Consider the following 576,716-nt stretch of genomic DNA (forward strand, 5'->3'; position numbering starts at 1 on the left):
AAAAAAAATATATATTTATAGGATGCTTTGTGGAGCTTTTTTGGTTGGGGTTTTTTTTTGTTAGTTTGTGAGGGTTTTTTTTTTCTTCTCTCTTCCTGCTGAAATGCTAACATTTAGCAAAAGTTCAAAGTAGTCTTTTTTTGAATATACAGCTTGATATATCTAGCATACATTTCATGTAGAAGGAGTGTGGATGTCTTAAGGGTCTAATGTCTGAAGCTCATTGTGTAGGGACTCGGGGGTAAGGAAGACAATTACACAGAATAAGTTTTATTTCTAGTTTTTCTGGTTGGACTCTTCAGTAATATTAATCAGCATCTTCTTTCTTCCTTTCCCATCCATTGTGTCACAAAAAAATTATTCTAGGAAGTTCAGAAAAACCCCAGAACTTGGGAACTTGATCAGGCACTCTTCTTTGATGGTCTAAGTTGTGCCATGCAAGGACTTAGTTTTTAACTGCATTAAAATCAATGGAACCATCACCTGATTTAGAATGGTGGATTGACTCAGGTGGAATTCTGTGAAATTAGTTGCATTTTGTTGTTGAAAGGTTAAACAACTTGTTTACATGGCTTTTCTCATGTAAGGGATTTGTATGATTGTATCAATTCAGAGTTCAGCATGTGATTTGTAATTTGACTGAAAACTAACTCTAGCTGTTAGTTGGCTTTTGCTGTCCTGAGTGTTGCATTGTTGGATTTTCTTTTCGATATAGAATCATTTAGATTGGAAAAGGCCTCTAATGTCATAGAATCCAACCATTAGCCCGTTACTGCCAGCTCCACCACTTATCCATATCCCTAAGTACCACTTCTACGTGCATTTTAAATACCTTCAGGGATGATGACTTCACCACTTCCCTGGGCAACCTGTTCGAGTGCTTGGCAACCCTTCCAGTGAAGAAATTTTTCTAGTGTCTAAACTATACCTCCTCTACCTCAACTTGAGGCTGTTTCCTTTTGTCCTTCCTTGTTGCCTGGGAGAAGAGACCAACCTCTACCTGGCTACAACCTCCTTTCAGGTAGTTGTAGAGAGCGATAAGGTCACTCCTGAGCCCCCTTTTCTCCAGGCTGAACAACCCCAGCTCCCTTAGCCACTGCTGATAGGACTTGAGCTCCAGACCCTTCACTATCTCTGTTGCCCTTGTCTGGACTCACTCCAGCACCTCAATGTCTTTGTAGTGAGGAATGGAGAACTGGACACAGGATTCAAGTTGTGGCCTCACCAGTGCCCAGCACAGGAGGTGATCACTGCCCTGGTCCTGTTGCCACACTGTTTCTGGTGGCCAGCTGGATGTAACTCCATTCAGCACCAGTCCCTGGGCCTGGATGTCCGGACAGTTTTTTACCCAGCAAACAGTGCACCTGTCCAAGCCATGAACTGCCAGTTTCTCCAGGAGAATGCTATGGGAAATGTTGTCAAAGGCTTTATTGAATTCCAGGTAGATAACATCCACAGCCTTTCACTCATCCAACAACCGGATCACATTGACATAGGTGGAGATCAGATTGGTCAAGCAAGACAGGCATTTCACAAACCTGTGCTGGCTGGGCCTGATCCCCTGATTGTCCTGTACGTGCCACATGCATCCTGTACATGCGTCACATTTGCCAACATCCAGTCAGTTGGAACCTCCCTGGTTAGCCAAGACTGCTCATAAGTAATTGAAAGTGGCTTGGTAAGCACTTCCACTGGCTCCATCAGGGCCCAGATCCCATTTGACCCCTTAGGCTTGTGTGTGTCTAAGTGGTGTAGCACAATCCCCCTTGGATTGTGGGGGGGGTTCATTCTGCTTCCTGTCTTCCAGCTCAGCAGACTGGATACCTGGAGAGCAACTGGTCTTGCTATTAGAGAATGAGGCAAGGAAGGCATTAATGGTCTTCAATGAGTCTGTGTGAAATCTTATTTCAAAGCAAGAGCTTTATGTTTAAGAACATACTATGTCTGGAAGGTATGATAAGGCCATCAGTGGGGAGCAGAAAGTCCCAGAAAGTCTCTTGCATCCATTGAAGGGGAAGAGAAACCCACTAATCTTAACTATCACATGAAAGGGTGAAGCAGGAAGCACTGACATCTTTAAGGAATTTGAGCTAAAAGAGGGTGAACTGAGAGTGAGTAAGGAACAAGAGTTTGCATCTTTTGCAGAACTCTGCTTCCTCTACCCTTACCTTTTGCCAACAGGGTAAAAAAGAAAGTGTGAAATGATTCTAGAAAGTGTTGTTAAACTTTTTTTTCCCTGTTGACAATGCTGAAGGATATTCTGGTGCTTGGAAGGGGGATTAGACAGAGTTGTGGGAGAACAAAAGGAACAGTGGATATGAAAATGTACATGTTTGAGTACAATTTTCAGTAACTAAACATGCTAACTAGTAGAACCATTGCCTTCAGAAAGTTATCTGTCATAAGCAGGAATTAGATGAACAGGCTTGGGGGTAAGACCGGTTTTAGCTTTCAGCTGTATTTTTACATCCTTGGGAATTAGAAAATTTAAGTCAGGACAAATTAGCTGCCACAGTATCAGTATATATCTAGAGAATAAAATTGAATTAAAGGGTGGTGAAAGTCATCAAGGTGAGTTGAAGTGTTTTATGCATTAGTGTACTATGTAACTAAGTAACTAAGTACTGGTACTATGTACCAGTAACTAAGCTAATCCCTTAATGTAAGGATGATGTGTCACTACTTGGAATATGTATAGTCTTTGCTGCAAAATTCCATTTAGTGTAGTTCAATACATCTTTTTTTAACAATTGCACACTCTGAAGAGAAGTTGATGTTTTACCTGGCATTATTCAGCATCCTTTTATAGCTGGAACTTTTACAGCTACTGCAGACAAGGCCTTGTCTTTGAACACATATCGCTTGTGTAACTTATGTGGCTACTCCTGTTTGTGCTGAAACTTCTGAAATGACTTGTCATTGCTTTTCCTCCTCATGGCTTCGTTCTGATGATTGTTTTCTAAGAAGTCAACTTGCAGCACCTCTACACTCCTTAATTGTTTCTGCAGCTAGAATTCAATACAGCATGGACTAAAACATGGCTACAAATGCTTTCAGGCATTTCTTTCAGGATATTGTCTATGCAGATGTACTGTTTATGTCAAATACTGAGTCAAACTTGTTTCTCTTTTGTTTCTTCATTACTACTGCATGAAACAATGATAGCAATGCAGTAGCAGTAGGTCTGTGATTTGTGAGGGCTTTTAGTGGGGTGGTAGTGTGGTGGGTTGATGCTGCTTGGACACCAGGTGCCCACCAAAGCAGCTCTGTTGCTCCCCTCCTTAGCTGGACTGGTGAGAGAAAATATGGCTAAAGGATCATGAGTTGAGATAAGGACAGGGGGAGATCACTCACCTATTACTGAAATGGGGAAACCAGGCTTGACTTGGGGGAAATCAATTGATTTTATTTTAATCGAATCAGAGTAGGATAAAAAGAAGTAAAACTAACACCTTCCCCCCACCCCTCCCTCCTTCCTGGGCCTAATCGTTTCATAATTCTCTACCTCCTTCCCTTAGGGGTTCAGGGGGACCAGAGTAGAGATTACGGTCAGTTCATCATACATTGTTTCTACTGCTCCTTCCTCATCACAGATTGTCACTCCTTTCTTCTCTGGTTGTGATTTGCTTCTGCCCGATGGCTTTTTTTCCCCTTCTTAAATACATTATCCCGGAGGTGCTGCCACCGTCACTGGTGGGTTCAACCTTGGCCAATGATGCATCCATCTTGGAGCTGCCTGGCACTAGCTCTGGACAAAGAGAAAGCTTCTTGCAGCTCCTCACAGAAACCGCCTCTGTAGCCCCACCACTACCAAAACCTTGCTATGCAAACCCAAACCAAACAAAATAAAATACAAAAATTATTTATGGGCTTTCATTTTCACAGCGGCAGCTGGATTAGCAACAGTCTTTCCTGTTCTGTGTTTGCTGTGTTCTTTGTATCTGCAAGCTTTTGTTCCTCAATGTAAAGGTGGTATTTCCCCAAATAAGCATATTTATTTCCTACTGGAGTAAAGGCTGGTTAAAGAATTTTATGATGCCAACCTTGATATCCTTCTTAGTATTGAGTCAGTTAGATGTCTGTCTAAATGTAATGTAGATCACGTTGCCTTGTTCTCTTCTAAGGTTTTTGTAACTGGTAGAAGATTCAGTTTTCTGTTCCCTGCTGATAGCAGGAATTCAAGTTTCCTACTGCTTTTCCTGAAAATTGCCGAGCATTGTCATGCTGTCACCTTTTCTTACATTTAGAATGACACTTTTACAGCAGGAGTGTCAGATGCCAAATTACCACTTGCTATTTAGTGCTTTCTTTCTCCTTGACTGAGGGAGACAGTATTTTTTGGGTACTGATCACAGCCGTGTCCTCGTTCTGTCCATGGATTCACCATTACAGACAGAGAACTGCAGAGAGGAAGCAGGCAATTGTTGATTTGCCCTTCTATCTGCTCATGTTCAACTGATTGCCTCAGGAGAATCATCCATTGACTCTGGTGATGGTCAAGCAAGGGCCCCCAAGAAAACAGGATTCACACACAATCCTTCAACACTGAGGAGTCTTGCATAAGAGATTGTGAGTTTTTCATAGCTAGAAGAAGAAAATGGGAATGATAAATCTTGCAAGCATTTACAGAAGGTCATGAATTTGACCCCTTCCCCTCTTACTACAACTCTCTTTCATGAGGGGATCTTGTAGGGATATGCATATTTAAAGCTGCTGAGATAACTGTACCCCTTGTTCTAGGTTTATGGTGGTTATTCTTGACAGTTGGTTATCTAGTCTGTTTCAAAGACCACTCAATGATGAAAGTTTTGTAAGTTGCCAGGTATTATATTTCAGTGCTTCATTACCCTTTTCTTTATTTTTTTACCCCCTTTGCCATCCCTTTTCCTTGGCTAAACTCCCAAGTGCTAGTAGTTTCTTTCAATGTTTTCTAGACTTCAGTGCTTTCCTGTGGACTCTCTCTAGTACTTTCAGATTTTCTTGAGAAAATTGCCTGAGATGGGCAGTAGTGCTTCTATTTAGTATTCGATGTCCTCGTCAGAAGAGTGGGAGGACTTTTTCACGTTTTGCGGTCTGTGCTGTGTATCTTAATGCCATTATTGCCCTTTCTCATTATAGGATGACATGTAGATATAAGGTCATTTGTGGTAACATGGTACCTTCGTATGAAACTCTTGGCAGACCTTTTTTTATATTTATTAATAACCAACAGTTCTTCTGTGGAAGGGCTGAATGTAATAAATGTTACAGCAATTTATGAGCCTACCATAAAAAAGAATAAACTGTGACTTTTGCAGGCAGCTATAGTGCTCAAAACCTTGGGGTATAAAATGCTAGTTGTGTGCTTAAGTTCCCTTGTATGGCACTGATTTGCTCTGCTAATCTGTGCTACCATCCCATACCCCCTTCCCACAAGACTGGTGTTTTAATACCTTTCTGACTCTTCTATTCAGTTAAAAAAATAAAAGGAACGGTTTTCCATCCATTTCAGAATGGGAATGAAAACACCTTTTAAATGGCTTGCAAAATAACATTGAGCTAATACTTGTATTTGTAATTCTTTAGGTATGCCATCTCAGAAGCATATTTGAAACTTAGTCTAAGAAATGAGAGCTTAAGTAGGATACATTCTGTTTTTGGTTGTGCTGAGGTGTCTTATTAGTATTGTTTGTTCTTCGGGGATGTAGGTTTTTTTGTTATTGTCCCTGACTAATCAAGTTGGGGGCAAGTTCTAGATCTGTGTGTTACAACGCATGTTAATGTTTTCCTGTCTTTTACAAGATGAATTAGTAATAAAATATTTCTGTCTTCAAAATATGGTTACATCTGACAAATATTTTTTTTCTTTCTTTACAGATATTTTCCAACTTATCTCTGAATGAGCGTTGCCTTTCGGTGTCATTAGTCTGTAAATATTGGCGTGACCTCTGTTTAGATTTTCAGTTTTGGAAGCAACTGGATCTCAGTAGTCGTCAGCAGGTATGAAAATATCATTGCAGAAAAAGTGTTTTGATGACTCAGGACTTGTACTTTGGACTGAGGGCAAACAAAAGAAACACAAAAAATGGTGATATCTGTGCTTTCAAGGATTTTTTTACTCTAGGCTGAAAGTGTCCGGACCCTTACATTAGCTTATTTAAATGCAGTGTATTTTGACTGAGATCTGTTGTTAAATGGTGTAAGGACAAGTGCTGTTTGAAATGGGTTGTGGGTTACCTGTCTCAGGTCTGCATCACGCTCTTGAAGTTTCTTGTTAATTAGTTACTTGCAGGGGTTTATAAACACTTCCTTTAGAGTTTCATGAAAATTCATGGGAATTCGAGGGTCCCATTTGAAGAAGGAACAATATGAACTCATCTGTGTTGGAATATAGAATACATACGGAGTATTATTTTCAGGTCACCAATTCATAAGAGAGAATGCAAATTCTCTTGCTTCTAGAATTACTAGTTAACATGTTTCTGAACCACTATAGAAAAGTTATGTAGCAGATTGTCTGATTTTTATTTTCTTTCCTCAAGGGACTCCAAAGCACCCTCACACCATGAGCCTGTCTTTTAGCTCTGTAGGTGTTGTGTGTCAAAAAAATGTTTTCTTCAGTGTCTTGAGCTGTAGCCTTATTTTGCTACAAAGATTTTTAATGGTTTTGTCTATTAGGTATCTCCAGTAAAGGATTTCACTAGAGTTTATCAGTTGTGGCATTGTTCTAACAAATTGCCAGGTTTTTATGGAGTTCTGAAACCCATATTAAGCACAAATGTTCTTCTTGGAGAAGTGTGGGGAGAGTTTCGTGATTTGGGCTGTTTTGTTTTTTTTTTGTTTTGTTGTGGGGGGTTTTGTGTGTGTGTCTTTGATCAGGCATTGTTTGTTTGTGGTTTTTACTTAGATTTTTTTTTTTTTAAATTTGTCACTGTGGTGGTTTAACCACAGCCAGCAGCGCCTCCCTCACTTCCACAGCAGCAGGACTGGGGAGACAATCGAAAGGGTAAAAGCTCGAGAAGTCATGGGTTGAGATAAAGACAGTTTAATAGGGAACGTAAAAGCCACACACACAAGCAAAGCAAACCAAGGAATTAATTCACTGCTTCCCATGGGCTGGCGGGTGTTCAGCCATCTCCAGGAGAGTAGGGCTCTATCACGTGTGATGGTGACTTGGGAAGCCAAGTGCCATCACTCCAAACGTGGCCCCCTTCCTCCTTCTTCCTCCCACTTTATATACTGAGCATTATACCATATGTTCTGGAATGTTGCTTTGGTCAGTTAGGGTCACTTTTCCTAGCTGTATCCCCTCCCAGCCTCCCGTGCTCCCCCAGCCTCCTCACCAGTGTGGCAGTATGGAATTCAGAAAAGGCCTTGGCTCTGTGTAAGCCCTGCTCAGCAGTAACAAACCAGCTCAAATCCAAAACACAGCCCCGCGCTAGCCACTGTGAAGAACATTAACTATACCCCAGGAAAAAGCAACTCAGCCGTTGTCTAGCAAACAGCTCCCTGATGAAATAGCAAGAAAAAAGCTTAGACTTGCTACAAATGGAAAACAGATTGAATGCAGTGAAGACTGTTCCTTAACTGTATCGGACAAAACCAAGAGAGATTCGTGTTGCTCTCTTGCTCTCTTTAGGGTTAAAGCTAAATCTCATCTGTGCCAGGTGGTGAATAAGTAGTTCTAAATTGTTATGTTAGAAATAATTTCATCATGTCAGGTTTTTTGAAACTAAACTTTTAAAGTGAGGGAGTTCTATGTATTATGTCTTACCTGCTTAGTTTTTGTGTGTTTACTCTAACTTACAAGCTTGACCTTAAGGATATCTCATGTTGCTTACGAGCTTTGTAGAATTGTCTTCTTTTAAGATTATTGTCTTGTTAGCTGACTACAATGTGTGCAGGTATGAGGTCGACAGAATCATTTTTCTACCAAGGTGTTAAGGAAACTTCCCTGTCCAACCATTCAGGAGCCATTCTGGAAGTTACATTCCTACCACCTAAACTGAGATTGAAGCCCCTTAGCCCTGGTGGCTCCAGGGAGCCGATGGAGGCTCCACTTGACTCCCCAGACCCCCCACACTCACATAGTCAGACCAAGTTTCCTTATGGACTCAACCCCAGGTTTCCCCTATCAGAGTCTCAGACCTCTGGATCCTTAAAGTAATTTCATCATAATGCAACAGCAGAATAACAGCTCGAGCTGGTGCTTCTGAGGAGGGACCTTGAACAAAGGTACCCCTGGGTGTTTAAACCCTCACAGTCTGTATGGGGGCAAGTGTGGGGTCTTCTTGCTGAGTCCTCGGCTCCTGCTGTGTCCCTGAGTGTCCCTCACCTGGCTGTGCACAGGTCCCTGTGCCCTTTGTTATGCAAAGGGTCAGCACCAGTTCATGACCTCTTGCCTCGGGCTGTAGTTCCACTGCAGCTGCACACAGAGCTACCTGTACTAAATGTATTCTTCAACAGTCCTCCCTGTGTTTTAATCGAGCATACCCACTAACATACTACAAGGGTAAAGAAAAGTTTCAAGGTATTTAACCACTGCCCTTCCACACAACATTATTACAAGTAACAAACAGAATTAGGGCTAACGATATCTGCCCAGCCCGATAGCTGGTCTGCTATCACTAGCAAATGTTTCTAGCCAGTCATAGGGGCATTGTGGGTTCGAGTCCCATCTGAGTCACCAAAACTGTTGTCCCAAAACAAGTTCTTTCACCTGGGGTACAAGAGGCTGATCCCCACACAGAGTTGAGATACTTGATTTGTTTACAGTTCTGCACGGGGGGGGGGCTGCATGGTAAATCCACAAAGCCAGCACTAGAACCATCAAAACTTTTCATTATTTATACATTTTAGTAAACAAAGGCAGTAATGCTCACTGGTTACAAGTTACATGGTTCTCTTATTCATTAGTAATCTACCTTCTGCTGGTTAAATGAGTCACTTCTTCTTATGCTAATTAATCCACATGCTCAGTCTTCCACTTTTTGGGCTGGTGGGTTTCTTGTATCAGTGATCTGTGGTGGTTGCCATCTCCCCCTGCCAGAATTGTCTTTTACGCAGTTGGAGCTGATTTCAGCTGAGTTGGCTTTGTTAGTTTCTTGCTTATCTTGGGAGTTCTGCCAAATGTACTTGTGGTCTGTACATTCTGCATTCTCTGTGTCTACTGCGAGTAGTACATCATCTCCCCAAGCTTTGTTTACCTCCCCCAGGAGCTGAGATCACTGAAACTCATCAAGCCCTAAACCTTAATAAGGCAGTTCTACCAGCAAGTAATTTATATTTCTAATACCAGGACGTCACACATAGCCTCTTTGCAATTACTGAAAAGGGAAGTAGGTCCAGGTTGCCCTCCTAACTGTGGAACTCCGTCTGAACTTGAGATCTTCTGGCAAGTTGGGCAGCTGTTTGTGGTTCTTTTTGTGGCAACACAAATTCCTGGAGCTGCCCAAATTTATTCTGTTTGTCTAGATATTGCTTCTGTTGCTCTGTCAGCTTTATCATGAAAGCATCTAGCCACAATCTAAATAGTCTTTGTCAGAATTGGCTTTCTCCCGATTGTCCATGTTCCATCAAAAGCATTAAAACCCCACCCCCCCAAACAAATCAATTACAGTAAAATATTCACATAGGTGGTATTTGTAAAGGTATGTAGTTACATTCTCCCAATAGCTCATGGAAATGCATCTTTCAAATAGTCATTTTTGTGCTAGTGAAATTTAAAGATTTTAATGGAAAAAGTTATTTTTGAGTATTTTTTTTTTTTCTTTGCAGGTCACTGATGAACTGTTGGAAAAAATAGCATCAAGAAGTCAGAATATTACTGAAATCAATATCTCTGATTGTCGCAATGTATCTGATACAGGAGTATGCATATTAGCAATTAAATGTCCTGGGCTCCTAAGGTATACTGCCTACAGGTGTAAACAGCTTTCTGACACCTCTATTATTGCAGTTGCCTCTCAGTGTCCTCTTCTTCAGAAAGTGCATGTGGGCAATCAAGACAGACTCACCGATGAAGGCCTGAAGCAGGTAACCATCTATTCCACAAATTTCCTGTGTAAACTTAGTATATTTCAACTTCTTACCAAGTGCAAAAAGGGACCTGGAAGAATGTACTCCGTACTCCTCTTAAGATTTAATTAAAATCAGAAAAAAGCTTCTGTTTTAAAAATTGTTTTATGGTGAGTTCGGTCCAGTAAATGCTGTTCATTTTTTTTTTTTCTTTTTAATACCTAGGGATTAAATGATCCCCTTTATTGCTAAATCTGTAGTTTGGCATCCTATACTTCACTTCTGTCTGACTGAATTTTCCTGAGCTTGGTTGCTGTTCTGAACCTGCATTTAAGTAACTCCTTTTTGTATCATGAATGCTGAAGGTGTCACATCTTTCTTTGTTAGGCATGCAGGAAAGTTTCATCAACTCTCTGAGTGTTAAAAGAGCATTTAGCTTAAGCTGTGAAGTAGTTAGGGTAAATCAAATATGCTGTTAATGGTTGAGCATAAAGGCATTGTTAGCTACTTACATATATACCCTATAAAACCCCTAGTTCTTATGTGCTGTTCTTAGCTCGGTTTTATTGACTGTATTTAGCAGCTTCATTTTGTCATGTATGTAATTAAAATCTTTCTTGTTTGCATGTAGTAGTTAAGAACTCTGTAAAGAAAGATTATTTTTAATGGGGGTGAAGAAAGAGGAGGAATCTTAACTCCTGACTCTTCAGTCAAATCCTGTTGTTGTTTCTTTTTCCTTTGATTTCATTAATTGCAGCTGGGTTCAAAGTGCAGAGAATTGAAAGACATACATTTTGGGCAATGTTACAAGATCTCAGATGAAGGAATGATCATTATAGCTAAAGGCTGTCTGAAGTTGCAAAGAATATATATGCAAGAAAACAAATTAGTAAGTACATATCATGATTTTTTACTTCCCAAGGTATTTTCATTGTCAAAAGCTTTCTCTTTTTATCTGTTTAAAATGTTCTTCTGAATAGCTGCTTTTTGCCAGTGAATTGCTTAAAAACGTTCTCTAGCTGTGAAAATTGCGATTCTGCAGAGATGGCTTGGAAGGTGACCCAAAGTACAAGTTAAGCTAAACATATTAACTTTTAGTTTTCAACATAACATTCCAGGAGTAATTGTTTGGGAGATGCCTGATTTCTGTAGGAAAATGCTTAGTTCGTGTGGAATGTTTCTTTTGTTTCTATGAGTACAGTAAAAAATGCAAACTTATCTAAATTACAAGATATTTGGAGATTGGGTTCTTGATTACAAGTAATATGCTCTGATAATATTGTCTTGAAATATGCCACTTTCTCATCAAGATAAAGTAGAGCAGTGTGCCTGTGCTAGTAAAAGGAAGTTGAGAAGTAATAAAACGATTTTGTGTCCTAGTTATAAGAGCTTCTGAAATGATGGTTTCCAATGTAGAAAGCCAGTAGCTACTAAATGGTGTAGTAGAACATAAAGTAGAACATAAAGCAGAACTTTATGGTTTTTGGGTTTTATTCTTTAAAATTTTTTCTTGCAAGTAAGTAGGCAAGCTTGCAGTTGAATTTTTAACTATCAGCTAATGTTATGGTTATAACCTTTTGTTTAAAAATTGTTCAACTGGAACAAACAAATTGTGATTGTAAGAAAACAATGTACGTTATATTCAAGAATTATTTGATACTTGACTTCAAATAGATAAAAGATATACTAATGCTTAAGATAGTTGATTTGAGAATGGTTTATATTTAAAAAAAAAAAGGCAGATAACTATTGGTTTTGGTCAGAATTGTGGAAAGTCGAAAAAATAGGAGATAATGACCAAACTGAGATCTCAGTGGTTAGCTTTGTAAAGTCCCACTTCAGCTCCATAAATCTCTATATCTAAACATATGTCCTAGGTAGAACAGCTGGGACCAGTTCATCACTGTGTGGGTGTAACCCAAACTGTGTATTCTACAGCCTCCATGTCATTGCCCAGAAACTGTTAGCAATAGACCATTTGCAGTAGCTGCCCAGAGCACACCTGACCCCTCAGGCTATAAGCTGGGTGTTAAGAGGCCTCTGAGATAGGAGGATGCTCCTGTCCTCACACCCACGACTCACAATCACCCATTATAGAACTCCCTACCCTGAGGGAGGTACTGGGCATTCCTGTCTGAACCTGAGGGTATATAATCTTGGGGTCTTGGGACTTCTGGTACCACTCGTGGGTTCCAGAGGAGGACCAGAACCTCGACTGGACTGCGACCACCACTCGCACCAACAGGTTTTTTTTTTTTACTCTCCTTTTACTTTGGACTCAGGGAACAACGTGGGTCTCAGCACGGGAGCCAACAAACACCACTCTGTTAATGCCCCACGGTGCTGGGTTATACATCTGGGTTTTTGTGGGCTAAAACCAATTGTTTGTCTGTATAATTGTATTTATTGTATTATTTTTATTAAATTGTTATTCTGACTTATAATCTCTTTTGAGTTGGGTTCATTTCCCCTACCGGTTTACCTTTAAACCAGCACAACATGAAATAAGTTGTAAAGCTGTTATCAACTCCAGAGTGTTGAATCTTTAGAATAAAATAACACTTGAACAATGCCACTATATGACAAAGCTTCAGAAACTGCTGTGCTTTCCCCTTGCCAGGGGCAAGAGACTTTCAAATCTAGTTGAAAATGTAATTTTGTACAATGAACAAAAAGAAATTGCACAAGTTCTCATGCAGTTGGTAAAAGAAAAGTTTTCACATTCCAAAATAAATGAAAAACAGTAGTAACTGTTTAATGCCACGGAGTTATCTTAAGAGGGAGTAGTGGTTGGCAAATGATTTGTCCAATTCTGTGGGTTACTTTTGTCTGTAAGACTGTCTTTTTAAAAAAAACCTTTAATATTCCTACTCTTTTGGTGAAGGTGGTTTGGGGAAATAAGTGTATGTGTGTGTGTTTTCAAAATAAGTAGGTATTCATTCTATGAAATCAAAATATTGTGTGGCAAGAAGAGTGTTCTTGACTTGCGAGGGCTTGTTTTGTGTTTTTGAAATTCTCAGATTGTCAGTATGCTGCGGAAAGAATACTCCTTCCCCAGCTTTGTAAGCAACTGCTGTAGCTTCCATGTGAATACTGCAAATAGAGTCTGTGTTTTGTATTTTCTTGTTTATTCCTTTTTCAGAGGTGCTCAAAATGTGACTCTTACAGGCAATTTCTGTTAATTTCAAGATGTGTAGTGCATTACAGATAGTACATGATAGTTGAGTTTTCATGTAGACTCGTCTCACACTAATGGGTTTTTTCGCTTCAACCACGCAAAGGCAACCAGCAGCTAAATAATGCCTTTGTGAATGTTACTTTGCAGTAAAATGTGCGTGAATCAGGCAGCACAGTTCACTTGCTTCATCTGTTGCTAAGTAACTCCATTATCAGACTACTGAGCAGAAACAGAGAAAGCAGAATTTATGTTCTGATTGTTGAATATGCTAAACATTTCACAGAAAACTAGAGCCTTTCCTATCTTTGAAGTGCTGATTATGTCGTGGTAATAAGTGAAAGCTGCAAATAATAAATGGCACAAAAGATCTAAGAGGAAAAAGTTAATGTTGCAAGGCTAAATTAATAAAAGGTTTTTGTTGTTTGTATAACTGTTTAGGATTTATATCTCTTGAAAATATGTTTATTTTTCTTCTGTGCTTTGAATTAAAGAAAATTATATGCTGAGCCTCTTTTCTGAAGCATAGTGGCTGAATTGGGAACCTAGTGAAAAAAAATTATGACACTGCAGGACTTTTAAGTATAGTGAAGCTTGTGTGTGCTGGTATGTTGGGATGTCTCTCCTTATCTGTCTCCAAGCACTCTGGTACAATCAAGTAATCTATCAGAAATTCAGAAAACAGATTATAACTGTGCCCAGACAAAACCAGAAAATTTCTTAGCTTCTTGGTTTAGTTGGACTTCCTATTTTATGGTCATGACTGCTATGGACTGCTATAGCTTCCATGTTTCCATCATGTGCATGATTAATGTAAATTCAGCTGGTGGAAGATGAATGGGTTAATTTCATTGTTATCTGTTAACCAACTGGTTTTTGTTTTTGTTTTTTTTTGTTTGTTTGTTTTTGGTTTTTTGTGCGTGTTTTTGTTTGTTTGTTTGTTGTTGGGTTTTTGTTTGTTTTTTGTGTGTGTGGTTTTGTTTTTTTTGGTTTTGTTTTTGTTTGTTTGGTTTTTTGTCTGTCCACCCCAGATAGAGAGCACATACCTTCAGCTGCAAAATCAAAGAAATGCTCCACACTAGCTTATAGTGCTCTCACTTAGACATCGACTGTGGTGTACTTAGCCTGAATTTTCAAGGAGAATTAACACTTTTCATTGCAGCCTTTCATAGAAGAGTGGAATCCTGAAAGGTTTTAAAGGTTTTGTGACTTCATCATAGAGAGATGCAGAAGTTTGTGACTACAGTGCACCCAAAGGCGAGGATTACCTCCAGAAGCAATTTGGTACAAGCTGTCTGTAAACTCTCCTTTCTTTATTATCAATAGAGTTGATCTAGATTTGGGAGCTCATTTTAGAGCTGAAGAAAAACCTCCTCCACTTAACTAGTTTGATTTTACACGCTATTTTCTTTTTAATTACCTTTCCTTAATTGAGTGACTTAACGGCTAAAATGGCTAAAATACAGTGGTTGCTGAAACTTAACAGATAGAAGTTACAAATCTGTTCTTCCCTTTTCCACTCAATGTCTGTGTTTTTTTCATGATGAATTGGATGTGAATGATGAGAAAGATCTTCTAAAGATAAAGGGAGGTGGAGTTTTAGATAGTGGAAGAGAATGACAACATTCCTACCTCTAGACTTACTTCCCTTAATCTCCTTTCTCTTTTTCAAGCCCTTTAAGGGTGGATGGGAAATAATACTGCAACTAAGCTACTATAGGTAGAACGCTGGCAGCATTTTTTCCTTTCCAGTAAAATGATCTTGTGAAGTAGATCCTTAAAGACAAATTATGTGTCTGATGGTTCCCAGATATAAGGGAACTGCCTCATTAAGGCAGTTATGTTCTAACTTGACCATGTTTTTAGTTCTTTCTAGTCTCTTGCTTCTGTTCAGGAACAGTGTCTGCTGTGAGTGGACATTTCAAGATAACACTTTGAGATTTTGGCCCAACTGGCAATATGTTTGATGTGTGCTAACAATTCTTTAGTAAATATTTTACAGTTATTTAACGTTAATTTAACGATTTTCTTAAAGGTGAGTATTCTGTTAGTGTTCTGCCCACCTTTGCAGTTTGCAGCAGATACGATTTGAAATTCATGTTAACTGTGATGCTATGTTTGATAGAAACTAAAATATTTGAGATATGTAAATAATATACTTTTTTAGTTTTAGTAAAAAAGAATTAAGGTAGACTAAACAAAACATTTCAGTTTTGTCACATAATAGAACACTTAACATATGCTTTTAAAGCATTGACTGGAATAATCCTAATATAAAATCAGCATTGTGTAATCTGGTTCATTTATGTCTTACTGAGGTTCCCCACCCTCCTCCTATTTTTTTACTTTGGGAAGCATTTCTCTTTCTACTTCATACAAGTCATCTACAAAACACTTCAGCATTGTACCCTGTGCATGACACAGGGTAAACGTGGAGAGGAGAGTACTTTACTCTCAGTTTAGTCCAGATAAATTGTTTCAGGAGAGAAGTCAGTATTATGAGGCATATAAACACCTCAGAGGTGTAGAATGTATAGACATAACTTACTTTGTTTCGCTGGTAGCAACTAAATGAAAGAAAGTTTATTGAAAAACACTCCAAAAGATTGTAACATCCCTATCCTTTTTCCATTCCCCACAACGTATACCATATGCTATTTTACTTTTTATATACAATTACTTAAAACTGTTCTACTTGGAGGAATTTCAGGAAAAGGGGTGTTTTCCCATGCTTCTTTTTGCATACTTTCCCAAATTACTTTCGAACTACATTATTTCATTATTCAAGGTTTCAAAAAGAGCTGTAGTTGTTCAGACTTACCCCTTCAATACCAGTTTTTTAACCAAAATCTCATGTTCAGCAGGACCCTGCTGCTGGTTTTCTTTGTGGACACTTCCTTCTTTAGGCACAACCAGGTTGTCTGCAGCAGAGTCTCAGGCACTGGATTTATAAAAATAAATAATCCAATAGAGTGGAAATCCCTGGGAATTTATATCCTTATGACTTATACCGCTGCTGCTCATGTGCTCTTCACACGCTGTGTTCCAATAATGATTTTTGTTCTATGCTCTTGTAACACCTTAATGGATTCTTTCTTGAACTTTGAGTTGACGTCTTGTTGTGTGGCAGCTTCTGCTGGCAACTGTAGCCTCCTCATCTGGTTTTCTAGTGCACCTGCTCACTGGCAGAGCATGGAAAGGTAAAAAACCACTAGACTTAGGATAATAAACATTGCTTAGCAACAACCAAAACTTCAGTGTGTTATCAGTATTCTTCTCATACTAAATCCAAAGCACAGCATTGTAGCAGTTACTGGGGAGATGACTAAGCCAATTAATTATTCCAACCGAAAGCTTATCCAGGTTCAAGTTTGCAGCTTCTGGCCTAAGGCTTCAGCAATTCCAGCTACTGATCCTAAGCAAGCAACATACTAAATCACATAGCACTGTAACTCCATGTAACTTGTTATACTTAGAACTTACATAATTGATAGTGATTCAGCTAAAGTATCTCTCAATAACTAATTGCTTGCTAAATGTTTATATGTATTTAGGATGATTATAGAATCATAGAATGGTTTGGGTTGGAAGGGACCTTAAACATCATCTGGTTCCAACCCCCCTGCCATGTTCAAGGACACATCCCAGTAACCAGGAGGCTCAAAGCCTTATCCAACCTGGCCCGTTCCAGAGATGAGGCCTCCGCAACATCTCTGGGCAGCTTTTTCCAGTGACTTACTGCCCTCATGGTAAAGAATTATGTCGATACTGAGATTGATATCTCTATATTGTAGTTTTGGATAATGGTGCTTTATCTTCCGTCAAGTATTAAATTAGAGTTTTCTAAAGCAAAAATGTTGTACAGATGACGTACTGGTGCTGTAAAATAGTAGCAATAAAGTCCCTCTTGTATTTTAGTTTCTGAAACACATTACATATGCACCAAAACCAACTAATCACAGAATCATAGACTCAACCGGGTTGGAAAAGACCTCCGAGATCATCAAGTCCAACCCTTGGTCCAACACTGCTGTGGTTACTAGACCATGGCGCTAAGTGCCACATCCAGTCTCATCTTAAAAACCTCCAGGGACAGTGAATCCACCACCTCCCTGGGTGGATTTACCAAAGAAGTAAGTTCAGCGCTTTAGAAATGCACTGAACAACTGTACTGATACTAAGCTGAGGTATGGGAAGCCATGCCTTCATAAGAACTGTTTGAGATGTCTGTTTAATAGTAAAAGCCTTGTGGAAAATTTAGTCTTTCAACAAGCCTTTCTGAAACATTTACTTTATTCATTTTTTTAACTCAGTAAAATGGTTTGGTCAGTTCTTTAGAAATCTGATACAGTTTATTTCTCAGAGTTCGATATTTTTTTTTTCCACTTTTTTTGTTTAGATCTGTTGCATCTGGACAGTTTCTGTAATACTGTTCTTACCATAAAACATTTATATAGAGTTTGATGCTAATAGAAGAAAAAAGTGGTGTACTGGTGTACATGTGCATAAAGAAGTATCTGCTGTAAAGGCTTATGAAGCACTATGCATGCGTTATTTTCTACATAAAGGTTTCCGTAAGTTATCTGACAATAAGTACAATATGGTGTCGTCACCCTTAGGTGGCAGCATTGACTTTGTAGTGGTGACACGGGCCTTTGAGTCCTTGCTGTAGGGAATTACCAGTGCACAGCAGATAATTTCGGAATATTGTGCTGGTTCCACAGATCCTTCTTTGGTTCAGCTGCCAGGATCGCCGTCAAAGTAACTCCTAAGTGTCTTAATAAGGTCAGCTATATGGTTTCACCACTCTGTGCTTCTTTTCTTTTTTCCTTTTTTAACAAGTACTGCATTTATTGAGCTTTTTAACCAACTGTTCCATGTTGTGGGCTTACTTGTAGAGTGGGTGTGTGTGTGTACACATTTTTAAAGCAACTAACAACTGTATTGTTACATTAATTGTACTTCTTTACTTGTTAGGTTACATGTAGTTGATAAATGGCTGTGCCTACTCTACAGTGTAAAAAAACTTTCAATTTTTGTATCTGTATGAAAATTAGTTATTATACCGCTTAGAGTATTTCTTTGGGCTGTAATTTACTACCACTTTTAATGAACATTTTATGTATAAAACTATATAGTACATACACTGTGAATTAACATAATAACAAAGAACTGAAGGATGGAATAAAACAGGAGTAGAAAAGTGACTGATGCAGAACTTTCTGTTACTTTTTGGTCAGCATTATAAGGTGATTATTAATTTGATACTTGCAGGTGATGTATTTTGCATATAATAGAAAAGGTTAAATACATTTATTTATATATTCAAGTGACATCCGCTTATGCCTGCGCATTATTGTCTGACGTGTTAGTTAACTTGTACATCAAACTTAGGAAGAACTGTAACAAATAATATTCTTAATGTTGAAGATTCAGGTGCTTAAAGTCCAGGTGGATGGATGTAATGTGAAAAACCTAAATGCAATGTACAAGCAGATTTCAGCAAGGTGCGAGTTTTAAGTACAAGTCAGTGTCTATGCTTTCGGTATAGTTAGTGAAAGAGCCGTAGTATACTGTAGTTGAAATACACACCACAGACAATGGCAGTACAGAAATTAGTAGTAACTATATGGTATTTCTCTTTTTCTGTTTCTGTTTTTATGAAGTGCTCTATCAAACTGCAAATGGAAATTTGAAATGTAATTAGTAGTCAGCTCAGAAGATGCCCATACACTATCTTTACAGTAGTTTGTGTATTTTGACCTATTAGCATTTTATGTAAAAAAAAATGCATGTAAGTAAAAGCAAATTAATAGACAGTTGCAATAGCACGTTGCCTTCAAAAGAGGCTTTTACTGAAGCTGAAGAAACTCCATAGTAATATGTAACTGCTATACTGAAAGAGATGACCAGAAAAAATATACACAGTGAAATTATATATTTTTTCCCCTCTGGATTCCAGTAATTAATAAATTTTTTGAGAAAGTTTGTGCTTTGTACTGATTACTTAAATGATAAATTGTTACTGAACTAAGCAAAATGATTAATTATGTAGGCTAGATTTGTATAAATTTTAATGGACACAATAGATCTTGAATTAAAGTAGAGTGTTGAGTGTAGGCACTTTGGATTCTTTTGGGTTTTTTTGTGGGGTTTCTTTGGCTACTTGTGTCGCCGAACAAGTTATTTGAGCTTTTAATTAAAAACTTGATGACCAGGAATTGGTAGCTGGACATGGAGCCTTTTTGAATGTTTGAAATAGCCATATTTAATTGTCCTTTGAGTCAGTGGTCCAGATATTATTACACTACTTTAGTCATAAATCAGTTTACATGATACTAGAATGAAAAATCTTTCCACTAAAATGTGTGCTGCTAGATATTAAAGTCACCTAAATTGAGCTGAAATAAAAATCTTCAAATTTCCATAGTTAGTGTTTGTTTATTTTTTTTAATCTAGTGGTAGCTTCTGTCAAAGAGACTACTGGCAAACTCCAGATGAATTATTTGTAGTTCTTCATTTGTTAAGTTGGTATCTTGATCCATACTGTACTTCGTAAAAATCTTCAGCCATTTGCTTAAGGATAGCAATAAATCAAAACTGATAGTATATCTCCTAGTGAGCTGTGATGCTTACTGAAAGAGATCACAAGTGTGATGCTGTGAAGCAAATCCTTAAAACTGTCAGCATTATTATTTTAAAATGGTGGTAATTTGCATCAATCAAAGATTGATTATATAGGGCAAAGACAAGATTATGTAAAAGTAATGAATGACAGACAGGCATCTTTGTTTATATCATCTGTTCCTGCAAATTCCAGTTGAGCTTTTTATCTTTCTGAAGCTAGAAAAATGAACTTGTCAGATTTCCGAAGCTGTGTGAAAACACTTTGTTTCCCAAAGAACTTCACTGTAACTTTACATGGGTTACAGTTTTAAGTATGAGAGATGAAGCCTTATACGCAGTTAGGTGTAATGGGAGTAGGTTCTACAAATGTTTGCACTCCCTCTCCTCGTGTTTCCATAGTGACCAGTATCTGGGAACACACATGGATATGAGGAGGAGCTTGTGTGCTTATAGCTAGTTGTGTTCTCCAAAGTACTTTATTGTTGGTATGTATGTGACAGGGCAAATTGAATGGACATGGATTTACACTTGGATTTCCACTTTTACTGCAAATTTATCAGCCATACCTAAACTTGCTTTTCATATTCCACACCTTAAGTATTTAATCCTAGAAATTACAGCATTATTTACTGTAGAATTGACTCTGGTCTTTCATCTGTCATTGTTCTTTTTATTCAGAATGCAAATGTTTAAAAAACTGTGTTTGGACTTTAGACATAGATCCTGTGGTACCTATTGTAGCTAATCTTGAATGTCCTATTCTGCCTTTCAGAACTATGTACAGTTTTGCCCCAGTATTTTTCAGAGTCCTTAACTTAGTGTTCCTCCTTTCTCCTGTTTTGTATTGTTTGGTTTTTTTTTTTAATTTTATTTTATTTCATTTTATTTTATTTTATTTATCCATAATAACTATCAGAAAGTTCTGTTGTATCTGAGACTTTCCCTAAAGATTGTCTTGCTGATGTGGTCGTCAGGCACCAACTTGTGATTGTCTTCTGGTCTCTGTGCTCTGTTGCATCCAAATGTGGTGGATTTTTTTGTTTGTTTGGCTTTGTGGGGATTGTACCTTACTCTGACATTATGCAATTATGCAATGAAATTATTGTTTTATAAAACTGCAAAATTATTTTTAAACCTTTTAAGCTTTTTGAGGGTTATAGCTATGTGTCTCTCTCTGTTTTGTCACTACTACTTTACTGATTCTTTCCCCCATCCCACCACAGGCAATGAGCAACAGCCTGTGTGGGGCTGAGCTGCTGACTGGGGTTGAACCATGACACTGGAAAAGTTAGTGCTGGTGTTCCATCTCGTACCAGTGTGGTAAAATTATAAGTATGTTTTAAGAATACCTTCCGTCTGAAATATGAAAATGTAAATTAGAAAAAAAAATCTATTACAAAATCATGGTGAAAAAGATCAGGAGGGATGGACACGCTTCAAGAAGGAAGTCTTGAACGCGCAGGAGCAGGCTATCCCAGTGTGCTGAAAGACAAGCTGGTGAGGAAGATGGCCAGCCTGGCTGAACAGGGATATTTTAAAGGAAATTAGGGGAAAAAAGAGAGCTTACCGATTATGGAAAAAAGGGCTGGCTACTCATGAAGAGTTTAGGAATATAGTTAGGTCACCTAGAAAGAAAATGAGAGACAAAAGCACAATTTGAACTTGATCTAGCCACTTCCGTTATGGATAACAAGAAGTGCTTCTCCAAGTACATCAATAGCAAAAGGAGGGGCAAGGAAAACTTCCATTCTTTGTTAGACATGGTGGGGAACATAGTCACCAAAGATGAGGAAAAGGCTGAGGTACTTAACACCTTCTTTGCCTCAGTTTTCAACACTAAGACAGGTTTTCCTCAGTACAGCTGGCCTCTGGAGCTGATAGACAAAGACAGGAAGCCGAATAGCCCCCCTGTAATCCAGGGGGAAACAGTTACAGCCTGCTGAGCCGTTTGGGTCCTCACAAGTCTGTGAGACCAGATGGGATCCATCCTAGGGTGATGAGGGAACTGGAGGAAGAGTTCACCAGGCTGCTATCATCTACCAGCAGTCCTGGCTCACTGGGGAGGTCCCAGATGATTGGAAGTTGGCGAATGTCATACCCGTCCACAAAAAGGGCTACAAGGAGGACCCAGGAAACTACCGGGAAACTACCCATCAGCCTGACCTCAGTGCCTGGCAAGGTTATGGAGCAGACCATCCGAAGTGCAATCATACAACATACAGGATGGACAAGGGGTCAGACCCAGCCAGCACGGGTTTAAGGAAGGGCAGGTCCTGCCTGACCAACCTGATCTCCTTTTATGATCAGGTGACCCGCCTGCTGGATGAAGGGAAGGCTGTGGATGTGTCTGTCTAGACTTCAGCAAAGTCTTTGACACCGCCTCCCACAGCATTCTCCTGAAAAAGCTGGCAGCCCATGGCTTGGACAGGGGCACTCTGTGCTGGGTTAGGAACTGGCTGATGGCCCAGAGAGTGGTGGTGAACGGTGCTGCATCCAGTTGGTGCTGGTCACTAGTGGTGTCCCCCAGGGATCAGTGTTGGGCTCGGTTCTGTTTAATATCTTTATTGATGATCTGGATGAGGGGATTGAGTCCACCATTAGCAAATTTGCAGATGACACCAAGCTGGGGGGAAGTGTTGATCAGCTGGAAGGCAGGAGGGCTCTGCAGAGGGACCTGGACAAGCTGGAGAGATGGTCTGATTCCAGTGGGATGAGGCTCAACAAGGCCAAGTGCCAGGGCCTCCACTTTGGCCACAACAACCCCATGCAGTGCTACAGGCTGGGGACAGAGTGGCCGGAGAGCAACCAGGCAGAAAGGGACCTGGGAGTTTGGATTGACAGGAAGCTGAACATGAGCCAGCAGTGTGCCCAGGTGGCCAAAAAGGCCAATGGCATCCTGGCCTGGATCAGGAACAGTGTGGCCAACAGGACAAGGGGAGTGATTCTTGCCCTGTACTCAGCGCTGGTGAGGCCACACCTGGAGTGGTGTGTCCAGTTCTGGGCCCCTCAGTTCAGGAAGGATATTGAGGTGCTGGAGCAGGTCCAGAGAAGAGCAATGAAGCTGGTGAAAAGTCTGGAGCACAAGTCCTTTGAGGAGAGGCTGATGGAGCTGGGGTTGTTTAGCCTGGAGAAGTGGAGTCTCAGGGGAGACCTCCTCACTCTCTACAACTCCCTGAAAGGAGGTTGTAGCCAGGTGGGGGTTGGTCTCTTCTCCCAGGCAACCAACAGTAGGACAAGAGAGCATGGTCTTAAGCTGTGCCAGGGGAATTTTAGGTTGGATATTAGGAAGAAATTTTTTACGGAGAGAGTAATCAGACATTGGAATGGGCTGCCCAGGGAGGTGGTATATTCACTGTCCCTGGAGGTTTTTAAGATGAGACTGGATGTGGCACTTAGTGCCATGGTCTAGTAATCATGGCAGGATCAGGGGTTGGACTTGATGATCTCGGAGGTCTTTTCCAACCCAGTTGATTCTATGATTCTATGATTGGGAAATATTTAGTTTTTAACCTTTTTCTGCTTAAACAGAGAGAAAACACCTGAGCAGTGTATAAGCTAAATGGAAATGAAAGTAACTTTTTCAAGGTGAACAAAAAATTACTGCTAATGTTGATATTATCTAACTAGTACTTCTGTGTAGTAGGAAACAGTTGGTATTTGGAGGGCTAATCTAGACAAGAAATGACAGTAAGTTTGTTTCTTCTAAGCTTCAGGGTGGTTAATTGAAATGACAACAAACACATGCAAGTAAATGCTTTGAAATGTGCTTCCCTTACTGGTAAAGGCTAAAGAAATAAAAGTGCCTGGCAAGCTTGTGTAGCTTGATATTCGCGCTCTTAGGAGATGCATTCTGTGTAGGGTAGAAAAGTATCTCTGAGCTCACTAGCTACTTGTATGGCATTTGCAAAAAAGCAATCAATCACAGGCCAGAACTCTCTGGCTGAGTTCTGCAAAACAGGGTTTGTTGCGAAGAATTGGTTCTACTCTGTGCTCCCACTTTCTTCCCATGCACCATCTCCACTGTTCTGACCTGGGTAATCTCAGCCCTGTGAAGTGGGGGCATTAAAAATGAGTGGTTTTCTGCTGGGTTGATAAGCTGAGCTTCACTGTGCAGTGAAGTTTGAGAAGGTAATAGGTCTGTGAAGCATCATGGCTGATGTTAGGGCAGGAGTGTGCTTCAGGGTAGACAGGAATGGGCATCTGTTAAGATAGCTTTACTGTTCCATTAAACAGTATAGTGAATTATGGAAAAATTTCCCCATACTAAAAAACTAAAACAGAACAAAAAAAAACCGCTCAAAAACCCAAACACAAAACAAAAACCAGAACCAACATCAACAAGAAAAAAACCCCACAACCCAAAAAAACCTCACCAAACAAAAAAAAAACGCAAAAAACCCCCATAAGGGTAAGGTTTTCACAAAGTGTTTTCCTTCCTCCCAAAAGAAAAAAAATACTGGTTTTGGTAGATGGGCCAGTGGGCCAACTTCAATGTGTTTGAGTGTGCAGTGGCAACTCTAGTTTTCCAGAAGACTTCCTCTCTAACTACTTCCAAGGGTTGCATTTTTACAGCGATGATCACCCAGTCACATAGTGCTGCTATTAAAGGTGTAGCTGTCCGTCTGCTGTTGTCTCCCTTATTAACAAAAGTGTCATGTGCCCAAAGGATTTATTCTGAGCCTTGTTTGTTTGGAGATGTGACACTTCTGATGCTCTCAGTGATTTTGCACTAGAAGTAGGGTTAGCCAGTTTGCTGCTGTCAGATTTTGCAACAGGGATGTTGCAAAGATGTTGTGACAAAAGAGGTGTTTACTTTGCGTAGAATATCAGCTTTGCAACTCCCTTCATCTGTGCAATTCTCTTTTACTGGATTTTGTGTTTGGAGACTTTTTATAGTTTTTAAAAGATACTTTTATAAACACAGTTTTATAGTTTTATTTAAAATCTTTTTAATGCTTTTTAATACTTTGTTTGATTTATTGTGTAATATACATGAAAATTAAAGGTGTTGGTTGCACTGAAGTTGTCTGTTTGGAGCAGGGGGGAGTGATAGTGTTAACCTTGTGCAGCCTCTTGAAAATACTAAGGGCTGCTTAGTTATGTGGAGAATACCTGTACTATACAACATGAGTAAGAGGTTTGTGATTGTATTCTTGAAATTGGATTATGTCAACTACTATGTAAGTCTGTTTAAATATAATTGTTATTTCATGAAAATGGGAATTTCTGGAATGAAATAGTGGTTGATAATTTCTGTGGTTTTAGGCATTTATGAAAATACCCTAATGGTGCATACTTCAGAAATTTGTACTGTATAGATTTCAAAACAGCTGTATGTAGTACCATTTTCCTTCGTCATTTTAGTGCCCATTACATTTCAGAATATCTTAGAAAATTCATTCTTCCTATAGGGCTTATTCTTGTGCTAATGTCCTGTTTTGTTTGGTTTTTTTTTAAATGTCTCTTAGCACTGTACAGTCTGAAAAGCACTGTACTATTCCTGTTGCTCATAGACTATAATTTCTCCAGATTTTGAAGTATTTGCAATAAACTTTCAGTAACAATCTAGTTTTGACGTGCCTATAATGAGATAGAAATAGTATGGGTGTTAACAGTATGTACTTCCTGTTCTTTGCCTCTTTGTTTTGTTTTTTTTTTTTTTTATTTTACTTGGGAAAGGTGTTGCAAATAAACTATTATGGAAGGGTTGCTACAGCTGACCTTTTGTTTTTTTTGATTGTGATACTAGTCCTCAGTGAACTGATGTGAAGCTGTGGTGCCTGTAGAGATAAGTGGTTGATTTTAATTTTGCTGCAAGAAAAGATATCTAGACAGTGAATTTTAAACTTGAATGGCACTCCTTTTATACTAATGCTATTATACAAACTGAAAATGAGGAACACCATCATCCTTTAGAAGTAGTAATTATCTTTTTGTGTCGGAAGGCAACAAAGTTCTTGTGATTTTTATCTGATAGGACTGTGATGTCCTGTGAAGGCCTTTACCCGCCTCCTCTGTTGTGGGTGAAGTTATCTGGAAATTCTAAACTCCTTTTCCTCTCCTATAAAATGCTCTGTTCTTGGACTGAAAAGTAGTATTGAACCAAGGGATATCCTGTATTGGCATGCTGTTTTAGTTCCCTTTCTTTCTGCTTTTACACGTCAATAGCAATTCTTCGAGTGTAGGAACAGGTCTAATGTATCTGTGAACCTGAATCTTCCCCAAATAAAACTTGGGTGAGGTACTGCAAAAAAAGCTGCTATGTTAAGGTTTTTATTTTTATTTCTAACTTTGGATTTGCTAGTAATTTGCTTGAATCTTATGAAGATGATGATAGTGCAGTTTGTACATTAAATTGGACATACATAGAATATTGAAACAAGTATTTTAAGCTCCTGTTCTCAAACTACAGTAGTTTTAAAGGAAAAATTTCAAGTATATTTTAATTAAGAACTAAATCTAGATACCTATTTTAAGCTATCCACTTACTAATGCATAAAAAGTGTATCATGTTACAGTAATCGCATGATTTGTAATGTGTAGATGTTTTTGTCTTCAGAATGATATTTACTTGCCATTTAGCAACAGCTTTTAAGCTTGAAGACGGGCAAGATCATAGAAGGTGATTAAAGATATTAAATGTACATTAAAAAAAGTTAAAAACTTGGTGTTTGTGGTGGTAGAAGCACTTCTGATCTGAGGAATATCTTTCTGCAGTTGGTTTACATTTAGATGTTGTGCAGAAGTGTTGTAGTACAATATATATAAATGCTCCACCATTTTTGGCGTGTTATTTGAAGAACAAAAATTTAAATATTTCATTCTATAATATTATTTGGCTTATATTTTTAAAGAATTTTGCAAGCAAAAATGTAATATTTTAGTCCAGCACTTCAAATAGAAATTTTAATACATTCTTCTTGAATTAAACATGCTTTGTATCTTTCTGTGACTGGTATATGTAGGAGGTGCTGCTTTGAAAGACGATAAATTTCAATGCATAATGAGGGACAACAGGCAGATCAAATATTTAGATACCTTGGCTTAAGAATTTGTGCCCAAAATAAATTGTTCTTTTAATCAGGTAACTGTGTTAATTATGTCATTCTTTATGTATCAAATCTGCCGTGCTGGAATCACTGGTGTGCTGTGACTTTGTTTACTATGAGAGTTGACTTCTGCAGTAGTTATTATCCATCACAGGAGACTGCAATCCTCTTCCATCTATTTAATTCTCCAGGTATATTTGTTTGTGACAGATTTGGCTATTTTATTTATTAAGTATTTATTTTTTGCAGTAAACACAGCAAATTACTTTCTTTGCTTAACATAGTAGATGTAATTATTACTGTTTTTACTGGTGAACCTGTTTGTATTCAGAAGACATATGATTATGGTTTTCTTGATTTAAACTTGTCATGCAACAAAGTTAGGCTGCGGAATGTAAGGAGTAATTACTAATCTCATACACCTCAAAATCAAAAGCAGCTGTTGATTTTGAAAACAAATTATTGAAGAATTATTGAAGAACTACCAACTAGTTTAATATTGCTGTCTTACCTTTTCCGTGGATCTCCTTGAAGTAAAGGCTAAGCCTAATCGAAGGATAGGTCAGTTGCCTTATAGTGATGCTGCTCTCCAAACATATCCAGTCTTACAGCTTGTTCTGGCTTTTTTGTGGTGGAAGAGAATGGAGAGTGGCAGTCAGACTTTCCTAAACTCAGTTTGTTTGGTTTTTTTCCCATTTTTGGGATGTATTTAAGTTGTTGGTATTATTAGTATTATTTCTGAGATTAAATGTAAGCTACTTTTATCACAGAGGGTTACTAATTAGTACTGCACATGATCTTGTCTTTAAAATAAAAAATTACCAAAATAATAAATGAATATGGAATAAAAGGAATAGATTATGAGCATCATACTAGCTTGGAAAAATTAATTCTTGAATGTTTTCCTTGGTGTACAGGAGTGGGAAATCATATCTTAAAACATCGAGTCTGCTGAGAGGAATTATGGAAAATGTTTTTTGGATTCATCTTTGAAAGTGAAATCTCATACATCTGTACAGCACTGTGTGAAAAATTAATTCACTTCTGAGCTGGAATGTTTTTGCCATAGGTAGACTTCTGCCATATACATTGCAGGTATAAATTCACAGGGATATTTTTGTGTTTTATTCTATGCTACCATTTTATAAGCTTTTAACAATGGATTTCAGTTATAGAAAACTGTCTTTAAAAAGACAAATGTGTTAAGCAGGACAGATACTCACTCAGTGATGGTGCCCTATTTATAAATTTGGGAATTTATAACTGAATTTACGTGTATTCCAATGTCTTGGTGAAATCCAGTCTATTATACTAACACTGTGATTTTTACCAGCTAAGCAAAAAAATCTTTATCAGTCAGTTTTCAAACTATTCGTGTGTGAATTTATGAGCCACCAAGTGCCTCAATCAGTTTTTTGACTTCTTACAGGTGAATTACACAGATAGTGAAGTTTTGAATTACTGTTGGGATTGAAGGCATTTTGTCATACCATATGCATATTGCTGCTTGTTTTCTTCCTTCTAAACACAATATTATGTAAATAAGTATCAATTTATAAAATGCTTAGATTTACGATGTTAAAATTAGTTGGGATAAATTGTATGCATCTGTATTGGGTGAAGAACTCTACTGTGTCAATTTATTTTTTTTAAAGACCCGATACTCAACATTATTTGTGCATTGCTCAACTTATGGCCAGTGTGTGAGAGTTCTGATGGATGGAGGCTGACAATTCAACCTCAGTATTCTATTCCTGTTATTAAGAATGTGGTTTTTTTCTGACCACTGTGGACTGCTTGGGGCAATGGTATGATGTGAGGGCAGAAAAGATGGAATTTTCCTCTACCTAATTATCGTCTCTAATCTTTTTCAAAACTCTCTCTGCTTTCCAGTCAAGCAAAGAAAAACAGAATTCCAAACTTTCAGATAAAAGGAAAAATTGAGGCTCTTCTGTTGTTTGAGAATTTTGATTTAACTGTAGCAGCATTAAATACTAACCTTAATAAAAAAAACCCAAGAAAAAACTTTTATATGACTGGTATTTTTTTGAATCCTTTTATATCTATGTTTTTATATATCCACATTTTTTCTTTACCATTTCTCTCTGAAATCTAGATATTTTACAGAGGTTTTATCTTTTTTATTGAGTCTAATCTGGTTGTTATACAAATACCATGTCATTTAATAGCTAACTCATTTTTTCCTGAATAATTTGAGTGGTATCAAGAATGTTTATTGAAAGTTATTGTTTCTCTCACAAAGATTTTAGATTTTTTTGGTTTTATTCTCTTTTGCAAACTGTTTGAAGAAGGCAAAGGGCTTCCATAATTTGTTTTCAAATTCAGGCGGTAGATTACAATTATGATGCAACCCCATAATTTTCGCCTTGTTGTTATTCAGTGTTATTGCAATCCTTTTAAGTTGACTGAAGTGATTGTTTTTTCCCCCTCAAGCTTTCCTTCTGTTGAGCACTTTTGTGTTTGTCTTACATACTTCCATGGTTTATATTAAGTTTTCGCTTATTGACACCAAGTTTTTTCAAGGTGTGTTTGTTAGCTTTATATCCGTCTGATGCTGTTAACAATGGCATCCTCACAAAGCACAAACCCACAAAATTCCAAAAAAATTGCTGTTTTGCATCAGAACAATTGTTAAGACTTTTATGAGTAGAGAAGAGAAATTCTCAGCAAGAATACCTGAGTTAAGTGGTATCAACACGAGGTGATAGTAAGGTCTGTTCCTCTTTGTACAGAACAGTTATTTGGTAGGATGTGACCTGTACAGTACAAGCTGGAAGGTGTGTACGGGGGGATGGTGTTAAGTTCTGGGTTTTTTTCCTTTCCCTCTCATACCCTTTCTTACAGAGAGGTGTGTTGCTGCTCCTTGCAGTTGGTCATGTTTTCCATGAAAGTTATAATTTCAATGAACTTCATCTTTTCTGGAAAAGTGTCTAGCTCCAAATGCATGCTGACTTTCTAATTATTTGATTATCTTTCAAGTTTGCTAAACTTCTTTTTTCTGTTATTTGAGGTTTTGGTTTTTTTACTTTTGGAACAGTTGAAGTATTTGTCTTCCAGGCTGTATTTTAAGTTACATATAGATTGCCATACAAAGATATGTCATCAGTTGGATTCATGTGCATTTTGTTATATTCTGTTCAGATAAGCCTAGAAATATTGCAGATGCTTTTTGTTTTCTTTTCCTTGGATATTTCTAATGTTTTTGACATCATATGATTTTCTTTTAAATTCTGTAACTTTGTATTTTAACTTAAATCAGAGAGAGATCTGTTCCAGTTTAGTTCTCACAATTTTGTACATTAGTCCTCCCTGTATTATTTTGTTTTGAAGATTTTTTTTTTATTTCTTTATATTCATCTAGTACCCATTTGCAACAAAGGTGGTGTATCAATAGAGAGTGATAGATAAGCTTAAATTGTCAGACAAAATGTGATTTTCTTCTTTTAAAATGCTGAATTTTGTCAAGAAACAATGGTTGTATTAAAAATTCTGAGAATCAGTGTCTGTCTTAAGGTAACCAGCTTCCTTAAATACAGATTGCAGGGCTTTAGTATTCCCAATTAGTGCCGTGCACAAAGTCTGACAAATCCGTCTGTTGTCATGACTTCCTTTAGCTGTTACATTTTTTATGTGATCTTGAAAGGATGGACTTGAGTAAATCTTGTTGATGCTAATATAGTGGCCTGGAGTTTCTTGATGGAAAAGGGCTGAAAATGAAGGACCTCAATTTCTATGTGTTCTTTCACTTCCTTTCGGATTATCCTAGGATGCATGTGGGGATGTCAGCGAGTTTTGATGCGCTATTGCTGTGCATGATTATCTTGCCACATGAAGTTCAGCAGGCCACAAAAGAGGCCAGTTAGCTTCTGGAGTTTGAATATTACTTTTAAGAGGGAATAATTGGAAAAATAAGTTGAATTTTCAAAGGAATTTAGTTAAAAATTAATAGTGACTAGAGGTACTGATTCTGAATCATATAAAGTTAATTAGACCTGCAACTCTTTAGGAGATCTGATTTCAGTTTTGGAAGTTAAGCAGTTTACATAATTGAGTTCCTATACACTTAGGTCTTCAAAAAGTTATTTCCAAATACTTTTAGTATGCTCAGTTCCTATTAATTTTGAAGTACGAGTATGCAACACTCTCTGGAAGTCAGGACCCTCTTACTTAGGGTATAAAATGTGTAATCTTTAAGAACAGACTCTGACCAATGTCATGCAAATCTATGTTTATGTAGTAGTGGAAAAGTGAGATTGTATCCTTTGTGATGTGAGTTTTACTTCTTTAACTGGACTTCAGACCGAAAAAGGGTGCATATCTTTCAAATATGTTACTACACTGAAATTCAGATATCATGGCTAGGCTTCACAAATGAAAATTTGGGAAGGACTCTACCCATACTTGTTACAAGCATGCTGGTGGCTAAAGAGGGCAATGCGAGATAGACAAGATCTATTGCAAAAGGCACAGCAGAAGGACTCCTTGGATGGTATCAGTAAGACACGGTTCTTTCTGCGTTGTCTTTTCTCCTCGAGAGTGATCCTGCGTGTGTTCTCGAAGGAGACAGCTGTGTTACAGATGGTGTGTCTCCAGGCCTCCCGATTGGAGGCCAGAGTAGACCAGTTATGATGATCAATATGGCCAAGGCTGAGATGTTGTTTCAGGGAGTCCTTGTATCTTTTCTTCGGGGCTCCTCTCTTGCGGCAGCCAGCGTCAAGTTCACCATAAAGCAAGATCTTAGGGAGGCGGTGGTCCTTCATCCTGGAGACGTGCCCTGCCCATCGCAGCTGTGTTCTCAGCAACATGGCCTCAATACTTGTGACTGCTGCTTGTTCTAGAACAGATGTATTGGTCACATAATCTGAACAGTGGATGTTTAGGATTGTTCGGAGGCAGCGTTGATGGAAGCGTTCTAGGAGCCGCAGGTGGTGGCGGTAGATGACCCATGATTCGGAACCATATAAGAGAGTAGACAGCACTATGGCTCTGTAAACACTGATCTTTGTGCTTTTCTTCAAGCGTTTATTTTGCCAAACGCTTTTATGGAGTTTTCCAAAGGCACTATATGCCTTTGCTAACCTGTTGTCTATCTCTCCGTCAATCTTACCATCTGAGGAGATGAGGCTACCGAGGTAATTAAACTGCTGGACTGATTTGAGCTCCGATTGGCCAATGATGATATGAGGATGATGGAAGACTTCCTGAGGTACAGGTTAATAGAAGACTTCTGTCTTCTTTAAGCTGACTTCCAGCCCAAAGAGCTCAGCAGCCTCAGCAAAGCAGGATGTTAAACGCTGCAGGGCTGCTTCTGTGTGAGCGACAAGGGCGACGACGTCAGCATAAAACAGCTCCCAGACAAGATGGTTTAAGGTCTTGGTGTGGGCCTTCAGTCGCCTTAGGTTGAAAAGGCTTCCATCAGTACGGTATCGAATGTAGACACCATCTTCTTCATTGAGGTCTGCCATGGCCCTTTGGAGCATCATGCTGAAAAAGATTGTGAATAGGGTTGGTGTGAGAATACAGCCTTGTTTCACACCACTGATTATTAGAAAGGGCTCAGAAAGTGCATTGCCATATCTGACTTGGCCATGCTGATCCTTATGAAGTAAGACTATCATTTTAAGGAACTTGGGGGGACATCCTAAACTTTCCAAAATCTGCCGTAGGCCTTTTCTGCTCACAGTATCGAAAGCCTTGGTGAGATCAACAAAGGTTACATAGAGACCTTTGTTCTGTTCCCTACACTTCTCTTACAGTTGTCTGAGAACAAATACATGTAATGACAAAGCTAAAACAAAATCTATATTATCATTGTTTGAACTATGTATATAGGTATTCTTGATTTTTATAAGAAAAACTCTAATTCTCCAACTAACATGATCTGCTTTAAAGTCCTCCTCTACTTTTCTTTAGCTGCTGTTAAAGCACACAGTAGTTGCAAGGAAGAAATGGATATAAAGAACTCACTTGTTTAGCTCTCAAACACTTTTTGTGAATAAAACAAAAGTCATATCCTCCTCCTCTCACTTGCTTTGCCCTTCCAGTGCTACAGGCTGGCAGCTGGCCTTTAGTGACTTCCTACAACATGAGTTGGAAAACTTTTGTGGTAATAGTTGGGGAAAAAAATGTACCTCTCAGTTTAACTAGAGGACATTCACTGGCTTTTCTTTTCCAGGAAAAGAGGATTTAAACAAATTTTCCATAGCATTTGTTGGATGTGTATTTCACAGTAACCACCATGAAGTTCACTGCATTTAAGGAGACGATGAAGCTGAGATGAAAAGATATAAATTCATGAAGGCTCAGCTTCACAGCTGGTGTATAATCCTTTCTGTTGTCACTGGTGCCCTGGCCCCGGTACCCAGCAGAACAAAGGGAGCTGAATTGGAAATGGTGGGAGCTGGGGAGCCTCTCGCTGGCAGCACATCCCGTGGCCATAGGCCTTGTCAGGGCGCAGTGTGATACCCTTTATTCTGGGTGACAGATGCGAGGTGGGTTCTGCGAGGGGGAAGTCATTACTAGCATGAGGACAGTGTCAGATCAAAAGTAACCAGTGATCAAACAAGGTAAAGGGCTGCGGAAAACAGGCTTTCTGTCTGGCCTCAGCACCTGCTGGATCACTGAGGGGAATAGTCCTTGTGTGTCAGGTTGCATTGATTCCCTTTGATGTACAGTGAATGAGAGAAGATGGAAACTGAAGTGGAGAGGGAAGAGTTTTATTTCCCGTTTCTTCAGGGCAATTGAAGGTGCTTTGCTTATGTAATGCTCTAATGGACTTTGGCTGAAAAAATCTGCAAAAGACCCCTGTTTGAAGCAAAACAGCTTGGGTTTTCTATTGCATTGTCTTGCAATGGTGTTGCATTTTGATGACTGAGGATAAAATCTGAAACTAATATAATAGTAAATTATAATAATACTATATTTTTTTAACAAATTTATGAATTGTTACAATTTTTTGTGGAAGCTGTTTAATGCTTTTTTTTGCTGTTAATGTACTCCTTAAGGCATGTCTTAGGCTTAGTTTCTGCATTCAGTTCAAAATGTCATAAATCGATCAAAATTTCTTTAAACAAAGAGATGTAGAAGCGTATGCTACAAGTATACACATAACTTTTTGTGTGGAGACTTTTACTATAATTCAAAACATAAAGTCTAACTGGCTATAACATAGTAGTAAGGGATTGCCTATTGACATTTCAAGTGCGATGATAATATGCCATACTTGATGTTCCTCAAATAGTGTTCCACTTGTGAAATATTTACCCATATATAAGCACACCTGCATTACCTAAGTAATTTTATAGCTGTGATGTTTTTTCATGGTGTTCAATAACGTAATTCTGTAAATTAATGTATTTTATTAAGCAAATCTATTGGTACCTTAAGTAACTTCCTCATTTCTGAATCTTTTTATTCTGTTAGGTATAATTTTACAACTCCTTTTGTTTTGGGTGGCTCACTTTGCACAGCAAATGTATTAACAAAAAAATATTTTATTAGGAGGCTTAGTTGTGCCATTTCAATTATAAATTTATTTTTCTTGACTCAAGAAATATCTATATACATCTTGTAGAGTGTATATTGAAAAAAACTTAAGTAATAGAAATTGTTCTATAGTTTAACAGTTACATAGTTCTTTTTGCTGCTATGATCTAAAATTTTGGTGTATTTTAGAAGAGATTCCCTTCACCTCTTCCTTTCCTTTTCCTGTCCTCATAGAATTATAGAATGGTTTGGGTTGGAGGGGAGCTTACAGATTACCTGGTTCCAACCACCTGTGGGCAGGGACACCTTCCACTAGACCATGTTATCCATCCAACCTGGCCTTGAACACTTCCAATGGTGGGGCATCCACAACTTCTCTGGGAAACCTTTTCTGACGCCTCACCACCTGCACTGTAAAGAATTTTTTCTTGATATCCTGATATCTAATCTAAACCTCTTTCAGTTTGAAGCCATTCTCACTTGTCCTGTCACTGCATGCTGTTGCAAAAAGCCCCTCTCCAGCTATTCTGTAGCTCCTCTTTAAGTACTGGAAAGCCTCAATTAGGTCACCCCAAAGCTTCCTCTTCTCTAGGCTGAATAATCCCAATTCTCCCAGCCTTTCCTCACGTGAGAGGTGCTCCAGGCCTGTGATCATTTTTGTGCTGCTCCCCTGGACTCTTCTTCCTGTGCTGGGGAGCCTGATGGGTGGACGCAGCACTCCAGGTGAGGTCTCACAACAGCAGAGTGGAGGATATTTTTGTCTTATTGGGTATGTGTTGTGGTGGTTTCTGTTAAATCGGGAAGTGTGACTGTGTGTGTATGGCTAGGTATTTCAGAGAGTAAAATACTCCAGCAGTTTTATTATCATTTTGGAAAGTTTTACGTAGTTCAGTATTGACTAAGCAAAATTGAAACGTCTGTGCAGCTCTGTAATATTTGTGCTGTTGCTATGCAGAAAGAACAACCTGAGCTCATTCTGTACTTTTGTGACAGGCCTTTTGTTCTTGATTGTGTAATGCTTCAGCTTTCATGCAGCTTCTCAAGCTTTACTCTTACATTATTGATCTCAGAGTCTTCCATTTCAGGTGACCCTTGGTTTAAAACCAAATAATACTCATACATACAATAATTGCAATCAGTGAGTAGTATTTGAATGTTTTTTGGAGAAAATCATATTTTGCTGGATTTGTTTTTTCATCTCTGAGCTGAAGAAAACTAACTAAAAATCCAGCAAAAAAGAAAATTCAAAATACATTTTTGTATTCAGAGAGAAAGTCATACATGGTTTTCCTGCTGTTGTAATGTAGATAAATGGGAATGAATTTGCTATGCATGCTTTACTTCTTTACTTTGTTATTTCTGTTATTGTTATTATTAAATGAAATGGCACTTCTAAGGTTCCTTTGAGCAGTAAAGTATAATACAGCTTGAGCTGCAGTGCCATCTGAGTCCTCATAATAATCACTTAAACCTAAAAATTTAAAACTCTATTACATTTTGGCTGATTTTTGTTCCCTAACAGATTTATCATTTAATATCTAGCTTCAAGTGATGTGTTTATCTTCTGGAAGTTTAATGTTCCAATTGGTAAAAATTAAAACTCTAGTCACAACAAAAATGTCTTCCTAAATTTGTTCTGCATCCTGTCTGGATTTGCAACCATTTGAAAAAAGACTCACACCAGACCCATCAGAAGGAGATGGACTGTGTGTCTTTTATTTTTTTTTTAATTTTTTTCTTTGCATCTGTGTAGACTGCTACAGCTACTTAGTCTGTTATACTCATTTTGTAAATTTTGTAGCTCTAGCCTTAGGCTAAAATTAAAAAAGAACAACAACAAAGCAACAAAAAACAAGCACCAGAAATTGCCCAGATTTTATAAATAAACCAACCTTCTCTGTTAGGCTAGTTTTGCTTACCTTGAGTTACTTCTTGTTAAACATATTGTAATTTTAGAGGTACCTGTCATTAGGAATTGAGGTGTCTGTCTCATAGTAGACTATTCTGAATTGTTGTTCCACCTCCCTCCACCAGTGGGTTTTGATTTTCTTCTTTTTTAAAACTTAATCTTTTGCTTGTGAAAAGTCTACTTTTTCTAAATAATGTGAACTATGCATCTACTTTTTAATGCACAGTATTTTATGTGTTATTCTTACATGCTTGTTCAACTTCTGTCTAAAACCATAATCACTTGTGATGGTAAACATATAATTAGTTTAGGGAATACGGAACTCCCGAGGCTTTATGTTCTTCTCCATACTGACTCCCTCTAGATTTGTTCCAAATTTAGATACCTTCCTCCTTTCTTCATCTTTCCCTCTAGAAATTCACAGCATTTCTACCTTATTGAGAAAGGCAAAATGGAAACCTCCTCCTCTACTTACTTTTGGAACCTCCTTTTTTTAAATCTGATTGTGTAAAGAATTTCCTTTATTTATATTCCCTTTAATATTGGATTACATTTTTATATCATCATCATCATCATGGCTAGGCGAATGAAGATTTAGGAAGGCTCTATCCACGTTTGTTACAGGCACGCTGGTGGCTAATGAGGCCAATACGAGACAGGCATATCCGAGTGCAAAAGGCACAGCAGAAAGACTCCTTAGATGGTGTATTCTGCAAGACACGGTTCTTTCTGCATTGTCTTTTCTCTTCAAGGGTGATCCTGCGTGTGTTCTCAAAGGAGACAGCTGTGTTATAGATGGTGTGTCTCCAGGCCTCCCGATTAAAGGCCAGAGTAGACCAGTTATGGTGATCAATATGGCCAAGGCTGAGATGTTGTTTCAGGGAGTCCTTGTATCTTCTCTTCGGGGCTCCTCTCTTGTGGCAGCCGGTGGCAAGTTCACCATAAAGCAAGATCTTAGGGAGGTGGTGGTCTTTCATCCTTGAGACGTACCCTGTCCAACACAGCTGTGTTCTCAGTAACATGGCCTCAATACTTGTGATAGCTGCTTGTTCAAGAACAGATGTACTGGTCACATAATCTGACCAGTGGCTGTTTAGGATTGTACGGAGACAGAGTTGATGGAAGTGTTCTAGGAGATGCACCCTACAAAGCTAAATAACTCTTTGCGGTGTTAGAAGTTCTGACTAAATCTTAGTAGGAACACTGAAATCTCTGGACATCTCTGGGAAGAGAAATTTGGGTAGATGTAAAGCTGACAAAAATATGATTGAATAATATGTGCATATAAATATCTCAAAGGCAGGTGTCCAGAGGATGGTGCCAGACTCTTTTCAGTGCTGCCCAGTAACAGGATGACGTCCAATGGCCATAAAGTAAAATACAAGAAGTTCCACCTCAACATGAGGAAGAACCTCTTTACATTGAGGGCGGAAGAGCACTGGAACAGGCTGCCCAGGGAGATTGTGGAATCTCCCTTTCTGGAGACATTCCAAACCCACCTGGATGTGTTCCTGTGTCACGTGCTCCAGGTGACCCTGCCTTGGCAGAGGGTTGTATGAAATGATCTCAAAAACTCCCTTCCAACCCTAATGATTCTTTGATTCTGGGATAAAGAGTGGATGGGTATTTTTATTACATAAATACAAGCTAATCAGAACATTAGACCTTTAGAAAGAATAAAAAAGTAAATCAGGTAGCCTTTTTAATTAATTTAAGTCAAATCTTTCTGCTCATTGAAAATGAGCAAATGAACAAAGAGCCTTCCATGACCATCCAAGTCCCAGAATAATGGTTCCTTATTTTTACTGTGGTCTAATTAGAGAGGAAAATATCTAAAATTAAATAGGCTTTAGCTGATGCAGCTTCGGAGAAGAGAAAATGGAAGAGGAAGATATGTTTAGAACACTGAATGAAAATACATCGATGTATCTAATGTATTAGAATAGTCACTTAAAAGACAGGTAACTGTTGAAATATATACTAAATTAAAGGTAGAAATAATTGTATTCTGAAGTTTGCAATTCTGAATCAGAGTCATCTAATACCACTAATACAGTAAAGATTTTTTTGAAGGCAGTGGTTGGCTCTTCATTAGGTATAAGGCTGGTTTATCAGCTACAGTCAGGTTTATAGAACTTTATGTACAAGAGCATTGCTGTGGTAGAGGATCGATAGCAATGGAAAGGAGTCAAAATGATCATTCTGTTCTACACCAGTTGACTACATAGCACAAAACTTGCCATAATGTCATTTGAATCTTATGTGTGGTCTTGATCTGGCATTGGTACGTGTGGAGCCATCCATCAGTAATATAAGCGTGAATTATTTTACTTACTTAATGAATTCAGAATTACTTTGCATACTGACAGATGTTTATATCGGTAGTCTTTTGAAAATGGTATGGAGTGCTTCCCTGTAGGTTCATGCTACAGTGTCTTTAACTCTTTGGAGCTATCTGATAAATGCATCACAGTTTGAGAGAGTAATTTAAAGTCTTAATTTGGGCAGAGTCACTGCTTTGGATGTCTTGAGAAATGTTCTGCTGTGCCCACTGGGTATGCCTTTATTCATAAGTCTTCTCCTTATATGTAAAATTATAATCTTTCTTCCAGTATCAGTTTTCTCCTTTAGCAAGAACCAGAGCATATCCTGTGCCAGCTATTGCTAGGTTAATGCTGAAAGTACATTAGGTACTCTCTTCAATAAGTGTTCTGTAATAGTGGTACAATTAATTTTACGAACAAGATAGATTTGTGTCACAGGACACTGTGACACTGTTTGTTAAAGCTCAATTCCAGAATGAGTGATAACAGGCCGTCATGTGTTTTGGAATATTTGAGGACGTTATTCAACAAAGACTCTAACTCAAATCCTGTGCAGTATCCTACTGATTTTAGTGGGTTTTTTTGTGCTGGAGCTTTTTGGTGCATGCTTTGGTTTTGGTTTTTTTGGTATGATTTTTGTTCAGTTTTGTTTGGGTTTGTGTGTGTGTGTGTTTGGTTTGTGGGTTTTTTTTTTCCTCTCTCCATAAAGCCACTATTCTGGCACAGTGTGTTTTCTTTATCATTGCTGTAGTGCATTTGCACAAGGTATGGTTTTGTAATGGAGGACAGAGCTTGTAGTTGCATATTATAAACCACTTAAAAATATCCATGAAATTTTAAATGTGGCAAAAATAACTTTGTGGTTTGACACATCGGAAATACTGCAGATATTAAAATGAAGATCCCTTTGATCTGTTGATCTGTAAATGTGTCTTTTTGATGTGTCAGCTATTTATGTACTGACTGATATTGACATACTCTGTTTCACATACCTTGCGTAGGATGTGTGTAGTTTATGAAATACTGTGTTACAGTGAGATGAATGTATCAGTATAATTCCGTTGCTGATAGCCTTAGTAATATGTGTAGCCTGTACACATTTTTAAGGATTCAGTTAAAATGATTGCTCCAATATAATTCCGGTGGATTTAAAAGGGCTGTTAAACTTTGTATTTTGCTAACAGTGAGTACAGCAGGGATAGTATTTCCAGCGTAAGGAAGGTGTTTGCAACTGCAAAAAAGGGCTGCAAACTGACTTTAGGAACTGCACTGCAATATATCGAAACAGTCATGCTCAAGCATTCTGTACTTCAGTGAATAAAATAACTCTGCATTTTTGAGTGCTCTTTTCTCAGTTGGTGGGGTCTCTGTTTGCAAGAGGATGTTATTTAGGCAGTAAGATAAGACCCTTGAGATGTACCAAAGTGTTGAGTACCGCTTCAGTTTCTTATCAGTTTGCCAGAGTGCAGAAAATGAACCGGAGGGGAGGGGTAGGAAAAAGGAAAGCTTGGATGTTTTCCAAGGCCCCAGTGTCGGTGCATGAGGAGTTATAATTATAGGCTGCGAGCTGACTTTTATTGGGCAGCCTTTTCTGGTGGACTTAGAGCCCCCCTCCATCCCTTCCCAGGTGGTAGCTGGCTTTCATAGCCAGAATTGCTTGACATTCTCAGACATGGCTAAATGGGACTTCAGCCCCAGGGATCACATGCTGCCAGCTGGAGGAAAGTAACAAATGAGAGCAGATGACAAAACAGACGTGCATAGTAAGAGAGGGGAAGAAGAAAAGGAAAAACAAAAGGTAGGAATAAGAAAGAGAAGAAAAATCATAGGGGAGGAAAGGATGGTGAAGAAATGAAATGGCGGTAAATATCGAGCCCTAGAAAGTTGTATCTGTATGGGAGGCACGCTTTTTGTTGCAACAAGAAATGCGGTAGCGTTTGCATCTAATATTTTATTTTACAGTGTTAGTGTGCTTTATAATGATAAAACAGTTACCAGGATGGTGAAATCTGAGGGGCAGTTAATGATATTCTTTGTCAAGACCATGTGGTTGTTGATCCTATTGTAATAATTTTACAGAGTGTCTTGTCGTGTTCCTTTTTGAAAAGTTTCTTCAAATATTTGTTGTGCTCTTTCTTACTTGTGTATCTTTGAGGTGGCAAAATCCTCAGTAATTTAGAGATCCCCATAATTTTCAAAACAGATACTAATGAACATCACAAAAAATTATTTATGAGAAAGAGGAAGGAAATTTAAAATGGAGAGCAGTAGGTCTGAAAATGACTTGAAAGAGTCTACACTTGATGTGCTAACACGAGTTCTAAATTACTTGTTTTTACGTTATGTTGCAGTCTTTGTTCACTCTTCTGAAGGGAAAGAATGCCTGTGGTTTTTTAGATTAGATTTTCACACAACAAAACCTCATTGTTGTTAATTGTGCTCCTAATTCTTTTTTGTTTGCCTGAATTGTGTAGTGTATAAAATCTAATCCCAATTAATCAAGTCAGAAATTTGCCAGATATTTCAATTGGGAATATTGATCTCATCTAATTAATTTTGATTCTTAAGATGAGTAACATGTTACAATTTAGCATAAATATTAAGTATCAGAAACACAGCATAATTTTTTAAAATTTTATCTTTTTTAAATGCAAAAGCATTTTAAGTCTTTGATTGTGTTTGAGCATATCAGATCATGCATGTGCTGTCTGTATTTGACCATGGTATGTTTTGTCCCTTTTATATTTAAGATTACTCTGTCGTATTGGTTGCAACATGAAATGGGTTTATGACATGAAACTATAATAAATGTGGAAGAATTTAAAGTTTTTATGTAAACTTCTAAAATGTAAAAGGCAGTAGGTATTAAATTAAAAAAAAGTACCAAATAAAATAAATACCATGTGTAACTTGACTCATATAGCTACGCTTTTAGCTTTAATACATGATAAATACAGTCTACATGTACTTTGACAGTACTGAGACACCTTCCATTTTCACCTGAATTTGTAAGCTCAAATAAATGTAAATGTTTAACAGTTTAAGAGAACAGAAAATAGCTAATGTAGATAAGTGGTGTGGCTTTTCCTCGTCCACTGTCTGTTTTTCTATACCATCTATACTTGATGACCAGTCGTAACCTGGTTGGTCTTGGCACTGCTAAAATGTAACTAAAGAAGTTTTTAGGGATTGATTGAGAAGGGCAAAACACCAAGTTGCAATATAAAGACAGTTGGGAATGTAGAAATCAATAATTTAAAATTTACTTTGTCCATGAGTACAGTAGTAAAGTAAGGGATAGAAAAATCCTTTTACAACTAGTAGTGTTAAAAAAAGAGTAGTTGTGAGTTTTTTAAAATATTATTTTCTCATCAGATTCAATGAAATCTAATACTTTGTGTTCCTCATCCTTTTAATCTGTTTTTACCCTTTCTTGAATAAATTGAATACTTTATTTACAGTGAAGTTAAAGTGATAAAACATGAGTCATGCAGCACTTTGGTTGTTTTCCGTGTAATAGTTTCTGCTGCCTCAGAAATTACTAGCTCATCACCTTATGAATATGTTTGATTACTACTACAAACTAGTACCAGTCATTTTTGTACTGTCAGAAAATTTTTGTACTTTTGTAGGTGTTAGTAGTGAAAATATGATCAAAACACGTTTTTGGTTTCTCAGCTGTGATTTATCAGGAGAGGGTTGGAGCAGATTCTTAGATTGCAGTCTTTTCCCATTCGTTTTCATACCACTGAATTATTGTGGTGCTTCATATTTTCATGGTATCGAGATGAATCCAAGTGAAGGAAATCTAAAAAAACATTCGGTTTCGTGGTCATGCCTTCCTTCCTGATGCTGCTTTTGTGACAGACAGTACTTTTCTTGAACATGTTAGTAAGGTCTCACTTGTTACATTGTTCACTCATGATGCTTTGATCCTTATCCTCTAAGTTTTACTCTCATTATTCTTTTCTAATTTTAATATTAAACATGAATATAATAGAAATATATAATTAGATATAGTAGCTGTTAGGATATTTTTTCTGTCCATCTCCCTGGGACTTACGTTAGCCCTGTGTATGCATTCCATATCTTTTTGGTCTTCTGTAACTGTAATCTACACTTAAACAACTGTGGATACATGTAACAAGGACCCAGCTTTTCTTTTGCAATTCTGTTAAGTCTGATGTATGTATCTAACTCACTTCAAGGAAGAAATTTTTGCTCTGTTTATTAATAATCACATCACAGATAGCTACAAAGTAAAGAACAAGGACAATAAATCCTTTGAAGGGGATGTATGTTACTATCTTTATTATATTTACTAACTCAGAAACATTAGTTTAAAGTTGAATGCTAAAAATGTTAACAGAATAACAAAGCTATAATAGATAGAAATGTCCTGTGTCCACTTTTCCAGTGTATTCTTCTTTCTGTATTTTGGACTTCTTTTTGAGACTGTGTTTAAATATTTGAAAAATTAATATTTTTATTAAACTTCTTTAGTGCAGTCTTTTAGGTTCAAGCTGTTATTTAAAGATATGATATTCTTAATTTTCAGCTTTAAATAGGAAATGCTTTCTATTTATCGTTCAAGAAAATATTGTTCTAAACACTTGTTATTTTACTGCTTTTTTTGTATGGGTGCAGGGACTCTAAAGGCTATGCTAAGTTTATTGAGATGCTTGTTTTTAAAATTTATTTTCCAATTAATAAATTTTATTTGAATGTACTTTTACTTACATCAAAAAACGTGTCCTACTTAGTGTTTAATTTTTCCTTTTTAAATTTTAAAATTTTTTTGGTTATTTTAATGAGTACTTTAATGCTATTCTGTTTACTGAGCTTTCTCATGGACAAAAAGAACTTGCAGATTATGCTAACCCAAACTGACAATATGTTTATGTGTCAAAAACTCAAGATTTTTTTTTTTTTAATTTTAATTGAAGATAAATGAAAGGCTACTCTTTGCTCATTGTACTGCTCCTTCTCTGAAGTAAGATGAAAATTACAATGTTATAATCTATGTATTTTAATACTGGTTAGCATTGACTGGTATTCAAAATACTGGTATGCGTAACAACATCTGCTCAGCAGAGTGTTGTTCTGCTTTTCAGCTCATATGAAAAATGACCAAAATCATACCATTAAAATAACTGTCTTTAAAAAAAAATAAATTGCAATTAACAATCTATTTACAATACCTGCAGTAAAATCTAAAAAAAAAGTACAAATACTCTTTTGTTTCCTAATATTTTCTATATGTGTGCATTTAAGTACTGAATTTAAGAATCTTGTGTTTTAAAGGGGTGACATGAGTGTGCCAATGATTATCGCATAGCAGAAAATTGATCTGTTTTATACAGTTAATTGTATAATTAAATGTAGAAATTAATGTAAGTCTGTTTATACAGAAACTATTTAGAATTTACAGACACATATTACCTTAACTTCTAAGTGTTATGTAATGTTTTTTATAAACGGGAAAAAACCTCTTCATGCAGTATTGTGAATGCATTATTAGATTCCCATCAACTCTATGTTCAATACATGCATGAGGGAGGTGTGTATATACCTTAATTTTAAGCTTTGTGCATGTGGCAAATTCTGAGAAACAGAGAATTTGTAAATTAATGCAAAGACTTCACATTTACTTGCTAAGAAATTATTGTAAAGAAAAATTTTGGGGATAAGTGCAAGTCATATGTTCCTGTATGCATACAATTTAATAACCAAAACCAAAGCTGTTGTGAGCCTTTGTATTTCCTTCTAAACAGAAGACATGGTATACAGTACTCCTTCTGAGTGAACCATCTCTTAATCATTGTAGATTGCATGTGTAGCAGAGAAAATATTTTTAAATTATTGGGAAGAGTATTTTTTAAATAACAAAAAACCTCCTTTGAATAAGAAGTACAACTAATTAGTATGTACTACAATTTGGTTAATATTAAATGGTATTTTTCTTTAAAAATTGCTCCCAATTATTCTGAAGATTAATAGAAGAGAAAAATTATAATAGGAGCTTAATAAATTTGATTCTGTTCCTGACATTTGTATGTGATTAGCCATTATGTGGTTGTTCTTAAGAATTGTAATTTAATATATAATAAATGCAATCCATTAAAAAATGCAGTTTTTATTGTTATTACAATGTTGTGGTTCTGTAGAATAGTGTCATTGTACTTTGAAATCACAGAGGTAGTTTCCTACTGACTGTATACACTGTTGTTAATCAGTTTGCTTGTTAACAGGGTCTATTCTGTAGTATTAATTTATATGGTAGTATTTATGAAGCATTAAAATTAATATATGCTATGTCAGGTACCAGTAGGAGGAATATCAGAATATTTTCTGTCTTTTAAGTTACAGAAATAATCTTGAGGGCAATATGCTACAATATGAGGTTTGGTGCTTGATAAATTTGTATTAGAAGTCAACTGTTTGTGCTAAAGTGTCCAATGTAAAATGTAAAATTTTTGTATATGCAAAAAACATTTAGTGCTCATTATTTAGCAAGATAATTCTTGTGAAGAATGCTTAAGATGTCTTAATGAGGGAAACAGTTTTGTGATACCTTGGGTGGCTTCATGTATCTTGAGGGCATTAGCAATGAAAGACTGCTATTTACACCATTTCTTTTTCCCGTATATGTAATATGTAATTGTTTTGTTCCTGTGATAAAGTAGACTGCCTTACTGCTGTGAACATTCAAGTTGCTTTTTTTGATGTAGCTTTTTTTTAGGTCTTCCTTTTTCTTTTGTTCTGTAATGTAGGTAGCATCTCCCTTTAGGTTCACTATTTTGTTAAGGTTGTTTAAAAGATATATTTACTTTTGTTTAGGTAAAAGTGACTCAGTGTGGTTGAAATGAACTAAATAATACTGAAGGTCAGGCTGTCCAGAATAAAATACATCCTTACACAATTATTTCATGGTAGGTTTTTGTATTGTTTTGTTTGAGTAAGGCCTTTTTTTTTTTAATTTTGTTCTTTACTAGTGTTCGTTTGCATGATCCATGTAGTGCTGAGAGAGAGTAGCTTCATTGCTCTATTTATAGCTCAAATAAAACAAAACAGATTACCACCTTGCCATTCACCATTTTTATCTCAGTATATGGACAATAAGAAATACAGAGAAAAAGAAAAAAAAAGTACATAAAAGAAAGCACCTCATCACAAGAAAAAGGCTCTTTTTTGAAGAGGGACTAATCAAATGGCACTGATGAAAAGAGGTCTTTGAATCTTCATTATCTGATGTAGACGGCTGAGCTCTCCAATTTTGTACTTATGAGTCACGTTTTTCAATGCAGTTTGTCAAACTAGAATGTGATTATTCTATCTGTCATTCTGAATTGATATGAGGGAACTTGTCAGAGTGTACATAATAATGTATGACTTTGTCAGCTTTCGATAGTAATATTATATTTACAGCTAACAAAATTTAAGCATGCATCATGTTGACCTTGACACGAGCTTACTCTACTTGATTTGTGAAAACACGTGGCTCTTGATAGAAGAAACCCCAGCACTTTGCTGGGAAAACAGAGCTCATTTTAGCTTTTTGAATTAATTAAGAATGCTTGTTGTTGCACACTAGCCTGTGTGCTAACCGTTTGTTTGACAATTTATTATAATTTTTTTTGCCTTTCCTTGCTGCCTGTGGGTATCTGTCACTTGAAAGATGTAAAAATACCTCAAAGAATCACTTACATTTTCAAATACTCCCTGGCCTATCAAAATAGTATTTTACAATTTATATCAGGCAGTCATGTGCCTAAGACAATTTTAGTACTGAAGAGAAGTGGGAAATATATGTATTTGACCTGGAAGTTAGCATGGTTTGGGGTTTTTTTTGCACTGCCAGCAGAAGTTGGCTAAAATCTTGTAGGATGTCAAGGCAGAAGAAACATCTCTTCTTTATCTTTTTTATGGATACTGTAACACTGGAGTTTTCCAAATAGGACAAGCTTTCCTTTTAGTTTTGGGTGAATCACTGGATTTCCCTGTTGACACAATATAGCTAATAAGGGTCACCTCTTAAACTGTTGGAAGAGCAGTTTGTGTACTGAGTCTCCTTTAAAACTGAGACTTAAACCTTGTGGAAGGTATTGTGTGAATTGTTCAAGTCTAACCTTTGGAAATGGATCACAGTAGATGTTAAGCTACATGCTAAAATCCTTGGCAGTAAGTAACACTAACGGAAAAGAACCTACTCATAGAAGTCCCAGAGTTGTCTGTTGCATGGATGGGAATAGACCTCCAGAAGTTACCTAGTCTGGCCTCCTGGTCAAAGCAGGTTGTTCAGTTCTTCTCTAGGTGAGTTTTGAATATCTGCAGGGATGGAGATTCCACATACACTCCAGGCAACCTACTCCAGTGTCTGACCATCCTCATGCTGTTGTACTCTTCCTAGCGCTGCCTGTTACTCATTCCAGTGAGGCAAGTGCTTGGAATCTGTTGTGTAGCACTAGTTCATTTCACTTGAAGATGCATAAATTACAGTAGGATAGTAAAGCTTGTAAATTGAGTGATGTTGCAGAAATAGGAAATAATTTTGAAAATCAAAAGAATGAGTTTTATTTCTTCCAGATCTTAATGTGTAAGAGACAAGAGCTCTACATATCAGAGATCGAATAATTATTAACCAGAATAGAAACTAGACTAAGCTTTTTATAGGCTTTCAAATACTAACCTTTATTTATATATAAAATAATTAAATATTTTAAGAACGGACTAGAGATAAATAGATTGGAAGAAAGTAGTTGGAAGCTGTAAGAATATGATTGTCAGTTCTTGGTCTATGGTGTACTGTAGTCATGGAATTGTGTCTGAGTAGTTCATCTGGCAGTTTTGGGGAAGGGTGGTTAAAAAAAAGACAAATGGATGAGAAATTTCTTGTGTAATTTTAGGGCTGGTAAGCAAAGGATGTTGACCATTACAGTGGATCACTAAGACAGAGAAATGTAAATATTTTAGAGAACGTTTGGTGATACTGCCCTATTTGGAAGATGATGTTTGCCAGAGAAATAGGGTTGTAAAGAGCACAGCTGAAAGGATGAGGAACTCTGAGAGCTCTGCCACCAGGTCTGCTAGTGATCATATTTTTTTTAGTAGATGAAGCTTTTTGTAGGGGCAATAGCTGGTTTCCTGTAATTTATGGGACTGTGTTGCTGATTTGCTGTATGACTTTATAGTGGTAGGAACAACATTTCTGACAGGAAAAGGTTGATACTGTCCTTGTGCTATCTCTGTATATGTGCAGGTGCCAGAAAAGAAAGAATAACCTCTTGGGTAGAAATGACAATTTTGAGAAACAAACAAACCTGTCCCCCTCCAAAACTCTGAAAGTGCAATTTACAGTGAAGTGAGCAGTATTATCCTGTACAATAAGGAAGCCTTCTACAAAATTTTTCAGAAGTCTTTGAAGAGATGTGGACAGTGGTATTTGATCTATGGACAGATTATACTAATAATGGAGGTAACAGTGCTCCTAGACATGCACCCTCCCTCTCCCCCCCAGTTCTTTTACTGACTGAACCACCCTATTCTTCAATATTTTTAATTTGAAATACAGGAGAGAGTGGAGATAACTTAAACAAACCAGCTGAACATTAGAAAGGATGTGTGCCAGAGAATTTTTTGTTGTATTTATGGTTGACAGTCTGCTTTGTAAGGACATTGATGTGAGAAGAAATGATAGAGGACTCAGGTATTCTCAAATGCATAATAATTTTTTAATATAAAAATAGAAACCTTAATTGCAGCTTGCTAGAATTGAATATTAGAACATATTTAATTATTTTATTGTATTTTTATGTATCTGACAAAGGAAAAGTCAAAGGAAAATTGTATGAGTAGGTGCTTCTGCTACAGTTTGAGTAAATTTTTAAGCTCAGTTCTCTTGATGGAGAGCATTTGTAATTATAAAATTATAATGAGAGATGATTATTTTTATGCAGGTAGGATAGATAAAGGAATTCTTAATCTCCCCTTCCCTAGTGGTTGATATTCTGATCTTAAAGGAAACTGTTCTGTTGTACATTACTTTTTTATTTTGTATATAGATAAAACTGTCATTTTGTGAGTAGCTCTCAGCAGCTTTGGTCAAGTGAGATTTATTTGATATTGTTCCCCCAATACGCTTTGACAGGTGATTCAAATATTAGTTTTATAAAGTTTAGCTTATTCTGGTTAGTCCAAAGCCTATATAATGTATGTCTCTTTAGATAGACTGTTTTATGTGAGAGAAACACAATAAAAAAACCTTTCCAGGAATGAAAAAAACATTAAGATCTCCCTTCCAGGAACTGCAGTCCAGTAATTTTGAAAATCCTCTTTTTGATGCATTTAATTTTTTTTCTTGAAAAGGACAGTATCTTGTCTTCAGCTTATTGGCCAGAATGCTTTGAATTATAATACCTAGATCTTATTTAATTCTCTGCATTTCTAAAGTATTCTATAAATATGCAGTAGTTAATCCTCTTGAAATGTATCAATACTAAACAATAAAAAACTTCATGAAACCCGAGATCCTCAGGCCCACAAGAACTAACCTTCTTCTATCTTCTCAAAGGATATTTTTCTAATATTTGGTGGAGAATATCTGTAATTAATGTGGTCTTTTAAAGGATATTATAAGCGCATTCGTATTTTAGGTATTCATCTACTTCTGCTTATGTCTTTTACCACTGGGGGGCTGCATATGTGCTTCCTGTTCTTGTAACCATAGAACTAACTGTAACTACAACAGAATAATGGCAGGGACCTGAATTGGTTCAGGTTAAAATCATGTAACATATTTGTTCTTGTAAGTGATGTGCAGATCATTAATACATGAAGGTCTGTTAGTCCCGTGGTGGTAAAATTCTGGTGGCCTTCAAGTTGCAGTCACTAAGCAAGTGTGAGGTTTGGGGGGTGAAGGAGAAACCAAAGTACTATATTAAATCTTAGAATTAAGAAATATTTCCTAAAGAGCATTTTTAGTGATCTCTCTAGAATTTTTTTGTGTGAAAAATATTTTGTGCCAAAAAAATTACCAGCCCTAAAATTACACAAGAAATATTTTTGTTGTTTTGCTTAAAGTAAAATCTAAGTGAATTCTTTCTATATTGCGAGTAGTTTTCCTGTGTTTAGCTTTTGCTCTGCAGCAAAAACTGTCATGGTAAAATTTGCATTAAACTGTGCACATGTTTTTAATTAAACATATTGGAAGTACTTAAAGCAAAGAAGTATTTAAAGTAGAGCTTAAAGAAAGTGTAGAACTTACCAGTCTACCACAGTATGAAAATGAGACAAATATGAAAAAAATTAATGAACAAGCTGTGTTTTTTAAAATACCGGGTGTGTAAGTTTTTAACCTGTGCTTCAGAAACAACAATGTATTTATGTATAATATTGAGGGTGAAAACTTCAACTATCTTGTCAGTGATTATTTGGCCTCATGAATGAGCATCTCTGAAGAATCCTTTTGCATTTCACTTTGCCATACTCATAGAAAGATCAGACAGGCATGGCTAGGGAGACATTTAAAATCGTATAGGGAAATTATGCACATGTTAAATCAAGCTGTTATTCTTGTGTGAAGTAAGAGTGATAGGTAATACTACATATTTTACTGGTCTACAACATACTCCATGTAGAGCTGGCAATAACAAGGTAGGATTCTTCACAGAGTTACAGCAATGCTTGAAATGACTGCATACTTTGAATATGTAATGTGTTTATAGTCAAATCCTATCTTTAGTGGCAGAGCTGACTGGCCAAAAATTAGGAAAACCTAATTTAAGGCTGTGCATGTGCTTCTTAGTCATATTGACGTGTATACTATGATAAAGTATTTAAAGATAAAGGTCATATTTTCCATTTCTTATTTGGGAACTTCATATTATTAAAACACAAAATTTATGTTGTTTGTATTAGTGGGAATTAGCCAATATTTTCTTTTCACTTATTTTTTAATTTGTAACCTCTGGTCATATTTTGTTGTTTGCTCCCCTGTTCATATGCTCTTCTGGAGGCAGAACTTTTTATCCCCTGTGCACTCACAGATGTTAGTGCTTCAAAAATATTAACTGACTAATTTCAGAAAACTTGCTGTAGAATTAAGGAGGAAGTGAGGAGAGGGTTAAGTCTAAAGGATCCAGCAGTCAGAGTGACCAGACTGGGAGCAACCATGACAAAATGTTTCAGCTTCGCTTCTGTAGCAGTTTGGAGAAGAGAGTATGAAAAGTCTGCTGCTGAAGGATGGTTTAAATAGAGAATCTTCCAACGTATCCTGTCTTCATGAGTGGTGTTTTTTTTCTTTTTGTGATTTTAATGATTTAGTATTCTAAAGGGAGTATAATGAAAAGCAGACAAAGCTAAATGTGTCCCAGCTTCTTAATATTCAGTACAAATCTTTCTTTCAGATGATCTTCAGTAGAATAAGGAAATGTTACAATTGTAAAAGCTTCAAGAGCTAACAGTTGTTGTTAATAATGCTGTATGGTGGGATTCTGTGGTTCATAAATAGGTCCAGGAAAGAACTGAGAGTTTCACTCAGTTTTTAGTTCATATTCATACCAGGAGCATTTGTGAGAGCAAATGCTTCACCAGGAGGTGATAGTTGTTGTTGTAAAGGAATAGAACTGTTTTGTATCCGTGTCAATTTAGGGGAAATAGATTAAATCTTGGTTCACTGTTGTAGCAGGTTTTGACTGAATGTTACTAGACTTCTAAAGTAGTAATATGATCTAACTTACTGTCAGAATGACAAATTATGTTATTCTGTGACAAAAGGTTTATGAATTTGGGTTTTTTTAGGAAAATCATAGATAATCTAGGATTACAGATTGATCGTCCTTATCTTCACTTAGGATTTTTATTGCAGCAAACAATAGAAAATCTGTAATTCAGATAAATCCTGTTTGCTGTGTAACTCAGAAATTTGAAATGCGTGTTTGTTTCAGATTATTTAGAAACAAATGATTTTTTGTGTGTCACTCTCAACTTCCTATTCTCATTCTTGAAGAAAAACCCCCTTAAGTTTCTAGGCCAGAAGGATATGTCCCAGAAATTGGGTGCTACTCTTTTGGTTAGCTTATTGTTTTCTGTTTATAAAATCATTTTCAACATTAAGTTTTATAAGCACAACTAGGAGGAAGATGAAAGAGCTGTTTTCTCCTTTGAAATGTCACAGAGTGAGTGGACTTCACAGAATGCTTGCATGGAGTTCTTGACTTGTTCCCGCCAACTGTTTTTGGCAGTGAGGTTCCACATCAGCTAAAATTACTTCCATGTCTATGGTTTCAAAACAATGCATTAGATAGAAAATTACTCCTAACTTCATTTGCATAAGAGAGAGTGGCGTAGTTCAGCACAAATACTCACGTTTTGATAGGGACTTCCAGAAATGTGGTATATTTCTTTGACAAGAGGTATAGTTGAAGATATGATGATGATGATAAGTTGATGATTATACTTGATGATAAAAGTGTGCGGCAGGTGTTACTGAATTGTATGCTTTGAGTTACCTATTGGAAACAGGTATAACGTTCAATATTAGCTTACATATATTTGCTGTAGTAATTCAAAAGTATGTGTGTTCCCTATTAGATCTTCATTTTGCCATAGACATAACTCTTCAAACCCTCTTGTCATCTGTCAAGGTTTGAGCAACAAATTTTGACACAAATCAGAAATCTGTGACAGTTGAGTGACAAGCTGTCAAAGGTTCCAGATCAATTGTACCATTTATTGCCTTAACCTCTGCTAAGCAGATAAATATCAGGAAAACCCCTGAAATTAATCATTATAAATGCTGCAGAAGTTTTAAGTGATATAAGAATAATAGATATGGATGATCTAAAGTTATTTCAGGGCTAAAAAAAAAATTGTTGCAGCAGTGCTTTTTGTAGGAATCATCAATGCTAAATAACACTTCATATTTTAGGAGTGTTAATCTGACTGTTTTCAGATTGTAAAAGACACCTGAGTTAAATTTTAAGGTCTAGAGGAAAGCATGAAAACTACAACATCAGTTGGCCATTTTCATATGGAATCACAGAACGATTGGGGTCAGAAGGGACCTCTGGAAATCACTTCCTAAAGCATGTTCAGCTAGAGCAGGTTCCACAGGATCACATCCAGGCAGGTTTTCTATATCCACCAGCGAAGGAGAATCCACAACCCCTCTGGGCAACCTGTTCTAATGCTCTGCCATGTTCAAAGTAAGGAATATTTTCCTTCTATCCAAATTGGACTTTCTGTGTTTCAGTTTGTGCCTGTTGCTCCTTAATCTTGTCCAGGATCATCCTCTTGACACCTGTCCTTAGAGATACTCTTCTCTTGAGAGAGATACTCCAGTCCCGTCTTCATCTTCATAGCCTGTCTCTGGACTGTCTCCAGTAATTTCTTGACTTTCTTGAACTGGAGAGCCCAGAACTGAACTCTCTGCTCCAGGTGAGGTCTCACTGCTTAGTAGAGGTACAGGATCATCTCCCTCAACTTGCTGGCCACACTCTCCCTAAAGCACCCCAGGATACCATTGGCCTTCTTGGCCCCAGGTCACACTGCTGGCTAAAGGACAGCTTGTTGTCCACAGCACCCACAAGTCCTTCTCTACGGAGCTGCTCTCCAGCAGGTCAGCCCTAACCTTTACTGGTGCATGGGGTTGTTCCCTCCAGTCCTAAGGCACCTCTCCTGTTCTCCATGACTTTTGAAAGATGATGGAGAGTGGCTTAGCAATGACATGGGCCAACTGCCTCAGCTCTCATGGGTGCATCTCATCAGAGCCCATGGATTTTTTGAGTGTCAGGTTTGCCCAAATGATCTCTGACCTAATCCTCATTGTTCTCATCTCTTAAAAACAGTGTGTCTTAAAATTTGGATACACTTGTTGGGAAGGGTGATGCTGATGGCGTGCTGCTCTTGGAGTCTGACTGTGTTGGAGTTAACTCTCTTCATTGCAGCCCTCCCAGAGGTCTGTAAGCTGAAGGTGGGTAAGAGTTTGGGATAGAACGTAGCTGGAACAGGTGGCAAAACTGCCCAAAAGGATTTTTCTGTACCATGTACTCAGCAATAAAAAATAAGGGTAAGGGGGAGATTGCAGGGACATTTGTAGGTAATGGAGTTTGTCTTCCCAAGCAACTGCCACACATTCTCCAAGAAATTTCTGGGCATTGCCTGACAGTGAGAAATAATGAAAGAATTGCTCTTTTTTCTTTGCTTTCACATGCACCTTTTGATTTTTCTTATTTAGCTATCTTTGTCTTGACCAACAGGCTTTTCCATCTTACTTTCTCCCCCTGTCCTATTGAGGAGGAGAAGTAAGAGAGTGGCTGGGTTGGCATCTGGTAACAGCCCGGGTCAGTGCACCACACCTCTGTAAAATTTCAAAATGGACAGTTGCTAACAAATAAAATACTTATAGGACACATGATGTTGAGGATGGACTTACTGCAGAAAATATTCAGTAGATTCTTGAGGAGCAGAAGGGTGATCTTAAATATCTGGTATTATTTATTATTTCTATAACATTTTGAAAAATATGTTCATGGTAAGAACTCGAGTCTTCGTATATGACTATACAGTAAGTCTGTTCCAGCTTTCTTTGTTCTGCTCTACATTCTAAGGAGGAACAGCTGCTCAACATACAGTAATTCAGTCAGTAGAATTGCAAATGTTAAATCTTTATTCTGTAGAGAAAGAGGAAGACTGTTGAAATGAAATAGTGTGGTGAAAATATAAAGCCTGGAAGTTGTCTTAAATTATTAAAATTTGGATGTCAATAAGGAAGTTTTTTTCATTCTTAGGTCAAATAGGTAAAATAAAGACTCAATGGCTGCAAGTTTATATCCTGTCTTGGTCAGATGCACATTTGGATTTGGAGAAAAATGTTTCTCTCTGGAGTAATTGTAGAATTCAAGCACTCTAGAAAGCTAGGATTTCTTATTTGTATGTTTGTTGTTTGGGATAAGATGCCATAACAATCATAGGTTAGCAGAAAAACAAGGGATTGAGGAAACATGCAACACTATCAGTGTCTTGCAGATATTTTTTGCATTTTTCTTTATGGTGCTCTCCAGAAGATCATGGATATAATTTCTGCCTTGTATATTGATACTCGAGATGAAGAAAAATTCAATTTGTGCACTTCAAATCTCAAGATTGTTAGAAGAATAAGGATATAACTCATTCTTGACACTGTGCTTGACTCAATGTGCTTATTTCCATTCATATACTGTCCTTCCACCCTTAATTTTATAATATTTATCTTTTGCAAGTCTTTCTCTTTTGTTTTGGGCCATGTGACTGAATTTTCTGGGCTAAAAATAGTATTTACAGGCATGGAGCCCCTTTGTCTGCTGGTTGTGGTTCCATTTAGCTAACAATAGATTGTGTCTATTTTTAATTAGCTATACTGTCAGCAAGAGATGCAACAGACTACATTTATTTTTCATTGTCTAATACAAAAAGAAGCAACAAGCAGCCCACACCCCCTTCTACACTCAATACATTCTGTTTATATTCAGACTACCTTATTTTGCTTGTTTAATATTTCTAATCATGGATATTGCCAGATATAAATATTGATTTTGAAACTTCATCTGTCTTTTATTTAACTCACAGGTACCAGGGAATGTAACATCCAGAACATTGCTTTAAAAGCAGGTCCTTTTTTTGTATAGCTCTGGCATTTGTGTTAGACATGTATGTATTTCCTCTCTTAAAGTGAAACAAGAAGGTAAAGGACTAGAGCCGTGTCTGAGTGCTCCAAGGATGTCTCAGCATACCTGTAGCACAGCATGGAATAAGTCCAAGCTGACATTTGGTTCTTTCAAAAAAAAGGCTTTAAAAATCTATATTGTTCTGTAAGGTGGCAAAGAAGTCTTAACCTCCCCCCCCCACACTGCTGACATTTTAAAACTGCATCAAAGTCTTAATCTTTATTAATGTCTAATAAGTAGTGTAGGGGTTTTGATGTACAGTTGTCTCAGAGTATTAAAACAATAAAAATACATCTTTTAGCTAACATTTTTAATTTGAAAACTTTCTGTTTGGTAGCATTAAGAAGAATGGATATAGACTTTGTAGTTTTAAACTTGATAGTTTTTAAGGAAGATATGAGTTTTGTAATTCTTACTGCATGCTTTCTGTTGTTGCATGTTACTGTAAATGACTTTGTCCTCTCTAAATCTTAAATTAGAATATTTCTTTTGCTAAAAATAAAAATGCAGAAATATTGCAATAATTTTAGTAATGTTTTGGAAATGTCAGTTTTAAAAAAAGTATATTAATGATGAGTATATGCTTTTTATTTATTTGGAATTCTGAAGTATGAATGTAACATTAGTAAGGAGTGCTTTATGATATAACTGTTTTCAAGAAATATTTACAAGGTAGATTAGCTTTTTTTCTGGTTTAGACTTTATATTTACAGAAGAAGCATTTTACTTCCCATTAGTATAAAGCTGTTTCACAAGTTTGAATTTGTGTTTATATGCAGTTGAAGGGAAGTTGTCTTTAGCCTTGATGTCCAGCCATTTTGTTTAAGTGTAGAAAGTTGTTGTTTGTAAGCAAGAATTGCACTATGTATCTCTTGTATGTGACTTTGGAGTGGGGGAGGGCAATTATTTTTAAATTAAAAGTAGGGATTTATAAATCTAAGCTTCATGTGGTAAATACATCTTATTCATAGTGCGCTTAGAATAGCAACCCTTTTTTGAATGCTAGGGTTGTTTTAAAGTTTTCATAAAAAAAATAAAGTGAGGGAACGGTCAAATTTAGGGCAGAAAAGAATGAAAGTTGAGTAAAGGTTCTCCCTGGAGATGCACTTCAGAATCATGTATTTATTTATGTTTATTTTATGTTTTAGAAACATTTTACATTTATAATGTACTTATTCTGTATTTGCCTCATTTATCATGATATTGAATTCCCAGACAATTTGGTTTAGATTGCTGTTTCTAAACCTGGCAGTACTGGGTGAATACTTGCACTGGTCTGTTAATTGAACTCTTGTTATAGCATTTTGTAGACAAAGGCTTTTAGATTATAAGTATGCTAGGTTTCATGTAATTTCTGTCTGTTGCAGTAAGAAATACAAGGGGAAAGAAAGTAGTTTTTTTTAATGTTTGATCTACTTAGGAAGATCTCAACCAGAATTTCAGCACTTTTTTATTTTTTTTAATGTACTTTTAATTCTCAATAGGTGTTATCTGGTGCTAAGTTTCTTTTAATGATTTGAATTTGAAGTTACATTTAATTCTTTGCACTTAGGGAATAATATTTTAAAGTGGGAGTCAGAAGAACAGTAGTTTTCATGTTCTAAAAAAAATTGTTTTTTTCTGTTGATTTTTCTAATGCAAAGAATGTCTAAATTTGTGCAATTTTTTAAAATATTCACTCTCAAAACTGACAGAAAAATTCTGGTTAGGTCCACTGGGGCTGCCAGTCCCACCTCTGTCCCCTCCCAGATCCTTTTGCACCCCCAACCTTGTGGGGTGGGGTGGGAAGCAGAAAAGACCTTGGCTCTGTGCAAGCCCTGATCAGCAATAACAAATACATCCCTGCGTTATCAGTGCTGTTTCCAGCACAAATCCTAAGCACAGCCCCATACTAGCTACTGTGAAGAACATGAACTCTTTTCCAGCCAAAACCATCACATGAAGCTATTGGTGCATGCCAGAGGAGTTTAGAGTATTGGATCAATTCAACAAAACATGGAATTTTTATAGGCAGAAATTATAGGCCTAAACAGTAATAATATATTATAGTTTCTGACAACTTGACCAGGATGTTGGCAGTGGCTGCATGGAATATACTGAAAGAGGTAGGGGAGCAAGAAGTACAGTGCTCTTGAAGTACAATAGTCATGGGAGGGAACAGTTATGGGAGAGCTTCACGCTGAGGTACAACTAAGGTGAGATTTATAGAGTGTCAGTGATATGCAAGAACTGATTATGGAGCATGTAAGAGGAGGTTCCACCAATGGTATACTGCTGAGTGCAAAGTCTCTCAATTTGAGCACCTATCAGTAAAAGAGGGCATTATGTAGTGCAAATCAATATAAAAACTGAAGGACAAACGCCCCAAAACCAACCGTAAAACATGCTCACACACCTGTTAGTGGGCACAGCATCAGGAAAGTAAGTAAAACAAAACAGCTTATTGAAAAGAATGGAAAATCTACAATAAAGAAAATGAAATCCATGTAGTCAGTGGAAGATGTTTATGGAAGAAGAGGAAATATACAGTAAGAAAGATTTTAAAATGTGGCAAGAAGTTAACAAACAAGGTTAAACAAGTCAGTGAGATGAATCATTGGAGGCAAGAATGCATCTGTTAAAAGTTGAAGTTCCAGTCAGGTGAAGGAATCAGCCTCATGAAACAAATGAAACTTTTAGGTATCTTGCGTGTTTGTTTTTTGATTTAATATTTCTGTCCATGACCCTGGGAATTATAGGACAGTAAACCTTGGAAATGCGCTGGACAAAGTAACTGAAACAATGTGAGAGAATTTCTGGACACTTGAGTAGGATCCATTTGGAAAGAGTGTTTAAAAAGGGAATTATTTTAGAAGGATTTACAATCACAGAAAAAATGTTTTTGTTGATATAGTCCATTTGGAATTCTACAATACTTATTTAGAGCTATCCATTAAAAGCTGCTCAGGAGACTATGCATTAGTAGGATAAGAGGGACTATCTCTGAATTACTGAAAAACACTTTAAAGCATAGTAAGCTAGTGGGAATGGATTGTCCGTTAAGTTTAACATACAAAATTACAGAAATATTTTAAGTAATTTTGAAAACATGTTTTAGTAAGTGGTAATTATTTCACTTTTTTTTTTTGTCATCCCTGTTAAGTGTGTTATACAGTCCTTAATAGTTGTAATTTATTTTATTGAAGAGACCAGAAAATGATCTTTTTGCTTTGTATGCACTTAAATTTGTTAGATTCATTGTCATATTTACCTAAAGAGGAATAGCATTGTATTATTGTTACATAAACAGGAAAGTAATTTTTGTGCTTTGGTGTTATAATAGTGATTATAGCTAATTATATGTGGAATAGTAATTTGATTATTGGTGATATTACTCTTTAATATGCTGCTGTATATTTAAGGTTAGTTTTATTTGATGCTTTTTAGTGTTTATTTTCTTTTATGTGCAGAGATCATCTTAAGGCATACTGGAAAAAAATTAGTCAATTTTATTCAAGTTTAATTAAAAAAATTACTTAATATATTTCTGTATAGTCGTTACACAATGAAAAAAGTTTAACTATAAACATTACTTAGGAGCTGTGAGAGCATCAGCTCTTCAGGCACTTTTATTGTAAGGAAACCATATAATTATAGAATGGTTGGTGTCAGAAGGGACCTCTCAAGGTCTAAACCAACACCCCCTGCCTTGGTCATGTCTTCCACTAGACCAAGGTGGTTAGAACCCCGTCCAACCTGACCTTGAATGTTTCCAGGTATGTGGCATCTGCAGCCTCTCGGTTAACCTGTTCCAGTGTTTTACCACCCTCATCATAAAACTGTCTTCCTTCTATCTAGTCTGAATATATAGTTTAAAACCATTACCCCTTATGCTGTGAGGTCCTGCTAAAATGTCCATCTCTATCTTTCTTGTGAACGCCCTTTCACTCTTGAAAGGATGCAGATGGAGAGGCAGGAGGCAACACCACACCCACACACAAAAAGAAGTTGTTTTTTAAAGTTTGTATTTTTCACATGTGAGAAGTTTGTGTTCAAAATAGGAATAAGTGTGAAAGTTAGTACAAAACTTCATTATATGTTTTGAACTAAAATCCCTTTTGTTTCCCAGAAACAATTTAGCTCTTGAGAAGAGGCTCTAAATTAAGTTTATCAGAATTCAGAAGCTCTTCAAAACTCTATGATGCACTCTTGTGTTGCCTGAAAAAATGACATACTAGCGAATGTTTTGGAAGAAAATACCTGTTTGTAATATAAGCTCTTCCAGCTGATTTTAAGAACAAGAGAAAGAAATTGTGCTTTTTTTCTGAAGAAAGACTTGATGTTATTCCTAGTTCCTTGCTGATGGTTAATGATGAGGGGAAAGTAGTTCAGTTTTTCCCTGAGGCTCTATCATGTCTTTTTGTATAAGTTTTGCAAGTAAGAAGGGAGGTCTGTGTTCTTTCACCTTGTATCTGTAGCAGTGAAAGGGGATATGATTGATTTGTTTACAACAGTATGTCCTTCTGAAGTGAAAGATTTCTTATGTTTTTGTCAAAGGCAGCTACTTGGGTATCCATTGAAATCTAGATACAAGAGGAGAAATTATCACTGATGTTGATGAATCCCAGTAATTAGAAAATTATTTTCAGTTTTCTGAACAATCTGGTTACACGGTTTAGCAGGCACACCACCATATGGTCTTATTTAGATACTGTCAGTGTAGTACTAATTTTTTAACTACTCGTGCCCTTGAGCTTCACATTTTTTAGCAATACTAGTTATCTGCAAGAACTTGAAAGTTGTAAACATAGAGGGACTTAATGACTTAGGCTGGTGCAAAGCAACACGACTAGGACAAAAAGCACAAAAGGTAAATGACTGTATCTTCTAAAATATTGAGCAAACCAGCAGTGATGTATTTACAGTAAATGTGTTTTCATTCAGTTATTTTTGTATAACTAAATTAGATGCAGATTTTAGGTGAACTGTTTGGTTTTGCTCTAGCCTGTGCTTTACCATGTGTGTGCCTGATGGGATTTGTAGCACCACTACGCATAGCATGCATGGAGGCAGCAGGTTCCTTGAAATTGTGTTCTCAATAGAAAGAGTGGGGTCCTTTGAAGAACTTGGCTTTGGAAAATTAATACAGAGTTAAACATCTTTCATACTGTATGCTGACCTCTCTGGAAACATTTGTATTCCCTGACTAATGTGCATATGGAGAAGTTCATCAAGGACTGTATGCAGTAGGAGAGATCCCACAGTGGAAGGGGGTAGAGCATGAGGAGAGAGTAGTAGCATGAAGGAGCTGTTATGGACTGACCTCAACCCTCATTCCCCATTCATCTGCTCCCTGAGAGAGGAGAGGAGGTGGAAGAGTTGAGCTTGTTTATCCTATGACAGTAACTGGTGAGTGATCTCTTTAACTCAACCCTAACATGAGCTTTTCCATGTAATGTTCCCACTGTCCTGCTGAGAAGAGGACATGAGAGAGTGGCTGGGATGGGTGTCTAGTAGATCAGTGCAGCACCATCGGTTTTCCCTGTAGCAGTTCAGTGTGTTACCCTTTGCAGTGTCTGTAGCAGGTACAAATCAGTAATTCCCATTTAGTGCCTGAACCTGTCCAAACATAAGTTCCTATTGAAGGCTACCTTCTTTTTGGCTCAGTTTTTTGCAAACGAAGTTGATCTGCAGAGAAATTTCCTCTTTTCCTGCAATTCTCTCAACTTTGCCTATGTGAATTTCTGAGGAGAGCTCCTTTCAGATCCTTTGGACCTGTGACATACAAGAACCCGACTGTGAATGAGAAAACTTCCTGATCCTACACAGAAGATTTACTGTTCTATGCACAGAGAATGCAGTTGCTTCCTGAATACTCTATCCGGAAGGACACTGTCAGCATAACCTGATTGTCTGGGTTCCTGTATGAATTAAGATGTGCTGTTTTCAGAGACTGAAAGTAGTACACACATTTTTGTCAAGCCTATAAGCCCAAATGAGTAAATACTCTGAATATTTTCTGGCTCCTTTCAAAGCCCTTCTAGTTATCATTGCATCATGCTTTGCTCCTCAACTCAGGTCAGGCACACTTGAGTAGCTCAGTAGGACAGACTGTCTGTGATCAGGTATGTCAAGAAGATATGTGTTGCTTACAATTTCTTTATTCATTTCTTCACTTTCTTTTTTGTCCGTTGGATCAACCATGAATCACCGGCACCAAGTACTATTCAGAATCTGTAGGATTTTCTATCTGTTCATGGTGCTGGATGCATGTAAACCAGGTTTGATGTTATTTTCCAGTTGCTTAGAAACTATGTTCTCTGCTAATGCTCTGTCGTGGCACACTATAAGCAGAAAGATTAAAAATACTTGTTGTTGGAATGCAGTATTTTATTCTTGCACATTATTGGTCCATAAACACTTAAAGTCTATTGTGAGATTGCTGTTGAAAGACTGAGGTACAAATTAAGAAACTGCACTACAGAAGTCATCATTTTAATGACAGGTAATTTAGTTTGAGGTAACTGGAGCAGTGAAGAACGCAATTCATCATATCAGCAAGTATCTTTACAAATTTTATTAGTCTGACAAATGTTACACAGATCATCAAGGTCATTTCCTAGTGAAGTTGGGATATTGTTTTCATATTCTTACAGCAACAAGAGAGGTTTGAGTAAACTGCATGTCCAGTTCCCTGAGGTTTGTGCCGTGAAGTGATACAGTGAGACAGGAAATAAAAATGGGTGCAAGATGAAGCAGTTGCTTTCCCCTGTTTGTGTAGGGTACATTTTCAGGCTAACAGTTCTAACTTCGTGGGAAAATAGCCCCTTTAGTGACAGTCAGTGTCAAGTGTTAAGTCTTCCTGTCCTTCCAGTCACTGTTAAATGACTTTACTCCACTAAAGCACATTCCCTGGGCCTTGGGTTGACTATATTTGCACAGGGCACTTACTTGATCTATTTCTCACAGGAAAATTACCACCATACTTTACAACAGTTGGAAACGAAAGGGCATCACTTAGATAAGATCTCATGAAATCAAAACCTCTAATTGAAAACAGAAAGGTTTGTTAATATAGTTGTAATTCTGATTTTCGTAATGTAAATTTTTCAATATATAGCAAGGATATTATCCTTTTCTTTCAAAAAGCAGTCTTTTCTTATTGCACTCCCTCGAAAACAATTACCCAATAAGCTTTTGATGTTGTCACATGCTCATTTTGGGGAGATACCAAATTTGGTACTTCCTCAACTGTACATTTTTGGTTTTGAATCAGTTACTAGCATATATGTCTGTAGTCACTCTGACTGGTGGATAAGAGTCCCAGCTGGTGGGTGTGGTTGGTTTTGTAGGGATTCTTTGTAATTTAGTTTTGTTTTGGTTTGTTTGTTCGGATTTTTTACTTCTGCTTATCTGTTCAGACCCATCCAGTTCTTCATGAACAGATGTGTTATTCTCATCTGTGTTGATTATACTCCCAACCTCTGCAGTGAAGTTCATTGTATTCTCCTTTTTGCAGATTAGATGTCCTTCTTAATAAAACTAGGTACTATCTGTTTCAAGCCCGTTATTATACTTGCTTGGAACTGTTCACCCAGCTGAACTATTCTCTTCTCTTTGGGAGAGCAGATTTTTGATATCTCCATCTTAGTTTGTTCATTTTCTGTCCTTAAATTACTATATTAATTCTCACCTTCCTCAGTTTTATAACTTTTTTGTGATATTCTGTGAAGGACATTGCTGATATAAGTTGTTGTTGCTGTATCTTCTTCATCCAAGAAAATCTCTCCAAAAAGTTGTAAAAAATACCGAGATGCTAACTTGGCGATGGTCTACTTTAGGTAAATGTGTGGTTCAAATTTTTCATTTACTTCTTCATTCTTGTTTTTTTTCTCCTTGAAATTTATTCTGGTAATTGTTTGCATAATTTATACTAAGGAGGTCAGAAGAAGAGGAATTAAGTTAATGAATTTGAAGAGCCAGACACTGGCTCTTCAAGTCTCATGTCAAAGTAATGAGACAAAGACAGCTAAGGGTCTGACTATCCAAGGATAAAGGAACAAGGTAGGAGATGACTTTTATAATTGTCCAGCTCATCATCCAGTTTTTTGAAGAAAGGGGTTGCCAAGGAGAGCCCAAATAAGTCTGAGCTCTTATTTATATTTTGCTGATTCTGCAGATGTTAGAGGATGGGAGAATGAGTTGAGGGTGGATAAAGACAAAAAACAAAAATAAATTTCTCCAGATATTACATTAGGAATAGAAATAACATAACTTTTCTTCTGTTTATACTTAGGAGTAGGGAGAACTTCATTCTTGCAGTCTCTGTCTCTCTTGCTCTCCCCTGTCCCCCAACAAAAAGAAGATAAAAATTGCTGATGCAGTACAACTGGAAGTCATTAAACAGTGTACTTGGGCACTACTGACAATTATTTGAGAGCTGACCTAATTGATTGCTTTGCCAGAAACTGGAGATGTTGAAGATGCATTGATTATGCAGAGCATCGGATATTGTATAGTTTGCTGTTTTCACAAAATTGCAGCTGATTTGTGAAGGCATTCATCAAAAGATTTAGGAGGCAAGCAATAGTTTGTGTGTTTTTCAGTAAGGTAATGACTCATCTTCCCTTATCGATTGATATAGCTTGTTTTACAGATCTGGCATAAAGAAATTACTTTCCTGCTTGTAATTGTCATATTTTACCAACTGGGAGGGATGGGGTGAAGGTTAAGGGTATTACATTGAGAAAGATTAGAAAGATCAGGGGAAAAAAAAAATATTTCTTTTTTAAAGTCTTGTTGACCAGCCTGACTAGAGAAAACTACTTGATATGTCTGTTTTTTTCAGGTATCTATTGATAATTTGGTTTATTTGTTTAAGCGTCTTTTGTTTTGGCCACCTTTGCATCATTCCGTTTTTTTGTTTTGATTTTTCCCCTTTTTTATTTTTTTTTTAACTATTAAACTTCCTTTACTTAGCTCACAAGTTTTCTCACTCTTACCATTCTGATTCTCTTCCCCCATCCTGCTGGGTGAGGGATTCAGTGAGTGTCTGTGTAGTGTTTAGCTGCCTAGTGGGGTTTTAAACCAATACATACTGATTTACTAATTTAAGCAAAGTTGAAGACCTTTAAAATTTACTTTCTTTAACCTGATGGCTTGTTGCTTAGTTTTCTGTTTTGGGGTTTTTTTCCTTCTTTCCTTTTCCATGATGACCTAAATACTAGCAGCAGTTTTTATCTTTTTATTTTCTAAATGTCCTGAGTTCTGGAAAGCGCAATCAGGTGTTTATTTTTCTTTTCTTAAAACTGAATTGCTGAACTTCAGCACCCTCTTGTGCTGGTCCTACCATTATCATGCAGCCTTCAGGGCTTCATGCTCCTGTCAGCCATTGGGTTGTGTGTGGGTCTGTGAGGTAGGTGACAGGTTTTCCTGTTTCAGCTTGTCTACATGGAGGTCTCATTCTGCACTGAGGTTAATCAGGATTGTAGCCTGCTAATCATAACTAATACAGCAGTCCCACTTGGATTTCTCATCAGCAAGATGCTTTTCTTAAGTGCATGTATGCAGTGATAGACTGACATAGTCTGAGCAGGTGTGCCTTTAGACAATGTGCAAGAATTAAAAATCAAATCTAATTCATGATCACATTTACATAATCATCACCTACTTGCTTCTAATACCATTGCTAATGTGTCAGCCATAATTTTCTAGGCCAGTTTCAAGTTCTGCCTTAATATGATGACAGAGAGAAACATGAATTTCTAGTTTCTGTATCCATGTGTATCTCTTGCTGCTGTAGATTCCCACTCCTTTGCTTTCTTCTATGTTAGTGAGGACCCTTATGAGATGATATGTCTTCCTATGTTAGTATTTGGCCTTGGAATTTTAAAATTGTTTAATCTACATGACAAAAAGGCAAATGGCTATTAATATGTTTAAGTCCTCCCTGACTAAATTTTATTTGTGCTTATTGCTGCATGTTCTCAGGGTTTTTTTGACATCTGCATCCATCAGAATCTTCAGACTTAACTCTAATAGATCAAAATTAGTGATGTCAATTATACTGACCATGTAGATTACTGTAAGCATAATATTCTTAACAAATAACACCAATAACTTCCTTGCTCACCCAGCTTTCAGAAAAGAAAAAATGAAGACTGCTTTAAATATTATGAGAACAAATAAAGCAGAACAAAAAAATCCCCATGTTTTTGTTCTGACAGAGTACTTGTTGGAAAGGTCTGTTTAAATAAAACCCAAACAACTTATAGAAATGTTTGTTATGAGGAGTTTGGGTAGATTATCTTGCTACAAGCTATAAACACTTTTCTTTAGTGCTTTTTGGAGGTAATTGATTTTCCTTGCTATTGTGATTAGGACAAAGCAAAAGTTGTATTTTTTGTACGTGTTTTTGTGGAAGTGTTAAAAAAATTACAGCTCAGTTTCTACTTTAACATTTTCAATTTTTTATCACAAGATATAATAGTGCACCGTTTGCAGCTGAACAAAGGAAGATGTATAAGGAATGAAGCATAGACTCTGCAGAACTTCCACTTAAGAGTTGTTTTTTTTCCCTTGCCTAGAGATGATTGTTTGCTAAAATCTATAAATTGGATTTCCACTGAAGTATATGCAAGAATGTGTATATGTATCCTATGCAACATCAATTTTCTTTTTTTGAACCAAAGGGTGTTATTTGGGTCTGAGTTCTTGTGTATATGCATATTAAAGCTCTGTTTCTCAGCATTAATAATTTTTTTATTGTTGTTGGTGTGTTTGGAGGTTGCTCCTTCCAGTTACTGCTGATATCAAACTGTGATTGTAATGAAGTAGTCAATCACAGTAGTGAATGCTGAAGATTACCATTTTAATGACTAATTTTCCTGCAACTTTTCGTTGTAGGCCGGTACCGTTCATGTAATAACTCTCACAGGGTATAGCATGTTTTCTTCTTACCATAAAATTTCGCAGAGAACTCTGTACCAATTTGTGAATGTAGGGACAAGACTACAAAGCTGCTGTGAAGAGAATCGTGATGTCCAGACTGTCACACCAGTGTCGTGTGCTGAGTAACCCATACGTCCACTGACTGCAGTGCTGAGTGGATCAGAAAGTATGTAAGCTGATATATTTCACACAGGTGCAAAACAGAAAGAACTATATTAAATGAGGTCCTCTTTCTATTAGTCTCTTCATCATGTCTGATACATTTCAAGTTTTTGATTCGTTCATGCCTTAAATCTCTTTCTGCATCAGGTTGATAGAATATGTCAGTTGCTGTACTTCTTGATCAGTCTAACATAATAGTGATTTATTTTAAATTAAAATTAGTAGTATTGAATGCAGTTCACTAGGGAAAAAAATTGTGAAGAAAAAACCCCCTCCATATTGCTTCTTATTGTCGAGTATTTCCTCATAGTGGGAGTTCTGTTGTGTGAAGATCATTTATAAATCAAACTGAAACCATTTTGACTTCTGTGAGATGTGTCTTGGTGTCACTGATTGTGACCTCATGCTACATTTCCCAAGTGCATCTAAACTTGTGATTCTTATTTCAGATGCTTGAAAAAATGTCTCCTCCAGTTAGGATTTGGATTCTGGCTTTAACTGGTTTTTGTAAGCTAGAATAGAATGGAATATTATAGATTTTCCATTAATGAAACTTGAAGACTTCTAGTACTCAAAGCAGGATGAATAAACATGACTACTGAATACCTAATAACTTGTCTGTTAGCCAGTAATTGAGATAGATAGAATACCATGCCCATTAACCTGTATTACAAGAAACGTTATTTTCCTGCACGTATAATTTTTTTTTCTTTTTAGAAGGGCTTCTCATAGGCAGAATGTGATTTTAACGCCTTACAAAAAGGAAATCTGCAAGGCTGGTTACATTTTCTAAATTCTCTGTCCTCCCTTGAGATGCATTGAAATAACTTCAGCCAGTGACCTCATTTGTATCTGAAATTTGAGTGACATTCTGTGTTTTATTGTCTTATTTGTTTTAAAAATAAGGGCTTATATTGCATAGTAAGTGTGTTACCCAGGAAGGCTAATATGTTTTTAGAGCAAGGTATAACTATTTTAAGAAGCTCTTGTGAATGGTAATGTCCATTAAATGTCTGGTATTTTTGTTTTGTGAGCTTAGCTGTAGAATGCTGTTTTTTAGGTATTGCATAGAGTAACTTAGTATTTTTTCCTAAAATACCTTCTCCGTTTTCTCCTTGTGTAGTCAAGTCATTGAAGTATAGAAAAAACACTTTAATTATGAAATTACTTTCTTTTACCTATGCAGTTGAGTCATAGTTGTTCTGTCTTTATGTTAACTTGTATTTACTACAATATATAGGAAATTATCTCATTTTAGTTCTTCTTCGATCTCCTGTGTGTCATGGGAGACTTGTTACCAATTAAAGAAGCCTGTGCTTCATGTTGAAGAGTGTAATTTGCTTAAGACTTTAGACTTTTTCCTCCACCTTAAGTTGTGTATCCCATCATTTGTAACATATGGCTTCAACTAGAGTCCCTATAATCAGAACCAAACAGTTCCCTGTATGATATTTGTATTGGTGGATTGGGCAGACAAAATTTTGCACCCGTGACCTATACTGGAAGATACTGGAGGAAATTTTTGGTTTTCTATGCTTGTGACAGAGAAGGAGGAGATGAATCTGTAAATTCTGTGTATGAAATGCCATAGGATGGAAATATCTAGAAGCTGGGTTGCAAGAAAGGTTTTTGGTATTTGTGCCAACTTTCAGTGTCTGCAGTAGCAATCTTAAGACGTTTGCTGGTGTCAGCGTTAGGTAAATACAACAGCTGACAGTATCAGCTTCATGATGTGCGGTGGGGGAAAAAAGTTTTTCCCCTGGAGTTGAAAAATGGTAACCCCCAAAGGGGTGGTGTCCCTTGGGGTTGAGCCAATCAGTGCTCCTGCAAAATAGAAACATATCACAACCAGACCGGAAAAGAAGGATGAGGCTGCTGTTGGAGAAGAGAGTGACCATGTTCTGAGACCACGAGGAGAGAGAAAGAGGGACCTGGAGCCCCGTTGGGGGCTAGGTTCCCCCAGCCCCAGCTGGGAGGGGCTGCAGAAACTTGGAACAGTGTTAGACTGGGCCAGGTATCTGTAGCTAAGAACTGGGGGAAGTTTCTCCACTGTGAGCAGCAGCAGGAACGGCGGCAGAGACAGCGGTGAATGGAGAGACTATGTCTGAAAGCCAAGAGATAAGAAAAGCAGCAGAGGTGTCTTGCAGCCAAGCAAGAAGACACAGAGATGTCTAATGAAGAGAGAGACAGAGCAGGACTAAGCTCTACACAGAGTTTTGGGGTAAGAACTGAACCAGACCCCCCAAAACCCTTGGTAAACCCCTCCTAGAGAGGAGGGGTGGTGGACTCCTACTGGATGGAAGTCCTAAAATGCAACATGCAGCATCGGAGAGAGGAGCTAAGAAGCTCAAAAATGTCCCGGAGCTGGACTGGGATGGCCAGACGGAATACGGAGGGGGTGACCTTGGCCCTCCCTCCTCCCCTGCGGCTGCTGCCGCCAAGCTGGCAGCTGAGACAGAGCACAGGAGCTCTGGTAGAACTTTTGAGGCAAAGACTTTCAACTGAAAGCTGCCCGAGACGTTCTGAGTCAGAGGTAAATCCCCCGAGGAAGGGACTTTCACGAAGATGCCCCTGCACTTCGTGATATGCCCGTGGTGAAGCGAGTTTTGTCCCTGCTGGCAGTCCACAGGCGAGACCTTTGTTTGGAGTCCAAGGGCCGAGAGGGGGAGAGGAGCCCCCTTGTGTGTATTAGAAAGAGATCCAGCTACAATGATCCAGCTACAGCTGCTGCATGGAAGAAGAGAGACACCGCTGCCCTGAGACTGGAAAGGATCTTTCCTTTTCCCTAGTGGACTTTTATTGGAGGGAGAAGAGATTGATCAGTAAATACTGATTTATCATAGGAGAGATAGTTAAGATTATGTATGTACTGTATTATGATATTTATTTATATAGTGATTGTTATATAATTCCCTTCCCCCCCCATACTGAGTCTTGTGTTGTGTCTGAAAAACCCATCTCACACTGGGTTGAGATGTGGGAGGGGGACTTGGACTCGGGAATTGGATTTTGGAAGTCTCAAACCACAACAATGTCATACTGTATTTCTGTTGTGTAGATTTATGTATTGCCAGTATGAAACCTGAAGAAAGTGTAGTTGCTTGAAGAACAGATGGTATTGCTAAGATACCTTCACTGGGGTTTATGGTATAGATTGTATTGTGTCTATGTCACCATACGTTTATTATGTGTATACATTATGCTACATCTTCAACTGCTACAGGAGTTTCCACACTCATTAAAGTGTGAGGAGTTCCACACTCGTTTATGTGATATCCATGAGACTTGAACAGGAATTGTGTAATTTTCTAGTTCTACTGAATGTTCAAAGTGTCATAATTTTATAAGAGAAAATGCTCACATTATTTTAAAATAACCAACCAAGTGTCCTTTTGTGATGGAGTGACTATATTTTTGTTAATGTACAAAAGCTTTTAATGTGTGAAAATCTCAGAAAAAATTGGTTCTGAGTTGGTATTGTATGATAGCAGTAAGAGTGTTGTCTAAGTTGGTATTTAAATTGTTTACCTGAAATAAAAACATTAAGGCAATGATAGATTAGTTTTGTCCATGAGAGAGATGCGACAACAGAAGGTTTTTTACGGTTGTGGTGGTGTTTTTAATGAAAGGGACATGGATTTGTCAGATTCTTGACCAAAGAAATTAAAGAGTTTATTTGAGTATCTGGAAGGCCTTCACAAGGTAATCAGATTAATGAGAAAATGAAACAATGCTTTTATGTGTGAAAATGACGATATTCTTGGGGTAAAGCAAAAGGAAGTAGACTTAACAGTGTTTAATAGTTTGTATGTCAAAGACCTCCAGTATTTCTGAACATTAACCTTGCTCTTCTGGAGCTGTTTTAGAGGGGAAACAGTATGAGCACAAAGCAGTTGTTATGTGAATGTGTACTGTAAAATCATCTTCCAGCCCCTTTAAAAGCCTTGAAGTTGTGGTAAACAGATAAATGTACCAGAGTATATGAATTTAATGGGAATATATAAGATCAAATTGCACACATGAAGGGAAAATAAAAGTTAATTTCTTTAAAAAAGATTTTAAATGGAAATGAGATCTCTTCCCGTGAACAATAAAACTGTCGAATAAACTAGGGCTTTGTGTTGTTTTTTCTACTCATAATACAGAATAGGAAATATACTCATATAGCTCTGGGGGCATTAAAAGTGAAAATAATACAAAGTCATCTTCTGTCCCACAGAGAGTGAATATTTGATTCATATACTTCTTACATTAGGAGCAAATTTTAAGTGTTTAGACCAGTAAACTATGGACCTGTTTTACAGTCACATAGAATTTTTTTTCTTCCTCTGTATTCACAATGATACTAAATGAAAATACTTGATATGTATATCTTTGCATATGGACACATTAGTCTTTTTGATTCAGTATTACAAATAAGAAAAGAGGGTCAGGATAATATTTTTAATTTTTAGAAATTATTATGCATTCTTCTGCTTAAAAAAAATATGCTGAGAAACACTTAGTTTTCTTATAGCGTTTAGAGGATATACAGTATTCCTGATGTGTGGCTCTCATTACAAAATTTATAATACAATAGTACTCTCCTTTTTATTTTAATTTTTTCTTTTAATTTTCCTGACATTTTGATGACTATCAGGTTATGTATACATGCTGCTTGGTGAAAGATGTTTTCTTTCAAAAGCAGTATTTTGCCAGTCCAGAGTAAATGCATTTTAATAATAAATTTTGACTTTTGGTGGGAGGGCAGTATTTTATAAGCTGAAGAATTGTTTTTACAATTTTATTTGCATTTTGCAAAAAATAAATTAGGGTGAGCTGATAGTGTTGTTCAGTATAAGTGCACGTAAACTGTACTTTATAAAATTGTAAGATATTGGGAATCAGATAATTTATATTGAGAACTGAGATTTGTTTTCTAACCCAAATATTTAAACCAGTTCAAAGATAGTGGATGTCTATAGATATTTATTATTCCAAACTAAATATGTTCCAAGTGTGTTGTTTTGTTTAGTATTAATTAATTTGGAAGATAAAATAGATCAAAATAGGAAGAACAACTCATCTTTTGTGGACTCTGTCATCATTAACAAAAAGAGAATAAGATTAAGCACCGATACTCAGTGACACAGAAATGGAAGGAATACTTTGTACTGCCTTTAACTCAGGTACTTAGAGTTCTGTATCTTAACAATTATGTTTGAGTAATTAGGAAGACTTTGCATAGGGTTTCAGTACTATCAAGGTAAAACAGGAACACTGTTCTTTATAGCCAGTTATTTAGTCCTCTTAAAGGTGAGGGAGAAACTGTGTAAATTCACGTGCATTCTAAGAGGGTACCTGATCAAATTATTATTCCCTTGGGTACTGAACTGAGCATACTGCAAAATTGTTAGGGTTGTTTTCATACTTATGGTATTTTAAAGTCGTTGATGTTACCATAATGTCGATACACTCTTGTTTATCTTTCCCTCTTGTATCATGGGCAGATAGTGGTTCTAACTCCCAAACTGATGCATAAGGGTGAAGGAAAGGATATCAATTCAGTCCTCTTCCCTCTTTTCTTCCTCTCAGAAGTGAGGCTGGGGTAGCACAGTGTTGTGAAGAGCCTCTTCTGAGTCCATGCTTTAATTATTGTTTTGGTTTTTTGTGCTGTGAATTGTTGATTCTGATTAAATGGCTCTTATTGAAAGGTTTACCTTTATAATACAGGCTCTGCTTCAGTATTTCACATTTACATTTCAGCTTAAATGGTGAGATACATTTCTAGAAACAGGTTTCTGAAATAAAAAAGTTGATCTTAAAATACTGTAGAATTTTCATTTTCTTTGTTTGTAAAAAGTCACTTATGTTGGTTAATTAATTCATCCCTTTCAGTTAATAATGAAACACATTTTACAGGCATTGGTAAGCAGCAGTGTTTTGTTGTATGAAAGACTGCACATTTGTTTTGTATAAAGATTTTTTTATAATGAAAAGAAACCATTCAAAGCGTTTAAACCAAGATTGTGAAAAAATTGAAGATCTAACCAAAACTTTAAAACTATATATTAAAAAGTGGGGAGATAATTTCCTTTTCAGTTAGAATGTTTCCTTCAAAGGCGAAGGAATAGAAATATTTATATTTTTCTTTTGGGTGCTCATAGAAATCAGTAGTACTACTGCACATTAAAGCTGGCAGTTGTTGAATTTCCGTTCTGATTAATCAAATGGTTACACTAACTGAATGTGAAGAAATATATTGTTTGTCCAATGGCAGTTAGTTGAGATGAGCTTTGCCTTGCACTGTTCACTAATGAAATTTGGGCGTCCTTAGAACTTAGTATGATGACAGATTATCCGTGCCTTATTTTTGTCAGTGTTCTGTAATTGTAATATGGGGTCATGAATTAAATGCATCTTTGCCAATAATAATTACTTTGTCACAGCTTTATGACAAATATAATTTAAGTTGATACTTGTGGAAAGCAAGCAATGTATCACTCTTATTGAATAGGAAAAGTCTGTTCCAGTTAAAGTTTGAAATTAATCTTTTAAACATAAACTTCATTTTTCACCTTTTCTGCCTTTTGTTTTCTGGGGGAGGTAGAGCAAGAGTCCTGTATTTATATATGAGCAATCTTTATTTGAGTGTGTTTGTAAGATATGTTTGTGCTGAATTCCCAAGTAATTAAAAATTAGTTGGTTTTGTATTCCTGGTCAATCTAATAATACAATATATTCCTAATAAATTATATTATTAGAATAAGGTTAGGAACAGATGCTAATGAATGGCCTTGGTGTGTTTGATGGAACCGTAGGTTTAAATCTGTAAGTAAATACTTCGAGTATTGCAGACTCTTTCGGAAATTAATTTAAAAATGAAATTGAATTTGTGTTTGAATCTAAATATAGTTAAATTGTAACACAGTTTACTCACAATTTCTTACTCATTGGACTAGGAAGGTATGTTTTTAAGTATGTATTCTAGTTTAATAGTGTAAAATGTAATAGTATTCTAATCTAATATTGTGATCTTTGTTTGACCCTCTGTTAAGAAGTAATTTTAAAAGTGTTAGTCAAAAGAGAGACAATGTCATCTTTCCCTGTGTGGCAGAGGGATCATCTGATCATTTTATCGTAGGGGTAGCAAGGCAAATTTTAAGCTAAGCAGGGAAAACCTGTGTAAGCACACACCTGTAGTCAAGCATTTTCATTAAAAATTATTACTATGATTTTTAAAAAACTCTTATTGAATGATAATGTTTTTGTTGCTGATAGAACAGTGGTAGCCTGACTGCTTGTTTTATAGTAGATAGATATTTCTGTGTATGAGCAATCTTGACTCCATGTTTTGTTTTTCGTATGTATTAAATCCTTGTGAATTTAGTTTCAGAAGTCTTGCTAAAAAGCAGTTAAATGAAAACTGCCTGAGTTTAGCCTAACTGCACTTTATGGGAGGCTATGGCATGCAAGAATTCCAGGGAACACAGGTGAGGGAAAATGCATATTGAGTATGTGATGCATTAAACACATGTTGGAGAGTGTAGCCATGTGCTTCATGCAAGGGCAGATTTCTGGGCCTTAATCTGCAGCAGATTATAAAGCACAAGTGGGGCAAGAAATTCTAGGACTGAATTAGCAGATGAACTTTCTGTAAATATACCTCTTTTCAAACATAAAACTGAATTTTAGTAAGCCCTCCTCAGCTCTTCCCTTCTTCCAGTTCTGCCCAAAAAAAGGTTTTCTTAAGCTGGTGTCTGACCAAGACAGATAAAGATTTATGGAGTAAGTAATTGGGAGAAAAGGGGTTTCTTCTACCCTTAGTGTTGACTTTGCAGTGAATAATTGCATGTTACATTCATGGTAGACTGACTCTCTACTTACATGAGAACATACTTTATTCTAGCAGAATGTATTGTTCTGAGGAATATTTTACATATTTTTCGAACTTTTATTTATGTATATTGCATGGAAAAATTGCATATTAAGATCTACTTAGAGTGCAGTGCACTTGTTCAAATTAGAGAACACGGTATTCATTCTGTGCCAGTTGCTATTTATATTCCTATCTCTTTTTCAGCTGTTTCTGTTTGAGCTTCTGTGAGTTTTTATTAATTGTGAGGCTTTTTAATTGGAATTTTGTATTGTTGTGCTTGTATTGTTGTACCTCAGACTTTCTTCTTGAATTATCATCTCTGCTTTTTCCTTTTTTTGCACTTTCATTTATTGAATAGAATGTAAAATAAACTAATACTTATAGAATCTAATTCAGAGGAGACAAAATATTGAATTCCTGTAAAACAATGCAGAATTGGAATTCATATATAATAGGCTGCAATAGATGAAAATTATTAAACCATATCTCACTTATCATAGATCTTTTTGATAGGAGCAAAATCTGTGCCATTAGTTCCAGACCAGTGTATTTCCCATTCACAATGCTTTAGTGCATAACTTATAAATCTGTCCTCATCATCCTACATTACTTTTTCAAAGCAAGACTAAGATGAAGCAAGACAGGATGAATGAAAGTCAATGAAGGTCAACTAGACAATCCAATTACTAAAGATTCTTGGAAGAACACTACTGGCATCTGTAAAAGAATTGTGTGTGAATTTCTGTGTCTTTGTTGACCAAGGGTCATTTCTGTAGAACTGCAGTATATTTTCTGTGGTAATCTGGCTTTAGATTATGCTAGTCTAATTTGCTTGTACAGTACACCAGGATACAGTTGTTTAAAAATTTGTTAGTTTACAGAAGCCATATTTATAATATGTTTAATGCACCTGTTCTATCTTCTGAGTAGTGAAGAAGAAAATGTAACGTACAATTACATACTGCATTATATGAGGAAGTGTTAAAATGCATAATCATTGCATGCACATCACTGCTAATTTTCCATGCATTTTTTTCCTCAGTCACTTATTTTTCTATAATTCTGCAGAATAGACCATCTCTTGGGTGTGTCAAACACATTCATACAATAAGAGGGATACGATTTCTGGCTCCTACTGATGGTAGGAATAGTGACCTGGCTTGCATGTTTGAGTTTAAATATGAAAGTTCAAGTCTGTGTGTAAACCATCTATGCTAGACAATGCAGATGATGAAATAGGAAACAGACTAGTTAAGCAGAAAAATAGTTGTTTTCAGTCTTAGAAACTTTCTTGAGTTTGAAGTTAAACTTTGTTGCTTCTGGTTCACCGAATCACAGAATCAGTTAGGTTGGAAAAGACCTCTGAAATCACGGAGTCCAGTCTTTGACAAAACATCGCCATGCTGACAACTAGACAATGACACCAACTGCCACACCATCTTCCCTTAAGTACCTTCAGGGACAGTGACTCCACCACTCCGGGGTTGGTGACTCCACCACTCCCCTAGGCAGCCCATTCCAATATCTAATCACCCTTTCAGGTCTGGCAGAAACTTTCCTAATTTTTTTCTCCTTGATACAAATAGATCATATGGGAAAAAAAAGAGATGCTTCCGCATGCAAACTTTGTATTGTTATGTTTTTGAGCCTTATATAAATAAGGACAGGTAGGATTCAGTTATCCATCTTCAGTTAGTCTAACTGAAGACTAGACAATTTTACTAGACTATAATGCTACACTTACATTTATAAATGAATTCCAAATGACTACATATTCTTACTTTTCCCAACCTCTGCAAAAAGAACAGAAAGACCTAATATAAATTTTAGTTTTTAACCTTCATTTGGATTACAGGTATTTTGATCTGATATTTCTGTCCATAGTGTCTCATATTTGTCTTATGAGAAGCCATTGTAGTGAAATAGCAAGTGTGTGTGTGTACATGTGTATATATATAGAAATATATATATATTCCTTTCCAACTACTACAATTATAGGACAGTGCAGTCATGTTAAAAGTGGCTAACCAAGCAGACTATCAAGTGGCCTTCATTACAGGCTGTCTGGCTGGGAATCATGTGATTAAAAAATCAATTGCTATAGATGACATAGGGTCCAAAAAAGAAGTGATGTATTCCTAGATACTGGTGTAGTAAAGAATGCTGACAGGAGGTTACAATGTTGATTGAGAAAATTTCTACAGTGTTTCCCAATAAAAGTTGAGGTCAGCTTCTGCAGGTAGTGGAGTTTTGTTGTCTGACGGCAATGGACAGGATCTGTTAGTGAACTGGGCTTAAAGACAGCAACACTGCTATTTTGTTCATAAGTCAAGATTTAAGAACAAATTGTTGTTTTCGGTAGCAAAATGAGTGTTTAAAGTGGTGATTTCTACTACAGTAATTTTAAAGCATATTTAGGTAGTGTCACACTGCTTTTGCTTGGAAAATCATGAGGCTTGCATGGCATACAGAGGTAATGAAGGATCTTTTGTCTGATTAAATAGATAGTGCATACCTAACAAGCACTGAAAAGGTTCGCTGCTAATCTGTAAACTATTTAATATATATTGTCATAATCTACTGTTACTAATTCTTATCAAAATTATTTTTCCACAGATTTTGTTTAGAGTACAGAAAATTCCATAGTATGAAGAGATTTTAAGACATACTTATTTTATTATTTGCATTCAAAATGTTATTTTTTCAATGTCTTTATGCACCTGAATGTTAGCTATAAGTAAGAAATTGCTTGTATGTAAAAGTTGGAAGCTCTCTAATGAATTTGTTGTATTAGACATTTGTGGTATTGATTTTCCATTGCTACATTTTCTTGCTAGCTAGGGCAAACTTGTCTGCAACAGAGAGCCACACTTTAATCTTCTGTAGAGAGTGTAGGTTAAGATTGTAACAGGGTCCTTCTCTTAGATCATTAGCTGAATCAGAGGGTTTAGTTTATCTTCTAGAGAGGAGATAAACTTTCTTTTCCACCTGGTTTGGTTCTGAGAGCATGCTAAATAGTGCAAATATGTAAGTCTTTGACTTGTGATAGTATTTGTCAAAGGCTTTTGACAATCAGTATCTTAAAAGACCTAAATAGTTTGTGTGGCTGTCCTCAGTTTAGAGGAATGTGCAAAACCAAAAATGAATGATTGTGTTAGATAAAATCAAAGAAATTTTGAAATACACTGGTTTGTTTTTGTTCAAGTAGGCGGACCTGGGACCTGGGACTGTGCAGATACCACATAATCAGTACCCAATTTGTGATTGAATCTGTTTAGCTGACCCCTAACCCCTTCATTTTGACCTGTTCTCATTTTAATTGGGTTCTAAATACACAGTCCTAGAAGGCTTGTGCTTTATTTGGCAGATATACCACAATGAGAATCTTTGCTCAGTGAGAAGTTTTTGCTCTGAGAAAACTGCACTAGGTCTATAACAATATTCAGTAACCCCAAACCAATACAGCTCTAATGTGGTGTTTTATCTGTAAACCCATATCTCCAGGCTGCCTTTTCAAAATTTGTTTTGCCAGAGTCCTCACCAAGGTCAACAGATGCTGCCAGTATGCAGTCAAGTGGCTTGTTGGGCCAGTTGGTTCTGTGGCTAATGGTGATCCACAGCACAGCAGGAATAATGTTCCTCTGTGTATTCACCTGAGGCTCAGTTTTGGACTAGGTATTTCTAAACTTGTTTTGCTTTTCGGTTAAGGTGTCTTAAGTGTAACCATGCCAATATTACATTCTTTCCAAAATTCACAATATGTTGTCCTTTTGAATATTTAGTCTACTTACAAAGCACTACATTTATACAATGGATTGTGGTTTATATTTAATTTATATTATTAAATTTCACAGACAGTCATAAATAACAAGTAATTGTATAAATAAACAAAATCTCAATAATAAACTGGGTAACATCTCCATTCAACTGATAACTTGCAAAGTGGTATATTACTGTGAGATTACCAAGCCTGATGTGAGAAACAGATGTAATATTACCTTTAAGTTAAAATCATCACTCGCTTAAGTTTAGCAAAAATGCTAAAAAAAGGAATGTAAACTTAAGATAGCACACAATTCAAGTTCTTCATAGTCAATGATGGGTATAGCATGAGTGTAAGGATGGCAATAACAAATTCATTAGTATTTGCATGTTTGTATGTAGTTTATGAGAATAGTGGATAGAATGGTCTCTTGGGTTGTTTGCACTTAAACAGGATGACAATAATACTTGACTTTGTGGCCATCCATTTTCTCTTGTCTTGTGCTTCTTTTCCTCCTCTAGGAAGATGATTCCCTTCTGCCAAAAATCTTTCTTCGTGATTTTCATGCACGTATATCCATTCCTATGCATATACAATGTTTTCTCTAAAACACTTGACATAAATAAAAGCAGTGGTAATAATAATAAAAGTATTAATGAGCAGCTTGCAATTAGAAATTGCTTAAACTGTGTAAAGTATGTGCTTATATCACCTATTTAACTGTTACCTGTTTATCTGTTCTGCAGGTGACAGATCAGTCAGTGAAAGCTTTTGCTGAACATTGTCCAGAGCTGCAGTATGTTGGTTTCATGGGTTGCTCTGTTACATCAAAAGGAGTCATTCACCTTACCAACGTGAGTATCATAACTACTTTTAGCTAGTCCTTAGTGTGTTTAACTGTAGCCAAGTCATACGTATCAGTCAGGATAAGTTTATTTGTATGATTTATAACATTGACATGGATAGAAACATGACGCAGTAAATGAACTTTGACTTATTTGAGCAGTCACATTCAGATTTCACTGTGTAAAAACACTGTATCAAAAATATAATCAAAGTGTTATACATTTTCTCAGAAGTAAAATGCCTAATTACAACAGATTCCATTGCAAACAAAACAGAATTCCATAATCAAAGTGCAAAATTCTAATTGCAAGAGATTTGGACAGCAGTGTACATACATTGTATGTATATATTCATCTTCATATTTTAACATAGATAGTTTGACTTATACACATAAGACGAATTATGTCTGTGAGAGCTAACATGAGTGAATCTGCAGAAAATAACGGAACTGTTCAGTAAAATGGATGCCTTGGATGAGGTGGACAAACACCATACTAATTAAAATTTGTAAGTGAAAGTAAATTTAGGGATCATGCAAACATAAAAATGGTTGAAGAGATCTTGAGGTGCCAAGTAGAGAATATATTAAATGAAAAACAGAATATGCCTGAAGAAAATAAAGGTTTTTTGATGCAGCTGTGCAGCTGTCCTATTGTTATACAGAAGCATTCAATATGTCTGTAAAATACTTTTATCATTTTAGGGCTTCTTAGTAGCTGAAGATACAGAACAATTGAAAACATTTTGGAACATATCCAAAAAGAAATAAAGCAGAGAAATTAATTTGCATGGTAAAGTTATAGGACCTCAAAGGACACCATTGGGAAAGGACTCTGTGGACTGAAGTGATGTGTAAAAGGGGTATATATTAGTGGGAGAAAGAAATTATACTATTATTTTCATGTCATATGAAAAGTATCTGTGTATAACTGTAGGTTATATTTATATATACAGCATAAATATAAGGTTTATGCTATATTATATTTCTTAGAAATATAATTTAACATAAGACAGGGTGTGTAGTCTTATGTAGTAGCTTTATTGGAAATTTCCACACAGATCACTTTTCAGCTACATGCTTTGGTTACTGGATTATTCTGGCCTAGATTTATTGAGTATTTAATAGATGTCTTAGCTTTCAACAAAGTGACTTTATAATCCCATTTATTAGATAAAAGTAAAGATCTTTATTTTTCTTATTAACATGTATTTTTCCTTTTCTTATGTTTAATAATAATAAAGTATTAGAAATCCTGATTTACGTGGGAGTGACACTGTTGAATGTAGTCCTTTAGTAAATATTTAGGAGGCCGGTTATACTCTTGGAATGTAATTACTTTCTAAGTAATTGGTGCACACTGGGACTTGAGATGTGGGGATTCCAGTTTCCTTCCCTCAAGCTGTATCTGTACAACTTTCTGTAGGCTATGAATACTGCAAAGGCAGGGATGTGATAACACTGAAAGTTAGGGACTGTTTAATCTGGACAAGAAAAGGTTCAAGAGAACCTTCTTGCAATCTTTCTACTTAAAAGGGACTTATAATAAAGATGGGGACAGGCTTTTTAGTAGGGCCTGTAGGAAACAGTAACATGATCTTTAACTGCTGCATCTGTCTTTTCCAGAATTTATCTGTTGATGACATCATTTTTTGTTCTAACCATCATGTATTTCATGTGGTTAGCTTTGTGTTGAGTACTTAACTTATACTTCGTAACTGTTCAGTAATAATTCCAGTCCCATGTTCCTAGACAGTGTGGAATCTGTTCTTTGTTTTGTATGGCCTACAAGTGTGTCCCGTAAGGCTGTGCTGAGCCAGTTCCTTTCTGTCCTGCTTCCTGTGTGCAAGCTGGAGATAACAGCAATGGCTTTGCTTGTGAAAGTGCTTTGAGGCTGATGCATGTATAAAAATGGAGTGGTTTATTATGACTGTATTTTCCCCCCAGTAATGTTAGCTGTCTTTAAAAATACTAGCACTTGAAAATTCTAAATTACAGTGCTGCTGCACTGCAGAGCTTTTTTAATAGCTAATTGTAGGGAATGGTAGTGAAAATGTTGTATATTTTAGAAAAAGAAGAAACATTCAGGGTTTATTTTCATTATTTTTCTACTGAACCCAATGACAGTCCAAAAAATTTTCTTTTTGAGCAAGACCATGTCACCACATCGGTGCCTTTTTTTCTTGAAGTTGTTATTAGATACAAGAAATGCACCCAAAAGAAATAATAATTACTGGGTAAGATGAGAGGCACTTGCATGTGCATACCCAGGAAGAAAGGGGGAGGAGGAGTGTGTGTATGTGTATATGCAGTTCACAGTTAGACTCACAGTTGAAACCAGTGGTTTGTTCTGATGACCTGAATGTTTCATTTGTCTTTGTAGCTCTAATGTGTGAAACATTGTCACAGAAGATCTGAATGATTTGTACTATGACATCAGAAAAATTAGTCCAGCATTTGTCAACTTTATTTCTCTGAAGGAGGGAAAAACATCTACTGCATGTAGTGTTCTAGTTTGTCTTCTATTTTCAGCACATCCCTACCCACTGCTTTCTTGTTTTATCTTTTTTCTCGCTTGTTTTATTATTTGCTTAGTTTTCCCTGTATGATTTTTTTTTCTTGTTTACTCTCTTCCTTCCCTCCTCACATCCTTGTCTCTCAGGAGCATATTCCTGGTTAATTTTTACTTCACTTCTCCTTTAAGTGTGAAGAGCTGCGCGAATGTGAAAAGTACCTCTGCATGTTAGGTGATTGTGTTGAAAACAGAACAACCAGATGGATAATTTTTATTCATTAACTGAGTGGGAATAAGAAATCTCTATTCTAACTAAAGAAGTGGTGATTTTTTATTTTATATCTCTGACCCCAAATCTGGTGGTATTTTCCTCCCCTGCTGTGGTAATTGCTTCTCAGCAGTTTAACTGTTGCACTTGTAATAGAATTTTAACAGCTGGCATCAGCAAACCTTGACATCTAGATATAATTTTATTATGAAGCCACTTCTTTGGGTTCTTCCTTTGGTTTCTGATATGTATGCAAGAGTAATTGCTGTGTAGCAGTATAACTCTGTCTGTGCTTCTACACCATGTGCTTCTGACAGACTGTCTGGTAAAGTTTATTACAAACATCTAAGTGTGTATGAATCCTTGTACAGAATTTCAAGAGAAAAAAATTCCTAACTTACTCTGCTAATCACCAATGCATGAAGACACTTTATCTAAGAACTATTTTTGGAGTAATGTGATCTTTAATCTTTCTTCATCTCATAGTTGTTACTCGAGAGTCATGTCCGATCCAACTTAGTGATACTTGTTTCTGAGCTGGTGGCCAATATGAAGTCAATCAAAATTCAAATTTATGGAGGAAATACTTAGTGCTCATTCAGTGCACACATTACCAGCTTGACAGATATATAATGATAATCTACACATGACAGGACTGATTTTGCAATAGCCTTGTCTAAACTGGGGTACTGTATGGTCTCCTTCTAGTAACTGATTTGTTTTGACACAAAGTGTTCTGCTTTATGCTCCTTATATTTCAGCATACCCTCTGATCTTAATATCATCAAGCTTTTACCTATGGACATGATTGCTGTTCTTTGTCTGGGTCAAGAGGAAACAGTTTTTTAGTCAGTTTGTATAATGAACTGTATATCACAAGATGGAATATGATTTATTTCAATCTTTTTTTTTTTTTAGAAATACCTACACTTTTCAAAACAAACTTTCTGTTTTGTTTTTTGTAAGTGATGCAAATTAAACTTCAGTGATTATAACACAGGTTTTGATTGTGTATTTCTTACTTAAGCAGTGGGTCCTCAATGTTGTGCAATACTTATGAAATGAAATTAAAATTTGCAGAACACTAAATATGCAGAACACTAAATCTATGGGAAAATAGTCTCCTCTGTAACAATTCAATCATTGTCCAGTTCTTTACATATGATTACTTTTTCAGGATCACAGTATATCTCGATCTTATAGTTCAATTACAGCAGCTCTTCAGTAATGTGGCTTTTTAAAAAGTAGTTTATAGATTCTGTTGACACAATAATAAAAATAATTTGGTTTACAGTTTGTTTTCGAATTGCTGTTTTTAATTTTCTCTGATCATGCATTTACTTTGGGGGGCTTGAGTCAGAGAGCAATTTATTCCCTGAAGGCATGTATACACAGAAAGTGTCAAGAAAATTAAGGTTAATTAAAATTCCGTTAATTGTTTAGTGGTGGCCTTGGCAGTTTCAGGTTTCATTTGGACTTGGGTTTAAAGTTCTTTTCCAACCTAAATGATTCCATGATTCCATCCTATTCTATGATTTTTAAGGTTGCATATCTCTACAGGAATTGTGGAATCATGCAGGGGGGAAAAAAGTGAATACCCATTATATTAGTAATCCCCTAAACAGTAACAGCTAAAAATTCACAGGAGTTGATACACCCACACTGAAAAATTACCTTTGATCACAATGGTAATAGTAATTTTTTATCATCTAAATCATGGCACATATTTTAATATTATAAGTTCCAGTAGTCAAGATAGAAATCTTAGGAGTTCTGTAACATTCAAGCACACAAATATTATGATAGCTTCTGAATCTTTAAATATATCAATGGGCATAAAATTTAACTTAATTGAACCAACAAAAGTATTGAACGAAAAGGATTGTACTATATTTTAAAATATTTGAGATCCAAAAGTAAAGAGTAATATCTTTAAAATAGTATTTAACTTTACATTTGTATTTAAAATATATAAAAATTAAAAAGCTCTGTTTTTCAAACTTCTTTGTCTAAAACCATTTGGTGATTTAAGTGGTTCTTCTGCATCTGTCATTTCCAGTGGAGCAATTCACTCTCAGTACATTTTAACTGGCAGTCTCCTCACGGAGACTTTACCTACTGCTCTATTAATTTCCTGTTAGTAGGACTAAGAGGAGGGAACCAGCTTGTGCTCCCTTCCTATCTCATTCATGTACTTAGACTCCTTCAGTTTTAGACCCACACATTTTTAACACTGAGTCAATAATCAGTAATTTCAGCAAGAATGTGTTTATATGCATCACACAAAATTAGTTTAGATGTTCTTGCTTTCTATTTTGTTATTTTTTGTTTCATATTTTAAGCCCTCTCTACTATTTGCATGCTGTGTTTTATTGTCGCATTAAATATTGCTTGTTCAGTTAAAACATTTTGCCGGATGGAGCTGAGTTCAAAGTTTAAATTCTGCTCATGCTGAACATTCTTTGCAGAGCTATAAAATTAGGAGTTGAAGAAAAGTGTGAATACCTGTAGAAGAGTGGCCCTGAAAATGCTCAGTAAAATGGTATTGCTGCATGAACAAAATTGGTTTTGATAAAAAAAAAGGAGAAACTTTATGCATCCTAGTGGCCTAAGGTTGAGTATTTAAGTCACAGAGTATCCTCGTTCTGTAAAAAAAATTTCTATATGAAGGTGTGCTATTTTAATCTCAAGAATGCACTGAAGATTCAAACATCTGAACTGTCCAATTGTCCAACTGTTGTCCAACTGTCCAACTTCTCCAATCCAGAGAAGTTTGATTTTTAATTTTTTCTTTTTAATATCATACTACTTTTAGCTGTGTTAGAGGTAGAATATAAAATTTATGTATTTTTCTCTTGTAGCATTTTAATAATAGTAGTGATTGCAGCATTGTAGCATTAATCCCTTAAAATTACTTTTTCGATAAAGTATAGGAAATTTGTCATTAAGGTATCTGTCTTTCATTTTAAATGAAGAATGGTTACATACACATTTATAACTATTCTCTGACTGGTAAGAAGATGTAGATACCTCTGACTTAAGTAGGCAAGAGGTATTCTTTTCACCTGTCATATTCAACTGATTCAAATTCATGTGATGAAGGGAATGTTTTCCAGGTCTTGAAAGTCATTCAAACATATGAAATGCCAATAGGGGCTTGTATAGACCAAATTATACTTGTGTATGTATCAATCTGAAGCAGTCTCTTCAAAGACAGTAAGGTTTTCTGGATTGAGTATGTTGTACCTGATGAAAAGAAAAATTAACCTACCAAGTAGGTCAGTTGCCAGGTTTAAAATGAAGGAGTGTGACAGTAAAAAAAGACAAGTGATGGTTGAGCTACTGTATATTTAATATAATGGTGGACTATTATTGGCATGAAGGAAAGAAGCAATGAGGGGATGGTCATTCTCCTGTGGTGGTAAAGAATAAAATCTACTTTGAAAACCCTGTTAATTTGGTCAGTAGGAATTCAGTTTAGGTTTTGAGTCTACCCATGGAGTGCAAAAGTTTTCTTCCCTGGAAATCACAAGTGCTGCATTCATCGTTGAATCACTGAGGCAGATAATATACTGGTGCCTCTTATCTAATTTGAACCCATGTTATTTAGGCACTTTTTGAAGAAGCACTGACCTATCTCCTTGCATTGATTCTTTAATGTAAATTTATGGGTTTTACTCTGTAAGTAATAATAATGACAAGAGAATCACCAGTATTGTCACCTGCTCATAAGAATAGTCTTGTGAAAAAAACGTAAGTGAGAAGATTTTCTACTTGTCTTTGAGGTCTCCTGGTAAATATGTGTTTACTGTCATAGAACATGTTCATTGTTGAGTTGTCCAGCAGGTGTATTTTCTATGTCATAGACATAGGCCACATTATTGCCAACATAGTCTAAAGGCTGAAATATCTAATATGAATAGTGGTAAGAACATGAGGAAAACTAAAGTTGCTGTAAGCTTTGCCTTCTTGTAATTTATGCAGGAAAAAATGACAGATTGGTTGTGAGCCTTTTTTTGGCATATATAAGGTCAGGCCTTTAAAGTTTGTGCTGGAGCAGCATATATGAAATGCAGAGAGGCATAGCTTGTAACAAGTGTGTATTTTACAAACACAGTATCAAACACTATGTGCTCTGCTCCCTAACAGGCCAACAAGATTTTCAGAATTTCAATGGGACTACAGCAAGCACCTCCACAGTATACCTGTGATAGCATCCTAATGATAGAAATATTATTGTCCTACTTTCTGTAGAAATGCCCTGGAGACTTAGAGGTCAGAGTCCTTAATTTTATGCTTGTTCTGCAGAATTTTTGGAAATGCTGTGTAGTTTATCTTCAGCTTTAGTTTGCAGAATATTAAAAACTTCTGGAACAAAACGGCAAGATATCAGTTTCCATAGAAGGCTACCTACAAGTCCTCTCTTTTTCCTTTTCCTTTTTTCTCCCCCCAGCCTTCCACCTGCCCCAAATACATTGACTTAATAATTAGCTACTGAAGTGGACCAATTATATGATCTCAGTTGTATGCCTTTACCTAATCAAATCCTCAGTGACTTAAATCACTGATGAGGATTATTTTTTCTCTCTCACAGGGAAGGTAAATTTAATTAAACTGTCAATATTGCTTAATGCAATTATTTTTCCAGAGTATAATAGAGATTATTTCAGACAGCTTGAAAAGCAAACAGCACTTGGAGGTTATTATGACTAAACTGATACTGCAGAAATCTGTAAAAATTTTCCTCTTTGCACCCGTAGCTCATAAAAGTAGTAAGAGGGTTTCCTTTTGAAGGACATTAGAAAGATTTAAGTAGTAATAAATCAGATTAATCAGTGCATAAATCTTAATCTCATTGTGCTGTCACTCCCAACTTTTGTTGTTCAGAATATCCAAGCTATTATTGATAACTGTGCAGGTGAGACTACAGTATAAATACTGGATTTTCCAGGGAGTTTGTAATATTTACTTAGTTTGAAAGCCTTATACTCTGGGGTCATTGATATCATGCATTTAAATCTAAGCACAAATGTGCTGTTCCCTTCCTTCCGTGCCTTGTTTTTCTTACAGTTAAATGGATTGATATTTTACCTTGGTATCTTACACTCCATATATGTAAGAAGAGGAAAGCCTAGGCCCTTATTATAGGTGTATTGGACCATGAGAGAGAGTTTCTGGATTTCATGTAGTAACTTAGTGCTTGAATTCCAAGGTTGCTAAAGTTTGATTCTGTGAATACCTCTGATATGTTCGCTTTGTGTGAAAAATATAGTAATCATATCTTTCTTGGCTAGCTTGCACATATTGGGCTTGATTCCCAGAAGTTTGGCAGTTTTTTACAATGGTTATTTATGTCAATGAATTTCAGATTGTTTCTTTCTGTCGTATTTGTCTCCACAGCTGAGAAATCTGTCAAGCTTGGACCTGCGTCATATCACAGAACTGGACAATGAAACGGTGATGGAAATAGTAAAAAGATGCAAAAACCTTAATTCTCTCAATCTGTGTCTGAACTGGATCATTAATGACAGGTAACATCAGTATAGTATCCAAAACCGGTATAATGCAAATTTGACTAGTTGTATTAGTTTAGAATAATTCCTGATGGCTTGGGGGTTGGAGGAGGTCAATTAAAGCAAGCAGTGTTTTCTTAGTGCTTGTTCTTACTTGTTTGGGGTAAATTGTTTAGATCTGTGGTTTACAGTGTTTGCCGATTTCTGTGGTGGAGAAAAGTTTAGTCGTGATTGGATGGCAGCACTAATCTTTTTCATGTAGATTTCAGGAGAATGTGCTCTGTACCATGTGTGATTGAAATGTTTAGTTGCTATTATGACTAGGATTTAAGCAGATTGATAGGCACACAAACAATGAAACATATTTGACTGCATAAATAAAAATAACTGCTTGTGAGTTAAATACTGAAATTCCTATATTTTTGAAAAACCACGAGGTCTTGGGGTTTTTTTGCAAAGAGCTCCAGAATGAGGCTGGAAGAATAACTGGATTAGTACCTTGGTCTTTTTCTTTTGACCAGAATACCTCCTGTCCTGCTGTATTCTGCTTTTGATCAACTAATTTATTTTAACATTAAGTAAATGCACACAGATGTTGTACAGTTCAGATGAAAAATGAAAAATACTGAGAACTTTAAAAATGAACATTTTCCTTTAAAACGAGAACTTTGAGCAAAGCAAGTACCTGAGGGTGCACAAATTGGTTTATTATAATTGGTACTTTAAACAAATGGAAAGAGACACTTTTAACAGAGACAGGTTCTAAAACAGTTTCATATAAACCAGAATAATGTATTCCAGCAATTGTACTTCTTTCCCATGATTACTTTTTTTTTTAAAATAAGATACACTTTCAAGGTTTTCGTAAGTCTTTGAGGATGTACTGAAGTGTGGATGAGCTCAGACTTTGGTGAAAATGTAGTGTTGTATAAGTACTAAAATTGCAGTGTATTGAATGGGAAGTATCTCTAAACTTTTACCTTAACTCTCTTAGCCTTTGAGACAGTTTTTTTGTTTTTGTCAGTTTAGGTCAGACCTTTAATGTAATGTCACTGATTTTGAAGCAGTTCCTTGTCTCAGATCAGTCTGTCAGTAGGGCCTCATTTTTATATGTAGAATAAGGACACTGTAGTGGAAAATTTCAGGATAAGCTGGAAAAAATAATGAGAATAAAAATGCGAATTTAAAAGACAAGCTGTTTTGGGGATTTAATTAAAGTACTTAGAAATACATACCTGTCTGCATTAATGTTTTGAATATGGCAATTTGATAAGTATGATCCAAACTGCTGTCAAACTGTTCTTGAAAATACTTTACTAGGATTACTAGAATAATAAGTATATATTTTAATTCTGTTCATATTACTGTAAAACTTTATCCGAGTATGAATTCTAAATATAAGAATTATGAAGCTTAGCAAGAAAAGGAAACCCTTTCCAGCAATGACAGATAACCTGCTTCTGTGTGTGACTTTTAGATTGTTGACTTTAGCTTTAGCTTTTTCTATTTTATGTTTATTTCTGATCGTACTTGTCAGTCCTTTTTTCAACAATTTAAGTTTGGCTATTTGAAGGAGCTTCTAGCCAAAAGCAAATAGTTTAGAAAATAATGCATAAACAGTAATTTGACAGGTCAGATTTTTTCCCTGTTTTACAAGTAGCATGAAACTCCAGATACTAGTCTTAACTGAATAAAGTAGTTTTCTCTGCTCCTCCTAAATGCTCAATTAAGAATTGCTGAAAATTATGTAAAGGGAATATGATGCAACCACAGGGGTCTATTGAAGTAAACAGCAGTTCAGCAGAATATTTTGAGCATATTCACTTTGAGAATATAAATGATCCTTCAGAAGTTCACAGGACTGTTCAAGTGCTTATCTTGGGTAAAATGCAAGTTAATTTTAACTAAGGAAATGAATTTATTAATTATTTAGGATCAACTTTTTTTTTTTTTTTTTTTTTTAAATTTGATGCTATTTGGTGGCTCCAAGTCAGAGGAGATTCTGCATCTTGATTATTGAGGAAACCTTTTGTTTGTCATTGCTTCCAATACATGTGGGATAGTAGCAGTCTAATGTTTTTCCTGACTATTGGATTTAAAATAGAGATCACCACCTTCCCCCCACCCCCATTATCAAGCATGTTCACTTGTGAGATCCAGCTACATAGGACTTGTATTGGAGATCTTCCCAGACTTAATAGGATGCTTTTTTGTTCACTCTGTAAGACTAGATGGGGCTTCTTTTAAGCCTTGGAAAACTGTTATTCTCCATTTCTTTGTGCAGAATACCAAGGGTGAAAGAAAACTATAAAGTTTCAAAATACTGATATAACTTAAAGGTGCATCTGTGAAGTGTTTCTTAAAGGCAGTTGATTATTGGTTGGTTTTACAACAGAAGTCACTGGTTTTAAAACTTTATTTTAGATTTCATTATTATTATTATGTCTAGAAATCCATTAAAATTCTTTCCATAAGCAATGCTGTGACCTTGGAACACTTACAGCCCTCTCTTGCCTGTGACATGGTGTTAGAGCTAATGCTGTGATCATTACATTTCTTCTTAAATAACTGACACTTTCAGAGTGTAAGATCTCTGCATGGTAGGCACTTGCTAAGATTTTTGGTGCTGTGGTTCTTTTGCACATGCAAGAGTTAATGAGAACTGTTATTTCTCTGTTTTGATAAAAGCTCTTTTTTTGTTTTGGAAGTACATCTAAAAAGCTTATGTGTGGCAGTAAAAAATAATTTATTTTTACCTAAGGCAAAAAATATGTTCAGTATGTTCAGTTGAGATACTCTTGACATTAGTTTTAAAATGAAAGAAAAAGAGGTCACTTGTAATAACTTGTATAAAAGTTTCTAAAAGTTGACAGTTAAGAGTAGAAAAAGACCTATTGAAGTAATCTAAGGTAATGATTTCCTCTGTAAGTATTACAGCTCACTCAAAAGCTTTTTTTACTATTTATCATGTTGGTTAAGGTTATTATAAGAACAGTCTTACTTCTTCTTTCAAATATGAACAAAGCCAAACTTCCAAATTCTTTTCATATATCAAGTCTTTTCAATTGGAAAGGATTGAGCTCTCTGTATATGGTGAGGTGAAAAATATACTCTGAAGCTTGCCTTAAGTAACCTTATCACCTTGAAGTTGTTTTTATGGTCACTGCCCGTGTTCTTTTGAATTTCAATTGATGCAATAAAAATAGAACATCTAGAAATAAGTCTTATGGGGGATTCAGGAAATGCAGTATGATGTGCTGGCAGTTTTCAGGGATGTGTGATTTTTTTAATAGTTTGAGAAACATCTGCTATATATTATATCCATAATGAGCAGGGATCAAACAGCAGATAATCTAACTTTTTTGTGAATCTCATCACTGTGGGCTTGAAGTTGCAATTTACTTCAATGTCTACATTACATAATTCACCTAGAAATAGACATTTAAAAGCTGTGCAGTGACTGTGAAGTCTTTAGAGTATTTCTGCTTGATTCAACCATCTTCTTACTAAAACATTCCCCTAGTGTAATATTTGTGTAGGGGATGTTTGCCAGTGCCTTTCTGTGGTTCTTCTAAGGAACATCATGGTGCAGGGAATAATGCAGATAAGGTAAGGAACTTTGTCTACAGCTACAGTGAGATTTTTTGGTGCCATGGCACTGCCAGTTGCTCAGGATGAAATAACACGTACAGTACAAAATTATTAATTGATTTTGCAGTCAGAGGACAATATTTTCCCAACCATTGAAGAACTTTTTGGTCCTTTCTCTGTAGGTGGTGCCAAATGTTCTTATTATAATGTCTCAAGAGAGTTGTATTTTCTAGTATAATTTATTGCACACATTGTAGGTGACTTTGGTAGCAGGTGCTGAGATTTGCAGAGCATCTGGTGGTTGTTGAGAGTAAGCTATGGTTGTGTCATGGAGGCAGATATGCAGTATCTCCATGGAACAGTAAAACAGGGAGCAGTGTTGCTCAATGACCTTGCAGTGGTGTCACTTCCCACCGTCAGACTTCTGATCAGTGATGTGTGGGAAGAGAAGCATCACTATGCACTTCCCCAAACTTTCAGCACAGATGGAAAACCTGGATTTGGTCCCATTATTCCATTTCTGAGAAAACTGCTGTTCCTCTTTTGTGCTTCTATGAAAACTCACTGTGGATAAGCTGGAGTAAGTGGTGTAATGGGACAGTCTATCCATACCGTAATAATTGAGATTTGTTGCTGAGGATTGTGGTTCGATTCCAAGACAGAGGAACTTGAAAATAAAGACATTTCACAAGGAGAGTAGTCAGAAAGTCAATATATGGAAGAAATTCAGTGGAAGCATGGTAATGGTTTGAAGCCAGACCATAAGCCTGAAAACCAAACTGTTTGCACAGGAGCAGAGTCTGGAGAAAGGAGAATTTGCCTTTGCAGAGTCTCCATGTGCTTTATTCTACAGAGTCACTAATGCAGCATCAGTTTCTCAGGATTGGTTATCATACTTGTTGACATAGAGCATATTGGAGTTCCTACACTAGTAGTTAGCAGAGTAAATTGTTAACATGGTCTTCTCTACAGTAGAGGTCTTTAAAATTTTGTGTTGACTGCCTACCATGAGTTAATGTAAACCCCTGTAAGCAGCAGGGAGAATCTGCTGTGACCTGGGTATGTTGTGGGTGGAGGATACAATGCTGAAGATGGTCTCAGCAGGTGATTAATCCCAGAAGTACTGATGTATGTGAATGCCCCAACATTTCAGTAGCAGACATGGGCATCAAAATAGTAGCTCAGTTCCTACAGCGTGTTTTTAATAAAATGCAAGGTTAGTGAATACTAGGATTGTTTTCTCAAAAAATAATAGAATTAACTTTCTCTTCCTGAAATTGAAAGTTTCTGTATATTTGATGTGAAGATTATTTTAATAAAAATTGCATTTAAAACAAAAACTGTGAAGCTTTCAGCTTGCCTATATTTTTGCTTAAGCAAGAATGTCCATTTCAACTGTGGGGACTAGAAATACTAATATAGCATCTTAGCATTCATCACCTTAATTCTGACAGAAGTGGGAATGTGCTTCAGGAGCACTGATACTTCTGTAACTTTGTATAATCTGGATTTTTGGATATAGTAGAGTCTTCCAGAAAAGTAACTGTAATTTTGTATGATGTTTGTCGTGAATCATTCTAGGTGAATGCTAGCATTTCTTAATTCTAATTTAATTTCATCTGTTCAATGTTATCTGAAAGATGATCTCCTTTGAGTTCTCTGCATATTTATCAGATATTTAGTCAGCTAGATTAAAAACTTGAACTCCATAAAAACTTATATAATGTAACACAGATCAATTTTACTTTTAAAATTACTTACTCTTTTGAATGTCATACTTTTTAATTAAATTTAGAAGAAAATTTGCTTCACCCTGCAGATGTGTTTTGTAAAATGATTTGAGACTGACTGTCATGTTTTTTTCAAGTTCAGAACAAAGCATAGAAGTTGGACAAAGAACTCACTTAAGCATGCCAATTTTCTATATCTACTTTAAATTCTAATCTTGTATTCCCTTATTTTTTAAGTGATTATGAAGAAAAGAAAAAAAAAGGGAAAAAAACCCCAAACTTTTGTGATTAGTCCAAAGTAGTGGGTTAATATGAGATGAGGCCGCCACTGGGGAAGAGCATGAGGAGGAAGGAGAAACAGAAACAAAGCGTTATGAACTGATTGCAGTCCACATAGCCCATGCCCTGCGCTCTTTGAGGGGAAGAGGTAAAAAGTTGGGGGCAGACTTTGCCTACGAAAAGCAGCTGAGGTGTTGTTAAATTTGTTCCTATTTCTCATTATCCTGCTCTAATTGGCAATTAGATTAGTTTCTTAAATTTAATCTGTTTTGCACATGATTGTGACTGCTGAGTGACTTAATCCTTATTTTGACCACAAGCCTTTTTCATCTTATTTTCTTCCCCTGTCCTACTCAGGAGGGTGACTGAGAAGTGGCTTAGTGGGCGCCTGGCAGCCATGCAAAGTTATCTCACGACACCTTTCCACAGGCTGCTCTCCTTCACTAACTGCTCTAGTGTATGTCTTTTTCATGGCCTGCAGTTCTTTAAGAACTGCTCCAATGAGATGGGATACAGTTCATAAAGAACAGATTGCTCCAAGCATGGATCCTCTACAGGTCATGATTTCTGTGATTCTTCTTTGTTACTTGTCAGTCCAGACTTCAAGTGTCTGGAAAAAAAATGGGGTATGATTCAAAACGTATCTCAGCAGTTATCCCCAGATCACTAACCTTATCAGAGTTAGTAGTCCTCTCTAGTCCTTTCAGCTTCTAGTTATGTGCCCTGAACCCACATAAAGGCTTCTGGGAACAATTTCTTCAGCATTGTTATCAAATAAATTAATTTTTACAAATGTTTGATTAGAACAGATCACGCTCATGCTGCCTGCAGACTTTAACCAATGATAAAAATCAGAATGCATTTTATATAGTTAAGTGTAACTTTCCATTTATTGAGGTTTTAGCCTGCTAATTCTACTTATCTCTAAGACTGGATAAACAGTTTTTTAGGAATCATATTCTGGTGGAAATGGATGTTATCAGAGAGAGTAAAACTTTCAAGCTCTTGTCATGATTTGCTATGCTTTTATCTTTCTTTACATACTTGAAAAATGGGTAAACTAGTCCACTGTTGTCACAGTGCTGAAGTGTATGATAAATGAAGCTCTGTAAATAGTGAAAATATGAGGAGGTTGATTAAGTCTGACAATTCTCATGTAAAAAACTCAAGATGATAAATATCTCTTGCGATTAGTTGTTAATTTAGTGCAAGGGACTAGCATCAGCCTAAACAATTTTATGAGTTGTGGCATAAAAAGAAATTCAGGAAGATAGGTATGCACTTGTTTAAACCAAAGGAGAAACTTCTTAGACTTGGTTGCTAATAATTAAAAATGGCAGATTTGACACAAAATATGGCTTGATGATTTTCTGTATGACATTCCTTACAGAAATTAAGGAAGTGCAACGTTCTCTGAAGACACAGAAATGACAGTGTGTTATAAATCTGATTCCTTAGTGCATCATGAAAACTGAAAGGTTTTGTGTATATATAATTTCTTTACAAAAATATTTGAAGTGTTATAATTTAAAGTAGTAGAGAAAAATAAAAAAATCTGACATACTAAAGCTCAGAAAAGAAGATACAGTTTTTATTGTAATTACCAGTGCATTCTGAGGTTGTAACCTATAATTCACCATGCAGTCAGAATAGACATAGTACCTGAAAAGTGAGAGAAAGAAGAATGGCTGTCTTAGTGATTTACTGCCCTGACTGTATTGTTTAGAGTCTGTCAGTATATCCATTATAAATACCATTTGAAAGGAACATAACCATGTTCTAAATTTGCTTTAGGCTGTTTCTTGCTGCATGGGTTATAAGCTCAAAATTAAACAATTTTGCAATTGTTTAGTGTTTGGGTTTTTTGTTTGTTTGTTTTGTGGGTTTGTTTTTTTGGGGGGGTTGTGTGTATTTGGTTGCTTTGGGTTTTTGTTTCTTCTGGTTTTTTTGGTGTTTTGGTTTGGGGTTTTTTTTGTGGGGATGAGCATAAGGCTCATATTACTGGTGGGATCATGCCATCATGTAAACAGGAAATGTGTCAGATGCTGCATGCTGATTGTCTTCAATTCTGATCAGGTTAACTTAGTAATCTTCACCTTCTTCTTTTGTTAAAACCAAAGAAGGCTGGTATATGCTGAATTTGTCATGATGTTAAATGTAGTTATTTTTTGTGTTGACAATTCAAGATTAACCAGTAAGTACTGACATGTAAAGGATATAGAAATTTAATGTACCTTTGAGGAGTTGTAGTCAACTTGAAGAGTAAGATGGTGCTGAAATGGAAGTTTAACTGGCAGAATGAATAATTAGGTAGTTTTGAAAGTGGCAGTAGTAATGTAATGAGGAAAATAAGCAGTAACTTGAAGTGGTGATGCCTGTAGGGTATAGTAAATGAAAAACAGGTGAGCAACACAAAATAAAAATGTTTAAAAATGCTAAATTGTGTCTTACGTTTGAAGTCTTATTGACTTCTATTCATACCCAGTGCTTGTGATATACTGTTTTTCAGAGCCATGATGAAATGGTCTGAGACTTCCCTCAGTCCATGTGTCTAGCTTTTAGTCTCATGGAGTAAGGAAGACACTCCCACCTCCATGTGCCTGAAGGAACTCAGGTGCCTTGTCCAGGTAACCTTCAGAAGGGCAGACTGTTCCAGGCCTCACAATTCTACAGACACACAGAAGACAGGAACATCCTGCCTGCTTGTTAAATAAAGCCTGAATTTTTCACTGCAAGAACTTTTATAATCTATAGTGTGTTCTCTGCCATTCTGCCACACCAGCATTGCTGTGTCCGTTTTTGGGCTCCCCAGTACAAGCAAGACATGGACATACTGGATAGAGCCTTGCAAAGAACCATAAATAAGATGAAGGCACTTGAGCAGCTGTGAGGACAGGCTGACAGAGCTGGGGCTGTTCAACCTGGAGAACAGAAGGTTCGGGGACACCTTGTCCGTGTATGTAAACACATGAAGTGAGGGTGCAAAGAGGACAGAGTCAGGCTCTTTCCTGTGGTGCCCTGTAACAGGACCAGAGGCACACACTGAAACACAGTAGGTTTTCTCTGAACATCAGGAAGTGCTTTTTCACTTTGAGGATGACCAAACTCTGGTTGCCCAGAGAGGCTGTGGAGTCTTTCCTGTGGAGTCTTTCTCCTTAGAGAAAAGGGTTCTAGGTGCTTGAGCAGGAGGTTGAATTAGATGATCTCCAACCTCATCCATTGTGTGACTGTCATACTAACACTTCATGTTAGCGATAGTTTGTGTTTTGATTGTTGAGATGAATGGAGGTAGGGTAAGTGAGCTTCAGCATAGCAGCTCCTTGCTTGCTCCTGATTTTTCAGTTTGTCATGGCATGTTTGGACAGACCATTATCTCCTGATTCTGGAAAATGTCAAGGAGGTCCTAAAGAAGGTCCTTAAAGAATGTGAGATATATTGGTATCAACATCATTGATGTTATTGCTTATAGTGAAGAGCAAGAAAAATTTAGTTTCTGCTCTCATTCTTGCCATTTCTCTCCAGTACCAATTACTTCTTCCTACTCTGTTTTATTTCTTGTCTTTGCTTTCCCTCCCCTTCGGATTTCATCTAATAAAATCTTAATTTATCTAGCCTGTGGCATTTAGCAGATGGTTGTGAGCCTGTGGTAGTGGGAGAGTTAAGAGCAATTGCAAATGTTGTGCATCGTAACAACTTTGCCAAGTTGCAGTCAATTCACTTTGTGGTCTGTAGTCTGCTCTCATATAGCTCAATTGAAAACATTGCTTCCAAAAGCAGTGATTGTTTTCTTTGTGTGTTGTCATCTCTCCTCCCCCACCCCTGCAACACTTTCCATAGTGTGAGAGAAAGCGAGAATAAACAGGACTTTATACCCTGTTTCTAGAGGATAATGTTAAAATAAAACTAATTTGCCAGCACTTGGTACTTTGTGTTTCAAATTTTCATACTTTTTTCTCAATTGCTTTAAAACATTTTTATAGGCAGTTGTTGCCATTTGTATGATCAGTCATTATTTCTAATGAAAATCCCATCTGTGTTGAACTGTTCAGTTTTACACAGGCAAAGAGCCGCCTTTGCTTTCCTAGATCTGTTTAGTTCTGTACAGTAGCACTTGTTTCCTTTTAGAAAAAGAAATTATGTTACCTAATAACATGCTGGATTTACCAAGACCTACCAGCTTGTCATTAATAAAGGCCTTCATCTTCAATGAAACGTATGAATAATAAATGAAAAGTTCTCCTAATAAAAAGTGTCTTCTGGAGGAATGACACTGCCAGTTCCTTCTTAAGTTTCCTGCAATTAGAAGGAAGGCAAGCTGCAGTGAAATATTAACCTAGTAAAATTTTTCTTCACCTTTAGGAAAAGAGTTTTCACAAGTAGAAATTACAAGTCATTAATGATTAATATTTTAATTCTGTTTCTATAGGATGAACTAATGTACTTTTAAATGAACATTCTCTAGAAATCAGTAAAATAACAAGCCATACCTGATACATCTGGCTTCACACAAAAACTGTTATAGGAGATTAGTGGAATTAAAGTTTTGGACTGTTTTTAATTTTATTTATCTTTAGTTATTTTTCCTTCAAAAATAATTTATTTTGAAGTTTATGATTTTGCTTTACTTTTTCATTTTTTTATGCAAATGCACACATATAAATATAATGTAGTGTGTATGTAGCAAAGAGAACTGTGAACATCATATGATGTGTTTTCTGGGTGCGTGCTAAGAAATTTTTGAATATGTGTAGGCATGCTAAAGGTGTTGAATAAATAACTGCTTCCTATTTAGAGAATAGTCCAGATAAGAGTTACATCTAGGTAAGTTTCTAAATCTGAGTTAATATAATTTGTTTGCTTCAGGAGTAACTTATCAGGCAGTAGTGTTTTTTTTTAGTTGAAACCACACTATGTTTCAGTCAGACTTTACCAAGGGTTAGTCCTGCTAAACTTTATGAGTCAAAACCTGAGGCTGGATGCAGCATCTAAAAAACCTAGGTGCAGGAAAGATTTAATCAATTTGCTGCTTGTGGATCCTGCCCAGTGCAGAGTAGAACAGAACTCAAAGGCTTATTTTTGTGTCCACCTGCAATTGAACAACGGGAATTAATTTATAAACTGAATTTCAAACTCAGAGATGTGTACAGTGGATTATCTGTGAATTGTTCTCCCCTTCTCTGTTTCTTTCCTGCTCCAGATTACTATTAACTAAACTTTATTAGGAGTTATGCAGTTCTGCCAAGGCATCTTGCTAAGCTCCTTGAAAGTCCTTTTCAATGCTACTGAAGTCACAGAGTTTATTTAAAGCTGGAAAATCACGCATACAAAAGGTAAAAAAAAAAATAAATCCGGCCATACTGGATTGGAAGAAGAGCTTTGATTTGCAAAATACTAACAGACAAACAGCCTTTTATGGTCCTCAGTTAAGAATATGTTTGGTATATAATAAAAAATATATTCATTCAGGCATACCTTCAGTATGTTTATAAATTATACATTAATTGACCTAGAATCTAAGAAACCTAATTTTGAATGGTTTTGATTACTGTCACTGAGAAGATACTCACTGGTTGAAGTATTTGTCTCCTTACTAGAATCAAGTCATGAAGTCTAGGTATCATTCTATTGCTTAAGTTGCTTTTCCATGCTAATCTTGGAAAGTATCTGCCAACAAGGCACAATAATATGCTTGTTATGCTTAAAAGTGTATAAAATGCTACTGAGCAACGCCTGTCAGATGGCATTCAAATATTCATGCAGTCTTCAGATACAGAAAATACTTACATACTCAGAAAAAAATAATTAAAAGCAGAAGGTCTTACCCTCAGAATCATATAGCTCTATTTTTTACAATCTGTGTATTTCTTTTGGCTGATATTTTACAGTGGCTTCTTATAAAACACATCTGTATGCAGTGGTGCTGACTTCTTTTAAAGTGATCCTGTAAATTTTGACAAATGTAGACTGTGATGAGAGAATGCCTTTCCTCAAGCGTGTTTTGTTATACTTGCATTTTAAAAGCTGCAGAAAAACTAAAAGCATTAAATAATTTTGGTTAAAAATTAAGATCATTAGTAGTGTATTAAGACTATAATTTTATGTTTACTGATGTATGACACAACTAAAAATAGGTTTTATAGATTGTGTGAATCTGTAGTCATTTAGACTCTTATATAAACACAGGTAAATTCAGTTTCTGGCTTCTAACGTTTAAAACTTTAATAGAACGGAAATGTAGTTGATCATTTAGACTTTAAAGAAAGTGTTTTTCTAAACTGTATTGCAAACTGTAGTCCCATTACTACTTTCGGAAATATCAATTAACTATTAGCCAGCAGAATTTGGCTTAGAAAATTTGTGTCATCTTTTAGCATTTCAACGGGGCAAAAAGGAAAAGTGCGTGTACAAGCTTTCATCTATTAATTGTCTTCTGGACTGGGAGGTGGTGTCTGGAATTTTAAATGATACTGAACTCTCCTGGGCAACCAGAAAAAAAGGAAAATACATTCCGCATAAGATAGTTGTGCTCACTGGTTTCCATTTGGACTGTGCTCCTGCCTGTTTCTGGTCTCTTTGTTGCTGACAGTTGCAACAGAGCTTACAATGTTTGTTGTATCTTGGAGCTGACTGTAATGAACATTCCTGATTTTACATAATGGCAACAGTAGCTCAGAAATTTCAGGTTATCTTCAGCCCTCAGTTAATCATTAAACTGCAAAAATCTGTTCTGTTTTAGAATACTGTAAACTTTGTTGGTTTGGTTTTGTTTTTAAACTTAGCATTCAGAATTTAAAAAAAGAGAATTGAAAAACAGCTAAAAACTAGGTTTTCTAGTAATATCTTACTTACATATCTCTTTACCTGTAATGATAAACAATTGTCTTAAACATGTGCTCTCAGCAAAAAAAAAAAAAGATTCCTACTATGAGGAGTTTCTTGTGTTATTCTCTTCTAAAAAAATGTGTTTGTTTATTCTGGTTACTGTATAAATGCTGCAATAAACATTGCTGTCCTTGACAGATTTCATTTTCTAATTAAAGCATTGTCTTGTTATGAAAAAATCTAACCACAGTATTGAAGGCTGTTAAGAATGTGTGTAAACACTTAAAATCTTAAAGTCAAATTTTAAAATAAGCATTTCAGGAGAATTTTCAGTAGCACATATATTTTTATTTTTGCTTGTAACGTTGTTTTGATTAATTGTTTTCCTGTGTAATACATGTAGCTCAATAGTCAATACTGTCAAATACTTGCTGAATGAAGTTTGCGAAGATGTGCCATGATTAGCTCTGATTGAAATGGTGATATAGTCATATATCTATGAATTGGAATACCGATTAGTATTAAGAAATAAGTAAGGTGAAGTGACGTGAGAACTATAGTTTTTATAAAAAACTATCCAAAAGTTGAAGTCTAAATTTTCACTGTTGTAGCCACTTTTTCCTAACATACCAATCAGAAAAGATAGAAATTGGGGGTTAATATTTATTCTTTAAGCAGTTGTGCTTCAAATACCTCAATACAATGAATGTACAAAACTGTACAGTAATGCATAGTAGTATAAAACATGTACCTTTTAGAAGTTAAAGAAGTATGTAGATTTTAAGTTGGTTTTATTTTTCCTTTTTTTTTTCATAAAATAGCTTTCTATAATTTTGCGTTATAAGTGGCTGCAAGTGAATGATGGACTTGTTAAAAAAACCTCCCTGAAGCATTTCTTGTATTGGGTGCCAAAATGGAAAATGGCAGGATAGAAGTAAGAACAGGTGTCAGGGTTTTTTCTTCACTAGATCTTACCTTAGTCTGTGGTCCTTTCATTTACAGTCTTAGTAACACATTAATATTGTTTATTCAGTTTTTACTGGCTTCAATTCAGAATTGATTGTTTACAGAATTTAGCTTTCAAGTTCTCTAAGTTTGTTCTGAATTTCTGTTTAATTCCATTTGTATAAATAACATAATGTATAGGCTTTTCGTTGGGATTTTTGGGTTTGGTTTGTTTGCTTGTCTTGGTTTGGAATTTTTTGTTTAATTTCATTTTGGTTATGTTTTTTTAAGTGCATGGATATCTTTTTGCCATCTCTAGGTCCTAATACGAGGATTCAGATAATGAGTTTACAGCTAAAAATTGTCACTGGATCTTCGATTTAATTTCAGCAAATTATTTTATCACAATTTTGTTTCAATCTTCCTTTTACATTGTTTTTTTTGAGCATTGAAAGGGTCGAAAAAATATTGCAAAGCAAAGTAAAGCTTCTTCTGAGGCTGCAAATTATTCTAGTCATTGTATCAGAAGAGACAGCCTTGTAAACACTCAGTCGTCTTCATATAGTGCCTATTGCCTGTCACAATTAGTCTTTTTCAGCCAATGTTGCAAGAATAGTGGTATTAAATAGAAAATTGCATCAAATTAACTTCTGTTACAGCAAGTCATATGGTCATATAAAGATTCATATATGTTGTTCAGTATCATCCTGAAAGGGCTACTGGAAAAACAAATCGTTAATTTTTTTAGGTGCTTTGACTGAACAACAGCTATCTGTTTGCAGGATTTTAAGATCCACTGGTGGTATAGTTTAGAAAAGTGACCCAGCTGCGTTCAAATTAAAAACCACCATTTGTGGTACCTGTAAATGTCTGGAAACAAAAGTTGCACAAAATTCCTCCACTTTTGGAAACAGAAATTATTTTAACAAATACACACAATGTTAATTACTCTCCCAGAATTCTTTCAGAATGTGAGATTTGTGTGTGAATGAAACCATTGGTTTTACTCACACCATGTAAATACAGATGATGCTTTACAGTTTTCGCTGTAGTGGTTTCATCATTTAATGTAATGCTTTAATTTTTCCCGAAATATCAAGATACTTTTTGCACTGAAATATTGAATACTGTGTAACAATCATAGATATATATGTATATACATATTTTATGTCTATGTTATTAACTTATTCGCAGTCTTGGTAAGTTGATAAAATTTTTCATTGTAATATTACTTTTTAAAACAGGATTAAAATTCTAGTAAAACACATTCTAGAAGAAATTAATTTCACTGTTTTTCCACATGTACATTTCTAATGGCTGTCCATGTCTATCTTGTGAAGTAATCCCTTCCTAAAACAAGAGACTCTGCAATTCTTCATTAACAATCATGGGCACTTTGAATAAGAGCATAGCACAAAGAGTTTTGTGATTTCTATTTTGTCATCTCATCTTTGTATTTGCAGAATAAATATCTGCAGTGGAGAGGGAGGGGCAATGAAAGATGAGGAGTCAGTTCTAATACTGACTAATTCTAATGTAAAATTCAGCTGTTAGGAATTGCTAAGTGTTCTTGATATGCACAGGTGGTTCAGACTGTCTGTGTAAAACTAGATAGTCTTTTTACTACTTACAGTACTCTAAGTGAGCCAAAGTGTAAGTGTAATTGTGAATTGTCAGGAAAAAGTATTATTATGGTAATAGTGAAGGACATAAATGTTCATTTAGGACTCAGTATTTGGGAGATTGGAGGATGGAGATTATTTCTAATGTATTTGTCACTTTTCATTGAAGTATATAATTTAAACATTTTTTTCACTCATGAAAGCAAGTGTAAACTGTTGTTCTGTTGTAACACAGCGTGAGGAGGTGACTGAGAATCTTGTACTTTTGTTTTTCTTGTTAAGTGTGCGAAATAATAGAGATGACGATTTGTCTTAATTGCTCTACTGTAGTTACAATTATAGAGAAAAGGTCAATCTAGTCACTGTCCATTAAACTGCAAAAGAAAACATGTTTTGCAGCCCTGAAGAACCATTATGTCAATTTTATGCTGTTCATCAGTGTATAACACAGTTGCTGGGATATATAAATCTTATCTTCCTTGGAATTACAGCAGACTTGCTCCATTACAGGCACTTGGTGCTGCTGAGTGGAGATAACCTTAAGTACTGTGTGTTAATTGCGTGTTCCTTTGTTGTCCCATATTTCTCAAGATCTGTGTGCAGTAAAACCTGGCTGCTTTAATGAATAGGAATGCTAGAGTGCAGTTTGACCCTTGTGTTTTCACACATTTAAGAGACGGAGAGTGACAGAAAAAAAATCTTTAGCTTGTAGGTGCTATGGTTGTGTTGGCATCAACTTTAACAAATGTGGTAATGTTAAATATTGAAATACTTAAGCTAATTTTGATATAGTAGATATGCAAAAAAAAGCAGAAGTATCTTAATCATGACTTTTTTCCGACTTTTTCTCTCCATGCTCTTTTTCTTTCACTCTTGGATACACACACAAAACAGAGGTCACTTGTAAGAATTATTCAGTATAATAAATAGAATCCTGACAGGTCTGTTAAGTGTAGTTAAGTTTCTATAGGTTGTCTTGAAAATTTATTTTGCATTAAGAAATTGTTTTTATTCAAAAAAGTTTCAAGGATGGTCAGGGTGTAAAATTTAAGTGCACATTCTGTTCATATTCAAATAATTATCAAGAATTGAAGGAGTTTTTTTATTAGTTCAAGTACCAGGAAGTACCCTAAGAGAAAAGTTGAGTCTTTCATCATACCTCTAAAAGAAAGATTCTCACTATGTCAGACCACAGGTTGTTTTCTGATGTTGCTAACACCTAATAAAGCTACATATGTCAGATTGGGACATTGAATCAATATTCATTAAAAACAAAAGCAGTCTAGAAATTGACTTAACCTGTCAATTATGCCTTTAACGTAAAGAGTTATTTTTTTAACATATGATGGGAATGTAGGAAATATGAACATAGGAAATGTACTGTTGAAAGATGAATTGCTTTTGAGATACACTCTTTAGCAATGTCATGGAGATATTCACGGGGTATTCGTAGCAGTGGAGGTATCAAAAATACCTGTAAGGCAAAACAGCAAATACCAAGGCACCATGTTTAGAAAGAGGGTATAGAAAAGTAGCAAAGGGCAGAGGCACAGACAGCTGCTGATGGCTGGGCCCAGAACAGTCAGATGACTTTTTAATTTTTTTTTTTAAATCCAGGTGCGTAGATTGGCATAATTCAAAAGAACACTGACTACAAGTCCTAACAGGCCTTCCATGTATTCTTGGACAACCTGACCGTGGTATATTTGATTAGAGCAGGCTTTGGACTTACTTCAACACCCCATCATTTGTTATATTTTGAACCAATATTTTTGCCATGCAGGGCATATTTTCGATCACTTTCTCTCTAGGGTCATGGGAAAATCTTCTTGAAAGGACAAATCAGTGGTAGATGGACTATATTCTTCTGTATCCAAACTCTTTTACCTCTAGATATCATCTTTTTTGATTGTATTTATGTCTTTGTTCTCATTTAAAAAACAAAAAGAGTTGGTGAGAAATAATAGAGCTGGTATTACTAGGAGCTGTGCCTCAGGATTGCAGGCATTGTGAATGAGAAGTGAGAGTGGAGTGAAGGTCTCATCAGACTACAGTTTCCTCCTTATTTTTTCAGTAAAGAATAATATTATAAGAGGCTAGATTCTATGTCTATAAATTCTTATTAATTTACTTTGCAAGTGAAATTGAAACTACAGCTGTTGCTTATGTCATTCATACTATGTCTGTGTTGTCATCTGGTTACAGAGTCAAAAATTTAGACAGAAAAATCTTAGTGCTTTCAGCAGACAGCTGTAGAAAAACAGATTGCAGGGAGAAGAATTGTGCCTGGGCTTGGAGGCACTGTGTCCTTTGCACTTCTCTGTTGTATGGAAAACAAGGGACAAGTTGGAAGCTGATTATCATTTCATAGCCTTTGATATGTCAGAGTATGTAGGATATTTGCTGTTTGGGGGTTTCGATTCAGCTTGTAAAATAATTTTCTTTTACTTATAAATGTGTTTCTGAGGTTCTACAAAGACGTAGAGCCTGGATACCTGCGATGCTTGTCTTGAGCACTTGGTACACAGAACAGAACACTGGACTTTTGGGGAGGGATTGATGGATTGAGATACTGAAATTCACAAACTGAAACAGTGTTGTGCATGGTACTGTGGTACCCAGTAGTGCAAGTTTGACCCATGCATTTTGCTAAATATTCTTTGTTAAATAATGTATGCTCTAAAGTTAGGAAAGAGTAGTTGAATCTTGAAATTTTAAGTTAGTTTCACACTAGATAGCAAGTGCATGAAGGAGAGAGATTTTATTTTTAGCATCGTCCTCTATTACAAACAGAATCAGTTTAATACTTAAGAAAAAGAAAACATATGTATTTGTTTGCAGATTGATTAAAAAAGATAATTTAGAAGTGCTGAGACATTTTGGAAAACTGTATGGTCCTGTGAATATGGTAACAGAGTTGAGTGCTACTATAGGCTTTACTGTTACTGTCTTGTTTAGCTTAACTAATTTAATCTCTCAATCCCTCATTTCTTCCTTTACAAAATAAGGAAGGGAAACTATCTTTTTAAGGACTACTACTGAAAAGCTCACAAATATTTATTGTTCCATGTACAAAGTGCAGATGAAGTGGAGGGAGACCATTCACTGTATAAATTGGGATTTGAATTTAAGAAAAGCAGAAATGGCTGTATTTCAATGTCTAATAATTTGAGTATCTCTCTTAATATTGAAGACTCTGATACCATACATCAGACTTGTAGTATTTGTAGCTCTGCAGGATTCTTTCCGTATATTGAAAAAAAGACTAAATGGAATAGCGGGTAGTATCACTTATTTATAAAGACAGCATTTTATAGATTAGAGAGTTATTGTATTCATTTTGTATTTTTACGATGGTTCCCAAGAAAAGGAATAAGAATCTGTTAAATACTTAAGAGATCAGAATACGTCACTTGCTTCTGTAGTGCTGGGAGTTCTCAAATACTTAACAGAAGTTGAGATTTGTAGCTGCAGTATTCTCTGGAAGGGGCCATAGCACTCGATATCTTGGGAAGTTCTTCTTCCTGGGTAGTTTTGTCACATTCATTTCTTTCACAAGCAACAGAATAAGGGCTACAAAATATTTATTTATTCATAAATTTAAAGACTACTCTGGCTCATATTTTTAAATCTAATTTTTATATCTTCAAAATGAAGTTAATATCATCTTTCTTTCACTTTAGAATCTTACTTTTATTTTTCCCGTGCATTTTGGTTCCTTAATTTGAATCTAGGCTGCTGTCGTATGCTGGAAGAGATTGGTAAGAGATCAACAGTCATTTTTTATTTGTATGTTTATCTTCTAGGTACATATAAAATTACAGCTGTTGAAATCTTTGTGTGATTCAAGAAGAAGGAAGTAGTAAATAACATTGAAGACAGACTGCTGATGCCAAGCCATCTATATTATTTTAGTGAGCTAAGCTCGTGCTGGGAAAAATGCATTTCAGTATAGCCATATATAAAATTGTATATTTAGGGAATGCAGAATATACCTACACAATGGGGAAAGAGTTACAGCTTTGAGAGCAGTGATTTTGAAACAGATTAGGGATTATGAAGAGTAAAATGAAACTCACTATCTAAACATGGCAAAACAGCTTGTTTTGAAAGGGGCTAGTGTAAAGAAACTTATTTAATCTTTGCATATACCCTTAAAAAGGATAATATCACAGTGTTACAACCAACTCCCATATTAATCTTTTTTAAAGTAAAGGAAATGGTCTTCTGACAATACAGAAAGGTTGAAAGGCAATTCACTTGCAAAAAAGGTGTAAAAGAGTTTTAAGATAAAAACTGGTGAAATTTTAAAATCTGTAAATAGGAGTGAAATAAATTGCATTTGAAAATGGACATTTAAATCTGAAATGAAAAAAATCAAATAATAATTATATCTTAGAATGAATTACAAAGGAAAGTGCCTTCTGGGGTTTTTTTCTTTTGCCTTTTCAGATTGTAAATGATGACTTTAAATTTCCAGAAACCACTGCCTTGCTACAAACAGTGTAAATTAGAATAGGATCATTCAGCCCAGACCTCAGGGAGTCTATATTCCATCACCCTGCTCACAGCAGGATCATCTGTGAGACCAGAGCAGGACAGTTAAATATCAACGTTTCCAAGGATGAGGTCTTTACAGCCCCTCTGGGCAACCTGTGCTGCTGCTGGGTAATCCTTGTGGGGAAAAAGTTCGAAGTAGACACCCAACCATCCAATTTGGAACTCTTGTTTCAACTTTCACAGTTTGTTCTCATTCTCTGAGCATACACCAATATTAAGAACCTCACTTTGTCTTGTTGATGACTTTGTAGGTACGGGAAAGCTGCTTTATGTGATCCCATCTCTCTTCCAGGCTGAAAATGCCCCTCTGTCTCTCACAGGGCCCGTGTTCCAGCCCCAGACCATTGTTGAGGGGATAGTTGACCTTTGCTGCCAGAGTGCACTGCTGACTCATTTTCATTTTGCTGCCTTCCAAGACCCCAATTCCTTTTCTGCAGAACATCTTCCCACCCAGTTGGTCTATAGCTTATCTTTCCCCTTGCAGACAAGTGCAGATGAAGATCATAACACCACAGAACAATGTGGGTTGGAAGAGACCTTCAAAGGACTTCTAGTCCAACCCCTGTGCCACAAGCACAGACACCTTCAATTAGATCAGCTTTCTCAGAGTCCCATCCAATCTGACCCTGAATGTTTACAGGGTTGGCCCATCTACCACCTCTCTGGGAAACCAGTGACAGTGTTTCACCACCTTGTAGAAAACCTCTTCCTTATATCTAATCTAAATTAACCCTTTTCTAAAACCTCTTCCTTATATCTAATCTAAATTAACCCTCTTCTAGTTGCAAACCGTTACCCCTTTTCCTATCATAACAGGTCCTGCTGAAAAGTTTATCCACATCTTTCTTATAAGCACCCTTTAAGTAACGAAAGGCTACAACGAAGTCTCCCTGGAGCCTTCTTGTCTTGTCCACTTGACATGTGGCCTTGTTACCATTGACTGTTGCCCTCTGGATGTGACCATCCAGCCAATTCCTCATCCATTCAACAGTCCATCCATCAAATCTCTTTCTCTCCAAGTTAGAGAGAAGGATGTTGTCAGACCATTTAAATTAATTGACTCATAAATTATGTGACTGTGTCAGATAGTTACTAAATTTCAAATTGATTTAGTGCAGTTATTTCATTGTTATGAACACTGCTGCTGTTTGAAAATCCTAAGAAACAGGAATTGTTTTGTAGCATCTTTTTATACATAACTGCTTTAGAATTACTTGCCATTTGTATCAGGATTTCAGTAGCTGCACAGATCTATCATGCTTCACTTCGTTGTCTAGGACGAGCTTGTTGAATGTTGGAACAAATAGTAGCAGCTAGTTCTAAAAGTCATAATACTGTCTTTTGGCAGGAAAATAATACCCACAGTTTGACTGTTAATAATGTGCCACAGGGCTCAAGAGTTCATTAATACAGACTTGTTTAGATGCTTAGAATGGCTAAAATCCCTTCACTGCTATTCCTGAAAAAGAGTCACAGTTTTTCTGTAGTTTCTATATGCATATTCTTAGCATTTGTAGCAGTATTTTATAAATAAAAATACTGTACAAAACCATTTTTTTTTTAAATTGGTAAACTCAGATCAGTTTCTACTTGTTTTCTGGCTTTTTTTTTTTTTTTTTTTTAGTATATCCTGTTGCTTTAGATTAGATTCCTGCAACTTCCCTGGGACTCTCGCATGCCTGCCAAACTTTAGCAGGAATACCTGTAAATTGTTTCATCTCTTAATATACCAAATTTTTTTTTCTTTTTTCATGTAACCAAAATAATGGCTATAGTGAATATTTATTACATAACCAACAGTAACCTTTAAAGAAAGTCTCCTGTAATGTATGCTTTAGGCAGGGATTAGCCTCATAAATTCTGGTTCACAGTACTTCTATGTAATTATTGTTAAAGCCTTAAGATATTAGTAGGATGTTAAAAAGGCCATCTTCTTTTCTTTACATATTGTTCATTGCTTCTGTAATTTCTCAGGAAAAAAATGGTATTTACATATAATTAACCTAAAGAGCTTTTAAGAGATTACAAGTTGAGCTAGGAAAAATAGCATAAGCCCTTCATGTTTTATTAAAGAGCCGCCTTGAATGGTTTGTACTGTCCTGTGGCTTTAACAACTTAAATGTGAGATTCTTCTTTTTTACTGGGTATAATCATGATTCTGTTTCATGTTTTATGCAAGCAATGTCTTATGGAATCTTTTCATTTGAGCCTTGTGTTTAACTTATTCAAATTAAAGCTTTTCTTATGGGAAAAGAGAAATTCAGGAAGAAAGTCAAGTAATTTAAGTAATTTGTGAAAACAAATTTGAAGAGGAAATATTCAACATCAAACTGACAAAGTGTAAGTGCTTACAGTAGGATTTATGGATGCATATAAAAAAGTACATCATGCTTATTGGAATACTTGAAAGGCATTGGCAAAACACTAGAGCTTATATGAACCTAAATTAAACATATTTCTTCAAGAAACACTGAGAAACACTTACTTTCAGTTTGCAACTCAAGATATTTGATATGACTATTTAGATAAGGTAGGTGTAGCACCAGCCATTTTTTCTTTTTACAGGAAGAGTTTGACATTAATAGACCAGTAACTTTATGTTTTGTGAAAAAATGGAACTTATACTCTTAATTTTAGTAGAAGTTAGCCTTTTTTAAAAAAAAGTAAGGGATTGTGAAGAACACTGATGGTTTTGCTTGAAGATTTAATTTACACGGATTTTATTATTAGTTTATTTCATGTTCTTTATTCTCTGATCTTGGAGATTGATTAATACAGATTAAAGAAATACTTTTGCACTTTTCATCTTACTGCCACTTAGTGATAAAAAAGTTTCCTGAAAAAAGCTGTCAAGGTCATTTATGTATCCTTCACTTGTATTACAGAATCACAGAATGGTTAAGGTGGAAGGGGACCACTGGAGGTCATCTAGTCCAGCCACCATGGCCAAGCAGGGTCATCTTAGACCACATTATGCAGGATGGTGTCCAGAAGGTTCATGTTTATCTCCAGTGGGGCAGACTCCACAAACTCTCTGGCCATCATGTTGCAATGGGTGGTCACTGCACAGTAAAGAAGTTCTTCATATTCAGGTGGAATTTCTTGTGCATCAGTTTCTGGCTGTTGCCTCTTGTCCTGTTGCTTGGTACCACTAAGCAGAGCTGGTCCATCCTCTGACACCTTCCCTTCAGGTACTTATAGATATTGATGAGGTCCCCTCTCAGTCATCTCTTCTCGAGGCTGAACAGGTCCAACTCTCTCAGACTGTCTTGTAAAGGAAATGCTCCAGTCCCTTAATCATCTCCATAGCCCTCCACTGGACCTGCTCCAGGAGCTCCATGTCTCTTTTCCTGAGTAGCCCAGCACTGGACGCAGCACTCCAGATATGCCTAACCAGGGCTGAGTAGAGGGGCAGGATCACCCCTCTCGACCTGCTGGCAATGCTCTTCCTAATTGCACCCCAGGATTCCTTTGGCCTTCTTGACCCCAGGGGCTGGCTCATGGACAGTCTGTTGTCCACCAGGACCCCCAGGTCGTTCCCTACAGAGCTGCTTTCCAGCAGGTCAGCCCACAGCCTGTCGTGGTACAGAGGTTATTCTTTCCCAGGTGCAGGACTCTGCATTTGCCTTTGCTGAATTTCCTCTCTGCCCATCCGTCCAACCTGTGGAGGTCCTTCTGAAGGGCTGCACAGCTCTCTGGAGTGTTGGGGTACTCCTTCATCCAAGACTTTGATGGATAAGTTAAGCAATACTGGAGCCACTATTGACCCTTGGGGGACACCACTAGTGAGTAACAGGCCTTCAACCAGACCTTGTGCCACTGATCACAACCCTTGGAGAGCTGCCACTCATACGGTTCTCAGGCCACTTCACCGTCCACTTGTGCAGCTCATGCTTCCTGAGTTGGCTGGTGAGAATATCATGGGAGACAGTGTCAACAGCCTTGCTCAAGTCCAGGTAGACAACATCCACTTCTCTCCCTTCGTCTATCCATACAATATTAAAAATAACTAATGCTGTGAATAATTGGAACTGTGAAATAGCAGTTGGTGTTGATACAGCAAGATTCTGCCACATTTTTGTAGTATTTATTTACTGTTCCTTTTATATTTGGAAATTGATATATATATATAGGGAAGTTTATATATATATATGTATATATATATATATATATATAAATTGTTTAGGGCTGCATTTACCTAAGTTGGATTTTGATTTTCCAGTAAATTGGATTTAGTCTTTAAATGTTAATTGGAGTTGCATAATAACTGAAAAAAACCACTAACAACTGAGCCCCAAAACAAAATACATGTAAATGGAGAACTGTACAAGATTTATACTGTCACCTTTCTGTGAATGTGTTATATCCTGTGATGCAGATATATATGTTGTAATGCCCAAATATAGTATCAGAGTGTTAGAAAGGGATTGTTAAAATATCTAGGAAGGAACTAAATATTTAATAAGTTGCTGCCCCATAGTTGTTATTTATCATTCGTAGCTATCACTCGGTGCTTTAACCCGTGAAATCTGTGAGCTGGCTATGTACAAACTTGTATTTCCTAGCAGTACAGAGGAGAAAATGTTCATCGTTTCAGTACTCAGTGGAGTATCGGGCAATCTTGTTTTGCTTTGGGTGTCCAAGAGCTGGCAAACGTGGTAGTGTGCTCCTTGACCAGGTAATAATTATTAACATGCTAACAGCATGCCCTGTGCACAGTCTAAATGAAAAATAATCTTTTGAACACAAAAGCTGAGGAGAGAGGTTCATCCTGAGCCCCAAAAGTGAAAGTAGTCAGTCAGGTCCGAGCATAAAGAGAACCTAATAGTTCTTCGGAAAGCAAGACAGGAAACTGCCTCCTGCTGTGCGTCTGCTCAAAATAGTGGTGCTGTGTATTGCTAAGAGGAATCCTTGGTCTACCAAAGGAAAAAAGTATACCAAAGTTTCATTGTGTTGTTTCGGGCTTTTAGTACCAGGAGAATAAATTGGTCTGTTATTTACTTTTCAAACTATCTTAAGTAAAATAGTCACATATCAATGGTTATTGTTACTGTCAGAAGATGCTGCATATGAAACATTTATATGTTCATTAGGTAACACAATGGATAGTCCCTACATGGAGTGTGAAAAAGTGAGAGCAGTGAGGGTCACTTGTTTCATGAAAAGGCAAGAGCTTTTTGGGTAGTGGAAGACTGTCATAACAGGGACATATATTCTGTTACAGACTGTAACAAACTAATACTGCTATGCCTGATAGAAGTTTAAACTCCCTCATCTGAAGTAACAATCTTGCTTGTATATGACTGTAAGTCACAAAATTGCATAAAAAGAAGTACATGAATAATCCTATGCTTCATTTGATTGCTAAAATCTTGCTAATCTCATTTGGATTTATTCCAGTGATTAACTTGAGCATATGCTGAAATACTTTGTTGAATTGACTCTTAAATTGAGAGAGTGGAAGAAAGAGTATTTTGTCTTTCAAAAATTGAATTTGAATGAACCTACTATTGTGAGGAGTATATAAAAATCAACTTTTATTTCACTGTTGAACTGATTTAAGAAAGAGAATTGCCAATGTTAGTTCAAGCACTTCACAAAGCTTCATTTAGCGTAGAACTTCTTTACAGCGACCACAAGAAAGTGGTTGTGGAATATCTGTACTAGCACTTAGAGTAGTGAAATTTATATTACTCGTGAGCCTATTAAAACCCAGTTAAACATACTGAATTTTAATTTGTGGAGACAAAGGAAGTCAGATATATGTTGGTTCAACGAGGTCCAGACATAGGGACCTAATAACATTCGTTTTATATTCAGACAAATATAAAGGGAAGGGGAGGTGCTGAAGGAGGAAAGTCTGTCTAGGGGCATTCTAGTCTTTGGTGTGTGCACACAGTGCCTAGTTGCTGACTTTTTTTGGCTCAGATTAACTTCTCCAATTAAGAATGCAAAGATAAGGCTGCAAAAGATTCTCCCACCCGCACACTTTTGTCTGTGAGAAAATATTTGCAGAGGAGAAGTCTATGCACAAGAAATGGACACCTGCTAGATGCATAATTTGATATATTTGGCCTGAAACCTGTACAGATCCATTCTGTGTTTCAGCATTTCAGTTTCTCACAGCTACCTCCAAAACCTGTGAAAACCTACGGGAACTGTCAGCAGTTACTTTGATTGTGCCCATAGAAAGCTGTGCTTTTTATTCATTTTTTTAAAATGTAAAGCAATGATAGGGCAATGCTGCCAAGTGCATGTTCTCTATTCTGATCTACTTTCTGGATCTGCAAACTGCAGACCAGCTGTGCTGGCGTGAATGATGCCAGAACTGCAGACAACTCTGCAGACAGGCTTTGTGCAGACAGCCAGCAGCAGGGGGAGCTCAGATTAATGAAATCTGTTCTTTTCTTTCCTTTTTGAAGGAGCAAAGGTAGGCAGTCTGGGCTCTGATGATAGCCTGACTTGAGATCCATGTGACAAGCCAGAAATTATACATGATTGCAGTGAGTACTGAATGAATCTGTTCTGGAGCTTCTCAAAAAAGCCAGGCAAAGTGAGTGTGTCCAGTGCTTATGTCCTGGTGTTCTAGTTGGAGTGGTGCTAGTAGCACTACTGCACCTAATATTGTATCCTATTTTGTATCTCTGCTGCTGTCTTTATGATTCCCATTGAAAAAGTTATGGTTGAAGCAGCTTAATTTTCCTTGCTTTATGATTAGGTAGGGTTTGATAAGTTTCCCTAGTTTGATTAATATTCACATACTGGAATCAACTTTGTGTTTTTACACTTTTCCATCTTCTTCCTGTTCACTTTCACAGGTGCAATTTTTCACACTTAGAATTCTTCCCTTATCTGATGTTCTCTTTATCCTTCCCAACAGCACTATTCTTCAATTTACATCCTGTAGCTTCTACAGTTAAAAAATAATACTGTTCTCTTCTCTCTGTGGAATTTATTGTTCCCCTCCATCACCTGCATCACCACAGGTTTTGTGTTTCTTACTGTATTGAAAATAAACTCATCAGAGTACCTTGATGTTGTGGATCTTCTAACCATTGTTAGCTATCCCAGTGATGCCAACTTGCTCAGTTGCATGATGAGTACATGACATAATCAGGTTGTCTGCTTAAGTTGCATTAGTAACCTGTGAATTCAACCAAACTTTTCCAGTAAACCTCAGTGGAGACATTTGGAAAAAGGATTTGTGAAATATAGTTAAAAATATTGATTTTTAGTTGGCTAGTACAACTGAAACTCTGTCAATCTCCATATAATACTGTCTGGTATTTTAGTTTATTTGTCTATTTTGGTCCATTTGTTTGTGACTTTGACTAAGCTGTATGAAAAAGTGATCATCCTTGTGTGTCAGTGCCTGATTTCTTTCACTTTCTTGCACTAATCAAACTACTTAAACAAGCTTAACAGACATTTCACTGCTTTTGAGAACGGTGGATCATTTCATAGATCTAACACTCGCTGTCTTAAAATATCTCAATAATTTGATTAACGCTATCTGGTAACATTTGATCATTTGGAAGAAGCAGTTTTGGCATCTTTCTTTTCCTTAAAAGATTCTTCAAGAGTTGTAACACCTAATTTTACTTGAATGAGTTACGTTCTTGCCAGAACAGTTATGGCATAAGCTTTTTGTAATAATTTTGCAATGTTTACATTGCCAGTACCACAGTCAGGGGACAGTCAGTCCTATTCTTTGGTTGTGGCGCTTCCAGAATGACCGAAGGGTGTGTGTTAGCTGTGCTTTTTCAGATCTGAATGCTCTCACAGTGAGGTGGCATTATTGATAGGTTTTGAAAAAATTCGGAGTTTTTCATTAATTCTTACTTTTTCAGATTTCTCACTTTTTCAGCCGAAGTCAGTAATCTTGACAAATGAGGTAAGAATTATAGAGTTTGAAAGTTTGCAGGTTGACTAAATTGTTATAAAAGCTTCTATTCTACCCATCCTTTTGAACATGTGCTAAATTAAAACATCTTCCCTAGTAGTAAAAAATAGACTACCCAAAAAATATCTTGGACAAAACTGGGGAAATCATTAAACAAAGGAGCAGTGTCTCACCGAATGCAGTGTTTCTTTTGGCACAGCTGACTGAAAAGACCAACTGGAGTATCTGAGGAAATCAAATACTCTGATTCAATGTTTCCTTCTACAGTTTAGGAATGCAAAAGTTATTCCAAAAGATATCAGCCTCTGTGATGATGTCCCAGTCTGTTTTTATTCAGAAATCTGGGTGGTGCTTCGAGTTGTGTATATTGGAAAGCAGAAGGCTTGCATGTCCGTGGTTGACAGGCAGTCTTCTAATACATGGTAGGCTTTGCTACCAGCTCTTCAAGTTCTTCCAGCTCATGATTTTTCCAGCACCAGATGGCAACACCTCTGTGGAATTTCACTGAAAACTGAAGAATTTCACATGGATTCTAGGGAATCAGTGCCTAAGTGCATCCTAGCTGGTTGCAAATATGTTTCACAGATATTTGTCAGACAACAAACATCATGTAATGGAAAAATAAGTCCTGCATTTATATTTCATTGTATCAATAAGTGTATTTTTTTCAAAATAGCTTTTAGTTTTATAATAGAGATGTAATTAATCCAGGAAAAATCTTCAGATTAATTGTTCCTATCTTATTAGATAGGAAAATTTCTTTTAAATTATATGAAATAAACGTTGGATACAGTAATTGTCATTGTGATAGCATTGCTCTAGCATTATTTGATTGTGCATTTTGTGTAAATAAAAACAAACATTTGGTATATTTTGCCCCTTAAATACCATATAATTAAAATGTATTTTTCTGAATGTATGACTTCATATTCTGAAGCCTATTGCTGCAATCATCATCAGCTACGTACTGAAGTGTCTCCCTGTTGCTTCTTTTAAAAAGTGATATAAGAGATCAACATCTTATTAAATTTTTTAACTGCATTGGAATAAAATGGTCTGTGGAGCTTACAATTTTCAGCTGTGCTGACTTTTTAGGGCTTTTTAGACGTTGGGAATTTTATGAGTGAAGTGACAACTTCCAGAAGATTTTTCTTTTATTTTCTTCAGAGCATGTTATGATAAGGTGACAAACTAAAGTCAGTGGGATGTTAACCCTTTAAATTCTCCATTTATTTTACAGTGCTTTTGATTTTATAATAAAGCATTGACAGAGCTGGTTTGGCCACAGGTGCCCAACTATTTATATATGCAGTTGTGAGAAGGAAGGTGTATCCAATACTAACTACCTGAAATTATTTTGTCATCATTACACTTCAGAGCTCTTATAAGAGCTCTAATTAGACTAACTGGCAAGTATGCTTTTGGGAAGCATCTAAAAGAATTTTTCTTTCTTTAAAAGGATTATGGCTTGGTTCTTCTTTAGGATGTTAAGATTTTTTTTCATGTAGTACTTGCATAATAAGACTTTTTGGGGGAAAAAAAAGAAAAATGAAAAAAACCAAAAAGACAAATCCCACTTTGACTGACTTCTGCTATGACGAAAGAAGAAAACTTTCTTAAAAAAAAGCCAGATTTTTCACGTAATGAGAGTTCAGTTTTGAGTGCATCAGGCTTGTTCCTCACTAATGAAAAAAGTGAAACAAATATGTACTTTGAAGACCTGACAAAAACGTTTTATATTCTTTTAACTGTCTTCAATTTGAGATTTAGCTGGTCATTTACTGTTCCGAGCAACATTCCTTCCCAGTGGCCACCTATTTCTGCTCTCTTTCCCATTTGCATCTGGTCCATGTGCAGATTCCTTTTCCACAAGAGCATGAGGCTTTCTGTTGTATGTGATAACTGTATGCTTGGTATCTGAGGATTATTGACACTCTATGATATTTCCTTTTGGAGACTCAAGTACACCTAGAGTTGCTGGCAAGGTCTTAGATCAGCAAGCCTTAGATGAAGAATGAAATTTGAGGTTTTTTATCTGGGTATTGAGATGTATCTTTGCTGACCTGTGGCAGATATTCTTCCAAATATTCTTGGTGAATCCTTGAAGATCAGACCTAAACTTGCACAAGTTAGAAGAGGATCTGGACTTGGTAGTTGAAGGCTTGTGTATTTGGAGATGGGGTTTCAGTGGTTGCATTGTGAGGACTGAAAGCAGTGGGATCCCACACCAAGGATTTTTGATTCATATTATCTTGCAAGGTTCCCTGAATTTATGTGTTTACTTATATGTAGCTACATCTCAGAAGCAGGCAGTTGTAATTACTGGAGGTGAAAAGGCGATTGTTTTCCTGGTCACCATAAAAGATCTTTAGATGGGACTGTTTAGTAGCAGTTTTGAGCTGTACATCAGCAAACCTTACTGGAAATTTTCTGCTACATGTTACCACGAACAAAAGGTTGAGAGACACAGCAGTTTTTGGTAAGGCCTATTTATTTCTATTTCTACTGTTTCAGTGTGCTACGAAACACTAAGTCCTGCTGGATTTCACTCAAACCTACATGAATTGGAAAGACTCTTTGGAAGATCTCTGTTCTGGATGTTGCAGAATGATCAACTGGAACTCCATGCATGCTTTCAACTATCTTTTCAGCACAGAAGGATTTTAAACAGATGCCATGTTTGGCAAAATAATCACGTTATAACTCTTTGCTCTGTAATCTGACTTGGTCATTACTTAAATCAACCACAGTGAAATGTGCATGCAAAGCAGAAAAGGAACATGCTTGTTTATAGCTGCAGTTTCCAATATATAATATCTTGTCGTGTCTTCCTTCTGTGTCTGATACTCTGAAAACCAGTCAAATGTGGAGTGTGAAGCTTGTTGGATAAATTTAGAATGGTGGCTGGAGAAAGTTGAGAGCCATGTGCATCTCTGCATCTTGATTTTCTTCAACTGGTCAAAAGAGGGGATTATCCCACTGTATGCAGCACTGCTGGGGCCCCACCTGGAGCACTGTATGCCATTCTGGGCACCTCAATGTAAGAACAATTTGAAGGTTTTTGAATGCATCCAGAGGTGGGGAAGAAAAGCTGATGACCTTGTTGGCCCTCATGTGCCAGCCGATTGTTTCCAGGATTAGGTGGTGCATTGCCTTCCTATGGATCAAGGTGATGCTGACCAGCCTGCAGTCCCCTGGATCATCTTTCTTGTCCTTCTTTAGACAGTGACATTTGCTTTTCCTTAGTCCTCAGGCACTTCTCACAGTTGACATGATCATTCAAAGGTTATTGAGTGTGGCTTTGCAGTGACATTTGCCAGTTCCCTGAGCACTCGTGTGCATCCTATCAACACCCATATAGTAATTTGTGTTCGGTTTGCTTAAGTACTCTTAAGTGTCTTCTACTACAGGTACACCTTCCTTGCTCCAGACTTAATCCAGGTCTTTGGGACCTAGGATTCATCAAGACCTGCTTGTAAAAACTGAGGAGAAGGAGGAATTCAGTACCTAAGCCTTTTCCATGTCCCATGTTCCCCACTTCATTCAGCAGAAGGCCCAGATCTTTTCTACCCTTCCTTTTGTCCTCTGTGTACTAACAGAAGTCCTTTCAGTTGTCTTTGTCATCTCTGGCCAGATTGAACTTCATTTTGGCTTTGACTTTCCTGTCTTCATCCCTGAATGCTTGAACAGTGTTTCTGTATTCCTTCCACTGCTTCTACTTTCTGCATGTTTTCCTTTTTGTGTCTGAGTTTTGCCAGGAGCTTCTATTTGTATTGCTCTTGTAGAGGAGACCTACAAAGAACTGCTGGTTTTCTTCTGCTTCATACAGAACATTTAAGAATTATCAGAAGATTTAAGCAAGCATATTTTATTCCATTTCTTTCCAAGAGAAAAGAATATTCCACTTGCAGGAGGAATAATGGGAACCAATACCTTTGTCTGCTACATGAAGTGTTGAATTTTCTGAGGCAGATTTATCAGAATTTTATATAAATTTTATATAAGATTTCTTTATTGTCTCTTTAGTCTTTGTTTAGACTCTTTGTTTTATGTTCTCAAATATCTCAACTTATTTATATTGATCATAGCTGTGTGGGAGCTCATTTGAAATATAGAATGGTATGAGAAAACTATGTATTTTTTCATTTGAAGACTTTTCTATTTCTCTCCATAGCGTGACAAAATCTTCAGCCTCTAAAATCAAAAACTTTCAGGGCTATGTAACTATTTTACAGAAAGTGACTATGAGGGGTAGTACTGTCTCATTTCTGAGAGCTTAACTCTCATTCATGTAGTGAGAACTCCTTTTACATTTTTTTAACCTCGTCACAGGGATTCATTTCTCTAGAGTCACGTGTGTGCGCATTTTGTTTGGATGGTTTGGGCTAGTTATTCTTTCATTGTTGTTTATGTCTTTCTCCATTCCATACAAACACTTCAGTGCACAAGAGGGTTTGGGGTTTTTGATGTTTTATTGTTTGTTTATTTTCTCCCCCGAGATATCACCAAATATAATAGACCGCTGTAGCTGAAACCATGGCTGTAGTTTCTTGAATGAGCTACATCTGTAGGAAAAGAGTATTTATGGTTTTTAAAAATTATGATCTTTTTAAAGCTCTATTGGCTAGATTTTGTGTTGTTAGCAACTGTAATATTGTTTTCAGTTCTTTGTCTTTTAAATACTGCTCAGGGGGTTAGGACAGCATAACTGATACGCACAGAAAGGTTTAGAATTTTGTATTCTTTAGTTTGCCACGCTTATGTGGAATAGATGAATGACACTAGGAAAGCTATTTTCCTTTGAGAATGGTAGAGATTATTGCCTGAGTGTTTACACCTCCTAAACCTTTTTTGCAGTATATTTTCATACTGAGCCAGTTATGTAGCCAAGATGTTGTTATAGAATAATATTTTAGGACAGAACAGACCCTTTCAGTTGTTTTTCTAATACAGTTTTATCATCATCATGGCTAGGCTTCGTGAACGAAGATTTGGGAAGGCTCTATCCACATTTGTTACAGGCACGCTGGTGGCTTATGAGGCCAATACGTGACAGACATATCCGAGTGCAAAAGGCACAGCAGAAAGACTCCTTAGATGGTGTATTCTGCAAGACACGGTTCTTTCTGCGTTGCCTTTTCTCCTCGAGGGTGATCCTGCGTGTGTTCTCAAAGGAGACAGCAGCGTTACAGATGGTGTGTCTCCAGGCCTCTCGATTTGAGACCAGAGTAGACCAGTTATGTTGATCAGTATGGCCAAGGCTGAGATGTTGTTTCAGGGAGTCCTTGTATCTTCTCTTCGGGGCTCCTTTCTTGCGGCAGCCAGTGGCAAGTTCACCATAAAGCAGGATCTTAGGAAGGTGGTGGTCCTTCATCCTTGAGACGTACCCTGCCCAGCACAGCTGTGTTCTCAACAGTTTTAACACAGTCTAGATTTATGTATGATATTTTACTCATAGTACTCTAAAGGTATTTGGGACAAAAGACATTATGCAATCATTCCTTGCCCACTGAGGGCATTGATATTTAGCATGTAAAGACCTCATAGTTTTACTAACAAGCTGTAAACCCTTACAATTGCCACACAGCTGTTCTCAGTAGATGATCTGCTTAAGGAAAATAATATATATCATGAGTGTAGGGAGCAAATGATACCTTGTCTTCATAAGGCATTTAAGTTTCATAACAAAAACCATTTCCTTATTCCATTGTCAGGAGCATGTAAAGCTTTGTCAGGGCGTGAAGAAAGAATAAAACCATGGTTACTAATTAACAGAATCCTTGCCCATGCTAAGAAAATTTTCTTAGATCCTTGAATGCATTGCATATATACATGCAAGACCGTAAGTGGATTTGTGTGTGTGTATAAAAAGTCTCTCATTCCCTTCCTAATATCATAGTATCTGAATTGCATAAGAATTTCCATGCAAATAGGTTCAGTGACTTTTATGTGTGTCAGAGTTATACACAGTTTTTGAAATTGTCATGGTTTGAGATCCCCAAAATCTAATTCCCTAGACTAAGCCCCCTCCCCCATCTCAACCTGGTATAAGATGTGGTTTTTTCCAGACAAAACACAAGACTCAGAATGGGGGAAATGAGGGAAATTACAATGACTGTACAAATAAATATTATAATACATTATACACACGATCACAACTATCTCTACCATGACATAAGTATTTACAATGGGTCAGATCTCTTCTCCCCTCCAAATAAAAGTCCAGGAGGGAAGAAGGACAGATCCCTTCTTCAGAGCAGCAATGTCTCTAAGGCAGCAGTCATCTGTCCTCTTCACAATGCAGCAGCTGATAGCTGGATTTCTTTTCAATACACACAAGGGGGTCTCCTTTCACTCCTCTTGGCTCTCCTTCGACTCTAAGTGAAGGCCTCACCTGTGGACTGCCAGCAGGGACAAAACTCGCTTCACCACAGGCATATCACGAAATGCAGGGGCATCTTCGTGAAAGTCCCTTCCTCAGGGGGGTTCACCCCTGAGTCAGAACATCTTGGGCAGCGTTCAGTTGCAAGCCTTTGCCTCAAGAGTTCTACCAGAGCTCCTGTGCTCTGTCTCAGGCTGCCACCTTGGCAGCAGTGGCAAGGGGGGGGGAAAGGCCAAGGTCACCCCCCTCTGCATTCCTCTCTGTCCTGGTCCAGCTTCAGGACGCTTTTGAGCTTCTCAGCTCCTCTCTCTCTCTAGTGCTGCATGTCCAAGACTCCTCTCTTTAATAGGAGTCCATTTCCCTCCTTTCTCGGAGATCTCAAAGGAGTTTGGGGGGTCTGGTTCAGTTCTTACCCCCAAAACTCTGTAGCTCTGCTGCTGACTCTCTTTTCTCGGCTCTCCTTCCAGGAGCCCTCTCTGCAGTGCTGCATGCCTCTGTTGCTTCGTCTTATCTCTTCTGGCCCTGTGCCACCATTTCTCCGGTCAGTGTTGGTCTGTCGCTACTCCTGCCGCTGCCCATGGTGGAGAAAACATCTCCCAGCATAACTACAGACACTTAGCTCAGTCTAACACTGTTCCAAGTGTCTGCAGTCCCCCAGCCGGGGGCTGGGGGCCAAAGCCCCCAGGGGCTCAGAGCTCCTTTCCTCATGGTGTAAGAACATGGCTACCACTTTTACCACCAAACTACAACTAACCTTCTCTTCCGTTTGCTTGTGGTATGTTTACATTTCCCAGGAGCGCAGATTGGACAAAACTTCAAAACTTCCAGGGGTTACCACCCCCTGGGGTTTTACCATTTTCTTAACCTCTGGGGGAAAACCTGGTTCAAACCATTACAGAAATGCTCCCTTCAAGGGTAATACAATCATAAAGAATTCAAAGCCTGGTGCTGTGAAGTATGGAGAATGGAGTTTTTGGTGTTAGCTTTGTTGTTTTTTAACTTTAGTTGCCTGTTGTTACATATATGTCCCATTGCAAAGGGAATCAATATGTCACCCTGGCAGGATTAAAGTATCCAGAATAGAATGTCAATACACTGAAAATGCATTTGTATAGTCTCGGAGGACTGGTACAAGGTAGAAAGGACTTAGTGGGTACCCATAGAACCCACAATATTAAATATAAACCTAAGTACTGTCACACAAACAAAGGCCTGGATCTGTACACATGCCCAATTCCCTTAAGTTTTTTTCTGACATTGAGCTGAGTTGATATAGATAAGGCACTTTGATATTAATGAAGAAGAAATGAAACAATAAACTTGGTATTTCATATACAACCCCAGAAAGAGAGGCTCTTTTTCTAGAGTAGGAGAGCATAAGTAAGCATGTTTTGTCAAGTCAGACCACACTGTGCCATATCACTAAATAATTCATCGTGGCTTTTCCATCCCCTTGTTTGAATGTTCTCACAAAGTGGAGTAGCAAATAGTAGTATACTTGAGACTGAGTTCTAGGTGTCAAATGTATTTACTATAAAATTACAGTCAGGTCAATGCACCATATACTAGCTAAGGAGTTAGGTGGTTCGAACCTAACAGAGCGAACAGAACTAGATGGAAGAATGGATGAGAGGATTGAATATACCATCAGCAAATTTGCAGATGACACCAAGCTGGGGGGGAGCATCGATCAGCTGGAAGGCAGGAGGGCTCTGCAGAGGGACCTGGGCAAGCTGGAGAGATGGTCTGATTCCAGTGGGATGAGGCTCAACAAGGCCAAATGTTGAGTCCTGCACTTTGGCCACAACAACCTCATGCAGTGCTACAGGCTGGGGACAGAGTGGCTGGAGAGCAGCCAGACAGAGAGGGACCTGGGAGTTTGGATTGACAGGAAGCTGAACATGAACCAGCAGTGTACCCAGGTGGCCAAGAAGGCCAATGGCATCCTGGCCTGCATCAGGAACAGTGTGGCCAACAGGACAAGGGGAGTGATTCTTGCCCTGTACTCAGCGCTGGTGAGGCCACACCTGGAGTGGTGTGTCCAGTTCTGGGCCCCTCAGTTCAGGAAGGATATTGAGGTGCTGGAGCAGGTCCAGAGAAGAGCAACAAAGCTGGTGAAGGAACTGGAGCACAAGTCCTATGAGGAGAGGCTGATGGAACTGGGGCTGTTCAGCCTGGAGAAGAGGAGGCTCAGGGGAGACCTCATCACTCTCCACAACTCCCTGAAAGGAAGTTGTAGCCAAGTAGGTGTTGATCTCTTCTCCCAGGCAGCTATCAGTAAGACAAGTGGGCATGGTCTTAAGCTGTGCCAGGGGAATTTTAGGTTGGATATTAGGAAGAAATTTTTTACGGAGAGAGTAATCAGACATTGGAATGGGCTGCCCAGGGAGATGGTAGATTCTCCGTCCCTGGAGGTTTTTAAGACGAGACTGGATGTGGCACTTAGTGCCATGGTCCAGTAATCACAATAGTGTTGGATCAAGGGTTGGACTTGATGATCTCAGAGGGCTTTTCCAACCTGTTTGATTCTGTGATTCTATGCATTAAAGGATGGAATGATAGAATGCACTGAATTAGGATTTTATGCTTTATAGAGAATGCTTTTCAGAGATAAAGAAGCATAATGGACTAATAGGTATGTTTTAGGTTCTCAGTAAGAGCTTTTAGTATTGCAGTAGTTAGGTGGAGTTAAAAATATAATCATTCTGCAGCAGAATCTGCTTAGCTTATAGGTGGAGGCATCACACTGTGCTTCCCAGCACTGAATTTTCAGTGCTGCTGTCCCAAGTACTGATAAGTAAGTGCCCCCAAAAAGGAATTTGTTTTCTTATACCTTTTCTACTAAGTTTAATGATGAAGATGATTGTGGATTTTTAATTTACAGGAGTTATAGTTACTTCCATTTTTCTGCACTAGACAAAGTTTTTTACCCCATACTGGAAGTGAGTTGTAAAAGACAATTATGACCAATTCACAAAGTTCCAATAATGAGATTCTCTGATCTCCTGAATGCACTGCCATGTTATATTCAAGAGATTTAAAGTAGTTTAAACTCAATTCAGTAAAATATTTCCTGATCAGCAAAACAAGCAAGCCTCAATGTAAATGCAGTAACTTGAACTCAGGTACTTAATTCAATACTCTGCTGAAAAAGAGTATGTATGCTTTCCTGATCCCCAAAGAACCGTAGATCAACATGTGACCATGTTTTGTAATTCCCCAATGCTCAGTATTCCTAGTTCTACTTTCTTCAGTGCTTGACCCAAGTTTCTTCAATTAATGCATTTATTTCTTAATTGCATTTTTGCAATGTCACCCATTCCTTAATTTATATCTTCTGATCTATTTTTAAGCTCCTTGTACTCTTCCCACATCTTTGCTTTTTTTTTTTCCTCTTGAATGGCTGTGCCTGTATGAGCAGTGTTCAGCAACTTACCAGTGATACGCTTTCAGACTGAATGAACTCAGTCAAAATCCCAGCAGATCCAAGCCTCCTAATTTCTGATTCTGTTACAGTAGTCTACTGGCTGCTTCCTAGTATTGCAGATTGGATCCATTTTTAAATTTCTTATCTTTTACAGAGAAAGTGTGTATATAAAAATCACTTTAAAATATTTCTATCTTACTTAAGCATATGGAAAAAATAATAGAGTTTTGAATATAACAGCTTTATTTCATATTATGCCCATAAAATTTTTTTCTTGCCTAATTTGCATCAATCAAACATTTAGTGATGTGTCCATCAATAACAATAAAATGCAGGTATGACAGATGATGATTTACATTTAATTTTCATTATTTGCATTCCGAATTTATAATAATTCTTAAAATCAAATAAATTATTTGGAACTTAATCCAATGGAATAACTCACTTGTTTATCACTACCAAGTGAAAAAAGCACCTTAAAAGTAAGCAAATTTTGAAAGGTTGAAATGCCACCAAATATTTAAAGGGCACAATAAACGTATAAGCAATTGTACAGTTTCTAAGAGGCAGAGATAGGCAAAAATTAATAAATTTGTAATTTCATCATGAGGTGCCAGCTCTTCTGTTAAGTTTATCACTGAGTATTTGTTACAGTAGGAACAATCAGAAAATCAATTAACTGGTCTTCTCGTTTGGCATTAGCTTATGGAAATTGCTGTATTTGCTATACAATGTAGATTCTTCGTGAAAAAGCAGAATATAACTTAAGATACTCTGATTGAAACATTAACTAATAGTCATGAGTGATAAAGTAAGAATCTCTGTGATAACAGCACAACACAAATATTTGTGTAACATAATGGCCCAAATGTAGGGTTGTTGGTTTTGTATCATTGCAGTAAAGTGTGGGAGGTTTTTAGGGTGGTTTGAGTTCATATAATCAGAATGCAGGGTTTTTTAAAGGAGCTGAGTATATCTTTGCTAAAGCTGTTTATTGGGAAGTACATAATGTATTTTAAAAAAATATATAATGCAGGTTGAATTGAAGCCTATATCTGTGCAGCTTTAAGATATCTGCAGGTATTTTTTTCTTTCTATAAACAGTTTTTGTCTTTAAAAAGAAATTGAAAGCAGAGATAGGAACAATGTTTAAGAGTAAGTCTAACATGTTAGTATAACTTTGAACAAACTTTTAAATACTTTTTAGTCAAATCTAAGAACAAATAAAGACGTGACTTTTTAATGTTTAAACTCGTATGTTAATACTTCAGATTATACAGCATTCTGAGAAAGGCATTGAATAATAAGATGATTTTGTTCTAACTTAGTACTATAATTTATTGTAGGAGGTATTATAATACTATTATATTAGCTCAAATTCTCGGTTTTTATTTTCATTGATGTGTGTAATTGCTTAAGACAAGTTATTTAAATTATTCTAAAAATCGTGTAAGATTAAATCAATAATGAAGGACATCACAATTTCTATTTTTCACTTCAGACAGTTGAAAACTAAGCTATTTTTTAATTAGGTTTTAGTCCCTTAACCCTTTTGGGCTTGTTTCTGTCTATGTCCTGAAAATCAGTGTAGTTGTTCATAAATTTACCAGTTCATTCTAGTGCAGAACAGGTAATTCTGGAACAGTGAGAAATGTTACTGAATTTCAAGCAGTTTTTGCTGCTTAGATGACTCTGTTGAAAATGGAAAGAGCTTAGATGAGCACTTGAGGTTGCTTTCATTATCAAAGCTAGAAACTTAATGCTAATATACAGGAATTGTCACCTGAGTGTATATTCACTATGAGAAAAAGCACTGTTCTAATAAAAATATTTGACTGGAATGATTTTAGAATTATTAAAATGTTATCAAGAGTTTCAAGTTTTTCATTTTCATGAGCACCTCAACTCAGCACTTCTCATTAAGCCAGAGACATAAAGAAATGTGTGACATGGTATAGAACTGTCAATAAGCTGCCCTCTAATGAAGAGCCTGCAGCCTCTCACTGCCTAACAGAGAATACTGAAAGGAGATCAGGGACTGTGATGTGAGAAAGAATGTGAGAAATTTAAAGTATTTTGAACTTTATTTTCAGATTCAGAAGCTAATCTTAGGAGAGGTGATTGGCTGTAAATCAAATAATAAGATACAAATCATGCAAGTTGTTATAAACATTTATTTTGCCAACAAATTAATTAAATGCCACTTATTCCTCATAGGACATGAAGATGCCTCCAGGAAACTTAATAGTAGCCGCATAATGCACATTCAAATACTAAATAAGGTGTACAGTATTCTGTTCTTTTTTCCATTTTCCGTTAGATGTATGAGATTCAGTTATACCACTTTGATGGCTCATTTGGCCTATGTTAATTCACCAGAATTGCTGAATAATGAAAACTATCATGATGCTTACTTGTAAATAATGGATTTGGAGATTTTTTTTTACATCTTCGAATATGATACAATAGAATAATCTGACTGCCTTTTTCCCAGAGAGTATCCTGAAAGCCTCCCAAAATTAAGCAAAGTCGTAATCAAGAACAAGTGAATAGCAACTTCCCATGTCTTTTTTTTTTACTGCAGTTACAGATTTCTTTTTCCATAATTGCATCAAATATGCTTGTTAAATAAAAAATTGTCTTTAAAGTCAAGAAGCACTTAATATCATATATGAATTTCTGCTTTAATCGATTCTCTTGTGCTTATCCTCTACTGGATGAATTTTATTACTGAAGTGAGTATTGTCCGTGTTCTGTGCAACTTAGTGCTTATTTTAAACAGTACATGACTGATACATACATTTTGTCTTTCATAGTATGCATATAATGCAAATTTAAATATATAAATTAATACATAAGTGTTGCAAACTTAATGAAACTTTTCCTTTCTGAAAGTTGAAATGGACTGTCTCGATTTTCTCAGTCATAACATTGGATTAATTGTGGAATTCTTTCATCTTTGTTTTACTGTCACATCGTTTTTGAGAGGAATGGAGGAAATGAAGAATTCAGCTGAGATGCTGTCATCTGTGTAAGCAGCTCTTATACATAGAGTACTCTCATCTTCTTTCCCAACCATTTCTGACTTAAGAGAATGTCCAGATCCGGTCTGTAAGGCAGATTACCTGTAGTTGTACTTCAGATCTGCACAAATCTGAGACCCTTTCCAGAAGTAGGATGCTGAAGAACTGTGACTTTGAATTGAGCTGAAGTGTGAGGGTTTCAGGTTGACAGATTAGATATCCCAAACTTATAGAAACCACTCAGCTTCCTCAGATTTGCCTTAGTTTTGTTCTCATTTTTCAAGTCTTACTGACGTGCATCAGCCCAATCAAATCTAAATGTTCTAATCATCTGATGAATTGATTTTTCTAAGGGCAACTTCAAATTTCACTTGAATTATATTTGTTTGATGATGTAAAAGTAATTTTTAGGTTTGGACTAAAATGAAGAATTTCCTTGAAAACCAGTGTTTGGACATTCCACATAATTGGTAAGATAGGCTGCAATTTTTAATTGAGCTGTAAGCAGACACAATTAATTTCTCATTTACCGGTGACCCTTCTTAGCTCCACTTCTAGTTTCTATCCAGTAAATGTAGGTTAGTCTGATTGCTGTGTGGGGCACTCTGTTAGATCTTTTTTATTCCATTTCTCCAGCCAGTAACCCAGAAGGGATCTTGTGTGCATTTTGAAGATAAGGTGAGAAGTTACTGGTATTATTCCAAATACCAGCAGTATGTTTTTGAAAGAAAAAGGAAGGAAATTGTCAATTTTCTCTAGATCATACAAAACTATACACTGTACTTTCTATAGTTTATGTAACTTCTATTTCTTTTCAATTTGTCCAGGTATTATGTGAGGTTTCATTTTCAATGGCACATTCTGTACTGCAGGGCAAGTTAAAAGTTAATTTATTTTCTAATTCAGTAATTAAATATTTCTGCCTTTGCTGCTGGGTGAGACTGAATTTCAAGAGAAAATTAACTTGATGTAGTTCAAAAGTTGCTTTGTAAATCAGAATTATTAAGTAGGAACAATACATTAGCACATTATCCAGCAGATGAACTCTGCATACAGCGCACTCTCTCATGTTCTCCTTGAGCTACTCCGATTGGACCTGGCATTCAACTTGCAATGAATGAGCTCTGGCTGAAGCTTGGCAGGAGCTGAGGAGTGTTGGTGTGTATTATAATGAATAGTGGAACACGGAAAGGTTGAAGTGTGTTGGCACAGCCCATAACTCAGTATGATGTGCTAAACCTAATTATTGTTCACAATGAAGTCTCTGTGTCTTCTGGAAATTAAGACTTGACCAGTGAACACGTACTGGATTTATTTCTCTTTACACTGTGGTACTTCCTTTATAACTAAATGTTTAAAGAAAAGTTCTAAAGAGGCTCTTGAATACATTGTCCTTCAGCTATGCCCTGAAACAGTTTGTTGATGTAGGAATGACATAGTCTTCTCCCTTTATTTGGTAGCATTCTTCGGTAGCATTCAATTAAATTTAGTTCAAAAGCTTTAAGAACAAACTTAACTATGCTGTCTACATTTGCTGACAAACTAATATAGAAATTTATGGTGTTGGTATTATAGTGGATTAAATTCTGTAGTAAAAATGAAATTTGCAATTAAAAATGTAATCTACACTACATTTATATGCTGAATAGCCCTGAATTTGCAGTCACACTTCCAAACCCACCTCAGAATAAATTTAAAGAACGCATCTTCTCATAGAATTCTGCTGTATGAGTGCAGCAGCATATGAAAGAGAAATTATGGTCTGAAGTTGTGAAAACTGATCTGAGTATCATTTCTAAAACTCCTCTTGTACATTTTCTGCACTGCTTCTGTTGTCCCCTGAAGTATAAGAGATAATTGAGAAAAAGTCAGGTAATGAATACAGGCCTTTTACTGAGCATTTCTAATATGACTCACTATGGTGTTAAGTGGTTCTGCAGTCATGTAATTGTGGAAAGTGTCAGTCTTTCCTGCATCATGCAAAACTCTCTAGATCGTAGAAAGAGTACTAAAATATCTAAAGAAACATAAATCATTGCTATGCATAACTGTTGAAATCAGAACTTAAATTCATGGTGGGGAGGAATTTGAATGTTTAGCAACTCTTCTTACAAGAAACAAAACAGTAATGCTTCTCATGAAATAAATACATGTTTATGAAATGTGTCAAATCTGTATTCTCCAGAGCCTTACTGAGTAAGTGGCTGAGGCAGGGAAGTCATACAGATACATTTATTTTGCTACATGCCTCAAGACTGTTTTTCAGTTGTGTGGGAAATGTTGCTGGACTTAGTTGCTTTGAGCAAAAGTATAATTGCCTTGTGGTACTTGCTGTGTAAATTCTTACCGTTGAATAATTATCCAGACAAGTTAATAATTTATGCTTATAGGGTTTTTTTTTACACACTGGAAAATACTGATCAAACTTAGAGATCTTCCCTTAATTTAACATCTCACAACTGCCTTCTAAAGTCCTCCTTGCAGATCTCAAATTTTCTGAATTCTTGCCCTGAATGTCTTTTCACTCAATAAACTTGAGAAGATTGTGACTCAGTTATGATGCTCATGTTTTGTAACAGATTAAGTACTTAATAAGAGAGAACTGTGATTATTTAAAATTATTTAAATTTGAAATTTATATTTAAATTTAAAATTTATATTTAAAATTATTTTAAAAGTGTACCAAAAATTGTTCTGACATATTTATTTAATTGCAGTCAAGCAAAATTAGCAATGTTGGACCAGTGCAATGAATATTACGGTTTGAGGGGGAGCGGGAGAATTTAAACTAAGAACATTCTTCTTGGTCGTTCTTTGTAGGCTTTGAATATTATGTTATTTACTTATTTGTGAACAAAAAATTTACTGTAAAAAAAAATTCTATGGGGAGTTTCTTTTAATTTTGAAAGCAAAGTTTGTTTTTCTAAAAGTGAATGGAAAACTGATTTTTTACAGTGTTTTCAAGTGATAAATTTATAAATGGCATTTGCACAGTTTAAAATGATAGTTTAAAGTATTGTGGAGTTCAAAAAAGATAGCTGAGTCACTGTAATAAAAGTAGTGTCAATGTTGGCAATCATTCCACATGTATGATGGAAAAATGCCTACCATCTTCAACTAGGAATGAAGAACAATCATATATGTGAATATTTCTGTTCTCATAAAATCATTTTACAAGTAGTACAGGTATCAGTGCATTTTGCTTATATTTTCCCTAAATATCTACTAAGTTTTTAGTTTCTCAGGCTTTGTAGAAGATTAAAACTAACATCAGTGAGTATATAATTCATTTTGTGCTTAAAAATATTTAGAGGTACTTTTAACTTGTTTATGCAGAGTAGATTGCTGCTGGATAGTTCCACATTGACAATACAATACTGTAAATTGCTTACAAAACCATGAAATATTTCTTCTCTTTTACTCACCCTTTCTGTTAAATGGGCTGCCACTATGATTGGTAAAAAGTAATGCTAGTATACTGAGTCTTTTGTGCCTTCCACTTGACATACAGGACACTAAAATTAGTATTTACATTTCCGTTTGTGCTCCATAACAAAACACAGTTTATTACATAGTGGCAGCCCATTTAACAGAAAGGGTGAGTAAAATAGAAATATTTCATGGACTGCTGCCTCCCTAAGATCTTGCTCTATGGTGAACTTGCCACTGGCTGCTGCATGAGAGGAGCCCCAAAGAGGAGATACAAGGACTCCCTGAAACAACATCTCAACCTTGGCCATATTGATCATCATAACTGGTCTACTCTGGCCTCAAATCGGGAGGTCTGGAGACACACCATCTATAACGCTGTGGATGCTTTTGAGAATGCATGCAGGATCACTCTTGAGGAGAAAAGACAATGCAGAAAGAATTGTGTCTTGCAGAGTATACCACCTGAGGAGTCTTTCTGCTGTGCCTTTTGCAACTGGACTTGTCTGTCTCGTATTGGTCTTTTTAGCCACCAGCGTGCTTCTAACAAATGTGGGTAGAGCCCTTCCCAAATCTTCGTTCGCGAAGGCTAGCCATGTTGATGATGATGATGGTATGTCTCCTATTAAGTTAGCTAGTGATTCTGATTTCATGTTTATTTAAATTGTAGCAAACAATTCAACTGGGTTACCTCATTGAGCATTTCGGTTAAATATAAAATAAAATTAAGTATAAGAGGGTGCACTGCTTTATCCACGCTACCTGCTCTTCTACAATATGACTTCTCTATGCCCTGAGATGTTCAAAATAGAGACGTACTCAGAGTTTAGGATTTGAGAGCTTGTTGAACATTATTACAGTTAAATATATTTGTTCTTTTGGGTTACAGCTCTCTCTATATGGTCTCTTAATAATTAAAATGCAGCAAGAACGCTAATTTGGAAGATGTTTTAAGTTGTCAATACAGCCCTTGTGGAAAGTTGTGAAAGTAATCCTGCAAGAAGTTTGAAGTTGTTAGATTTACTCTTAATAATTAAGGGCTAGTATGTGAAGAGAGTTACACTCAGTGTACTGAGAATTATTTATTTAAGAGTATGTAGCAGTGCAAATTGTGTTTGTGGCTTTTAGATAAGTTGGAAGATGAGTTTGAAGCAAATATTTTTTACCACCTTACGTCAGTGTGTTCTATTTGCTTCTTTCTTACTGTGTCAGATATTTAAAAAAGAACAGCTGGTATGCTTTTTTGCTTTGTTCTAGAACAGGACAGCAGTTCTGAGAAACAAGACAAACTTTTTACACTTGCATTATTCAGATTGTATTAAAGCGTAAGAGTAACAAATTACAATAAAGACACAAGATGAATGGAAAAATAGGTGGAAGTTTTTTACTTGTTTCAACTGTTCATGATTTTGGTCAAAGTCAAAGGTGGGTTTTAGCTACCTATATTTCTTTATTCTTTTAAAGCACATTCTTAAATATATTCCAGTCCATTATTAATGGAATCATAAGATCACTTAGGTTGGAAACGACCTTCAATATCACTGAGTCCAGCTGTTAATTTAATACTGTGAAGTCCACCACTAAATTATGCCCCTAAGTGCCACATCTACATGTCTTTCGAGCACCTCCAGGGATGGTGACTCTACCACTGCCCTGGGCAGCCTGTTCCAAAGCCTGACCAACCTTTCTGTGAAGACATTTTTCCTAATAAACAATCTAAACCTTCTCTGCCTCAGCTTGAGTCCATTTCCTCTCCTCTGTCGCTTGTTACCTGCGAGAAGAGCCCAATCCCCACCTGGCTACAGCCCACTTCCAGGGAGTTGTAGAGACTGAGAAGGTCCCCCTGAGCCTCCTTTACTCCAGCCGAAACACCCCCAAGCTCCCTCAGCTGCTCCTCATCAGACTTGTGCTCCAGACCCTTTCCCAGCTCTGTTGTCCTTCTCTGGACACACTCCAGCACCTCAGTTTCGTTCTTGTAGTGAGGAGCCCAGAACTGGACACAGCACTCAAGATGTGGCCTCACCAGTGCCCAGTATGGGGTGACAGTCACTGTCCTGGTCCTGCTCCCACATCATTGCTGATCCAAGCAGGATACCATTGGCCTTCTTGGCCACCCTGGCGCTGCTGACTCATTCATCTGGTGTTGACCAGCACCCTCAGGTCCTTTTCCCCCAAGCAGCTTTCCAACTGTCTGTCTCCAGCTTGTAGCACTGCATGGGGTTGTTGTAACCATGCATTATCATTCTTATCCCAATGTAATACTGCAAGATAAGAATTACTCTTCTGGGGTGGGGTGGGGGCGGAATCAGATTTTTAAAGACTCAGTTTGTCAATACACTTCAAAACTGGAAAATAGCTTTGAATGTAACCTAAACTTTTCAGGATTTCTTTTTAGGAAACATTTTTTCCTTCAAATGTCAGTGCAATTTATTTAAAATCACTAAATATGCTCTTCTGTTTTATTCTACTTTCTGCAAAAAGATTAAATCATCCATCTATATGAGTCCTGAAAACACAGTTAAGGACTCCTAAAATCATACTTCAAGTTCAACGTAAAGCAAGGGAATTCCCATTTTCTTTTCATGAAATAGACAATGTATCATAATTGAGCCTCAATATGTGATGCAGAAGAATAATTTGAAGTTTTGGAAAAAAAGCTGAAGTAGAAAGGGCCGTATTCCATCACTATATTCCGGTAGAGAAATTATAGAATATAGAGATAACCCATGTATGGATAAGTCCTATTTTGTAATTATTTTTACTGATTCTGTCTATTTTGTGTATTTTGATTATATATCAGTACAGATGAATGACAGGAGTTTTACAATATGATGAGAAGAAATACTATCATATGCAGTGTTTTAAGGAGTAGTGGTAATGAGTGACCACAAGTTAAGAAGGTTTTAATACCAGTACTTACTGAGTTGATTGAAAATATGTAAAGGGACATGTAAGAGTATAGTTCATTGTAACATGGTATAATGATACTTAAAAATATAATCTCATTTCTCTGTTAAAAAGTTGTCATAGCAAGTGGTGAGATTGCAAGCCTAGTCACACTTATTAATTATGCTAAATTTTTATTTTTAATTAGAATAGCTCTTTTGAGACTAAACCTTTTACCATTAGGCCATTTGAAACCTGTGAGATAAAAGGGGAGAGTTCTTTCAGAATATTATTTACATGATTTTAATTAATGATTATAATCTCCATGGTCATTTTTGAAAAAGACCACTTAATCCCTTACCCAGTTTTACTGATTTGCATTTTGCAAAAACATGTAAGCCCCGTAGGTTTATTATCTCTGATTTTTTTTCCAGAACCAAACGTATTCTAAGAGAAATTTTATTTTGTTCCTGCTCCAAGTCCCATTTCCTATCATAACACCTGTTTCTCATGCAGGGGGAACTGATTGGTAGAAAAGTAAAAGTTTGCTTCCTTTTGCCAAAAGAGAACATAGCCCTTGGCAAGGTTACCTTTGAAAGCAGTTTTTCATGCAGAGGCTGTGTATAAGCACTATTGCTGTTGCCAAGATCCTCTGACTAATGAAGGGTCGGAGCAATAGTGTATTCTTTCTCATTGCTGGCAGCACGTAGATGTAGCATTTCTTCTGAGGAAAGGCACTCCAGCGTTTCAAACAGAAGCTAGAAGTTTAACCTTCTAGGAGGAAGGTCAGTGTTAGTTTTTATTGATAGCGCAGAAGAAAGCAGCTGTATAGGAATATGAAACATAAATTCTGTGGCAATCTGAAACTCTTTAAAGTATAGACATTTCAAATATTTGGTTTTTGTTCTTTTTTTTTTCTCAAACAAAAATTAATTTGAAAAGTTTCATGTTTACCGAGTTTTTTCTTTGAATCTCAGAGCAGGATTATGCTCAGTGTTCCATACTGATGATTTGGGGAACCGATTCCTAGCTAGGAGGGATTAGCATATAGACTGAATCTAAAGGTCAGAACTTCAGGCGTTTACTTACAGATTAATTTCTTTCTGTTTTCCACTTAATGGAAAAATGTGTAGCAAAAAAGATCAAATATTGCTCTTAGTATCAATTGTATTTAGAAACCCATTAAAATTCCATTTTTTTTCGAAAGTGTGTAGCAAATAATCTTTTTTGTGACATAGAATGAATGCTCAGGTATCTTCAATCAGATTTTTAAATAAAAGCTTCTGGTAAAACTTATTTTAAATGGATAGGCTTTAACTTACTTAGAAGCCAGGAATTTCTAAAGTAAAATTTTAATTAAAATATGAAGCGTCTCACAGCTATAGAAATACAGGGTATATGTTCTGGCAACAAGTGAGCAAAAGAAAACAAGGTGAAGGAAGTAACTTCACATAACTGAATTAATAGCTACTCTGTGGTTATCCTCAGTTAATGAAAGATCCTAACTCCCAGAAAATTCTTAGAAAACTTACTTTATATTGCAGTTCTTAAGAAACCATAGTAGTCTGTTATATGCATCTCCCTTCAAGTGAGGTCATTAGTGAACTTAACAGCAATACCCGTGGTGATTAGAATTGGCTGCATATTAACAGTAACTAAACTCTTCTTTTGTAACTGTCTATTCCCAGACTGCTAACTAATTTCTGGGAAAAAAATGTCTCGATTCTCAGATTACACTGGACTGGTTGCAGAAGACTTTTTACTTTTTACGTGATAGCATTGTATGTCAGATACAAGATTATTTGTTCATTTTCACTGTCCCAAGTATGCATTTCTGTACTTCAGCTTGATAGAATTTATTTTTATTGCAATAATGTCTAATTTTTTTCATAGCAAACACATTTGTTTAATGAATCAAAATATTCCTGTCATGTATTTTAGACTTAAATAATGTTTTGAGATTTAGTTTCAAAATAGAATTTTTCTAAGGAATCTTTGGAGGTTTTAAATTGGTATTTCAATTTTTAATTAAATAACAGCACTGTGTATGTAAACTTACAAGGTCCTATGACATGTAATTTTGATATGGCAAATCTTCAAGTTATTACAGATATTGTCGTTTCTACTTTCAAAGATTCGCTCACACTCTTTGACTTGTTGCACAGAAGCGGCGCAATGGGCAGAGAAGCTCAATTTTTTTACCTTCTTTTAAATTACCTACAGAGTGAAAGTGTAAACATCCCAACATACCCAGCTTGCATGTGTAGACACACAGTAAAATTAACTGAAGTTACCATCTTTGAACAACGATAACCACCACTCAGTATTCCTGTGGCAATATCCTTTAGGAAATGTTAGGGGACAAAAAGGCAAGAGAGGAAGTTTTGCAGAGAGAACTCAAAGCTACTAATTAGCTTGGATAGTTTCTCTCTCTCTCTTACCTCTTAGTGATTTAAAGAGAGCCCAGGCAGCTTGGCCTTGCTGAAGTTGTGAATATCCCTTGCGATACTCATATTCTTTCAGGACCAATATTCAAAATGCATTTTTTTTTTTAATCTAAATCTTAAGGTGAAGATTTCAAGATTCATAAAATTTCTTACATACTCATTTTATGTAACTAGTCACTTTGTGGAAGAAATGGTAAGATTTGCCCATGCAATAGAAGTTAAACCCCAGTTTTTAGATTCAAAGTAAAAGGAACCTTTACTAAGAAGCTGTTTTTCTCTCTTCTGGCTTGTCATTTGTTCTTTCAAAAGAAGAAACATCTCTTTTTCTCATTAAAAAAACTGTTTAAAACTGTTAAATAACAAGGTCATGGGCTGTTGTATTTAATACTTCATTGAACTATGGGCCATTACTTTGAAACTGTTCTATATTAACTTGATATATACATGTCACTGTGCTGGTTTTGACTGGGATAGAGTTCATTTTCTTCACAGTAGCTACCATGGAGCTTTTATGGATAATATTCCCTGATTCTATGATTTGGATTTGTGGTGAAGATAATGTCAATATTAAAGGGATGAGTATTTTAGTTATTGCTGAGCAGTGCTTATACAGAGTCAAGGCCTTTTTTGCTTCTCATATTTTCTGCACAAATCGAAATCATAACCTACTAGCTACTATGCAGGAAATTAACTCTCTTGGAGCCAAAACAGCAACCGCAGAGTTAAGTGTGTCTAAAATACTTTTGAAGATTCCTTTGTGTGATAGTAACGATCTTTCTAATTAAATTGACTTGGCTTTTGACTAGCAGGATAATTAGTTCATCCTTTCAGTTTTTTTCGTATAGGATTTACTATGTATTTTCAAAATCAGTACATTTTTTTGCTTTCTCATCAGTGGTGCAGTAGACATGAAGTGCTTGCTTGCAGTGAGGCATATATAGCCCATTATATGTATAAAAAATGTACTGTAGAATCTTGAGCTCAATATCAGTATCTTTGCTTCAGATTTTAATTGGATGTTTACTCCTGGGGCATAAGGCTAAAAAGATCAACACCATAGTAACAACACTGTTTCTTGAGCGAAGTTAATTAGTCTTTCTTGAGTTCTCTTAAGTCACTTCAGAGTAATTGTTGTGCGAATCAGACCCATTGTTACAGCTGTGTGATAAATGAGGTACCATCCACTATTGTAAAGCATAATACCTACCACATACTTAAAAATTCTCAACCTATAACCAGTAAAATCTCTACATTTATGCGGTGAGGGGTTGATTTTGTAGTTCCAGTCATTGAATTAGTTATTAAATGCTGCCACTAAATGTTTATGGTAGTAATTTTGTATTTTCAGTAAGTTCCTCATATTGAGGAACTACACAGGTTTTTGTCAATCTGGCATGCCAATAACTTCTGAAAGATATTTCCCCTCAACCCTATATAACAAACATAAATATGTGCAATCCTAACAGAGGAATGGCAGGCAGAGGAAATCTTTTGGAAACTGGATTTTCTGTTGCTTTGGTATTATGCAGAAATAACTTATCTTCATGACTTTGTCATTTCCACACTAGCAACTTGAGGTATGAACATCTCAGGTTCAAACGGCAGCTGATTTGTCAATGATTTAGCAAAACTTTAGAGAGATTTGGACTACAACCACTGAAACCACACAGGTAATTAGTCAGCTGATGAGGAATTCCTTATGTAAGATTGGTCCTTGAAAATCAGAAGTTCTTTTTTTTTTAATAAATCCCTTCTTGATGCTCCTCTGACAAATTCAAAACTTTTAGCTTTTGCAGTTTCATTGTGTTGTAGTATAGAAGTGTACATGAGCTCATAATCTTTCAGCTATCCACTTGCTTGTCTAGTGACCTTACTTACCCTAACACAACTGAAAAATCCCAGCAGCAGAAAAAAAAAGTAATTATTTGGTTCCTTATTTCACACTTTAACATACAGAAGCAACGCTTGTAGCACTTTCTTCTTTTATATATTTTAGCATTTTCTGCATGCTTGTTTTCCATAATACATTTGATAAGCAAGGCAGATGGTTAAAGTGAGGCTTGCAGTGGTAAGGTTCTTGGATCACAGAAAAGTCTCATGTCACAGGTGTCTGTGAGAATCACCTGGTCCTACCTGTTTCTGAAAGCAGGGCCTTAGTCAGGTTATCAAGAGCCCTGTCAAGCCAAGTATTTGCAATAGGGCAACTGATTTATTTGCAACTGATGTACCTTATTGTGTTGCTTCCTCGAATAAAATCTATTGAGAACAGTCATCAGTGTTTTCTCTCTATTTTTAGCCTGGATTTATGTATAAATCTGAGGGACAGGCTCAGGGACAATAACTACAGTAGTCAGAAGACAGCAGTTGAGCCCAGTGGGCAGCAGGAACTTGGGACGTACAGGTGCAGTGTATGAGCAGGCAAAAATAAGTGTGAAGGTAAAACAAATACTGGATATTTTACCAGGACGAATGAAGACCGGAGTCACTTAGTTGGGCTGTACACGTTTTGTCTCTACCTTAACTGCAGCTGGGCATTCTCGTCTGTTAACATTCATGAAAGCTTTCCCTACCTGTTGTTTTTAACTTGTGATGTGGAATAGCTCTCAAATAATTCTTAATCTAAATGTTGATTCAACATAATCTCATACAGTACGTAAAAGATCAGTGCCATTTGAATTTCTGTTATAGGAAAAGGAAGTAACTACTTGCCTTGTTTTTTCTGCCATTTTGTACCTTACTATATTACTTGCCTCACATTTTTCTGTTAAATTCTCTCATCCCTTCCTCCTCTCCTTCCTAAATCTTGTGCTAACATAATTAGTTAAAAAACCCAAAAAACCAGCCCAGCACCAAAAAACAGAAACATAGGGGTGCATCTACATGGTTTATGATTTTCTCAGCACATTGCAGTGGTTATGGAAGTCTTTTACAAATATAAGGTGATGGAGGTCAAACTGCTGAAACCCCTTCGAAAGCAGCATAATGTTCTATGCCCTGTGACATGCTCCAGATTATGGCAGTGGTCACTGTTCAGTGGTTTTCAGAGTCATTTGTGTGCAAACTGCCTCAGAGACATAGAAGACGAGGCTTGAAATTCATCTCTGCTAGAAAGTAGTCTGTTGTATCTGGTTCTGTCTTGTTCTTAAAAAATCCTTTTCTGGAGATTTCACATTATTTTCAGACAATCTATTGCAATGTCTTATTTTCTAACCAGTGGAAAGCATATGTTAACATATGAACTGAATATTTCTTACTGCAACTGAAGACAACCTCACTACTGATCAGAAGCAAGATTGCTTTTTGATTTAAAGAACACACATTTTAGTCCATAATCCAGGTTAGTTTGAGGCTTTCTTATTGTTGTAATTGAGTTAGCCATCTGCTCACAGGTGATCCCTTCAGTGAAGTCTCTAATAAAAAGGGTATTTATTTCTGGTCTTTCAGCGTCTCGTGTTGACAGATTTCTTGTGCAATAGAATGATCTAACAATCTTTTCCCAGGTCTTCCTGTAATTACTGAGCATACTTTTGACATATTTTATGTTATTCTTCGTCCCTTGCTAGTTTTCTTTCAGTTTGTGCCTAGTTATTTCTCATTTTGTCCCTAAATTGTCAGCCTGTTATTCTTAAACATTTGACACAGTATCCATTTCTTTTAAATCACTTCTGAGTTGAAGAGCCCTGAAGAGTTTTGCTTTATCCGCAATGGTTTTTTCTTGATTTTCTTCCTCAATTCTGATAAACTCTGCTTATTTCACCACTAATTTTGTTTTCCTAATGACTGGAAAAAAAGAAGGAAAAAGAGAAAGAACACAGAGACTTGAAATATTTGGAATCTAACCGGTTCATAGTGACTTTGCTTTGAACCCTTATTTCAAGATAACTTCCATTAAGTTGTCTTCAACTTTATATTCTCAGCCCTCCAGTTAAAATGTATCTTAAAAAGTCTCAGTTCTAGTCATCTCCTTTGTCAAAAATTACCACAAGCACATTGCAAACTATTTGGGAATTGCCCATTGTCTTCTGCAGTTGACTGAAGTCTCAGGTCACTTAATTCAAATCATCCTTTTCACAAAGAACCTGGTTTCTGATATTGTTCTTGCAAGTTCTTGCCATGAAAATGCAAAGTCCTAGCCCAGTCTGATTCAGTACTTCAGAAGGTTTCAATTGAGTAGTACTCATTATAACTAGTGTTGACTTTGTTGTTGTTTGTTGTTTTGTTTGGTTGGGTTTTTTTTCAGTAATGCTAAGTATGTTTAGAATTGGCAAATTACTTTGTTACTCATAATTCAGAAAGTTGTATTTGAGGAAAAAATAGCGTGTATGTCCTCAGTTACTATCATAACTTATGTAATGGCCAGTCTTCGCGAGCGAAGATTTGGGAAAGGTCATTAACCCTTCCAGCCTGCGCAGTGGATTTTTAGGTGAGACACAGCGTGCGCTGAACTGAGCCCACCCTTTAGTCCTGAGGTTCATCTGCCGGGGCCGAGCAAAGCTTGGACAGAGGCAGTGAGGTCCCCAGGATGTAGGTTTGTTTAGAGTGACCTTCTCTTAGGTGGATTGCCTTCCACGGCTGACGAGCTCCACCTGCCCAGGGGGCCGGGAATCGAACCCGGGTCGCAGCGGTGAGAGTCAGACACTCTAACCACTAGACCACCAGAGGCCATAACTTATACATAACTTTTAAACCCACTTGAGATACAGCGTAAGATAATACCATAACTTACTGCAGATATACCTGTAATTACTGCTCTCTGTCCTGGGCACTGGTGAGGCCACATCTCAAGTACTGTGTCCAGTTCTGGACTCCTCACTACAAGAAAGAAACTGAGGTGCTGGAGCATGTCCAGAGAAGCACAACAGAGCTGGGAAAGGGTCTGGAGCACAAGTCTGATGAGGAGCAGCTGAGGGAGCTGAAGATGAGTTGTTCAGCCTGGAGAAAAAGAGTCTCAGGGGAGCTCTACAACTCCCAGAAAGGAGATTGTAGTGAGATGGGGGTCAGGCTCTTCTTCCAGGTAACACAGACGAGGGGAAGTGGCCTCAAGCTGAGGCAGAATAGGTTTAGATTGTTTATTAGGAAAAATTTCTCCATGGGGGAAGGTTGTTAGGCTGTTAGGCTTTGGAACAGGCTGCCCAGGGCAGTGGTAGAGTCACCATCCCTGAAGGTGTTTAAAAAATGTGTAGATGTGGCAATTAGAGACATGGTTTAGTGTGGACTTCACAGTGTTAGGTTGATGGTTGACCTTGATGATCTTGAAGGATTTTTTCCAACCTAAGTGATTCTGTCATTCTATATTCTTTATAACCAGTGAATAGTCAGCAACCAATAGACTAACTTAAGTAACTGAGAATGTGGCATTTTACTCAAGTTAGCAGAGAGTTGTTGATGGGGCTCACTAATGGAATCTATATAAAACAAATATTAAAATAACCATGTGAGATGGCCCTAATACCATGAAAATAGCTAAAAAGCTCCCTTGATCCCAGCATTAGTGAAGTGTCATAATTTCACATTTCCCTAAGAAAACCACTATTCATCTTTAATATAGTATGTGCGTTAATGCATTTTATTTTTCATGTAGCAGTAAATATAATACTTCTAAATAATAAAAGAAGTCTTTTTTCAGCCAAGAGATTGTGGATAATGGTGTTTTTTCCCCACAGTTGATTCATAGCAAACTTTCTATTGGCATTTCTGAACCTAACATAGTGCACTCAGTGTTTGTTTTTCCAGGGTTCTGTGAGAGCAGCAAAACTTAAATTCTTCTAATAGATAATCTATATTTAATTGCTTTGAGAAGCAAACTTATCAGGTATTTATGAAACAATGTCCTGGAGTAAAATACTGTTCAGATTTTAATTTTAAAATACCTATATAGAAGAATATTCTACCTCAGTCTTATAATACCGTGCTTTTTTTGATACCCTTAGTTACAGGAGTTTTTCTTCTCTTACATATCCAGATACAAACCAGTTGTTTCTAAGTGGAAATTGTTAATTATTGAAAAGTTTCTGCCATTAGATAATACAGTATTGTAACAATTGTGTGTCATTCTGCTTGAATTTAGAGGCTCTTAATGCTATGAAAAGGGTATCCTCAGGATGTTTTATGTATATGAAAACATAGAATTAAATTATAAATCAAATAAAACCATTATCTGTGTCTCAGTCACACAGTAAAACTGTCTGTCCAACAAACCAGTCAGTATGACTGAACACTGGTACAGTAAGTGGTTTTAAACTAAGTTATACATATGTTTTGAATAGTAACTCAGTTACTATTTTTTTATTTTTCTTTGCTGTTATTTAAGATAATGCAAATTCCAGGTTATTATACTTTGTGAAATTAGGAATTAGAGATTACAGAGATTAGGTTTTAAAAGTACATTTAATGGAGAATTTGGAGTGTTTTACAGTTTGAAGACACTGTGAGGGATTGAAAATGTGTATTGTGTATTCTTGTATGTTTGTATAAAATCAGAAATTGAAAATAGTGACCAGTAGACTGCCAGTGGTTCAACATATTTCTGCTAACCTGCTTTCTGAAGGAACATTTAGTCTGTTGATGACAGCATCCCTCTCAGAGAAATTCCCAGATAGACAGCTTGGCATGATATCTAGTGAGGCAGGAGGGAATGTTACAGAGCTGTACAGCAGTGCTGCAGCCTGCGTGAACAGGGCTCCATCCTGCACCACTACCTGCAGCAGTCATGATGCAGCACCCTGGGACCTTCATTAGGTGCCTTTGGCAGAGTGAGGGACACTGTGCCACAGGGTGGGTGTCACAGTGACACTGCTGCCATGCTCATGGTGAGGGTGCAGGACAGAGGCTGATGGGAATGAACTGCTACACTTGTGCCAGTTTAGATTTTCACACTACACTCACCAAGGATAGTGAGTTTTACCTGGAGATGTGAATGTGTCATCACTGTCTTTTTCTTTTCAGAAACATTTTAGCTTATTTTCAAAGGAAATACAGTCTTTTCATACTGTTACTTTATAGTGCTTTTACATTTATTGTTAGCCTTAAACATCATGTAGAGGTTGGGTATTTGACCTAGGGAGCATAAAATTTGAATGGTTAATCTGATAGATAGGTTGGAATAAAATGTACAAAACAGCTAGGCACAGGATAATTCAAGTAACTTCAGTGTACCAAATAATTCTGGCATCATGAAGAGGGAAAACCTGTTTCAGTCAGGCTGTAAGAATTTATATTGAGCTTGTAATGGAGAACATCAAGCTCAATGCTGTTGTTAGTGAAGGAACACAGGTATCCCAAGGTGCTGTGAGTGGAGGCAGGGAGGTTGATCCTGCTAGTCACAGGTGTACCAGCCTCTCTCTTTCCTCCACTTTGTAATGAGTTTTCCCTAAAAGCTCCTGCCTGTGAGAGAACCACCCCAGGTCAACGTGGTCACTTTTTCCTTCTTTAAAGCTTCAAGAGCTAAAGGTTTGACTCAAAGGGGATCCACACTGAATCTGTAACTGGGTTGTGGTGTTCATGCAACAGAACTACCAAGAAACAGAGAGGGGAAAAAAACTTCTAAAAATTATTTAAATTATAGTAAATGGAGGGGGTAATCAGACACTGGAATGGGCTGCCCAGGGAAGTGGTGGATTCTCCGTCCCTGGAGGTTTTTAAGACAAGACTGGATGTGGGACTTAGTGCCATGATCTGGTAACCACGGTGGTAGTGGATCCAGGGTTGGACTTGATGATCTCAGAGGTCCTTTCCAATCCAGCTGATTCTATGATTCTATGAATAAAAAATAAAAATAATTTAATATCATTTGCTCTGATTGAAGGCAATATTACCATGAAGAGGATCTACCCCAAAGGTTGTGCACCTTTCTTAGATATGCTATGTGAGTTACTGTTACATTTTGTGTTGAACATGTTTCTGTAGAACAGTAAAATATTGGTTTTTCCTCTGGCTTCCCTCAGATTGACTTTTCATCTCCAGACTGGACTTAATGTTAAAAATAATATTGCTTAAAGGCCACCTCATGGTCTCTTTTCTTAACTGTACATCTGGATGCACCAAATTACTCTTCTAACATGTAAGTTGCGGTATGGTTACCTCTGTCTAAATATTAACCAGATAAGTCACTTCTAACCCTCTACTAGCAGCACAATGGTCTGTCTCATTTGATGAAATATAAAATTAAAACCATTACTCAGGACAAAGCTGTAATAACACCATGTATCATTTAACATAAAGTGCCCAAACTTTGTGAAGTGCAGAAGTAATATCCCTCCCTCTTTGGTCTTCATTTAGCAATTGTGTGCTTTCACAGGCTTTTCAAGAGAACATTTTAGACAGTGCAAGTGCCTGGAAATCAAATCTTTATTAAATATTTATGGGGAGGACACCTAATGACTTCTAGGGGACCCTACAAAGAGATTCAGTATCCACAGACTGCACTTATCATTGTTGTTATTGTTGATATTAATTATTTAAGTGCTGGCAAACTGCTCAAAGCTGTACAAGACAGAAAAAAACATTATTGCAGCCTTTAAAAACTTTGTCTCAATCAAACAAATGCATGAAGTACACTAACTTACTGTGGGACACACTTCTGGAAGGCAGACCTGGTTACTGAGAAGAGCAACTTTTCACTTTGCCTCTTCTTTCCCTCTTGTCAATCTTCACTTACCCATCTTGCAGCCACAGGAGTTGCTGCAGGAGGAAGATGCTTGGTGTTGGAGAAGAAGGAATTGAAGGCACCTTTTTGCTTCTGCACATTTACAGTAACTGCAGAGCAGCTCTTTGGCTTTTTTCATTTCCCCTGTAACTTCTTGCTAGAGAAGATGGGAAAGGATACTGTTACCGTCTCCTAAAGAGGAGCCCTATGTACCCAAAGGCTTTACTGATCCAGGACAGGACAGGACAAAAGAAGTTGGGGCCAGAGATCTTGGTGCACTGGGTGAAAATAAGAGAGATACTGCTGCTTGGCAAACTGGTCATCCCATACATACAGGAAGGTGCAGGAAAGTGTGATGGGAACTGAAGGTAAGAGATTAAAAAAAGGCATAATACCCAATACTGCTGGTGAAAAAAAGGGGATGTTATTTTTCAGAGCTATTCAACATCTATGCTAAGTAGATCCTTACAAGATTTTTAAAAGACACAGCAGACAAAAATTATGAAGAGGAGGCTTGTTTGGAAGGACAACACAATTTGACAGAAGGTGGCACATTGTAGCACGGAGTCATACCGTGACTCCGTGACTCCATGTGTCAGGAGTCATACCATACAAACAACCAGACATTTTAACAGATTGTGTGGATAGAGACAGGGGGGAGATAACACTGAATTGAAACCTCTGACCTTAAATAATGAAGAAATTATGCAGAATAAAATATCACCATCTCCCTTGAATAGCATTTGTGTAGATTCAGACTTCTCTTTTGCAAAACTAACATAGGAGAAAGAAAAAGACTGCAGAAGGAAGCTGGAGAATCAGCAGTTACACATGAACAGAGGATGAAATGGCATGTAATTAGAAATGGGAGCTACCATTAAAATAAAATCAGAAGGAAGAGTAGGCATGAAAAAATACAAACACTGAAATCCCAAAGCCAACAAAGGTTTCTCGAGACCTTTGGAGAAAAAAATTGCTGAGAACAAAGTGGTCTCAAGGCTTTTCTAGGATGGGGAAACAGGAGCCTGTGAGGGCACTTCATTTGTACTAAGCTGGAAACCAGGCATACTAAATTGGATTGTAAGCAGTAGCCGACAAGAAGGTGGATATGTGTGCATTAGTTCTTGCATGTGGCTCCTCCAAGCTGTGGTCATTTTAAGTAATGATCAACTCAAACTGTTGTGTATATAACGTGTTTTATGTTAATTAGGAATTGATTATGGTTTACTAGCACAGTCCTGGTTTGTGACGCAGGTCCAGTAGATCTGTGTGTGTTGTCTGATGTATATCTGTCAGTTGACAAAAGAAAGACTTCAACTAAATCAGCAAAACATTTTCAGTTTGATGCATAGTTAGTTTGGTTTTGACCATTATCTGATTTCAAATACTATTTAAAATGGAAAGTTTTCAGTTTTTAGCACTAATGTATTCCTGTTTCAGTTTATTTGACATTTCCACATAGTTCAATGTTGAAGAATGTTTGCTTCTTTAAAAACAATTACATTGATTTTTAATGTTCCTTTAGTTATAAGGAGAACACCATCCACACTGTCTGGTGAATTTGAACTGTCTGGTGAATTTAAAAACATATAAGGTTTTTTAGATGTTAAATGCTTTTAAAAATCAGCTCCTAAAATCATACAGGTAAAGAATGATAATTTCTAAAATTAAATATTGAAAATCTTAGTTTATTGCAGTTTTCCACTGCAAGTAAAACAGAAGCATCAAAAAATTAGTTATAATCTTTTGCCTTTAAGTCAGAAAGGTGCAATATGTCGTGCTAGTTATGTGATATGAATTTGTACCATTATGTGCATGGAGTAAGCTTTGGAATACAGTGGAAATAATGCTAATTTTAATTTGATTTAGATAATTGGTATGATAACTAATGGAAGATGAGGAACTCTTCATTTTGCTACCTGTACTTTATTTGGACGTGAATATGTTGCACTTTAGTAAAGTTTACTAAGCTGCTTTTGTTCCCAAGTATCATTTTGGATAATAAGGAAAGGAAGGCAGAAAGCAGTTATCGAGTTTACAGGTTAAATTAGAAGTCTTCATGAAAATTATAGGATCATAAAAATGTAAACCTAAAAGACTAATAATTTATTTTAAATTCATTCTCTGTTCTGAGGCAATGATTAGGTGTACCAGGAGTATTCAACACAAAACTATGTCTTTCCTCTTATACCATGCTGCTTCCTAGGAAACCTGTTCTAGCACTGAAGTGTTGTGACATTAAGGTGGGAGAACACAAGGAAAGAAGTCTTTGTGACAAGTGATTTCTTTTTCTTCCAAAAATCATGGAGAACAATATATCAGTTTCATTTTTAATAGCTCCATTTGACACACAGGGAATATGTTCTATGTTTTCATCTTAGCCTTGGTATCAGACCACCTAATGCCAGTACCTGCAACCTGTTGTTTAGTTACTAAAAACCTATCTAGAGCTGATTTTGTCCGTTTTGGAAATGAGTCTCCTAAGCTGCAAGCAGAAGGTTAAACCTCTCAACAGCAGAAATCCTGATGTGCCTTGCACATCTTACTTTTATTAATACAATACTGAATGAGGTTCACTTGCATCATGCTGTTGGCTCTTAGGTAGTCTGTAATAAATTGAAATATTTTACCAGTCTTTGTTCTCTTTGCTTTTATCTTTACCAAAGCGGGAACAAAAATCTCTGTCCATTTTCTCTACTTTAGTCTGAAGAGGAATCTAAATTTGTGTATATTTAGAAAGAAACAGATGGGGAAACCATAATTTGGTTTTATCTGGTAGTTTCACAAATTATTTGTCATTTTTGAAGGTTTGCCACTGAACTCCTAAGTACTTCTGAGCATATTCTGAGTTATAGGAGAAGTGGGAAAATAATATGTTGAGGTTTTTGTCATGTGTAAAATAAAAAGTTTACCTCCATAACCAGAAAGGAGAAAGGTATGATTAATACAAGTTTTGTTTTCAGTTACTTGTGTGGGGGTCTGTAGGAGTAATTTTTCGAAAACCAATGTAGTGGAGCAGGACAATTGTCTAAGTAGCTTTTTGTCAGAAATCTTGAGTCACGTAGCTGTTAATGGTATATTAAATCTATTAAATATATACTGCTACTATAGCTGCCAACTCTTCCCTTTCCATTTTCCTATCACACGCACTCTCTCCCTCCATTGCTTCTCACTCTCTCTCACTCTCGTCCCCATCCCCTGACTTCACCTTCCTCTTTTCTTCCCTTTTCTCTCCCTTCTGCTCTGTTTTTCCCTGTGTGAAGCTTTTGCTACACACTAAGCAGTACAGCAGGGATTTTCAGCACCCTGGCTATGAGAAAGTGTAAAGAAGCTGAAAGAAACTGTTGTTTTTTAGTATTTGCAATATAAAATACAAATAGCTCTCCTTAGAAATAAATTACCAGGAGAAACAAAAAGAGGTGAAAAACTATTCTCGCTTTTAAATTACTGCATTTAAATAGAAAAGAGTTGATATCAATTTTACGATGGGAAAATTGAAAAAACAGTTTGATTGTCCAACTTTAGTAAGAACTGAGAGTTCTACTGAGGCAAAGTCATCATGTCCAAGATCATCAGCAGAACAGGGAACAAGGTACACTTTGTCATCAGATAGCACTGGTTCAGGCTTATTGAAATTAAATTAGCAAGCAGGAAGCCAAGATTCAAACGCTGCTGGTTTCATTTGTACTTTTAGTTCCTCACCTGATTTTTTTTTTTTTTTGCATACTAGTCATGAAAGCATGACAATTGGTAACTAAATGCTTGAGAAGTTTGTATTTATATGACACAGTGCAGCACTTCAGGTAACCTGAGGCTTATCCTACATTAGTGCATCCCTCTGCCATGGCTCACTGTTCTCCTGAGGAGTGTTAACTACATCTGCACAACACTTCATTGTGCTATGCAGAGGGTACCTTAATTTCATTTTTTTTTTCTTTATGAGTTAGGAAGATGTATCTGTACATAACAAAGTATTTACAAAACTCAATATACATCTAATTGAATTCTTACCGTTTACATTTTATTAGAAAATGACTAGGCTAAAGCTTGAGGGCTTTTTTATTTACTGGCAGTGTATGGGAAGCTATGTTTGTATGAGCACTGGATTTAGTTAAAATGTGCAAAACAACATTTTCTGATGTTTTTTAATGTGCTTAATAGTTTATAGCAATTTTTGCCCTTGATTTATATCACATATCAGCAGTCAATTTTAAATGCTTTATTTCTAATGCAAAGATGTATAGAATTACATTTTAAATAAATCAGAAAAAATAATTTTAGGTGTGTGTTTAAATGTGATTGTATATCTACGTATGTCCTTAAATGCATTTTAACATTTAAACAGAATCTCCTCTTCCCCAGGCTGAAAAATGCAATCAATAGAATTGTTTAACCCAAATTGAGTAACATCATGTAATAACAAGTTGCGCGATGCACTGAGATTAGTTTCTCTTAACAGAGTCACTTAAAATGAATTATGAATATTATGAATGAACTTTAAAAAAAAATAATGTATGAATTGAAAATTACTTAGATTTCTTAGAAAAGATGTGTTCTGCAAATAGGAAGGGAACAAAACTTGAACAAAAATCAAAACTTGAACCAGTTGGCTCATGTATTATTTTTTACCATCAGAAGTACTGTGTTCTCTGGGTGCTCATGGTGTATGAAAGAAATACAGACAAGAGATGGAATTGTTTTATGAAGAGATGTGAAATCTGAGATAGTTTATGGTTAACATTTTAAGGATGGAAGTTGCAGAACTAGTTATTCAGTAGTTCTGTAGTCCTTCCCATGTTATGAGAACGCATGTAGTTCCTTGGAGAAAATCACATTTAAGAAACAAGTTCTTTCAGTATCATCTTGAGGCGTGTCATATTTACTTTTTATAAAAATTTTTCTGTATTATTGGTGCTTCATTTCCTGTCACTTGATATTGACACCATGGCACGTTATTGCCTTGGGTTCTGTTTCTGTTTCTGATTTGCAGTATTGGAAAGGCTGTAGTGAGGCAATTCTTGCTGTCTGTCACTGCCCGTAAGTGTTTTTGATAATCATCAATTTAAACACTGTGAAAGGACAGGGAACAACTTGGATGTGTTTTTATCTCTCTAAATCTTGTTTTGGAAACTAATGGGAAAGTGCTCATGATCCCTAGAAAAGTTGTGCTTTTCTCTGTCTTGTGATGGATGCTTTTCAATATTAAGCATTTCATGAATAAATAACCAAACATGGACTATGGTGATTTCAGTATGAATGATTTTACTGTGGTTTAAATGAAATGAAAGCACAAATGACTATTAACTACAGAGATTTAGTCTGTGCAAAAGGGAAGCTAGATACAGAAGCAAGAACAAGGCAAATCAGGACTTAATATTTTTCAGGTATGTTGCTGCCACCATTGATCAGTTCAAACTAATTTACTACAGAAATCAGTAGGTGCCAAGCTGATAACTGGGAAGGCTGTAATTTCTCAACTACTCTCAACTAGTCTATAACAGTAAAAATATGCTATTTTATTCTATTTTAAAATAGGGGGTTAGGTTTTTTATTTACACAGTATTTATAAAGCTGTCAGCAATGAAAATAGTAGAGCTTCTTAATTTTCCTGTATTCATTTTTTTTTTTTGAGTGACGGGGCAGTACCTTTGTGATGCTGAGTGCAGCTCTCCTTCCTCTGCTTACTTTATCTTGGAAAAATCGGGGGGGGTTTTGAAACAAAAATAAAGTGATATAAATAGTGATGTACAAAAAAACCCACCACAATTGCAGGCCTTTGTTTGCATATTTATTATAGATATTTTCTTCATGCTTGGTGTTTTGGTAGCCAGTACTTTCTAGTTAATTCACACCATTTTTTGTAGTTTCTTCAGGGTTCAGTGTTGTTTTTTTTCTTTAAATTAAATGCTTTAACTCTTTCTAAATGTAAGCATAAATAACACTGATTATACCATTTAGCTTTTGTGGGCTTTCAGTGACTAAAAACTGAATTTTTTTATTAATTGCTTGATAATCAAGTCATTATTAACAATTTACTCAAAATGGAGAAAATTAAGGTAGATATATGAAATTACGCTTTCTGTTTTTCAGACAATGTTTCAGAAAGTTCAAGAAATTTAGTCTTTTTTCTGAAAGTAAAAGTTGTTGTTTTAAGAGCAGCTGCTATTTTATTCACCAAAAAGAGATTTTTTTGTTTGGTTGTTTTTTTGTTGGTTTTGGTTGGTTGGTTTTTTCCCTATAGCCCTTTTGTACTGATAAGCAGATTATCTCTCTCAGGTAATCACTTGGACCGCAAGAGTCATGTACCCTGTTTTTGTTGATTTTTATACTTGATTTCTCTCTATTGACATTACAGTATCTGTAAATTATTAAGAACATTTTAAGATTTGAGTCATCTTTTAACACAGGATAAAACCTTAGTGACAGAAAGTGACGCATCAAAATTGTGGGTTTTTTAGTGTATCTAATTTTCTTCCCCACATGATCTTCAACTGGTTTTTTTGCCTTTCCCCCAGTAACTCACCCCAATATTCAGAGGGGCAGTTACTGAATGCTCTTACTAGTCCAGCAGTGTATGAGAGTTATAGCTGAAGTGGAGGATTGCAGGTTTTCTGTTGTTGTGCCAGAAATTTGTAATGTGTTTCAAGACAGGGTTCTAAATAACTTTTTATTTTCTGAGAATTGAGATCTGAACTGTATTAAAAATTTTCATTTTGTTGTCTGTTGTACAAACATAGGATCTCAGCGAGATTGGCACATGTTCTTGAACTTCCAGTGGCACTGTTAGCTTATATAAACTCTGATTTACAAGAGCGTGTCGCTTAAAATCCAAGCTTTTAGTATCTATTCATAATCTGAGTATGCAGGCGTCGTTTGGATATCTACCTATGACTGATGTTATTCATGGGTGAGCTTGTTCTGCTATTTTTTTATAATGCAGGGGGTGAGTAGTTGGCTCACAGGTGTGTCTCAGTTTAAGAGACTGGAGTGTTTTGCTAAAGAGGATGAGTTATGCGGTAGACCAAACTCCTCTTTCTCAGCAATTGTAAATCCAAAATTAAGAGGTTCCAAACAAGGAAGCGTGGAAAAAGGAAGAAATAACAACCCTTTATTAAAGGATATATGTGTATTGGCAAAACCAGCAACAGAACACAAAAACAACTGCAATAATCCTGTACCCAGAAGTCTCTTCAAAAAGGAAACAGTTCGATACTTGTCTGTCCTCTGGCGCGATTCTAATCACGGTGGGCAGGATCTGTTGGATCACGGGAGGAGCAGAGCCTGCAGTGCTCGGTGTCGGTCGGCAGGGGGCGCTGTTGGGCTCTGGCAGACACTGTGTGGGGGCCCTGGATCACGGGAGAAGCCGAAATGGAGATCACCCCCCCACTGAGGAGGGGAAGGGGAGAAGGGGAGAGAAGGGTGGTTTCTTTCCCACGAAACTCACGTTGTCTGTGGTCGGGACTCCCCCCTTTCCTCGACGAGCACAAACTCTACAATGAAATCTGAGCAGATTTGGGCTGGAGACAGGGCAGCGTGCAGGCAAGCTGAGGCCAGAGAGCAGCCAGATGACCAGGTTGAGAGCAAAACGGCCTCAAAGCTTTTCCAACACACCCCCCCCCTTGCCTCTGTTAAGGCAAAAAGTGAAGTGTCCCCATTTTGCAAGGAGAGGAGGAGAAAAAGCTTCTCTCCCCTCCCTGCAGTTTTGGATGGGCCATTACACTGGAATGCAGCTTGGCCAGCTAGTTCTTTTGTATAGTCAATTCCCTTCCCCCTCCTCGCTCAACCTCCTTCTCTTACAGCGGGACAGGGGAAAGGAAAATTTCTGCTTGGATTTTTAGAACAAGTAAACCTATGACAAGGTCAAACACAGAGGGTAATAGTGGATGGGGTAACATCAGACTGGCAACCTGTCACTAGCGGGGTTCCACAGGGCTCCATTTTGGGCCCTGTGCTCTTCAGCATCTTCATAAATAACTTGAATGCAGGAGTGGAAGTGATACTGAGCAAGTTTGCAGATGACACAAAACTGGGAGAAACTGTTGACTCCCTCAAAGGCTGGAAGGCCCTGCAGAGAGACCTCGAAAACTTAGAGAGATGGGCAATCACCAACCACGTAAAGTTCAGCAAGGCAACATGCCAGATTCTGCACCTCAGATGGGGCAACCCTGGATGTACGGACAGACTGGGAGTGAGAGGCTGGGAGGCAGTGCTGGGAAAGGGTCCTGGGGCTCCTGGTTGATGGCAAGTTGAATATGAGTCAGCAGTGCCCTGGCAGCCAGGAGGGCCAACCGTGTCCTAGGGGGCATCAGGCAAAGCGTTGCCAGCTGGTTGAGGGAGGGGATTGTCCCGCTCTGCTCTGCACTGGGGTGGCCACACCTTGAATGTTGTGGCAGTTTTGGGCACCACAATGTAAGAAAGATATTAAACTATTAGAGAGTGTCCAAAGGAGGCCTACAAAGGTGAAGGGCCTTGCAGGGAAACCGTGTGAGGACCAGCTGAGATCACTAGGTCTGTTCAACTGGAAGAGACTGAGGGGAAACCTCATTGCAGTTACAACTTCCTCACGAGGGGAAAAGGAGGGGCAGGTGCTGATCTCTTCTTTCTGGTGACCAGTGATATGACCCAAGGGAATGGCCTGAAGCTGAGTCACGGGAGGTTTAGGTTGGATATTAGAAAAAGGTTCTTCACCCAGAGGGTGGTTGGGCACTGGAACAGGTTCTCCAGGGAAGTGGTCACATCAACACAGCCTGTCAGAATTCAAGAAGCGTTTGGATGATACTCTCAGGCACATGGTGTGACCTTTGGGTATGATCCTGTGCAGGGACAGGAGTTCGACTCGATGATCCTTGTGGGTCCCTTCCAACTTGGCACATTCTTTGATTCTGTCATATTCTGTATATACTAGTATTATTTCTTAGATTTCTCTAGTTTGATCACACTTCAGTGTTATTTTCTTTTAATATGTTCTGTAGTGGCCTTATAGTCATTCATAGCTGTTTTGTAATTGTCTAGCAACAAAAAAAAGTTATAATGTGACTTATTTTCCTTATGATTAATGTATAAACCAGTATTAACCTGTATAGTCTGTATTAACCAGTACAGTGTTTATGGCAAGATTGGTCCTTTGTAACCTGTCCTCTGTCTGGGTCAGGAAGTGATTGCATTGTCCTTGACCAGAAATGAGAATATGTCACATTTAAACCTGGTTACCCTTCCTCTTCTTCATGCTTTGTGGTTGCATGTTTAACAGCCAAGAAAGCTGAATAGGACTGCTATTTTACTTCAAAATTTTGTTTCCCAGTTTCCTGTCAAGCTATTTGATGATGCTGATGGTAAAGATAATTGAGACATACATGAAAAGGTCTCAGGTCACAGAAATTAGTGGAAGCACATGCACATTTGAGTTTTACTTTAATGTTACCATGTGTCATATATCCTGCTAGAAATTATTTTTGCTTTGGTTTGTGAAGCAGATACTATATTACAAAATGTCTTTATGTTTTGAGGGGTTGAGTTTACACACTTAAATGAGCTACAGCAGCTTTCACAGATGCATTAATTTAAAAAATGCATTTGTAGTTAACTGCTCCCTTGACAATAAAGGGAATTGAATCACCAAAGCCAAGAGCTGAAAACCTCTCCAGATTAGCCAAACAGCCATGCTGCAGAGGTGAGGGAAGAACGACTGCCTTAGTAGCATAGTGATCGTCATAGTGTGCCCAGAGTAATACAGTGGGCCTTTTAGTGACAGTGTTTGTCAGTGGAGGTTTAAACTCACTCATGGATGGAGCTGTCCTGCACACTAGGTAGCAGCTGAGTACAGTGTTCGGGATACTCCTTAGAGAGCCTTTCAAATCAGCCAGGATGTTACATTCAGGTGTCTTGAAGTACTGCCTGGCGTGTCATCTTCACCTGGTAAGGACTTCTGTGCATATTACTTGCAGCAGTTATTGAAATATCAAGAGAAGCACTACTGTTTTGGGATAACTCAGTGAATGCAGAATTACTGGCAGGCTAGGATATTTTTTGGTAAGCATTTTTGTGGTAAGTTTGCCATGCTAAGCTGGATTGCTTCTCTGCAGAGAAAATTTCTATTTTTTAAAAAAAAAACAGATTTAATTGATACCTATGGTCTTCAGGGAGCACAAGGAACTTGGTTGCAAGTAAGTGGAGATAGCTTTCATATCCAAAGACTCACTTGTATAGCTGGCATTTTAGACGAGTTACTAAAGGGTAAGAACCTGTAAACTGATTGTTTCTCTGTTCCTTTAGTGGGGAATATCATGTGTTTTGCATAAAGAATGTTACATCTGGACTGTGAGCATTTTGTTCTGATTCCTTTGTTGCATTTCTCTGTTGAGAGGGTTAAGGAGTTTTTGCTGGTTGATACTTCAAGGCTTTTTATTATTATTATTTTGGCTTGGATAATTGCAGTTGTAATTTGGACGAGTTCAAAATTTCTTTGTAAGTGCTCTTGCTAGTCTCCTGACAAGCTGTATTCTTCAGACTTTCAAGGCAAGGTGGTTGACTGACCTGGACTTTTGGACTTCATTGTTAAGGATTTCTATAGGTTGTCCAAGACTCATAAAAACGAGAAAACAGTTTTACTCCTCATATAGGATCTGGACAGTTGATGGCTTTTGTCTGAGGTATTAATGGATCATTTAACATAACTTGTTTGTCATTCATCATGAATCTGAACCAGCAACAAAGTAAATCCATGAGGCCTGGAGGTCAAATTGTGGAATTCGTTTTTTATATGTCTGTCAGGAAGACTTGTCAGCGGTTATCTTCCTCGTCTTTCTACTCCAACCCACTTTGTATCATAGAATCACAGAACTGAATAGCTTCTTCCAGAGCTTGTTTAAGGAGGGGCAAACTGGCAGGGAGTAAGGTGAGAAGAAAATAATACAGCAGGCTCTGTATTATTCTGCAAGCTGAAAAGAGGCACTGGGTTTTTTTGGATGGTTTTGACTCGTTGGCATGGCCAAATGGTTAAAAAAAGTAAAAGGGTGGCATTCAACATTTTTATAGATTGGGGAACCTTTAGCCCTGATGGAAGGAGCTATTAATCCAAGATCTTCCTTTTTCTAGCATGATTCTTAAGCAGATTGAGATCTCTAGGTGCAGGTCAAGGATCCTTTATTTGCAGCGTAGATGCTGATTGTGTTTGAATGTATTTTGTATTGGTTGATTACAGTGTGTCTTCAATGACCTTCAGTGTGTTCCATATTTCTGTGTAGGTGTTACCATTTTGTATGGTGCCAAAGTTAAAGGGTGGTGGTACATAGAATACCTTGGTACATACTGTACCTGGCTTGGTACCCTATAGATTGTTGTACCCTGGATTTTTAGGTTGATAACTGCAATCCTTACACTTTCTGAGCTGACTCTGAAGGCACTGTTGTCCTTTCTGGTAATGAAAAGTAAGAAATGTTAGGAATCAAACTAAAAAAGCCACTTAAACAAAGGAAGAAAAGAGAGAGGGAAGGTGGTGTGCATGTGATATACTCCGTGCCCTGAATCATATGCCAAAGGATCTTTGCATCACAATGTGCAACACAAGAGTTGAGTGTGGGAGTCAAAGTGAGAGTCATGTCCATTTTTTCTGTGATGTTAGAAAAAAAGATTTAGATGGTTAGATCCAGAGCACTTGCATAATAGATGGATGAAGGGGAAAATTTATTTCTTGCTGAAAATCTGTGACAAAATACTACTGCAAATATTTTTTACGAGATGTCAGGAGTAATTTTTAGTTTTATGGGAGTGTTCTAACTCGAGTAAAATGTCTTATTTGAAACCCAAATCTCAGTATAGCTGTAAATCTTAAACAGCACTTACAGAAAACTACTTAAAACTATATCTTTATAGATGGTGTGGTGGGTTACCCTTGGCTGGATGCTGGGTGCCCACCCAACCACTCTATCACTCCCCTTCCCAGCCAGACAGGGGAGAGAGAGTAAGGTGGAAAAACAACTCATGGGTTGGGATAAGGCACTTTATTTAAAGCAAAAAGCAAAGGGGAAGCGTGTGCACATAAAAGTGAAGCGAAGCAAAAGATATCAGGGTTTATTCTCTACTTCCCATAAGCAATGACGTCCGGCCACTCCTGAGACACAGGGCTTCAACACGCGTAAGGGTTCCTCAGCAGGCAGCCATTAGACAATGAATGTCTGCCTTCCTGCTCTGTGCCTTAGCTTTTATATCTGAGCTGATGTCATATGGTATGGAATATCCCTTTGGTCAGTTTGGGTCAGCTGACCTACTTGGGTCCCCTCCCAGGATCTTGCCCTCAACTAAGGAAGGAATGTTACAGTGCTGGTGCTGTGCTCAGCAGTAGCCAAAACACTGGTGTGTTATTGACACCCTTCTAGCTGCCAACACAAAGCACAGCACTGTGAGGGCTACTGTGGGGAAATGAACTCCAGCTCAGCCAGACCCAATACAGATAGATAACCCACTTTCTTCAGGTAGTGCTTCCCCATGTACCCTGAACCGTTTGAAATGTATGATGTTTGTGTAGGTTTACCGTGAAACACTAAAAACATGTTTTCAATACCCAGCTTCAGGCAAAATGGATCTCCATAGAATAATAGAATTCTCCAATAGTTCTTGATTCCTGTTATATGGCTTCCTCTAATGAAAGCCAGTTGCCAATTCTAGTTCGAGACAGTTAGTGCTTATAGGAGGTTTTATTAATTCTTCTTTGCACTACAAAAGAGCATTCCTGACTTATGGCAGTAGCCACTATACTGTTAAAATAAGGGTATTTTTACAATTTCAAAAATTCATGAAAAGTGGCTCAAGAGTGTTCTCCTATTTGGCACTGTAAGTTTAATTATCCTTGATTTTGTTTTCTTAAACTGCTGCTGTCAAGAGGCTTTCTACTGAGTTCAACTGGCAAATAACCATACCATTAGAAATATTCGTATTTTTATACATAAGGCAACATATTATTTTGTCTTAGTTATAAAAACCAGACAGCTGAAGCATCTGTGTTCAATGCACTTAAAAAGTAATTGCATTGATGTTTTTGTTGCAGAAAGAGCAAAGAGTACGTATTTTTCATATCTGAAATAAATGTTAAGAGACTTAACATCAGTTAATTTTTAAAAAGGCATATGTAGAAGGCAAATCATATTTGCTGTATTTATTTCTGCAGTAAAGTGTTATTGGCTCTGACACATGTCTAAATGTATGATACACAATGTGCTGAGCTTCATTTAAAATCTTGATTTTTGCTGACTTTTTCTGAGGATGTTAAAGGGTGCTCAGCCTGCCATGTGAGGGTTATCTGTGTGGAGCAGGCAACCTCTAATTCACGGCTTGAATCCCTTTGATCTGCTGCTGATAGCAGCCTCTATCATTTATTTTGAACTTCCCACCTATTTTGGAAAGCTGGACTGATTTTCTTCTGTCTCATGCATTCCTGCTAGATGTGTTAAGATTCAGAATTTCAGCTGTTTTCTTGACTACTGATTGCTGCTACAGTTTTCTGAAATCAGTATCAGCATGAAACACTTGAGGAAATGTTGAGACATTTTTCTGGAGGACCAGGAGGAAATCTTTCTCACTCTTGAATGACAGAACAATAAAAACCCACTCAGGGTGCTGTTACGTGACAGTTTTCTGCAATTTTCGAAGTTTCAAACTGGAGTGTAAAGTCTGTCTGCCTGCCCCTCACTTGTAGATAAATGTCAAAGGAAGGCAAGGTCATGTAAAATTCTTCAGATAAATTTAGTTCTGCTTCTCACTTGTGCACGTGTGCCTTTTTTGGCTCCTGGTCACATTTGACAAGTTCTTCCATTTGACTATGTAGCAACCAACATTTTCAATTTAAAAAATTCAGTATTTAGTTTACATGCATTGTCATACTTATTTATCTGGCCTTTATTTATAGAGTTGCTGTGTATGTGTTTGCAACTGTAGTCTCATGTGTACAAACACAGATGTTAAAGTTAATGCTCAGCTCAAACTGCTGTCCAAAAACATAGACTGTTAGTGTATTAAGATCACTGTAATACTTATGTAGCATATTTAATTTCTGTTAATTATTTTTATTTGTTTTTTTTCCATGATTTTCTGTAATTGCACAGAAAATGATAAAAACTATGTTGAACTTCATTCAACATTAAAAAAAGTCTTTGTTTTTAATTTTCAAGGTATCTAACTTGTAACAATTTCTTTGTGAGAACTGTAAATCCATTTTCATTATTCCCTTAAGGTAGAATATTTTTTTTTCTTCCTGGAATTATATATAGTGCCTTTGGGGGTGCTTTACTTTGTTATATTTTTTTAATTTGTATTTATACTTAATATAACAAGTTGAAGCAGAACTGTGAGCAGCTAATTTTTGCCCTCTATAAGGTCTTTAAAATAACCCTGAAACTTTTATTAAGGCCTCAAAGTATGTTTGGGAAGTACATGGAAATGCTAAGTAATTGCAGGTGGATATCTACACTGACAATACTTTTATGCCCTTGCATTTTTTAAGCAGCTGTAAGATACAGTATCACCATCTGGGTTGTTGACTGCTAGATTCAACACATAAGTTAAAACAGTCAATTTTATGTTTGATTTTTCATACTACTGTTTCCAAAGGTGTTCTTTTAAAAGATTTTCTTCAAATGTTTTTGAACATGAAAAATTCCTTTTCCTATGTGAAACCTTATCTAGCTCATTTATTTTTATACTAGAAAATGCACTTTTTCCTGAAGTCTTTCTTCAGTAGTTTTTGTTTGTTTTTCTTGTCACTTGATTAATATATTACACTGTGTTATTTTCCTAAGTCTCCAGTTTTGGAAGCTTTTCATGGATTATGTCTCTTCTCCTACCCTCTTTCTTTTTTCTATGAAAGAGGAAAACAAATAATTTTTTTCTTCCATTTTTTTTCCTTTCAGATGCCAATATTTGTGTTTGTTTGTAGGGGATTACAGAGTATGATAATAAGTTGTTAATTGCATTATTGTGATTGTCCTTAAAGACCACTGCTGAAGTATTTGAAAATCCTTAAGAAAGCTTATTAAGAACCTTTGTGTGCCTTTAAATTGAGTGCTTTTAAAGATTAGTGGCCACTTCTATCTTCCTTGATCTTGTTGGGTTGAGAGGCCTACAAAGAGTAACTTGAATGAGTGGGATTTTGCTGGTTTACACAAATCACTGAGAACATGGCTGAATCATTTTATTTGAGGCATAAAAAATTCAGAAACTGGGGGAGTTCTTTTTCTTTGTTCCTCTTATCCTGTATTTTATTATGATAAGAGGAAAAACATTCTTTAGTAGTTCTTGGATGTTTGCAAAGCACCATTTTTTTTCAGCCACGACTTCAATACTTGCGGAGTTTTTTGGGAAAAGCTTTAATTCTTGAAGTGTTACCCATCTGCCTAGATGTGATGGTAGGCATAAATGCTTATTTTATTACTCTTTTTATAATAGATCTACCTGGCTAAAGAAGTTTTCTGAATTGTATAGGGAGTGAAATACTCCCACTGTATGAACATAACCTGAAAATTCTTTTTCACTGTATTGGACAAATCACCATTTTCACCCTTAGTAACCTTAAATCCTGACCTGTTACCTTGTCATCTCATACATCAAGCAAAGTTAGTCTGGACGAGTATAAATGAAAATAATTCTGAGGTTAAGTTTACATAGTGGACCCTGGAGGTGAGATCATGGTTAAGAAGGTGAGAAGGTCTAGTTTCCTATTCCAGCTCTTCAGTCAGTTGGAGCTCCTATCTGCCAACCCTTCCTAAACATTTCAAACTATAGCCAATGTTTGTAGTGATCTAATTGCCTTCCTTGTTGTCAAGGAGTATGCTGCAGCATACAATAATCATCTAAGACAACAGAAGGAAATGAACATAGGTGCTGAGTTCCATATCAAGAGCTATTCCTGTGCTGCAGCCCAAGTCTATGTCAGCTCCTTTTTACCACTCTCACTTCGTTTTTATGTTAAAAAAAACACCACCAACAACAACAAAAGAAACCCCAAACAAACAACAAAAACAAAACAACAAAAAAAGAACAAATAAACTTCTCAGATGTTTGACAAACATAAGCATATATTTAATATAGGAACCTGTGGTGTTGAAACTGTGTAAGTAGGTAAAATAGAAATGGACCTGGAGGACTTTGGATTTTCAGTGAGGTTTTTTTACTTGCAAGTGAAATAAGAATATAAATGGTAAGCTTTTAGCAGTAGGATATGTCCTCATGTTCAGTCACAAATCAGTTGCGAAATTATATATTATGTAATTATTATATAATAGTGTAGGCTTATCTTTATTTCCAGGATTAAAATGATTCTGACTGCTCTTGGTTTTAAATTAGTGCTGCGATGTAATGAACAGATCTGTAAAGCTCTTTGACAGAGATCTCTTTAGAGTAGAAAGGTGCTGTATAAATAGGAACTACTGTTAATAAGTATGTGCAAGACAGTTATGTGTCAAGGCATCCTGAAATCTCTATGCCACAGCTTGGTCTTAGTTTTGAAGTAAGGAGCCCAGAGGGTGGCAGTGAAGGCAAAGTTATCGGGCTTTGTCCAAGCATTTTTCACAAAGACAAGCCATGCTGAAAAGTAGAGACATTTTAGAAATCACCAGGTTACCACTGGCAGGAAGAAACTGGCTAAGGGGAAAAGGGAGTCTTTTTTCCGTGTCCAGCAGCCTGAGAAAAGAGAGACACACAGGAAACCAAAACCTGAGATTACAATAGTCGCTGTGGTATTTTTTGCAGGGACAGTTCTTATTTTCATAATTTCTTATACTGAGAGTGAACGTGGTTCAGAATAATGTATTGAGAGTTGATTGTAGTTATGATAGCTGATGTCAGCTGATGGGCAAGAATTATGGCTATTTCGTGATTCCTACACTTATGAAGTTATTAAAGGACAGAAAAGTCTTCAAATCTGGATTCAGTTGAAGAGGTATCTGGATTTCAGTTAGATCTTTCTCTCATGCTTGACATGATCTTGGTTTCTTATATCATGATGTTAAAGATTGTGATTATTATTCTATCATCATATTACAGTAACAAAGTCTTATGGGTTATTTTATGTTGCATCCAATTTTTAATGTTGTCTTTTGTGTTGCATCCATTTCACTGAAACACTATTCTTCTAATTTATCAATTAACAACTGTTGTTTATATGAAAATAAGATTAATTAGAATTCATTTTAAGGGAGGGTCTACCTTATTTTAAACACTAACTGTTAACTAATTGATATTAGCTAATTATCTGGATTTGAAATCAAGGTGATCTGTGGACAGAAGATTCACACTGACTCTAATAATTGCAAAATCCTGTAGAATGTCTGAGTCAGAGTTACTGAAAGCTATGTACATTTGGAGTTAATTATTTCTGATGAATACTAAGAGGAATGCTCTAAAAAGCATTTCTTGTCAAATTTTATATTGGTTTCAGCTCCTTGAGCTGTAGTCAGAGTGTGACTGCAGCCATATCCATCTGTGACATGAAAAAAAAATATTTTATTCACACTTTTGGGATTTCTCCTTGGGAGAAAACTAGAATTGTTTTATGGACTGGCTTAGATTCACATTATATTTGTCCAATTTATATATACAAACTGGCAGTACTTTGTTTGCAGGTGATAGTAAGGGGTGGAATTATGTCCTGTAAAACCTTTTCCTCTCTCCAATATATCTGCACACAATATGTTACTGTTTTTATATCCTTAGACCAAAAAACTGGGGAAAACCTATGTTGACAGAAGTGTAAGAATATGCAGATACTGTATTTCTGGTGTGTTTCCATCAGTGTTATTATTTAGATATATTAAGCATTAAAATAAATACATCTCTGAAGGCCTAACATTTCAACATTGCAATTTTTACAGTACATACAAAAATCTTTATCTGAAAAACTTAGCATTAAAGAAGATCATAAAGACAGCAAACTGTGACAATTATTATCATTTCAGTCTCAACTGATGCCTGCTTATTATTTGCTTAGTACTCTATTTAAATGTACAGTTCAGTGATCCCAGTGTTGCAGTGATCATAGCTGACTCTTTGATGTTATCGGAAGTATCTAAATCTTCAGTTAAACAAGTTAACCCTCATCTAGAGGCCATTCAAGTGAAATATAAATACCTTATTCAAAAATGTTTTCCTTCTTGCTGACCCAGTGTTCCTAACATAAGCTTGTCTGCTTGTAACTGTAGCATACAATGGGAGGGAATCTTTGCCAGCCCAGATCCATCAATTACAGTTTTTTAAGTGAAAATACAAACTGTAACCAAGAAAATATGTGAAGAAAACTGCAATGGGAAAATTCAATTAGGAAACATTCTGCACTATTTGCAATTATGAAAGGTTAAGAAGATCTTACTTTGTAAAATTCATATATGTAAGCAAAAGATTTGTAAGAAGCAAATACTTCAAAAACTTCTTTACAAGGTGCAGGTATAAAATTAATTTAGTGGTGGCTGAATTAAAAATTAAAGGTATGGATCCAAATGCATTACCTGTTTCTGTACCTATGATGGTCACCATCTTGTTTGACTACACTGAGCACCTGCTGAACTGCAAAATATGACTGATGACAAGAGTTAGTCTGTAGTTGGTTTCGTAATAGATTTATGTGATCTCAGTAAAGGATGTCATGTTGGGTTTCCTGTGACATGTAGCTTGTATTCTTCACAATCTGGTACTTCAGCTGATGGCTCCACCTAGCACAGAAACATTATTTCACTCTGATCTAGTCTCATTGCTGTCCCAATCTCCATCACAGGGGTGGTGGATTTTATTCAGTAGATTAGCAGAGATGGAGTTAGCCTGAAGATGCTCAGACTTTTTTTCATCATGGCGATGAATAAAATCGTACCTTGAGGTGCCTAGGGTACAGTGAATAATTCTGCCAGAGCCACACAAACAAGTCAAACAGGAAATGAGGATCACATTAAAATCAATGGAGGAGAAAAACTCAAGGCCTATGAGCTCTGCTTATTACTGATACTCCCCTTGGTTTTGTTATGACAGAAATAAGCAGAACTACTGTCATCATTTTCTCAACAAAAAGCAGCAGATACTAAGAAGAATTTCAGCCATATAGGTGAAGAATTCATCCTGATGCCAGATGGACAAACAAAGTGAAGTCTTTTCTAAGACTAGGATTAAACTCGAAGTCACTGAAATCAAAAAAGGCATTAGGATTCCACTTATTAATGGAGTGTCTTTCTGAAAACTGCATGCATTGCATAACAACTGGCTAGAATGTGACTAGGCCAGGTGGCTCAAAGCCCCATTCAACTTCGCCTTGAACACTTCCGGGGATTGAGCAGTCACGGCTTCTCTGGGCAACCTGTGCCTCACTACCTAATATATAGTCTAAACTTACTCTCAGTTTGGAACCATTCCCTCTTGTCCTGTCCCTGTATGCCTTTGTGAAAAGTCCATCTTTCTTGTGGTCTTCCTTCAGGTACTGGAGGACTGCAATTAGGTCACCCCAAAGCCTTCTCTTCTCCAGGCTGAACAATCCCAATTCTCTCAGCCTTTCCTCATAGGAGAGGTGCTCCATCTCTCTAACCATCTTGGTGGCCTCCTCTGGATTCTCTCCAACAGGTCCATATCCTTCCTGTGCTGGGGACCCCAGAGCTGGATGCAACACTGCAGGTGGGTCTCAGCAGAGCAGAGGGGCAGAATTCTCTCCCTCACCTGCTGCCCGCACTGCTTTGGATGCAGCCCAGGACACACGTGGCTTTCTGGGCTGTGAGTGCACATTGCTGGTTCATGTCCAGCCTCTCATCCACCTGCTCCCCCAGGTCCTTCTCAGCAGGGCTGCTCTTGGTCTGTTCATCCCCCAGCCTGTGTTGATACCGGGGGTTGCCCCAATCCAGGTGCAGCTCCTTGCACTTGATCTTGTTAAACCTCATGAGATTCCTGTGAGCCCACTTCTAGAGCGCTTCCAGGTCCCTCTGGATGACATTCTTTCCTTTAAGTCTGTCAACAGCACCACTCAGCTTGGTGTCATCTGCAAATTTGCTGAGGGTGCACTCGCTCCCTTCATCTCTGTCGTTAATGAAGATAGTAGGTAACACTGGTTGCAATATGGACACCTGAGGGACACCGCTTGTCACTGATGTGCTTTGGGAGTCTAAGCCATTGGCCACTCATAGCAGAGTAATTCAGCAGTATCATACCAGGAATGCAAATGTTTTGCTAGCAGAAGAGCACCACTGAAACAGTTCAGGAAGGAAGCTACTGTTTGGTTTTGTAATACAAAACAATCCTTGCTAAGAAATATACATTGTCTTGCTGGTAGTTAACAGTTCCTTGGTTTTGCTTATGACAGTAGACAGGTTGCCACAATGGATGTAGGAAACTGTATTTGAAATGCCGTATCAGATCTTTTCATCTCAATTGTGAATTCCAAAATACTACAGAGTTCTTAAAAAATAAAGAGATATCATTTAATTGTCTTCCAGACTTTAGCATAATTAGCTGTAGAAAATCAGATTTATGAGGGGTTTAGAATAAGATTAATTTTCCTAGTTGTTTATTTCTGTTAAATCCGTTATGGTACCGACTTCCTCCAAGCCAGAAAGGGACCAAAGGCCACCTGGAATACTACTACATGTAAAAGTCAGATAGTGGAATTAAACAATTTGCTAAATCTCTCCTTTCTTGGCTTAATTGCTTGCTGGATTTACATGCAGTGAGGGTAACAGGAGGCATTTCATTTTAGATAAGACTACTAATAAATATTTGAAAATAGATATTTATTGCTGAAAGACAGGGCATAATAGCTTAAGCACAGAGCTGATTCATTTATCTGTATGGCTCTCTGACTGGAGCTTGCGTGCATCTGACTAGCTCAGAGCGCTAGCAGACACTGTGGGACTTGTCTGCCCTCACCTCTGTTATTTGTGAGTTCCAATATAAAAAAAAAGCTAATCTGTTTTCCTGTGCTGTAAGTGGCAAAACTGTTTGGCAAACCTAATTTTAATTATATTGATTTTCTTAAGAATACCTCCCTGCTAATCACATTGACTGCTTTAAGATAGTTGCTGTTAACTTGTATAACTAATGACACTTTGCATATTGGCTCCAGACAAAAAGTACTCTTCAGATTCTGTTTGTGTTTTTGCTTAAAAGTCTTACTCTGTTTTGCTAGCTCTGTGGTTAATACTGTTTCTTATAGATGCAGTTCTTGGTGTTGACATTCAAAGCCATTTAAATATATATTTTGAATGTGATTCTAATGTTAAAATGGCAGTAAAAACCGTGTTCTAGGCTAACTGAAAGACAAGTATAAATCATACCTCTTATTAGTATAAAGTAACAGTAAACAAATGTATTGAAAGAGATATATTGGTCATAATGCAAATAAAATGATCAGTGAAAGAGAATTCTGAACCAAGAATATGTATCCATCAGTCTGTGAAGTTCATCATTTATTGTTATGAGGTTTTACAAAGGTTTAGATCTCTCAGTAAAATGTTAGTATTTCATTATGTTAGCCCTCAAATGATTCCTTCTGAGTGCAGAAGGCCTCAGAATACATACATTTTTTAAGACTGTATATGCTTCTGTAGTATGAGGTTTGGTTTTGTTATGGGAGAGACTTGGTTATTATATTGCAATATTGCCTTCCATTGGAATATTTAAGTCATCAAACCAATGACTGTATTATTTTATGTACAGCTACTGTCTTCTGCCTGAATTTAACCATTGAAACTATAATTTTTGAGGAGCACTATATATTTCTTTGTGAAAGGTTTCTGATTTCTAAGGCATATTTTTGTGTTCCTGTTCTTCCCAAGCTCTCTCTGGCTTCCTAATAGTGCTCTTGGTTATGTTTCGAAAGGATAGTAAGGTGTGTTCATTTCACTGCTTAAAAGACAAATGCATGGCAGTCAAATGCAAAGCAGACATGTAAATAGTCTGATGTTCACTTTGAATCTTAGGTAGTATGTTAGTGTTTTGCATTTTTTACACCTCTGTGGTGAGGGAAACTCACTCCCTCAAACTGTAAACTCATCAACAGTATATGGCAACTCCTGTTAGCTTCACTCAGGGCTGAAGAGCGTCTCAGACTGTAACAAGGTCTCCCAGGACCAGTTACACCACAAATACTGTACTCATATTTTCTCATTAGGTCCTTTCAGTTGCCACAAGTACAATTTTCCAATGTTTTAGATTTAGATGAAAAACATAAAAAGCTCTGTGTACATATATATGTATAATACAATTGTTTTCTGTAACTCGAGGATCTTTGTTATCTTTTCTTACAGGTAGAAGCTTGCAGTTTACTTTATTTGAGTCAAAAAATGTAGGCTTCTGTTGACTAAGAGAAGAAAATTAAAAGGTTTTGAAATACTGATTTTTTTTTTAGTTTGTTGGAATTTAATTTTAAGCTTTACATTTTGCAGTACATCGTGGAAAGTCATAAACATTGACTATGACAAATCATTGCATAAATTTATTTGTGGGAAGTTATCAAGAAGATGGGCCTAAACTTGAAGTTATCTGTGTTTCAGTCGTGCAGTTCTGTTAAAGAGACATGTTGTCAGAGAAGCTCTATGCCACTAAATCTTTGTACATTTTGGTAATTTTTCTGGTCTTGTACACAGAGCAGGTGGGAAGAGCAGTACACACAAGTACATGTTAGTGGACAAATTTCTGTAACACAGAGAGTTTTATTTATGTATATACATTTTATATATATATATACACACACTTATACATTATAGCTATATCATTTTCATCTTGTGATTTTTTTTTTAGCTTTTCAAGTAGAAAGACATCTTTAGAAATTACAACAGTAAGAGGCAATCAGGTTTTTGTTAGTCTCTGAACATAATGAATTTTGGGATGCTGGTATGTTGGTACGTTCAGCATCACAGTGCTCAGCAAGCTCTAGTTATCTTACAAACTTCTGTGGTCTTGTGACTATTTTGAATTAACAGTATGTAGGTATGTTTTTAGTTATATTCTTGGTTTCTTAAATATTGTTTGATTGGCTTTGTTTATGTGAAATCAGTTTGTGCTCTTTGCCTTTTCCTTGCTCCCGATTGCACTATAAATTTCACAGTGCATGATATTATTTCCTTACTTTTAGAATCAAATGCAATAAAACTGAATTGCTTATCAGTCTATCAGAGAACAGCATTCATAAAATATTGAGTAGGTCTAGGGAAAGCTTGACATAAGCATTTGTTAGATAATATTTTCAGGTTTAATGAATAAGCAGTTTCTTCCTAAAATATTTCATGTTCTCTGTTTTGATGTTTTAATGTGTTATATGGTTCTAAATGATACTCATTTACAAAGAAGGAAGTGAAGAAATTTTAACTTTGGCCATCTCTGATCCAGGCGTGTATATTATCAAAGTTCTAATTATAGTTTTATTTCTTTATTCCTTGGCTAGTGAACCCTTGTCTATTTTTTGGTAATAAGTTATTTCGAGTGTGAAAGTCTCTTTTCTTTTTGGAAGATTGTTTATATTTTAATACATTTTGTACAGCTGTTAAAAGCCTGTTCAGTAATCTTGAGTGAAGAGATTTAAAAAATTCTTTTAGCCTTGGTACACAGCTTTTGCCACCATGTCCATGTTAGTCTCCAGCTTTCGTGGGGTTCAATTTTCTGGTTTGCTCACTTCCGTAACTTGCCACTGCTTTAAATAATAACTTTGCCTCTTTTGGTTACCAGTATAATGCTGATTTTTTTATTTTTTTTTTAGGTTAGGCTTCTTTGTTGTCTAATTGAGCAACATTGTAAATATAAATACTTCCAATGATAGCTATGACAATAATCTGACATCATTTTGATGGATTATTACAACAGAATTAAGATTGTCCTTGTTTTCTAGAAAAGGTTAATTTCATTTTGTTCTTTTAACCTTTTTCTTTGCTGTCATATTTAACAAAGGTTAAAAGGTAAAAGTAATAAATACACAACTACTCTTACTTTTCCTTAGGTTGTAAAGAAGTCAGTTGTTAGTAGCAATTATGTATTGTGTGACCCTCTACAAAGCAGAGACTGATAAGGCCATGTAAACTGTTTCTTCTGTCTCTGCAGGTTGATATACATGGGGATGATCTATAGAAAGGATAATAGAAATTAAAACTGGAATTAGATTGACTGATGCAAGGTATAGAAAGCACACAAAAAACTCCATAGATTCAGTCATCATCGTGGCTAGGCTTTGCAAACAAAGATTTGGGAAGGGCACTACCTGCGTTTGTTGCAAGCCCGTTGGTGGCTAAAAAGGCCAATATGAGATAGACACGTCCGGTTGCAAAAGGCACATAGTTAATTAGGTACACCTTTGGAGACAGGTACATGCCTTTGTTTTTTGATCTTTGTGCGACCGCATTGGAGGAAGATGCCCGTTGGCCTGCGGTTAACCAACCGGGTGAAGGTGGAGATGAGCTTTGTTTAGGCCACCTTTTCTAGGCCCCTCTCCGAGTGGAGCAAGCAGTGCTGTCCTTGGAAAGGCTGCTTGGTCGTTCAGGGTGCTGCCTCAAGAGACTGTCATCTCCGGTCAGTCTCAAATGACCAATATCCTGAACCGCCTGCATGCAGGGTTGGGTCTGCGGCTCCCAGTGCACCTTTCACCTGCCGTTTCGACCCTCACCCGTCACTACAGGACTTTTTGCATGTGGGTAAAGCCTTCAAGCCTGCGCAATGGAGTTTTTAGGTGAGGTGCAGTATGCGTGGAACTGAACCCACCCTTTAATCCTAAGGTTCATCTGCCAGGGCTGAGCAAGCTTGGATGGTGGCAGTGAGGTCCTCAGGACGTAGGTTTAATTAGAGTGACCTTCTCTTAGATGGATGGCCTTACAGGGCTAAGCAAGCTCCATCTGCCCAGCTTTGGGATTAGAGTTGTCCTTCTCCTAGGATGACTGCCAGAAGGCTAACGAGCTCATCCTGCCCAAGAATGTAGTGTATCTGGTCCTACGGTTTTGACCTGTCTGGCATGGGCGACCCTACCGAAGGCATGTACCATCGCCAGTGTAGCTCGCAACCACGTGGGGTACACAGGCTTCATTCCTATTAGAACGATTCGGGCATATCTTACATTTCCTACTTTGCTATCACCTATCTATATACAGTCTCAGTGAAATACCCAGGAACAACCCTTTGTCCTGCCCACCCTTTCAGGATGTAACAAAGCAAAGCAAATATATCCAGAACATGCCGAACCTGGGCAGTAGCCGCAGGTGAACCAAAACCTAACAAACAGACAAACCGTTCTGGCCCCCGTACCCATCCAAGGCTGGGGTGCCTTTCAAGGCCCCAGCCCGTCCGGGACCCCCAACATTCTAAAAGAACCCATTATCCACCCTGACCTTATCCTTACCCCACTGTGTTGCCGCATATCTACAGGTGCACTGCTCACCTGCAACATTTCATACAGGATTGCCCCGCTCGCATTCCCACCAGTCTGAGAACCCCCATGGCCCGCTCGACACCCTTCCCCTCCCTTAAACCTGGAACAGCAAACCTCTGTGTGCTCCAAAGCTCCCCTCTCCTCTTCCACAGGGGCGCAGTACCCTCCAGCGAGGCTCCCCTCTCCCTCCTTTCTCCTGCCAGGGCCAGGGCGGGGGCCAACCATGGCCGGACCCAGGGGTTGGGGTCCCTGGAGCTCTGCAGGCACGCTGTGGGGGCCATAGATTCAGTATTTCAGCTATATATATTTTTCTTTTTTCTCCAAACTAGATGTGTCATTACCTCATCCTTTTAGATGTTAGGTGATTTTAATATTTTCAAGAAACAAAAGGAAATGAGGCTGTCAAAGGTCTGTTTTTGCCTTTTTTCTCTTTCTTCTTTTTTTTTTCCTGTTTAATGAAGATAGCTGAAGATTCTGAAGATTTTCTTTTCCCAGTAGCAGAAAGTGAACTGTACTTCATTTAGACTTGAGGATGTCACTGAGAACAGGATTGGAGTCACTCAAGCCACTTGAAAAAACTTTAACCCTTAGAGCTGGTTGTACTTGGAAGGATTAAAGAATACAATTATAAAGGCCACACAGTCAAATACTTTTGCATTTGCACAGGCAATACAACTTTGACCCTGACTGATTGAAAAGGTGTGTAACTGAGCTTGTAGAGAAAATTAGGTAGTCTTTTATGTCATCTTGACTGTCTTGTGGTTGTATTTTTAGATACTGACTGCTATACTGCAATATAATTTTTGTTAAATTAATGGTCTCTCAGTAAGTAAAAATTATCAAAAATAATTTGAAAACTTTTAAAGCCACTAGAAAAAAATTTCAAAAAATTTTTCTATGTTCAGAATTTTTATCCAAAGTGTTTCATAGCATCATTACTCTGCTAAATGATTTATATGATAAGAATTAATAAAAGCTTCTTTTAACCTCAATATTGACTTTTCAAATTATATTTGCTGAAATGTCTAATGAAAATACTCCTAGTAAAATACATTATAATGATTTTCTATTTATTTATATTACTAATATTAGCAATAAAATCTCATTATTAGGAAGTATTTTTCTGGAATAAATAATTAAAAAAAAATTCCTCATGGTCTAGTTATCTCAATAAACCAGTTAACAAAGATGAGTGTGTTCTTCAAAATTATGTCTTACGGGAACAGAAGTTTTTCATGTACACAGAATGTGTTAAATGCTCTAAATCTTGGTCAGTTTTTTAGGAAAATAACCTGATGGAACATATAGTTCTGAGTTACTTTGTATTTAAAAGCATAGTCCTGGTGTAGTTTCTAAAAGAAAAGTGTCATGCTTGCTAATTTTCTTAGCAGAAAAGTTATGGATTTAAACAAGTATAGAATCTGGAGGTTCACCCTGTTTTACTTCCCTGTCAGAAGTTATTGTGCTAAATATTACTTTCCTTTCTTTGTGTATTTGTAAAGAAAGGGAACCTTTTCCCAACGACAAGCATTGCAAAAAGTTGCTAAATATTAGGCCCTCACAGTTGTCAAGGGTTGAAAATTTATAATAGTGTTACAGGAACTATGATTAAGGTACTCTGTCAGAGGTGTGCTGTTTTATTATTATTAGTGAATTTTCATTGTATATTTTAGAAAAAGGAAGCAGAGTGTGGACGAATAGATGTGAAGGACTGTTGTTCAGTTATTTCCTATTGTAAACTGTCAGAATTAGGTGGTTGCTTTTAAAACCTAAAATTGGCAGCATGAACAGTTAAATCAGATTGGGAGATAATCTGTTGGTGGTGTTAAATGAAAGGAAAAGGTCCCTGAGGATGTAGGTGTATTTTTCAAACTATGACACATTCAGCAATACCTGTTTTCTTAGAAATTGACAAGTAATTTAATTTCGTGTACTGTACCAGGGTTGATTTAAGAGTCAGAGTAGGTGATTGGGTAATTGACCTGAAAATTAAAGTTGAATATATTGGATCAGAAGAAATACAGACAATTTATCCAGTAAAATACACTTTTAAAAATGTCTATGTAGAAAATAGCACAGTAGTCATGCTATTTGATCTAATGAACAGCTGGTCAATGTTATTGGGACTGAAAATATATGTTATGAATCTATGATTTTTGAGTGATGTGCTATAAACAATGCAGTTGGAAACACAGCATTAGGCTTGGCCACAAGTACGTAATAAGCTCATATTTCATTTCATTAATTAATTAATAATAATTTTCTTGCTTACAAGAAATCAAAAAACAAGATTAACATAAACTCTGTGTTTCATTGCATATTCATCACAGCTGTGATAACGTAAATAAATGAGCTTCTCATAGTCTTCTCATCTATACAAACTTCTCTAGCAATATATTGGAACACCAAGCGCATTTCAGGCCCTGGTGAACGCTGACTCATGCAGTAATCACTGAAGAAATACAAACATGAATTTAGCATTACATTTTCTTACATTTTGTGCTCATTACAGTGCATTTACAGTTCTTCCCTAGAAGAAAACTCTTAAAGTTTGAAATTTGCAATAGAAACTTTCTGAAGTTATACAGTAATAAAGAAATGGAAAATCACATTTTCGTAATTTTCCAAAAGACTTGTCTGTATATATTTCAAGCAAGTCACTATTCATAGATTTATGAAAATATTCATATAAAGGTGTTCAGTTTAAAATACTGCACTGTTTTTCTGCAGTGTATACCCGTAGCCATATGCATTTTCAGCAATTTAGAAAATAATTTAGAAAATTCGGAGCAATTTACAAAATAAAGAAATTGAGATACAGTACATTACACCTGTGGATTGTGCTCTTGCTATTTAAAAATTATTTACTGTCTTTTAACAGTAGTTTTATGCCGTGTGTCTTCCAGATGTGTGGAGGTCATTGCCAGAGAAGGACGGAACCTGAAAGAACTGTATTTAGTATCCTGTAAGATCACTGACTATGGTATGTAATATACCTATATCTTTTTTTTTGGGAATATTGAACGGGAGTTCACAGGGACTCTTATAGAAAGTGTTGGAAATGTAGAGATAAAAAATTTCTAACCTTTATCCATAAAAACAGGAAATGTACAAAAAGTGGTTGACATGCTTAAAAATACATGTGATTAGAAGTGTGAAAGTCAATGTATGTATTTGCTGCAAAATATCCTTATCAAATTGGCAGTTACTGGGTAGTCTGGGTACAGTCCCCTTGGAATTATCCTGGAGACCAGGAGAGCATTTGGTAGAAAATCCAAAAATAGGCATTTCTAGATGCTGTAAAAGCATAACTAAGCAAATAAGAATGGAGATTGATTGACTATTGTAGGCCATGAAATTTGAATGAACTTGATGATCCCTTAAAAATGCTGTTGTGATAAAATAGAGAGGAGCACCTGAGGAATTAAATATCCTATCTGACAGGCCATAGAGAGAGACATATTTTGTATTTAGAATAGGAAAAATTCTTAGCACTTGCTTGTGTTTACAAAGGCTGCTTTGTTTTATCTTATTTGTTTTTTTTTTCAAGTAAGATATTGACTTCAAAATAAGACCACAATCTGAAATGTCTGTCTCCCACCTGCATACCTGAATTTCACTAGGATATATTTCACTGTATATTTGAGATGGTCACATCAGGTTTTCAGATTTTGTTTCTCATTCACTTTTTTTTAATTATTATTAATATTTTAACTTTATGCTCTATAGCTTTTAATAACGAATTACTATGTCAAAGTAATAAATTACTTTGATGTAGTTTGTGGCCACAAACTCATTCTTTTATTCTCCTCTTCAAATTTTGCAAGTCACTGATTTTGCATTGTGCATAACGAAGGTGCTTATTGCCACTGCTGTAGCATGAGAGAGACTTGTCTATTCTGTCTGTGTATTAGAAATCTACCAGCCTTACTCTTATCCCTTCTGACTTCAACAGCCCATGTAGAAAGAATTATCATGGGAATAATGGGATCCACATCTTGAGGATCAATAATTTCTCAGATAGATTTCGCTCTTCATTCGCTGCAGTTACTGAGAGGAAAACAGGATTTCTCCCAAAAGTAGGGAAAAAACTGAGAAGCTGAAGCAAAGAAACTGAGGATAAGGAAACCTTTACTTGTGAAAGAATGGAGAGAGAGAAAAGGAAGTGTCCATGGCTGGATGAAAAGTAGGCAGTGTGTTTCACAGAATGAATGAGTGGAGAATATATATAGCATTTGGCCGATCAGCTTTGTCCAACCTAAGATTCTGTTGATTTCTGTGTACTGAGATTCACCTGTCACAAATATTTTGGTTCCTGCAGTCACTCAGCATCACTGGGACTTTGAGAACATTTTCTATTGATAGAGTTGGTACTAGTTTTTACAGTTCACTTAAAGATGTTACTCTTTTTGCTGTTAAGGATCAGTAAGACATCCAGCAAGGTAGCTATGATACCACCTGATTTTTGATACATTATTGACTAATTGATTAGCACTGTAATCTTCAGCATATCTGAGCGTGACAAATAAATTCTGCTTTTGATATCTGAGCTGAAAATGCAAAACAAACTGTAACAAAGTAGAATTTTTAAGCATAATTTATGGTTTCTTAGAAAGCCAAAACTTTGCCCTAGATTAAAAATGTGATAGGAAGTTAATATTAATTAGTTTAACAAGAGTGTTGCAGGGTGGAGCCCTTTTCCTTTCTTCCTTTTTCATTAATTTGCTGGTACTTCAGTTGAAGACTTTCCCACATTTGTTTGTGGTGCTGTTAAGTTAAAAAAGTGAACCCCCCTTACTGTGCTGTGAGCTCAGTTTGTTGCTGAACTTCCTTTATCAAAGAACCTACCTCTCTTCTCAGAGGGAGAAGAGTAGCCATTCTCCTCCTCAGAGGCTTTTTAAGCCCTTATGTACTCTGCACCTTTGTATTTGGTCAAGTAGAGGAAATCAGCTGAGAAGCACATGCCTGACTTCTTGCGGGACCTTGTAGGTGTGTCCCATGGTCTTACAAAGACTTACATCTCCACATGCACAGTTGTTCAGGCTCCACAAAGAACTGAAGCTCTGTGACAGCTATGCTTTTTTTCTTTGGTAATCCCGAGGGTGAAACACATAGTTGTCCTTGCTTTGACAATTAAAATCTTGATGCCAGGTTTGTAAGTCTGATGAAGTACAGATGCAGGATTTTGAAAGCCCTCTTTGAAGCAGATGAACAGCAGTTTTTGATGCTACAAAAGTTAGCAGAATTTTGACGTCTGGGAAAAGATCATGATTGCTTAGTAACTCAATTGGAAAAATGTTATTTCCTACAAAATTTGTAATAATTTGAGACATTAAAAATAATAATTGCAATAAATAAAGAAAATAATTGCAGCAAAGACTGTTATTAGTAACAGTTAATTGCAGTAAGGTATTATTGCTGCAATAACGCAATAAAGTATGTATGCATGAGGTAATTTCATGTCCTCTGGAGAAGACTGTGAAGTGCGATCTCAGTCATTTTATTCATATCATTCTTCTGTTTTTCTGATTTCTACATAAGACAGCATGCAAAACTACCAGGCAGACGTGTCTGTATCTAATTAGTATTTCTAAAGCATGCTAAAATACTAAATTTTATTTTGGAGCCTAAAAGATTAATTAAAAAACCTACATCCTAATAATGCGGCCATAGGCTGCATTCCTTTCTCTGACATTTTTCTGATCAAGCAAATGTTTTTTATAGTGTGCAAAAAACCAGACAGATTAGGATTCAAAGAGGAATTGAACATACTGAGAGTTTTTAACTTGTGAGAAAAATATATATATTGCTCTATTTCATGTTGCATTAGAAAATGAATAATTTTTGTTTACAAAAAATGTTTTGTTTATTTCTGAAAGAAATTATGTTATTATGTCTTTATGTTTGTCTAGCATGATTTTCTCAAAATGTATTTTTAATCAGTGATGTTTGTTAGAGTCTAACATGCTAGGATGCTGACAATTAGTTTAACAGTTTCTTTACATCCAACACATTGTTAAATGCTAAATAATAGCTAGAATTTGTCTGAACTGTTGGACTGAATTAGTATAATCTTTGAGATAAACACCTGTTCACCCAAGAACATAGTGAAGTTAAAGCTAAACATTAGTTCCTCATAGCATTTTGCCCTTTTGTTAAGCAATCATGAATTAAGCATGGATTGTCAGTACTGTCCTTGAATTTCCTGCCTTTTGTTGATTTTTGTCACAATCTTAACTTTACTTAAGCATAGTGGGGTTTGTATTTAAGCTTTTACTAAGAACTAGTAAGGAAGCTGGGCTTTCTCAGCTGTGGGGAGACTGTGTGTCAAATGAATTAGGTTGATGTGAAGATGTATAGCAGTGAGCTGGGGCAGCAAGCACACACAGAATTGTGTAACTGTCTTTTCAATTTTATGCTCTAGTTCTGGGTTTTATTGATATCCTTAGTGCTGGGAATTCTTTTTAAGTAAATTATTACTGACGAAGTTTGTAATGGTGCGGAGTGCTGTGCATTCTGAAACACAAAAGTGAGATTTGGTGTTCAAAGATGAGAAGATTTGATGAAACCAGCCTGTGAAACAGGACTAGATGTTTTAAGGGTCTGACCTTGCAGTAATGTGTTTTTACTAAGAATTACTTTAAAATTTCATTCTTACCAGTAGTAAAACATAAAAGTCTGTAATGCTTTACTTCCGCTTCAGAAAAATAGTCAGACCAGTGTTTTCCTCTGTATGTGCAGAAAACAATTTTCAAGACAAGCTTTGAATTAAAGGCTTCCACTAACAGAACACAGGAAAAAATAAAAAAGCGAACAAACACCACCACAACCACCCCCCAAAAAATAAACCCCAAAAGAAAACACCTTTGAAAAATGTTTGAAAGGAAGTGTTCAAATTCAGCACTTGATGTAGCTGTGCCTTGAGAAATTGCGTAAGATATTTCTGAAAAAAAACTAAATACCCAAGCGGTCGTTATTAGGAGTGTGGTTTGCACAGCTTGGGGAATATATTTATCTCATAATGTTTCCTGTAGTAACCTGCATAATAACAGTTGTCTTGATAGTTGTCCTGTAGAATTTGCATTACCTAGTAGTTTTGGATTTTGCCTAACTTTAAAAATCCCTGTTTCTAGCTGTACAGTAATTGCACAAAGCTTTTCAGATTGAATGCTTGGCACAAGGACTTGAGATGAACCGCAGTCCTTTTCTAGTACCTTTAAGGTTCTGAGTACTGAAAAAGAGCTCTCTAGATATGTAGCCTTTTTCTTTTCAAAAATTTTGATTACCCCTTTTTCATATTGCCTGTTTCCATCTTTTACTGATATATTTACTGTTTCTGAGAACACATGATTTTTTTAAAAGGCTTTTCTTCTATAAGGGTGTTTGCTGAAGCAAAAACATTAGTTTCAACAAACTATAATTGAATTATATAGTTTCTATTTTAAAATGTTATAGCTGGGGCATAGCTGTTACAAGTAGAAGTCTGGAGGAATAAGATAGCGTTTACACCGAATCACATCCAGTTGTCACAAGAAAAAACATAACTGTAACTTACTTTTTTTTTCATAACTGGATTATGGATTCTTTTCTGAAAAGTGAGATACAGCTAACAATGTTCAAATAATTTCTCAAGATGCTGTTAAATTCTAATGTTTTAATATTTAGGATACATATGCTTTCTATTTTAAAATAGAATATTTTAATTATCAAGGAGTCACGTCTTCCTACTGAGCATTGCTTGAGTTTTCTCTCCAGTATTTGGCATTTGTCATGTAAATCATAAAGAATAAGCATACCATGGTATTTTCTCAAAAAACAATGTTTAGTTTCTGCTTCTCACTTGGATTAGCAAATCTCTCTAATGCTTCATCTTGCTAGAACTATTTCTTTCATAATGTTACCCTTTTAAAATCTATTTTTAAAGCACCACGTCTTCAGTACAGTATTACACACAAGGGAAATACATTTTTGGGGGGATAAGTGCAGCAGTTATGGATAGACAGAATGGAACAGGTAGTAAATATATTTTTGAGTTTAAAATATTTCATCCTCACCCATTACTGGTTTGCAATCTCTTCCTCAGTGTATATAATTTAAATAAATGCAGCTTTTTTTGTTCTTTCAAAATGATTTTGTACTGCTGCTATATTGAGTTCCAAGTTTCTCTTTTCCTCAGAATCAATCTTTCTCCTATTATGTTTTCCTATCCTGCACATAGGTTTTTCTCTTTTGTACTCTTCTAATAACACAGTGCACACAAACAGTAATCACACTGACAACTATATTTATGCTTGTAGATAGATTACAGAGAATCTTTGAAGGGCTAGGGCCTCTTTTATATTCTTTAGTGGTTATGTATATATGTATGTTTGTGTGTGTATAAAGAGGTAGTATAGCTTCATGTATTAGTTGTTACATATGTATGAAAGAAATAGAATATATATATTGCTTTCTTATAAACTTTTTATCTTCCTTTTCGCAATGGCATTGTCTCCCAGGTTTTTCTTCTATTACTTAGTTTTTCAGAAACCTGAATTCACAGAAGTAAATCGGTAGGATTGTTGATGCTTAGTGCCAAATTTTGAGGTTCTTTGCTGAGTTTTAGTGTTGTGCATAGGCTGCAACTTTAACTCCAGTAGACTGTAAGAACTAATTACCTAGAGTAAGTAGATGGCAAGCAATCTGTACCCTGTTGTATGCATTAATGATACTTACTTCCTCTGACAAAATCTCTAGCAGCTAGTAAAGTGTTTTTGTTTGCTTTTTATTAAAATGTTCATTCTTTCTGGATTCTGAAGCAGATATTTCTGTAGAAACCCTGGTAACTATAAGGGTCAGTGAAAGTTTATTCTAGCAATAGAGCTGAGTTGCAGAGTTTTATATAGTTTAACAAAGCAGCAGCACTCACTATAACTTACTATCTCTTCCTCCTTATTAATGGAGGTTAATTATGCTACAATAACAATGGAGGTTATTTATGCTACAATACGCAGGGTGAAGATTTGGAGTCTTTTCATGTATTTCAGAACCTCTGCAGATTTCCTTCTAACTAGGAGAGAAAATAACAGAGAACAGCTTTTGTAAGGACATTTTTCAAGTTGTTTGGTTTTATGTTTTGTATCGTTGTTTTAGTTTGGAGTAGTTGCTCATATAGAGTCTTGCAGGTATTGACACCTAATTTTGTCTCCATAAGGGATCCCATTGACATTGAAACCAAGAGGTTTGTTAATGTGAGGACAAAGATAGCTGTATATTCATTTATTTTGGGATTGGAATCCTATCAGAAGACATCTTTAGTTCTTTTATGAACTTTTAAGAGTGTTCAAGGAGCGAATAGATCACTTTAGTCACCTGTTTGTGGAGGTTTCAGTAGAAATCAGCAGACTAAAATTTTTATCAAAAGTTATCTCTGAAGCAGAAAAGAGCCCTTGAACAATTTGTCAGCACCGTATGTAATTCAAAACTATCAAAAAAACAAATTTTCTTTTTGTGTAAGTTTTATCAGTATTTCCAATGGCACAAAAATGGCATGTGATTTTCTTTAAAAGTTGATTTGAGGTACCACCGTGCATCTTCAAGACCCATACAGTGAGATAAATTACTGCAATAGCATATTTCTCAAATAACAGACAGTTGCAAATCCTTTGTCCTGCGGTACATAATAAAGGCTTTTCTCTTTGAGCAATGAGATGAGACAAAGTTTTAAACTATTTTTTGTCATACTAGAAGGTGGATTGTCCCCCTTAACCTGTACGCTTAAAAATAATGTAGTATAATAGCCAGTTGGAGGAAGCTGGATGTAGATGTACTTTTGAATCATCAGGATGAACAGAGCAGAAACCTATGATTTATACACAGTTTGTTTCCAGTTGCTTGTTCTAGATGTGGAAAACAGAGATGTGTTGTACCTCAGGGTTAATTTGTCTTGTAGAGAGATCCACAGGTACTGTTATTTTAATTTAAGTTTTTCTGTTGGAAACATAGTGCTTTGAGTTGTTATTTTGATTCATCAGTGACAAATTTATCAGTCATAATACAAAGTTTAATTTTGTGCTCTTTTATCTCTAGAGAGAAGTGCTTAAGTTAATCTTCAGAAAAATGCACCTAATTTCTGAGTACCAAAACACAATATATATTTCTGATACAACAAAAATGGAAATGGCCACAACCTCTGCCTGTATTGCCTGAAATAAATTTTCAGGATCTTGTTTATTCATTTGCTTTATTTACAGTTTTAGGAAATTATAATATAATCCTGAATTTTCATTTGACCCAGGATCGAGCCTCTGTTCTCTTGTGATAGTTGTATTTTCTTTTTTGTATGACCTAAAAAAAAAGAAACATAAAGCTTTATTCATTCAGTGCACATGTTAAACCCTGTATTAAAACCAGTGTGCTAGGTGCCTTTCCAGTGAGCTACTACACATCAGAAATATTATATCTAAAATGATTTAATGTCCAAATAAATTATTACATGTAAACTGTGTAATTATGATCATATTGTGAATATTACTGTCAGTGTGATTTATTTTTTTAGTTTGATACCCCCAAAACTACCACCAAGATGTATTGTCATTTTATATTCTTGTCTTATCTTTCATTTCAAACAGTATCTGTTAATGTCACACTGCAATGAAGAATACCATTCCTAACAGAACATTTGATCTGTGGTTAGAGGTAGATTTATTTAGCAAAAACAACTGTGAAACTGTATTTAACATGAATCTATTCCTGACTTGGATAGAATAATTTAAGGTAAACATTTAAAACATTTAGTATTTTCTGATAAACGCCAGTAGTGACTCACATTAACGCACTGTTACTACTGTCCAGTTTTATATTTAATTTTTTGGACTTCTGACTTTGTTTAAAATTTTCCCCTAAACCACTTTATTTGTTACGTAGCACTTAGCAATATACTTCAAAAAATCCATAATTTACTATATTTAAAATTATTCTTATAAATCTGGTATTAAGTTTAGGCTCAGAAGGGATTATTTAGGGTTCCTTTACATAATTCTAAATTTTAAAGCAGCATTTTTATTTTTCTGAAGTGAGAGAACACAGAACTCAAAAGGAAAAACAAGGAATTTACTGAGTTCTTTTTCCACTTAATCAGATACAAAAGTCTTGTTGAAATACATAGTCATATAAGTAAAGGGTTGCGTCATATTTTAAAGTGACTTGCTAGTTTGCTGTTGCATTTTATTTCTCCTAAATTCTAGGAGCCAGTTTTATGATCCCCCTTTTTACTACACTATAAAACATATTTTAACAAATTATATTTTAAAGTTAGTATATTTCTACAGTGTTGCCTAAATAAAAGTGAATGTTTTCTTCAGACATCCAAAAGGGAGGTACTCATTCTGAGTGATTGAATATGAAAACTTGTTGTTTAAAATTCTTAACGAGCAATAGAGCTGTTTCATCATAATTGCTAAAACTAAGTTAAGTCTTTACAAACATTTATTTTTTGGTGGAAGGTTTGCATTTCAATATTCTATTTTGTAGTTTCTCTTGGCTTCTTGTTGAATTCCAGTAATACTCAAATTACTCAAAAAAAGTCTCATTTTGACCACAATTTCACTGCCTGCCTTAAGAAAAAAGTATAGATATAAATAGTGCAATTATTTTGAATGCCTAAGTTTAAGAAAAATAATATTTTTTAGTGATTTCTGTAGTACTAAGGGACTGAATACCTAGAAACAAGTTTTTCTTTAAATGGATGAAAAAATACTAATTAAGATATTGATGTAGCTCATTAGAATAAAATGAACCTAAATTGCTAATATCACAACAGTATAATGATTATTGGTTTCGAGCCTTCTTTTTCTAATAAAAAAACTGAAGTATTTAACAAAAAGAGGTCAAAAGTGGTTTAATGTTTTTAACAATTGAAAGGAGAACAGGAAGACAAATTCTAACTCTATTATCTCACTCCTTTTGACATATTACCTAGGTCTCATTATGAATATACATTAATAGATCTATTGCGTTTAAGTATCTGTGCCCCACTATTTAAATATCAAGCAGTAGAGACTGTATCATTTTTAATTCATATTAGTTTGAAACATGAACTGTGAGTCAAGAGAAAAAAGCAAAAAAATTCAAAGCATGGGTTTTTACCAACTTGTCTAGGAACAGAGGATGCATCCAAAGTATATTTAATTTAAGTAGTGAAATGGAATGAGTATTACTTCCCCTCTGCGTTCCTTAAATTGTGATTCTGGGTTGGCTTTGCTGTGACAAAAGCATTTGATTTTTACATCTGTAATGAATTATACAAGAAGTTCATGTTGTATTTGTCGACTGTAAACTCTGCACCATAGTACACCAGAGTGTAGAAACTGTTCTGCTACTGATTGAGGGGATGCGATTCACTTCATAAATAAACCAGTAATCATTGTGCTTTCAAAAATTAATAAATTGACATCAAAATTTTGTTTTGGTCAATTTCAAATATTTCAAGAGTTTTCTATAAAAAATTAGCCTCAAAGTCGCTTCTAAATTATGTATTTTAGTTCCTCATAAGTCAAGTGGGATCATTTTAGCTTTTGAAATGTCAAATATCTTTCCAGAACACTCAGACAACAAGATTTCTTTATTTCCAGTTCTCTTTGGCTTGGTGCCATCACCCCTTAATTTTTAGCTATACATACTAAACCACAGTATTTCTAATTGCACGAGCCTACATCCTGGGGACCTCACTGCCACTGTCCAAGCTTTGCTCGGCCCCGGCAGATGAACCTCAGGACTAAAGGGTGGGCTCAGTTCAGCGCACGCTGTGTCTCACCTAAAAATCCACTGCGCAGGCTGGAAGGGTTAATGACCTTTCCCAAATCTTCGCTCGCGAAGACTGGCCATTATTATTAATACAGAAGCGTAGTAAAGTATGTCCAAAAATATATAGAAGATTGTTAGTACAAAGTGAAAAGAATAAAAATGGTTACATGGAATTCTTGAATAGTGTAAGAAAGCAAATTTAATATATATGAAATTTTTAAAAATACACAGGTTGGGTTCTTCTGTTCATTTTTGCTTATTTTGTAATAGATAAATGGAATATCTTCCATAATGTCAACCTGTCCAGATACATTTAAAAATAATTAAAACATTGGAATATTTAAGTGTTATTATCTAGATATAATGAACCACTTTTACTTTTCAGCAATCTGAAAACATCAATACTTTTTGGGGATGGGGTGGTGGGAAGGGGGTGGTAGTGTCCAGGTCAGTGTTTTGTTGGAGTTTTTTAAACTTTTTAATAGAATTTATTGTATATGTAAAGCAACTACATAACCTCTTAGTAACTCAGGAGCATTAGGAATGTGGTGCTTCTGCTATGTATGTATATTAGAATAAAGACGCAATGTAAAAGACTTTTTTCTTACTACCAAAATTTGAAAGCACTGAAATTAGAGGTTGTGTTTTGTGTAAATCATTTTAATTTGAAGCATGAAAGCATGTATGTTCTAGTCTCAAATTTATGTTTAAATATGTGCATCCTCTTAAATAACTAATTGGCTCATGCATCTTCTTTTACAAGTGTGTGAGTTAATGCAGCTTAAATGGGAGTATTTTCTCAGTTCAAGTATCTGTCATGTATCTTTAAATTGGCTCCTCGCTCACATACAAAGAAACCATCCTTGAGTGACTACTTGCTTTTTAACAAATTAGTCTTATGAAGTTTAGCGAGCAGCCAGTAAACAAAAATGTCAAGTATGAAATCAGAGTTGTTCATCACTGTTTATGGTTTATAAGGGTTTCTCAAAGATTGAACTAGACCTCTGTGAGTCATTCAGTCCAGCGTGCACCCAGGGTGGGGTTGTCCCCAGCCCTGGATCGGGTCCACTGTGGACTTGAGTTGGTCCTGAGTATTCTTGAAGACCTCCAGGGTTAGAGGTTCCACCATGGCTCTGGACAGTGTATCAGTGCTGCATTTACACTGCTAAAGACTTTTTTCCTTTTTTTTCCTGATGCCCAACCTAAATCTCACATACCACACTGTGGTCATTGACCTTGCTACATCTTTTGGTGAACTTGTGGGTCAGCTCCATTCTCTTAATAACTCCCAACACAACTCAGATCTTACCACAGTAGTGTATTTGTGTGAAGAAGAAATATGTGTTATTTTTGCATTTGAAATGGACATGAAACTTAAAAAAAATTGGTAATAAACAAATGTTAACAAACATTCAAAAATAACTTTCTATTTCTTAGCCAGCCGATGGCTTTTCCTCTCAGGAACTTTTTATGCTGCATATTTGTCACATTGAATTTTTCCTTAGGCCACAAGCACTTTTTTCACTATTGCAATTTAGCTTATTAACTTTTTATTCAGAGAAAAAACTAATGCTTTGTGAATTAATTATATTTGTTTTCTTTTTCAAATTGACATTGAAATGTCATTAAAAGTCAGTGACACTGTTGCTAAGCTTTGTTGTAAACCAATGGGGATATTGGGGAAAAAAAGTAAAGGGGTTTTTTTGGCTATTTGGATATTGCTAAATTTTCATGTTTATAAAGCACAATTTCTTTAACTTTCATTTTGTTTTGAAAGCAAACATGACAAAGAAAACTTCTTATATTTGAGCAGCAATACAGCTGAAAGTTCTCTAACATTCTGACCTGCCATCTCTGCTCATATCCTCTCTGTTATGAAAAGTGAAAGTGAGGAGATCACAGTATTTAAAGGTGCTGCCTAGTAACAGGATGCGTAACATAATTGACTATAACCAGTTGCTGGTCTGGTACGGCAAATCCCAAATTATATGTATTGTACATCTACTGTGCTCCTCTAACTTCATCTGAATCCCTCGTGTTTATATCTCTGGAAGCGTAGGTTGGCTCCTTCTTCCGCCATCATAAAACTTTGTTGTCTGACTTAGCGTACCAGTTTTTCTTGTTTGCTTTTAAGGAGGTACAAAAGGAGTGTAAGAGTTTGGAAGTTATTTCCAGACCCTTGAGGGGTTGTGTTCATAACTAATGATGTCCTAAAGTTTCCCTGCTGTACCTACATTTTAGTAACTCAGTCATATAGAAGAACACAGAACTGCTGAGTGGAAACATAGTATCCTTCAGGTTTTGGGTATTTCAGGTGGCCAGGCAGAATGATGATACTAAAATGGGAAAGGTATTTGGAGCTATGTTTTACAGGAGAAACAAACTCAGTAACATATTTAAAATTTCACTCCCTTTTATTTGTGCGTTTGAGTTGCATCACATTCATCAGACAGAGTGATGGTATCTCGTGTGTCTTGTGTTAAATTTGGTGACACTGGCATATATGAATAGTTCTTTGAGGCCCTCTAATGACTCAGTGGAAGACTTTGTTCTTTCTGAGCCCACTTGGGACTGTTCCTTGTATATGCTAAGAAAGTGGAAAAACATGTTGATATGGAATTTTCAGTGAAAAAGACCTTCTCTATTTAGGGGATACTTTAGGTAGCTATGAACCAGTACTTACGTGATTAAAATCTTGAAGTATCCATTTTTTACCTGTAAATCCCTGAAGTGAGACTTGTGTATGTCACTGAAAGAAAATATTATACTCAAGATTTCACTTCGTCTACTTAAATTATCTCTTTTGTTTCTCTTTTGTAGTTTCGGGGCAAATCAGTTCTCTATTTTCCCTAGATGTAGTTCAACAATTTTATATAAACAGAACTCGTTTTCCCTACTATGCAGTGTTCTTGTCATACAACTAAAGGAGGAGGATTAAGAAACCATTCTGATCAAATGTAATTGCTAAAAAAAAGAAGGAAAGAAGAAATCTATTTTGTCCTTTAATCTATAAATATACAAGTACACTTTAATAGAAACTGCAAACTGAAAAAAACTTAATTCAACCAGTCTGTATTCCTCCTGCAATCCATATTTTCTTATAAGCTATGATTTATGACCAGCAAGGTTTTGCACAGGTTTTGTAAAAGAGATTGAAGATACAGTGCCTTTGTATCTGCACAAAATCTTTTTGTGATCTTATGTAGAAGGATATGCCACTAGCCATGTGTTTGCATGTGTGTGCTTATCTATAACTGCACATGCAGGTACAAAGTTGCTCACAGGAAAAATACCTGGGATTATATTTCTATTTTACATAGTCATAATTGAAAACTTGCCTTTAGAGTACAGACATTGCACACTTCTTACAGGGATGTCTTTAAGGGAATAGAAAGAAGATTTAACAGTGGTTTAAATAATTTTTTACATATTTGACTTACAATACAGTTGAACATTTCGTAAGTCAAATACATTACTGATGAATTTCACATGCATTCCTGTTACTTTTTAATCAAAATAAAAAGGTCAACAGTGTAGTCTTTCTGCTAAAATAAAGTACAATTTGATTACTTTCTGCTAATGCATAATACCATTTAATTTGATTTTGGGAAGAGGAAGGTCTCTAATGGAAAGGAAATGGACTGTATAAATTAGGTGCACCCTCTTACATTTACCTCTGTTCATGCAATTGTAAATATTGCTGCTTGTGCCAAACAAAGAAATAACAATATTTGTTTTGTAAACAATTTTGAGGACATATATATGAAATGTGAAGGCACAAAACCTCAAATTTACGAAGTGCCTGGTTCCCACTGAAGTATCTAACCATGCTGTGGTATTTTAGTAAACAAATAAAAATTAAAGGTAATTCTGAAAGCTGTGGGGACTGTAGATACAACCGATCCCACAAGAACCCAGTTCCTCAGTTCTTGGTGATTTATTAGCTATGGATCTTGTGGAAAGATGGATTGGTTCAGATAACATACAAAAGCTGTGTAATACTATTTTAGCATATGTACACATAGCTTTTTCTTTAGATGGGTGAATTTGCCTATCCACACATCTCTGCTCTGTTCCTCCTGTAAGATGGTCATGATTCTCTAATCATCATAATTGCAACCTTGTGTATTGTCACTCATTTGATTACCAAAGATGCCAGTACTAGAGATTTTGAAGCACCTCGCACTTTGCAGATAAAAAGCCCAGGATTTAACAGAGAAGCATTTATGTAGTTCCTATGGGAAGTGGCTTAGAACTGCACACAGAAGTTAAGCTTATTACTGTACTTGATAATGGAGCTACTGACAAGTCTTTTGTTGAATGAGGATTGGTGCACATCAGATTGTGAAAGATGGAAAGCCTTGGTTTTTTTTGCTGACATAGACTTTAAATCTTAAAGATCTGATGATATCACATGGGGAATAAAAGCAGCTTTAGATGTATGGGAATAAAAGCAAAAGAATTCAAAATAAAACCAATCAGTCACAGCAATAACATGTGCAGCTATGGTGTAGGGGAAGAAAAATCCCTAGATTTTTTGCTGTCAGCTGGAACCTTGATCTGTTTTGGAACTCAGAAAATGTTTTCTCTCTTCTTTTCAAAATTTTAATTGATTATGTAAAACATTTTCAAATTCTGCTACACTGAATACAGAGTTTATGGTAGCTTTCAACTCTGCTGATAGTCTCGAGGCAACCTTGATCTCTTTTAGAGACAGCAGCCTTGACTGTTAATTTTCAGAATGTTTGGAGGAAAAAAGGGAAAATTCAAGTGTTAACTTTGGCCTTTGCAAATTTTGACTACGTGTTGCTGAATTTCAGTCACGTTGTATGAGGGATGCTTCTCTTTTTGTGCCCTCTTACCTACACCTGACCTCTTCTCACTTTCCTGATGTTTTCATGAGTGCAGTACAGGTATTACCAATCTCTTCCAAAGTTAACAGCCAAACCACCTTTTCTCTGAGGGCCCAAACAAGACAGCAGGATCACCTAGGAGCTAGTAATTGGTGCTGATGGCCCTTGGGAATAAAGGAGAAGGAGAGTGGTCCAAGGGTTTGTTCGCTCCACAGTTTGACTGGCTCACATGGAGTTAGGATGTAGTTTCAACCAGAGGAATGGGGGCTGTGACACAGGGAGAGGGGCAGCTCTGAGGTGAGATGCTCAAAAAAGCTCCAGAACAGGAGATTCCTGGGCTGGAAAGTGCTCATGGATTAAAGCACAGATAATTTTATCTCAGGAAAGGAGAAATAGTGGGTAGGGATTTTAGAGTGGAAGGAGTATGATTCTGTGAGTAGGAAGAGGGTCTTCAGAGAGGTTAGGAGTTGCCCAGAGCACCCTTTTGCTTTACACAGGCATGTACCATTATCCTTTCTGTTCCCAGTGCAGGAACGTTAATTCCCAACCCATGCAGCTTCTCTGTTCCTACCAGAAATGTAGTATGCGAGAGTGCTTTTCTAAATGCACCCTCTTTACCCCCAAGTTTAAACATTTAAATGAACTTTATCTCTTTTATGATTAAACTCTTTCTTTTCCAGATATGACTGACTACTAGAAAATCAGTTTGTGACAATGGCACATATGCATCATATATTCCAAAGCTTTTCTTTGAATTATATGCTTTATATGATAGGTGTTTCTAGAGGGTTAGAAGGAAAGTTTCAGAGAGTCAGATCTGTGTTATGAAGCCCTGGAACCTCTTGTCTGTTGCATTGTAGAGCCAGTATTCATTTGGTTTTGAAACTCTGTGTAACAACTAAGTATTTTTTCTTAAGAAAAAAAATCGTATTTTGAAAAAAAGTATTCTAGACTATATGGGACAAATATTGTCAGGAGAAAAATCGTCATGCAGTGGTGGGATATTGAGTCAGAAATTTACAGAAAGACACATTTCTTTGATATTTTTTATTCTGTAAATTCAACCATTTACATTCATACTGTCTTTAGCTACTTTACATCTGCTCAGTATTAGGACCACTCCTGTTTAATATCTTTACCAATGATCTGGAGAAGGGAATTGAGCGCCCTCTCAGTCAGGGAGTGTTGATCTGCTGGAGGATAGGAAGGCTCTGCAGAGGGATTTGGACAGGCTGGGCTGATGGTCCAAGGCCAGTTGTATGAGGTTCAACAGGATCAAGTTCTGGGTCCTGCCCTTGGGTCACAACAACCCCCTGCAGTGCTATGGGCTGGGAGCAGATTGGCTGGAAAGCAGCCCAGTGGAAAAGGACCTGAGTGTGCTGGTTGACAGCAGCTGAACGTGAGCCAGTGTGCGCTCACATAGCTAAAAAGGCCAATGGCATCCTGGCCTGTATCAGGAACAGTGTGGCCAGCAGGACCAGGGAAGTGATTGTACCCCATATTGAGCACTGGTGAGGCCACACCTCAAATCCTGTGTTCAGCTGTGGGTTTCTCAGTACAAGAAAGACGTTGAGGTGCTGGAGCAAGTCCAAAGAAGGGAATGGAGCTGGTGAAGGTTCTGGAGCATAAGTCTTATGAGGAGCAGCTGAGGGAGCTGGGGTTGCTTAGTCTGCAGAAAAGGAGGCTCAGGGGAGACCAAATCATTCTCTGCAACTACCTGAGAGGAGGCTGTAGCCAGGTGGAGGTCAGTCTCATCTCCTGGGTAACAAGCAATAGAACAGCAGGAAACAGCTTCAGGTTGAGCCACGAGAGGTTTAGATTTGATACTAGGAAAAAGTTTCTTCACCAAAAATGTTGTCAGGCACTGGAACAGGCTGTCCCAGGAAGTGATTGGGTCACAGTCCCTGGAGTTTTTAAAAGACATGTACATGTGGCACTTAGAGACATGGATTAGTGATGGACTTAGCAGTGCTGGGTTAATTGCTGGCCTCAGTAATCTTAGAGGTCCCTTCCAACCTAGATGATTCTGTGATCTTAGTAAGTAATTTTGTGTGGCTGGATGTGAAGAATTTCTGATGTCTTAATATCCTTAGATTGGGAGTTAAATAGATGTCCATCTTTATTTTCAGTTTACAGTGGCATTACAAACATCAGCTTTAACACACATTCTTATTTAGCAAGTATATAGAAGAGTAGGCATTTCTGCTGCCTCTGTTGGTTTCATTGTCGATTCCACATGACAGTTTCTCTAGTTTGCCATTGTTAGCTGCATATTTGCAGTAAATTGCCTTAGCTTTTGTAGATTTAATCCTCTTGTTCTTCAGGTATGCCCTGTGCCCTCAGTTTTAATTTATTCTTGAAGCAGAAAAAATCCCTATTCAAAAGTGGCTTCTTTATGATAAGAAAGAAACTTAAAAAATGAAGTTGTTCTTTGTAACTCCATGTACATGTCTAATGTATTTGGCACTTACATTTATCTTTTCCAAGTATTTGTTTTGCATCCTACCTCTTAGTGCAGAAGCAAGCAAAGTATTTTGGCTGTGATAATGAGGACAGAATGTGTCTGAAGTTGGGGGTTGTTTCTGTTTGCAAAAAGCAAAAGAATAAAAGGTGAAGAGTTCTGGCACAAGTATTTACATGTGAATTTAGTGACTAGAAAATCAGTAATCTAATTAAAATTAAATACAGTACTTATGGGTTCTGTACAAACTCTCGTGCATACAACTTTTAAGCAGATTGCAGAAATACGGTTTGTGTAATACAGCATTTGAAAGCTGTTTCGTGAGTATCAGGGTTGTCAGCTTAGAAGTGGAATTAGCTAAAAGACATTTTAAAACACTTCTGTCTATCCAAATAGCATCTGAGTACCAAGAGAGCAATATTGATTGACAAAATATTTGTTGCTCTGTCTAGAATCTTTGGCACCAATTCATTATTTGTACTGAAGAAGGCCTAGGCTAAAATTACATAAAACTAAGTTAGGTGGGAAAAATAACTGCATTTGTGGTAGGGACACATAATATACTTGGAGCTGTTTTATGTAATTATGAAAGTATGGATTGCTCTTATGTAGTATAAGTAGTCAGAGTGACATTTTAAAGGAAAAAAAAGGAGGTTGAAAATAAAACATGAGTATAAAAGTGATGTGATCTAGAAAGCTCACAAATTGATCTGTTACTCTAATGCTTTAAATAGAGAAACTAAGGCTTCTTTCTAGTTTGATTCATGAACAAAGGAAAACTCAGTATAGGAAGATGTGAAATATTAGGAAAAGCTCTCTACGTTAGAAGGACCATGGGAAATAATTCTCTGGCTATCAAGGTCCAGTAGACATCTTTTCTGTCCTGGAGGAACAGGTAAGCCTCAAACTGTCTGGCAGCAAATAAACAAGGAAAATTATGCACCAAATATATGTCTACTTTAGACTTCAAATTAGGCAAGCTGACTTGCAGAGTCACCACTTCAGAAAGAAAAATGGACACAGCCTAATGTAAGAAGATTTGCAAATGCATTAGTCAGAGAGAAGTCACTAGGAAAGGACTGGAAAATAGGAGCAGCAGAGAGAGGGATTTATTTTTTCTGCTTTGTAGAAATTGGCTGCCTGAAGTTTTGGTTTTGGATATCATAGATGACTAGAATTATTTGAATCTTATCAAATCCCTCTCAGCCAGCAAAATAAGTAAGCATTAGGACATATGATAAAAAGAAGCAGACCTTTTATATGAGCAAGACCATGATATTTTGTACCTGAAAATACTATTTTCATAGTCACAGATGTCGACTCCACTGTAACAGGCACAGTCATTCATCCTGCCTAAGTGTTTCTCTATTGTCTTGAAAACTGACATCTGTTATTTCATGCAAAGTTCTGCATTAATCATCAGGCTAAGATGCCTTCTTTTTGTGACTTTTTGGCTTCCTGCAGAACTGTAACAAAATCAGTGATGAAGTGAATCCTTGCAATAGTTACACTTAAAAAGTAAGATTGCTTTAATGATGGGATTGGAAGAACCTCAAAGTTTTTCTTCTTCAGATCTTTGTATCTTCTCTATTGCAGTGGTAGCACAGTTCTAAAGTCCCTCTGCCTTGGAATAAAAATACAAGCCTGCCTGCCATGATTTCATAATTGTCTGGGCAAAGTAGAACATTTTTCTCAGTTTCTTCTCTTTTATTCTTGTACTGAGGTTGTTTGTTGCTGCTCACTATTGCTGCATGTTTGACTCCTAGAAGCTCAACCTCTCTTCATGTAGGTGATACCATTTCCTAGATTTCCCTTTTATTGCCTCTTGTAGGAAGGACAATTTTTGCATCTTTTGAGATGCAGAATAACTGTCTACTCAAGGTGTTTGTGAAAAATAAGGTTGCGTTTGCTCTCTCTGTTGAGAGTAATTTTTGGCTTTATATACCAGGGTAGGTTAGAGGGAGTGAGGGATCAAGTCCTATGGAGAAATAAAGGCAGAGATTGAGAGTGTTGCAGTCAACAGGCTGTAGGGAAGGGATGTCATCCAGAGGGACCTGGACAGGCCTGAGAGAGGACCTGTGTGAACCTCACGAAGTTCAGTAAGGCCACATGCAAGATCCTGCACCTGGGTTGGGCAATCCCAAACACAAATACAGGCTGGGCAGGGAACGTGGATTGAGGGTGGCCCTGGGGAGAAGGAATTGGGGGTGTTGGTTGACAAGAAGCTCAACATGAGCCAGCAATGTGTGCTTGCAGCCCAACTGGACTACATCCCCAGTGGTGTGGGCAGCAGGTCGAGGGATGTGATTCTGCTGCTCTAATCCACTCCCGTGAGACCCCACCTGGAGTGCTGCATCCAGCTCTGAGACCCCCAAACTGAGAAGGATGGGGACCTATTGGAGTAAATATAGAAAAGGCCATGAAGATGATCAGTCTGAACACCTCTTCTATGGAGAGAGACTGAGACAGTTAGGGTTGTTCATCCTTATATGTCCTTATGACCTTATAGAAGCCTTTCAGTACCTAAAGGCTACAAGAGAGATAGAGAGTGACTTTTTGCAAGGGCATGTAGTGACAGGGCAAGGGGGAATGGCCTTAAACTGAATGAGAGTAGGTCTAAGATCAGATATTAGGAAGAAATTCTTTACTCTGTGGGTGCTGAGACACTGAAACAGGCTGCCCAAAGAGGTTATGGATGCACCATCCCTGGAGATGTTCAGGGCCCTGGCCTTGAACCACCTGGTCTAGTGGAAGGTGTCCCTGCCCATGGCAGGGGCCTTGGAATAAGGTGATCTTAAAAGTCCCTTCCAACCCAAGACATTCTATGATTGTATGATCTACCTTACTTTTCTGCTTTTGAATTGTCTTTGCAGTCTTGTTACCTGCTAGGAAAAGCAGATTCAAAAATTGACAGGTGTCACTTTTCCTTTTATTCTACTTCTTCCTAGCAGAAAAAAAGGCAGTAAATGTTTGATGTTTGGTCTTACTTATATCTCTTGTAACTTAAGTAATAGAAAGAATATGTCCTCTGGTGTTACCAGTACTTTTCATGTGCTATTCAAGGAGCTTTAAATGCTTTATGTTCTCTGTGTGTGGAACAAGACTGGTTATGCATACTTGGAGATGCAAGATAATTGTCTACTCAAGGAGTTAATGAAGTATAAAGTACAATTGCTAAATTCTTACCTTCAATTATTTTGCTATAGCTTTCCTAGGTAGGCAAACCAGAAGAATTGTAGAGCTATCCTGCACCTTCAGAAGCAGTACTATATCATGGATTATGTGCAAAGAAGCAGTGTGACCTTCTTTGTATGTACTGAAATGATTCAGTATCATCTCTTAGTCCTAGCACATAATGAGTCAAGTCTTCTGTAGGTTGGAATCAGAATGTTTTTTAAAGGAATGTTTCTGGTTTATGTTTTTGGTTTACATGAAAATTGGAAGAGAAGATACAAAAGGATAGAGTTAATCAAATATGAAATGTTTTTCTAACCTTATTTTAAGTGTCTGAAAGGTTTTTATGAAGCATTTTTATTTTGTCATTGATGGTCTTTTCTTTTACAGTCAGCTTTCACAGCATATGTTAGGGTAAAGCCTAAACAAAGCTCAAAGCTTTAAAATGAAATTGTGACTTAACTGGTCAACAGTGTTTTGATTTCAGCACTTTAATATCTCATAGTCTATAGGAAATACAGAGGTATTAAATTGAAAAATGGGGTGATGCTTATTTTTATCAAATAAACAGTCTGGTAATTGTGATGAGATACTTCCATGAATTGAGTGGTTTTACAGACTTGCAGTGATTCTTCAGCAGATTTCTGCATTATGACTTAGAGAAGTAGAAATGTGTTTGTTGAACTAACAAGGAAAAAGACCAATTTCTAGTATCGTAGGAAACATTTTTCTTAGAAATAAATGATTTATACTGAGGTAACAATTTATCTGGCATTGAAGAAGACAATCTGTTTTCAGGACTTTTTAGCAGTTGGAAAAAAAAAAAAAAGCTAAATGCCTTCATGCACTGATTTCCCAAACCAGCATCAACAGTCCTACTTTTGTTTACTGCAAACAAAGTTCAGGAGAGCATCCCTGTTCAGGAAAATATTGAAGTAGCAGCTGCTATGAACAGAGATGGGTTGAAATGCAATTTAACTACAATCTGAAAGTAAAGGCTTATATTTGCTACATGTAAGATTATTACTAGTTCTGTGTGGTGCTTCTTTATTTATTGGTGGTGTTTTTTAAAAGCCTTAAAATAACTATATCAGAACAAGTTATGTTCAAAGCTCCAGATGATTTGTTTCCTTCTGACCTTTTTTCACATTATAAATGTAGTTATTATGAAATGCAGTCCAAGCACTGGGCAGGTAATAGAAACCTAGGTCAGAAAGCAGAGAAACATGATGTGTGAACTGGAGCAGTTACTGACTTGCATGTTTTCATAATGATATAATCTGAGGTACAAGGAAACTGAAAGAGTTAATAACCAAAGATAAAAACATAGATGCCGGTGGTTAGAGATCTTGAATTTAGTAGAAGACACATTAATTTTATATCTTGATTTTTGTTTTCATTGAATATTGGTTTTGTTGTGTGATAACTTGGGGTTTTTTATAGTGGAGAATATTTTCAACAACTGATAGTTTCCAGTGCAGATCTTGCCAAATATTCTCTGTATGTGTACTCTGTTAATAACTTACATATATTTATAGGTATTTTATTATGGCAGCCATAACTGGAATACAGCTTTGCAAAATTGTCAAGATAACATCATCCTTTACAAATAATGCCTAACAACATTGATAGAATAAAAATATCTGTAGGCTAGGTAATCCTTTCCCCTACTACCCAAGGATACATCCACACTGATTGCAGTCACCCCATGGCTTTCTTTCGGTAGCATCTTGACTCTTGTTTGTACAGCTCTGTCCTTGGATATTTTATTCTATGTGCGCATGCATACATACATAACTACCTAACCTACCTCTACCCACGCTTTCTTAGGCAAGCTACAGTTCTCCTTTTTGCCCTTATATATCATGTCTGACCAAGAAAACCAACCCATCCCACCCATCATTTCATTTTATTCTGATTGTCTCTCTAAGTTGCTGCTTGTATTTCTCCATTTGAGAGATTATTTTTTTTATTTTATCCTGTAGGATATACTGGGAAATATAAAAATAATTTTTATGAATACTTCTTATGTTGGTTTCTTGCTATGGGGAAAGATTATGAGAATCTGCTGAAAGAACTAGAAAGCAAGACAAATACTTGAATAAACAGCTTATCAGCAAAAAAGTACAATACACAAGTTAGCTGTACGCAAGTTAGCTGCTTGGCACCAGCAGCTATTTTAAAAGTGTATCTAGAGGTTCTGTAGGGAGCCTCCTGTCTGTTTTGATTCTGGTAGATTTTGCATCAAGTAGTTTTGCATTTTGATGTATATATTTGACCAGCTTCTACCAGTAGCTTTGCATGTACTGCTGATATCATTGCTGTCAGTGGTATAAGTTGTGGTGTTACAGGCTGCCCATACTTACTTATCCTCAGTGTACTAGCAGCTCATTTTGTTCAGGGCATCTTTTATGGAAATATGAGCCATGGGCACATGCAATGTAGGTTTTTCAGTAATACCTTAAAAGCTGCAGAAATAACTTTTCACTTTAACCTTGGTAGGATTACTTTTTTGAAGCAAAACATAATGTATCATACCAGTTGATTGTCTGTAAACCTGAAAAGGTTGATAGTATGTCAGTAAAAACATAGCACGCTAAGTAGTGCTGTTTACTACATTAGGATGTTATTGGTAATGTAAAAAGAGAAAAAACTCGGGAGACCAAACTGTGATGCTTGCTAGGACAGTCTCAAACTTGTCAAGGAATGATATGGCTTCAGAGGAGTCAGACTGTTCTCCAAGATAACACAAGAATAGCTACACTGTCTGTACCTCATGTACTGGATTTTTAGTTTTCTCTTGAGACAGCTGGCAATGTGCCATTGCAGCCTGATGCCAAAAGTAAATGGCTCGTCGTCCCTAAGCACCCTTACACGTCACCTACAGAAGTGTGTAGCAATCTTTCAAAAACAGAAATATAATCACAAGACATCTTTTTTCAATTAGTTTTTTTCACTGAAGTTTATCAGTCATCTTTATCCTGTCACAAGAATTTGTGGTAAACCTGTTTCGCATGGATAGACCTAGTTTTGTGTGAAACTGAAGTGGTTTATTTTTTAGTCATTTCCTTTTTGACACTTTTGATTTAAAATTGTCCATGTGATTAACAAGAAACCTGACATTTGCAAAACTGCTTGGGAAGGAATTGGTTTGTACCTCTGCTGTAATGGCACAGTGAGTTATAATATTCTTCATGTTCATTTGTTCTGGTTCCATAATAAAGTTAATTTGTTCTAGTTCCATGGTTGATTATCTTTCTAGGATGAAGGAGGAAGGGCAATATGGAGAGAGAGAAGTTATAGCTCTTCATGTCCTGGTTTAAACCCTCTATGTCTTAAATACTGTCATTTATTGTCTCGCAAAAAATCTAACAGTAGTTGTATGATCTTCAATATATCACACTGGATATTTAAGATTAATTTACCAGTGCATACCACGTATCTGCTTTGACTGTGACTGTTTCTGTGACAGAACAGTCTGTAATGGATATGGACCTAAACTGAAGTAGGACATATTGCTTTAATTTTTTAATATGTTAGCATCCTAGTACTTTTTTCCAGCATCTTGGTCTGTAAAACTGCAGCAGTCTCATATGACTGCAACTGTTGCATGTAGAACCTGTTTTGCAAGAGATGTGTGCTAACCAGGCCAGCTGAGGCACAAATGTTAACATGACCTTTTTATTGTGTATTAATTAACCAAGATTTGAGTTTCAAATAGAGAACCCTCAGTTGACTTAATCCCATGATACGTAAACGACTGGATTCAAGACAAATTCTTACATGTCCTAAGGCTAAGTCTATGATAGTAAGCTATAGCAGTAGTCCTTTTGTTTGGATTATTTCAGTTTGTCTCCCTTTTGATTCTTTCTCACTAAAATTTAATGTTATAAGTTAATGGGATTTTTTGTAAACCTTAATTTTCTTTCCCATGAATATGCTTACAATGAGGTAAGTATGTATGACGCCAGCTATTTCAAGCAATATCTATATCCAAAAATGTCAAAAATGGCAGATGCTTTAGCAATAATGGGACTTCTATGTGATGATGTTACTCGATTTTTGTAGAATTCCCCTTTCAATGTGGAACTTCACTACAGCTTAGCTTCAGTCCTGTATTTGTGTGCATCAATCTCCTTACATCAAAAACAGGAAGAAAATTGTTATGCAAGGAAGATGGAAAGATAGTTAGTGAATCTAAAGAATGTCAGCAACAAGATGGAGATAGTTCTTGGAAAATACATGCTCCTGTGTGCCTAACAGCTTAATAATTAGGTCAGAAGCTAGTAGTTCTTTTGGGGAGTTTTAAAATCCATCCTTCTCACATTAATACTGCTTGTTACTATATATCATGTTGTTCTGGGTGCTTATTATTTAAAAGCTAATCTTCACAAATTACACATATAATAATTTATGCATGATGCAGGTAGAAAGTAAAGACATTATATAATGGAAATATGACAGAACTTTAACCGGAAGGCTGTGCAGGGCATTAGTATAATTCATCACCTGTTCTGTACATCTAGGCTGTTTTCTAGAAATCTGTTAAATATGATAGGAAGATGGATTCTGATCTATTTCTGAATGACATTATAATCAGTACATATGGTAATTAAGATTAGTTTATAGAAATTTTGTCTGCAGAGTCCATCAGTTGGCTGGAAATCTTGAATAAACAGAGGTGGATGGAACCTAGTAATTTTGAAAGACCTTCTGTTGTAGAAATACATAAGTAAATATTTCTCTGAACTTTAGATTTCTGTCAATAAATTTATCATTTCATCAGAACATGTTCATAGCAATGTTTCTGAAGCTTAAATGTAAACCGAGGGGCTTTAGAGCTGTGAAATCAAACATACATTTACAAAAGCATAAAGAACAAGACTGCTGTTTAACTAATGATACCTGTGGGATCTTTGTATTATTGTATCTCAAGTGGATATCAAATGACATAAAATTAATGTCATCATCATCTGCTTTCTTTAAGCAGACCATAATCCAAACAAAACACAGAAATATGTAGTATTTGAAAAGGGGGTATGAATTCTAATTATGGATTCTCTGTCTTAAAGCAACTTCAAATTGAAAATTCAGATAAATTTATCTCTTTTGCTTGCTAGTGTAGCTTGACAAACATGCCGCAGAGCATTGTCAGACCACAGCATGGCTGAGCAATGACTCTGCAGTTGTTGTGCATTAAAGGAAATCCACACAAATTTGTGCATTCAAAACGTCATTACTTTCTTGTTTTCAGTGTCTTACATAAGCTTAAGTCTCAAAGAGGTTGAGAATTACTTACCAAATAGACAGAATGAGTGTGAAGGTAAACTTGAGTGTATTGTGTATGTGGTCTGTAGCCAGCCATCAAAAGATGAAAGTGTTGCTTTGTGTTACATTTTATTTACATTCTTCACAAAAATTTTAAGGGACTGCTCGGTTAAGCTTCTTGTTTAAAAAAGAAAACTCAGCAGCTAAAAAGTGTAGTCTCCTGTAATATTCCTTCAGGCATGTGTCATAGGAAAATAAATGAGCCTAGTATCATGCCCTGAAGTTTTATTAACACTAATTTGAACCTGAAAGAGAAGCTTCAGGTAGTATATTCCTTTGTAATCTGTAGTTTGGATACAGCAGACCTTTGTCATTATTTCGTTACAGTTTTTCTTACTTTTAGCAAGTCCCTGTCATGAACTAGGACACTGTTTACAGTGTTTACACTTTACCCTATACAAAGCAATAGAATTAAAAATAAAATAAAACCAAAAGAAAAGATGGAGAGTCATTATAATGTTTATTAAATTTTACACTCAGAAAAATCAGATGAAAGTTTCTTTGTAGGTAGGAGTGGTAGTATACTCTGTTACTGCAGTATCTTAGCATTCATAAAACAATGGCTTCATATAACATTTTACAAAGCAGTAGCTTTATAGTTGAAATTTTGCCGTGTTTAGTATTCATCACAGACTAATCCTTTTGTGTCCATCAAAATGGTTAATTACTCTGCAGAACAGCACAAGAAGAAAAGTATTGTTTTCTCCATGTTAAATTTTGTATAGACTTTTTTGACTGAAACACTGTGGCACCCACAGACTTGAGGAACTTGACTTTAAGGAATGTGGTCTTAGTACCAGATACTGCCTTCCTCTGGAAAATCCACTCAGTTAATCTAAGTTATAAGTCTCTGGAGCATTATGGCTCATACAAGTTTGTAGAATTTGCAGGAGTGAAAAATCTGAAGCCTTTTTAGTCTGAGGCTTACATTCCCACTGCTCCCTGAGCTGACCAGACATACCATGGCCACAGAACAAAGAACAAATTACAGATGGTGCTTCATTGCAGAACTCACTCTGCCTTGCCTGCTCTCTTCACTGATGGTTTGGGCTAGGGCTGGGCATTGTAATTGAAAGTAGAGCATTTGTCTGTTCTTTGCTGGCAATAACCCTTTTGCTGACAAGGAAAAATCCATTTCTAAAGCTGAGCAACCAAAACTATACTGAAGGTAAAGAAAACGGGAAACAGTTCAAGGAATATGAACTGGGGAAAAAAAAGGAAAACCCATGAGTGACAAAAAGGAAGGTCTAAACTAAGAAGACAAGGATGAACTAAAGAAGGATGAAAACTGGTAGAAGGAGGACCATAAGACTGGATAATCATCTTGGGAATAGAGGGATGTGAGGCCGAGTGTTGTAATGAAGAGTTCACAGCTTGCGCTCAGGCAATCCAGATCTAGATCCAGCTGGCTGAAGCAGAAAGAAATTCCAAAAGTCAAGCAGTAAGTTTTGCTTAGCCATGCCTAAGGGTGAGTCAAGCAGGACCCATTTAAAGTAGAGGAAATGGACTTAGTGGGTAGTCAGTCTCAAATGCTTCTGAATCAGTTGGACATTCTCCTGTGCCAGCTGATTGTGATACCTTTGAAAGACTTGGGATAGGAATGCATGATCAGGCACTTCTTCCAGGCATTGCAATGGTCTCCTTGAATGACTGCCTTTACCGAGGGATCATTCTTGTTGATCACGTAGGGGTGTATATATACGTATATATATATATATATATATATGCATGTGTGTCTGTGTGTGTATCATCTCATAAAGTCTCTAATGGGGTGCCACCTCAAGTTTTGGGAGCAATTTTGAGTGCAGAGAAGAACATATTGCTATTAGAGTGCGTCCAGAGAAGGGTGACCAAGATGGTGAAAGATCTCAAGAACAGACTTACAAGGAGCAGCTGAGGTCACTGGGTTTCTTCATGTTGGAGAAGAACAGTCTACAGCTTCCTCAGAGAGAGCAGTGTCTGGGGAGGTGCTCATTTCCTCTCTTTGGTGATCAGCAATAGGACACAAGGAAAGAGAATGAAGCTATGTCAGAAGTTCAGACTGGACATTAGAAAAAGGTTCTCCACTGAGAGGGTGGTCAGTCACTGGAACAGGCTCCCCACAGCACCAATCCTGTCAGAGTTCAAGGAGCTTCTGGACAACACTCTTAGTCATATGGTTTAGTTTTAGGTAGTCCTGCAAGGAGCATGGAGATGGACTCAACAGTTCTTGTGGGTCCCTTCCAAACTGAGATACTCTGTGATTCTCTGATTCTGTAAGTATTTATGAGGTTAGAGTGGCTGGTGCATATAAGTATGACAGACTGCAAGAGTGCTGGGTTCTTATGAAAGGGAGAACCTCAGTGAGACACGTGCTGTGGGTCAGGCACTAGTTCTCACCAGGGCTGTTGGGTAGGAAATAGCTGCTTTTAAGCCAGGGCAGCTCTTTGACAAAGGAGTATTGACTCCTGCAAGCTTCAGGATGTTGGCAGAGACAGAGCAGCATAAAGTTGTTACCATCCTACTTTTACAGGGACGTGGAATCAAAGTTCTGAGGATGAGGTACTATCATATAGTTCTGGCGTTAGGAAGTCTCAATGTGTTGGCATCCAGAGGTGTTCAGAAATGATGCCCAGCCCTTGATGAAAACAAGGTTTTTCTTCCTCCTAGGCAGAGATTCAGCTGTTTGCAGCTTGGTAGCCAGATGAGTATTTAAAAACTATGAGAGAGTTAAAGATGTGGGACAAACCTATGTGTGTAACTAGTTAAACAATGCTGTATCCTCTGTCACTAGAAATACATTTAAACAAGTATATGACTTAGCAAAAACATAGCTTATTTTTTTATGTTTTTAAGTTGGAACATGGCAAGTGTCATATTTTATAAATTTTTATACCTGTGATTTCTATAAGGTACCATTTGCCTAGAAATCAGAAACACAATTTAAAAGTGCAAAAGCAACATTTCATTTCTGGTGCTGTTGGTTAAATAAAACTACTGTAAATGTATGGAATGCTTTGGAAAATAAAAATGCTTATCAAAACATGGATCACAGTAACAGTCCAAATACACTGAAATTCTCTAATCTCTAGCTAGGGCAGCTATTCACAGTTCACTGCCTACCTATTGCCACAGGTACTAAAAGATGAATGAATACCAAATAGTAAGACTTAAAAGATGGCAAGCCAGATCTTAAACTCTTATTTACTTTCTAAAATATTTTCCATTGCTTCTGAGTAAGTACAGGAAGGAATGTGGAATATGAGGAATGTGAAGAGTTTTATTCCCTCATGTTTCCCTATTGCGAATGTTAATAAAATGGTGCAGGACATTCCTTACCTATTCAAGAGTTGTCCATGGTACAGTGCATTTGTTTTTATATACGGAAGGGGTTTTTTTCATGAGGAATTTGTTAGATAAAAAATAGAAGTGTGTTTATGTGCTCTTGAAACATGTCTGGGCTATAACTGTGAAGTGGTGCTGTACGTGCCAGGACATTACAACACAGTCATAGATGCTTATGATACAGTACCTTCCCTTTTCTTTCTGGCAGAAATACTTACTCTGATGCTCTTTGGGGACCTTTTCTTTTTTTCCCCCCAAGCTATATTTAGATACCAAAAATCACCTTTTTTTTCCTCATTTTTCTTATGCTTTTTAAGTAAATATATGATAAACAGCCCTCTGTATTTTACCTTGAAAAATTTGTGAACAAACACCGTTTAGTGTTTAGGGAGTGGATGTTGCATCTTAAAGTGGGCTTGTTAAACTGATTGTCCATGTAGGTAGGATAGGTGACTGACTTCCAGACAGACTTTTAATAAAGGAACCAAAGATTGTTTCCACAGATAAAAACCTCATCTTTAAACTACTTTCTGGATTTCTTCTGAGGCTATGGCTTGCCTGATCATCAGTTTTGGGATATGCAAAAATTGGCAAACTGCAGTGTGGGTCCTACTTGGCAATCCAGGAAGATTGACTTTTGAAATTTAAAAAAGATCTGACTTTAGAGATTTAAAATGCAGCGTTACAACATTTTAGAAGGTCCTGGTGCAATACAGGAAGAGGCTGTTGAAGGGCTTTATATAACCCACATGACTCATGTTGGGTTTTTGGCTCTCACGTATTACTCATTTATTAAATATCAATTCTATACTATAATTGTTTCTGGACAGTTTGTGGCTTCTTTTATAATATGTAGGTATTACAGCATGAAGCATTTCACGGTATGTGGTCAGTTATTTCTAATCATTAGTTAGTACCTATCAGTTCTGTGACAACATTGGCATTTAGCTGATGTAACCTCTTCTTTAGGGCAGCCCTCCCATCACGGACCTCATCTTCCTGTGCCCTTCAGCACCTTGTTGTAGTTTTTGCTACAATACCACTGGTCTTTTAACTCTTCCTGTGAGAATCTCTTGTCTACTAAGATCTATTTGAGTCTTGATTGGTCTCTTCAGACCAGCTTGCAGTGCTACTGAGCCAGAGAAAAGTCCTTGATGTGTTGGATTTTGGTAGACTCCAGAGTAAATGCCAATTATCAATTTAATTTAATGTACTAGATTGCATAGTGCAGCCATTCATACCAGGATTATGCACCATCTCTCTATTGAGAGCTCTATCTATTTATCACAAAGGTTCTTGAGAAAAAACACATTTGATAGGCTTAATCATCATGTGCTTTCTTTCATTTAGATAATACTGGAGGATTTTTTTAAATTTCTTTTTTTCTTTCTTACATGGCATTATCTATTTTTAATCTATTTTTTATACAGTCAGCAAGGGGATCGCAAAGTTCTGAAGACTAATTCCTGGTGTTGTTAGGAAGCAGAAGTATTGTTTGTAGCTGGTCATTTTCTTCATTTTCTCGAGGAATTTCTAGGGCTACAATTTGGCCATAGTCCCAGTATCTACCATTTATAAGTTTGTTACAAGTGGTGGATCCATCTAGCTGAAAAAACTCAATTATGCACATATACAGGTGATCACAGAGGATTCTATGAGGCCCTAAAAATAGCATACAGGCCTACATACCAGGTCCAAAGCCCTCTACTCGGTGCAGATGGTCAAATGCTTCTAACAGATAAAACCTCCATTCTGAATCGATGGTCTGAACACTTTCAGACTCTTTTCAGTACCAACCGTGTAGTCCAAGACTCAGCAATTCAGTCCATCACACAACAACCGGTGAAGTACGAATTGGATACTACCCCCACTTTAGGAGAGACCCTCAAGGCCATACAGCAGGTGAAAATCGGCAAGGCAGCTGGGGTTGATGGAATTCCACACGAAGTCTGGAAGCACGAGGGCCTCGCACTCCATGCTAAATTTCACGAGTTTGTGGTGCGCTGTTGGGAACTTGGCAAACTACCATCAGACCTTCGTGATGCAGTCATCATCACTTTGTATAAGAAGAAAGGAGATAAATCAGACTGTTCAAATTACCATGGTATTACTCTGCTCTCCATTGCTGGCAAAATCCTGGCAAGAATACTCTTGAACAGACTAATACCCACTATAGCTGAAGGAATTCTACCTGAAAGTCAGTGTGGTTTCAGAGCCAACAGGAGCACCATAGACGTGGTATTTGTTCTCAGACAACTGCAAGAGAAGTGTAGGGAACAGAACAAAGGTCTCTATGTAACCTTTGTTGACCTCACCAAGGCTTTCGATACTGTGAGCAGAAAAGGTCTACAGCAGATTTTGGAACATTTAGGTTGTCCCCCCAAAGTTCCTTAAAATGATCATCTCACTCCATGAGGATCAGCACGGCCAAGTCAGACATGGCAATGCACTTTCTGAGCCCTTTCTAATAACTAATGATGTGAAACAAGGTTGCGTTCTTGCACTAACCCTATTCACAATCTTCTTCAGCCTGATGCTCCAAAGGGCCACAGCAGACCTCGAGGATCAGGACGGTATCTACATTCGATACCGTACTGATGGAAGCCTTTTCAACCTAAGGCGACTGAAGGCCCACACTAAGACCTTAAACCATCTTGTCTGGGAGCTGCTTTATGCTGATGACGCCGCCCCTGTTGCCCACACAGAAACAGCCCTGCAGCATTTAACATCCTGCTTTGCAGATGCTGCTGAGCTCTTTGGGCTGGAAGTCAGCTTAAAGAAGACAGAAGTTCTCCATCAACCGGCACCTCAGGAAACCTTCCATCATCCCCATATCACCATTGGCCAATCAGAGTTCAAATCAGTCCAGCAGTTTAATTACCTAGGTAACCTCATCTCCTCGGATGGTAAGATTGACGCAGAGATAGACAACAGGTTAGCTTATAGTGCTTTTGGAAAACTCCATTGTCATAGTTTGAAACTGGCCCCCCCCAAGAGGCTGGGGGGGCTCAGAGGTGATTGGGTGCCAGGACAGTGTTCCCTGGAGAGCCAGTCACCACTCATGTTGTTCGCTTCTGCTCAAAATCATATATCACAGCACCGGAAGCTGTTGGCAAGTTCTGTCTTGGTTGTTTTGCTGTTGGTGTCTGCTGCGTGTAGGTGGACAAGGCCAGGGGGTGGCTGGGCTCCTTCTCTTCCCCTCCAGGGGGGAGAGGGGAGCCCTGCAACCCCCCAGCTCAGCCTTTGGCTAGAGTTAGAGTCAGCATTTGGAGTGTGTGCTGTGAAGGAAGAGATTCACAGCACCTGAGGTAAGAGGAGAGAGGCAGGCTTTGTAGCCAAGCCCTCTTCCCCCTCCTTTTCTGCAGCGAAGCTGTAGAGGGGGGCTTTTTCCCCCCCACACTGCATTTAGGCTGGTGGAGGGTGGATTTTAAGGCTCAGCATTGAAGCTGAGCCAAGAGGCGGGCCATGGAAGTAGACCCGGCGCTCGGGAGAAGAGTCCCAGGCAAAATTGGAGACGAGCCAAGAGCTTGGGAGTTGCCTGCCGAAGCTGACCGGGGGCAGCCAAGAACTGACGTGGAGGAACGAAGATTCCAGGATGCGTACGCTTGATAAGCTACACTGCAGCAGCCTACAAACTGAGGTGAGACACCGAGAGGGAGAAATCACCAGCAGCAGAAGAGCAAAGACTCAAATGTATCTTCTTGGACTTCATGAGGAGAGACTGCAACAAACAACTGTTGGAACTTGGTGAGGGGGGAGTGTTCAGGAGCCCAGAACGCTCCCACGGCAGACTGTGTTACATATCAGCCTTAAAGGCTGCTCCTGGACTAAAGTTAAAGGAGGGGCTTGAAAGGACTGACTGATAGTAATGTAATATATATATATAGTTGCCTTTAGTTTGTATAGTATTTATTTGTGTAAATAAATGTATATATTTCCCCCTTCCCCTACAGAAGCCTCTGGCCTGAAAGTTTCTCTCCGGTGTTAGGATAAATTGTTGAGAAGGGGTGGGGGAAGCCTGGAAATTGGATTTTAGATTTCTAATGTGGCTCAAACTGCCACAGAGTTTGGCAAAATAAACACTTGAAAACACTTGAAGAAAAGTACAAAGATCAGTGTTTACAGAGCCATAGTGCTGTCTACTCTTTTATATGGTTCCAAATCGTGGGTCATCTACCGCCATCACCTGCGACTCCTAGAACACTTCCATCAATGCTGCCTCCGTACAATCCTAAACATCCACTGGTCAGATTATGTGACCAGTACATCTGTTCTAGAACAAGCAGCAGTCACAAGTATTGAGGCCATGTTACTGAGAACACAGCTGCGATGGGCAGGGCACGTCTCCAGGATGAAGGACCACCGCCTCCCTAAGATCTTGCTCTATGGTGAACTTGCCACTGGCTGCTGCAAGAGAGGAACCCCGAAGAGAAGATACAAGGACTCCCTGAAACAACATCTCAGCCTTGGCCATATTGATCATCATAACTGGTCTACTCTGGCCTCCAACCAGGAGGTCTGGAGACACACCATCTATAACGCTGCTGATGCTTTTGAGAACGCATGCAGGACCACTCTCAAGGAGAAAAGACAAAGCAAAAGCAATCGTGCCTTGCACAATATACCACCTAAGGAGTCTTTCTGCTGTGCCTTTTGCAACCAGTCTTGTCTATCTCGTATTGGTCTTTTTAGCCACCAGCGCGCTTGTAACAAAGGTGGGTAGAGCCCTTCCCAGATCTTCGTTCGCAAAGCCTAGCCATGACAAGATGCTAAAAAGACAAGAAGATGGGGACAGCGGAAACCATCTAATGGAATGGAGTGCTCAACCAGCGGAGTATCTAGCAGCCTCATCAGTATTCTATCAAAGCATTTCATTTTGTAAAATATAGTGATGCAACATACCAGTATCATTAGCAGTGATGCACCTTTTGCTTCCAAACTGAGTGTGTGCCATTTAGGTTTATTTCTAATGCTTATTACTAGAGTTAATAGGTAAATGTTATTTTAAAATATGCCCCTGAAATTTAATTATTATTTCAAAGCTGTTTTAATCATGTTTATAAATGCTAAAATGTTATGAATTAAACAATTAAATGAATCATTCCAGCATTGTATAATTAAGACTGACTAAAAGTAAAATTATATTTTAATGGCTCTCTTTTTTTCCCATCAAGGCCAATGGCAAGAGTCCCATTGACGTCAGAAAGTCAGGATTAGGCCTTAATATTATCTGACTTTTTTGTGAGCAACCTCAGTATAAAATGCTCTGTCCTTTTTTTAAGTATAAATGTTTAGCTGACTGTTTGGTCACTTATTCAAAGCTTGTAGATGGAAAAATACTTTTGAGTTAACATAAATATTTTTCTCATAATCTAGTAGATCTTATAAGTGTTTCTTCAACCCTGAAAACAGATCATTAAAATATCAATCCTGTTGCCCAAGGTTTGTGTATTTAACTAGGTTACTAAAACAGTAACTTTTTTAGTCTGTTTTGAATTACCTAGTGGAACAGCATTAAAGTTACCTGGCTTGCTTTGAGATGCATCCACCTCTGACTCTGTTCCAGTGGCACACGACTGAGTGAAGCTTAATGCCGTTTCAAAGCAACAAGCTGGACTCAGCCATTTTGGGCTCAGCTCAGCTCTTTTAATTGTTGATGGAAGTTTGCAAAACTGAAATCACAGTAGAATAATAAGGAGATAAAACCCCAGCAGGGTGAAATTTGTCTCAGGGACATTAAGAATATCAGGCCAAAGGACTGTAGTAAAGTGTGGAACTGAGAAGAATAATGAAATTGCTGTTGGGGTTCATATTCCTCCTGACTTTTAATACGTGCTCTGACTGTGACTGTAATTATGAGTTAGTTGATATTTTTTCAAATCCTGAAGCAGAAAAGACAAAAATAACATATTTTATTTAATGAGGTGAAGGAAACCAAATACAACATTTGTTTGATGCTGTGTTGCTGTTGTACATCAGTTCCTCTTACATATTTGTATGAGAACTGGAAAAAGAGAAGCTGCTGCTTCTCTAGAAAAAGAAAAACTGGATTTCTCACTCCATTCTAAAGATCAATTACTGTTTTCCACATCTAACTAAACACATTCTTAGTGTGTAAGCATTTTATACAAATCAGATCCAACTAGGGAGAATTGAGAAAGATCATATGTTGAATATTGTATGGAGGGTAGTGGTCAAGTTACTGTGTGAGAGTGTAAGAAGTTTTGTTTTGAATTCTGACTCAGGTGGACTTTGAAGTTGTGCTTCCTGTATTATAAACTGTGGAATTTAGAGGGACAAGGAAAAGAAGAGACAATAGAAAGCACCAGTTGCTTCTCTGACAGCTGTATGCAAACGAAAACCCAGCCAAAATCACTGGCATGTTCACATATGCTTTAGGATGACTGGAACGTTTGTCTCATCTCTAAATAGAAATATTTATCTCTTATGAATTTTGCAATCTAAACATTGCAACTATAGCATAATTAAATTGTAAATCTCCTAAGTATCTTATATTTCATCAAAATGTTATTTTGTAATAGCTGAAACTGAAAAAAAAAGAGTGATTTTTTTAAAAGTTCTACATCTGTGAGAGATTCCTTAAAATGAAACAAGAAATAGAGCTGGGATATTTTTCCCATGAAGTATAATATTAGTGCATAAAATAGTTCATGTGCTTGTGTTAATGAGATTAAATTTGAGATCAAAATTTATGTTACAAATAGCTTTTTGGTTTCAGAGGTCAGTAACTCAGTCAGTAAACTCACAGGCATAGTAAGTGTATCTTAGACAGGAGAGCGGTCAACGGGAATAAGAGTGATTTGTTCAGTTCATTATTCCATGTGCATCTTACAGCAGACAAAAAACCCCAAGATACAGATAAAAATTCATCTTTTTCCAGTCCAGAATGAAAAAGAAATTTGAAAGAGCACTCTAGTGTAATTGTAATTTAACATTATTTTCTTTTATCTCCTCTATTTCAGTGGAATCAAAGTTTTAATAACACTGGTGAAGGTATCCATAAAAGCTCTTAAATCTGGGTAATTTGACTAACAGATTTTACATATTGTGCATTTAATAATGAGCAAAGTAGCTAGGCCAATAATAAACGAGTACAATATAGACAAAAGAGAACACTGATTTAAGTTTGTTGTGTCAAATGCAGCAAAATACTCTGTTTATAGCATGTCAGGAATGGCTTTACAATTAGCACTAATTACTGAGCAAAAAATCAAAACAGCAGCTTTAAGGAAGGACACTTTTCAGTGCAAGATCAAAGCTGTGTCTCTACAGAATAGCAAAGCTGTTTAATTGCACTGAAGTGCTAATTGGATTTTGAGGTGCTTTCATGTGTTTCCCTCATTTAGCCAGTCATCCCTGACCAAATCCACCTAAGAAGAGATTATGAGTTTTAAAACTCTTGTCTGCACAGTTGCAACTGGGGGTACCTGTGTAAAAGCAGTAGTACCTTATTTTTATGTAAATTGAGGTCTTTCAGGTCAGGTTACTAGGCTTGCAGGGATGAATAAATAAGGAGCAAAGCACCCCCACGCTATGTGGTAAACAGTTACTGAGTTGTCTTCTTCATATCAGCGGACAAAAACAGAAAACAGAAAAGCTACAGCTAACCCCCTTTTTTGTTACTTAATTCATCGGTACACAGTATTTAAAGAGAGCTTTTGATGCCTGCGGAAAGTCTCGTCTTCAGAGGCTTTATCTGTGCTCTGCATTTTTGTTAATTAAAAAGAATTATTTCCTTTTAATATTTTTTAGGGAACATTTGCAGTCTTTTCCTAACTTTTTTAATAATTTAATTTGTGTTTTTCATATTTGTGAAAATTACTGCAATAATTTTTTCACTAGCCTTATTTATGACTTTTAATTAACATCTTACACATTTATAAAAGCACAAAAAGTCAAGACAGTGGTGACAGTTGATAAAACCCATGCAGTTTCAAAAAAGCTGTCATTTGTCGGTAGTTGAACTATGTCAAATGCTCATAAACCATAATCCCTCAAGGCAAAATGCAGAGGCTGTCTCTTCCTAACGAGATTTATTCTGTGTTCCCAAGAGTCTTACACCTTCCTCCTCCAGGTGCTTAGACAACTTGCTCTCATCCAGTCAAAACCATAGTGAGATCTTGAGGAAGCAGGATTTTGGGTTGTATTCCTCCTTTCCATCCACAGCCCCTGGATGAGTCCACTGGGTTTTTTACTTCCTTAGGATGAGTTTATCTTTTCAGTTAATTAATCATAGAGACTTGGACCCTTTGTGTGTGCAGTGGAGTAACTGTGGGAAGGTAGGGTGGGGTGATCAGTAGTCTGGAGCCTTGAAATGAGGTGCAGGAAGGAACTTGGGTGCAAACCAACTGGGTGCTTGCAACATCTGCATTTTGAGACCCTGTACTGGAAGGACTGAAAATTCATGGAGTCAGAAGAATGAATAGAAATCGTCATGGTTCTGTGACTTGTAGATTAGAGGAAAATATTTCAGTTTGGTGAAATACTTCCCTCATAAATTTTTGCATTTTACAGTAAACATGCAATTTCTATTAAACATACACAGATATACTATCATGTAGATGCAGAGTTTTTCCTTCGAACTATGAGATTTACTACTGCTGTTGGTTACTTGCTAAACTGTAGGGTTTACTATCACTCTGGTAGTTGTTTGAAATTGAAGGACTCCATTGAGCAAATATCTTTGACATATCCTCATGCTATACACTTGACATTTTATTGTGATTAAGGTCTTTCACTCGAGGCTCCCATAATTTAAGAGGCAACTTAAGCAGCAGGTCTGCCATGCTGATATCAAGGTATGGCTTTTTTCTTTCAGAGCATTGCAATAGAAAATATTTTTGATTGGTAATTTGAATATGCTTGACTTTAAGGGAACATGTGGTTTCCTTGAAACCATTTTTTATGAAGTTTTTGAATTGAGTTTGAATTTGAGAAACATTTATTGTTTTTAGAAACCATTAGCTTTACCTTGTATGACTTTGCTTCATTGCTTCTTTACTGTGAGAAGACACCCAACACAAACATCACTGCAATGAATTGCATAGGATTTGCATGCAAAATACATACTTGCACGTGAAGGGTTCTTTAGTTGTAGTTCATTTTATTGCTCTCAAACAAAAAGCTACTGTGCTAATTAAATGTGAGAATTTCAGGTCCTTAAGTATATAATTCGCTTACCAGACCAGACCAATAGGCCAATAAATTTTGGATCTAAGTATAAATAGGATCACATGCTTTACAGGAATATAAAAAGGAAATAACATGTCCATAGAGGGAGGCCCAGCCTGCTACCAGTAAGGTTATAGCATTTTCTAAGAAGTTGTGACATGAGGAAGTAAATGCTATACTGTATTGTTAACATAGTCCAATTGTTTATTCAAGAATTTTTAGTTTTGTGTTAATTACATATTTTGTATTTATAATGAAAAGTAAATAATGTCACTGCTTACTCTTTTGAAAGTACTTAACATAGTATTTAGAGTATGCACTGTAGCTGTGTAAATGGTGCTGTTACTAAATTTACCATTTCATTACTTTTTTATTTTATTTTATCAGCCTGCAGTTGCTGCTACCCTGCATTAACAGGAAGCTGTTTCAGTGTTATAGTCTTGGTTTTACTACAATGTTCATTACTAACTGTACATTCTGTGCTTTTTACTATTCTTTTAGCTTTTAGATAAAAAATGCTCCAGATACACGCAAATCTAAATTTGACAGTATAAAGTGTACCCCTACTGCATGCTGTATGGATATGTTTATCTTTTTTAAGTGTTAGAACTGTTACTTATCCAAAAATCAAGTGTCATGAAAACAGTCATTTCACTATACGCTTTCAAGAAAAAGAATTGTCCTTTTTGCCTTTTTTTTTTTTTTTACTGTTGAATTATTCCTTTTTTAATAAAAAGGTCTTATATTGGCTTAGCTCATGGCCTTTTCTCAGTTGAGACTGGCAGCAGTTAAGAACCTGTAATTTAATGAGTTAAGAGTAATTGTTAAATAACTTTAAAGTGGAATTGAAAAATCTCAGCTTTAATAAGAGATAATCTCACACACAGCTGGGACAGTAGAGATACATTTTATATTTAATGCTTGTTCTGCTCTTTCACGTACAAATAGGTAGTGTTTTGTTACTTCAGAATACATGCTTTCCACCACAGCTTTTATGTCTACTAATGTGTTGGAGTTTATTCACTGTTAGTGCCTGGGTTCAGTCAGAAACTGTGTCCTTGTATGACCTTGGTCATTGGCATTTTCATCCTTCTTTGGTGTTCGAAAACATATTTTTAAAGGAAACTTGAAAAGCACCAGCTTAACTGGAGCTATAGTGTTTGGGAAAAATTCTTTCTAAAGTCTATAAAAAAAAGTTAGCTCGATTTGCATTAAAAGTCTGAAGTGTTACACTCCTTTATGCTTTTCTCTTTCTCAAATGATCCTGTTTTTCACAGTGTCTATGTGAACGTCATTACCATATTGCTCTCAACACTTCAAATCCTGCCAGGGTCTAAACATAGAGACATACAATGGAGGATAAGGGTGCTTTGCAACTCCTAGGAACACCCTTTGTTTGAAAGGCCCTGAGGATGAGCATCTCCTTTCTTGTTTTAGTTCCATGAGGTCACGGTCCTTCTCAGTTTTCACATTCTCATCCTATGTGCTAAAGAACTGGAAGCGATTGGAAGGCCAGGCCATTCTTAGCATTCCTAAACGGTTTTTTATTCTGAAGAAATTTAAGTTGGCTATTTTTATATAGAGAGAGATATAACTATTTTCAGTGGTTTTTGAATCTGAATGTATCACAGAATTGAATAGTTTGGATTGGAAGGCACCTTAAACACCACCTAGTTCTATCCTCCCTCCCACCATAGGCGGGGGCACCTTCCACTAGATTAGGTTGTTCAGAGCCCCATCCAGCCTGGCCTTGAACACTGCCAGGGATGGGGCATCCACAACTTCTCTGGGAACCTGTTCCAGTTGGAACCTCACTACTCTCACCACTACCCTTGAATTTTCAAGCAGTTCATATGACTCTAGAAGAGTATTTTTGTAAGAGTAGGTCTAGAGGAAACTAAGAGTACAGATCTGAATATTATCTTTGGAAAATTAAACTCACTTTCCACAAAAGCCACAGATAATACTCTATCACTATGAGGCAACTTTTTTTGTTTATAATAATAAATTACAATTTTCTGCCAAGTTGGAGCATTTTTCATGGAGAAGGGCTGTTGGTGACACTTTCTAAAGTGCCGCAACGTTTTACTAATTTAAAAAAGTCTGCCTCAGATCGATTGCGACCTTATCAATAGGATAGTCTCATTCATCTCCTAAGCAGGCTGCTGTTGCATTGCACACTAATAGCTTTCAGCCACAGTTACTCCTTTTAGGAGATTCAACGCTTTGTAATGCTTTCAAATGAGCTTTAGAGAAGGTGTAGCACTGTTGGTGGCTTGCTTCAAGACAATGCTTTTCACTATCGCATTCCCGAATTGTAACTTGCTAAAATGTAACTTATTAAATTGTAAATTACATGAAAGTAAAGTGTTTTCTTTGGGATGGGTAAGAAAAATAAGGTAAATTTCTACTATTTTTTTCTATGCAATAGTTGATACTACCAATAACATATTTACTTCCAATAGTTTTCCTAGTTGTAGATGATAGTACAGTCTACAGCTGCGACTGTTTGACACTCTTCATTAAATATCCGGTTTCAATTTCTTCACCTTTGGGATTAATTTCTCCATAGAAGATGTATGTTTCAGTTTAACCTTCTGAAATATATTTATTCAAGCAGTTCAACAGTTTTCAAGAATTAAATTAAATTGTTTTGTCCACGTTAATCATTAATAAAATAATTTCATTGAGTAGCTGTCATGACTTTGAAATGAATTGAAGTCTGAAGTCAAGGTAATGCTGGTATAATTGCTCTCCATGCATAAATTCATCCATGTATGGCTGAATTATAAACTTCAAAAAATCTGCTTGCATATATTCAGAAAATACTTATCAGAGATTGACATTACTTGGTCTGTAGTGGGTATTATGTATCCCTTAACAGTTCTTCATCTAAATTGTCTTGAAAGATGGAACATGTTGTGGCACAAGCCTTTAGGGACTCTCAGCTGTTAATGGCAACTGGAAAGTAACCAACCATTTGCCCAGTGGGGGAAAACCAGCAAAGAAATTATTTCCTAGGCACCTTGCACTCCTCCATCCAGCATTCTGGATCTGGCAAGCCAAAAGGAAGGCAATTATTAAGGAGGGGTAAGAATGATCAGAGAGGTTCAAAGTGGAGGTCAAGGGATGAATGCAAACAAATGCTGGAAGAAAAGTAGAAGGTGGCTGCTGAAAACCAATGGGTTGCTGGAAATGGGAGGAGGATAAAATCAAAGCGAAGGGGGGAAAGAAAGAGGCAACAGTTTGAAGGCTAAGGAGGAAAGGGCAGAAAATGCTGGGAGATAAGAATCAGGAGCTGGTCAAAGAAGTAGGGGAAAAACATGAGCTAGAAACACCCAGAAAAGAGCAGGGAGATCAGAGCAAGTGAGTTTATGCTCATTAGAGCATATTCCTCCAGAATCCAGAGATTTTGTGTCAGCTTAGTCTCAAGAAGGAGAATGAGGATGTTACATGTTTGTATGAGAGCCATTGAAGGTAGTTATGGATTTTTTAATTTTATAGTCTTACAAATCTTTAAAACAAATGTCTGGGCAAAAAGGGTATTTAACATTAGGATTCCAAGTGCTTATTAAGATCAATGCACCAGCAAGGAAAGTTCTGAATTATTAGTTGCCTCATTTTGTGTACATTGCGCGATAGGTTTTAAATATCTGTTGCATAATGCTTTTCATTCTCTCATTTGAACAGGAAGAGTTGTGTAGTGGGGACACATTGGGGCTGCAGTGAGACTGTTGTCTGTAGTACATCTGCTTCTTTTATTGCAGAAGCTGGAAAATATGTAGTGGATGAATTGGAGACTGTAGAAGAAAGCATAGTGTCATGCTAAGACAGCCAAGTGCTCTGCCAGAGAACTGAGTTGCTGCATGCGTCTGCCAGAGGCTTCTTGTGTGGTGCTGAGCAAGGAATCTGTGTTCCAGTGTATCAACCTGCTATATTTAGGATGCATAGGTGAAGTCAGGATGCTCTCATGAGGTTTGGTGAAGACTTCTGTTGCCAGGCGTTTTGACATTTTGTGGTGGTTTTGATGGTTTCAACCCCCTGTCCATCTCTGGCTTTAATCTGCATCTCAGTTCCCCATTTGTAAAACTGTGATGATAATACAACTCAGTGTAGCTCATGGTATGGTTATAGACATACCATCAAATCACAGTTTTTGTAAACTACAAAGATACAGTAGTTGTGCCACCATATCCTTGGGTTGTAAGTGTAAAAGCATATTGTGTGCAAAAATAACAGTACATTTTGAGGTTAGTAAGAAATGTTAAATTGATTCTTGTTCAGTGGCGAGCAATCTATTCCACATGTTCAATGTGACAGGGGTTTGCTGGGATCTCATGCTTAATTACCATTCTGTCATCATCACATACTGGCATGAAGGATGAAATTAAGGTGAGCGTCTAACCTCAGTACTAGTTTTGTCTAACTTTTATGTATTCGGATTCACAGTGTTCCTTATCACTCTGTGTTTGCTTGCACATTTTCATCTGGTTTTTCCTTCCTACTGAAGGGTAAAACATAAACATCCTTATTTTTTAGGTTTTCAACTAATTTCAGATAAGTCTCAGGTATTTTAAGTTCCAACAAATTTCATGAAAAAAATCTTTTAAGTAAAAGACAGAAACACCAGTAGTTGACACAGTTAGAAAAATGTCCAAAATGCCATATGTCAGTTTTTATTAGATGTCCAAAGATCCAGATAAAAAAGAGGAACTATGAATGCTTTAATTGTTAGAGTGAGTGCTGTATTAGATGTCAGAGTACTTCATCCTCAGTGAGCATTTCTTTTCTGATTGACTTCTTTATTCCTTGGTTGCTTTTCCTGCTTATGTTGGTTCTTTTTATATATAAAATATTAGAGGTTTCCCTCTGAAGTCTTAATGTAATGCAATTAAAAACTCAATCAACAACAACATAAATCCTTTGGAAAGCAGGCTTCATTAATTCATAAGATACTGTAGCTAGTTCTTGTATGTCTCCTTTTTTTTCCTTTAATTACTGTGATTTTAAAATAATTTGGGAGAAATTACGAAACCCTTTTATAGTAACAGGTTGTGCCACTGCAAGAACTCAAGAGTTCTGTAGTGCAGACCATGACCTAAAGCCAGCAGATCCCATCATCATGCACATTCCATCTGCACTGTAGGACTCCTAAAGGCTGAGTCTGATTCTACCACCAAACTCTCCCATCTTTACCATGTCTGACAGTACATTTTTGTGCTTTATTGCTTCTAAAACCACTACTGCTGACAAAGTTTCTATTTCCCATACAGTGTCCTCTGTATATAGCTGGGTTCTGGGGCTGCAGCCTGGTGTGTTTGGCACAGTATAATACCAAACCATACAAACTTGCAATGTTTGAAAGCATTTATCTTTGTTTATTGAAGAAGTTTTTTTGAATTTGTTACTCTGTGTGTAAGGCATGCCTTCCCTACTTGGGGTAATGCCGTTGTCATGATGCTGTCTTCCCCATTCACGCTGAGCTGCACAAGAGCAGACTTTAATCTGCTGTGTTGCTGCACTGTTTATTGCAGTACCATGAGTGACTGTAAAATCTCTAGCAGCAAACTGGGGAATCTACTTATATTAGGCATTGTTTGAAAACAGAACAAAAAGGTCCCCATGGTCCTTGCCCTTCAAAGCTCATGCTCCACGTATAAAACTGGAGACTAACGGTAAATAAAATGAAACTGGAAAATACAAAGAATCAGTGAGGTCAGCGTGAAAGACAACAGTCTCAGCATGCCAGTGGTATGAGACTGATGGTCATTTTTGATAATCTGTGGTACATATCATTTTAAACCAGCAAAAGTTACTGGAGTCTGAAGGATAAGAGATTTTAAGAGAAGACTGGCATTTTTATTACATGCGTAACATGCAGTTTCTGTAGGCTGGTACCTATTTAAAGTTATTTCAGAGCACTTTTTCCCAAGTAGCTGTTCCTGAGGGATTGTGTGTATGATACAGAATATGCTGTATTAGTTCTTTTATAAATTATGAGGCCTTTCCACTCAAATTCGGAAAGTTTCCTGTGTGTTACTTAAACTCTCTCCCCCTTTAGAGATTTCTGCCACTCATGTTATTGGTTGGGATTTTTCAGCATGCTCAGTTTAGATAGCCTTTTCTTTTAACAATGGAAAAAAATACATGCTAATCATTGAGCTTTAAAATATTTAAATCATCCCATTTGAATCTGTCTTAAAATTTCATTTTTTTCTGGTAAAAAATCTGTTTGGTTTCACTAGACAACAGAAATACTGAAGAGAAAGAAACAACTTCAGAACTCTTCCCTGTAATAAAACCTTAATTATTGATGTTTCAGATATTCTTTCAAATCCAAGCATGCCTGAATGTATGGAAATGTATACTGTGATACCTAAAAGAAAATCCAGGGAGAAAAAACTCCGAGGCAATTTAGTTTTGGAGGTGAGATAAGGAAAGGGTTTTAATTTTGTGCCTAGGCATAAGATTACAAGACGCGCGCGTGCCCATCCCTCTGTACAGATGTTACAATTTATAATACTGCTTGACCAATTTCAGGTTTTGTCCACCACTGGCTTTTGCCCTGAACCACCCTCGATCATGCCCCCTGGGAACTGAGGCAAGGGGCTTTTTGGGACCCTCTCTTCATTCCTTCTGGTCTTCCTCGGAGCACAAAGGGCACATAGTTACCCAGAGTTTGACTGTACTGTGCAGTTTAGACCAAAGTACAAGTGTTCTCTAAACAAAATAGACCTACCTTGACAAGAGACTAAACATTTTCTTATGGAATTCAGGGGTAGAATTGATATGGGGAGCATGGAATGGGGTAATAGGGTTGGGAAATGTGTGGTGTTACTATGCTAAGAGAATAAAGGCTGCTGCTTCTAAGTCTACTTCTGTATAACTACTTATAAAGCTTATAAAAATTAGGAAAATCAAAAAACTAGATGGATGTTAAGGCATCAACTGGATATAAGAAATCCTTCTTATGGTAAATCTTTCTTACAGGATTGTTGAAAAAAAAATCATTATAAGGAAGATGATGGCCTTTTTTGATTCTCAAAGAACACAAAAGAAATATAATGCCTGGGAAGGTGAAAAGATACAAAGATGATAGTCTCATTGTTAGAGAAGATAGTGTGCAAGATTGAAAGCAAAATGAGATAAAATTGATCAGTGAATCTCAAAATCAAACAGAAACATGAATTGACATACACTATTTTTGGGAAAGAAAAAGAAGCTGAGAAAAATATGTAACAGTGTGGATAATTTTCTGGAATATCCTGTCAGTACACATTGTAATAAAAATGCACACTTGTGTAATTTAGCCAAGTCTAATCTTGATTTTCTTATTAATTTTTTATTTTAAAATTATGTAAACCATTATAAACAGTGGAAGTGTCTTGCAAAAACAATATTTACTTATTTACTTGCTTGTGTAAAGATATAGTGCCAACATTGTGATAGGTCAGCATCGTTGAAAATAGAGATGAAGGCCCTTGTAAAAATGTGTTGCTTGACTTGGGAAAACTCTCAAATAAAAGGACTGAGAGAAGTGAGTTAGAATTCTCAAACAGACTGCCCGAAGCCATCAGTAAAGTTTGCTTTATGCCAGTAACATCTGACCTGAAGCAAGGGTAGTCTAGTATCACATCAGCATCATCTGTGTGCTGCTTATGACAAGGCATAGGTCTTGGTGGCTTACTATTCTTCTGAATATGAGCTCAAAGCCAGTCAGTTCTTCAGATATGTATGTTTGTTATACGTAAAAAAGGCGGCAGTTTTGAAACTCATTATTAAGATTCAAACATTTCCTGTATTAACATATGACATCTGGAATTACAGTATGTTAATTAACTAGCATACCTTTATTTACATGTCATCATTGTCACAGATTGTGACTTAGGAATCACTACTGTGCATGAATTGCAGCTTACAATTACTCATTACTAATTTTCTAATTATTTTCCAAGTGTTGTGTTTATTTTCATCTGTACATACAAAATTATTTATGAACTGTAAAGCTGCCTGTACAGTCGTAAGATCCTTGGCACAATCCTATTGTGTTTAACTTCTTAAATTTAAGGAAAAACATTTGTAAAATGAGAAAGACCCCATGTCGTGTCTGTGGACAACACAAAGAAGAAAAAGACAAAATTCTTGAGGGTAAACTAACTGCAAAAAAAGCAAACAAATTTTTACATCTAGGAAAAGCTAAGCATGTTGGATAAATTGTATTTCTAGCATGGTGGAAATGAAGGTGAAGGGCATATGTATATAAATGTGTGTGTGCATGTGTGTGTCTATGGATGTCTATACATATAAGTTATGTATAGACATAAAAGTTCTCAGAAGAATAGTTTTGTATTTGACAAGGTGTGATGGCAATAATTTTGTTGAGAAAATATTTTACTATGTCTCAGAATTAGGGAAAAGGGTGGGGTTTATGGTGATCGCCTTTAAGCTTTCTTAGAGCCTTTTGCTGGTTTATACTAATGTAATGGTTTTGAGTTTAGGCCTTCCTTCCTGGTTGCCTGGAAGGAAGGAAGGAAGTATTCCATCCTATTCCTTTACGTAACCTAACATATAAACAGACGAAGAGAGAAACCTCTTCTTTTCTTCCCTTCTGGTGAGGTTTGGAGACAGCAGGCTCTCATGCAGGCCGGTCTCGCTTCTGTGGGGGGAGTTGAGGCCTGGCCAGGCCTACGGGGCCTGATGTTCCTGCTGATCCAGGGTCCGGTAGCATGGCGGCGGCGTTTGGGTGATTGTGCTATCCCAAGGAAAGTAGTAAGATAATCTTTTGCTAATTCTTTAGTTTGCTAAATCCTGAGGTTTTTTCATTGTGTATATCTGTTTTGGTTTGGGGGTTTTTTTGTCCTTTTTTTCCCATTCCGTTTCCCTTTTGGGGTTGTATATAGTATTTCAACTGTATATAACTGTACTGTATGTAAATACATACATTTTAATATAGTTTGGCTAGTCTGGATCTAGTTTGGCTAGTCCTGCTGCCCCAAGTGACCGTACTGACAGTACGCATTGGAGCACAGTCCACTGTAAAGAGCTATGAATACCTGGTAAATTTCCTGCAGTGACGTGATTAAATATGGAAATTAGTGTGTCGTGGCAGTCTTTATATACCGTAATCTATTCTTTTGTCCTAGTAAATTAATTCTGTGGACAGCTCTGCAAGTCAATTTACTTCTAGTTTTTAAAGATTCTTCTTTGGCGTTTACATTATGTTACACAACTATCAAGGAGAAAGGACAATAATCAGTATTAAGAGAGCTGAAACTAAAAGTACTTTTTAAAAAATCAGGATTGAAATATTCAGGAAAAAGGCATGTTAATATGATTGATTTGCTTTGTGTGTTGGATTATAAGAATATAAAACAGATGGCAGAAAAGGCTGTTGCTAACTATGATACTCTCTAATTTTTCTCCTAGTAAATTCCAAGTCTTTTGGTTTTTCTGCACTAATTATTTTTATTTCTGCAATAAGTATTTCTATTACATATCATGAGATGTCGTGCAAATTGATCACAAACTATAAGTAAATTCAAAATCAGAGGTTAATACACTATTGTACACAATTTTCTTTATGGCTATATTTTATAGATAGAAATATTTTTTCAAGTCAAAATTATTTTTTTAGTAAAATAATGAGCTGTTGTAAATGAGATTGGTCGTAATATTTTATAATTTATCTTTTCTGGTTCTCAAAACAAATAAAGCAGATGTAGGAAATCATAACATATTGTGTTAATATACTTTGGGGCTGTTTTTTGTAGTGATGAATTAGTGTATATAAATGCACATGAATGTGGGAACTATAACTCAAATTAAATTCATCATCTGCTGATGGCAGAAGAAGAGAAATAAAATCGTGTTTGATACAGTGTTGGGTTATATATATTTCATTTCTGTATTTAGAGTTTAATTTTGCAGATTTCTTGCTATAAGTAGTCCCACTGAAGTATACTATGTTCAGTGGGCAAAAATATTTATATCTATGCAGTGATATAAAGTAACTGAAGTTTTTGTAGTTACTTAGATGTAGAACCTCTGCATGTGTGTTAATTGTGTTTACAACCACAGTCTTAATTGGAAATTTGTATTTCTTGTTGGATAGACTGGATAAAAGTATAGAGGGAGACATCTGGTGTGTTTTACTTGGATAAACAACAGTAAATATCAACTGAAAAAGAACTACCTGATTTCTTTAATCCACACTTTGATAGGGATTTTTTTAATATTGCATAATATTTAACTTATGAGAATTGTTGTGTGTTTCTAAGTAAGACAAAACCCACAAAATCTTACTGAGATTAAACATCTTATTAAGTGCATAAATAAACTCAGATAAATAGATTTTCTTTGTTCTGTGTGGGAACAAATCAAGCAGTTAAACAAGAATTAGTAACATGATACTGAAACAACACAAAAAATATAATTTTTTGTCAATATAAGAACATCATGCTATGAAAAGGTTATTACAAATGGCAATAGAAAAAAGAACTTCTGATTAGACTCTTTCACTGGACAATTTTAATTTTTAATTTATTTTTTTTAAATTCAAAACCAATTAATCAAAATGTTTAGAAAGATCTTGAAAAGTCAATACCAGTCGTAATTTCTCTTTTTCTTATGGAAGTCTGTGATACTTATTGTGCTTAAACTATCATAAGTTACTAGAGGCTGGAGGATAAGAGGTTGTTAGAGAAGTCTGACATTTTTATTTCATGCTGGTTTTGTGTTTGGTTACACGTTATAATTTGAGATATGGCAAGAAAAGCATGACATGGAAAAGACCATAAGCTTGTTTTACTTTTTCCTCAGTAATGTGGAAGTTCCTCTGCAACTGGATTTCAAGATGAGAGGTTGAGTCTTAGGGTCTCAGAAATAGTTCATCTCCATGACATCAGTTTCCTTAGACCTACAGGAATTTTATAAGTTAATGCTCTCTGTCATCAGCAGCCTGCCCACTGTCTTATTCTATGCCCACAGTGTATCTGACTCTCTAGGAAGAGCCAGAGCTATACAGAGAGAGGACAGAGGAGTAAGATGACATGTGAATTGTAATCAGTTGTACTCAAATGGAATACAATTCTATTGTATTCCATTTGAGTACAGTTGAGCACAGTTGTATTGTATTCTTTGTATTCTCTTTGCCAGTGTGTATAGGAGGCTTCCATGGATTCCCTAACCAAAGTGTGAGTCTGCTCAAGGCCGAATGTTCTTTTATTTGCTTTGTATTACATTAATAAATACTCACCTATGTTCCAAGGAGTAGTGGGGGAACGTATTTATATCAACACTGAAATATTTCTCATTTTTTAAAAATCACTGCTGAAAACATCAAAGAGTGTGAAAGCATCGCTAATTGTAGCACTGTACAGAGTTCAATATAATATAAATTATTGTCATGCTACTTTATGCCCACAGGTATTTCAAATGCACAATGACAACAACAGTAGAAATAAAAGGAACTCTTCAAATTATGCAGGTTTAAAAGTGAAACATATGGCTGTTTTCTAGAAGATATGTTACTAGTAATGTAGCATATGGGTGTCCATATGGAAAGGATTGCACTGCCAGTACTGTAGAGACTAAACTAATATATCACTGCTAAGGAGATAGAAAAATGTGTCTTAGTCACTTGGTTATTATCAGTGTTGGTAATGCAAGTTTTTGTTTTGTATATTTTTTAAAGCTGGATGGTAGACAGATTATTGGTAAAAACATAGCTTATAACATTGTAAAATATAGCTATAGGGTATTTGGATAAATTCATAACATGTATCTAATTCAACTTACTGCATTTCTAGAACAGTATACTTACTGTACTCTGCATCAAAAAATAAATGTGTTTATAATCACTAAAATAAAGTGATTCATGCTACAGTGACTCAGTTAGACTCCACAGCTATGTTTCTTAAGCAACTTGTGAAGTTCTTTCATTTAATCTGTCCTTTCACTGGGAGGGATTCAGTGGGGCATTTGTGTGCTCCTGCATTTCCATACCTGGCAAACAACCAATCCATTTTGTTCTGCTTTATTTATTTCCTTCCTTGTTCAGACTCTACTTATCATTCTTGCTGTTTTCTGTTGGTAACATCTGAAGCAGGAGGGGTTTCCTCAATATGAATTTGGGCCATTAGGAGAAAATATCCAGGCTGCCCTGACACTACACTGTGTCAGGAACATGGGCACTTCCAGCAGCACCTGGTCCATCTTTGAGTTAAAAAATTCATATTGTTATATATTTGATCCATCATGGATCCATCACGGACAGTGGGTGCTTCAGAAACACATGGTAGTCAGGTACTACATATTCTTAGTTATGCCTAGATGGATGATCTCCAGCATGAACACTTGGGTTCGGTGATTAGTTTGCAGCTGAGCTGATTAAGAGATTATTTATGTTTCTACATACTTTTATTTTATGCAATCAGCGATGTTAGTGATAGTTGCAAAATCAAGTTTGCTGGCAGAACTTTTAGCACTTCCATCAAAGTTCTCTATCAGATATTTTTAATAGCCTTGTTAAGATTTCCAGTAATGGAAGTCATCTTAAAGCCATTTTGGCAGGAAACATTTCATAGGATTTAAGATGTGCTTGAAGGTATTTTAATAAAAAATCTATGCCCGGTACAGAACACCCAAGTGCCAAGCATTGTGTAATGCGTGTTTCCTTTTTTTTTTAACTGTGTAAATGGGTTATATATTCATCTGAAGTGTAGAACAGTAGCAGCCTTCTAGACAATACCTACGTGTAGCAATTACAGCAAATATGTTTTTGTGGCATGCTGTGAAATGCTGGTCATGCAAGACTTGTTTTCCATGCCAGTCTTGCAGTGGTTCATACAAAATCTACACCAAGATGAATGACAGTGTGAAATAGAGCAATATTTATGATAAAGCAAAAATTTATTTTCTAAAAAAGGGTAAAAATATGCTAAGCAGACTTCGAGTTTCAAGTGATTAAAGCTAAATGATGTTACTATAATATATAGCATAAAAACAGCTCTGTGAAAGAATCTTAAAGCAGTTGATTCTCAGTAAGCACATGTGCTCCTTTTATAAAAGCCCTGTCTTAGGTATTTAGACCTGCAAGATATGCATTACTAGCAAGTGTCATATTTTACTCACAGACTTTGTTTAAACAAAATAAATTATAAACCTAAAAATTACACTTTAAAAGTTTGACATGACTATGTTACACCCATTCCCTATTATGAATGTATGCAAATAAAAGCAATTTTCATAGAAAATACATAAGTAATTGTTCAATTTTCCTATGTTTGCCTTTCATTTTCAGTCAGATACTGTGGGGTTCATCTTACTTTGTGTTAACCATGAGTCTAAGCTGTCTGAACCTCTTCAGCTGGTGAGGAGCAAGACCTGTGTCTACAGAATGATTCATCTCTTTTAAGCATCTCCAAAAGTGCCCCTCCACTTAGCTGAGTACAGAGCTTAGTTAGACAAATAACAAAGATGAGACTTCTAACTTTCCATGGCTAAAATTAGATGAGATTAATCCATCCTTACAATTCATTCTAAATTTTACTACTCTATCTAAAGAGAGAATACACTTTGTGTTGGCAAGCATTTCATAAAATGTTAAAGTGTGAAAAACACCTGATAACATCATAGGAAAATACAGTCCTATCTTTCATACTTAGTAATATCAGTAGAACTTGAGATTAAACCTAACCATGCTGTTAGGTGCCTGATAATTCGAGAACAGTCTACCAGAATTAGCAAAGAATACCAGGACATTTAGGTAAAGACAAGATTGCTTGCTGAAATAGAACTTTAATATACCCAGCCCCTTTTTAAGATCACATTTTGAAATTGCAGATGTATTTTTCTGTATCCTAGCAAATTATTAAATCAATATGTACTGTAGTAATTTCACAGATTTCTTTTTAAAGCACTGAAATTCAGCAATTCAGAATTTTCTTTAAGAAATTTTAACTACAATTATTTCTTTCATGCTCCTAAAAATTGAGAGGCAATAAAATGCCTTGTTCAGTTGGGAACACATGGTCAAAGTTCTCTAAATGCTTCCGTTTTAAGCTTATGCAGTCACTAACTTAGTTGTGCATTTGCTGTGAGATATATCTTAGTGAGAAAGGTAAGTTTGGATGCTAAAAATTAGACCAGCGGAGACTGAGTTGTAATGGTGATGATCTCGGATGTCAAGGGAGGGATTCAGGCATATATCCCACACAGAGCATCTTGGCTGATTCATCTGGTAGGATGAGGGTCAGAAAGGAAAAAAGGCATTTAAACAGCTTTTTAGCTATAATCATGAAATTGCACTCAGAGTGCCAGTAAACTTCAGGAAGAAGATAAGAATAGCTACAAAATCAAAAAGAAAAGGCAGAAAGTAGTCTGGTGGAAAGAGCACATAAGAAGCAGAAGTGTCACAGCTGTACCAACTGCACCAAGTTTAGATTGGTGTCTCCATCAGGATTAATGGAAATGGAAGCCTGTATACTGTAGCTGCTTTCTGTACCTAGTAGTTGTATATTCTTTTAAAATCTTTTACTAAGAAAGTTAAGAATCATAAAGTTAAAAATTAGTGTGGATTTGTGCAGATGCCTTCAGTGCCTGTAGCTGCTCTCATAATCATTGTTGCTGTTCACATACCAAGGAGCGGGATTAGATGTGTTTGTGAGACATGGGGGTGTGTTACCCTAGGCAGAGTAAGGCACTGTGACTTCTGGACTTGCTCCCCAGCCATAAGGTGTGGAGGGCTCACCCTGCACCTCTCTATACCTCCACGCCTCTCAAGACAACCAGGGATGAGCTGGTATGAAAGCTTGCTTAAAAGAGTGCAATGGTTTCTGTTTCAGTGGGCTGGAGAAAATTGATCTCGATGCCTTTTGCCACTGGTCATCCCTCTTATGAGTTCCACTTTAAAATATAGGTAATGGAGACCACCACACATACACACCAGGAAACTCCCAGACTAACCGAGTTGATACGTAAAAGTTGATACCCTTTTCGAATACTGCACCGGTATTGTTTTTAATGTCTTAAACAGGTGTACGAGTTTCCATTCTGAGAAGTGACTTTTTAAAGTGCCATGCCAGAATTTTACTTCTATTATATTTCATTTTATATCCAGACCAGGTTTTCTCAATTCTTAACTATGCATTTGGGATGTTGGTTTGAGTTTTTGGGGGGTTTCCCTTTCTCATTTTTTTGCTGGTCCTGCAAAAGCCTTTGGCATCTGAATATTAGTCTTGATTCTAGTGTGTCTCCTCCCAAATGCTGGTTACACAGCACATGTATCCTTTATCAGCAGAGGGGTACCCAAGTGGAAGCCAGGACAAATATCAGTTTGCTGCTTTACTTCTGTGCCTTGGGGATTTAAATCTTGCCCATATGAGATGTTACACTGTTTTAATTAAAATGTTTTTAAGTCAATATAGTTAAATCTGTTCAAACTCTTTATACAGAAGCGCTTAAACCTGCTTAACCTTTGCTAGAATTGGTTTAGCTAACGTTGATAAATTGCTGAAGTAAGCTAAACCAATTTAAGTGAGGTCTTAGGTGGGGTAAGTGCATTTACATTAGATGTTTGCACCAGTTTAACTGAATTTAAAATCAATCAGTTTAGTTAAATCAATGCATTTTTGCTTGTATAGGCATGACCTTAGTTAAATAATTTTGTTATGTGCAGCATCGGTCTTGCAAAAAAAAAACACCCAACTTTCTGAAATACGTATTTTTGATTCTAAGTAAATTGGCTGAAAGTTTGAGTACACAGTTGAGCTTATGACATGTTTTTGATGTCTTTAAATCATGTTTAAGATTTGTTGGTATTTCTACTCAGGGCAGTTTTATTTTAGAGATAAGAAACTATTCACCTTTATGTAACTGAGAGGTCTAGAACCTCTGCCAGCTGACTTTGTGTCTTTTTCCAGTATTTCAATCATGATGATGTGCACAAAATAACAAATAAGTGGTCACTTAACTAATTTGCTCAGAATCAAAAATATGCTTATGGAATGGTTTCACCAAAGCAAGCTGTTTAAGTTATTAAATAAAACCTCACTGTTCTTAATTAACTGTTAATGTGGATTTAACTGATAGCACTAACATCGTGCAGGCATATAATTTGAAATCCTTGATCTTTTTAAATAAAAATTATGAAAGCTGATCCAAAAAAAGTGATTGCTGAAATTAATGTTGAAATTTTTTCAACATTTCTGCATTCTGATTCAGTATGAATTCTTATAGAAAGATCTTGGGAACTATAGTCCAAACCTCTAGTGTCCTTGCATGTCCAAAAATAAATCTCAACTATCTGAGGAGTAAAAGCTGATGGCATATGTGAATTTCTTTCCTTTGTGAGATCTGTTAACTAAGTGTTGCAGTACACCTTGTCAACAATTGGAATTTTTCATTTTTAGTGTGCTTGGGTTGAAGTCACACTCTTTGGATTTGACAGAAAAAGCTGAAGTAGAAATCTAATTTTTATATTTTTTTGTGAAGTACTTTGGGTAAAAGCTGGGGAATCTGTATTCAGCTTTACTCTGTAATCCAGAAGTTGAACAGTGTGCTGTAAACAGGGAAATTAATTTTTGTTTCCTTATCATCTATCCCCTAAGACTCAAATAACAAGCATCTAGCTGTATTTTTTTTTTTTGCGAGGAAGTGAAATAATTTTGATCTTTCAAGTCAGAGGCTTGACTCCTTTCATTTTACATGCCAGAAAATTAAATTTAAATCGTGGTTTTAAGGACGGCATTTTTAATAGATATACCTTGCATAATATGACTACATATGTTGCTAATCAACTGCCTATGATACATGTCAGTATTCCTGAACAAAGGTGGTCTTAGGTATCTGTGATTTCCCAGGTAAAAAGGCAATAGATCCTCTGTGTCAGCTTTTAGAATATATTTGAAGATACATGCTGTGTTAATTAAAAATTGCTTATCTCACTGAAATTGTCAAAGATTGCATAATAAGACTTTAAATCTGTTATCTTTTGTTCCACAAAAAAAAAAAAAAACCACAAAACATACCCAACCACAACCACAATAGGCAATGATCCTTTGTTAGACAAAGGTTCCCAGGGGAAAGTGATAGTAATTGTGGAACAGTACAGCTCTTTGGAAACATAATTTCCAGGAGAATAGTGTCCATTAGTCCATGCAAATGGTTCTGATCTTTCATAATACTCCTTAGGATTGCTGTTTTTATGGATAAACCCCATAGTTTAATTCACATCAGGTAAAATGCTAGAAACCTCAAAACTGAAAGACACTGGGGACCCTATTCAAGGCGATTAGAGTTTCACATTTTGTTTTCTCATCTCATGAACTACCACCTGCAGAAGTGAAAAATTAAATAAACTTAAAATCTTTTATCAGCATAAACACCAATCTCTTGTTCACCTTAGAAAAAGTATATTATTTTCCTGAGATAAAGGTGGGGTTTTTTATAGATTTCATAATAGATCTGTAATGCTGTCATATCGTAAGTCTTATGCCAAATTATTATCTTCTCTCAACTGTCTATTAGTGTAATTAAGTTTCCATTCTATAATTCTTCTTAATGGGCTCTGGATACTCTACAGTACATGCTGAGTACTGGGCTTTTGCCCAGCAAAGCTTGAAATCTGAGCTATTAAACGAATGATCAATCTCTCTTTGTGTTCAGCAGATGCACTTTGTCAGGATTTCTGTTTTCATATCAAAGTTCATGATGAGGTACTTGTAATGCATTTCTGCTGAATTATGTACTCTGGGTTCTTTTGGTGCTACCATGCTGAAATAACCTTGAAAATGTTCCAGTGAACTTTGCAGCTGCACATATATGCACAGCGTGACTGGGAAAAAAATAAAAATTGAAAAGACCCTGAGCCCATGCAGTTTGATCCCAGACATGCAGTTAGCATCCGATTCATAACTTTTAATGTAGATTTCTGCAGTTTGTTGTGAGGGTGCAGCAAACAGTTTGAGATTGTGGCACACTCTGGCATGTTTGCCACAAGTTACTTTCCCAGCTGTTTAAATCAGACTCTACCAAATACTCACGTATGAGTCAGGGAGTGCTCTCACTATATACCTGTGTTATTATAGCTAATTGCACTTAATGTTCATCTCAGTATTTCGGGAATTTGAAATTCTTACAGGGAATTTGAAGGCAGACCATTTAGCTATGCATGTACTTGAAACTGCTAAAGCTGGTGGTAATTGATATCATTGTTTTGGTAAGAATTCCCAGGACATGAAGTATTTTAGATACACAAAATTGATGCATATAAGATGCATATAAGATATGATGCATACAATCCCCGAATCTCTTTCTTCCTGAAAAATTAAATAGAAAAATAACTCGCTTCGGCACAAAGTACCCGAACTGGTTATTGTGTCTTTTAAGTCCTCAGAGTGCTCAATATTGATAGTGGGATTTCTTTTTACATTTTGATATGACAAAATTGAGAGAGCGAGAGAGTGTGAAAGATTTTCACTTTAAGTGACAATAGTTTTTCCCCTCTATTAAATGACCTGTGGATATATAAACCATAAAAGACTGATTGACAAAGCAAGGTCTGAATTATATCTAAAGATATTCTTTGCCTTTGGTATGTAGTTTCAGTAATTTGCCAAATAAAGTATCTTTTTGAAGAAATCAGTTTAAAATGGAGAATATTTTAAAATGTGATGCTTTAAAGGAGTATCAGTATGCTGTTTGAATAATTGTTGTAATTATAGATAGATATGCAACTAACTGAAGTACTAGAGCACTCATCTTAGAACTAGGAAAAGATTGATCTCTATTCTCTTTGTAAGAAGTAATTGTAGATCAACAGTGAGCCTGTTAAAGCAAATAGATTCTTTTTTTGAAAGCATGGGCTGTCCATCCAGCTGTTGTCAACTTGTTGTAATGCTTCCAGTCAAAAAAACTGCCATCATTTTTAAAGGCTTTTGACCTAAGTTCATTTTTAAAAATTAACATTTACTGAAGGAATAACATTACTCTCCATTTAAGGTTAGTGTCTACAGGTAAAATGCAATTTTATTGTTATTATTTAGAAAAGAGATCTCTATTGAAAATTAAGTCAGCTTCCTTTTTGACAAATCATAGACTAAAACTACCTTACATATATACAGCATTAAGAAGTTTTAGAGCCCTGAGTGGAGCGGATTGGTACTGTATACTCACTTTACTGCAAATTAGTCAAAGGTTTGCTGCAAAGCAAGGATTCAGTTTCATTTCCCTTTTTAGTCGCAGTAAAAGCTGTTCCTGAGAGTTTTAACATGCACCATAGGCATCCCATTATTTGCCTCTACATGCTTTTTCTCTTCTCGAGACTTTATGATACAACCAGGTTTCCTACACCAGTGGTCAAAGAGAAACAATATATTCTCACACTGATTATTATTTAGAATCTCCTTTGTTATGGATGAGAGTATGTCCAAAGGCTGCTTTTCCCAGGACAACCCGCTAATGTTTTTAAACGGCCTCTGCAGGCAACCGGAACTTCAGATCTCTGAGAGTGACACATGCAGCCCTAAATTATTTTCTTTTCTGCACTTAAATGCCAAAGAAGGTCAGGAAAAAAAAACCTAGGTGGAAAAAGTGTAATTCGTGCTGTTGCGTGGGAAGAGTGGTAGCGCTTGCAGAACAACTGCTCAGCTTTGAATTAAAAAGTGTTTTATGATTCCTCGCTTCCCTTCCAGCTCTCCACAGCAGAACTTGGGAGTGGCTATATATTGGTTCTAAAGATGCAGAAATTGTTAAGGAAAGGCATTAAAAGCAATGAACAGTTAATAATAGTGCCCTATAATTAATGTCAATTAAATTTGATTTTATGTTTGTATTGCATACAAAGAAGGCAGTGTGTCAAAAAACTAAATAAACTGGGGGAAAAACATCAGGAGATCTGTGCTTTGTTCCTGTCCCTGTCACACGCTTCATTAAGTTTTAGGAATTACACATAATCTGGCTTGTTCTTTTTTTTTCCTATCTAATGAAAAACACCTTTTCTGAAATGGCTTAGATGGTACATTCTACCTGTGCTACTGGCCATCCTTAAAGCAAGAACATTTTACTCTAATTAGATGTTAGGAATAGTGCTTCACAACCCTTGCCAACACTGGAATCTCATTTTGGTGCATGACCAAGACGTGTTCCCAGTATACAGAATGTCAAATGCTTTGGCAACACAGTACGTGAACTGCAGACTCCCATCAGTTACTGCAGCGTAAACATAGAATTTAGATATGGGTTTGTTGTTAACATTTGTTTCTGTTTTCTTTGAGGAAATTGATACAATTGAAAAAAAAAAGCATGCTAGGAACAGAAGAATAATGGAAAGTTGCAATGGAATTAGCTGTGTGCATGAAGACTCAAGTTTGCTAAGTTCTCAGACTTTTTACGTTTTATCATTAAAATGAAAAGTAGGGACCTTGTTTTTTCCTATAAAGAGTATCACCCATGACTCCCAGTTACAGGGATTACAGATGCACTGCATGTATTGTAGGAAGTCACTTGTGTAAACTCCTTAGTTAACCTTGAAAGGCAATAAGGTTTTTGAAGAAAGGTGGAAACAAATGCACTGTGCAAAATCTGGAGGATTTGGTCCTTTGATAATGAGGAAAATCAACTTCAACGTTACATTTCTTATTCCTCTTTTTTAATATTTTCAGATATCTTCTGTATTTAGTAGTGTATTTACTGGTGTAGCAAATATTCAGATAACTTAATATTCTTTCCCAAGTTCAAAGATAGTTTTAAAATTATGTAAAATCACATTCAATCTGTCCTCTTGACACAAAAAAAAAATATTAATACCAAAAATTAATCAGATGTGTTTTTCTCATTCTTCCTGGAAACAGACTTCCAAAATCTCTCTAGTCAAAATAAAGAGGCCCTGATCCCATTCTTAAAAAAAAAAAAAAAGTAAAAATCAGTGGCAACTTCATAGCTGACTTTATAACTGGTAGTTGGAGAGATATTGACCCTGAACACAGCACTATTTTTGTAAAACAATTGTCAAAACGCCATGCAATAGTTCATCAATTGAGGAAAAAGCCTGTAATCAAAACCTATGTACATACACAAGAGGGAAATCAGCCTCATCCTGATTCTTTGACATTTCTTGCTTTTGAGTAGATATAAATAAAAGTGTGTGTGTCAGCTTTTTGGTACTTACCCTGCAATCAGCTGGCCTGAAGAGACATTTCATGAGTTACATTTTTTATCTTTTTTTTTTTAACATTACACTTGGTCTTTTTCTTTCACTCTGTTTCTGTCTCTATCTACGTATAAAATATGAAGGATGGAAGAGCAGAAACATAGTTAACAAAGGGACAAGTTAACAAAAGAAACTGTTGAAATTGATTGTAAATTATTTTATTTATTTATCTATTACTAATACAATAATGTTCCAAGTTTGCAACTAGAGCAGTCAGATCAAAAAAGGGTATAAGAGAAAGTGTTATTTAATTCCATCATGATTTTTCTAATCTGTGAAAGCTATTTTATAAAGAACATACCTATTCCTTCCTTTTTTTTTTTAAATAGCTTAGTTTGATTTAGTCTATGTGTATTTTACATTCAGATTTTAGTTCTTAAATAAGGAGAATATTTATTCCAGCATTTTTCCCGAATTACAGAAAAAAGTGCATTGAAAAACCAAACATGGAAAAACTTGCTTGTGTAGGTGTGTCATTTACAGTCAAAAAAATATTACTACTTGGGAAAAAGTCAATATAGTATTTTTTACTATGGTTCAGAAAATATATGGACTACCTTTTTATTTTTCACTTATGGAGATACTAAAACTTTTTAATTTTAAAATGAAATGTAAAATATAAGATTTTAGGTTTGTACATAGGAAGGTGTCTTGAAAAATGAGGATCTTGACCAACAGCAGTGAGTTTCAGGAAGAAATCAGCCAATAGTGCTTAATGAAGACTGGCTTTGTAATAGTCCACATCCCAAATTGGGTTTAAATGAGCTGCTGTTTTTCATAAATACTCTCCATTAGTTTCTCTATTGGTCAGCTTCCTGTTCTTGAATCACCTGATTTGCCAGACTTCCAAGTAGACTAGTCAGTGTGGACTAGTAACCTGTTCTACTGCGAGGTGTAAGGATGCACTCTTTTTTGCCCAAGAACCTTTTAGCCTTTATTTCTACTACCCTTTTAGAGATCACTTCAATGAAATTGGCTGTGAGTGGTGCATTACTTTTTAGATCTGCACACCTGGCCAAGCACTGAAGTGTTGTGGTGTCTGACTTTACACTACCCTGAAAACTGGATCAAGAAACCTACAAAGTTATCTCAAATTTCATCTTCTTCATTGTTTTTTTCTTCAGTTTCATTATTTTCTATAGTCCCCCACAAATTATTTGCCCAGGCTTTCAAATTCTGCTGGTTTAGGATTCCGTGGTGATTTGATACACATCAAGCATAGTGAGCAGTCTTTTAATGATAGTAGTTGCTGAGGAATGAAATGTTGGTTTCTATATATATGCTACTTGTCAGTAATGAGCAAAATTCTACAATCTGTCACTGGCATGGATAAACCTTCCTTCCGATATAGTGGTTTAGAGAAATATACTATTTAATGTCATTCAGTGCAGGCACAAAATGGTCCAGGTCCTTGGTTATGAAAATGAGTACAGTGCCTTTGAAGTGAATGGAACTTCATATTATGACAGACCAGGTCTTCCTAAATGACTTGTAATGCCTATTATATGTACTTTTGCTACCATACTAAGGTACTGTTTTCTGTGCATCTGGGAAATGGACTAGAGGTGTGACTGAGAACAGAAATGTTTAATAGACAGGAAAAATTTCTCATGTTTTGCTTGAAGTAAAGGTTTCTGGGATTCGAAGTGCTCCTACCAGCCTGTAATACTGAAAATAACCATTCTTGGAGATTATTTTGTAGAGTACAATTTCTTTTTCTTTGGGAGTAACCTTTACCTGTTGCTGACAGCTGAAGCCATTGTCCGACTACATGCATATATCTTCCTTTGGAAAATTTTCTTTAGAATATCAATTCTAAAGGAGAATTCTTATTTTTATATCCCAAAGATAATGCTTAGAACAGAATTGCAAAATAGTTACACACTAGGACTTTATTAGAAGTACTTGAATCCTGGAGGAACATTAAAACTAAACTCTGTCATTCCACTTGACCACATAACTGATTGTTGCTACTGCAGGCCTTTAACCAAACAGAAATGGCCACTATTATCACTACTATCCCTGTAAAGTTGCTTGAAGAGAACATTTTATGAAAGTATCTTAACTGAAAAGCTCCTTAATGTGCTTATTGAGCACTACTAGGCATTGATTCCTTGATAATATCTTACTCAAACTGAGCATGGCTGCGTGTGGTTTAGCTGACAAGTTACTGCAGTGGGAGTTGTACTTCAGGCACCGTCACTCCTGTGACCATCATCCCCCTTCTGTATCACGTCTGGTCTGTAGTAGTTCAACCTGAGCTGTTAATTTACTTCAAAACTGAAGAATTTCCCACGTGGCTGAGAACTTCGTTCAAATTCATGTCATTTTTAAAAAAAATGCATTTTACATTTATTAAATACAAAAAAAAGGAAACACATTTTGTTATTGTTTTAAATAATAAAACATCATCTCATTGAGGTGAAAGGCTATAAAATCATATTAATTTTTTTTTCAACTTACTTTTTAGTCCCTAGTATTTGTTCTAACTGGTTCAGGAACAAAAGTGTTTAAAAAAAGAGATGACTAGGGCCAATGTGGTTATCTATGCTCACTAGTATATTTTGTTGTCCTAACATTGTCATTAACCAACTTTTGCTAAGATTATGTGAGAAGTTTATTGAGTGTAGTCTGTACAGTTTACAATCCCTGTAGAAACAGAGTTTGCAAACAGTTGCAGAGGCGAAGTTGGCCTCACATCTGAACTTCCTAAATCTGTTGGCAGTGAAAGTATATTCTAGGGAGGTGAGCATCATCTAACTACCTACTAAAAATGCAGGCAAGTGGTAAACAATGTGAAACCTCTGCCCATGTTGGAACTGGCAAACATGTCTTCTGGTTGTTGTACAAGGAAATGGTACAGTTCCTAGTGACTCTGTGCAGCTATTTCCATGTCTTTAAAGTTGCAGCAACATTTTCTAGCACTGACAGATTATGCTTTGGAGGCCTGTTAAACTTTTAGCCACAGTGAACACTAAATATGCCTCAGCAACAGTTTATTCTTGTATGAGGTACTTGTTTCAGATGACTAGGTTGTATGTGTAGTACTGGTCTGAACTGGTGAGCAGCTCAGTTGATTTAGAATGAGTTATTATATGCATATAATTGCTGAAAATTATCCTTGAATTCTCGCCATGTAGAATGTCTTTTCTTTTAAGAAATTGTTTAACAGTACTCAGTAAAGATGTTTTAGCTACATGACTGTGTTTTCTAAAACTAAGCAGCAAAGCCATTAACATAAGGTTTAAATAGCTGAAGTTTCTTCACTCCGAGTAGTGTTTGACATCTTTGAGGCATTCAGAATAAAAATAGCAGGTAACAGACCTAAATCCAGGTGCTTCTTCCACTGATGTCCAAATATTGGTTAACAAAATAAAGTAACACTTTTTGTGCAGCTGAGGCACTCCAGTCTTTAAGGGCTTTCAGTGTTGTCATTTAGCCAGTGGGGGAGATGCTTACATTTTGGTTTATAATAGCATCCAAATAATTAACGTCAAGTTTGCATTTTTCATTGAGATGAAAGAAGAAATTTCTTTCTGATTCAGGTGTATAATAAGGACAGAGATATGGAAGAGAGATGCCTACACAGCTATCAAGTTCTACTATGTAAAAGTGATAATTTTCAGCAAGGGCAGTTAGTTTAGAAGAAGCACCAAGACAATTGATTTTATAGCAGATGATACATAATATTTGGTGGTAAAGCATTCTGTATATGAAAATTTTTCAGTTGTTTTCTTCTTTGAAATAATTAAATAGAATTATGTTTGGTGAGGAGGCTCCAAATTTTTTTTCCAGCTGTGGTCTCCACTTGGTGAACTGGTGTCTTCATGTATTGAATTGAGGTATATTAAAGCAATACGCCCTTCTTGTAGTTATATCTGAAACCTGTTGTAAAATTCTGGATAGAACAGAATATTGCTGCCTGCTGCTTAATTGGATTCTCTGCAAAACTTTTCAATATATACTCCAGATTATACTCCAATTTTTAGGTAGTTTTTAACTGCATTCAAGATGTTGATTTTACTATAAGATCTTGTATGAATTTGTTCCAGATCATTTCTCTTGGCATGTCCAGACCTGTAACTTAATTTCAGTTCAACAGCTAACTTGCAACACCCAGAATAGACAAAGATATTACAGTATCTCATTCTAAAGGACCGATGATTTCATTCAATGTCGGAGGATCCTGGACTTAATCTCCCAATGAGTGTCTGTCTTTGTAAATGTAATGTTCACATTTTTATCTTACTATTAAATCTTTTCAAAGAAGAAAATGGATGTCTGTGGAAGGCGTGGGGGCAAGCAGTGTTTCTTTTAAATTTTTAGAAATTTTGAACCAAGTGATGAAGCAATTGATTCTTTGTTAATCTTTTTAAGATGCCCATTCAGATTTGACTCGTATATTTACACATATGTGCATTTAATAAATGCCTGCTTTTGTTTAAAATTAAGCATTTTTTATGCGTATAATATTATGTATTTGCTGCTTTAAATGTGACAGTATGCACTTTTCTTTTACATATACCTACATCAATGTATGTATTGTTTCATACTAGTGGGGTTTAGCCTTCTTTGATTGTGGATCTCTAAAAGTTTTACAATGGAAATATGGATGTTGTAGAAATATGCATAGGTTACTGTATGCCATATTTGAAGCCTTCAGAAGCATTGCAGATTCCTGCAGTGCACAAAAACTTTGAAAACCACTGCATTATAGCAACAAAAACTTAATCTGTGTTCATTCTCTCTTAACAAAGTCATGCAGCCATAAATTGAGTGGTATTATAGAAATACGGATTAATTTGTTGCATTTGAAAAAATGAAGAAAACTTTGCATTATAAGCAATTTTTATCAGTTTTACAGTGTAATTCTGTTAAAACTGTTAATCATCTTGTGTGTACTATTTTCTATATGTTATGATGTTACTTATGGCTATAAGAAAGATAGAGGGAATTTGTACCTAGTGTAATTTAGATCTCTGTTTCTAATTTACCAAGTTTAAAATTGCAACCAAGATATAATTTGATACACAAGATATATACTTGAACATGATTGGATGAATTAAACAACAGCTGTTGCTTACTATACTGTTTACCAACTCTTACAGGGGCCATCTGTTTATGACATAGTTAGGACTTGTCTCCTTCTAATTCATCTACTGTTCTTAAAGCTTTTGGTGTAGTTTTTGCCAAGAAAATAAAATCTAGTTTGTTTTGTTTAGTTTTTTAGGTGGGAATAGCAGAAAAGTTTACTCTGACTTATATAGGCATCCTGGAAAGACAATTTAAAACAATTTAATTTGCATTAAATGAATTCTTAAACAAAAGGGGACCATGTCTTAGTGATGTGCCTGTAATTACAGTTTAAGACTAAATTCCTAGCTTGCCATCTTAATGAAAGATTTTCATTAAAGGAAATGAAAACCTTTAATTATATTAATGGCATGTGATAATGCCATTCCCCAATACAGAAATACACTCAATTTCCAAGAAAACCAAGAAGATGGATAAGCTGGGACTTCTTTCGCTGAACCTGTTACATAAATGTTAAACGTCTTCTTCCTAGCTTGCACTAATGTTTGGAAGACTGAAGAAGAAGTGTTGCAGTTTGGGGATTTCATTTCTTGGATTTTCAATCTTCTTAGAGGCTTTGGGAGTGACTTTGGCATAAAGTTCTTGGTAACTGGAAAACAGAAGAGTAGAGAAACTTTGATGTCTCCAAACCTCCAGCTAGCTTTATACTTTTCTCTTTTTCTTACCTTCTCTGTCATAAATCTGCCATCCTTTCAATAGCAGTAGGCCAATAACAAGGGAATAAAAAGTTCACAGTCTCCTTACATACAGCATTTTGATGGCAAAATATATTACTGGGTAAATGAAGATTATCAGCCATAAGGGAGTTAGTGTCTCCCACCACTAGTGAAAGTTACAGCAACTGTACATGTATGCAACTTTTTCTGTACATGAATAATTTTTTTTTTCCCTGCCATGGTAAGACTTACTTTAATTCAGTTTCCTGAATTTTTCACTGTGGCTGTGTTGCTGAGTGCAATGAAAGATGATTAGGGCTTCTGTTCAGGTTACCTTTCTTAAAAGTACTCCACACACCTCTGAAATGTATGCAGTGCTAGCCTCCCAAAAACATCTTACTCATTTCCTCTCTGATTCTGCAACTTGACAAATCTGTGGACATAATTTGTTTGCCAAAGTAAATTAAAGTGTAGGTGTATGAATAATTTCTAATTATCCTTGTTTTAGTGCCACTTACACTGGAAATAAATCAGTAGTTAATAGTATAAGCTCATTCTTCTTTTGGGTTTGAGTCCCAGTTGAATTTTACTGTTCAGTTCACAGATGAAGCATTTAATGTTCATAATTACTTAATATGGTAGGAGCTATGATGTTCTTGAGCATAACTGTGAATAATAAAGGGGCTGAAAGAAAAAAATAAAGTAACAGAATTGACAGAAAATATTTTAAATGACTGGGTTCAGAAGGCTGGAAGAAGAGTTATTACATGTAGACTGAACAGAAGATACTGTTACCTAGCAGTGTCCTGACTAATGTCCTAATGGATTTTAATGGGTAGATTCTATATAGCATCATATTTTTGAACAATCAAAAAGTTTAAATACAAGGGATGGAGGTTTACAGCAGTAAGCACAGGGTTCTGGTACAAGTACTCTTTTGGATGAAAAGAAGTCTAAACTTTTTTTATTTCTTAAACAATTACTGTCAATATGATTGAAGACAGAGATAGTGAGGCAAAAAGCAATAACAACAAAATGTTGTGGAAGTCCATTTCAGGTTTGAGGATGTATTGTCTGCAATATAGTAGAACAAGAGACTTCCAGAATAAAAGCAACACTCACAGCTGAGGAAAAGAGAGATATTGATCTATTGCAAGGCTCAGAATTATTTTTTACACTACAAAGGTGTGTTCACTGTTGAAAATTATCTGTAGCAGCACTGTTGATGCTTCTGACTAATGTTCATGGAATCTTGTGGCTAGCAGGGAGAGGGGGGAAAAATTCTTAACTCACTGACAAAAGTTTCTTATTTTTCTCCTCTTCCTGTTGAATCAAAAAGGAACTGTTTCGTTGAGTTTAACTCTCATCATACTGACCTTCTCTTTTTGTCTCATTCATGCCTAGTCTGTAGTTTTTGTGAACATGCAATTCAACTAAATAGGAATTGTTTGGGAATTTCAGTAGCATAAATATTAGATACAGATTTGGAAATAACTTACCAACATATTTCCCACAAACAAATTTACCTTTTTATGTGCATACTGTTGGATTTTTTTGCCCCACATTGTTTAGCCCTGTCACCTGTACACTAAGTCATTTGTAGTGGATTGTAGAGCAGTATGGTCCCTGCAAAAGCTGTCAGAAGACAAGCCACAGTGAATTTGTCTGTTGGGATCATGTATCTGGAAATTTCAGTTAGTAGCAGTTCAGATTTCGCTTTCATGATCAGTGCTGTGCTAAACACTATAACTGCTTACTTACCCTTCTGGATTACGAAACAGAAAATGAATCACCACATTCTTCCTCATGAAATTCTAAAATTCATGCTCAAAAGTATAAATAATATTGAAAGTAATTATTCTTCTGGCAGAAAGGAGCAAATGTGTTTCTTCAGCATCTATGACTGCTTACACATCAAGAAAAGGCTTTGAAACTGCTGCAGATGTGCTACAGATAAATGCTTGCCACTCTGTAACAAGATTCCATGTATACCATATTCATTTGGATGGTATTTTGACTCTTTGGACCCTTTCCATGAGCTAAAATTTGCCTAATATTTTTAAGAATTTTACCTGATAACAGAACAGACTGCTTGAACATTCTCAGAAAGATTGTTTTTACAGACCATAAGGCATGATTTTAGACTCATTTATCTGTTGAAAGGAAGGAATTTTTCTGTGACAAAATGAAGGGGTTTCTGAAAGACTAAGTGTCAATCAAATAGATTTTTCATAGTACCATTTTTAGACTGCAGGTTTGAAACTTTATCAGTGAGTAAAGGTACCAAAACCTGAGACTTCCAGTGGTTGTCTGACTTAAGATGTGTTTCTCTGTGGCTGTCGCTATCATCAGTAAGACAGCTTTCACTTAAGGTTGCAAGCATGAGTTTATTAAGTGTATATAGATGAAGACATGCAATGTCATTAAAAACTTCTGAACAATTATGAGTAATGTCATACCCACAATTTATCAGGGACCTTTTTCTTCCTCACAAGCCTTATCACAGATAATACTCATAAAATTTGCCTTTCATTTATGGTAAACATGTATTTAATATGATTTTTAGACCTGCATAAAGAAAATCTAATACTTTGTGTATCAAAAAATGTTATTACCATAACAGCACAAACTGTAATGAGAAGAAACAGCTGACATGCAAATGGACTTTGTTATTGAACCATGTAGCTTCTAATAAACAGCTTTGGTTGACCTTATACTTGGACTACTGGTTATATCCCAGTTTGCAAATAAAGACTGTCTTCTTCAATATTAAGGGATCTGCTTTTTGGAAAAATTAGTACCTGATACAAAATTGGAGGAATTTTTATCTTCTAAATGAGTGTTGTCTATGTGCTTGTCAGTTCTTTATCTAGCCAATTAAAAAAAAAAAAGTTTTTTCCATCATAATTTCTTCATTATTTCAGCTTTTAGTTTCTTTTGAACAAGGTGTCCTGAGTGAAGTTACTAGGTAAGCTATTGCATTCTTACATAATCATATAAAAGGGAAAAGCTTCCATGTTTATATTAAGCAGCCAAAAGGAAAATTAATGCCTACGAAGCAACTTAGATAAGTTGTTACTTTAGCGTGTCTGTGCATTTTTATTCCGTTGGAACTGTATTTATATTTTAAATCTCGCATTTTATGAATGTGTAGTACTAATAATTAGGCATGCTCTAATTGGCATACGGCCTTCAGTATTTTCCAATCCAGTTAGATAGAAATTCCAGATTTTTTGTACTGTGCTAAACTGCTTTGCTGTAGAGTTCCTAAAAAAATGGCCTTTATTTTTAAGGGAATGGATCAGATGCCTGAATCTGGAGTACACTGGAGAAATACTTCATAAAACAAGTATTTTTCAAACCCTTAGGAACTATTTGCATTTCATCATGCTAATTATTGTTTAAAGAGTTCCTTAGGTGAATACACTCAGCTAATTTTATGAAGTTTCATTCTGTTCATTATACAGGACAGCTAATTAATGCTAGAAATGTTATTATTCTAAGAAGGCTTGTGTAACCATTCAGTTGCAAACATCTCGCAGATGCACTGTAGGTGTCAATATTTGACACTTTTAGAAATTACAGATAAATTCTTTTTTTTCCCATCAAAACTCATCTCTAGGTGTCGTACAAGAATATGCACAACTTACTTCAGATATTTAACGGGGAGGATCTACAAAACAAGTTCCCTGAAAGTAATTCCTTCATTATTTTTCAAGCTAACTTGTGATGATTCACAGTATGGAACCTTTTTAAATTATCTCCATTTCTCCCTGTCAGCTGTACTCACTTTCAGCATCCAGTTGTATTGATTTATATGAACAAACTCAGTTTCATTAGTCATCACAAAATTAATGGCAAGTTACATCACTTTTCTCTGGCTGTGTTCTCCAGAGTAGAACAATATAACTGCGTTGGAACATATTAAATGTTATGTTAACAGACACAAAATCTCATGTTAAAGTTAATTTATGTTGATCTGTGGAGTGATACATGCTGACAAAACCAGAAAAATGCAAAATTGAGGCTGACAGTCTGTCCTTCCCTGATTGTATAGATTTGTTGCAGCACATGCTGTATGTAGCTTCATGCTGTGATGTGAGACCTAAGCAACAATTGGCACAATAGGAAACAGTCAGTGCAGTCTGTCAGTCACTGCATCAAATCTCATTGTCCTCTTTGGATATTTTAGATCTTTAAAGATACTTTCAGTAACATACTTTAACTCAGCAATTTTAAGAAAAGCATTGTATCTATTCCAGGGTTCAGCAAAGTAAAATAAATACACACAGATTATGTATAAAAACATGTATTTGTGTCTTATTTTATTTTAAAAAGTCTTGTAGGGTTACATCTTGACAGTGGCTTAAACTATACTTTGCAAATACATATATGATTCTGTTCTGTATTACTGCACATCTGGAAGGGTAATCTGGACCTTGAATAAATTGCATGAGCCCTCTTTGCACCTCCTTCCATGGATGTCCAGCCTTCTCAGCCTGTGAAGATTCATTTCTCCTTGACAAAATACAGTGCTTGCATGTCTGCTGATCACTGCAAAGCCTTTAATAGCAAATGTTATTCCCAGAGCTGTCTTAAACACTCACCTACAAATGTACTCAGGCGTAATTAGATAAGAAGTCTGCACAAGCTGAAGGTTGTAAAATAAATGCTATCACTGCCTGTATTCATATCATCCTTGCTATATCCTAGCTTCATACCCTCTTCTGTTCAGCTTGGTTTTCTCCCATGCACAGTGGAAATAGAAACAACATAGTTATCACTATACTGGCACTATGTGTGTTACTCTTAAATAATTACATTGGCTGATAACTGTCTTCAAAAAAATGTTGCTGGGGGTCAGATTCTGTTTGGGAAGAGCTGCGTTGTCCAATAGCTGTATCTGTCCAACAGCTTTTGAATCACAGAGTTGTTTAGGTTGGAAAAAACCTTTAAGGTTGAGTCCAACCATTACCCCAGTACTGCCAAGTCCACCACTAATCCATGTCCCTCAGTGTCACATCTACATGTCTTTCAAATACCTGCAGGGATGGTGACTCCACTGCTTCCCTAGGCAGCCTGTTCCTGTGCTTGACAACACTTCTGGTGAAGAAATTTTTCCTCATATCCAATCTAAACCTCCCCTGGCTCAGCTTGAGGCCATTTTCTCTCTTCCTATCACTGGTTGCCTGGGAGAAGAGACTGACCCCCACCTGGCTCACGCCAATTTCCTCTCAGATAGTTGCAGAGAGTGATAAGGTCACCCCTGGGCCTCCTTTTCTCCAGGTTAAACACCTCCAGTTCCCTCATCCTGTCCTCATCAGACTTGTGCTCCAGACGCTTCCCTAGCTCTACCCTTCTCTGGGCACGCTCCAATCCCTCAATGTGTTTCTTGTAGTGAGGGGCCCAAAACTGAACACAGGATTAGAGGTACCATCTCACCAGCTCTACGTCTTTAAAGAAACTTTCTAAATATAGTAACCATATTAATGTTAGTTACATAGATAAAAATTTGTTGTCGATGGAAGAGAGCATAACTAGTGTATGAAGACATTCAAAACAAAATTATCTGAAAAGTGAGAAACCATTGAAAGAGCAGTGATGGTGCACATGGATTATTTTTTCTAAATGCTGTTTTTCCAGATTCCTTTTTTAATGCTGTGGAAATGTCATAGTAGTGTATCAGTCACATCACTAGGTAATGTGTATTATTGCTGCTATTTTTCAGACTACTTTTCTAATTTAAGCCTAAGTGTTTCTTCAACATGTTATAGACTAATTTTGACTTTTCTACTACCATCTGAAACTGAATAGTTTCTTCTTTCTCTTTCTGGACTTCTTGAATCTCCACTCTTTGAAACAGTGGCTTTCAAACTGCGGTCCTCAAGAATGTGGGAAGTAGCTGTTGGACTACTGTTAAACACACAAGTCTTTTGCAGACAGAATTGACCATCAGGATGTCAAGTGGTGCTTTATTGAATATGTTGAGGCTTTGCATTGGTTTGTTTGCTCACATTTTTAGCAGCTCACTGCACAGCCAAATTATTACAGATGTGCAGATGGGTACGTGGCAGGCACAGTACAATGTTTGATGCCAACTTTTTGGTGGGTTTTGTTTGTTGTTTTTGTTTTTTCATTTTAGTTTTTTTGTCAGTGGGGTTTTCTTGGAGATTGGTTGATTCGTTTATTTGTTGGGGTTTGGGGTTTTTTTTGTTGAGTTTTTTTGTTTGTGGGTTGGTTGGGTTTTTTTAAGGGAAAAAATGGAAAAAGTGGTTATAGGGGAAACATAATGTGTCAGAAAACTATATTCTAGGGCTGTAAAAAGTTTTCATAATATTCTTTTATCCTATATCCATATATTAATGTGAGCTGTACAGATATGTCTGTGTATATGTGTGTAGGAATCTTTTCTTATTTCACTTTTTTTAATTTCTTTCTCTTGTCTCTGCTTCTCTTATTTCAGAATGTGTTATATTTCATATAATCACTCACTTTCTTTTCTACCCAACCCTTTCACACATAGCTGCCCTTTTATAACATAATCCATAGTGTCTGGAAGTGCACAGAACTTTTTTCATTCTGTTCAGTGCTGTTCTGTCCCAAGCCCATGCTCTGAGTTCCCAGGCATACAACTTTACAAGTTTACACAATAATTCTAGCCCTATTACATGAATCTCAGTTTTCCAGTCTTCACATACCATATTGCAAGAAGACTGAGTAAGAAGGGTGAATATGAACTGGCTGAGTTAGAAAAATAAGTACCCAATTCTCCTAAAGTAGAGAACAGTACATACTGTGTCAATATCTTAGAGGGTCATTGGGTGTGTTTCTGGGATTTGAAAAGTACTGCCAAACATATTTTTTGAAGTGCATGAACAGTCTGTCTTGTGTAACACCTCATGCTGTATGGTGTATTTAGTTTTATTGCCTGTTACTTTTTGTGTATTCTGGTGAACAGTCAAATATCTACTCTCCAGCTGAGTACTGAACAGTTATACACCAGGAGTCATACAATGAAATTCAAAACTTTCAATAGCCATTTTCTTCCAGTTTTATATTGTGTATGTAAAATTCTATTTTTATAAGCAGTTTTTATCTTCTAATAAGTATTTATTTGGCTCCTTTTTCTCAATTTGATTTAATTTTATGTACTAAAAAATTTATCTATTGTACTCTGCTAAGCTTATCAAAACTTGGGAGTTGTTACACTGAATCATGATTTAAGTAGTCATTGTTCTACCATCAAACAGTGTGAAATTCTTTAGTGCATGACAGAAGTAACATGCTGTCATGTATTTATTAGATACTCTCCATCCTTCAGTCTCCTTTTTGATGTGTAGTATTTCAAATTGATAAATTTAGGACTCCTTTCTGAAAGGGCAAAATGCATAATTCTGTTGTTCTCCAGCTTAGGACCTGTGTTTTCTCTCATTGGCAGAACATTTTCCCTCATTTGCAGAATGAGTATAGACCTCTGTCACAGATGTCATTCTTTGTCTCAGCAAGTATTTACAGACCATCTAGCAGTCTTTTCAAAGTCAGTATTTATTAATCAGAAGAATACAGTAGCTAGATTCCTTAGGAGAGAAGGACAAAGCTAAATGTACAAAAGGGTGTGTTCCCACATCATTTAGGATTACTTTCTGTCATTCTCCAAAGAGACATGCTCTAATCTCGCCTGATCCCACAATTGAACAGGCTCAACCGTTAAATTCCCTCTCTGGGAAAGCATCTTCTGTCTCTTCCCCCCTCTCTTACAATCCCATGGGACTAAGAGCTAGCTAAAATTTTGCTTTTTTTGACAATCAGCATCTCAATATCCTGATTCTTATTTCTTCCATGAAATTTACCTTACCAAAGTCAACTCATTCACCAGAGTAGACAGTTAATAAGTGTTTGTAATATTTTTAATTATATATATATAATACATATGTACAATTATATACATATTATTATCTAATAGCCTAAAATTGTTTATTAATAAATATATATTTAATAAGTGATACAAAGTTGAGTTTTTTTGCTTTTGCCAGTTTCCAGTTTGTCATCTCGAGCTGTCCCAGCAAAACATTAAGTGATCTTTAAATGTGGTCTATATGTGATATTCTGTATTCTGTGACTGTCTTGGACTTACAGCTCCTCAAGTGCTCTAAGGTGCAGCTTTTTCAAAGTATTCACAGATGTTTGGAAGCAGTGTATACACCAGTTATCCAAACAATGCCAGATTTAAAAAAAAAAAAAAAAAATGTTTCTTTCCTACCTCTCTAGGTTGATGCATTGCATGTACCTTTTTTTTTTAATGCTGCCTAGATCTGGGTTTTCAGTGTCATCACTAGTAACTGTCATATGCTCAAACACCATTTTCTGTTTTGAAAAGATAATATGTAAATTTCCTTATATATCTCTTGTTCCTGTTTAGAGTGGTTCAAGTAATTTTTGGTGTCTTTGTTAACCTGACCAAAAAAAGAAATGTTTCTCTCTGTGGACTGGAAGAGAAAGAAGTCATCTTGAAGAGTCTATAGCACTTCTTCTCAATATTCTCCTGATGTAAAAAAATAAATATTATTTACATATCCCTTGTCCACAGAGTCAATCATCTCATCACAGAAAGGCAATCAGGTTGACAAGGCTTGGTTTGCACGTGGTATGTCAGAGCTGCCTGTTCCCAGTCATCTCTGTGTCCTTCAGATGTGCCTTCTAGGAAAATTGGCTCCATGATTTTCTTGGGGATTGAAGTCAGTCTTCTATTTGTAATCAGACTATGTCTGTGACAGTGGTGGAAATTACTTCAGTGCAAAATAACTGAAAGAAACCGAGTTATGTTTTACTATTCCCAGGAAGGTGAAAATTGAGCTATTTTTTAACAGCTTGGTCCACGGGGGCTATTTTGTCTTAAGACCATGGGATTAAAACCAGCAGCTACTACCACTTTTGCAATCCATCTCTGAAGTGGTTATTTTTTAATATTTTTATGAGAGGTCTGCAGTGAGGACAGAAGCAAATATGCTTCATGCCTTTCAGTTTGCAATACTAACACCTTTCTTGCATCCTTATTTTGAGGATTTGGGGGCGTTGCTTTGTTTTAGTTTGGTTTTTGCTGTTATATGCATTGAGTAAAAGATACTGAAATGTCTAAAAAGTCCCAGAGCTTGTATTCTGCATTAATATATTTTATTTAGACTACAGACGCATTTATGATTAATTCATTGTTGTCATTGTTGATTTTTTTACTTAAGAGACCTGTATAAAATACAACAAATGATTTTCTATGACTGTCCATAACTTGGCTTTGTTCTTAGTGTGGACTTCTGGGGAAACAGATATTTAACACTTGTTACGTTAAAGATAGTTTTGAAAGATCATTTTCTTCTGCTTTTTCAATTTCATTTCTAGTTTAGGATAGAATTTTGCTTACATTGTAGGACAACAAGTTTTTTTAATAATCTTTGTACAAATGTTTATGGTTTGTTTATGGTTTTAGTCTGCCCAAATATGCAAGATAAAGAAGTAAAGCAAGCACTAAAATTAATTTTAGTTGGAAAATAAAAGCCCTCTGATTGCCACGTGTTTCATGTAGTTTGAACTGTAGGATAAAAGGTGGTTTAGCATTTGACCTTTCTTCTTTGTATCAGTTAATAAAGTTGGCATTGAATACAACACTGTATACTGTACAATTTAATGGCAATCATATACCACAACCAGGCAATAACTAAATAACTGTGTGCCAATTACTTTTATGACTCTTACAGAAAAAATAAAATATTGACCTGTGTTAGATATATTTTATATGAAAATATAAAATAAAATACTTTTGCTACATAAAAACTGTCTGCCATCTTTCCTCTCACAGGAGGTCTTTTCAGTCCATAGGACTTTTTTTGCTTTCAGGGATTTTCCTTGACCTTCTTTAGGTAACCAGTACTTTAAATAATGGGATTTTATTTTCAAAGTGGAAACCAGAAATACATTGTTTTAAAATGTATGTGTTACCGCTTTCAAACAGATTTTTTTAGTAAAACTTACAGTAGTATCACTAATTGAGTGCTTTGCCACCATACCTGCAAAATAAGGTTAAAATATTAATCCAGAGAAACAGGATTTAACCAGATTTCCTAAACTCTGGGAGAAAACAGGTTTACTCAAGGGGTACAGTCTGTCTCTTTTTTCTTTGAGGCATTAGGTTAGATTGGTTTCCCATTGTGGTCATGCCACTCTATCTTTGTGCATTTTATTGCAGTCCCATACTTCATTCTCAAGAAATGTTACCCATAGCCACATATGCGCAAAGGTATAACAAGAAAATTATCACAGGAGACCTCAAGCAGCCTGAGGCAGATGAAGATAATAGGAAAAAAGTGAAACACACCAAGTATATTAAAATGCAGGCTTGCCATCCTGAGAGATGACAAAGCATTCCAGTGGGGAAGTTTTTCAGGCTGGCCAACTTCTTTTCTAAACTTCTTTAGGATTTACAAAAGCTGAAATATTTACCTATTTTACATACCTTTCTGGTTTTTGTGTTCTGTGAGCACTTGCTATAAATATTAAAATACCAATTGTGTAAAATATTTTTTAAAATAACACTGACCAATATCTTTTTTGCATCACTTCTATACCATAGGGAAAGGACTTAATTGTTTCCCTGTATGTTTGCTACATGGATGTATGTGCTATATGGGAAACTAGTTAGGGAATAAAGATTGACAACTCATTATGAGAACAGTGAAGTTCAGGGTTATGTCCTCTGTTTACGTATGTACCTTTATTTCAAGGGAACTGCAGTTTAAACTAGGAATGTATTTAAGTGCATGATTATAAATGGGATTGGCTGAGTTCCCTGGTAGAAGGCCAGTTCTTGTGCGGATTCTGTCTCTCTTGATTTACTATCTCCTGGTGGCACTGAAATGTGGCTGTTATGAGAGGTTGTGATTGTAGAAGAAAATAAAACAGACCTGTCATACTGCCTGTCAGCTGGATGTGCAAAAGCCTGAGCAGAATTAGAGTTTTCACTAGGAAACCAGCACAAACTGGAGTTTTGAACTGATATACCTACCCAAGGTAGCCTTTATTTGGTGCCAGATGAGCTTGATGTATGATTTTTATCAGTATATGATAAACAAACATTTATTTAGTCATAAAAATACCCTTCTAAATTTGTAACAGAAGTAGATGAATTGTATAAAAAATTGTACCATGCAGTGAGTCTTTCATTTAAGGCAGAAGCAATATGAATTGTGAGCTATGATTCCTCTGCTGGGTGAGCAAAGCAGCAGAGAACTCAAGCAGTGATTTCTTCAACTGCTGTCTGTAGTTACAGCAGCAAAACACCTTTTGACACATGGAAATGGGATTAGGCACGTACTGTCTCCCTGCACATAACAGATTAGCTAAACTGCAAGACCTCATGTAATTTGCATGGCAGATAACAATCATACTCATCAGTGCAGCGGGTTTAAACATGTACTATCTGTTAGTATCATGTTTAGTATCGGGTGGGCAAAGTTATCAAGCTTTTTATTATGGTCTCAAGGTTTGCTCTGAAGAATAAAGTTCTGTTGCCCTAACTGGGGGGGAAAAAACGAAGTCCCCGAAAAGTTTTCTGAAAATAAGTTTTTATAGGTATGCATTTGTAAACAAGAGCCTTTTCTGTGTATAAGCAATAGTTAATCTGTTGTATACTGTAGATGATGTTATTAACATATATAAGTTAAAGATTCCATTTGTAGATGCAATACTATATTAAAATTAGTCAGCAGTATGTTGTCTGTGTTCAGCTGTATTTTACGATTGTCAAGTGTTTTGGTCTAATTGTTTGCTAATTTTTAAGTTATTTTCTGAAAATCACTGGAATTGGAATATCAAACTAATTTGGGTGACTGGTAAAAACTTCAATGCACTCAAAGTTTTATAATTTACCTGCATGATTTCCATCTTTCCATTTTGTTTGTAATTCAATACAGTAACATAAATGAAAGCTAGAAAAGAGTCTTTAAATTGCCCTTTTTGGTCTGTCTTGTACACATTTTCTTTGTAGCTTCTTTAGAGCTTTGTCCACTCATATTTTAAATAACTCAGGCAAATGAGAGTAAAACACCATCAACAGCAGAAGAATATTTCAAGGTCCACTAAGCTAAACTGTTATACCATTTGCCTAAACCTAAATATATGATTTTCTTTGCTAACTTTATTTTTATTACATCTGCTTATTGCAGTTTTAACTCTCATAAACTTCCTAAAGTTTTGTTTTATAAATTAGTGTCTCCAGGAGTCAGGGTGGCTATCAAAGTCACCTTAGTAACTTTTGACTATATAATAAATAAAAAGATAATATATTATGTTTATATGGAATTTTTTTATATTTTATATTCTATATAAAATATTAATATTTTTGTATTGATTATAGTGATATGTTATATAATATATAAAAATAAAAATATAATGGACATTTCTGTAAAAAGACTATTTCATGGTAATACTTGGTTGACTGATTGATTTCTGCTCTGTGTAAAACCCTTGGAAATTTTAAATTCTAATTCTTGCCCATTTAATTTGTTTTGACATTAATGAAAAAAGAACTTAAAAAAAAAAAGCAAAAGTGGTTTTTACATGAATGCATATATATGTGTAATGCCCTGGTGTAAGGGTGATACCAATCATAATTAATTTTTAAAAACATTTCTATCTAGTCCCCACCGAATGCTGACCAAATGCAGTGCCTTGTACATTTGCAATATGTTAGGTGATAATAGAAAAAAAACCAGCAACACAGTTAAGCCTCACCAAGGTTTATTTTCAGTTAAATTCAAATAGGATTTATCAATTAAGGAAATGCTCTGTGGTGTAGTAGGTGCATGTCAATAAAAGTATTTTTGATTGGACATAATTCTGCTTAATGCTCCAGATTTCCAAACAATTTTATTTGATAATATTATGCAAAACCTGGGGTATTTGTTTCCAGATATAAAAATAACTTTGAATTAAATTAGGAGTGGCCCAAATATCGGTTGTTTGTAAGTTAATTTTCTATTGTAGCAACTTAAACTTGGGAATGGTCATGACTAAATTATAAATGTTAGATTACTGATTTTGTTAAGACATACTCATGTGATATCTGTTTCTGATTTTTTTTTAGTATATATGCAAAATCGAGGGGGAAGGCCGCATACTGCTGTCTGTAGTTTCCCAAAACCATATTATAAAGTAAATAGAGCAGTTTTGTTGGAGGGAGAGCTCAGTGCCTGACTAGGTCAGGTGCAGAAGTAGTTTAACCATGACAACACACACATTGCAGCCATTGGTTTTGCAGGTTACACACAGTTGAACAGAGACCTTTCCTCTGACTAAGACAGTAATTTCTGTCTGTAGGAGCAGATGCATTTAGCTGTGTCAGTTTAACTTTATCAGTTTAAAAGAAAATGAGTTTAAATTAGTATTTGCTTTTAATGGTAGCAGACTGGACAAAATTTGTCTTGTTTTCCCAGCTACTCCAGCTGGTCATCTAAAAGATGCCACCTTTGCCTACAAACCTGGTCCTTCCACCTTCTCAGCTACAACAAAGTCCCATTACAACTAGAAAACATTTTTGCTTGATACAGCTCAAGGCTGTAGGGGTGATTTTCCAATTTCAGTTGGAGACATTACACTTTATCTTCTGCAGTGTAGGGGCTGTACATTAGTTGATTTCCATTCCACCAACCTCGCACTGGAAAAAGAAATATCTTGCTTTTGCCAAAATAAATGGGAGTATAAAAAGGAGAAAAAAGAATTGGATGCCTTGTTAAATATTCACAAAAAAGAGAGGTTCATATGTCAAAGCCAACAACTTTACACTACATGGGGGATTTTTTTGTATCCTCCTCTACTTACTTGCAATGTATTGTGCTCTTCTGTTTGGTCACTCACCATGTTTTGAAATTCAGTTGTCATTAGTGTTGAAACATACTTTTGATGGTTCTTTACTGCTGATTTGCTACAAGTTCTTAAGTCACAGAACCCAGACTTAGTTGGTAAGGGGTTTACTGCATGTTTCCTTGTTAAATTACTACCAGACTTACCAAGAATAGCAGTGTATTCTGATTATTGTGGTCAAATGCAAAGAGGGAGAAAAGCTGTTAAGCAATGCAAACATTTTCTTAGCTGAAACTTGTGGCTTAAAGTATTCTGCTCATACAAGCAGAAGTGTGTGTACTCAAGACTTCTAAAAGAACTACAAGGATGAAATAGCAAAGCTCCTCACTGCACTGTGTAATCTTTCACTTGAACCTACCTGACTACCACAGGATTGCTTGGTAGAGATATCTCAAAAAAAATGTTTTAGGGAAGATCAGAAAAGTATGAACCAGTAAAGCTGGTGTCTGCATAAGGCAAGTTAGTAATAATATAGAATGCGATTAGTGAACATGTGAATAAATATGACGTATCCAGGAAGAGCTGACACAGCTCTTGTGGAGATAGGTTGTGCTTCACGATCGTATCAGAATGCTTTGAAGTCAGGAAGGAGTAAAGAAGACATGGTTGATGCAGTCTGTTTGGATTTCCAGAAACCATTTCCCACAAGGGAAGGTGGTTTCTGAAAGAGTATGTCTGAACTGCAGGATTCCTTGCCACAGGGTGTTATGGAGCCTAAAACACTTTGTGCGTTACAAGACTGATTAGGTGAACTTACCGAAGTACAGAGCCATAAAATAAAGCCTGTTCAGAAAATTTCTGGCCATACTTTTTTTCATGGGAGGAAAGTGTTCTGGGAAGGTATTGTTACATTTTCACCTGTTCTTGTGGCCTTTCTTTATTTCCCTCTGCTGAATGCTGATAAAAACTGAATAGTGTGTCTTTTCTCTAGCCCAGAGTGTTTTTGTGAGGGTGCAGTTGCACACATAGAAATTGTCAGAAAATATGGTCATTGGTGTTTTAAAGTGGCACACCCTCTGTGTTTGATAGATGAACTGTTTTAATATATGACTACAGTATAACATTGTACACTCTTGTCAAAATATTTGTTTTTCAAGAAAGATGTCTGCTAACTGGGGACAGATTTTGTTGCTTTGATCTGATGATCTTTAATGGCACTTCACAGAAGTATTCTGTTGATTTTCTTCTCTTTATCAGTTTTATATAAAACATTGAAAATAACAAAATATGGTTGTAACTTTAAAAACACTAGCAAAAGTATTCAAATGCAAGTAGTATTTGACATTGTGTTTAACTGGCATTATTCTGATGGAATGGAAGACTTTCATATTTCACTATTTCAGGTCTATAACATTTGGGGGGTACAATAGCTATAATTTCTATAACTTTTCCTATTGCAAAATATATGCAGAAAGTTTCTGACTGTCTATAATTTTTATGATAGCGATATATTAAGAGGTATCTCTAAGAAGAGTATAAAAGTTAGGTTTTGCTATACATATATTTACATTTTTGCAAACTTAGGACTTGTTTTCTAGAGATGTACTGGGAAGAGAAGAGGGAGTTGCTATTGTCCTACAAAAATCAATGTCAGTCAGTCATCAGTCATGGCTAGGCTTCGCAAATGAAGATTTGGGAAGGGCTCTACCTACGTTTGTTGCAAACGTGTTGGTGGCTAAAAAGGCCAATATGAGACAGGCATGTCCGGTTGCAAAAGGCACAGCAGAAAGACTCCTTAGGTGGAATATTCTGCAAGACACAATTCTTTCTGTGTTGTCTTTTCTCCTCAAGGGTGATCCTGTGTGCTTTCTCAAAAGCATCAGCAGCGTTATAGATGGCGTGTCTCCAGGCCTCCCGATTGGAGGCCAGAGTAGACCAGTTATGATGATCAATATGGCCAAGGCTGAGATGTTGTTTCAGGGAGTCCTTGTATCTTCTCTTCGGGGCTCCTCTCTTGCGGCAGCCAGTGGCAAGTTCACCATAAAGCAAGATCTTAGGGAGGCGGTGGTCCTTCATCCTGGAGACGTGCCCTGCCCAACGCAGCTGTGTTCTCAGCAACATGGCCTCAATACTTGTGATTCCTGCTTGTTCTAGAACAGACATATTAGTCACATAATCTGACCAGTGGATGTTTAGGATTGTACGGAGGCAGCGTTGATGGAAGCGTTCTAGGAGACGCAGGTGGTGGCGGTAGATGACCCATGATCTGGATCCATATAAGAGAGTAGACAGCACTATGGCTCTGTAAACACTGATCTTGGTACTTTTCTTCAGGTGTTTATTTCGCCAAACTCTTTTATGAAGCTTTCCAAAAGCACTATATGCCTTTGCTAACCTGTTGTCGATCTCTCCGTCAATCTTACCATCCGAGGAGATGAGGCTACCGAGGTAATTAAACTGCTGGACTGATTAAAGCTCTGACTGGCCAATGGTGATATGGGGATGAAGGAAGACTTCCTGAGGTGCTGGTTGATAGAGAACTTCTGTCTTCTTTAAGCTGACTTCCAGCCCAAAGAGCTCAGCAGCATCTGCAAAGCAGGATGTTAAACACTGCAGAGCTGCTTCTGTGTGGGCAACAAGGGCGGCGTCATCAGCATAAAGCAGCTCCCGGACAAGATGATTTAAGGTCTTGGTGTGGGCCTTCAGTCGCCTTAGGTTGAAAAGGCTTCCATCAGTACGGTATCGAATGTAGATACCATCCTGATCATCGAGGTCTGCTGTGGCCCTTTGGAGCATCATGCTGAAGAAGATTGTGAATAGGGTTAGTGCAAGAACGCAACCTTGTTTCACATCATTAGTTATTAGAAAGGGCTCAGAAAGTGCATTGCCATATCTGACTTGGCCGTGCTGATCCTCATGGAGTGAGATGATCACTCCCAAGGAACTTGGGAGGACAACCTAAATGTTCCAAAATCTACCGTAGACCTTTTTTGCTCACAGTATTGAAAGCCTTGGTGAGGTCAACAAAGGTTACATAGAGACCTTTGTTCTGTTCCCTACACTTCTCTTGCAGTTGTCTGAGAACAAATACCACGTCTATGGTGCTCCTGTTGGCTCTGAAACCACACTGACTTTCAGGTAGAATTCCTTCTGCTATAGTGGTTATTAGTCTGTTCAAAAGTATTCTTGCCAGGATTTTGCCAGCAATGGAGAGCAGAGTAATACCACGGCAATTTGAACAGTCTGATTTATCTCCTTTCTTCTTATACAAAGTGATGATGACTGTATCTCAAAGGTCTGATGGTAGTTCACCTAGTTCCCAACAGCGCACCACAAACTCGTGAAATTTAGCATGGAGTGCAAGGCCCCCATGTTTCCAGACTTCGGGTGGAATTCCATCAACCCCAGCTGCCTTGCGGATTTTCACCTGCTGTATGGCCTTGAGGGTTTCTCCTAAAGTGGGGGCAGTATCCAATTCGTATTTCACCGGTTGTTGTGTGATGGACTGAATTGCTGAGTCTTGGACTACACGGCTGGTACTGAAAAGAGTCTGAAAGTGTTCAGACCATCGATTCAGAATGGAGGTTTTATCTGTTAGAAGCATTTAACCATCAACGCTGAGTAGAGGACTTTGGACTTGGTATGCTGTTTTCAGGGCCTCATAGAATCCTCTGTGATCACCCGTATCTGCACATAATTGAGTTTTTCAGCTAGATCGATCCACCACTTGTTCTGGATGTCACGGAGTTTCTGTTGGAGTTTGCTGCATGCAAGACGAAAGGCTGCTTTTCTTGCATGACAGGATGGCAGTGCAAGGTGTGCTTGGTGGGCGGTTCTCTTCTTCCTCAACAAATCCTGGATTTCTTAATTGTTTTCATCAAACCGGTCCTTGTTCTTCTTGAAGGAGAACCCTAAGGATTCTTCAGAGGACTGCAGGATGCTGTTTCTAATATGGTGCCAAATTGTTTCAGGAGAGGAATCTGCAGAATCTGTGGAATGGTTTTCAAGCCTAGTTTGAAGGTTTGCCTGGAATCTGTCTCTTACTGTGGCTGATTGGAGATTGTTAACATGGAGTCTTCTCCTTGGGATACTACCCCTTTTAGGTTTGAATTTGAGATTGAAATTGAGTTCACAGCGCACAAGCCGATGGTCTGTTTGGCATTCTGCACTGGGCATCACGTGGGTGTGGTGGACATCACGGACATCTCTCCGTCACACCGAAACATAATCAATGAGGTGCCAGTGCTTAGATCTGGCATGCATCCAGGTTGTCTTCAGACTATTTTTCTGCTGAAAGATAGTATTAGTGATGGTGAGCTGTTGCTCCGCACAGAATTCTAGCAGAAGTCGACCATTATCGTTGCAGTTTCCAACACAATGCTCGCCTAATATTCCTTTCCAGGCTTCAAAATTCTTACGTACTCTGGCGTTGAAATCACCAAGGATAATGATCTTATCATCTGCAGGCACCTTTTCGGTAAGGAGGCGCAGGTCAGTGTAAAATTTATCTTTTTCAGCAGGGTCAGCTTGGAAAGTTGGGGCATATATACTAAAGAGGACGACGTGTTGCTTGTTGTGGAGTGGAAGGCATAGGGAGATAATGCGGTCAGAGTGACCTGTCAGCAGATTTTCGAGTTTAGGAACAATAGAGTTTTTGATCATGAAGCCAACTCCTAAGAGATGCTTTTTGGTTCTGGGCTTACCTGACCAAAAGAGTGTGTAACCGGCACCATGTTCTCTGAGGCTTCCTTCTTTGTGAAGGCGAACTTCACTGAGAGCAGCAATGTCGATGTTGAGACGTGACAGTTCATGGGCAATTAGGGCAGACCGATGCTCAGGACGTCCGCTCTCTGCAGAATCAAGCATGGTTCTGGTGTTCCAACATGCTAGAGTTAATTTAGGTACACCTTTGGAGGCAGGTACATGCCTTTGTCTTTTGATCTTTGTGTGACTGCATTGGAGGAAGATGCCCGTTGGCCTGCAGTTAACCAACCAGGTGAAAGTGGAGATGAGCTTTGTTTAGGCCACCTTTTCTAGGCCCCTCTCCGAGTGGAGCAAGCAGTGCTGTCCTTGAAAAGGCTGCTTGGTCATTCAGGGTCCTGCCCCAAGAGACTGTCATCTCCGGTCAGTCTCAAATGACCAATATCCTGAACCGCCTGCATGCAGGGTTGGGTCTGCGGCTTCCAGTGCACCTTTCACTTGCCGTTTCGACCCTCGCCCGTCGCTACAGGACTTTTTGCATGTGGGTAAAGCCTTCAAGCCTGCGCAATGGAGTTTTTAGGTGAGGTGCAGTATGCGTGGAACTGAACCCACCCTTTAATCCTAAGGTTCATCTGCCAGGGCTGAGCAAGCTTGGATGGTGGCAGTGAGGTCCTCAGGATGTAGGTTTAATTAGAGTGACCTTCTCTTAGATGGATGGCCTTACAGGGCTAAGCAAGCTCCATCTGCCCAGCTTTGGGATTAGAGTTGTCCTTCTCCTAGGATGACTACCAGAAGGCTAACGAGCTCATCCTGCCCAAGAATGTAGTGTATCTGGTCCTACGGTTTTGACCTGTCTGGCATGGGCGACCCTACCGAAGGCATGTACCATCGCCAGTGTAGCTCGCAACCACGTGGGGTACACAGGCTTCATTCCTATTAGAACGATTCGGGCATATCTTACATTTCCTACTTTGCTATCACCTATCTATATACAATCTCAGTGAAATACCCAGGAACAACCCTTTGTCCTGCCCACCCTTTCAGGATGTAACAAAGCAAAGCAAATATATCCAGAACATGCCGAACCTGGGCAGTAGCCGCAGGTGAACCAAAACCTAACAAACAGACAAACCGTTCTGGCCCCCGTACCCATCCAAGGCTGGGGTGCCTTTCAAGGCCCCAGCCCGTCCGGGACCCCCAACATTCTAAAAGAACCCATTATCCACCCTGACCTTATCCTTACCCCACTGTGTTGCCGCATATCTACAGGTGCACTGCTCACCTGCAACATTTCATACAGGATTGCCCCGCTCGCATTCCCACCAGTCTGAGAACCCCCATGGCCCGCTCGACACCCTTCCCCTCCCTTAAACCTGGAACAGCAAACCTCTGTATGCTCTGAAACTCCCCATTCCTCTTCCACACAGGCGCCGCACCTGCCAGTGAGGCTCCGCCTCTTTCTCTCCTTTCTCCGGACAGGGTCAGGGCGGGGGCTGCCGGCGGCCGCAGCACAGGGGCAGCCAGGGTGTCCCTGGAGCCCAGTGGGCCTCAGGTACGCGGGGGCAGCCCGCCGGACAAAAATCAATAAAGCCATAGTGAAACTACAGAGGTGATTGTATCATATGTTCAGTGCATCAGTTACAAAATCCAGTTAAACTACCCTTTTTGGTGAACTGCTGCAAGAAAGAAATTATGCACTATTGCACCTTCCACAGTTACTGAGAATGTATTTGGCCTCTTTTGGCTGATTTTGTTTGCTAATTGAGTCCACTTAAATATTTATAAATATCCAAATTGCCCTTACTGCTGTCTACCATCAGTACAGTCATTTGCAGAACCACTGGAAAGTCAGATGGGTTCTTTTTTTCTGTTTCTAAATCTCAGTTGTATGCTGATTAGCGAAGACTGACATCTTGTATATCAAGAGCTACCAGCTCTTCATAACTCCTCTTTTTTTTTTTTCCCCTGACATTTGGGAATGTAGCAGGAACAGAGCAGCCCCACAGCTGCTGAAAATTCATCTCTTTAAACATATATGCATTATTTGGGTTAAGTCACTCATTCATCTTCCTTTTCAGCAACTGCATTATAACTAAAACTAAAAACTGTGAACATCCTCCCCCTTGACTACATGCAGATGGCTGACTTCTGCACCAGAAACCTTGGCCTTTTTTCCTAAGCTGAGATTTTAGCTGCTAAAAGGTGTTACTCATTGCTGGTATTAAATCCCAGCCTGACTTTCTGGGCCCATATTTCCTGAAAAGTATTCTAGTCCATGGTGACCAGGGTGCTCGTGATTTGTATCCCAGCCTGTTCAGATCCGTCATGGTTTCTCCTACCTACATTTTTTCAGCCCATTCAGAACTTCCAGATCCTCTTTCCTTTCCTATTCTAAAGGTTCAGGATTTTCTTTTAATTCCTCATGACCCTTTTAACTCTCATTTATTTTTTTGTTGGAAAAGTGTTTGTGAAGAAAATATGAAAGTGAGACATATCATTGTTCGTACATCATCAATATGAAAAATGGGAAACGCATGCAATTTTAGAATATTATTATAAAATGTATGACATAAGATTACTTCAGAGTTCTCTAAACTCACCTTTTTTTAATTTACTCAGAAAATGTCCTGTTACTCTCAGTGCTGTCTTTGTAATATTATTTGTATATTATTGCTGGGGGGAAAAACAGTATTAATTGTATAAAATCAGTTATTTTCTCTGAAAACTGAGGTAGAATTGGTTTTATTCTATGTTTATTTCAATTTCATTAATTGATCCTTGATACTTCTGGAAAAAAGTAATTCAAAGAATTTGTATAGAATATATTTGGTAATTGGTCTATTTATCTTGATTCATAGCTAGAAAAATAGATAGAAAAATTCATAGATAGAAAAAACAGTGATACCTGTTTATCTGTGTGTTTGTATGTGTTTGCACTTGTGTTTGTTCCTAACTTGAAGAGAATTCTGAAATATAGGTCTTTTACAAGGTACATGAAAAACTGCTTTTCAGGATTTATTTTCCACATTATTCAGTGCATACAGGAAACTGTCCTAACCATCTCTACCAGCTGTATATTTCAATCCTTTAATATCTTTACAGCTCTGATAGCCATTGGGCGATACAGCATGACAATAGAGACAGTGGATGTTGGATGGTGCAAGGAGATCACGGACCGTGGAGCCACCCAGATTGCACAGCGCAGCAAGTCTCTCAGATATTTAGGACTGATGAGGTGTGATCAGGTAAGAGGCATTTGCATGAGCTGGTTCCTCTTTCTGAGTGTGTATGAGAGTCTTCATGTGTGTGAGTAAGTGAGGGAGACAGGGGGGTTTGGTTTTATGTACGAACTGGTTTGGTATTCACTACTCTAGTAACTCTTTTCAGTGTATTGTGTTCATGTATTTAGCTAAGAGAACAGAACTAAAGGGAGCATTATAAATTTCTACTGACACAGATTTTCAAAATACACCCACAGGCTACACCCACAGCCTTAGGTGCTCACAAAGGTTTCTGTAAAATCTGCCCTCTGATGGTTTTGAATATTTTTGTTTAAAAGTGATTGGTATGTCGTGTTATTATTACAACAGAGTACTTTGTTTTTTAAAAAGGAAGGGGGGGAACCTTTAGCATTACTTCCAGAGTGATTTAGTGATTTTCTGTCATATATCTGTGTTCTTGCTCATGTGTAATGGTTTTGAAAACAGAAGAACAAAGATATGGATAAAACCATAACTCTAAATAGAGAAAAAAATACTGAGTTTCTTATATACAGCTTTCCTACGTGGAACATATTAAGAATGTCTGTAAGTTTTAGCACTTTATCATTAGAAGTAAAGAGGACAAGGCAGTCCAGCTCCACCTCACCTTGTATATAACCTTCAGGAAGCAGATCCCTGTTTACAGAAGAGAGATCAAGAGGCCTGTCAGCAGAAATAGCTAAAAGAAAAGTCATTGGAGGTCCAGAGTCTCTGGTCATAAGTCTTCAAATACACCTGCAGGGATTTATTCTTTTCCAACCATCATCAATGAAATGTCCAGCTTGTGATGCCCATCGTAAGCACGTCTCTCAGGCTTGTGGATTTCTGATTGGATACAACCTGTGGAAAAGCGGGTTTCAATCTAAGAAACTTGATGCTCAACACCATTACCTTGCATTGCTCACACTGCACTACAGAAGACAATGACAGAACCCAGTGTCTCAAATGGCAAGGAATAATAATGTCGAGGTCACTTGTAGAGTTAGAAATAGCATTTTGCAAAGCCAGCCTTAGGCAGTTTCCAGTTTGAGAGAAGGTTGAGCACTTTGGAAGAATTGCTCTGTCTATCAAAGCTGAGTCCACTTAATCTCCTAAACATTAGTGTTTTATAAGAGCCAATAGACAAAAGGAGTATGTGAGTCTCTTTGATGGATTGTGCTAAGATTATGTACTCAGAAAATGTTCAAAGGGTAACTTGACCTTGGGAATTAGATCTGACCCCGAATCACCGAATCACTTCTACATGTATATTTATTTTGTGAATTTAGCTAATGTTGAACAGTCAACAAGGATCTAACAAGTGCAATAATTTTATCCTGTCTTCAGCTGCTATAGAAAATCAATGATCTTGATGCTGAAAACAACTTTTACTACCTCATAAGCTAAACTATATGTACTACAGTCTGTATTCTTCTAATTGGTGGTTAATGCTTTTCTAGTTCTTTACAGAGGAGTATACACCATCTTTTGTGTTATGAAAGGCAACTGCTGAAAGGAAAAAATATATTTTTTGAGAAAGCTTTAAGGAAGATAAAAAAGTAATGTTGACTGTGTGCATGCAGGTGTGTGTGTGCGCATTAGCAATTATTTAAAGTATAGCAGTTAGAACATGTTAAGAAATGAGTAAATACTGTTACAGCAAACACTGTAGTAGTGGGACTACCACTGGGAATTATTTTCTTGCTTGCAATGGCTTGATGGGAAGAATAGCTCCACAGACAGAATGAAATAAGTATCCTCGACTTAAGGGGTTTTTGGCAGCTAGAAGATACCAACTCCCTTTTTCCACTGCAAACGAACAGAGAAATTACTGAACAAAATCATGTCCTCAACTGTCTCTTCCCAGTATCATGCAGAACTAATTTTTTCCAGTGGCTGCTCTATTAAATTAAAAATGTCAGTGCCCAGCACATCATTAAAGAGAATTCTTGGGTGGTGCAGAAGGGTTTATTTACATGCCCCATTGACTGAAATTCTTGTCTTTGTACTGTTGTCAGCTTGCAGCGTAGAGAGGGTTAGAAGATTTGTCCCTTCCTTTTCTATGGTACTGACTGTTATGCTAGTATCAGGTAGCTTTTATGCCTTTCTAGGAATTCCCAGGCATTGGAGGGGAAGTACTTAAACACAGTTACGTAAGGAACATATGTAAGTAGACTTCAAATGACTACCACTAAAATACTCTTTATGAGCCAGGCTCTTTGGAATTTCTTTGATACGCACTTGACATAAATTAGAGGCGTCAAGGGTCCTCCCAAGAAAGATCAAGAGAGGCTGCAAGCCTGGGTAAAGGCAGGCTCTGTTTTATGCCATTGATTATCCGAGTGCCTCCAGGCAATGTGTTTCAGTAGATGCAGAACATTATTGATCCACACCATGAAAATAATCAAATTATTCATTTTTCATCAAACTGCTATTGCCATGACCTTTCTTTTTATCATTTGTCTACCATCTAACATGCACACCACAGGAGCAATATGATCTTTGCTTTAAAATAGATGACATTGTGTTGAGAAATCTCATAAAAAAAAGCTGACTTTAGCATGAGGTCATCATAATGGGGGCCCATATTTCAGTTGGAACTGTATCAGATAGGGATATGTCTGAGATGCTATGATCGAGACCTCCAAAAGTATTAAAGCGTTCAGAAAATAGACCCTAAACATTTTTAAGTGCATATATTTTGGACAATGAAATTCCCCAGTTGTCTGCATACCAACATCAACACGTGCTGAAAAGCAGCTAGGACCCTTCTTCTCCCTTTGATCTCTCTGACTGTACAGGGTATCAGCTCTGTGCAAATATGTGTGCATGGGTCTGCACAGGTGCTTGGGACTGCACAAGTCATGTGTTTCATAAAAAGAAAATGTTGCCATTTTGAGTCTTCATTTCTTTTGAAAGCAGTAAGAGATAAAATCAGTAGTTATTTAAGGCCTAAGCAGGAAGGACATTTTAAAGGTCTGTAATTGGAAAAGGCATAAAAAACAGCATATTTCTGTTTTGCATTCTGGGGTTGTGCCCTGCCCTGCTCCCAGTGGCAGTGAGCCAGGATTCATTCCTTCATGTCTCCTCTTCCCAGTGCTCTGGCAGCACAGGGAAACCACAAGCTCCTCAGTTTCCCTGCAGAGTGTTGTGCTTTTGGGGCTACAGTCCGAGGTTGTATTTTAGGACTTGATGTGGGTATTTGGAAGCACATAATGACTTTGTGTACAATTTGTCTTATTTTCCTGATTTGTCACTCGCTAAATACCAAGAAAAGCACAGATTTGTCTCCATAGGAAGGAGTTCTATTCAGTTCACCTCAGTTTAGTTCCCCTATAGCAGAAAGAGAATATAACTGTTCTTCCAACCAAATTTTAATTGTGGCTCTGTATTTTATATCACGACTTAGGAAAGTGTGTATTTTAAAGTAGAATTGATCCTTCCCTTTAAATATTTGAAATACCTTGGGAGACATGGGCGGTTACAGGATACTTCTTTCCTCCTACAAACACTGATGTCAGAATTCCTAAGAACTTTACTTGTATCCTGAGGGCATAAAATGATGCCTACTTCAGAATAACAGATTTAAATGCAAGTTTCAAACTTCTTTTTGTGGACACATTTCTATACATTCCTACCCCTAAACTGAGCTGTGTCATATTTACTTACTGTAGTTACTTAATAAAATATTTTGAAATATTTTGTGTTTCACATTTTTTTTAAATGGAGGAAGAAGATGATGTTCTCTATACTATTTATTGCTAGAATTCATTTGAAAGATGTGTTTGTGGCACTTCTTTCTTGTGCTCTCGCAAATGAAACAGCTTTAATAATGGCAACTTGAAATCTTCACCCTTGGGAAGATGCCTGGGTGTCAATTAGGAGATAGGGGCTAAAAACTTCATCAGTTTTTGTGGGTAGTAGCTTGACTGGTTGAACAATGTGACAGAATAATCTTCCCAAAACTTTTCTCACACAGATTTTCGTATTTCAAGATCCTTTTCCTATAACTGCAGTGCTTTTTGCAATGATTATCAGCAGTGCTGCCATGTAAATGCAGGAAATGTTTCTTGGGGAAATATGCAGAAAAGTGTCACTAAAAAACAGAGGCCACAAAATTCATTCATGTGTGAATGAAATGAAGAGAGTCTGACAAAGTTGGCTCTGAATGGATACACAACTTGGTTAATAAATCACATTGGCCTTTATTCCTTGCTTTCTTCTCGTTTTTTCTTTGCTTTTTTTTTTTTTTTTTTTTTGAGATGAATTTCACAAAAAAAAGACATGGTTGCTTTTCATGAAAATACTTCTGAAAGCCTTTAGCTTATTCCAGATGACTTTCTCAGATGAATTGTAGCATGTATTTCCTATTCAAGTTTTACTGAGATATTAGCACAGAAATTGATGGTCAGTACAACTGACAGAAAGACAAACTCTTTTATGTTACCACAGAGAGGAAGGAAGATAAATGATCCCTAAAAATAAAAATGGTCTGTTAAGAAATCATTTACATCTTAAGTAAGCATAAGATTTTTAGAAAATCAGTAGAGTTTTAATATAATTTATTACTTTGTCGTTTTATAAAACCTTTTTTAGAAATATATATAAATATATATTCTTTGCAGACTGCAAATCAGTAGCCTAACTGGGATGCAACTCCTGTTGTTTATGAGAAATGTTTTTACCCTTCACTCACAGATTTTAATTTACATGGCTAGTCTGTAACTGAAGGTAAGTGAAAAAGAGATAATATTCTAAGTTCTAGAGATACATCTTTAAATTTCAAATACATTTTTGAGCTAAACTCTTCTTAATCAATGGTAGAACAGTGAGAGTACAAAGCCATGGCTTGTTTTAATATAATTATCATAGTAATTTGCCTTCCACCTTCAGAAAATGCTATCATTAGCCTGATAAGAAAACCTGACAAATTGCTACCATTTCTTCTTTTATATTTAAGGGGTTCATTTTGAGATTTAAAATTATGGTTTTGTAATTTGAAGAGGAATGAAAATATCCAGTCCTTCCTTTTAAGACAAATTCTATAACACTGGTTTTTCTGTTAAATCACTATAATTTGTTCAATTTACATTGCATATTAAAAAGGAATTGCTGTATATTTTATAGTTTTATATGTATAATGTAGGAGCTGTGATTGATACATCTCTCTATGAATAATGAAGATTTTATATTAATGAAATCTCTGAATCCCATTAGAAGGAAACTACAGTTATACCACAACAAAAGAAAAATAGCATTTATTTCACTTCAGTTTTCAATACAACAGTTTTAAAAGACTGGACTACTTTTGGTTTTTTTTCCACCTCGCTAACTGGGATAACAGATCCATTATGTGTATAAATGAAAGTATCTGCTAAAATATAAAAAGAGGATTTTTTTTACAAATTGAACTTTTTGCTCTTCTAGTTTAACTGTTTCTTTGCTAAAGATTTTCAACTTCAGGCTGATAGTTCTAGATCAAATTCATGGCAGTAGGCTGAAGATGGAATCTTCTGAGTTAATGAATCTGTCCTTATTTTTAAAAAGCACCCATCTGACCATGTCATACTGTAATAGAAAGATGAGCCCTCAGGTACAGATCAACAGTTCAAAATCAGCATAAGACCAACTCTTAAAGAAGAATGCAATGTGAACTAGTCAGCATTTTTACGATTAAAAAAAAAGAGACGTTTTTTTAGAAGCATTGTCCCCTGGAACTTTCAGTCATTTTTGCCAGCTGGCAACTTTTGAGAATGATTTCTCTGTTAGTTTTATATGCCATCGTTTTGACAGGTATTACAATAATGGGCTCAAATTATTGTTAATGTAGTTGAATAGGAAGGAAAATAGTCAATGTTATTAATTCAACAGGAAGAAAGTAATCTGAAAGAATATTTACCACTATGTAGATTAACACTGTCGTATCACTGCATATGGGTCTTTATTAACTGCAATTTTTATAAGAATAAAGCATTTGAAATGCTTATGGTACTGGTAATATTTTTACCTTGAAATCTTCTGTAAATGGAGTCTAGAAGTTCATCTGATGAAATGAACAGAATTAACAAACCAAACTGAAAGGCTCCTTTAGAATGGTTTCTCTGATTCAATAGAAAAGTAAACCCTCACACTAAGTAAAGAGAATTGAGAGTGAAAACTTCATCACTTATACAGCTTTAATATTCAATAGTGTGTTGGCAGCAATGATTAGGATGGCAAGCCCTGAAATGATAGAAAACTATGCAAACTCACAGAGATCTGAAATGGATATTGCTAGTTTGCAGTAACACTGGCAATTTGAGACAATAGCATTCTCATGAGTAAACAGCCACAATAATGAATTTCATCCCTTTCAGTTGAGATTTAAACCAAGAACTGCAAAGTAGATCTACTCCACAAGCAACCTTGCTACATTTTCTGAAATCCTTCCGGAATTGCTACCATGGAATATTAGAAGATTTGGGTATTGCCTTTATTTCAGTTCACACGGCAGAAAAGATTTCAGATATTTTTGTTTACCTACTCTTTCCCTTTTACAAATATAAATGGGAAATTAGTTGCTAAGATTTAACACAATTAAGTTGTCAAATGCCATGATAATAGTACATCATACTGTACTTGCCAATTTCATTACTTATGAGTCTACACAAACAGTGTTTGTATGTGCATGCATGTGTGCTTTTTTCTGTCCTTAAGTCAAAATACACTCTTTACTGAAGTCATAAGGGACTTCATTTGGACTATAGGATATTGTGCTAATATTGGGAGGGCTGTTATCTTATTAAAGTACTAAACAAACGTTCTACCTCTGGACATGAGGGCAATCACTGAAAATCTGTGGAATATGTCTGCCTTAGCTGATCAAGTGCACTTCACACAAAACGTTTCCAGAAATCTTTAATTTTGTTATGGCTACAGGCAACAGTTATAATTGGACCACCTGAGAATATAATTCATTCAACTATTAGAAGAAAAAAAAAATCAAACATAGTGCACTTTTTATAAAACACTGACTTAAGAAAGCAAACTGCAGCTTAGAGAAGAGAAAGGGTGTATGAAAATGTGTTTCTTGTAACTCCAAGTATGTATATTTTGGATTTTATTGTTAAAACATTTGAGCAATCGGTAATAAAGTGTGTTCCAAATCCATCATTATGAATACACACAATGACTATAGAGTAATCTCTTTGACCCCTACATACAAATTTGACTTTCATGTAATACTACTTTATGTATACAGAGACACAAATTTCAGTATCCCTAATGCTGCAATACCACTCCATAAGCAAAAATGTCAACCATATTTTAAGAAAGCCCTTTTGGGACAAATCCATTTGTATTTCTTCTCTGTAAAGTTGATTTTGTGATTCCTTATGTGTAGAAATATAATGATAATACTTGTTTATCATCTAACATAAACATCATCTGTATGGGAGCCCTTAAAATCTTTTGCTCTGAATGTTACCTCTCACCTGCTAACATTTCCCTAAAATTCTTAGTGCTAGATTTCTAAGATCAAGCTAGCAGTTCTATATGTTATTAATGCCTTTCTGTGCAGATATTGTTGACTCATGGTATCATAACTTGATCTGTTATTTTTTATTAATGACTGGTCTATAAAGTTATGTAACTGAAGATACCAACCTGTATTGTCCTCAGAAGGAGAGTACCCATGGTGTCAGCACTCTCCAAAATCATAGCCACATGTCTGTTCCAAGGTCTAGGTTAGATACAATGCAGAAATTATTTCAGCTGTCAGCTCTGAATGATGGTCTGAGGAACACAGGCAGGTTTTTGTAAGAAGTTCTAGTACTGCATCTTTGCACTAATCCAGTTTTGCAAGTCTGATTTTTGGGGGCTTGAGCTTTTTTATTTATATGGCTTGCTACTGGTTTCAGTTATTAGCTTGCAATGGAGATAACTTTTTCTTTTCAATTATGAAATTAATTGGTCGTTACACTGAAGTTATTAAGATGTGAAGATTTTTAGGTTTTGTTCACTGAACAAGACCATTCAAACCTTTTAGATTAACAGTAAATACTCCTCCACTGTGTAGAGCAGCATAAAACAGTTCAAGTGGTGACTCTACTCTCCCTTTTCAGTATTCTCTAGATGACACAACACAGGCATTCGTAGCACATTTTAGAAGCTTTAGAGTCAGAACTGCATTCTAAGACTGCCCTTGATATAGCTATAGGAGGAGTTTTGAAGATCACTATGCAGTCTTAGAATTCTTAATGGCAATATAGTAAAGGAGTTGTCTCAGTTAAAACTTTTTGAAGTCCCTTTATGTGCCACTTGGTATTCCAAACCCAGAGATTTCCAGGACATCATCTCGATTAAAGTCCAGCTAAGTAGGAAAGTCCTGTTTAGGAAAAGTCCTTATACCTCTGTTCCTTAGTTGTGAACAAAGCTCTCAGTCTCATTAAAAAATGTACAGTTTGGCTGATGGTTTCAACTGTAATCCCTAATCTACCTTAACAGGATTAGGAAAACTTGACTCCTATGATTTTAATAAGATCTGTCCCAGGAACATAATGAAAGCTATAGGTTAAAAAAAAAAAAAATCCTAGCCCTTTGGAATCATTTGATATCTTTAGAAATTCCTGATTTTAGAATCTAGAAATTAAAGAAAATTGTGCTGAAATTATCACAAGAACCAAATGACATGGCACATTTCAAAGACAAAAACCTAAAAATTACCTAATAACTATTCAAGCTTGCAGCTTGACTTTTCATGAGAGCTTGTGGACAGTGGCATAAAAGAAATTTCTCATTGTGTTCTGTGTCAAACAAGTGGTGTACCAAATCAGTAAATACTGGCAGTCAGACTGGATAAGTAAATATAGCATGCCAGATCAAAATCTGAGTGAATATTTTTCTGAGAGTAGCTTTTTAATTGAAAACTAGTTTCAGTTTAGTCTGAAAAAAATCAACTCCTAAGTGTCAGTTACTTTATTCTGGGAAAAATATTTACAGACTGGAAGGGTTTTTCAGGGCTTTCTGTTGTAGGCAGATCATTTTACCTAAAGGAGAGAAAGAGTTTTGAACACTGGTTTTCCATTTTTCTCAGTATTTTACCCACATTGTGTGTATATATAGCAGAGTGAGATAAAAGTCCTCCAAAAAAGCACTCACAGAACCCTTTCGTCAGGATTCCACTTCACATGGACTAAAAGGGTATTCTTGTTCTTCTTTCCAAGATGAATTCCTAATTATCAATCACATGAGGAAATATTCTCTAGAGCAGATAGTATTTAAATACTCTCTGTACAACTACACTGTCATCATCAGAAGAAGAAATTAAGGAGGTCCTACCCCAGAAAAAACATTTATCAAAAAGTCAAGTATATTCTTCTGGGAAATAGGCAATATGAGTTCAGATGTCTTTAAGAAAAAAGGATTCAAAATTATTACTTCTATGTAACTGCTATAATTGAGTTAAAGGGAGATGATACCACTTGGTCCTGCCAGTTTCTGTAGTCTGTCTTCTTGGCTTTGTTTTGGCTTTTAATCTATTCTTTGGCCTGGAATAAATTTTTATTTTATCAAGAAAAAGTAAGTTTGTTAAGGTTAGAAATCCAGGAGAATTTTCTTCCCCCTGCCCCCCACTGTAAGAAAGACGGAGTCCCGAATGGAAAAAAGTCAATTAGCCTTACAAAAGAATCTAGCTGACCAAGCTGCATTCCTACTGAATGGCCCATCAGAGGCAGGGGGAGAGGGGAGGAGTTCTGGGAGGGGGTGGCTGGCTTTTCTGGGAGGGAAGAGATCAGACGGGGGAGTTCTCTCTCTGGGACAGAGACAGGGTCTGTGTCCGGGCATTTTTGGAGAGGGGGCCCCGATGGGCTCGCACACTGCCTCGTGATTCCAGCCAGGACCTACTGGGCTTTCATCGGAGAGTCTCTGTGCTCTCTGGGACAAAAGGAGGAGTTTTGGGGCGCCATCATCTGAGAACAACAATGAGTCCTGTGGGGGTGGACTGCTTTTCCTTCTGCCCTTTTTCCATTGGGAGAAGAGCCCCCCATTGTTTCTTTTCGGCTTCTCCACGCCCGAGACACCCCCAGACCCCCCTCCCGCGCGGTGACCGCCAGAGCCCGACAGCGCCCCCTGCAGGGCAACACCGAGCACTGCAGGCTCTGCACCTCCAGCGATCCAACAGCGCCCCCTGCCGGCCGGGATTGGAACTGCGCTGAAGGACAGAGAAGTGTTCATTCAGACTTTTTTGTGTGTGGTTTTTTTTCTATTGTTTGAAGGGGACTTTTTTTTGGGTACAGGCCTATTGCCTAGTTTTTTTGTGTTCTGTTACTGTTTTTGCCAACATACATATAACTTTTAATTAAGGGTTGCTATTTCTTCTGGTTTTTCCACACTTCCTCGATTAAAACCCCTTAATTTTGAATTTGCAATTGCTGAGAGAGAGGAGTTTGGTTTTTCTCATAACTCATCCTCTTTAGCAAACTTTCCAGTCTCTTCAAACTGAGACAAAGTTTCAAATCAATCTTTGCTGTTATTTTCTTTTTTTTGCTTGATGACCAGGATTTGCACAAACCTGTTACTTTCACACTAAATGATAAGGGATGCATTCTTCCATTATGTGTTAAAATATAATTGAAGAGCTATTAAAATTCAAATGAATGATTATGTATTAAATAATCTAAGTAGTTTATCTGCATAAGTAGCCTTTCTTTGACAACTCAAAAGATGAAGATTAGTGCAAGTTCTGTGAAAGAAAAATATAACATTTTAAAGCATATTAAGATGTGAAGATTTTTAGTTTTCATTCATTGAACAAGAGTGTTGAAGCTCAGAGGGGAAAATTGCTCTGTTTGTGTAATGAAATTATTTTGGGAATGACATTCCGTACTTTTGTTTTATCACCAGCCGGACTGATCTTAGAAAGAGACAGAAGCTTATGTTCTAGTGGTTTTACATAAGACTTCTTCTCATCTTAATCCTGCCATTAGGGAAACTGATTAGAAGGATACTAAGGGAGTTGACTTAGATATTATTTTTCACATTCATTTACAAAGAATAAAACTTTTATTTCTCTTTTTTTTCCTACCTTTTAGACAGTGGAATTTTAGTCCAGTACTAAAGAAAGCTTAAAATACTGAAAGTTTTACACTGTTTTAGTGTTTGACCTGACTTTTCTCACAGTGAAAGAAAAGGTATTGAAATCTTCTGATAGGGGATCATTTCTAGCTTAACTGTCCACATTTGTTTCTCATCTCTGGATCCATGTAGGTTGTTCCACTACCAAACAGGATCTTTTTCCTCCATCTTCTCTTGTGTAATCTTGCACTGAATTTATTTTGTCCAGCATAATTTTTAGCTATTTGCTGTTATTTCCTTAGTATTAAAAATATTTACATTTAACCTGAAGGATCATATATTTGATCATTAATCTTGAAGCTTGGTAAGATTTTTTTTTCTCTATCATGAGAGTAAAATCAACTTTTTAAGCTCAAAGTAATTTCTTTCTGTATCTGTTAAAGTTCCAAATATGCACATAGTTTTCCATTACCTTGTTGTTTACCAACAAGTTATAACTCAAATTGTTGTCTAGGATCAAACTAATGATTTAAAAAGTTCATTTAATGCTCCAGGAAAAAATGGAGAAAACTTTTTAGGCTTTGGTCATAAAATCACTGGTTTTGTCAGTGGCACTTCTGCAATGGTTTTACCTGCCTTCTGTTTATGTCCATGTTTATTTCTTATTTTCTGACTGTATTTGGCACTCAACACCAAAAGTTTCCTTCTTCTATTTAGTTAAGTATTAATTGAAATTAGTAAAAATTGTATTAAATATTATTTTATCAAGTAATAATTGTATCAGAAAAAAACTGACAACAAACAGTCCTAGTGCTAGATGGTTTACCATAGATTTCTTCATAGGTTTTAAGTCTAAAAGGTACTATTTGTATCATCTGTCTTCCTGAGTATCGTGGGCTGTGCTTAAGTTAGCCTGGTAATAAATACATTAACTAGACTGTAGCTTCTGTAAATGTCATGAGTCAAAACCGCCAGGACATGGAGATCATTTACTGTCGTCTTGTGTTTGAACACCATCTTCGTAATGAATTTGCCTTATTTGTCTCCTGTAATAGAAAATCGGCATGTTGTATTGGCTATAAAGCTATAATATCCATGCTATTCCAACAAATAATGGCCAACAGGTAGCTGTCAAATCATATTAACTTCCGTCTACTACTGATATTTACAGCTATCTAGTAGATAAATAATACATCTTTAAATTTCCCATTCAGAAAGAGCAAAATGAGCAGCTGTCTGTGGCAAGTATCTTCCCTGTGGCCGAGTTAACCATTAAGAGAAGTTTCTGGTAGCATGATAGATTTTGCTATGGGTGTCTGTGCCACAAATCTAAAAGAAAAGAGCCTTTTGACTATTTCTGAAAATTAGCATAAAATAGCAAATACTGCTACGTTGGGGGATTCTTCCCTTCCAAGCAATATTTCTATGAACGGTTGCTTGCAGTTTGCAAGTGTGTATTCAGCTATAAATATCAAATATTTTGGGGGACTTGTGCTATTTCATTTTGATTTATTAAAAGTCACTTCTTGTTTTTCAGCACTGGAAGATGTTGCTGTAACATAGCAATTTGCCAGAGGAGTACAGTTTGTGCTGTGAAGTTAAACCAGTTTTCTAGCCAAGTCAGTCTCAGCTAGATGAAACTTCCAATGAAGATTGAGTGTTTCTATTATTAAAGTAGAAGAACTGGATATTAAACCTTTCATTTATCCTTGTCACTAGGTGCAATCACTGTTCAGAAGGAAGCGCTCCTTGTTATCTTTTAAGGACAAAAATATTATTAGATATTGTGGTCACTGTGCTTTAAAATATTATTCGCATGACAGATCTTTGTAATGGTAGTAAACAGTTTAGTCTGTTTTTTTTACTTTTGGCCTTGAATGTGAAACACTGTGGGGAAAAAAAAAAAGCAAACAATGCTTTCAGTTGTACATCCTACTGATATAGGTGATTCAGCAACTGTAGTATTGATGCATTTTGAAATGCCCAAGTGTTCAGCGAGGATTTCAAAGAGACCTAACTAGGAGTCATAGTTCTTAGGTTAATCTTTTATTTATCTGAAGGTTGAAGAAAACTGTCTACTTCTGTGATATGAAGTGTGGTCATCTTAAAAATAATTGACAAATTAATCCCCTCACAGCACTGCAATTGTAAAAGTGTTAGGTTTAGCTAGGCTTGTCTGATTGCCTTATCAGAGGGACATCCCAGACCCAAAAATCTTGTGTGATTTAATTATTAATCCCACCATTTCTGCCCACAAAACCCTTTCTGCAGAGTCATCCTCACACCAGAAGGCTAAAATAAAAACTTCTGACAGTGATGTATGTGAAGGCATGCAGGATTTTTAACCTTCGGAAAGCTGACCTATAACAATAATTGGTAAATTGATCTACCTGCAGCATAGAATAGTTTGCATTCTTTACCCCATCTTTAGTCATGTTATCTGTTGTTTTTTCATTGCAAACCCATTGATAGCTACCAGTGCAAGTTCATTTCAGTAAAGTTAATTGTGGAGCTACTACTTAGTATTTGAAAAAGTATCCATAACTGTGCCATAAATTAATTAATAGATGTAATCTGTTTTCATTTTCCAAAGTCAAAAAAATCTTACATTTTAAATCTATGTCTGCTTGATCAACTTTGGGTATATATGCTTCTATTTCAAGGTAGAAATCTGTTGCTCTAGGCAGCACTTTTTTAAACAGGATGAATGTTTTGATAATTTGGTTTGGGGCCTCATGAAGAGACAGCATAGTCAAGCATGGAATGAAGGTAGTTTAAGAGCTTTTTAACCATTGTTGCAGTTTTCTAAACAACAAAGACTATTTGTCTTTACCAGAATACTATTTAAAACTTCCCCCTTTACAATAAAATCAAGGTGTGAGGTTTGGTTTTGGTGGTTTTAGTTCTCTAGCAGGACATTACATTCTATATGTTTCTTTTGTGATATAAATGCACCCAAAACCATAGTAACAGTGAGGAGCCCAATGCTGCAAGCCCTCCCAGGAGTCCAAAGTTTGGCCATTCATTTAGCTTGCCTAATATTGCCCTTTTTGCACATCACAGATTCTCTTCTTCTCTTGCAGGTGAACGAAGCCACAGTGGAGCAGCTCGTGCAGCAGTATCCACATATAACCTTCAGTACTGTACTGCAGGATTGCAAGAGAACATTGGAACGGGCTTATCAACTGGGCTGGACACCCAACATGTCCCCTGCCTCTTAAACTTCTGTACCAACATGACAGTTCCACTCTGCTGCATTCAGTAGATCTAATGGGGATTGCAGAAGGGTTTATAACCTTTCATCTGATGCAATATAGTTGTGAGTTTACAGAGGTTACAGTAAAATGGCAAAAACTGTACACTGACTTTATTGTACTGTACAACTAACATTGAAGCAAAACTTTAGAAATGTATCGTGGTTTTGTTTGCATAAAAGTTAAAAGCCTTTGGCAAATTTCTTGAGGTTGAATCCTACTAGTTCTCTGGATAGTTTGAATTATAGATGTTAAGCTTGTTTTCCTCTGTTTACTTTGCCTTGGTCGTGTGCGTTTCCTTTGATCTGTAAATGGTAACTCAGTGCTAGCACCAATGCAGTTGATCAACAGAGGCATATGTTGAAACTGGGGACTAAACTTGATGCTTATTATTTACAAAAGCTTATTATTTACTTAAACCTCAAGGAGGTTTTAAGATACACAGTAATAGGAAAATTTACAGTGAATTGCTACTTTGTTGTAAACATTTTTTTTCTTTACATATAAGAAGCTGTAGCGATATTAAAATCTTTCCACCTTAATGGATTTTACAATGCAAAGAGTGCTTACCTTGAAAATGCCATCTGAACATGGGTCCTGTCATGGGTACCATTTTGTAGGATCAGATATTAGATGCTTTTTAATACAGTGTATGCAAGAAAATATCCAGAGTAAACACATAAAATGATTCATTTTCTGTCACATTGCATTCTAAAGAGTTAAGTTTGAGCAGGGGATCGTGAAAATACTGACACTGCAGCTTCAATTTGGAGTTGCCTTAACCTTTAGAGTATTACCATTTGGTTAGGAATGTTGTCAGGTATGTAACACTGGATATTTGTTCTTCAAAGGTTACAGCATATTAATCCAAAGTATGAAATGCTTAAGCTTCAGCTGAAAAGTTGCCATTATCGTCAAAATGTTTTGCTAATCCAGAAGGCCTAGTGCAGCATAACAAAGAAACTTGTTTAGTATGGCTGTATAACTCTCTGTAAAACTGTTTGTTGATTTCCATAGCATAATTTTTTACAACAGAAACATCAGCTCACAGAACTTCCAGTGAGGATGTTGAATGTTTTCTTATTAGACTTTTCAATATGGGGATGAATAATTTCTCTGGAAAAATATATATGGTAAAGATTTTGTTTTAAATAAATGGTAAATACTTGTGAACATGTGTAATGCTATGCTTTTTATTTACTCCAAAATGGCAACAATATTTTGAGAATAAGCCAGTTAATTATATTACAGATATAGTACAGAATCTTGGTCATTTTTCTTTTAATGTTAAAACTATTCACACAATTTGTAAGTTTCTATTTTTTCGTGAAACCTTTGATCTTACAATAAATTGTAATATAAAGAAGAAATTTGTGATGTTTTCTGTTCATCTGTGCTGCTAACTGTACTTAGACTATACTTAACAGAAACACTGAAATCTCCATCCTTGAATAGGTAGAACTCACCTGGACATGATCCCAAGCAAACTGATCCAAGCTGGCCCTGTTGTGACTGACAGTTTGACTAGATGACATCCAAAGATCTTTTTCAATCTAAAATTCCCTCTAACTCTAAGGATTTTTCATATATTATGGATCTGGTTGGTCATCTGTTTTCACATCTACCATTTAAGTCACTCTCAGTAGTTTTGCCTTTTACTAACTATTTATCTCTCATTTTTAGGAACATAATAATCTTTATAAATATCACTGTGACTAATTAATTTCAAGTTATGTGGTATAAAAACTCTAGATGGAAGTATGTTTTTTCTAATTGCAATGTTGACATAGATAGCTCTTTAATTTCCTTGTAATAAATCAATGCTTCCTAAGAAGTTTTAGAGGAATAAATAACAGTGCAGCACACTCTTTCATATTTGAAATGTTATGTAGGGGAAATACCATTCAGGGGGGAAAAAAAAGCTATTGCCTCTTGTAAAAATAAAAATTACCCCTGTTTTCTCTTACTCAAAACATACAGTGAATTCAAAGGTCACAAACAGCTTACGTGCTGGATTTGCTAGGTTCCGAAAGGTTTATTTTACTGGAAAAATATGTATTTTTCCTTCCAAATCTTTGTGGGAACCTGCTGTTAAGGTAGATAACCTGTGGCTCAGCACTTGTCTTATCAGAGACGTTTCTAGGCCAGAATAGCTGGGCTTGTTCAACTTGCAGAAAGGGCTAGGACAAACTCTATGTGCTTTCTTAACTAGAAGATATATGGTCCTAGAAGAAAGACAGATAACCTTTATTTTCAGTGATTCACTCTTTAAATCGAGGTGTAATTCTGGCTTAAACAGTTCACCTGGTGGTCACTGTACCCATCTCTCACCACCTAAAGGTGATGTAGAGGGGAGTGTTCTCATGCAATTTGTCTCAGCTGGGGAAATGGCTACTGTGATATTTCACATGCAGGTTCAAATTCTCTTTGCCCAGACTCCCAGATTAGTGGGAAGTTTAGTGCAGCCCTCCCTTCTCAGCAAGTGCTCTGTGTAGTACTAGGCATATTCTGGTCATCTCTGAGCAAGGACAAAGTGTATTTCTCTGAAAAATATTGTAGGTAGGGTAAACTGATCCCAGTAAGGCCACAGGTGGCTACTGGGAGTGACTTACAGCATTCTCAAAACCAAAAGGTCTTGATGTGCTTCAGGAACCAAGTGCTTGACCTTCAAAACTTAGCCATGACGCCAGAACCCCACTGGCTTCACTCACAGAAAACATTTCTTTGCATGTAAGTTCTGAAAAAGAGTTTGTCATCCTTGATATTTTCCTAGAACTATTAAACTTACCAATCTATATAACTAGGTTTTTTAAAACATTTTGGTCAAAGACCTGGACAAGCTTGAGAAGCGGGTCCATGGGAATATCATGAGGTTTAACAAGACCAAGTGCTGTTTGGGGCAACCCCTGGTATCAACACAGGCTAGGGGATGAACAGATGGAAAGCATCCTTGCTGAGAAGGACCTGGGGAGCGGGTGGGTGAGAGGCTGGACCTTAGCCATCGTGTGCACTCACGGCCCAGAAAGCCAAACATATCCTGAGCTGCATCCAAAGCAGTGTGGGCAGCACATAAGGAGAGAGGATTCTGCCCCTCTGCTCTGCTCTGGTGAGACCCCACCTGCAGTGCTGCATCCAGCTCTGCAGTTCCTGGAGCTAGCGTAACTGAGGTCCTTGTTAATGGATCTCTTGGGGCAGATCAGAGTGAAACAACACTGAATTACCAGTGTTTATATGTATATATATGTATGGCAGGTTTATTTTAGAACAATTTGGTTGCAATGGAGAGGAGGTACGTAGCCCTTTTGGTTGTTATTGATAGAAATATAAAAGTATAAAGGTGTCACTTAAGAAAATATATAAGGAAAAGAAAGAGAAAGAAAGGATAAGAGTAGATAATAACACCCAAAACCTCTCCTCCTCCCCTTCGGTTGGGGGGTGCACACCTGCCCTCAGCAAAGCTCTTGCTGCTTTTGCCAGTGGCCCATTGTTTGAGTCCATAAACCATAAACACTTCAGTCTCTTAATGTCTCTTCCCTGCACAGGAAGGACATTGACTGAGAACAGAGGAGGCCATCAAGATGATTAGAGGGATGGTGCACGTCTCCTGCGTGAAAAGGCTGAGAGAATTGGGATTGTTCAGCCTGGAGAAGAAGGCTTTGGTGTGACGTAATTGCAACCTTCCAGTACCTGAAGGGAGCCCACAGAAAAGATGGAGAGGGACTTTTTACTAGAGCCTGTAGTGACAGGAAAGGGGGAATGGCTTCAAATGGAAAGAGAGTAGTTTTAAATTAGGTATTAGGAAAAAATTCTTCCCTGTGAGAGTGGCGAAGCACTGGAACGGGTTGCCCAGAGAAGCTGTGGCTGCCCCATCCCTGGAGGTGTTCAATAACAGGTTGGATGGGGCTTTGAGCAACCTGCTCTGGTGAAAGATGTCCCTGCCATGGGCAGAGGGTTTGAAAGTAGATGATCTTTAAGGTCCCTTCCTTGATTCTATGAAAACAAGCTGTAATCCCTTGCGAACAAGAAAATAGCTCTAGTAAGAATAATTACCAAACAGTTAATTTTTTCAGGCTCTCAACTGGCTTCCACATGAGCTCAGTGATGTCCACCCAGATTCTCAAGATAAATATGACTTTGCTGATGTTCTATAAACTCTAGTGTTGACAGGAGCAAAATCAATAAAGGCAGCAAGACACATACACAATGGTTACATGAAAACAGAGGCACAAAGCAAGCTTTGTAGGAGGCTGACAGGGCCTTTTTCAGGTGCTGTGATCTTTAACAAGGAAAGGAAAAGAACTGTTATATCTTAATAAATAATTAGGATAGGATAAGATAGGATACACTATAATCTATAATGACCATCTAGTCCAACTATCTGACAGGGCTGATCAGAAGGCAAAGCACGTTACAAAGGGCATTATCCAAATGCCTCTTGAACACTGACAATCTTGAAGCATCAAACACCTGTCTAGGAAGCCTGTTTCGATGTTTGACCACCTTCTTGGTAAAGAAATGTTTCCTAAAAAAAGAATGCTTTGCAAAATAATAATAGTGAGAGCATATGCACAAAGACTATTATGATATTTAATCTTGTAAATATTCACATTTGTATTTTAAATTTGTATTTTAAAGGGTTTATGCTGCTTGTTTATGAAATTCCATATTCACAGAGAGTCACTTTAAATCTCATCCATTTAAAGAGTCTATTACAATAAAATTATTTAAAGCAATGTTAACTTTCCTTCTGTAATTGTTTTTCTTGTGGCTTTCTCCATAATTGACCTGTGATCTTGGCAGTATAAGTGACTGAGATTTGAAGTTCCAGTAAATTTAGAAGCAGAGTTACCAAACTTTTTTTTTTTAACTGCAGACACCCTGGGAGATGTTCCAGGCTTGAGCATGTGGAATCTACCATAGATTGGCACCACTTAAAAACCAAATAATTCTTTGTGAGAGTAATTATATTTTGCCAATCTAAACAGGGTGGGTACACAGTCAAATTTTGTGACTCATTATTTTATGGGGTCTTATATTTCCAAGTCTTGTTTAAAAAAAAAATGAGGGCACTAAATGCTTTGAGATTCCTTGCCTCCCTGTGCTTGGCTCCTTCCATGTGTTGTCTATACATACAATTGTTGTAGGTGACCTGAGTTGCTGGAGAACTGTCAAATAGCTCAGCTGTTCCCCGGTATCTTTTCCTGCATTAGGCTCAGATTAACATGAGTGAATAGGCTGAGTCCCACCACTGCAGCTGTAGTTCCTTGACTAAACGCACTTTCACAAGCTGGAGTAAGGTAGCACAGAAATAAAGATCTATGTAACAGCTACATCTTCACATCTGTTAAAAAGAAACTGAAGCCAAAATTCTTTTGTTTAGTTTTAGGGTGTCAGGATTATATAAGTGTTTCGCCTTTATAAAGTTTTACTAATGGATTTATGTTTCAGATTTATTTTAGGGCAAAAATCAACAATAACAGCAAGCTGAACTGCTTCCTCTTCAATGTTCGGGCACATCTTTCTATATATAGCTTATGAAAAGTGTTTGTGTATAAATAAACCTTAGAAGTCTTAAAAATAAAAATTTTACAATCAGGATTATTGGGCATTTCCATCTGCTATGAAGTTATAAAGGCTTCTGGACTGAAAATTTCATAATCTCATAATTTCATCATGTACCCTATTGCAAACCAGAGGCTACAGCCTCTGGTGTTTTCAAAATACCCAGTTACAGAAAGCTTTGAGAATTTTCTTAGCAACATTAATTTCCAGTGAGCACAGTTAACTTGTCCCAGGTGCCTTGCTTTGGCTTCTCTTTGAATCAAGATCAGCATCTTAGTTCCTACTTTTCATAGGCTAAATTATTATCTTCATGCTTTAGTCTGTGGTCACTTTTCTTGGCCATGTTATGTGAGCCACAGTCTATGAACTAATATAAACTAAACTCTGTTGTCAGGAATGGGTATTTTTCTCTTATTTATACACAAAATACTTCATATCCTTCTTTCCTTAGAGACAAATGAGAAACAAATGTAGTCAATGTTAATCACATTGCCCAAGCCTTTCAAAGATGCTCAAATACTGAGGTGAATGAGAAAGCTAGGAAATAGGGGGAAAATATTTTTCTTTAAGAGAAACTTGCTACAAAGCAAGAGTTTGCTCCTGATTAGGGAGCAAATACGCCTGGAAATCTTTAATAGCAACCAGAAAGGTTGTAGCTAAAGAAAAACTGCTTCTTAATAACCCTGCAGAAGAGTGAAAAGGACTCCATAGTCCAAATGCTTTCATTTGATCTTCTCAACAGAAGAACAACAGAAGGGTTAGAAGTTATCAAAATTTACACTTTTTTTATTAAAGAAAAATAAGGCCCCAGCAAGGAATAAAGATTAATATCATGTCTGTGAAGCAGTAGAAGTTGTGACAGCCCATGGAGTGTTCAAATCAGCGTAGTTTAAAATGTCAGTAAGGCTGAACTGGAGTACAGGGCGGGTCTGAAAACCAGGAGATCCATCTGATGGTGGCCCTTTACTTGGCACTGTGTATTTTCCAGCACATGACATTAGTTTCTGTGGCTACACTTCTCCTGGCAGCAAGAGCAGTGCCAGGAGCACTGCTGGGCCGTTGGATCACTCCAGCCATCACCAACATGCTCTTGGCCCATAACTTCTGACTCTCCCCTAAACAAGTTCGATGTTAATGATGCCCAGTAGCTGTCTCCTTAGGCTCTGTGGATGCAGCCACTGCCTCCTGAGGGCAGGAAGGTTTAATGGCACAGGCACGTGTTGTCCTATAGCTATCAGCCTCAGCACCAGAGAACTGTCCTGGGAAAATTTGATTTACTCATGCAGACATAACCTGCATGGCTTATTGTTGTTTTCAGGTCGTGTTTATCAATCAGAAGCTACTTCTCAGTGTCATGGGTCCAAAAGCACAACCCTGCTTCTGTCTAGCACTGTGCCTCAGAGCATCAGCTTGCTGCTGCAGTGGATCTTACTCGCTGCAGGACAGCAACCCTTTCACAGCCTCCTGGTGGAGAAGAGGCCAAGGAAAGCCTCTCACCAAGCCTGGAACCACGGTCCCACTGCACCCTCAACAAAGGGGTCCATTCTGCCTCTCTCCCCAGCTGCCAGGCAGGCAAGAAGAGGTACCTGTGGAATGGGATGAGGCACCAAAGGTGCTACTGACAGGGAGTTCAGTGCTGAGGAAGTGACATCATCCTGAAGGTTCCTGGGTTCTTACAGAGGAGGAAACTGCTGATATACAAGCCTGTAACTATTTTCTCCACAGCCTGATCATGAGTTAAGCTTTCCTGCTCTAGAGGAGACATTATCACCAATCCCCACTGAGATCTGGATGAATCACTACTTTTTCAGCAAAATTTTCTGAACACAGGACTTAAATTGAAGAATATTTCTGTATTTAGTGCTTTCTGCAGCAGTACAGGTATTGAAGTCTTTTGTGAGGATAAAGAGCAAATGACCTGTGACCTTTCTGTTTGAATATATGCCATATTCTTTATGTTCTCTGGTGTGTGGCTTCAGAAACAGTTAACAGCAGGAAGACTATTTGTATTGCATTAACCAGAGATAGGAAAAAAATGCGTTTATGGATCACTGTAATCCAGTCATTGGTTTATGGATGCAAAGTCCTTCAGGGACTGTCTGTCTCAGTCTGAGGAGACTGGAATGTTTGCTAAAGAGGATGAGTTATGAGATAGACCAAACTCCTCTCTCTCAGCACTTGTAAATTCAAAATTAAGGGGTTTTAATTGAGGAAGTGTGGAAAAAAAAAAAAAAAACAGAAGAAATAACAACCCTTTATTAAAAGATATATGTATGTTGGCAAAAACAGTAACAGAACATAAAAAAAACTAGACAGTAGTCCTAGAGAAAAAAAAAAGTCTGAATGAATACTTCTCTGTCCTTTAGCGCAGTCCTAACCGTGGCCTGCAGGGGGCGCTGTCGGGCTCTGGCGGTCACCACGCGGGAGGGGGGTCTGGGGGTGTCTCGGGTCACGGGAGGAGCCGAAAAGAGAATGGGGGACCCTTCCCCCAGTGGAAGGAAGGGGTAAGGAAAGCAGTTCACCCCCAACAGGAGTTACTTGTGGTTCTCAGTTGATGGCGGCCCAAAAAGCTCCTCCTTTTCTCCCAGCGAGCACAGAGACTCTCTGATGAAAACACAGCAGGTCCGGGCTGGAGACAAAAGACAGCTCGCAGGCAAGTTGAGGCCAGCAGTCAGGGCTGACCAGGACGGGAAGCCAGAAAGACAGGCTTCCAGGCCTTCTCTCCAAACCCCGAACACAGCCCCTGTCTCCGTCCTCGAAAGAGAACCCAGCAGTCTGAATCTCTCCCCTCCAAGCAGAGCCAGCCACCCCTTCCCAAAACTCCACCCCTCTCCCCCCAGCCTCTCTGATGGGCCATTAGCCAGGAATTCGACCAGATCTTTTGTAAAACTAATTGACTCCCTTCCCCCCACTCACTTCATTTTTCTTGGAGTGGAGCAGGGGAAGAAAAATTCTCCTGAATTTCTAACCTATAACACTGTCACAAATTCCCAGCTGTCTGTGAGAGTTAGATTTTGCAATTGCATCTCTCAGCTATATGCAAGGCATGTAAAATCATATATAGCCAGGCAGCTCCCTGTGACTTTTCATCTGCAAAGGCTTGAGAACTATTCCAGCAAGAATGTGCAGTAAATTAAGCTCAAGAAATTTTCCTGTGCAAAAAATTGCCTCTGAAAAATAAATATTTTGGATAAATCTTCCATGGGTGGAAATCTCTTTAGCAGAGGTAGAGTTGAGCAAATGCAGATAGCTCTTAAATACTGAAATTATTACCAGCCCTCAAAAACTTATTTTTCTGACCTTTGTATGTTTGTGTCTATACCCATCATTTTTTAAATAGTTTTGTTGACATTCCAGAAATATTGAAGGAAATATTACATATGATTCCATTAAAAAAAACCAAACAGACACACAGAACAAAAAAAACCACCAAAGCCATCTAACTTTCTTAAATGTTCTACAGTTCAATATATCATGAGATGAGGATAAGATCTGGTACTTGGCAGAAACAAAGATGCCTTGTGTGGGATCTTTGCCAACATGACAAAATATGTTTGGGAAGTGGCAAGGGCAACATTAAAGGAAGAGGAATTTTCTGTAAGATCAGCACATCTCTTTGTCTCTAATCTGGGAAATTGCCCAATATGCCTAGGAGAGGATGAAATTGTATTTCCATAGTGTGAACACGTGGGAATAAGAGAAATAGAGGAATTGGAAACAAAGCAAAAAAACTAACCAAACAAACAAAAAAAAACCCACTTTGGCACAGCTAGTGACCATAAATGTTAACTCTTTGTATTATCAGAGTGTAAAAGACAAGAAACACAGATATTAAACAAAGAGTAAGAATTTCAAAGGCCTCTGCATGATTTAGGTAACTAAGTCCTTGAGGCACTTTGGAAATTTAATAGAAGATGACTATATACTGTTATAAAGGCCACAGAAATTTCTCTCTTGTAAGTCCAGCTTGCATCAATAAAAGCAAAAACAAGGACTTCCTTGTGCATGTACATCTCTCCTTCCCTCCCCTTGTTTGATGCTGTCTAATAAAGGGATGAGTCTTTTCCCCTGACAGAAAGCACAAGTGAAAAAAAAAATAAGAAGCAAGCGATATGTAGATTGTGCTCCCTTTCAGGATGTCTGCAAAACAATCAGCCTAACTTGCTGGCAGCTACATTTCAATGTTTTTTAATTTATTGACTTGCCTGCAGTCACCCCTAAAGTATTTTTTGTTTAACCACCATCTTCAAAGCTCAGTTAAACTCACTTCTAAAGCTATTGATACTACCCTAACATTTTCATGTCAGCTAAAACATAGTATGAAGGCCACTTCATTGTCATCACACTAATCTATGTACTTACATATGTGTTAATGGGATTTATTGTCTTAGTTACACCTTGTTCTTGACTTTTTGTGTAGAAGATACTTACTGTTAAGTACTAAGTACTCAGCATTAACATTTGTACTAGCATCAGTACTAGTGCTAATACTCAGTAATACTGAATCTTCTTTGCAGCTGAAATCACAAAGCATTAAGATCCACCAAAAGCTTTCATAAAAGTGTCACCTCTCCACTTGGATTAATGGATCAGGCTTGAAGGAGTTGTTGAGGGCTAACCATTCAAGAATCCTTCAAAATGGAGAAATCATGGATTTGGGCCCCTTGAACCTCAGTTACAGTCTTAACACTCACCTCCTTACTCCCCTAGGTCAGAATTTGTTCCTCTAAGTGTATATAGTCTGAACTGAGGACCTACAGAGTGACAGAGAGAATTAAAAATCCACAAACACAAGGGTGTCTACTATTCAGCCTAACCTGAGTTATGCCAATTTCTGCAGGCTGTGAGGAGCCCAAAGTTTTTGAAGCCTGTGAAAAGTGTAGGTTTCATAAAGTTCTGGGTGCTGGGAAGAGCAACAAGGTCTTCCTCCAGTCAGTCAGGAAGAGAGAAAAGAGTTGATACTTCTTTGTAACAAGTTTCCAGTGAATCTTAACAGTGGCTTATGCGTAAGAAAACATTTAGAAATAATTTGCACTGCTAAAATAGAGTTATCTCTGATAGCAGAGCAAGACATAGCAATAAAGTAGGTATTTAATGTAAATTACAGTTAACCTTTACCTTAATCTTCAGACCAAGAACACACTATTAATCAAGACAAAAATTTAAGTGCTATCTATTTTAGCAGTTGGTTGTAAAAATTTGTTCTGTCAAAAGCTATTGGCACTGCAATGATACTAATGCTTCTAACAAAACAGGCAAGAGACCTAAATTTGATACCTTTTGTATTTTAAGTGGTTATGGAAGTAAGCCTTCTTTCTTCAATATGTTCTAACAATGTAGAAAATCACTTAGTCCCTTCTGAATAAAAAAAAAAGAAAGTTGTTTGCTTCTGCTCTCTTCCTAGATGCAATCTCTTCTCAATATGTGTACTTCATGGACTTTTTCTTCCCCCAAATCATTCAGTATCATTCACCTTGGTATTTCATTCTTCATTTCTTACTATGTTAAATGAATTTTTGTTTCTCACCTTCAATCTGTTTGATGGAAAAATCAAACTATAAACCAGAAGAACAGAAAAGAACCTAATATAAATCCTAATTCCGCTAAAACCAAAAAGACCAAGACTTCATCAGCAAGATACATCACATGATCCACACCTGCTCCAAATCAATAGCAGACAGACTTACTGTGGTTGCTGTGACATTCTCTATGAGGTTCTGGTTAACAGAATGCACTTAGTGAGAATGAACATATTAAATAATATTGCTGGGCACTTGTGCTGTACACCCATCAATCTAAATGAGTCTTGGCACTTGATTTTAATTGATAGGCCACATTCTTGCTTCTCTTTCTGCTCAGAGATCTTCACTTCAGACTTCAAGTATAACAGATTTGGGGGAAAATTAATCTTTTGTTTCATTTAATAAAATAATGAAGAAGGAAAAACTCAAGTTCTCTTCTTTGGCCACCTGCAGTTAAATCTCTCCCTCTTGAATGCTGTTCTACCTATCTTCAAAGTTAATTTTTTTCACCCCTTGCATTCTTTAACATCTTCCCTGCCTATCCTATTCCTACTCTGTTTCCTCAAGGAAAAAAAAACCCAGATCAGTTCAGTAGAGTAGTGGATCTTGAATTTTGAACCCTTCTGTTTCACTTTTGTGGCCTGTGACTGTGAAAAAGGGCAGTTTCTTGTTCCTAATAGAATAAAAATTATGGTGTGCTGCTTTTTTCTACCATTTCTTTATCCCCTAAAATAGAAAAACAATAGACCTTTGCCTCAGAGAAATTAATTCGTGGAGATTAATTTGGTGACATGTAATGAGATGAGCATTTTCTTCTTTTTAATCACACAAACCTTCTCCATTTCCAATCAAAATTTTAAACTGATGTTTCTGTAGCATTTACACTGACAAGCAAGTGGGTTTTTAATAATTTACCCATGTTGCTGCAAAGAGGCGGGGAAGGACTGCGAGTTTAAAACACGGAGGAGAAAAGTTAATTTAAAGTGATGTTTGGTAAAAAGTCCCCTTTGAGATCCTGTTATGTAATTGAACAGATTAAGAGAACTGACAGTAACTTCACGGTATGCCTAAGTGGAGGTCTCTACGGGTCAACTCTCGGATCTTGTGCCGACACGTTAAACAAGTTTGTCAATTTTCCATCAGATTGATTTTTCTCACAGGTCTGGAAGACTCTCTCATTTCATCTTATTTCCACAGGGGTTCTTAACATTGCAAACTGCCATTTACTTTTGTCTCTAAGTGTGAGGAATGATTTTTATCTCTGAGTGGCAATCACGGGGGGCAGCTCCAGCACTGCTTATAATGTCGCACATTGTCCTCCCTCATCAACTGGGGTTTCTTTTGTGTTTTTCCCCTCTTTGGAAATGATGTGGATTTTTAGAATACATTCAAAATAATTATTAGCAGAATGTACTTAGGGCAGATGTCTATAGCTCTGAAGTGAATAAAAAAAGCAACAGAAACCATGGGGTTTTTTCTTTGCAGTTTTCAGCATAATGAGAGGTCAGCTTGAGAAAATATGATGTCTCTGGGAAGGTCACAGGGAAGAGTATTAACCTCTCTTTACATTTCCATGTCTATTATCCCCTCCTGTTAATGTCAAGGGAAGTTATGTGTGCAAAATACAGAGAGAGCATGCTTCTGAGTAGGTGAATGCTGCTGAAGATTATAATGATATATATTTGGATTAATTGCACTAATGACAAGAACCTACTCTTACTCCACACCAAGTTAAGAGTAAAATTTGTCTGCAAGCCTGTGGGACCTGATGGTATTCTCAGATAGTTGTACAAACATGCAGCCCCCTTGACACAAATTAAGCTGCTTGGAACTTAACAGCTTGATTGACCTAATGACCTCTTGATGAAAGAAGACTGCCATTTGTATCACTGGTATGAGGGTGAAATCATAGGACACCCCAAACCCCATTTTTTTATTTTGCCTAATGCTCTGGTAGCCCTTTCCACTTGTGAAAACTGGCTGTAGTCAATCATTAAAGCCATAATTGCTCTCATACTGTTTGTAAGAATTCCTCACAAACAGAAGTATCTCAGAGAGATACAAATAAATGAGCCCAATTTCTACTTCCTTACTTAAATAATTTTGCCAAAAACATGGAAAGATTCATCATCCCTTCTTTTGGAATCTTGTACTATGTCAAAGTTTTAATACAAATGCAAATAAGATCAATAATTTTTCTCTGAAATATAACATACTTGACCTAATTAAGTGATTGAAGACAATGTGCAAAGTTACCAAATAATTTGGTAATAACCAATTCATCACTGTTTTAAAATATTTGCTACAATTTTGAAATCTAGATTAAAAAAATAGAGAAAAAACCCCCCAAACCTGTATTTAAGTTAACCTTAAAAACCTGTACTGAATATTGCAAATAGCAGAAAGATAGGGATATCTAACAGACATTTTAAAAAAATTATCTTTCTGTACTTCTATTTTATATTCTTTGGTTACAGCTAGTAGGTAAACCCCCCAAAAAGAAGGTTGAGCAAAATTCCTTCGTTTCCATGTTGTGTCTGAGTGAGTTACTCAACGATAATGAATAGGGGATGACTTTCTTATGCCAATGATAGTGTTCATGGCAGTTCAGTTTGGTTTTCACAGGTTGGCTCAGACCACATAATTTTTTGGCAAACTCTCTGGAGCGTCTCTTGAGTGAGCACTTCCTTTTTGCCTTGTTACAGCTTAATATGAAAATACACAACAGCAGACTGTGTTAGTAGAAAGGCATGTAAACAAGTATTTACAAGCTTTTGATCATGATGTAGATGCCCCTAACAACACTGCCTGAAATGGTAATCTGTCACAGAGATGGTTTAGTGAGATAATGTGAGATAGTTAAATGAGCTTTATTATGTAAAAATAGGGGTTTTTTCAGCTGTTGCCAGTTTCTGTGTAAACACTCCCCCAAAGCTGAGCCTTCACCATCTGAAGGAGGCACAACTTCCACTGCAACTAGACTGGCAGAGGGATGAATTCCCCAGGTCCACTCTCCTCTCCAACCTACCTGGTCATAGAGGAAAAAACCCTTCCCCTGTGACCATGCAATGGCAGAAAAAAGACACTGTGCCCAAGCCTTGGTCTGGATTGTAAGAATCAGGCAAATTGTTTTTGGTAGACTCCATGTATATCTCAGAAAGCAAAAAATCACAATCTTCTGGTTATTTATGCATCTCAAAACTGACACAAGTGTTTAAAAATCAGGTAAGTTCATTGCAAATTCAGCTTAATAGACATTTCCCACAATTAAATATTTTAGACATCTTACATTTTTCCCATAATTCCAACAATTAGATCACAATATGGATTAATTTCTTGTCACTTCCAATTTTTAGTTGCAAGAGGTTTTGAGGGAGTGAAACACAAAAACAAGTTGCTGACATTTGTAAACTCTCTCTTTTGTTGTGCAGACAAACATAAAATAGCTGACATTTGGCTCTTTCATCCTTTTTTTCCTGCTTGTTCAGTGCAAATATTATCTAGACAGAGGTGTTAAACAAATATCATAGTATCTACAAACACAGACATATAAATCTCATTGTCCAGCTCAGGACCAAACTACCTCCTAAGCTATTCTGATCTGCAAGTGACCTTGAGCTAATTGCTTTCCTACACATGAAGGTCACTATACTTTCTGACATCACAAAGTTTATTTATGTATAGGTAGCAATACTGTATCAATAACATAAGAGTAACCTTTAAATCATATTTGTATCTTTCTATGGTGTGGAATTGTAAGATCATTTAAAAGCAAATTTGTGATGCTGTTTTCTGGTCACTGTAATTGTATGAATGTAATCAAGGTGTAATGAGTTTTTTCATCTGTTTTTTTTGGATTGGAATGGGGTGCTGAAACTGACAATTTTCTGATCAATGGCAGAACTACAACCTCTTTGAAAATTAGTAAGAGCTATGCCTGCTAAAACTCCATACTTACTAGTACAAATGTACTCAGCAGTGCATTTCTTCAGAATTTGTGTCTTAGTGCTGTCATCTTTTAAAAAATACTGCAATAGAGTTGGCTAGAACCTAAAGTGTGTCTGTCCTGTGCATTCATTGCTGAATACTAAATGTTCCAGTCTCTTAAGACCCCTTTAAATAAGAATGCTACTCTTTTTTGCTTTAAGATTTTTGGTGACGTGAAAATATGAATAACCAGAAAAGCTTATGCTTTGCTTTAATGACAAGCTACTTGAAGTAGTACAAAGGCCTCTGTGATGACTTCTGTAACAACTGTCAATGCTCAGCATATCCCAGAATCAAACCCTTTGTGAGAGTGGACTAAACTGATTCACTGTTTTCTGATTCCTTATTGAATGTTTTCATATTCTTTCATAAACAAGTAAAAGTTCAACCATATAAAATTAAGAGGTCATGGTGAAATGACAGAAGTAGCTAATTAGAAGAGCCTCTGCACACTTTAAGGCCTTGATTCAGGGACATCTATCAATACTGTGGATACTGCTTAATCATGAAATCAATACTTCAAATTAAGCACACGTGCTTCCCACTAGGCCAGAAGCTGATTTGCAATACCATTTCCATACTGTTTAACAACACAGTGCTTCCTTTGAAAGGTTTTCTTACCATCTTGTTATTCAAATCTTGTCCTAGTTAGAACAGCTGGGACCGGTTCATCACTGTATGGGTACAACCCAAAACTGTGTATTCTATAGCCTTCCATGCCATTTCCCAGAAACTGTTATCAGTAGACTATTTACACCCTCTGCCCAGAGCAGCCTGACTCCTCAGGCTATAAACTGGGTGTTAAGAGGCCTGCGAGATAGGAGGGTGCCCTCTGTCCTCACACCCATTGTGGAACTCCCTGCCCTGAGGGAAGTGCTGGGCATTCCTGCCTGAACTGGAGAATATATAATCTTGGAGTCTTGGAACTTTTCTAACCACTTGTGGGATCCAGAGGAAGACTGCAGACCACCACTCTCAACCAGATTGCAGACCACCACTCCTGACTGGTCTGCAACCATCACTTTTCAACCAGACTGCAACCATCACTCTCGACCGGACTGCAATCACCACTCTTGACCAGACTGCAACAGCACTCTCACCAACAGGTTTTCCCCTCTCCTTTTCCTTTGGACTCAGGGGGCCCAACGGACACCACTCTGTTCATGTTCCAGGGTGCTGGGTTATATATTTGGGTTTTGTGGGTTAAAACCAATTGTTTGTCTGTATAATCATACTTATTGTATTATTTTATTAAATTGTTATTCTGACTTATAATCTCTCTTTTGAGTTGGGTTCATTTCTCCTGCCGGTTTACCTTTAAACCAGCACATTTTTGGCGCCCAGTGTAGAGCAGAGAGAGAAGTCAGAATCACAGTTTCATTTTAAGCATTTGTCTATTTGGATACAGAAACTCCCTGATCACCATGTTCTTTGATGCGTTCATGTGGATGTTGTATCTGAGCCTGTTCATGTTTCCACAGATGGGGAACTATTTGCCTGGTTTGATGCTCTCTTTAAGACCACGGAGAGGGATCCAAATTGCTTTATTAGTATACTATGTTTATGTCATCATAACATCAGAAGCAGTGAGTTTCATTGTAAATGTGTATTCAGTCTTGTTTGCCTGTCCTGGTTTGGGTTGCTACCTCTGGGGCCTCATTAAAAATCGTACCCAGCCCTTTGGGGGAACAGGGGGGATGGTTGTTTCCAGCCTCTCACCTCCTTCTTCCCCTTCAGACCTGCTACAACAGTTTTTGAAAATATTGAGTTCCCTTTTGATGTTAAGGACAGCATAATGTTATTGTTAGTGTTGTTCTGTCTGCTCTGTACTGTGTACACCATGATTAGGGTCAGAACAGGGCCTTCTAGGGAGGTTGTTTGGACACCTGCCCTGGGAGCAGATAATGCTGAGTGGCACGGGAAGTGGGAGGACATCGGCCAGTATTTGGAGAAGTTTTCTCCTCCAATGATCTGGAAATTCACCCCTGAACAACTGCAGGATCCTGTTAGCATGATAAGACTGGTGAAGGGAAAATGTTCTGGCAGCTCCAGAGATGGCCAGCTCACAGCAACCTGCTGGGCCCTGGCCACTGCCTACCGGACACTACTTGACATGGTACAGCACTGTCAGGGGGAGGAAAGAAGGACCAAATCCACAGGCACCACATCCACCCAAACCACAGCTGAGTCAGAGGGAGAAAGAAATAAACCAACCGGCACCGTGTCCACACAAACCATCGAGGAGCCAGAAGAACAACCAAAACCAATAGCAGTTGCCCCTGTCCAGAAAAGGAAATCAAAGACTAAATCAGTCCGTATAGCAAATGATGACGGAGAGGCAGGACCTTCACATCCACTGGAGGAGACAGAGCCAGAAATAATCACTCGGTCCCTATCCCTGGGTGAGCTACGTGAGCTCCGGAGAGAGTTCACACGACAGGCGAACGAGTCCATTCTGACCTGGCTGCTCCGAATCTGGGATGCCGCAGCTAACGATACAATCCTAGATGGGAGTGAAGCCAGACAGCTGGGGTCCCTGTCTCGAGATGTAGTCATTGATCAGGGGATTGGAAGGAGGCAGGAAACTCTCAGCCTCTGGCGGCGACTGTTGTGCAGTGTGAGGGAGAGATACCTTTGCAAGGAGGACCTCCACGTACAGCAAGGACAGTGGAACACGATGGAACAAGGTATCCGGTGCTTAAGGGAGTTAGCTGTACTGGAGGTAATCTTTTCAGAGGATGAAAGATTCCCTAAAAGTCCAGATGGTGTACAGTGCACCTCCCAGATGTGGTTAAAGTTTGTATGACTCGGGCCAGAAATGTATTCCCGCTACTTAGCAACACTGCAATGGAGGGAGGGAGAGGACAAGGTGGGAGCATTGGTCAGTAAACTCAGGATTTATGAAGACACTGTCACCGCCCCATTACAAGCCCATGTCTCATCTGTGGAAACCAAACTGGCTGAACATGTCTGAAGCCTGGAAGAGAAGATTGAGGAGGGACACCAGAGGCTAAGAGAGGAAATTAAGGAAGGCATCTTCCATATCTCACCAGGACAAAAAAGAGTCTTTGCTATCAGGAGCCAGCGTCCCCCAGCTAAGGAGAGAAGGTACACTCCACGTGGCGATCTATGGTTTTACCTCCGTGAGCACAGAGAAGATATGAGGAAGTGGGATGGAAAACCCATCTCTTCCTTAGCAGCCTGGGTACGTGAATTGAAAAGAGGAACAAGTACCACAAGGAACTCTTCAAGGATAAATGCTGCTCCAGTCTCTCATGGGCAAGACTCCAGACGGTACAGGAATGATGATACGTCTGATCCTCTTGAAGGGACCTCCAGGTCATACCCACAAGAAGAGCACAATGAGTACCATGACCAGGACTAGGGGTGCCCTGCCTCTAGCCAGGTAGAGGAGAGGGACAATCGAGTCTATTGGACAGTGTGGATTCGGTGGCCTGGCACATCAGAGCCACAAAGATATAAGGCCTTAGTGGACACCGGCGCACAATGTACTTTAATGCCATCAAGATACGTAGGGGCAGAATCCATCTCCATTTCTGGGGTGACAGGGGGATCCCAACAGCTGACTGTACTGGAAGCTGAAGTGAGCCTGACTGGGAAGGAATGGCACAGACACCCCATCGTGACTGGCCCAGAGGCCCCGTGCATCCTTGGCATAGATTACCTGAGGAGTGGGTATTTCAAAGACCTGAAAGGACTTGGTTGGGCTTTTGGGATAGCTGCTGTGGAGACAGAGGAAATTAGACAGTTGAACACCTTGCCAGGTCTCTCAGAGGACCCCTCTGCTGTGGGACTGCTGAAGGTTGAAGAACAATTGGTACCGATAGCCACAGCAACAGTGCACCATCGGCAATACCGCACCGACCGAGACTCTGTGACCCCTATACATAAGATGATCCGTGACCTGGAGACCCAGGGGGTGGTCAGCAAGACTCGCTCACCCTTTAATAGCCCTATATGTCCAGTGCGTAAGTCCAGTGGGGAGTGGAGGCTGACGGTGGATTACCGTGGACTCAATGAAGTCACACCACCCCTGAGTGCTGCTGTGCCGGACATGCTGGAGCTCCAGTACGAGCTGGAGTCCAAGGCAGCCAACTGGTATGCCACCATTGACATTGCCAATGCCTTTTTCTCCATTCCTTTGGCAGCTGAGTGCAGGCCACAATTTGCTTTCACTTGGAGAGGTGTGCAGTACACCTGGAATCGACTGCCTCAGGGGTGGAAACACAGTCCCAGCATTTGCCATGGGCTGATCCAGACTGCACTGGAAAAGGGCGAGGCTCCAGAGCACCTACAGTACATTGACGACATCATTGTATGGGGGGAACACAGCGGGCGAAGTCTTCGAGAAAGGAGAGAAGATAATCCAGATTCTCCTAAGAGCTGGTTTTGCCATTAAGTGGAGTAAGGTCAAGGGACCTGCTCAGGAAATTCAGCTCCTAGGAGTGAAGTGACCAAATTCCAGCAGAGGTGATTAACAAAATAGCAGCCATGTCCCCACCAACCAGCAAGAAGGAAACACGGGCTTTCCTAGGCGCTGTGGGCTTTTGGAGGATGCATATCCTCGAGTACAGTCAGATTGTAAGCCCTCTCTACCTTGTGACATGGAAGAAAAATGATTTCCAGTGGGGCCCTGAACAACAACAAGCCTTTGAACAAACTAAACAGGAGATTGCCCATGCGGTAGCCCTTGGGCCAGTAAGGACAGGACAGGACATGAAGACTCCTCAGGCTATAAACTGGGTGTTAAGGGGCCTGCGAGATAGGAGAGTGCACTCTGTCCTCATACCCATTGTGGAACTCCCCGCCCTGAGGGAAGTACTGGGTATTCCTGCCTGGAGAATATATAATCTTGGAGTCTTGGAACTTTTTTAACCACTCGTGGGATCCAGAGGAAGACTGCAGACCACCACTCTCAGCCAGATTGCAGACCACCACTCTGGACTGGACTGCAACCACCACTTTTCAACCGGACTGAGGCTTTCTTCTTACTTTGCCAGACTTTGGCAGTCTCCAATACCACACCAGCTGTTCATGCAAGCTGCTGACCAAGCTGTTTGTGCCAACCCATCCATGACACACTGGTCTGTCCTTATGGTGGTCAGGAATTCAAGGCACAAAAGGGTAGGCTGACTGTAAAACAAAAACTAAAAAGAATTGTGTACACTTTTTCTAATTCTGAGTTTTGATACAGAAGTGACAGAAATTGAACATATGACAAAATTTGATTAAGATAAATATGTATGCACAGAAAGACATAAGGGGATAAAGGTACACACCAAAGACAGGATGAATTACTGATACCTGAAATTCTGAGCTACAGCAGGTGAGGATAGCAGCAGTAGTAAGAGAAATACTTCCGCTACAGGTAATGCTAGGAGAAAAAGTGTTCTTAATTCTTATGGATAAAGCCAGCTTCTCTTAATAAATCAATCTTTCCTCAGGCAGAGTTATGCATGGAAACTCTGACAGCATGCAGTTTAAATTATAGGTTTTATGTATGTCTGTAGGGCATTTAGTCCTTCCCAAGCAGGACAGTCCATTTTGAAGTGACCATTGCAGGAAGAGCACATGTAACTGACTTACTGTCCGTATCGTGCTTGCAGTATGGACACAAGCATGCTTGCTTTCTCTCAGTAGCCTGACATGGGATCTCCACCTTCTGGAACCCAAGCTGTTTCTTGACATTTGTTCCAAAATTGGCAAGTGATTCATTCTGGCACACTAGCAACAGCACCAGCCTGAGGACACCTGAAGCAGCATCTTCTGGAGCTAAATGCACAATATATATGAAACCCAAGCCATGATCTCATACCTCAAATAGTATTAACGGAGAAAAAAATTAGGTTTATCTGACAATTAAAGCCCCACCAAGAAATACCAGTCTGTGAAAAACAGTTTCTTGCTCATTCTAGGGGCAAGGAGCTGTGATGAAGCCTTTAGCATCGCCTGTGAAGATGCCATCTTACTGGCAGCCTTGCTCAGCCGCTCATGGTCTCACCATTTGGAAACAAGCTGTGAAGACCCCATGCAGAGATGCTATATCTGCTTGGTTATTATTAGTAACCTGGTACTACTACTATTGTATTCTTAGTGTCTTTCCTCATGTTGCTGCACAGGTTCACATGCTGGAAGTCAAGGAGTAGTGCACAGACAGAACACTGTGTATGTAGTGGTGCAGACTGAAACCATGCATTGGGGTCAGATGGCTGTGACCTTGCCTGGCTGCCAGGTGCCTACCTAACCAGTCTCTCATTCCTCCTTCCCCAGAGGCAATATTATGGAGAAGTAGCATGGATGGAGATAAAGAGAGGGAGATCACTCATCAGTCACTGTCAGAAATAAAACGGATTCATCTTGGGGAAAATTAGTTTAACTTCTTTGCCAATTAAAGTAAGTTTGGAAAGTGAGAAATAAAGACAAAGACTAAAGCACCTTCCTGCCCCCACCCTTTCACTCAGGCTCAACATCTCTCCATATTTTCAGATTCTTTCATAGAATCATAGAATCATAGAATCATAGAATCGACTGGGTTGGAAAAGACCTCCGAGATCATCGAGTCCAACCCTTGGTCCAAATCCAGTCCATTTACTAGATCATGGCACTCAGTGTCACGTCCAATCTGCGTTTAAAAATCTCCAGGGATGGTGAATCCACCACCTCTCTGGGTAGCCCATTCCAATGCCTGATTACTCTCTCTGTAAAGAATTTTCTCCTGATATCCAACTTAAATTTCCCCTGGCGGAGCTTAAGCCCGTGCCCCCTTGTCCTATTGCTGAGTGCCTGAGAGAAGATACCAACCCCCACCTGGCTAGAACTTCCCTTCAGGTAGTTATAGACGGTGATGAGGTCACCTCTGAGCCTCCTCTTCTCCAGGCTAAACAACCCCAGCTCCCTCAGCCTCTCCCCATAGGACTTATGCTCCAGTCCCTTCACCAGCCTTGTTGCTCTTCTCTGGACCCGCTCCAGCACCTCAATATCCTTTCTGAACTGAGGGGCCCAGAACCGAACACAATACTCAAGGTGTGGCCTCACCAATGCAGAGTACAGGGGAAGGATCACTTCCCTGCTCCTGCTGGCCACGCTATTTTTGATACAGGACAAGATCCCATTGGCCTTCTTGGCCACCTGGGCACACTGTTGGCTCATGTTGAGCTCCCTGTCAATTAGTACCCCCAGGTCCCTTTCTGCCTGGCTGCTTTCCAGCCACTCTGTGCCCAGCCTGTAGCGCTGCAGGGGGTTGTTGTGGCCAAAGTGCAGGACCCGGCACTTGGCTTTATTGAACTTCATCCCATTGGAATCAGCCCATCTCTCCAGTCTATCCAGATCCCTCTGCAGAGCCCTCCTGCCTTCCAGCAGGTCGACACTCCCTCCCAATTTGGTGTCATCAGCAAATTTGCTGATGATGGACTCAATCCCCTCATCTAAATCATCAATAAAGATATTAAACAGGACTGGACCCAACACAGACCCCTGGGGAACACCACTAGTGACCGGCTGCCAGCTGGATGCAGCTCCATTCACCAGCACTCTCTGGGCCCGGTCCTCGAGCCAGCTCCTAATCCAGGGGAGGATACACTTGTCCAAGCCATGGGCTACCAGCTTTTCCAGGAGTATATTATGGGAGACAGTGTCAAAGGCCTTGCTGAAGTCTAGATAGACCACATCCACAGCCTTCCCCTCATCCACCAGTTGGGTCACCTGATCGTAAAAAGAGATCAGGTTGGTCAGACAGGACCTGCCCCTCCTAAACCCATGTTGGCTGGGTCTAATCCCTTGTCCATCCTGAAGGTGCTGTGTGATTGCACTCAGGATGATCTGCTCCATAACCCTGCCAGGCACCGAGGCCAGGCTGACAGGCCTGTAGTTGCCAGGGTCCTGCTTGCAGCCTTTTTTGTGGATTGGGGTGACATTCGCCAACCTCCAATCATCTGGGACCTTCCCAGAGAGCCAGGACTGCTGGAAGATGATGGAGAGCGGTTTGGCAAGCTCTTCTGCCAGCTCCCTCATCACCCTGGGATGGATCCCGTCTGGTCCCATAGACTTGTTAGGATCCAGCTGGCTCAGTAAGTCGCTAACTACATCCTCCTGGAATACAGGAGGGCTATTCAGCTCTCTGTCTCTGTATATCTGCTCTAGAGGCCAGTTGTCCTGAGGGCCACCTGTCTTACTGCTAAAAACTGAGGCAAAGTAGGTGTTAAGTACCTCAGCCTTCTCCTCATCTTTGTTAACTATATTTCCCTCCAAGTCCAACAGAGAATTGAGGTTTTCCTTGCCCCTCCTTTTGCTATTAATGTATTTATAAAAGGACTTTTTGTTATCCCTAACTGAATTAGCCAAATTAACTTCAAATTCCACTTTTCTTTCCCTAATTTTTTTCCTGCATGACCTAGCTCTCTTCGTAAATTCTTCATAAGTAGCCAGCTTTCTTTCCAGCTGGTGCAGTGGCATAGGTAATGGGTGTTGTGGTCAGTTGTGACACCTCCTCTCTGCTTCTCCTTCCTCCTCAAGTGCCTTTCTTACCTTTCTCTCTCATGCAACACAGGCCCAGGATGAGTTTCCCACTAGCCCATCTGAGCACATAAGGAGAAGGCTGTGTAATGGCCCTGCTGGGGAAAGCAGTGCGTGCCTTGCAGACAAAGACTTAATAAGTGCCACTCCCAAGGCCCAACGGGAGCCTAAAAATGGATGTGTGTACATTTCCTTCCCTTCTGGATTCTGCAGGGCTGTTTGCAAGAAGCTCAGCAAACTTAGTTTTCCCAGTGGGGAACAGACCTCTGGTTAGCAATCAATAAAGCAATCCTTTAATATTCCTCTGACTGGGCAAAAAAAAGGTGTGTACTGTAAATTTGTATTGAAAGGAAGCTGCTTTCCTCCTCTGAGGAAGTACCTGCAATAGAAAAAGATGAATAAACAAATAATCCTCTCGTTTTAATGAACACATCCATTATGCCAGCAATAGTTATGGCAACAGGAATTATGTACTTTGAGGCAGCATCTCTTGTGCCTTGTAAACACCTCAGCCTTCTGTCAGGGTCCCCGCTGGGGCTATTTTACAGCTTCAATATTACAAGGTAGCTACTGTCTAATTATACACAACTGGATTGCTTTCTACTACTTAGGTCCTTGGTTAACCCTTAATAATAATTAATTTTTTACAGTTACACTGTATATCAACTTAAAACTTTCAAGATGCTAAGGTGTCCCAGTAGAGTAGAAAACCTATTAAGATATCAAGACATGCATGCTTTGCAACTTCTGTTTTTGTTAGTGGCAAAGGACCCTACAGAAAAGAAAAAAGAAAAAAAAAAAAGAAGAAGAAAGGGAGCAGCACAAAGTCATTGAAACTGGGACTCAGAGCTTATACAACAGCACTTGCTTTGCAAGAGGTCTGTTGTCCTCATTTACTTCCTTTTTTCTATTTTTTTTTTTTAACAAAGAATTAGCCTGTACTCTGGACTTTGTTCCAACCTGTGTTAATCAGAGCTACATTAGGCAGCCAGTATGTGACACATAGCCCTGGTTCATTTGGCTGAGTTTTCTTCAGTGCTGAGCTTGGAAGATTTTGTCTGTCTCATCAGTGGGGGCTGCAATCTTTATGTAGGCATTTATTTAAGTCTTCTTGTTCAGCAATGGCCTGCTTAGAGGACATGAGTTGAAGGAAAGCGAATATCTGCTGCTAGCACAGCACGACACTTCACAGTGACTTCCTTTGAAAACAAATGGTCAAAATTACTCTCAGGTCCAGACCAAGAAGGCAATTAGGACCTTCTGCATAACCTGCACCCACAGACTAGGCTCTTACACTGGAAAAAGGTGAAACAGTGAGAAAAAAACCCAAAAAAACTGTAAATCTATTTCTCCCAGCATTCTTCCCTCTCCTCCTGTAACATCTGATTAAAGCAATAGGCTGGGGTCTGCTTTCTTTGTCACAGGTTGCAACTAAGCAAATCAGGGAGTATGCATTTTTCTCAGTCCAGGAAAACATTCAGGGATACAGAAGAACAGCTGGTGAGAAGTGAATGTGAAGCCATTTGACAGGAAGGAAGATTTACTCCTGAGAGCAATTCCACAGGAAATAAACATCAAAATGAATTACTTACAAGGCACCGTAACCTCATTTGTTGGCAAATTGAATACTCTTACCACAAAAAATATTCTTGAGCAGAGATCTGATCTTGTGGGCTCTCAGCTATTAAAACAGCACAGTTTTAACATCATGCAAGGAGAGGTTGAACAAACATCTTAGTTGTAAAACTCATTAATGAGCCATCATAAAACAGTAAATTTGAGAGTTTAAATGCCAGAAAATCAGGCCAGGTCTCTCTGTATTCACACGTGTATGAACAGAGGAAACAGCAGGGAGAAGAGCACCTCAGGTGGGGTGAAGTAACCCTGCTGGGAGAGCTGTGAAAGGATGGGATGGTCCTGCCATACAGAACCAGTCATAAGGGCTCTTCAGCCAGTGCATCGCTCAAAGCTGAAGGGTTTGTAAGCAACACATGATCGTTTGAGGCTGATCTCTACTGCGGTTTCATAAGCTGAGAGCACAACAGAGGGATAATGACCTCTATGTCCAAAGCTGAAATTAGGCAGAAACAGATGGACTGGTAGATTCGTAGGATCATACCCAGAGTGGGACTGTGGTAGATACTGGAACAAGAGACTGCTAAAACAGGAGGACTCTTGGTTTCTATTCCATGTGTTTTCATGCTAAAGCTGACAAAATGTGTTTTCCTGTATCACCTGAAGGGAAATGAATTAAAGGGAAAACAGCCTATTTTGGGTGTCTCCAGGATGAGAAATGCAGATTAAGAGTACAGCTTTATTAGCTCTGGTAGTCATTTCTAGAACTCTGTGTTTTAATCAGGAAAATTATTAAATAAACCTTTGGATATTCATCTGAATTTTCTTTTCCTCCTTTACGTTTAAAGCTTCAACAACTGTAGCAAATGCATATAGAGGTGTGTGTCAGCCTTGACAATGCAATTTACATGATGCTTTTGTTGCATCTTCTCTCTTTAAACCCAGGAGAGATGGCTGTGATTTCTTTAATGGTAAGGCTTCCTGCATTTATCAAAATGACTTGAAACAAGGCGTTTTTTCCTGTGGACATGTGAACACAGAGTGTTTATTGTCACATTTTCAAAAGGCATACTTTTTAGAGAGAATAGACTTTTCAATGCACAGTTGCTGTATTACTGAGCCTTGATCATACAACATTAATTGTGTAGTTACTCATTTGCCCATGCCAATGTGGCCATTGGATGTCTACAACTGTGGATGAATGTGATTGTATGCAAAATGAAAGCCATTACAAATTCAGCCTGATGTAACTAAAAACACACAAGAAAGAACAGCTTTTTTAACAGCTCTGTTCTACCAATGTATTCAGTTTCTATTCATTTCATTTGTTACAGGGAGATATTGTAAGGTTTATGAGTCTTTCTAAATTTCCTAATAGACTTGTCTACTAAAGCAGACCTTGAAATATGAATGTTCATTTCTCTGAACTAATATTCTTTGCATTTTCTTCCCTGAAAAGCTGCATATTATTTAAAATTATTTCACTAACTTCCAAAAAATTTTGCTTGGGTTTTAATTTTTCATTCATATAATGTGGGTCAGAGGCAACAAGAAATAATTTGGCTGTCCCTAAATATTACCTCGCAAAATTTTGCACCAAGCTACTGAGCAAAAGACAGGGTAGAGGGAGGACTGTGACAGAAATAGCAAAAAAGCAGCTCCAGAATGTCTGGCAGTGATACAGTGTTCAGCATTATAATGTCATCATACCCGCTCAGCATGCTGCTTTATATCAGTTGACGATGGTTTTTTGCCTTGTCAATTGCCACTTACAAAAAGAAAAGAGTGTATGGTAGAGTTCTTCTATATATTGTTTAAATTCAAACTTTTTCTATGAAACTTGGTGGGTTTTTTTCCTTTTTGGCAGAATAGCTTCAGATGTTGGCATTTTTTTCTCTCCTTCTTCTGCTTTTTCCTTTTTTGCCTATGCCTATGCCTAGGCAGGTTACTTTCAATATTTTCATTTTTGCTTTTCTCCACCTTTCCATATTCCATAGTTTTTGTGCTTAGAAAGGTTACAGAGTGACAAAAGAATGGAGATGATGCAGAATTTTTGCTCTGCAACTTGAAAACACTGTAGAATATTTGAAAACTGGATGAGCAGAAAGGAATGAGGAGATAACAAAAATCAAAAAACATTTTATTTTATTCAGATTGAACAGAGGAGAAAAAAGTAAAATAAATTGGGGGGTGAAAAATACAAAAATAATATCTCTGTTTCCAAATTTTTTAAAAGTCCCTAGGTAAAACCCAGTAATGACACTTATAAACAAAAATAAATCCGTCTCTTAAAAGAAGTTCTAGCATGGAGGGAACATTTAGTTGAAACCCCATGATCCTTCCTACTAAACCTTCTTATTCTAGTCACTAATACCTAGATTTTCAATCATGCTTCTATTTCTGTGGTCCCACTGTATCTGCTGCTCAGAAGCTCAGTAGTCAGTTTAAACCACAGTGTGCTTGTTATATACTAGTATGATGATAGTCCATCATCCATATTATATGTGAATAAACTGTATTACCTTCAGGCAAAAATCAAAGAAAAACTTACTGTATAGTCTAATAAAGTGCCAAGTCATAAATCCTTGAAATGTTTTACTGGTTTAAAAATTTATTTAGACAAAAATTCCTATAGGCAATCACATAATAGTCAAATCAGAGAGTTATCAATTCAGAAATTGCACTGCAATTTAAGACATCAGCTCAAGATTCAGACAGTCTAATGTGTGTTTATCCTTTGGTTTTGTAAAGGGTTCATCACTGCATTTTGTAAACTCCACTGGGAGTTTCCTTGGGTTGGGAATGTCAGGTAAAATACAAACACAACTCAATAGAACAGTACATATTGTGGGCCTTCAGGTTCAATGGACCCTTGAAAGAAAAGGCTTATCTTCGGAAATGTTTGGCAGAAAAAAGAAAGTTTTAATAAGCCAGTGTTCATTAGGAGACTGTTTCAAGCACAGAACATGCATCAGCTTTTTGACTGGCAGGTGACACAGGTAGGGCATTGCTTTGCTGTCAACCCGAGTTAATAGTCAATTTGGCAGCCTTGCTTCTCATGAACCATGAATGAAATCCTAGCCCAGCGAAACTCAGTGCTAAAACTCCCACCAGCCTGAGTAGGGAGGGGATTAGGTTATGCCTTCTGGGATGAAAGTCTGAAGTTTATGTTCTTGTACTGCCTGAAGCTGGACATGAGATATTGTCATTATGTCTGCATTATGTCCTAAGCTTAGGTTTCATCTATTTTGTTACCATAGTCCATTTGTTTGTAAAATAGGTGTAAAATTTGCTACTTCACAAGGACTGTCACTGCCTTAAATTCATACTTTGGGATCAAAATGGCTATGTGAATGCAAGGTAGTACAAATCTCTGAAAATTTCAGATTCTACCTCAGAGTTCATGTTTATGTCGCAGCAGACTGAAAACATTAGCAGATAAAAAGCAAATATAGACTTCCAGAAGTCAGTTTAACGCCCTGGCCAGTGCACTCCCTAGCAATATTCCCCTATTGCTCTTCTGAGTGTTATCAAATGCTGTGAAAATAAACAGAGACATTGGAAATGGAGCAACAGCAAAAAAAAATAAAAAAAATCCCAACAACCAAGCCCCCCATGCCCTCAAAAAAGCCCCAAAACAAACAAAGAAAATAATAAAAAAATTTTTTTAAAAAATCAACAGATCTTCAATACCAGATGAAAAAATATCTCCCAGTGTTTCAAATAAATTCTCATCTCATTGAAGTCATCTTTCCATGGCATGCATTAAAATATTTTTAAAAACAAGCTCTGAAAGTTCCTTGTTGACTCATTTGGTGGCCCCTGATAGAACATGAGCCGAGTTTTATTTGGAAGGACACTGGGGGAGAGCAGATTAAACAGGCTGCATTCAATTTTCTCTAGTTTGGGGAGATTTTGCCCCTTTCTTGAAGATTGTATCAGCTGGGATTAGCACATTCCATTTCCTGAACTCCTCATAAGACTGAGAACTAAAGAAAATTAAAATAAAGGTCAGTGAACTTGGCTACGCTTTTCTCTTGCTAAGAATTTGTCCATGTGTTTGCTTCTTTTTGCTTTGATCACATTTTGTTTTGGCAGGCTATATGTATGTGTGCATATGTAGGGCTTTCATGTTTTTCCATTCCACTATGAAACTGTTGTGTGGATTCATCAGAATTCAGCCCACTTCTGTTCACTTTTGTTTATGGAAACAATTTGTGTGTAACTTTGCTTTTGGTCTTTCATCAAATTTGGTCTTACTTAATGACTGAGGATAGCTCAAGGTGTCCCTTTTCCTGGCTCTGACTTGGCAGTGCTCCCTTCTCCCTCATGCCCCCAGGAGGGATGTCCTCTCCTGCTTGGTCTGCACAGGGTCACACTGTCCTGACTGTCCTGCTGCAGGCCCCACAGTCTCCTGTGACATGTGCCCACATCTATCCCCCATGGACTTGCTCAGCAGGCACCATTCCGAAGGTGCTGTGTGGGAAATCATCTGGAGCCTCTCTAGCAGTGGGATCTTTGGGGGCACTTGTCCCTTTTTTTCTGGAGCAGGGGCACCAAGCCCATGTCATAGCCCATCATTTGGTAGTTAATTTGGGTCGCTTGAACAGACTGGATTTAAATCAGTAACTTGATTGTCACTACCAACTTGCTGAGCCAACTACTAATCTTTGCATATTTATACACCCTTTTTTCCTTATCATAGTTCTGAAAATAATACACAAAGTCCTTTTTTTTTTGTATAACAACACCTTCCTCTTGGAACAGGTCTGAGATCAGGCCTGACAGCTTAAATCTCTACTTGCTGGCCTATGTATCTGCTTTGGAAACTATGTGGCAAACACACAGACAATTTCTACTGTCTAGATTTCACCATTAAAAACCCCCAAGCACCGGGCAGAGGAGGCAGCTCCTCACCAGAGCCTACACAAGTCAAGTGGGCATGAGAGGCACCTTCACAGCCTTCCCAGGCCCCAGAGCACAGCACATTCTCCTGTGCTTGACTGCACTCCTGCTGTTTCGTTGTGCGTTCAGAGGCTCTTTGCCAGTTCCCCATTAGTATATCGTAATGAGGTTCAGCTTCTGTTTGATTTCCATGATGAGTCTGAGCAGCAGAGCCCGGCAGAAGTCAGATAAGGGCAGGTACTTTATGCAACCAGCTCTGAAATGTGGCTGAGCTCAACTAAACCTAAAGGGGACATCAAAGGGTAAAACAGCTTAAAATGGTCAGGCCTTAGTGTTTTTCTTCCTCCTGCCTCTAATTCCAGATTTTAAGCATCTTGGGTCTACAAGGAGCTTTACTGTGTATGTCATTAGAGCTTCTTTTCATTTCCTTTTTTGTTTCTCACTAATATATTTCAAGTTAATTTTGAGTTAAATATCTCTAACTGAGGTTGCCAAAGCACCTCTTCTGTACTCCTCTATGTGGGGAAATTTGCTCAAAAAGCTCACCCTCCCATTTCACCTTCCCATTTCACAGTGAGTTCAGGTGAGTGAAAAGTCATACGGGTGCTGTTCTCTGGTATGTACCACACTATCTGTAATTTGTAACATGGTAAATCTTTGGGAAGAGCAAAACATCTGGCTCCCATGGCTTGAGTTCTTGCTTCTTGCTTTATAGCACAGTTCAAGTGAGCAAACTAATGCATGAATTTGCTATCTGTAATTCCTGCTTAGCTAAGAGATTAAAAAGGAAGATTAGGATCAGGGTGAGGGAGATTTGTAGGTATTATGGGCAGAGAAAATGTTAAATATTTGAGCAAGTAAAATACGTAAATATATGTATTTAGAATTTAGGACTTTACTTAATTTAACATATGTCAGCAATACTTTCCAGTCAAAGTTCCTGTCAGAAGTTCAGCGGTCCAGTAACAACTACTGAAAAATGTACTTCAGTACTGCAGGAGATTAGGAGCGGTTTGCAGATATCTTGTACTCAAGGTCTCATCCGCTTCCATTCACAGAAAACCTGGCACCAGCCTGAGCACCATCTGTGAAGCTCTGCATGACAGAGATCTGGTGAGACACTTGGGAAGATGTCTCTTTCTCATCACATACGTAATTTTTACTAGAAAACAGGCTGTGGAGAAACCTGCAAATCATCAAAACATATGCTGTCAGTGGAAGGCAGGAATAAACACTGCCCACGATGGCTCGCCACTCTCTAACTTCAATATGGGAAAAGTGGTGAATCTCATGGGGATTGCTACAAAAAGAGCTACCTAAAGCACCAAACATCACAGATATGAAAAATAAAGAATGCATAAAATAGAAATGCATTGTTACCAACACACTGTTCAAAGTTCTGGGTAGGACTAGTGGTGTGGATATGTTAGTGATCAAGAATAAGCAAAAATGTCAAAGCATTTTTATTGGTATGGATGGCACTTCGAGACACTTCAAAGGACATGACAAAGCTAAGGCAATGAACAAATGAAATTAGCTGGTGGAAAACATATACTGGGAAGAATTTATGAAGAGCTTGTGCTAATTGTTATGTTTTACAATAGCAACACACCTTATCAGTTGGATCAGCTCATCAAAAACCTCATTTTGATTATACAGCTGTGAATGAACAGCTAGACTTAGAATGCATAAAAAATGGAATAGAAACTAATATCTAAAATTTCATCATGTCACTTTATACAGCAAATACTGAAGCACCTTCACTTGGTATTTTGCTTTGCTCATTTTCCTGTGTCAGTTATACTGCAGAAATTAATAAAGACTCAGAGTCTGGATATGAACTAATATGTAACTGTCCTGACACTTCTGAATTCAGGGGACAGGCTCTCCTTTCAACTTCTTGATGAACTGATGAATGTAGCTGTTAATGAAAAGAAAATGAAGCTGAGTGAAAAAAGGGTATTGCCATCTCTCTCTCCCTGATCTATTGAAGAAATTGACTTCAATTACATAAATTAAACTATGGCCACTTCTCTTCCTGGGTCAATGATTATCCAGTCTTCCAAGTAAAGAAGGAACACAGCAGTGAAAAAAAATCATGCTTCATACGCTCCTACAAAAAGTCACACTATAAAAAAGTATGTCAAAAAACCACTGTTTTCCCTGTGGACTTACGTGATGACCTGTAGCATATTCTTGGAAAGGGTGGCAGACAGAGCCTGAGTAATTGGAAACTGGGATGCAGATGATGGTAGTGATGCTGTGCCACCATGTGCTAAACTTTTGTCCTTTAGTTACCACAGCTCTTGAAGAATTCAGCTAGGCAATCATATGTATCAGGAGGCTTAGTGCAGCCAAGTGATAAATAGGGATAATTGGGTAGGGATCAAAGGGTCTTTTATAGCGTCCATTCACAGGCATGGGCAGACAATGGCCTGCTAAGTAAGGAGATGGTGGCAAGGCATGTGTGAAAAATTATCTCTTTGGCAATAATTCTACTGGTGACAGATAATCAGAAATTTAAATGTTATTTTCATCTTTGGAGAGTTCCTAGAATAATGGAGAATGCATAAAACCATTTGTATTTGAAGTGAGAAGCTGAATAATTTAATATTACAGGCAGGATGCACAGCACTGGACAGATAAATGATGAAATCCCAGTGCAGTCTATCTTCTGCAGTTGCCACACTAATTACAGATCAATTACTTCTCAGTTGTTTGCAACCTTATCAAAGAATAGTAAATTTACTGAAAGCAAAATGTGATGTCTTTTCATTATTACAGCAGATTTGTTGAAACAGCTCTGACATTGAGATTAACAAAAGCTTTCCCAGAGGTAATATGATCTGTATGTATATAGTCAAAATTTTAAAAGCTGAAAACTTGATCCTAGGCACTAGCATAAAAATTTTTGCTTCTATTAATTGAAAACATCCTTAATATAGAGGAAGTGGAGGAAAGAAGAAAATGAGTCTGATGATAAACTGAAAGCTTGTTATTGAAATATACATATACCTTTTGCCTTCTGTAGATCAGACAGTGAATGAAAGTGAAGCACAAAAACTGAGAAAATTTGCAATTCATGTTTTGAGGACGGTGACAACACTGAAGAGAGAGTGCAGGGGAACAAGGGATGACTTTTATAGAATATTATCATGGATAGAAGAAAGCAGTGAAGCTACAAAGTATTAAAAAGAATTAAATACAGTTCTGTAGCTTTAGAAGACTCATTACATGGCAAAATATATTGATTTTCCCCCCCAACATTTCCCATGTCTTGACTTTTTCCCCAGAATTTCCATTGACTTCCTGTGTAAATCCTGAGAGCTCTCTCTGCATGAGTTGGCATATCAGCAACATTAACTTACACTCCCCAAACTTGTTCTGAAGGTAAATGTATAAATTTCTACTGATCCCAAGGTTTGAGATTCTGGAGAATTATTGTGATTCTAGTGTTATTATCTTTCAGGTTTTTCACAGCTTTTTGGATGTGTTTTGGTTTGGGTTTGGATTTCAGTTTGTTTCACTGTTTGTTGGGTTTTGTTGGATTTTGGTTTGGGGTTTTTTTCCAGCCAAAATCAGACACCCTTGGGGGAAAAAAAATAGAGTCTATTTTGTAGACATCTGACTGCAATAACTTAATGTTTTTGTTGTTATAACTGCTTAAAATACCATAGCCATTACTTGTTACTGTTCTGCTCATCTGGGACAACCCAGTCACTCTTATGAGGAGTGGATCCTCCTATACCGTCTATGACTCCAGGAGAGTTTGATGCTCTAGTGAGTTCAAATGAATCTGAAACTTTGGTTGTGTTCAGGAGGAGTGATACAACTGGCCCTAACTGCTTTCCTTAAGGAAAGGGGACAACTTTTGGGCTGCTCTTCAGTAGGTAAACTCAGGAATCTTCTATGCTTTGTGTCCTTCCTAAGGCTTGGCTTCTGGAGCAAATACTTGGCACATGGGGTGAAATGGAGCTGGACAATCAGGAGATCAGGACACAACAGCTCACTGCAGTGCTCTCCTATTGCTCAGATGAGAGATTTTTGAGTATCAATTTTTCTTAGCAGCCCTCCAAGATTAAACAAACTTTCAGGATGCAAAATTGCTGGGGGTTCGACAAGTCCAGTTCAGGTAACAGCAGATTTTCCCCAGTCCTTGCTATTATTTGTTTTTACCAACTCAATAACTTTTTTAATTCTTCCAGTCATAATATATATAGTAGAGAAGTACAGGTTTTCTACTGGAGTTGGATCAGGTCCTCCACTAAGAAGACTCTTCCCATTAACTGTCCATATATTGAAAATAGCAATATTGGATATCGTGGCTCTGAATGTTCAGAAAATAACAGTGGAATGATTAAGATGTTTTTTGTTCTGTGGCATTCTGCCATTTATGAAACGGCAATAGAAATTAATTTGTTAATGGTTATAAAGTGTTTTAAAGCAAAAAAAACCCAACCAAATTTAGATATCATGTATTGAGCAATGAATTTTTATAAGAAATTTAATTAGAAAATAAAATGAGCTATTATTTTAGTTAGCATATATTCCAGAAAATAGAAAAATAATGAGGTTTAATTAAGCAGGTAATTTTTTTAATAAAATATTGCAAATATGACTTTATATGTCATAAATTTATCAAGGAGCAGCTTACCTCAAGTGAGTTAAAAGAATTTCATGCAAAGATTCAAAATCTCGGAATCTCGAAGTTCACAGTGTCTAATTCACTAGTATGTCTCTGACCACATTTTACGTGTGGACTGTGTTAGGAGACTTTGAAATAGACTTCAGAGTAAATCTTAAATGGATCCTTGAAATCTTCTCAGCATTTCCTGTTTCCATTATGCAAATCTTTCTCAGAGTTTTAGATCACATTCCCAGGTGGCTAGTTCTTCTCTTGCATTTAATTCAAGTTTGCAAGACAAGATTTAAACCAAGAAGATACCTGAGGTAAGGTTCTGAAAGATTGTTGATAAGTGCCCCAGTTTGTCCTGTGGACCAATCCTCTAAGGATCTGGTGAGGAAACCTTATCAAAGTAACCCTAACCTATGATTTCTGCTGATGACCCTTGAATCTGAAAGACACTATGCAGTCATAGCTGAGGTGTCACTGCTAAGACTCTAACAACCACTTGTGTCTTTGAGAGAGATGAAAATAGTAGCATAAATACTACAGAAAAGGTCACGTTTCCATCTTTGCCCGGTTGTGGAGGATGTATCTTAATTGGGGTAATCTCAGAGGGATTAATCATCTTTTGTGAAATAGAGCTTGTGTAAGGTACTCGTACTGGTAGCTTTGTTCCAACTCTGCTTAAGAACCCTGAAGAGTTACACTAATTTCAACAACCTAAACAACCTCATGTGCTGTTCTAATTAACTTTTAAAGAGCAAGTGTAGCTATTGACAATTTTCATGGCTTGGGATCACTCAGGTTAAATTTTTTTTCTTGCTTTAACTCTGACTTACACTTTGGAAGCTGAGAGTTTTTGGAAGAAAGGTAGAGTTCTGACTTCAGTACTGCCACCAGTGCTTATGGAACTGGTTAGGGCTGTGTTGCATCTGGCCCACAGATGCTAGTAAAACCTATTACAAAAGAGAGTGATAGTAGGAGTTACATAAAACCTGAGACAGACAAAAAAATCTGCTGGAGGCATGGCAAGTCAAGAGAGGAAATTGCATAGAAAAAAATTGTTTAACTGGCATGAAGAAACATACCAGAGAAAAATACGAAGTCTTTCAAATAATTGCCAGGCACTTAACCAAATTATAGTAAAAATGGAAACTCTTTTCTTTACCTTTAGCTCCACAGCACAATAGATTACAATGAAGTACCTGTACACTCAGAGCACAAACATGGAAATTATGATTCTCCTGTGGAACAGCCAGTCTATGGAGTTAACGGATGTGGCAGATTTCCGAGTTAAGTACTCTGGATATTTGAAAGATCTTTATAAACTTATGACAGCTTATAGTATTTACAGTTTTGCAAATTTGAACAGCAATAAGCATAGTATAGAAGCTCTATGGGCCAGAAGACACTCTCTCGTGTTCAATGCACTTGAGTATCTCCCTTGTTGGCATACTGATGCATTGGAGCTCCTTCTGAAGGCTCTGGTATGGGTTGCCGAGTTAGGAGGGAAACTGCTCCCAGTGGAACTTGTACCGCGATCCAGCATAGCAAATCCTGTGCTGGTAAATCAAGGCTTTAAAGCGATTTCTCAGTATTCAGAGAGGCCTTTCCTTTTTAGCCAACAATGGAAAATAATCTGGAAAGACCCTGACCCTTAACCCACAACAGTGAATGTCTCAAGCATGGTACAACAGATCAGAGTTGTTCTTGGTGCCCTTTGCCCTTTAGCATGTCTGAAAGGCAAACTTCTCACAGAATCTGACATAATCACTCCTGAATGTTCAGCATCCCTGGGGTTTCAGCTTTAGGGCATGGGGGGGAGGGAGGAAAGATGACCTCCTGAGGACCCTTTTTCTTATAACTTTTCTTAAAATTCTGTGATTCAAACTGTCACCTAGAGGTATTCCGATGGATTTTGAGCTAACACAGGATGCAAGTGACTTACATAGCAAAAATATTACCTAAACATTATTCGTTAGCATGTAACTTCTATGTCACTGAGCCAAGTTCCTTTCACTTATTGGTTTTGTCACTCGATATGTTAGAAGCATCTCACACTAAGCAGATGCTGATTCTGTGCATGGCAGGGTCACTTCATACCTAGGGCACTAAAAACCTAAAGTTGCTCCGGATTCTCCAAAGTTTAAACAGAGTCTTCTTTCATGATAAGCAGCTGAATAATGGTAAAACAGTCAAAGATCTGACTAAATTGTTTCACACATATTACTTAATACCACATAGCATGCAACCACCTTACCTCAGGGTGTGTCCAAGAGTTCTGCATTTTCCCAGGTATGAGGAAGCCAGATGGAGAACTATTTAATATGGGTGGAGACCAGTTGACTGCCAAAAGCAGTAAGGTTGGTAAGCCTGCATTTCACTTCTCTTCTGCAGTTTTGGGTTTGGCTTTTTTGTTGCAGTGCTCTACAGGTCCTCACTTTGGAGCTCACTTATGAGGAACAAAATTTATAACTGAGATGCCCTTTTGTGACAAAGGAAAGCTGCACAGAGCCAGCATGGATAAGCACATACCTTGTGCCTAATGATCCAAGCCTCCAGAGGAGTGCTGTGCTAGTAAGCCTTGCTTCCCTGCTAGCTTTCAGCTTATACTTGTGAGTATAAGCAATTTTAGCTTCACTTGTAGAAAAATTAAAGGGCTTGACTTTTACAGTACTTAATAGTGCAATTTGGAAAGGCATTAATATAGTAGGGAGGTTCTTCCCTTCCCTTCTTCCCTGCCCTGCTGTCAGATACATGCCATGGCTGTGATTGCTTGCTCCCAGTGTGTTGTAGCTGCTTCTGACAAGTCTTGGGTGTCTCCTTTGTAGGAGAAAACTCCTTCGTAGCTCTTCATACTTTCTTTTCCAGGTGGACTTAAAGAGTGCACAATCAAAAACTGAAGAGTAGTTGATTTTCTCCTATTTTCACAAGCAAGTTAGAAGTCTATGTATGTTCAGGGTTTTTTGTTACCTGCCTGCACAAATATCCTTTCAGATAATGGCTGTACTGGTTTTTGTGTTGATTCCTAAAAGATCGTGGAGAAAAAACTCCAGGCCAATTTAGTATATAGATAAGATAAGAAAGGCAGGTCTTTAATGAATTCCTCCTGGCCCACAGGAGTACAGACAACATGCGCACACCCAGTCAGTGCTTCTACAATTTTATAGTATTGTCCATCCCATCCCAGAACTATCTGCCCCTAGATCCTCCCCAGTTCTACCTTGGCACACCTCTTCAGGAATCGAGTCAGGGGTCGAGGACCCCTGGTCCTTCCTCATCTTCATCTTCCTCATGGCTCATACAGTATTTGGAGCTCCTCCAAGGTTCTGGGTTTGAAGGTTGCTTTGTCTATTGGTGGTATCTTGTTGTTTGGGCCTAGGGTGCAACGTTCTTAAACAGAGGTGTTTTCTACAATTCTGCCTTGAAAATAAGACTAAACAAGCTAGAATAATTTAGAAAATTCTATATGAAATGGAGTAATAGGGTTGGGTATGTGTAAACTACTGTGTTAAAGTGTGACAAACTATACAGCTACGTTAAAATCTACATTTACTACCCAACTACTTCTAAAATCTGCAAAAAGCTAAAAATCCTAAAAATTCCGAGGCATCATTGCCTTATCTTAAAGAGGGGAGCTCTTCAAAAGTGGGTTTCTTCTAAGCCTTTAAATGCTGCCTACTTCCTTGTGAGAGGACCCTCTGACTATCTCCAAGGAGTAATTAAGAGGACCTGCATGAAGCCCTGAGGGATGGTTCTCCCTGAGATCCTAGAGAGACAAATGGGATTTGAACTGTCCCTACAGGACCCAAAACTTGTAGGATTTGCTGTCCTGGGGTCTGTTGCTGTGAACTCTCACTTATCAATTTTTTTACCAGAATGAAAATCACTATAGAATTAATGTAATGCAATTACAAAGTTGAATAACCCTCAGCTCCCTACATTAGATGTATGTATTAAGTTACCTAAATGGACCAGTGTCCAGTCAGGACAGCTTTTTCCGGACTCCTGACTCACTGGCAGTCTGGGGCTGAATTGAGCTAAGTAATACTGTAATAATTCTTACAAATTATTTAACAAATATTAAATTATTTTCTTGAAAGGCTTCTTCTACCACTGCTGATTTGTATCATGGTGCCTAAAGTGCTCTGCTTCCATTTAAAGCTTTTTGTGCCTAAGCCTCTGCCTTCTGCTGCCCTACCTGTCTTGATCTTTTTTCAGCTGCCACTTCAGAATTTGAAGATAAGGGGCCAGCTAACATAGAGGTATTTTTTTCTTTCCATAGCCATTAACGTTTTTTCTTTTTTAGTTCCTTTCTTTTTCCTTAAAAAGGTACCTTTGTCTATAGCTTCCTGCTACAACTTCAAGGAAGAGACATTTATCTATTACCTTACTGCTGCACTGTGAAAATCATGAATTATGTTCATCTACCCAGATAGACTTTCACCCTGCTTTCCGTAGGTCTCCATTAACCCGCATCTGCCAAATTAAACTGACAGGTTTAGAAAAACTTGACACAACAGATTCTAAAATTAGGCCTGCTACAAAAATCAGAGGGATTGAGACTGTGGTTTCTTCCCTCTGTGCAGCTTTAGTTGAATCACAGTGACATGATAATACAAAGAGGTAAAAAGGAGAAACAATGTTTCAGTCCTCCTTTATAAGAGGGTTTTGCTATTCTTGCTTTAAATTTCAGTGACAAAAAGTGGTTCAGAAATCACTAATGAGAGTTTTCTGACATAGATGTGCCTTGTGTTCCTTTACTGGGGGCTTTATTCTTTTTTTCCCCTTTTTTTATATTTTTCCTTCCTCCCCCTCCTTTTTTTTTTCCTATTCTAAGGACTTCCAAGGACAGTATGTGAAGAGATTGTTGGAAAAGAAGGGAACATCATTTTAAAGAGAAATTGCCAAGCTTAATTGGCCAAAAATGAACACAAGTTAAGTTCCAAAAAATGAAATCCCTACAGATAGTGTGTGTTCACTATGAGCTGCTGTCAGGAATAGTATTTTAAAAGGACTTTGGCCACAGTTCCCAAATAATCAGCTGTTTTAGCTGAAGCTCTGACAGTGAATCTACCAACAGGATTGAAAGCCTTCTCCATAACACTGTTGAGCCCTGTTCTCTCCTGCTGTATGAGGACCCAGGGCAGGAACAGCTCCTGGGGTCTGGTACAACTCTGCTGGAGGTCTCCTGCTGCCAACCAATCAGAAGTGTTTGTCCCACACCCGAACATTTTAGTAAAATCTCACAGGTCTCAGCTCTTCCACTTTCAGCTCCCCTCTGTAGGAGTTATATTCTGAAAAAAAACCCAAACCAAATGAAACCAACAAAAAACCCCCCAAAACAAAACAGAAACCAAACCAAACCACCACCAAAACACTAAAAACCAAACAAACAAAAACCAAAAGAAATAAACCCACCAAAACCCTAAAAACCAACCAACCAAAACCCAAAACAAATAAACCCACCAAAAACCGAACAAAAAACCTCCTCACCAACAAAGAAAGAGACAGAGGAAGGAAGACAAAAGAACTGATTTTGGTGAACTACCTGAACTCAAGCATACTGGTGTGTATTGAGCATAGTGGTGTGTCTTAAACATGAACTTACACTTCACTGCTTTGAAACACCAGGTCACCTCAGTGAGATTCTCTGCAACCATTTAAGAGGGAAACATTTTTATTGCCTAAGAGTTACTGTCTTCACGAACTGAATAAAACCAGAGGAGTTGGTGCAGCAAATCCAGGCTACCCCAAGATCACACAACATCTCTTCTGTATCAAACTTTGTCTCATAAAACTCCTGAAGAACTTGCTTGGTAGGAACACTGGAATAACAAACGTATAATGCCAAATCTTGACCTTTTTTAACATCTCTTATTTTTTGCCACAGAGTTCCTTATGGAGCTCCACTGCTGAGGAAGCCTCCAAAATCCCCAAGGAAATGCAAAAGATGAATAATTTTTCTGTTCTTAAAAGTTGACATACAGTGAAACAGGAAGTACTATCTGGAAATTAATATTTAATGCACAACAGATGACTCTTCAGTTTCCTTTCTGAAAGTGAAAATCAAAAGCAAAGGAGAAAAATGGGAAAGTTGCTATGCCACAAGCCACAGTTTGAAATAGAATTTCTAAACAAATTTGTTTTCATCAGATAGTAGGACTTGTGCTATACAGCTATACTGTTTTAGTTTGCAGAAAGCTGTGCCTGTTTGTTGTTTTCTTGTTTTAAGGAAAGGACTACAGAGATTAATAAATCCAGGGGACCCAATTAAAGCCTCTCCCTTCTGATCATTTTCTGGTGTTGCTGTTTTACAGTTTTTAGAGAGGCTGGGACTTAGGAATCCTGGTGCAATTGCTTGGCAGGTTGTGTTTATGTGAAGGTAAAATCTGTCACTTCACAGAGGGTCAAACTGAAGCTGCACTTTGGAGCAAGGAAAATACTTTTTTATTCTGTGATATCACTGCTTTCACTGAACAGCAGACTTGCACTGTTCTTCACTTGAGGTGATCTCTAATGCAGTGAATGTCAATATTTTAGCATGTTTATGTTTTGTATTAACTCATTGTCAATAGTTAGTTTGTTTTACAAGATTTAACATTTTAGAGCAATGAGAAGACCTCATGTTACCATGTGGTTCTCCCGCAGTTGGTTACATTCATACAAATGTCTGCAAATGATCATAACATATAATTATAACAGTCTGTCAGAGTGATTTTAAGTAAGTTTTACCGTAAACAAAATACGAAGCTGAATGATCCGGTGGTTTCTTTATCAAACTCCAAATAAGTAACAGCAGCACTGGGCAAATGTGTTTCATGCTGATGTGTGATACAACCCAGTCTCATTGGACTTATTTCTCTGGGGTCACACAACATTTTCCCCCGGGTATTTCTAAATACTAGTCAAATTGTTCAGAGTTCTGTGTCCCATACAAGAACTATAAGAAATTTTAATTCTAAACCAATAAGTCTTGACTTAGCAGAGTCTTCTTTTGTTTGGTTGGTTGTTTTCTGGTTGATTTTTTTTCCAGAACAGGTAAGGACTGTGTTGGAGATTTTATTTTGGACAGACATCAGTGCCAAAACCCTGACAACTAATTATAATTTATTAACATCTTTAAGAGTAAATGATTCTGTGTTATCTTTCTGAGTGGCCTATCACACATCATAATATATTATAGCATGTGCAGATATCAGGATATGCACAAATGTTCTTGTGCACATGCATACATGTAACTTGGTCTGCACAGATGTATGTGATTTATCTGTATCTCAAATAGGGCTGCACAGGACCAAACACAGACTTCTAGATAACTTCTAGAATAGTTGAGATTCAGACTTGTTGAAGCCAAAATGCAGAGAGATTGTTGTTGCTGTTGTATAATATGTATTTCTATATTATTGTGTGATAAGAATACCTTCCTATAGCCTATATAATAGTTTTTAATTATTTTTTTTGCACAATCATATTCCCCTGTGCAACTGTTATAAGGAGTATACACAATGGGTTTATTTTACTATTCAGTTAATTTAAAACTCCTGTGTGCTAGTCCAATTTAAACAACTGCAGGAGATCAGACTGAAACAGGCAGAAAAAAATTACTTCCTCCAATGCTGACTTTCAAATTGGTTGAAGGACCCCAGAGATTAAACAATGGATGTTTGGTATCTCTCTGTTAGGATCATTTTTTATTTTTAATAGAAAATTTCTGACTGAGACAAAAAGGTCAAGCAGGTTAGTGCCTAGCAAAGTATTTCTCGTGTGGCTAAGGCAAGGGGAAAATAAAAAATCCCAAGCATCATACAGCACCTCAATCCCCTTATATGAGCGAAGCATCTTTGAAGGTAGTAGTAATTCATCCATCTATGGATCTACATCTGTTAGCTTAATAGGTGACACAAGGCTCTATTTTAAATGAGTCTAACCCAATAACCAGACTTATGTAATAGGCTTTAAGGAAGACAGAGAAGGAAGCCTAATGTTAAGAAACCCTAGCTCAAAGTATCAGTTCCAGTAGCTCCACTGGCTAACATTAAGCCTTTCTGTCTGTCTGTCAGTATAACTTTCTTTTGTGTTTGCTTTACTCTGGCTATCACATTTGCACTAAGGCTCATTTTGCCCTCCTGTTAACCTGTGTGAACATACAGGTGTGTGCATAATACATTAACAAAGAATTACTATTGTTTCAAAGAATTTCTTTCTCAGGGTTGTTGCTGGGGGAAAAAAAAGCACATCGCATGTAACTGTTTTTCTTAGATACTCACAAAATGTTACTGATACTATGTGTCTACTTCCTATCACACAAACTACATCAAAAAGCATAGTAAGAAGTATGTTTCTGTAACTTGGTTGTTGGTAATAAAGGTTGTATCTCGTTTTCTTTTACAGGGCTGATCAGCTAGAACAAGATTTTCTCTTCTGTACACTGGTCTAATTCCATTGACTTCAGAAAAATTACTTCTGGTTTATTTTGGTGAGAGATGGAAAGGCAGATGATTTTCTACCTTAGATGAGTTGCTGGTATAAGAACAGAAATATTATATGTGTTGGAGAAAAAAATATGGTGTGCACATGCACAATGTCCCACACAAATCAGTTAGTTTAGCTTAAGAAATGTTTACTCTCAGAAAATGCCAATAAACTAGAGCAACATTTTATTTAATGGTGTGGAAAAATTCCACAATATAGCCATATGAGAAATGTATTTAATTTTCTTTTTTTAAGCAAGTCAGCAAGTAAGGCAAGAGTGCATATTACTGAGTTTGTTAGCACACCCTAGAAGAGCATATTGAAAGATCCCCTGAAATGCACAATTGGATGCAATGCTGAGATGGAGTGCTTTGCACAGCTGAAGAGCATTTTGCTGAACTGATTGGTTTCAGATGCTGTGAATCTCCAACCTTGTTACTGGCAGACATTAAAACAACAGTGTAAACCTTTTGTCTCTTATTTTCTCCTAATTATACAGGACATGGTGGGACAGAATAAACATAGCAAGGCATCTTTGTTTTGGAGATGGTTTCAGCAATAAATACAAGCCTGGCATAGGGAGGCACAACTCTTGTTGACTTGAGTCAGTGCTACACTGGATTACTCTCGGGATGAGTTTGATCCTCAGTGTCTTTCTAGTAATGAGTGCTCTGGCAAGAGCATGAAACACTGCAAGCAGAGAATTAGCAGCTCCAGCATTATCCATGTTGTCAACAGACGTGGAGAACAAGCAGGAGGCAGAAGGAAAATACTGTATGTGCTTTACTGGTTTGCAAATGTACACTGATTAAATCAGCAGCAATGCACTGCCAAGTTGGGACTTTTTTCTGATCCCTTGTAACTGTACATAAATAATGCATATTTAATACAATTTAAGGCATTTATTGAGATATATTAACTACAAGGAAAAGTAGGTGTTTAGCTAGCAAGGGTTGTGAGAGAACTAGATGTGATGCTGCCTTTGAGAGGCATTCACAGTGCTGAAAAACATTTCATACATAAAAGTTGCAAAGCAATATGTATCCTACCTTGAAAATAGATTGTCAATATCTTAACATGAATAAGGAAGCTCATGTTGGCAGTACAAGAAGTCTGGGGATGTTTATATATGTTCTTGTTAAAACTGCTGTCTTTAATTCCTGTCTGAGCTCCAAGTAAAGCCTTTCTGTTCAATATACTTTTATTTCATGACAGGACAAAGAGGGCTACACCCTAAAAGAAAGGACTAAATTTTAATAACATCCACATAGAAAAAAAAATACATTGAGACAGAAAGAAAAATGAAAAACAAAAACAAAAACAGAAACAAAAAAACCAACAAAACCAGAAGAGTCAGCAGCAGGTACCAAATGAGACAGAAAGAAGTAAAAAAGAAATTGACAGCTAGAGATAGGTGAGAAAAGAATAGTACCAGGCATATCAGTCTTTCAGAGACATGTCCTCTCTCCCCCTCTTTCTCTCTCCTCTCCACACTCAGCAACAAGACCACTTGCAGCCAGCACTCCCCTTGCTCCTGGTGCATCCCTCTGTCCTGGCTCCAATCCAGCAGGACCTTGACCAAACTGGGGGCCAGAGGGAGGCACAGAGGGGATAGCTGAAAAGGTGCTGGCAACTGTGGTCTGCCTGTGAATCCATGAGAGCCTATGTCAGGGAAAGAAAGTGTGTGTATCCCACTAGGTTCTGTTTTTTGAATTTTTATGCCTTTCTCTGTCTTCCTCTGTTCTAGTTGCTCTGTCTTCTTCTTTTCTTTTCCTATATATGTCCTAGAGCATGGGCCTGATCTTATCACTGCACTTTTGGAGCACCTGACACTTCCTAGAATGCTGGGTAAACAACTGTCTTCTGAAAAGTGCTTATGTGGAGTGTGGCGGATGGCTTGAGTCTATTTTTTTTCCTGTATTAATCACACGTATCCCTTTGAGCTTTGAGGTTAGATGACTATGAAAAAAACCTGAAGACTGCTGTTAGAAGTCTGAAAAGTCTGTGTCCTAGCCACCCAATGGTTTCTGATTGAAGCTCAAGGAAATCATACACTGAAGAGCAAAGACAATATACATCTTCAGACCGAGAGAATAGAGCCGTACATTCAATCACCATGGCCAGTCTTCGCGAACGAAGATTTGGGAAAGGTCATTACCCTTCGAGCCTGCGCAGTGGATTTTTTAGGTGAGACACAGTGTGCACTGAACTGAGCCCACCCTTTAATCCTAAGGTTCATCTGCTGGGGCCGAGCGAGCTCAGACGGTGGCAGCGAGGTCCTCAGGACGTAGGTTTGTTTAGAGTGACCTTCTCTTAGATGGATGGCCTTACAGGGCTGACGAGCTCCATCTGCCCAGGGGAGTTTCCCTGACCGGGAATCGAACCTGGGCCACGGCGGTGAGAGCGCCACATCCGAACCACTAGACCACCAGGGGGCCCCATAGAGCCCTCCATTATTATACCTGGAAAGACAGGGGCTTCCAGCCACTTAAGGTTTGTTTCTGAGCTGGATTAAGCCATGCAAGCTAAAAATGACCAATAAAGTTTTTTCAATATAACTGCACTGGGACGTTATTACAGGTATGTCTGTGGACTCAGTTTTGTGAGTTTATCTGTATAAATGGCTTTAGAAATAAATGTCACATTTACTGGTAAAATGAGAGATACGTGGAGTTTCTCTTGTGACTGATACAAGCTTATCAGAGATAAAAGAATTGATGAATTATAGCTATAGTTTCTATATTTACTACTGCAAGCTCTGATTTTTTTATCCTATGAACAAGTAAACTGTGAAGGGATGGACTGATCTCTGATAAAACAAGAGCTGATAAAAGCCCTGGTGCAGAATGGAGAATATTTGGGGGGTTTATAGCATGCAATTAGTTTTTCTTCCTAATCTCCTGACCTTCACTGCTGCCACTAACTCAAGACTACCCTCTCAAATGAAGTGACATTGCAAAACAAAACATGTACTTTTCCCTGGCAAAGGTGATATAGGACAAAACAAGATGAAAACAGCTTTTCTCCTAAGCCATAGGTCTTCCGCCAAAGTTACAGAAGCATAATTCCCTTGGTAGTCTTTCCTTTAAGGCATAGGAGATCTAAAAGAACACTCTAAGAACAGCACAAGAGCTTCATCTAGACTCGTCCATTTGATGCAGTGGAAATCAAACAACATACAGTGTGTGAAGAAAATTATATACTTAACCATAAGGTAGTGATTGATTCAGACAGTGTTTGTTGGAAGTTTCCTCTGGAAGTCATCTAGTTCAACCTCTTCCCTGAAGAAAAATTATCACCAGCTGTAGATCAGGAAAGGCATTATTTTGCCTGGTCAAGCCGTACAATCTCTCACTATTCCAGTGCTGCACTTATGATCTTTTTTAGGAAGGTTTCCCAAACATTTAAGCTGAACCTCCCAGCTGCAGTAAGAATTCATTGTTCCTTTTGATGTTATTTTCTTCTAAAGGAAAGAGTTTAGCTCCGTCAAATCTTAAGTTCCCTTCCAGCAGTTGTAGACTTCTATCAGATAACCTGAACAAGCCTGTCTTTCTTAGCTTCTCCTTGAAGGTCATGTGCTCTAGGCTCCTACCTATATTGGTAGCTTCTATTTGACACTGTTTCTCTTACCCCTCTTGATATGGAACACAAAACTGGATACAGTATATTAGTCTTACAAGGGCCAAGAAACATGTAGAGTCACTCCCCTTGAGCTGCTGGCCAGGCTCCTCCTAATAAATAACGTGTCCTTTCCCTTATTTGTGACTGCAATGCTGGCTTGTATTTTGCCCGCTATTCACTGCCACTTCCAGGCATTTATAGCAGGGCTGCTACTCAGCTAGTCAGGTCCAACCTGCATGTGTGCATGAATTAGTCTTTTATGTCCATCCATGTGCAGAATTTACACTTCTTGAACTGCATCAGATATCTGTTCACCAATCTTCAAGTTTCTTGAGGACCGTTAGGACCGAGGTTTTACTTTCCAGCTTAATAATCTCTTCCTGTTATTTGCTGTCATTCACAAATTGCTTTCTAGGCATCCAAGTTACTGATTAAATTATTGAAGCATATGGGCTTATTTCTTCCTAGCTGCCAGCTAGATAACAAGCTACTGTTTATTACCAATTAGTTTGTCTTCCTTGTTGAACAATGGGCCGATGTTTTCTCAAAATTTCCTCTTACCATTTACATGCTTACTAAAGTTGCATTAACCTCTAAGTCTACACCTGGGTTTAGTGCCATCTGAGCTTTGGCCTTTTCCCTAAGAATTTCAGGAAAAAAATCTTATACTTTACCCAATCACTACAGGTGGCTGAGGCACATGATATACTTTTTCCAAACTGTTTTCCCTGTTGTATCCCCAGGGTTCGTCAGTGTTGATCCAAATGCCACCAAAGGACAAGTCTCTGATTTCATACCACTGCTGTCCTGTCAAGAAGCTCCTTTATACAGGATGCAATCCTCCCTCCTCTTCTTCTCTCCCTAAAGAAGCCTGTGCCCATGGTGCACATGCTGTCCCCCTCAATCTCTGGGACTGGGCTCACACTGCAGCCCTCCAACCGGTCACAACCTTGCAAGTCTTCCTGACTGTTGCTACATACACTAATGTAGAGACACCACAGGTTGGTCTCATAATGCATTTGCCTTTGAGCACAGACCTGATTCACTGGCCAGCAGACTCTGTCAGAGAAATACACTAGCTGTGAGAAAGCTAATCAAAGATGAGAAACTTGATAGAGAAACATACTAAAAGAGAAACAACAATCCATTTTAAGAGACTACTCTGACCTTTCAGAAATAGTCATTGGCTGTGGGTAATGACCTATCTTGATCCCACAGAGAAGGTAATTTTTATGATGCCCCTACCACTAATATTACAGGTAGCTGAGGCATGGTACACTTTTTTCTAACCTATTTTTCTTTCCCTTTAAGTCTCTATGTACCAAAACTCGAGAGCAGACTGCCTACCTCTCAGATAACCACCGAGTTATCATTAAGTCACAGCATGAACCAGCCCTACTTTGTGCCTGGGTGTCATTCTGTGATCCCACTCTGACAGCGAATTCTGCAAATAGAATATATTGAGTGCAAAACAGTTGCTTCTTCTTTTGCTCTGTGTCCTTACATTCATTATATTCCACTTCCTCATTGTTGTTTCTGCTATTTCATGGGTTTATTTCCTTTGGTACCCTTGGATGAGTTTTATCTGAGCCATGTGATTTGCTGTACTTGAATTACAGGAGCTGTTCCCCAGAGATTCACTGTAGCAATAGGTCCATCACTCTGCTATTTGCATACTTGCTTGCCAAGGCAATTACTTCCCAAAATCTATCATAATCCTCTTTTCTCTCTCTCCTTAGCTCTTTTGGCTATCTGTCCCACTGACAGTGTTTTATTCCAGCATGCCATTGTAACCACATGATTTTTCGTAATAACTTCTCTGTATTGCCCTCCAGTTTATTCACAAAATCTACTTGAATGGGCGAGGTTTGCTCTAGCCTACACTGTCTCGGACAGACTCTCTAACAATTGTTTCACAATTATTAACCTATCCACTTCAGCCCAATCCACCAAGCACATTGCAAAGAACAACCTCTACAAACAATCCTCTTCCTTCTCAAACAAATTGTTCAGAATGTCTGCTTTTGAGCCACATAGTCTCTAAATGTAACTGATTTGTGGTTTTCATGGAAGTTCCCGTCACTAAACTGTTGTTGGCATGTATGCCAGGGTGATCACCCATCCCAAGATTGGTGAAGACTTAGTAGAAACATCCATTTATGCAAGCAAACAAATCCTTGAAGTAGTTTCTTCAATAGCTGTTGTCATCACTGGTGTAACTTGCAGACTGATTCAGCTGTTATTCATGGACTATTAATGCTCCTCTCTAAATTGCATGAAGTTGTAAACACAGGAGCTTCCTCACCTTATTTTCATCAGCATTACTTGAAGAAATTATTTATTTTTAATGGGAACTTCAAAAAAAGTACACAAAACTCATCTTCCTCTGACACCAATTCCTCTACATTAGATTAAGAAGAAAGCTTCAGTCACATTCCATTGTGCATCATAGTGTACCAACATGGAGAAAGTGCCTCACAAGCTTACACTATGTTTATAAGTAACTTCCTTTACTATCTGCTTTTGTTGGTTGATATAGACAAGATATTGTCCTAGATGGTTTGGTCTGATCTAGCAGGACTAATTTCATCTCGTGTTTCTGCCATCATGATTCAAAGTCGACCCTAAAAGGGCACTGGAAGGGCCCTGGCTGCTACATACACTCTGTCTTATTGTGGGCACCTGCTTGCTGCCTACTGGGTTGTGCTCTAGGTAAACTGGGTTGTTTCCACAGTACTCAGGTTGTTCTCTGTAGAATTATGATTTTATGAGGGGAAACACAAAAATGTGAGCGAGAAGCTAAGTTTACTCCTGTCTGTGTTAAATATGACTAAGGCCACAGCAAGAGAAAAGCTGCAGAACAGCTGAGAGCTGCTGCAGTGACAGAAAATGGCAAATATTGTTCCTCTATCTGTAGATATGGATGGAACTGGGGAAGAGGCTGAAAAGAAGTGCCTTTTGGTAAAAGGGTGCTGTCTGCACGATCAGTAGCTGTAGTGACAACCCAGACAACCCAGGCTTCTGTGGACTGCTAGCAAAACCCACAAACTTTCTCCATTCAGATCAGTTCCCCTGAGATAGAAGGCCTGTTTTGTTTAAAATATGCATTCTTGGTATTTTTCTGCACTTGCTGTGTTGAAACAGTCAGCATCCTTTCTTATTTTGTGGTAGTAAGGCTTTGGGACTAATTGATCAGAAGACTATACTTGAGGTACAGCATTCTATTGTATTCAGATAAATTATTTTCCTTAATACTCAGATATTTTGTCTTGGGAAAATAGGACAAGTTGTAAAACATAAAAAGCCAAACAGTTTCTTCCCTCACCAACTTGAGAGGTGTCTGACAATTCTCAGGTTTTCTTATTTATTGTAATACTGATTTATTACTTTATGAAATGTTTATGTTCTGTCAGTCCTGCTCTACGTGTCTCTCTAAGGCATATTGCAAAGTCTGCCTGGTTTTTGCACCATGTTCAGGATTATCCTTTTATAGCAGAAATAGCAAGCAGCCTTTGTGCAATGGAGTTGATCATGCTTTATGATGGTTTAAGGTAATGTGAAGATGGCCCAACTATAAAAGCATTCAGTTTATCTACTATAAGGTGGTCTCTCCTACATTTTGTTGCACTGCCAGCAGCATTTTTGTTTCATGCACTGAGCTGATTCTGCCTACCAATTCCAGCAAAACTTTTAAAAATATTTTGAATGTTTTTGAATATTAACAAATTTTTGAATATTTGGAATGTGGTTTTGAATATTAACACCCCCTTAGAGCTACAAAATCTTAATTTTCTTTACTATGTTTTCTCCTAAAGTACTTGTGAAATGCTCACTGATTTAAAAATATTAGATCAACAACACAACGGTCTTTGTTTATGTACTGAACTGAACAGGAACAGCTTCTCTACAGATACAGACATTATGGAAAGCTGGGCATGCCTGTAACAGGTGACTTGGAAAATCTGCACAAGTTGCCAATGGTCTCCACACACTTCCTTTTGTCTTGTCTGCCTGGGGTATGACCTCTGTGTAAGCTAATTAACTGCTGATGTTCAGTAGCTGAAGACTTGTTTTTGATTTGTGGTGACTATTGCCTGTGAGCATTCACCTTCCCTATTCTAATGCAAACTACAAGTCAAAACTCACCTGGGGTGAGGGTTTTTTTCCTAGACATGGATGCTCCTGAGCATTCACAGCACTAGTTTCTTCTTTCCTTGCCTGGATGAAGGATATTAGTAGTGTCCTGTGGAGGGAACATTTCCTACGTTTGTATTCCTCTGTAGATACATCAAGAGATCTCAGTTCCAATTGCCATCATCTTTACGCACAAAATCCTCAGGAAAGAAAGTACTTTTTTACTTGTTATTATTATTTTTCAACAAAGAAGCAGTGAGCTGATAGATGGTGAACACACAGTTGGCAAATAACTGGCTCAGTGTCCTGAGACTCTTGGTACAGTAGTAGCATAGGTTTAGAAGGTGTAAGGGTATATCTATACACTGTGGCTAGAAAGACATGAATAAAAGCAGCAGAAAGACTAATTTTTGTGCCTGATAGGCTGGTATCTTTTTTTGTTGCTGTCTATTATTGACTAGATCACATTGACTGTGATGCTTCAAACACTTTAATTCATCAGACAGATGCTGACTAGCTACTTGCTCATTGTTTATTTATGAGCAGGGAAAGATTTCCAAAGGTGTTCAGATAACTTAGGATACAGTAATCATTAGTATATATTTTTTTAGGTTACAAAATAATAAACCCAAGTTAAATCATATTTTGTTGTATGAAGCAGTAAAAAAAAATGAACCCTCAAGGGGCAAACAAACTGTTGTTACTGGAAGAATTATCCATTCAGAATGGACTCAGCTGCTTAACTCCTCATTAACTATTTATTGGTTCCTTAGAAGGAAAAATCCACTCTACAGTGAATTCCCATCAATATTTAATATAGCAATGCCTGGAGCGCTGGACTGAGTTTCTCACTTCTGCAGATGGAATAGGCAAAGTGTAGACTGCCACATCTCTTAATGGGGGAAATCTCAGATAAATCCCAAGGCTTCTTTCTTTTGTTCTGGTTTACTTTGTATTCTTAGAATTGTTAATGACCTGTTGTTGAGCATTTCTGCAGAGTTCATGCCAGTCTTTTCCTTTCACACACACAACAAGTATACTTATTGATCATCAAGCAGTTCCATCTGAAATACAAAACTACACCACATTGACTTAATGCTACAATCTTCTGGTTTGGAAAGTACCTTTGCTAGTGCCACTAGTTGTCCATTTTTAATTTATTTTTTTTTTTATGTGATAAAACTATCTAAGTTATTTTTATCTTGACCTAGTTTTGATACCTGATCACACACTATAAAAATAATTGAGCTATCTTCATTAATATAATTTTCTTTTTTTTTTGCTATTTCTATACTGTCTGCCTGCCTGTCCTGTTCCTAATTATAGATATTCTGCCATCACATTTAAATTTACAGCAGCCAGATTACAGCTAAATTGGATTTCATCACTCTTTCAGCTGAGCCTCTGTTCTCAAGCTCTTCCATTTTTCACCATCCAGGCCCAGTTTCTGACCTAATGTGACATTGCAGCAGGGACAAAGGAACGTATTAGTGCTTTCCACTTTCAGTGTCATATCTGTCTAACCTGTTCTGAGACAGAAGTGTGGGAACTTGTTCTGCAGAAGGTTGTTGTGACATTTGTGAAGCAGGAACTTAACAACCTAAGATGCTGCCAACTGAAGGGCACTAAATGATACTGGTCTCAGCACCAACAGCTATACCCAGGAAAGGCAGTGGGGTTTTTTTGATCTCACGGGAGCAGAGACTGCCATGGTTGGGCACAGGTGGAAAAGAAACAGTGAGTGAAATGTGAAATTTCCAAAGGTCTAATAAATTAACTCAGATCAAGACTATTTTTGAGGTTCCCTAAACTGCCTATTACTACCTTATTTATTCCATCACCCTGTTCACTGCAACCTAATGACTGCTTCCAAATCTCTGCAAAAATACTCTGCTCTGAGCTGAAGATAGACAAAATATTTTTCTTCCCAACAGACTTGTACACAGAAGCCTATTCATTCCCACTTGGGCATGAAGTAATCTCCATTACCTAGCTGCCACAGCAAGCAATGAGGCAACAGACCTAAAGAAAAAAAAAAAATTATTTGCTTGTTCTCAAAGATACCTGTCATACACAATAATCTGCTAAAGCCATAGCAGCCAGTGGTGATGTGATATGAATGTGGCTCTTTTGATCTATCTCCCTTACACTCTCAATATATTTTCCCTTTAATTCTTTTTCTCTGGCTGCCCATATAGCTCCACAATGAACACACATTCTCTTCTTGTTTCATTTTAGAGCCATCTGGGAATGCAGTGGCAACATGCCATGAAGACCAGGCTTATTCCACTTCATTCTACTTACTCAACTGTTCCACTTTAGTCTCCTCAAGATTCATTACACAGTTTTATCTTATGTAGTGCCCAGTCCTTCTTGCAGATGGAAGCTCTTAAAACTCAAAGCAATCTGTCTGTCAGAGGAGTTGCCAATGACCTTTTTACAACATTGCTGACCTGTTAATCTAGAGCTGTCACTCACAATGCAGAACTCATTGTATTTCTGGTAGGAGATTCCCCAAGAGCACGTGGTTTGACAAAAATGCCTGTAATTACCAAAACACATAAAAAACTTCTAGGCCATCATTAAAAATAATGGTATCTTACAAAATTTAGCAAAATTAATTCTGGTATTTACCAATTCATGAAACTTATTTTCAGATAAGATACTTAGCTCAGAAAGCCAGTAATGCCTACATTGCTTTTAACATACATCTTCTCTGGGGACATATCCATTGCATATTCAACAGAAAAATCAAGCCAAAATCAAATCAGATGATCATAATTGTATTTTGTGCATTTGATTTGTTGGCTGGAGAATTCTGGGTCCATACACTTTTGAAAAGACTTATAGTTCATTTTAGACAGCAGGAAATCACTTGGGGATATTATCTAAGATGTGCACTTGTTCTGGAAATCTACTGCCCACTTGCACCCTTAGCTATGAACTATGGTTTGGAAACCAAACCTTACATTTATATACACCAGTTTGCCTTCTTCACAAATGCACTTGAGCATTAATGAAATGTATGTGATTTTATATGAAATATACAATTATATGTTACTTATTATGCAGATTGAACATATACGTATCTTCCTGTCTTTACCTCAAATAGTAAATTACAATGTGTTTTCATGCAGAGCTCATTAATTTGGAAGAAACTAAAAATCATTGTCCTGACTTCATAACTTCAGTTAAACTATTTTTCATCAGATTTGGGGCTTGATTAACGCCATGAGTTTCCATTGCATACTCTGCCTCTTAAGAAACTAGTAGGACATTTCTGAATGGAGGCTTCAGCTTGGACTGAGTCCTCAGAAATGGGCAGCCTGCAGGCACAGGTGTGAGAAGGAAAAGGAGTGATGGGACACCCTTCTCTGAAACAGTGCTGCATCTGAGGGACAGAGGAAGAAAGAAAGAAAGATCTGTGACATGGTTTAATCTCCACCAGACTCCTACATCTGGTGTGTACAGTGGGAAACTGGAGAGAATCTAGACACTGTGCTACAGGAGGAGGACATTAAGCAGCAGTGGTAAGGGAGGGCCCTTTTTTATTTTTGAGGAATCTCGGTTTTTTGTGTTCATAATTTTTTTTTTGCATATATTCACTTCAATGTAGGTGCATAAATACATATATATAAATACATATATTGACATACCTTATGCTATTAAGTATATAACCTTGCTGTGATAGCAACTGTTCCTAGCTCTGTTTGTGTACCACTGATTCACTCAGGCATCATGTGTAGGTGGTCTGCTCAGGTCTTCAAGTCAAATGTAATAACAGCATTATGTCAGAGTTTGGTGGAATAATTCATTTAGCCTATTTATGCATTTGTAAAGCTATTAGAATAATTCAGAGTTAAGCACATTTCCCAAAGGAATACTGTGGTCTTAGATCAGTATTGACTTTGAGATCTTTGCCTGAAAGGAGTTAAAATAAACCTTAGTTCTGTTTTAAGCATTTTGGTCTTGGTTTGTTCATCTCTTCTAAGGTAATCTAAGAAAAAGGGCCATAATCCTTTTAAGGAATGTATTTATTTCAAAAGATTTTTGGATTAAAGCACCTCTCAAGTTTGAGTGACACTAGTTAGTGGCTCTGGTGATGTTCCTGTTACATTAAGAATGTAAAAACATCTGCACCGGGTCAGACAAAAGGTTTGACATGTCCAGTGTCCTGTCACAAGAGTGTTGTCAGGGACAATCAGAAAAAAAGTGTCAGGAAAAGATATGCGTAAAAACCATCCTGGGTGGAAAATGCACTGCTAGAAGTACTTAGTGTAACATATAGATCTCAACTGAATTTTTATTATGCTCTCTGGTTCTTCAGAAGGGTGTGATATGTGCCATCCCTGCTGTTTTCATTCCTGATGACCTCACTAGTGCATTAGCTAAAGTGCATCTATCTTAACATAATTGTTTTCCACTCTCTCTAGAAATAACTGCAAAATCACTAAGGGTCAAGTCACATCAACTGTAACTGATCAATGAAACCCCACAATGGAAGAAGGCTAAGAGGACATGGGCAAAGACATGATCCCGAGGGTCAGGGAAGAGCCCAAGGAGTGACCACAGCTTTTGTAAAGAGAGCAGAACTTACCTCAACATAAAGAGGACATGAGGCTGGCCTTTGTTTTGGATCAGTGGCTCTATCAGTGGAGCAAATTAACTAGTTGTGTAAAATGGCCTTCCACAATTTAATAAAAAAGGTGTGAAAGTCTTCCTAAGCCAGACAGACCAGCATGGGGGAAGCCTACAAGTGGCTCAGCCTAACAAAAGAATATAAAAACTGAGCAATGAACACATTTTGAAGTGAGCAGCAAGCATGAGCTGGCTTCAACCAACTTTCCCAGCAACTAGGGATGCCCAGCATTGTGATGGTAAGCATACAGACAATTGGGATGGGAATCACATTTTTATTGTTATTCAACTGTGTACTGCAATTGTTTTATTATCCCTGTGTTGCATTTTCAGTACACTGCTGTATTACCCTGCTGAATCAAAATTCCTTGTAATGCCAAATATCTTAAAGTATGTATATTTGGTATTAAAACATGAAAACTGCCCATATGTGGAATATCTGAAAGAATCTGGTCTGAGAGTGTTGGACTCTAACATCAATCTAGTCCAATAAGACAGAAGCAAAACTCTGATCATTTTCATTTGAAATATCTTCTAATTAAATTCAAACATATGTATTTCAAGACTGTAAGTCCCATGAAGGAAGAACATTTGTTTATGGATACAGCTGGCAAGGAATGGCATAGGACTAAAGTGTGAGCAAATGTAGTTTAAAAGTCAGAATAAAAATCTTCATGGTTAAATCTTCAGCATTATGGCATAGCTTCTGAAGAGAAAGTGATGATTAAACTTGGTATTTGAAGCTCCACTAGCAAAATCGATAGGGCTGACAGCAGAGAAAGTGTCTATCTCTGTTTTCTAAAGCATGTAATTTATTTTAAATCTACTGTATTTGCTTACGATATCGCTTCTTTCCAACTCTAATAAGAGTCTTTGGTTTTCTTGTCACCAATGTCTTTACCATTACCTTAAAAACAGGACAAACAAAGTCAAGAATATAGTTTATGTTATTAAATGGGAAATACACATATTTTTAGGTTGGGAAGAAATCAGCCTACAGTGTTCTAATTAATGCAGAATAAAAAAATCTGAATAAAATGCTGTTTACTCACTGTTGAGATGAGTATAAAGATTGAGGTGCCAGGGGAACAGAGCAAGGAGACAATGTTTTTAAATATTGTCCTAGACAGTTTGAAAGAAGGCAAAATGCCAGAAAGGAAAGAAAGAAAGAAATGTAGGGAAGCAAATAAAATCAGGTTCTGTGAAAGAAATTCTTGCAAGATACAGTTATTGGTTGAGGATCATAGAAGTGCTAAAACATGTAAAACAACAAATGTATGGTGCATAGAAAGGCTTTTGACTCATAATGTGAGTCCCCCCCAAACTTTAAATGCATCCCTGCAACATGAGAATGCACAGATTTTTACATGCTACTCCTGTGAATGAAGAGTATGATATTCCTACATATGATGCTGGAGCGGATTAAAATGTAGCAAAGTATTCATTCATGCTACTCTAATTTAATGCACAAGTAAGGGAATAGAGAAAACAATGGTCATTTTGGCAGACCAATAGGCTAAAAGACTTTAAAAGACATCGCTTTTCTCTTTAGGGTGAATGTCAAGTGCTTCCAAGTGTCTTTATTTGATTCAACTTTATTCATAGATGTAAAGCAATGCTCAGAGGTGTATGTAGAGAAATACTTATCTGTGAGAAACAACAGAATCTGTGGCTTGTTGAGTGCATTTGCATCCAGTTCTTGTAAGCACAACAAAAAAGTGCTGAAAATTCTGAAATTATTCTGTGAAGAACTACAGAAATTAATGGAAAACTGAAAAGCAGTATTTTTTACTCAGCTCTAGAATCACTCAGTTAGTCCAGTTTATCAAAGAGCTTTTTCAGTCAGAGGGAAACATAAGCATCAACTAGAAGATGCGGACTATAACAGAGCACTTATACATAGCAGACAAAGGCTAGAAGAAATCAAAAGTGATAAAAGCTGTAGCTCAGCAAATTTGATCCAGTCTTGTAATAACTAGTTTTACAGTATCACCACCATGTTACAGTTGTCCAGGGATATCAGATTGTCCATCCGTAAAGTTTTCTTTACGTTCAAGACTAGACATGATGAAAGGAGAGAGACAGCAATCACACAGTCAAATGAAGTGAATTTATAGGAACTGTAATATTTAAAATCAGATGAATTATTATAATAGTCCTTTCTGGCATTTAGAATTCTGAGCCTAAATTTTCTTCTTCTTTTTTTTTTTTTTTTTAATAATTTAGTGCTTTTCATCCAAGGGATTTTAAATGCTTAACAAACATTAATCAATTAATCCCCTCAACACCTGTGAAAAGTAGGTAATTATTACTAAATCTGCTTTTCAGATATGTAAGCTGAGAATCAGTGAGGTTAAATGATTTGTCAAAGGTTGTGGAACAAACAAATATCAGATCTGGTCTGCTGGAAAATCTAGGTTGTGAGTACTCTTATAACTATGACAACTGTATTATATTCTGGATAGAACCATGCTGCTCTTTTAACTTCTTAGCAGTCAGATGGAGTTAACTAAGTATTTGCAACAGCAAAGAAGCAGATTTGAATAGAGGAGGTGAGGGACTGGAGTGCTGATCTGTGAAGCTGAGAGGTTACTGAAAAAATACCAGCAAGTGAATATAGTTTATTTAACAAAACCAAAAACAACTGATGATATTAATAAAGTTTGAGGTGCAGTGCTTTTTCTTTGTCTAAGAAAGATGGTGGAACACATTTATAAAGATATTAAAATGCACTGTTTATTGAAGCTACTTGTCTCAGACAGCACGCTCTGAGTTTCCACTCCCTATCTGATTAAATACAGCTTGGTGCTGCTTGGTATCAGCATACAGGGTGTTCATAAACCCTGGCCTGGATTATGCAACATTAAACTTGGCAAAAATCTGATTTCATTGGAGTTACTAGTAAAACTCTTCTGGACTCCAGTCTTTTCATTTCTGTCACTCCAAACTCTCAGCACACATTAGAATTTTCACTCCTATTGCATTTTATTTCTCACCTTGTGCTTGCCTGAGGAGTGATTTCTGCCTCTTGTTTGCAGCATCCTATTAAATTGGCCCACAGAGAACATATGAAAATGGAATGAAAGCTCTAAGGCATGCCTTTCACAGCGTTTTCTCTGCAGCATACTTCCTGAGTTGCGGAGCTTGATCCCAGTGCAGTTTCTAAGAGAAAAGTACCTTGGATACTGCTGGAGAAGGCAGTACGGCAGTATTCCACAGTTCTAGTTTCTTAATGAAGTAGTTCCTACACAAACTATGATACCATCAGGCAAGTCTTCCTGTTGACTACTGAAGAGCCTGAGGAAAGCATACAAAAAGTAACCATGGGTTTCAGAACTGCAATATCACAGAACTGTATTTGTGGGCAACAACCTGCTGAGCTGGTAGTGATCTTTAATCCACATCCAATTCAGGGACCCACAGAAAAGCCTCATCTATAGACTTTAGCAGATGCTCTTAGAAAAGTACAACACTCAAATGCCTCAGGCCTCCTAGTAAAAAAGAAGACAAAACTCTTCTCTACCTCTCTTTGTAAAATACATGTGTCTAAACATGCCTCATATATTTTCCCATTTACAACCAAGTCTATTTTTCATATATTCTCTTGCACACTCCTTGACTGAGCAAGATCTATCTCTATGCCTGCAGAATGCAACAAATCAAAGAATTTTCTTATATACTTTGGAGTGAAATTTGCAAGCTTTGGCATTTTTTTTCCTCTTAGCTGTAAATAAAATAAAATAAAATAATGTAGGGAGATCTGACACCGTATTCTGATATTTAACATGATTGTGTTGCATATTGCAGATATTCTGTTTGATGTGGTTAGGTTTCTCTACTCACTGTGAGTGAAATCCAGTCCATGAAGAAGTCCATGATGAATTTTGCCTCTATCTTTCTAAGCAGACCAAATAAAAAACTCAAACTGTAAAAGGTCTAGGCCCATGCACGACTGGGAAGTTATTGGCAAGTCAGGCTGGATGCTTTCAAACAATTTTTATGCATATGCAGTATAAACAATAGTATATTGTGTATGCGGAAACTCTGTGCAAGTGAGACCTTTACTGCTTCTGTGTTTTTTGATGTTAAACTGCCACTTCTTTCAAAATGCATACTACCAAATTACAGCCAGCTCTTATAAATCAGTAACAAAAGCAAAGAGCAGCTAGAGAATATCAGGGAAATATGAGACCAACTGTAGCTGTCAAATGTAACCTAACTTCCTTTTTAAATACAGATTCTTAAATGAGTATAACAAAAACAGATAAATACACTAGATGAAGAAAAGGGGAAAAGACAGTGGAAGTATCTTGGGAAAACAATACAACAAAGCACCTGTTTTTTTTCAGTTCTCTTTTTAAATGCTTCCACATAGCTTTAATATATTCCATCTATGCTTAGAGAAAATAATGAACTGAGGAATAGATGATACTTTGAAGGGATTAACTGACTGCTGCGGAACAAACTAGATCAACGGCAAACTACTCCAAAAACATAGTGAATTTATTATGTATAAGTCCTTTCCAACAGAAAAGAAATATAATCAAAATTAAGTAGTCTTTCATTGAAAATTGTAGTTATTTTGATAAACAGTGCTGTCAAAGCAGCAAATGTGAATGCCACAAACTCTAGATCATTCACTTTCATGTAAGGGTTAAAAGGTTTCTTGTGAGAATACTTCATAGTTAAAGTATGTCTTCCATTGGGGATCACACGAGCATTTAATCTTTGTTTTGGCATTGGGCCCACTGTGTTTACGAGGTTCTTTGGAGAAGTGGAATTGATGACCACAAAGGAAAAATCGAGAGTTACTTATTTTAAACCATGATTATAACCTTTCAAGATTTTCAGGACAAAAAAAAAAGTACTTTCTTCCAGATATCTATCTATCTATCTATCTATCTATCTAGGTATATATATATATATATATATATGTATAAAAGGGGATTTTGTTGTAAAAAAGCTTTAAAGTTCCACATTTAGCCTAACAATATAAACAGTCGTATCAGGCTTTATACTTTAGGGTTATTTATTGTGCTATAATGATATCCTTTGCTGTTTTGCCAGTTACGCTAAACACAATGTACTACACTTTCTTGATCCACAATGCACAGTGTTTTTGTTGGCAAGGGTAAGTTTGCAGGTAGAACTTCAACTCTGTTTAATATTCATTGATGTTTCACATAAGCTTTTAAAATATTAATGAAAATTTTCATACATTTTATTAATCTTGATTTATTGACTATCACTTATGTAATTTTACACTATGGATACAAGAATCTCTTAAGTCTTAAAGCCTATGCAGTGGAGCATGATCTTGCAGGTACAAGCTATGCTTAGGAAACTGCGCACTGTCAGATCTGCATGATATTGGCAAGACTGTGTTAGTTGTCTTGCTACAGCTTTTCTCATAAATGACTTGCAAGTCACTCTTTCTGACAATTTGCATGGATTCTCTGCACAAAGAGTTATGTTTTATAACAACACACTAATTTTCTTTTGCTGTAAGTCGTGGAAGATTTAGGCACTGTAGGTCTAATCTTGTTGAATTAATTCCTATACAATTCTGAACAGCCTTTACTGGACTAAAGATAATGAGAAATGAATATGCTTCATGTGTGACAGTCTCACTCAGCACCTTCTAGGACCAGGAGATTTTACTGAGCACTGCTATATAGCAGTTGCAATCGTAGCGGTAAACTGTGTTTGGCACAAAGAACATCTACTCCACAGCTTATTAGATCATGTAGACAAATACAGAATTTAACTTTAGGGATTTGTTAAATGGGAAGATTTGGCAATAAATTAAGTGGCAAATTCCTTCTGAGAAAGTTCTGATATTCTAATACATATTAGAACAAAATTGAACTGGTCAAATCCTAAGTAACTTGGTAATAAAAAGCCCCACTTTGTTGACCTCAGCCCTCAAAGTGTCACGTTTTGATTTGTCTAAGTTTTATTTTTTCCTCTTCCCTTTTTTTATCCCCCTGAGAAGTAAAGTTTAACAGTTACCCAAAATTAATCATTACTCCTATTTCTATGCTCAGAGAAGATGTAGCAACATTTGCACAGTGGAAAACATCAACTGTCACTCAAAATGAAAACATTTTTACTGTCATAAGTGATAGCAGATCTCTTGATCTCATCAGCAGCCTTTAGAGCAACATGATTTTCCACTCTGTTTCTGCCGTATGCCTGTTGATAAAGGATTCGAGAAATATAAGACAATTACTGTTTGTTTTCTTTTGTTTATGCTGGAAACACTAAATGATCTAAGAATACACAATGGATTTTACAAGGTATTAATAATCCCTTCTAACTAAGAAATCTGCTAATTAATCCTTATCAAGATTTTATTTCTACTCTTTCGTGATTTATCAGTAGCCCCTCAATTCTTGATTTTGGCATTTTCCTTCAACAATTGTAAGATAGTCCTACATTTCAGAACTGTTCTTTAGTCATCTGCTAGCTGGATCCCACTATCACCTCTGGTTTCTTCACTTTGAAGGTTGAAAAAAATTAGTTTTGAGAACACCTTTCCAATGTCAAATATAAGATGTATGCCTTTGAAGTGCATATGGCCAAGGTCCAAAATGAAAGACAGTAAAAGCAAATGATTGCCAAAAAGGTGTGAAATTAATTTCTTAACTGTACAAGTATTCTGTAACTTCAATTTTAAAAAGTAATATTTTAATGAATAATTTTCATTAAGCAGTAAAGTCTGTACAAAAACTCATCTGAGACGGAACTTGTAAAAAACCCAAAAAATCATAATGAAGCAAGAGGGAGTGCCAAAAGACTACTTTTGCTCATCTAAGTTTTTGACATTATGGTTCGATAAAATAAATTTCTTATATTTTCTCCTCTAACAGCACAATGCTCTTCAAAGCTATGGCACAGCTGATGATAAGGAGAATCATATTCTTAGAACTTAGAACTGGCACAAAGCAGATGATGTAATTCAAACTTTTGCAATGTTTTCATAAATTCATTCTCCACTACATTCACTGCACTTCCACTGACAATGAGACCATAACCAAAGTCTTGCTAACCAGTCTTAAAAAAATTTTAACCTTATTGCTTTTCTGCATCTGGCTTTCCATGATGACTATCAGAACGGCATTTGTCAGGCTGATGTCTGTTTTCTTGGCATAGATCACACAGAGCAGCTAATTCTGCACTGTTCCTGTTTGGCTGAGTCTAATCTCCTGGAATTCAAGAGTCAGCCAAACTTGGTATACTATATACAGTAGAAAAGGCTGCATACAAAATCTACAGCAGAAGTGTTATATTAGTGAACCTCACTGATTTAGGAATAAAGAAGGTTAAGAAAATGTCCCTTTTCTCATGCCCTTATCTTGGAAGTTGTGGTTTAATCGCTTTCCTAAATGTCTTTGATAATTCTCCTCTTTCTATTTTGTATTGGAGTTCACACAAATACAGGGCTGCAAATACCAGCTACCCAGTCATGAATGTGATATATGCTATTTAAAAAACATTTAGGTTTCACTCTTTCAAACTCAACTCTGCAAACTGTGCAGACACGTAGTTTTTAAAAGAAAGGGTGTGTTTTCTTAGTCACACGATTCTAAGAATTGGCTTTGTAACTAAAAATGCTGTTGAAGTACAAACGGTATAGCTAAAGACAGTGTGTCTTCCACACTGCCTACAGTAAATAAGTCTCAAACATTTCATCATGGAAACCTCTGAGATTTCTTTCTTCCAGTTAAGACCTTCCAAAGTACAGAGCTGCACACAGACTTTTCCAGAATTTTCTTACTAATTAACTGCAACAATATATATCAGTCTTGTTTCTGTTTGCTCTTTTAACCAGATTAGATTTTCTCCACAACACAAAGGACCTTGTTCCACTGCTGCAGTACCAGTTGAACCGTAGTTCCACAAAGCAAACAAAGCGTGGGCAAGAAGCTGCACCAAATATCCACGGGGGTAATCTTTATGCAGTGCTGACAGACATCTTGAAGACAATCTGCACAGACCATGTGCCATCCATGGCACCTAACAATGCACTGCCATGTCTGTTCCTTTAGCTAAGAAAGCATCTCCTCTGCAAACAGCTCTCCAGCATGTAATGCATGCTAAGCCTGCGTTAGCAAAAGAACTCTGAAGTATCCTGAATGGATTGCCATTTACTTTGCATACAAACTTCTTACAGCTGTCCTTAGGTTATAAAACTTCACTTATTACTTGTGCTGCATATCAGGGCAAGTGCCTCCAGTGCTAGCAGAGCAGAATTGTGACATAATCTGTAATAACCTACTTTGTAGCTCTTTAGGTTAGGTTGTTTTTTTTTTCTGTTGATTCATTTTCACTAATGTGAGTAATGTTAGTTGATGGGTGGTGCTGTGTGACAAGGGAACAGTGTCAAAGTCTAAGACTTTGCAATGTACTGGATTGCACAATGTACTGTCCAATGCACAAGCAAGCACTGGGTTTTGCAACAATAGGAATTGTTTATGATTTTACAGCTTATGATTCATAGGTAAAATGAGCAGCAAGAATAATGGCTGCAGTTTCACAAACTTAAATTGAAAATGATCTTGAATGTTGATTAAATTCTGAAAAGTATTACAAGTATCTTGTGACTTTTTTTTATTTTTGTAAAGTGTGCTATTAATAATAAAAATTAACAATCGTGTTTACTACATAGGGCTTGAAGGCAATTAAGTACAGGATTTCCATCATGTTCCCAGGTGATAACAGTAGTCCACCTATGCCTTGATTTTCTAACTTGTTTTTCTTCACTTATCTGGAGAGAGAGGGAAAATAACCCTGCTAGGTGTCCATCCCTTGCAACAAGGCTTTAACAAGCAATAACCAACATACAGCATGCCTATAAGAAAGACCAAGGATTTATTCACTAACCAATGTATCACTAAAAAACAAAGAACCACATATATCTGCAAATACCTGTTTCTTGTCATATTATTTTGAATTCAATATTCAGTTTTATGTGCATATGTACCTCTTCGTTTTCTGAGGGTTTTGTTTTGTTTATCTGTTGTTTTCTTTTAATCTCCTTCTGTCTGTTTTGAAAAGACTGCTTAAAAACAGAGTTTCTAAGCAAACATTGATGTTCTAGACCACCAGCTGCAATTACTCAGCGTGAGAAAGAATCCTGAAAAGCTAACTTTCATCAAGAGGACTCTGGAAAAATGCAGTCTCAGAATGGCCATTTGAACAGCAAGCAACATAAAAGATCATTTAAAAGTATCACAAGGTCAAACAGGATTAATATTTACCTTAACTGGTTTCAATTGTGCCATGTCATCATAGGAGATGCACAGATGCTGAAATGGGAGCCTGCTCATGTAACATAATCTGTATAACCTGTACCATGTATCTGCTCAATACAGACCTTTTTGGAAGAGTGAACAGCAATCTTTGTCACAGCTATATTAATACTGTCCACTGACTCCGACTGTTTTTTTTTTTTATTATTTTTACAGTACCGTACGAAATCTTTCTTGCCCCTACAAGCTTTAAATACTTTTTTTTACATTGATAATACCAAAATTGGAGGTTTTGTAAGATCCTGGCTCTGCTTTTTGAAAGCAATAGCTTTCAAAAGTCTTTAAAAATGTCTTTAAATTAATATCTTTAGAAATTGAAGTGGATAGGAAAAAGGAAAGCTATATATTTATCCTAGTGCCATGGATTCTCTTGCTTTGGCTTTACTGATGAGATATTTCAGTTATTCTTATTGAATCAATATTAATTACAAATCAGTGCAATGGGCTTTAAATTTCGTAAAGCCAGAAACTTGAGTAAGTAGAAATAAATGCTTTTATTTGGCCTTTCAAACTGACTGTATTAAAAATATGCCCTCATGAAGGCATAAATATTTAACAAACATGAGCAAAAGTATGTATAAAGACAAACAAACATAAACTTGAATGGCAACACACTATATCTAAGTTATTGCCTAGTTACATGGAGGTGACATTATACTGAACTTCAAAGTGATTTTTCTGTTGTCTCTAGGGGTAGATAAGTACCCTGCTTCCACTTATGTTTTTGAAAATCTCATACCTTGTAATTCTTTCTCTCACAAGCTTTGGGGAAAAAAAGTCATAAAATGGCTATATGAAGCCAGGAAATCTTTTGTTTTCTTCTCAGTTTTCCTCAAAGTCTTAAACTTTGGAAGTCTCTGGACTAATACCCAAATACTTATGTGCTGAAAAGGTCTTGCCTAACTTGTGAGCTAAAGCTCTTTTGAGTGTTCAACCAGACACACAGATTTTGAGCTGACAAACTTGATAAGCAAAGTTCACAACTGCATATAATTTTTATTACAAACAATAGCAAATTCTTAAGAACAAATAGCAAACTGCAATGCAAAAAGGAACATGTATGATTTCTGGACAAAATAACATGTCTGAAAATATCACTGGATGATATGCCTCCAAAAGTTGTCTAGAATTCATTACTGTATTTTTTGTTATGGCATTTTCTTCTTTTATATAAAGATTTCCAAGCTAGTCCTTTGAACATCTAAAATCATGAAGTTATTGATCACAGTAAAGTAAGCATGTAAGTTATCTCTGGTTGGTAGACTGGAAAATGAGGGTTAGGGAAGCAAGGGTGTTGCCAGACAGTTTAATAAAAAGAATATCAAGAATCTTCATTTAATTCCTCTGTGCTAGCAAGCTGAAATTACTCACATACACAAGTAAACATGGGACAGGTTCTTGTGAAGCAATTTCCTTCTGTTCTCTTTCATAAAATTATTTCTTCCTCCTACGGGGAAACTTTAGAAGGCCAGAAAAAGAAAAATCTGCACATGGAGTACACACACACAGTCTCTCACAGGTAAATGTATCTGAGAGGAAAAAATATCATAAAGTTAGAGAAGTCACCTAGAAAGAAAGCTCTTATCTTAGTTGAGAATATTTGCAATCAAATTATGAACACACTTCACTACGAAAAATTCAGTGATTCTTTCTAACAGTATTATTTATGCCTTTGGTATCTACTCCTCTCATATGGAAATTAGTCTAAGATCTTGTTCTGTATTACTCTGACAACTTACAGTATCAGGGATTACTGTAAGAGATGAGAGAATTTTTAATGATGAACCATCCTGTTTAGTTATCAATTTGCAAAACTTGAAGCTGAGGTTGCTTCTAAGTAATTTTTTTGCAACATGTTTATGAAATCAGAGAGTGATTAAAAATATAAGAAAGTGTGATGCTTTCAGGTCTTGAAAAACACATTTCCAGGGAAACCACTGATAAACAAAAGAGCTGCATTTTTGTACAGCCTTTTAACAAAACATCACAGATGATTTAAACACAGATCAACTATAGGATTACATTTGGTTTTCGCCTGGTTACCTTTAATAAAATTCTACTGAAATGTTAACATATGATTTAAAACCACACATTTCCATAAAATTTAGAAAAAAAAAAGTTTTAAAATGCAACTACATTTTTCACTAATTTGCAGTATACATCTATTTGTTCCAAAATAGGAAAATTAATTCTTGATTCTCTGGGTTTTAACAAAAGGAAAAAGCCCATGATATTTGCTTGCTTAACTTCTTTAAAGTCAGTGGAGTTAATGTCAGGAAAAGCTGGATTGGGCCCTACTAGTTAGTTTTACTTCTGAAGCATTGATTAAACTTATGAAAGATAAAAATCATACACACAACCCGCTCAGATTTATAAAAGACAAAAATCATACAACCAGCTATAGGAATAATGTAGAGATATATTTGCTATTTTCTGTTTTATAGGTGCTAAAGTGTCTTTGAATAGCAAAGCAAATTACTTAAATTATATTTTAACAATACTACCTACATTTTAACACCCTAAATCCTTTGTATCTGTTCAAGATACTAAGTAATGCTGAACAATTATACACATGCCATGTGCTTTGTTAAGGGAAATCAGCAAAGAAAGAAAATCTACAGATACACCATTTTTCCCTCAGGAAAAAAAGTCTGAGGCTGTGCTTATTTTAATTATTTTGAGGTACATGATCAATCAGCATAGTGACTGCAGCACAGCATACCAATACACAGGAATTCTGTGCATCATACTGCACAATGTATGTTAAAGGCTCAAGGATCCAGGGGCAGTTATACAGGCTTGTCAGAAGCATTTTCAGACACTTACTGTGCACACACACTAATTCTTATAAACACCATATTCAAAGTAGTTTCATTGATGCTGTATCACTCACTAACAGCCTTTATCTTTCTGCTAAATGAAGGTTAATGCCAGAGGCCATTGGGATACAGAAGCAGTTAACAACTATGATATCAATAATTGTTTAATCATGTAATCACGAAAATGGAGAGTGGGCTAGAAGCTGGCACGTTCCTGGGTACTGGGTATTTGATGGGTTCATATGAATTATGATGTAACAAAAATCTCACTTTCTGTTCACTAAAGCAGTATGTTGCTTTGCTCAAGGAATTAATTTACATCTTGAGTCCTCAGGACTTATGTCTTTGTATTGTTTATAAACTACTAAGATACAGTCACCTACAGCTTGCTTGCTACGTAAAGTATATCTTCATGTTGTTAAGTCTTCCTTGGAGGGTTTTTCTTTTTTAATTATTAATAGGTTGTCTTTTCACAAGTTTGTATGTGTCAAAGAAAAACACAAGTATTGTAGTCCTGCAAGGACATTTTATATACTAAATTACACTCAGACTCTGCTATTAAAAGGTATTTTAAGTTGTATAAACTGACCTCTCACTCTTTCCCTGTGATACTTCTCACAAGGAGAACAAAGGGGGAGGGAATGAACTCTTCTTACAAATGAGGCTGAGAAGATTCTTCATGGGGGAAAAAAAGTGTTATTTATCCTGCTTCCTGTAATGGCAGTGTGTGTTGGAGAAAAAAGACTAAGGAAACACTGGATGTGCCCATGCCTAATAAAAGAACTAAGTCCAAAGATGGGAAAAAAAATCAGAATTGCTGTGATTCTTTTAACAAAAATAAATTGAAAAAAAAGTTTGGTTTATGGTGCCTGGGATATGTACTTGGCTGATGTACTTTGTACCCTGCTACCTGTTCTACAGATGCCAACATACTGAAAGCAAGGCTGAAGGAAGACCACGGGGACACAATTTTTTAAGCTTTTAATACTAAAGCTTTGAAAATCGTTGCTAAAAAAACAAAACAAAACAAACATCCCGCCCTCCAAACCAAAAACATACTCTAAAAATTTAAAAAAAAAAACAAACCCAAGCGGTTTGAGTGTTTGTTTTCAACTCCATCTCTTCAGTCGCTTCCGAGAAGAGCAGAAATTTCGAGCAGGTTGCGTGCTGCAATCGGTGAAGATCAACCCGGAACGGCTTTCCACGCTAAAGAAAAGGATTTTCCATCAGGAACCCAACCAACGAACCAACCAACCCGATGCCACGGCACCGCCAAGCCCCCCGCGGGACGCGCCCGCCCTGCACCGCCGGGCGCCGCCGCTGGGGGGAGTCGGGGCGCTTCCGAACGGCGCCGATCCCAGCGCGGCGATGGAGGGAGCGAGTGCAGGGAGGGGGCCTCCGCATGGGATGGGATTGGACGGGACAGGAGTCCTGCTGGCTGCTGTCACCCCGGTAACACCGGCGGGCAGGAGTGGCGGGAGCGCCCGGGGGAGGCCCCGTCCCGCCCGGCCCCGCCCCGCCCGCGGGAGCAGCTCACCTGCCCGCGAGGATGCGAGGATACATCGGAGCATGCGAGAATGCATTGGCGGTGGAGCGTCCACCATCCGCCTGCTCCCGCCGCCAGCGGTGTCGGGGCTGCGGTGTCTGCACAGCAGCGGAGCCCCTTCCCCTCCACCGGCTCCCGCAGTGCTGCGGTGTGCGGGGGAACGCGGGGAAGGAGTTTCTCTGTTTCGGTGGAATTAGGCGGCACACTGCTTTTCTCTCGCGGCGGGCGGAAACTCGTCCGTGCGCTGCTCCCGCGCATAATCCTGTCGCAGCATCCGGCGTTGAAACAGTTACCTTTAGCAGTAAGGCTGCACAGGAACCACTCCGATGTCTTAGTAATTCAATTAGTCAGGTTTCCAGAAGGTGGGGTTGGGTATTTTTTTGGCATGGAGGAGGAGAAGCCCGGGACGACACCTTCCTTCTCGTGTTGCAAGCCAATCAGGTCGAGGTGTAAAAAAAAAAAAAAGAAAAAAAAAAAGAAAAAAAAAGCAATCTGTAAGCAAACAGCAGGCTGTGCCCTGACTGGCTGCGCCGGCAAATCCCCCCCCTTCCCAAGTAAACTGCATGCAAAAATCCCACATGATCAAGCAGCAGCAGCCGCGCTCCGAGCTGGCTGCCTGCACCTCCTCCTCGCCTTCATCCCTCACGCACACCGGCGCCAGATCCCGCCTCGGACACGCGTGTGCATGTATGTATGTATGTATGTGTGTGTGTGTGTGTGTGTGTGTGCGTGCGTGCGTACCTCGCTATACCGCGTATATATCTCTGCGGCTGCCTGTCGCACACACGCATGCACAGAGACAGCTCAGCGCGCCAGGCTCCTAGCTTTTCCAGGTTGCTGATGTCGGATTTACACGCAGTGAAGGGACCGGTCATTGCAAAAGGGGGCGTGACTGTTTAAAGATTTTTTTCTTCCCATAAAGCAATTTTTTTTCAAAACTGACTTTTGCCCCTCCAATCCTCGTCGCTCTTTACGATCCCTCCCTGCCTGCCGCTGCATTCAAGTTTATTTATTTGCCTGCTGGCGTGGTATATTTTTCCTTGCTGCTCTTGCTGCTGCTTCGGAGGGAAAAGGGGAGCAGCCGTTGGGCAAGATCGAGAAGATCTGGGGTGGTTGTGGTTTTTTTTAAGATCTCCTTATGTAGTCATCTGAGGAGTGGATTCTTTTTCTCTCACCCCCTCCCTGCTCTTTCAAACTGTTTTGTCCTTCCGCAGAAGTTGACGTTCACGGGACTGGACCCTGATTTATCGCAGAGAGGCTCCGAGAGGCTGAAAGAGATTTCCGCACCTCGCCGTATCGCTCCTTTCGTTCCCCGAGCAGGAGAGGCCAGCCAAGACCAGCATCATCAGAGGAGTTTGCAGGCTTGATTTTCCACTTTTCCGAGGTTTTGCTTTTCTCCACGCCCTCTCATAAAACAGTTTTTTTTACTTCCATCTCCTTGGTTTCCACGCCGCAATATTTCTTGGATTGGCCATTTTTTTTTTCTGACCCCCGTTTTTTTTTTTCTTGCCTTTTTTTTTTTTTTTTTCCCGCCTTTGCTGTTGCTTAGTCCTTGGTGCATCCACCGCCCAGGAACAGGAAGGACAAGAAAACCACTCCACAAAGTCTCCTTCAAGACACTGTGCTGCAGAACAGGCTCCTCAACTCCATCAGCGCAGCGAGCAAACTCCTCAGGGGTTTTGCTTCACCCCCCCCTTTTCTCTCCTTCACCTCCCTGTTTTTTTTTCCCTGTTTTTGTTTGTTTCTCATTTGCGGGGAGCGGAGGGCCAGGAAGGAAGACACAAACTTTGTACTTTGAGATCTGCGGGTACTTCTCGTCCCGCTCCCAACCGGCCGCCTTTAATACGTTGCCAGGACCCCCCGTGGGCTTCCAGGGGGAAAGATCTCCTTCCCCTCCTCCTCCTGCCCGCTCTTCTCCGCCGTTCTTCAGCTCGCTCGCTCCATCCATCCCCGCGAAGCCCGAGCCGAGGGTCGGGGCCGCTCGCAGTGGCGGAGGAGCGGCCGCCCCGCGACTGTCCGCCGTGCCGGCGGGCCGGTGTATGTCGTGCCGTGGGCTCCGTGCGGGACTCCCGGTGAATGAGCACCGCCCGCCGCCTGCCGCCGACACCCGCCTCGGCCCCCGCCACCCCGTGCCGGGGTAAGGCTCCCTGAGGGGCCGCGGATCGTCCTCGCCCGCCGGCTGCGCGACTGCGGCGCCAGACGCCCTCAGCTCGCTGCTGCGGTGCGGCTCGCCGCCGAACCCACCGCCTGCGCGCCTTGTTTTTATTTATTTATCCCGACCCAGTCCTGCCTGCGCCCCCGTCTCCTTCTTTTCTTTTTTATTCTTTTTTTTTTTTCTCCTTTCTTCCCCCCTTTCTTATTTTTCCCCCCCCCGCATTTCGCCTCGTTGCGCTGCCGGCCGGGCGGAGATGCCGCACGTGGAGATGCTGCTGCTGGCGGCCGCGGCGCTGTGGGTGTGCGTGCGCGGGCAGGAACCCGGCGCCAAGGCGGTGGCCGACCGCTACGCTGTCTACTGGAACAGCTCCAATCCCAGGTACGCAGGGCGGCCGCGGGCGCGCACCGGGGCGGGGGGGAGGGGGGCTCTGTCGGCGGGCGGGCGCCGGAGACTCTTGCCCAGAAACCGCAGGAACTAACCCCGGCTGGAGAATGGCGTGGAAAACTTTATTTTAATGGAGGTTTAGGGCTGCAGGGTAGCGGCGATGGGAAGTGTGGCGGGGGTGGTTTTCTCTTATTGCCCCCCTTTCCTTCCTCCGAGGCCGCACCAGACTTCCCCGGGGTCGGTCGCCGCCGGCCCGCGGGAGTCGGGCGCATGCTCCCGCAACGTGGTGTAGGTGCTCCTCTCTGCGGGGCAGCTTCGTGCGTGTTGCCGAGCCCGCTCCGGGGGCTTGGATGGGATGAGGGGACGCAGGTAGCGGCCCCCCGAAGCTGCCCCGGCGGGCTACGGTAGCGGGGATGCGGCCCCGGGCAGGGCGGCGGTGCTCTGCCTCCACGGTCCCCAGTTCCGCAGCACCCCGAGCGGGAGGGTTTTCAGGAGCGGCTTTGCCCGGCCCTGCCCTGCCCTGCCCTGCCCTCCCGGCGGGGGGCTCTCCCTGGCAGGCTGAAGGTGAGGAAGCGAGGTAGGTTTGCCCTGCCGGGCCAGGGATCTGTGTCCAGAGCATCTTCGCTGTCCCTGCCGTCGGGGCCGAGCGGTGCTGGCATAGTCGCCCCGCTCCCTTCGCGCCGAGGGTTTCTGGCACCAGGCTTTGCGTGTGCCGTTCAGCACTGGAAAGAGAAGTTTCATTTATAATTTTTTTCTGGAGTTTTCCCTCATGTTTAGCATCAGCAAATTTCAGTTGCAGCCCTGCTCCAAATGGTGTTCATGTGTTTAGGTATAAAGTCAGCTGGGTATTAAATTCTTTTGCCTTGTTAAAGTGCCTGTGAGCAGACTTACTTTTTTGTTTGTGAGTTTATTGGTTTTTTGTTTTGTTTTGTTTGGTTTTTTTTTTGGTGTGGGTTTTTGTTTGTTTGTTTGTTTGTTTGTTTGTTTTGGTTTTTTTGGTAAACCTGTCAAGCTAGTATAAGTAAATTTGTGGACGTTTTATCTTAGGTTATGTCTTTTTTATGCTTCTGCTACCGCAGTTTGGCTTGAGATTAGCACATTGATTTTTGTCACAGGTCATGTTTTTTAATAGATCAGTGTCGCCTGCAGAAAACTTCCCTACTCGGTATTCCAGAGCAGGTTCAAAATAGGTGATGCAGAAGTCAACAGGCAGAATTTTCAAGTGCCCAGAGTTAGCTGGTTTGTCCAGCACTGTGTTCCTGGTCACACCACCTCAGTGAAAACTGGTCGGCACAAAAAGCTTGAAACAGAGGATTTATCCACAGAAACAATCATGCCTAGAAATGATGAGCATGTATAAGTTTAAATGCCTGTCCCTACATTTTCCTCTTTTTTACGTGTGTTACTTGAAAAAAATTGCTCAGAGTAAATAAGATGAAAAGTTGCACATCACATCACACATCAAAGAACATATGCCCCAAAAAACTGTTTGTCTCTCAAAATCAGAGGTTTTTTTCTGTTGTTAGGCAAAATGAAATGTAACTGCTGGTAAAAAAATAAAGTAATTTCTCAAATCCCACTGGGTAAATGAGGATCGTTGAGAGAAGTAGGTTTGACTGAATGCACACATTACTGGTATAACAGCTAAAATACTTCAAAAATAGTCTTACATTCAAGATTTTTCACTTCTTTTTGTCTTATGTTTGATGAGCTTGTACAATGACTGTACATAGGTGAAGAGAGTTAAAGATACAAGCAACGCTTACCTAGTCACTGAGTATTACTCAGTGAGTTGGATTTGTAAGGCTTCTAGTAAGTTTATCTTATTTTATTACTGGTAATGGAATCTCTTATTAATCGAACATTAAACATCAACAGACTGCAAAGGAAACTTAGTTTTGTTATTCTTCCAAACACTAGAGGAAGAGTTAATTTTAAGATGTTTCTAAACCTTCCATTTTAAAAACAAACATTTCTTCTCTTAAAATACTCACTGCTCTTTCACAATGGATATATCTATTTGGACATGTCATGTTTATTCGTGAATTAAAAATATGAGAAAGAGCAGGGTGCAGTTGTTTTATACAGCTTTCCAGTTTTTATGGGCTTTTCAAGTAAGATGATCATTACAGAAAAACAGGCAAACACCTGTAGGGGGAAGAGACCCAAAGAAAAGAAAGCACTTCTCTTTTGAATTCGTTTAGTTAGAATCTAAGCTGAAGGCAGAATTGTCTTTGGTTATGAAAATTTTTAGAGCAATTAACAATGTTGCAGGAATAACTTTATAGTGATTTATCTGCATCCAGAGGCAGACTCAAGAGATGTACTCATGCAGAAGTAAGTAGGGATGCTTACTTGGTGATAACTATTTGAAATTAGAAGACAAAATATACTGTTGTTCTTTAAACAGAGATACCACCATTGTGATTTAGCTTAATTCTTTTTGTATTTATTCAGAATTAATAAACTGCTGTAGAACTAATTAATTACCTTTAAAAAATGAAACATTGATTATCTTGCTAGTGATTAAAGGCATTCTAAAGTAATATTTCACCTAAACTTTGAAGAATTTAATAATAATTGTTCTTCCAATTTGATGATGTTTCATTTTTTAGTATGAAAGTCCAGCAGCTTGCTGAAATACGTAAAGATTTCATCCTTATTGAAAAACACATTAGTAAATTGTTGAGTGGCCCAATTGATAAGTGCTCCTGCTGTGAACAATATTTGGTAAATAAAATACCTGAGGAGTCTATTAGCAAAATTGATATTACATTGCTTGGTTAGTTGCCGAAGTTCTGCTAGAACAATTAGAAAATGTTGTTTGATCACTATTGTTAGCATGTATGTGTAACAAAATTGTGTATTCTTATAGAGTCTAAGTCCCTTATTAGAAATGATTAAAGTATTCCTGTTCTCTACTCTTCTTATGTGTTTAATTATCAGCATACATGAAATACCATAAATGCTGTAGTCCAGTTCCCAGTAAGAATATGTTCAGATATTAGGATTCTGAAGTATAAATAAAATAACTTCTTTTAATAATTTTTTTAATTGGAAATTAATCCTTAAATAAGCTCAAAAATATGTTTTATTTGTTTATTTGTGTAGTCTTAGAATTAAATGTACACCAATTCTAATTGTCACCTTCAAGTGCATTAGTCTTCAGCACTGTTTGCATATATGTTCTTATGCGGGACACCAAACTGTTGTCATCAGAGAATATTATTCTGAATACAACCTTCTGTTTCGGAATATTAATTTAATCCTGAGTACTAGTGTCCTTGTAATTAGAATTCAGACTGAATGTCACGTACCTGGGCCATATTTTGAAGCGGTCTGCTTGCGTGTGTGGTGCTTGCTATTGTTTTTAATCTTGTCAGAGTTCAAGTTGAACAACTTGTTGTAATTAGTGATACATTTTTCTGCTTGCAGGAGTGTGCTTTAAGATTGTGGTTTGTATTTAGGTATTTCCCTGTAAGTTGTTTCAGTGTCAGGTTATGTAGCATCGTAAATTGTTACTTGTTTCAGGATGGTTAAAAGTACCAGCATTTCAAGTCTAGTTTCTGGTTATATAGAGAGGTCAAAGCTTGTAGTCTCACAGAAGCAAATATTTTTTTACTAGGAGTATTAGTGGATTTGGCTGTGTCTTATACAAGACAATGGTGTATAAAATCTGTAAGAGAATTATTATAAAAACTTCAGCTGGTGATTTCCCATAATTAAGCTGGTTACCTCAATTTTATCAATATTGCTGGAGGGTTTTTTTTAGGATAGAAACTTGGGAGCAGCAAAGAGAAAATTCCATGCATAGATTAGAATTTCACAACCTGGATGTCTAAACTTGGGTGAATTTTGTAGGTGAGTATTTAGGCACTGTTTCAGAAAAGGATCTAACTTCTATGAAGTTAGGTACAGACACACAGTGTATGACTGGATGTGTACCTTAGTGCCTACCTGGACCAGCCAAAGGCACAGACTTAGTTTTGAGAAGCTCTGACTGTGGCACTTCTGGAGCACGCTTACTGGCTGGCTGGATTTCTGAGTATCCTACCATCCATTTTTATGTGTTCACAGATTTCACCATGTTGTATTGGCTGTATATGCCAAGGTTGTGTGGCTGGTTTTTTTTTTGTTGTTGTTGTTGTTTTTTTTTTTTTGTTTGTTTTTGTTGTTGTTGTTGTTTGTTCAGTTTGGTTTGGTTTTGCTTGTTTGTTTTCCATATAGATACAGTTCTGCCTGTGTACAGGGTTTTGGGAAGTCATGACGAAATGGTTGGAATAGGAAGAAAGTAGTTACGCATGTTAAGAACAACTAAGAAGCTGGGAATGAATAGGGGCAAAATCAAGGCATTTGCTTTGGTGTTGGTATTCTGTGTAAGTTTCTTACGTCAAGGGAATCATAGGAGCTTAAGTATTTGGGATATATACACACATGGCATGCATGCTTATGTGTATATATATGTATTGTATATATATGTATATTAAAAAACAGTTTTGAAACAGCATAGCTTGTATTTTGAGAGCATTTTATCCAGCAGCTTTCTCCAAGAGCTAAAGAAATTTCTGATTCCCCGTAATTAAAAGATCAGTAGTAGAGCCTTTAATTCTTTACACCTACTTTCTCTGCTTTTAGTAGTTTCATTAACACCTTGCATCTCCAAAAGAACATTGGTGTTTATTTTAAAAGTGGGGGTTTGAAACAGTTTCAACCTTCTATGGAAAAACTGCACAAAGAACAATAGTTTCACTGGCTTCCACCTTTGTATGAAAGGCACCTTGTTAAGTGGTACATGGTCTTCGTGAAATGGTTCTTCCTAAATCTTTTCCAAGTGCACATAGTCAGGACACTTTACTGCATTCTTTTTGCTAGCCCCTCTATCCTTTTCAAGAGGGACAGAAAAAGATGAGCCTTCCTTTCTCTCCCCTATTGTTATGATCCCAGCAATCTACCAGTTTCAAGCTGGGCTGAGAAAGTGAGTGAATGCAATTAGTCCTTCAGGAACCGTGGTCATGGCATTCATATGGAGAGGCATACATCTGAGAATATGTATGCATTTCAATGTAGGTATGTGCATACTTATGTATAAATACACATATATACATATGTATGTGTGCACTGAAGTGTGTCATTAGGTGGTGATGTGGTGTATATAATAATGTTGTGTGAGAAAAAAATCTGAAAATGAATTTTTTTAATTGGTAAACTCTCAAATGTTTAGAAAGTGGATGGAATTTCAACCAAATTTCCAGGTCTCATCATATCTTGTTTTAGATTTCAAAGTAATAATAAAAAAATTATTTGCAGAATCTGTGTTTTAGTTCTTGGCCATCTTCCCAGAGTGCTGTTTCTTCACACACTAGTAGTTCCCAGGTCAGTAGGTGGGCAGGTAGATAAGCAAGCACTCAGGCACACAAATGTAAAATGAAACAGAGAAGATTATAGGAATGTGCTTAGAGAACTCTCTGGTCTTATTTGAGTACTTTGTAACTGCTTCTTCCTAACCCAGTCTGTTGCTGGGCAGAGGACTGCTGCATTGCTGAAATACTAGATTTCAAGAAAGTGCATAAAGAAGGCTGGTCATTGAGAACAGCTTAGAGATGCAACCTTTACTGGAGAAACCATGAGTAGACACTAGTTTGTCCATGCCTATGAGATGTGCCTCTGTTGCTTTGGCTCACTGTTTTTAATTTATTTTTTTTTTTATTTTTTTTTTAATGCAATTAGAAGTATTTTGGAACTGCGATTTTCTTCCAGTAATCACTCTTTGCTCTGCTACCCAGTTCTGAGCATTGTTCTTAAAAAAATGTCTTTAGTTTCATGATTAATCTCATCTTCTAGTGTTTCTGAATGGTGTAGTTGAGAATAAAGACTCCTGTTTCATTTAAGTTTTTGTTGCGTTTGTGCTTAAAATATAATCATTCTGCAGCACATGAATATAATTAGATGAAAACGCTTGGTTTAAAATAAACAGACATGTTATTGAAATTGCTTTCTGGTGGTATTACAGTTATTATGAGTAAGCCATACTGTAAGGTACTTCAGCATAGCTGAATGGCAGAATAGGATCATTCACGCATTAGAAGTCTTCCTTGCAGTTTTGCACTCTCCCTATTCATTGTAGTCTCTACAAGCTACATTATGGTTGAGCTCATTTAAAATGGTGGGTATTATTTTATAGTGTGCAAATATGTATATGTGTCTGAAATCCTCTTTTTTAGGAAACTGAACCTAGAATGTTACATTGCAAAAGCACAAATTCCCATTCCTATGCATTTTAGAAAATAATTTGTGTTAAAATGAAGTATTTGAAAATATATAAAAAACCCCCTCACTGTTCTGCAAGGATTTCTCCCCCATAGAATGCCAGAATTTCCAGTAAAAGAAATATATCCCCCAATTCTGGGGAAACATCCTTCATATTTTACTGTTGACAGGTTGATGAAAATGCGTTGTTAGACCCTAGTTTTATGAAAAAAATGAGTTTGTTTATTTTTGACTGCTGTAAAACGCAGAGAAATAGTTTGATGCCCATGTTGTGTGAGCTGCTAGTAGTTTCATGGCCATTTTTCTGTTTAAATGCATGACCAGTAAAAATGCTGTCAAAAGAAAAATTAGCTAACGAGAAGATACACAAGAGTCCTGTTAATTAGCAAGTCTTCTTGAATTGCTAATACCAATTTAGAGGAAATTCTTCATGTTTGACAATTTTTAATGGAAAGCCTTGAAGATTACAATTCTTATTGTCACTTGCATTATAATCTGGTGGAAGAATTTACCTATCCACGCTGACTTATGGCATGAAAAAAAAAGGACCTTAGATTCACAAAACCTGTAAGTACAGTATTAGTTATTTTTCATATTGTTAATTTTGTTTTCTGCCATTAGATCATCACATTAATCTGATCAGGAACTGTTCAACCACAGAATCCACAATAAAAGAATCTTACTTCTTGTTTATCACTGAGTAATTTTATTTTTGCTTGTTTGTTTTCATCAGACTCTTGAAGAACCATCTTATTCGATAGGCACCGTTTTTGGTTTCTGATTACAGTAATGAAATGGTGCTAGAGTGCAGAGAAGAAATTATTTTTTTGAGAAACATCTGGTGAGGCAGAAAAACTGGGGTAGGAGATACGTCCACTTACTTCGACACTGGTCACCCTCTGCTAAAATATATTTGTTTCATTCTGAGAGATAAAATTTGGCCTCATGACTTTTTAAAAAGGATGCATATTTTGACAGGATATGTTTTGTGCCATAATTAATGTTTTCTGTACATCATTGACCTTCTTTATTCATTGAAATAATGTAATATTTCCTCTCTGAAATGGTGTAATTTTTCTGGCTTGGGGGTGGGTGTTGGGTGCTGGGCCGTGGTGGGCACATCCACATTGTGTGAGTTGTTCATCAGTAGTGGTTGAGTGCTGCGGCTGTTCCCGGGTGGGTAGCAATGAAGCACTACCTTTTTTGCTTCTGTGGACTCCAAAGTAGTATTTTTCATATTCATATTACAACTCAGAAGAATTTCCTTCTCTCTGCAGACCTTAAAATCACATTATCTTATCACACGGGGACTTGCTAAGAAATATATAAATATTTTTATTTTAATACTGGTACCATACATAGGGTTTTTTGGTTTAATTTTTACTGTGCATTTGTTAAAATTTTCTAAATAAATCTGAGTATCTTTTCTCAGTCTGTGCATTTGAAACAGGAGCCAAATACATTCTAAACCTTTTCATCAAAACTAAACAAAAAAATCCCCAAATCTCTTAATGTGTAACATTTTGTAGTTTTTGTAGTGCTGTATAAATAAAATACAGATTCTTTTGTTTTTTATGAGGAGACATAACAAAAAGTAAGTATTTTACTGGTAATTTTGATGATGATCTCTGTAGTACAGTTGTCAGTCTTCAATGCTAATTCATGAGCATTAGGTAAGGACTTCTAGCAGCTTTAGTGATGTTGAGTACCCTGCAATTGTTAAAAGTTGTTGCCAGGAAATTTACCAATTAATGTTGTTAATGAGCAGGAAAAACAGCTGCATTGGGTTGGGTTTTTTGTTGTTGGTTGTGTTTGGGTTTTTTTTCCACTTTAATAGATGTCTAATCAGATTTTTAAAAAAATAGTTATGTATTCATACAGGCAGGGCATTTGGTGAGCAGAAGTTAACAAAGTAGGAGCTATCAATCCTGCTCTCTTTCCTATTGTTTCCAGAAAAGAAGGAAATAAAGAGAGACTCTGGAATTTGAAAGTATTGACCTTCTGACATGCACACACAGCATGGTCATTGCACTGGCACACAAAGTGCCTTAAGCCACCATAATGGCAAACTGCATTTTTGAAGTTACTGATATGAGAGCCAGCTGGATGGGGGATGAACAGCCAACAGTGATTCTGCAGCTATTTGTAAGTTACCACTTTAGAGCCAGACAGCTTCACTTTTATATTCCCAAACTTACCACTTCGGAATAATGTTGCTTTGTTCGGCCTAGCCAGGGATTTGTGACTGCTACATAGACTTAGAACCGTTTGGTCCAGGATTGTGTGGTCATTCTTCATAGAGATCTGCTTCACAGAGCAATTTCATTCATCTGGTTGTGGGGGAGGGATGAGAAACAGTGAAGGAACATTCAGATATAGCATTCTTCAAGGAAATTGCACATCCACATTAGCTGGTCGCTTTTTAAAGATAGAGGCAGAGATTTGGGTCAAGTAGTTAAAAGCCAATTCAGACCAATGTCTTAAGACTACGTGGGATCTCCTGGATAGGCTCTCCATATACAGTCTGAAAGAGACCTAGTATTTTATGTTCTGCAAGGGCTCTTACCCCCTGCCCATTTATTTGTTTGTTTGTTTGTTTGTGAACAGTTATCACTCCAGTACACTTTTACATCTTTTTGCGGTTCTCTTGGGCTCAATTTATTAAAAATTAGTGATCCATCACTAAGTGGGGTACAGTACAAATACGGGTGCTTCCAAAAGGGAGTTTTTGTGCCAAACCAAAAGAAATAATAGGGATACAAAAGCTGCCAAAAAGCGTGTCTCCCAATTGCTAATTAATCAGGCGAAAAAGCACCTCAGCAACTACAGTTGAATGTGGAACAGTTTATTGTAAATACTGAATAAAGATATGTTAAGAGGGCATAGTATCTCTTTGTAATTATGTGTAATTTAAAAATAAAGTCCACTACGTACTGGAGTCAGTAGGGTTTTTTTTTATGTTGATGGCATTGTGAGTGGGGAGACCTCTTTCAAAGAACCTCATGGTACTAACAAAAAAAGTTACCATTTTGTTGATTTTTTTCTCTCTGTTTCTGTGTGTTTGTGGTAATTATTAGTAATATTTCTAGACAATGACTAAAGCTTCAGGAAAGATATTTTTAAAAACTCATATCTTCAGTAATCTGGATTACATGGTATGATAGAAAAAGAACCATTGCTGTGAATATCTGGTGTCCAAAGCTGCCAATCACTTTTGGCACAGCTCCCATCATGGTCGCTGTGCCCATAATTAAATGCCTGTCATTAGTGTATTTTTCCATAACATTTACAATGGGAAAGGCAAGGGGTCCTTGCAGAGCTGTGGCTGTCAGGGGAACAATAAAAACTAATTACACACTCTGCTGTCACCATTGTCAGCTCTGCTTTTAGGGGGAAAGAACATGGGAAGTGTGTGCCTAATAATTATATATATATATATATATATATATATATATATATAAAATTATATATATACAATACCCAATTGGGGAAACTCAGTCATAGTGAAGTGACATTTACTTGGAAGTTTATTATTCCTGTATTCAAAAGACGTTAATTCTAGGGTTAGATTTGTCCCTTCACTTATGCCCACGTTGCATACACTTTTCCCTTTGCTTTTCAGCCACTTTTGCCTTTCTCATTTTGTGTTGCACACTCTCTGGTGAACTGAGCTTTCCAATGAAATTGCTGCGATCAAAGCCAGTATTTGCCTGCATTTATTAAATGGGTGGAAATCATCTTATCCTTTGTATACTTTTGCTTGTGCCCTGCATAGTAAACTGGAGTTAAAAAAAGAAAAAAAAGCTGAATGAAAGCAGCTAATTTGCATGTTCACATTTGGGTTTTTTTCTGGTTTTAGCACATGGTGTGTGGGTCATCTTAAGTGAAATCAGGCTAAGATTTTGGTGTACTGCAGAAGCAACTTGAGTGGAATGTGTGCCAGTTCCATTTATCCATGCACAAATATTTCCAAATGTAAGCATAAGTGCATAATTGCAGTGTGAATTATCTTAAATGCTGTTCGTAAAGAAACCGAAAGAGTGAAGTTGTGCCTTCCCAATAATATTTACTAATTATTTATTTGCAGCCTGTATAATGAGCAATTTACTTAAGCGTTTTTAGGGCACTGATTTAAAAAGAGTAGATCCTCAGAAGCAGAATTTTGAATATATTTAGGTATATAGATTTGCAGACAGCAGCCATATGGGTTTTTTGAGACTGCTTGGTGCCTTAGATTTTATTTCAGCTTTTTTGCACATGGAGGTTTTTAAATACTATACAAAAAATGGTCCCTTTAAGTTGATTAAGGAAAGTTGTTTAAATACATATCATAGCTTTTAAAATTAGAAGTTAGTAGGAACTGACGGGCAGTCATGAGGAGTGGAATCCTATCTATTTGTTGGCACTGTATGCCTCGACAGACACTGCAACATGTATTTCTTTTTCGTTTAATACCCCATTTATTGATGGTTTTTTATTGCCATTTTTTTGGCAGTGTTCAGATACAACTTTATTGGAGCAAAATGATTCTCCCACTGCTTTGGATGGGAGTTGATTTAGGTCCTGTATTGATGGTTTTATGGTGTAGTTCCTGAGTATGAGTTTCAGTAGTTTGGTTTGTCAGTTTCTGTGAGGCCACCCAATTGAATCCAGTGAGGGGACCCAGCAGCGTGGGTTTGCTGTGGACCCAGTGGGTCTTTTTCTGGTCGAGTCCATTCTAGACTAAAATTTTTTTTAACAGTTTGTGCACATTGGGATCTCTACCTTTGAGCGGCTGAAAAGGGTAAAAGCAAACCTGGTTGAATGAGTAGTTGTTTTGCTGTCAGCGATTTCAAAATTGAGAACAGGCTTATCATATGTCATTAGCAGACAGGCATTAGTGAAACTCTTAAGATGTTGAATGCCCTATATAGTGGAGTATGGTTCAGTGTGTGCCAAAAAAAATTAATAATTTAGGATCATGAAGGTAAAATTAATCAGCTATAGTAATATGCCACTGGGATACAGATTATGGATTTTCCAAAGCACTACATGCAGTATACTGCTCTCTTCTAGACAAGATATTACTGAAAGACCAGGTGGATCTTGTAAATGCCTAAGTAGGATGCTACTTCTCCTTACAAATGTAAACTCTTCAACATATTAACCATGTAATTTATTATCTGTTAACCAATATGGTGAGCAGTGATTCCTGTCATGTTATATGTCACTGTATTTTGAGGCTGCTGAGAAAGCAATTTTTCTTGAGGCAGTTTCATTTAATGGAGTATCACATATTACATTTTTTCATGATTTTCAGCAGATTTGCTGATGTCTAGTGGCTATGAGATAAAACGTGATGAAGGGAAGACACATCTGTAAGGAAATGTGACCCTTGTTTAATTTGAGAAGATACACGTTGATGAAATAAGCTTATTTTTTGTAAAATGGAGTCTTGCAAAACAATCCAGTTCTAATTCTTAAACTGTGTCCACCGTGCATACAGTTGAAATTTGGTCATGCTTGGTAGTGTTTGTATTGGCAGATCCAGTTGTAAGACACTGGGCCCAGTTTAATGTTACTTCCATGTGTTTGTAGTGAGTTGCTTGCAAGGTTCCCAGAAATCTTTGAAAATTTTCTGTGTTGATTTGTAAAATATATTTAAAAAATGTACTGTGAATGTTTTATAGCTTTTTGTGTTAGTTCACAAATGTTGTAAAGGAATGCATACACAATTTTATTGAGGAATTTACATCTTAAAAAGTCCTCAGACAAAGTACCTCTAGAAAAAAGTACTAAGAAGACTTCCTGCAGAGCATGATATTTTTTAACACGCATAATAGCATAATCCTCACTTAAAAACATGAAATATAAATCAGTCTCTAAAAATCTGTATTGGAGATAGGAACTTCATTAGCGGAAGGGTTAAGGGTTTTGAGAGTATAAAGAGATTCTTCACTGAAATAAAAAGAATGTTGTTATTTGGAGGTTCTTTAATCAAGGTGGTATGAAATTTCTCATTAAGGTTAAGATTCACATTATCATAACAAGTGACAGTGTGGGTGAAGAAGGAAAATAAATTAGAATGGTAGATCATACTTGCTTCTCATTATATCATGGCTATTCACTGCATTCAAATTCCAAGCAAACCCTTTCTCTATATCTCAGTTATATAGAACTTACTTGCAAAGAAGACTTTATAGGGAGAATCTCCATATTCACTGTTTCTACTCTGAAGCATGACAGTTAGCTTTAAAAAAAAAAAAAAAGTTTTTTTAGTGATTTAGAGCATCACTTTATTATTACTTTTTCAGACCCTGTGTCTGACTGAAGTACATTTTATAGCTTACTGTAAAAAGAAATCTCCATTTTCCATTTTTCATACTAGCTGTCTTGATTTAGTGCTGATATAATGGCCTTCTTCAGAACAAAGCATTTGGAAGACTTTCCTAAGCACTTAATTTTAGATGTGGAGTTTGGAGCTAATCTATTATTACTGATGAAAGCAATTTTGCCTTTGTAATTTCTGTGAGGAAATCAGATCACTGAGGCGCCCAGTTAGGATTTCTGTACTCATTTTTTTAATGTATGACAGAGGAATGATTGCTTCCTCTTTGTGTTTGTATGCCTGTTTACTTCATAAAGCTAGTACAGTGGAGGCACCCAAGACTTAATTTTTAGATACTTAATTAGTATCAGGTAGGTTTAGTGCAGTCTTCTTGAATTAGCTGTTTTCTTTCAGATTCAGTCCTACGCTTAAAACAAAATGTGGCGTGCTTTCCACGCTGTAATGACAATGCCAGAGACAAAATGAGTCTTGGTAGTGTCTTAGTCTCAAAAGGATGGTGATGTACTCAGGTGAAAAGGTTCTGTGGTTTTCAGTTAAATGAGCTAGAGATTAGTACTGTTATTTTTGATTGCTGTTAGGGATAAATTTATTAGTGGTTTTGGTCTGGGAAACATCTCTGCCTTTGAGAAGGAAAAGATATACTAATTTCTTTTTTAAAGATAAATTCATAGGTTTTAGAAAGAACCTTCCGTGCACTCCCAACTTTTTGTGGTCCTCATCACTGCAGTAATGCTTTTATTTAAATAATGTCTCAGAAGAAAGAATACTGTTTACACATATTCAGCTTGTCAGTTGAGAAATTATCTGATTAATACAGCATATCCTGATTTATGAAAATATGGATTACTAATTATCTTTTTCTACAGTATTCCCTTAATAAGTGATTGGGAATGGTATGTAAGTAGTATTCTGCCATATTTATCTAATGTACACAGGGTAAAAGAAATAGCATGGTAACACACTCTGATCAGATGCTCTGCTGTATTCGAATGACATTCCCATTGAGTTTACTGAATCATTGCGTATGTTCTTTTATTTTTCAAGTTGCAGTAATGGAAGAGAATGAACTAAGTATCAACTGTTCAGTTGACAATGCTTCACTGTGCCTCATTCTCTTTTATTCCTCTCCAAATTTCAAAAACATTACTAGTAATACTAAGCTGTTTTAAAAAAGAGGCCATTATTAAATCCCTCTAAAAATATTTACCTTGTGTTTTCATTTACCACTTCTGCATAGCCCATTCTTTGTTTTGGGTGTAGTTTACCAAATATTTACTCCTCTTCAAAACTAGTATTTCGAGCGTGGGTACATATTTATTATGTAAAACTCATTTATCCATATATTGATTAAATTCTCACCCTGCATATAAGGTTAGGAGAATGTAATATGAAAGAATGATAAGAGAAGTTTGTTACAAACTGAACTTGGTATAAAGGTGTCTGTACTTATTTCTTGAGGACTGGGAAGCCTCATAACTTTTTATTTTGAACTCTGTTTTGTAAAAGCATATTTCTTAGTTACTCAGGAGTCTTACCTCTGTTTTAGTCCTTTAATTGTAGTGGATTTTTTATACTTCTGATACTTACAAGCTTTCCTGCATTCCCTTAAAGTGAGAGGAGTGGAATTGGAAATCCCATCTGATGCTAACAAATTTTAAAAATCAAACAAGTGCCATGGCAATAATGCAACATTCTCCAGTAAAGCAACTTGAACAATCAAAACTTCATGCATCTGAAAGTTGAACATGCGAGGTGGAAAGATGCATCTGTTCTGCATCTGTTTTACTACAGGGCTGATATAAAATCTATTTTTCAAAAGATCTTGACACATCCGAAGGTAAGGCTGTAATTTTTCCTGTTTTGACAGTGGCTTGACTCAGAACTTTCAGTGGAGTCTAAGATAAGAAAGCATGTTGAGACAGGACCCCAGCCACTCTAAACAAAAAATCATACCGCTGCTTTCCAGTTTGAACAGGTAAATTATGATTGTCAGTCCAGTTGTATTTCCCTGTCAGAAATGTGATTTTTGGGAGGTTTGTTTTTTTTTGTAATGTAGATTGTTACAGGGAGTGAGAGAAGAAGCTAAAGAAGGGGAGGGGATGGGGGATGTTCTCTAAATTGCAGCCTCAGTTTTCTGCCAGGACACTTCTTTTGATTTTGTTGATTTGCTGCAATTCTCCAAGCTTCTAGAAACAGATGAATACTTCTACAGAGCGTGATTGCAATGCAAAAAGGAAAATAATCCTGAAATTTTAATGAAAAAAAAAATTAAAAACATTTAATTGAATTGTCATTATGTGTGAAGCCATCCATTTTTTTGGACAAATAATTACATCTTGCATATGACTTAGGTCCTTAATGTGAAAAAAAGACGGTTCTTAACTCTTTTTTCTGTCTTTATTCACTTGATAAGCTGAAAGTGTGTTTTTTCACTAACGGTTTTTAAACATCAAAATTTTGTATCTGTGCAAAAGCATTCATTGATGTAATGTATGGTCATGCTATAATTTGTGGTCATGCTGTGACCTAGGTGTTGCAAAGAACTTTAGATAGCTGAAGAGGTGGGTTTCTTTGCATTCTTCAGTTATTTGTGTCACTTTAAATGGATTTGCATGTAGTGGCGTCTAATGTGTGATTTTCAGACTTTGCTGATCAACTTTAGGGGAAAAATTACTTTCCTAACTATAAGTGGCTTATTTCTTTTCAAACATAAGTTGTGGTATTGTAGAATGTCTTCTTTATCTTTCCTGTCCCCCTTCCTTTTTCCTTTATTTCTTTTTGTTCTGTGACTATGAATATTTCCAGTAAAAAATATTTTTCTTTGTAATCTGTTTATCCCTTTATTTTATTTTGTTAGGATAAAATCAGGTGAGGTCCAGGGGTTCCTGACTAATGTGTTCTGCCTGGAAGGAGCCATGAAACAGTGGCTTCAGACTGCAGTAAATATTGACTGGGGCTCTGAGCTGAGCCTTGCTCAAAGCTCACTCTAAAGACTTGAAAGGCACCTATTGTTCCTTCTTAGTCAGTACTGCATAGCCAAGGCTAAAGTATGCAAGTGTTAGGAGAAGAAGAAAGGCAATGGGGGAAATTAAACAGTGAACACAGCTGAAGGCATAACTGCTCTAGCAGAAAAGGGCCAAAGCCCCGTTGAGGGCTGCATAAAGCTTTGCAGAGGTAGAGCATCCAAAATCATCCACCTTCTTTCTGTGTGAGATGCTCAGTGAACATAGCCTTAATTTCACCGAGGTAGGATTGGAGAAGAGGCACAAAATTCTGCTTTAAGGGATGGCTCCTGCCAAAGGTTCTTCAATCCTTTGTGAACAACTATGCCATGAAGGTGGATTATTGGGCAGCTCTCTCTCTCTCCCTCCCTCACTGAGGCTCTACTCAGAGCAGTGATGGATGAAGTATTTTGGAGAGTTTAACCACTGCTGTTCTGTTCCATGTAGCTGATGTTTGGCTGTGCAGAAGGAAGGCAAGATGCAGAGGATGTAGTTTAATTAGGTCACCACTTTTTATTAATTCATTTGGGAACACAAGATTGGCAATAAAAAAAAGACTGGAGATTGCTGTGCTTTCCTTTGCCAGTCCAACCTCACTGGAGAAGCTTTTGCCAGCCAGTGCTGGTTGGGTGATGGACCCATTCTTTAAGGCGCAATGGGGAGCTGTCTGATCTGTTTTTAATTTGCTGGCCGCTTTCTGTTTTCCTTAGAAGTGTTTTTTCCTAAGTTCCTTTAAAATTCTCGTTTGCCAGGATATTTCACCTCTTTATTGGATGAGTACTTATGTTGACTGGGTGGGTAATTTAGCCTACTACATTACATTCACCTGAACTGAATCTCTGTATGCATATAGATCTCTGACTTGCTGTGATGGAAGTGGAATTCATCTTACCAGGCTTCCTCCCTCCCTCCCTCCCTTCCTGCCCAAGAAAAGCCTTCAAAGAAAAATAGGATTAGCACTGTACCTGCTGCCAGTCTTCGAAAAAAAGTCTTTCCAGCTGATTAATTTTTGCTTCTAGGTTGGTGCTCCTTAAATATGATGAAAGAGATGTCTCAAACACATTTCACAATGGTCACCTGTCCTCCTCCCTTTTTATTTTGTCTCAGTTCCCTTTCTATTTTGTCTCAGTTAGGTTCTCCATTCCATCCTGTCCTTCAGTCTAGATGCTGTAAGGAAACTTCAAAGGACCCATGACCTCCTTTTATTCTGACTCACAAGACAAAGCCTTGCCCTCTGCATTTGAGATTACAGAAATGACAGTGTATCTATCTCATTATTGTAAAACATATTTGGATATTTTGAATATGAAAGGAGATGTGTAAAAGCAAATTCTGTTTACTCGCCTCAGATGGGAATAGGATTGTCCTTTATCTAGAAGAAGTGCTTGACAGTGCTCTAATAATGAATCTGCACTGTGCTTTGCTTTCACCCTCTAGCAGCACTGTAACAGGAAGAAACCCAGTCTTCTTGGGTGGAGTAGAAGAGGTTGAGACAAGGATGGGAGTTGCCTAAACTATGAAAATAATGTAGATAAGAAACTTAGTTTAGTGTTTTAAGAATAAGAAACTAAGTTTAGTGTTTTAAAGCTAGCAAAAGCATTGTTTTTCAAGTTTATAGTAGAGAGCAGTACAATTTCAAAGTGAGAGAAAACAACTTTCAATACGTAGGTAACACATTATTGCAAACTGCTGTGGAACAATGTGATTAAAATTTTAGTTTACTAGAATTTTTGTTTCATTAGAGATCACTCTATTTGGTGTCTAGAATGCTTGAAGATATAAAATCTGTTCGGTTGTTGTGTCACCATGTCATCCCTCCCACCCCTAACATTCTTCTCTTTTTTTCCCTAATGAGAAGCATACTCTATGTAAATAGTGTGTTGATCACCAGATCCTGTTCAGTATCCTTTATCTGTTCCAAATGCCTAGTAGAGGCGTTTGTAGTTATGATACAAAATAGGAAGGTTTATGATTATTTTTTTCTGCAGTGAATCTGTTTTCCTTTGAACTACTATTTTGTACACTTAACAGAATTACATCTCCTTAGTTTTCCAGTTTTAACCATTTCTTAGGGTTTTTTTCTGTCTTGGATTTTAAACTAACAGCTGGAAAATATATTTTACTGAAAAGCACCTCATCACAAACACCCGCAACTTGAAAAAGTTAAACATCATTAAAAAGAATTTTTGTGTATGCCACAAATGCAAAGTGACTTTCAATACAGCCTGTATGAGGAAACAACTACCAGACTCTTGTCTGGGCCACTTTTCTTTCTTTTTGTTTTTTTAAATACTCTTCTCATTTGTGTGCATGCCTCTCTTCCTCACGTAGCAAAACAATTTTACATGATGATTGATATTTTACAGAAAGGAAAATTTAGAGTTACTGCTTCTGCAACAATCAGAATAATTATTTGTTACATAAGCCATGAGATCTTTATTTTACCCTTAAAACGTGTATATGAGAGAGAGTAAAATGCCTGAATTTTGGAATGGTTTATTGTTAAACTTGGAAAACTACGTATCGTTTCTTTGTACTTGTTCTAAATTACATTAATTTGTGAATTGACTGGCATTTTTTAAAGTAGAATGACCAATCAAATTCATATGTGGATTTTTTCAGTCTCATGCTAAGAAAAACCCCAAAATCAAAATGGTGTTCCCTCGATACTCTGGCTGATTTTTCAACTGTAACCACGAGTATTCTGGAAAGCTTACAAGTCTTATTTTTTGTTTTTTTTTGCCTCTGCAATGCTGCATTTGTGTCACAGCTCCATAATGCAGCTTTATTTTTTTATGCTAACATTCTAACTAGGTGTTTTCCCATTTTAGCAGAAGTCAGTTTGAGAAACAAACTGGTAGTTGGTAGTTGTTGGTACTTACCATTGTACACTGAGTTGCATTTGTTTTCTTCAAACTTTTTTGATTCTATTATTCTGTAAATGTCTGAATTTCAAATAAGTACACTAACTGTACTGTACTAATGCAAAATACTCTCATATACAGTCATGCCTACTGTTTCTCTTAGAAGTTCTCCATTTACCTTTCCTGTTTTGGAATAACAAAATTTTATGATGGACAAATGTTATAACACAAAATTGAGTGGGCTTATTGCAATCTTTTTATTTAATTAAAAAAAAATTTAATTCTACCAGTGTTTTCTTAAGAAAACAAAATAATTTAAATGTTGTAACGGCTGGGAAGAGTTCTGTTTCTCCAGCAGTCTTCTGAAGAGGAGTGTATTATTTTTCATGAGGAGTGAACAGAGAACAAAAAATTGTACAAAGACCTGTTAGTTGTGTCTCTATGAAGGCTGAAGCAATGGATGTGGGGCACGTGGCTCAGCAAAGGTACCGTGCCTAGTGATCTGCTAACAGTTTACACCTTTCATGTTGAAAGATATCTCGTTGAGAACAAAGGGAAGAAAACGCCTCATCATCTGTGCAAGGTGCTGATTTTCAGTTCAGCTTCACTGTAACCAATTGCCTGGTTTGATTGGTACAGCCTGTTTCCTATGGTGGTTTGGCCTTTTGTTGAACTAATTGAAGTCACAAAACATGGTAAAGAGTTGCTCTCTCCTTAAGTATACACAGGCTTTGGACTGGTGAATCAGGGATGTATACAACCTCCTAATTGAACACAGTCAACGTGTCTTTGCCTCTGTGTTACAGCTTCAGAAAGGAGTTGAATTTTATGTTCTTCTGTATTTGTTAACAAGATTCTGCACTGACTTCTTAATTTATGATTAATGAGAAATACAAAAATGAGCTTAACTTGATTAGTCAGAAACAATAGTGAACAGTGGTACTGTAATTGGGCAAAATAATTTTACTTCTTGACAATCTAGTACTGGATTTCATTGCTATATTTTAATTGCAATGAGACGATCATTCAGGACAACATACAGGTGTATACTCTTAGTGTGACACATTTAAATTATTCTCAGAAGGATTAATGGAATTGCTACTTTTGCCCACACAGAGGAGATATCTAGATATCTATATATCTCCTGTATGTATATTTCATGTTTCTATTAAAAGAGTTGTAACTTAAACCAATTAAATAAAAGCAGATATTGCCAAACTAATGTCTCAGCTGGTTTCCTTCTATTTTTCCATATCTTTCACATTTGTGTGTATGCCTTACTTCTCTATTTCTCATCTAACATAAAAGTTTTAATATTATGATTGGCATCATATTATTGGAAAATTTTGAAAGTTCTTTTGGAAGCATTAAGATTTGCTTCTCTAGAGTCCACAACATGCATGGGCATTTTCTTTTGCATAACCACTTACCCTTTGGCAAAGTATTAGAACAGTTGTACCAAGAAGAGCATAATAAAGTATGAACCTAACAGGGTCCTGAAAGTCTCCATTGTAATTTAGTCTCTTATCTGAAGTAAAAGTTCAGAACAGCACAGTTCTGGGTCATTTTTGAAAATGGAACAAGAAAATGGTTGTTTTAACTCTGTGCATGTTAGATACAAACTCAAATCATACTTAAAAAGCAAATGCCTTGAGAGAACACTCACTGGTTTAACACAAGGATTCTTGCTAAAAGCTGCACTAGCCCTGCCTTGTGGAATATCAAAATTGGTGCATGTTTTACAATAATCTGTGCAAGTTTCAGCAGATAAGATTGATGATATCTGCTCTATCGCTCTACCCTAATGTAGAATAAAGAAAATTATACAGACTCATGTACATTAATGCATGATATGCATTCTTTTTGGTCACATTTTTGAAAAAAAGAATTCTGGTCCAAAATCTGTAAAAATACTTTAAACATGTTATGTAACTGCCTGTCTGATCAGGCATCTCTCTACCGTATAGTGACATTGTGGTGTTTTAGAACAGTATGAAAGTCTGAAGGGCTGGTTTTATATGTATTAATTAAGATGTTTTGATGTTAGTGCATAAAATACTTTAAAGACACTTTAAATTTGTAATATGCTGTGTCATGAATAATCAAGAAACAGGTAGAAGTGATTTGATTTCTCAACCTGATCTTTTACTTGAGTTGTCAACCTCTGACACACTTGAAAAAAATTTATTTTCAGAAATGGATTTTGCAAATGTGATGCCTCAAAATGCAAAATTTATAAATTTTTACTAGAGAACGGATATGTCATTTTACCCGTAGGGCTTTAGATGATGAATTACATTAATTCATAGGCTTTCAACTTCATTAATGCAGAATTTTAAAATTCTAGCCTCTAGAATATTTTTTTAAACCCCTGTTTGTTATATCAGTTTCTGAAGATATGCAAATTGCACATTCAGCTTCAGTTGAATCTTCTTACTAAAATATAGCAATTGGCCAGCTCATATTCTTCATTTTCCACAGCCTTTGTTTTTGACATAGGTGTTAAAGAGTGCCTTTTCAACAGTTTGTCTAAATGAGAGAAAGCTTTCACTTGGTGAATTGTAAAAACACACACAAAAATCCCTGCACTTTGGAAGGGTTAAAGCTTTTTAGGAAGGTTAATAGAAAATAAAGAAGTGTAGCAATGCAGTGTTTGTTTGAAGAATTTGAGCCAAGGTGTCTATTTATCTCTAATGGAGGATGACAACGAAGGATTTAAGAAGTCATCCCACTTATTGTCTCAAACACAAAAACCTTCCGCCTGCATCTTTCAACTTGCTTCACCACTTCTGAAGCAGCAATGGGCAAACTGCTGAATTTTTATTAATCAGCTTAACCTAATGAGATGAAAAGACCTTTTGAGAATTACAGGGGGAGAGATATACACATGCAAGAAAACCTTTTTTTGGCTGCTTTCACATCCAGAAATTTTCTTCATACCAGCTGGGAAAAGGCAGACCTCAGTTCTGCTTCTGGCTCACCTGACTTCCTTGATTCTCTTTCCTATCTCATTTTACATCTTCTGTAAGCATATGTTCATGAAGTGTTCCCCTCCCCCCCAGATTCCACACCCCTTCAGGAGCAAGTTAAAAAGAACATATAACGTTTGTTTGGGTGGAGGTACCTTTGGGAACTGAGGCAAGAAAGCCTAAGCTGTTAAAACGTGACTCCTCTGATGGGGGCCGTATTTGGATAACTTGCCTCTTCTAAATTCTTCTCTTTTCCTTTTCTTTTCCTTTCCTTCCCTCTCTTCCTCCCTCCCCCCAGCTTGCTCTCCTTTTCTCTCTCTTGTCAAGCCCACTTCATAAATGGTAGCAGCTGGAGATCTTTTTAGTGGCATTCAGGGATTACTGCCCTTCAGGATTTTAATAAGCCCCACTGCCTGAAATGCCTGTGAGGGTGCTCTCTGAGACAATTACCATTCAGGGCTGGGATTGAGGGCTCTTCATGGCCCAGATGGCCAAGGGGCTGTGCACGGGCAGATAGCCTTCTCTAAACAACAGATCACTGGAGCAAAGAGTGTGGGTCATTCCCTCCCCCCCCCTTTTTTTCCCTCTTTTTTATTTTTTCCTTTCTTTTCTCTCATTGGTTAGCTTGAGGAGTGGGGAGTAGGAGAAAAGGAAGTGAATATGGGGGTTCTATCACTTTGCAGCTAATCAACGCTAAGTTTGCTCATCCTTTTTATACATAACTGGATTTAAACTGTGACCTCTTAAGAACTGCAATTTGAGGTTACATATCCCTATTCACTGTAAGGCAGCTGCTCTTTTTAATTTAAAAATACAATACCCCTGATTATGAGGAGTATTTTTTAGCTGCCCTCACAGGAAGAAATAACCTGGAAAGGGCTAGAACAAGATCTCTTATTACTTTAGTACGGGAAACAGGACAAAAATTGCAGGCAGAACTAATTGGTAGCTGTGGATGTTGGAACAGTCTGGGAAGTCTGGAAAATAACAGCTGGTTAACAAGTGGCAAACGTTTAACCAGAAGGAAGTGGTCATTTAGGTTTGCTTTTACCTGAAGTATGGTGTGGCTTCTATATGATTAATTGGTGGACTTCTTAAAAGGCTTTTTCCTTGGATAAAATCTTAACCACTGAAATAAGGGAAGTGTAGGGTTTAGGAGAGAGGGTTTGCAATTATTTTTTGCAAAGACCACTCCTTGATGACTTAAGTACATGCAAAGCTAATTTCAGTACAGCCACAGCTTTTGGGTCTTGCACTCCTGTGCAAAAAGCGGAAAATGTGGCTTATTAGCTGAATAGCTGTTCTCTGTCTGGATGGACAGACATTAATTTTTTAATCTTTGGACCCCTTGATGTCAGAAAAAACAATTTGTGCCTCTTCTCATTAAAGTTAATATTTGTGATACACAGCTCAATTTTTGCCCATTTGCTTTTGACTTATACAATGAATACTTCATTTATTTAAATCGTATTTAATAAGTAAGTAAAATGCATCGTTATAAAAGAGAGAAATTGTCCAAAATAAAAAGCATATAGGTGGACTGTTGTATGGCTGAATACTTTGGATAAATGGGACTAATTCTGCAGTTTTTGATCTTGAGGATTCTTCTCCCACACCCCAATAAGCTGTAGCAAGTTAATTTGTGGACTGGCTGAAACTCCAGTTTAAACTTTAAAAGGAGTATTTGACTGTTCCCTAGGAGAAATAATACATATGAATTGGTGGTAGAGTTCTGCATGCTGATAATATATATATAAACAACTCTGCTTCATAAATGGTCAAAGAATTAGACCAAATTAAAGTAGGATGATAGTTTCTTACTTTAGAATGAGTGGCAAGGGCATAGAGATAGGTCCTCCTGTTTGTTTTAACACTGCTGAATTCTTCCTCCTTCTTCTGAATATTCAAGACTTCTCAAGTAGAGTAGCTGTGCTGAGGGATACCTCTGCAGTTAAGAAATCATTTGTAACAGAAACAGTAATACAAGGTGACATTTCAACTCATTAAAATAATTGTGATAATCATGGAAGTGAATAAGGTGAGTAAAATTTGTGCAGTTTTAAGAAATAATAAGTTTTTACATATTATCTTTTGAGTCCCAAATTCAATTTGTATGAGAGACAGCATTATAAATTAGAACAATTTATTTAACATTGAAACTTGAGTCTTAGGTTCAACTTGAATTGATAAGACTAGACCACCTCAGCTAAAGATTGCTTATGTGTATATAAACAGTACTTCAGTTTGCTGGATGTAGTGTGACACTTGTGGGAACACCCATTGTATGTACTGCCCCATTTCAGCTATGGTTGCAGGATGTGTAGTTTCATGCTGGAACATCTGGGCTGTTATTTTGATAATAAATGCATGTGCGATGTTATGTATAGTATAAATTTTGCTCTTCAAGGACATCAGTGTGATTCACTCATTGTCATAGTGTTGGGTGAATTTAAGACTAACAATGGACTAACAATGTCGTGTTGAAGCAGGCTAAAGCTCTATGCAGAACTGTTTAGAATAAAGGTGCAGTGTTTCTATGTGTAAATGTAATGCTGAAGTTGCTTAATGGGCTCTTTTGATTATAATTTTGGATAATTTCAAACTATTTCACATTTCTGATATGTGTGATTTCTGTTAGGAATGGTGTACTTTTTTTGAAGGAATTCTGGTCTCTTAAGTGCTGTGTGGATCCTTTCACCTCTAAGCATTGCTGCAGTATTGGTCAAAATAAATATTTAAGTGCCTGTGTGATATTTGATATGCAAGACCTATGATCATGTTCCTCAGATCATACTCAACATCTAGCATGTTCAGCATCTATGTTCCTTCTCAACATTCAAGGTTTTGCCAGACTTTTTTGTTTTTGGTCTCATATTTTTTTCCCAATACTAGAATAGGCCTAATTTTTAACGCCATTAAGAGATTAATTTTTCACTCACTGTCTTCTGTCAGAATTCTTTGTTAATAGCAAAGAATGCTAGAGATACATGCAAAGGTAGGACTTCAAAAAACAGATACCATGGTAGAGGCCCTATTTGTAACATGTAAAAGCATATAGCACTGGAATATTTTTACTCCCTTTCCTCCATTTTCCAGCATGACGTGTCTGATTTTAGCCTTTTCACACTTTTTTTATTCCAGTTGTCAGCAGACAGTGTGTGTGCGGTAATTTACCTGACAGTGTCTACTGCTGCCAGGTGTGGAAGCCTGATGGAATCACAGAACAGCATTATAGTGCTTTTCTAAATGTCATGGGCATTTAGCTAAGGGCTTCCTGAAAGGATTCTTCCCAATTTTTGTTTAAAAGGTGTAACCCTTAATTAGAATTTTTGCTTTCTTCTAGTTAATAATATATACTGTGAAGTAATTATTGGATCCTAGTATTACAAAGGCAGGTATATAAAAAATTGTTTTCCTTTTGTTTGTCAGAAATGTTGCCTGTCCTTCTCTGTGTTTTTTATTCCTGAATAGTTGCAGAAATAATTGTGGAAATATTTCTAATTAGCTTGGATTAGCTGGATAAATTAAAAGCAGCAAAAAAAGTGCTTGATAGGCTATTACCATATCCTGTTGGTACTATTTATAAACTTAACTGGTGATTTGGAATCTTCTTCTAATGGAAGCAATAGTTTAATATTCAAATATAATTTATTTTGTTAACACATATTTCCTTCAACTGTTGTTCGGTTAACTACAGGATCACATTCTGTAAGTGATAAAATATTAAGTAATTTCACTTAAGAACTTCTAAAATTTTGGACTTCTGTCTCCAGTCTTTAATAATGTCTGTGTTTTTAGGTTTCTGTTAAGGGAGAAGAAGGGTGTTGCTATCTAAATGTCTCTGTGAGCATGTCCAGACCACGCTGTTCATAGTGCTGTCTACAACACAATCTGATACACTGTAAATGGCCAATATTTTTTTTAAGTGTCATTAGGAAATGAGGTGATAGTGTTAGTCTCAGTATGCAGAAAAATTAAGGCAATCCTAAAAATATAATGCAATTTAGCAGTTCATAAGAATCTTTTTCTGAGCATTCTAAAGATACAGTTTCCCATTTGTGTGTTACGGTGGATTTGTTAAATTGGCATTTTTTTCCATTTTATTAATTAAACCCATTTTCTTGTGTAAAAAATGGGGAAAAGTAATTTTTACTGACACATACAAAGGTAGGGGGGAAAATGTTTCAAAGAGTTAGTCCGACTAAAAGTATTCTGGTAACCAGTTGGGTCCTTGATATTGGATCTGGTTTTATGCATCAGTGAACAAAAGCCACTTAATTGGTGTTTATCCACTCCAAGTGTCTCAAACAGTAAACAGGAATAAAATTGTTCAGAAGTGTCTGCACGTCATTTCCTCACAACTTGCCATGACTCCCTGGCGCTTCTGGTTTTGTCGGATTATTAGTCTGTGAAGGAAGAGATAAAGCATTTCCTTGTATTGAATTTGAGCACGCTCTGTGCTTTGGGCAGAATGAAATATTAAAGGTTGTTTGCAATCTCACAGATGAGCAGGGCAGGCAAACTTTCGCACGCACACAGAAGTGGAGAGCAGACTGAGGTAGAGGCATCCATAGATTCCTGAATTTAGGAGGTCTGTTTGCGGTTGTATTTCCCTCCCACATACAAGGATGCTCCGCCCACATGGTTTTGAATGGCCGCTTTTAATTATTTTTCTAAGTATCTCTGGACCATATGTCCTTGTTAATCCTTCTGTTGACTGTGGCTACTTAAACTATTTCATAAACACAATAAACATCACTAATTGTAGTGAACTCTCCCAGTCTAGCATTCCTGAAACTGTGGAACCTGCAAGACGTGCTCCTGCAGATCATAGGGTGTGGATGAACTGCTCTCATTTTCATCAATAGAACAGATTAATTACCATTGGGAAGGACAGCAATAAATAATAGAGCCTACTTGGAAAAGTAAAATACTTTGGGGTATTGTGAGGTGATTAAAATACAAAGGGTTAACTGTATTGTGCATTTTTATTTCTCATTCTTTTTGTAAATACATAAAAGTTATGTAATAGTGTTGTGTCATTACTGTTTATAGTGAGATGGTCAGAGAAGGATTTCTTTAGTGTTGAGTAATGCTCTTAATACTGTATAATACTATACAGCTGGTAATTGTCCTGTCGAGAGATGTTGTCCGTGGCAATCCTTCTTTATTAAAATTACCTTACATCTTGGCTCACTGCTGAGACCTTTCATCCCATGGATGGCTGGTTTTACAAGTTTAGCCTTATCTGTCAGCCTGCCTGTGTGGAACCAAACTGAAACGTATCTATATTACATAATGAGAAACTTTGTCTTAAGTGTAGGGAAGTCTCCCACTATGAGGCTGTCAGCTACCTAAGCCCTAAAATCCATGATAATTTCTGTTTCTATAAAATGCCCCTCATTATGGCACATAAAATGCCTGGCTGCAAAGAACTGCTCCGTGATGATTGCATGCCACATACCAGTCAGCATAAAATAAAACTCCTGGGTAAAAAATAAATAAATAGACATTTTACTTGACTTCATTCGCATATTTTTTGAAGAATGAGATTTCCAAGTTGTCTGGCAGTGATACAGCAACAAATTTCATGCATACAGTATTCACCACAGAGGAACTTAGTGGCACTTCTGCAGTCTGGTGTGCCTTTCTAGTCTGTCACAAATGAGTGGGGTGATTCATAGAGAAGATGGTGCACAAGGAGTTAAACGAGGCTATTTGCCATTGATCAATACTGGGAAAAATATGCAGTAAGGACCCAGTAAGCTTCCAAAGAACTTGCTTTGAAAAATTCATACAACAATAAAGTTGCAAATCCTCCTCTTTATTTGAAGGGAATTTAGCAAAGATGCATCTAACAGGAGGAAATATGAAAACACTTTTCCTCAGTTACCAATCGTTAGCTCAAAGCAAGTAATGAAATTGTTTCAGAAAATAGCTGCATGATTATTTATTGACTTTGGCCACATTGATTTGCTAAATCAGAAGAATGTTATTAAAGTTTGCTGTTTTAAGCAACAACACACCCTCCTCCCCTTCACCCCTTTCTTTCAGTTGACATGGTCAAATCCCAACACAGCTTTGAAACCACTGTTTGAGAGATTGTGTATTTCAGTTATACATGTAGTAGTTTCATATTCTTAATTCTGTCCCCTTGGCTATTCCCACCCTTTGTGTTTTGGAGTTTGTCTGTGTAGCATGACCTGCAATTCAGATGTGAAATTATGAGCTGTGTTATTATATGTGTGGTTTTGTTTCAAAACTCATTTAACTGGAGTGTGGACTGTATTTTTCAAGACGAAATATTACATATATCCTACATTACAATGTCAAATTATTAGTGGATTTTCAAAGCAAACAAAAAAAAGTAATTTAAAGCTATCTCAACTGCAGGGTTTTTTTACAGTCCCTGGTTATTTTAAAATAGCATATGTTAGAGCAGTCCCACAACTGATTACTGTGAAGGCTGGTGACAGAAATGCTGAATCCTACAGAGGATATTATAGAAAACTTGGAATATATTTAAACTAACCAAATATTGCAAACTTTTTCCTTAGCCATTTTTATGTGAGGACGACCCCCTTGATCTTTACTTATGCATCAGGTGCATAAACTTTGGCAGGTGTGAGATCGCTCTGGGTTGCATAGTAGGAGCAAAATTAAACTCTCTGGAATACAATTTCTAAGATTTCATATCCGTGTCTAAGTGGCAGCATCTATGTACTGAGTGGCCTAGCAGAGGAAAATGGACTTTTGTAGTTAATAATACAAAATCAATTTTTCTAATACCCTGTTCCTTAAAAGAGGCAGGTTTCTCTTCCACTCTTAAGTAGCCTAAAGTTGTTCTATAGCTGTCTTTTATAATATTAACATTGCATTCTCCATCTGAAAACTCATTTTTAGTCTGTCCTTTGAATGAGTTAGAGGTGAGGGAGTCTTATGTTATCTGAGGTGTAAACAGAGTTTACCAACTTCTCTGGGCTGAAGACTTTGCTACTTGCATCTTCTCGCATGCATGACTCTAGTGTTTCTGTTTTCTAACTAAGAAACTCTGTTCTTTAACTCTATTGCTAGACCAACAGCAGCACTGCAGCAGGCCCTCCTCATCATCTGAACGGGGGAGTTGTCACTACATTAAAAGTCTGAGCCTGCCCTACGAATGCATGCATCCGCCAGCCACATATCACTGCTAAAAGAAACATGGCACGCAGGTGTTTAAATTATTTACACTCATAATCGCCCTTTATGTTACATTGCTGAGCCAAGCCTCTGTTATTCTAGTGCATAATTGATGGTGTTCAGTAGTGGAAAAGTTAGAAAAGCGGAAGTAATGTGATGCGAAAGTTGAGTGAGGCAGCTCCAGCTGGCTCAGCTGCCTGGAATGAACCACCCGCATGGCCACCTGGAGAAGGCAGGGGAGCGGGCTTGGACCAGGCATCATGTCAGAATCTTGATTTGGCATTTGAAGGGGAAGGATTTCTTCAGCTGAGCTGCGTGACTAGCAAGGACTTGAAGGCTTTTGTAGTTTGTCAAAAATCACGTCCGTAAAGCTCTCAGAGGAATTACACGTCTGTGTGCTCAGAGAGTAGTTTACTGTGAATCTTGCGTGATTTGGGCTGGTGCAGTGACAGCTATCAGTGGATGGTAAAAGGGTTGTAATGCCCCAGTCATTCTAGTACAGACAGTTCCATAACCAGGAATATTTTATAAAGGCTGCAGACCTTCAGAAATTCTGACCATCTTAGCATACACAGGAATCTCTCTCACACAAAAATGATCCAAAGACTGCCCCATTTTGTAATGACTTCAGTAATATTATTGCCATCTTGGATGCCAGTATAATATTAGATACACACGTTTATTTGAAAATATCAATTATGTCATTTCCAGAAGCTTCTGCTAATTTATAAAGCAACTTAGTATCTCATTTTTATCATAAATATTGAAATATTTTTAAAATAATACATGTGATTTACAAATATGAGGTCATTTTAAAGGTTTTTTTCTGCCCTCCCTTTCCTATGTTGGGCTTTTTCAAATTTTAAGTCAGTAGTTTTATTTTTCTGACCCTTCAGCCTGGTACATATGTGTAGTATATGGTCATACACCATGATATGACAGAAGAGGAATGATTGCTTCTCTTTATGAAAAGAAATAACCTTTTTGTTAAACAACAGGGATTGCTGCATTGGGTTTTGGTCTGTACCTAATAACGTCTGTAAAAGTTCAAATTGTTTAGGAGCAGCAGCAGTTCTGTTGTTGCTAATTAGTGTAGATGAGTGTCCTAATCACCAAAACCCCCAGAATTACTTGTTTGTTATCATCTGAGTGTAAAAAAGGATATTTCTTTACAGAAAAAAGGAAGCTGGTCAGAGTAACAAAGTAAGTTATTCAGGAAGTTGTTTTTGTTTGTATTATTGATCTCTATGTACACTGAATTCTTTTTGTAACAGTATTTGTCTTTGAGGCAACTGGTGTTCAGCCACGTGGTGTAGCTGTAAGTAGACCTCTTGTGTAACTGGCACTGAATAGTGCTAATGAGCAGGACTTTCTCTACTCTTGTGAAAACAAGGGCTGCAGCCTGTATAAACATTACTGGTGTAGCTGAAATGGACATATTGTGACAAGGGATGCATGGCTAAAATAATGAAACATTTGTGCACCTCACTTGTATTTTGACAGAAATTGGTGCGCACTTGTAATAGTTGGAGCCCCTGACATAAACATGGTGTCTTCATGCACTTGAACTGATTATGTATTTTCATACTAAGTAACACACTTTCTTGTGTGCATGCTGTAAATGACCACACACTATTTAACTAAACCTTGGCTTACATTACCTTCATACAGAGTGGTAGTGCTAATGTTGGTATATGGATGCTAAATACTCACTCTGTGACAATTCTTCAGGTGGTAAAGCAGCTAATAACTTTTATTGTTTCTAAGTAGAGAAAATCAATGTTCCATCCTCACTTATCATTAAGAATAGTGCAGAGATCCCAAAAATTTCATCCCTATGCTTTAAGAAACTTGCCTCAATAATATTTGGTATATTAATTCTGCCACAAAGACCCAAACAAGCAGACAACAAGAAAAGAAAAAAAAAGAAATGAAGAAAATATTGCAAAGATTGTTATGACAATAATAACAAAAAATGTACAAAATTATATTTTATACAGAAAACACAGCCTTGTAACATTTAATGAAGCAACACAAATCCTTACAGCTTCTTTGGTGATGGTGCTATAAAATACCCTAATAAGCTATAAAGAAGGGAACCTGTGTCCTGTTGAAAATAATGACTATAGCAAAGTCCTGTGCCATAACATTAGGGAGGCAAAACAAAGTGAAAAATAATTAGACACTGAGGAAGAAAAATCCTCAAGCAATCTTTTTGCTCGACACTGTGTTGAACAGGAGATGTAAAGATATGATATTAGGAAGTACATTTTCTCAGTTGGAAAATATTTTGAAGAACTTGGTTTCATTGAAGTTATTTTCATACTGGAAATTACTTTTGTGTCCCAGAATAAAATCAGTGTTTTCAGATAGTTACCTGCCATTTACATTTTTATCTCAGTTTGTACAGATACATTATCATGTGTTTGTGTGTATATAACTGGTATACAAACTCACATTTTCCTATATTCTTTCTATATCACAAATATATGACTATCAGTCTCTAAATCAAGACTCCAACCTACCTCTGCCTGTGGAAGAGAAGGTGGAAGACAAGACTTTGTGGTATGAATTTGGGTCTGTTTTTCCTTTGCTTCCATCTTTTAATTTTTATTCAAAACTTCTTCTTGAGTTGTGGTCCTCTAGTTAAAGATTTAGCGGTGGCAGAAATTCATATCCCAGCTGAAGAAGTATAATGGCAATGGTGCAGACTGGTGTTCAAAGGTTGTGCATTATAAATTGTGTCAGGAAAGTTGTCATATGCCAGGACTTTAAAATCCAGATGTATAGTCTGCTTTGTTAACTCATACTGCAGTTACTATTTCTTGTGTACTATACCACTTAGTGAGTCAGCAAATATAAGTAATTGCAATTTAAGAGGTTAGGTATTGAGTCAAAACTTTTTTAAATGAGATATATCAATCTATGAAATTCAGATTGATATGAAATTAGTACTATGAAATTAATAGCCCTTCAGATGTGGGCTACTAATATGGGCTGATTTCTCAAAGTATCATTTATGCCCCAGGACTACAGCACTTCAAGGTTTAGTGTCTTGTTTTTGAGTTACTCTCTGTTTCTAGGATGCTTTTTGTAAGATAGCTATATATTATTTGTAAAATAAATTTGTACAGATCTAATTTTTAAGATAGCTATATATTTAGTGGCTATAAATACCTAAGGGTATGAAATTAAAGAGTCTCCTTTCTACTTCTCCATAAATAAAATGTGCTCTGTTTTCTCAAATCAGTCCAGCTATGTTCCTTGTTAGACTGTAAGAAGGCTCCAAAACTTTAATACTTGATTGTAATTGTTAATTAGCACTTGGTTATAGAAAATCTGTCTTGTAGAACTACATTTCTTATTGATCCAAAATTAAACTAGTAATTATAGAATTGTAGAACTTACATATCTTTTAAATTCCTCCAGGGATGGTGACTGAATCAGTTCCCTGGCAGGCCTGTTCCAGTGCTTGACAACCCTTTCAATGAAGAAATATCTCCTAATGCCTAATCTAAACCTCCCCTGGTGCAACCTGAGGCCTTGTCCTATTGCGTATTATCTGGCAGTAGAGACTGAACCCCACCTGGCTACAGCCTCCTCTCAGGTAGTTGTACAGAGCGATAAGGTCTCCTTTGGGCCTCCTGTCCTTCAGGCTAAATACCCCCAGCTTCCTGAGCTTCTCATCATCAGAGTTGTACTCCAGACCCTTTCCTGGCTCCACTGCTCTTCTCTAGACATGCTCCAGCACTTCAGTGTCCTTCCTAAAATGAGGGGCCCAGAACTGGACACAGCACTCGAGGTGCAGCCTCACCAGTGCCCAGTACAGGGGGATGGTCCCTTCACTGGTCCTGCTCCCACACTATTGCTGATACAGGCCAGGATGCCCTTGGCCTTCTTGGCCACCTAGGCACTGCTGGCTCATGTTCAGCCATCTGTCGACCAACACCCCCAGGTCCATTTCCACTGAGCAGTTTCCAGCCACTCTTCCCCCAGCCTGTAGTGCTGCAGGGGGTTGTTGTGACCCAGGGGCAGAAGCTGGTATTTGGTCTTGTTGAACCTCATTCAGTTCTCTTTGGCCCATTGATCCAGCTTGTTCAGATCCTTCTGCAGAGCCTTGTTACCTTCAGGCAGATAGGTAACAACCTCCTGCCCAACCTGGTGTCAATTGCGAACCCGCTGTGGGTGCACTGGATCCCCTCGTCCAGACAAAGATATAAAACAGGACTGACCCCAGCACTGAGCCCTGGGGAACCCCACTAGTGACCAGCTGAGTGTAACTCCATTCACCACCACTCCCTAGGCTTGGACATCCAGCCAGTTTTTTACCCAGCCAACAGTTCACCTGTCCAAGCCATGAACAGCCAGTTTTTCCAGAATGCTGTGGGCAGTGGTGTCCAAGGCTTACTAAAGTTCAGTCAAGACAACATCCATATCCTTTCCCTCATCCACTGACAAGGTCACTTTGTCACAGATGGAGACCAGGCTGGTCAACCAGGACCTGCCTTTCGCAAACCCATGCTGGCTGGGCCTGATCCCGTGGTTTTCCTGTACATGCTGCCTATTTTTGGTTTGGTTGGAGAGGTCTGCTTTGGAGTTGCTAGTTGAAGACAGCCATGGGACAGCCATGAGCTTTCTGTCAAAAGTCTGATAGCTAAATCTTGGATGTTAGGACGATCCAGGTTGGAAGGGACTTTGGAAGGTGTCTAGTGCAGGGCCTGTGCTGTAGCCACGATGGTCTCTGTGGCCTCCAGCTCACCTGACTTTTGTCACATAAAACACAAGACATTATAGTGCTGTGCCCAGAGGGGTCTGTCTTGGATGTCCAAACCACTCATGTATTGCACTGCATCAGGAGAGACCGAGGGTGCGCTTCTAAGATGGTGTCTCACCCCCTGACTGCCATTTCCATCGCTCAGGCTCACTCAGGCATCAAATCTTTTCTTGAGCGCAGGGCTTGCCCTCTGCACGCTATCACTGCAGAGGGAATGCGCTGCTGGCACCCAGAAAAATATTAAGCTGGAATTGCCATGCCATTCCCACAATTAGTCAACTCATGCTGCAGGAGGTGGAGGCTTCGAAAAGATGTTTTCCTCTCAAAAAGTAAATTTAAACATCTTTTTTTAATTTTATCCTTAGAGTTTTTTTGGATATCTTTTATGATTTTTTTCCCCATCTACTACCTCCCATACTGCTTGGTGTGATCCACTCTCAGGAATAAATCTCAAAACATCTTCATATCAGAAGTTGCTCTTCGTATTTATTTTTATTTATGTTATTGAGGATTTTTTATTATTTTTCATTTTGCTTTCTAGGTAAAAAAAAAAAAGTCGATACAGATAGAGGTATTTCCAGAAGAAGGCTAAATTACAAAAGCTGACAGTTGCCTTCTTGGCTGTGTCAAAAATTATATGAGTTATCTCAGAAACTTGTGTTTGAGATGTGCATTTGAATAAGTCCCTTCTGTCACGTACAGTTTTCCTCTCATACTTCCTTGGTACTTGTATTTTTACTTTTTGTGTCCAGTGGTATAGTTCTGTGCTTGATTTTGGAGAGATAGAGATGTCTTTAGGTGGAGGACATGCTTATTAAAGTGTATAGACTGTTTCCAGGGAATTGCATATCTGGATGGTCCGCGTAGTTTCATGGCATTTACCTGAATTCTTACTGGACTTATTTATGACTTGTGCTCATGGAAAGAACATAAACAGCTGGGGAGAAGAACATGCAGGGAATACTACCCTGCAGATAAAGAGAGGTGGTGTATTTCTGTATTTAGGTTATCTTTTTCCACTGGAGAAGGAAAAATTAGTACGTGCCTAAGGGACATAAAAGATTTTTCTGCCAGAGTAATTTATAGTGTGGACTAAGTATTTTTTGTAGCTGCCAAGTGTTTTTTAAAATGTTTTTGGAAGTAATAAGGTAGGATTACAAACTATAAATTGTTATAGTGGTAGCTGCTTACAAGCTTGCCCACCCATTCATGCTGCATAGTTCTTTATGGAAAGTTATGTTTAATTTAACTTAATGAATACTTAAGGACTGAGTCCACTCAAATGCTTGGACGGGCTGTTAAATTTACAAATGTCCTGCAGCTGTACTTTACCAATAAGGATTAGTAAAAGGACTAGACTGACATACATTTCACACGATTTACTTAACGCCAGTCTTCCCTCCCCCCTCCAAACCCCTCACCTCTCCCCCAAACTGGAGGCCCAGAAATGGTGTGGCAGGATATTCTCACCATCTGTGATGATTCTTACTTCTGCATTAAGATATAACTACTTTTTGGTGTTTTGCTTTCTTTTTCTGTTTGTTTTTCTCATAAGAAATTAGCAGAAATGTGTGCGTACATTTAATAACTTGTGGATAACAAATGGGAATATGGGAATTGCTGTAATTAAAATATGACATAGTAATTAAATGAGATAAAAATACCTTTTCACCTACAAAAGGAAGTCAGATAATATTTTTTTATTCTCAAATATTATTGAATGTTGGTTCTAAAAGCAGAACATACTAACCAAGCTTAATTAAAGGCTTAGTTATGAAAATTATTCTTTGCCTTTACTGATACTTTTTTAAGTGAAAAAGGAATATTTTCACTAGTCTATGGATTCTGAACTTGGGCCCAAAATATTATTTACATTGTATATATAACTGAAGGGCAAAAGCAGTTTGTATCTTTTCGAAGGTTTGTTGGTTTTTTTTTTTTAAATCTGTGAAGGGGACAGTTTTGGCAGCAGATGAAATAATTCAATTTCTTTTCTTCTGATTAGTTTTCAAATTTGTATAAAATAGCTGTCAAGCTCTCGAATGAATTGTTCTCCTTCTTATATTCCTGGATTTCAGTTGAGTTTTAGATAAAGAAATCTGGCTGCTTTGATTACTTTTTATCTTGAACATGTCATGTTGTCCTCCCTTCATCCCCTAAAAATAGTCTTTCATTGCACTTGCTTTAATAGATGTAAAAGCTGTGGGTAATAGATTACAACTAAAAATGGTACTGATTGATAACTGTATGAACAGTTCACTCAAAGACTAATAAATTGTTTTCCTACATATATTTAAAATAAATTAGTTTTTCAAAAATTTTTTTTTTATTATTTTTCTATAAAAACAAGTGATAGCTCTGTAGTTTTGCATGACTGAGATTTTGTGGAGTGAGAAGACTGCTGTGATTAAGTGCTTTTGAGAAGACCCCAGTGTGCCTGTGAGGATTTTTAAAAATATTGCTATCCCTCTTGTAGGACAGTAGGGATTTGTGGGGAAAATATTATATGTTATGAAGTGTGAGAGCTGGAGAGTTGTTAATATAATTTTTTTCTATTGGATGAATATTATGATTTTGGTGCTATTTCTAGATATAAATTATATTTATACTCGTGATTCTATCTATACCTTCCGTGAAGACAATAAAAGTTGCAAACAGAATGAAAACTCTCAATAAAGAAATCATACAGGAGGTGAATGTTTCACTGAACATAGATTATGAGACAAAGTTATTAGTGGAGTCTTATAACAGGAATTGGGTTATTTAAGTACAGGAGTTACTTTTACATATATTCATAATTATATTCAGATGTTTTCTGATTGTTGTCCTCAGAAACATTTTTAAAGCCATTTTATATTACATCCTGAACAAGACTCCCTTATTTTTTCCTCAAGAAAGGGGAATCTAAGAGAAAAAAAAAGCAATGCAACTTAGTAATAAAATGCTGATTTGAAAGGTGTTTTATCTATGGTCCGTCCTCCTTGAGCTGATCTAGATTTTTTCCAGTGCCATTTCTGATTTAAAGGACAGTTCTGGAAAGATATATAATTTTTCAGAGCAGTTTTGTGGCATTTTATTTTCACTTTGTACAGGAAATGCAGCGAAATACTGCATTTTTCCTTTTAAGTACTGTTTTTTTATCAGGTGATAGGTAGTGGTGAATCCTTCTTAGTATCCAGTGTTCATATAAAGTTTGGACACTGAGATGTGAGATATATTTCAGATGGATTTCAGAGTTTACTCAGTCTGGGATTTGCTTCTGTTGGCCTGAGACAATACTTGTGGCTATTGCTGACACAGAATAGCATTTGGGGAGCAGGACTACATGGCAAGTTGTATGATACCACTCACTGGAAACTGAAAAGGACACTTCACGTATACCAGAGGAGACCTCAGAAAGGACAATATTTAAAAGTATTTGTAGTTCAATATGTTAGGGTTGCTGGCAAGTGAATAATATCTTCAAACTGTGAGCACCTCCAGATGTTCTGGTGAATAGCTTTCTGAGTAAACTATTGCAAGTCACTTGAACTTTTCTCAGCCAGGAATCTCAGCTGTAAAAACTGAAGCCCGGCTTTATGCAATTCTTGAGCGCTGCTGCCAAATAATGATTTCTAAATCCATCTTTGTGTTTTGGTATCAGTGGGAAATAGTTGATAAAGTAGGTGGCTGAAACCAGAGACCAGTTTAGGCTGATCCGAACACGGTAGGTTTTTCTAATGGTAGGTAATTCTTTGGAGGCTGTTGATACAAACCAGGTGGAGTAATACCCGAATATCCTGCATGCTAGACACTGGAATTTGGATTTTTATTTAGTTAAGTGGGGGGGGGGAGGGAAAAAACAACTCCAAAAAACCACCTATTTTTTGACTTTTTGTTTTCTAGGGAGAGAACCTAAGAAGAAGAGCAAACTTTATTTTCTGCTTCTTAGAGATGTGATTTTTTAAGTACTGTTGTGCCACTTTTGACAACTGTATTTTACAGTTACCAATCCTTTCTGAAAGAGGATAACTGAAATAAGATATCATTAACATATGGGGTTTTATTTTGAATCATTACTGGTAGACTTTTAGTACCAAGAAAACAAAAGAATTTCTGCCTTTTGGATAGTTTCATTTTTAAAAAATATATCTGAAAGTCTCCTCACATTTTTTGTTTCTGGTCATGGTTACTTCAACAATGTTGTTTAATAGGAGGTATCCACAAAAGGAAAGCCACAACTGTATTAATTGCTCCTTTAAGGAAAGTGAGACCTTAAATGTTGGGAATTTTAAGTCAGAAGTGTAATATTTGAAGTCCAAAAATTGAGTCTGTTGAGGGATGTTTTTAGTATCTTCTTTAGAAATATGAGAAGAGAGTTAGCAGTTTGCCACACTTATAAAGTTTGGCGAAGATCTGACCTTTTTGAATTCATTGCTTGCAAGTTATTATTTCTAATCACACGCTTGATTGACTCCAGCTAAGTAACTGACTGAAAAGCCAGGGAGTTAAATCTAAAACCATAAGTATGTATTTTAACTGAAAATAGGGATCATCGTGGAATATGTTCTCAATCAGCACTTGACATTCATCTGAATATATAGCTTAAAAAGAGAAAAAAAACACAGGTAAGCACTGTTCTATCCTTTGGCAGGAGCACTGTGTGAAAAATGGTGATTGAGCTCTGAGAATGAAAATGGAAGCCCTGGAGCATACAGAGAAATAATAAAACTGGGCCCCTGATGGTGTTACGCTAAGTGCGGTTAATATTGTGAATGTACTGTGAGAGAAAAATCAGGTGAACCTTTGAAATCCTTTAAGAGATCGCCAAGTCATTTTGAAGTTTCAGAAAGCTGCCTGTAAATTAGCTAATGAAAGAACTGATTTTTAAAATAAAACGGGACTATATGCAGATGTTATCAATGTTTGGAAGATGCAGAGTACAGTCTTGCCAGACCATTTCTCAGATGAGAAGATCTTTGATGAGTGGTCTTGTTTTTCCCATAATGACAGAAGCTCCTGAGGAGGAGCTTTTCATTTGGTCCTAAATTGAAAGGAGTTAGAGATCATGTCACTGGAACAGTCAAAATGCAAATTACTTTATTTTCAGGAAAAATGCGCAAAAGAGAATTGTTTCTGGTTTTGGTTTGGTTTAGCTTTTTTTTTTTTTTTTTTTTTTTAATAAGGGAAAAGTAATGCTACTTGCATATTCTCTTTTGACAGGTATTAGAGTTGTGGGTTTTTCCCTGTCCTTCAGACATTTGACAAGAAGTATCAAATGTTTTGACTTGGTTGGTTTTCTTACAGGTAGATGATGCTGCTGGAGTGTTTGGCCACAACAAAATTGTTTTATGTTTCCAGATGAGAGTAAGATTTGTATTTGCTGGATGTTATACATGAGAGTAAAATACGGATCCATGTTAGTGCATGTGATAGATGGTCTCATATACTGGGAAGAGTACTTTGTGAAAGATGGTGACCAGAAACAGGTGTTTGAGTGGCTGTAGATTCTCCTGGGATCAGAAGGTTAGACAAACTGCCCCTAGGACTTAAACAGGGCAGTCATTTCATGTCAGTTTAATTATCCCTACATTTTGTGAGGCAGTCACTCAAAGTGGTCTGGAAATATTAGGAAATTAGAGGCTTTAACAGCTTTGAGGGCAAAGTTCTGGTTGGGTTTGTTTGGTATTCATTCACTTTGTGATAGTCTTAATGCAAGTGATGGGCTGTTTAGGACCACGAGGCATGCTTAGTACCAGTACAAGATTTAATCGAGACACTATCATTCAGCAGGAAATGCCTTTCAGTCCAATTTTATTTATATGAATTTTCTCTGCAACTCAGTAATCTCTGCTTGGGGTCATTACTTTGATTTTAACTTAGCAATGTAATTCCTAAAGTGCTTCAAATAAAAATATCCTTGAAGGAGTAATAAGTTTAAATAGCTCTGAATCAGTTGAAAATAGTTTTTTAATTTAGTTCAGGCTAGGAGCGCAAACTGCCAGGAAAACAAATAGATGGAGGAGGAAAAAAGAGATTAAGCATAAATACTCACACTGCACCATACAGTTAAAGAAGTTAGAGATGGGGCAGAAAGGTTAAATATACCCCTTTCTAGCATCCTGGTATTAATAAATATCTAGTGACAAAAAATAAAAAGTAATCAGCTAAATAATATTTAATACTTGGCTTTTTTGTTTGTTTGGCTTTGATTATTTTGATGGCATTAATGATACAGGAGATATAAAAATGTAAGTATCGCTTCCTAAATTAACAATTTAGTTACTAAATGAAGAGAAAATGTCTTAACATAAATAAACCACAAATCTCTAGTCATTTCAGCCAACCCCATTTCTTTTATAAAGCACTTTAGATTTTATTTTCATTAGCACTGAGAGGCACTTTGAAATGAGTAACTAGCAAATAAGCAAACTGAGATAATTCCAGTTTATATTGTTGAGTTAATAAAACTAATAAAATCTCTACATTTCCCAAGGTTTTCCATTATTACTATTTAATTTTTTTTATTGCAGAAGAAAATTGTTAGGGTTATATAGTCTTAGGCATCATGGAAATTTTCTTTACCAGTTTTACATTTCCTTATGACTTGAAGAAAATGAGGCTTGTTTTGTAGCTTGTGAACAAGAAAAATGCGCCTTATTAGTGGTTTCATCTAGGTGATTGTTAGCTTCCTCATTGGTTTTTCTGATGTTGTATGCTTGAAGGTTCATTTTTTCAGCTTTCTAAGAGGATTTTGGCAGCGTAGTGTACATTTTACAGGAGAGTAAATAGAAAGTTTTTTAGGAGCTCCTTTCCTTTAGCAGTTACTCTATTGTATTTAACACTATGACAAATATAAACACCAGCAGTTGCAGTTCCATGTAAGGTGCTCCAGTCACTGAGTTCTGTACAGTGCTGTGCTTTGCCATACAGTTGACAGTTTTTCTCCTATGTGGTGGCAGAAATTTTTTTATTTTTATTTTAATCATGACTTCTCTGCCCCTGTCTTCTTTCTCTACCTTTTTTGTGTGTTTGTGGTGGTTTTCCATTTTGTTTCCCCTCTCCCTCTCCTCTTTTCCCCTTTTCTATTTTTCAGTTTATTTTTCTTTTTTATAATTTTTTCCTTTTCATTTTCTTTCTCTTTTTCCTTCTCTGTTTCTCACTGAGGAAGGGGAAATGTCTGCTGTCAGTAAGAAATATGGAAGCCTGATTTAAAATACTGTTGCTCATTTATCTAACGGAAATTTAAAAGAAGCATTTTTTACCTTACTGGGTGCCTTTCTTCTGGTCATTTGGATCACCCCCCTGTAATAGTCACTTCATAGTAACAAGAAACCTTCTCTTAATCTCAAAAGTTTGGGACTAGACCAATATAATAGACCCCGTATTTTTGAAACATGATGTAAGGATTGTTCATTAAGGTATGGTATTGAAGATATATAATCCTTTTAGTCTGTGAGAGGATATTTTACGTTATGCCAGGTAGCTTTTTGTCCTGTTTTTTTAGTTATACTGTAATTTGCAGTCACGATCTTCTTATTAACAATTGACACTTAAATCTCAGTAAATATCAAATAAGTAGACAACATGAAGGTGAGCAGATCAAAAATGCATACAGAATAGCCCAGCAAAGTTTAAATAATCTAAAAATATGAATACACAAAAGAATATTTGAGTGGCTTTTTCATGAGAGCTTGGATTTTCTTTAGTTTTTTAAATAAATATACATCCAACTTATTTACTTTTCTGATTTCATGATTAATCAAGTTTTATGATCTCTGCATTGTACACATCAATAGATGTGTATATATGTCTGTCCACGTGTGTGTGTGCATCTCTTCAGAGCTGTCTTTATATGTATGTATTATTAAAAAAAATACAACGAGCTAAACCAGAGTTGTTTTTTCCTTATAATGCAATGACATTTACTTTAATTTAATGTAATTTGTAAATATACAAATTATTCTTAAAACGTGATGATTAATTTTCACTGCTTATATGACAGCATATCAGTGGGAGGAAGCAGAAGAGCTGAAACTACACTGTTTAATACTCCTTATTTTGATTTTCTTCCACTTTTAATTGTAGTCAAAATCCAGACAGAACACTTTGTGCAGAAGAGGGAGAAAAGCACTTCTTGAATGAGATGTTTGGTTTTTTTCTCACTTTGCCTTGATGGTAGCCATGTGGTATCCTGAACAAAGGCATGCCTTGGGATGAGTGAGCCATCGAGTGAACATAATTTCATTACAGTGTATAACTGAAGAAGAAATTATTTTTTTCCATACCTTTTCTGTGGGTAGGTCAATTCCAGTGTTTCCACACCACACTGGTTTGCGAGTCTGATTTATGGCTCATGGCCCATCATCAGTCGCCTCTTCTTCTCCCGGTTTTTTAGGCTTTGTTTGAATGCCACAATAGTCAGTAAAGAGTTAATTTCCAATCAACACTAGCACAGAAGCTTCTCCACAGTGTTTCGTGCAAGGTTTTGGTGTTTTGTACCTGTCACTGCCCCTCTTTCACGCCTCTGTGGGTATGGAAATGTTTGGAGACAGAGTGGGGAGTGGGGTTGTGGGCTCAGCGCTGCAGGCCCCTGACCGCCTGCTGCATCACCCACCGACCATGCTTCTCTGCTGTTTGTGGCACGCAATGCTCCAGGGAGTGCAGCAGAGGCGGTGCTGTCCCAAATCTGCCCTTCCAGAAATTTCTCAACAAAGCCAAGCCCTCCTCCGTCCCAGGGCCAGGGAGCACGGAGAGTGTCGGTGTCACTGTAAAAATGTCAGCTGATAAAATGTGGGCAACAGCAGCAGTCGGTCTTGTAATTGCGTTTTGTTGTGGTTGGTTTTTAGTAGTCTTAGATTTGATGGCTGAAACCCGTGTGCTGCACTGGAAATGGCAGCTAGCCTTTTTTTTGTGAAACTCTCACTAAGATTGTAGCTCTCCAATAGCCGTGGATGTTTTTTTATCCTCTGTCCAACTCTCAGCAAAGTAAACCCAAAACACTTGGAAAGAAGCATCCCTGAAGCAATGAGGAAAGGGAGAGGTTCAGCATTTTTAGGTGATAAGATGTAACAGTTAATAGCTCAGCAGTTTAAGGGATTGTTTTGCTTTCTGCCTAGATTTATTAGTATGACTTCGTTACAAAGACTGAATAGTAAAGCCAGTTCACGTATTTGTTACATTGCTTGGGCTTTCAAAGCCTCATTTATTGGAAAATATGGAAATACCAATGATGCACTGTTTACCAGTCTGTCTGAAATTGGTATTGTAACCTCTGAACCTGAAAGAAAAAATATGTTATACTTCCTAAAATTATTGTGCTCAGCAGAAATTCTCTGTGTATTATATTGTTTGTTTATGTGCAGAAATGGGAGACTCTACAGTCCTGTAATGAAACAAAAAAACTCTCTGAAAGTCTGCATAGTTGGCACAAAGTGCTGTAATGCTTTTTCTCCAAACGAAAACTGTCAAATCATGTTGTTTCCTTCTATAAAATTATTAGAGTTCTGTGCAGTGTTTTGTACCCCTATGTATCTATTTAAGCCTGGAAATAGAGATTATAATTTAAGCCTGTGTTTTGAACAGAGTTTGTTATTTTCTTATATGTAGCCATCTTTTTAGGCAATACGTATCCTTTACTCCCACTGATGTTATTGGACAGAATCTTTGTTGTTTTTATTAATTTTTCTTTAATTGAATTTTTCACTTTATTTTTTCTTTTGTCAAAATATATTTGTTACTGTAATCTTCTGAGTTGTTCAACTTGATCATCTTTTATAATTAATAAGGGAAAAGTAGAATACAGGCTAGTTTAATACAAAAATATTTTATTGCCTGGAACGTTGTATGCAAAAGGAATAAATAAACCCACCTTTTATTATTCTTTATTTTTTATTATTCTTTTAAAGCCCCTTGTATTATTCTTTATGAGGAATGTTTCTTGTGATTGTTCAAGACTATCTGTGTTTGACTGTATGCTGACAGTCTGCCAGTGATTCAGCATGATGCTGAATCTCCCAGCTACAGTTTTTGTTGAGATTGTTTGGAGTAGTAACTACAAAAATTGTTACTGTTACCATTGTTATTTTTCATAAGAGTTCAGACTGTCATCTCAGCTGCTTGCCACTTTCAGCTTCATTCCACTCAGGAATTATTTGCTTCATTTCTACTTGAACCTGCCACTCCTGCAGCTCATATTTGTAACAGAGATGGACAGATAACAGGAGTCAAAGCCCCAGGAAGGGGGAAGTAGGGCAGTCCTCATTGGCACAAAAGGCAATCAGTTTTAATTGTTAGGATTATTATGTTTTTAATCTATAGGAGAGCTTTAGTAATGGAAATTGTACAAATTAAGTATTCTCAATGATAAATCATGACTGTTTAAGAATAATAGTTTACTAAAATATACAGACCTGGAGCTCTGTCCCAGCCCTGACAACAGTATGAGCAAGGCTACTGGCATCCCACCAGGTGAATAGGAGTAGTAGGTGCCATGCTGAACACCATGAGTTGTCATAGGGCTGAGTCTGCAGAAACTACCAAAAAGGCAGGCTTGCCTGTGATGCACGTACCAAGTACTTAAGGTTCTGTTATGGAAGGAGCAAGGTTTTTGCTAAATCTGTTTTAATAACTGTTTTAGATTAACACCAAACAAAGAAAGGTACTTGGTTTTTCAATGATTTGTGCCAGATGGTGTTGTGCATAGGTCTGCAGTCTGCATTTTGAGTGGAATGAACATTTTGGTCAGAGCCAAAACCAGAAACAGACAGACAGACGGTAAGGAAGAAGAGCTGCATCCTTTGGAAGAAGATGGGGATCCTTGCCTTTAATTAGCAGGCCTAATCTCTTCTCTCCAGTAAGTGATATGATCAGTTTCCTTCTTAAATTGTGTCTTTGTTGTTTGAATAGTAGTAAAAGTAGTCTAGTCGTTCCCCTTCTCCAGTCATTCTGCATCTCAAGGTGGGTTGCAGTTGTGCTGCTTCTCTTTACTGCCACGCTGTGGAAAAAGAATCTTGGCTTGAATGCTGTACTGTATTTTCCACAGCATGGCAGTAAAGCAAAACATTGCAGCTTTATTTCACTCACAAGCAGGATTGGCTTTTCTTCCCTTTCCCCCCCCCCCCCCCCCCCCCCCCCCCCCCCCCCCCCCCCCCCCCGCCTTCTTCCCACGCACACTAAGCAGCCAGTAGATGCATCCTTACAGCTTTTGTCTGGTGTAGGGATTCACGTACTACTCCCTCCCATACTATGGCAATGGGTTAACTGATAAGATCACTGTGGAAATAAATGGATTTTAAATAATGTGCTTCTGATTTAAGCGTGTAGATGTGAATTTAAGCATCAGCACCATATTTGGGAATCCATATGGGTAAGAGTCATGTTGAGAGTCGCATTTCAGAGCCTGGGACGGAAAGGCATCACGTGGCAGGAGATGCATGCTGAGGAAGGAGAACCTGATGCTGTGCAGCATGTGGGACAGCTCGGCTGTGGGTTGAAAATCTTCCTTGTGAGGAGAAGTCTGTTTGAAGACGAGCAAATGTGCTTGGACACAGTCTGCATGGAGCAAGTAGTTCTTGATTCTTGAGCCTTGGACTCCTGCCAGATTAGCTTTTGGCGACCAGCTGGACAGATTTACTGAATGACACTTGGGCAATAAAAAGCTGAGTGTTAGCAGTTTAATTTTAAGTGTCTGATCCACTAACTCTGTAGATGTAACTTACCAGACGATGTGCAGTGTTTGCCAGCCACAGTGGCAAATGTGCCCAATACTTTGTTGTTCAGTGACAAAAGGTAGTGCTAATGTCTGCTTTGTCTGCTCTTTCCTGCACTATGTTTGCAGTTATTTATTTATGAATTTTTGTCTCATTCCTGTCTATTTCCACTTCCTCCGTTTTTTTCTTCCTTTCAAACCAGTGAAGGAATACAGGAGTAAGAACTGGGGGAACTCTCAGCCCTCCCAGTCAGTCTGCTTTGGTCCTTTCCAGGAAGAAAAGCAATGTAGGAAATGTTTAGGAAGTCAAGCCTGCTCTAGGATACTGCCATTTAAAGGCCATTCATAGGCACATGAAAACTTTTTGTTTCTCTCAGCCATTGCATCTCCTTTCAGTGACATAATATTTATTTCTTTCTGATTAATCTCATGTATACAAGGAATAACTGGTGCTTTTAATGTAACAACAAATGCACATAACTGTCTAGAACTATTTAAATTTTCTTTGTCACAAGACAAGGTCTTTTTAGGTTTCAGTCTCTACAACGTCAGCTGCCTGCGAACATCTGGGAAAATAAGTACATGTGACAACAATGCTAAGACAACTCTGGGGTTTTTATTGTTTTGGTTTGCTGGGGGAGGGTTTGTTGGGTTTCTTTTTCCTTTCTTTTATGTGTTTGGGGTTTTTTTCCCCTTGAGGGTGATAGGGGGTAGCTCAGTTGCTTAGCTTTCATCCTGTTTTTTTTGGACTCAGTCAGTTCTTAATTAAATGTGTGGCAGAGACCTTTGTTGCATATTGCACAATATGATGGTGAATAGGTTCATGTAGTAGTGGTATTATATGAATAGTATATAGTACTAAAATAGACTGAGAGGGCATGGTGTTTTCCAGTATGTGTATAGAAAGCACTGTTGCCTCTTCCTGGAGGTCATTAGGTGTCACCTCAGAGTGGTAGTTCAAAAAACAGATTTAGATATTTTAGAATTACTTCTGCATCATAAAAATAACAGTAGGAATGGTAGTTACTGCAAGAAGAAACTGCAATTTGCTGTGGAAAACAGTCTTCGTTGTTATGCGTGTTCTTAGCAAGGAGAAATACCTTTCCTGTGTAAAGTCATTAAGGGTGTTGTAGTGAGATCTTGTTAGTTAACTTCCTCAAGAAATCAGAAGTTAAGTGAACAAAAGGCAATCATTTGTGTATTTTCTGTTGTTTATTTACAAAGAACATGAAAGCAAAACATTCAGAAAAAAAATCATTCTAACCTTCCTTTTTCACCCTTCACAAAGTACATGATTTTTGTCTTCATGTTTTTTTTCATTTAAAAATTCTGGGTTTAAGGACTGAACTGAAAGGTTCATGATCATTTTTTCCCAAAGAGATGAGAATATATTTAATCACAATCCATAACACACAGAGAAGAGCAGCCTCTGACTGCATGTGAGATCCTGGATCCAAATCTCACCGAATTATTGATATGGGTCAGAACCAATTCACTGTGAGTGTATGTGTATGTGGGGAAAGGCTGGGCCCAGACCTGCAGGTCCATGGTAAGGTCTGCACATCAGGCCTGTGCTGAGGGCACGGGGCAGAGCTGCAGGCCCTGCAGCCGGGCTGTCAGTCAAGGCACAGCAGCCTGGTAGCCCGCCCACACCACACCCCTGCAGCCTGTGGCTGGCTACAGCAAAACTCAGTCGGGCCTGGAAGGCCCTTGCAGGATATCCTGCCGGGGAGGGAAAACTGAACTCTAATACACGAGACTCCATGCAGTCCCTCTCTCTCCCTCTCCTTCCCTCTTGCAGCCTGAACCATGTGAGTTGGTAACCCTTTTTTTCCTCCTCTCTCTTCCCTCTTCTCCCTCTCCAGCCAGCACCATGCAAACCATCAAATCTTGTCAGTAACTATTGTGTGCTTTCTCTCTCTCCTTCCCTCTTTCTTCTGTCTTTCCTTATTCCTTTTAATCTGTTTTCTTTTACTCTTTTCCTCCTCTTGTGGGTAGCTTAAAACCAATGAATTGTGTTTTACTAAAGCTGGTATATGATTGTTTTAGTGGGTATTTCCTGTGGAATGGGTTTTTGTGCTGAATGTTTTAGTGAAATGCTTTCTTGGTTGTATTTTACTCCTGTAAAAACCTTTTGCCGAAATACCTTGTTTTTCTTACTAAATTAAAAAGAATTTCTCTTAGAGAAGAGTGTGTGACTCTTCCTCTGGACACTAATTAGAGGTTATAACGAACCAAAAGGCTTTTAAAAAGTCTTAAATAAAAAATGCAACCGCTCTGGTCAGTTACAGCTTAATCTGGAGCGCAACACTGGGGTCCCACGTACAGTGGGACCACGTACAGTATCCCCTGTTGGGGATACTGGATTTAGAACTTTTTGCCAGTGACACTGAAGGACAGAACCATCTTTGGTTTTTTGTGTGTGCCTATGACTGGAAACCTGGTCACAGCTGGAAACGTGGTCACAGCAAACTGAGAGCCTACTTTTATGTGACCGTTAGAGTGCAGAAAGGCATATTGTTATAGTATTGTTTTTGCTAGCATCACCTGTTGAGGAGCTTAATGCAATAATAATCTGGCAAACTAGGACCAAAGCTCATAATTACACAGAAAAGCTGGACTGTCAAAAGCACATGCCTACCACTAAACTATGTCTGATTCATTCGCCCAGCAGGGAAAGTCAAACTGTTTGAACAGCTAAAGGAAAACCAGTCTTGATTGCATCTGTCAGCTTTGACCAGGCACTTGTGTTTTGTTTTTCTGTGATTGCACTTAAAACTTTTTATTCCCTTTTGTCTCTAAATGTGTTGAGCACCCATGGAATCAGATCCACTTTTCTGATATATTCCTTCTTAAAAGGAACAGGAGGAGTGAAGAGGACTTCTTTGGCTCTTGTGTAATTTGGTTTCTAAGCAATTGTGATTTGCCTGGAAGTTTAAAATCCATATATTTTCCTTTTAATTTATGACTGCTTAGGTGGAATAAGCATGAAGGGAGAGACAAGAAGAGGCAGAGAAGAGGTGAATAATAAAAATGAGAAGAGGCAGAACTATCTTTGGAGGAACTGGAGATTGTCAGTTGCTCAGTGGTTTGGAAGAGCCTGTGCTATGTCCCATTCATTGGTTCCTTCTGTCTCCTCTTCCATTATCTTTGACTTTGGTGTTCATCCCACCTTAAAATGACCTGAGCTGATTTTACATGAAAGTGAAGATATGATAAGGGATGGGAGTCTCTTATCTCCAGGAGTACTGCTTTCCCTATTAGTTAACAATAGCTGTTGAACATTATGTGAAGGAGTAAGTGGGGAGATAGTCATGAGAAGATGTGAAAGGGACGAGTTCCTCCAGGGGATGAAATTTTCATCTTCTGGATTTTTGGTATCATGTATGACCTACTTACTCTTATGTTAAATTTAAGCCTCACACTGCAGAAGTTTCTGGTTTTAGGGTTTGGATTTGCTTCTGAATAAGCAACTCTTTTTTTGTATGTGGTGATGGTCCCTGTTAACAGTTGTTGATTTGGTTTTTAGAGGGGGAGGTGGATGACGGAATACAAGGAAAGTTTGATCCAGCAAAAGGACTGCCATTTACAAAACTGAAGTGGGGGATTAGGTTGCCAGTTCCAGTTCATAGCTCACTTAATAATTAAAACTAATGTTCTAAAGTTGCAATTTTTGTAGCATGTTATGATACTTGGATAAGACGAAGAGTTTTTTCTGAAATAAGTGGCTCTACCAGTTGTTTTTATTTCTGTAACTGGGTTGCCTTTCTGTGGCAGTTTGAGCCACATTAGAAATCCAAAATCCAATTTCCAGGCTTCCCCCACAGCTTCTCAACAATTTGTCCTAACACTGGAGAGAAACTTTCAGGCCAGAGGCTTCTGTAGGGGAAGGGGGAAATAAATACATTTATTTACACAAATAAATACTATACAAACTAAAGGCAACTATATATATATATTACATTACTATCAATCAGTCCTTTCAAGCCCCTCCTTTAACTTTAGTCCAGGAGCAGCCTTTAAGGCTGATATGTAACACAGTCTGCCGTGGGAGTGTTCTGGGCTCCTGAACACTCCCCCCTCACCAAGCTCCAGTTTCTCTCCTCACGAAGTCCAAGAAGATAGCTTTGAGTCCTTGCTCTTCTGCTGCTGGTGATTTCTCCCTCTCGGTGTCTCACCTCAGTTTGTAGGCTGCTGCAGTGTAGCTTATCAAGCGTACGCATCCTGGAATCTTCGTTCCTCCACATCAGTTCTCAGCTGCCCCCGGTCAGCTTCGGCAGGCAACTCCCGAGCTCTTGGCTCGTCTCCAGTTTCGCCTGGGACTCTTCTCCCAAGCACTGGGCCTACTTCCATGGCCCAGTCTCTTAGCTCAGCTTCCATGTTGAGCCTCTCCTCCACTTACAGCAGAGGGAAAGGAAAAAGCCCCCCTCTACAGCTTCACTGCAGAAAAGGGGGGGGGAAGAGGGCTTGGTTGCAAAGCCTGCCTCTCTCCTCTTACCTCAGGTGCTGTGAATCTCCTCCTTCACAGCACACACTCCAAATGCTGCCTCCAACTCCGGCCCAAGCAGAGTTGGGGAGTCGCAGGGCCCCCTCTTCCCCCCGGAGGGGAGAGAGGGAGCCCAGCCACCCCCTGGCCTTGTCCACCTACACGCAGCAGACACCAACAGCAAAACAACCAAGACAGAACTTGCCAACAGCTTCCGGTGCTGTGATATATGATTTTGAGCAGAAGCGAACAACATGAGTGGTGATTGGCTCTCCAGGGAACACTGTCCTGGCACCAAATCACCTCTGAGCGCTCCCAGCCTCTCAGGGGGGCCAGTTTCAAACTATGACACTTTCTCATACAGTTTATATTATATTCTTATGCGTTCTGTATGAAGATCAGTGTTGCCTGCTTGCTCACTTGCTCTTGCTTGTGCATACACACATGCACGTGCTTACTTTATCTCATAATATCCATTTAGGGGGTTAAGGGAGGGAAGGAGAAGAATATAAACAGAAAAACCACATCCTGACAGCTGCCTCCAGTTAGTCTTATTTTTCCTCCAGACTTTTAAATCTTACAGTGGCTCCTAATTTGTCCCACATGAGTCTTCTCCCAGTGGGGCTGTTTTCCATTTCCTTTTTGCTTTCATTTGATCCAAAGTAAACAGTTAACAAAGAATAAACCAATTCAGGCAGCTGTCAATGGACCATCAGCTTTCAGGTGTCTCAAACAGGAAGAAGAGGGCATATAATTTTGAAGGTAAGAAGGGAAAATGGTACTGAAACCTGATGCATTATGTGGACCAGAAAAGTATTTTGGGGTCTTAAGTCTGCTTAAGACAATATGATCACAGAGTGTCCAGGAGATAGATTTTGGGATGGCTGACATTGTTTTGTTAACATGTGTACAAAGCTCTTCAAGTAAAAAACCTTTTAGATTAAAAATACATTGGGTGCATGACTCAAGATGAAACCCCACAACACTTCACTCATAATTCATGAGATCACAATAGCCTTTCCACGGAGACCTATTGGAGTATATAAATGTTGCCACTGCCAAATATGGTGATGCTGATTTTTAAGATGTGGTTTCCTACAAAGTCTGAATGCATCTTTTATGTAGAGGAGTGTCCAGGAGCAGGGTAGATAACCCACCTTTATCTTGGAGATGTACAGACATGTCAGAACACCTTTCTCCTGCCTCTCCAGTTAGGTTATTATTTTCTAAGTAAAAATTACTTATCATGCCTGTAAGACTCAACAAAGTCATTTATCATGTCACTTGAAAACTTCTCTAGTCTATGTTTAGGAAAGAGCTAAAGGTTTCCCTTTGTGTTTCATTCAGAAAAACTCGAAACCGAAACAAGAAATGATGCCAAAATAATACACTTTATATTGAGGTCTCCAAAATAAGTGGCATTGCAGCTAGTTGCCTGCAGGTCATTATTGGCTCTGCCTTACAGTATTAGAGTAAAACCTACCTCACCAGCTATGTATGTCTGTCTGTGAAAACCTAATACTATCACAGAGGCTCTGCTTCCACTGAAATTTGGAGGCCTATCTACACAGACACTCTTCCTGTCATTGCCTAGCTTTGGTGGCTTATTTGGGTTTTCTCCCCCCCATCCTGTCTACAGTCTCTATGAGAATGATTTTCAGAGAGATGATTCTTGCTACAATGATATTTGGTGTATTTCTGTAATGGAGGTTTTGGGGCTTAGTACAGTGTTCTTTAGGTTCTCCAGTTTCTCAAAAAAATTGACAGAAGTGAGCTGTGTTTCTTAATTTTGCTTTCATTGATTTCTGCTATGGGGAAATGACTAATAGCAAAGTCATTCTGTAATGGTAAAGAATAACGCAGTTGTCTTTGAACACCTGATTCTTTCTCAAGCAAGTAATCCTGTTGGCTTTATCTGAACTCCAGGGAGAAGTGAGATCCAAGGGAGACTTAGGCTCCTGAAGGGTTAAATGAGCTCTAGTCCTTGCAGTAGTCCTGAGAAAAGGCAATGTAGTGAGGGCTAGCTGGGGCTTGGATGTGTTTGCCAAGAAAAGTTAGTTCTGCTGAATGTGAGGAGAGAAATGTATGGCAGAAATGGACCCTGAGGTCTGCTAGGTTTTGTGAGAAGCAACAGGCAGGTTAGAGGAAGCTTGGTGTCAGGACACCTCTGGGAAGACTTTTGCACAAAGGGTGGAAGGTTGGCTGCAGCCAAGTTTGCGAAAGACAGACTGAGGCAGCCTTAAATGAGCACTGAGTTTCAGAGAAAGAAAGCAGTAGAGCCTGTAGGTGGCATAAGGTGCCTCCTATGTGTTTTTTTTTTATGGAATTGCAGGGCTGTCCAGTGAAATGTCAGAGAAACGTAGGGATCTGTGCATGGGATGCTAGTGAAAGGCTGCGCTTAGGGGCAAACACAGGTGTCTTCTGGAGTGGGGGCACCTGTTGAACTGTACAGTTCAGTGTAGACAGTAGGTGTGCTATCTATGCTGCTCACGATTAACAGTACCAATTTTTAATTTTACTCTACTTTTTTAACAAGTAATTGTTTGTTTTTATTTGAAGTGTCTGGTAAAGCTAACACATTTCATAGCAGTTGTTGTTGTTTCTGTTACCATGGCATCTGTCTAAGTAAAAATACCCCATATTTCTCTCTGCCTTCACATTGTATTGCAGCTCTCTCACTATTTGTTTTGGTGAAAGACAGAAGTGGGGTTTTGTTAAAGTATAGCAGCAGACCAGGCACGTGGTGTGATTTCTTGGAGCTGTCCTGTGCAGGGCCAGCAGTTTTACTCAGTGATCCTTGTGGGTCTCTTCCAGCTCAGGATATACTGTGGTTCTCTGATTTCTTTTTGATGAGCAAACAAGTTATGTTGTGAGCTGTAAGCTAATTTCCCTAGTTATGCTCATGAGCTAAAGAAAATGTAAGTGAGAGGGAGGGAGCCAGAACTGGTGAGGGGACTGGGAAGGAGAGGAGTCCTCTGCAGGAGTTGGAATCTGTAGCAATAAGGAGGCAGACAAGAAAAAGTACTTTGTGCCTGAGAGAGAAAACAGTACACACACCACATGCACACAAAATGCAAATGTGTATATTTATGCTACTGTGAAGGGGTGGTTTATATTTATGCTACTATCACAGGGGTAGGTGTAGAAATAAGTATCAACAATGCACAGTTTATGGGATTTGTATCACTGGCACCACTGTTTGCCCAACTGGGTATAGTAACGCATGCCTGTCTCCTTCAAAACATTCCTTTCATCTCTAGCTAATGCTGTTTAATGGGCCTAGATAAGGACTGAGTAAAAAGAAGCTGAAGTTGTGTGTGGGGGTGTGTGTGTGTATGTATTTAGCTTCACTGTTTTTAATCCCCCCTTGCTTGGTGAAAAGGCAATTAGAAACACATTGGCTGAAATGGAGGAAGGGTCTTGTGTGGCTGTCATCTCTCACCTGTTTTACATGCTTTTACTTCAGCTGAATCGAGTTGCCTTAGGAGTAAACTCAGCACTGCTGGAATAAGAGAAATAAATCAGCTGTATCTCCACGTACTTGCTAATTTCTATGCTAAAGCATGAGAAAAGGGAAGAGGATCAGGTACAGATACTACCAGCTAATTTTTGAGAAGATGAATGTGAGGCACCTAGTTAGGAATGAGATCTTTTGCTCTGTTATTATGTTCCCCTCCTTGAATTATCTTAACATTTTTACAAATGAAACACAGTATGAATTCCATTCTTGACATGGCACAGCCTAGTAAGAAAACAAAGTATTTGCTGAGATCTTTACTTTGCATTTTTTCTTTAGATTTTTCAAAGATGATATTTATGTCCCTCATCTCTTCCCCCCATTCCTGATCCTTCCCTCCAGCAGAAAGAACATCTCTCCTTCCTGAGTTGTTAAAAAGCTTTCTCCTGCCTCCTACTCCATCTTGAACCCAGAGCTATATGAGGCAAAGTCAGTCGAACGAAATCACGTGTCTACTGCCTTGCATTATTTGTTAGAAGGACAGAGTAATGCAAGTTTTTCAGAGGTTTTCACTAAATCGAAGTGAAGATAAACTGAAACAACTTGAAAGAAATATAATTTTCTGCATAGTCTTTCTGTATAAGCTAAAGTTGAGAATGCAGTCAGACCACAGCAGCCATGTACAGTGAAAGAAACTGCCACTGTTTGCTGATGCTCTGGTTCTTGTCTATTCAATGTCTTAAGCTGCAAGTAATGGATCTTGGCTTCCTGTGTGGGGTATAGCTATTTCTCAATGAATCCCTGGTCTAGTTGGTTGTTTCTGCATTTATTAAATGACACGCAGGACCTCCATTTGCAAAGAGTTGTTGCCTCTCCGATTTCTCATGAAGATGAATTAATAATTTTTCCCTCTTAATTAGGTTCCATCTGCTGTTCCTGTCTTGAATTCTAAAGGTTATAGTTATTACCATATTCATAGAATCACCCAACTGTGTAAGAGAACTCTAACAACAATTTTAAAGCCAAGTTCCTCTATTATGCCTCATTCAGTGTACTTTTTGCTGTCAGTGATAGGCAAGCTGATCATGTGGCGCAAGTCCTGCCAATGCTTTTCTGTTGTCTTACAGCAGAAACGTACCATCCTGCCAAGAGAAATATTTCTGTGTTTCAATAAAACTCATACAAACTAGAGCTTCCAAACACTAAACACCCAAATATCCATAGCTTTTGGATGAAAATCTTTTTAATATTCTGGCTTCCTCTAAATCTGTAATGCTTAATATCTTGTTGCTCGGTATTATAAATTGAATGCCTAATAATATATAGTGGCGTTTAATTGAGAGTGGATTTGGCATGGACAGGCAGCCTTGCGTTTCTGTCTCAAGAAATCTGAAAAGAAAGCCTGATAGACCAAGATGAATACTATGTAGAGATTGAGTGATGATTTGTTTTCCTGTGAAGGGCGAAGGGCACTGAGGATCTGATCTTAATGTGCGTGTCACTTCAGGTACAAGACCTGCAGCTACAAGATAATCACATTGCAGTCTTTGGCACAAGGTTAAATTTCCCTTCTCTCTCACCCTACATGTACATACCTTTTCTTAGCTTTCTCTGCTTTTCTCCCATGTGTTCTCAGTCCATAGCAAGTATCTCAAGGTAAAGCTTACTTTCTGCTTCCCAGTCATCCATTTCTTCTGATCTTGTCTTACACTGGTGATCTTTTAAATTTATATTTACAAGAAGAAAGAAAATAAAGACATCTGTGGATTGCTTGCCGGTCAGAATCCCTTTCTTTAAAGACTACTTAGTTGTTCCACTGATGACTAGATAATATGGTCACTACCTGAAAGTTTAATAACTTATTGCTTGTCTTGCATTTTGGGTGATTCCTCACTTCGTCCAGTGGGTGGTTGTCTCTGTTTCTGCCCCGGCTTCTCTTTCCCCTCGCATTCTGCAGTCCTGTGCTCCTAAGTTGGTCTGAATGAACATGCAATATGACAGACAATCTTCAGCATGAGTATCAGGCAGTTCCTGAAAATCAGAGATTTGGAGGTCTGAGAGTTGCCATCTAACAGTTCTTTTCTGGTTGATGTTAATAGCTTATTTCCCCTGCTTCACCCCTTCACTCAAAATTATTGCCTGTACAGTGTTATGTGTTCACTTAGCCCTGTGCCAGAGGTTATCAGCTTTGTACCTGTGCTAAAACTTAGGGAATAGCTTGTGCCTCTTCTCCCTTTACAAGTCAGTGCATTAGTTTGAGCTGCTGAGGAGAACAAGTATACTGAAAACTCTGGATGAAGATGGCTGAAAGGTTACTCAATGATGAAGGGGCAGGTGGGCAGCTGTTATTCAGCTGTCCCAGCATGGTTTGCCGGAGACATCTGTCAGTGCCCTCAGTCCTTTGTTATAAAGATGGTAATTTTTTGCCTGCCTGCAGTGGTGAATTACAGTGCTCAACCCCTGCCCGTGTTCTTGTTTGGATCTATTTCAGAGGTTTTATCTTCATGTTATTTGATAATGGCCAGGGAGCTCTGAAGCAAAGTGGTTTAAATGATTGTTAATTACGCTTAATACTCTTTTTGCAGCTTATTCCTCTTACCTTACATGGTTCCCTACCATGCTGCGTACCATGTTCTCGACAGAGACAGGCAGTGATACACTCCCCATTGCTGTCTGTGACTGGAAACCAGTAAGAACTGTGTGCATGTGGTATGCAGACTGAGTCGCTTTGTATACTTAAGTGACAGTCCTTTAAAATATTGAGGTATTGGAGGAATAATCTTAGCTGTGTTGCCATTTAATTGACTCTTGATCTAGATGAGAAAGTGTGCACAACTGTGTAATTTACGTGCTGACATCTATTTTAGAAAGTGGCAATTTATTATGGGAGCTAAAAATGAGACCACATTTAATTTCAGCTTTTGGTAATAGGGTTTTTTTTTTTGAGTCCATTGCTAATGGTAAAGGAGCTGTAGCTATCTCCTCAGTAGATTTGTTTGTGTAGCATAAATTGTACTCACACTTGCAAAGAGAGCCCTGGGACATGGATATTTACCACTAAGTTATAAATTTTCTTTATCTAACAGGTATTTTAATGTATTTCTTCAAGTACGTCAAGGATCACATCCTTCTCAGTGTTGCCCTTAGAGTTAAAGATTTTGGAGAAGAAATCCATTCCAGGAGATGGGTCAAATTCTGTTTGCATTTTTGAAGCTCAAATATATATTTAAGGATTGGTAACAGTCTGCAGTTTGTGTCTGATTATTTTTTTAGTCTTGACGAAGTATATGGTTATTGCCAAATGTATTTATTCCCTGAGGCCTTTTGTGGGTGGGTAATATCTGTTTTTCTAGTCCTCAGTGGACAGAGTATATTTGGTTCCCATTTACAGATTAGTCAAAAGTGTCTGTTGCTGACCTTTTGACAAGTTAGCATTCATCTCTGTCTCCATTGTCTGTAAGGACCTCTTGGATAATTTTAGGTAATATCTCTTTGGAGGCAGGGAATAAATAGTAAGTACCTCAACCTCTCTACATCATCTTAATTACAGTCATTATCAGGATTTGGACTTTGCTGTGTGTCTTCCATCTCTAGTTTATGGTTGTTATTCCAGAATTTGGTGAGAATCTGTTGAAGATTTGTCTATTTTACTGAACTGAGCAAGTCTACCTGGACAGGAGTACAGTGCATGTGTATGTAGCCAACTGATGGCTTTGTTTATCTTTATGCGTTCAAGATGCTGCTGTAGCAACTACAGATTTATTTTTTTTTTTGTCATAGAATTATCAGCTCTGTAGCTTAGGAGGCTGAAAAGCTTTTGAACTCATAAAGGAAAAGCTTTTGAACTCATAAAGGAAAAGCTTTTGAACTCATAAAGGAATAGTTATTTTTTTATTTTGGGTACCTTTTATTTGGAATTGAAAATTACAGCAATTTAGGTGTAATTTGAAATGTAGCATAAAGGAAGACCTAGATTAACATTCTCTCCTGTGTGGCTGGTGTCTTTCCTCTTTTTTGTGTAAGAAAGATGAATGGGTGGGAAACAAACCAGTAACACTTCTTTTTTTTCTGACTTAGCTTGTAGGTCTAGGAAATTGGTAGTTAGCAGCGGGGAAAGACTAATACAATTATTAGCTTATTTACTGGACAAGTTGTGGTGGGGATGACCCCCAGCAAAGGTGACTGGTGGCATTTGGAATTAAATCCTGCTCTCTTCAGATTAGCAGCACTTGCTGAAACAACGAATAAACAAGGAGTTAAAGGCTGGTCATTTTAGAATGTTTTAAATGATAATGAGGAAACATAAGCAAAGGACTTCTTGCTCAACAAATGGAAGAAGTGTCTCTCCTTCCTTCTGCTGGAGTTCTTGTAAAGCATGAAAGTGTTATTCAAACCCTAGGTGGAAAAGTGTGGGTTTTTTGCACTGAAGTGTGTTTATATAAAATTCATGGACCAGATGGTTTTGAATGCCATCACACAGCACTTGCAGGAGAACCAGGGGATCAGGGCCAGCCAGCACAGGTTTATGAAGGGCAACTCCTCCTTGGCTAACCTAGTCTCCTATGACAGTGGGACCAGCTTGGTGGATTAGGAAAAGTCTGTGGGTATTGACTGCCTGGACTTTAGTAAAGCACTTGACACCATCCCTCACAGCATTTGCCCGGAAAAACTGTTTGCTTATGGCTTGGACAGGTGCACTCTTGTCTGGGTTAAGAACTGGCTGGATGGCCAGGCCCAGGGAAGTGGTAGTCTATGGGTTGGGTAATTGCATTCCCCAGGGCTCAGTGTTTGGGCCAGTCCTGTTTTATATTTTTATCATGATCTAGATGATGAGATTGAGTGCACACTCAGTTTGCAGATGACAGACAACAAGTTGGGTGGAAGTTTAGATCTGCTGGAGGTAAGAAGGCTCTGCAGAGGGATCCAGACAGGCAGGATCAATGGGCTGAGGACAGTTTTTAGGGGGTTTAACAAGGACAAGTGTTGGGTCCTGCCCTTGGGTCATAACAACCTCATACAGTGCTACAGGCTGAGGGAAGAGTGGCTGGAAAGCTGCCTGGTGGAAAGGGACCTGGAAGTGCTGGTTGACACCAGCTCAACATGAGCCAGAATGTGCTGAGGTGGCCAAGAAGGCCAATGGCATCCTGGCATGGATAAGAAATAATGGGGCCAGCTGGACCAGGGCAGTGACTGTTCCCCTGTACTCAGCATTGTTGGAGCCACATCTCAAATTCTGTGTTCAGTTTTGGGCCCCTCACTACGAGAAAGATATTGAGGTGCTGCAGTGTGTCCAGAGAAGGGCAACAGAGTTGGGGAAGAGAGGAGCAGCTGAGGGAGCTGGGGGTGGTTAGGCTGGGGAAAAAGCCTAACCTAAAATGGGATCTCATCATTCTCTACAACTACCTGAGAGGAGGTTGGAGTGAGGAAGGGATCTGTCTCTTCTCCCAAGTAACAATCAACAGGACAAGAGTAGGCCTCAAGTTATGTTAGAGGAGGTTTAGATTGGGTATTTCTTCACTGAAAAGCTGGTCAGGCATTGAAACAGCCTGTCCAGAGAGTGGGTGAAATCACCATCCCTGGAAGTGTTCAGAAGGCCTGTGGATGTGGCACTTAGGGTTTAGTGGTGAATATGGTGGTGTGCTGGGTTAATGGTTGGACTAGATGATCTTAGAAACCTTTTCCAACCTTAATGATTCTATGATCATGTGTTCTCTGCCATGAAATAAGCTAGGATGTTTAGGTGCTGTAATCTTAAGGCCTTATGTGAAGCTGCAGATGTTACTGATCATTGGAGAAAATAAAATTTTTCCCCCTTCTCCCTCAGACAAAGGGGAATTGTTATGCAGAGACAGATAATGAAGCACTGCCTGTGCCATAAAAGCCAGAATGGTGTATGCATTAGTGCTTCATAGGAGTGATCAGTGAAATTACTAGATGTAATTGATGTTTGTGTAAAACAGGGAGCATTTGGTTTTTTCCTTCTTGTGGTTAATGTTCAGTGTGATAATGCAAATGAGTCCTCCACACCACTCCCTACTCTGTCGTGTCACATGTACTTTTTATCTTTTTCCTTTGTCTTGTGCGTACTAGCAGTTGGTAAATGGCTTTTATGGAGGATAATATATTTAGAAAGCAATTTCCCTCTGAGATTTTTACTGCTACATCTCCCTCTCTGTGACCTAGGGAGTGGAAGGCTGACATAATACAGTTATCTTTCCAAGTTGAGTCACTTTAAAGCATGTGCTTGTAATATATGTTTTTTAATAATCTCTCCTGCCACAGAGCAGAAACTGGTCTCTGAATGAGGACAATCAGATGAAACTTGCTTCCATGTAAACATGGCTTGGGCAGAATCAGCCAATTTCAAGGCGGATTAGTGTCAGTGCAGTGAAAACAGGATAAGGGAAGTATGAATATAGGGAGAACTTGAGTGTCACTTGTAAAAGAAGAAAAATCTGCATGAGATTGTCTCCCTCCCTCAGTCTCCCCAACTCCAAAATCTTGTCCTGTCTCATGAGCCTTTTGTGCTTTAAGGGTAGGGCAACACAACAGGGCAAAAAAATGAAGGGAGAGGTCGCCTGCCGTGCAGTCAAGCAGAGCGTAACACTGCTCTCTCCACATCTGCAAGACTGCAGGTACAAATTGACAGATTTCTGTTCCTGATGCTCCTCCAAGGTGCTACCTCTGTTTGCTGTCCTGTTTTTGACCAGCTTGGGGTTTGTGTTTTGATTGTGCTGGTGACCAGGTCGAGGAAGACACATTTTAAAGAACAAAGGCCTTGTAGGATAACATATTTTTAGAGATTTGTACCAATTGCATTATGAGAAAGTTCTTAAGCTTGGGATATCAGGACATCTGCAGAGACCTTTTTCTTTAGAGTCCATCCTGTAAATAATGTTTCACAAAGATTGACAGAGAGATAGACAACAGGTTAGCAAAGGCATATAGTGCTTTCGGAAAGCTTCATAAAAGAGTTTGGCGAAACAAACCCTTGAAGAAAAGTACAAAGATCAGTGTTTACAGAGCCATAGTGCTGTCTACTCTCTTATATGGATCCAGATCATGGGTCATCTACCGCCACCACCTGCGTCTCCTAGAACGCTTCCATCAACACTGCCTCCGTACAATCCTAAACATCCACTGGTCAGATTATGTGACCAATACATCTGTTCTAGAACAAGCAGCAGTCACAAGTATTGAGGCCATGTTGCTGAGAACACAGCTGCGATGGGCAGGGCACGTCTCCAGGATGAAGGACCACCGCCCTAAGATCTTGCTTTATGGTGAACTTGCCACTGGCTGCCGTACGAGAGGAGCCCTGAAGAAGAGGTACAAGGACTCCCTGAAACAACATCTCAGCCTTGGCCATATTGATCATCATAACTGGTCTACTCTGGCCTCCAGTTGGGAGACCTGGAGACACACCATCTATAACTCTGCTGATGCTTTTGAGAAAGCACGCAGGATCACTCTCGAGGAGAAAAGACAACGCAGAAAGAACCGTGTCTTGCAGAATATACCATCTAAGGAGTCTTTCTGCTGTGCCTTTTGCAACCGGACATACCTGTCTCGTATTGGCCTTTTTAGCAACCAGCGTGCTTGTAACAAGCATGGGTAGAGCCCTTCCAAATCTTCATTCGCGAAGCCCAGCCACGATGAGTGCTGTGTTTGGGCTGTAAGTGCACCTTTTTGGCTCTTAGGAGAGGTCTCAGAAGCTGTGGCTCAGCTTGCAGCAGTGAGTTGAATAAAAAATTGTATGTATTGCAAATCTACCCTTGAAAACCTGGCTAAGCAATCCGGGGCTCATGTCATCTCTAACTTTTGTCTTACCCTTTGCACCTACGTTATGATAGCCCAGAACATGCTCTGTGGTTAAAATGGGTTTCTGCTGCAGGTTTGATGTGTGAAGATGGTTTAACAAGGCGGTTTTATTCTGTTAAGTATACAGTGTGTCTTAGTATTTCCCTCCTCCAAATAATCTTTATCCATGAAAACAGTAAAACATACTGTTTGTCTTGGAAATCTTATTTCATGGTGTTTACAAACAGCTTACTCATTCTTAGTACTTCCTTCAGATGTATATTTTATTAAATGGCCTTCTAAAATTATCTGAGAATGAAGCTATAAAAAACTGAGGGCTTGCAGATCTGAAATGATGAAGAAAAAGAAACACGCAGAAAATTCATTGTAATTTCCATGTTGCAAATGATAGCTGGGGTTCTGCCTTCAGGAACAAAGGATTAGCAAGAGGCAAAGCTTTTTGTAGAATTTCTGAAGTAATTATGTGTTTGTGCCAACTTGCAGCAGCTCACTGAAAAGCATAGAATATATTACTGGATCAGCTTGTTCCTTAACTATGCAATTTAGGATAGCATAAATGTATTTCAAATTAAGTGGGATCTTATGTTGATTTATTACCTGATTAATGTCATCCTTCCTATCCAAAGTGATGTGTTTCCAGATTCCACTTCCTACTGATTGTTAGTACATAGGTTCTCCCTCTCCCTGTGGAGGGAATTTCTCTTGGGATGAAACATTCCTGGAAGAAGGCTTCCTTATGCTAAGGAGCTACATGTTGATTGGCAGTGTTTTCTAAGCAGGTTCAGCCAACAGCGCTCATATATTTCACAGACATCTCTGTGAAAGATTAGTTCTCTTATTTAACAGTTGCTTTCAGTCCCCTCAGTTTTCATTTTGACCCTTTTTGCAAATGTGAATCATCCCAAGATGTTTCTTTCATTTCCCTCTTCTGCAGACCAAGAATCGAGGCATTTCTGCTGTAATATTTTGGATAAGCTTCCAGCTTTACTAACCCTATTTTATTTTAATCTTCTGGCACACACTGTAGATCTTGGCAAGCTGAAAAGCTGTGGTTCAGCTGTCGTTTCCATTTTATTTTCTAAAGATGTGAATATGTTTACCCAAATAATGAAGAACTGTGAAAAGAGCATAACGAACACTTTTCTGCACCTTCTTTTCTCAACAAAAGTATTGTAGGGGTATATAAAATACAAAATAATTACCCTGCACCTCAGGAAGTACTCAGTTACTTCTTTACAGTAACTTGGGGGTTTCTCTTCTTCTTTGAAACCATAAAAGGAATCCTGGCTGTAAGTTCCTTAACCAGTTTGTCCTAAAAGCCAAAATTCTCCTTGTCTGTTGTTTGAAATGACTGGATGGCTGTTTATGAGCTTTGTTAAGCTTGCTGTTGTTTTAGAGTAGAGTACATGCACCATAAGCAATAAAATTTCCAATTCAATGATAAACAGTCTTTTTTAACTGAGCTGGGGAGCAAGCTGTCTGATTTAAGTCCTGAGCATGACTGTTGATAAAGGTAGAAAAACATTGTGTTGGAAGTGTTATTTTCAAGTTGCTCGATATCACTGAGGTCTCTGAAAGGAGCTCAGAGGAGCCTCCTTCTCTTCTAGCTATTCCAGTGTTATGCAAAATCGGTAACAACAGCTTGCTCTCTTCTGTTGCTGATTTTGGTCTGTACTTATGCACCTGGCATTACTGCAATTGCTTTGCAAGTTTTGTAAAATTGCAAGGCAAGAGTCATTAAGCATCTGTTTTAACTATGGAAGAAATGTTTTTCTGTTTTGTTTGGGTGTTCACAGATTAGTTTGCATAATAAGAGCAGTGGTATTGGCTCTGTCTTGCACCAAATCACATCTTTGATTCTGGTAGTAACAATATTGATGGCTTGTAGGAAAGTTCAGAAAAATGTTGCAAATAAAAATTCATGTATTTCCTTGGTGTGCTAGCCTGGCTTTTGGCAGTTGGCAACTTAGATTAAGGAAAAAAAAAGAATATTTGAGATGGAGATTCAATTAAAATGTTGGTTAAGAATAAGATTTGGAAGCATTTAAGTTTCCTTTGATTTTTAACAGACACTGGGTTTCTTCTCCATGTGGGAATACTTCAATAAATACTTCAGTATTGCCTAATATAATTCTTTTAATTGTAAGGAGTTAAAAAAACAGAAGGAGAAACTTCTAGGGCTCTAGTGGAAAGTCTGACTAGCCTTTCTATGTGCTTTGCTGTGTCTGCAGAGTGTTCTGTAAATTAATTCACATATTTTCTCTAGGAGTGGGGATATGATTTGTTCACCTCACCAAAGCATGTTCTGATCTCAGAAATAATGCTATGCTATTTGAAAATACCTTCATCTTAAAGCAAATCAGGAAACAGATTCTGATTTTTTGGTGACAGTGAAATTTCTGAAAGTAAAGATCTTGACACCATTCAAAAAGTAGAGAAGAAAGAAGTAACACAAGCAGATTAAATATTGAAAAATATAATATTTATGAATGTAATTTTGAAATCAAAACAGCTGCTGAATAGAACTTCAGTACAAAGTTTGCCTAGAGATGAATACACTTGAAAGGTATTTATATTGATAAATTTGTATTTTAGATATTTAAATCCATGGACCTTCAGTAGTGGACATTACTCTGTCTGCTGTGTCTGGCTGTCAGAAGCTGTTAAGTGAATGTCTGTGTTGATAAATGTGTTTTTTTGCAGCTTCAGGACCATGATTTTGTAGCTGATTAAAATACTGTCTTTATGACAGAATTTAGATACTGCTGCACTCCTTGCCAGAGCACATAAGATCAGATTTTATGTTCCATCTAGTCAATGATACACTTTAAATGCCTCTCTGAGCATTTAAAAATGAATGATTTCTTAACAAAGAACATTCTTTTCCTCACAAGTTACAGTTGCTATAAGTGAGGAAGAGTGAACCTAAACATCACATAAAATTATTGAACAAAGCAGCAACAGAATTACAGTTTAATACAATCTTACATGGGATGCAAGAGATCACAAACTATGTCTCTTAAAACAGGTAGAGTGCAGCTGGTGCTCCACTAGCCTCCTGGGGCTTGCTGTTGTTCTTTTCAGTTTCCCCTCATCTTGAGTTTCCAGTTTTGGTCTGGTGAGGATTTGAAGGACTTCTGCAGCTCACTGCAGGGATCTTTCAAAGATATGCATGGTAGCACCTGAGCCATTTTAGCACAGAGAAAGCTTGAAAATGAGCTGACCTTGAACAAAACATTTTGCTTTGGTTATTACTGAAGGTAGAAAGGCTGCCTGTAACTTTCTGCCAGACAGCTCACCCACTGAAGTGAGAACCTTAGCTTCCCCTCAGATTATCTGTGAAGCCAGCGTACTAAGTACTCCGCTCCAGTGTGCCTACAGGTTTGTGCTTACTAGTGCAAAATCAATTCGCTTGCCTGTTCCCAATTTGAAGATTGTCTTTTGCCTGACCGTAGTTTTACAAAACGTTTAGCACAGACTTTTACTGAACAGGATGGAGTAGTGCCGTTCTTGTTTTTCCATTTAAATACAAAGTGTTTGTATGGACAAAGAGAACAACGCTTTTCTAATCAAAGGCATACCTAAAATCCGAAGTTAAAAGAGGGTGTCCCCACCCTCCAAGCCGCCTAAATCTCAATTGAAAAGCATAGCCATCAAGTTTGAAATGAGGCCCTTGGGTTGTTTTAAGCTCCAGCATGCCAGGATTTTTCTCAGCTTTTGGATGGTAAACAAGATCTGTGATTTCTGTCGATGATATAATTTAACTTTTGGCAAGGTATATGGCTTTGTTCAGAAAGGAGAGATGAGCTCTGTGATTGAAGCTACTGAGGGACACATTTAAATATTTAAACAACTAATATCTCCTTTTAGGTCTCTACAAAAGCAGCTCTTTATGGAGCTCAGCAATTTAAAATACAATTGTCTTTGGCCTTCTAAAACTTGGCAAAACGCTGTGCTGTGATTTCTTCTAAGTAGGGAGAGGCCAAGCTGATGTTGCTTTATATTCTGTAATGATATTCTTTCTTGTTCTGTGTTAGACAAGCGTATTTTGGATACAGTCCATCTGGAATGCTAGGTGCATCATAGTAACATCCCACTGTTGTGAAGAGCTGCTCTAATTTCCAAGTGTTACTAAACAACTTGTAACTCTGGTTCTGTCAACGTTATCTCTTGAGGTTTTAACAGATAGGAGTCACTATCCCTGAAACAAAGGCAGATGTGCTTTTTTCCCCTGTACTGAAAACACTGCTGTAAACAGCACCTATGCACAAATACATAAACCCTTTGCCAGAATCCCAGAGGGATACTTACTCTTCATATATTTGTGATTCATTTATTCAAGAAAACAATAACCAAATATAGCTTCAGATAAACTTTGAAGGACGCAAGAAGTGTGAATGCTGTTTACTGCTTTGAAAGTGAGGATCTTGGCTTAGATATTGTGGCCTGGAAAAAAGTACTGGCAATGGAAGGTGAAAACCTGTTTGATTGGCCTGTGGTCTTTTTGATCTGTGAACACAATTTAGCATACAATCTGGGGAAAACGTCTTCTACTGGCACAGAGAAGAGGTAGACAAACCATGAACAGTGTCCAAATATATGTTAATTTCTGTTGCTCTTGTATATGTTCTTGTATATATTAAGGGACTAGAATTGTACATCTTCAAGGTACAATGCACAGCTATCCCAGCCACTGGATACAAAATTGCAATGATATATTTAATGATATTCTTATTACAATCTGTTCCCAGGACTGTAAAGATGCTTCCTTTTGACTTGCCTTCATGTTCCCCCTCCAAAAACCCAACAGGTACTTGTAAAGCTGCTTTTTTTAAAAGGAGCCCCACAAGCTACCAAAGAAAAATTAAGGTTTGCTTTTATATTACTTATTTTTAGTTAGTTGTTATTGATAAAGTATGTACTGCTGTCTGGATTGCATAGGACTGGTATTTGAATCATGCATCCCGGAGTGTATTATTAACCACGTTGATAAACTGAGTTATCAGGTTTCTTTTGTTAGACTGCACTACACTAGCATTGTTCTTTGTAGAACTTTAGTTTTGTTTTCTCTGTATGCCTTTCTTTGGGGGTTGGTTTTTTTGGGGTGGGGTATTTTTGGGTTTTTTTTGTTTATGATGGTTCTCTGTTCTGATTTTTTTTTTATTTTTGGTGCTTGTTTTGTTTTTTTTTAACAGGTCTATAGCTCTGTCTGTCAAGATAGAACCTTCTGATTTAATTCTAAAAGAAACTAGCTTTTTGCAGCTGGAAAGCAAAATGTATATATGGCATTTCCAGCTGTCCCACTCATGTGTAGGATCTAGTGCTCCCTCAATAGCAGTCAAGTACCATATCTTTTCTCCCAATGAAATTCCTTGCAGGCATGGAGTAATTGAGACTCCTTGTCTTCTGTTTTTGCACTTCTTTGCTGAGTATGTCTTGAAAAGCATTAAATAAACAGTTATGAATTAGAGAACAGAGTAGAAATGCAGTATAATGTAACTAAAGAAAAAACAAAACTGTATATATAGAAACTGAGGGATACACGAGAAGGAAAAGGGGAAGAACTTAAAGCACACTTATATGGCAAGGGAGCTGAGTCTTCATGAGAATCTGAAGAAATGTGTCATTTCAAAGGGCATTCAGAAATACTGAAGAGATAATAACGTTTTTGAAAGCAGAAAAAGAAGCTGCCGGCATAAGGAAGTTGAACATTAAAAGGCAGTTACACCTGTATGGCTTTCTTCAGTCCTCTGTTGTGCTGAATTAACTTCCTCCTAAGTTTTCCTTATTTGTTAACAAAATCAAATCCTCTCTGAGCATTTGAGAAATATCAGAAACTTCATGGTTTGTTTTTAGCCAAAGCTTAGCAAGCTGAAAGGCAGTTGCTTTTCCCCTAGTTGCTTTTCACCACTTTGATGCTCTTACAGAAGGTGCTGCTGCCTTCAGCTGCAGGTACAGGTAGTGAGTTTTTAGAATAATTTCTCATGTCTTGGTTATAATAATCTGGGTTTAAAACAAAATCTTACAAGTAAAGGTGTACAAACCTGCCTTCTCTTACTGGGATGATACCACGCTGCATTGCAGAAGCAGAGGAGGTGTCATGATGCAGTGAGAGTAGCAGAGTGGCTGTCACCTGGAGCAGCAGCATGGGCAAAGGCTTTTAGAGAGTTTCTTTCTGAATCATCGTGAAACTGATTTACCCCTCTGACTTGGTGCAGAGCAGCCCTTTGCTGGTAAGAAGGTGGAGAGAAGTGTTTGGGAGGATTTACTGACCCCTCCTGCTGGCTGGGATCATTGTAGCCTGAAGCTGGTCCAAGCACGGGACTGAAAAGAAATGTTATTTAGGAATGTGTCAAACCCCTGTATTTTTCTAACTTGATAATCATAGAAGATTCCAGAATTGGAGCAAAATGGTAAAATACCTTGACTGGAAAAAAACCTGCTGTCTTTTGTAAGAGACCACTTTCTGGCAAATATTTTTACATCCCTGAGCCCTAATACTAATTCTAGTTTCTGACCATTCCCCAAAATATTTTACAAACAAAACTGTAGCATTTGCTCCTTCCGAAGGAAGCCTTAAATTGATCACTTGGCATATTATCCAAATTTCATTATATTTTTTCTGAACTGCTGAGGAAAACCTGGTGCTATGATGTAATCCTCTTAGCTCACTTCCTTAAAGGACATTCTAAAGTTATATGGTTGCCAGACTGTTCTGGCCTGTGAGTCTGAGTGACACAATTGTAATGTGGAAAGTACTATAAATTTATCTTTACCAGTTTATATATTTGGGAATGAAAGATGATCTTGTGTAAAATGACTTACTAATGGTGGGGGCTAAGAAGGGGTTAGTTAAGGAAACAATGTCTTGGTAATAGTTGCTCTCTTTCTCCCCATCTTGGACTGAGCCAAAATGAAGATCACTTCAAAGTCTGGTTTGTGTAGAACACTTGTTAAGCTTACATTTGGAGATGATCCTTCAATGGCTGAGGTTTGGTGTGTGTTCAGTACTTGAATTTACTGTGAGTCTTCAGGGACGAGTCAATTTATAAGGCACAGAATACGAGGTGTTGAAGGCATGTGCTGGAGGGGTGGTGGCCTTTGGGAAATATTTCTTGCAGGAGAAGGGTTACTATGGTGATGCCAGTAAAGCAAAAAATGAGGTAATACTTTGTGATGGTTGAAAGGAGAAGTGAACAACTCTCACAGATAACTTTTTTGATACCTTGGGCACTGAAGAATATGTTTTGATTATTTTTTTTAATGTTTAGTCTGATTGATCGGTTATGAATTTCTGTCTGCAAAAGTAACTTTTCACACAATATATTTTCACCTTATGGGCCACTTTGATTAATCATCCGTGTCTTCCCCTGGATGAGTAGCAATGAAAGACTCCAGTTTCCCTCTTTGCTGTATTTCAGGGATTAATGGAAAATAGCTTTGTGCTTTGTCAAGGGATGATTTTTCATATTAACGTTTGCAAAGCAGAGACAATGCCCTGTGCTGTGGCTCTTTAACATATTAAACAGGAATGTCCTTCAAAGTCTTTGTCAATGAGGGTATAAGCCAAAGAAAAATGGTGCATACTGAATTTAACAAAACTGCATTTTTTAATATGTAAGTAGGCTTAACTTTTTCCCCCATCTTAAATCCATCAAGATCAAACTCAAGTAGGTATTCACATCCACAATTGAAACTTGCCAACCTTTTCCTTTAAGTTAATGATAGTCTAAACTCTCCCCCACTGCTTTTGTCAATATATCTTTTAAAGGCAAGCATTAAACTTAGGTTTGCTTTAGCCTTTTTTTCTTAATTCTTTTTTTATTCTTTTTTCTTCTTCACAGCTTCAGACCTAAAGAATTCTTTTAATAGACATTAGTTAAGGCCTGGAATTGAGTAGACATTTGAGAAGGAGACTTGAAGTTTGGAACAGAATTGTCCTTTATAGTTGTTCCATGCAGGAAAAAAATCTTCTTATGAGAATAAAGACTTTAGCCTAATCTCTTGCCATCTGGAAAATGTAGAAGCCAGAGGTTGTTGGCACTAGGTCACATCCCTTATGTAAACTGTCAAATTCTTTTCATATTAATGGCATATCAAGTTAAACCCATGAGGTTTGTCATTGGCCAGACTAATTTATTGATTTCTTTCTTTCTTTTTTTTTTTTTTTTTAATAATAAATTTTGGTTCTGTCCTATTAGTACTTGATAGTGTTGACTGATTTGTGGTAAACATTGATCATCTCAATTTAGTGCAGAATTTCTTAGTCTTTCCAAGTTCTTCAGTTCTGTAGTAGGGGATACTGTTTTTTAGAGCCCTTAACGTGAAATCCTCGTGAAGGGGAGAATTTTCTCAAGTGACTTTTGCAGCAAATTAGCTTGAAATGAAGCTGGAGACAACTGTTAGGTGCAGTGAAATGGCCTGACACATGCCACTGTATATAATTCTAGTGCTTCAAATTTCTGGATGCATGCCAGGATCCACCGTGGTAGTTATGTGTGGATGACTCCTCCACATCCTTAAGCACAATCAGTCAAATTAAGTTTGGTTTTATCCCCTCCTCCAAAGGATTTAGCATGGTGTTTGTTGTTGCTTTTTGTTTGTTTGTTTCATAAGGAGGCGGGCTGGGGGATAGTAGGTTTGCCATGGTATCACGTTCCTCTTCTTTGTGCTCACAACATGCACATAAAAGTGACAGCTTGACTCTGCGGATTACCACAGGAGAACACAGAGTGTGGGGATGGGGCAGAAACAAAAAATGTTTATAATCATTAATTTTTAGTTCAGGAAGGTAACTGTCTCGAAATTGGCCCTTAAGCTCTTAGCTATATTGACAGCTTTATTCAAAGAAGGAACACTTGCTAACAGCTGCTGCTACCAAAGTTGGTATGTATTGATTTTTTTTTTTCTGAAATTTTTCACAGCTTTTCTTCCATCCTCAAAAAAAAAAAAAAAAAAAGAAACTGTGAACAATGTTTTAAACCTTTCTTTAGTCTAAAACATTGCATCAGTGAAACCCTAGAAGACTTGTTTTTACAGAAAGCAGACTTTAATCCTGCATGCTGAGAATAATGGCCAATAGAAGGAAACCATAATGTTTTATTGCCAGGCACTTCGTACCCAGAATATTGTGCCAGAAGGTAAGATGTGTTTGCAAGAGAATGGCATGCTTGTTTTCAGTAGTACTTTCTTCCCTTTCCCCCTTCCTGTTTGATTAGTACCTTATCTGAAGCAGAACAATAAAACAAGGCCAGACAAACTAAAGGTTGTTACGATTTCTGGTTTGTTTTAGTCATTATGACTGCTCACTTGTAGATCCCTCTTTTTCTTTGAGATATTTGGGGGAGAGAGTTGGGAACAATCATAGGGCAGAGGTCCCCAGGGCAGCCAGCCCATCCTCACCCTGGAACATGTTCTCACACAGGTGACAGACAAGAGGCTTCTTTCCCCCCTCCACCCCGTCCCCCCTGCTTTTGGCACATTTGAAGTAGGGTAGTTAAAAGAGGGGAGTCTATCAGAGCTGACAGTAGCAGCTCTCAGAGTGACTTGCCTGGTGCGTGTTTCCAGGAGCGGCATTGCCATCAGAGTAGGCAGAGCCAAGTGGAACGTATTAGTAAATTTTCTTAAGTAAGCATTTCCAATTGATGAGGGTGGGAATGTGCTGGCAGACAAGCTCACTGCCTGTGTTACATAGGATTTTCTGTCAAAACCCTGAGGTACTACAGAGGCATTGATAAAAGGGGCCCCACTCTGGTGCTGCAGAAAACTGTTGCTAAAAAATATCTTTGTCAACCCCCCAGTCACAAAACAACGTGAAAGGCAGATTGAATTAAGTGTGAAGGTGGGATGAAGAATAGGAGTGTGATGGAAGGGACAGTAAGATACAAAACTTACGTTCAGAACTCTTAGTTTGTATTACAGTAATTCCAAGTAATGTGCTCTAGTATTGTCTTAGCAGGATGTAAAATTATTTTATGACTGTGCCTCATAAAACTGCAGCATTTGCTTGTCTTCCTGGTTTTCAGTTATTTCTTTGAATGCTGTGGCTCCTGCCCCACAGGACTGCAGCCACTTATGCTGCCGGCTGGGGTTGCCCTGGCTTTGAAGGGAGCTGGGGCTGGAAAAGTGTTGTGGCTTAGGGTTTGTTATTTTACCAAGCCATTTTCTTTTATCTCTTGGTAAGATCTTGTAGTGGCACAGTTGGTCAGGATACAGCTGATCAGGTTAAGGATTTCTTTGGCAAGCAGAGTGCCAATGTTGAAGAAGACAGCAGGAAGTGCCCTGGGCAATTGAAGACAGATGTGGGAAGGGTACCAGATCAGCAGAGAGAGGAGGAGTTCACACAATCAATTTAAATTTCTCTCCTTTTGCTAAATTAGTCTGCACTGAAGCAATTCCAGATTTTTTCCCCCGTATTTGCCACACCTTCTCCCTCCACTCCTCCGCTCCCCAAACCCACCACTCCTCTGCTCCCCAAACCCACCACTCCTCCTCTCCCTCCCCAAAGACACTGTTATGCTCCAGAATGAAGCTAGGGAATTGTACTTTCTTTGAAATATTTAGTACTCTATGTCTGTTGAAAATGCATCTCCGTAGGTAGGTTCTCTGTCGTACTGCTCTCTGAGAGATTTTACTGGGCTGTACAGAACTTGCTGTGTATGAATACTAAATGTCGTTCTTTAGGGAACAACGATTACTTTTCAGACAGTAATATTCCTAAGTTATGTTATTTAGTTGCTAAAATATGTCAAGCCTTTCATTTCTCTGGAGTAAAGGGAGCTTGTACCTCTGCTGTGTATTCCTCCACACACAAGGGTGCATGAACACTGCCTTGTTCGTATGAGAATCATTGACTGCCCTTGCATTTGAAACACGCTAGAAATTCTAGCAGGAGAATCCCACTGCATTTTTTTCTTGTAGTCTGAAGGGGAATGTGGATTATACATTGTGGTACGGTTTTATTCAGAGAGCAAAATGCTGATATAAATTTATTTGCTAATTTATTTGTTAATTACTTTTTAATTAGCAGATCTAGATTTCTCCATTGTAATTCATAAGGCAGGTGGCATAGTTTAGCATCGTCCCCTCCAAAACGTGACTAACACAAAATAATAAAAAAATAAAATAAAGTAAAATAAAATAAAATAAACCAAAACAAATCAGAGATCCCTTCTGCTGGCTTTAGGTGTGTTATGCTGTACCCAGACAACAAGCCATCTGCACAGTGGAAAGTTCACTGGTTGTGCACTTCAAGTTTGTAACCACGTGTTATTTTATCAGTGAGTGCCTTGGCTTGAGTGACTGACCCAGTGGGTCTCCCTGCATTATCCTCCATGTCAGATTATGTGCATCCCTTGTGCTGGAGCGCTTCCCATTCTGACTGACGCAAACCAGAGGAACAGAAGCCACACAGCAGGTTGCACAGCTCTCGATGAAGCATTTTGTACAGACCGCTTTCTCTTTAACTGGGAATGATCCCCAATAACAGCTGCTACCAGTTCCACTGTTAGTTACTCAGTTTCACTTACAGACAAATCTAATCCAAGAAGGTAACCTTAGCAAGATGTACATATTGCCAGAGCAGTTGAAATTGCATGCTGCAGATAATCAGTTACTCTTGCAGTGGGTTTTGTTGTTTGTTGGTTTTTTTTTCAGTTTTCAAGGATGTGTACATCCTTGCAAATTTATTTTAAGTTTTAATTGTTTTTCCCTTTGGAAACAGTCTTGTAATACTATTAACTCTAGGTAAAGTTCACACCTGTTTCTTTTTAATGTGCTCACAATTAATGAAAATGGGTTACTGTATGTAAAGTCACCTGATAAAACCTAATACACAAGGTTGTATTGTTCACAAATGAATCCATTTGGACATCAACCAGGAACTTCTTGTAATTGCTCGCACATAAGTAGAATCTTTCCTTGTGTTTTGATTAGTTGATGCAAGGGATTAAGATGATTATGTGGAAGGCAGTGCTGTTTCTCTCTTAATAAATCAGGCAGTGTGGGTGCCAAATCAGCCCTCAATCTCATTTGAGCAGAGTGCTTAGATAAAGGCACCAAACAGACCACTAAGGCTTCCTGTGGCAGCAGCAGTGTAGATCATTTGGGTTTGCTGATACTGTTGATGTGCAATGTGGGATATTAATCAGGACTAATTATACACATTGGCTGTGAAACAAATTCAAGGCCAGTGGAGGGCATGCTTCCATATGTAATTGCTGACTTTAAGGTACTAGGTTAATTGATAGAAATAAAGAGGACCTTCCATTTACTGACGTGGCTTTTCAGAATACCAGCTCAATACACCGGCTCCTTCTTTGCAATTTGGTCCAGTTACTTTTAAACATGTGCCAGTGTATGGTTAGGTAAACATCCATTGCACTTTGCCTATTTTTCACCTTCCTGTTTTGTACCTTTCAGTTTTCTTTTAAAGAAAACCCTACCAGAGAGGCAGCAAACAATGAAATACTTCTCATAATGATAGGCCACATACTTTAAGACTGCTGTGTGGAAAGTCCTTAGCTTATTTAGGTATGCAGAAGAATTGCAAAAGGCTGTTTCATGAATAACACTGAGGGTTGCTTTTTCGGTGCAGGTTAGGATCTATGCATGTTTATGCATCTGATAATGCACTCTAGGTGTTTTGTTGTATATATAGGAGATAAAATCTCAGTCTAGTGCATTCTCATATCTGTATAAATATATGTATCTATGTGTAAATTTGACTCAATGCTGTCTTTCTGATGCATGGTACAAGGGAACTTATTTGGGAGGGCTAAGAGGTGATCTTCCACACTTGTCTGGATAGAAGGTCAACTGGAGTAAAGGAAGTTTGAATATTCTTTGACAGAGATGAATTGGAGATGCTTGTGAGTTCTCACTATCTTGGTCCATTAAAGGTAAACTCTAAGATTGATTACAGAATTTGATAGGACTGCTATCGAGGGCTTTAGCCAGAGTAATATACTGAGAGAAGATAATTCAGCAAATATTCCTCTTGCTATTTATTAACTTTACACTTCTGCAGCTTTAATTGTAAATGGAAGAAGGAAATCTGAGTATCTGGGTTAAAACAGATATTCAGGTTTCGTGTCCCTGCTTTCTTAGTGCATAGTGTTTGCTGGATGAACCAAAGAAAATACAAGAATCAGGTTTTGCTTTTTTAATGTGTTTTGTTGTCATCTGTGTCACAATGAAAAAATGCTCTTCTGTCTTTGTCAGGTCTGTTTTAATAATAACTGGTGCTATTGCTAATAGAGCTATCTTCTTTTTGCAGAAATACTTGATTGTGTTTCACGCAATGCCATCCATAACAAGCAGGAAACTTGCTACTGTCAAAGCTTTTTTTTTTTAAGTCTGAACTTCTGTGGCATAAATTGCTTGTAGATGGGGTGTGAGCCAGTCCATTCCCATTGTCTGTGCCGAACTAGCAACGTGAATGCCACAAATTAATCACATCTAGCGTGAGAATAGAAAGCTCTCACCCACTAACACGTTTGTGAAAGCAGCTTTGAATCAGAGGGAAAGAACCTCTGAAATGAACATGAAAAATGTTGAGCTTTTGAAGGCCAGGGAATTGTGCAGCCTGACCGGACCTGTCTGCTACCATGTGGGGGGAGTGAGGGATGGGAAGACTACCAGCCTGGGAGGTTTTCTGCTAAACGATCTGCTTTGACTGACTGATGCTGGGGTCGTAAATGAATTGCTGGCTACAGCCGGGCTGGCGCTCATAGCGCAGTGCCAGCTGTCTGCCTTGCTGGGGAACAATAGCAGTACCCTTTGGTGTGTGAGAACGGGACATTCAGGCATAATGTTTTATTAGACTTTGGGGTAACCTTTCGTTTTGCAAACTTTGGGATTCTTAGATAGGAATTGTACCGTGTCACTTATAATTAACCTTTTTTCTCCATAAGATTTCTTAAAAGATGTCCATGAATGGCCAACATTATGCATTCTGGTATTGTCTTTCTTTTTCTCTTTTATGTTTCCTATCTGAAAACTGAGGTGATTTTGAAACATTCTTTTCTTCTAATTTAGGAGGGGGAAAGAAAACCCAAAACACCCAACAACCAAGTCAGGAATACAGGCAAGAATAATTACTATATTTCTTTGAGGCATGCTTGTAATGCTGAGCCTGAAGAGAAGGATATTGATGTCCTTTTCCTCCCTTCTCCTCAAGTTTGTTGGACATAAAGGGATGATAGATGGAGAACATTTTAGCCCCTTTGTTACTTGCAGTTCTTGGAGTACAAATTATTTGGAACAGAAGCAGTTTCTGTTTAGGTGCATGCATGAAAGCAGACACATACCAGCCAGTGACAACATATATGTAATTATTGTATTTATAGTTTATGGTAACAAGGCTGAACAAAAGCTGAAACACAGTAGCTAAAAGGCAATATTTTAAATGGCATGGTGTTAAAAGCATGGTGTTTGCCTCATCAATAAACTGCAATTGAATGGTATTTTCCCTCATCTTTTGTTTAAACATTTACCCTGAGATGCTAAAAAACCTTGCCTAATGGAAAAATTGTACTTCTGACAAACATAAACTTCACTGTGGAAGGCCAGAAATTGTATTAGCAAAGAAAATTAAAGATACCATGACATTTACATAAAGATTATAATAAATACAAAGCATCAAGTGCACATACTTTTTTTCTGTTTGGTTTTTTTTTTCCTAATCACCAGAACATCCTCCCTAAATTGAAAGTCATTTCTAGTGTGCAGCCCAAGTTCTTGGGTCCTTTTTCCCTTTCCTGAGCATAGAAAGCCTGTGACAGAAAATGGAGACCGAGGGGGGAACACGTCTGCCTTGCAGCATCATGGACTTTCTTCATGGCTTTGCCTTGAAACTGCTCTCGCAGTACTGCTGCCCTTCAGATCTGCTGCAGCATCTGTACTTTTCCAACCTCGAACCTCAAGTCACTCTGAGGGTCACATTACAGCTAACCCCAGAGAGTAAAACACCAAGTAAAGGGTATATAGTTTCTCAGAGAGATGACCCTTCTGCACTTGGCCGCTGGAAAGCTCTGGTATAATGACAGAGCTTAACAGCTTGTGCAAGCACTAGTGGCTTGGGGTTAGCCCTGTTAAACAAATGGCTGTCTCACATTACTTGCTGTGCCTATCATATTCATAATTTGATATTCAAGAAGCACCCTTTAGGAAGTTGTAAAAAAAGAGGATATTGACAAAAGAATGGCAGAGACTTGTTGGTTCCTTACAGATGTTCTTTAGAAATTTTTCTGTGTATCCTTTTTTCATCTCTGTGTGAAAATAGCTTGTGGAAACTCCTGTATGACAAAGTGAGCAACACTGTTGTCTGAAATGTTGAAAATGCTAGAAAAGCATGCCTTTAGTTACTCCAGAACTAACTGAAAGACACAGATATCTGAAACTATGCCAGCCCTGAACCACCACTTTTGTAGGTACAGAATTTTCCCCCCAACTTCAAATCTGGTATAATTTTAAGGAGAAATGTATGAGTCAAATTTGGGAAAGGCTGATCTTGCCACTGACTGAAATGGAGATAGAAGTGTGATAACACCCACTCCTGTCACCACAACATGTTTTTCACTGCACTCATCTTTAAGGCTCTTGACAGCTGATGCTTGTATTTTATTCCAATATTATTTTGAACCATTCATATTATCACAAGCTCTTACTAGTCTCTTTATCACTTGCTGAGAAACCATAGTATTCAGAAAACCATATGGAAACCCTGATGGTGCTCTGAAGGCACAAAATACTGATCTTGGTCACTGGTGAACTTTTCCTTAAGTAGACTAATAAATCTGGAAACTGATACCAATTCCATCTGCCATGAACCGAAGGAGTCTCTTGACAGGTCAGAAATGTTGATGTGTCAGAGCAGTATCCAGTGTCTGGATTTTTAGGCTACTTGTGAAAAAAAAGGAATCTAGAAGATTGTCACTTGCTAAATTGTTCACGCAGTATTTTCTTAAGAATTTGGTGTAGTGTGGCAGAGTATGTAGTAAAGTAGTTTCGTAGTAATATATGCACTGAAAAGTGGTGCTGTTACTGCAAAAGGCTCTTCCCCCATCATCTCCCTTCTCATTAACTCTTTCTTTGTGTCAGCAAAAACATCTGTTTGCAGCAGTGCGGACCTATGGTATTTCAAAGGGTTTGCGAACATATTTCATAAGTCAAGTGTTCTCTGTATTAAAGGTATAAATAGCTATCGAAATAGTCCAGCATGGTCTCAAATGCAGGAAAGTAAGAATGTTTATAATTTCAAAGCCCCTTTGTTTAAACAAAAGAATTTGATTCACTTACTCTGAAAGGTTTGTTTAAGCCTTCTTTGTTGTTGCTGGTTGGTGTTTTGTTTTGTTTGGTTTTTTGTTTGGTTTTCTTTTTTTTAATTGTGTTTGAGAAAAATGTATCAGATACGAAATCACTTGACATCAGAGGGCAAATAAATTTTTTATAGCATGAGTGGTGATTTATTCTATGTTTCTGTATTATTACGGTAGTTAAAACTGAAATGCCCTTTTACAGTGACTTGTAGGGTTATATTATATTTTTAACTGTCAGTTATTCTAGTCTTTACAAAAGTATGTTTGCCTCTGGGATAGTACAGATATTCACAGGTATGCTCTCAAAGTCAGTGGAATGCTGTTCAGCAGTAAGACTTCGTCATGCTTCTGTGTTAAAGCAGGCCAGCTTTATAGGCACTTGTGTAGTATGTGACCTGACTACCTAATTCTCTCCTGCTGCCCATTATGCAAATATTTCTTATGACGTGATAATTTTCTTATGAATAGATAAATTTTTTTTTTAAAGTTAAGTTCAGGGAACTTAACTACTACTAGGGGTAGGTATCTGTGGAATTTAAAGTAGATGTTATATAGCAACTTTCAGATTTTTATCTAAACATACTTCATTATAATTGTCTAGTGACTAGAACCAATCTGAATACATTATATCAAACGCTAGTCTACTTACCTACTTTCAAAATCGATGTTGTGGTAAGCTCCATATATGTGCGTTTCAGTTTAAAGGATTCTGGATTTTTCTGTTTTGAAGTTCCAGATCTAAATAAGTTCTTTTCTAAAGGATAATGGGCTTTCCAGATGTATCAGCAACTATCTTTGCTGTTTATGTGTGCGTTAAAATGTGACTGACATTCTCTCTCAGTAATTCCACTCATTATACTGCAGGGATCACTAGGGAAGCCTCCCTCTTCAGTGAGACAAAGAGCTGTTTTAAAAAAACTTCAGTAATTTATTTCCCCTACTTTAAGAGAAAATATCCTTTCTGCTCTTTGTGTTGTTTAACTCTATGTACATGCTGAGGAAATCCTTGAGAAACAGTTACTCTGTATTTGTTAACAGATGGATCAGCAGCACCACAGATTATTACTAGGTTTTGGACTAAGGAGTTGAGGAATTCACTGTATATGTCTTTTCTGAAAAGTACAAGTGGCCACTGGACCCATGTTTCTACCTTTCTTTTTCAATATACTTTAAGCAGTGGTTGTTAAGGAAAATAAATACTTAGTCATATTTGGTTTCATAAATCTTTGAAAGCAAAAACATTGATGCTCCTTATTACAACTCTGTGGAGCATAACACCCACACAGCTATGTTTGACCTTCTCATATCCTCTTTTTTTTTTTCCCCATTGAAGGTAACGTTACTGTATTACTTCTTTAATAAAATAAAGGAATTGTTGGGGAGAAGGAGCTATTCACGGGCTAATATCATGGCTTTCCAGATTCAAAATGACTATCATACATGTTACTTGTATGTGATTTTTCTGCATATTTGATGGACTCCTGTCTTATTCGACAAACTTTTTTTATCTTTGTAGCTAAAAACTACTCAGTATGGCGTATAGCATGGGTGGATGGTAGATGGCTGTGTTTACTTTCCGTATTTGCAGTCTAAGGTGCTCAGTATTAATGCTGTGCTTGTGTTTCTTCAGGAAACATGCAAATGTGAAACTGAGAGCTGAGGAGAAAGTAGAAATAAGGGACAATTACAACCTATTTGTTATCCTAGTCCTGGAGTTTGGGGGTTTAGGGTTTTCTAGTCTTCTGCCACCATTCCCCAAAATCTTTCCAGTGAGACTTGTCCACTCCATGCCCGCAGCCCAGATTCCTGTGAGGTTGCTCAGTACCACAGGCAGAACACTTTTAAAAGAGAAGTTATAGAGATATTTTCAATTGCTCTTGAGGTATGTCCTCTGCCAGAGTAATGTGTACTGAAATTTTGCTTTAGAGGACTCTCATCCCTTTTGGTATGTAAAGTGTTGAGCAGATATGAGGATTTTACCCTAGCAATCCATGCTTGGGTCTCATAGAGCAAAAATGATGCAACTATTATTTCCTGAGTACTGCTGAAAGCAGAGGAATATTCATATAGGAATAATCAGGTGCTTTTTTTCCCCTTCTTTCCTAAAAGAAAAAGTGAGAGAATTTACACTGAGGACAAGCTTTTCTAGCCAGTCGTAGCTGGCATCTAATAATGCTTTATCTGCAATGTAAAGACCAAGAAGGTATCTTCACTTCTTGGCTGTCAAGAGAAAAATGCATAATATCTGTACGTGTTTGTGTTTCATATCCACTCCTCAGCAATGTTCTGTACGCTCCAGTTCCTTAGCAGGCAAAAACTATAGCTTGGTTTCCTTCCATTTTTTATACAGCACTGTATACTGTAGTCATAATATGTTATGATGCCTGAGCCTGATAATGTAAGGCAGAAAGTCTTAGAGCTGTTGATACTCTGTTTAAATACAATGTCACAATAATGTTCCTAGCAGCACCTTTGTTTTTCTGTCAAGGATGTCAACTGGTAACCCACTGCAGCTCTGCAGGCTGAAGTTCATTTTGTTGGGGGTGGGAGAGACAAATAAGTCATAAGAAAAACAGCTAGAAAGCTAAGTGAGAAAAGAACCCTGCTCCCGGGACCACACATCTGCTTGCTGGATGTCCTGCCGGATAATGGGGGAGGATAGCTCTCTGAAGGTTTTGAAGGTTTTATCAGAGCAGGGTAATGGAATTGAGTGTCTGGCAGACAATCTGATTTGGGAATTCCAGCCAGCCCCACACCCCTGTGTTGACTTAATAAGTCACTGGCTCGCTAAACCTTGTTTTTACCTAATATGTTTTTGTTTAACAACTCGCGGCCTTGCAGGAGAGCCTTGTTTACATTACAGTCTTTCCCTGTTTTATTATTTTTCCCCTGCCTCAGAGCTCTGCTGGGTTCAGAGGCTTCTGGGCAAAGGCTCTTGGCAGGAGATGCGCCTTGCATTTCTGATGTGCTTGTGACACAGTTGTTTGTTTGATGGTGTTCATGAGTAAGGAGGTCTGAACTGTTGACATCATACAAATTAATTAACTGTCTAGAAAGTAGAGGCAATATTACTACCAGTATCACCACTTTGAGACTTTGTAATTACTCAGCCAATATAATGCTTGATTTGTGTTGCTGAACGAAATAGCTGTTGGCATTCTCTTCTATTAAGTAGAAATTATTTTGAAACCTTTTAAAGGGATATTTCTTAACATCCACATCTGAAATTTGGTCTGACATACTATGAATATGCATATGTAGTCTGGTATTTTTCTGAATCTGCTTTTGTGGCTTAGCTTTGGTATTTGCAAGCAGCTGCACAGTTTTCGATACTGCTTTTTGTGCTTTGATATACCAGTACTTTGACACCTAAATACTTTTTCACATGCTCGAGGCTGATGGTTGTAGTAATATGTGTTACTGATTCATTACAAACAAAACTCTGAGAGCAGATATTTATGCTTGCAAAACTTAAGGCTTGGTCAAGTTTCAGGTGGAGTTCAGACATTTAACTGCTTATGTGTTTGCTCCCTTTCTAAATTCATTCTCTGTTGCGTAGGAAATAATTTTTCATATCCTAGCCAAAACCTTTACATAGTGTTCCCTCCCAGTAAGATTTTTTTCTTTTACGTGATTTTCTTCTTACTAGAGAGTAAGGTAGCCAACAGAGGGAGCACACATGTCTGGCATGCTGATGGTAGCCTGACTGGTAGGACGTACAACCAGGAGCCATGTCTCATAATAGATGTGGCACAGAGAGCAGTGTTAAAATACTGCATCACTGAAATGATATTCAGGTACATACAGAGTGTTGTTATTTGTCATTGGTAAAATCTGTCTTGATTTTTACTTTTTTTGGTGGGGGGCATGAATCATCCCTGGATCATGAAGTATTACTGAGGATATAACGCTTTAAAAGAAACCATTAATGGAAATAAAAACAGCACTTGGTTCTGAGTTTTGCTGCTTTCTTTAGATGGATATGAGGGAATACAACACTGCAAATGTAATGAATGCGTTATTTATTAATTATTTGTTTTCAAGATTCATGAGGGCAGGACAAAAGGGTGAATAATTTGAATACATGTTTATGGGCCATAATCTCCTCGTAAAAAAGTGAGACCATGACCCATCCATTAAAAGGACTTAGGAACAAATACCTGCTGCACATAGGTGCTGTCTCTGATCAGTGTGGTTTGTTGTCACTGTCATGTTCTGAAGTCACAAAGTACTGTATTAGTTACTATTGTTATTATTGCTGTAATATTTATTAAATCAATTTTCTTTGAGATCGCAATAACTTTATACAGTTGCATGCAGCATTTTTGCACTTGAGTTTTAAATTATTATTTTGACAGTCTGCTTCACATTTAGTCATTTTACCCTAATCATGCAAATGTCTAAGCCACATGTATGACTGAACCCATATGAGTGTTTTCTCTGAAGTAAGTCTGTAGGACTGCTTGAACAGGCAAAGGTTTGGAAGTGCATAGCTTAAAACAAACTACAGTATGTTTTACAGAGACAAGGAAGACGGGTTTATTAACTTTAATTTAAAATGTGCATTTCTCCATAGGTGTGTTTTTAACCTCTGGATTTATAGGATGCTGTGATGAGTTTGTAATGCAGAGCTGGAACAGAGGCTTGCCAAACTCATCTCTCATGTATTTACAGAGACTGCAAAGTAAAGAAACAGCTGAATTGGGCTGGTTTTAAACTGGGGAAATCCACAGATGTTAAAAGTCTCTGTAGCTTTCTAGCAATGCTCTGGGACACCCAGTCACCTGGTGAGCACTAGTGTTAAACATTTGAGAATGGAGTTTGCTTTCTTGGCAGGGACTTTATTAAATCAAACACTGATCTTTTTATAATCAGTAAAGGCAAGTGTTTCCTCTATCTGGATACACAAATAAAATCTCTGGCATATAGTCTTGGAAGCACAATGGCATAGCCTGCTGACCTTCCCTTTTGTAAAGGAGATGCCACATAGTGATGACATAAATGGTGTTGAAATCCTGTAATGGTCTTCTAAAGACCTTCCTATCCCAAATTTGTTATTAATTTGTACTGAAGGAGCAACTTTTGGCTCCACAATAAAAAGAGGACAACACTGCTAGTAACAATAACAGTTCCTGTGAGTTGTACTGAAAAGGAACCGACAGCATTGTCTGCCAGGAGCTTGAGGCTCTGCATGTGTGAACAGTCTGGTTTAAGCTGGCGTTTTACAGATTAGTTTGGTGTTTCTGAAAGGTGGTTCACATAGGTCTTAGTCTTGTCCTTCAGAAACACAAGGATCTGTTTTCAGTCCTCCCAATAGAAAATTGATGCAATGTATTAGTTTCCTTAACTGCGAAAGAAATGCTAGTTTTTTGCCTTCTGGACAACTGTAAAAATTGTGTCACTGAAACAGGGATGTTGAACTGCACAATAGTTTTTACATTGCCCAGTGGAAGAGATGAAAACAGAAGTACTGGGCTGCAAAGCAGGCAGGAACTGTCTGTGTATATGTCTGTATGGAATGGACATGGAGTTATTTTTACCTCAGTGCTTTTACCATGACAGCATTTTTCTTTAGCCCGGCCCCGCCATGCCGAGGAGGCTGCTCCTGGCCAACCCTGGCCCCACCGCGCTGAGGAGGCTGCTCCCAGCTGGCCCCAGCCCTGCCACGCCGAGGAGGCTGCTCCTGGCTGCAACGCCGAGGAGGGTCCCGGCTGCCACGCCGAGGAGGCTCCCAGCCGTGGTGGGGGTGGTAGGGGCTGTGGTACCGGGGGAGAGGAGAGGAGGAACTTCAGAACTTCGGAGCGCACAGAGGTTTGCCAGTCCAATGTGGGGGAGAGGGAGGGGGCCCGGCGGGCTATGGGGTCCTCCGACCAGCAGGAGGGCGGGTGGGGCAGCCCTACTTGGAGGGTTGTGGGTGAGCGAATCTCCCTGGGAACATCCCTGGGTTTTGTGTGTAGGTGGCTCAGGAAAAGTGGGGAGTGAAAGGCTTGCCCTAATCATTTTAGTAGGGGAGAAGCTTGTGTGCCCTTATGAGGTTGCGAACTATGCTGGCAGAGGTATATGCCTGCAGTAGGGTCTCCCATGCCAGACAGGTCAAAACTGAAGGGTCAGATATAATGTGTCCATGGGCAGGATGAGCTCACTAGCCTTTCAGCAGTCATCCTAGGAGAAGGACAACTCTAATTCCAAACCCAGGCAGATGGAGCTTGCTTAGCCCTCTAAGGCCATCCATCTAAGAGAAGGACACTCTAATCAAACCTATGTCCTTAGGACCTCGCTGTCAGCATCCAAGCTTGCTCGACCCTGGCAGATGAACCTTAGGATTAAAGGGTGGGTCCAGTTCCGTGCATACTGCATCTCACCTAAAAAATCCACTGCGCAGGCTCGAGGGTGATATCCACATTTGTAAAGCCCTGTAGTGATGGGCGAGGGTCGAAATGGCAGGTGGTAAGATGCACTGGAAGCCACAGACCCAACCCTGCATGCAGGCAGTTCAGGACACTGGTCGCTAGAGACAGACACTGGAGATGACAGTCTCTTGTGGCAGCACCCTGAATGACCAAGCAGCCTTTTCAAGGAGAGCACTGCTTGCCCCACTCGGAGAGGGGCCTAGAAAAGGTGGCCTAACCAAAGCTCATCTCCCCTTTGCCCAGTTGGTTAACTGCGACCAGTGGGCGTCTTCTTCTAATGTGGTCACACAAAGATCAAGAGACAAAGGCATGCACCTGCCTCCAAAGGTGTACCCAAACTGACTCTCTCATGCTGGAACATCAGCACCATGCTTGATACTGCGGATAGCGGACGCCTTGAGCGTTGCTCTGCTGTAATTGCCCACGAACTATCACATCTCAACATCGACATTGCTGCTCTCAGTGAAGTTCACCTTCACGAGGAAGGCAGCCTTAGAGAACATGGTGCCGGTTACACACTCTTTTGGTCAGTAAGCCCAGAACCGAAAAGCATCTCTCAGGAGTTGGCTTCATGATTAAAAACTCTTATCATTCCTCAACTGGAAAATCTGCTGACAGGTCATTCTGACTGCATTATCTCCCTACGCCTTCCACTCCACAACAACCAACACGTCGTCCTCTTTAGTATATATGCCCCAACTCTCCAAGCTGACCCTGCCAAAAAAGATAAATTTTACACTGACCTGCTCTGCCTTACCCAAAAGGTTCCTGCAGATGATAAGATCATTATCCTTGGTGATTTCAACGCCAGAGTAGGAAAGAACTTTGAAGCCTGGAAAGGAGTATTAGGCAAGCATGGTGTTGGAAACTGCAACGATAATGGTCGCCTTCTCCTAGAATTCTGTGCGGAGCAACAGCTCACCATCACTAATACTATCTTTCAGCAGAAAAATAGTCTGAAGACAACCTGGATGCATGCCAGATCTAAGCATTGGTACCTCATTGATTATGTCTTGGTGTGACGGAGAGATATCCGCAATGTCCTCCATACCCACGTGATGCCCAGTGCAGAATGTCAAACAGACCATCGACTGGTGCGCTGTGAACTTAACTTCAGTCTTAAGTTCAAACCTAAAAGGAGCAGTATCCCAAGGAGGAGACTTCAAGTTAACAATCTCCAATCAGCCACAGTAAGAGACAGATTCCAGGCGAATCTTCAAACTAGGCTCGATAATTGTTCCACAGATTCTGTAAATTCCTCTCCTGTAACACTTTGGCACCATATCAGAAACAGCATCCTGCAATCCTCTGAAGAATCCTTAGGATTCTCCCTCAAGAAGAACAAGGACTGGTTTGATGAAAACAATCAAGAGATCCAGGAATTGTTGAGGAAAAAGAGAACTGCTCACCAAGCACACCTTGCACTGCCATCCTGTCACGTAAAAAAAGCAGCCTTTCGTCTTGCATGCAGCAAGCTCCAGGAGAAACTCTGTGACATCCAGAACAAGTGGATGTCACAATCTATCTGAAATCAATCTAGATGAAAAAACTCAATTATGTGCAGATACAGGTGATCACAAAGGATTCTATGAGGCCCTGAAAACAGCATACGGGCCTACATACCAGGTCCAAAGCCCTCTACTCAGCACTGATGGTCAAACGCTTCTGATGGATAAAACCTCCATTCTGAATCGATGGTCTGAACACTTTCAGACTCTTTTTAGTACTAGCCGTGCAGTCCAAGACACAGCAATTCAATACATCACACAGCAACTGGTGAAGTATGAATTGGACATTGCTTCCACTTTGGGAGAAACCCTTAAGGCCATATACAGCAGGTGAAAATTGGCAAGGCAGCTGGGGTTGATGGAATTCCACCTGAAGTCTGGAAACATGGGGGCCTTGCACTCCATGCTAAATTTCATGAGTTTGTGGTGCGCTGTTGGGAACTTGGCGAACTACCATCAGACCTTCATGATGCAGTCATCATCACTTTGTATAAGAAGAAAGGAGTTAAATCAGACTGTTCAAATTGCCGTGGTATTACTCTGCTCTCCATTGCTGGCAAAATCCTGGCAAGAATACTTTTGAACAGACTAATACCCACTATAGCAGAGGGAACTTCTGCCTGAAAGCCAATGTGGTTCCATAGCCAACAGGAGCACCATAGACATGGTATTTGTTCTCAAACAACTGCAAGAGAAGTGTAGGGAACAGAACAAAGGTCTCTATGTAACCTTTGTTGACCTCACCAAGGCTTTCGATACTGTGAGCAAAAAAGGTCTATGGCAGATTTTAGAACGTTTAGGATGTCCCCCCAAGTTCCTTAAAATGATCATCTCACTCCATGAGGATCAGCACAGCCAAGTCAGATATGGTGACGCACTTTCTGAGTTCTTTCTAATAATTAGTGGTGTGAAACAAGGCTGCGTTCTCGCTCCTACCCTATTCACAGTCTTTTTCAGCATGATGCTCCAAAGGACCACGTCAGACCTCGATGATCAGGACGGTATCTACATTCGATACCGTACTGATGGAAGCCTTTTCAGCCTAAGGCGACTGAAGGCCCACACTAAGACCTTAAACCATCTTGTCCGGGAGCTGCTCTATGCTGATGACGCCGCCCTTGTCACCCACACAGAAGCAGCTCTGCGGTGTTTAACATCCTGCTTTGCAGACGCTGCTGAGCTCTTTGGGCTGGAAGTCAGCTTAAAGAAGACAGAAGTTCTCCATCAACCTGCACCTCAGGAAGTCTTCCTTCATCCCCATATCACCATTGACCAATCAGAGCTCAAATCAGTCCAGCAGTTTAATTACCTCGGTAGCCTCATCTCCTCGGACGGTAAGATTGATGGAGAGATAGGCAACAGGTTAGCAAAGGCATATAGTGCTTTTGGAAAGCTTCATAAGAGAGTTTGGCGAAATAAACACTTGAAGAAAAGTACCAAGATCAGTGTTTACAGAGCCATAGTGCTGTCTCCTCTTTTATATGGATCGGAATCATGGGTCATCTACCGCCACCACCTGCGTCTCCTAGAACACTTCCATCAACGCTGTCTCCGTACAATCCTAAACATCCACTGATCAGATTATGTGACTATGTGATAATGTGTCATCTGTTCTAGAACAAGCAGCAGTCACAGGTATTGAGGCCATGTTGCTAAGAACACAACTGCGCTGGGCAGGACACATCTCAAGGATGAAGGACCACTGCCTCCCTAAGATCATGCTCTATGGTTGCCGCACGAGAGGAGCCCCGACGAGAAGATACAAGGACTCCCTGAAACAACATCTCAGCCTTGGCCATATTGATCAACATAACTGGTCTACTCTGACCTCCAGTCGGGAGGTCTGGAGACACATTATCTTTAGTGCTGCCGATGCTTTTGAGAAAGCACGCAGGATCACCCTTGAGGAGAAAAGACAACGCAGAAAGAATCGTGCCCTGCAGAATATACCATCTAAGGAGTCTTTCTCCTTGGACTTGCGTGAGCAATGATGCTAAACTTGGAGAAACCACAGTGCTTAAATTTGACACTTAGAATTGTATTTAAGTACTTTCTTATATCTACAGGCTTTGGAAAATGATGGAAATAATTAGGAGCGAGTGCTGTGGAAGTACGGTGAACTGTGGGTAATGTAGTGTTCAAGAGTAGCTAAGGTTTAGAAACAAGTGACAGCTTTACCTTTAAGTTAAGTTTATAAGGAGGGCATTTTATAATTCATCCTCTTTCAACACTGGAATTATTTATTTCTCCCTGAACAATGTGAGACTAATGTGAAAAGGTTCTGGCCCTTCTTCCCTATTCGTATTAGTGATTAACAGAGTGAGTAATGACTTGAGGTGCCTTTGTGGCACAGTGATCACAAGAACAGAATCCCACCACAGTGAAATGTGGTAACAAATGTAGTGAAGTAGGAGAAAGGCAAAATAATGTCTGTTTTGCTTTCTGTTTTTGTTTTGAGCACAGCTTAAACAGGTAATATCTCTGTCCTGTTGTTCTTCACTGAAAGGAATAGTGATTCCTTAAATGTATCTTAAAAAAAACCCACAACAACCGACTAACCAAAGCCTTGAGGTTCTCTGGTTTAGAAAATAAATCAAAACAGTTTAAAATCTTCCAGGGATCCTCAAATATGTTATTACTGAGCTGTTCTGTAGAAGTTCTATTTTCCATTTACAGTAATTTTGCATTTTGAGAAATTTCTTAGTGTGCAGGAATTGTCTGAGGAAAACCCACATTAATGTCATGCAAGTGAAAAACCAAAACAACCTTGAAAATATTTTATTTGAGGACTAAGAATAGACAGGACGTTGGGGTCGTAAGAAAAGCAAAGTAACAAAGCCATCTTAGCATAGCATCGTCTGTGTAATAGAAATTTCAGTTGTAATTTGAGAGAACTCTGTAACTATGCAGCACTACACATATCTATTTTAATAAGTTTGAATTAACTTACTTGAGTAAGTCATGTTCAAATTGCTATGGAAGAGCACTGAACTATGTGGTTGACACTAATCAGTGCTAAAATGCACCATCAGACTGTGAAGAATTTCATGGTTTCCTTGTGTGCTAAGCTCTTTTTAAATGCATCTAACTGCTCTGCCATCTAAATCCCACTTCTGTTAGGATTTTGGAGCTTAATTATATAAAATTGTATGCCCGACTTGCAGCTGTGACTTCTGTCACAACAGGAAAAACTGGTTTACTATTTGCATCCCTATGCATATGGTGTGTACAGCCAAGTTTGACGTATTTCTAGAAGTCCCTCTGAAGTGGGCTGATGGGTTTAGATGGAGCTGCAAGAGACATTCTTGAATTCTTCTTTTTACTCATTGATTACATTTATCCCAAATACTGAAACAAAAGGTTCAGCTCACTGAACAGCTTTACTATCTGGCTTTTAAAGTACTTACTTGAATGAGGGATGTGGCAGATAAGTTCATTCAAGTCTTGACTTTGCAGAAGACTATGAGCAATACTTAGGACTGTTTAAAAAGTAATGGTAGCTCCTGTGAATTGGTACCTCTCTGCATGGATAAAGACCACCAGCTTATTTCCACTGGTTACTAAGGTATGTCAGCTGGTAGCAGAGCTTACGTGTTTTGTCACTGTGCTTGAGGAACTTCTTAATGTGATTTTGTGTGGCTTCTAAGCACTTCTCTGTATCACTTTTGAACTGCTACAGCAGTTGAGAAGTTTGAATTTTCCCTAGTCCCGTGACATAGTCCTGTGTCTCAAGAAATTTAAGGCTTATGCCATTATAGTATAGTAACTATTACTTCAGTGAAGACACAAAAAGAAAGTACAGTTCTTGATATTGGTGACACAAAATTTTCATCTGCTGCTGCTCCGTGCATGTGCGTGAGAGAGCACACTGCGGAAGGCATTTCTGAGCACAGCAGAAACTTGCCCATGCAGCATCAACAAGCTGGTGCTAGCAGGATTTTATCCTCTGTGAAGCAGAGACACTGGGTCAAGGCAGATCATAGTCTACCAGAGACTGTCTGCAGCTACAGAGCATCACCAGACTGCTGAGCAGTGATCTCTCTGCTGTCACAGAATCATAGAATGGTTTGGATTGCAAGGGACCTCTAAAAATCATCATGTCCAAGCCCCCTGCAATGAGCAGGGACATTTTCAGATAGATCAGGTTGCTCAGAGCCCCATCCAACCTGACTTGCATGTTTCCAGGGATGTGGCATATGCAGCCTCTCTGGGCAACCTGTGCCAGTGTTTCACCACCCTTGTAAATAATTTCTTCCTATGTCTAGTTTGAATGTGCCTTTTTTTTTTAGTTTAAAACCATTGTCCTATTGCTACAGGTCCTACTAAAAAGTCTTTCCTGATCTTTCTTAAAAGCTCCTTTAAGTATTGAAAGGTTGCAATAAGGTTTCCCTGGAATCTTTTGTTCTCCAGACTGAACAACCCCAGTTCTCTTAGCTTTTTTTTTCACAGGGGAGGGACTTTGCCCCTCTGATCTTTTTTGTGGCCCTCCTCTGGGCATTCTTCATTAGGTCCATGACTTTCCTGTGCTGAGGGCTCCAGCACAGGATGCAGTACTCTAGGTGGAATCTCAGCAGAGCAGAGGGGCAGATCACCTCCCTTGATCTGCTGCCAACACATCTTTTGATGCAGCCCAGAATGTATTTGACTGTCTGGGCTACGAGTGGACATTGCTGGCTCATGTTCAGTTTTCTATCCACCAGAAGCCCCAAGTCCTTCTTCACAGGGCTGCTCTCAATCCCTTCCTCCACCAGTCTGTATTTAAACCAGAGGCTACCTCGACCCATGTTGCTAGACCTGTCATGTGATTCACCTGGGTCCACTCCTCAAGGTCTGTCTTAATGGTATGTTGAACCCATCAGCTTGTCTGTCTGAATCCCTGTTAGAATTAGGGGATGCATATGTTTAGTGGACTGTGAATCCATCTTGTGGGAAACAGCTAATTGGATCTTATTAAACATTCCTGTCCAATTCATGAAAACTTGCATATCTGATAATTGCTTTCTGTGATCCACAGTCTGTGAGTGAATGTTACTCTGGTGTGGGCACTACATGGTAGGATATAAGTCATCCAGCTACTCCAGGACAGGTAGATATTACTTTGCACTTGCAAACTAATGAATCTGTGTGTACCCCAGCATCTTTGCTGACTTTACAAACGGGTCATAATTTGTAAGTTAGGGTTTACCTGAAACTAGCTGTGTAAAAAGAGTCTTTTTTTATGTCTCAGAGTGTGATGGGTGATCGTTCGCGTTATTTTCAACACATTAACAGTTTTCAGAGAAATGCGGTGCTGTATTTCCCATGCTCTATGTTTGCAGTCAGAAGACAAGATTAGGAGAATAATATGAAGAGCTGCTTTTCCTCACAGTTTGATTAAAATAATCCTGCTTATATCTGCTACATTTTTGAGCTCAAGCTGGTCTCCAACTCTTCCTGCTTCATTTTTCCATTCATCATTCCTGAGAGCACAGAAGGAGGAATAGATATGGTGTTCTGTGCTTGCTTAGGCCATCGCAGATAACAGTTCATCGACATCCTTGCTTTAAAAACGACTATTCTTCAGCTTGGAAGAGCACTACAATTTACCCAGTTCCCCTAGTGTCAGGAAAATCACAAGACCAGATCGAAACCAAAGAGAATCCTGCAATATATTCTTGGAGTTATTAATTAAAATAACTGCTGTGTTTAAGAGAAAGTGCATGAAAGCCTTTGTTGGGTGACCTGGATATTTTGTGGGTATGTCTTGGAGAAAAGTGTTCCATGCCATATTCCCTCCCACTCCAAAGCAAAAATGAAAAAAATTAAACTCTATGAAATATTGCTGAAGAGTTTTCTTTTGTAGAGGCTCTTTTAATATTTTTATTGTTTCAGAGCTGTTGTTACACTGGAAAGAGTAATGTAATCAAACCAATTGGCTGCTGGAGATATTTTTTAATGCACTGCTTTGGACACAGTACATATGCTCTGCAAATAAATGCAGAATTAGTGTTGCTGTTGGAAGCACTTAGTGAGAATGAGTGATTTGTCTTCGTTATGAAAGGTGCATATATTTCTTCTGTTAGCTGTTTATCAGACTGCTGTTTTTCTGCTTTATGCATTCTGAGATGGGATTCATCATTTGTCAGCTTGTGAGCAGATGTTCCAGAGACAACCACATTGATCACAAGGATGAATTGAACAGCAGTACCAGTGTTGGAGGACAGCCTTTACAAACTATATCTCTTTCCTGTTCTGGTCCCTCCATTCTCCTTCAATTTTCAGTCATTAATTGTCCTCCAGAAAGTTACAGGAGGAAAGGAAAACCTTGTTCTATCTGTTTGTGCCTAGGCAAGTTTGTTTTTGTTTGGAGAAGACTATCTGTTACAAGACAGAAAGAGATCAAAGACCGAATCTGTACCAAAATGTCTCTGCTGCAAACCAGTCTATAATGTTGTCAGGGAAGACAACATTTAGTATTGCTGGTTTGGGGTTTTTTTGTTGTGTTTTTTTTTTTTTTTTTTTTTTTTTTTTTTTTTTTTTTTTTTTTTTTTTTTTTTTTTTTTTTTTTTTTTTCTTTTGTTTTTTTTTTTAGCAAAACAAAATCTCTAGCAAGTAGAATTATAACTCTTTAGGAAGTATTGCTTGCTGTTTTATCAAGATGATGCTATGATTATTTACTTTGTTGTTTGTTTTGTGTGCATATCAATGTCTCAGCAAAGTTAATGGGAGGCGAGAGGTAATGTTACTTGTCAAAATTGACTTTCAAATGTTTGATTTGTTTTTAGCAGATACAGAAGAGAACTTCTGGAGCTGTGTTGACTACATAGCCATTAAGGCCCTTTCTTGCCAAAAAAACCCTTTTTTGTGCTTGTGTGCTGTTGAAAATTGTGGGCTGGTGCCAGAGAATTGAAGAACAAAACACATGCTCCTGAAGAGCTACCTGTGGCTTTCAAACGGCAGGTTTCTGACCCCAGCCTTAAAGTAATTAACAACCGTCTTTGGAATGATGCAGTACTCGGTGAGAACTGCTGAGTTAAAATACTTCTTTTTCAAAAAATGGCAAGGTTTGAAAGCTGACATTCTTTTTTATCGAGAGCTGAGAGCAGAAATTTAGTTCTTTGTAACCTCTGTAAATGGACTGGGCAGCAGGGGGAGAGGGGTTGTTGTGAAATGTCCTGGTCAGAATGGTGGATGAGGGAGCACATTGTGCTCATTGCTCTACTAACCAGACTGGTATAAGAAACATGCTTAGAAAAAGTTGTATGTTTTTCCTTTAGAAACCAGAAATCTCACACATAGTTTTTCATTTAATACAGGTCTGAATGTTCTCTGCAGCATGGATTTTTTACTTCATAGTGTTTTTCTTCTTTATGCCCAAAACCAAGGATGAACTGCTTAATCTCTTTGATACCAGTTATGTTTCATGTCCTACTGAAGATACACAAACATGAGGCTTTTAATACAGTAGCTGATGGAGTAAATATATATGGCTAGCAGCTGAGATCACAAAACACATGCACTGTTTGGCATGCCAAGGCCTGATATCTTGACAGACAGGTAATATTTGTGGAAGATGTGTTTTTGATGCAGTAAGAAACATGACAGGTTCAGTGCATAGTTTTTATTTCCTTATTTACTGGGAAATGAAGAAAGCGTTTAGACAACAGGGAAGAACATATGTTCCCAGGCTGGTATTCAGCTTGGGGTTGCTGCACACTGTCAGCTACCTTTGTTACCAATGTCTTGAAGCGCATTCATTACAAATAGTTCATATAGGTAAGCTTGTGTGGCACCACAGTTTAAAAATTAAGATGGGATTTTCACTTTCTGCGTGTGACTTTTAAGAATTGTGTCTGTCCATAGGAAAATAGACTCCTTCAAAAGGTTAATTTGTGTGGTCTTGATCTGCAGTCCGGTTTTCAGAAGGTTAAAAAGAATTACTTTTGAAGTTCACAAAAAACCCCAGTATTTGCTCTTTTCCAAATGCTTCTTTTGTCTGCTTTAAAACCAGGAGTTCTGCAAGCAATTAAAAGAATCTCTGAGAAGCAGATTTTTTCATGTGTTGAGAGGGTTGGATGTGGTTTGGTACCCACACAGGTCGCAGAGGAAGATGATCATCTGCGGTCTGACCAGCAGTGGGGACTCTGGGAAGCTGCCATGGATGCTGGATTTCAGAACCTGTGTACTGCTTATTGCTGTGCTCTTTAGAGGCAGAAAGACTTCTTGTATGTACAAGCATTGTGGTTTTCCCCCTTGCCCGCATTTCTGATTCAACAAATACCAGATTCAGTCTGCATTGGATGAACTGTGCTCACTGGCCATGACTTAGCCCTCTTCATTTCTCCATGGACCTCCTCCTCTGTTCCCTGAATTGTTTTAGTTGCCTAGCACACAGGGACTTCATTCAGAGGTTTCTTTCAGTGCTAGCTGCCTTTCCTTAAAAGAAAGAATATTAAATTCAGTCTCTTGAATTCAATTTTAAATTATTATCAGGCCCAGCTCTGTCTTGAACTCATGTGTATTACTCGCAATCCCTTCAAAAAATGTTTCTAAATTCTAATGGATGCACTGGGCAGAGGAAGAATATAATTTGTTGAGTGAAATAAACTTTTTCAAAAGTTTATGTGTGATTATAGGCAAGTGGTTTAATCTAGATGTTGCACAGATGATTATTAACTGCATGTTCCTGATTTGCTGGGTGACTTGAGTTGAAATTTCGGGATCTGATCTGCAAAAGTGCTGAACTCCCACAGGTGCAATTGTAGTCAATGGGAACTATGCCTTGAACATGAGTGACAAAGAGCTAAGCACCCTGTTCCACTGCAAATCACGGGGCCCAAATTGTTGGTCACTCTTGCATTAACCTTTTTCGGCTTCAATTCCATCTCTGTGCAGTAGAGTTAATAAAGCCCTTCAAGTGACAGAAGTGTTAAATGTAAGTTCGTCAGTATTCGCAACCTGAGTAAATTCTTGAGTAAGAGGCAATGAGAAGCTTGTGGCATTTTTTGATGCAAGAGTGTTGTTTAAATGGGGAAAAACATCCTCAATTCCGTTACTTGAAATGTTCTACCAAAAAAAAAATTACCTGTTCTTTGAACAGACTCTTTTCACTCTGAATTAATGACACAGGGGTCTCACAGAACAAATAGTAGGATAATCACATTATATTGGACTATGTTGTAGTAGATGCGGACTGAGGTAAAATGGCAACTTTTCAGCATTTTGTAATTTCAAAAAGCTTGACTTTGCAATCTGACAAATGTTTTAACACTCTTCTGAAGTGTTCAAATGCACTTTTTTCATAGCAAATAAAAGTGTCAGGGATCATTGGGAATGCTGGCATTTGTAATTCACCCCATAGTTCTGTGCTGTTTCAGGTAACCGAATAATGGTAACAGCAGCAGGCTGTCATCTTTTGCATTGTGGTACTGTGAAGGGAAGGATTTGCTGATGGGATTTGGTATCTTCTGACAGTAGGGGAGTGGTGGGAGTTGGGAGTTGGGAAATACTGGATTATCTTCATAGATGTTGCCTGCAGTGTTACTTTTGATGTAAATGTCTTTGCTGAAAGATTTGATGTATTTCTCACTTGCAGTAGTTAGTTCTATGTGCTATTGTTCAGTCCTAGTGCCAGGACTGTAGTAATAATAAGGAACAAATGAATAAAGAAATTAATGAAAATCCCAGATGTCATGCTCCCATCTGCAGAGTAGTAGCTGACCTCCCATTATGGAAGTAGATGAATTGCCCATATTATTTAGCTTGTTGGTTTGTGGCTTGAGTTACTGAGAAGACCATACTCAAACGTATTTGGTCCTAAATTTGAGAAAAATAGGCAGAATCCAAAGCAATTAGTATACCTGAAGACCGCGTATATTTTTCTAATAAAATCCATAAGATAGCTGGATAAAATCTTATTCTTCTCCCTCCCCACCACCATTTAGATGTGATGATAAGGTGGAGAATAGCCCTATGTGGACACATTGAAATAAATTACAGAGTTGCTATCCTACTTAAAAGAGATTTAAGATTCAGAATGATTGCAGTTTTTTTCTGTCTTCTATTTTTATATGTGCAAGGTAGTTTTGTCCTCAAGAAAGTGAGAGATGGAGAACACCTGAACACCTGTGTTGAAGAGACACCTTTGCCAGTGCATGTTGATTTGGCTCTTCAGAGCCCCAGCTGTTTTCATCTTGGACCTCTCCTGAGGAGAAACTGCTAGATGTCAGCTTGCTTTCAGTTTTTTTCCTTGTTGTTGTTGTGAGTTTTTTGTTTGTTTTGGTTTGGGTTTTTTTCTTTTTTTTTTCCTTTTTAATTTGGCATGAGGTACACCAGTGAAGAATTAAATTTGCCCATTTAGTATCCCTTCTAATTGTCTTAACCCTTGGTCCCTCTGGTGTTTATGCATGAGTTTGACTTGATTTTCCAAATGAGTTCTGTCGAAGTTTGTTACATGAACAAAGTTACAAAACTCACCCCTTGTGTTTGTGGGATATGAGTGAGGAGAAACAGTGAAGGCAGGGAAGACAATTTTAATTCTGCTCACAAACATTTGACAGTAAAGAATGCTATCTTGCCCCCTCTAGAAGGAAATTACACGTACTTGAATTAGATTAAAAGAAATCCATTCATGACATGAATTTGAAATATCTAAAATATCTCAAATATCTCAGTATTTTCTAATCTGCTGCACTGAGTTTCTGAGTCTTGGTGCATTACTATGTCAACTGTTTTTGTATCATACTCTCTGGTAACTGAGAGAACACTGGCCTGTATTCTTGTTTCCCTGGTCAAGGACACATAAAGGCTGTTTGCTTCAGGAAGAAAAGGTGTCTTTTTCTATCTGCCCACATGATGCAGGTTTTTTATATATGTTTGAGTACATTTGATGTACCTTGATTCCTGTCTTCACTGGACCAGGTTCTGAAATCTGCAGCTTCCTTTTTTTTTTTCCCACCTCTTTGGACATGGAGACTCCTGGTCCTCTACACAGCAAGCTAAGGATGTGCCTGAAGAACGACATAAAAAAGAATATTTACATTTAGTTTTCTTCATCAGTACCATGATATTATTTTGTCCATGTATTTTTACTTCCTGAGAGACTTAGTTTTTGCTTCCTACAAGTCTTCTCCGGTCATAAAACAAAAACATAGACAAAACTACTCTTTGAGAAGAAAATGATTAAGAAAATGGAAGAATTAAAATAAAATGTACACTTTCTTGCTCTGTTTCTTCTTTCATCTTTTCTTGCAGTAATGAGTTGTAGAATAGGGCCTCTGACTAATATCTAGTTGAGGCATAAACTTGTGAAGATACTGGCAGAAGAGTCTGTGTCTGGATAACAAAGAAGGAGTGTTAAAAAAGTGGAAATTTTAACACTGAATATGGTGAAATCACATTAACTCTACTGAACATCTTTTACACCAGTCTTCACATACCCAGTGTTGTACTGAGATTTGTGTAATCAAAACGTAAAATAGCAGTGCTCAGACTTAGCGTTGAACTGGGACATACAACACTGTTTTCTTCAAATCTAGGATGTAATAATAGTAAATAAATGGAACTTCACACATAGTGTGTGATTTTAGTTCTGCTTATACCAACATGCATAGGAATTGTATTTTAGCATAGGCAATAATCTGTAGTATAAGAAGGGGCTAAAATTATATTGTTCTTTGAAATTCTCTTGTTTCTGTTGTTTCATCTCAGTCTGTCAGGCCATGTGTCTCAGTGCACAGAAATTCCTAGCCTTCCTAAAATAGCGTGGAACAAATAGGAATGGCCATGAGATAGCTAATGAGTCTTCTAGTCTGAAATGCCATGTAATAGCTGTGGCTGCTACCTCTTCTGAGTGTATGAAACAACTAAACCTACGGACTAATTTGTTTTAGAGGTTATTTTGAACACTGATGGCATGAAGGTGTTCAAATAGCAAAACAGCAGTAGCATAGCCATTGCCTGTAGTAATACATCTGTACTCAGTATGGGTTAGTCTAATTATTTAGAGTATAAATGGTCCAACACTTTTCAAGATCTTTATAAACCCCAGGGGAATTTTACTGAAGTCCCTTTTGTGTATAGGAGTTGTTTCTTTGCAAGACAGTGATTGTGAATTAAGAACATTACCAAGACACTGAACTGATGTTCATTGCTGCCTCTTGCAGCTTTGCCTTTAGCTCTTGAGAGGCAGGCATAATCCCTTGTGCATGCAGTGCAACCCACAGCCCCTTGCATTTTCTCAGTAAAAGCTTCAGCTCTCCTAAAAACATAAATTAAATTAGCACGTGTGCACCCTTAAACAGTCCAGACATGTAAAGCATAATTCTCTTGCTGAGAAAATGATCACCACAACATTGAAAGAGCATAGTGTCTCCCAGCAATCTCCCAAGGACATTTCAGCGTGGCATGACCTTTTCAGGATAAATAGGATTTTAAATTCAGCCTTTTCATTAGTGTCCTCTCTGTGCATTATGTCTTGCAAGTTGGAGAGAGCTTTGAAGCTGTGAGTGTTGTGACAGTGACTATTGTTTCTGTATGTGCATTGTTAATTGTAATAGCAGGAAATGTGCAAACCACATCAAAACAAGTGAGAAGAGGGCAGAGAGGGGCGAAGCCTGAAGGGGGAAAACTTCAAAGTGAATGTGAGCAGTGAAGGTGCAAAACTTGCAATTATTGTTACAGAGGAGTAGAACTGTATAGACGAACTGAGTTGTATCCTTCCCATAAGAGAGTAATATGGAAGCATTAGCCAACTATCTTCATTCCTGAAACCCATTTTACTCTGAAGGGAGTATTTAATTCTCTCAGAAGAGGTGAAGAAGAGAAAGCCGGTGATCTCAATAAGATGCAGAGCAATGGTGTGAATGCTGAAGAGAGGTAGTATACATATGCGAAATACTGTGTTGCTCACGGGGTTGCACTGCATATATATGGTGCCAGCCATATTTTTGTAGATAAATAAGCAAAACTAGAATGATAAAGTAAGTAGTTCAAACAGGCCTTTCTGCTTGCCATATTTTTGAGAAAAGCAGTAGTGATCCGAGAATTACTTCACTGATTCAAATGAAGCACACCAGAGGGTCACAACAGACCCTCTGGTCTGTTGACCAGAAAGAGAAAAATGTGGTGATTCAGAAATTGTACCCGTATTTTGATTAAGATAAAAGGAGGTGCTTAAGGAAAAGCAGATTTTTTTTACAAATGGACTGAAAATACTTGAAAGCATTTTAAGTCAACTATCTAAATAGTAAAATTGTAGCTCAAATGTGTCATGCATTTAGAAGTACCAGAGCTGTAGTTTTGTTAAGCTTTTGTTCGTTTCTCGTCTGTGTTTAGATTTCTGTGAGCTCAATGAGAATGCTGATATTGAAAGGGCACAGTGCTTCTTGAAAGCTAAAAAGTAAGAAGAGATGACTGGGATTTCAGGAATGATCTTTAAGCAGTGTAGTCAGTTTTTAAAAACATTATCATTTGTATTTTTAAGGCCAGTTATAACATGCTCAGTCACCTTTTTTCCTCTTTTCTGTTCTCTGAGTGAGTTATGCTCATAAAGTGAGAAACAGGAAGGTACAATATGAAGGGTGCAGGAGATGTCCATATGGGGAGGCTTGGACAAACAAAACCTTTGGTTATATAGAAGATTAGTTTTAGGGGGGGCAAGGAAATGTTTTATTTAGTTATTTAGATTGACAGTTTGCAAGGGTGGTTATGAAGGGAGAGAAAAAGTGCATATTCTTCCTTTCTAATGTGAGCAAACGTCATCTGAAATTGACTGAAACAGTGTGTGAAAGACTGTCTGTATGATGTCCCTTGGAGAGTCACTTTGCAAAGTTTAAATAGCATTATTAAATGGTTAAATAACATCACAACAATGCAATATTAAAAAAAGGGAAATAATCAGAAAGACAAGAAAATGGGAGTCAGGACTCTGTTCTACTTTTCTGGTAGTCCATTTTTATATGGAGTTCTCACAGTTAGAGATTAGTAGCCCTACAAAAATAATGGATGGATGAATTTTAAAGTATTTCTTTTACTGTTTGTTTTATTGTTTACTGAGCACTTACTCCTAATGACTTATAAAGGTCTAACTGAATTTTGAGCAGAACTAATGTGGAGGGGAAGATGTTCTAAGCAGCACTATGTTGCATGACTCTGTTTTAGCCTTTTTTTGGCTAAAGCTGAATTTTTATTTCTTAACATCTGTGATTCATTTAACCAGATTCTTCTTACTAACATTAGTTCCCAGCAGTCAACTATGGTTTTGCCCTGTGGCATCCATTAATTAGATTTGATATCAACCCTCCCATTTTTCTCTCTTCTTGTGTTTCTGCCTTTTTCTGCCAAATGAACAAAATTTTATATGCTTACTAAGAAATTCTTTTTCACTGTCGCTTTTATATGCAATATCTTTGCTGTATTTCTTAGTTGTTGACTGTGTAAAAATTTAAAGCTTACAGCCTTATCAGAGGGTTTTGACAACAACACTAAGAGATAAATCATGAAGTAGATTAGGGTATGAACAACAACATACAGAGATGCTCGCAGAATTGCGTGAATGGAAAGCAGAAGCTGCTCAGATGTGAGGCAAAAGAAAAACCATGTCCTGTAGTTGTACTGGAATATTCATGCTGGTGGCTGAAGCTGTAAACATATTCCTAAATTTAAAATGAACATATATGTGCTACTGATATCAGCACTTGCAATCCAGCAGGGTTTATAGGAGTCATTAACAGCTGCTGTGTTTAGTCCTGAACATGCAGTGTTTTCCTTCACTCAGACTACGCTGTTCCCTCAGCTATGTGCATGCGTCCTTCCAGTGCAGAAGAAGGTTAGGTCCTAGGCTGTGTTCTTGATATAGGAGAGAGGACATTGCATCTTGCCACTTGTGTGATTAAACTCTACTTATGGTGAAAGTTAGGGTCCTGATATGTTCACTGTTTCCCATTTTAATTGGTTTTATCTGCTGCTATCATAACAGTCTTATCTCTGCAGACGGTTGCATGGATAATATTTGGAGATCAGAATTCAAGTCCAGCCACACAGTGTCATCCAGCAATTAAGGGTTATTTGATAGTTCTGTCTGTGGCTCAGGTACCGAGGGACTCTTGTCTCTGGTTGACAGTCTTTATAGCATCATAAAACATTTCTCAGGGGAAATCTGGATATGGAAGGCTTTCCGAATGGAAATGGGTTGAAAAGCCTGGGCAAAGTGCAGTTCAAGCTCTAGTGGTGGTTCAAATCATTGACTGTACACTAATGACTATGCAGTTCGGGTCTGGAAGATGTTTAATTATTTCTGTTACCGTGTTCAGTGAAGGAATAAAAAAAGCTTCTGTCTCCGTGACATGGGTGCTTACGTGTACTATGACGAAGGACGTTAAATGTTTCAGTGTTGCTCTTCTCATGTCTAATCTAATCTTTGGTATGGAGAACTATGTAAAAGACATACTATATGTATGGGAATACTGGATGGCTGCAGTCAAACTGCATAAATCAAATTAAATGCAGTTGCATCTGCCCAGGTGATTCACTGCTGGATTAGGTAAAGTAGTCGCTCTGTTATTTTGTTGGGGTTTTGGCTTTTTTCCCACTATGTATTGAGAGAAACAAAAGCCTTTCATAAAGAAGCTATGAAAGGAACATGACACAACATAAGTAAAGTTTGTAGCATTTCTGTAGCTCCTTTTTAATACTAAGTTTTTCTGTTAACTCTACCTGTCATATGGAAAAATGAGGTAGATGTGCCAAGCATTCTGTGTCTTGTTTTAATTGCTTATTTTGCCTTATAGGTGAATTAACTATTATAAAGCCTGATTATTTCCTTCTTTTTATCTAGCGCAGATGGGAGCAGAAACAAAATAATGACAAATGGGATTGCTAAGTGCAACACTGATCAATAGAGAGTGCTGTCCATTTGGGTAATGGACATCTCTGTCATATCAGCTGTTAAAGAATTCAGTTGAGATGGGTCCCCATAGATCTAGAAACCATAAACCATCCAATACAAGAACCATTACACTACACCCCTAATACAGAGAGGTTAATCTCAGGAGCTCTATCTTTGAGGTGCTAGAAGCTCTCATTTGCTAAACTTATTATGTTTTTGTCTTTTACTTTGGACCATCTTTCGCTTGGAGTCAGCACTTCTTTTCTTGAAAGAAAAGATATATTCACATACATGTTATGAAAATCCTCGTGCTTGTTTTGTTTAATAGAATTGATAGCTCTTCACTTCCCGTGTAGCCAAAGAAAGTAGCAGTTTTCATTAAAACTGATAAATAGGTCTATCCTCTCAGAGCAGTTGTGAATAACTAGTATGACAGAGTCTAGTGACTGTTCCAGAGTCTGCTTGTGTCTGAAGGTGGGTACACTCCCCACATTTTTCCAGCTGGAATTCCACTGTCACCTTTGCGAAGTGCATAGGCAAATGACATTGAGATTGGCTCTCAAATGAATCTTTTTTGACGATCATCACATAAATCTTTCCCTGTCCACGAATGGCCAGATTTTTTGAAATGTCAGTCTCCATGACCCCTTTGCACTGCACAAGGTCCAGGCAGAACGCTGAATAACAAGTTCTGTCCTGATGCTCCCCACTCTGCGGCATTTTCTAAAAGCCCGTGCTCCAGTACAGTTAGGTCAGTTTATGAAGATCTCACAGCAGAAATATTTCCCTGGCAGACAACTGAAGGCTTTTGAGCTGAGAAAACATCTGTATCTCTCCATCCTGTAGGGTAATAATTATGTGGTACCTTTGAACCTTAAGCAGTTTAAATAGCTTGATGTCAGCATAATGCCAGAAAGATGTGGTAAGTATTTTTGTGTTTCTTGTAATACGTTATTCTCATTTCCCTCATGCTTCTGATACATTTTGATGTAGAACATCCAGTTTTCTGTCTACTTTATCACTGATATGCTGTAAAGGCCTCTTTGCATCTATGTCCAAATCCTTCCACCTTCTGCCTTACAAATTATGAATTACAGGTTATAATTTTTATTTCTTCTGCTTTAATGCTTTCTTGTTAAAATTAGTTATTTTCAAATAGTCTGCTGTAACTGACACCTGCTAAATCCATTCTCAAATGTAAACATCGTTGTGAAAAGTAGATTTTCACTGGGCAGTCAGATGCAGGTCATTAATTTTCAGTACTGCTGTTTGACTGTTAATGAGGTCGTGACCCAAGTGGCAAGAGTGATTTTACCTATCAAATGTCCAATGTATCCCAACAGGCTGCTCACTTTCAAACAGGGGTCCTCTCCGGTAATTTTCCCATGTAATGTTCACATTCTGTTGCTTTTTCTTTCAAGCTTGCCTTCTAGATAGTAAAGGATTCCTTATGCTCCTCTCTACAATCATTTATTATCTCATCTGGGACCCATAAAACAAAGCTGTTCCCATACTCCATTAACACCCATGTCCTGAGCCTACTTGATATACGTACTTGTTTTGCCTAAGGACCGTTTTACCTGTTAGCCATCAGTATATTTCTTAGCTATCCCTTAGCTGAGGAGCGTCACTCGTCGTTGTTCACCTTATACAAACGTGCTGCTCCCTTGCTCATATGATTGACATGTGACACACTTTAAAAAAAAAAAGGAAAATAATTATATGAACAAAAATGGTTTCCTAGCATAAAGTATTTAGGTTCTATATGGATTTTTTACACCTTACAGAACTCTGAGAGATTGTCTCTGATGTGCTTTTAAGGTTCAGACATTATGTCAAAGCACACTCTGAAAAGACAACCTTCTTGTGATTTTTCTCTTGCTGACTCTGTTTTATGTTCCTTTTGCTGCAGCATGCAGTTTTGCACATTTGATATGCATGGTGCATATCGCACTCTCATTTTTAAAACTGTTTACACTCAAAATGAAACAGAAGGATGGTGTTGTGGGTCCTTTAGCTAGAATAGTGTTGAAAATAATTTGTTTTACTTTGTATTCTGCAGCAGACTTTGTGCATAAGCCTGGATAAGCCACTTACTTTTTCTGTTCCTCAATTTTCTGTCTGGTAGAATAGAAATTATACAAATTTCTTTTTTCCTCCACCAATAGGGTGGACAGTTTATAGATGCTTGTGGTAACTGAATGCTAAATATGGTGCTGGAGCTATCCAGATACCCAGATGGTCTTAAATATTGAGATCCTGAAGACACAGTCCCAGCAAAACAGCATGGCTTTCTCACAGCAGTAAGCAGTATTCTGCAGTTCTGAACCACAGCTTTTGAATGTAAAACTATGAAATACCTTCATTTAAAACAAACAACAAACAAACAAACACCTCCCCATCCCCCGAGACACTCCTACCCTCAAAACCTTAAAACAGGGAAATCCAACTTGGGTAGTAAAATCCAAACACTTCCTCTTCTAAAAAAAATAGGCAGAAAGTAAGTTTTAGGTTAAACTTGTCTTGGAATTAGACCCATGCCATGATTTTATAATGAAAAGAGAAGTGGTCCTAAAGACACACTAGAATCCTTATGTTGAAATTTCTCATTAAAAACGTGATATCCAGTAAAAACTACCTTTCCTTATGGTTTAGCATGGGGATTCAGTGGATTATAAAGAAAAAGTAATAAAAATGAAATATTTGTGTATGTATATTTGGCCTGTTTTTCAGTTGAACTAGAGTATATTTTTCAGCTGAGTGCAATATTGTTTTCCAGGTAATATACAACTACTTCTGCAGTACCACTCATATAAATAAGTCTAATAGAAGTTGCACATTCAAAAAAAAACAAAAAAAACTTCAGCATGAAAATACATTGTGATCTGGAAAATAAAGAAGCATGCAAGTAATAAATCCAAGTATATAACCAGGATTTTACATGTCATTATTATATATGTAGGTTTAAATTATTGTGTGTAATACTGTCTTGTCTGCTATTTTAAGCATACAGGAAGGGTTTCTTATTACATAATATATGTGGCAAATACTAAACTTGTTTTTTTTTTTTAATATTGCCATGGGAACTATTACTGATCCCTGCAAATATTAGAGAATTTATTTTCTTAAAGAGGATTAACAAGTTTAAATGTAACCCCACTTCTATTATTAGGATGTATTTATATTGGGAAAACCAAATTTATGGCAGAAGAGCAAATAAAAATATGACTATTAAAAGTATAAAAATCTCCATATTGGGAATTTAGACTTAAGTTTTCATTGTGAATCTCTGAAGGAAACCTAAGTACAAGTATTTAAAAATTCAATTTAGATTTATATGCCTGCATTCCACCTTCCTTAGCTCAGCTGCAAAATAAAATCATTATTATAGTTTTATTACAGCTAAGCATTTTGGAGGCATTTATATGATGTTCTTCTCCAAGTACACTTAGAACAGGCTGCAGATAAATTCACTTAATGATGACTGCAGTGCAAAATAGAAAAAAAAAAAAAGGTTTTTTGTTTACCTTGCACTTGCTCCATGCAGCATATAGCATGAAAATTATGACATGTCAGTATTTTTTGCCTTGCCACACTGTTCAATACACTCCTGTAATTTATGGAATGCTGCGGTTATCTGCTTTTCTGTTTATCAGTAGCTTCCCGTAGCAAGGAAGGATCTACTTAAAATTCAAGACTTTATTGTGAGAGACCTCATGTTACCCTTTTTCAAAGCAGTCTTCCTGTAGTGATGATTTGACATTATATTGCGTGACACTAGCAGATTTGAGTCAACCAGTTTTGTTTGCTTATAAGAATATTTTCCAAAATAGAATAAAGTAGCTCTGATCATGATCCTTGAGAACATACACCTTTCAGAGGTTAATAAATACTTCAAGAAATCCTGTTTTGATTCCAGTATTTTCATTCTGTTCATGCTTTCCCTTTTCAGTTCTATTCTCCTGAGAAATAGTGCTGTTCCATTTACCTTGTTTGGACTTTTAATTGTCACTTTTAGTCTTAAAAAAAAAAAAAAAAAGGAGAGGGCTCTCCACACATCTTTATCACAATGTGCTCTTCTGTGTAATCAAATTTTGATAGAAGAGGAATAAGAAAAATTTGGGAAACAGGACCCAAAAAATCATTCTGGAGGTGTCATCAGCCTCAACTTTGGGTATGTTTTAGGGAACTTAATCCTGTAAGTGACTGTGCAGGTAAGGCTGTTCTGGTGACATTGGAGGTCACTTACTGGAGGAGAATATTTTTGCTATTGTTGGAAAGATGATACTCATGCTTATGGAAGGTGAACCAGTTTCCTCCAAAATGTAACAAGCATTTACTCTATCTGTTGTGTGCAGGACATGCTTAATGACTAATGACACTTAGAAGTGTTCTTAGGAGATCCAGTTCAACATATGTGACCTACCAGTTGCATGTCCTAACTGCAGGGTTTCACTGCCATGTCATGTGCTACTGGTTTCTTATCTTCTGAGTGCATAGGACAACATTGTGGAAAAAATGAAAGCAATGGGAAATCTTTAATAATAGATATGCTATAGCTGAGAGCAGTGTTCCATAAAGGGAGGTGACAAAAGCTTCAATGCTCTGAGAACACAGATAGCTACAGGAGGACAGAAGAACATGCAGAGAATTTAAGATTTGCTATTTGTATGGTAAGGGATAATAAACTGAGCGAAAATGGGTCCAAGAGTTGTAGATGCCTCCAGGTCTGTAAAAACAGAGAACCTGGCTATTGCTACTTGTGGCCCTAGCACCAAGTGTGGATTAAATACTGGTTTTGCCGGTACTTACTGAGCTTGTGGAAATTTCTGTGTCTGTGGCTTTTTGTGGGGTAGAGGATTGGATTTATTGAGTTGCTTTTTTAATATGTCTGCTAACATCCTTTTCTTAACTTCATGATGTTTATTTTAAACTGGACTAAAGCATAAGCACACCAGATGTATTCTGAGGGTATCAGCTTCTGGCAGCCTGTGTTTACATTTGCCTCTCATGACTGTGAAAAAGGATTGCCTGAGTATTAGTCTCAATGCCGTGGTGTTTGCTGAAGTCTGTAGTTGAGTTGTGAACTGTCCCATTCATCTTGGTTATGATACAATTAAATTGTAAGATCTGCTGTGTAAAGGAAGTAGCTGTTAGAGAAGCAAGCCTGTCAATTCAAAAGACTTTTTTTCCCCAGTCTTTGCAATACATGCTATGAACTTGCGCCTTTTAAGATGAGAAGGAGACTCCCAAGCACTGCATTTGCAGCTTTCAGGAAGGTTAGGATGCTTGTGATATTTCAGGGGGCCAGAAAGAGTTCCTTGATTCACTGTGGAGCTAGAGCACTCCTGTGCCCTTCCACCACCCCTGCTGGGAGGCAGGGAGTCCAGTCTGCACTGGCTGCAGAGCTTTGATCACATTGTTCCACCCTCCGGAAAGTTTACTGTATTGAGAAATTTTATCAGAGTTTAGATTTAAAATACATGTTACCAATTTGTGTCACAGTTCAGAGTCTGTTAATCTTCACACTGAAAGCCTGTTGTATACAAGCAGAGGCTTGATTGCTTTCGTGTGTGAGCTCTTAGAAACTAAAATTTTAGGACAGTCCTAACATCACATTCCAATGAGATGTTTCCAATCTAGGAGCATATAATACCCTTCTAAAATGCACTCAGTATAAAAAATATCTGCTACTTTTAAACTAATAGGTGTGGGTTTAATCCACCTTCTCTATACAGTCTGAGTTTTACTCATTGAAGACAATAAGTCAAATTCTTACTCATTACTAAATCTATGCATTAGAATACTGAATACTGTAACTGAGGCGATTCACAGTAATGTGCCTTTCTTAGATAGATATCACTGTACCCGACTGTAAATGCTGAAAAGGCAAACAGTTTCATTAAAAAAATCGCTAGGAAAAACCACAATGCCACAATATCTGATTTGAGCAGTGGTAGCAAAATTAATTCCTGAAGTAGATACAGTGATATTTAGTCCAAAGTGTTTGGTTTATTTTCCAGAGATAAATGTTACTGGAGTGTAACAGTATTTTGTTCTGGTGAATATGGCTAGAAATATTTTTGCAGGATCAACCATTTCATTCTAGAAAGAATTTTTTTTATGTTTCTTGTAAGATGAAGGAATGGATGTAGAGAAGGGGACACCTATTGTCTGTTTCTGTCAAAATACCGATGCCAAGGGCAATTGTGTAGTACTTGCATATCTTTAGACTTGATGTCTGACAACCATCTAGACCCAGTAATTTATTTCTGATAATGATCAGTATGCTAGAAAAAAATGTTTGCATTTTTTCAAAGTTTTTCAGCTGTGCTGGCTGTTAGATAATTATGCATATGAGTATTTTCATCAAATCATTATTTTTGTTGATCACAGAGGGAAATGATCAGCAGTATAATTCTGTAAATCCCTCCCAGATGCAATGTGCTCAATATTCAAGGAAGTCCAGTTGTATCTCTATGTGCATATGTCCAAGTAGAGAACATAAAATGTGATTGACTAGAACTTTTTTCAGGAATCACAAGTATATGGAAGGAAGGAAGGAAGGAAGGAAATACGTTAATGCATTAAACTCTGGATGGCATAGATGGAAGGGTAGGTTAGATGTGCTGTTCCAGCTGCACCTGACTGAAGTTAAATTGTGTCTAATTGTGATGCTGACATTACTGCAAATGTGGCTACACTCCTACCTGGTTCTGTCTGTTTTTAAAAATGCTAATAAGTGCATGAACTAACCCAGGTGACACTGAGAAATTAATGGCTGCACACTGGTTTAGGCTAGAAGGCTGGAGGTAGAAAAATGGAAGTGGGGACTGAATGAAATGCCTTCACCTGACTCAGCTTCAACTTCTCATCATTCACATGGTCTGTTCACTACAACAGTATTACTGAAACAATTAGGCAGCGCCAATTTAGTCATACGAAAGACTGTATACAGGCAGGACTAAAGTTATTGGCTGTCATATTACTTCCTAAAGTCAACCGTTTTAATTACAATTTTCAGGTAAGAAGAAATGTATAGAACTCTTTGGTGTTTCAGCAACACAGTTCTAATTCCTCTGCTTGTTTATGCTTTCAGTATGTTTCTTTATGCTCACTGGATTTGTAAATTATGTTCATAAGATTTTATGTGCTATTTTGACTGAGAGAAAATGTACACTGTGGCCCATTATTGAACTAATTTGCATCTTCTATGTTAAGACTACTGATGCTAAGCTGGACAAAAGCCAAATTTTTTTTACATAATCCCTTAGCAAATAATAAATGGTAGGGTATTTTAAGGATTAAATTTATTTCTTTTTCAGTATCATATTGGAATACACAAAAGGATATCTTAAAGTTGACTTAAAGTGCTTATTTTTTGTAGATAGGTAAATACTGTTTTCAGTGATACCAATGTAAGTTGGACAGCAGTTCATTTCAGAAGTAAGTCCTGCATCCTTGCCACCTGTCCAGTTCTTTTTTCCAGAGACTGGGCGTTTCATGACTGCAAATGTAAGCTCTTTGCATCAGTCTCTGCAATCACAACTGTTATTAATCAACAGACTTGCAAATAGAAATAAAAAAGCCCTAAGTGAAATAGAAAGTGAAATTTCTTCCAACTGTGATATAAAAGAAGAAAAAAAAATCTTTAGGATATTTGTAGTGCTTGTGATTAGGGAGGAAGTTTGGTACGCAGGCAATGCCCTGAAGGACAGGTTAGGAAGTCAGTAAGAAAGCATGGTGAATAAACAAAAAATGTTACATTCTTATTTCTTATTTATTATATGATAATAAATAAGAGTGCTGTTGTAGGAGAAGAAAGGAATGCAAAGACATTCCAGAACACAAACTTGTGTTGATAACCTGCATAAGTCTTTATATAAATACTTATATTATAAGGTGAACCCATGTTTATCTCAAGTTTGTTTATGTTTTCTTAGTTAGGGTGCTTTTGAAGTTACTTAATTCTGAGCATTCATACACTTAAGAGTGACTAATTTTGAGTTGTTGGTGTGCAGAACACTAGGGCTTTTAAACTGCAGATGAAACTTGTGTATTTTGTTTTAAAGTGGACAGTTCAGAATTTTGGAAATAATCCTTTATTATTTTACAACATGGGAATGTCCTCTTTGTCTTCAAGCTTCACATGACAGAAATCACAGATGTAGTTGAGACTTCTGTACCCTTGTCAAATGAAATCTCAGGCTATTTCTGTAGCTTTAAAAATATCCCTTTTTTTGGTAACATTTTAATATCTACATTTTCTGAAAAACACATGCTTTATAAATTACCATCTAAGGAATATGTAGATATATTTAGGAAACTTCTTTTTCTGTATTAAGCTTTTTGCTCATCCTCTCCTTCCTTTTATTCCTAATAGCTACAATGAAGATCTATATTCCTCTTTAGAGCTAAATTTTAAAAGCATTCCTAAGCTGTTGAACTGTAGGGTATCCTGAACTCTGTTAAGTGACTTAACGCCTTTGAAAGCCTATGGCAGGACTGTAGGAATTGGCACTGTTTAAATAACTTGAAACCACTCTCCTCATTCCTTGTTTCTGCCCACTCTGAGTCCAGGAATGTGTTCTTGAAAATAGCTCATTTAAAAATAATTAAAATAAAACTTCATTCACCAAAATTGTATAGAGACCTTTAAATCACTGTGCACTGGATTAGTATTATAATACAAAGGGTTAAAGAATATAGTGGGCGAAGGGCGGGGAACAGGGAGATACATTTAGGTAATTTTGTCTGTAATCCCTAAACAGTTCACACTACCTGTATGGATTGTTATTTGCCAGCCAGATGTAAAAGCAGTTCTGTCCTTCCTCATCTGCATACAGGCCAAGTAGCAAGTCTCATTTGTTAGTACGAAGGGATTTATTTCAATGAAGAAATGAAGCAGGGGGTTGGCAGATAAGGGCACTTAAGCCCTTTGAGCATTACAGCAAGCTTGTAGAATATGGGCACTGAGCACGATAAGCTTTGCCTTCTTTGTTAGCAATAGAGCCTTGCTGAGAAAATACGATGTGGCCTGGCCTGTGGTCTCCTTTCATGCTTCTCTGGAAGCATCGATCCTTGCAGAAAGCCTGGTCTGCAGGTGCACTACTGAGATTTCTTCCTGCTTACCTTTGAAAACAAGGGCATGCTGCATCCAGTGGCACAATCCATGGCATATGTTTTGCATTTATGCATATACATGCAAGCACTTCTCTTTTTTTTATGTTGTGTCTTGGTTTGGAACTTGGAGGAGATTTCCTGTTTGCACAGCTCTCTGTGGTAGGTAAATTTAAGTGACTGATCAAAACATCTGATGGCTTGATCCTTATGAAAAAGGGAAATTTGTGCAACTACCTTTTGAGTTTTCATAGTAGTGTCAGAAATGTTGTAGCTGATATAAGTCACTTCCTTTATGAAAGCCAGACATATTGCAATTAACATGTGCAATGAGCCTTTACCATCACTCACTTGGTTTTGGTAGGATGAGGATAGTTCCAAAAATTTAAATTTCAAGCTCCAAGAAAAATTTTAAATATGACGCTTTCTTGCCTTTGCACCTCACCCACATAGAAAGTAATTTTTTTTATTACCAGTTGTGGAAGGAAAAAAACCAGTCTTACTGTTTTAGCATTTTGTGTTTGAAAAATGGATGGATTTTCTGAGGGGATATGGGACCTATTATATGTTGGTACATAAGTTAGCCAAAGCGACTAAGAAAAGGAAGGACTGTCACAAGTTTTACAAAAAGATGTTCTATGAAAGTGCATCACACAAGCTTAGGGCTATTTCAAAGTTAATTTAGACATTTAACACATTCCCTAAAATTAGATGTGTATCCATAACAGTATTTGTTCAGTTTGAAAATGGTGACAGCTGCTGTCAGTTGCTGTTATTTTTAGGTTCTCAGACCAACATCTGTTAAGTGATCTGAGCAGATTTCTATAATTGGTTATGTGGTTTTGCAGTCTTTATTTTTCAGAAGAGCACTGACAAGTCGTCTTCGTAGATGACATGTTTGTATTCTACTTCAGCCAGTCCACCTGCTTTAAATACCCACTAAAATACATGTGCAAATGTTACTAAGTGTAGAAATAAGATAAAACAATATCTAAAACCCCTTTGTACATTAAGGCATGAGTCATTTGGTATGAGTGTGAGACATTGATACCTAATTCAGTTTGCGTCCTTTGTCCTTTAATGTATCTTTGTTTATTTAATTTTAAACAGGTATGGTTAAGTATACATATGTTCTATAAATATTTTTGTCATGTCTGCCTACCACTCTGCTATCAGAAATGAATAATGTTGTGGCTATGGGGAAGCTTCAGATAATGGACAAAGTCATGTAGCTTTTAGTTACGTGAAAGAAATTTTACATAATTTTAGAGGTTTTCATAGTTTCTCATGAACTTACTGTAACTGGATTTGTGATAACTGAAATAAAAAACCAATCTCCCTTATCTTTAAACTATCCAGGCATTAGAAAGGGATGTTTTTACCATGCCATGGAAATTTCTAGCTGCAAAGGGTTACAGGAAATCTGTTACTGTTGCATGACAAAGTTATGCTGGGCTCAACACTAGAGTAATTTGGAATGGATTTTTTTTCATATTTGGAAATTAAGACAAATCTGTCTTGTGGTTTGAAGCCACTCAAAGACTTGACGTTTAGGGAAAGATAACAATGGCTGGGATTAATGGGCAGGCCAGAAATTAAGAACTCAGAAATGAATCCATTGAGCTGCATGGACGTGACCACCATGCATGTAAAGAAACAACCAAGACTTGGAGAACAACAGAAGTACAGTAGAAATAAAAAACAGACAAGAAATGCAATTTGTGGAAATGGATGAAGGTTTTTTTTTTGTTTGTTTGTGGTTTTTTGGTGGTTTTTTTTTTTTAGTGAGTTTACCTCAAACTGGCTGTTTCATTTGTTGCTGCAATATGGGAAGGATTTTGGAAAGGGTTTCTTTTTTATCTCATTTCTTCTTCTGTGCTGCCTCAGTATGTTTAGGTAAGTTTTCCTTACAGACTATCATTTTTGAACCAGTTTATCAGTTAAATATAGTTAAATATTTTGAAGTATATGTTATAGTGTGGGCCAGAGACTTGGGAGGAGGGGAGATGAAGGCCCTGTTTAGAAACTGTAGAGCACTGTGTTTGGCTGTACAACTAGCCTGTAGCAGCCCATGATTACTCATGCTTTTATAAATATAATGGATATAAAAGCTGGAATAAAAGTGACTTTTCAAGAGAAGTATCACAAAGACTCGACGCATCCTTTATTGCCGTCAAACTAGATTGAGTAAAATTAGGTAGAAGAAAAAATGTTCTTTACAACACTTAAAAATTAACAGACTCAGGTGGTGATCTTGGCGGGAATGCTCCTGGTAGTGCTTTGGGGCAGGTGCACGGTGGTGATGAAACAGGCCCTTGTACCTTCTTGAGGGCCTTGTGATTTGAGCCATTATCTTGAACCTGGTAATCAGGGCTGGTAATACTTCATGTGGTCTGTGTCTGTGACAGCTGTCTGTAACAGGGCGTATCAAGAACTGAGGAACGATCTCTTGGTTTATTCCATTTATAGTAGTTAGTGACAAGCTAGCTGTGGAATTTGTAAACTGTATCAACTAGCCCATACAGAGAGGGATGACCCAGAGTACATTCCAAGAGAGCAGTTATTGTTGTAATAGAGTGACAGTGTGATTTATGAAATATCTGACAAGCATGCCACTGAAGAACTCTGTTCTTTGTATCTGTCTTTTGTGCTTACTTGTGTTGTCCTGGTGACATCCTGTTCTCTACCTCCTGAAATACTTCTGTGCCCTGTTGGAAATGAATGGAAGGCACCTCTTCCTTTCCAAGAACGAAAAAACAAGCTATCAATGAGAAATAGGGAGAGACTGGGTGAGTCACTGTGCTTTGTAACAGTTGCACTCATTTTATCACACCTGACACAAGCTGAGCAGTACTTAGAGTTCAAAGGAGAAAACTGGTTCTTGCTCTGGTATAATTTAGTTTCAGTTCCAGAGGTGCTGGAATGCATATTAGAATGCTTCTCAAATAAGTGCATGGCCTTTTTTTGTTTGTTTTTGCTTTCACAGAAAATATCAAAATGGAGCTGTTTAAGCAAGTTTTCTTTTTAAGCCGTTTTTCTTTTACCCCAAGCATTTTTAGCAAGTCTGCGAACCAGCTGTGGCACTCAAGATCTTAAGATCTTAATTTCACTTTTAAGAGGTACATTCATATTTTATTCTTTTTTTGTGTTACTTGCTTTTCCAGGAATGCCTGTGTTTTGCCAAAAAATAGATACCTGGCCAGGTTTTCTGACAATATCTTCTTTTTTTAAAAAAGTATAAAAAGAATAGACTTTGCTGTCTCTGATGTGAATTTTCTCATAGTGGTGTATTTATGCTTTTTTCCATGGAGCTTTTTTGCTGCACTTTTCTCTGTCTTGTTTCTCTTATCACACTTGGACTACGCAGTAGGCTTTCACAACAGTAGGTGAAATGAAATAGTTGAAGAGCCCAACCTGACCCACTGAGCACTTGAAACTTGCATGAAAAAAAAGAAATGAATGGGAGTTCTTTGTACAGTAATGGTACCCTATATGTAAATGGTGATGCCATTTCCTTTATAAAATACTCTGGAGTTTTACTACTGAAAAGTATTAAGATCAAAGTATTATTTTTATTACAGGTGTGCTGCCTAAGGTGACTTCAGTAAAAGAGAATAACACTGATTCTTTTTAGCTTGCAACCTACTGTTGTTGAAACTTTAATCACATTTATATTATTATTCCTCCTGCCTATGTAGAGATTCAGTAGGGCTTGAAAAGCATAGTCAATATTCTCTTTGTTGAAGGTAGACATTTAAACACTGAGTAAGGCTGTTTTTCCTTTGCTAAACAGACACAGCTGTCTTTAAAATGCTAGCTGAAGTTAGATGCAACTTGATGGGTAACCTAATGAGTTATACCATGCCTACAAAACTGCAAGGAAAAGTTAAAACAGCTGCAGAAGTAGACAGGCACATACACAAGAGGTCAAATCCATGGAATCACATTGTAAACCACTGTTAATGGCATACCTGTAGAAGCAGTTTGCTGTCTGTAATTGTACATAGAACAAAGCCACAAAATTCACAACACGTGGTTTAGAAAGAGCTAGAAAAAGGGAGAATCATCATCTGATACCCCGGTGCTGTTACTTCGCCTTTGCACTGCCCAGGTGGAGTTTAAGGACTGAATGTGGAGCCACTGAGAGTGATGTGTAGGGCAGTGTTTGTGCGAGGCTGCAGTGAGGGCTTGGAGTGGGCTCCCTTTGAAAGGAGCCTTGTCTGGCTATGGTTGCCTGTCTCTGTCACACCTTATGAAACCCCTGTTTTAGCTCTTAGGTTGTGGTAGGATATAGAAACTCAAACCTGTGTACCTTTACCCAGTTTGCTTTTCTCAGCGACTTTATTGCTCTAGTAACAAGTACAGCAAATTCCCGTGTGGAAGCCCAGGCATGTATGTGCAGCATTAAGGTGAATGCTAAGAACTAGCAACAAAGCTAGCTTTATGAAAATGCCTTGGAACTGGGGGGCATGGGGTGGGGGAGGAATCTTTATTTGCATGGTATATCATACCCTCCTGCTTTCTAATTGGTACTAATTGATGGAGAATGTAATTTGCAATCTTTCAGCCGCCCTTAGTTCATGAGGGTTTGTTTGCTACATTGTTCAGCCTACTGGTGGCCCTTTGCTTACTAGGCATGGTCAGTATTTAGAGCTTGCCTCTTGAGTGTTTTGTATGCATTAGTCGCTCTCCTAAAGGCACCAAAGGCTTGTCAATCACTGTGACCTCCACAGCCCTCTAACAAGTCCAGCAAACAAGGCATTGAAGTCTGCAGTGTTTTGGGTTTTTTTTAACATATTTTTCAGTTAGGCTTTCTGAAGTGAGTTTCTCTCATTATATGAAAGTGTATGCAAACACCGAAGGAGAATTAGGAGCATCAAGTGGGGCCTCTACTTTTATTAAAAGACTCTTGCTTTTCCAAATAGATGTCAAACATATTCTTTACTGTTTAGACAGTTAACCTTTCATCTCTCTCATAGCAGAAATTCCACTCTGAGGTATGCTAATTTGCTATTTGCAGCATTCTAAAGTAGAGGGAAAATGTCATTTGCAGTGCCTTCATTAAAAATTCCTTTATCCAGATTGTATACATTTTTTTCATTCTAGTTAGTCACATTTTTTTATTACATAAAACCACCTATGTAGTTCCCTTCTCTTGAAAAAGAATAAAATAAAAACAAAGCACAAAAAACCCGTTTAAGACAAATTCTAGCTGTAGATGACTCTTTCACAGACTTTAATTCAGCATGAAGTGTCCCCAGCTTCATTCACTAAGGCATATGATGCAAAAGGCTCCCACCATCTCCAGTCTTAATTCAATCCTTCCTCCAGTTTTGAACTTAAAAAGCCTTCTTCCACTGCTCTGTTACTGTTATTAAATAAATGTTTTCATGCAAGACAGGATGTTATAAGGAAAGTCGGAGGCACAGCAGGGAGAGGCTTTTGTGAAGAAGTGTAGTTTCTTTTGCCTCTCTTTCCAAAGCAACCTTCCCTTTTTCCCTGTTTGGTTTGTCTCTGTGATACAGTAAGATGTTTGAGCCAGCTCTGGCTGCAGAAGAGATCCTTGTCCACTTGAACTGTTCTGCTCAGATATGCTTCACTGTTTGAGCTAGAACAGGTGTCTTTCTGGCACTCATAGTATTGGTTTCCTGTTGTCAGTTGCAGAGGAGAGAGAAAACTCATTCTCTGCAGTATGTTATCAGTTCTGGATTTCTTAGAGCAGTATGGAAGCCTATGCTGCCTTGTTTTCATTTTAGTTTTAGTTGATTTTAAAAAGGAGGGTGAGAGTGAAAGTGTATTCTCGGTTTAAAATTGGGCAAATATCAAATTAGCTAGTGTGACCTGTGACTGCCTCCATCACACGTATTTTTGCATTTTTGTACAAGTTTACAGCTGCTATAGGAAGAGGGGAGCTGTTTGAAGAACTTTCTATGTGCTTTAAGGGTGCTGTAGTTACCGGTTCTGGTCAGGCAGACGATGGGGAGGAGACTTGCACCAAGCTGGGTAGATGAACTCTTCAAACTACGCTATTGTTTGTGGAGAAGATGTGCCTGAAGGATAGCAATAGCCCTTGCTGCATCGTTGAATTCATCAATCAAGACATAAATGTAGCAGGATTTGTTAATTTTTTATGCTCTTTCCCTGACATTTTCCATAAAAAGACTTGTGTTCAGAGCAGCTGTGAGTTATTCCAAGTTGTTCAGTGCCCAGGATTTTATCTCAAGGGAGAAATTGATACCAGCTCTCCAAACTACTAGGTAATTTGAATAACTCTTGCTTTCAGTCTCCTCCCACAACATAATTATTTTATGCTTTTTTGATAATTTTTCTTTTGCTTTATAGTAAGCAATTTTTCTACCAGCTTCTGTTGGAAAGCTAAGCCAGATTTGTGTTTTTAAAGCGTGTTTTGTGTGAATCCTTTAATTTTGTCAGAACAGAATCTTTATGGCTTTTTTAAAATATATAATTTTAATAAATACTAATGCATGGATTTTGTGATGTTCCTAGTTGAGGTAATTTTTTTTCATTTAAGACAGATAGTTAAGGAAGGCAGTAGCAGCCAAATGAGGGAAAAAGTAACAAAAGTTACAAGTAACAAAAATCTTAAGCCAGCATAGTTAAAAAAAAGTTCCGACATTAAAAGGCAATCACTCGGAATGCATCAGGTTCCAGGTTTGAAGAATTTTTAGGATATGTACCTTTTTATTTCATTTCTTTAAGCAAGGAGTCAGTTTTCCTGTCAAGGTAAGCAAATCATTTGGGTTATTTCTGTAAGCGCTGAAGGCACTCATGTTCTTGGGCAAATTAATTTAGTTCTTCACATGTGAATGGTCATTCCTCAGTACCTTTCCTTTGCACACAGCTAAGTGAAAAATTAAAGCTTTGTAATTGCTGGTATGCTGTTCTCTCTGCTTATTCTGGGCATAACAAGGATGAACGAGGGAGGAGAAATAATTATGGGCAAAACAGTAACCTTTTCTTCTTCTTCCAGACGTTCTCATAGGCAAAGAAAAACACACAAGGTACTCCTCGCCTATCACGTACATGATCATTTTGTTAAGATGGATCTTGGTGGATTCCTAGGAGGGGACTACAATTTGTATTTAGTCTGAAGCACTCAGCGGCGGAGGGCTGGGGAGGGGCATGCCAGAAGCCCTTGCAATGGTCCTTCTTTGTTTAGGTCTGGCTCTGTTTAAGGTCTCAGTAGGGGGATGTTTCCAAACAGTTTCAGGGAAAGCAGAAGGATTATTATTTTCTTCAATGATGTGGCGAAACACACAGCTTAAACTAGGAAAATAGGAACTGAGCATCCAGTGAATGTGATGGTCACAGGAAAAAAAACTTTTTTTTTTTCTTGCTTTGTTGGTTGTTTTGATCCATGCAACGTGAGATGTGTTAATTTTTTTTTCCTCCCTCCTTGATACTGGCAGTTGTTTTTTTATATTTGCTGCAGATGTTCAGGAAACTAATTCCAAGGTTTGCATCTGTGTGACATCGACCTAGGTCTACCTTGCCACATCCTGCTTTTATTCTGCTGCACAGATCAGTTTGCAGTTTATTCCTCATCCCTCTCTCTTTTGTCCACAAAACCATCCATCAGCCCCCATCCTCCATCCCCACATGTCCTGGGAGGGGGAGGGACTACTCATCTCTGTGTCTCAAGGCTGCTCTGGCAAGGGAATGGAGGCCAAACTCCTGTCAGGTCAAGGTGCCATCTATTAAGACAGTACTCACATTTTCATTATGAGACCCTGTTTGAGGGATTTATAACTTGGCTGCACAGACTTGCTGCAGGCTGAACTTGTCATACTTAGTTTCATCTGGGGTAGTAGTCGCTGTTCTCTCCCAGATTCTCAGTTCCTCCAGAAACTCCGTTCATAGGCTCTGCTTTCCCCCCCATCAGGAGGTGGAGACGGTGGCATTGCTAGAGAGAGCATTTTCGGTTTTGTTGTGTTTTTCTTTTTAGGCTTCCGGGGGGGGGGGGGGGGGCGCCTCAGATGTGTTAATGCCTTCAGCTAAGATTGTTTTTTGGCAGGCTCTCACAGGCTTTCTGAAGCCTGAAGTCAGGCTGCCGCTGCCAGCTTCCTCCTTCTGTTTTTTATATTGCTTATAACCTGAGGCTAAATTACCTTTATTTTACATTGACGTCAGGATAATAAAGAACAAAAAAATAAAGCCTCCGCTGGAGGCTTGCTGCGTGGAGCTGGCGGTGTGCTGAGGCGGGGCGGCCGTGGCGCGGTGCCCTCACGACTGGGAGCCCTCAAAGCCTCGGAAGGAGCAGGGCGGCCGTGGAGGGATGTTCTCCCCCAAGGAGGACATCTGCTCCCACCTCGCAGCCTCCTCTTGCCTGCTCTGCGGGTTCCTGCTGCGGCCAGGGCCAGAGGTGCCCTCCAGATCCCGCAGAGGCGCTTCGCACGCTGCATTTTTATTATGGAGCGTTTTTACGTGGTTTTGTGCCATGAGAAGGAACGGGGGCCGGCTTGAGGGATGGAGGCAGGACCAGGAGAGAGGAATAGAAGGAACTCCGCTCTGGCATGTGGTTTGCGTGGCTCTGGTTACCTGTGAGACCTCGGGAATGCAAGTGAGGAGAGGTTAGCATTGCTAAAAGATGCTTCCCACAACTAAGCAAACAAAGGTTGGGATCTCATTAGGCAGTTCCTTATCTTTCTAAATACCAGCTATCTCACTGACTTAAGAATGGGCAAAAGGAAGCCTCTTGCATGCTTAACATGGGAATGAATTTGCCAGAGGCTTGCTGCCTTGCCGGCAGATCCACCTACCAGGAACTTAGTACAAGGCTAGTTAGTGATAATTCTTTTACTTTCAGATGGGAAGATTTGCTATTATCAACTGTTCAGTGGAACACCTCAAATTAAGGAGTCTCCTTATGCAAGGCTGTGAAGCCAAGCGATACTTCCCAGAGAAGAGGCCTGCTTCTTTAATCACTTTCTCAAATTGAAGGCTTTTGGATAAGTAGCTTTGTGTGATTTTTCTAGCTTCTATATATTGGCACACACTTTAGTCAAAGAGTAAAAATTATTTTTAATGGTTACGTAGGCTTGCTAACCTTAACAATTTACGAAGTCGAAAGAGGAAAAAGATTATTCAATGCCAAATTTACTAAATACCACCAAGCAAATTTTAGTTTCCTTTTTTGACTTGGGAACAGAAAAACGACACAAGTTACAGAAAAATCCACCCAGGACTCACTTGCAAAATAGCTTTATCATGTAGATTTTGTAATTGGATAGATGGATGCTAGGTTTTGCATTTACAAATTACACTTTCCTTAGGTGGATTTAGTACATGATCTGCAATTTACACACAATACATCTCAGGCTTCTCTATGCAATCTTCAGGTTATTACTTTATTACCTTTTTTCCCAAGTAAGTGGTGTGATTTACAGCTTGGTCTTTTTACTCCGCTCCATTAAATTTATATGAAAATGCTGATGCTACAGAGACAGACATCAGCAGGCAGAATCTTCAGATTTAAGTGTTCACCAGTTCTCTCCATACAAAATGAATTTTACTCTAAAACCAGAACATTGATAATAATTACAAAATAGAAAAGTTTATATAGTTCCAAATCTGAAAGATAGATCTCTCAGGGAAGATGTACTTCTCAGCTTCCTTTTCTGTTATTCTGGAATATTTGTGTTCTATTTTGAAAAGCATTACTGTAGCATTCCTCCAGCATCTTTTTTCTGGTTCCTTTTCATTCCTTGGGCTGTCTTTGTCAGTGGCTCTTAGCGTTGCGGTAACTGTTAATAATTTTGGTGAAATGAATAGAAAACTTCTTTTATCCAGAGGCTTGTATTACTCAAAGCTGCAGTTGTATTTGACCATGTGTTGTTTGTAATGCACATCAAATCTGCACCTCTTGAATGGTTCAAGTGTGACTTCCAATGCAAGGTAACCCCTCTTAGCCACTGGTGAAGCTGTGGGGGTAGTAGAAGACAGTAGCTGTTGCCCATCTGGGAAATTCTCCAGGAAGCGTCTCCTTTTCTGTAGCTCAGAAGGATGTATCAGGTGTGCCTCTGGTGTTCATGAAGGACCGTAGGCTCTGTGAATGATTTGGCATGGAACTCACCTTTCCTGCCACAGTACTTAAGTGTTTTCAAGACCTTCCACCATAAACGAATAAATATTTATTATCAGTTAAGTTATAGCACTTAGATCTTGAATGCTTTTTAAAGGTTAAATATCTTTTTTAAAATATACTTTTTAATTTTTTTAAGAGCTTAGGAGCTAAAAAGAAGTCTTGTACTTGGTATTTCTTCTGATTTGATTTAAAAAATATTTCTCACGTTGACAAATATTTAGATCAAAGACAATATTTGTTATATACCTAAACTGAAGAAGAATGTGTCTGTGGTCTTGGTACGGATTAAAAAAACCTGTGTAGATTGCTTTAAAAGAAAAATCCTTAGTTGTAGTGATTTGCAGTGCAAGTATGTGTACCAAATAGATGTAGTAGATTGCAATTATGCAAGAGAGTTTCTGGTCCACAGAGACAGAAGTTCTGACCTAAGGCTTTACATGCAGAAATGGTAACTGGGAAGAAGCTCTTTATGGCCATCACTCAGTGCTAAAAAGGGATTAAGCAGGTGAGTGTACAAATGGTGGTGTGAACTTCAAGGCTGTGATGTATGACCCAGCCTAGTTCTTCTCTAAACCACAGCTTCATGGTGTGAAGGGTTTTGGCAGATCTGCCGGTTTTAGCTCTAGTTTCTTACTCCTTGGGTGACTGCTGAGATCTCCCTGTAGTTAAGCATTTGTCATTCTCAGTTGTGATGACAGCTTGGATACTATGAAGAGGATCAAGGGGTTGATCGAGGTCAAAACCAGCTCTGCTATGGGCCACCTCCTGTTATTTTAATCAAATCACATGTCAGGATCCACCTCGTAGCCCCAAGAGCAATGGTTTGGGTCCAATTAGGGAGCAGTACACTACCCTGAGACTGAAATATAGGGAGTTCTTTGGTTAAACAACTCCTGAAAACCTTGTATTGCTGAAGAGCTACAGCCTCAGGAGGCTGATTTCATTAATTTTGTAAATGGCCTAAATTTTACAAGGTAAAAAAAAAGCTACTCAGTTCAAAGCTAGTTTGAAGAAATTATCTTTTGTTGTGCTTTCACTGTTAAGTCAGATTTTGCTATCTGAAGGCAGTAGGATAACATAAAATGAAGCAATGCTTTATTTCATTTGTGTGGTTTTAAAGCCACATGCAGCACTGGCATGTCATATTCAGCAATGGCATTCAAAGCTTTGGTATTCTGTGTTTTTTGTCACTTTAGTTTTTCCTTCAGATGTTCAAATTAATGCATAAGATTGTGGTCAGTTTTGCTACGAGTGAAATTATACATTTGTTTGCATGCAATCACCCTATGAAATCTATTGGTGGGGTTAGATCTACAGTTCTGTAGTGCAGCCTACTAGCACACAAGGTGTTATTTCACATGCCAGTCTGTGGAAGATAACTGATTTTTCTCTGATACAATTGTATAAATTTTTGTTTAAAAATAAAACATTCATTTTCTGCACAGTGACTGTAAATTCAAATACTAGATTGATACAGAACTTGGATTTGAAATTAATATTTTACTTTTTTTTTCTTTGCTTCTGCTTAGAATTGCTATTAGTCGATTGTAACAGGGCATTATTCCAAACTTAAATGTTGTGTTCAACAAAACAGAAAATAACTTCAAGGTAATGTGCTTTCAAGGCATATACACATCCAGTCCTATGTTATAACATAGTTCTCTGTTTTGGTAAAGACTTGTTCAATTTTAATAATAGTTTTTATTTTTTTAATGGAGTAAACAGTTGACATATGAAATATCAGGAGCTGAAGGTGATGAAAGTGTAGATTTTGCATTAAAACATTTTCAGCAGAGTATATCCCGAGGGGAAAAGAGGACTGTAGGAGGTAAATGACTTAATTAGGATGCAGCAAAAAATTCTCTTAAAATAAGCATCTATTATATAAGCTGAGACAATAAGCGGCATGAGTATAAATATGCAACTTCAGGCCAGAGATGATTTTCTCTGACAACTTTAGATCATCGTTTTGGGATGTACTCATGTTAACACTCTGTACCACCCAAATTCTCGATTCAGTTCAGATTCCACAAAAGCTTATAGTTCTGTTTGTTTGGGGTAAATTTAGCAAGCTGCTCCTGATTACACCTTAGCCCGGGACCATCTGTTGATGGTGAGTCTCTCAATGGAGTCGTTCCTGCAGGCAGTGAATGAGAAAAGGAGTGGAGCACCAATGCTATTACTAAGCAGATGCATGTTATCAATGAACGTCCTTCCTGCCTTTCAAGTATTGATGGAGTGTCATATGCCTGCAAGCCATTGCAGCCGAAGGCAAGGAGAAGTGCTCTCTTGCGGCCCATTCATCACGTCTTTCTGCTGGGATCTGATGGATATGAATTCTGATGGCACAGTTTTGTATGTGAACAGAATAAAAGACCTGATTCTTCTGTGCTGTTACTCAAATTGCACAAGACCATGTGTGTGCTTTTGTAGCGGTGGGCTGTCAAAAGACTCCCATCACAAATGACAGGATACAGCTGCTGTTCATGGCAAAATGAGTAAACCCCAAAGTGTCAAGGTTATGTTATTTTAATTCCATTTCTACTATGAGGTTCCTGCTAGTTAATTTACCCAGTATGCCAGAAGAAATATACCATTTTAGGGGATCACGTTTAGGAAATCTGTCCTTGGCATGCTGGAGAACTTGTAACCACTTGTTATCCATAGCACTGCTAAAGGTGCTGTGAATAAGTTTGCTGGTGTGCTGGGTTTTTGGTTTTGTTTTAGAGTTCTTTTCCCTTCAGTCCACAGTGAACAGCAGCCTTCTGTGAGCAGGGAGGCTCAAAAAAACAGGTTGTGTGAGATAGCATGAGTTGCTTCATCCTGTGTCTTGAAACAATTGGAGGAGAGAGGTGGACAGGCAGTGTGACGGACTGGATAATGAGTTGTCTGTTAAACACTGGGAAGCCTGAACAAGATGAGTGAAGTGAAATGACTGGTTTACAGTTTGATTGTAAGTGTTGTGTAGTTCACTTCAGACAACCACCAGTGTGCTGCTCATTAGAGTTAGCAGCTTCATTTAAATCTCCCTTCTGAGTCAGCAAGGGTGGAAGGAGAATTTGCCAGTCTGGGATTAATCCTGCTCAGAGAACAGAGTATGCTGTGGAGGCTCCACTTGATCTACAGTTTCTCTCGATGAACCATATAGTCTGGTCACTTCCATTAGCTCTCAGGTTTTGTGAACCAGGAAAGACAGGAGAAAGATACAAAGAAGACATTGCATATCCATCAAAATCTTTCTATGTCATGCCCACTGCATAAATTTTAAAATCTATGTATTCTTGTTTAAGAAAAAGGGAAGTGGTGAGAGTCACTAAGTCTTATGCTGCTGCCAGAAGTTCCTGGTATTCTGACTTAACAATATAATTAATGTATATTCAATTTAGGTTATGACAGAAATGTTATGACTGAATATTTAATATAAAACGGGTGGCAACAGAGTTAAGATTTCTGATCTGTATTCAGTATCACCTCTCAGCAGTTCAGTATTGAGTATTTTTCCTTCTTGAAGGAAATAAGAAGTGAAAGTATGTGATGTTTCTGAATAGCCTAGTTTCTGTTTCTAATAGTTCTGTTTCTAATGCTGGAATTTAAAGAATGCAAGATTTAATCTTCAGTGATGAGTGCACTAATCCAGTGAATTTCTGTCACAACACTGCTCTACAAGGTGTAATTCCATGCAGAAATTGCCCAAGTGTACAATGTAAACAAAAGAACTGAGTTAAGAGTTAAATGTGCTAGTTGGAACTGTTTTTCTGATACCTTTTTCAAAATTAATAAATCATTTATTTATGGTAGCCAGTGATTCCAAAAACAAATGTCAAACTTCAACTATTGCTACAAATTATAGGAATTATTTGTTTAACAATATCCTTTGGTATCATAAGCTTGATTAATTTGTGTGTAGTGTTGAGCATTGAAGTGAGGGCTGGGCAAAGGGCTGTGCAGGAGAGGCACAAAACAAGGGGGGAGGTAAACAGCACGTCACTCAGCGTCATAGAGCATGTTACTGATCAGACTGGGATTTGGAGAGAAATGACTACACTGAATCTAGTGGACAGTTTGCTAGATTATGTACCTTTCCTATGAGATTGTACCTCAAGGAAATAGAGAAATAATCAAAATCTCTGTAAGAGGCCTTTTCATCTTACTCATTTTGGATACTTAGCTTTCACTGTACTCATTGACTCATAAATAAGGCATTTGTGGGTGTGACTGTCTGATTTGTATTTCCCCACTAATCCCATTCTGTTTTCATTGTTGTCAACATAAAAAGTTGCCTGATTTTTAATAGATCTAGCCTTGAGCTCTTTGTAAATTAATTTTGGTGTTTCATGTCATGAAATGGTGTTCAGTAGCTTCCTTGAAGGTCTCCATAGGCAATAACCTAAAACATAAAACCATCTGAATAGATCTATGTGCCAGACCATGTTTGAAATGTCTCTTAGCTGTCTCAAAAGGAATTGTTTTCCTTCCAGGCAGCTGGCTGTTCGAGAGAGGGTTTCAGTATTACTCTGTTCTTCTGCTGTATCTGTTTTGGTGGTGCATGATGAACAGTTCAATCTTTTTCTGAAACAGTAGTATCAAGGTTACATGGTGCAGCATGGCCCTTATTTTGACATATTTGAAGATCATGGATGTAGCACAGGACTGCCTCACAAATCCTGCCTAAGACAGTGCGAACCAGTAAACAAACAGTGCATGTGTCTTTGACCTTAAGCATGGGTGAAGGTCATATTTGAGTTCAGCTTTTGTGCCTGGCAGTATGATACAGAAGAGAAAAGAAAGATACTTTTAGAAATGTAAGGAGACAACAGCAGAATAAACCCATTATTTTTGGACATTTCTTAAGGTGTTCTGTTGAATGAAAGTGGCAACTACAGTGGAACATAAGAGTGTTTGGTCAGATAGGAAAATACAGATTAATTACATCCTGATTTTTTAACGATAATGGAAACACATGATAGATGTGTCAACATGCATTCTGTACCAAGTTATAAATCATAATCTTTCTTTTCCTTCATTATTCCCCAATGTGGCCTTTTTTTTCACAGAACTCAACCAAAACAAAGCTCAAAAAACAGACTACTTGTTTATGATGAGCTGTTACAATCAGGAGGAGATAATGTCAACATCTGCTGATGGGACCTTGCAGCCTGGGTCAGGTTGCAGAAGTGTGCCATTTGAATTAAAAAGAGAAGAAAGGCTCTAGTCAATAGACTCACAGAGCCAAGTCACAGCTGCCTTGGAGCTGTTGATCGATATGATTTCACTAGGCAGATTATCTTTACCAGAATGGCCATGTAGCACCATAGAAGAGTCACTGACCTGTTTTTGTTTATTTAGCTTTCTCCAGATACTTTGTGTGGTTTTACCTCATTTGTGATCCGTGAGTCATTCTGTGCTTGGAAGATTGGTCCATCTGTGTTGGTAATACTTGCACCTTAGGGCATTTGTATCTCTTCTCCTGTGTTGAAATAAAGCATTACAAAAAAATGGCTTACACTGACAGGGAAAGAATGAGTGTGGAATAAAAAAACTCCCCATTATGGAAGCTTTAATTAAAAACAGAAAAAATACTATTTTTCCTGGTGTGGTCATTAGTTGATACCCCTATATTTAGCTTACTCCTGGGCTAAAACTTACGCCAGGCATTTACTTCAAGTGTAAGGGTTTATGGGCTTTTTTGTCATTGTCTGTGCCTGTTGGCTTCAAAAGATGATCACAGCTTCAGGGGGAAAATATGTCAGGATTTTTATCCTGAAAATGCATAGAGTATGGGTGATGTGAACATGTGGAGAAAATGCCTCAGAATAAGGGAAGTACAAACAAGAACTAATGGAAAATAAAGGAAGAGGATTATGTTTGCTTGCTAATTTTAAGCTTCTGGTTTCAGATACCCCTTGTTTTTTAATGTGAATTAACGTGGATACTGTTGAGTGCTCCCCAATGACATCCTCCTTGACTCTGTAAGTGAGTAGTGGATCGTGAGTCAGAAACAAACTTCTTCAACACTAACAGCATATGATTTTTGCCATGGGATTTAGAGAAGGACTGGCTACATACTATTGTCAGGTCAGCAGGTATTCTGAAGTATAACCTGTATGATTATTTATTTAAAGGAGATCCAGGCATTAAACTGTTCCTGAAGAGCCTGCAGGCTGAAGTCATAACTTGGAGAAGATGTTACAAAACTAAAATGGCTGTTATACTATTTGTTGTGGAGCAGCTGGCAAGCCTGAACGTTATATCTGTCATGTATGATTTTTACAGTGGTAACATAATTCGTATAAGCCAGCAGAAAAAAGCAAGTGCAGGTTTTTCTCCTGCAGACAGAGCATCCTGAAGATTTAAGGGACAAAGAATACGCCATTAGAGAAGTGCCATATTTCTATTGCAATTGTCACTGTTTCTAAGTCTGTTTTGTGACAGTGAAACTGGAAATATTTTAGTTCCAGTGGTGTCTTTTTGGCACATATTTGGAACTGTCTTCCCTTGGAAGGGGCACTGTACCTTGTAACACTTGATTATGGCAGTCTAGCTGAGTAGTCTTGGACTTCAGAAAAATTAGAGTCTAATACTCCTTGAGACTTGTCGCTGGGGGCACTCAGAGGTGGACATGAATAATCTTGTAGTTTAAAGCCTTTTTGAATGTTGAGTGCTATTTGGCTAAGGTAACTGTGTCCTGTGGGTGGCTATTTTGAAACAGCTATTGCACTTCAAATTCATAGCCTGTTGTATTTTGGAATAATTTTTTCATGTAGACAAGACTCAAGGAAGATAGAAGCAGCTGCTGAGTTTACCCATGCGATTAGGAAGATATTTCTTTGATGCAGAATTCTTCATGCAGGACAGACACTTTACAAGTATTGATCCAGTTGCAGACCAGAGAAGAACTCCTAAGCTGCAAATGTAATCACCCGAAACACAGCTTTCTATGAACCAGGGGGGTTCTTCCTCATGATTTTCCCCCTAGGTATTTCCCTCTTTAACAAACTGGGGTGGGTAAGATGTACACAGTTCTTTTATAGAGAAATTCAGTCAGAATTTTAACTCAAGACTATGGAGTAGCTTTCAGCTCTGGTTTGTATCTGGAAAAGTGTAAACTTGCTTTGGATTGTTAAAAAATAATTATATATAAAATCAGTACTATAGCCTGCTCAATATCAACAGTGTTATAGTTGATCCACTTCGCATTTTTTGTAGTCTCTTAAGCATTTGATACATTTTAACAAAAGAGGTTTTGTGGAGGATTCAGAGCAGTGGTGAGAAAACTCACTCTTATTTAAAATGCTTATCAGCTGGACATACAGTATTTAGAAAAATATCAATTGACATTATTAGAGTTTGTTTGTGCAAGGAATTTCACTGATACAAAATGCACCGAATTTAAGCCATTCTAGAAAACTTCGGTGACTTAGCAGGAGGAGAACTCACACTTTCCATTCTGTTGGCTCAGCTGTGAGAGTGACTGCAGGGTTTTGGCTCTCCAATGTACATTCTTACTATGGAATAAAACAGATTAATTTCATTTCTCTGTTCATGTTGTCCGGGAAGCAGTGTGAGCCACAGCAGAAAAACAAGCTCCAAAATATTAATGCAATTCTATTCTGAAGGTCTTTGTACAGGAATTTCTTGTGATATAACCATACTTCTGTGGTTCGTTTTGTGTAGTGGCATGATTTGTTATCCACATATAGATAAATATGAATGTAATGTTCTTTCTGGATGAATAATTTTTTCATAATAGTGGCTGTCTTGACAGAGATGCTTTTAAGAGGTTGCCTTTAGGTGCTTATCTCTGAGTTGCACAAAGAAAATTTGGGGGAACTACGTTGTATCATAAAAGAATCTATGAAGGAATGAAGCAATGGTTGGAGTAAGAGAAAATTATGCCCTTGCATAAGTGGTACTGGTTTTCTTGGGAGGGGTTTGGGATTTTTGATTTGTTTTGTTGAGTTTTTTGAATGTGTTTGCATTTCTTAAATTTCATTATTATTACTTCTTTTGTTCAACAGTGATTTCCAGCTCAGCTGTGATTGATATTCAGAGGGGGTTGGTTTAGCAAAGAAACAGAGGAGATTTAGCAAAGAGACAAAGAGGTGTGGGAGTCCAATTACTTAACCCATTGTCCTGCTGAACCCTTTAATTTTTTTTATCAGTTATTCACTTAAGATAAGAATTCTGTAGATAAAGTTGATCTTCAAGGAGAAGAAAAGGGGAGGAAACAGCCTTCAGCAGCTTATTCTAAAGAGCATTATACTGTAAATACTTAAAAAAACCCCAAAAAAAACCCCAAACCAAACCAAAACCTGTTCGGTTTGTACTAAACAAATAAAGGTCACAAGTGAGAGCAAATACAGACTGAAATGTCTGTTCCTTGGTCTCTGGCCCTGTCCTTCTTTGGTCTTGTCACCAGGACAGATCGTCCTTAATTTCTAGCAGTCCAGTGATTAGGAACTTAAGGTTAACCCATTTTTTTCTGCTCAGAGGAAGATGTTAGTACCTGCCTTGGTCTTGATCTCATTTGTGTTCACTTACTTTTGTTCACAACTTTGCTCTCAGATCAGAGCTTTGTATAGGGGGAAGGGCACAAGAGAGAATCATTAAGAAAAGCCAAGAAGTTCCTGTTTTGGACCTGCAATTATGATGATATTTAGGTAGTTGAGGAGAAATTGCAATGCTGCATAAAGATTAATTATTCTCTGCACATTGATGGCTTCATATAAGAGTACTTACCTACGTTTCTTTGTGGTTGTTGTTGGAAAATAATGATTATAGCGATCATGTAATCTTCCTTTTTCAAACGATGAGATGATGCTTGTGATAGTGTAGGGATACTTGGGATGATGAGTGGGGAAGGATGTAATTAACAAGCAGTTAGGTAATTTATTAATTTACCACATAGAGAACTCTGTACCTCTCATGGAGAGTTGAGATGTTTTTTCTTTTGCAGAGCTGTTGGAATAGTTAGAGTCTAAAAAGACAGTACAGATTCATAAGTGTAAGCCAGCCAGCTGGCCCTTTTCACCTACTGTTTTGGATGCGGTGGCTGCTGCTTTACCATTTTTTGCCTCTTTGTGTAGTTCTGTAAGTTCTGCAGCTGCAGTTAGAAAGAAAAACACATCTTTGGTACTCCATTCCACTGAAGTGCATCTGCTCTCCCAACCTTTACTTTTGCACACGCAGGCAAGACCAGAGAAGAGCTGAATTATTTTCTGTAATTTATCAAGGGTAATAAGGTTTTAAAATTTATTTTATAACCAGTTTCTGCTGTCACAAGCACCTGTGCATTGACAGTAAAAATACACAAGTGCTTGTATGGCTAAATTTTCATTAACCCAACTGTTTCTTACTATTGATGATGGCTGTAGTACAAGGATCAACTTCTGGAATAAATATCCGCTTAGTATGCATGCTGCGCGGTTTTTCTCTGAAAGGCATTGAAACACATAAAAAAAAGACAAAATTGTATTTTTTCAATGTTACCTTAAAAGCTGACTCACATACTAAGCCCAATATTTTTTTCTATATCATTAGAATATCTTTTGAGTGAGATGGCTCGGATAATTCAAAAGGTAACTTGGAAATTAAATTGGCTTGTAAATCTTCTGACTTATTCTAAGCAGAACATGCTTATTTGGTACTTTCAAAAGGTGAAATTCTTTTTCAGCTGTCTATCATATGCATGAGATATGGTTCAAATTCAATCATATGAATACCAAGAGACAGAATATTGGAGTCAAGCAAAATTCTTCCAATTCATCTTGTGACATAAAGAAGGTGAAAGATTAGAATATTTCATTAAATCAAAAGGATGTATAGTAACCGGAAACAGCATGTTCATATACTGATACTTTTTTTTCCTTTTTAAAATGTTTTCAAGAAGGGGAAAATACTAGAGCAAAGTATGTAGCTGTTACAGTCAATATTGCAAAATAAATTTGTAGAATTACTTCAGAATTTTTCAGATCAAATATTTATCCAATGAATTAGCAACTAACTGGGTGCCTGCTGTCATAAAACTCATCGCAGTATTCTAGTTTGATTCACAAAATAGGTTTTCCATTTTTTTTTTAAATGATGAGAGGGTTTATTACCAAAAAAACCACTAGAAGTGCATACATATCTAAATATATATTGGATTGTTATGTTATATTTAGTTGGTTATTAAGGTAGAAATACTATTTTTGATTATTGTTATCGTTGGCTGAAGCCACAGGTAATGCCTGGTAGAAATATAGTTGTTCTTGAGGTTTACTCACTGGCACAATAAGGAATGATGCCACGTTGCTACTGCACTAGGCTAATTACATTCATGCTGTCAAGAATTTCAGGTAAAGAAAATGCCTATTTATTGTTTCCATTTTTATGTTTTTAAAATAGTTTTAAAGAATGTTGTTATTGACATGCATACAAATGTGAGGGTGTTTGACATGTGATTGCTTAGTGGGCTTTTTTTTATAAACCTTCTTTATGTCCCTTAATATTTTTAGCTTATGTTTCCTTTGCTCCTGAGACCTACAATCTCTTTTTAGCTAGAGTATTTGCTACTTGAGCTGGTAAAAGTAATCAGGTTCACGCATTAAATTCTACTTTAGCCATTACTAGTATTGTGACCCAACAGTTTTCACCAAGGTAGGAAGAGTACCAGCCATCACTTCTTTGGAATAGTTTGAACAAACTCAAAGCATCAGCTTAATCAGAAATACTGTTCACAGCAGCAGCGTTGGTATAATGTATTATCATTTGGGCTCTTCATTTTGAAAATGACTTGTTCACATTTGAATAAAGTCCTGCTCTTTATGGTAATGGCTTTCAACAGAGGGACTTTATGGAAAAGTGAAGGCGATATGTTACTGCAAATGGAGGTGAGTGGATTTGATAATGTTTCTAAAGATCAAAATACAGCTTTGAGAAGCAAGCTTTATTCTAGAAGTGCTGTAAAAAGCAAATAGTTTTTGAATACAATGTGAAAAATTCAAATGGAGCTGTATAGATCACAAACAGTAGTAGACAGGAAGTTGTAGTGTTCAAATTAATTAAGTTTATTTTAAAGCATCTTGCAACACTTTTTACTTTCATAATACATTGGGAAAAGTACATGGCATCTATTTTTTTCTTGTAGATAAAACTGTAATAAGCTAACATAGTTATGAGTGTGAGATTTTTACTGGTGTTCAACAAGCACCTTAGACTAATAATTGTGAACCAGCTTGATTAGTAATTTACAATATGATCCCCACAAACAGAGTGCAAACCCCAGAGGTGTTGCTTTGTGATAAAACTACATTGAGAGAGGATAAGTAACAATTCCTTGCAGTCTTTCTCAATTATTTCGCAATTAGCTTTTATACATATTTTTTTTTTTAAATAACATATCCAAGGAACTGCATTTAGTTGCCTGTGCCATTAGTAACTAGGGATTTACTGATATGTATATGAAACTTGAGTTACATAAGAAACCATTTAGAGCTGAAATTGGCCTCACCTGCTGATGATGTGCAACAGTCCTGCAGTGCCAGGGGGAGATCTCCTCCAGTGAAGGACAAGCAGAGGTTGTAGCATTTGCCCTTTCAGACAGAGGTGTGCATATGTCTGAGTGTGAAAAGAAAGTGAGAATTCCTCTGGGAAAGAGCAGCTATAGCACGACGTCTGTAATGCAGAGCTGTGTAAAGAATTTCTTAGGGAAAAAACCTGTTGCTTTTTTTTTCAAGTGTAATCCAGGCTGAAATCCCTCCTGTTGGTAATTGTGCTCTACATCATTTGATTTATGTTGTATTTCCTAACTGTCTGTTGGATAAGGGTAGGTAGAATAACAGCGGGTGGATACATCTCTTGCACTAACAACTCACTTGGAATACAGTTTCTCAGCCTAATCTGTATTTCTAGGTCTCTTAGGAATTCTTACTGTCTTACTGTCTTACTGGAGTGGGTCTTGAATCAGACCACTGTCAGTCAAGGGAGGAGGCTTTACTAGTGGCTGTTCTGGCCTGGGAGAGTTCCAGGTGTAGTGCATTCATTGAGATTTAAACTGTGATAGCAGGTACAATCAGAGCAAGACTGTTATCTGGTATAATGTACACTCCCCCCCCCCCCAAAAAAAAAACAAAAAAGGGACGCCGCACCCCCCCCAAAACTTCGAGAAAAGATAGTGGGATATCACACACAAAGAATCTAGCCAGGCTTTGGATACTGATTTAACCAACCAACCAACCAACCAAAAAAACACAAAAAACCCCACAAACCGTGGAATTGAGCGAAATATTGATTAAATGATATTTTTGGTTGATCACAAAGTTGATAGGTTGAGGGGTTGCATTTAGTAGATCACTGTCACATGGCCATTTTGATAGATTTCTGTCACATGGCCATTTAATGAGCAGTCTTGTTTGTAGATTTGAACTGAAGAGGAGGAATTTCTCTTCCAGATATGCATAGATGTTTTCTAGCCACAGTAAATCATGTAGCTATTTGCTCTTCATTCATCAGCAGTATGATGGGATGAAGATGAGAAATAAAACAAAACATGAAATGTTGTATGTTGTATATTTCATCCACTTGAATACATTTTATATGATGCCTCAGTCTTTTGTCACTCAAAATAATAGGTTCAGAAAAATCAGAAAAAAACAAGCTAAAAGACTTATCTGTGAAGATGAGCCTGTGGAGACTTGATTTTTCTGCTACAGAATTAATTTTCCTGCTGACCAGAAAAAAAAATAATTGCCAAACTGGTCTTATCCAGTCTTAGCTGATGCAGTTGATGCTCTTAAGTAGTATTGCAAACATCAAAACTGTGCCTGTTTCATCAGCTTCTATGAGTCTGTTTTTTCTGGGAAGAAAACTCTTCTCTGTCCTTGTGAACTAACACTTAAAACTTTCTAGAGGATGTTGGGCTACATTGATGGATTATATTATGAGTAACAACAGATCTGCTTCATATATTGCTAAGTATTGGATGTAAATTGAAAAAAACAATGCTTTTTGCTTTAAATGAGAGAAAGGAATTGAGAACAATCAGACATCTTTCATCCCTCTTCATTCCTCGTTAAACTAGTCCAAAACTAGACTAATGAGGAGAGAAATTAAGAAGCTTGCAAAATCTTCCTATAAATATGGGGTTAAAGATTTCTGTGCTTATGCAACTTTGTAATTTTTCATCTTGCATTCCTGTCAGCCACAGGTACCAGTCTGTGTTGAACAGAAAAGCCTGCATATATTTAACATTAGACAGTTCTGGTATTGCACATGTTCTTAAAGAGAAAATTTTTAAGCAAAGCTTCAACCCATAAAGTTTTAATCCAGTAGTTCATGATCAAAATTGAAGGTTAATGGAAGTTAATACAACATTCATATTTTTCACGCTTTTCATTCATTTACGAAGTTTGTTCTGGTAGCCTTTCAGGCATTCAGAAATAAATGCAAGCAGTCTGCAGTCACCACTAAATCCCCAAGAAGCTGGGAGATTTTGGGTATCTTCACTTAAGCAGCTGCTAGCTCCCAGAGGAGTTGCAGGCATTAACCTTGAGGCAGATGGGAGAAGTTCCTAGGGCACAACAGAACAGAGCTTTCACCAGTGTTCTTGTGCTTGTGAAGTGGCAGCAATGTCACCTCAGTACTAATTAAGAATTACTGGGAATCTGACAACTAAAGACATCATGAATGAACTTCAACGTGGATAACCGTGGGAGGACAGCAGATAGTTCTAAAGCGAGCAAAAGATCAAAAGGAAAAGTAATGCTGACTGCGTGGGACTTCAACAATCGGCATGAAATAAATGTCCAAGTAGGGGATTGGGTCACTCACAAATGACATCTCCCTATGAGAGAGCAATATCAAAGAAAAGGTTTAGACACTTACCAGTGAACACTGAGATATCTGACATCTTGCTTAAACATAAAAGCTTTAAAAAGTACAGAATATGTTTCCTTCATCACCTTGTGGCTGGAGTATCAGTTTCCTGTTTCCAGAATGGTTTGCGCATTTTAAATGCCTTCGTATAAAACCACGGAAGGAATTATACCAATAATATGTACGTTACTGGTAGAATATGCCTCTGTACTGCTGGATAAAAGGCATGTACCCAGCCTCCCTTTTCACATTTTAAAAAAGCAGTGGCTGTGCCTGTTTGTTGCAAAAAGTCTGATCCTGTCTGTATATGCTGGACATAAAGCACAATCCTCCCATGTCCCTGGTTGAAGTCACTTAAATAGCTGCTGTCCCCAGCTGTCCATTAATACACTTGAGCATATGTTTTGACTTGAAAATACAATTAGCTTTCTAAGAAAATCTAATCTTTCACTATGGGTTTACTTAACCCAGCATCAACATTGGTTGAAGTTAGCCTGGCTGCCTCCATGCAGATGCAGTTCACACACCTGGCTGGTTTTTGCCGATAATGACAAGAGGCAGAATGACCAGGTGGGGACAGTAATGTCTTGTCCTCTTGCAGGTTTCATACTGTTTCCCTACTGAGTCAAGCATTTCAAAGGACTTGCTCACATTTTTGGGCCACAGTGTGAAATAGGGAGAGTGGTAGTCTACGGTGCTGTGATCTGAGTCAGATTCAGACACACTCACAGCCTTGGATATCAGCAAAGGCACTTTTAAGGAATAGGAAACAGTCACGCTTCCAGACTCATGAATAGGGGTTATTTGTTTAGTTATATGTTTATGTTTTCTTGTATTTCAAGCCGGTCATTGCTGATGAAAGTAAAAAGGTGGACCTATTTCAGATTTAAGGGTTTGCTTGGTTTATTTACTTTTTAAAGCAAGTTGTTCAGAGATTGTAAGCTAGGGACACCCTTTGAGTACTCAGACCTGTGAGGGAGAAGAGCGGGTCGTCTTATTCTCAGAGGAAACGAAACACATCTGCTTTCTGTGAGAAAACGAGAAATTAAATAAACTAGATATTTTTAAAAAAGAAAATATGTATATGTATGTAGCATAATCTTGAATGTCTGTGAAGAACAGTAGGTATGTATATGTTGTTCTCCTGAGGAAGAAAGAAGAAGTAAAGGAGGTTAGGGTACTTTGAGGTCTAAATGAAGTGATCTCTAGGAAAAAAAGATCATATTTGTTAAACTGTATAAGAAAAAAATCAGAAGATAATATGGCTTTGTTCACAGTATTACATAAAGAAGATTAAAGACGAGAAACAAGCTGCTTAAACACTGTAAACTAATTAGTTCGATGAATTGTTTTCCTGAGGTTCATAAGATATGAAACACTGGCACCAGTGCGTGAAATACACCCTGCCTCAGTGCTCTTTTCAATTTATTTTTCTGTTAGTGTCATATGTGTATATAAAAAAAGAGCAGCCAAAAAGAAAGAGGTTACAGAGAGAGACCAAAGCCTGTCAGATGACTGAAGCTGACATTTTGTCATCTTAAGCCTGATACAGGAGGGCCCCCTTCTATTGCTTGTGTATAAATACTGGCTTCATGTTCTGCTATCAGACTCCACTGCCGAAATGATGTCGTGAGGAGGCCCAGAGGGATTCCTTTTGTTGCCCTGTGCCCAGCTCTGTGCTAAGCTATGCACAAGTGAGCTGACAAGTCGCTAATTAGTTTAGCCAGCATAGGGGTGACTGGAGGAGAGGCAGCAAATGGGGGGACTACTCAGGCTCTGACCGTGAGCTGTTTCAGGAGGTTGACTGGACAGGGGAATAGCAGTGACAGGTGTTAGGCATGGTGTTTCAGTGGCTTTGGATTTTTGTCTTTTTTTGTCAATTGACACATGAATTGGGTAACAGGCCAAATCTTGTGTGTGTTCCAGATACTCTTTAGAATGCACATTTTGTGCTGAAGCACTGAAGTGGTTTTCCTTTAGGAAGCCAGTAGCTTTAATAGAAGTGATTATTTCTCATTATAATTTAATAACTATAACTTGATGAATTATATGTAGTTTATTAAATTACTCTTTTTGTTGGTACCTAAACACTTAATCAGTTATATCTAGTATTGTCACGTTTGTAAGAAGATACTCCTACTTCTTGATTCTGGGCATTATCAAAATCCTGAGTACCCAGGATTTTGCCACCTGACAGAAATATAGCAATATAGATTCCTCTTTTTCTAAGGAATATAGCACTATATGGTATAAGACCATGTGGAACCCTACATAAACTTTCATATCAGATGAGGACATCAGAGAGTAGAGCTCAGTGGTGCCTGAACAAGTATAAGATTAATTTTGCTTAGAGAAAATGAGGAGGGAGAAATCCCATTGTGACTTTGGGTTGTACTTTTAATAGTACTGAAATACTGAGGACAGTGAACATTTCAATTTAGACAATAGCCCAAGGGCTTTTAAATAATATCTGAGGGGCACTGAATATATTGCAGAGATAACGTAATAAGGACATAGTGCATGCATCATTTAGATGAGGCTTCATCATCTGGAGATGAAGGGAGGAGACTTGATTTTTTCCTGTGGGTTTTGTAATGATTCTTGTATTCCATGGGACACATGTGACATTCTTTTCTAGATAACCAGTGCAGAATTTGAGAGCTGTTAGTATTTACATTATTGCTTATCAATTACTTGAATGATTATGTTTTTTTTCCCTGTTATGTTTTTAATGAACAAGAATCTTTTTGCAAATGTTATGTCCTAGGTGGTAATCACCTGCTGTGTTTGAGGTTGCATTTCTTAGGTATGCTGCTATGGAATAGAGATTTGTAGCTTGAAAAACAAAGCAATGGGTTTGGAAAGAGAAAAAAGGAACCAGGGAAAGGAAGGGAGGAGGGAAAGACACTCTCAAAATCAATTACTGTGTCATGTCCTACTTTCTAAAGCTCTCTGGTAATGTCCTGTTTGGCATCAGGGATACCTAGCAAGTTCTGCAGTGGCCTCTTCAGCAAAGAAGCACGTCACTTGAATGCATTTCATTACTTGGCAGAGTAACAGAGGGCAGGGGTATGTTCCCATTTGCTCTTGTGATTTTGAGCTGTTGAGGTCAGTACATCAGTTCCCCAAAAGTGGAACAAGCCTGAGAATCTTGGTAGCATGGGTTCTGCTCAATTATTGCTTTTAAATAGGCAAATCACATTCTAATTAGCACCACAGTTGGAACAAAGTCCTGTTTTTATTAGCCACTACAGTGTATTTCCTTATATGTGTACCATGCAGTTACAGATGTGTTATGCATTATTTGTTTTTCTTTGTCCCAAAGGTACCGTTTGTTAATTATGATTTCTGAAGTTACCAACCTGAGCAGTGCTATAGAATCATTGTGTACAAAAACATGAACAAGTAGCACTTGTCAATTTTATGTTAGGCCCAAAGAACTAGATATCTGCCTAGTGATGAGGATAATTGCCTCCCTGTAAAGGTGACAATATAACCCCATCTTTCCCCTGGAAAGGTGGTAGAAAAGATGTATTTAGAGTCAGCAGTAAAACAGAAATATAGGAGTGAAAGCTCTTGGTCTTAATCTGACATTTTCTTCAAAATCTGTAGCTACTATATGACCAAATACCATGACTGATTTTGTTGTATACTTCTCCTAAGAAACACATATTGTGTTACTTCCATTAGGATGCAGTGTTTAATATTGCTTAGTAATACTCCCTTGGAAGAAAATATGGTACATAGTATTCTATCATGTCAATAAGAAACAAACCTTAGCTTCCTAGAAGGAGTATACTTCTGTTTAAAATGGTATCTGATGAAGAACGAGCTAATCTATTGAGAAATAGAAGGGAATAAAACCTTAGTCTTTTTTCAGAAATAATTAGATACTTAGGGACCTTTATGGGTTCCAGAAGTAAACCCGTGTGACCCTGTCCTATTTATTAAGACTGATGAACCTTGTTAGTGTGTTTACCATTTCCCTCTTGCATTACCACTGTTTTACAAGCTGTCTAAAAGTTTGAAGCTTTTATGCTTTGTATTTTTTAACATCTGACTTATGTGATTCTTTCCGTAAAACGTGTTGTTTGTGAGAACATCAGAAATTCTAAAGTACTTGATGGTTCTGGCTTCATCCATTATATCGGGGGTTTTTTTTGGTGTTGTATTTTTTTTTTGTTTGGTTTGGTTTTTGGGGGGGAGTTTTTTGTTTTGTTTTGCTTTGTTTTGGTTTTGTTTGTTTTTCACACATCTGTGTACATATGTAGTGAAATTTACAAAATCTTTGTGACTAATCTCATAGGCTGACCTGCATACTGAAATTGTACCAGTGTTTGTTGCTGCTAATTATTCTGGGTAAACTTGTGGGAATAAGGCCTTTTCTTAATGACTTTGGGAAAGCAACTAAAAATTTAGTTCCCTCTCAAGAATATTACTTACCTCATCTTTGTAACTTCAGTTTAGGGTAAAACTTAGTGTTCTGCATAGAGGTGGTATCCACAAAACTGCTAGTTTAATTTTGTTCTTTGTTAATTTAAAGTGAGGAAGAAAGAAGGAGGGAGGGGATTGTGTTTGGCACTACAGTGTAACAAAAACAGCTGTGTAATGTGGCACAAGTGGGTTATTAGATATGACATAATGTGTAGCATTTCTATCATGGCATTATATATCTGTCAGGTTTTTGGCAGTCAGTTTTTTCTAAGCTTGAAATCCTTCTCATGTATTTTCAGTGGGTATCAGTTAAAATGTCCAGAAATCCCTCTGCAACCAATCACTTTTCCTTCCTCTAAATATCTGGCTTTAATTGATGGCTTGTTAAACTGAGTTAGGAAGCCATGGGGAGCTCAGCCTACACTGTTGTGGACACAGCCGTAACACAGAGGGGATAGATTTGGAAATATTTAGGCAGCATGGCTACATCTAGATAATTTTTTTATAATTAGAAATTTGTGTAGTTGAACACCTGACAAAATTTTAATTCCTTTTTTGTTCAGGAATGCATCCTGTAGTGCATGTTTTGAAAATGTTATAAGGGCCTATTTTCTAATTACTGTTAAAGAAGAAACACATAATCAGCAGTTCTTTTTTTCTTATAATTGCACAGACATAGGTTTGAAAGCAGTTGAAACATGCAGCAAACTCTGGTGGTGAGAAAGAAAAGAAATTTTCCTTCCATAAGGGGACATGTTTTTTTCCCAAAGGAAGTCACCCCTAGCCCCTGAAAAAAAAAATATAAATGAAACAATAAATCCTTTAAAAATCTGTTACTGCTTTTGCATATTTTTCCTTAAGTAGTCTACATGTCAGCGAGTGTCTTCTTTAGATGCCCTATTAAATCACACACTGATATTCTTGGTGGTTTAAGTATTTCTGCAGTGTTATATAATACAGATATTTCAGTCAGCAAAAGTGATCTGGAAAAAGAAAGCATAATTCCATTTCAGCACAGGCTATTGGATTCCTTCCACGATGTACCTTACTTGTAATAGAATATACAAGAAACGTTGAAATACTGGGGTCTTTTTCAACTTCCTACCAGGGAATTTAGGGCCGCACGCTCCAAGTTTGAATAAACTAGTGAAATTTTACCCATAGAAAACTGCTGATGGCATTTTTTGGGTGAAAATGGAACACTGAAAGTCATAATCTTTGCATTCTGTTCAGCCACTCTGCAGTTTTGTGTTGCTGCAGGCTGTGCTACAGAATTCAGTAACATTCACACTTGGAGTTATCAGTAACCAAAGCAGGTAAACGTCTGCAGTCTTGTTATTAGTTCCCCAGCTTTACAAAGCACTAATGTGGTTTCTTCCAGTTATTTCATGCGCCTCTGTGTATTGCTCTTGAGTGTTGAGAGCTTTTCTTTTACTAAAAGAAAACCCAAAATAACTTTTTTTTATTATTATTTATTTATTTTAAGTGTATACATGTCAAAATCTGATAATTAGTTGTTTAAGTACCATGATATGAATTGTTCCTTGGAAATGTGGTAATACAAACCTTCTGAATTTCCAAGTGGTTGAACAGAAGAAATTGAGATTGAAAGAAAAAAGAGCGATTTGAAGAGTAGGTACAAATGGACTTAGTTTTGAAACAGAGGACTCTCAGAAGTGGGACTGCAGGACATGAGAGGGAGTGAGGAGGACTACAGTCAGCAAAAAAGCTCTGGGAGTTTGGGGGCGATCGTCTTTCCACAAAATTTCTCAGGAAATTTTTATTTCCAACAAATTACTTTCAACAAATGTAGTTTTGATGGTTGCAGGTGTTGCTGTGTGGAGCTGGCTGTCATACCTTGTTACCAGCCCTGGTGCAGCAGTGGAGGTTGCAGAAGGCGCCCATGCGCTGGGGACTCCTGGTTGCTTCCTTAGGCAGCCCAGATCTGCCTGTGCTGTGATTATGGGGGACAAAGTGTGGACCTTCTGATTCCTGGGGAAATGTTTCCATATGCCTCCATTCTCATGGTAACAAGGCAGTTTGTGAGGGCTGAGGAGTTCTGGGGCAACAATCAGTAAACTACTGCAACTGTTTGCTTGGGAAGTATGTGCTGGGGCCCAAGGGTCAGTAGAATATAAAATGAAAAGCAAGTAGAGCAAAAGTGCTTCAAAAAATGCCTACCAAAAATTGTTTACAGGTTTTTTATTTGGTCATGTGGTTTGCTCATGCAGTTCTTCATGCTCACCTTGAGGACTCTGCATCCAGTTTTTCTTTAATCATGTGTCTTACAGATTAAACAAAAATGATTCTTCTTATTTTTTTTCACTTTGTTTTCTCTGACACGGTTTTATGTGCCCAGACATGGAAAGACTCTGTAGTTGAAAAGAGGAGGGATTGGCCTAAAAGTCTGTAGCTAGCCTGTACTAATTTATTGAAAGCTCTTGATTTCTAATAAAGAAGTAGGAGGACAGAGTTGTAGGAATGCAAAGTTCTCTGAGCAATTGCACAATTCTACCAAGTTCTCTTCCAGCCATAAATTTCTTTTACCATTTGAATTTCTTGAATTCTGTTTGGTATATAATCAGTCATACAGCCCCAGGTTGTAGTACATTACTATTGACAGACCAAAAGATCTGTTCTTTGGGACTGGGAAAAACAAAAATTTTAGTTCCACCTCCAACAGAATTTTCCCAAAGTACATCTCATTTTGGGAGGAGGAGAGAATTTATAGTTAAAAGAATTTTCTTGCCATAAAGTGCAACATGAACTCTGATTAAGCAAATTACCATTTTTAGCTTTTTGTAAGGTCCTTAGCAAAAACATAAGGCAACATAGCTTGTTTTTCAGAGGAACATGTGTAGCAGCTGAACAGATTTATGGTGTTTTGTATGTCAGTGGAGACTTGTTCTCACTGTGAAGATTCTGGTTAGCTTGCCAATGTTACAGTTAAGGCTTTTCATCAGTGTTGCATTTGTATTACTTGGGTAGTTTTATTTCATAAATGCATATATCTCAGATAACTGATCAAGTTCATGTAACTGATCTGTATCTGTGATTCTACATTCTTTACCTCCCATATGAGTTGTACCTTTCTTGTGCAAATAAGCTGCCACCAGTGCCTCTGCTTGATCTCTATACTACAGATGTTTCCAGTTAACTCTACTGTGACAGGCCAGGAGGATATAGTTACAGAGGTTGACAGGTCCCAGAGTCCTTGGAGGCACTGTTGTGTTACCTGATGCATTCCTTGTGCTAACATCTTTTTGGAAAGCTTTCCTTATTATTACAGCTAACCAGTACCTCTGTGTTTAATACAGAGAGTGTGAAGTGATAGCATATAAAAGTCAGCAAAGAGTGCAGGTTGATGAGGATGGAAGGTTTCAGTATCTGTTTGGTGGTTAGAGACATTGATGCTGCCATTATGCCTGATTTCATTTTTTTTTCTACATTATTTTACTTTGCACCAAAAATGCACTTAGGCCTCCTTTGCTATAGATAAGATCATAAGATTTCCCACCCTCTCTCTTCACCCAGTAATTTATCAAAGCTTCCTATCCCACAGAGAGGACTGTGACATTCTTTGTTTCTTTGAAGATCTACATTGGAAAGATCATTTGCAGCCGAACATTGGCATGCAAGTTACTATGGGCCAACTTCTTTGTACTGCGCATTTTAAGTCTGATTCTGCTGTGTCCTGCACCTGTCCCCAAATAAGGCTTTCCTCAGGCTGGGTCAGAGGACCATCAGTTGGAGAGTACTTGCATACACGTGGGGAATCTCTTGTCCTATATAAGCATGACTGTTCCTTGGTTCTCTTTGTATTAGAGAATTTGTATTTGTATTCCTAGTGAACTTTGTATTAGAGGCACCGGGAAGAGGTGAGCAGTGTTGATGAGGAGGAATTGCACTTGGAGATGGCTGGATATCCTGAAAATATATGTAGCTCACTTCTTGATACTATCAGTAATGAAAGATAGGAGATACCTTTCCAATAAAGAAAGACTTACACTTTCATAGACTGGAAAATGAGAATTGCCTGTCTAATGAATTTAAGATTGGGAATCCCATTCTCTTAGATCTATCACTTGAGAATAAGAGTAATTATTTCCTATTGCTCTTCATGGAATACAGTTATAATTGCCTTAATGTAACAATGTTCACATTAACACTTAATTGTTAATGTCCTCCTAATTTGAGGAAATCATCACCTCTTCATATTTCATCACTAGAGAACATTCTTACATTGGAAGAGCATTTGGAATCACTGAACAAGGGAAGACTACATATGACATATCTTTTGCTGGGAAAGTATAATTTAGGTATATACCTTTTTTGTTCTCCTTGAAATTTGTTTCTATTGTCTTTTGGTTAGTCAAACTTCCGTTAGAGGCTAAATATTGCACTGACAAAATTGTTTATTGCACAGAAATATGTAATGGTGTTCACTGGCAGAGAAGGGTGCAGTGGCTTTCTTTGTCTCATTTGTGCATTTTATCTTGTACTGAAAGACACATTAAGTAAGGATGTAAAAATTGCACAGAGGAACAGTCAAGCTGACAGTGGTGGCCTGCAGTTTTCCCATTCCAGATGACTGCACCTTGTTCCTTTGTACCAGACTCAAGTTCTTTATGAAAACAAACAATCCTTAGCGATAGATTTGGCTGTCTACTGAACACCAACATTTTTGTATTCAGATGTACTGTAGAAACAGGGAATGGCCACAACATCTCTTCACTTGTCAAAAAAAGCAAATACTTGCCTTGAAAGCATTGAAGGATTGCTATCTTCAGCCACTAAAACAGTTCAAAGTGGTAAGATCATCTCATCAACCTTAGCATGGTTCAAGTGCCTTTTTGTCTGGTGAGACTGAGCAGAGAGGTAAAAGTCTGTAAGTGAAATAGGTGCGCATCAAAGGAACACACATTTAACACAGCCGACTATCTAGGTACAGTAGAGAGAATGTTCATGAAGATGGCAGTGGACCAGCATATTCCTCATGTTTTTTGTGCCAGTCTGTGGACTGTGCATTGCTGTTGTTTGAACCAACTAGGGTGGAAGTTTTGTGCCAAACCACCACCAAGTACAAATGTGTGACAACTTACCCAGTGTTTGCCTCTTCTATTCGCTATTTTAAAGAAAATGTAGTTTGAGTCTTTCTCTCTAGCATGACAGAGGGCCATAGGAGGCTGGAAAGGTAAGTGAAAAGAAAGATAGGAGATTTCCTGACTGGAAAAACTTTCTTTCCCCTTCAAGTTGCCTTACCTATTGGCTTAAGAGGTTCCCTGAAGGGAGTGCCCTTCCGTAGTGTGGCTTCTTATTTCCTTGACTTGGAGGTTCTCCCATAACTGAGATGGGAAAACTGTGAAAGAAACAGAGCTTTCCGGGACAGGGTAGAACAAGAAAGAAAGAGAAAAATAGAGGAGAGGGGAAAACAAATGGTTAATATTCAGTCACATGGATTTTAGCATAGAATTTCAATTTAGATCTGTCAGAGCTGCTGATTCAAAGTTGGTTCCAAAAAAACAAAATACATGTGTGTGCAAAAGGGAGGAGGAGAGGTTTTATTGTAGGACCCCAGGGAGCTCCTTGTAATGTAGGAGTGTGATAGTTGAATACTGGAATATTTCAAAAACACCTTTGGAAAGTGAGCCTACTCCTCTAAATAATGTTGATTGGCATGATTATGATTGTGGAATGTCTGTGAAAGGATTGCTTCTAGCATGAGCTGATACCTTATGAAGTAACTTGCTGACAAATGAGAAACTACAGAATTCATTTTCTTCTGTTCTCTTAGTAATGCAACCATTAGTTTGTTTTCTCATAAACACCTTCTCCCCTCTTTGTCTTGAAAGTGCATGAGGTACATGCTAAAAATGCTGTCATTAAAAGCAATTTTTTCCTTCTCTGCCTAAGAAAGATTGTTTAAAATGAAATATTTTTTTATGGTGTGTGTCTTGCCTGTTTAAATCTTTATTATAATTGTATTTTATTTGGTGATTAACTGGTTTTCAACTTTCAGGCTTTGGGAAAAAAACATTTTCAAGAGTTCTCCTACTTAAATAAATAAGCATCTGTGTTTTATTATTCCTTTAAATATCATTTGAGACAGATTTTATGTAGATATATTTGTTCCATCTAATCTGTGCTATCTGTGCACCTGACATGCATATTAGTTTTCTGTTTCAAGGCAAACACAACTGCAATTCTGCAGAGATCAGAAGAAAAATAGCAAAACACATCCTTCTGATCAAAAAGCCAGGCAAGGCAAATAATCCCATACCAACAACCTAGCAAGCCTGTTTCTCACAAAACACATATAAAAAGAGCTGAGAAGTAGATGATAACCACATGAGAGATGAAATGAGAATTTAAGTAATAGGCAACATACCTTTTGCTAGCTTCAGTCCTGTAGTAACGTGCTTTTCTACTCTGTAGACTGGAAAAAAATCTGTAGCTGTAAAACAAGCACTTATTTCTTTTCCTCCTAATTCTTTATGATTTGAGCTATTTGTGCTTTATGATTTTGTACTGTTGCATCTGCTGAAACACTCTGTTCTAACATCCATGCCAATTATAATTTGTGCTGGCTTCACAATTGTGCAGATGATTGTTACAGCAAGTACTAGAAGAATATGCTCTGTGTGCCCATGTGTGCAATATACCCTAACCAACCAAAAAGAGAAGTAATCCCCCCTAAGAAATGTTCAGAAATAAGTATCAGTTCATGCACATATTGGCTTTCTATATTTGAATAACACATCTAAATGGAATGTTGAGTCTTGGTTTGTCTGTGCCTAGGCTTGTTTGAAGCCCCTGACTAGATATTTATGAACTCTTTACCAATTAAGTGAGTCTGACCTGAGGTGCTCTACCATAACATGTGTAGGTATACATGTGGTTGCTTATTCACTCCCTCTCAACCTCTTTTCCTGGGCCCCAGTTACAATTTTGGAAGTGTTATTATAGTCACAAGATACATGATGTGTTCAGTGTGACTTTGTCCTGCTGATGGTGTAGGAGGTAGGGAGTGTAAAGAGCATGGCTATGCATTCCCTTCCCTGGAATCCAGGACTGTTTTGCCATGACCTTGATCTGGTTTTTCTCTACATTCTTTGCTGTCCCCAAGCTGTGAGGCTGATGTGTTTGGACAAAATAATTTTGTTAAGTGTAAGTCCCTTAGAAAAATAGGAATAGAAATTGATGGGAACTCTACATGATTAAGTGTTCAGTGTTTTTTTCTGAACCTATGATGAATTTACTTAGGAGCAAAGTCTAATAAGTATTTTGATTATCTGCCTCATACGCTTTCAGCTGGAGTGGTCTGAATTCTCTCTCTAGTTACTATGACATGAGAACAGTTTGGCTTGGCCAACACGTTAAGCCATGTTTGCAGAAAGAATACATCAACGATTTTTCTTTGCCAGAAGTTTTCTTTTCAGTTTTAAATAGCTATTATAAGGGAATCTTAAATCTGTTACGTTTCACTCTCTTTAAAGAGGAGAAAGAAGCTGAAGAAGTTTTCAAGGGCATAGAAAGCGGCATAGAAAGAAGTGCCAGTTCATTTCTGAGTGTTTGTTAAGTCAGTGTAAGACTACATTAGCCTGTAGAAGCAATGCAAGCAGAAAAAGAGCTATATTTTTAAAACCTGAAAAGGCTCAACAATATTCCTGTGTTTAGGACAGGACACATGTTGTCATCTGCTTTTCTTGTGAAAATACCATCCTGGTGGAAAGCAAAAATGTGTATTATAGAATGGTCACCGAGGAAAACATGGGTTAGTTATGTTTGAGTCACGGGTATATAAACCTTTTGGTGCTGTTTTGCCTACAGCTCCATGAATTAACATCAAAGACAAAACAAAAGAGTTTTACAGGTAACATCCCTCACTTAAGGGGACACAGGAGACCATGAAATGCCACCCATCCCTTAAACCAAAGAGCTTGGATTAAGAAGCAGTAATCTGTTCTCCAGATGTTTATCTCTTCGGTTTATGATCCTTTTGTGTGTGAGGCAACTACCTTCCATGTATAGTATTTGATTTAATCCCAGGTTCTGTTGAAGAAAGTAATAATTGAGATATTGAGGAAAAAGGTTTATTTCAGCTGAAATTTGTTTCACTTTGTAGAGGAGATGCAACCTGGAGCAATTTTTTCTTTCCAAATTTAGGACAGTTGTGAGTGTGGTGCAAGTCTGAATTGTATTGCTCTGTTATTTCAGTCAAGAACTGAAATAATGTGCCAGGCAGGCAATCTAAAGCTACAGCATTTTATTGGCAAAGCCAGGGTCAAAATACTTTGTGGTAACTTGCTTCAGTGCAGGAGTGCTACTTATTTGTCTCTCAGTGAAATTGTGTATAATAAATTTCCCCTTGATGCTCTATCAGCAAGTAATTGCTTTTACTGTATCTTAAAAGCTTTTCATACTTAAAGTTTTTCAGTGCTCTTTAAATTTATGTATTGCTTTGAGTAACTTTCCTTTACACTTAAACACCCTCCTGCTTTCAGCTTTACTGAAAGTGAACCTTGCATAAGAAAACTATTTCTGCTCTTGGAAGAGATTTGCCAGCTAAACACTTCATTCCAAGACATATGGCTCAATAACTGCATCCTTATACCTTTAAAACAGATAATGAGCCATGCACAATTGCAGCATTTTCAGAAGAAAGTCTCTCACTCTCTTTTCCTCTGTGTGTTGCTTCCCTCCCCCTTCCTCAAAAGGAAAGAGAAAATGGGATGTGGAGAGTTTTGTGGATTTCTATAAAATTATGTAAAACATATTGTGTGGGGAAACCTATCTATCTCTATCATTAATAGATGAATTCTGGTAAAAGTTTTCTCAGGCATATTCTCTAGATCTAGTTTTTCTATTGGTTACAGTTCCATTTTATATCAATATTACATCCTTACACTGCAGTGTTAAGCCCTAGTGATTTTATTTCTGAATGCTTTTTTAGAAAACATATTTTTAGCTTAATCTGTTTCCTTGCTACATAGTGATTTAAGAGGTATTCAATCCATTTCTGAAATTTTTGGCTGGGAAGAGGCTTTTGGAATTGTTCTGAGAAAGGTCGTGCAGTTAAAAGCAACAGTAAGTCTCAAAGTTACCGAAAGGGGACCACTCCTTAAGGGAAGCAATTCAATGTGAATACTTCCTTGTATTTGTTTAACAAAACTGGGGATTTTTTTCAGGCACAGTGTTAGTGTCCAGCTGTTTTGAATGAACTTCTTAGGTTATGTTGGTTTTCAGTTTTCCTTTTCTTGAAGCTATCGTGGTGGAACCAGAAGTTTTGCTGTTTTTGTAAAGTGACCAGAGGCTACTCTAAACCTGCAAAAAAGACAGTTTTAAAAGCACAAGTGAGATTCATCAGAAAAATCAAAACTAAAAGTCCAGCCACCCAGGTGCTGATTTTTTTTTTTTTAATTATTTTATTTCTTAATCTGCAGCCAAGAAGCAGAGCTCTTGTGAAATCTTGTTTAAGATAGTGGTGGAATTCCCAGTGATATGAATGGAAATAGATTCAGACCTTCTGTATGAAATTGTTGTTTCTTATGCAGCATTGTGGGTGGCTTGCTTGGAACAAAGTTTGTAATTGAATTTACGGTACTAACACCAGCTCATCAGTGGAGCAGATGTTTTATTTTCTGTTTATTTGCTACATTCCTCACTGCAAGACTATTTGCTTCAGCCAAAAGCTTATTATGTGCATCTAAAATGCTTGTGTCTTTTTCTGGTCAAATAACTGCATGCAGTTAAGATCTTCACCATGAAATACAATTATTATAGTTTCATTGATCACCTGATATACTCAACGTATATCAAGGCAAACCTAGAAGAATGTTTTGAAAAACTGAAGGAGATAATTGATCAAGAGATTACAGTATGTAGAACATACTGGAATCTATGTAGCCTGAAGCAGAAAATTCCTTCTTCATTTCTAACCTTTTTGCAAACCTCTAAGTATTTAGTGAGAAATTCAGAACTCAGTTTAGCTTTCTTTGAATCTACAGTATTGCCACTGAATAAGTTAGATGGTTATTTAAAGGTATTGCCTATATTAGATAATTGCCTTTTTGACAAATCAGCTAGATTAAATCAGTTGCTTTAAATTGATTGATTGTTACCATGGTCTGCTGCCTAAGAGGGCAGCCTGGATTCCATCATCACTTAATACACTTTTCATTGGTAAGACACTTCTCAGCTACGTCATGGTTGAGGGGTCGGGTGGGATTGCCCAGATGCAGGTGTGGCCAGAAGCAGCTGGCATGGTCCTGGGATGTCCCCTGCTTTTTGAGAGGCTCTGACAGGTGCAGGAGGCAAATGGGGGAAACCTGTCTCCTGTGAAACTGCGTGGGTCACAGTTATCCAGTCAGTCAGTGCAATACCCTGGGCTGTGCTGTGCTGGGCTGCAGGGTGGGGAGGCTGATAAGGAGCTGTGCTACCCCTGGGCCGTTACCCCCTTGGGTTGGGGATTTTCTTCTGGAGTCGAGAGGGAGAAGGGCTAGGCACTACTTAAAACCATGAGCTACCAAGGGACTGAAAGCTAGAAAAAAAGACACTTGTCCTGCATTCAAGTTTATCTAACGTGTCTAAGACCTGAGAGATTGATGTAATGTCTGCTGAGTGCCTCTGGAGCCAGTGTAGGGCTGACAAAGCCATGCTAATGCGTAGCTAGTGGGACTTTATGAACCCAAGTGGATATATTGAAGTAAAATAGCCTATGGTACATTGCCCAGGCTTTTCTATCACCCACAGATAGTATTTGCTTGCCTCTTACCTTAGGTAATTCGGACATTACAGTAGTCACACAATTCTACTAACCACCTTGAATGGTTAGTCAGAGGAAAATACTGTCCATGACTATGTATAAGGACTACACCCTTGACTGAGAATGAATTGGTGTCCATTGTGCATAGGCTGTGATTTGGTCAGAATGAAATAATGTTGCCTACCATTCTCGTTTTGAGTAATGACTTATCTGAGTTTAGAAATAGCTGTGAAGGATCTAGATAGCTGAAAATTTAAAGACTGAAGATATTCAGATGGATCTGCTGCTTATTCTGGAGTGTTTCATACCAATGAACAATCTCTTTCAGAAGAACTTGGATTTAGCTGGTAATAAAGATTACATTGGCAATATGGTCCCAGTTTTTCATTTGAAGTTTTCAGAGTTAATTGTAAGGGGAATATGATTCAGTATAACTTCACATATGGTTTTCCCCAGGAAATAATTTCTTAAAATGCAAAGGAGGAGTACATCAAGAGTAGATGTTATTTTTGTATTTTTCTGTTGCTGAATTATATGTTACTCAGTCGACTTTTCAAAAAATCAGTTACATTGCTATTCTTTTTGTGTGACAGGCTGCAACTCAACCTCATTATTCATTCAATATGCCTATGTGATGTTACCAAATCTCTTTGTGCTCTATCCATTTTGCACTTAGGGGTAGTTTGCACACTCTTATGAGCAAAAATAGTCAGCTGGCAGTAGTAGAAGGCAGATCAAAAAATGGATGGAGTCCACAACCTCTTTCTTTGTGTCAGTGGGTCCTTCTTTCATCCACTTTGAGAGTTTTCCTTGTCTCATCAATATGTACAAAGCAGATGCTAAGTCAAAAAGCAGATGCACTCTTAGTTCTTTATAAATCAATCCTTTCACCATGTAACAGGCAGAAAGTTAAATGAGGGTAGGAAAAGGTCTCCATCTTGTCTGATTGGCAGAAAAGGCCCATACTTAGCTGTAATTGCTTATTGGGTGTAATTCTGTTCAAAGGCATCGATTTGGCAGGCCAGTCTTGCCAGAGCCCAGGCTACTGTATTTCTTCTGTTGCTGAGATGCAGTTTATAGCATGAATGAAAGAGCAGTATGTTGTTAGAAGCCTGGTAAATATGGATAAAAATTTAGAAGGTGTCACTTGCTGATGTAGTACATGTGTTTAGGAATTGGGGAATGCAAGCTCTGTTGATAATTTCATACTCTTAAACTGTTCCCTGAATTGTCTGTTGAACATTTTTTCACAAGTTGGAAGTAAGATGGCAACCTGAAAGGTCAGGATATGGAATCAGTCAGAAAAGCATGTCAGAATGAATGACTTCTGCAGTTGGATGCTGTTGGATGCAGGGCAGTTACTGTTCCTCTCTGCCTTGTTCCATTTGCTTTCCTTGTAAAAGACACAGGTGCACTCATTGACATTTGGCAGCTGATGCTATAAATGTGTCCACTGAGGGCAAATTCCAGTATATTCCTTCACTGGCAGTTGTCACCCACGTCTTTGATGCATTTCTTCCCTGGAGTGGGCTTCGCCAGTCTCTCACTAAAAAGACAACATTTTTTCTTATTTTTTCTCCTCACTGGCTAATGAGACTTGCTCTCTGAAACTTTGTTTGATTTTATTTCTAGTTCTCAAATGTGCTAAACACACTGGGAATTAAATTACAAAGCTGATGTTACCTCATATTCTGCAAACTAGCTCCCTGAAGCATTTCATCACTGTGCACACTTGAGACTTTACAATGTGCAGCAGGCCTGAAAAGTGCCTAAACAAAACACTATGCATTTAATAAAAACAAAATAAAGTAATAGTAATAAAATAGGTTAAAGGGGAAAGAAACTCTTCAAGCCAGGTTTCTAGGCAGAACTGCCAAGTGCTGCATATCCCTAGTGACATGCATTTGGCAAGCAGTCCTTGAGTCCTGATACAGTCAACAGGGAGGCCCAAGGATTCCCCTGCTATTCATCCAGCCCACCAAGCCGTGCTGTTCTGCCGTGGATTCCAGACATCGAGCTAAAGCTACAGCCAGGGGTATCGAGGGAATGGAAGAGAGACATGGAAGAGAAGGCTCCTGCCCTCTGGAGGGGTTGCTGGCTGTGAAGCAGGAAGGCCACTGGAGGGGAGGTAAGCCCCAGGTATTGCTGCTAGGGTGAAACACAGTGAAGAAGCAGGCACAGAGAAAGAGGAAGAGGAGGATTCTTTGGACTCCTTTTGGTCTCTGAGCCCTTGCCCAGCTGAAACCGATCCCTCTGACAGCAAGTTCTAGTTCTCTGTTAATAAAATCTTATGCTATGTCTTCTCCTTCTTCCTTTTATGTATTAGGTTCGCACACTAATATGGATGCTGAATGTTAGTTTGTTGTTTCCTGTATTATGTTCTCACCCATATTCTCCATTTATATGAGGGGACTCCTGCCTCTTGTGAAAGAAACGGACTTCAGTTATGTTTGGTTCCTGAAATATCTGTTTAGAATTTATTGAAGGAGGAAGAAAATCAAATTGTGGTTCACTGAGTTCTGTTTTTCAACTGTTTTTCTTTGCATGAAAATAATAATTAAAAATCATATTCAAGCAGTATTCATAAAGCCATGTTCAAATTCATTGAGTGGTTTTAAGGAAGACAGTTACAAAAGGTGAAATAATAATTTCAGCATTTAAAAAAAATAATAAATTTTAAGAATTAAATTATGAGGGTTAAATGTTTCCCCTGTCCCAAACCCAAAAGTTACTTGCACAGCAGTAATGCTTATATGTTTATTCAACAGCTAGTTCCTTCTAGCTGATTCCTGGGATGACTGCTTCAGCAAGGAAATGGCCTTGTGTAAGTGTCTAAATCTTCTGACTGTATGAAGAGATTTGGGTGAAGTTCAGGTGGCAGAAGCTACTCCTGATGTTGGCAAGTCTCCTGCCTGTGCGGCTGCTCAAATTTCATTGCAGAAAACAGAACTGAGTGTTGAAATTGCAGGAATAGCAGATAAATTTGGAAGTTGGATGTACTACTCATCTTCCTAACTGGGTATTTATATGTCCCCATGGTATCCAAATGACTCAGTGGTCAGTGGTTATTTTCCCACAACAGTGAAATACTGCTGTTTTTACCAAGGAAAAACTGAGGCAGGGTTGCACACAGGAAATCTGTTATGTGGCCAACACTAGACCATATTTGTTCCGATCCCTTATCTACTGCTTGATACCTTGTCCTCTCTCATGGAGACTATCTACCTGCCTCTTTGTTGCCAGCCATAATGGACAAAGAAATAAGGTGGATAGTCAAAGTAGGGTCTAACTTCATGTATTTATTAATGCATTTGGCTCCTTCAGTGTCTCAAAATGCCTTGATGAGCTTCTTTCTCTATGTCAAAACTGTGCAGAAATTATTTTCTTTGCAGGAGAAAACGGGGTAACAGGGATCCCCTGCAGTAACAATCTTATTGTTCTGGGACACTTTGTGCTCATCAGGTGATGGGTCTCACTCAGAATAATATGTGGTCAAGTACCAAGTGGCTGAGAGGTGCAGCCCTCTGTGCATTCAAGATCCTGCTGAGTAGTCTTTAGGTGTGGGGAAAGGCTTCTTAGCACTTTCTCAGTTGGTAAGTTAGAGGGGCAGAGCCTTAAAAGCTGTCTTCTGTCACTTGCCTTTCCTGCTTTGTTTAAGTCAAATGAGGTCTGGTCTGTAGAATGTCATCTGGATGGAAAATAACAGACTTGACTTGTCAAAGCCCTAGACCAAAACAGCAAAGAGTGTAGAACTATTGTCTCTATCCTAAGATTACGACACGGTATTTTACAGCCCGTAGCTGTGAATAGCGAAACAGTAGAACTCCACACAGGTATTCTACTGACTGTCAATGTTTTGATGCTGATCTGCAAAGTCCATCAGAGCAGGCTAGAAACAAAAACGTGAGCAGTTTTGTAGATGCTGGATGTAACCCTGCTGGCCAAATCCAGACCATCTCTGCAGAACATTTTTTGGTAATGTAAATCTAAGGCTTACTGACAGGGAGGATTTAGAGTTCAAAATCCCAAGTTGTTTCTTGAAGTTGTAATAAGTCAGTAAGTAAGGCAACTCTTCCACACTGACCCTTGTATGAGACTACTTGTGGGCCATCAGTGGTTTGGTTAAGCTCATAGGAACATTTGTTTACTCTGAGATTTTTACTGTTTGTACCAAGAGGATGTTTAAATTTTCTGCAGTTTTAATGGGTACTGAAAAGTCTGGGATGTGTCTTTTGGCTGAAACTGAGATTGAGCACATGCTTCTACAACTACAAACCTTGAAAGTAGCGCAACTTTGTGCTCTACTTGTTCAGACAAACCTTTCCTGGCTACATGGCAGTTCTGAGAGCAGCTGGCTCTTCTATCTCTTGTATTGCTGTGTAGTCCTACTACTGTACACTGCTTCTTTTCGTAAGAGCTTCACCAGCATGTCTGTGGAGACTGTGAACCAGGTGACAGACAGAGGAGCAGATCCAATAATCTGACAGTGGCGAGGCTTTGTAGTAGCATAGGCAGTGCCCTTGACTTACACTATTGATCACACCCATGTAAACCATCAGGCATCAGCAAAGTTAATAAGTGAAAAGAGTAATGCAATCAAAAGTTGATTTAATTAGCTATTGGTTCTAATTACAGTATTGTTTAGTGGCTTACTGGATTTCATATCAGAAGAATAGTTGTAGTTATATATATATATATACATATATTATATGTATATATATATATATATAGGTTTACCCTAAGGTAAGGTGTAGGAGGTGCATGTGTGTATATATGCATTAAAAATTGACTGAAAATCCTGCTTGCAAAACAGAATTGTGCAGGTGAAACTTACATGCTGAAGAGTCAAAAGTGGAGGTTCTGCTTCAGTAAGTCAGGGTTGTCATACATTATGGGAACTGGAATGCCAATGTTAACTGAACCAAAATGTTGGTTTTACAGTTCATTAGCAGTCTTGGTGAAATGAGCAGCTCACACTAAGCCAACTGAAAAAGTTTCTGTCTCTAGAATACTTTGAACCTCAACTACAGTGTTGAGGAGAGACAGCTGGAGGGAGCTCGGTTTGGGGAAAAACATGTTTTCTCTTTCAGTCCTTGCACAGCGTTCTGAGAGCTGGGGACAGTTATCATTTCAAGAAAATTTCTATTTGGCAAAGACGTATGGTCTCCTGACACGTAGAGGATTATAAACTAGGCCTGCACACATTTACTCATTCCTTATTTGGTTAAATTATTTCCGGCAACACACTTGGCAGCTGTAAATGTAAAAGGGTTCTGCACATCTCCCCTTATACAGGACCCATTAGCGACATGAGTGGGGCTGGGCATAGATACACACAACTAGCTGATTCTTGCTTATCCTGACAAGAAGAATGTAAAAAATGTGCTGGCTTTCAAGGGTCAGAGGCTAAAATATGGATGTGTTTATTGCATATTTTGGTTGTACTTTTAATAGACAGTTTGACACATTCTTTCGGTGAACTTTCTGGAAGACAGATAGCTCAAAATGGGCACAGGAGAAATAGCTGCTATCAGGATTCCCATACATGTATAATTATCTTTAGGTGTCAAGTGTACTTAGTGACTGTTGATTTTAATTTTTTTGCTGTTCAGACATTTATACCTTGTTGTCGATGACATATTTAGTTTTATTAATGTGGACATTCTTAAAGGGAGGATGTGAAAGATCAGATGTTTCAGACTTTGCTTTCCCTTATGAAATGGCTTGTATTTCATTGTAGATAATTGTTTTGAAGACATGCTTTTGGGTCTCCTTTTTCAGTCAGCCATGTGGAGGGATGCCTACATCTCCTTGCATAACTGAAACACTGAAAGCTACTCTTAAGGCTTTCATTCTATGTGTATGAAGGCTGGATCATTATGAAAAGCCGTTTTGCGCTCCTTTGTTCCTTTGCTTTTTAGCTTTTTCTGTGTGATATGCTCAACTGTTTTGGAAGTAATTAAGTCAGCTAATCTACCAGGGTGCAAAAATGTGCATCTTAAAATTACTAGCCTATACGTGTTACTTTGCATTCAAATGAACATTCACTTTTTTTTTTTTTACAGCAGTAAGCAACTAGTGGAAGGATGAAATTATTGTAGTCATAAACCAAAAGTTTCAGAATAAAGAAGAGAACAGTATTGAGAAAGCGTAGTATGATAGCTGTTTTGAATATGTCTGGCTTGAAGTTTTCCTGATGACTGTGAATGTGAATCGTGTATTGAAAAAAATTATAGAGATGATGTGGTCGATTAGAGAAAGAAAAATGGGTGTTTTATTGTGGATTGACATATTTAGATAAAATGTAAACAACACTAAAAAGAAATTAAAATAAATTTTGTGTCATGTGCAGCCAGCTCTTAATAATTTAATAAAACATTAGATAACCTTTGACTGGTCCAGTTACTGCTGGAATTGTACAGCTCTTGTTTTGCAGTCACAAAGTGTGACTGGTTCTCCATATCCAAGAAAAAATGGAGGTCAGCATTTTTTTAGGCTATGTGAATGCCATCTCAACCATGACAAAGGAGAATGTTCAAGCTAATTACAAAGGGAATTGTTGGCTTTGTTCATATAGGAACCCCTTTAATATTTGAAAGAGTGGTTTAATGATGTGATCTGGCATTCATTCTGCAGTGCACCATCATCGGACAAAAAAAAAAAGCCCTCAAGTTGGCATTTTAGCCTAAGGGCTGCTGAGAGCTGATTATTTTTCTAATCAGAACCATCACAATCAAGGCAGACAATTAGCTAGGTTAGGTCTCTGCTGATTTCCCCTGTGGCCCTAAGCATCATATGGCCTTGAGCACTCTTGAATCCTATCAACAAGTATTTGAGTAATACCTGTTTTGCTCCACCTGTTGTCATTAAGACCCTCTTTCCTTCTGTTGAAGTGCTCGGTTGTGTTCATGCTCTGTTTATATTACTCTGATTCCGGAAGGCATGAGCTGTCGTTCAAAAGAGAAAGCTTACTAACCTAGGCAATAAATAGAGCTTAAGTTCCTAGTGTGTAGCATGAAATTGTAGACATCATATTGGTATACCATGCATATGTTTTTGAGTGTGTACCTAATTCTGTATTTTTATCAGTAACACTTATTTTCATACATAAACACATATATTTTAAGCAGTCAGCTATGTAATCAAATATACAACTTGGGGGTGTCATGTGGTGAGCCCCTTTGTATTTGTAAATGGCAATGTGCTCCTTCTACCTGAAGCCTGCCTCAGTCATTAATTCTGGCTTTCCCATATTATTTTTGCACTCAGCTGATGTTGTTCTGCTTTGATGCCGTTCTGCTTTGCTGGAGTTTATCTGCCCAAGTGGTCTACTTGATATCTAAATTATTACTGTTGATGTAAATTTCTTAATATTTCTGTAGCATAAAAAGTAGTCTAGAATAGCAAAAAAGTTGTTTGATTTTTTTTTCCAGAATATGAATTCCTTCAGTTAATAATGAATATAAGAATTCCATCTTGGGACAGTCTGGGAGTTTTACACCAAATTTGTCTGTTCTTAAAAGTAATTATGTCAAGATGATTCTTTTTCTGTATTTGTTGATGGAAGAACTCAGCTTAAGTGGCTGTTTTGTAGTTATGTGATCTTGCTACCACTGCAATTTAATAAAATTTTGGGAACAGAAGCTGGTTTTTGTAGTGTTAGCAAAATGAAGATTCTTAAGTTTTCTGTACCTTGAAGAACTTAAATAACAATGTTCAGCAGATAAAATAATTCAGTTTTAAGGGTATAGAAATGAGAGAAACAATGTTTAGGCAATCAACCCCAACATATTAAGAAGTCATCTTCTCTGTTGTGCTGCACTGGGAAATGATCTCTATAGGTTGAGAAGTTTAAAATAATTGATTTTGAAAGGAAGAACAGGTTTCAATTAGCCTTAACACAAGTTTAGTAATTTGTAATGCATTAAGAACAGTGGCTATTCCATACCCCATGTGTTATGAGCACACACACGTTTGAACACATTTTGTGTTTCTATGCAACACACAGATACATAACTGGTGCTAAACAGTTGGAATCAATAGTCTTTTTAGTCTTTTGCTGTCTGGATATTTAATGAAGAACATTGTCTTAGCACATAGAACTGAGAAAATTACATGGGTGAAGTGAATTAAGCTTTAATGTTTGAACACACAGGAATTACGTGCTGCCACTACATTCAGATTAGTGGTAAGATCAATGGTGGTGTCTTGATAAAGTCTCAGGTCATTTTTTATCTTGCTTAGTGTGGATATAGTGGTGGTAATGTCATGATCTTCTGATGGACCAAAGAACCATATTTAAAATGCCAATAAGAACTTTTTTTTTTTTTTGGGCGCTGTAAAATGTGCCAGCTGATTAAAGTAAAAGCTTTTTAACCCTTACCCTCTGTGGATTAAGAGTCAAGTATTGACCACTAAGATATCTGTAGTTCAGTTTTCTGGAGACAGAATAATTAAATGAGAGGCATAAGAGGAATTGCTGTAATAATATTGGTAATGAATGATTCTCAGTATGAAGTTATTTGTTATCATGTTTCATATCATAAAATGCTGTGTTCACACATTCTCCTTTGGCTGAGGTAGTTTTCCTCTGACATCAGCATAATTATGAATAATTTTACATTTAGTCCATGCAGTTTCACTGCTTTGTTGAGTGCTTTCTGCGCAGTTAGGCCTCATTTCAGGAAAGTATTTAACCATTTACCTTAATCCTTTGGTTTAATATGTGCTTAGATATAAAGCATCAGTTTAATTGCTGTCTTGAACAGAGCTGCTTATTAGAACAGAGGGCCTTAATAGTCACATGTCTGTAGTCTTTTAGGAACTTTGGAGCTGCAGTGTCAGGATGTGTTTTTTACATCAATCATAGCTATGATTTAAATAATGAATATTCATGCATTGTTACTCAGACCATTCTGTAATCTAGCAAAGTGTCTAGCATATATTTAAGGGCATTTAAATGCCAGAGTTAAAAAATGCCAAGGTGTGAGTAAGGGAGAAAATGTACTAAAAAGCTGAGAGAGCTTGGTCATTAACAGAACTAGTTTATAAACAGAGGCAAAGTGGCTGATGAAATGGAAAAAATAGTTAAATAGCTTGATTCAGCAACTCAGCAAAAACAGTATCATGGTTTAGCAAAAGGCAGTAATATTCTGTTGGCTTATTTCTTTCTGTAATTCAAGGAACTTTTAACCTTTTTCAAAGGATTTGGAAGGTTCAGGCTGCTTTGTTTCTTTTATGTAAAAGCTAAAGTAGATAGATGCATTACTATACTTAAGTTAGAGTCTTAATAAATTAAAACTTATTTATAGTGTATTTTAAACCATGATTTTTATTTAATCAGACATATTTAATGTACAAAATAATTAAAGGTTGTTTTTTTCCCCCACTTAATTGATGAAGGGAAGAAGAAGGAAACAAAAGCAAATGACCCCCATCTGCAGCATGTTGTTTGCCAGTTTGGTGAACTCCAAAGCCTTAAATTGCACTTTGCTCCTGGGAGCTTGGAAGGCATAATTTAGGAGATGATTTTTCATTTGAGAGTAGGAAGTGGGGTTCTCTACAGATGTTTCTTGCCATGTGGTAGGAAAAAACAGATGTAAACCAAGTTTGGTTATGTTTGCTTCGCTGTAAACATTCTTACACCAAACACATCTTTGGGCATAGATAACCTCTCAGCAACCTTATAGAGAAAATTTGAGCAATATAAGAGTGTCCCTAAAGAAACGGATTATGAATCCTTAAGCACATCTAAAAGCACAGGACAAGCTGGACAATAAAAGTCTTAGGATGTCTTTGAAGTGCAATACAAGATTTTTCAGTTGCAGTATTTTTGTTATGAGTTGTACAAGATGAAAGGACAAATATTGAGGTCTGAATTCCCTTTCAGTAAATCATCAAAATGTAAGTAGCTACTTACATTGGAGACAGTAGAAAACTAAGCAGCCTTCATTTGTCTAGGCTTTTTTTTATGTGGAAGGCTCCTTGGAGAGCTGATGAGATGCATTTAAACAGAGATTTTAATATATTCTTATGTTATTGTGATTAAAATTAGAATCTGGATGATCTGGGATAATGGAAATCAAGATTTACATTTTCTCCAATGAATAAATTTGTCCTTAAAAAGGAATCTTGTCTCTCAAGAGTTGATAAGGTGCACTCTTGCCTTTTACTGTTGCAGATAGCAAAGGTGAAAATGTTCAATTGATATATTTGAGGACTTCTGCATTTGGTTAGGCACTTGTGTTCTTATCACTCTTCAACAGTGTAGCATCATAGATTCTGTGTTACTTTCTTTGCTATGAAAATCATGGTATAATTGGAATGTCTGGTAGAAATTGTCAGTTGTCAGACCCAGAAATGCAGGGGAGCAGTACTTTTCCATTTGGCAACCCAGCTGTACCACTCAGTGTCCACAGACCATAGTGCACTACATTCCAATAGTTTCCAGGTTTTCAAAAAATGGTCAGACCAATTGATTAAGAAAAATCAATCATTCTTACTAAGCACAAAGAGTCCAAAGCACTTGATTATGCAAAAGATTGGTGGCTGTTGTGAGAACATGCTGTGGAGGTATGACTTATTATTTAATGTAGTCTAGATATCTTATGTTGGCCAGTGTGGGAGGAATATTTTGTTGGTCTTGATGGGAGTTTGCTCTGGCCCAGGACGACTGCTCTCTTGCTTTTCACTTTGAGCGCTGTAACTTAGATTTTGCCCACACAATTGGTCTAAATTGTATAAGCTGTTTAGCCTCAAATTTTGTGGTTATGCCCCACTTATCTGCTTAAGCGATGAACACTTAATTCTTGAGTTTTAGGGTTGTTTCTTTAATGCTAAACTAGTGTTTAAGAGTAAAAACGAAATGAAGAAATAGTTTGTATGCTCAGTAGTTAATTTGTAACATCTGAGGAAGGATGTAAAAGCTTCCCAATACACAGTAATGGTTCATGCCACCTGTGCACTCCCTTTGTCACACCTGCCTTCTGGTGCCCTTATAAGTAGGAAGAAGAAGGGAGGGGAGTGGAAGAAATCATTGGTTTAATTTGCCTGTGATATTCTCTGCTTCTTATCCTGAACTTTGTCTCTATGTTGAAAAATAGTTACTATGTTTTATGCAGGCAAGATCATAATTCAGTTGTGCATGTAGCGATTTCACTACAGGTTGAACATTAGAATTCGTTTAAGATTAATTTGGAAACACTTTTAAGAAAACTGCAAAAGGGAAATTAGGGGAATAGCTTCAGTTTTACCTCAGAAATTTCTGGTTGATCTGAGAGTAGTGCATTTTTTTCTGTTTTCTCCCATGTGAGTAACTTTCACATATATATAAAAGTAAATGAGCAGGTTTTGCAACTTTTATCAATTCAAGTTTCAGTTTTACATATTGAAAAACTCTTTCAGTCACTCTTGAAGAAATAAGAATTCCACAGCTCCATTATAGGAACAATGTTATGGGAGCTTCATAATTTGAAAAAGAATGGGAGGAATAATATAAAAGCTGCATTGAGTTCCATGGTTTGTCAGTCTCATTCAGTTAAAAAAAAATTGTTGCCCATCAGATCATAATCTTTGCAATTTCTTAGGTGTTTTAAAGATTAATTGGCATTTTATAGTGCAGACTTTTTACATGCTATTTGTAAACAGAGAAACTGATTTGGATCAGGACCTATCTTATTCATATGATATACAAACCCTAAGAAAAATGTCTCTAGGTGAAAAATTGTTTTAAGTCCTATTGTTCAGAGACAGTGTGTATCAAGATTAAACCTGATGGAAAATTCTATACTCCATATGCTGATAAGTCTTTAGAATGAATTACTTCTAGGAATGAAAAGAAAAAATTTCTACCATTAATAATAGTTGTGCTACTGTTGCTCCTGTAATTTGAAACTGCAGTTGTTCTTCTTTTCCTAGTTTGCCTAGCATAAGAGAGAGACTAATAAAGAAGGGTAACAGGAAAAAGGAAAAATGATTAGATTTCTCCATAGAACTTTCTCTAAAATGCCATTTCCATGTCAGGAAAGAAAATACTTTTCCTGTGGGTCTCTTAAATAGACACAAGAAAATTATGTAGCAAGAAATAAGTTCATTGATTGAAGCCCACTTTCCTGATAGCAAATTGTATGCAGATAAATAAATATATGTACTTGTTAGCTATTCTAACTTGGTTTTTACCTTAATAAGTTCAAATTGCTTTTAGTAATGTATTTGAATTTATAGGTTATTCATGTTAATAGCAAATTGCAGTTTCATACTGGAATTTCTTATGTTGCTGGGTCTGTTTGTATGGGTCTGTGGTGCTTTTTTTTTCCCCTGTACATTTTGCTCAGGCTATTTTATATTATGTCTGGATTAATTCCTTTTAGCTGAAGGATGTGGATTATGACCAGAGCTTATTAAAATATACACGGTTTATTAAACATAAAAATACTGTGAAACATCTTGAGGATTAGTTTCATTTTATGCTCTTGCATGTTGGAAAATTAAGTTGTAGATTTTACCTGTTACAAGTTATTAGGGTGTCTGAGTCTCCAAATTCTAATTCAGTGACAAAATATTTTAAATTAATTTTGTTGACAGATTTTGAGATTAATAATAAACAACTATAACTTAATGTCAGAGAAAAGCATTTCTCTACAACAGCAACTGTAGGTATATGCAACATATAAAATACGTTGTTTATGTAATAAATAGTTTTATCAAAATGTATGTTTTTTCTCAAATGCTGCCCATGTATGTTTATTGGTGCAAACTGATGCAGTTTTTTCCCTCTGGGAGTATGAAAGAGATGGAGCTTTCAGTTTATAGAGTTAGCCATCACTCTGCTTTTAATATATTAGTGAGAAAACAAACTTGCGAAGCTGACTTGTGCTGCATGCACTTCCTTCTGGAAACTAGCTGAGGTTTATCTCTGTTACTCGGTGTGCAGGTCAACATGCTTGTTGGACAAATGTTCTTTTCTTTCATTTTGTGAGTGTGAGAAGCAAGACCTTTCTGCAGATAGGGCATTGTTCTCCATATCCATTAACAGATGTCAGCACATGCCTCAGGCAGGGTTAGCAAATACCACTCTCAGAATCACATTCCATCAAGGCTGATAGACTGTGTCTTCTACGTTAGACACATGGTCAACATATGTTGTTAAGAGTCCAGTTCAGAGTCTTTAGTAGTACTCCTACCTGTGGGGGTTTTCTGTTATTATTTTATTTTGGTTTTTAAGAATTTAAACTCTGGAAGGGTTATTATCTTTGAAATGTGACTGACAGTAACTGTGTGTCACTACAGCAGAGCTCGGGTAAAACCTTTTTACTTTTTTAAGAACAGTAGATAGGTTATTGAATAAGCATACTGCAGTTTTTCTGGTATAGGAAGGAGGTAGCTGAGGTAGATTTTGTACTTTCAAGCAAAAGCATGGAATAAAAGATGAAGCTGACATGTTCTGTTTTGTTAATGTCTAAAGCAGACAAATGTAGAGTCATGTGTGGAGGATATTGATGACCACATTTAAAAATATGTGAGTAGTAATTACCAGATCTCCTCATTCCACATCAGATAAAGTGGGATAAATGTTGCTGGTGAACTCCAGAGTAGTACTAATGTGAACACAAGTAATGAGCTGTCCATAAATCAACTTAACAAAGAGACTGGCTTCAACCTGGACATTTTGGATTCAAAGTGTGGATAGAGGCTCTAAACACAAATCTGAGGCTGCCTTCAGTATCTGGTTGGGTGTGGTACCTTTCAGATATTGTTACTAGGCTTCAACACTGAAGTTTGCCCTGTAAATCTAAGTGATGCCTTTGACAGAATAGTAACTCTTCCTTTACCTTCGCCTCCCTTCTATCTTCATCCTTCTCTGCAAGTTAAATGCCCACAGCAGTGGAAAATAAATAGTCAGGTAGTGTGTAGTCATTGGGTTTAAAGCTATCAGAGCTGAGACAGCTGGGAAATGAGAGCTTGACCTCATCAGGAGCAATGCTCTGACATGTTGCACCCCTTTACCACCCTGATCATCAACAACATGCCTGTGTTACTGAAGCCCCCAAGATATGCAACAAGTTCTTTGCTTCACAAGTTGCAGCAAAAGAGAAATTCTAAGAGATAGGTGAAAGTCATATGTGCCAGCTTTGAACAAACTTTACAAATGCAGAGTCTGAGGAAACAGTTTTAATACACAACATGAAAAATGTCCAGCTCATTGATTAGGAGGTGCAGATTGGTGTGAAGTTAAGTGGGTGAAGGTGCTGCACTACTTGAGAATCTCTGGATTTATAGTTGGGAAATAAACGTTGATTTGTTAATTCCCTCCCTCGTATCTACTCAGAGAAGAGCAATTAGTTTCTATTTTTTAATGTTTGCATTATCATTGAACGTATATCTTTCTGCAGTGCTAGCTATAAAAAATCCATACAGGACCCAGCTGTATAAATAAACATAATTATGAGTGTAAGGGGGAAATTATTAACCGTAAGTGGAGTAAACATATTTTTTTATAGAATTTATTTCTTAAAGAGCCTTTCAATAATAAAAATAACTAAAATATATGTCTATACTGTAAATTCATTGGCACTGTTTACTGTTACGATGCAACTGAAATTTTTGTTCAGCAATAGAACCAGAAAAAAAAGGGTATTTCATGTCTCTGAGGTTAATGGAATTAACACATGTATGTCATTCAAAGAACTTGTGCATTTTAAATAGGACATATCCCTTTCCCATTAAAACCCACTCCTTTCCTCCTGTGTTTTGCGGTCTTTTTTGCCACAGTTCTAATAGAAGCCTCGCTCTGGATGCAGGCTTTCTTTGTTTTGCAAACAATGTGTTTCAGCCAAGGCACATTAAAAAAAAAAAAAAAAAAAACAAACCAAAAACAAAAACCAGAAAAATCCCCATACAATGTGAAAGTTTTTGAATTTTTTTTTCCCGCCAGAAGGTTAAAGACTTCTTCCAGACTGGTTTGAGGAAGTTTCTTGCTTCTGGAAGTTAAGAGAATTAAAAATTTGTAAGTGGTTACCTGCAGCATAGCTGTAAATTTCAATAGTATGGGAAAAGTGAAGTTCAAGAAAGGGAAGCTTGATCAGTTATTTTACCATTGTTGTAAACCTTGGCCTGTCCTATCTAAGACGTTTCCAGATCAACTTCCAATGAAGGGGTTGGTGCTTCCAACATTTTAAAAGGTCTAGTTTTTTATCAGCACCAGAATAAAAATAATTTTCACGAATTTAGTATTTTTCTGGGTGAATTTCTTCCGTTCTGGCCAAAAATTGTGTGACTCTTCAGAGCTACTCACTGCTTAACGAGTTCATTTCTTTAAAAACCTGAATGCTAGCTCAAACTGGTTTGTTTCATGTTTTTTCCCATGTTCTAGTCCCCATAGTAAATCACTTGTTTGTCTCATGTAAATAGGCAGTATAAAGTACCAGGTACAATGGTAGCTGATGAGAACCCTGTTCTTTAACAAGAAAACCCCCCCAGCCCTCCAAACAGGAAAGCACAATGTCTCTCTTATACGGTTGGCTGATAAGAAGGGATAAAGGCATGAGATTCTCTAGGGAGACGAGCCACATAAAACTGACGCTTTTTCTCATGAGGTCCATCTTAATGCATTTTTTTTTCTGCTTTTTGCCCTTGGACCCATCCAAGTAAATGTGAAAAATCTCCCAGATGAGAGGGACATAAGAGAATCAAAGGGGAAGGTAAATCTCCCACAGATGCATGTGAAGTGAAATGCAGGGAGATCACTGGGCTTGTTCAAGAAACGTGATAGGCGCTTGTGGCTGGTTGTGAAACAGTAATTTGAAGTCTGATGAACTCTTTCAAGTGCAGGAGCCTGATTCTGCTCAGCTGTGTAATTATGAGGGAAGGGAGCCAGCCGAAGGCAGAGACCTGGGTGCAACCTTTTGGGAGGCTTGTTCTGGCAGAGTGGGTGGGAGAGTAAAACGAAGGTTACAAATAATAAGTTTCTCTGCCTGATTGATAATGAATGAGTAATAAGTGGCCTTATTATAGTCATAAGTTTCCCATGGTAGCCTGATGATTGCAGAGAAGCTTTAGTGGAATGTGTGTGACCACATCTTATTTTGATCAGCTGTAGCACAGCAAAGCTGTGTAATTATCATAATCTAACAATTAGCCTGGCATCCTTTCCCAGTGTTTAATTACTCCAATAAATGCTAATTGAATAGAGGACTTAATGACAAGAGAATAAGTTTCTTTCTGCATTGTATACTTAGCTTGCAGTCTTTTCTAGGCATAATTTTTGAATACTGTTTTTTTTGAGCAACAGCCTTGATTTTGTGTCCTACATAGTGCTTTTTCATGGTGTCTTGAACTTGTTTTAACTTGTGAAACTGTAACCTAAGGACTAAAGATCACAGACTGCTTCTTTTTATTAGAGGGGTTTTTTGTTTGCTTGGTCAGCTTAGCAATATCCTGCTAGACATCTAAAATGTCACTGGCTTGCTACTGGTAGCAAACACACTTCTCTTAGCATCTGGAAAATGTTGAATTTTCTTTCTGTTTGAATAGAGCTAAAATTAAAATAGCTCTTTGATTGCTTCATTGTTTGTGCATTGGAATCATTGTTGATGTCGGCAGAGCTATGGAAACAGAGTTTATGAAATGTTGTGACAAAGCCAGTAAAAAGAGCAGGAAAGCATTAAAGAGGTTATTTTTCCATAGCACAGAAATAGCATCTTTAAAATTATCTGCAGTAAAATGGTACACTTAATCCCACAACCCCTCAGATAATTAACAACCACAAGATTTCCCCCATCACACTTAACAGCTTTAAGTTGAAATGAGGGGGCTTGACGTGTGTAAAAGAATAACAAGGCACAAATTCCACTACCATGTTCCAGACATAGGATGTGAGGAGAGCTTGGAATGGTCTGGTGCACCACGCTTGCTACCTAAACAGAGACAAAAGCTATGGGAGAGCTCAGTACTGTGGAATGGTAAATAACTACATCATCACATCCTAAGAGCAATCAAAATCTTGTCCTTTTAAATGGTGTTAATGGTTTCCAGAAAATGTTTGGGTTTTGTGTATTATTTCATATACAAAAACCTACTTATCTGTTATTAATAATTTAAGCAAATTATTCCATAACCAGTTGACGCAAAGTTGAAAACTTAGTTTTCAATCTAATTCTTTTTTCGGTTCAACCTTTTTCTGTGCCCGAGAGCATTTGTAAGAGATGTTTCTGTTGTCTAATAAATGTTTAATCTACTGGAGATTCAACCTTTGTCAATGTAGTGGGTTGAGCCTGGCCGGATACCAGGTACCCACTAAAGCTGCTCTCTCACTCTCCCTCTGCAACTGGACAGAGGAAAGAAAAAAAAAAAACCAGCTAAGGATAGCTTTAGATAAGAGCTGGGAGAGGTCACTTACTGATTACCTTCACTGGCAAAACAAAACTCAAAGTGGGTATAGTACTTATTTACTAACTATTTACTATTTACTATTAACTATTTACTATTTATTACTAACAGGATAAGAGCTAAAGGATGAGAAATAAAACAGTCTTAAAAACACCTTCCTCCCCCCACTCCTTCCATGTTCTCCCTCCTCCCCCCCAGCGGTGCAGGCGGATGGGGAAGGGGGGTTACAGTCAGTTGTTGTTTCTGCTGCTACTCAGAGAGAGGAGTCCTTCCCCTGCTCCCATGGGGAGGACACAGGACAGTGTCCTCGAGGCACCTCTCCGGTATGAGTCCATCTCTCAGGCAGCAGTTCTTCCCAAACTGCTGTCCCGTGGGTCACTCCTCCATGGGGTGCAGTCCTTCACAAATGAGCTGTACCGCTGTGAGTCCCCCACAGGGGCCACAAGTCCTACCCAGGAAAAACCTGCTCCAGCTTCCCTCTCCATGGTCTGCAGGTCTCTGGCAGGACCCTGCTCCATCTTGAGCCTCCCACAGGGTCACAGCCTCCTTCATGCATCCACCTGTTCCAGCATGGGCTCCTCCATGGGCTGCAGGTGGGTCTCTGCACCCCGATGGTCCTCCATGGGCTGCAGGGGCACAGTTGCCCCACCATGGTCTGCACCACGGGCTGCAGGGGAACCTCAGCTCTGGTGCGTGAGCACCTCCTGCCCCTCCTTCTGCACTGACCTTGGTGTGTACCTTGTTCCCCTGTTTTCACTCCGCTCTTCCCTGGCTGGAATTCTGCGCAACAACCTTCTGTTCTTAAATATGTTATCACAGAGATGTTACTGTTACTCCTGATTGGCTCGGCTGTGGCCAGTGGCAGGAAGTCTGTCCTGGAGCCAGCTGGCATTGGCTCCACCAGATAGGGGAAGCTTCTAGCAGCTTCTAACAGAAGCCACCCCTGTAGCCCCCCTCCCCCCGCTACCAAAACCCAGCCACAGAAACCAACTACATTTGGGATACTTATGGGATCTTTTTACCTGGCTGCCTTGTTCATGGTACTTGTAGGAATAGACTTCTTTCTGAGACCTCACTGTTTCCATTAAATTTAGTTTAAAATGGCTTACTGGTCATGAAAATAAAAAGGAGGAGCTGAGTGACCAGCAGTCACGAGGTATGCACATGTGCTGCTCACAAAAGCCTTTTTTCCTTAGGAAACAGAGCAGGCAACTTTTTGCTGTGCTGTTTCTGAAAAACTGTGGTCAATTGTGGTTTGTATTTACCCAAAGAATAAATTAATTGTTGATGTTCCTTTACATTTTGGATTATCAGACAACAGGGCAACTGGTGTAAGGCATTCAGCAGTGGCAGTGTCCTCCCTCTGTCCATTGGTGTTAACAGGCTGTGCAGGTTAGAATTGGGATCATTTGCATCTGATCCCTTCTGATACCTGACTGAAGACCAGAATTTCGTAATTCATTGTCAGAGCAGTTATTTGAAGTCTTATCTGGTTCAAAGTGAGGCCTTGCCACGTGCATTTGACAGAACAGACTGCAAACAAAGGTTGACATAGTAAAAGGCAAATTTTCCAGTACACTTGCCTTGAAGTAGAGCATCTGGTATGTCGATTTTACAGGAAGGGCTATAGCATATAACTAATAGGATTTGTAGGGGAGGCAACAAGCAGAAGCTATCTAAACGATCTAAATATCTGTTCAAATAAATTGTCACTTGTTTCAGTGACCAGCAAAGTTATTAAATTCAAGATGAACCACTTATGCTTCAGGACTTAAAATTATGAAGAGAAGCATGCACACAGTGTACTTTCACTTTTTGTTAATGGATAAACACAATACAGAAGGCATTAATTACTTTAAAAGTGTTTTGCTGGTCTTGTGTTTCTGTGGTTAAAATAACCACCAAGTTATTTCTCTGCATCCTAAATACCTGGACATTTCATCAGTGGCACTTGAGCACAGAAACATTCCTATGACAGCCTTTACTGGAAGCAGTATGCAAGTTTTGCATAGCAAGCTGACGTTTGTTGGTTATGGAACTGCTTAGATTAAGAAGCTACTTAACTCTGTCTTTAAAATGGCTTCTATAACACTACTGCCTAATAGTAGCTTTGTAGTATGCAGGTTCCCAAGACATTATTTGAATGCTACCTGACAAAAAACAAAGGTTAATTATGTTTGAAGAACAGCTGTGTTTTGCTGTATTTAAGCTAGAGTGCGTGGAGACAAATAACATAATTAGCAAGAAAATTTGTAGATCCTGTCAGATTTTTGGAGAAGCCTTTTTGGTTGATTTCTGCCACAACACAATGTTCTCTTATGGAAATCTAGAGAGGACTGTTTTTTTCCTTGCAGTGGGGTTAGTATAAAGATCCTTATGTATATCACATGGTTCCAGAAGGGTGTGGGAGTCTGGGTGAGGATCTGCCAGAACAGGATGAAGACCTAATTGAGAAAAGTACATCAGTAGCATTATTAGAAAGCTTTCTGTTCTGAATGGGACTGGATAAAGGGATGGGAGGTCTGCTATACCTATCATCTCGGCAAACATCTGTTAATGGATTCCACCTTCCCTTTACGTGTTTTGATTTTCACCATATATAGATAGCTTTAATTTGAAATGGAACTTTTGTTTCAGTTTAGTACTTGACATTACCCTATGAGTAAGAGGTTTTCAGCCTGTGTTTTCCTCTCAAATGTGGTTGAAGATTCTTGGAAGTGTGTTTCTGAGGTGTTTCCTTTAATAGCTTTGAGGAATCTGAGCTGATGAATTGTTTTGTGAGTTAACTCGGTGGCCATCTCTTGTCTTTCTGTTTAGATTAGAGGACTTTGCATTTCCTCTTTGAGGAGGTAAATACAACACTACTTGTAGATGGAGAAATGAGAATGGTCTCAGCCACTTTTGGAAACATAAAATTAGTTCTGCCTCTCTTTAGTACACTTGATGAGGTTTTAATTACTGACTTCTTTGAGATACTCCAAGAGGGGAAAAAATACTTGCTTTCTGAATCTTAGTTGGCCAATAACCTGGAATAAAGAGACTTCACTCAGAGCTGCCTGATAAAACACCTCAGTACATGTTTTCCCTGGAGCAGGTGTACTGCTGTGCCAACAATACTGGCTAAAGGCCAGTTTAGATCACTTAAAATAGGCACCATTTCTTCCCATTTTAAATGTGTAAATGTAAACACTTTCTAGCTATGGTGAATGACTGTGGAATGAAACTTGAGAGAGCAGGGGAACAGGGAGGAAAAGACACTGGGATGAAAAGGACTTGGTCCATATGTTTCAGTCTCAGACCTGCTTTGCAGACTGCACTTAACAGGCAAGAGTGTGTGGAATGAATGAAGACACTTAACTGCTTCAGCACTTAGATAAAGGAGAAATAAGAAGGAATCTGCTAAAATGCCAGTGATCAAAGAGGAAAGTTGCATTGTAGTTTTGTTTATTTAACAAGAATACAGTAGGAAACTTTGCCAAAAGGGAAACAGATTCGCTCATTTTTGCGGTATTGGGTAGAACATGTCAGTGGTGGAGGTTATGAATTTGATTTCATTGCTAACATGGATTTAAGGTGTGCTCAGCCGTTTAGTTGTCTGCCTCTTTGTACTTACCATCTCCATTATCATGGACTGTGCAGCTAGATTCTTCCCTTCAAATTCAGCTATTTACAGGGTAGACTGCCCCTCTAGACTCATCTTTTGGTTAAAGGAGAGAAATAGCTGCATCTTATTACAATGTACCTTGGGCCTAAAGAGGCCAGATGAGTTGGACTTCAGAAGTTGACTTAAAATGTGGAAAAACAGTTCGCATAAGGTTATTTGTGTTGTAAAAGTCTAATAATAAGGAGTTCAGTCTGATCTTGACTGTATTATGTATAGTATTAAGTATTTTAGTAATAATAACATGTTTAATAATAATAATACATATAATGTATCAAGTATAGTCCCGGAAGCATACAGTTTCTGTCAGAAAACTGTAATTGGGCATTATTGTGAAGGCATAGGCTGATATAAGAGGTAACCTTGACAATCCCTTGAGAAGATTCTATTGTCTATCACCTACACAGTTAAAAAAAAACACGCATACACAAACGTATATATAAATATATATTACTTTTTACTTACTAAAACTGTAACTGAAAAAACAGAGATGTCACTGCCCAAATGTGACTTCTCTATTTGTTACTTACACTCTTTTTCATTATCTGCAAGAAATGGCGTACTGTTAACTGATTCAGAGAACAGACACCAATTTGAAAACAATACATTTTTGCAAGTGTGTTAAGTGGATGTCTGTTTAGGTGACACATTTTCAAAGAACTGGAGTACAAAAATATATATTTTAACCAATGGTTTAGATAAATGTAAATTCTGCTGGAAGAACTGTTGTTCAGAGAGGCTTTTCCATGTTACAGAGTGGAACTGTGAGGCTGTGCACTGGCTGAAATTATACAGATATATCATGCTTTGATGTGTATGCAGTTTTTCTTCTTTAAAAAGCTATTTTATTGAAGTTAAATTATTGTAGCAATATGAAAAGGTATAGTTTGCTCTGAATTTATCCTTAGAGGGCCAGCAAATCATTGCTTTTTCTCTGAAATTAGATAGAAGGATCCAGATGGCAGATTTCAAGCCCATCAGGTGTTTAAAATATGCCCCTCAGCTAAAAAGTATTATAGTTAAATCTGTCATGGCCTCTTTATTGCTCTGTGGTACACTTGACAAGTGCAGCCGTGAAAGAGAGAAGCTACAAGTAGCCTAGTCAGCCTGAAGTGGAGTAGGTCAGTGGTTGGTTTCTTTAGCTGCCCCAGGGAGTTTAATGGACATACAAACCTGGTTTATGGAATCATTAAATCCATCATAGTATAAGCTCCCATGGAGGCAGTGAATTTGTTCCTGTAGTTTCTTCCAGATACTATGGTAGGCATTAGAAAAGTAATGTAAGTGAAACATGGAGGGTAGGAAAAAGGAAACCCTCCCCCCCAACAAAATGAGCATTCCACATCCCTAAGGAGTCATCAGTAATAATAACAGCAATAATAAAATGCATCTCAGCTGGTGCCTTGCACTGCATTTCTCAACTGGCACTCACTCAGAACTGTCACATTAGGCTGAGTGCTGATAATTCGTATCCCAGAATCCTGTCATCTGAACAGAGCAACGTCTCCACTGTGTACTTTTGGCAAAGGAGAAGCATTGCTTTGCAAATTTCTTTAGAAAGCAATATGGATGTTTCTTTACATCTTGACAAACTGCTGCTAATTATGAAAAAAGAGTAACCTATTTGTGTTCATGTAGTAACTATAAGTACTTGCAGTCAAATCTGCTTTCAGCACAGGGGTGATTATTGCCTGATTAAGAGAAAAGGATATGTCTGGTTTATTTATTTGCATGCATAGGCGGATGTTTATATAGACACTGATTTGGGAAGGTTGATGCAGTTTTGGCTTCTTTGCTGCTTCTTGCTTCTTTCTTCAATTAAAAAAACCCCAAATCACTACTAGATAAAGCAGGTGCTCTCTTTGTTTGTTTATTCAGTAAACTGTAGGGGAAGAGTGCCTATAACTTGGTGTTAGCAACAGACTCATTTTGTGAGAGAATAGAGCAAAACCTTTATCCAGAAGGTTGTATGATCATGGTCTTGCATAATCAGTCTCTGATAGCTCTGGTGAATTATAAGGGTCATTTTTCAGAGTGAATGTGCATGGCTGGAGTGAAATGAAGTGCCATTAGTGATGCCCCTTTTATGAGAATGTTACCCTGGTACAAGGTCATCCTGAGTTAAATGTGCTCATTTTTGAACTCCTCTTGTTATTTCAGATTCCAGAGAGGCGACTACCACATCGATGTCTGCATCAATGACTACCTGGATGTGTTCTGCCCTCACTATGAAGACTCAGTGCCAGAAGATAAGACCGAACGCTATGTTCTGTACATGGTGAACTTTGATGGCTACAGCTCCTGTGATCACACTTCCAAGGGGTTCAAGAGGTGGGAGTGTAATCGGCCGCATTCCCCAAATGGACCATTGAAGTTCTCGGAAAAGTTCCAACTCTTCACGCCCTTCTCACTAGGATTTGAGTTCAGGCCAGGCCGGGAATATTTCTACATCTGTGAGTATATAGAGATTTCCCATTGTTGCACAGCAGGTGTAAGAAACCCAGCTAATTTTTCACCTATGTGCTGTGAAAATACAGAGGGCCAAGTGGTATAAAATGCAGATGTCTTACAGCAAACACAGGCTTAAACTGTCCCCAGATACATTAGCTAGGAATCTAGCTAGTGAAAATGAGATTAAATCACAGTTTCTTGTCTCACATGAAATAGCACGTCAGCCTGTTTACTGAACCACAGTTGACATTTAAAGTAAAATGCACTTTTACTTTTATTTCAGCACTCTGAGGTGGAGGAGGATTGGGCAAGAAGGGTAGTATGGTAGCTGTCCCCAAATATGACGAAAAGCCATTAATCCTTTGCATATGAAATACCTGGATTTTCTTATTTGCTCAGATTAAATATTCTTATCTCTGTAGTATTTATGACCCAAGGAAAGTGAGGTCTGTGCAGTTTTTCAGTGGTATTATGGTGCTGATGTCAGTGGTCCAGTGGTATTTAAAGTCATAATTTCTTAGGCTAAGTAATCCCAGTGTGTAGCTAAGTGGCTCCTTTTTTCTACCGTCCTTTTTCCCCCCCAGCTTTTTCATGGATGAGCTGTTTCTGTCAGTGTGGGTGATGGGAGTGCTCTGGGAGCAGGAGGCAAGCAGATGAGAAGGCCTGATCAGGGCTGCTCTGGGCACCCAGAGGATGTACAGGAGATGGCATATGGGTCTAAGCAAGTATAAACAGCAGGAGGTTAAAAACAGTGTATTAAGAGAACTGATTCTCCGACTGCACTGAGCAACTCATTTATTTAATACTCTCAACAAACATCTTATTACATCAACTTGTTTTGTACCTGTATCTGTCGAAACCTGTAACAAGTTTCGACTGCTCCAGCAGTGCTTTTTCCTTTTTCTAGTGTTAGACTACAGAGCTGAAAGCTTTAGACAGACTCTAGATCCCAATAAATATCGCTTTCATATGTGTAGCTGGCCTTTCTACTGTGAAACAGTCATTCCGGCTCATTTCACCAGAGAAACTGAGTACGTATGATCCCTGTTTTTCAACCTCATTTCTTCATCATTGAGAGTTTTGTTTTCTCTTTCTTAATCTACAGGGAAATAAGGGTCCTAGTGGATAGTTTTCCATTAATTTCTTTTTCTTCCATCAAATAAAAACCTTTAGTGAGTGGTGGTTTGTCATCAGAAGAACTGTGCCTTGTTGCTGTGCTTCAGCACAATAATATAAAAAATACTAAAAATAATTCAAAAAGCAAATTTTAATTTTATTTAAAACTGTTTTTTTATATAGGCATGCAAAATGATGTAAAAATATCAGAGTTAAGTAAATAATGTTGAAGGTAAATAAATCTCCATTGTGTAGGCCCAGTCCTACTTGGGTCACTTCAACCAGAGTTCTGTGTCAATCAGAACTCTGATATCAGGCTCCCTTGGAACAGTAGGGGTTTTTTTTTGTGTACTTTTTAATTTGTTTTTGGTTTTTTTCCAATTCATTTCCAGACCTTCTGTAAAATAAACAGGAATAGTTAGGTTAAGGAATGCAGTCTTTATCATCACAAGGTTGCAATAAAATGTAGCACAGGGTTGGCATAAGTAGGTGCAGGCCTAAAAAAAATAAAAATAAAAATTGGTCTTTTAAATTTTTAAAAAAAATAAAAAAAAAAAAGTTTAATAAAGGTGAAAACCAAACATGAAAGTGAAGGAAAAAGTATGAGCAATCTCAGCTTGGGCTGTCCAGCTAATAGCTTGATTTTTAGACCATACAAAATCCATTGAACTCTCAAGAAAGACATTATTATTGAAATACACCCAGGTTGCTTATACCTGTTTTTTCTTATTTGTGGTTAAATTCAATAGGTCACTAAAAATCATGTAACATTAATTTAAAAACCTATAACTTTAGTTTAACTGAGTCATTTAACTGCCAAGGGTTCCCTTCAAAATAATTGTCCAAAGTGCTTTAAAACTTGAAGAGCTTTTTTCAACTGCATTGAGATGGAATTCTTTTTTTTGAAGAAAGGTAAAATAGCAAAAAATTAGCAAAGAAATGTAAAGTATTAGTTTAAAATAAGCTTCATGGTTTAGGGACAAAAAAAAGCATTTTTCCTTCTTTTCTGTAGTTTAAGTATTTTTTCCTTCATTCTTGACTTTAATGAGAACACTGACAAGGCTGACACTGCAGCAGTTACAGGAAATCACTGTACACTAAGTTAGCAATAATATACATACCTTCTCAGGGCACGGTTGTCCATCGTGGAATGTTTTTTCTCATAATTTGTACTGAAGAAACAAGCTGGTAAAATGTTGTTTCTTTTTTTCTCATCACAATTGTAGGCAGGTGCTAGTTCAGGCAATGGAGACCACTTTTGTTACCTTTCTGTAGCTGCATGTTAAAGAAATTAGTGCTTTGCCATGAAAGGCTTCCTTTCCTTTCTGACTTTTGCCCTCTCTGCAGGAGAAATGGAAGGCTGACTCTATAGGATCAGTCTGGCACATTCTATTTAAGGGTTACAAAATATGTTGTGTCACCTGGACCTCTGGAAAGACAGAAATAATAAGTCGCTGGTTAGCTTAATTACTGTCTGGTGCTTTGTCAGAATTCTTCACTGTTTATCTTTTAAGGATGTGGCTTGCCTCTCTTGCTTTCATTAGTTTCAGCAAATGCAATAATTTGTGAACAGTCACTGTCTGTTTGTGTGAACAGTTCATTTGAAAAATGTCAGTTTTCCTTGTTATGCCATTGCCTTAATATATTGCTCGGATGAACTTGGATCTCCCTTCTTGGCATGTTCATTCTAGGAAAATGCAAGAAAAAAAAATCTTGTCTGTCTGATATAAAATTTACATTGAAGAAGTCAATTAAACATTATAGTCATGCAATCAAAAAGTACTGATTAAGTTTACTTTTGAAAGAAGAAAAGCTTATTAAATATTTACAGAGAAATTAACTTTTATTTACTTAGGGTGGGCTGGGGAAAGTAAATAATGTATCATGACCTGAAGTCTCAATTTTTACTTAGTTCTTAGCAGGTGCTCACCACAGGTTAGTGTATGCTAGTGTGAAAACAAACAAAATAGTATTACTACTGAAACAGAAGCAAATGGAATATAGAGAAAGCAGAAACTAAATAGTGTCATGGCCGTGATTTTAATGTCCTTTGGAAGGGAACATAAGTTTTGGTATTCAGATTAATGTGAGGTACGTGCACGGTGAGTTGAACTCAAAAGCAAGGAAGGGAAGAAAGTCCTAAATGTTACTTAATTACATATTTCAAAATGAGTGTATAATTTCCATTATTTTAACTTAATTATGGGTGATTTATTTTTATTAATGTGCTAGGTATTGAATAAAATACCAGTGATAGCTTGGCAAATACACATCAGGGCTGTTGAAATAAAAAAAAAGGAAGACATGGCTGGAAGCAGGCTGCTACAGATTACTGCAGAATCCTGACCTCAGTTTCCAAACCATGCTCCTGTGTTGATTTAAGCTAGAGCACATTGCTCTTTTCTTGAAAACAGTGCATCATTGGTGTGGTGTCAAAGGTTGTACCAGTACTAAACTATTGCATATGTTTTTCCAGTTATTTCATTCAAGAACTTCGTATTGTATGGGATTTATCCTTAAGAAATCCGTGGCATTTTTATCATCTTATCCTCCAAGATTTTATACGTATTGTTTATTTAGGCATTTGATCATTATGAATATTTTCATTTATATATGCTTATACCCTTTTCCAGAAAGACAGGTAGGTTTGCTCTTCTTCTCAGTCCTCTTGCTGCTTGCCTCTTCTCCACAAGATCCTGAAGATTTTTTCTAGCAGTTAGCAAGCTTTACATGAAATGTATCTAAACATAACTTATGGGTTTTTTTCTCCCATTCTCCTTGAGAAAAGAGCTCCTTTGATCTTTTAAAAATACTGTTGTTTTACCTGTGGTTTATTTGTATAACCTCTTTTTGTTAAAGTTTCTTTCTAGTTTTATCTTCTGCATGTGTCTTTCTGATTTTATTTCAAAATGTTTGTGCTGTTTCTTTGTGTCACCTTTGTCTTTGTTGTCACCATTTATTTTCATGAAGCTTCTGATTGTCAGTTCAGAAGGCCTTTGGGAAATTGATAATGTGATTTTATGATTCAAATTTAATTATGGTTATAAATAACATTTTTTAAGTTGTTCTTATATTTACGATTAAATTAAGAAGCAGTTTGTAAAGTTGTACTTTCAGTTGTACATGTGCTTCTTAATAACATCCAGCCATCCTGTACTCCTTTTCCTCATAGAATGTATTCCCAAGCAGCCTGCAATATTACCTGTTGCTTGATTTTTTGTTTGTGTTTGTCCCTCATCATCCTTGTTTCTCTGCGCTAATTCCTTCTTTTCCTTTTCTTTTCCTGAAATTTCTGATTCTGAGGGCTTTTATTCAAGTGACATTCCACCCTAACAGTTTTAGCTGCTGCTTCTATAGGAAAACCTGTGATTTGCATTATTTCTAATATTAAATTATCTCTGTTCTGTTCCCTTGTTCCTTCTCTGTGTCTGGAAGTTGTCCTCACCATGTTCCAAAAACTGTGGAACTGCTTGAAAATCCTGCTGTCATTTTTCTCTAACAACTGCCAGGTAGTTGGACCATCCCTGTGCAACCATCTGCACACCTCTGGAGGGTTCTTTGATTCTAAAGATCTTAAGGAAAAAAAAAAAGTAGTAGAAAAAAGTGTTTGAATACTCCACGTCTACTGCCCGTTAATTAGGTAGTTAGCTTATCGTATTAAGGAGGTCTCTAGCTAAAGTCTTGTTGAGGCAGTAGCTGTCCCCGATGACAGCAAAGCTGAACTTGCTCTTTTCTCCCCCTTCTACCATGTTTTGCGGTGCGTTTAAGAGTTGAGTGCTTGTTTGTGCTCTTGTTTTTCTTTAGTCTCTGCTACAATCCTCTGTCTGTTTCTCTGTTCTGTGCAATTTTATGTTTAGTGATCAGATTAATTTTTGGGAGGGTTACTGGTTTTTTGTCTCAAAACTGTAAGCATATTTTAAGTTGTTATCATCAACTTGCCCTGTGCCTGTCCACTGCTTTCCAGCTGAGATGTTTGTAGTAGAACCTGTACTGAAATGCTTTCTCCATGTGGCCTAAACGCTGAATTTCTGTGGATGGGTAAGGACATGAAACTACCATTGCTTGCTGCTGGTGGTGACTGTGTAAGGATTTTTGATTATTAATGAAGAATAATTGGCAGAGTTTAGAAGTCTTAAGTCACTGGGGAGAACTGTGCATGTCCATATACAGATCAGCAGTTAACATAGGAAGAGCAGTGTTCACTTTTTATGGAAATTAACACAGACCTAACAATAGCTTTCCACAACTAGGAATCTGGAATAGCTTCCAGATTGCTAGCTTGGCTCTTATTCTTTTAGGAGTGGTTTCAGTGTAGCAAGAATTAAGAAAGGTGACTTTGCAGAGACAAGGTTGAATAGCCTGTGATACTATATGGGAGAAAACTACAGAGAAATCTTTACACTATAATTTGTTAACAGTTACTTGGTATTTTTCATGTGCTCAAAAGAAGAAGGATATTAAACAGCTGCATAGAGCTCATTGCCCTTGCGCAAGTATCAGTGTTTTGCATGAATGGGTACAACTCACTGTAAGATGATTATTTGATTTAGGGATCTCTACATTTGCTAGAGGTTTACTTTCATGTAATGGGAGCACAAAACAGAAAGACTGTGAGCTGTAATTTTGTCCTATCAGAACAGGTAACTATAAGTCCCCCCAAAAAACTACACTTCTCTCTTTTTATCATCATGTTATAAACCTGGAAATGTTGCTTTTTCAGAACCAGTTGGTGTTGTCAGCACAGCAATTTCTACTGTTGACTGTAAATCTTTTGGTAGGAGGTTCTCTCTGGGGGTGTAAGTACACTGTTTCTCAGGTTTTGAGTCTGACTTGAGGAAATTCCTGCTAGAAAAGGAGATAATGTAAAGAAGACAGCACAACTACTCAATTGCATCCTGGAGAGTATTAGAATCAATCAAAGGTTACTGTAGACAGTTTTGCTAATGGTTTGGTTAGATTACTTAAAATACTTACTTTTTTTGGAGGAAGTTGGTGCTTTTGTTGTTGTATCCCAGCTGGGGGGTAGTACAATAATATTTAACTGCTAATATTGTAGAAATTACTTTTTTGGGGGGGAGGTTCTGGGGTTTTTTTTGTGGGTTTTTGGTTTTTTTTTTTTTTTTTTTTTTTTTTTTAAATCATCCAGCACTTAGGAGATATGGTTTCTCTATAAACTGTCATGCCATTAAAGAAGAATCTCTTAATCAGCAAACTGACTTTGGCATAAGTGACAAATTATACCATCTTGAAAATTCAAGGAAGGCACAATGAACGTTTTATCTGTGCATTTACCCATGTAAATGTATATACACTATCAGTTTGATTTTAAAATTGCCTTTATGTAGAGGAGAACAGTGTCTTCATGTTCACCAGGGCACCTAATGCTGATCCCTCCTCAGAACATCCTTAGAGTTGCGGGAAAGAAATAAGTTTCTATTTTAATAGCAATACTCTGTATTTCTGGGAATGTCTGTTCTTCTGTTTGTAGCTATGATAAAGACCTGATATCTTTTGCAATTACCTATTGAGTACATTGTGTATCAGCTAGTTCAGGTAGTAGGCCATTTTGTACAGACCTAAGTACTACTTGTCTCACAAAGTCCTTAGCTAAATGTGTTTGACTTCTCGACCAATACCCATGGTATTTTTTTCTGCAGGACAAAATAAGACTACCCACACATGAAGACAGGTTGTTTTGCTTTTTTTCACTGAGCAATTTTATGAAAAAGTCTTTCAGAAAAACCCTCTTTGGGTGGTTTTTTTCCCCTCATATCAGTGACTTACATGATGTAAAAGGCCTGGTTTGGATATTTTTCCATCTTGAATATGTAAATACTGGAACTTGAAATCCTTGGGACAAAGTTTAGCTTTATAGGGTTGTATGAACTCTAGAGAAATGAGTAGAGCAGATTAATGGTAAGTCTTGTCATGACGTACTTGGCTTGTACTGGGGACAGTGAACTCTATTTATTCATAGGCTAAACTTTTATTAGAAGTTTCCAAAATGGTTGATTTAAGTAGCAGATCTTTTTCTTTGGAAGTGAAGACAGGATTTGTCTTTCATCAAGTGGAAAAATGCAATCTCTCTTCAATTCAGCAGGTGTTAGTTAATTTAGGTGCTGCTGATGCTTACATTTCCTCATTGTTTCTTGAAGACATGATGTCAGAAGATCACTTTTGGAACTCTCTCTCTGGACATCCTGGTTCACACCGAAAGCTGAAAAATGAAGATTAACTAAAGAACATTATTAAAGGATGCTGAGAGAATGACAAACATCTTAAGGGTGTTAATTGCAATTTTCTTTTGGATAAACACTGTTTATTGCCAGGTTCCCCATTAACCTTTCAGTCAAGATATGATCAGCATAAACACTGATGCTGCTTTGACAGCAGTGGTATCAGACATGCCACTCTACTACGAATGCCTCTTTGATAGCTGGTTTACCAGAATCACTTGAGATGTTCTGAATGAAATCAAAGCAATTGAAAGGGTTTGATAAATGTGTACTTTAAAAAATATTTTTTGTGATAACATTAGACAGACAAGGAAGGTGACTTTTACAGAGCATTCATGCTTAGCTTAGCGTATAGATTAAAGAACTGGTTTGTGTTAGAAAGCATAAGAAGGATTAAGTGCTGGTCCTGCTTAAAAGAAAGCAGAAATAATCACTAATTGTCTAATAGATTTTGGCGTTGGTCGTGTTCTTAGAATCCTCAAAGGGAACGTTAAAAGCTGTTGAATAATTTGGGACTCGGGAGAAATCCATATAAGAAAATGAAGAGAGAATGCATGGAAGTACTGGTCTCTATTGTTTGAGTTTTTCAAAGGGAATGAATGTCTTTCAGAAAACAAGTTTAAAGAAGATTTGGATTCACGTGCTTCAAAAATTCAGATGCCATTAACATCCTGATAGTAGGAAAAACATAAAAGAGAGGCGGTTATACTATATATCTGCATCTTTTAAAGTTATTTAGAGCATATTTTGTAAGGTCTTCACCCCTCCATGAAGACCAGTGACTTGTGTTGCTTTCTAGTGAAGTGCTGATTTTGGACATTAGCAGAACAAAGGAGTGACCACAGTTGGAAAGATGGATGACAAGGTTTTCTTTCCTCTATCCTTTTTTTGTTTCTCACCTGTGCTGCTTGACAAAGGTCAGTTAATTTTGTAGGAAAATAAAGCATGTTTTGAGCTTTGTTATCATCAAATCCCAGGCATTAAAAAGATGGATTGGTTAGACCTTGGATAAAAAACCTTTAAAGGAGAGTTAGGAACTCAATGAGGCCGTATGTGACACACCTACCTTAAAACAAATGGTGACTAAATGTTCCATACTGATGACTGTGATTTTTTACATTTGTGATCCTTGTAAAAATCCCATTGCAATTTTCTTAAGGGTAAGTGTTTAAATTTCAGTGTTCTGCTGGAAGTACCATTGAATGAATTGCTCACAGCTCTTTAAATCCTGATGGACCATTCATCAGTCCTTTCTTTAAATCAGTTTTGATGTTCAACAGCTGCAACTTAACATCTCTGAGGTGGCTGCACATAGCTGGTGGGTGAGACTCACTGTAGTGGTACTTCACTGGAATGTTATGAGATTAATAAGGTGAAGCATGTGGATTCCTTGGATGAAAGAACTCATAGAAGTGGAGAGTAATATTAATAATTATCTGAGGACTTATAACTCTGTAACAGTGTTCTAATTTGATTTCTGAGCAAACTGAAACCTGTTTAATGAGCTGTTGTATTGGAAGTACACGTTTTGTAACATGAAGCAGGTGCCAACAGAAATGGAAATAGCATAGTAGTGACATTTGGAATAGCAGTGTTGTACTTCATTGCCTCCATGTCATCAGCATGTTAGTCTCCCTGTTCCTCAGACTAACTTACCAAGGTAGCACTTTCTCTGGTGATACTGTATGTGTCATGATACAAGCTTGATTATATATGCATGCCTGCAACAAGTAAACCAAACCCAAACTACCTCAAGATAAAAATGCTTCCATATGCTGAGCAATTGGCTGATGATCTTGTTTCATAAGTTAATATTCAGCATCTAACTCCATTATTTTCTTAAATACTTGGATTTAAAAGAAGCAGATTTGTTTCTAAGCTACCTAACCCTCTGATATTAGGAGAGGCTTTAAAATAGGAAAAGGTTACAAAATTCCCAATAATTTCTTTTTATTTCCCAGTAATGCATACTATTCAGACAAGGTGGCCAAAACTCTGGGCGCAAAGTGGCACATGCAGTTAATACTTCTGTCTTGGCAAATCAGCATAAGTTATGTAGAGAATAAGATTTTTTCTCACAGAGTATTCAGAAATACATAGAAGTGCTTTATTCTGAAAAATCTTTTCAGCCTTTTAAATGTTTCTACTTTCCCTCAGAAAAGCAGTTGGTCATCCTCAGATCTACATTATTGGCCAAATGAGATTTCTACTGCCTCTAAAGTCTCCCTGGTTTCCCTTTTACATTGTAGATATTTAATATTTAAAGTATCAAGTGGTATAGCCAGCTAGATACAGCACTGCTTGAGGGAATTAAGAATGGCTTGAAGGTGTATCAGAATTTCACTTGTGCCATACCTCTGTGCACAAGAGTAACCAGGCTCCTGATGATGGATATGGGGAATAACATTGCGGTTGCTCATCTTCTGGGGGTGAAATGATCTTAATTATTTGAAGGATAATCAGAGTGGCAGTATTTTAATCAATTTAGAGAGCCCTGACAATTCAGTCATAGTGACGTTCAAAATGTGTTCAGGTAAAAGTACACCAGAACAGCTTAGCTAACCTAAATTATATTTTAAGAGTTTTGGGTGAGGACATTGTGAAGATACAGGCTTGGATTTCTTCTTAAGTATTTTTTTGACACATGTGTTTGTGGTAATACTAGGTCATTTTCCTTTATCTCAATGCTTGTAACTGCATGTGGACTACTTTTCTCTAATATTTCAAGGTTTTTCAAGAGACATTCAGGTGTGAGGCATTGAAGAATGTGCTATCCTACAGCACAGAGCTCTGTATTGGGACTGAAGTCAGGATCTGTAGCAGCAACTGCAGCAGGACTTGCTGTTTGCCTTAAATGTAGTGCCTCTCTTCATGAACCTGGGTACTGTAAAAGAATGCAACGTGTCCTGTTGAAGAGGGCTTAGTATTAACACCTCTTTGCTTCTGGCTAGTGATGCACAGATAAGTCATGAATTTGTGTTTCCCCATGAAAACTGGAATGAAGTTATGTGTGTAGTTCCTGTTGGTGATCCATGGAGTTGGGATCTGACTTTCTTAGTTCCTATCTGTAAAGAGGATCAAGAAGAAGGGAAGAATGGCATAATGAAAAGTCCACAGGCACATCAGCAAGGTAGAAAATGCTTTTCTTTCTCAGAGAGAGGTGTAGAAGCAAAGCACATGTTTGTTCAAAAATAAAGGTGTGCTCCGGTGAGGATGATGGTGACAGTGTTGTGTAGTTCATATGTGAACAGCTGATATGGGTAGGTTTTTGTTTAGCAGTCTCTTTTATCAAATTTTCTAGTATTTCACAAAAGTTTTATTTTATTGGCAGATCAATATAAACAGGTAAATTATAATGCTGCTGGAGTTTCAAATTAATAATCACGCATAAGAATACATTTAAAGTACATTTATAATAAGGCAGAGATACTAATTGTTGAACTAGTTGTCTGCACTAAAACATGCTGCTGACTAGGTATCGGAAACATCAGCCACTTCAGAGGTCTCGACAAAATGTGCAACTTTCAGCTTATAATAGGAATGTTAGGTGGCTTTCACTGCTGGCACTTTCCCACCATCCTGAGCAGAACAAGTTATTGCCAGAGATAGAGTTCCTTGTCTGTAGTTCTTGCACCTGTGGTAGCTTTGCTTAGAAACGTACACCAGTGCAACGGCATTTTTTTTGTTCGTAGTCCCACTTGAAATACTCAATGGCAGCTCAAGCAAAACTGTGTAAATTAGTCACTGTCACGTTTAGGCATTAAAAGAGGAATTAGTAATTTATGTTAATCACAAATGTTTCTCCAGGTTTTATTAACAAGCAGATTGGCTGCCAAAATCCTTTTTGGAAGACATTTTTTTCCCTCCCAACTACTACGGAGAACAAAATAGTTATTATGGGCACTTAGATAAAGATTAACGGTTTCAGCAATTCGTTTGAGGAGAACTGTATTTTACCATACATTCCACTTCAGCGCGGACCATCAACAACCAGCATGATTTGTTGCCTCCTTGATAAAATTATACAGTGGAGATACAAGATGGTGTAATTCATTTTAAGAACAGAAACAGTTTAATCAACTAAGCAGAATGAAGTTAAAAAAAAAAGCCACCAGACCCAAATTTCTTAATTTTTTGGCAAGTCCAAATTTCCAATAGGAGAAGTGAGATGTCTATCTGACTGCTGTTTTAGCACGTTTTAATTCATTTTTTCTTTATGCTTTCTTTTTTTTTTTGCCCACATCATGCCTTTTTTTTCCTCAAGATGGCTTCATGAGTCCTATTTAGATGTCTGGGATAAGTAGTACATGTGACCGCTTCCTATTCTGTGTATCTGCAAGTAGTTCTGTGGAATACTGTAGGAGTGGTCCATGAACCTGGTACAGGGTGTGAAGAAATTACTAGAATGATAAGAAAGAGGTCAAAATAAATATTGCAGGATTTAACAGCAATTCAGGCAGACTGCCAACATGATCTTCACACTTTCAATGTGTTTTGGACAGACAAAATCATTTTTCTAGCATACTCCTTTTTGAGCTTATAATGTTCCAAGGCATTAAAGGGGAGACATGCTGTATTTTATTCTATTATGGCTAGTTCCCATTTTGCTTCCACTTTTGCATTTTAGAATGGTATAAAATGAAGGAAATCTAAAGGTAAGTGAAAAATCAGATGTTTTCTACAAAGGAGACAAACAAGGGTTGAAGGAGAAAAAAGCTCATTATAGAGAGATTAGAAAATTAATTGGTTGGTGGCTCTGACAGTTCCCATTGGATGTCTAAGGATCCTGTGAAAAGAAGGTATAGTCTCAAACATAACATTTCTTTCTATTCTTTCTTTCTTTCGTGTAGAGACTCCTCTGAAGCATCATTAGGTTCTAATTATTTTCAGTGAAATATTTCACAAGAAAAGGGCATGATAAAATCAGGAGAGCTAGTGTTATTCTCCTGAGAAACTTCCTCTGGCTAATACTCAAACTGTAATAGGGAAGGCTACTGTTCAACATCAGATGGAAAGAGATTTCTGCAGGGGTGATTCTGCTTCATGGAGGCTTTGGAAATCTTGTGTCATGGAGTTAATGTGCCCTATCTTTCTTCAAAATCAGTACAGGGCAGCTGATGAATACAATGGGTCTGAGAATTTGATTATGTTCCTGGCTTAATATAAGCATATGTGAAACTTGCAGTGAATCTATTACTACTTTTTTTTTTCCTAAGAATGAAGGTCATCTTAGAGATACTGTTCTTTTGAAAAAACAAAATATTTCTAATAATGTTTTCTTCTCAACTTATTGAGCTTTTTTCCTATATTTACTGTGTTTGTTTAGCCTGTATGTGCGTAGGGATTTTCTTCTCTTTTATGTCCATATGTATATATATAAATATATACACATCTATATCCCAATATCCCAGAATGGGTAACGTTGGAAGGGACCACTGTGGGTCATCTGGTCCAACCTCTGGTCATCCCAAAGCAGATGGGACAGGATGGAGTCCAGTCAATTCTTGAATATCTCCAAACCTCTCTGACCAATATTGGTTAGATCTCTGATAAAAAATAATTTTTATGCGTTAATGGCTTTAGCTGTTGTGAATATAAAAATGCTAATTTTAACAAACTAAAACTATACATAATTTTAACTGCATTGAAAGATATTTTTAATATTAAGTGCCAGTGAAGTGTTTCTTGGGCATTGTATTATAATTTCACCAGATTATCATTCTCCTTCCTCTATGGGATGATCTGACCAGTTGTTCCTTCTTGTACTTGATGTGGCATAACCATACTCTTATCACTGCACATCGCTTGTGTCTTTGAAAATGAAAATGAGATTAAAGATAAATTCAGCCTTACGTAAGTTGGAGACTGTTCATGACACTTCTCAGGGAACAGCAGTATCTTCTGTAAAGTCTTCTCTTTACTTCTCTGTGCTTAGTTCCTTTCTTGTAGGTAAGTCGTGGTAATGGATGTGCAGTAAGGAGAGACATTCCCACTGAAATCTCTACTGTTAAAGAAAATGGCAGAAGGAGCCATTCTCTACAAAATGTGTTCCAGCCTCCATAAGGAAACTTCTCAGAAAGTTTGCCACCAAAATCCTTGGGATGCAAAATATAAAATATTCATTTTCCCTGGGGTTTTCCCAACTATGTGTCATGCCATGCTATTGCTGCCTTCTTGATTGAGGGACAGTCACTTTTCCAGGAGCTTTGCAGTAAACTGTAATGATCAGTGTTTGCTGTGATTTGGGGGCGCTGCACAATCCCAAACCCTTGAACCAGTCCCAGCTCAGAAACACCAGCTGTTTGTTCTTACTAGAAACAATAACATTGCTTCTAAACAAATTATATGGGTTAATTTGCAAATCTGATAATCTATTCTAGATTTTACACAAGTTTAAAAGATGTACATTAAGAGTTAGTTTGGGGAAAGCCCAAAAATTGGGGAAAATTGCTATCTAGGGAGAATATTTCTTAATATGCTAACCTTGCTGAGAATATATATTTCCACCTAGGACTTTTTTCATTTTAGTGAACTATAGAATATTTTGAGTGAAATATAGTCTTAAACCAAAAATAAGTCTCTTGAGGAACGTGGTGCCACATTGAAGTTATGAGCAGAAAAGGAAGGCAAAATTTTTGGAACTGTATTGACTAGGAGGGTGAGGAGCACTGTGCTTTGGAAATCTAAATTAAAGTTACAATTTTGGTACTTGTGTGAGTACAGCTGGATTTGCACAAAGATGTATACCTTTCCATGGAGTGCTTGTGAACAGCATATGGTATTCTGTGTGCTGATATGTACATGTAAATCTGCACTCCACCCTTTTTAAATACAAGGTAAAATTATTAACGCATGCACATTCTAAAAAAATACCCCCCAAAAAACAGTAATGAAAGAGACACAAATAAAACAGCAACAGAAAGTCCCATGAAATTGCCTTAGCTTTTGAGCAAATGTATTACAGGCTGAAAAAAGCAGCCCCTGAAATAATAACTTTGAGAGAAGGGGGAGAAAAAGACTAAAAATAGTGGTATTTTTTTTCTTTGCCTTTTCATGAAGAAACAGCTTTTTTAATTTACAGACATAAATTCCCACTGGTGGTTTACTTCAGATTCAAAAAGTAAATAGAGATTGTGTATGTACATTGAACACAAAAAGAAATTTAGTGATTTGGTTCACTTTACTGGACTTCTGAAAAAACATTCTGACAACTATGCATACAGACTACTTGATCATAGTGGTCTTTTTTGTCTTGAGAAAATAACATTGGTTTTGGTGCATCTACATTTAAGTGGACCCTTTATCTAGGCTTTAGAACACTGATCCAAAATACATCTTAACACACAATTCAAAGAAAACAACAAAACGAAACAAAACAAAGAAAAAAACTCCAAGAAAACTCACCGCCTAACCCAAGGGTAGACACAGTTTCTATATTTTTTTCTATATAAGTTGCACATATGTTTCTTCAACCCTGTTCTTCCTTGGTTCCAGTCCAAAGTAGGTAAAATAAATAGATTTCATATTACAGGCCATATGTCAGAAGTGTTTAGCATTCTCAATTAGAGTCATAATTTTAGAAGTACATAGCTGTCACTTCAGTATCCATGTAGTGGGCTGATTTCTAAAATGCTTTGCACATGAAGCACAGAGTTCTGAAAATGTGATCTCTGTTGCGAATTGTAAACATCTTGAAAGCTTGTCAGTAGGTTCTTTTGAATTATGTTTGTATTTTTACCAGGATTTTTTGTGTTGTTTGTGGGTCTTAAGTGCAAATACAGTATTATCATCACCTTGAGCCCCATTTCTGCTCTCCCATAATCAAGGACTAAGATTGTCTAGTATTGTTAGTTGTTCCTTCCTTTTAACACAAAATGCAGTTCTTAGCCTAGAAACACATAAAAGAGTTGTAGTGTTAATGTGCATGGAAACTGACTTGAAAGTACAAGATTCCTTTTAAGAAAAAAAAAAGTCTTAAAACTAGGGTTTTAAACATCTGTCTCTCAAGAGTAAGAGTCTTCAGACAGGTAGTGCTTTAATCAGATGGAAACATTTAGATGAAGAGCCCAATAACAGATGGAGCTGGAGAGTTGTCCTGTCTTGGCCTTTTGTTCAAATGCCACCTCCACAGAGGTGGTAGTAGTGGGATTCTTACACTTCCTTGGTATGGAGGTACTCCACTGCTTTAACAGTGGGATTTCCTATAGGTCTTCTGACATAAATTGTTTAGCAGAATCCTGACATTAAGGTGATGGGATTTTTTTTTTTTTTGGTGAGCCTGTAGATGGGTATTTTATCAGCTGTCATGTCTCAGGTGAGAAAATTTGGAAAAAAAATTCATTTGAAAACCCCACTTTTTTGTGAACCACTAATGATCTGTGGATACAGCTATATGAAACTCCTTCTCCCTCAAGCAAGCAGACACAATTTCTGTAATTGGAGTTGATGGAACCCTGTCTTTACAAGCACCATCACCTTCCATTGGATGACCCACATGTCACTGCTGAGGCTTGGGCTGAAAAGCAGAGCTAATGAAGGAGTTTTCCAGCCCTGGGTGCATCTGTGGCACTTGCTCTCCCTGCTGTGCTGCACAGCATACTGGCCATTTGTTGGCAACTTCATATTTCACACTGCAGGGAATTGAAATGATTGAACAGACAACAGAAAAGTTTTATTTTCAGTATAATATGTATCCCTAGACTCTGATTTGGCATAAAACATCTACTTCATGGTCTGTTTCAAGGCCAGTTCCCTTCCTCCAACAAAGGTTATGACTTCAGGCAAACTGTGCCTTCTCTGGCAGGGGAGAGATTTGCCTGAAGACTTGGTTTGGTTAGAATCAGAGCATTCAGCAACAGAAGTCCTTATTTCAATCATTCTGAAAAAGCAGCCAAACACTAAATGTATAAACGTATTAAACTGTGAGTAAAGAAGGCCTCTGACTTTTTTTGTATGGGTTTTTATAAGAAGTTGATATAAACAATGTCTCTGTGTATGTGTGCATGTGTGGCTAGGAATAAACATTCGTTATTGTTCTGAGGGTGAGAGAAGTGACAGATCCTCTACAATGTACTTGCTTAATGATCAGAGTCAGTAAGTAAATCTATCAGTTTCAGCTACAGTTTGTGCATATTTTCAATTTGGACAGTAGATTGTTGCTATGTTGATGTAGTTTCTGCTAAAGTCTTAGGAAATAGGCCCTACATGATGCAGCATTTCGAAATAAATTGATGCATTAAATCTTTTTTTTTTTGTATTCATGGTGGGGAACTAATTTCAGAGTATTTTGTTTCCTACTTAAAAAAGTCAATTTTTGAAAGACCAATACAGATTTCTTCACGGAAGTGTCTTCTTAATCCACAGATACACATCTACAAAAAACCTCCATGTTATACCTTGCAATGACATAGTCAGATTCAACCTTTATTAAAGTGAGTAACCTTTTACCGTCTGTGTACTTCACTGCCATGGATGCACAGTCTTTGCGACATATGGCTGTTTTTCTTCCTCAGAAAAAATCCTTTTTGTAGCTTTAAAAAAATAGTAATTGAATATTTGCATATCTCCAAGGAGCCATGCGGGTTAAACACTGCATTCATCTTCCACTGTTCTTAGGCTGCTTTTGGTTTAGGAGTAAGAACTGTTGCTTTTATGAAGCGCCTTTTCCTATAAAGTCAAAACCTCACAGCAGTGCACAGAAAACCAGTGCTATAAAGGAGCTAAGTACAGTCTTTAATATAAAAAGCTAGGTTGTAAGTGTTTTTGTTCCTATGGAGCAGATAGATTTGGTTCCATCTGTTCCATATTCATAACAAAGGAGCTTACTTGCAGGAGGACTGACTTCCTGGGAGTAGCATGATAATGATCTTTTCACCACAGATTGAAAGGATCTGAAAATGGTCACTTCAGCGCAGCAGAAAGCAGCCAGCAGTGATAGCGCTTCAGACCTCCTATTTTTCTCTAACTCTGTTTCAAGGGCTCTGATGTCCAAGTGGAGACCAGAGACAAACAGCATTTCTCAGGGGTCAGTGTTGGGACCGGTGCTGTTTAACATCTTCGTCAGTGACGTGTACAGTGGGATCAGTGCACCCTCAGCAAGTTTGCAGATGACACCTGTGGTTGACAGGCTGGAGGGAAGGGATGTCATCCAGAAGGGCCTTGAGAGGCCTGAGAAGGGGCCTCTGTGAACCTCATGAATTTCAACAAGACCAAGTGCAAGGTCCTGCACCTGGGTCGGGGCAATCCCAAGCACAGACACAGGCTGGGTAGAGAATGGACTGAGAGCTGCCCTAAGAAGGACTTGGACTTGTTGGTTGACAAGAAATTCAACATGACCCAGCAATATATGCTCAGAAAGCCAATCGTATCCTGGGCTCATCAAGAGAAGAGTGGCCAACAAGTCTAGGGAGATGATTCTCCTTCTGTACTCCTGCTGGTGAGATCCCATTTGGAGTACTGTGTCCAGTTCTGGGGTCCCCAGCAAGAGAGGGGCGATGTTGGAGCGATTCTAGAGGAGACCTTGGGGGCTGGAGCACTTCTCCTGTGAGAGAGCTGGTGATGGTCAGCCTGGAGAAACCTCCAAGGAGCCCTTAAAGCAGCCTTCCAGTACATAAAGAGGGCCTGAAATAAAGAGGGAGAGGGATTTACAAGGGCATGTAGTGATAGGACAAGGGGGAGCTGTTTTAAACTACAAGAGCGTAGGTTTAGATTAGGTGTTAGTAGGAAATTCTTTACTCAGGGAGTGGTGAGACACTGGAGCAAGTCACCCAGAGAAGTTGTGGATGCCCCATCCATGGAAATGTTCAAGGCCAGGTTAGGTGGGGCTTTGAGCAGCCTGGTCTAGTGAAAGATGTCCCTGCCCATGGAGGAGATGTGGAGTGGAACGAGATGATCTTTAAAGAGCCATTCCAAACCCAAAGCATTCTATGATTCAATGAAGATGCATGATTTTTCTGAATAAATCAAAACAAAAATATAAACCCTCCTTCCTTCCATGTCTGTTGTTCCCCTCCTCCATGTTAGTTCTCTGTCTGAGGAGTTCAGGATGTTTTCTCAAATAAAAATGGGATGACATGTTACAAATACAGGGTCAATTTTTCTTTATTTGATCTTGGTATTAAAGGCAGAAGTGAAAAATTATTGACTGTCAGTCTGGGTTCTGTTTTCTGAACTTTTCTCATGATCTCTTCTTTCTCAGCAAGAATATTCTGTGAACAAGAAATTTGAAGTCCAGAAATTGCATGTGAAAGCGCCTTGCTGGGTTTTGTAATTAGGATGCTCCGGTGCCATCTTTCATTACACACCTTGTGGGCTTTCAGAAAAAAAAAAATCCATCTTGATCCAAGAAAAAAATATTCTTGTCTCTGCAGGATATTTCACAAGGGTAGAAGAGAAAAGTGCAGGAGTGTACCCCAAGCACTTTTACTTGGCTAAGAAACAAGTTATTCAGTGACCCCTAAAAGGTGAACTGGAAGTTTACAGAGATCTTAAAAATTAACTAGGAACACAGAATAGGAAAAATCCTTCGGTGTCATTGGTTCTGGCTATGCAATTTTGAAAGAGGCTATGAGACAGCCAGGTTTACCATTGTCCTGGCTGGAAGTCATGCAGGGCCTGCTGGATGCCATAACTCTCTGTGTTCCAGGATGGCTGGTGGTCCTGGAGGCAGCTGTGAGAGTAGGATAGGCAGGCACCAGGCATGAATAGCCTGCCTTAGCTGGCACTGCAGCATCCATGTAGGCGTACTCAGGGGTTTTTTGGCCTTCAAGCCAACAGTACCATATCATGAAATTCATAGATGTGTATGAAAGCATCCACTACCCTTGCTGTTTAAGACTCCAGATCAGATCATGCACACATATTTGCAGATGTGATACTCCTTCACACCCCAAAGTGAGAGGTGTGATCTCAGACTGGGATTTTTTTGTTTGTTTGGTTGTTAGTTTTGCTGTAGTAACTCAGGGAGAGCATTCATGCATTTCAAGTGACTCTTTTCCTAACTAAGGTAAATGACAGTGTGTCCAGATTTCTTTGTAGAAACTCAGTGTATGGAAACGTCTTTTTAATGTGGGAGGAAGAAGCACCTGGTGCACACTGTCGTGCAGCTCTGCACAGCTACCAGAACTGTATCCAGGGCAAATGTTTGTTAATGTTGACTAGCCAGGAGCTGAAGCACAAATGTAAGTGGATCTTCATAGTTACAGAAAGGAGGATGGGGATTGTGCACTTCACTGTCAGGGCTACTCTAGTAGGACAAGGCTTGAGTTCTCTACAATGATTGTAGACAGCACAGTAGGTTAGAGCATTGAAATTGAGCAGTGAAGGACACTGTGTTGTTGAGAAAAGTTAATTTGGCAGAGTTTTTTGTCCATCTCTTTTGAAGTGAAATATGTGTCAGCAAGGAGGTTTTCCAGTAAGTTGTGTTGTCCTGTATTCTTTTCCAAATGTATGACCTTATATATATATATGAAAAACATCATTAGAAGCTGCTCATAGCTTGGTTATGCTAGTTCTTAACTGGCTAACATTTAAAGAATAGAAGAATAAGCTTGCACTGGGGAGGCACTTGCTTAGATCATGATATAGGAGGTAGAAAATAGAGATAATAATTTCCCTGTCTACTTGGTGTGGTGGTTTGGGCTAGGCCTTCCTTGGTGACCAGTTTGTAACCAAGGAAGGGTCCAGATTTACCCAGTATTCCCTACGATTTTTACGTAAGCCAGATTATAAGAAGAAAGGAGGAGAGGCCTTCACTCTCTTTCCTTCCGGCGGCTTGGAGGTGCAGGTTCCCTGCTGTTGAGTCCGTCGTGTTGGGGAGGGAGGCCTGGTTAGGCCTTGCCGACCTTGGGAGACGGAGGTTGCCGGCGATCGTTCCGGAGCAACTCTCGGTTGTCCCAGGAGAGTAGTGAGCTATTTTCTTTGCTAACTTTTTAGTTGTTAGATATTGGGTCACTAATTGGGATATATATATTTTTTATTTTAGTTTTTGTTCCCTTTCCGTTCCCCCTTCCCTTTTCCCTTGTGAAATTGTATATTTTAATTGTATATAAGTGTAAGTATATTTATATATCTCACTTTGGTTGTCTCTCTCTCGTTTCGGGTTTTTTCTTAGTTTTTTTTTTTTCTTTTTTTTCTCCCTCTTCTCCCTGAGGGTTGGGGGGGGGACTTCTGGTGGTAAGGTTTGGAGACTTGGCAGGGAGCCAGCTTCAAACCATATCACTTGGTCAGATTGTTAGTGCGAAACAGGGGCTTTTCTGGAAGAGAGGTAGCGTTCTCTCTTCAATTCTGAGTGGACAGTTGTTACAGCATTCAGGAAGAGGAAACCTCAAGAGGTGCCCATGTATTTCATGTCTGATGAGGCATTCATTTCTTTTAAAATGGTTTCCAAATCACCAGGGCTTTTGAGTCCCAGTTATGGAAAAGTGTGCACATATATGTGCACTAAGTTTGAATTCATCTGGGAGTGATCACTGGGAATAGAGCTAAACATCCTGTGGTATACGTTATTCTTAAAAGAAAAAAAAGCACAGAAGGAAATAATTTGTGGCAGAATAAAATGAAAGGTTAGCTCTCCCATGGGTGTCTTAGACTTTCCCACAGTCATGCTAACGACAGACTACAGTCTTTTTCTGGCATAGATGAGACATGTCAAAGTCTTGACGAGTTCTCCTTGATGAAGCTGTGCCTATTCTCAGATAGGTTGGCTTTTTGAAATATGGATTTCAAAGCATAAGTGAGACTGGTGGCACCAAACACAAACTAGACAAGTGAAAGACAGAAGCGGGAATGTAGAAGTTTAAATGAAAGTGCTATGTCTGGTACACTGGACAGATTTTGAGTAAAGAGGAAACTTCAGCTTGATGTGTTCCTGAATTTTTCATGGTAAAGGTGACAAGTTGAAGGGTTAAGGAAATCCTTCCAAGGACTGGATATAAATTTCTGGCTTGTATGGTGGAGTGATTGAATGCTCAGTAGTTCCTCTGCAAGACTTGAGCAAACTGGGAATTCGCATGATAAAGATGTACTGTTATTAATATAGTGCTGGCATCTGTTACTGTGTTTGTACTCAGTCATGGCCTGGGACTCCACCATAGTAGGTGTAATGAAACAGAAGGTCTCTGCCTGAGAATCTTTACATTTTAGAATAAGAGCTTGAATTACAGTGGACTATCATGTATTTTCCAAACTTTATCTTTTCTGTTTCATATCCAGTTTCCATCCTGCACAAATTTGGGTTTATCCGTGTAAAGGCTGTGCCAAGGTGCTATTAAAACTTGGACAAGAGAAAAAGCCCTTCCAAAATCTTTTGACCAAAGGTATTATCTCTAAGCAGCGTTTGCAAACTTTGAGTGCATGTGCACTCAAATACGTTCAGAATTGTATTGTTCTCACTCTTTGCCTTCATTTTAAATAACAACAAAATACAACCCCCATTCTGTACTTTTTTTCCCCCTAAATTTCTCCTGATCTTAAGGCTACTTCTTGAAGATCTCTTCCTGTCTTTGTCTTCTCCCTCCCCTGCTAGACATGAACAAGATATTTTGTTGCTTTGCTTAGGTGAGTAACAAAAATATCTTTTCATGTCTACATACATGTCACAACCCTAGCAAAATACATTTATAGTTACTTTGTTTTTATAAACTGACAGAATTTTCAAGGATAACATATAAAGACAGAAAAGTTTCTAAATATTTTGAAGATAGTGGCAAACCCATGAAGATGGAGTAGAATGGAATGCCTCTCTCTGCCTTAATTATAGTGTCAGCAGTGGTAAAGCTAGCCATGGGTAATATGAAGTCTATTAAAGTGTATGAGTTTAGTAACATGATACAATACCCACAAATTCCATGTGGGTGAATGTGTTGCTTTAAAGATCAAAAAGAAAAAGTCATTACTAACAAGACTATAATGTCTCTTCAAAGGATTTACTTACTTCTAGTTCTTAGAGATGGAAATTAGAAAAATGGATAGACTGCTTGAAGAAAACCATTTTATTTCTAGTGATACCAAGGGAAAATCAAAGTACAAAAGTGCTTATGAAAACTCTGAGGAGGGTATATTTTTCTCTAAGTGCTTTATTTGGTAGTATTAACTTGTTTTATTAGCAATTTGCTCTTAATGTTGTACAATAACTGTACTTGGTTTTGTTAATGCCACTGAAAACAGTAACGAGATGTGAGGTTTTTATTTCTTTCTAGTTAATAAGTGTTGGTTTGTTGCAATAGAAAGTATGACATCAGTCATTAATATTGGAGTAGTGCAGAAATGTTAACACTTACTTTAAGGTACGTAATACAATTTGCATTTATGAAAGAGAAACCTTTTTATATTGAGAGGAACACCTGCAAATATTTCATGTGGAAGTAACTATATGGTCTATTCTTCATCTCTGCCTCCTTATATTTCACAGGAACTTACATGCAACTAAAAGTCCATTCCAAGTAAGGTATGCCTTTCATTTATTTCCAGCAGAGCTTTATTTGTTTTTTAATGAGAAGAAACACCACAGAAGCAAAACTGATTCTCTTAGACGCTCAGGCTGCAGTTAGATGACAGCATTGCCCTAAACATAAATGTTCTTGCTTTTATGAAAAGAAAAAATATAGTCTTTGCAAAGAACAACTGAGCTTTGTTTTCTTACTGGTTCAAGGCTTGGTTCAGAGATACAACACAGGCACAGTTTTCCAGCATCTGAAACGTCTGTTTTGTTGCTCTCCTGAAGGTGTGAAGGGTACCAGCTGCCTTGCACCGAGGTTTTCCTGAACTCAACAGGACTCGGCAACTTGGGAGGAGGACAGATGATAACAGTATGACTGTAATAAGCCTTTGGACTGGATTCAAAGTGATGCTGTCTGCCTCATATGAGCCTGCAGCTGCTGTTCACCTCTGGAGGTGTCCAGCACTGAGAAGGACTGGGCTTTGGGTTTCTTTGATGTTCTGCACTAAAAAGGTCTGACTCCAGTACACCAGCTGGGCCAGCAACAGGGAAGGCTTGTCATTAAATCACCCCTTAGAGCAGAAGAGGGACCATCCTGAGAGACATATAGGGCTAGACCATGCTAAGAGGAAATACTGAACAAATGGCTTAATTAAGCTGGAAGTCCATGGTTTACATATCTTAACATACATGGCTTGGTATTGTTTTATATGACTTCGATGTGAAACCAACTTTCAATCTATGCAACCTTCAATCAGATATGTGAGCTGCAATGCATTAGAAGCTGCAAGAAAAATTATATCCTTTCTGGCCAACAGTTGCACTGGGACAGTTAATTCAGCATTAAGTGCAGAAACAGTAACTCTGTTACTTTCTTCCAAGAACTCTCACTAAAATAGCATTTTTCTGGCAAGTCACTTCCACTCACTAGTTTATTTTTTAGGAGGTCTGAGTCACTTGAGAGGTAGACCATAATAATCCAGTGTTTTTACACAGTGCAATGCCAGTGCAAATTATGTATAAGACATTAGGAATTAAACGTAGCATTTCACAGTGTGTGTGTTGTGCACTTGGTTTCTATCCAGTCTTTTTCTCCTTGCTGTGCACTTTGTCGTTTATATTTTGAATGAGTGCAGAATGTAAGTCCATGTTTGTGTGTAGGCACGTATCTTCACACAGACAGGGTCAGTACAAAAATGCAATGTGACTGTTTTTACCTTCACTTCGTACAGATGCAGTTGAGTATGCAAGAGTAATGCAAAATATGCATTTGTATTAGGTGTCCTATTAATACTGTGGATTTTAAAATACGCAGTTGGAAATGCTGGTATCCCTAGTCCTTTTGCTTTTATTAAGCCATAGGCAGTATTAGCTGTGATCTTTCATCTCTTTGTTTATTTATTTACTTTCCATTTTAGGTAGTTTTTCTTAGTTTTCAAGTATTGTTGGCAGTTCTAGATCAAGTGGCTTTTCAGATGAGATTCTTTCTCTGTTGGCTTGAGATTTTTGAGTCTTTAAGTTGCTCAGGAATTTTTTTTTTGTTTTTCTCATCTTGGTTGTGACTAAATACAGAGAGATGGTGGACTCAGCTATGCCAACTCTACCAGTAAGTTTAGTGGTGATTTATTGAGGAATTGTGCTTAATTGTTGGTCTGAAGAATGAGTAAGTTGTGGACATTTAATATTTTCATTTTCCCAGAATGGAGTTGTGTATGCTACCAGAACAAAGCTTTTGCTGTTAGGTTGGAATGAAAGAGCAATCATGGAAAGTCTTTTAAATTAAACTTAAGTATTGGTGAGACCTGTGCTTTCCATAGGGCCAGTATTTATCTATTTTTTAGTTTTGTTTTATTTTGACATGTACAAGAAAGAAAGATCTATAAATCCTCTCAAATAACTTCTTTTTGATTAATAATTTTGAAGAACCCTTCATTATCCTTAGCTGTTGGTGTTACTTCATGTATGCACACAGAGGAGTGCTTTATTGATTGATTTAATTCTAGCTGACTTTTTCAGTTGTAAAGTTTATGCAAATTCGTACGTTTTTTCAGTCTAAACTGTGAGAAGAATATTAATAACTAATTCTGCATTTACCTGGCTAATTTGCATACATTTGTGTTGTATGGTAAATCACATGAAAACCTTCAGGGGGAAGGCTGAGCTCTTCTAGCAACTAATAGGCTATTTTTTTCTTCTTACTTGCACAAATTGAGAAATATTGCCTGTGGCAAACATAATGGAAAACTGCATTTTTAATGCTCTCACACATACTCATTTCTTTACAAAGAAAGAAGCACATGACTCTTCTTAAAAATAAAACTTTCTAAATCTCTGTAGCTAACACAGGATATTGGATGCTAAAACACTTCGGGTTGGTGGAATTACGATTTTCAGGTTGTATAAGGTTACTTGGATATTGGATTTGACTAATGGGAGTGCTATTGTGCCTGAAAGGGCTAGAGGCAAATCAGAGCTATAAATATTTTCTGCTGGAGAGATTGTCTGTAACTTGCAGGACTAAGAGAGTGCAAGGACTGTGTAAACATGAGTTTCTGATTTACAACATGCAGCATTCTGTTTATGGGATTGCTGCAGGTTCTCTCTTTGTGGTGTTTCTCCACTAGATTACAGAAGTTACACGTGCAGCCCTTTTGCCTGGACAGTAAGTGTTAGGTGTTTACTTAAGCTGTATGCATGTCTCAGTTTAGTGTACTGGGGAGAAGTTCAAAATTAATCCTCTATTGGTTTCCCAGTCTGAAACAATTCTTCTGTTTAGTGCTTATGGTTAGGAAGCACTTACCAGGGCCAGAATTTGTGTAACAGAGGTGGTGGTAGTAGTACATCTGCAATGAACTGAGGTGAGATCTTGGTGCAATTTCTCAATTCTTCCCTACAGGAGACCCTGTTTGATGGACTCCTTAGCAGAGAGCAGAAGAAAACATTCGTTACATTTTTCAAAAATGTAATGAGAGCAGACTGTCTCCTGTGTTTCATGATCACTGGTTTGTAATCCCTTAGAGAATACTCCAAGTGAACTGGTAACAGTAATTGAAATACAAAATAGTAAGAGAATTACCATCTGCAGTGTGTCTGCAGAGGTGTACTGAAGGTGTTGGGTTTCTTCATAAAGGATGCTCCATTACCAGTATCCCCGCCCCCATTCTAAACAAAGGTACTATCTGAGTGACTTAGAAAAACGGAGCCCTTTTTCTACACTGAACTGGTTTTACTGTCTAATAGGGCCCAGAGTGACTTGTGCCTTGAATGTTAAATGTCTTTGCAGTGCTAAAGGAGAATTTGGACTGCATTTGTGATTCCTTTTTTTCTCTGTATCAGGACTTGCATTTTAGGGAAAGATGCAATCCTGTAATTAGAAAGCTAAGAATGAGTGAGGAGGCAAGCAGAAGTAAGCACTGATTACATGTGACTATCAGTAAATAGGATGGTTGAGACACTTTTTATTTGTGGCATCCTCATAACTGAGCCTTGGGTAGTTGCCAGCCAAATTTTTGCCTGTCTTAGGAAGGGAAATAATTACAGCTTTTGTCACATCTCTAACAGGTCCTGATAACCAAGTTACTTTTGAAATTTTATTTTTTGTTTGTTTGTTTTGTACATTTACTTTTTAATTAGCTTATTTTGTACACTGATTGGGCCGTATCTTGATGACTCCTTTAATGAGTTTTAGGGATTTATCATAGTAAGTTGAACTACATAACTGTTTTCTGTATTTGTTACTTTTTTATTCTCTATCTGCAGCTTCCTGCAGTCATTGAATAACTGCTAAGTGTTATCAGGCTGAGGAAGGACCTAACCTGTTATTTATATCTAATATATTAATAATGTACCATGTGTTTTCTAGCTGAGAGCTGTGTAATTTTATTTTTTACATATTTAAATATAGCTTGCAAACACTGAAATATTTATGGTTTGGCTCTAGATGAGGAGAGAATAATTTTTGTCACTCTCTTTCCTTTCCTTACAGGGTATAAAAATGATAACCAGAAGTGTTTTAGAGACGAGAAATTTTCTCATCTAATTTGTCTTTATGGGCCATTTTTGGATCCATCTAGTCCTGTGTGCAGTAGTTCATTGCATGTTTTTTTTTCTAGTTCAGCTAATGGAGATGGAATCTCCAATCTCCAATCTGAAGAATACAGAGGCCATGACTTAAATTTCTTCTGAACTGTGGAATTTTCCTATTTAAAAAAATAATGAAGAGCCCAAACCAGTTATTTCTGTAATCATTGAGATGTTTTCATATATCTTTTTATTTCAGAGGGATTTTAGTGTTCACTTTCTTCTAAACAAAGTCTTTATGTAACCATGAAGTCTAAAACATTTTCTTTAAAAGAGGGACCCAAGAGATTGTCATGAAGTTGCTGGTAAAGGTGAGGTAGGGCAAGGGAGGAGGGAAGTGTCATAGGAATTGTAGTGACATATAGGAATTAGCAACGCTGCAGAGTTCCTCTTCTGTTTTCAATTGTGATTCTTCCTGGCACAAACCAAACCAGTCAGATCTTTTCTAGTCTAATATCATCCATGAAGAAAAAAGAGCATGTAACTACTTTTGCGCCTTATAAGGGATTTTTTTCAAAGGTTTGTTTTCGTTGTGCAGCAAGGCTGCAATTTCGTTTTTTTTTTCCTTGGGAATTCTGGCTTTTGAAATGAAAAGTGTTGCTTGGGACAGGTTCCATTAGTATCAGAGGCTTCCTGCTCTCAGAACTGGCCTCTATTTTATTGCTAATATCACCTTTAAAATGGGCAAATGGAAAAGCCTTATAGCAAAGCCTTAGGGGCTAACCTGATTTGGTGCAGGAAGGAGAATGAAATTTCTCTTTGTAGCACCTAGAAAGGACATCTTTTCTTATACTGTAGCTAATTTCAGTGGCATGTAGCAACAACAGCCCTGGTTTACCTGAGAAGCAACTTTTACAGATCCCAACTGACAAAGAGGAGTTCTCTTTTTCCTTTCCTGACTCTTTCGTGTGGGTGATACATCTGGTCTTAGGACAAAAACTACCACTGGGATATGTTTTTTCTTTTAAGATGAAAAGGAGAAGGGAGAAGGAGGGAGGATTGGAGAAAAAGAAAGGAAGGAAAAAAAATTAATTGCAGTCATGCATCTTGGCAAATGGTACCTAATGTCTTAGGAAGGCCAAAGAGGTTGCACTGTATCCCTTCACCACTTTGGTCTTGGTTGTTAAGGCAGATGCGACTGCTGAAAAATGCTACTTGATTTTTTTTTTTTTTCTTCATTGTTCCCTTTGAAGGAGTAAAACATCGATTAAAGAGGCATCTTCCTGACTTTACTGCAAAAAATTGAGAGTACGTAATTTTTCTGGAAAGCACTTTTTCATACTTTTCACTAAAATTGCGTCAGTTTCTGTGATGATGATTTAAGTGCAAATGCTATGGTTGCAATAGGACTGTAGTTCATGATATACTTCGTAGCTGCAAACCAGTGGGGGAAAGTGAAGAATGGGGGAAAGAGATTTAAACAGCAAATGGATTTTAATGTTTTTCTTCCAAAGAACATGGCCAATCACTACCTGTTATTTGCTCCTAAGTGTGTGCAAATATTCTGTACACCTTTGAACACATAATGAACAAAGCATTAATTTTCTGTGTTTTCCAGAAAGAATGGATTTTTTTTTGCCTAGATTTTTTTATTGGCTCCTAGCTAGTCAGTGGTATTCTAGTTAGTCACTGAATAACAGAGTATTATAATAAACAGCAGTGAGCAAAACGTGTTTATTTGATGGACCTAAGCAACTGCATGTAAGCATCAAAGCTAAAATTTACCTTTAAATAAATGTGTGTCATAATGCACTTCTGGAATAATTTCTGGGCAGAAAAAATCTGTTAGTGGTAAATTTACTGTAGGGGTTCTATTTTGTCTAATGTTGCAAGTGTTATTTCCACCTTTATGCTGGTAATTTGGTAATGACTGTATGATTCTTATCTTTTGAGAAATCTACAACTGCCTGATCAGTCTTAACAAACCGTTTAGCCAGTAATGTATATTTAGTGAGGGCCACAGAAAGGACAAAATTTCCTGAATATAGCCACAGAGTGCAGGTATTGTACCCTAAATAACACACCAGTTACTGTAAATGTCAGTAGATTGAGATTTTCTGACTTTGACTTAGTAAGATCCTATAGCAAAACTATCTGTTAACTCTCTTTTGACTGCTTAGGATTGTGAAGGGGGGAGCATAGTTTCTACTCTCTTTTGTCTTTTGACTAAAGAAAGGAAACAATTTTTCAAGAACTTTCAAGATGTGGAACCACAGCTTTAGCTTTATTATATTCTTTGCTTTTCTCCTTTTTTGTGTTTGTACTGAGTTTTCTAGTTCTTGGTAAGTTCTTCTAAGAAAAATCTGATGCCTGCCTTCCAAGCACATCATCAAAGACTTAGGAAATTTATTTCAAATTAGTTGAGGAGCCCTTCAAGTGTGAGCTTAACGTGAAGACAAAGAGTGTGCATTCATATCTCTGTGTATAAATCATGTTAGTTATTTGTCACACACAGGGACAGAATTAATAAAAATGGATGAAACAAGGATAAACAGAACAAACTAACATCTTGCCAGCTGAATCATCTTTCCCAATAGTTGCCATTGGGAACTATGAGCAAAACACAGCTCATTTTGCCCTAATACATGGCTTTTTTTAATGCAATAAAATAGAAGTTACTCTGTAGTGCTTCAGGCAATATTTTTTGGCAATAGCTTTTGAGGGGTTTTGCAAGAAAAAAACACGAATGGTCTTTTGGAAGTGCAAGTCTACATGTGCAAGTCAAGTTGCTTGGTTGCCAGTGTGCATGTTCAGCTGTGGGCCAGTGTACAATTTAAAAATTGAGGAAAGTTACCAGTATGTAAAGATTGGCAGACATTACACAAGGGAGTCCGGTCTGTGCTGACAGGCAGGCATATTATGATCATGTATTTTGAGGCAAGAATTGTTCTAGAAAGGAATTTTTCACAACAGCACTCTTTTCCAGAGAAATAAGTAGGTGTTGACAGTAGATCTTTGTATGTGATCTTTTGCATTAGGGCTAGACATGCTTCCACTTACTCTTTTTCTCCTAATACAGTAAGTATTCTTAAAATTAAATACTTTGAATGGGAAATGATAAGGGAGGGCAGAAAGAAGGAATACACTGATTTTGGTTTGTTAGTTGTATAACATGGGGAATTGTGTTTTGACTGAAGCAAGATAAATATTTTGTCAACAAAGGCAGATGCATATGGAGGCTGACTCTGCTGTAAAATTTAATGGTGTGTATTTTTACTTTTCTGGGACTATATACAGAGTTCCATTTTTAGCACTGTCACCTTTGGTGTCATTTTGGTTTTTTGTCCCTTTTTAGGTTGTTGAAGCCTATGGCTTAGTGTTTCAAGACTAGCTTTTCTGTAAATGTTCTGAAGTGTTGTTTTTTCGGAGTGGACACATGCATTACAGCAAAAACCATATCAAAAAAGCTTCCAAGAAAAAGGTGTGGAAAGATGAAAGGAGATAATGAAACATTGAAAATACTATGTGCTTCACTACTTCCATGTCAAATAATAAAGGAATTAATTAGAATAAAACCTGCAGTTCTTTTCCTGCTTTTGCACAGTCACGCTACTTTGTGCACTTTTAAGTCTTATGTGCAGAGACTGAAATGTGTCCAGCCCTTCAGATAAAGGATAGTTTATTTTAGCACAAAATATTTTCTGCATTGCACACTCTTACTCCTCCACTTGTCTTTCCCTGTTCTTCATTTTACAGCTTCTGCGATCCCAGATAATGGAAGGAGATCCTGCCTAAAGCTTAAGGTCTTTGTACGACCAGCAAGTAAGTTCTTCAGATTAAGTTTTTGAGGGTGGCTTTCTAGTGCATGCTTTACTGTGTGGTCTAGTAAACAGCAGTAAATCTTTTTTTTAGCTGTTAAATCTTGTATCTGTTCTTACATACAACAACATTTGTGTTACGATTTTCATCGTATTTTCTTATTGTTTTTCATAAAGCTTTAGTTACATCGCAGTTGCTAACTTGTTTCTGGAAATGGGTACAGATAGGAGAGTGTACTGGCATTTGGACAAGTGCCACAGATTTTAAAATATGAATATGCTTAATTATATGCAGTAAATAGAGAGAAAAAAAATAGAGGAAACAAGGAAAGTGGGGAGTTTAAGGGTGTCTCACTAACATATTTGGCTGTTATCTTTATTTTCGTTATAGACAGCTGTATGAAAACTATAGGTGTTCATGATCGTGTTTTCGATGTTAACGACAAAGTAGAAAATTCATTAGAACCAGCAGGTTAGTATGCTTAGAGAATCTCTTTTAACAAATGCGTGTATCCCTCTGGTGCTTCAGTAGTTTTTTTCCTCTTCTCTCTGCATGCTTTGCATGGTACAACTGCTCTGCTTTTGCACATTTCCAGCAGTGCTAATGCACTGTATGATATATTTCCTGTATCCTTGTCTAATCTGGGGAAGAAAAATGTTGCTTTATTTGCTTTTTTGGGCGACATGGTTTAATGTAATATGGTGTGTGCCGGTGTAAAATTTTCACCAGTATCCTGAAGTCACTGACCCATCCAAGCCAAACAGCCAGCATGTTGGCAAAACACTCTATTTACTAACTGGGTCCAAAGTTTTAGAAATAAAAGTCAATGGGCACACCTCATTTATTATGTATGGTTTCAAAAGACCTTCCAAAAAACAGAAGCACTGCTTGTTTAATGCTGGTGCATGACACAAGCATGCAACTAACTGAGTTAGTGTTTATATAGAAATTAGTCCTTTAAAATTATATATATTTGTGTGTATACATGGTTAGGCAAAGTATCATTTTTACATACGTGTACATACACACACACATGCACACACACTGATATATATATATGTGTGTGTGTGTGTGTGTATGTATAAAAATTTCTCCCCTGTTTTTATTGAAGCAAACTTAAGTTTGGGGAGGCCTTTTCTGTTTTGTTTTTTTTTGTAAAACATTGCCTTAAGAATAAGGATGATTGCTATGATGAAACCCCTTATCTGCCCAAGGCAAAGTTACATTAATCTCCAACATCAATCAAGCTGACATGTCTCTGTGTAGAAAGTGCATGTGTGTTGTTTGAGTGGCTCAAGTTTATGATAGATAGAGGCATATTTAATTCTAGGTGTATATGTAATCCCAACAACATAAATGAGATGGCTCAAGACATTAAAATTAGGTGGATATGTAGAAGTATTTGTAGTAGTGGTTTACCTGTTTGTTTTATATATACCTACACAGTGCTCACACATTGTTTTATTAAAGCCTCAATAATTAAAATACACAGTTTATCAAACAAATTATACCAGAAAATATTGCCCATATGCCATTTAGTACATACCCTGAAGAACAATTACCAAGATTTTTTTCTCTTATGCTGTTTGAAAGGAGACTTCCTCTTTATGTATGAAGCAATGTACTGATTTTTTGCTCTCTGTAATGTGCAGTTCCTTTAATTAAAATTCATTATTTATGCAGAAGAATAAATGAGATTTTCACAAATTATCCAATTTGAATGATTTACGTATGGATAAACAATAGGGTTTATTGTTTTTCTTTGAAATAATTTTCAAGACTCTCCTAAAATTTGGAGGTTTGAGAATCAAAGATGTTTTCTAAGCAAATCTAAATGCAAGGACAGTGCATTTACATTAGATACATTTATACATTTGATAACAACATTCTTGTACAGAAGACATAAGGATGTTCTTTCACTGTCTCTGTGATACCTATGAATCTAAAAACTCAATGCACTTTTTTACATTTTGTGATACGGTAAACATGGTCTAATTAATGTGTATTTCTCCTGTTACTGGCTTGCAAAAGAGATCATCTGAGTAATAAATACCTGATTTTAGTAAACTTGCTGAATATTTATTTTTTTAGCAGTGCTGCTCACTTCCCATTGAATGGCTATAACTAGCTAGCATCATCACAAAAGCACATCATTAGAAAGCAGCAGGCAAACCGAGGAACCAAAATCAAACAAAGAGCATCCTACAGTCTGAGATGAAATACTGTTTATGTTACCAGGAGGAAATAATAGCTTTAATGAGAAGGTTTGGTACCAAAAAACTCCCACTGCTGACATCAGTGTGTGTTTGCATTATTAATTGGTGGATCTTGTTGCATGTGTTCTGTGTAATGTACTAATTTGCATGTCTCTGGCGAACATCCTCTGCTTCTGTGCTCTCATCTGGCCTGCCATTGTCTTCTTCCACAGTAGACAGAAGAATTGGAAGGCAGGAGGGTCATGTTCAGCAGATTACTTACTGTCATCTTTCTTTTAAAAATCACCATTTGTGTGATTTTTGAACCCTTGTAATTTCACCGGTTTTGTTCAGAAATTTGTAGGAAGCCGATCTGTAACGATCACACTTCTTTCAGAAGTGATCAAAGTAATTGGCTCTATTCCTGTCCTCCCCTTCTCTTCCTCCTTAATAATAAAAATAAAAAGCCCCTAAACAAAAATTGCAGCTGTGCATATCTGAAAGTTATACCTGAAGGGCGTGTGATATGAGGCTGTGTGATCTGAAAAATTTATGGCTGTCAAAATAATTTTTTCTGTTTACTGGTGGCATTTCCAGTCTTTAGCAGTGACCTTCTGGATTTTACTCAGGAGTTTTTCCTGTTCATTACTTGCCTTTAGTGTTTAAAATGAAGCAAAACCTTTTTCCCAAGCCTTAAAGAAAGTGCAGTTATACCTCTGCACCTCCAAGGAAAATTGTATATGTAGACTAATATTCATAACCACAGATGAATTGTGTCTTCTAATAGACAAGTGCAGAAACCTTGCAACAGCACTGACAGAAAACCCAGATGATTTCTCAAAAGGAATCCCTTAATGTTACATGGAAATAAATTCTTCTGTGAAGAATGGCTTTATAAAAATGGCATCATAGAAGATCTCCATATTTTTCATTTAAGCAAAGTAATCTTTTTAGCTTAGTGCTTTTTCATTGAGTTTTTTAGCCATAGCCAGTGTTCCAGTTGTGGCAGTATCTGATAGTCACAGAGGATGAGGATTTATTAGTGCTTTTCACTAGTTGTGGCCTGTTGTGTTTTAGTGCTGAGTCACTGATATAATTAGGACAAAACTGTTGACATTCAGTGTTGCAAATTCAGACTTATTTGCCATTCTGTTGATGATGCAAGAGATAGAAGGTAATACACATAATTCTCTCTAGTTTTAGTTCATCAGCAGTGAGTAAATGTTTTCAAATTGGGAGGAGCTAACTTTAAATATATGAAAGAAGATAGAACTGACAGTTAGGACAGGGTTATTTTTTCTCTGTAAATTCCTAGAGTATATTTTAATTGAGAAGGAAGCGTTTGTGAAGCACTGTATTGTCATTGCAGTGTCATCAAAGTACAAGATTGTAACTCGGAACTGAAATGTGAAACAACTTTTGGTATTGACAACCACTGGAATTGTCACTTTTCAGTAGCCAGCATTCACTGAAATTTTTAGATTCCTTTGGAATAATTCTGGAGGAAGAATACTGGGACCTTGCTCAATGTGCCTGGGAGGGTCTCCTTGTCATACGTGGTGCGAAGCTGCAGCTAAAGTCATTCCAGCCAGTCTTTCCCACTGACATCAGAGAATCACAGAATGGGTAGGGCTGGAAGGGACCACCGGAGGTCACCTAGTCCAACCTCCGTGCCCAGGCATGTCCACTAGAGCATGTTTTACTGAGGATTTTGTCCAGATGGCTTTTTAGTAGGAGAATCGCACCCTCTCTGGGCAATCTCTTCCAGTGCTCAAGTCACCCACACAGTAAAGTTCTTCCTCCTATTCTGGTGGAACTTCCTGTGCATCAATTTCTGCCTATTGCCTTCTGTGCTATTGCTTGGCACCACGAAGTAGAGATGATGTCCCTTTCTTACAGACGTGAACTATTACAGTTGATCAGTGTTTACTTGTCATACTTTTTGCCTTGAGCAGCACTGAAACCTGTTGATAAGCCTTATGTGATTATAGCATCAATTAGTGCTGAAAAAAGTACAGGTGATAAATTGCTAATTCAGTTTACAGTGCAAGTCTTGCTGTGTAACTGAGCTGGGGCTGAAGAGCCTATTAGCCTAAATTATGCTAAGTGCTCTATCTGCTGTTGTGCGGGTAGGAAGGGGTGGGAGCTTGTTAGTAGCTAAAGCCAAGTAATATGAAAGGCTCTATGCCAAAGTGGTCTCAGTGAGCCCAGTGTCCTTACTCCTGCTTCCCTTAGTCCTCTAGGTGGACTTGCACAGCTCTCACCCAGTGTAATCCTGACAGTGCAGTTTCTTGAGATAGGAGCTATGAGACAGAAACATCATAGATATGTTGACATCTCTTATTACACTTAATTTTGCTGGAAACTTAAAGGACTCTAAAAAACTTACGAATACATTTTAGGTCCACTTCACATTTCCCCAAAAGGTTTAGCTTATTTCTGTCAGAGCTAACTTTTTATGGCAAACCTCAGATTGCTTTTTTAAATAGCCAGATTAGGATATGGGGGATATGAAGGGCCAAATGTGGATATGGGGGATATGGATGGCTTTGCAGAGAAAAATACCACTGCTGTAACAACACGGAAGCTGAATTTGACTTTACCTACCTTTTTTATGTTACAGTCTATGGCTTTTAGGCTGATCTGTAGTTTATGAAAACTAAACGAAGGTTTATTATGTACCATAAATTTAATATTTGTTACTGTATTCTCTTCTGCCACTAATGCATAAGCATGTTTTCCCAACTCATCTGGTTCTTTTCTCATTAGTTTTAGCAGCACATATGTATTTCTCTATTTTGTGTACAATAAAAGGGAGTGAGATTTTCCAGATTGAGAGTGTATTCTATAAAATTGATGATTGTCATGTGTTAGCCTTAAAAATTCTGTTTCAAGAAGGGGGGAATGATCTTAGATCTCCTGCACATCCCCAGGTGCAGTATACTTCAGTGGAAATTTTATGTGAGGAAGGGAATATATGCTTGGGCTTACAGGCTGTCATTTCAAATTCAGGAGCCCGAATCTGTAACTGAGGGGATTAACTGTGAAATTAATTCTGGGCATGTGCAACACTTGAAAATCAGGTGTTTTTATTTAGCTGCCTCCCAACTATTGCTATCTAATGAGCCATCCAAAGCTAGAGCTACAGTCTTTTAGTGGAAGAGGAATCTTTCATTCCTCAATCCGCTGAAATCAGGCTTACTTTCTGCTCCTCTGGTCTTCAATGGGAGTTTTTCATGTAAGAAATGCAGGACTAGGCCCCAAGTTGATTACATAATGAGATATTACATGCTTGTGAATGTCAATGACAGCACAAGGTTCATTGCCCTATTTCATAAAGGCACTGAAATCTACTTATGGTTGTCGGTTCAGTGAGAGTTTATTAAGGATGCAAAATCTCATTGGAATGTGTGCTTTCTGTTTAAACAGATGATACCGTACATGAGTCAGCCGAGCCATCCCGTGGTGAGAACGCGGCACAGACACCAAGGATACCCAGCTGGCTTTTGGCAACTCTATTGTTCCTCCTGGCAATGCTTTTGATATTATAGCAGAGCATGCTCCGGCAACCTGTCGCAGAAAATATCAGGGTCTTGGAACATCAAAGATCCACCTAACTGCTCATCCCAGGAAAGGGACTTTATTGTTTTTGCAGATGTCAAATTGTTATTTTTCCCTTTTCTTCTCCCTTTTAGCCTGAACTCAGCAAAAATTTGAAGGGGATAACTAGCTTCAGCACCCACCCCTACCTACCCTGTGACTTTCTTAACCCCTCCATATAAATAAAAGGACTCCAAATGAAAATGCCAAACTATAATAGTGACACTAGTGATTCTTATTTTCCTCTGCATTCTCCTTTAAAAAGTCACCTCTGTTAGCTCACTGTGTCATCCGTATATGGACTAGGAAGAATAGTGGCAGATACAGTCAGTGAGGGATAAGGAAAGTGAGTGAAAACCTGGGAGAGTCTTTCTCTGTGATACAATATTTATGCCTTCTCATTCAGCACTGTAGGATGGTCATGCAAGGCATTGTGTCACCATGTCAGGACTGGAGGGGAAATATTAAGAGTAGACATAATATAACACCCTTACCTCCAGGAGTTTCTAAATGAACTGGCTTCTGAAAGGGAAAGATGATGTTTCTTATAGGACTGTCTTGAAATGTCTTTGACAGTAAAATTTGTGCTCACAAGTAGTAATACTGTCTTTGGTGAGAGGAAGAAGTTTAGTATTTAGGAATGTTAGCATACAACAGGCAAGGTCAGATTTAGGAAACTTCACTGGGGGTGTGAGTGCCTCTGTTATTTCGTTTTAAGGGGATAATGCACACCGGATTATTTTATTTTAAAACAAATCAACCGTGGTGCTACAATTTTTTCTTGAAATGCAGAGGCACTTTTGAGAATAAAGTGACCTTCCCCAGCACTGACTTAGTAGCTGATAGCCTTGGATGCTGCTCTGGGTGTTAATACATGCTAAAAGAGGACATCGGTGGCCAGATGAAACATGTTTGGGACACAGGATCTTCAGTGTGCTCTTGATTTGTCTCTCCTGCGAGTTCCTCAGTCATGGGAATAAACCACATGTAGAAGAAGCCAGGGCACTCTAATAGCATTGTTTGGTGGGGGGAAAGAAAAGAAGTGTGGAATATGAATTCAAGAGTTGATTTTTGTCTTTTCACCTTCCAGCACAGTTTGAAGAGTAGAGGAAACATGTTTATCAACCAGAGATAAACTAGATGGGCTCCCAAAGACTTAACAAAATATTTTTTTAAAAATCCACTAGAATAGAAAATACATTATTTAGATATACTTTATGCTGAGAGTGAGTATATATGCTTGTCCTGTTCAAACATGTGAGAGAAGTGGTAACCCTTGATGCAATTAGCAAATGGGACTGTCTTGTTGATGGAATTAGGTATGACCTTGTTAAGGAATCTGAGCCTTGGCTAACACAAAACTTTAAAAAGTAGTTTGCCAGGAAGTGCAAGCCTTGGAGTGCTTTTTGGCTTGGCTACCATGGAATTTGGATGCTAAGCATAATCAGTGAAATTTCAGACCCAGACTGAAACAGAGCTTTTCTGACAAAAACTGTGGTAATTACATTAAATGTGAAACAAAACACGGAGTGCATTCAAGCAAAATAAGATTTTTCCATATTAATTGTGAAGAAAAAGTCTGCCGTAACAAAATTGAGTGATGCCATTAATGAACAGCACTTCGTAGGCTTTGGTTTTTGTTTGTTTTGTTTTTTTTTTTTAATGCGAAAAGCTTTCCAGAAGTTGAAGCAGGAAAAATAAATTTGAGATGTAAAGGGAGGTTTTATGCATGCTGAGCTATGACCTGGGCTTGCCTGATATCGAACATATTCATTAATGCAGGGCCTGTACTTACAGGAGGAAAGCAGGAAATTTGCTCTAGTATGAAGTGCACAGGATAAAGATACACAGACCAAACAGTGAGGGAAGTCATCATCTCATTACAGGCTGTCTGGTACTTTACTCTCTTTTGTATATGCTTGGTACACACACTAATACTTCCTGAATGTAGGAATTATAAAGCTTTGGATGAGGTGAGCTTATTCAAAATACACCTTATCAAATGGATTATTAACCAGAGTACAGATAATATTGCATGATGTGTAACCATATTAAAATGATTCATAGCAATTGCAGGCAGTCATACCAGCAGTGCCAATTTAATGTAGGAACAGTGACTTCATTTGTCATCCTTTGTCTCTGAATGATGTTGAAGACATACATTTATCCACAAAGGATTGTCACTAGTGTTACTCCTGGTGAAACTCACCCCTTCATGTTTTCACAGAGCCTTGCTGGGTAGGTGAGGGACAACACAAATGATGTGGCTGCATGGCAGATCCCAGTGCTGCCTGGCACGGCGTGGCTGGGAACAACATACCAGACTCTGTCAGTTTGATACTTGATGGCATTAGGCAATCCCAGTCATACCACGATACATAAATGTTGGTGGGCTTTGTATTGCATTGCAAATCTCTAGATGCTTTAAATGCAGATGTTGCTGCAAATTGAGGAGATTTTTGCTTCCTTACCCTTTATCTACCCCAGCTCAAATCTGAGGTACTGATTCTCCCTCAGCCTAGGTGGGTTACTTATGCCCATGACCTGCAGTCCTGGCTGCCAAGTGCATTGCAATGTGAAGCAGGCAAAATAGGGATCAGTCAGTTTAGTGGATACTGTGTATCCTTCAGTAGACAAGGTAACATTTCGTGTTAGTTTAGAATATTGTTTTGTACTGTACTTACTTGGATGGCGAAGGAAAGACAAGTAAAACTTAAAGCTATGTTCTTTAAATTCTGTATTATTAGCAACCTCTGTTGTATATAGTGTTTGATAATAAAGTATTAATTTGATTCTTATGTCTTTTGTAAGTGAGAACAATAGACTTTCAGGATATTAAAATCACGTGTTGATTACAAGACAGAGCTTTGAAGCATCAAGTGTGATCATGGCTGAGAACTGAGAGACAAGTGGCCATGACACTGCAGCATACAGGACTCATCTTTGAAAATCGTTCATCTGTTGCAAGACTTCACAATGTCAAGACCTGGAACAACATGACTTTTGATGATCAGTGTTTTGTCCTCAGTGTTTAAAGGTCTGATGTTGGAGCCCTGTGGTTTATGTGTTAGTTTTTGTTCTTTTGTATCATGTTTGTTTCTAAAAAGGCTTTGGGGATATAACAACTTTTCTGTTATTTTGTTTGTTTGTTTCTTTTTTATTTGTATTTTTTTCCTCCTGTTTTTCTTCTGGTTTTGTTCCCATGAGTAGTTTTTTCCGGAAAGGATCTTGCCAGTGTCATTTGCGATATGTGTATGTACTTGGTTCCAAAAGAACTAGAAACAAATTTGGGAAGTACTGAGAGTAGTTGAGTAGATTGTTTCCTTTCCTCTGTAACTGTGGAAGGAAAATGGTTGTATTTGTACCCGTTGATTCTCACCCCTAGCCCTCAAAACTGAACTTAATCCGTTGCCTTATGAGTGCAGTGGTTCAGTCACTTTCAGAGGCTTAGAGTGTTAACTCTTCCCCTCTTTTCATTACACTTGGATTTTGTAATCACCAGTTTTAATGTACAACCCTCTACACTTCTCTTCCCTCTTCCTACCCTTCCTCCTCTCCCACCCTCCTCCTTTTTTAATTTGGAGCTGTGAATGGGCAGATCTGTTTCTGGTCTGGCATCACTGAGTTTTTCCCATGCATTCACCCTCGAGCTTCTCGAATGTGAGACAAATCTCCCTACAATAGGCTTGCTGCCATTGTCTGTACAGTTTAATAGATGCTGGCATGTTGGAGGTTACCCATGAGTCTGCGAAATCCGCTTACCATGCTTACTCTTGACACCCCATTGAAGACACTCATTGTGTATGCATCTGGGTATGAAAGTCCAGCTCAGTGTGGTCCTGTGCTTGTACTGCCCTGCTTTGCAGTTTCAGTTTCTTTGCACTTACTCATTGAGTGCTGTTTTTGAAATGCTTACATTATATAAACTTAAAGGAAAATGTTAAAAAAAAAAAAGGCAACAAAATCCCTGCCCCATAAGATCTGTATTTGTATATACACGTGTCCGTACAACTATACTTAAATAAAATTAAAGATTTTCATCATTTTAGTTGGTTCTTTTAGACTACATTTTTTGTTTAATTAACTGCATTTTTATTTTGTGGGCTATTTGTACCTAACTTACATAGAATCACAGAATGGTCAGCGTTGGAAGGGACCTTCAAAGTTCTTCTAATCCAACCTCCCTGCAATGAGCAGGGACATCTTCGACTAAATCAGGTTGCTCAGAACCCCATCCAATCTGACCTTGAATGTTTCCAGGGAAAGAAGAGGAGTGAGGAGTATGAGTGGGAAAGTGTGAAAAATGCAGTAGGCACAACTGACTAGAGCTGTAGCTACCAACGTCTTGGTCGATCTAAAGCCTGACTTCTCCACTCTTCACCATTTTTAAATGTGTTCAAAGATCATCCAAATACTTAGGAGGGTAAGGAGCTATGTCAGCCCAAGTGCTGGAGCATTACATGGTCTCCATCATCACTTCTACTCTGCTCTAGGCCTCCCGAGCAATCTTCCTTCCTTCCCTGGGTAAAAGGTTTTTGTATGGTGTAACTCTTACTTATTGAAGAGTAGAGCCAGCCCCAGAGTTGGGCAGCTGCACTCAGTCCTCCTCTACCAAGATGCTCCTCAGACTGATGAAGAGATGGGGTTGGAAGTGGCTTTGAAATATCAGCAGTATTTTTCCTTACTAAAGGGAGGAAAAAGGCTCAGAGCAGTGGGAGCCTCGTGGATGGGAGAATTTGAGCAAGGGTGCCTCCTGAAGGGAAGAGGAAGAAAAGTGGAAGGGAGAAACTGGCTGGCTTTCTTCTCCTTCCTTCCACCTCTGCCCCCAGAGGCTGATGTTGTGCCTCTAAAAATGCACAGGACTGCTTTGGTTGACTTGTATTTATGTCTGAATAGTTGTCTTTGATAGTGCCTGCTCACTAGTCATATGACAGGTTTAACCTGAGAATTTAGGTCATAAAAGGTGGGGAGCAAATACCGAAACCTGTAATACATGCACTGTGCATTCAAAGCTGCTTTAATTACACCATGTTAACATTAAACTCACAGAAAGCTTTTTATTATATTTAATTAGTTGACAGGGCAGCAAGTAGTAATTATAACTTACTCTAACCTTCCTTACAAATGAGAAGTGACAGCTTCGTGAGAACTGTGTGTATTTGATACAAAGAATTGTTGCACCAGACATTTTTCCTCTGAAGCTGTGATGTTACAACCAGAGCAGGATTATAAGTGACACATGTTCAGTATGTCTTAACATAATTGCCATGTCCAGAAAATATCCTGCAGTCTGACACACTTAATAGCCTTTGCTCAGAAGACACTCTGCTTTTGCTGAGAATGGTATTTGATTTCATTTTTCTGCATTAGTGTGCACAATGGGTCTTTGTACTCCCTCTTCTTCCCTTCTGAAAAATACTTCTGCTCACAGAGTACCTCTGAGGGCATTCTTAGGAATATTCAGGCATGCATCATACTGCTATGATATGGTTGTGTGCCAAAGTGGTTTTATTCATTTAAAACAAAGCTTTGATTTATATAGGTTAGAGATGTGGTAACCAACTGGGATGGTTGAATTTTTTGCAGGCTTTAACAGCATAGGAGTGAAAAGCATCTCCTTCCTTATAACTTTTATTTTTGTTAGCATTTGCCTTTACTGGGAAGTTTAGTTTAAAACATGATTTAACTTTATACTGCAGGTGTATGTGTAGGAGTCCAGACCAAGACTCAGTCTTTCGTGTAAATGCTGTACAGACAGCTCTTGTACATGGCCATTTCTGTTTGCTTTCAGAACCATTTCCGTTTGCTGCCACTAACTGAGCAAGCTGAAATACCACCAATTTAAATTTTTGTTAAAATTTTTGCTTAGACCCACATAGAAGCTTTTAAAGCGAAGTCTCTCTTAGATGTAAAAATAACCTTTAAGGAAAATTCATAAAGAAGCAATATTACAAAAAATGTGCTGAGGAGTTTTTTTGTTGGTTCCCTCCTCCCTAGATAAGTCTGTTAGCTGACTAGTGCTGTCAGTCATATTTAATTTGGAGGGATTCAAACCACAAGATAACTCTTGCAGCCACTAGCACATCTTGAAACACTCATTTTTCCTATGGTAGTCCTTCAAGCAAGTTCTCATGTCATTTGATTACACAAGGAGGAATATAAATATGAGAAACTGCAGGGTGGAAAGCTAGATGTGTATTTGGAGGGAAAGAAGAAGAATTTTCTGGTTTGCTCAGCACTTTATGAAAGCATACACTACATTCAAGATCAAGAGTATAGAGTGATTTCCAGATGCCTATCTACCTTGTATCTCTGAAGTAAAGGACGGATGGAAGGTACCTCCTTCTGTATACAAAACTTCAAGTGCAACTTAGACACAGCCATCTCTCAGTTCTTAAGTTCAAAGTATGAAGCTCTATATCATGGGACACACTTGCCCACTTAGCAATATGTACTTTCCAGTACTAATTTTTACATTTAACATTTAAACGCACTTCCTTACCCACAGCCAAAGTGCTGTTGGCAATACTGAAGTTTTTGTCTGGGTGGTATTTGTAAAAGGAAAGGTCAAGTAAATTACTAGGATACGGTAGGTGTAATTATCCCTCTGATCCTTGTAGTGCTAAGAACCAGTTGTGCCTTCTGTTCTCATGTACTGTAGCTTGTGGTATCTTAACTAAATGTTTGCATAATCACTGACCACTAGTCCAAAGAGTTTAGGAGGCCTTTTTTTTTTTCTCTCCTCACTGTCACTTTACCTAGAGTTGAACTAAGGAATAAGAAGTCTAGAAACTGAACACAGTGAAAGCAAAGCATCTTCAGACCTAAAGTGGCAGCCCTGATATGATACTGAAGTTCCAGTCTGTTTATACTTGGGTATTGGGAATAAATGGAGTGTTACATATTGAAAATGACAAGCTGTGATCCTGCAGCAACAATCCTTGCCTGAGGAGGGTCAGAAGAACAAGCCCTTGCTTGGGTGTGAATACTTCAGTGGAAACTCGGCATGCTGTGCATTACATGGCGCTGCATGTATCCCAGTGCTTCTGTTCACTACAATGAGGGTGGAGAAGGGGTGGGGAAGAAAGAGCTCATTCAGTCACAGATGGCTAAGCAGCAGTGGGAAGTACACAGCAGATTTTAAGCCAAGAAAGTGGTTACTGGTGTAAACTGCCTCTGAGTAGAAGACTTGCTTATTTGTGGAAATGCATAAAAACATGAAATGGAAAACCTGAAAAGTGCCTGACTGTGTTCTCTAGAAGGAGTCCTCTGGTCAAGCATGATGCTTGCAGAAGTCAGGGAAAGTTTTGCCATTCAATAAGGCCCACATTGCTCAATTTTGAAAACCCCACTAGCATTTAAAAATACACACCTCACCTTGCTATTCTAAAACAGCAAAAACCTGAAGTCTTGCACTCTGCAGGGCTTCTCCTGAAGTGAGCGTATTGAGCTGGCAGCTCAGGATTTTGATGTACCAGACCCACATGAGAAGACTCCCCCCCACTGCTGAGTACCCCATGTAGCAGATGCTTTAATTGTGGTTTTTAAACGTTGTTGTGGGAGTAACATCTTGTTGTTTTATGTCTGCCACCAAAAGGTCCTGAAGCTGGATCAGGAGTGCAGAATTTAGATAAACTGACTTTCACAGAGCAGGATACAGCTACATTTTGATTTAGCGTAGCTGCAGAGAGAAGAATGGCAGTTCTGCCTTAAAAAAGGATTGAACAAGAGTGTGGACCATGCAGGATGTTAATGGTTAGACATTAAATGTGCGGCAAAGCCAGATGAACCCATGCAGTGATGCTTATCATGCCTTCTACATTAGTTTTACAATATCCTGGTTCTTGCACATAATTGCATTACAAAAAGCCTTGCATTCCCCTTGACACAGAAGTCAAAGCAAGTGTGCATATCATCCTTCCTGGTGAATATGTGCCCCTTTTGTGGTTGTTTATTTGATTAGTTATTCTGCACTTATTTGCAGGTAAAAAAGAAAGGAAAACCCATGCACACTTCCTATGCTCTGGTCTCATTGGCCAGATTTCCTCAAAACTCCTGTACTCCAGAGAAGTTTTGCCAAGCGGCTAAATGGAATGCACACATTATGAATATTTATGTTGCTTTAATGATTGGATTTTTGGATCCATGAATAATAAAGGTTTAACAAGAACAGATAACAAGATTGGCACAAACCAGTGAAGTGGTTAATACATCAACCTCTCCATGCAGGACTTCACTGAGAGCAGAAGATGTTGCAATCTCCCTCCCCTTCCTTTTCCTCTAGCAGCAAAATTAGTCTGATGGGACATGCAGATTTTTCAGATAGCTCTGCAGAAAGCAGGTGTTTTATCTATAGTCTGTTCTACAGCCACCTCTTGCAGGCTTACTTTGAGGAAGCTCAAGGTTTCTGACTGAAAGGGGACCTTCAACTTTTGAACACGATTTTTATTTCAGATACTCTCCAGCAGCATTTGCATTTGAATTTGAAGCTGCCACTTTGCTTGGTCTTTTCAGGAGCAAATGGCTGACACGCGTTTACAACATACAGAGGTTTAGGGGCCGCAAGTCGAAGCACGGTTTGCATGAGCTGAGGCAGGGAATGGTAATCCACTCTACTCCCTGCTTCAGCTGAACGATGCTGAAGCTTTAAGGTCTGTCTTTAGTGAGGAACTGCAAGGTCCTGAAGACAACAGCACTCATTTTACTTGTCTATGGCCACAGCTGCTCAAAGCCTCATCTCTTTAGTGTTAAAGTGATATGTTCTAAATTCATTATAACTGTGCTTGGAGGGGACACAACATTTTACCCTCCAATGAATTTTGGAGCAAGTGTTTAATTACATGTTTACTATACGCAGGTGTGCTGGACCTGTAGGAGCAGGTGTCAGGCAATACACATGTATATAAGCCATGTCTAACAAGCAAACAAACACACATCCACTTAAAGGATATGCTTAGCCTCACTCTCTTGGCCAGTGTCTCCCTACACTGTCCTGTTGACAGTCTGCTTTGCTGCCATCCCAGCTCAATTCAGGTGTTGGTTTGGATCCTGGGTAACTACTGTGCATTCCATATTTCTGCCAGTTGAAGATACCAAAAAACCATTTGCCTGAATGTTACCTTTGGCCAAACCTATCATTCAAGACTGATATGATACTTGGGGCTGTGCCTTGTTGCAAGGTTGCCTGCCACATTTCGCTACACATCTGATGAAGGTCAAGCCTCAAACTGGGTCACTGGTAGCAGCCTTTCTCTCACAGTAGGAGCTGAAAGATGCTTCAGCTAAGAGTTGGCCCAGAAAAGCTGCCTAAGTGCTGGGCACTGCAGTATGTATGAGTCAGAGAGACACAGACACATGATATCACAGGCATTTGAAGGAAAATAAAGGAATTTGTTACAGTAAATCTGCTTTTCTTAAAAGGAAATAGAATTTAAAATGAAACAGTCACTTGAAAGAAGTCACAGATGAGTGTTTTTAAAAAGAGTTATTTAATTTGCTTGGATGGACAATCAGAGAAATAAAAGAAGATTTTAACCTTAAGTGCAGACTAAAATACATTATCACAGACCGTATGCTACTTTCTTAGTGTATTCTGCTTGTAGAGGTTTATTTGGTGTTAAATCTAACACTGGAGAGAAGAGAAAAGAGAAGAAAAGAGGAAGAAAAGAGAAAAGAGGAAGAAAGAAGAGAAGAGAAGAGAAGAGAAGAGAAGAGAAGAGAAGAGAAGAGAAGAGAAGAGAAGAGAAGAGAAGAGAAGAGAAGAGAAGAGAAGAGAAGAGAAGAGAAGAGAAGAGAAGAGAAGAGAAGAGAAGAGAAGAGAAGAGAAGAGAAGAGAAGAGGAGGGAGAGGAGAAGAGAAGAGAGAAGAGAAGAGAAGAGAAGAGAAGAGAAGAGGAAGAAGAGAAGAGAAGAGAAGAGAAGAGAAGAGAAGAGGAAAATCCTTCAGATTTTAAACAACCAAACTTTTTTTAAACTATTTTAAAAACATCCATCAAGGGCAATAAGCTTACTATAAAACAAGTAGATACTTTTCTCTGTGTGTTTATACATAAAACACAACCAGTATCATGGAGAAGTTATCCCTGGCAGTATTATCTGGATGTTTTGTCACTGTACTTGTCAACTATTTGCCTTTTATGCTTTTTTTTTTCAGTGAAAACCTATCCCAGAAGCTACCGTGAAACTAGTTACTTTGTTTCAAACATAATTAAACCAAGCAAATTACAATGGAGTAAATTAAAGATCTCAACAACTACCCTGGTTTCAGCTCTCTTAGGCAACAGATAACTTATAACCCCTTAAATGTGGGGTTTAATACAGTGAAGAATAATAAAGCTCTTCTATTTTGAGACGTAGTGCAGCTTGCTAACTGCTTCTGCTTCAGGAGGCTGAGTACATTACCAAAACTCTGTATTTCCCCTGTTTCTCTCCTGCACAAATCACAAAGTCTGAAGAAGTTGCCGTGGACAAGATTAAAATGAAAACACACACCTCTGCCATGTGAAGCACCACTTGTGTTTGCAGGAACTGGGACGTATGTAACCCAGAACAAGTCCTCATAATATATATCCCAGCACTAAGTCTATGCTTGAGGAACTGGAAAACATGATGATTTTGGTAATGGAAAAAGAAAATGCATGCAGACTTGCAATGCAATTGGGGGGCGGGGAAGGTAGAAGAATGTCCTACTTGGGCATCCTACAGAGAAAATAGAAAAGAAAACCATTTTTGTGGTGGAGCATCAGGGCATGGAGGTTTCTAAGAAGAATCTTCTGAAGGAGGAAGAAAACACACAGTGACTCTGGGGATAGTTTCCATTTGGAAAAATTAGGCAAGAAATATTAACATGCCAGATCTGGGAGCTGTTTGCATCAGCACAATGCACCACTTATTGCATATACAGAATGAGTGATACCAAGTCTGTGAAGCATCATGTCTCATCTAACCTCAAAAGTATCCACTGTTAGACAAAAAGGGCAAGAGAAAAACAATGAAAGTGTATGAAATCCAATAATAAACAAAGAGCAGCTTTATGAACTGGTCACCTAGTGCTGTGCTGTGATCCCTGGCTTTTAATTTCTTTCAACTAAATTAGAAGACAAGGTAGCCTATCCAATAGCAATTCTGTCTCTGTAGGGCATGCTGGAAAGAATAGAATTTAAACACTGTATCATCACACAAAGTGTGTCTTGTAAACAGTCCTAGTTCAGCTAATAACAAATACACTCACACACCACTGTGCTTTTTGTACCCAGCTGTGTAATTTGCCTGTCTGTTTACTTTCAGGGAATTGTTAGTTCTACCGTTAAGATTTAAAATGAAAACTTAGGGGCATAAGTTGAATATTTTGCAATACAGGTGTTGAATGGACTGGGAACAAGAATGGGGAGCAAGCTACCACAGAATTAAGGAAATACATTGGTTATTCCTTGTGAGTCAGTGTACTCTCTCCCTTTAGCCCAACTCCAGCAGCTAGTCATTTCTTGGTAAACAAACTCTAGAGTCTTCCCATCATTAATGTTGTAAAGCAGGATTGGTGGCCAGAAGAGATCCTGTGACAAACTTGTTTGGGCAGGGCGTGAGGTGTGGATACATGTATGTGTTTGAAAAGCCTTTGCACAAGCAAAAGCATGTATGATAGACTATTTTTAACAGAGGAAGGTGACCATGGCTATGACAAACTACACATTAGTCAGTAGAAGAGCTCCAGGCCCTAAGGAACACTGTTAACACATTGTCAGTCTGTACTGAGGCTGGCTATTGAACATGGCAAAGAGAGCTCTATTTTACCCAGAAAGTGTTGACTGCAACAGGCCATGGGCCCACTGGGGACTTGCTGGCAGGTGAAGACAGAGGCAACAGGCACTCTAGGTACTGCCAAGTTTCCATTTTATTCCCAAATGAGATTTTCTCTTTTGAAGTCCACCTGGCACTCCACAGAGAAACAGGGAGACAGGAAAAACGCCTAAGACAAACATATTTTAGCTTTACTATCAGAGATTGGCATTGATCCCTGGCTGGTTCCCTTCCCTCCACCCAACCCTGTTTCTTTGAAACTCTTCATACATCGTAATAAACTGCCTTGGCCACATTTTTGTGATGGTGAGGGGAAGGACGGAGCATTTTGTCTGGTGGCTAAATATCCCCCAAATCAGAAAACTCTCCTTGTAAGACATATGTGAAATAGAGGACAATCACAGCCTGAAAAGGACAGTGTCAAGTAGTGTGGTCTCTTTAAATGGCTCCTGGGTACTGTCTCTTGCCGGTCCAAAGATTTGGTTTTTTTTCTTAGTCAGAATTCATTGACCTCTCACTGAATTTGTTTACCAAGTGCGATTTCCATCAGATGGACAGCGACCCTCTTTCTTTATTTAAAGAAAGTGTTTAAGTGTTGTTTCAAACTTAATTCTGTGCTGTCACATCACATGCAGCTTTTGCCAGCCCCATGTACTGAGAAACACACCTGGGAGACTAAAACCACTTGTGATACCTAGCACTCATGAAACACCAATAACAAACCTCTCTAAAATATTCTGCCAAATGGCATCTTTGTAAATCTCTCTATCTAGCATCACAGAAAGGACTAGACACCAGAAACTCAATGTGCACAAGGAGGAATAATCACTGGTTACCTACCTGAAGCAAATAAGAAAAATTCTGTAACTCGGAGTGCTTTACAGATCTGCTCACTTCTGTTTTTACATGGCAATATCAATCCTTCCTCAGTTGCTATTAAAACTAAAAACTTGGAGTAATAAGAATGGCTGGAAGAGGTAAAAAATTAAGAGTTTCAACAACACTATATAATTCTACACTTTGTAGGCAGTCAGATCGGGTTATTTTAAAATTAGCTGTAATTTGCATAACATATTTTACTGTTATAATTCATTGTCTGTATTTATAGCCATGTTATAACAATCTAGGGTTTTCTTTTTATTTTTCCCTTTGGCTGGAGTTTATGATGTGTATGAAAACTGAGTCTAAGCCATGCACTGTTTATTCCAAAAGCATGAGCTAGATGAAGAGACACTTGGTTGTCGCAAGTTTAGAATACTGTTTGATATGATAATTCCAGCCTCCAAGAATTAGCCTCACCAACTCTTGTTTTTTCGCCTCTTAAATAAACAAAGCAAACCTTTTGGAATTGACTGATAGTTTGAAATAGCCAACTATGTGCACACACTCCAGTTCTAAATTAAGGCTGGCCAGAAATCTGTTCAAACAACATGACACTTTTGTTTTTACATATTCATGCAGAAACAAAGAAGGCAGTGAATGCCAATGTCCTGCAGAAACAGTCAGCTACAAGGCCTGAAAATCGCTACATGAACACACTGCTGCAACAGAACAAACAGAAGAAAAGGTCATTTCACTGTGTTTTGTATTTTGGGGGGATTTAAGCTCTCCCAGCACAGATACGTCTTTGCTTTCCAGTAGAATTGCCACTTAGCAACACTTTTGAACCTCACACCAACAAAAATGGCTGGACAGGAATTGCTGGAACAAAATTCTCAGAGGCCATATGTGAAGGCTTCAAATTCCAAAAGCTATACTGGGGAGACATCTCAGCCTGTTGGGATGTGAAGCGTAAGCAGATTGTGGTGAGAGAGATGGAAATAATTTCTGATTGCTTTGATATGTGTGAAACTTACTGTCCCATGTGTCCAGCATGAGTCCAGCTATAAATATATATTTCAAACAAATATATTTATTAGCATCTCCATAGTTTGCTGTTTTTCAGCATTCTTCTGTCTGCCTACAAAACATGTTAAAAGATAAGTTATGAAAATGTTTCTGAGAAACTTTTGGTATGTCTCCTCTCCACTTTTCTGAGAAGTAAAGTTGAGACAATGTTAGTAAGTGACTCAAGTGTGAAGTTGGCATGTTGATATGCCCAACATATCAACATTGCCCAACATTCTGCGCAACGGCAAGAATACATGTCAGGGTTGCTTCCTGTGAAAGAAGCATTTAAGAGCAGCAAGTCTTTCAGACTGTGTCTGATAAACACAAACCTTGGGTTTCTCATCCTTCTTTGTTCACTATTGCCTTGATCGTTCTTGGGACAGATAGAGAATACAAAATGAAAGCAGAACAACAAACTGAGATAAATAGGTAGGATGCATACATTTTGTCAGGTTTGAATTTCAGTATTTGACCAGTTAACACTGATTTCTTGGATATATTCATGTGGAATGATACTGGGCTCTGTGCCACCTGGCTGACTGGGATAATGGTAACAGCATAGGTATGCTAAGGCAGAAAAAAAATAAAAATCACCTGAGCAAGCCTTCCCAACATCTTGGGAGCCAAGTATGTTAGACATGCTGCTGTGTTAACACATACTGGTGCCTAAAACTGTCCTGCTTGCAGTTAGTTTTTTTTTTTCACAACATTTTATCTCTGTGAAGACATGCTCTTTGTTTTCTACAGTCTGCTCTTCTTTGAATAAGCTGGTTTTGTTCTGCAGAAAAGCCTTTGGAAACCAGATAAACAAGGGTGCCGGCAGGTCATTATCCTGCTGTGTTAGGTGATCATTTACATGTAGTAAGGCATATACATTTTTGTGGAAGTAGTCAAGCAGAGGAGACGATAGCGACCTCTAAGTCTCGCTTCAGTGCTATTTTCTTAGCTAATGAGGTATGTGGGAAGAGAAATTAAGTAATTTCTAATGTGCAATTCAAATATTAGGCCAAAGTCCTTCCTTCCTTCCTGGCTGAAACCCAAACAAATAAAAGAAACAAAACAAAACAAGCTCCAGCCCCTTACATACAAAGAGATAACTGGGCAAAATTAAAAAGAAAAACAACTATGCAGCACCCTGCCAAGTTCAAAGAAACCCAGCTGGGGATTAGCCAATGAAATACAGTGGAGCAGGCACCAGACCTAGGTGTCTCCTGTGACCTCATTATCGTGACCTAAACTTCCTTGGGATGGTATTAGCAGCTGTGGTGGGTTGACCCTGGCTGGACACCAAGTGCCCACCAAAGCTGCTCTCACTCTGCTCTCCTCAGCTGGACAGGGAGGAGAAAAATTCAACAAAAGGCTCATGGCTCATGGGCAGCGGGAAAGCTAGGTCACCAATTGCCATCCCAATCAAAACAGACTCAGTGAAATTAATCGAATTTATTGCCAAAGAAATCAGAGTAAAATAATAAGAAATAAAATCAGATCTTAAAACACATTCCTTCCACCCCTCCCTTCTTCCTGGGCTTGGTTTCCCAAATTCTCTACCTCCTCCCCACTAGTAGCTCAGGAAGGTGGAAATGGGGTTTACAATCAGTTCATCACACACCATCCCTGTTGCTTCTTCTCCTTCACACTATTCCCCTGCTCCACTATGGTGTCCCTCCCTTGGAAGACAGTTCTCCATGAACTTCAAAGTAAGTAGGCTACAGTTCTTCATGAACTGCTCCAGCATAAGTCCCTCCCATGTGGTGCAGTCCTTCAGGCACAGCCTGCTCCAGCGTGGATGCTACATGGGGTCACAAGTCCTGCCAGCAAATCTGCTGCATTGTGGGCTCCTCTCTCCAGGGGGCCACAGGTCCTGCTGGGAGCCTGCTCCAGCTTCTCCAGCCTTCTTTGGGCATCTACCTGCTCCAGTGTGGGGTCCTCCTTGGGCTGCAGGTGGATCTCTGCACTCCTGTGGATCTCCCTGGGCTGGAGAGCAGGGGCACAGCTGTGTCACCATGGTCTGTACCACAGACTGTAAGGGAATCTCTGCTCCAGTGCCTGAAGCACCTCCTCCCCCTCCTTCTCCACTGACCCTGGGGTCTGAAGGGCCATTTCTGTCACATATTCTCACTCCTCTCTCTTGGCTGCTTCTGTGCAATAATTCCCCCCTCTGCTTAAATTCGTTATCCCAGAGGTGCTACAACTATCACTGATGGCCTCAGCCTTGACCAGTGGTGGGTTTATCTTGGTACCACCTGCCATTGGCATCAACAAACATGGGGGAAGCTTCTGGCAGCTTGTCACAGAAGTCACCCCTGTAGGCCCCCTCTCCCCTGCTATGAGCACCTTGCCACACAAACCCAGTACATCATCCACCACTACAAGGGAAGAGTATGGCTATTCAAGGATATACTATGACAGGGTATCAAGAGCTGTTTGCTGTCCACAGATTCAGCCTAAAGTTCCTAACAGATGTGCCTATCTGACCCTCGGTAGTATGGTGATGCTTAGGATAAAAATTACAATTTGAGTGTCTAAAGAACTAGCTAAGCCAAACTGCTCAATACATTCTAGTTCCTCTTCCTTACCTCTCTCTCACATAGGATTGTGTAATATTTATTGTGCACATGTTGAACACTGGGTGGATTCTTGTTATGTTCTGAACCAGCACTGTGGCACCAAATGCAATAGCTTTTGTTTGCCTTGAAACTCTTTTACATTTCTAGTCAACAGTGCACAAAGTGCAAATTCCCAAATTACTGGTGTAGGGGAGGATTTTTTAAAAGTTTCGTGTTTGTGTGAAATCAGACTTTTTATTTTCATTGCTGCAAGGAATAGATGCAAAGGAAGGAAAAGTACTTTTTTTATTCAGCTCATGTTTGAAAAGGCTGCCCTACAATGTATGTACCTGCTCAGTGTCAACTGATGTAAAAAATTCAAATATGAATGGTAACATAAGAGCTACAGGTTGGTGTAAAGCTATGCACCAAATGGAGGTCTGTCAGTTTGCCTTGAAAAATATAGGCAATTTTTCTATTTTTATGTCTTGTGTTAGCACTATAACTCTTAGATAGTTTGAGTGACCTTGGTTTTGTGGGAGAACAGCTATTGAGGATCAAATACCTCAGATATACCAAAAAAATAAGAATTTTTGTTTTATCTCTGTGAGACAATCACACCCAGGGTGACTTCTGGCCATCAGTGTGTCTGCGGTAATTCAGGATGTAACCCTCCCACTGCCACTGTGTTCATGTGCTTTTAAAATTCAGTTCAGTTTTAAGGGATGGAACCCTCTGTGAAATTTAGTACTGAGGGCACTAATTTGTTGACACTGATCGATTTTGCAAATATGAATTTTGATTTGATCTCATGACCCCTGAACAGCCAAGCATGTACAACAGGTGACACTAAGGCAAATATGACCACTTCTTCATTGTTTCGGACAGCAAACATACTGACTGGGTAGAATATTCAGAAACTGGGGGGTAGTCGGGAGTAGGAACTTGAATGCAGTGTGTCAATTCTGCATTGTTATGTGGGACACACTAAAAGATCTAAGGAGGTCATGTTTAAAAATAGAATAATAAAATTAGTACAGTGCTGTCTACCCTGCGGGGCTGACATGACCTGACTTGATGAAGCTGCACATACAGAATGGCTTTTATTTTTAGGGCACTCTATCTGGTATAACAATGACTCTGCTGATAGTGAAGCAGAGGGTATAGTTTGTCTTGATGACTGGCACTTATTCTTGAAAAGAACAGAGAAACGTGTTTCAGCTGTCAGGCCTTAATTGTTTCATTAGGTGGTGGTACCTTTTGCACAAAAGGAACGAGGGAACTGCTGAAAGAAAGAATGATGACCAGCAATTCTAGAAGGGCACAAAGGTGCTGCGGGAGTTACTTCTCTTCCTTTGTTTCTTCCCAGTTCATCTGTGACACAAGGAGAAGTTTCATTTTTTGACATAGTAACTGTTATTAAAACAAGCTTGAACAATTTCATGAGCACTGTGGTGTATATCTCCCATATTTTTAGATACAAATGAAAATAAAAAAATATTCATGCCTCTGAATGTGGCCTTTGTGACCCCAACAACCAATTTATTGATGATAAAGATGACTCGCATTTCTAAATATGTCTTTTGTCCTGTTGGATCCCAAGGCCTTTTTAGAGACAATATATATGTATGAATGAATCAGTTCACCTTCGCTGTGAAGTTTAGCCACCACTGGGGTGTAAACTGCTTGGCTGTGCAAAGCAACACAATAAAACACCTTGAGCTAGAAAGTAAAGAACATTAATCATATTCAAATGAAATTATTACAGAGCATCCACACATCTGAGAACCCTAACAGCACAGCCACTAATTGGGTGGTGGCACCAGTCCTGACCATCAAAGCTCTGAATTTACATACTGTCTGAAAGGACAGCTTAAGAGTATACTTATGCTGCAAGAAATCTGTACATATTTTCCCCTTCACTGCTGGAAGGTATCCTGAGACAGAGATTTGACGGGAATCTTTCCCACTGTAAAATAGAGAAACACAGCTAACTTCCTACTTACACAGACCCAGGAATTCAGAACCTCTCCAACAAAAAAGTCGTTATATTTCATTACGAAATCTGATCCCAGAAGTAGGTGGTTTTTCTCAATCAGATTATTCCCCCCACAGAGCTTTTTTTTTTTTCTCAAATACAAAGGGTGGAATGTGATTAATGTCTACTCTACTCCCGCACTTGCTACTCTGGAGAAACTGAAGGGAGGACTTTTCACAGATGTCCTCCTTTATCCTCTGGAAAGAGGATAGCAGTAGTTTGGCTCTTCCTCCTGCGTGGGCTGCACTTCTCTGCCTTTTAAGATGAGTTAGCTGATTTATTTTGCATTCCACTTTTTAATTAGTTCTTTTTAAGTAGGGAGGTATTTTCTCAGTCCACTTTCATTGTTAGTTGTCTTCATGCATGCAGACATACCCACAGCTGAGTTATACAAGACTGAGACCCTGAGTCTGATTCTCATCTATAATGAATATTTGAATACATTGTTTTGACAGTGTAAATTGGTTAAAACCATCCCTAGCATTCATCCTGCCCATGCCAGAGTTCTGGAAAAGGCCTGATTGTAAACAAAAGTTTGGCTCTCTGGTACTTGAAGAATAATTTTAAAATCAGTTGTGTTGCTTCTGGGTGGTATGGTGTGTTTCCAGCCTGGTCTCAGTAGTGGATCTCTGAACAGACACAGTTAGGGGAAGAAAAGTTTGTTCTGCATCTGCTTTGGAGAGCAAGTAGAAGAGCAGGGTGCAGGAGGAATGGATGGATACTGCAGCTTTCCATGAAATGCCCACTTCTTACAGACTCAAACTCAGGGAATCTATTGATCCTAGTTTAGTTCCTCACAGTTTGAAATCATGAAAACACTGAACAGGGCAAGGAGGGAAGGGATATCATAGGGGAGATTGGTCAAATGACTTGAGAATTCTTTTCAAACCTCCTCTGGGAGTGCTGTGCCTGAAAACAGGAATTTTCAGAAAGCTATTACAGAGAGGAAAGTAAATAGAAAAGAAAAGACTACTGCAGAGGGAGAAAATGTGTTTACATACTACAGTGGTATTACCTCTTGCATTTGCATTTACATTGAAGGAGAGTGTAGGAAAAGAAGGTGAGTTGCAAGAAGAATCCTTAAATTAGTAATACAAGATATTGGGCAGAGTTCTTTAATGAGCTTGCTACATACAAAAGCGGATTAGTGTTTCATAGCTCACTCCACTCAGAGGTCCAAGCTACTAATTTTTGCTTTGAAGCTGAGTTGCAGTTTCTGCCAAGTGATTCACAATGATTCATTGTGTTGCCTAGACCAGTGTGATGCTTACTTGGTAATTTAAAATCTTCACAGTTCTTTAGATCTACATTTTAAATGCTTAAAGTGTTGCACCTTATTAAGGTCTTAGGTTTCTGTCTAAATAGGTGTGAGCATTATTTGGTATTCAGATGACTCTTAATTAACAAAATGGTTCATCTTGTGCCATGATTAGGAAATGCTATTGTTACATATCCTACATAGTTAGTGTGTGAATCAATCTATAGGTAGTCCAAAGCAGTTGATAGAGATGCAAAACCTTTGAAGTTCACATACTGTAAAAGGCAGAGAAACATAGTGAGAATTTGATCTATATCAGATTATGCTTTTTTGTTCTTGTATTCTCTTATTCTCCAAAACAGAACATGGTCTGCTCTGTTTACTTTGGAAATTTTGAACACTTATGATTTTTGGGTTGAAAATTATCCATTTGGTCTTGGACACACACTATTCCTGTTCTGTGCTCTGAATTATTAAAGGATTCAGAGGTTTCTGAAGAGGTTCCTGTACATTGTGTTTATGTTTTTTTCTTTAGATATGTAGCATGGGATTAATATCCAGATTAAAATATCTTAGTGTAACTGTCAGCAATAGCTCTTCTAGAATAGACTTAATGTAGGTGCCTATTATAAAGTGTGTGTGGTTTTCTAGATTCTGTTGACCAGATTCTCATTTGACTATAATGGGATTTTGGATAGCGAGTCTTCTTCCCAGCTGTGACTCATATTTAGCAGTATGTGTTTTGTTCTTTGAATAAAATTGCACTCTTAAGCGAGTGAAGTTGAAAATTTGAGGGTTGACTGTGTTGTGTTGCACAAATATTTAGATAACCTAAAGTATCTAAGACATCTATCTGAAGTGGTAGATATAGCACATGAGGAGGCCTGCAGCCTTCTGGAGAGACAGATGGAGGCCAAGCGAGATACAGCATGACATCTGACGTGGCACCAGACGTCTAAGTGATGGTAACTGAGTCAGGGCCTTGGAGCCCATTCAAATAGCATCACTCAGTTGGCACTCCTCCTAGAGCTAAATGCCCTTCGTCTTCACATTTAGACCCATTGTTTTTAATTCATCCAGTGGTTGATGTAAGGACATTATTATTTTAAAAATCGTTAAGACTAAAGGTAGTCAGTATGGCAAAGCACTTTGCTGGGGACGTTGCACAGACCATACTTCTTGAACTGAAAGCAGTACACTTGGATGTTGGCAATTCCTGAGCAGAGCGTAACTCACAACTGAAGCACTCAATGGAGCCTATCAAAATTTGATGGCAAAACCCCATAAACAGATAGCTAATGAGCAATCAGCCTTGAAACTTAGAGACACAAACCGTAGAAAGGATTTATTATCAGGCAAAGTAAAATCATAGAAACATATCAACTGCCCAGTTCAGGTAAGATTTTCTTCCTTGTGACTTATAATAATGATGGATTTTTTTTTATGTACTCTCTCTCACACACACATATAAGATATATGTTCATGAGACTAAATGGGTTTTGATCAGTCTCCGCCCAAGTCCACATGATGCAATGACTCCTTTTTCCTTACATCTGGGTTGCCCCTGCTTTTCTGTAAACCATACCAGCTTGACCCCTGACAGTTTAAACAAACTTACAAGGTTTATGACCAAGATGTCTGACAAGGTATGGCCATTTTGAGAGACACAGAATACCCTCTGCAAGGCGGGTTAGGTCTTCCAGAGAGTTTGAACTATTTTGCAGTCACCTTCAGTTTTCTCTTCTCTTATTAAGAGATGAGCTCCTAATTTACAGTTCCTTATAAGTTGCTCTTAACCTACTGTCCTCATCTTCATTCACTTCCTCGCTTTCAATTTATCATAAGTTTTCTGTTATCCACTAGTCTTTTTCTTGCCTAATTACTTCAACATAGACAAGCTGCA

At 37.8% G+C, this 576,716-nt stretch overlaps 2 protein-coding genes across 3 annotated transcripts; both read left to right on the forward strand.

Moving 5' to 3' along the window:
- Positions 1-1,441: 1,441 nt before the first annotated feature.
- Positions 1,442-275,725, forward strand: FBXL17 (F-box and leucine rich repeat protein 17; the record flags this gene model as incomplete). The annotated part of the gene is made up of 10 exons (XM_039385142.1): positions 1,442-1,572; positions 4,741-4,810; positions 5,857-5,979; positions 9,757-10,014; positions 10,754-10,885; positions 78,748-78,855; positions 87,029-87,159; positions 173,095-173,171; positions 259,913-260,055; positions 274,185-275,725. Coding segments are annotated over 10 exons (1,311 nt in total), but the record flags the coding sequence as incomplete, so codon positions are not given.
- A 68,444-nt stretch (positions 275,726-344,169) lies between these two features.
- EFNA5 (ephrin A5) lies at positions 344,170-559,334 on the forward strand. 2 transcript variants are annotated; one of them, XM_039385144.1, is made up of 6 exons: positions 344,170-344,299; positions 344,827-346,145; positions 518,574-518,866; positions 549,429-549,494; positions 549,882-549,962; positions 555,116-559,334. In XM_039385144.1, exons 2-6 carry the CDS (start codon positions 346,021-346,023, stop codon positions 555,235-555,237), a joined length of 687 nt encoding a protein of 228 aa, XP_039241078.1. In that variant the 5' UTR covers positions 344,170-344,299; positions 344,827-346,020; the 3' UTR covers positions 555,238-559,334. The 2 variants fall into 2 exon arrangements, with proteins under 2 accessions (XP_039241078.1, XP_039241077.1); XM_039385143.1 differs by lacking the exon at positions 344,170-344,299 and having other exon boundaries at positions 344,399-346,145.
- Positions 559,335-576,716: the final 17,382 nt, after the last annotated feature.

This window comes from Pipra filicauda, unplaced genomic scaffold (genome assembly GCF_003945595.2).
Source record: "Pipra filicauda isolate LSUMZ 115617 unplaced genomic scaffold, ASM394559v2 scaffold399_size640512_pilon, whole genome shotgun sequence".
Lineage (NCBI taxonomy): Eukaryota > Metazoa > Chordata > Aves > Passeriformes > Pipridae > Pipra > Pipra filicauda.

Excerpts from the sequence above, each read along its gene's own strand:
- EFNA5 (XM_039385144.1), top strand. The coding sequence starts at position 346,021 with ATGCCGCACGTGGAGATGCTGCTGCTGGCGGCCGCGGCGCTGTGGGTG. Across the intron at positions 518,867-549,428 it reads CCGGGAATATTTCTACATCT|CTTCTGCGATCCCAGATAAT; the intron begins GTGAGTATATAG and ends TTCATTTTACAG. Across the intron at positions 549,495-549,881 it reads GGTCTTTGTACGACCAGCAA|ACAGCTGTATGAAAACTATA; the intron begins GTAAGTTCTTCA and ends TTTTCGTTATAG.